Source organism: Papio anubis, chromosome 12 (genome assembly GCF_008728515.1).
Source record: "Papio anubis isolate 15944 chromosome 12, Panubis1.0, whole genome shotgun sequence".
In the NCBI taxonomy this organism is placed as follows: Eukaryota; Metazoa; Chordata; class Mammalia; order Primates; family Cercopithecidae; genus Papio; species Papio anubis.
Genome location: NC_044987.1, coordinates 95931762 through 96453656, shown reverse-complemented (window position 1 = coordinate 96453656; position 521895 = coordinate 95931762). Strand labels below are relative to the sequence as shown.

Here is a 521895-nt window from a genome sequence, read left to right as displayed (position 1 = left end):
TTATCAATGGTACTATGATTGGTTTCTCTTAATTGCTTTTTGGATATCAGAAGACAAAGAATAAAAATGAGGAAAAAATTAGTGAACTCTGACATGCATCTTCATTTTATTTTTGGTCCAATGTTTTTCAATACAAACAGAAAGGGAAAGAGAAGAGATAAGACACCAGATTCAGCCCCTGAATAAAACTTGAGGATAAAAGAACAACTTTAATTATCTTAATTACACTAATCCCTGCCTATGATCCACGAACCTAATGCATCACCTATCCTAACAAGAAATTAAAGAACTAGAAGAGAGAATGAAATGTAAATAATTAAGCAGATGAAGTTGAGTCCTAATTCATCACAGAGACAAGAGTCCTCTTACTGTGTATTGAGAAGGAACTCAAATATGCTAACTGGTGTTTAATCTATTTCACTTTTAGTACTATAATTTTCTGATTTTCTCTGGAGTCATTTATTAGAAGAAACCTATAGCTATCTTGGACAGAATCAAACTCCCATCCTTTAAGGATGGGAATTTTTTTTTTTAATCTCCAGATGGCAATGAGCAGCTAGATCTCAAGATCTCTACTTTTAGCTAGGGACAACATGACTCTAGAACCTTTCCATGCAGGAACTAGTTCTTTCCTTCAATCTCAGCAGCATAACTGGTTAAGAATTAACATTTAAACCAGACTTTACTAATGATTTAGGCTAACAAAGACAAATCCAGAAAGGTAAATATACTGCACTGATCGAAAAAGTAGATATGTATGTCTTCTCCCAGGGGCCCACTTCGTCCACTTTCACTGGGTCGAGCTCTCAGCAACCCTCACTTGGCAGAGACCATCTTTCACCACCTGAGCTCACCCTTGAACAAAACATAAATCTTTGGAATCCAGATACAAGAAAGGACTACTCTCTGAAAGGAGAGTACAATTGACCTTGGACAATGTGGGGGTTAAGGGTACCAACCCCTTGCATAATCAAAAGTCCGAATATAACATTTGACTCTCCAAAAACCCTATTGTTGACCAGAACCCTTACTGATAGCATAAACAGTCCATTAATACATATTTTTGTGTGCATGTATTATATGTTGTATTATTATAGTAAAGTAAGCTACAGAAAAGAAAATGTTATTAAGACAATCATAAGGAGTAGAAAATACATTCATAGTACTATTCTGTATTTGTTGATAGGGTAAGTCTATGTGGTCTGTTTACAAGACGAATCATCTGTCTGAAATGGTGGGCAACCACAGCTGCAGACATCAATCTACTGTGCATATCAAGTAATACAACTTTTTCTTGCAATATAATGACTTTTCTCTGCTTCTTGGTAGCACTTCCAGGATCACTAGTGGCACTTTGGATGGGTCCCATGGTATTATGTAAGGTTTACGGTACTGCATTCAACATGATGAAAAACATGCAAGAACTGGAAGAGATCACTTGTTACTGCCACCTTCAATTTAGGGAGAAAATTAACATCACACGATGTTTTAAGCAGATACAATACTTGAGCTCACTGCAATGACAATTAGAGGTAGCTACAAAATTATTATAGTAGTGCAGCATATAATACAGTTAATTTTATGCAGCTATAATTGAATACTACAATTTTGTGTTTGTTTACATTTCTCACAACTGCTAATATCCCCATGTACACTTTGTGTTTGTGGGCAAAGTTTTGATACATTTAGCTTTTTATAACAGATGTGTATATACCTTATGATAGTAAATCATAAAATAGATTTGTGTCTATGTATGTTTTATACATTCATGAAATAACTTTTTCTTATTTTTTTCAAAATTTCTAGGCTACACAGTTTGTCCCTGAGTTTTTTTTTTTTCCAAATTGCTGCAAATCTCCAAAAAAAAATCTTTATTTATTGAAAAACAATCTACATATAAGTTGACCCATGCAGGTCAACCTGTGTTGTTCAGGGGACAACTATATATACTCCTCTCTCCTGTTTGAGTCTTACCTCCCAAGTCTTTTGTGTTCTATCCTAGGGCTCAACTCTTCCTAGGACCACTGAAATCAGGAATATCTCCTCCTTTATGTGAAGGCTTTACTCCTTAACTACGGGAGTATGCCTCAGACCTGGTTCCTACCAGAATAACCACATCAGATCTGTAATATATAGCTTTATCATGTCCTCAGTGGGTGCCTCAATAAGTTTGAGATATTCTTTTTTCCTTTGTGGCTACTTCCTTTTGGCCATACACTCTTGGTTCTGGATCACTTCCAAAAGCTTTAAAACATACTTAATGAATGTGTTCCCTAAAATGCCTCTCCTATCCAGCTGTCCATTTTGGGAAAAATAAAGGAAAATCTTGATTAGCATTATTGTGAGAGGTTTTGGAGAGTGAAGGTCTTAACAATTGCACTTGTTTCTTTGGTTTAATTTGGAATATTCAAACTCTACTAGATGTATTAAAGACCAGTGTATTAGTCTGTTTTCATGCTGCCAATGAAAACATACCCAAGACTGGGTAATTTATAAAGAAAGAGAGGTTTAATGGATTCACAGTTCCACGTGACTGGGGAGGCCTCACAATCATGGTGGAAGGCAAAAGGCATGTCTTACACGGCAGCAGACAAGAAAGAGAATGAGAACCAAGCGAAAGGGGTTTCCCCTTACAAAACCATCAGATCTCATGAGACTTATTCACTAGGATGAGACTAGTACAGGGGAAACCACCCCCATGATTTAATTATCTCCCACAAGATCCCTCCCATAATACGTGGGAGTTATGACAGCTACAATTCAAGATGAGATTTGGGTGGGGACACAGCCAAACCATATCAGCCAGAAACAGGGAAGAGGGTGCAGGAGGCACCTCTAAAGACTCATAGAAGGCTCTACATTCTCAATTTATATATCAAAGGGAAAATGGCCTGAAATTGACTTGGGTAGGGGAAGAGGATTATAAATTCAGATTGGTTGGGAAAAAAATGACATGCTCTTTAGTGATTCTCTTCTCCTAAAGTAATACTAAGCAACTCAGTTGGGTCTTTTTCTCTGATTCTTTATGAAAAGGGAAATATCAATTTTGATTTCACCTGAAGGAACAACATTATAATTATACCAAGGAGAAACATACAGGCGAAAGGAAGCAAAAGGACCATAAGAAGAAATTAAATCTTTTCAAAGCTAAGGGGAAAAATGGAGTGTCAGTGCCAAGAATGGTAACACCTCCACACGCTCAGGAACTTCAGTGGTAAATTAATGGGTAATATATGACTATTCCAACACAGTCTTCATTTATTATGTTTGCCTTGTGGGCAAAGTAGAGAAACACCTTGCCTCATCAATATGAAACTGCTCAAAATCTCAGAAGCCACAGCCAATAGTAATATGTTTATGAAATATATATATTTTTAAAACCTCATTACTTACAGATCAAAGCTACAACTGCACATAGTGTCACCAACTGCCAATTCATACGGATATCTACCCTCTGATGTTGCAAAAAGAAGCTCTAACTGTTCATTTTGTATCTGTATGTGGCTATCTCCTTGCAATTTTCCAATCAATCAAATTAAAATATGGATATCAATCACAATCTAAAGTAGAACACACAACTTTTAAATGTGTTTTAATGATATAGTAACATGCAATACTATGCAAACTATGAGTAAGAGCTTTCCCAAGGAACTTTGTGAGAAGATTCAGATAGTCTCACTATTATTTAAAATCAACATTCACTTCTTGGAGGTATCAAAAACCTGTCTATCATTAAAACCTCCTTTCAGACATTAAGTGCATCAATCTATGTAATGTATCCAGTATTATGCTGACCCCATAGTAGTACCTCTTATGCAAACCTTGGGAACAGATGGTGCGATGTTTAGGGACAGATGATGTTCTAAGGAAGTTATCCTAAACTTTCCAAATAATGTTCATTTTTGTCTAAGTTTCCTACATGGTTATAAGGGAAAATATCTCAGCAGAATCGAGCAGTGATATACTTGCATTTCTTAATGGCAGTTCTAGAACATTAGGTATGTAGCCTCATTCTCATTATGAGCACAACCTCCTTTCATCTTTCATCTGCCTAAGAAACCCATATTAGTGTGATGACTGAGTAATGTAATACTAAATCCTCTTGGCCAGTGAAATTTACTTCCACTGTTCTTAAATACTTGTTTCATACTCTAGTTTAAAATCAAAATTAAAGTTTAATGTGAATGTGTTTTAGCAGAAAGTTCTATGTGTATGTATGTGTACATGTGTTTTAGATGGAGATATATATAGAGAGAAATGATGAGATCGATATTAGAATGATAGATTGGCACATGATAGACAAAGAGAAAATTATTTATCAGAGCTAGAAGCAAGCAGTCTTACAAAGCTATGGGATATTGAGTCCCACACCTTTGTATTGGTTAAATCATTACCATCTTTTATCATATTTGGAACACTAAAATGTATAGATTGTAACTATTTTCCCAAGATAAAAGTGATAGTAGAAAGTAGATTAGCAATAGAAACCCAGATCTCCTGCTTCTTAATACAATATGGTTTTGTTTTTAACTTTTACATTTGTTGTGTTTTAAATTTTTTATAAAATGTTTAAATGTTTTATTTAAAGAAAAGTTGCAAAAATAATGCAGAAAGTTCCCATATACCCTTCAGGTACTGTCCCCTAATGTGGACATCTTGCATAACTATCACATAATTATCAAAACTAAGACATTAACATTGGAAACATATTATGAAATAAAACACTCATATCAGCAGCTTTTCCACTAATGTGTTTTTCTGCTCCAAGATCGAATCTAAGATTCCACGATACATTTGGTTTTTATGTCCCCTGGGTCTCTGTAATTTGTGTGATGAAAGAACTACTTAATGAAGGAAATTTGACATCTTAAAAGAAATGATTATCAAACACTGAGCCCAGAAATGAACTAAAGTATTAATTAATGATAATATCTTGGAGCCTTCATATTCATTCTCATTTTATACTTCATAATGACCATTATACTTTGATACCTTTTTTTTCTATATTCTAAACTGGAACTATCTGAAATTTTCCCTCTTCCTTTTTCATAATTTGCTATTTTTGCAACTGAGAATGTTAAGATTCAGTAGCTCTGTCTCTGTGTCAAAAGAATAATCAGATGGGCAACGTAGTAAGGAAAACATGTTGATCATTTACTATGTAATCTTAGGAAAATTATTTAATCTTTCTGGATTTCCATTTCTTTTTAAAACAGAAAGCAATAATACCTACATTTTAGAGTTGTTGTAAGGATCAAATGTAAAGCTCCAAGCCCAACGTTTGAAATATAATTAGTACTCACTAAATGTAGATTCATTAATTATTCTTCTAAATCAGTGTTTCTCCCCTGGGAATGATTATGCCCCCCAGGAGACATCTAACGATGTCTGGAGACACTTTTGGCTGTCACAGTTTTGGAGAGGTGCTACTGGCATCTACTGAGAGGCCAGAAATGAAGCTAAACATCCCTCAATGTAGAGGTGAGTCCTCCAGAACAAAGAATTACCTGGCTCAAAATGTCAACAGTGTTAAGTTTTAAAAAACTGTGTTTTAAAGGATGAGATCAGTTTTTCTGCATCCTGGCTCTGGAACATGGATACAATGGAATGAACTGAGATGGCAAAACATATTTCATAAAGTCCAGCCACTTAACATTGACCAACCAAAGGCTTATTGTCACAATTTAAAACATTAAATGGATGTCTGAAGCTGAAATCTCAAATGCTCTGCCTGGAAACTAAGGTCTTCGTAATTGATATTGCTCTGTCATATATGTCTTCCTTCCCTGACTTTACCCGATCTCAGACCACAAAGAAAAAGAGTAAGAAAATTTACACATAAAGCTTTCCTTTGTTTAAGGGCAGGAAATGTAAAAGTTTGCTTTCATTCTCACTTAACTGCAATAGATAGCTGAAGGTAGAGGCTGCTAAACCGTTTAGGCTTCCACCATATTTTTCTTTAAGAAACTCTTATTAACAGTGTTACCTTACCCAGGTTCCTGTCTCTAGGAATATGACTTGCTTGGAGCTCAGTCTTCTCCTTGTCAGAAAGCCATATATTTTTCAACTCCCTGGAAAAGAAATGAATAAACAGAAGATTTGGTAATCAGAACAGAAACAGTTTTCTCAGATTTAAGAAAGATAAAATATATATACTTATTACCTCTAGTTTAAAAGAACATCATGGAAAAAAGTGATCATCAGGATATATTTACTTTATTTTCACTGTAGGCTCATGTGACAGCCCAAACACTGCAGTGAACTTTAAGCCTGACAACTTGAGTTGTAATCAGATGCTAGGTATATTAACATAAATACTTTATATAAATACATAGAAATATAGATATATATACTATATAGCTTATATATGCATATGTATATACACATATATACACATTTTATATATATACACACACACACACACGTACACTGAAAAAGAAAGCTTCTGACATTGTTAACTTCCAAAAACAGATAACTTTGCTACTCCATGGGAGTCGGCAGAAGAGGGAATTAAATCAAAACCTCAGACATTAATATTAATAACTATGATTACAGCAACTAATACAAAATAACAAGAATTTTTGTCCAGGCATGGTGGCTCATGCCTGTAATCCCAGCACTTTGGGAGGCTGAGGCAGGTGGATTGCTTGAGGCCAGGAGTTCAAGACCAGCCTGGCCAAAATGGCAAAACTCAATCTCTACCAAAAATACAAAAGTTAGCTAGGCATGGTGGCCTGTGTCTGTAATTCCAGCTACTCAGGAGGCTGAGGCAGGAGAATTGCTTGAGCCTGGGAGGCAGAGGTGGCAGTGAGTGGAGACTGTACCTGTGCACTCCAGCCTGGGCAACAGAGGAAGACTCTGTCTCAAAGAAAAAAAAGATTTTTTGAGAATTCAACACAAACCAAGCATTAAGCTCAAGAGCTTTGCACACCTTACCCTATTTCATTCAAATAATAACTGACTCAGTTCCTTATGAATTATCACTATCTGCATATTAACAATAAGGAAACTAAGTTACAACATACAGAACTAATAAATGGTAGATTCAGGATTTGACACCACAGCTATTAGTCAGTACATCATATTACACACTATAATTAAATCATAGGTACAATTAAACCAAAGTTATATTTTATTAATTTAACTTGATTTTTGTGCTAAGGTTATTTGTGCTTGGCAAACCACATCCTCATAAATAGGGCAAGGTAATTTATTCCCTCATTTGATAAACATTTATGAGTGCTTAGTGTGTGTAAGCCACTCTCTTGGAACTTGTTAGAGACATGAAGATAAATCAAATATATAGTATAGCCTCACACACCTTATAATACGAAATAATAAAGAGAGAATGAGATGTTTCCAGGAAGCTTGTAGGGAGAGATATTGCCTCCTTTAGAGCTGTCTCTGTAGTTTCTACAATTGTGCATGATTCATAACACGCAATGAATGCATTAACACATGCATAAATGTAAGTGTAAACAAGTAAAGGTAGCATATGAACTGGAACATAAACATCTCTAGGATTCCCATGCAAAAATAGAGGGAAAAACACATTCAGACAGAGCTAGTGGAGAAAACGACAGTATACACAAGACTGAGTTTATCAGTCTATTAAGTATGAATGAAAGAAATGTTTTCATTTACACAAAGATAATAGACTTTCTTTGTTAAAAATTCAAACAACAAAGTAAGATATTAAAAAAATCAGAGAAGCCAGAGAGGGCCATCTGTAAGTAATAAGTGGATGGACAAGTCTGAACTAATCAATTTTTTCTCATCCCATATCCATCTATTAAAAATTATGAGATTTTATTGCTCTGTTGTCATCATATATTTTCAGGGAGACACTCAGGCTTGTCACACAGATGAGAGCAAAGATATTTGTTAGATCTTAGAACCATATAATAAACTACTGACAAAAACAAGTAAAAAAGCAGTAAAAAAGCAAATATTTGCAAAACTGATATAAGTGGCCTCAAGTGAAAAAATTAATTTTAATTCTCATCAGTTACTTAGGAATAAAGATATGGCCTCAAAAACTAGAACTTTGGCTGTAGTTAGCCAACATCATGGTGTTATCATTTTAAATAAGAGTTATTCAGAAAAAAAAATACTTTTCTTCTATACAAATTGGAATGCTGAAAAAAGTATTCACACATCTTAAACCCTTCTTTATATATCACCTCGCCCAACAAAATACGAAACTATTTTCCATCCTGCTTATTCAACTTTAATTTCAATTTCAACAATTTTTGATGAAGATACAAAGATTTGTAGAGATTTTATCATTGTATTACAAGTTTTTAAGATTCCCTCATCCTCAAAATTAAACTCTCAATTCTGTTTACATTTTAAAGTAAAAGGTTACGAAATAAAATATTTTCAAGCAAAATTTAAGGGGAGATGATACAGACAGAAACTATGGTTGCCTAAACCACCAGCTGATTGACCCTTTGCGAGTGTCACCTTCAGTGTCTTGACCATAGCTGTCAGACATAGTTAAGTAATTGGTTCCAGGATAAAACATCCAATATGCATCAAACCAAGAGTCTGCTTAGTGCTGTATGTTTTCTCAACAAGTATATGAAGAGCAATACCTTTTACTTTCTTCCTAGGGGGTTCAAAAGTAGTTATCATCACTTTCACTGTTTACAATGTGGTCATAGTCAAGCAAACAGGGTGACACACAAAACTTAAATAAGGTGAGATTCCATCAACCCCACACTATCCACAATTCTCACATTCCACTTGATGAAACACTCTGACAATCGGATGGAAATGAAGCAGTGTGTATACTTTTACAGCCAATGCATCTAAGCCCATATCCAAAAAGAACATCCACACCTAACATTACTTGAACTCCACAACTCCTCGCTGCCCCGATTTTCCTGATGCTCTGAAGGTCTAAGAACAAACTGTGAAGTTATATATAAGCCAATTGGTAGCTGCTGTGTAAATCATATTAAAATAAATAGAATTCATGGCTAAGATTAAACAGCCCATGGCAAGGCTCTTGTGTAAATAAACTCATTGTTCCTTTGTATATTAAAACTGTATTTATCAAAAGAAAAAAAGAATGAACACGAATTGCATGAAAAAGGCAACTCATTTAGGACAAAATGATGATATGTAATAAAAAGATTCATTATGTGACTAAAACGAAAATTAAATTCCTGTTAAAATATTTATGTAGATGTGGCTGAAATATTCTGCTGGGAAATAAATCAGGGTGGCCTTTGGCATTTCACAGGCATAACTTCTCTATTCTTCTGCTGCAAATTTAGAGCTTACAAGATGCTAATGGCACCTCGCTTTCCAGGACAGTCTCCGCAGACTGCTTTCACTCAGCAGGTGGTAAGAATTTGCATCCATATTTCAAATACACTTCTGTCTCATTACTGGCTTCTTATTTCTTTGTGATTTATATCTCTATAAAATTGAAGCTAGTGCAATGGGGAATGGGATTTCAAAAAGGCAAAAACCTCATAATATGGACATTTATCACTTTCTTCCTTCTTTACTTTTTTCTTCATCTCCAGAGAGACAGGGTGAATGATAGGTAGCACTTAAAGTGAAGGTGTACTTTTCTTAAAATAATGCCACTTGCAAGCTTTCAAAATTAGGACTACTTCTCCAAACATCAATAGCTAGTGAGTGGCAGTAGCACTTGCACCCTTACCTACATTTAACTGAACTGCGATCTTTAAATAACATATATACATTAGAAAGTAATTCACTTGATAACTATTAATTTGTAAGAGTCTTCATCATTTAAAATTCAGGAAGAGCTTTTTGTAATAACTCTGAACATAACAAATCTATTTGGTATTCATGCAGATGTCACAAGCAATTTCAGAGTTGTTACACTATAATTCTGTGCTACTTAATAGATATTAGGGTGGTAGCAGTTGTGTCACTGTAGATAAGACTCTTTCACAGTTCCTTTGTCAAATTCACCTCTTTCTGGTGTTTAGAATTTAGCTAAAGTAAAATTACACGCTTGTGAAATTTGACAGGTTCAGGGATTTAGAGGCATTTTCCAGGGGCAAGAAAGAGCAAGCTATAGTGAAATAAAAGGCAGCAAGGAGGGATGTAGGCAAGGTAGTTGAATATTGTTAGGATTAAACTTAGATGTGCAAATTTTTAATTTGTATGGTAAATTAAAGAATATAAACCCACATATTTCCTTCTAGGTCTTATTTTTTTCATATTCCATTCCAGAAGAGAAATTAAAACACTTAGGGAGATTTTATAGGCCATATGCTAGAATACCAGGTGCTAGGATGTCTATCCTATTTTTTAAAATCACTGATATTTTAAATAATTTTCTGAATTAAATTAAAAACATTTTGCCATTTGACTTAAAATAAATTACATTTAGTGAAGGTATTTTACATTGAGGTACACAGAATTTTTTTCTTGGATATAACAAAAAAATGAAATCAATAGGCCTAAATAATAAAGAGAATGTATTGATTCATTTAATTAACATATTCACAGAAGAGATTTGGTCCAGCAGCTCATAATATCACCAAAGACTGAATTCGATTCTTTCTCTCCCTTTGTTTCTCAGGTTTCCTTTCATGATGGCTGCCAGTAACAGCTACCCCTCATTTACATCCAGCAGAGACGAGGGGTATCTCTCTGGGGAGTTCATGCAAAAGAGCAAGAAATCTTCATTCTTGAAGCCCACAGAAAATGTCCGCTCATTGTCTCATTGTCTAAAACTGTGCCATGTGCCATCTTTAAATCAATCTCTGAGTTCCAGCAAAACAGAATACTCTAAATTGCTTGAGCTAACTAGGGCCAACCTCTGCCCCTGGAAGTAGATGTCAAACCTATCAAAACAGAGTGGCTAGGAAATCCACGGAGGCCCTATGAGGAATGCAACCAGGAAGCGGAAGTCATTGAGGCTACCAACAATGTGTGCTGTGGACACTGTGCACTTTATCTCCAGGATTTCATTTATTCCTCAGAGCAATTTTATGTTCTGAATATTAAAGACTCCAAGTTTCCAAGGCATGAAGAAATTGAAAAAGTTTGAAATTTATTTTGATATCAAGAATGGAGGAAAACTTGAAACACACGTTATTTAGGATCCAGATAAATATGATTTCTCCAGATTCTGTGATTTAACCATTTGATTGTGGGCTTTCGTGACCTGATCGTGTACCTTTCTGTCAGGACTTTAGATGACACAACTTTAGATGAGAGGACTTTAGATGAGAACCATGTATGTATTTATTTAGAACTAATGATCTAGTTTAGCGTATGAAGCCAGAAGCAGATGTTGTTTGGTTGTTTTGTTTTTTCCTTTGTTTCCAAACAAGAGTCTTTCACATAGACTTTGAAGGGAAGCTTTCATGCTGCTTTCTGTCCTCCTGAGATGCAGTGAGGAATAACAGGAAGGCTCCCTGACAACAGGAAAAGCTCCATGGAGCCAGGAATTCTTTTAAAAAATGTTTTTGTAATGTATATAATGCTATTTTTAAGAAAAGTTCTTGAGGCAAAGAAAGGACTTGATAAACACTTGTTGAATAAATAAATGAATGAGGGAATGAATGAATGAAGATAAAGCAACTTAAAGCCTTGCTCTCTCATGAGTCTAGGCAAAATTGATGATTGTTGATAGTGGGAACGAAAAGATCATGGGACCTTAGTTTTTCAATAGCGTGCAAGGTTTTTCTTTGTGTACCGCGAAGGAGCGAAACTTCAGTAACTGGGTCTCAGCAGGTGCAAACAAAGAAGCATAGACTAGGTACGTGCTCTGTATCCCCAAACTATTCAAGAAAATCAGACATCTGTCCCCCCAGCATAAGCCAGCCAGAGCATACTCCTAGCTCCTTCCAAGGAGAGCCACATTTAAAAGTTGGACAACCACACACTAGGGGGGTAGGACCTCCTCAGCACAAGTAGTATCTACAGTCTTGAAAATATTCTTAGTTAAAAGACTATCATAAAACAATATTTTGAACAAAACATTACAACTTAAATTTGATTTCATGAAGCAGCTTTATATTAAGGCCTGAGGCTCTACCTTATTTAAGAGACAGTCTTATAACTATGGAAAACTTAGTTTCAGGGTGGTTTATTCTTAAGCAAGTTTTAAGACCCATCGATTTTTCCGGGATACACTTGCTTAGATAGATGAGTTCCAGACATCTCATAAACGTGTGCAACCCAGTTAAATCTGGTAGCATAGTTCTTCCTGACATAGTCTCATTTTTAAAGTGCATTCTAATAGTCAAAGGTAGTTAAAGCTAACCATCTAAGCTAATACTACCTCAGTATAGAAATAGAAATATTTCATTCTCCAGAAGTCTCCTGTATATTCTTAGTCATAACCTCTCTCTATCAAAAACAAACACTATCTTGAATTTTATGCTAATCAGTTACTTTTCCTTAGTTTTAAACCTATGTGCACATTTTTAAAACAGCTCAGTTTATGCTTTGTCTATGATGAATTGACTACATATGTAGCTATGTATCTATTACTGTAATATATACGTGTGTGTGTGTGTGTGTGTATATATATAGCTACGTATGTTCTTTAGTGTCTTACTTCTTCCCCTCAGATAGATATTATTCAATCATGTTGTGGTATCTAGAGCTATAGTTCATTTGTTTTCAGTATTTGTATATGTAGTTGTTATCTGATTAGTCGATATTTATATTTATTTAGATTTACAGTTGGAGATTTTACAAATCATACCATTGTGAACATTGGCATATGCATCCTGATCTAAATGTATACAAATTTCTCTAAGGACTATAATGAGTATTGTAATTCCTGGATTATAAGTATATTTTCCCCCAGCTTTAGTAGATGTTGTGCATTAGTTTCCCCACAAGGCAAATTCTGAGACAGAGATTTACATGTAGGAAGTTGACTGGGGAGTGTTTGCAGACTCGACATCCATGGAAGACAACAAGGTAACAAGTTTAAGCGAAAGCCAGCTACAGTTAGCTGCAGAGATCCTTGAAGCTGTGATGACGCTTCAGAGCTACTGTTAAGTTGAGGCAATGAGGCTAAAAGATTATGTTCCCCACTGAACAGTAATTAGAGCAGGCTTTGCCCTAGAAGAAACGACCATACATGAAAAGTCACTCTTCACCTGAAGGCAACTTCCAGAGAGGGCTAAAAGCTAAAGGCTATTCCAGCAGCAACTCTCAGTGCAGCTGGAAAAATAAATCCTTCAATTCAGAATATAAATCTGGGTCATGTAGCAAAAGTGGCCACTAGAACAGGTAATGCCAATGGGCTTTCCAAAGTGGCCATCCAATTCAACTTTTTACGCTGTCTCTTAAAGTGTATAAAATGGAATGAAATGCCTTCTTAATGCAAACATCTTCAATTTTCTTATTTCCTTGACACTGTAACCTAAGCCACATGAAGTAGAGATACTCCCCAAAACTATTTCTCCTTCACTCTTCAAACAAGATCCTTCGTGAAAGAAAGGAGGAACAGAGTTTGAGACGAGTGATGGAGCTGTCCTGATACAAGAAGAAATGCGGAATTTTTACCACCAGCAGAGAGGTTTGGAAAGTAAGTGAGTTTACCAGGAGAGGGACTCAAGAGGTAGAAGACCCATTGACAAGCACCTGGTGAAGGTCCACTGGGAGGTACATAATTTTCACACTTGCTCTTATGTTTAGTCATTGTTTACAAAACCCCTCCCCACACCTTTACTCAAGGTCAAACTTCAAACCACATGAGTCTAGAGCCATGTCATAAACATCTTCTGATCAGCTTTCAGCACCTCACCTGTTGATGTCCAAGCAGGAGTGAGGTCTGTTTGTATTATATTTTGTCTGACTTCCCCTTCACACCTGTCATCCCAAGAAAATGATTTGGGACCTATACACCGTGTAGAGTAATAGCAGAAAAGCCCTGGCATTTAGGAAAAGAGCCGATCTTAACAATTTAAAAACAAACAACCTGAACTGTGAAAGTAACGAATGACACTCCTCTTTACACCATCGTTTTGTACTTTCCTGCCTTCTAAACATTGCCGGCTAAATCTTCATGCCATACCCTGAATATTACTTTGACATCAAAAGTAAACCTTATTTACCCCTTGCAGGGGCAAAGAGAATTATGCAATTGAGTCATTGTTGTCAGGATGCAAACTGGGGCATCTCTGGTCTGCCGGAATTTTCAAGTTTGCTATTTTAATAATGAAAGTATCAAAGTGTCTTTTCAAGTAATTTGTTAATTAAGGGATTACTGTACCTCTGACACTCCCATAATTGATCTGAGAGGCACGTAGAAAACTGATATTCATTTCCTCATTTTTTTTCCCAATTAAGAAAGAGCAAGTGAGTTCAGATGGCTTTCTAGGGTCACAGAGCAAGTCAGTGGTGAGCCCCTGTGTCCATTAATTCCAGTCAGACAGGGTGCATTGAGCACTGCTAGGAGGCTTTGCTCATTCAGTGACCACTGAATGGACGGAAGTCAGATATTTGCTACTGAGATATTTTCAAGGTGAGACCCACTGACCTGCAGAGGATTGATTGAGTCGTCAACATTGCTGTAGCCCAATGAGGCCAGCTCACAAGTAAATTAAATCACTTATGGTTTTGCCCTCAGTTCTAAGCAACACCTTGGGATGAATCAGGAATACACCACATTTTCAAATACAGTAAAACTAATTATTACACATATTTTATCAGCCACATTTTGCTTGATTTCTGCAACCAGGAAGTGGACTGAAAATTATGGCATTATTCATTTAATTACTCATAAGAATACCTGTGACATACATTCATATAACCATGAAGACCCTGTATGAAATTGATTCACCCAAGAACATCAGACGTGGAGTGTTCTTTTTTCAATTGCAATGTAATTAATAAAAACAAATGTGTTATAAGCAAGTCTATCCATATGGAAGGATGCAAAATAAAATAATGAAAGCTCATTTTCATTTCTTTGTGATTATACCCTCTAGAGGTAACAGAAGATGTAATCAAGAGAATAATCAAGGTGACATATATTATTTCAGATATTTTACTGTGAGTTGTCATACTTCTTCCTACAGCTATCCTTGATTCTCATTTACTGGAACTCAAACCCTCCCATGCTCAGATTTAAAATCTTTTAAGTCATTCTCAATTTCTCTCACACCCAAACTGGCCCGTCAGCAAATCTTGTTGATTCTACCCTATATACACATCAGGAAACCATCCCAAGCCACCACCCTATTATAAATGATTATTGTACCTTATCTGGATAATCAGAGTAGCCTCTCAAGTGCTGTTCAGATCCTTCCCTTTTCCACATCAGTCAGTTCTGAAGACAGCAACCCAAGAGATCTTGTTATAATGTAAAGCACAACCTGCAACTTCTTTTGCTCAAAACCTCTAAGGAGTTTAGCATCTCACTCAAACTAAAAGTCAGCATATGCTAATCAAGAACTTCAGGGCCCTACATGATGTGATCCCCTTCCCATTGCCATTCCTTCTCTGCCTCCATGGCGTTCTGCTCTTCCCTCTCTCAGGTACAATCCCAACAGCCCCCTTTCTGTTGCTGGAACACCAGACACAATCCCACCTTAGAGCTTTTGCCCTTGTGGTTCTCTTCTCCAAGAATGCCCTTCTGCCAATTATCAGCATGGTTAGCATCCTCCAGGTCTCAATCCTCAAGTCATCATCATAAGGAAGCCTTCCCTGGACAATGTATCTAAAATTTCAACGTCCACTAATGTGTCACAGTCCATTCCAAACTCTCATTTATTCTTAGCAGGCTTCATTCCCTAATATATTATAGTATTAATTTATTTGGTTTATTATGTCTCTTCCAAGAGAATGTAAGCTATGAGAGAAGCAATTTTGTTTTTCACTATTGTAGCTCTAGTGCCTAGGGTTACATTCAATTTTTGAACACATAATTTTTAAAAATACAGATTTTTAAAACTTAACAATTTCAAGTCTATATTTCCATGATATTGTATATGGAATTTATATGGCTACATGTATTTCCATTATGTGGATACATCATTTTTATTTAAGCATTTCCCTCTTGATAAATGTTTATTTTCCATTTCTATTTGTTATTAGGAACAATAATAAACATACATCTTTCTGTAATGTACAATTCTATGTTATTTTCCTCATGTTTAACAGAGTAAGAGCTAAAGTCCAAGTGTACCGTGGGGTTTGCTTGTGATTAGGAAGAAAATGGCAGAGTTTACATCCCATTTTTAGGCCCCAGGTCTAGCACTTGTTTCCATATTTGATGTATTTTATCATCACCATTTTTTTTAGGGTGTCACTCTTCTGTCCGTTTCATTTAAAAACGGATTTATTGCAGTCTTTATTGATTACTAGTGGTAAAGAAAAATACAAAAATAGCCAGAAGAGATAAAAGAGAAGATTAACAATGAATCCATCAATAGCAAGAAAGAAGGAGGAAACTGATAGAAATAGGCCTTATAACTCAGGAAAGAATGAAAGGTAGTCAATAATTCATATAAATATGTAAGTACAGTGGATGTAAAAAGGAGACACAAAGAGGGAGTGGCTATAAAATTAAAACAAGCAAATGAGAAAATGATGGTTGTTCTGGGAAGGGGAAAGTATCTGGACACTAATAAAGGTTGAATTATGAGACTCTGTGTGCCTAACAAGGATGTTCTCATCAAAGTGCAAGCATTCAGCTGGGTACAGTGGCTCACGCCTGTCATCCCAGCACTTTAGGAAGCCAAGGCGGGCAGATCATTTGAGGTCAGGATTTGGGACCATCCTAGTCAACATGGTAAAACCTCGTCTCTACTAAAATTACAAAAATTAGCCAGGCATGGTGTGCACATCTGTAATCCCAGCTACTCGGGAGTCTGAGGCAGGAGAATCGCTTGAACCCAGGAGGAGAAAATTCCCAACCTGGGCCACAGAGTGCACAGAGTTAGCCTTCTTCTCAAAAAAAAAAAAAAAAAAAAAAAAAAAGCAAGTATTCCACAGTTCCAACTAGGTGTTCCAAGGAAACCGTGATAATTATGTGAAGTTTGTGTCTATAAAGAGACATTATGATTTATCAAACAGCACAAAATATTTGACAGGCCTAAATTCTGAATGTTCACTCTCATTTACCTTGAATGTGGAAGAAGTCAAGATTAGGGCTCAGCTCTCACGTGGTTTATAATTGAGAAATTCTACCTGTAATAGAGGAGACTGTTGCTTTCAATGGTTCATGCCCCCCTTGCTTTAGAGTTATACATCTGCATCCTTTGCCATTTGTCTTTCCAGTTTCTCCTGCAATGGCAGGCATCCTTGCCCTCTCTGCTGCACCAGTATTGGAGCTTGGTTATAAAACTTGCATTTGTCAATGTAAAGTATGTGAGGGAGTGACGGTGCACCAGCTTTAGGTCAAGGGCTTAAGAGACATCATGTGAATCTGTCCATAGCTTAAATTCCTTTGATCACCATGAGGAAAGCAAGCCCCAGAAAGGCACTAACTTTTCAAAATGGAACCCAGAAGGATACACATGGAGGAGACCTGAATTTGACTGACTTTTAAGCTGGAGCTGAGCTGAGCCTACCAGCTTCATTGTAGACCAATTAGCAATAAAAATAAATGCTGGGTGTTTTAAGCCATGAGTTTGGGGATGATTGTTGTACAGCATTGTTGCTGCAGTAGCTGACTATCCAAAAGACTTTCCTGGCTCTTACTCTCCATACCTATATGATAGTAAAGACAAATGCTATATAACTGGCTGACATCAAATCTCAGTTTCATCACTTTCTGTCTGTGTGACCATGAATGAAATCTGAGATTTGGCCTTTTCATTGTATAAGCTTGGAGTAGTAAAGTTATGGGGGGACTAAAATAATAATTCATGAAAAACACTTGGTACACTGTAAATCTTCAAATAAATATTCATTGTTTTTGTTGCTGGTGGTGGCATTATTATTCCCACCACTGCTCAGATTTCCACCACCCAAAGAGGGCTCAATCCTTGGCCATGTTCCTATTCATAGTTTTGACCTTTCTGAAAAGAATCATTCACACCAGCTCCCTTACGCTGATCTTCCCCCATCTCAAAAGTCTTCCTGAAATCTGGGCTTCAGAGCAACATCCAAAAATACGTCCTACCAGGCTCTTGCCACCATCAATAGCTAGAAAAGCAAAGAATTCAGAAGGAGAAAAAGAATAGCTGTAACTTGACTTTTAGATCTAAACACAACACATTCCCAGATAAGCAACCTGCCTGCATTCAGATCTCTTAATTTTCAGTTTTTATTTACCACTGAAACCCTGCCACACAGAGATACTCTTTCGGGAATCTCTAGAACTTCTATGAAACTGATTAGCTATTAACCTAAGTCAGTTCACATACATGAGTGAATGAAGCTTTAGCCAAGATGAAGGGTCCTGACGGGGTAAGAATAATTTCTGAGGAAACTTCTTTATCCCCAACAACAGACGTTCAAATGAGCATGTGGCCATAAACATTATTGAATGCAACTTCCACATGGTACAGAGTAAAATGCAGAGTCTTGTGAGGTCAGATTGCTCTGTGGGGCTGTAAGTCTTCCTAACTCTGGCTCAGAGTCATTTTTACTGCTGCAGTGCTCTCCATGTGGAAAGTTATTTGTAGTGCTCTTCTTACTTCTCCAACTAGAGGTCAGGCGCCTTAGGAAAAAAAAGAGGAAGACCCTCTGGAAGATGTTTAGAGGACCTCTGAGACTCAGGGTCACACAACTCTGCTGAATTCTTAGATACACATTTGGAGAGATGCCCCTTTACCTGTTTTACTTCTCCAACTCTAAAGAAAATGCCAGTGAAAATTAATTCACATAAATGTTTTAAGAAACACAAATTGCCTTTGTAGAAACATCGAGCCTACAGAGACTCCTTAGAGGACAATGAGGTGCAAAACCTTTGACTTTTGGCTGCATTATTTTGAGTTTTAAAATTTGGCACACATTTCAGCCTTTTTATTATTAGTCCTGTAAGGAACCTTTTTCTACTTTTAAAATTGTTCCCTCATTCCCTCCCCCAGCCCCTGAAACATTAACACCACATATATATTGCATATATACTGAATTTATAGCTGTGATTTATATTTAAAAAACAGTTTTAATTTTCACCCTCTCAAAAACAAGTGTTTACCCTCTTAAAGGTGACATAGCCCCCACTGAAGATTCCTGCTATAAATAAAGTACAATGCAGGGGACACAAACTGAAACCATGTCAGGTAACAAGTATGATCCAGTTGTAATACACACCTTATATTAGGGTTCCCCAACCCCTGGGCCACGGACCACTGCTGCACAGCAGGAGCTGAGTGACGGGGCGAGCCAATGAAGTTTCATCTGTATTTACAGCCGCTTCCCATACCTGGCATTATTGCCTGGCTCTGCCTCCTGTCAGATCAGTGGCAACATTAGATTCTCATAGGAGCGTGAACCCTATTGTAAATTCCACACGTGAGGTGTCTAGATTGTGGGCTCCTTAAGAGAATCTAATGCCTGATGATCTGTCACTGTCTTCTATTATGCCAAAATGGGACAGTCTGCTTGTAGGAAATCAAGCTCAGGGCTCCCACCGATTCCACATTATGGTGAGTAGTATATTTCATTGCATATTATATAATAGAAATAAAGTGCATGATAAATGTAATGGGCTTTGAATTATCCTGAAACCATTCCCCGCACCCTAGTCCATGAAAAAATTGTCTTTCACAAAACTGGTCCCTAGTGCCAAAAACAGTGAGGACTGCTGCATTATTTTGGAGTCCATTAAAAGCAATTTCTGAACAATTTGTATGTACTGTTATTTATAGTATAATAATCTATAAACTTTCCATAACTCACTAATCATTTTGTTGGTAGACTTCAAGCATAAGGATAAAATCTCTTCATCTCTAAAATGAGGTCAATCATGGGTAGTGATGCTTGTCAACTTACCATAATTCAGTAATTTCCCAGAATAATCAACATTGGGGGAATATTGAATGCCTTCACTTAGATAACTTTTATTCATCTTAATGAAGCTGTCTCATTAACCAAGGTATAGAGACATTTGTCGGTTTGAGAGTATCCAGCATTTATTCATCTTTCTAATAACATCATCATTTCTTTGTGAAAAGCTGTTTCTGCCCTATTGCATGCAGGATAGGTGGAATGGTGAATGTAGATGGCTAATATGTATGCCTTGTTCTTTCCGCAGAAGCAAGAAAAGCTGAAATCTTCTCACTTCAAAGGAATGGCACATGACAGTACTTAGCCAATAAAGCATTCTCTTCTGGGACTTTGCAATGCAAGCAAATGAAACCAGGAACATATGGCATTTATTCACCCCAGGGAGCTGTCCAAAGCAGACTATTACAGCTAGTCTGCAGTGAGACCACTGCTGAGGAAACTACTTTCTAGCATACTGGAGTTGTCTCAATCTTTCCTCATTTCTCAATCCCACCTGTTACTTCTTTTAATTCCATTATCCCTCTGTTCCTTTCCAGCACTTTTTCTTTTTTTTTTTTTTTGTCTTTGCTTAAAATTATCCAGAATTAGTTTTTGCTTCTAAAAACCAAGAAATTTTAAATTATCAGAAATCTGATACAAGATGACTGACTCAGTTACTTTGATAAGTCTCAAGAGATTTTAAAGCTATTATGTCCAATATGGCAACCACTAACCTCACGTAACTATTTAAATTCAATTCAATTAAAATTAAGTAAGACAAAAATTTAGTCTCTTGGTCACACTGGCTATAGTTCAAGTGGTCAATAGCTGCATGTAACTTATTGTCACTTTATTGGACAGCACAGATATAGAATATTCCCTTCACTGCAGAAAGTTCTGTTGGATAATTGCACTGTTCCGAAGTATCCAAGAGTCCATGATAGAAAATGAGAGGTATTATGAAGAAATCCTCAGGGAAAAATAAAAGTTGGTTTGTGAAAATAGAATCTGTTACTTCCCAGATTTACTAGCTATGATGAAATCTCTGGAATAAATAGGAATTCTGATTCCAGGACAGTACATGTTACATGTTAGTATGTAATTGATATGCACTGAATTAATGGTTGCAGTGTCAGATGCTACCGAAGCTGAGCAGATTAATAAACCTTCCACCTGTGCTGTGTCTGGGCTGTTTTGTTATTTACTTTCCACAGCTTCCCTTGGAAGAAATTAAGCAAACAGATACTACTTCTTAGGTTTCTATTATAGGAAAAATCTAGAAATGAGATTGTAAATATGAATGTTCTGGAAAGCATGATGGTCGCAGACAGCAATGTTCAGAGTGTGTTGCATAGATGTTCAAAGGTGTTCACTTACTTTTAATAGATTAAGAATCTTGGAAAATAAATTTATGTTAAACAAATGTAGCTGGATAATATTTTTTATATATACACCAATGTCTTTTTTTTTTTTTTCTCCAGAGATTTGGCTTGCTTCTCCAAACTACTTGCAACGCCTCAATTAAAGCCACTGTACTTTTCTATGTGCAGTGCCTTAGGGAGGGCTGTAACACAGTGGAAAGCAGAGAAAACAGCTGCCATCCTACATTTTGTTTCCAAAAGTCTCAGTCCTCAGAGGAAAAGACAGCACTGGAGGCAGAGACAAATGATTTGGGAGAAATATTAGTAGTGAGAGCAGTACTTAAAATCCTCCCTCCACCCACACCCCAAAAAAGTTTATTTTCTGGACTGGAGAAAAAAGAAGGAAAAAAAAATAGAAATAAATTTCTGACACTTGCAGTTTCTGGATGGTGGTATAGTCACTTGTGGTTTCTGGAAAGAGGAGCTCTGGGTCTCACCCTGAAAGGTGCGATTCCCATAGAAAAAATATGTGTGTAGTTTGTGTAGAAGGTCTGTCACAGCAGAGGAGAGCTGAGACAGCCTCATGGAGAGCTCTGTCCCAGTGCGGGAAAACTGCATCAAAATGGTTCCTGTGCAGCCACATTCGGCCTGGAATTGAAAGAGAGAACATGGGACTCAAAGGGGCAAAGCAGAAAGAAAAATTAATAAACATTGTTCAGCTGTTTACTTAGTTGTGACCTGCCTTGACAAAATATGCAGGGCAGCCAGATGGGATGAAGGGGATGTCAGAAGATATTTGGTATGGATATATTTCTAATAGAGTAAATATCTTTGCCCTTGAGGAAGACAAGCCTCAAGCAAACAGAGCCCAATGTTGAGTGTTACTGTCCAGCTAATGGTTTGGGAAAACATCACTTATTGCAAACTAGAACTAACAGACATTTGGCAGCTGCTGGAGTCAAGCGGTTCCCTCATCTTCTCAGCATCACATGGAGACGTGTGCTTGGGTGGGCACAGCTGGGCACATCATGGATCATGGTTCAGAGAGGGATCTTGCTCTTACTGCTGTCGCTTTTATGTAGGACTCCCATGTGAGCAGCCTTGGGTGCTAGTTATTTAGGAAAGAATCAGGACAGTGCTAGGGACCTGTTTCCTTGGAGCATCTTGGAATACAGAAAAATGTTTGTTCAATCGAAGTATTATATTAAAAGATTAATAACAGTTACCTTTGGATGGCAGGTGGCACTAGTTTTAATTTTTCTATGCCTCTAGATTTTCCGAAATTTCCATGATAATTATGTATTCATTTCTTTTGATCTTTATTTATTTAGCTGGCTGGCTATACATTACTTTCATAATGCAAAATGAACTTTACTTGAAACACTATCTACACCCTTAGCAGTTTTGGAATTAAGACATTAATTAAGCAGCAGTTTAACTAGGTCTGACATAATTAAATTTTAATTTTTGAATAATGATCCATTTACTATCCAGGTCATATATTAATTATACTCAGTTCATTCACTTCTTTATTCAGCCATCCATTTCTCACTTATTCTTCCATTCGATTATTTATTTTTGAAGAATGTTTCATGACAGAGGTCAGCAAACAATACAGTCCGAGGACCAACTTCAGCCTACCACCTGGTTTCCTATGGCTTGCCAGCCAACAATGGTTTCTACATTTTCAAATGGTTGAGAAAAAAATCAGAAGGAGAACATTTCATGACATGTGAAAATTAAATGACCTTCAAGTTGTATTCCAGGTCATAGTTTCCTCATTTCTAAAAGGAGGAGATTGGTCCACAACATTATTTTGTTTTACTTTCTTGATTCGTGTTTCAGAGAACATGAAGGCAGCAAATGCAGGTCAGAAATGGCACATGGTGGTTCTAGGGTTTGCTGTACTGTCTAGAATGGTGATGACTCCTCTGGCCACCTCAAGGGAAATAAAATACTCTATCATTAATTCTAAGCCTTACTCCTAAAATCATCTACTTCATGATTTGATATAACTGGAATATCCCTGGTTTGCTATACCAAAATCAAATCAGGAGCTTAATTGATCGCAGAGCTTCAGGAAACTGAGACAGGAGGATTTCTGGAGGCCAAGAGATTGACACCAGCCTGGCCAACACAGTGAGATCCCCTTCTCTCTAAAAAAAAAAAAAAAACTTAATTTAATCAGACATGGTGGTATACATCTGTAGTCCCAGCGACTCTGGAGGGTGAGGCAAGGGAGCTTGGGAGTTCAAGGCTGCAGTGAGCTGTGATTGAGCCACTGCACACCAGCCAGGACAATAAAGTGAGATCCTAGCTCTTAAAATAAAAAAAAGCATAACCAAGGTTACATTTATAAATTTCAGACATAGTGCTGCAAATCTTAATGAACTCACCTGGAACTGCTTTCTACCATAACTACACATACATTCAGTTCAAAACTTTAATTATCTGGAAACAGACCAGGCCAATAATCTTTAGGCAAATCCCTACTGTCAGACACTTAGAACAATGAGAATTTTCTAATGCCTCCAGCTGCCTAATACATTTCGAAGAGCTTTTTGGTGTGTTTTAATGACTCAAATAGAGGCTTTAAGCACAAAGTTTGACAGTTTTTATAGTTTCTTTCTGGTTATATTATCTCTAATAGTATTTTGGGGCACTGATAAAAAGAAATCTTGGTTGAAAATCAGGTGCTGGAAGAAATCTGACATACTGGTGGTGGATACAAGTTGGCACACTTAGGTTTATCAGAGATATGTGTGGATGTATGCATTTAGATAGAAATATTCCACTACATAGGTCTGGTTAAAAAAAACACTTCAATACTTGTTCTTAGTGAAAAACAGACATAGGTTTCATGGATAGCAAGCTGAATACATGTTCACTTGCAAGTTCCTTGAATTATACTAGAGGGGAAAAATAATTCCCTTCCTTTCTCTTAACCTTAAATCCTTGCTTTTCATACAATGTGGGCTCCACCGGTGCAGGCAGACAAGGAACAAGATCAGAACCTTACAAGGGCCCCATGCTTGGTTTAATGCCATGTTTCTGCCCTCCTGATATGCTTAATAATTTGGGGGTAAATTATTAAGCATTTTACTTTTGCACTGGGTTCCACAGTCCTGGTCCCAACCCTCATGAAACATAAGAATTAAGACTATTGATAGGAGCTTAGTGTTTACAATGTTAAGAGTTTATAAATCCATGTGCTGGTTATTCTCTATTTGACAGGGAAAATGCAAGAACTGTTTTTAAAACACTCCTTTAAACTCATTCTGATTCACCCTGACCTCTGCTCTAGGAGTCATGCAGTTGGAGGGAGGAATGAACATTAAAAATAGAATTTCAGAAATTACTGAATATACAGTTGGCCTTTCTCTTTCAGAAATATATTATGAACATTTCAGCATGTATTTGTATGTTCTTTGAGAATATAACTTTTTAATGTCTATGTAAATTTTTAAATAGTGGAAGTACTAGAATTTACTTAATGACTTCCCTGTAGTTGGATACTTGTTTCCAGTATTTCTTGCTATTAATATAAATATAGTTTGCTATGCATGTTTCCCTTTGATTTCTTAAATTAATACTTCTACAAGTGAAATTGCAGAGTCAGTTTTATAAAATTTTAATGACAGTTGATGCATATTGTCAAAGATAGGTAGCTCAAGTTACCTATCTTTTTTAAATGAGAGCTTCACTAGATGTGGGATGGGAGTGGAGTGGGGATGGAATGTAAATCAGTGAAGAAAAGAATGATTTATACTCCCATCAGTTGGGCGTCACCTTTACCAACAATATTTTTTAAATGGTTATCAATTGATAAATAAAAATGACGTTTTTGTTTTGAGTTCATTTGAATAATATTAAAGTTAAGCATTTTATATGTATATTGGCCATACAGTTTCATTCTCTATCTGCCTGTGTATGGTCTATTTCTCTTTAGAGAAACTGGCATTTTCTTTTGTCTTGTATGAGCTTTTGTAGAGGAATAACAATTTTTCTATCGTATTTGTTTTAGGTTATCACTTCAGGAAATCATTTTAGGTAGTATGATGAGGCATATATTATATATGAGATAGATAATCTCATATATATGATGAGATAGTGATTTATTTACAGTGGAAATATAAGAATTATTTTTAAACCACTTCTTATTAAACCTCCTCCCTTGCTTGATACTTTGTTGACTGAAGATTCTGAAAAAGCAAGAAGGGAAATATTAAATATCAGGAACATGGCTCAGGAGGGAAAGAAATAGTCATTTAAATAGAATGTGTTGTTTGGGTACAGTGTAGATATAGTTCTCAATTCCTGAAGGGCCACTTCACTGCTGCACATCACTTGGTCACTTGTTCACATCAGACCATATTGCTTCCTGTTCCTGAACTTCCTCTCTCTTAACCTTAAACCCTTGCTTTCTAGTAATGTTCAAAAATTGTTAAATAAATTCAAAAGAATTAACCTCGCTTAAAAATTCAGGTCGCAAGAATTATATTTAAATCTGTATAATTTCCTATATCCTCTAGCTCAAGCTACCTATCTTTTCTAAATGAGAGCTTCACTAGATGTGGGATGGGAGTGGAATGGGGATGGAATGTAAATCAGTGAAGAAAAGAATCACCAAGGTCCCATCTGCCCATTACCCAGCATTCCATGTTATGTACATACCCATGGGAGATATTTAGAATGTACCATAAAATACAAAATTAATGATTGGTCCCTTGGGACAGTTATTCTAATTAATGATATGGTCTACGGATCCAGTCTGCACAACAGGAAGATCATATAAGCATATGAAAAATATTACTGAAAAAAAATTGCCTTCTTTTTTCACTCAAAGAGGAATGATGATTTAAAGCATCACAGTGGACTAAAAAAAAAAAAAGGTTGATGTAGTCTATTTAATCACAAATTAAACCAGACTTTGGGAAGGATGGAGGGGTCTTGGGGAAAGAAGAGAATGAACAAAGAAGGCAGGATTTTACTTTTCCTAAATACTAGTCACATTGTTTGCCAAGTAGGATCACACAAGGGCTCAGCAATGTATCTAACACTTGGCAGACAACAGAAAGATCTGAATCATTTCAAATATATTTACATTTCACCTATCTTTTCAGGGACAATTTGTATTTGTAATTAATTACCAATCACACTATACAAGTGAAGAAATAATTATTTTGTTAATAAGAAACTACCTTTTGGTTCTTTGAGAATTAAGATTCCGTAAGATAATACATAAATGGACAATCTGCAGTTAATGTAAATTTTGGGGTTTTTTCTTTTCAATTTATAGTAGAAAACACAAGAGTTCATGGGCAATGACACCTTTTCTTCTTTTTTTTTTTTTTTTTTTTTTTTGAGACGGAGTCTCGCTCTGTCGCCCAGGCTGGAGTGCAGTGGCGCGATCTCGGCTCACTGCAAGCTCCGCCTCCCGGGTTCACGCCATTCTCCCGCCTCAGCCTCCGAGTAGCTGGGACTACAGGCGCCCGCCACCACGCCCGGCTAGTTTTTTGTATTTTTAGTAGAGACGGGGTTTCACCATGTTAGCCAGGATGGTCTTGATCTCCTGACCTCGTGATCCACCCGCCTCGGCCTCCCAAAGTGCTGGGATTACAGGCTTGAGCCACCGCGCCCGGCCGACACCTTTTCTTCTAATTAATATTGATAGGTAACTGATGGTGAGTTATCATATAAAATGGAGCCATGGTAATATGCAAAGTGTTCACAGAAAGCTAATAACTTTCTAAAATACCAGGCAATTCAGACACCCCTGAAGTCTGAAATAATATGGGGAAATTACAGGATAATAGTATTTAATAGCTGGTTGTGACCTTACCAATTATCTAGTGCAATCACCTCAAATGACAAATGAGAAAAAACAATGACCCAAATATGTTAAGTGACTAGGTCATGGGCATGCAGCTAATTAGCAGCAAAGATTGAAATTAAATTTGGATCTCCTAATAATTCATCCAGTCTCTTACCCATTGCACCTGTTAATAATCCTCCAAAGACCAGAATAAAAATCTATATATTCAAAATACATTTTTATGGAATAAGAGTCATTCTAACATTAAGTTAAAAGGGAATGAAACAAAAGCATATATAAACAGAGTGCAACCTCAATAAAAAAGAAATACGTAAAATGATAATAGTAATAATCTCTAGATGGGATAATAAGAGATAATTTTTGCTATCTTCTTTATGACTGTATTTTTTGCAACTTACAATTAGAAAATATTAATTGTATATGTAAGTAATGTCTAAATATTATTGTATAGAAGAAAGAGTTACACTATTATATGAGAGGATAATATACAATATATTATTGTATGAAATACATATTACAAGATATGTATTACATATACTGTATTATGCTTATATTCTAATAAGAGGCTTACATCAGAATTACCCAAAACATTCTCTGTTTAACCCAAGTCTGTTAGGATGACTCTCAAAAAGAGAACTAGGTGGGGAAATTCATTTTGGAAAATGCATACTCTATCTCCAACTTAAGGATTCACAACTTGTATTAGCATACTAATAGTTTTGAAACATACTGCAGTAAAGAAAATTACTTAAGTTTGTATAAGCCTGTACTTCCCCAACTTACTTGACCACAATACACTTTGTAGACTTACTGAATAAGGTTTTATAGAACACACTTGGGGAAACCTCAAACCTCTTTAAAATTCCAACTCATCCACTCAAAAGAAGGTCAGTAATTTAAGGCTCATAACTGAGCGTTGCTTACAAATATTTTTATGGTACACTGGTAAAATGAACCGTGTGTTTGAAATGTGTAAATAATTGGGCCTATATCTAAAAGGCACATTTTTTAAGACCTGTAAGTATGTAGTGAAATGGGTAAGGAGAAGGTGATTTCTATGAATTATTACTGCAAGTCTACACATGGTTTTGCCTATTGATTTTAATGTTGAAGATGATTAATTTTAATTTTGCTTTTGCCTCTAGGCTTTCTTACAGAACATCAATAATATTATAATTAAGAATATCAGTTGAAGTAATGCTAGAGCCATGTCACTTTCTTTCTTTTGGTCTGGGCCCTACTGCTTAAAATATGATTAGTGCAATGACTATTTTCATACACAGGGCATCAAATCAGCATACTGACTTCAAAAATCCATACAAATAACTTGAAATGTAATTTGAATGTGCATATCCTCTCCATCTCTCTTCTTTCTAAACACTCGCCCTGCATTTAAACTAGCCCCTCTCGAATCTTTCCATTTACCTCAACTGTATACATTGTTTAGTCTCTTTTTTTTTTCATTTTTCAGCTATAAAAAAAGCAAAACAATGACACCTACCATCATATTTATGTACAAATTGAATAAGAGACTGCATGAAGTATGTTTAGAACAGTGCCTGACGTATAGTATGTTCTCAGTGAGTGTTACGTATGAATCTGAAATGAGAAATAATTATTTCTCTCCCTTTGTTCTTTTTTTTTTTTTTTTTGAGATGGAGTCTTGCTCTGTCGCCCAGGCTGGAGTGTAGTGGTGCGATCTCAGCTTACTACAAGCTCCGCCTCCTGGTTGATGCCATTCTCCTGCCTCAGCCTCCCGAGTAGCTGGGACTACAGGCACCCGCCACCTCGCCCGGCTAATTTTTTGTATTTTTAGTAGAGACGGGGTTTCACTGTGTTAGCCAGGATGGTCTCGATCTCCTGACCTCGTGATCCGCCCACCTCGGCCTCCCAAAGTGCTGGGATTACAGGCGTGAGCCACCGCGCCCGGCCCCCTTCATTCTTTTATGGGCAGCATTGCTTCCTCTCAGTTATGCAACTTGAAAATTGTAGTCATGTTGGGTTTCTCTTTCTCTTCTCTAACCTACACACACACAGACACACATCATGAAAGATGTACACTATGTGATCTATTTCAAAGTCCTTTGAGTTCCTCCTTTGTAATCACTGTTAAATCTATCCTTTTAATTCAATTTTGTATCCTCACAACTATATTAAGTTTCTTTACAACTGGACTAATGTAATGGAGAATTATATATTATATTATATATTGGGCTACATAGAATTGGCCCTTCATACACATGGGTTCTGCATTTGTAGATCCAACCAATCATGAAATGAAAATATATTTAAAAAACAAAAAATAATACAACGATAAAAAATAATGCAAATAAAAAATACAGTATAACAACTATTTTTGTATCATTTACATTGTTAGGTATTATGAGTATACAGGAGGATGTGCAAAGGATATATGCAAATGGTCCTCCATCTTGTGTAACAGACTTGCAGATCTACAGATTTTGGTATCTACTAGGGGTCCAGGTACCAATCCCCCATGGATACTTAGGGACAACTGTACTTGAAAATGATTTCATCCCCAACATATTTTATAAACAATATGCTCTAAAAGTCTCCTTTGGTCCAGTCAGTTCCCATCTCACAAGCTATCAACAACCTTATTTCTAACAGGATCAAGTCTTAACTTCAAGACCATTACAGGCATTCTACAAATGGGCCACAAATTCTTTTCCACAGTCCTCAAATAAAGTCTCCATTCTAACTTTCATTTGTGCTGTGCCACTGGTATGAAATAACAAACAGAACTCTCTTCTCCATCTTTCTATGTGACATTTCCTGGTCTTAAAGACTCAGCTTCAGTAACATTTCTTTATTAATGATCTCTGAATACTTTCATTCTGATGTAAACTTTTACCATCTTGTAAATCTCTGGCAATTCCTAAAAATTACTTATTTAACATAGACCATATGTTTGGGGGAGAGGTATATGCTATTTTGAATATATGTATTGAATCTCTGTATGTTTGGGCAGAAGTGTTTAGGAAAGGCAGGTCCATATCCAGAGTAAGTTTCTATTCTTGTAAGAACAAAGCACTGCCTCTTGCATGATAGAAGAGATTCACTAATCAACTAGTTTGCTGTTGGATCTACCTGGAGAATTATGCCATCGTGGGGACTCAGGATTGGTATCTGCTGCTGAAAAACTGGGAATTCAACCACGGCTGTATCTGCTTACATAGTGAGTGAAGTCTTTGCTGCAGAGCTCATGCACTCCAGAGCTCATGACTCCTATCCCTGCCACTGTGGCTGTGAGCTTTCCCCAGCCACCCTTGTCCCCAGAGCTCACGCGCTGCAGAGCTCATGACTCCTATCCCTGCCACTGTGGCTGTGAGCCTCTTTCCCCAGCCACCCTTGTCATTACCCAGTGGGCTTTGTCATGAGTCCACTGAGTAATGGCAAGGGTGGCTTGGAAAAGAGGCTGACCAGTATCCACAGAAAAGGCCATTCTAACTATTTAATTTATAACATTATTCTCTACTATGTCACCAACTGGTGAATATTCACATGGGACACGAACATTTGAAAACATTTAAATATGTTGTTTGCCCAGTATGAGAGCACTATCCATACTCCTCTTCCTCAGATCTCTATGTCAGTAACTCTCTAACCATATTCCTTCCAAGTCCCTGATGATTTCTCATTCCAGGGAAAATAAACAGGTCTTTTATTTGCTTCAAGTTTTATATGCTTGAAGTTAGACCCACTAGAAAGATTTCTCTTCACCACTGTACTCCAGAGATATCTCAGAAAGCAGCTGAAGTTTACAGCTGTCCACTTTCAGTTGGTTTCTATATATCATACAAAACCACCTGTAAACCAGGCCTGAAATTTCTCTTCCTCATTCAATTGGTAATAGTGAATTCCTCATAAAACCAAAAGCATAGGCTGGGAGAGAGAAGGTAATGTAGCAAGAGTAGGGGGCATGGACATTTGAGTTACTTCTCACATAACTGACTTGTATCTTGAGGGCCGTTTGAGTCCTATTTCACATAGGTCACTTTCATCTGATAATGGAGTGCTGTTATATGATCTCAACCTCATGCTCTACTGAATCAGACAGCATCCAGTGCATGACAGGCAGCACAGGTCACATGTTAACTTAATAGGTGAATAGGTCTTATAATAAATCCGCTTTAACGTTTCAATCTTCCTAAGACTTCGGATACCTTCCTCTTCAGCATACCAAGGCAGTTAATCTTTCTCTCAGCCTTTCTCCTGACCTTCCCCAAAGGGATCTGCAATGAGAAGTGCCACTATCAAGCTGGGATTCCAAAATTAAACAGGCATAATGGGATTGTAGGTGTCAGGGAACAGGTGAGAACACTTAATCTCCATAAATAAGATGGAAGTGAACATGATTACCACAATGGGCAATGGAGTCAAAGCAGTAACCAGAACAGTTTGACTTACAGAGACCTATGGCATTGGCTAGTTGATGGTGGTGTCCTTAGAAGAGAAAAAGATGAACAGTCTACTACATTTTTGCTTCATCTGTATAATTGGAACAGTTCTAACTCTACTGAACAGAAGTCCAGCTTGAATTACCAAAGCAGTCACAACTCCTCAATCAATTCCCAGACTTAAGCAACTGTACAACACTTAACTTTTTGAATAAAAGAAGAGCCTGGTGCTTTGAGGAAGAACCTCATTATATTATCAAAATGAAGTCATGAAGGCCAGGACAAGCCAAGGTGATTCATACTTGATATCCTGTAAAGTGCTAAATGGCCCATAAGTATTTCTAAAAAGGGTATAACATTGATTTTAATAGTTTTATTATCCATCTTAAAATAATTGCAGAAATTCTTGGGTACTACTACATCAGGCATCATTTATCAGGTACTTTGCAAAATACTTCTAAAATAATTTTTAATAAAAGATTAACTCTACAACAGAAATTCTGTATTTAGTCACAAATGAAAATAGCTCTGTGAACCTTGTTATCACTTAGATTAACACAACACTTCAAGATAACAAAGCTTTCCAGGGTCTGGAGCGCAACATTGAATAGCCATACAAGATAAAGTCAAATTATGTCATGTGTACACCTGTGCACATATGCATAAGTATCTGCACACACTGCATCTGCACTTATTTTTTCTTCTTAGAATCAGATGTTATTTTAAGCACAGGTGATTTAAGCTATGAAAGACCTTGAAATAATTACAAGAAAAGATAAAATGTCCTGATTTTTCTTTGAGGCATTAGACTTTAATGCCTTAAAATAATTTTACATTCTTTTACATTTTTTGAAAGTAAACTGGTTGCAAAATAAAACTACCTAATTTACATAATTAAGAAAAGTAGACAAAACTTGGATGGTCTGAGAAAACTTTTATTGCACTTAAAGTGTGATTTATATACTACTTTGTCTAGTGCATGGTTATCAGCTTAGCCAGCTGAGTACCAACTATCCAGGTTTCCTAAAGGAGACTCAAGTCTGCTTCCTCCCTGCTTGAAATGAGACAGAGGGACCTATCTGTAGCCCCAGCAAAGCTATCATAGTCTGTAACAACTAGTTCTAAAAAGACAAGGACTGATTAAAAGGTCAGTGATGTTATTGACCATAGAGTAAGAAATATCTTGCTTTCTTACTCATTTACATGGGAACATTTGCACCTTACCATGCATGTATGCACACAGATATATTAATGTATCTGTCTGTCTTCCCTACTAGCCTGTGAGGTAGCATGAACTTCTTCCAGTCCAGTTTAAATCCTATGATTCATCATTATCATCACTGTCCTGCATGAACCTTTGGTTTACTGGCCCTTCTGGATTCATTGTAATCATTTTCAGCAAAGCTACAATGCACCCATGCAGCCGAGTGAACGTAAAGAAAACCATTCCACCATACAGATCAGTTTCACTTTAACTTAATGACAATGAAGCTTAGTGGGGTGCTTGATGCTGCCAGGTAATTACACCATTTTTCACTAATTCATGCATTCGCTCACTCTCCAATTTAATGCATTTGTCTATTGTACTGGTCTGCTTTGCATTGCTGTAAAGAAATACTTAAGGCTGGACAATTTATTTTTTAAAAGAGATTTGTTTGGCTCATGGGTCTGCAGGCTGTACCAGCAGCATGAGGCTGACATCTGCTCAGTTTTCAGTGAGGCCTCAGGCAACTTTTACTCATGATGGAACGCAAGGATAGCTGGTGTGTCAGATGGTGAAGGAGCGAAGAAAAAGGTGAAGAGGTATCAGGCTCTTTTCAACAACCAATTCTCTCATGAACTAATAGAAATGAAACTCACTCATTGTCACAGGGAGGGCACAAAGCCATTCATGAGGGATCTGTCCCCATGACCAAACACCTCCTACTCAGCCTCACTCCCAAGATTGGAGGTCACATTTGAGTATGAGATTTGGAGGGGACAAATATCCAAACCATAGCACCTCTCTATTCAAACCCTCAACACATCCTCTTCCAACCTCATACTCAGCTGATGATCTTCCTTCCTATTTGACTGAAAAAAAAACTATTTCCACCACCACAGCTACTCAAATCCTGGCCTTTGTGTTCCCCAAATCTGTATTCCCTGTCATCCCCACAAATGAACCATTCATCCTCTTATCAAAGCTGATGTTTCTGCTTGTGTACAAGTTCCCATCCTGCTCACTGATTCAAGGAATCCTCCAGCAATTTTCTTGCTCTTGCGTTTATCATCAAATTTTCAGAATCTACAAGATTGTAACTATCAGTATAGAAACATGCTGCTATTGCTTTTGTCTTAAAATGTTTCTCTGTACCTTTCAAGCAACTGCACAGTGTCTTAGCAATCCTTTCAGGAAAACTTTTTGAAAGAAATCTCTCTACTTGCCTTTCCAATTATTATTCTGTCATTCACTCTTAAGCCCATTTTACTGCAGCTTTCACCCGACTACTGCGCTGAAACTGCTCATGTCAACGTCCCCAGTGGTATCCATTTTGATTGGCAGCTCTTGACATGGTCACTCATTCCTTCTTACTTGAAATTCATTCTTCACTGGCTTCCAGAATGCCAAGCTCTTCTGGAATTTTCCTCTTCTCTCACTGGTTTATCCTTGTCAGTCTCTTTCCTTATTTCTCCTCTTATCCTCACCTTTGTAATTTGTGAGCGTCCAAGGGTTTAGTCTGTAGTCTTCATCTCTTCTCTATCTATAGTGTCTTTTTTTGGTAACTCTGGCTTTAAATCCCTGGGGTCATTCTTGATGCCTCAGTCTGTATTAGGTGGATGAGTCAGAAATCTCTTGGCTCTACTTTTTAAATATATGCTCAGTCTATTGCCTCTTACTCCTGCACTTATAACTGTCATTGTCTGAGTCCTCGTGATGTCTTGATGTCATGAGTCTTACCTGAATTATTGTCAGATTCCTAAATTGCAGCCCTACTTACATTTTTGTCCCTAGAGTCAATTCTCAACACAGTAGCCTAGGGGATCCTATTAAAACAGAAGTCAGATAAAGTATTTTCTTTGATCAAAACCCTCCAGTGACTCATGATCTCAGAGTAAAACAAAGTCCCTGCAATGACCTAAGAGTCTATTTATGACTTCAACTCTCTACACTCATCTCCTACTTACTTTTCCCTTCACTCTCCACTCTAGCCTAGTTTTTTTCAACCATACCAGGAATGTTATCATCTGTGGATATTTGCACTGGCTGTGCCTTATACCCAAACCATTTCGATCCCAATACCCTCATTGCTAACTTTTTCACCACCTTCAAATCTTTGTTCGAATTGATCTTTCTCAGTGGGGCCTTCCCTCATCACCCTATTTTAAATTGTAACTTAACTCCTCACTGCCCCCACCATGCTCACATTCCTGACCTTCCTTACCCTGCCTTAATGTTTATATCCATAGCACTAATCATGTACTATTTTTTTTTTTTTTTTGCCTATTTATGTTATTGTTTATTGTCTGTCTTCTTCACTAGAGTTTCAGTTTCAAGAACAGGGATCTTTGTTTTGTCCATTGTTGCATCTCTATCACCAAAAACAAGACCTAACATACACTAAGTCCTTATGTTGCTTGATTATTAAGTGAACAAGACAGTAAGAAAACCACTTTCCTGATCTCTTCCTCTTCCCCAGTAGATCACTCTTTTTTGGGGGCTATCACTGTACCTGCATATGTCTTGCTAGTACATTCCATTCTTAGTGTTTTTATTATTTATGTAACTGTCTGCCTTCTCCTCCAGAATATAAACAGCTACAAGGCGAGATCTGTCACCCATCTCTCTCTCTGCCTTAGCACAAGGCCTGTCACACATCTGCATTCAATTAACATTAGTGAAAATAAAATTTTAAGAAGGGATTTTTTTATTTTGAGAACTTTCTAGGGACATGATAGAAAGTTAGCAAAATTCAGAAGAGTAGAGAAAAGGATTAAAACAAAAAAATACCCCCATAATCAAAGGTCAACATTTTGGTACACAGTCTTCCAATTGCTTTCTCAGGCAAATGTTTTGATGTTTGCTTAAAAGACTTTTTACTTAGCTAAATTCATACTTCTACATATTTCTATGCCCTATTTCTTAGCCTCCTTATAATAAGGATGAATGTGAAAGTTTAACAATACTTTTAATGGACTTATTATATTTCATCAAGTGAGTGAAACAGAATGCCCACTGTACTGTGATTAAGTGGTTAGGTTATTTCCAGCCTTTTAAGCAATTTTTAAAGGGCTCCACTCAAGTTATTCAACAGATAGGCAACTTTCTCAACTATGATGGGCTACACGAGAGAGGTGCCAAAGTTTCCAGTTAATTAAATAGATGGCACTATCCCAGTTTCGCAGCATGAGAATATGGATTTAATTTGATGCCAAATGAACCAAGGGAGAAGGTGCCCCCTTCTCTTAAACAAACGGAAGTTTTAGTTTAAGGCTACAGACATCATTTTTACATTTTTCACATTTCTTTTAGTAAATTTCCATCTGCCATCCAAAAAGACCTCAAATATTTGCAAGGGCACAGGTTGCTTTACATTTAAGAAAATAAGCTTCTAAGGGCCTTTGTTCTCCTCTGCCAGGTCTTTCTAAGCCAGGAGGAGTAAGTGACTCCTAACCTTTGCTTTTTGACACAAGAGTCAGATTTATAACAGATTCAGACTCTTGGGGTAGCTGCTAACTGAAGTTCCTGCAGAAATAGTGCTGACACACCTCAGTGCCCCGAGGCTGTTACATCTATAGGTCTGGGTGAGAAAGGGTGAGCTAGATGGAATTTCTTTTCTTTTTTCTTATCCTTAAATTTTAATCCTACTAATCCTGCAACAGGAAACTCAAATTAAAGTGCAAATTCAGTATTGTATTGTGATACTTTTGCTTACTTTAGCCTTCCTACAGACATATGTAAACAATAAATATACAATTTCACTTCACACTTCCAAAAACAATTGTTTCAATTAGCGAATACAATGTAAATTTTAATTACTGAATTGAAAATGTTCATGTAGGTTTGTCTGCTAAATCATTGGGTTGTTTTCGTGAGTTAAACCTAAGAAAGGTTGTTTTGATTTCCTGGAAACGAGACATCCATGATTTTTTATTCTATCTTCTAGGAGACTGCTAAGAACTGATACGTTAATTTATTACTAGAGTTACAAGAAACATTACCAGGTTTTAGGAGTTTTGACACAACATTCAAAACAGTTACAAAACTGAAGATGTTAGGAAATTAAAATTTTGTTCCAGTTCCAAGTGATGTATCTTTAATTTTAATGTAAAATCGCATATTAGTAGCTACCACTTATTTAAAACTTTCTACATATCTAGTATCATGATACATGTTTTAAATATTGTTATTTAATTTCCCTAAATCTCTGTGAGGTAGGTATTACTTCACCCATTTTACGGATCAAAAAATTATGACAAAAATTTAATCTGCCCAAAATCACACTGACAAGAAATGGTAAAATTAATCAACTTAGAGTCTACATACTGACAATGTTCTTCCCCTCATTTCTGTCTCTCTCATTCTTTATCTTGTTTCATCCTTTTGTACTTTTTTCTGAATATATATCTCTGTCTTTTGATCACTGTATTAAAACATTGACATTTAACAGGATTATTGATACAGTTGAATTAATATCTACCTATTTGCAATTGTTTTCTATTAGTTGCATTTGTTCCCCATTTCTTTCTTTCCCCTGCCTCCACCTGTCTGCCTTCTTTGGTTTGGTTTGATTTCATTTTTCTCAGCATAACAATCATATTTTTAAAAAATTATTAACAGTTGTCCTAAAGTTAACAGTATGCATTTTTTTAACTAATCTAAGTGTCTTTTTTCAAATAATATTATACTGCGTCACATGCAGTGCAGGTACCTTATAACAGACTATCTCCAATCCCTCCCTCTGTTCCTTGCGACATTGCTATTGTTCATTTCACTTATCTATATGCTCTACATTGTATTACATTGTATTATTATTACTTAAATACACTAACATTTTAGGACAATTAATAATTTTTAAAAGATTTTTTTTATCTTTACTTATTTCTTATGTGATGCATTTCCTTTCCTTATATAGATCCAAGTTTATGACTTGGATAATTTTCTTTCTGTCTGAGAACTTCCTTTAAAAATGTTTCTAACAGGGCAGATCTGTGGGCAATGAAATCCTTTCATTGTAGTTTGAGAAAGAATTTCTTCTTTACCTTTGAAAGATAAGTTCACTAGCTATAGAATTCCAGGTTTCTTTTTAACACTTTACATATTTTACTTCACTCTCCTTGCTTTCATAATTTTTGATGAGAACACTGATATAATTCTTTTTATTTTGTTTTGTTTTAATCCAGCTTTTATTGGTGTGGTTCACATTTTCAAACACTCAATGTTTACAATTAATTTTGGAATATCTAGTGGGTATATGTGTCGTTGAGTATGTGCATGGAGTATGCGTATGTATGTTTGTGTGTAGATATGTGCACACATTCCTGGATAAACATACACGTAGGTTGGTGTGTATGTGTGCATATGCCTATATATATGTGTACATGTGTATGTATGTGTATGTTACCAGGTATGTTTGTGGTTTGTGTTTATATGTGTATATTCATGTTCATGTATATGTATGTGTATACTGTGCGCATATGATACTATTTGTTCTGCAATCTATGCCCAAACATCACAAATGTGACAAATGTCACAGTGACCACAGGAAAGAAGAGTTCATGCAAGTTACATTTTCAGAAAACAAAAATCTCACCTTTCTGCACAGGGTCAATTGGAAGACACACAGTTACAAAACAAATGATCTGGTTAGTACATTGACTAACAATATTCATATACTGACAGCTTTTATTAAATTGGACGTCAGTTTTTCTTGGTTTTATATCAGTTCAGTGATGTCAAAGACAATTTCTGTTTTAAAACCCATACTAATTTGAATAACATTTTTTATTAGGTTTGAAAAATATACTTTTATACCCATGCACTTTATTAGTATACTGACTTCCTATTTTTTCCGTAATTATTATTTTAATTGTCTTTTCATTCCTTTTTTAACTTTTATTTGAGATTCAGGGTTACATGTGCAGGTTCGTTATATAGGTAAATTGCAAGTCATGGAGGCTTGGTGTACAGATTGTCACTGAGGTGAAATATCATACCCAGTTTTTCTATCCTCTCCCTTGTCCCACATTCCACCCTCAAGTAGGCCCTAGTGTCTGACCCTTTTTTGTGTCCATGTGTTCTCAATTTTAGCTCCCACTTATAAGTAAGAATGTGAAGTATTTGCTTTTCTGTTCCTGTGTTCGTTCACTTAGGATAATAGCCTCCAGCTCCATCCATGTTGCTGCAGAGGACATTATTTTTACGGCTGCATAATATTCTATGGTGTGTATGTACCATATTTTCTTTATCCAGTCTACTGTTAATGGGCATCTACGTTGACTCCACACCTTTGCTGTTGTGAAAAATGCTGCAATGAACATCCATGTGCATGTATCTTTATGGTAAAATGATTTATATTATTTTGGGTATATACCCCAAAATGGCATTTCTGGGTTGAACAGTAATTCTAAATTCTTTGAGGAATCACCAAACTGCTTTCCTCAATGACTGAACCAATTTACATGAGTTCAATTTACATGAGTTCAGTGTAAAAGCATTCCCATTCCAGCAGTGTATATGTGTTCCCTTTTCTCCACAGCCTTGCCAGTATCTATTATTTCTTGACTTTTTAATAATAGCCATTTTAACTGGAGTGAGATGGTATCTCACTGTAGTTTTGATTTGCATTTCTCTAGTGATTAGTGATGTTGAGCATTTTTTCATATGCCTGTTGACTGTGTGTATGCCTTCTTTTGAAAACTATCTGTTCTTGTCTTTTACCCACTTTATAATGGGGTTGTTTTCTGCTTGTTAATTTGTTTAAGGGCTGTTTGTTTCCTGATTGTTAACTTATTTAACTTCCTTATAGATTCTGGATATTAGTCCTTTGTCAGATGCATAGTTTGTGAATATTTTCTCCCTTTCTGTAGGCTGTTTACTCTGTTGATAGTTTATTTTGCTGTGCAGAAGTTCTTAAGTTTAATTAGATCCTATTTGTCAATTTTTGTTTTTGTTGCAATTGCTTTTGACATCTCCATCAGAAAATCTTTACCAGGGTCTATGACTATCCAAATGGGAATACAGGAAGTCCATCTATCCCTGTTTACTGACAGTATGATTCTCTACCTAGAAAAAGCCCATAGTGTCTCCCGCAAAGCCCCTTGAGCTGATAACTTCAGCAAAGTTTCAGGATTAAAAAAAAAAAAATCAATGTACAAAAATCAGTAGCATTCTTATATATCAACAACATCCGAGGCTGAGAGTCAAATCAAGAACACAATTCCACTCACAGTAGCCAAGAAAAGAATACCCAGAAATACAGCTAACAGGGAGGTAAAAGATCTCTACAACAAGAATTACAAAACACCGCTCAAAGAAATCAGAGATGACACAAACTAATGGAAAAACATTCCATGCTCATGGATAGGAAGAATCAATATCATTAAAATGACCATACTGACCAAAGCGATTTATATATTCAATGCTATTCCTATCAAATAGCCAAGGCAGTCCTAAGCAAAAACAACAAAGCTAAAGGCATCATATTATCCAACTTCAAACTATACTACAAGGTTGCAGTAACCAAAACAGCATGATACTGGTACAAAAACATACACATAGACCAGTGGAACACCACAGAGTGCACAGAAATAATGCCACACAATCATCTGATCTTTGACAAAATTGACAAATACAAGCAATGGGGAACAGACTCCCTATTAAACAAACGGTGCTGGGATAACTGGCTAGCCATATGCAGATTGAAATGAACCCCTTCCTTAGACCAAGCACAAACATCAATTCAACATGGATTAAAGATTTAAGTGTAAAACCCAAAATTATTAAAACTGTTGAAACTATAACCTAGGAAATACCATTCTGGACAAAGTCTAGTGTATTCCTTATCCTTGTAAAGATTTTTATTTTGCTCTTCTGGCTTCTTTCAAGATTTTTTGTTTTTCTCCCCCTTTTTACTCTGAGCACTCTTCCTCAGAGAGTCTGCAGATAGCAGCTTTTTCAGCTATAATCCATTGCTATTATACTACAGCCTGTCATGCTGGTAAACTGTGAGGGAGAAAAGGTGTTTTACAATTTATGATTCAAACCCAGTCTTTTAGTATGTCTGTGCCTTCAGCAAGTTTCCTTCACAAGTCCCACCACTCTTAGGTGAGAAAAAAATAACTAGAGGGGGAGCAATGTCATTACCTGAGGTGGGATAATGCCTGGTAATGTCTGTTAGTTGAGTATAGGTCATTGTTGAGGAAACGCTCTGGATTATTTAATAATAACTACTCTTCCCCTTCCCCCACCAGAGCTATGAAGGGATTTCTCAGATCTTCACAAGAGCCTTGTATTACTCCGTTTTCACGTTGCTGATGAAGACATATCCAAGACCGAGTAATTTATAAAGAAAAAGAGGTTTAATGAACTCACAGTTCCATGTGGCTGGGGATGCCTCACAATCATGGCAGAAGGCAAAAGACACATCTTACATGACGACAGGCAAGAGAGAATGAGGACCAAGGGAAAGGTGAAACCCCTTATAAAGCCATCAGATCTCATGAGACTTAGTCATTACCAGGAGAACAGTGTGAGGGAAACCGCCCCCATGATTCAATTATCTCCCGCTGGGTCCCTCCCACAACACGTGGGAATTATTAGAGCTACAATTCAAGATGAGATTTAGGTGGGGACACAGCCAAACCATATCAAGCCTGGTAGGGATCCTTGAAGTAAATTCTAGGACAGTGTGCCCCCTACTACCAATACCATGACCCCCAAGAGTATTATAATCGCATGCTAGTCCACACACAGCCCCCAGCAATTAATCAATATTATCATTTAAGTGTTTCTATCAGCTTCTGCTCCAGGAAAACAGGTCTCACCTGTGACTGTGGATTCATCTGTTTCTTTAGATTTTCAGGTGGTAGTATGACCTGTAACCTCAGTTATCTAATGGGTGAAAGAAAGCTGTTGGTTTTAAACTTTTCCAGCCTTTTCTCATAAAGATAATGAGAGCAGTGATTTCCAGACTCTTTAAATCAATAGATTGGAACTAAAACCAGAAGTCCTTCACAAAATATATATTTTTTATTGAACTAAACATTTTAAAATTGAAATAGAGATAAATAGAAGATTTTTTTTATTTTTGTTCCACTTAACTATTATTTAACAACAATCAGAAATCTATCACAAATAAATCAAATATCCAGGGAGAGACGCACCTAAACTACCTGGAATCTACATAGCCATCAGTTATAGAGTCTCTATAGCTTCGATGAAGGAGATAAATGTAGAACTGATTGCATTAAATATTATATCTTTTCATGACTCTAGGTTATTTTGCTAATAGAGGCATTTAGACACATTGTATTGGAAAATATTGTAGTAACCTCTCTTAAGGTTATCCTCAAAGTGATATATCCAAAGCATGCCTTCCTCTTGACAGTCTACTTTGGGCACGTTAATTATTTTATCTTCAATGTTGATAAAAAGCAACTGGCTATAATAATAAAATGAGGATATCTTTGAATTTCCTAATTTTCCTTGTTGAACATTTCTGTTCAAGATATAAGTTACTATGGAACCTTTTCTGGACTGAACTCTGATCAACAATGAACAGTTAACTAGGAAGTAGAAGTCATGGGAACCGTATAGTTAAGTTTTACTCTGCATTTTAAAGTCAGAATGGAGAAGGTTCTGCAGAAATAGATGTTTATATAGGACTACAGAAAAAGTAAATTTTTAAAGGTTTAAACAAAGAGTGGGCTAGATTATATGGTATATTCAAATGGGGCTGACAGCTTAACAGAATTGAGACACTCTAAAAAGGCAAGAGAACAAATGAGAAAATGGCCAGCAAGGCTATAATAGAACATGACTCCAAGTTTTATGAAAAATATCTAAGAAACAAAGATTGTTTAACCTAGAGAAAAGAAACTTGGGCAATAGGAAAGCTGTTTTAAATATTAAAGACAAGGACTGAAGTGTAAGACAGAGATTTTGCACATTGAGTATGGCCCCATATAACAAGTGATAACAATAGTACCAATACTTAGAAATTACAGGAGTTATAGGAAGTGATCAAGAAAAACATCCTAATAATCAGAAAAGCTCAAAGATGGAATAGGTTCCCTCTGCCTTATCATCAGAGGTATTAAAATCAAGGCAGATAATTACATGTCCTTTTTTTCTTTTGGAGTTACTTTAAATCATTCCTGAAAAAGGAAGGCAAAGCAATAATAAATATTAAAAATGTAATTTTGTCTTTGTATCCCTAATTGGTACCAAGTTGCCTAGAACATGCTAGGTGCCAAAATCACATTTATTGAACCAATTCAATTAATAGACAAAAAACTACCTGAAGAAGGGGATTCAGGTTTTGAAAGGATGGTTAGATTGATTAACTTGGAATCTTTTCCCTCTGACCAAAAGATTCCATGATTGTGCATGTTTATGCAAATATTCTTCCAGTAATAAAATAACAGTGGGCACTCTGTATTTCTGTCAGATAGTTTCAAGTTAACCAAGCTCTTTTACATACATAGCCCATTTTATCTCCCATACTAACACTTAAAGGCATAGAAGGTGAGGCAGCCACAGCCAGACCATTTGGTTATTTTGTCAATACTCTATTTGACAAACAGCAGAGGCAGGATTTAGACCTATGATTCAAAGGATATTCAACTTCCTCTTTATGAGATGAAATTCAGAATAATTAAAATAGTAGCTAAAACTTACTGAAAATGTAAATGTGACTGACCTGTCTAGGTCTTTTACATGTATTATCTGAGTTGATCCTCATATAATTACATAACAAAGATAACAGTAGTATCCCAGTTTTACCAATGAAGTCAAGAAAACAGAGAAAGAGTAATTTGCACAAAATTACATAAATTAATGTCAGAGTAGAAATTCCAACTCAAGGCAGTCTGACATTAAGAACTGTGCTCTTAAACACTGCGTTATCTTAAGCTGCTGTGACGATCTCGGGTGTCTCTCCCATCAAAGTCACTGTTTAACTGATTAACTAGAATACTAAGTCTCCAGATCTCAATATGGGCCTAGTGTCATCACTGAACATATATTGGGTAGCATACGGGCATCATTGCTTATTCAGTGGTAATACTACTGTGGGATTCCATTATTCACTGTTCCACCTTTTACTTGTCTTTCCTCAGCTTTTCAAAACATGCTGCCTACCACAAACTCTTTGCACAAAGTAATTTACAAGTTCAATCTGCCTAGTCCATTTGGGTACCAGATATTACCCCATCAGCTCTACTGGATCTTGAAACCAACTCTAGTTAATGGAGGCAATGTTACTGCCATATTATCAAATCTAATATATGAGAATGGTAACTAAAATAACATAGAGAAAATGAGGAGCTGTTCAATTATATCTTGGTATTCACAGCTTTCTTTCCTTTCCATTGTAATCCTTCTAAAATTAAAATCCTGGAAAGAGAATATTGTCAGCACTTCTCCTCTAATAAAAACAATGTTAGCACCAACTGAACCTGTCTTAAAGAGCATCCTCTCTCCCAATATATATTTATTGTTAATGGCCTTCCCACAGGTCATGGAAGAAAACAAAAGTTATTTTTAAAACAATGGCAAAGTTATGCCCTAAAATATTAGCCACAGTTATTTTGACTTGTAAAGTTGTAAGCAATTTTGTTTTGTTTGTTTGTTTGTTTTTTGTTTGTTTGTTTTTTGTCTTGTACCCCTCTTTGTGTTTTAACTTTGTCAGTAATCCTATATCACTCTTGTAGCCAGATATATAAATGTTCTTAACAGGAAAATAAGAAAGCATCTACCTTAATCATTCAGTACATTGTGCAAACCTGTCAAAGAAGAAGAATATTCTTTAAGGTTAGAAACTGTATAATATAATACATACTGAGAACGAAGCATGAATTATGCACCACTATGACCTAAAGATAACAAGATATAAACAAAATCTCTAATCTTAAAAACCCAAGTCTAGTAATTCTCATCTAATTTTACTCCTACTGTTTCTTCTATTTCTATTAATACCACACCATTCACTAATTTGCCAAACTTCTAAACTACAATTATTTCTGATATTGCTTTCAACCTTTCCCATGAATCTAATCAGAGATCATGTCATATTTATTCCACCTTCATAATGTTTCAAATACCTCCTTTCTACTTTGTTCCTAGTTCACCAGTACCCCCATTAATTATTGCTATAATTTTTCAATCATAGAATATTTTAACTAAAAATATCTAAGAGAATTTTAAATAACTATTTCAATATCTTTCAGGAAAAAATAGAACTTACCAAAATTAACCTTCTTGACTCCAACTAATAAGTGGTAAAACTAGGTCTTGAACCATTCTTCATGACTCTGGATTTAATGAACTTTACACCACACCTGTCTTAGCTCATTTTTTGTTGCTATAAAGGAATATCTGAGGCTGTGTAATTTATAAGGAAACAAAGGTATACATTATATAATAACACACACTTCAGCAGATTGTACAAGAAGCATGGCGCCAGCAGCTGCTTGGTTTCTGGGATGGGGCCCAGGCTACTTGGGAAAAGGCAAAAGGAAATTGCCAGGCAGAGATCACATGGTGAAAGAGGAAATGAGAGAGAGAGTGAGGAAGGTGCCAGGCTCTTTTTAACAACCAGCTCTCTTGGGAACTAATAGAGCAAGAACTTACCGCCAAGGGAGGGCATTTATCTATTCATGAATGATCCTCCCTCATGACCAAAACAGCTCCCATTAGGCCCATCTCCAACACTGGAGATCACATTTTACCATGAGGTTGTGATGGGACAAACATAAAAACTACAGTGACACCATAATATCTAGTTTACAGAATAATTATAGATGATTTATGGATTTTCTCTGGGTTATACTGAGATGGGACTACTTTTCAAATCATACCTAGTGTTTTTCCACTTTTACTTTTATAACTTGCTTAGACTATTCTATCTAATATGAATGTCTTTGAAGCCACCCTGATTCTTCAGCTGGACAGTCTTGGTTATATTCAAGGGATTATGTTTATGATGTGTCACCTATCTACATACAGATTCGTTGCATCATTTATCCACGGGTCTGACATTAAATTATGTAATTTTGTGCAAATTACTTTTTCTCTATTTTCTTGACTTCAGTGGTGAAACTAAGATAATACTGTTATCTTCGTTATCTAATTATGTGAGGATCAACTCAGATAAAACATGTAAAAGATGCCATTTTAAGCCTCTTTAAGAATCCATGATGAAAAAAAGGTGCTTCCTTTTCTCATCACATGTCTTCTCATTGCAATTTGTTAAGAAATTTGAAGATCTCAGAAGGAAAAAATATTTGGCCGTAAAACGTCTTCCAGATGAACTTTATTATAAGCATGTGGAAATTTAAAAAAACTAACAATTGTGTTTCTACTGAAGAGGACTGTGCAGTACAGATAGTTCCCTGACTTGACATGCATATGAGTCAGCAACCCTACAACCCAAATTTACCTTTCCTTCCCATGCTACTATGTACGGAGTCTTTGACAAGGAATTCGAAGTTTGAGGTCGCATTTTATCTTTCTCTGTCATTCAGCCAATGTATGAAACATCCATTTCACCTCTTGGTTTGCATCTACATAAAGAACTCCCCTATTAGAAGTTTCTATGGATGGTTGGAAATGGGGATCTAAAAAAAAAAAAAAAAAACGGCTAGAGAGAGTCTAAGTGAGCAAGCCCTGATTGCTTCATGCAATTTAGGTTCAGTAGCAGAAAACAAAAATCTAGCTTTATACCGTAATAGTGTGTATACTACCTGAACACTCTGGAACTTGTAGCATAATTTGATTTAATATGGTAATGAGAAATGTCAGAATTTAGATAGAAACAAATAGAGTCAATTATTCATTGGAGGAAGGAAAACTTTTTAAATATAGAAAGTTGCTTATTAGATATTCCCTTTGGTAAAATCCAAACTTTAGATTTGCCTAAAGAAGATAGTTATGGCTTTGGGGCCATAATATCCCATTTGATAGATTTTGATTAATAAATGTGACTTAAAGGAAGATTTAAAATATTCTATCTTTGAGAAGTGTTCAATCAGATGAACAAAAGGTCTTCAAAGATTTAAATTCACTGGCGGAGATTTTATACAAACTTACCCAAAGCACTGCTTTAATCCCAACTTTTTTTTTCCTAATAAAATAAAAGAACTTGCTGTGCTCAAAGGCACAGATCAAAACCCAAGGATTAAGATTTAAATGAGAAAGCAATTAAAATAAGCCTTCTGACAGAGCTTAAGATGGTATGGTAAAGGAGTTGGACACATTGCCATTGAAAAAGATAGAAAATTAGCTTTTAAAAATATTAATAGTTGATTTTCCTCCAAAGTAACGGTTCTGAATGTATAAGGCTATAAAAGTCTCTGTGAGAATAAAGTAATCACTGTGCCACCTGAACCACACATTGAAATGTCAGTAAGAAAAGCATACTGCAAACTGCACTCTTGGTTTGCTTTCACTCACTGTATTACAAGCATGATCCTCAGAATACAGTAAAACTGGTATGTAGGAGGGCATGGGTATTAGTAAATTAAATTCCATGGCTAATATAAAAAATGCTTGACTAACGTGTTTGATACTTTTTACAAGAAATACTGCAAAAAAAGTAAAAATAGCTTATTTCACAGCCTCATTAAAAGGGCAAAACAATCCTGCAGCTACTGCTGCTGCTGCTGCTGCTGCTGTTCATCATGGTAAGGGTAATAAGCCTAATTATTCTTGGATGTCTTTGTGTTAGCAGCAGAATGATGTATCTCAGTTACGTAGCACCAAAGTATGTTACCAGCAATGAATCCGTATGGGTCTGTAGTAACTTCAGTTATTGCCTCCTCAAAAGAAAATTCTACTGAGGGGCATAGGCAGAAGGAGAGAAGAAGGTAAGTTTCAGAGCAGGAGTGAAAGTTCATTAAAAAGCTTTAGAGCCAGAATGAAAGAAGTAAACTACACTTGGAAGAGGGCCAAGCAGGCAACTGGAGAGATCAAGTGCATGGTTTGATCTTTTGACTTGGGGTTTTATATGTTGGCACACTTCTGGGGTCTTGTGTTCCTTCTCCCCTGATTTTTCCCTTGGGGTGGGCGGTCCACGTGCACAGTGGCCTGTTAGCAATTGGGAAGGGAGCACGCACAGAGTGTTTACTGGAATTATACGCATGCCCACTTGAGGAGTTTTTCCATTTTCCCTTCCTCTAGGAGTGTTCCCAGAGGAAGATCCGCTGCCATTTTGCCTCTGAGTGTGCATGCTTGAGACCACTCGCCCAACTCCTGAAATCTCCCTGGGAAGCCGCTCATCACCAGTTTCAAGTTTATTTCTATCTGGTGGAAGATCTAGTGGATCTATCTCATGGAAGATCATCTTTCCCCGGAGCTGGCTGCAACCAATTTTTATTTTAGAGGAATACTTAACACCACCAGACTACCACCTGATGGTTGCCTGACATTCCACGTTGAGGGCAGGGGCAGCCCTCTCCTGCCCTGCTCATGGCTGACTAGCTACCAACTGTAACCCTTGGGTAGAGATAGCTCATATCAACTTAATTTTGTGTTCTAGAAATGTAATGTTGGACATAGAAAACATAGAATATTCATCTTTTTCTGTTTTATATAAGGCTTCCCCCTAGGAATATTTTGTAAAACAAATTTCTTATATCGGTTTATTTTCTTGTTTTTATTTTGTTATTACTAGAATTTAGTAGTTAGAGTTCTGGATATTTGACTTTCCATAAACCAAAGTCTATGATATAATTCCCTGGAACTGATAAAGATATAATACAATCAGTAGCATTAACAAAGAAATTAGAAACTATCAGAAAGTGTTCTATTTCAAATAATCTAAAGCTGACCTTGAATTGAATCCTTCTGCTTTTATTAGGCATGAATTTAGATTAGGTACAAAGTAGATCCTGAAAGTATTATTCCATTGTTATTAGGTTTAAAAAAATGAGGAAGGAGTATGTAATAAAAATCAAATATTTGCTGTCTTCTATCTTGAAAAATGTGAATAAGTCAAGAAAAAATCAGTTAAAAAGGGGTTTATGTTTGTAGTATTACAATTCTAGAATATATAAGACAATAGAGATCTAAAATGTCATTTTATACTGCCAGCGATGTCAAATTTGAGACAAGACAGATGAAAATGCAGAGTGTAGTGTCCTGATAGAAGCAACATAGTAATCTTAACACAGTGTATGTCAGGAAGGAGGCAAGGGTAATTGAAAATGCTGCATCTGAAGTGGAAGTCCTTGTATCCACCTATTTACCTTTGTTCAGGAACAACTGAGTTTTATTTAGGGAAACCACATCTTTCTCCTTTTCAATCTTTGTGGAGCTAACTTCACCCCAAGCCTCCAGGGAAGATATGATTGGTCCCAATTACAGCATCAATGCACTGAAAGCAATGAATGACACCATGAAGGGTAACTATGTATAACTTGAATTTGTGGTTACTAAAAGATTGCCTGGTGCTGGTCTTCCACTGACTCTTGTGGAGCTGGTATTCAGTAATATATCATGTGTGTATCTGTCCATCTGATTCATGTAGTCTTCTCCAGACTGCTATTAGAAAGAAATCTTGAAATTGGAAATTCTGGCCTGAGAAAAAAGATGTCCTTTCCTGATGTATAGAGAGGGGATTCAAAGCAATCTAGGAGGCTTGGTATTTAATATGCCCCTAACTTCACCCTGGATGGTTGGATCCAAAAGAAAGGATAGTAAAACCTGTAGTCCACAAGTACAGCAAAACACTCTTGAAAGAAACTAATGACATCTTTAGAAGTCTTCACTTTTGTATCAGGGGCAATACAGTAATGTCCATTATCAGTGCTTCTAGTTAGCATTGTACTTGAGGTGTTGGCAAATAGAGCGTGACCAGAAAAAAAATAAGGAAAATATATATTTGGAAAGGAAGAAACAAAACTATAACCTATCTTGGGTCGCATTGTCTACATAGAAAATTCAAATACACAAGTTATTGAACTAGTAAGATAAGTCAGTAGGATTGCTGAACATAGATTTAGTGTACAAAATCAATAGCATTTCTATAAATCAACAATTAGAAATGTATCACTTTAAAATGCCACTCACAGTACTAATGAAAACTATAAAATATCTAGCATCTAACAAAAGATATGTAAGCCCTTTGCAAATATATATATATATGTTTATGTATATATGCTTTATTAAAAAGCATAAAATAAGACCTAAATAACTAGAGAAATATGCTACATATTTTAGACCGCAAAAAGCAACTACATGAAGATGTATTAATTCTTGACAAATTCAAAGCAATTAAAATCAAAATACCTCCACAATTTCTCCTGGAGATGATGAAGGGATTCTAAAATTACTACAAAAAAAAAAAAAAAAAAAAAAAAAAAAAATTGCAATAAAAAAACTCCTAAAAAAAAAAAAGGAAATAAAAAATAAAAAAAAAAAAAAAAAAAAAAAAAAAAAAAAAAGATTGCAATCAAAACACTCCTAAAAATCAGTATGAAAATAGTTCCTATGATTAATGCAGGTAGCTTGTCTTCTTAGCTATCAGAAGATATTACAAAGCTATAGTAATTATGTTAGCATACCATTGGGCCAGGAATAGACAAATAGAACAATGGAAGAGAAGAGGGAATATATATGATAGACAATGCTAGAACAAGCGATTATTCTTAATGTATATACTCCCTACCTCATGCCACATACACAAATGAATTCCACATCAATTAAAAACTTAAATTTTAAAAGCAACTTCAATGCAATTTAAACTTTTAGAAGAGAATTTAGACCTAGAGTAGAAGAGAATCTCTTTTAAAAACACAAAAATTTATAAGAAAAATACTTGATAAATTTGACTACTTTTGAATTTAAAAATATCTGTATAAAACATTATCAAAACATTAAAACTCAAGCAGAAAGAGGGAAGATATCTGCAATGCTAATAATCATAAGCAAATAGTCTCTAGAATATATTAAAAATTCTTAAAATCTATATAAAATAAAAATAATAGAAGGATGAATAAAAACATTAAAGTGTATATAAAAATAAAAATAATAGAAAGATAGATAAAATGTATTTTCCTTTTTAGTAACTAAAAAGGAAAGCTAAAATCACCAAAGTATAGAAAGGTGTTTCACCTAATAAACAGGAAAATTCAAAATAATAAACAATAAAATAAAACCATAATGATACTACTCCACATCCAATACAGTAACAAAAATTAATGCCTGTTGACAAAAATGCTGGAAAGCAAGAACTCATTCATTTCTGATGGGACTATAATGTGGAAAGTAATTTGGAAATATCCACTCAACTTGAAGAATATAGTCTGTGATCCACAACTCCATGTCTAGAAATTTACCCTAAATAAACATTTACACACTTTCAGTAGGAGACACATTCAGAAACAATAATTATAGAGCTGGTTGTAACTGTGAACCAAGTGAAGAAAGGACCGTATACAGTTAGATTCATTTATTTATGAATAATATCAACAATGAAAATGAGCCACATTTCCATGAATAAACAAATACAAACTTCAAAAACATTAGGTTGCATGAAAAAGCCGATTTCAAAAGATAAAAGTCAGAGTAATATAATCTGTATAAAATTTAAAACGTACAGGCCGGACGCGATGGCTCACGCCTGTAATCCCAGCACTTTGGGAGGCCGAGGCAGGCAGATCATAAGGTCAGGAGATAGAGACCATCCTGGCTAACACGGTGAAACCCTGTCTGTACCAAAAAATAGAAAAAAATAGCCAGGCGTAGTGGCGGGTGCCTGTAGTCTGTAGTCCCAGCTACTCGGGAGGCTGAGGCAGGAGAATGGCCTGAACCCAGGAGGCGGACCTTGCAGTGAACCAAGATCGTGCCACTGCACTCCAACCTGGGTGACAGAGCGAGACTCTGTCTCAAAAAAAAAAAAAAAAATTTAAAACACACAAGTCATGTAATTTTTTATATATATATATATTGTATATATATAGACATTGTTATTTGCCTGCCCAACATTTATTTTCTCTTTCTTGATTACTAAAGTATTCCATTTTGTTCAGGGTGGTGGTGTGTTCACTTAAAAATACTCATACACCAAACTCCTTGCAACTAGGGATGGCCGTGGCCCAAGTCTAGCCAATAAGAGGTCAAAGGAGCCTATTAGTAGAGCTTCTGGTTTAGATTATTATTATTCCGGTCAATTGGAGCAGCCTCACCTACCACATGACTTTTGCCTAACCTCCCCACCTCCATGTTTCTCTCCAACACAGATGCAATGCCCAAAAGTAATCTTCTGACCATTAGCATAAATGCTGAGTGATAAAATGATACAGTAGGAAGCTAGACAGTGTGTCTGATTTACAACGTGAAGTCACTGATTTGCATCAGATTCCCTTCAGTGACTTCTAACCCATGTTTCTCATACGTACTGTCAGAGATAATCACACGTGACTGCTTTGTTGGTTTTATTCCTAACAAATATGAGAACAGTAGAAATAAGAAATAAAGAGAAGATAGACACCAAGATTTAAGGGATAGGGGGCTTTTGTTCTCACTATAATCTGTAACTCTTTTCCTCCACAAATTATAAAACCAATGAAAATTCACTCTTCCCTTTCCTTTCTGCCAGAGTGCTAGCCCTAGGCACTTTTGATTCAGAAAGTCTAAAACTACTCTGAAGCTGAGGAAGGGAGGTGGAGAACATGGGAAAGTGACAAGGAGCAGTCAAGAGGCGTGCAAAAAGAAATGTCAAGTAACCTATGGATTCTGTGAGTGAGAAAAATTCTAACTTATGGTAAGTAACAACAAATCAATCTGGGAAATGAGCAAAAGAAGTGTATAGGCTGCTTGCTAGCCGATATAGAAGATGACCTGAAACCTGATTTCTACCCCTTTCCTTCTCTATGCCTCAGCAACTGTAACTCACCCAATTATACACTTAAACTCCTTGATTGCTGTCTGTTTCTCATACAGATTTGGAATATTTTGAAGTTGCAAAATTACTGGTTTTAAATTTGCTTTACATTGTTTTAAAAACAGTAACAATATTAGAACTTAGATCCTTGCCAAAGATTGTAGTCTCTAGAATCAGATGTTGCAGCCAGGCACAGTGGCTTATGCTTATAAGCTCTTTGGAAGGCTGTGGTGGGGGGATCCCTTGAGCCAGGAGTCTGAGGCTACAGTAAACCATGGTGCAGAATCAGACGCTTAGAAAAAGTTTGGTGTGCAGAATATTTACTAGGGATCAAAGCCTGTGAAATGGAAGGAGAAAGAGGGGAGATAGGATTGGACAGAGAGAGAAAATGAAATGTAGTACAGAGCCAACTAAGCCTTTCTGGCTCATCAGGGAATTCTGGAGGTATATGGTTCATCAGTGTCAACTCACAGGGGCCAGATAATGGCTGACTTCTGCAGTCTATCTCCTTCCAGTCATTGATGTGATCATCCTGGGAAAGACATGCTTTTGGATAAGGGGAATCTCTAAAGCTGAGGTGAACCCTAAAGGAGCTGAAAACTGGGGGATCTCAACAGATTGTACTCTCGGCAGCTGGGAAGATACACCCTTCATTGAAAAGGGATGAAGGCAGTACATCTCAGGCCCCCACAATTCTTATCTGAGCTCTACTATAAATATCTATGAGCACTTGGATAAGCCACTTAATAATCTGTGCCTCAATTTCTTCATTTATTAAATGAAGTAGCTGGACTGGGTGATTTATTAGGTTCATAAAAGCTTTAAAATCATTTTGTTCTCTACTTTTTGAAGTAGGAAAACCACTTTTTCATTTCCTTTTTTTTTTTTTTTAACCCCACCTTTGCCTAAAAGCAACTACAGTGAATTTTGACTTTTTCTAAAGGATTCATCATTGTATACCTTTAAAACCACAGAATTAGGAAATAATTTAAAGATAACAATCATAGTAATCATATTAATAGCAACAGCAATAATGGCTATAATTTATTAAGCCTTTTCTACATGCCTGGTATTGTGCTAATCATTCCAATTATGTCATTTCATTTAATCCGCACAAGGCTACTACACAGTATTGTCAATCTGACTTCGCAGATAACAATGAGTTTTGCAGTGGTAAGACACTGGACAAGTCATACATTCTACACATTAAAGAAGCAAAACTGGAACTTAGGCCTGGCTGTTCCAGAACTTACAGGTCTCACAACTATACCATTCCATGAGTCCATTTCCCTTCTTAATAGTGGGATATTTTCATATAAGTGTCTAGGTTATTTTTAAAGACCTCCAGAAAACTGTAATCTCAAAAGATATTCCAAACCCCTATCAAAAAACCATCGTGATTTTTATACTGCGATGATTAACTCCCCTCTCCTAGTTATTCTTCTCAGCATATTTGATATAGTCCGTTATGCTGAGCAGGCAACTTCTGTACTTCCTCTTTTTATCTCATCCCTGTCAAGCAATATCAATACGAGTTTATAAAGAGAGATTTGATTAAAACTGCATCTGTATGCTGACCATTAAATTCTGCAGCTTGCATGTTAAAAATCTCAACTGGCAAGCCAAAAACATTAAAGGATCTCTCAGCATCAGATATGATTATTGATGGAAGCAGCGGTCTTCCTCTCTTGGCTTCCTTTCTGAAGCCCCTGTAATAATCTTTGCTTCCTGCTTTCTGCTATAGTGGATACCCTTGGGATTGTGTCTGGTTTAAATGTATCCCCTCTATTCAAAGATGTCAGCTCCCAGCAGCCATGCTGAACTTTTACCCTGTGACTCTGGCCACGGCAAATTGGTCTAAGATGGATTCAGATTCAAGTTGGACTAATAAGACTCTGGCCCCCCTGAATTTAGAATTTAAAAGGAAGTGTCACAAAGACTGCTACATATTTGCAATTGAACTATTTTAATGGAAACAATTTAGAAACAAGGCCTACATACTACCACGGTCATAGAACCAATGTGGCTTCAGGCCTTTCTGAAGTTTTCAGTCAGTTTTCCCCTATGCTTAATTTAATCAAAGTTCAACAATTATTATCTTCCTTTCTATCCTTCACTTCCCTTCAAAAAAGCCAGACAAGTATTAAAAAATACTTTTATATGTATTATCTTATTTGATGCTTGCAACAAGTCAAGTAGGTTGGAATGAGTAGGATTTACCCCATTACATAGATAAGTAAACTGAAGTTGGAGGGGTCTCCCCCTTCACAAACAGCAGGCATTAATAAGGTTAAAAATTCATTATGGACAATCTGCAACTTGAATATTGCCCATTCTTGCAGATAATCAAGCTTAATTTTTCCCAGTGGTTTTCACAATAAAATTCACAGTGCTTAGACTTTCATGATCTGGTTCTTACATTCCCTAACTTACACCCTGCATGAAGCTATTCCTAACTATTCCCGGGTACCCAAGTACATACTATGCTCATTTCTCTGCTTAAAATACCCTCTCTACATCTCTTTCTCTGGTGCCTATTTTTTTAAAGACTAAACTTGTGTTTCACCTTCTCCAGGAAGCCCTCTCAGATGTCACCTTTATGGGTTGGATTTTGTCTTCTCTTTTCTATAAACATAGAATGCTTACCTGTGTGATTATATTTCCAAATGATAGACAGACAGATCTACTTACTCTTATCATACTATATTAAAATATTATATTTGCTTGCCTGTATTCCTCATGCTGTTGTAAGTTATTTGAGCCAATAAATCATATATTACTAAACCTTGAATTCCAAGGACTATGTGCCTAAAAAAAAAAAAAAAAAGGCAAATAGGTGCATCATAATATTTGTTGAAACAAGAAAAAAAAATCTACTTCATTAAACAAAATTATAGGCCAGGCAATGGGCTAGACGCTATAGATAAAGAAATGAATGAAACAGATACATGTCCCTTAACCTCATGGAGTGTATAATCTAACTGGGAAAATAAATAATAAATATTTTTATCCAGAATGTGTTGGTTATTTGAAAGGAGATGGCTGGGGTACTATGGCAACAGGCGTAAAGGAAATTAACTAAGTCTATGGACATGATTCTCCAACTTTATAGCTCATAAGAATCACCAAAGATGTTCATTCAAAATATAGACACCTGGCCCCTACTTCCTAGTTCAACAGGATTAGAGAAAAGCTCTGAAATTCAACTTGTAATACATACTCCCAAATAATGCTAATACAGGGAACCCGAAAAGCAACACTTACATGGGAATCAAGATTTTTGTCTCTGAGGAAGGCAATTTTAATTTTAATTTGAGACTTAAATAGGGAGTATGATTTAGCTAAGCTGGAAGGGATGCGGGAAAAAAGGTAGGGGTTTTGGTCCCATGAAAATTACGTGACCTAAAGGAAAGACAGAAAAATAAAATCATATCCCTCATAGGGAGGATGAGTGACAAATGAAAGACTAGAGGAGAATGAAGAGGTCATTGGGAAGGTCTGAGTCGCCCTGTTAAGAATATAGACCATTAACCTAAGGGCAATGGAAAACCACAGAAAGGCTTTAGACCTGACAACCTCTCTGTGCCTCGGCTACTTCATCTATCATTACACCTACATCACAGACTCTTTGTAAGAATTAACTGAGAACAGTGCCTGACATATAGAAAGCATTTAATATGTATTCTAGATTATCATGAGGATAATGTTTGCACCTGGATTGTTTTAAAAATCTCCAACAGAGCTGAGAATGGAGTTCAAATTGAATGAAATACTGAACAAATTGAATGAAATACTGAACAAATTGTAGGGCCAGCAATACAAGCAACTCAATGAGTCTGGGGAAGGAGGGTGTGAGGCAGTAGTGCAAATGCTAAGAAAATAAGCACTACTTAAAGAGACAGAAGGTTTCAGGGGATGAGCAGAAGTTTATCAGACCATAGTACATGAGACACATCGGATCAGAAATGATTTACTACTGACACTGGCAGCTGGGCACTTTTTAATTAGTAGAATTAGAAGAGTGCTTAAAGCTGGTTTTGTGAGAAGAATTTAATTAGTGTCTTTGAAAGTATAACCCTTAAGTCAGAAAGAGGCAGCTCAGTAAAAAGGTGGCTCGTAGTCTGGGCCTAATGCTCAGCTAGGGTGAGTTAAACTGTTATAATACCAGCTACCAGCTAATCCTAGAATATGCGCTAAAATCTCTCATCATCACTTCTCCTCTGGTGAATCCCAGGAGAAGGCAACTTAGGATTTCTGGCCACCTGCAGCATCTCACTCATCAGCTAGTTCCTCTCCCTTCCCAATGCTCTGCTTAAGAACAAGTAAGCACTATTAAGGCCAAGCAGAGGTATCCAGCCTTTGGCAGCTCTTACCCAAAAGCATCTTAAAACACTTCCAGGGGCAGCCAGAGATGCTTAGGTTGGAGAAAGCTGGCCTATTTGCATGAATTTTGTGCATCAGAAGGAAACAGGAATTTTGTGCATCTGAATTAAAGGGTATATCTTTTCTGTTTCCCATCTTCAAGTCTATGACTGGTTTTTAACTACGTTCATTTGTATTTGGAGAAGATGTTTGTGTTTTGTATTTTCTTGTTTACTAAGATGAAAATGTTCCAGACATCAAAGATGACCAAGGAGAATGATATTCATAGGTTCTCATTTGATAACTATGAGGACTAGTCCAAGAATCTATTTTTGAAGGCTTGCAGATGATTCTAATATTCAGCCAGGACTTACAAACCAGGGAATTATACAAAGTTTGTTTAAGGCTCTCCTCATAGTCGCAAGTACAGAAATGCACTCATAGCAGGACAGTGACACAAACTTGAATTCCCAAGATGCTGAAAGAGAAGATGATAACCAGAAAAACAGATATGGATTGGAGGCTCAGCACATACTCAGCTACAGCCAATTGTTAAGATGTGGAAATGCTTGCCCAGTATTGTCAGATCATCTCATTTTTCCAGAGCAGCTAAAATTCTAGATGTTTGTGGTATGTAAAAATCCTGAGATTCAAACACTGAATTTTTAAAACTCTCATGAAATTTACTAAAATAAAAATTTTAACAAGATCTCAATTTCAAAGAGACTCTTACAGCCCTCCTAGGATCAGGTCTCTAGCCCCAGTCATATTGATTATAACCAATGGGTAATGTCTTATAATAAATCAACATCACCCCTCTTTGGAACTGAATAAGTAACCAGTTACAAACAAATGGGAGAGGGCTTAAATTATCCACGAGTATCCATTCTAAAGAATCAGAAAAATAGAATAGAGAGACATTTCTCAAAGGAGAAACCTAGAGGTGAGTGAGGAAAAGTTATAGAAAGAGAGATTTTGATTCATTTGAGTTCTTTACCAATTGAATAGCCTTCTTTGTGAAGTGATGAGTCTTCAGTCACTGCAGCATTCATGCAGTGTTTGAAAAATCACCCAGTGAGACTCTCTTCATGTACACATCCAATGACCACTCATGCCTCTTCCATGCTAATATTGAATTCACATATATCATTCTGCTGGTTTAAACTCTGAAAATTCCTCACCTCATCTTGTGAAATTTAATAAAACTTATCAAGATCATTGGTTTGGACTTCTCCCACACTAGACCCAATAGACCAAACCGAAATCGAATTCCTCGTACGATGTTGCATGCCACCAAGCCAAAACTAAGCTATTTATCTGACCTTCCAAGAAATCAGGAGAGAGAAGAAAATAGCCAAATCCCCAAAATAGGCCAGTTTAAGCCAGCAAGATAAGGCACTCCCCTCTGCTTTAGCCTTTACAAGAAAAGTAACTGAAATGACCAATCTGCTTTTTGTTCTGTTTCTGGTTTCCTCAGCCCTTTTCTGTCTATAAAACTAACCTCCTCTGCTCAACTTATCGGGACATTCATTCTATTTTGGAGAATGGGGTGTTGCCTGTTTCTATAACTGCAAATTAAAGCCTATTAAGATCTTTAAACTTAACTTGTTGTAATTTTATCTTCTGACAAATTGAATGTATCCCAAAATAATATACAGATTAGTTTTCCAATCAGAAGAGACTTACAGTAAAAGAAGCCTATAGGAATATGTTCTGGTATATGCAAAAGAAAACTTGTTATCAACGTAACGGTCTTCACATTTCATCATGTGTTAATTTTTCCTTAGCACTTCTTTTTAAAACTTGGCAAGTTCCTTCACCAAAGGAGATTACTAATCTTTCTTTTACAGAATCAGTATCTCAGTGTCAGGCCTTTCCAGACTCCATGAGAATTAAGTCAGCTGCAAAGTTTCCAGAGAAAGAATGCAGCTGGCCAAGAACACCTGGAAGTCTGAGGGTAAAATCATAATTAAACTTATAATGGCTTATTGACTGAATATGTCCTCATACATTATCTTGTCTAATCTTTGATCCAACCCTTGAAAGTAAGTATGATCATCCCCATTTTATACATGACTAAAATGAAGTTTATAGAGACTTTAATGAAAGGGTGGCCATGAGGCAGAGACCTGAGTTTATGTCCTAAATTTTCCAGTTACTAACTACATGGTGTAGGATTTTTTTTGTGGACATTAAATAATATTATCTTAGCACATAGAAAACTCTTGACAAATATTAGTTGCAATTGTAACAGCCAGTGAATGGCAAAATTAAAACTCTTAACTGATGCCTAAATCAGTTGTCTTGAACTTAAATCAACTTCAATACGGGTTCAGACTCTGCCAGGACAACTTTTCTACAGGGAGAAGTTATGACTTGCTTTATTGGCTCCATCTGAAACTCATTGACCCAGTCAATGAACCAGACACCACTATCTTTGGGACTGACTTACTGTTGCTACCTACTTAATAGGATTTTTATACAAATCTTGGCACCTTCCTCATGAATGACTTGTTCTCATCTCTGTCCTACACTTACCACCTGGCTGTATGAGTTATATCTCACCATCATAATACTGTGCAACACATAACCACAAAACCTCAGTGGCACACAACCATCAAGTGTTTTTTTAATGCTCACAAGCAAGCATGGCTGGCTGGCTAATTCTACGGTTCCGGGCCAAACCTGTCTGGATTGTTCATGGGTCTATGGTCAGCTGGCATGTCAGCTGGTGCCTTACTGGTCCAGGATGGCTTTACCAGCAACCATTTGTGTCCACTCCAAATGTACAGTACTCTAATCATCAGCAGGCTAGCCTGGGCTTGGTCTCATGCAAAGGCTCAGGTTAAAGAGGGAACAAAAGCACAACAGGCCTTTTGAGACCCAGGTTTAGAATTGGCATATTATGTCGCCTGTAATCTGTTGACCAAATAAGTCATCAAACCAAGCCAATGTGTACGGGTGGGCAAACAGGCTCTGCTTTTTAATAATAGGAACTGTTAAGTCACATTGCAAAAAACATTACAAGGATAGAGCCATTTCTGAAATCTACCACACTGCTCTTCTATCATTGCTTGAGGTTACAAGTTCAGTGACAAGGCCTTATTACCAAATGAAAAAGAAGACCCATTATGAATTTGTAAAAGACATTAAAAATATTTTTTCTTATGAATTTCAAAACAACACATGCAATGAATTTGTTATATGCTTACCTCAAGGCTATTTGCTCTTCTAAAAGGAATATCAAGGTACATTTTGATACCTAGTTAGTACTAGTAATTAGTTAGTACCACAATCATTATAAGAATCACCTTTAATTTGGGGGGCAATGGGAAGATGTTATAATGGCTTCTGACCTTTTTATTCTTATCAATGTGTCCATTATTCTGAGACTTCTATTCTCATTCAATACAGAGTAGAAGTATGGTTTTTTTTTTTTTTTTTTTTTTTTTTTTTACTCTTAGTCACCTAGTCCAGGAAAAATAAAAATCTTATTATTCTGCAATTTCAGGAATAACTAATACAACTCTGTTGGTTTAAGATTCTTTTTGAACCAAATACCAACCTTACACCAACACATTTAATATAAAATAGCTCTGTCATATGTCAATCCAGAACTTGGAATACATTTCAGTTATGAAACTTTTTAACAGCGAAGCAGTTTGAGTCCTGAAATAGTCTTCCACATGAAAATTCTCTAGTTTTTTTCATTTCTAAGCAAAATTGCATAAGATCTATAATCTCAGCTGTAGATCAAAATCTGCTTTAACTTAATGGGGAACAAGCAAAATTATGCAATCCTCTTGAAGGCTTTTCTTACACCAGTATAAAGCTCAATTTTATTTAGCAAATATTAACAACACCCCTTAATAAATGCTTAGAACTGTGCAGCATACAAAAAATAAGGTGCAGCATGTGACTTCAAGAAGTCATATGTCCTATAGATTTTATTTTCTCATAATTTGTCATAGCTCTACCTGTATCTGCATCCTCATTAGTGCATATTCTAACTATCTTTCACTTGGACCATTACAGGAGTCTTTCTTTCTTTTTCATGGCTCATCATCGTCTAGCCTACACACCATTGCCTAATTAATCATAGAAAACACAAATCTAACTACGTTTCTCCAGCACACAGAAAACCACAATGGCCTCCATTGCCCACATATTAAGTCCAACCTTCTCTCCATGATGCAAAAAACCTCCTGTGATCTCTCCAACCCCATTCTTGTTCACCTGACTCCTGTTTCATTTCACAATCTATGGTTTTTTCTACTCAAAACTTCTTGTCCTTCTATATCCCCACATTCACATTGTAATATTTATATCAACCCCTCTTTCTGCAATACTCTTCCTTACATCATCCACTTTCCTCTCCACCCCTCTCTGTTCTCTATCACTTAATAAACATCTTCTTTGGCTCACTGGAACTCTCCCCTCAGGCCTCTCTTCTTCTCAGTAATACTGATCACTCCTCCTTTGTGGATGCAATGTGATCTGCTTGCATTTCTATCATAGCACCTGTCTGACTGTACTCATTCCCATCCCCTACTCAATTATAAATAGGATTTCATTCATTCATGTGTCTTTGGCATCTTCTATATTATGTGGTATGGAACATACACTCTAGGAATGTTTCATCAATCAATCAGTGGGTAAAAGAGTGAATAAATGAGTATGTGTTGGGATCATGAGACATTTATGGATATTTGTCTTAAATGTGTTGCCTATATACTTAATGCCAAATAAGCAATGTGGTCAGTAATATGGAGAAGCAATATGGCCACATGAAGGGAAGGTGGCTATGGGTCACTGCCATATAAGGTTTAAGACTTCAAGTATGTCTTGAAAAGTAAGTCGGCTCTCATATATGTAGACAGAAGTAGGAAGGGCAGGAAAGCAGAAGAGAGAAAGTCAGAGCAAAGTAGAAAGGAGAAGTAGAAAGGTGGAAAGTGTTTTGAGAATAGAATTGTTGCCATTCTTCCTGTGGGGTTCCTGTGAGACACTAGTGACATGTAATGGGAAGATAAGTTAGAGTAGTGTTTAGGATGTTGAGCCTTTAAAATTGGAAAATAAACATATATTTGCATGAATAAGCCACGCCAATGCTCTATTTCAATTTATTTTTCTACTATGTTCCTTTTTGTATGCTGCAATTCTTTCACACTGGCTGTGCATGAAAACCAAAAAGGCCTCTAGATTACAGCCTTTGGAGTTTAATGAGAATGGAGGAAATTGATAACATTATTCCTTTCTCATTAAGATCCTTTACTTGTAGGGGATTAATGTGGGGGGAGGCCATATAGTATTCCTCTCAGATTGTTAGCCACCAAATGAGATATCGGGCTGATAATGGGTTTTATGCTCTCCCTCAGATAGCCTGTACATCACTGACCTTTCAAAGTTTGGTAACATAATTGGTTGGCAATGTTTTCTGTTTCCCCCAGGGTTAGTGAAACTCTCAAAGACAAATAAGAAAAAGGGAAAGTTAAACATTTGCTGAATGAGAGAGAGAGAGAGAGAGAGAGAGAGAGAGAGAGAAGCCAATCACAAAAGATCAGGATGGATCAGAATAGAACAAATCCATCACTACTGCCAGAAAAGCGAGTATATTCTCAGCTGACTGCAAGTCCATCTTATGATTTGCAAAGCCTTGAAAACATGATCCATATATCACTTGACATCTATACATTAATAAATGATGCATTTCAGTAAAACATTAATTCAAGGACTAAAAAATGGAGGATTAGGGTAATAACATTTCCAGATTACCTAGGTAATCAGAAGGCTTCTTTCATTTCAACCATTTTGAAAAGTATTGTAAGCGTCATTAGAGTATAAAACACTCAGTTACCTCATTTGTCAAATCAGTACTATTTTTCTGATGTCTAGAGAAAATACGTTCATGTTTTGCTGGTGGTGAGTGAAGGTTTCATTAATACAGTATAGAATGATGCTCTGAAGAATAAAAACCATTTCCCATGATTATACTTACAAAAAATAGAGATGAAACTTTACAGTCTGCCTTGCTTCTAGTAAAAAACATACTAACAGGTGTGCTTAAATGACATCATTTAGAATCAAGCACATGCATTAATGGCTTGTGTTAGATACTATTCAGTTGCTTAACATTAAACTTTATAAAGAGGAAAGAAAAAGGGGAACATGATGGGATCACGCAATTCACCAAGCAAACCCCAACAACCAACCCAGTGTGGCTTCTACAAAAAGCACAACTATTGGGAGGCTGAGGCGGGTGGATCATGAGGTCAAGAGATCGAGACCATTCTGGCCAACATGACGAAACCCCATCCCTACTAAAAATACAAAAGTTAGCTGGGTGTAGTGGTGCACACCTGTAGTCCCAGCTACTTGGCAGGCTGAGGCAGGAGAATCGCTTGAACCCAGGAGGTGGAGGTTGCAGTGAGCCAAGATCATGCCACTGCACCCCAGCCTGGTGACAGAGTGAGACTCCATCTCAAAAAAAGTGAAATAAATTAATAAATAAATAGCACAACTAAAGGGGAATGGAGATTTATAGGGTTTTATTTCAGAAGGAAATACAACCACTTCCCCTAGATGGTATGTTCACTAATATTTATATGGAAATATTTAACATTTGACTTTGTTTTAACACACTTTCAAACCACATAGAAATGTATATACTTGCAATAACACAGAGTCATCTATCTATTTTAGGATGTATATATTACAAAGCTAATGTTCTATTTCAAATGAGACTTTTAAAAATTTATGTATTAGTTTGAGGTTCACAGAATTCTGGGGCAGAAATAAAGAATCTTTCATACTCAGACTTCTGTTTTTTACTCTCTCATAAAAGACTAAAATCTGGGACAATTGTATTAAGTTACGTATGTACCTGTGGAAGATTGTGCAGTTCATACTACTATAAAGAACTGCTCGAGACCGGGTAATTTTCAAAGGAAAGAGATTTAACTGACTCACAGTTCAGCATGGCTGGGGAGGCCTCAGGAAACTTACCATCATGGCAGATGGTGAAGAAGAAGCAAGGCACCTTCTCCACAAGGTGCCAGGAAGGAGAAGTGCAAGCAGGAGAAATGCCAGATGCTCATACAACCATCAGATCTCATAAGAACTCATTCATTATCATGAGAACAGCATGGGGGAAACTGCTCACATGATCGAATTACCTCTACCTGGTGCTGCCTTTGACACGTGGGGGTTATAGGGATTCTAATTCAAGATGAGGTTTTGTTGCATTTTCCATAGTTGGCTCAAATATCCTCTCCCATCTCACAGTCTCTTCTTATAATACAACTTTGACTCTCCCATCCAGTGACAAGATCTATATCCCCTCCACTTGGACCCAAGCAAAGCTTTGCACCTGCTCAATCAAGAGGCTGTAATAGAAATGAAGCTCTGTGACTTTCAATGTTACAAAATAACATGCCCTGAATCATTTTTCTCATAGGACTTTTTTCTTTTGAAAACCAGCTTCCATGCTGTGAAGTAGCCCAAACTATCTTCCGTGGAGACACTACACAGAAAGGCTTCATGGAGAGGCAATATTTAGGTGTTCTGGCAAATAGATGACCTAAAGTCCCGGCCAACATTCCACACCACCGTACACGTAAGTAAAAATATTTCTTTGGTTGGTAGGCTATTAATTACTGCCTCAATTTCAGAACTTGTTATTGGTCTATTCAGGTATTTGTCTTCTTTCTGGTTTAGTCTTGGGAGGGTGTATGTGTCCAGGAATGTTTCCATTTCTTCTAGATTTTCTAGTTTATTTGCATAGAGGTGTTTATAGTATTCTCTGATGGTAGTTTGTATTTCTGTGGGATCAGCGGTGATATCCCCTTCATAATTTTTTATTGTGTCTATTTGATTCTTCTCTCTATTCTTCTTTATTAGTCTGGCTAGCAGTCTATCTCTTTTGTTAATCTTTTCAAAAAGCCAGCTCCTGGTGTCACTGATTTTTTTGAAGGGTTTTTCATGTCTCTATCTCCTTCAGTTCTGCTCTGATCTTAGTTATTTCTTGTCTTCTGCTAACTTTTGAGTTTGTTTTCTCTTACTTCTCTAGTTCTTTTAATTGTGATATTAAGGTGTCGATTTTAGAACTTTCCTGCTTTCTCCTGTGGGCATTTAGTGCTATAAATGTCCCTCTAAACACTGCTTTAACTGTGTCCCAGAAATTCTTATATGTTGTGTCTTTGACTCATTGGTTTCAATTAACTTATTTATTTCTACCTTAATTTTGTTATTTACTCAGTAGTCATTCAGGAGCAGGTTGATCAGTTTCCATGTAGTTGTGCAGTTTTGAGTGAGTTCACACCGAAATTCTACCAGAGGTACAAAAAGGAGCTGGTGTCATTTTTTTCCGAAACTATTCCAAACAATAGAAAAAGAGGGACTCCTCTCTAATTCATTTTATGAGACCAGCATCATCCTGATACCAAAATGTGTCAGAGACACAACAAAAAAAGAAAATTTCAGGCCAGTATCCCTGATGAACATCAATGCGAAAATCCTCAATAAAGTACTGGCAAACCGAATCCAGCAGCTCATCCAACACAATCAAATTGGCTTCATCCCTGGGATGCAAGGGTGATTCAACATACGCAAATCAATAAATGTAATCCATCACATAAACAGAACCAAAGACAAAAACCACATGGTTATCTCAATAGATGCAGAAAAGGCCTTCAATGAAATTCAACACCTCTTCATGCTAAAAATACTCAATAAACTAGGTATTGATGGAACATTTCTCAAAATAATAAGAGCTATGTATATGTACAACAGACCCACAGTCAATATCATACTGAATGGGCAAATAATGGAAGCATTCTCTTTGAAAACCAGCACAAGACAAGAATGTCCTCTCTCACCACTCATATTCAACATAGGATTGGAAGTTCTGGCCAGAGCAATCTGGCAAGAGAAAGAAATAAAGGGTATTCAAATAGGAAGAGAGGAAGTCAAATTATCTGTGTTTGCAGATGACATGATTGTATATTTAGAAAACCCCAACGTCTCAGCCCAAAAACTCCTTAAGCTGATAAGCAACTTCTGCAGGCTCAGGATACAAAATCAGTGTACAAAAATCACAAGCATTCTTATACACCAATAACAGACAAACAGAGAGTCAAATCATGAGTGAACTCCCATTCGCAATTGCTACAAAGAGAATAAAATAGCTAGGAACACAACTTACAAGGGATGTGAAGGACCTCTTCAAAACTACAAACCACTGCTCAAGGAAATAAGAGAGGACACAAACAAATGGAAAATCATTCCATGCTCATGGATAGGAAGAATCAATATCATGAAAATGGCCATACTGCCCATAGTAATATACAGATTCAATACTATTCCCATCAAGCTACCACTGACTTTCTTCACGGAATTGGAAAAAACTACTTCAAATTTCATATGGAACCAAAAAAGAGCCTGTAGAGTCAAGACAATCCTAAGCAAAGAGAACAAAGCTGGAGGCATCAAGCTACCTGATTTCAAACTATACTACAAGGCTACAGTAACCAAAACAGCATGGTTCTGGTACCAAAACAGAGATATAGACCAATGGAACAGAACACAGGCCTCAGAAATAACACCACACATCCACAACCATCTGATCTTTGACAAACCTAATAAAAACAAGAAATGGGGAAAGGATTCGCTATTTAATAAATGGTTTTGGGAAAACTGGCTAGTCATATGCAGAAAACTGAAACTGGACCTCTCCCTTATACCTTGTACAAAAAATAACTTGAGATGGATTAAAGACTTAAATGTAAGACCTAAAACCATAAAATCTCTAAAAGAAAACCTAGGCAATACCATTCAGGACATAGGCATGGGCAAATACTTCATGACTAAAACACCAAAAGCAATGGCAACAAAAGCCAAAATTGACAAATGGGATCTAATTAAACTAAAGACATTCTGCACAGCAAAAGAAACTGTCATCAGGGTAAACAGGCAACCTACAGAATGGGAGAAAATTTTGCAATCTATCCATCTGACAAAGGGCTAATATCCAGAATCTACAAAGAATTTAAACAAATTTACAAGAAAAAAACAACCCCATCAAAAAGTGGGTGAAGGATGTGAACAGACACTTCTCAAAAGAAACATTTATGCAACCAACAAACATATGAAAAAAAGCTCATCATTACTGGTCATTAGAGAAATGCAAATCAAAACCACAATGAGATACTTCTCACACTAGTTAGAATGGCAGTCATTAAAAAGTCAGGAAACAACAGATGCTGGAGAGGATGTGGAGAAATAGAAATGCTTTTACACTGTTAGTGGTTGTGCAAATTAGTTCAACCATTGTGGAGGAAGACAGTGTGGCGATTCCTCAAGGATCTAGAACCAGATATATCATTTGACCCAGCAATCGCATTACTGTGTTTAAATCCAAAGGTTTATAAGTCATTCTACTATAAAGACACATGCACACATATGTATATTGCAGCATTATTCACAATAGCAAAGACTTGGAACCAACTCAAATGTCCATCAATGACAGACTGGATAGAGAAAATGTGATACATATACATTATGGAATAGTATGCAGCCAAAAAAAATGAGTTCACGTCCTTTGCAGGAACATGGATGAAGCTGGAAACCATCATTCTCAGCAAACTAACACAGGAACAGAAAACCAAGCACTGCGTGTTCTCACTCATAAGTGGGAGTTGAACAATGAGAACACATGGACACAGGGAGGGGAACATCACACACTGGAGCCTGTCGGGGGGTGGGGGGCTAGGGGAGGTATAGCATTAGGAGAAATACCTAATGTAGATGACAGGTTGATGGGTGCAGCAAACCACCATGGCACATGTATACGTATGTATCATACTTGCACGTTCCACACATGTATCCCAGAACTTAAAGTATAATAATTTAAAAAAAAATGTTTCCAGATAATTCTGGATCCCAATCTTGAATACTCCTACTTTCATTGAGGAAAGATAACCTCTCATTGCTGTTCCCTATCTAAATCTCTGACCCAAAGGATCTGTAAGTATAATAAAATGGTTTGATTCCTCACTAACTTTGGGGTGAAGTGGTCTATTATGCAATAGTTAAGTAGAGTAATTTTAAATATTAAGCTCATTTTTAAAAACTTTTTTCTGTAAAGACATATTAAATAACTACCATGGACCAGGCACCATGCTAGGCACTGGAGGTGAAGAAGACAGAAAAGACAGATGTGATGTATGCTCTTGTCAAAATTACAAGCCAACTGGGGGAGACAGACGAACACAAAAAGGTAATTACAAACTGTGTAAGTACAATAAAGGAAATAGCAGACTAAAGTGTTAGAGAGCTTCCTGGTAGAAGGGATACTTAGAGGTTTTAGAGGAGATAATATTTTAGCTGAGACCTTGACTCTGTTTTATAGATACAGAATATGTGGCCCACACTATGGAGGGGACAGATAGGACCCAGACCTCCTGACTCCTATTTTAATGTTCTCTGTCTGTCCAGCCTCTTCCAGAGAAGGGAACACTAACATATAAAGATATCTTTTTTTTTCTCATGCAAGAAGATACAAAAGCATGAGATCTATTTCAATTATTCTTTGTAGTGAGACAAAAATTACTTGGGAAGGAGAATAGTAATAATGATGGCTAACATGTATTGCATAATTCTGCTCCAGGTGTTGCAATAAGCAATTTATATTGCTCAATGTGAATCCTTCAAAGAAGAATGTCAGATATGAGTTATTGGAGGCAAAAGTGCACCAATGCTGAGGGAAGGGGACCCAGAAATGGAAAAGGAAATCTGAGAGATCTGGGTGGAGCACCAACAGCAACCACTTTTAGTACACCCTTTGCACCACTCAGTGGACTCACATTTTATCTTCCTGTCATGGTTTCTTCAAGATGGCAGTTGTCATAATTTCTAGAGAAAACTAGCAATAGGAGGGTAGTAATATGAACTACAGTCTCTACTACTGCATTTAGCTCTGTAACCTTAACTGATATTTATCATCTCCCTCCTCTACCATCCATTTGAGATTATTTTCAGAGTTGGTGAACACTTGCACTGGTTTAGGTTGCTTGACAGGTGCAATGACCCAGATTTTTATCTCTGAGGGGTCAGGGTCCCTGGTTATGATGTCATCTATTCATAGTTAAAATGAGCAGAAGGGATGAGAAACACAAAAGACATTCAATATTTTCAAAATATTATTTTCATTACATTATTAAATTTCTAGGAATGAAATGAAGATGAGATAAAAATAAGAAGTGTATCTTTTTGCCTCTATGACTTTCATTATTAAACTTCTATGACTTTACTATACATTTTCACAGGAAGGGGGAATTAGAACTGCTCTGTTTACTTCCCTAGAGGCAGAAATAAAACCATGAAGTTGAAGACGCAGGAAGTGGATTCCATACAAAGGTTTATAAAATTTGAAATAAATTGACACGAGAAGATATGAGTTTCTTATTCTCTTATGTTAATGTATCTCAGGAGAGAAGAAAACCCACTTAAAACACTTCTAACCCATAAGTCCAAGACTTTAAGAATTACTACTTCGTTTAACTTCATGTGCAAAGCCAAGGAAATCTAGGTAGATGGAAGGAAAATGAATATGACATTTATGTTCTATATCTAGTTTTTCCCAAACCAGAAATATACAAGAGGAACTCATCATAAAATGAAGTTAAAGCAAAAAAGATTTAAGTTAGTTCAATTTTGTACTTAGATGTCTTTCAACTACCAACTCGGAAACCTTGCCATTTCGAGATAAAAAAGTATAATCAGATACTATGTAAGATAAATACATAAGATTTATAAGATATAACATAAACTGTTAAAGAAATGCAAACATTAATCTTACAACACAGGCCACTTGCAGTGGCTCAAGCCTGTAATCCCAACACATTGGGATTGCTTGAGCCCAGGAGTTCGAGAGCACCTAAACAACAGAGTGAGGCCCCTCTCCAAAACACAAACATTTAAAAAAAATTAGCTGAGCACAGTGGCATGAGCCTATAGTCCCAGCTACTTGGGCGGCTGAGGTAGGAGGATCGCTTGAGCTCAAAAGTTCGAGGCTGCAGTGAGCCGTGATCACACCACCACTGCACTCCAGCCCAAGTGACAGAGCGAGACCCTGTCTCACAATAAAAAAATAAAATAAATAAAATAAAATAAAAGAGTTATCACACTGGATTGTCTAAGAAACCAGAAACATTTCCTAACAGCTCTGTCCAGGGTTTGATCTACCCCATGAAAAACAAACACTTCTCATTGAATAGAGTGAAAGAAGGTTCCTGGAAAATGGAAAAGACACCTAGGTGTGTAGTGGAAATGAACAGGAAGTCAAGAAACAAAGTCCAGACACTGCCACTGTGTAGTGATTTGAACTTACACAAACATCTTACCTCTCGGGATTTGGACAATATGATCTCTAGCTTCTCTATAAGTTTTAATATTCTGTGTTTCTACGTGCAGCTTCAGATAAGTCTTGTGATATAATGTAATTGCAGAAATCTATACCTAAGCTGTCAGTTCTTGAAAAAATGCCCAATTATAAACAGTCCTAAATTATTAGGCTACCTCAATCGAGAATTCTGCCCTATTTTTAGCACCGGAAGAGAAACAGTGCTTCTAATATTTATAATTTATTTCATAAGAACCTTTAAGCTTTAAAATGGTCAGACCTCTGTCATCATGATAAACACTCATTTCATTCATACACATAAAATTAGCATTTATTCTGGCTTCTGAGCAAACTCCAATCATTTTAATTGTTAGGGAATCACAGTTATCTCCCCTACATACATTGCATTTCTCAATTCTGTAAAATCTTCTTTTGTATTATCAATGAAAAGAGTTAAACTCTAAAATATTTGAAGGGATTTATTGTGAGTGAGATAGGAGTGACCACGGCTCATGACACAGCCCTCAAGAGACCCTAAGAACATGTGCCCAAGGTATTCTGGCTGCAGCGTGATTTCATACATTTTAAGGAGACATGAGACATCAATCAAATACATTTAAGTGATTGGTTCAGTCCAGAAAATCAAGACAACTCGGCATGGGGGAACTGCGGGGCCTTCCTGGTTATAGGTAGATTTTTCAAATTTTCTAATTGGCAATTGGTTGAAAAAAGTTATTATCAATAGAAAGGAGTATCTGGGTTTTGATAAGAGGTTGTGGAAACCAAAGTTTTATCATGCAGATGAAGTCTCCAGTTGCCGGGCTTCAGAAAGAATAGATTGTAAATGCTTCATACCAGACTTAAGGTCTGTGCTGCTGTTGAATGCTGGTTGGCTTTTCCTGAATTCCAGAAGGGAGGATGGCATAAGGAGGCATGTCCAATCCCCTCTTCCCATCATGACCTGAACCAGTCTTTCAGGTTAACTTTGGAGTGCCCTGGAGGCATTTCCAGGAGGAGGGAGTCCATTCAGACAGTTGTGGGTTGGGGGTGGGACTTTGAATTTTATTTCTGGTTTACAGTAAGTATACTGAGTAGGAAGGACCATATTTGAACATTTTTCATTCCATATCAGGTTCACATGGACCTATTTCTCTTTGAAAAAAAGGTTGTTCCTTTTTAGTACAAAAAGATTAGATGAATATCCAAATACAGTAGACTGCAAATTGACTGCTGTTGATCAAGCAGGTCTCAGCTTAGACATCACTTCTTGCCAGAAGCCTGCAAAGGCACCTTCATTTAACACAATAGTTCCCACCTGTATGCAATTTTGCTCCTTTCCCCAGGGGACATTTGGAAATGTGTAGAGACATTTTTATTTGTCAAAATGTGGGAGGAGGGTACTACTGGCAACTGGTGTGTAGAGTCCAGGGGCACTGCTAAATATCTTACAATGCACAGGGCAGCCATCCCAACAAAGAATTATCTGTCCCAAATGTCAGTAGGGCTGCTATTGAAAAACTTCAATTTAACCCATGGTAGCACTTATCATACTGTATTAGCTTTATATGGTTCCTGCTCCTGTACAACAAGAACATGCTTTGTTTTTCATTATGTTTCCTGTGTACCTTGTATGCATTAGGTAGATGATAAAAATGAAATGACTGGCTGGCTGAGTGAACAAATGAAGTTACTAACTATACACAAATGAAGGAAACAGAAACAAGACCACACCATTTTCATTGTTAATAAAATGTTTTTAGATTGTCTAGTTAAAATGTTCACAGTTTACAAAGCACTTTAAAATTATTGTGCATGACCCAACAAGGCAGCTAAGCAAGTAGAGCATAAATTAACCCGATTTTTACAAAGAAGATGCTGATTCTCAGAGGAGTTAAGAGGCTTGCCAAATGTAAACGATAAGAAGTGATCCAGCTTTGGAGGTTTTTCACAAAGCCCTTATTGATTTGTAACAACATTTAGGCACTTGGCAATAATCACTTAGCTATGGAGTGGATGTTACATGATCTCTTTAGTACTTCCAAAGAGGAGAAGTTTTACCTTTGGGCTATCAGAACTTAATAAACCACTCAACTTCAGCTGACAAAAGCAAGCAAGTGTCATTAAGAAAAAGATAGCTACTGGCTTTTAAAAGAGTTGGCCTAATAATACAGTACAATTATAGGATAATGTGTCAATTAGGAATTCCCTTACAGGTAGCTTTAAGATGCCAAGGAAATGGCTTAAGTCATGACTAAAACAAACCATTCCTTGTTAAACCCCAAATCAGCCAGATTTCCTGCGTATTTAGAACACAGAACATGTAGAAGGTGGATTTCAAAAACAGATGCCCTAGATTTGAAACCCGACTCTTCAACTTATTAACTGTATTTCTTTGGGCAAATACCTTAACATCTACGCGTGTACATTCATTTACTTAACTGTAAAGTGAGTAGTATAACCATCTCATAGGATTGTTGAGAGGGTAAACAGTGTTTATATACATGAAGCATTTAGAACAGTGCCTGACATGGAGCAACTGCCCAATAACTAAATTTCTTCCTTGTCTTTCTCTCTTTCTATCATTTTTTTCTTCTGTTTCTCCTTCTTTCTTTCTTTCTCCTCCTCGCCCCCGCCTCTCCTCCTTCTCCTCCTCCTCCGCCTCCTCTTCCTTTTTCTTCTTCATTTCTGTACATTTTTCCACGTAAAGAATTTCCTTGGAGATAGATAAGCCACCTCAACACACTATATGTTTCTTGCATATTTCAAATATGTGTTTCAGAATCTACAAATCAACTCAACTCAATTCAACTCAACTTCTTCAGCAATAAACCAAGTTATTTTGTGGGGATTGGCTCACTTATATGGTGCACAATTGTTATGGAACTGTATATAATGGTGTCCTGTTCTCTTACAATCTCAGGGTGGGGGATATTGGATCCAAGTTTAATGCATGAACTTTTCTTCCAGGGACTCTGAATCTTGAAATGAAAGATGTAAACACCAAAAACAAACAAAAGAATTATAGAATCTATTTGTTACAGTAACAACTACATGAGGAGACTGGCAAGTAAATAATTCCTGCTATCTAAACTTTAGAAGCCATCCTGGTACCTGGCTACGTTAGGTTGCCATGGCTGCTATAACAAAGTATTACAAAGTGCGTAGCTTAAACAACAGAAATGTATCATTTCACAATTCTGGGGGCTAGAAGTCCAAGGTCACAGAATTGGCATAACTGGTTCCTTCTGAGGGAAAAATCTCTTCTGTTCCCCTCTTTCCTAGCTTCTGGTGGTTGCCAGCAACATTTGGCATTCCTTGGCTTGTAGATGTCACAGTTCAGCCTGTGCTTGGTGCCCATGCAGCATTCTTCCTATGTGTGTTTCTTCACATGGCATTCTTTTCTAAGGACACCAGTCATATCGGATTAGGAACCCACCCTGCCCAGTATGACCTCACCTTAATTTAACTAATTAATCTGCAATTACTCTATTTCCAAGTAAAATCACCTTCTGAGGTACTGGAGGTTATAACTTCAATATACGAATTTTGAGGGAACAGTAATCAGCTCATTACACTGGCCTTTATACCTTTGACAGCACTAATACCATCACTATTCTGTGAGCTGTTCAACTTTCTTCCAATAAATTTCTTTCCTTCTTAGTAACGATTTCCTTCTTAGAGTCCATTTCTGTTGCTTGCCACCAGAAAATCCTAATTGCCACAAGTCATATCACCGATAAGTTTAACCTCAATAAAATTGTTTCATTGGTAGTTTATTATTCAAAATAAAATTGATACTTTTCATGTTACCCAGAATTAGCTCACACTATGAAGGAAAAAGACAAAATTGTATAGCTTAAAATTACTGAAGCAAACCTAAGTAAATTATATTACTAATTGTAACAAAATAGAAAAACATAGGTATGAAATACAGTGTGCACAATTTTTCATATTTCAGGTTGAGAAAAAATTGAAAGTCATGTTTATATCTAAAGAAGACAATAATGATGGGAAACTGTCACACGGATTTTTTTATTGATATTCAAATTAGGGCAACCATTTTGGAGGACAATAATATCTTTCACTATCTTTTAAGTGTGTACCTTTCAATCTTGCAAATATATTTCTAGGAATTTATTCTACAATAATACCTGTGCACATGCACAAACATTTGTAAAGAATGTTTTTTGCAGCTCTGCTAATAATGGTAAAATGTTAGAAAAATATAAACACTCATGATGTATTAAAAAGTTAAAAATTAGGTAAATTTACATGCGCTTTTATGAAAAGACATTTTAGTTGTCAAAATAAAAAGTTGAAGACTGCTATATGCAATGATGTTCTTTTATTACAAAATAAAAATTCTACAGGCATATGTACCCATATATATGTATATTTATAAACGTATCTAAAGGGGGACCTGCAATTATAGTCTAAAACTGTTAATAGCACATGCCGTGCATGAGAGAGTGGAATTGGTTACAGGAATGCTCAAGGATTCTTTTGTGTTTCAGTTTACATATTTCTAACGTTTTACAATGCGCATATATTTCTTGCATAAAAAATAAATTAATGTTGTTCATACTTGGATAATAAAAGAGCTCTTTTAAAAGAAATTCTCTTTGCCTCACCAGTCTTGACCTATATAATGTTAATTATAATGTCATGTAAATGTATGCAAACATAAAATAAATCTAGGAGGCATTAACTCATTAAGCTAAATTGAATGCAAAATAAAAAATAAAATTTTGTTTTAACTAAAGTAAAAATTTGATCCTGGATCATCAATTTTGGGTTTAACAGCATGTGGTAAACATTAAGCTGCACCATCCAGGTCACCTTTCAAGAAAGGAATTACTGACCAGCTGTGAAGAGCACAGTCAGCAAGCAGGTTCCAGCTGTCACCTTCTTCAAGGTCTGCCTCAGCTGTACCCTCCTGACTCAAGGTCATGCCTTTCCTGGAGCAGCCTGCATCTGGTGAGAATGGGTATAAAGGCCCACCATTCAGCTTGATATGGGACAGCTCTAACCATCAGAGCTTGCCAAGGGATCCCTGCCAGGGTGGCTGAGCTACAATTGGTCTGCATCATAGTTCATCTCCTTCTTCTTTCCACCCCTGTCTTCTTCCCCTTTCTTTCACAGATACTGATCCCAAATAAACACCTTGCACCACAAGCACTGTGCTTGCAGAAAATTTAATCTGCAACACAGTAGAAAAATGGAGTCTATGCTTCTCTTATTTTTACTTTAATAATACTAATACTAGAAATGGATATTTACTTAACAACACTTAACAGTATTAATAACATCGAGCCTATATTTGCCATTCAATAAAACAAAGAGTAACTTATGTGTTTAATACAATTCTTTTTCGTTCCCATTACTTAATTAGTGATGCAGCTGTGCCCAGTAGTTAAAAGCTCCAGCAGCTCATCTTCCCATTATGCAGAAGAGAAAATCTTTAATGAAATATTATACTAAAGAAGATTCAGAGCAAATGAAAACTCTGCAAAAACATAAACAATTGCTGGGTGAAAATACTGCACTAAACAGGCAGTTATTTCAATGAGGCATTGTACCAGCTACCAATTATTTCATAAAACATTGCATGCAACATGGGCAATAATTCAGAAACATACCTCACAGGATAATTATTCAAGTCTATTCAATAAATATTTACTCCAAACTGGCAATTATTTCTTTAACGATGATGATACACATTCAGAGGGAGTTTGCAAAAACAACCATGAATAGATACGTTGAAGGGAACCTACGCTTGTACCAGAGTCTAAGGTTTGAAGGCATTTAGGAAGGTAAACACAAGTGAAAAAAAAATTCTTTTGCTGAACAAGCTCTTTCCTCTATATTTGTTCATGTATTTTATCAATTTATTCATGGAATATATGTAACCTACTTTTTATTCTAAACTATTGGGATAAAGAGATAAACTCAAGAAGGTGTTTATAATAATTTGGGAAGTGTGTTGCAAGAAAGATATAAAAAGTTGTCCTTGTCCCTCTCTTTCCAAGTCCGTTCCTACCAATCTTCCCTTCTGTCAGCCAACTCTAGACCATTTTCATTTTCTCAGCTTTCCAAATTTATCCCTAGGTAGGCTGTTTACCTCTGCTGTCTTCTCTGTTTATATTTGTACTGTCCAATATAGTAGTGACTAATAATGTGGCTATTGAGTCCTTGAAATGCAGTTTCCCTGAATTTAAATGTGCTGTAAGTGTAAAATATTCATTAGATTTTAAAGATTTTGCACAAAAAAATCATGTAAAAGAGACTGCTAATAATGTGCTAATATTATTACATGAATAAATAACATTTTGTAAATATTGGGCTCTATAAAATACATTATTAAAATTAATTTTACCTTTTTTTTAGTGTAACGACTAAAAAGTTTAAAATTACAAAGTGTTTCATATTTGATTTTAATGACAAATCTGGTCTAGAAAATTCCAACCTATTCATGCTTGTGTCTTCGCATTCCAGTGTCAGTTTATTGTCCTCTCTTCAAAGAAGCTTTTTCTGACCACCATTCTAAAGAAGACACATCAGCATCACCCACCTAGTCACTCTCATATTACCCTTTCTTGTGCATTTGTTAAAAAATAATAACATGAAATACACCTGAGAAAAAATGTTAAATGTATAGTACAGTGTTGTTAACTATATCACTAGAACTATTTTATCTTGCATAGCTAAAACTTTATACCCATTGTACAGCCACTTCCTATTTCCCTCTTTCCCTGGCTTTTCCCTCAGCCCCTGGCAACCACCATTATACTTTCTACTCTTCTGATTTTGACGGCTTAAGATATATAAGTGAAATCATATAGTATTTGTCTTTCTGTAACTGGCTTATTTCACTTAATGTCCTTAAGATTTATCCATGTTTTCACAAAGAAACAGATGTCCTTCTTTTTTAAGGTTGAATAATATTTTATTGTATATACATATGTACACATTTTCTTTATTCAGTCATCAATGGACACTTAGATTGTTTTCACCTCTTAGCTACTGTGAATAATGCTACAATGAACAGCCACTATAGAAAATAATATGTTGATTCTTCAAAAAGTTAAAAATAGAACTACAATCTGATTTGGCAATTCCACTTCTGGGTATTTATTCTAAGGAATTGAAATCAAGATCTTGAAGAGATATTTGCACATCCACATTCACGTAAGTTTTTCCTTAGCATTTATTATTATCTGACATTATCTTACTGACCCATTTTTTTTTTATCATCGCTACCAGAACATAAGCCCCTTAAGAACAGAAACCTTATACATCTTCACCATTGAATACACAGCTACTAATACAATGCTTGACACTTACTAGGTGTTCAAGATATAATTATTGAACAAATGAATAAAGATGCAATGCAAGTCTAAACAAAGGGGCATCCATCCAGGTCTGCCTGTGAAAACAGAGGAGGGAGCACCCAAGATTGAGGGTAGTTGGCTAAGTTCACAAGTCAGAGGAGATTTCATTCATTCTTCTATCCAGCCAGCCATCTTTCTATCCATCTTTCTACCACTGATCCATTTACTCAGAAGACTTCTTTGAGGCACTGAACTATTGACCAAGGAATGCAGTAGGAAATAAAATTAACTGGGCCTCTGACATTAGGTATTTTACAATCTAGATGGTGAAATAAACTAATATAAATAGTTATTTATTATATAAACAATTATTTAATATTTAATTATAGTGTTGATGAGTTCTAGAGGGGGCAAGGAGTCTAGGAAGTCAGAAAAGGTTTCCTTGGATAAGCAACATTTATGCTAAGATCTGAAAGATAAGTGAGCCTGAGCAAAGCCCCAAAGAGACAAGGGAGAAACAGAAATTAAGAGAAAAATAATTCTGTTCTGCTGGGGCACAAAGTATATATATGAGGCAGATAGAATGGCCAACAGAAATGTAGATAATCTGATAGACAAAATACTTAATAAGCTAAATGAATATATGTTTATGTAGAAGGAATTATTCAACAGTGACCCTAAACTTGGAAGTTAATGCCACATGACACTGGGCCAATCATGACATTTAGGAGTATTGGATTGAAATGAACGTGACTAGCCTCACTTTTTAAAATTGATCAAATAAAGTGTAATAGAAGTTTATTTATACAAGGTTTGAAGGTTTGAAAAATATCGCTAAAAGAAAGTTAAAATTATCCCTGATCATACTTTCCAAACATAAGTACCCTTAAGATTTTGGTTCACCTACCTCAAGGTTTTTTTTTTAATACATATATATGTATATTATTCACAAAATGGGCTAACTATAGCAATTTTTATGTTCTTATGGATACCTCAAAGAATAGTAGGATGAATGAACTGAGAACACCTGTAACTAACTCTCATTTTTCTAGGAATATAAATGATAATCAGAATTTGTTCTTATGTACTACATTCTCCCCTAAAATTCAGAAAGTAAAATCAGTAGTTTTCATGACATTTTCACAAAACCAGTAATGTCACAGGAAGTCTTTTATTTAAATCCAAAGAAAGATGCTGTTCCTTCTTCCAAATATATGGCCAGACACTTAGAATATTATAAAGTCTTGCTATAAATAATTAAACATAACCTGCCTATGCCCCGTAGTAAAATACATGAACCAAATATATTTATGGGATGCAGTACCTAAGCTGATTATCATGTACTTATTCCCTTACCTAATCAAGACTGGTTTTTAATTCAAAACAAATGTCACAATATTTAGAGTAAAGGAAAATTAATAAGCATGAATAGTCTGTAACTCTAATTTTAAAAAAAGTAAAGCATTTCAATTAAACCATTCTCAGTCATACCATATTCCTCTCAAAACTGACCCCTTTGGAAATCAAAACATTTAGCTCTTGATAATTTTCTATATTGTATTCTTCCCAAGAATGAAAAAAATATATAGTTTATTACCCAAAACTTGTTATTTTCTTAACTATAGCACTTATCAGTTGGCAACTATAGTAAATTAAGAGTTCCCATTTTTCACCCATTCATGTCATCACACACTTCACTGTATCTTTTCAGTGTTCTCCTGTTCTAACTGAATATTCTGCCCCACTCCTTGACTCTGATTCAGTCATGTCAACAAGCCAATGTAAAAAAAACAATGGCTTCATAAAGTATTTGCATAGCTTGACTTGCTCTGTTGCTTGACTATGATTGCCACAAATACATGTTTCAGCTAACTTGCTGGAGTAGAGCTGAATAGTTCCAGTAATCCCAGCTAAGGCTATCCTAGATGAGCCCAAAGACAGATGATGCCCTGGTAGTGAGCACACACCAGACTCAAAGAACTGCCAGACTAATTGTAACCTATATTGTCAACTTGCAGACTCAGATTTGTAAGCAAAACAGTGGGCTATTTTAAGCCACAGAACTTTGGGGTGATTGGTTACACAGCATTATTGAGGCAATGGATGACTGACACTACAACTATGCCCTAAAGAAACAAACATCTTCACAAGTATCATTATTTTTACTTCTCAAAAAGCGACAAAATGTATTGGAAAAGGCAATAAATTAATGAACATCATTTTTCTTTCTAAATAAATAATTTTTACAAAGAAATACCTTTGTCATGAAATGCAATTAATCTACTTGTAAAGATAAAGTTAAAACCCTACTCATCATAGTATTTTGGCCAGTTCCAAGCTTCTGTGATGAGTGTATGGAGAAAAAGACTATTACGCCTGTTAGACTGATAAAGTTATTTTAATAATTTTTCCTCTTCCAAGTTGGTTTTTCTTTTTTTTTTTTTTTTTTTTTTTTTGAGGCGAGTCTCGTTCTGTCGCCCAGGCTGGAGTGCAGTGGCCGGATCTCAGCTCACTGCAAGCTCTGCCTCCCGGCTTTACGCCATTCTCCTGCCTCAGCCTCCGGAGTAGCTGGGACTACAGGCGCCCACCACCTCGCCCGGCTAGTTTTTTGTATTTCTTAGTAGAGACGGGGTTTCACAGTGTTAGCCAGGATAGTCTCGATCTCCTGACCTCGTGATCCGCCCGTCTCGGCCTCCCAAAGTGCTGGGATTACAGGCTTGAGCCACCGCGCCCGGCCGGTTTTTCTTAAAACTAAAAGCAATACATCTGGTCACCTGTTTGAAGTTAGATTTGCTCAAGCACAGGCAATGGAGAGATGTTTAGAACAACAGTGTTAATAGACATTCGAAAAGTATGATGCCACTATTGCACTATTATATTAGTCCATTCTCATGCTGCTAATAAAGACATACCCGAGACTCAGTAATTTATAAAAGAAAGATATTTAATTGACTCACAGTTCAGCATGGCTGGGGAGGCCTCAGGAAACTTACAATCATGGTGGACGGTAGACACACATGTTCTTCTTTACATGGTGTCAGGAGAGAGAAGTGCCCAGCAAATTAAGGGAAAACCCCTTATAAAACCATGAGATCTTGTGAGAACTCAATTGCTATCACAAGAACAGCATGAGGGTAACTGGCCCCATGATTAAATGACCTTCCACTAAGTTCTTCCCACAGCATGTGGGGAGTATGGGAACTACAATTCAAGATGAGATTTGGGTGGGGACACATCCAAATCTTATCAACCATTAACATCTATGGGAATAGTAAAGAACCTGTGTAGAATCCACATTATGAAAGCTCCAAAAAGATGAAATTTACCAGGAATAAATATTATATTTTGTGCTTGGGATTAATCACTTGTACTAAGTATGGTGTGAGGGAGATGTAACTTAGTACATAGCAATTACTTAAAATTCAATTATAGTTAACATGAAAATGCATGACGGAAAATACAATTAAACTGAATTAAGTTTCCACCACTGACTGGGAAAAGGAAAGAGTACTGACTTACATTTGACTATAATATGTCAATATTCAAGTTATAATAAAGGCAATAAAATGAGTAAAATAATTTATAACTAATACATTAATAAAAAGAAAATATGAAATTAAAAATATCTGATTAATCCACAAGAAGATAAGTATGTAAAAAAACCATAAAACCTGTGAGACAAGTTGAAAACAAATATTAAATATTAACATAGAAACCAAAATATGTCAATTACTGCATTACATATAAAAATCTTAAAGACTGTCAGCCCGGAAAAGAAAAAAAATGGTTTGCAAAATCACATCTAAGCTCACATTTTAAGTTTGAATGAGCCAAGAAATATGCATCAGGAATTAGTCACTTGCAGTTTGGTGGCTATAAGAAACTGAACTGGAAACAAAGAAGTCAAAACTTAAAACAGATAATGTCACAAAAATATTAATTTGTTATATCTCTCAAACATAATATATGGTCAATAAATGTTTATTGAGGGTAAGAATAATGTCCATTCTTTTTTATTCCTTCATCATTTACACTATCTTTATAAAGACAGAAACTCTTACTCACCACTGTACCCTCACTGTCTATTATAGCCCGTAGTGCCGCATTAGAATTTAACAAATATTTATTCAATAAATAAATGTTTTGTGTATCTATAGTATTATCTTAATTTCTAACATTGAAATGAGCATTATTAGATTCATGATAATGATTCACTGTGCAAGTTACAGATTTAAATATTTTAATAGTCACATTTTTGCATAATTCTTATTTCTACATGCAATTATAAATATGCATTCATCTAACCGTACCTCAGAAATTCCTGAATCTGTAAAATGATTAAATTATCTGAGAATTAAACTGAGACTATATTCTGGAACTATGTCCAACTTAACGGTTCAATTGTTTTAGCAATACTATAATATAAATATATGGAATTCATGCAGGCAGTGAGATTTTGAAATGAAACTAGAAATCAATTTGGATAAACTTATTTTTTATAAAATTTCAAAGATTACATGGCTAATATATATCTTTTTTTTTTATTATACTTGAAGTTCTAGGGTACATGTGCACAATGTGCAGGTTTGTTACATATGTAAACATGTGCCATGTTGGTGTGCTGCACCCATTAACTCATCATTTACATTAGGTATATCTCCTAATGCTATCTCTCCCCCCTCCCCACAAAGGGACCCAGTGTGTGATGTTCCCCTTCCTGTGTCCAAGGGATCTCATTGTTCAATTCCCACCTATCAGTGAGAACATGTGGTATTTGGTTTTCTGTTCTTGTGAGTTTGCTGAGAATGATGGTTTCCAGCTTCATCCATGTCCCTACAAAGGACACAAACTCATCCTTTTTTATGGCTGCATAGTATTCCATGGTGTATATGTGCCACATTTTCTTAACCCAGTCTGTCACTGATCGACATTTGGGTTGATTCCAAGTCTTTGCTATTGTGAATAGTGCCACAATAAACATACGTGTGCATGTGTCTTTATAGAAGCATGATTTATAATCCTTTGGATATATACCCAGTAATGGGATGGCTGGGTCAAATGGTATTTCTAGTTCTAGATCCTTAAGGAATTGCCACACTGTTTTCCACAATGGTTGAACTAGTTTACAGTCCCACCAACAGTGTAAAAGTGTTCCTATTTCTCCACACCCTCTCCAGCACCGGTTGTTTCCTGATTTTTTAATGACTGCCATTCTAACTGGTGTGAGATGGTATCTCATTGTGGTTTTGATTTGCATTTCTCTGATGGCGAGTCATGATGAGCATTTTTTCATGTGTCTGTTGGCTGTATGAATGTCTTCTTTTGAGAAGTGTCTGTTCATATCCTTTGCCCACTTTTTGGTGGGGCTGTTTCCCACTTTTTGGTGGGGCTGTTTGTTTTTTTCTTGTAAATTTGATTGAGTTCTTTATAGGTTCTGGATATTAGCCCTTTGTCAGATGAGCAGATTGCAAAAATTTTCTCCCATTCTGCAGGTTGCCTGTTCACTCTGATGGTAGTTTCTTTTGCTGTGCAGAAGCTCTTTAGTTTAATTAGATCCCATTTGTCAATTTTGGCTTTTGTTGCCATTGCTTTTGGTGTTCTAGACATGAAGTCCTTGCCCATGCCTATGTCCTGAATGGTATTACCTAGGTTTTCTTCTAGGGTTTTTATGGTTTTAGGTCTAACATTTAAGTCTCTAATCCATCTTAAATTAATTCTCATATAAGGAGTAAGGAAAGGATCCAGTTTCAGCTTTCTACTTATGGCTAGCAATTTTCCCAGCACCATTTATTAAATTGGGAATCCTTTCCCCATTTCTTGTTTTTGTCAGGTTTGTCAAAGATCAGATGGGTGTAGATGTGTGGTATTATTTCTGAGGGCTCTGTTCTGTTCCATTGGTCTATATCTCTGTTTTGGTACCAGTACCATGCTGTTTTGGTTACTGTAGCCTTGTAGTAGAGTTTGAAGTCAGGTAGTGTGATGCCTCCAGCTTTGTTCTTTTGGCTTAGGATTGTCTTGGCAATGTGGGCTCTTTTTTGGTTCCATATGAACCTTAAAGCAGTTTTTTTCCAATTATATGAAGGAACTCATTGGCAGCTTAATGGGGATGGCATTGAATCTATAAATTACCTTGGGCAGTATGGCTATTTTCACAATATTGATTCTTCCTATCCATGAGCATGGTATGTTCTTCCATTTGTTTGTGTCCTCTTTTATTTTACTGAGCAGTGGTTTGTACTTCTCCTTGAAGAGGTCCTTTACAACCCTTGTAAGTTGGATTTCTAGGTATTTTATTCTCTTTGAAGCTATTGTGAATGGGAGTTCATTCATGATTTGGCTCTCTGTCTGTTACTGGTGTATACGAATGCTTGTGATTTTTGCACATTGATTTTGTATCCTGAGACTTTGCTGAAGTTGCCTATCAGCTTAAGGAGATTTTGGTCTGAGACAATGGGGTTTTCTAAATATACAATCATGTCATCTGCAAAGAGGGACAATTTGACTTCTTCTTTTCCTAACTGAATACCCTTTATTTCTTTCTCTTGCCTGATTGCCCTAGCCAGAACTTCCAACACTATGTTGAATAGGAGTGGTGAGAGACGGCATCCCTGTCTTGTGAACATGGCTAATATATATCTTTATTGAGATATTTTGCCATCATTGTAAGGAGAAGTAATGCAGTGACTGAATTAATTTCGAAATGAATATATGAAATTAATATTTATTCCTAATAGGAATAATTATAGCACAACTTTTTCTAAGGAAAATCTATAATAAAATGTGATTCCGTATATAACATACATATTTTGCAAAAATACATATATTTGCGTGTGTATGTATATCCAGATATACAAATATATTTGCTTTAAGCAAAGCCAGTGTAAGAAAATATATTCATTTATAAAACAAGTTAGTGGTTAATGATTTATATTTCTAAGATTTACTATAGGGTCCATTTCGTAAGAGGAAATCCAAGGTCATTTAAATATGACTCTTATTTGCTTCAGAGTCAGCTTTCTAGAAACATTCTTCCATCACTACAGGTATACAAGTACAACAGGACTATTTTCAAAGATAGGATTCCTGTCCAGGGAAGGATAAAAACAGCAATTTCCCTAAGATTCTTGGATTCAATTATCAGTATGTAGCCCCTTGAGGGGAAGTTTCATGTCTCATTAACTTACAAGCTTTTCACATGCTTGACATACAATAAGACCTAAAAAATTACCTGAAATAGGTGAAATGGTACATACCTACAGGCTCAGCTATTCTGGAGGCTGAGGCAGGAGGACTGCTTGAGCCTAGGAGTTCAAGACAAGCCTGGACAATCCCATCTCTAAAAAAGGAGTTAAAAAATAAGTTATCTGTCATATTTGCAAGCCACATATCTAATAAAGGGTCAATATCCAACATCTATAAGAAACTCACACAACTCAACAGCTAAAAAGCTGAATAACCCAATTAAAAAATACTCAAAGGACCTAAAGAGACATTTTCCTAAAGAGGACATACAAATGGCCAACAGGTTTGTGAAAGGTGCTTAACATCACTAATCACTGGGGAAAGGCAAATCAAAACCACAATAAGACATCACCTCATACATGTTAGGATGGCTATTATCAAAAAGATAAAAGACGACAAATGTTGTCAAGGGTGTGGAGAAGGACCTTTATGTACAGTTGGTAGGAAGGTATATTAATCCAGTCACTCTGGGAAACACCATAGGAGTTCCTGAAAAAATTCAAAATAGTACTACCGTAAGACCCAGCAATCTACCACTCAGTGTGTATTGAAAGACAATTAACACCTCTTAGAAATCTCTGCACTCCCATGTTCATTGCAGCATTACTCACAATAGCTAAGACATAGAAACAACCTAAGTGTCCATGGATAGATGAACGGATAAAGAAATTGTGGGTTGTATATATATATATATGTGTATGTATGTATATATACATACACAAACACCTCACTTATATATACCTCCCTTATGTGTGAAACCTACCAAAAAAAAAAAGTCAAGTAGATAGAAACAGTAGAATGGTGATAAGCAGGGACAGAGGAGAGGAAATGAAGAGAAATAAGTAGGTCAAAGGGTACAAACTTGCAGCTATGTAAGGTAAGTAACTCTAGCTATGTTACGTACCCATGAGGACTATAGTTAATGATGTAGCATGTATACTGAGAATTTGCTAAGAGAGTAGATTTTGACACCATCTATGTAAAAATTCTAACAGTAAGAATATTAGGACAGTGAAAGAGACCTCATCTAACCAACTCCATTTGGTCTTTAACCTCCAAACTGCCCTTGGTCATTCCTGGGCATGGGCCAAGCTAACTTTGGGTGAAATTTAGTTTATAAGTTAAATGGTAACAGCCCTTCACAAAAACTAAATCTTCTTTGTAAAACTAATGAAAGGCCACCAGGTTAGCAGGAGACTGGGCCTGAATTCTACCAAGATGTAGGCCTAGTTAATGGATTACCAGCCATTATTCTAGAGGTCACAAGATTTGCAACCACCCCAATCACTCCTGTAATTAACATCATTACTACAGAACCTAATATTGCCCTTTTGAGATGCCTTTCAGGCTTTCTCATTTCTAAGGACAGGACGGCCCCACTCAGACCCTCATCTCTGGACCTAACCAGTCCTGTAATTCTCCACTTGTAACTCTTGCTCGACCCATGCAAACTACCCTATATTTATAATGCCCTCTCCCATGCTTAAGTCTCTAAAACAGATGGAGGAACTCTAAATTCCCTGAAGGAGCAGTATAAGAAACAAAGCACTCAGCACCTAGAGATTGGAACTAATCAGAAGCAAAATCGGAGCACTTTTCCACACCCCTATAAATTGCATCCCCAAAAATCAGCAGCACCCATACCTTACCCACTGTTTGCCAAACTATATTCGAAAAATCCTAGCCTCTAAATTTTCTGGGAGGCTGGTTAGAGGAATAGTAAAATTCCAGTCTCTCATTTATTCAGCTCTGTATGTATTAAACCCTTTCTCTGTTGCAATTCCTCAGTCTTGATAAATCGGCTTTATGTGGGCAGCAGGAAAGAAGAACGCATTGAGCAGTTACAATTTTAGGTGTTCTTACCACACACACAAGCGTGATAACTATGAAAGGTGATGGGTAAGTTAATTTGCTTGACTGAAGTAATCCTTTCACTGTTTAATATATATCAAAACAGCATGTTATATACCTTAAATATGTATACTCAGAAAGAAAATAAAAAAGTCTACCTGTCAGAATCAGTGAATTGTGTATCTGTATGAGTAGCCTTGTAGTTCTGTTGTGAGAAAATGCTTTAAAATCTGTCCCTGTGCTTTGCCTTTTTTTGTACTACCTGCTATTCAGCAGAGGCGTCCATTGCCTGCGGAAGAATTAGGGTTGTTAGAGGTGGAAAGCATAGAGAAAGAAAGCATCACTATTCTGTATTTGACTTCCAAAATAGTCACTTGAAGCTTGTTTCAAAGACAGTACTCTTGAAAGCCAAAGTGTTTAAGTGAGAACTGAAATGTTAAAGAAGTTTTCAAAAAAAAAATAAGTGAGAAAAGATTTTGTGTCACAGAGGAAAGGCCTAAAGAAGCAGAACATAAAATTCATTCACAAGAAAGAAATTAGGAGAAATGTAGACGAACAGCTAAATAACTTAACCCAAAACGGAAAATTAAGGTTGCTCTATCCAGGAGGGTAGAGCTAAAAAGGGACACTTGAGGAGGACAAGGAGAACCAGGAGATGGAACACATGAAGGGGCAAAATGTAGGACCTCCCATTTCTGCCTGTGCCATCAGGAAACCCAGGTAACCCCCCCAGACTCCCTTTGTCATTTAAATGAGTGCCCAAGTGTTACTGGAAAGGAGTCCCAATCCAGACCCCAAGAGAGGGTTCTTGGATCTCACACAAGAAAGAATTTGAGCCAGGCGCAGTGGCTCACGCCTGTAATCCCAGCACTTTGGGAGGCAGAGGTGGGCGGATCACGAGGTCGAGACCATCCTGGCTAACAAGGTGACAGCTCATCTCTACTCAAAATACAAAAAAATTAGCTGGGCGTGGTGGGGGGCGCCTGTAGTCCCAGCTACTCCTAGGGAGGCTGAGGCAGGAGAATGGCCTGAACCCGGGAGGCGGAGCTTGCAGTGAGCCGATTGCGCCACTCCACTCCAGCCTGGGTGACAGAGCGAGACTCCGTCTAAAAAAAAAAAACAAAAAAGAAAGAAAAAAAGAATTTGAGACAAATTAGTAGAGTAAGTGAAAGTGAGTTTGCTGGAGAAGTAAAGAAACAAAAGAACGGCTACTCCTTAGGCAGAGCAATGGCAAGGGCTGCTCAACTGCTTACAGTTACTGTTACTTCTTGATTATAATGCTAAACAAGATGCGGATTATTCACGAGTTCTTGGAAAGGGGGTGGACAACTCCTGAAACTGAGGGTTCCCTCTCTTTTCCAACCACACAGGGTAACTTCTGATGTTGTCATGGCATTTGTGAACTCTCATGGCACTGGTGTTAATGCATTATAATTAGTGTATCATGAGCAGTGAGGATGTCCAGAGGTCACTTTCATCACCATCTTGGTTTTAGTGGTATTTGGCCGGCTTCTTTATCACATGCTGTTTTACCAGACAGGTCTTTATGACCTGTATCTTGTACCAACCTCCTATCTCATCTTGTGACTAAGAATGCCTTAACCTCCTGCGAACACAGCCCACTAGGTCTCAGCCTTATTTTACCCAACCAGTATTCAAGATGGATTTGCTCTAGTTTGAATGCCTCTGACACAAGTAGCCTGGGCTGAGATACAGTATTAGTTTTCCTTCTGTTTGCCACAGGGTGAGAGCATCTCATCAACAGTTACCTGCACATTGCACATCAATAACCCAGCGGACGTGGTGGCCAATAATGGTGTAAGACATTGCTTGGCCCATGCAAACTACCCTATATTTATAATACTCTCTTCCATGCTTAAGTCTCTAAAACAGATGTAGAAACCCTAAATGCCCTGAAGCAGCAGAGTAAAAAAGAAAGCACTCATCACCTAGAGGTTGGAACTAACCAGAATCAGTTTGAGATTCTTCCGAACTCCAAACCAGGACGAGGTGAAATCCACCCACATCACAATGTTATTTGGACATGGACATCTCCAAGTCTAGAAATGAATGATTCCTGAAGATCTACAACTGTGGCATGTTTTATGTAAAATTGTAATATAAGAGCAGTGAAAATAGTTTTCTTTTAAACATAAGTAAATAATTTAAACAAAACTATGGACAAAAAAGGAGAAATTTTGAATAGTAAAGGTCATATAGGTTTCAAAAAATTATGTACAAATGGGTCAGATTATTACACATCATCTCATGGACCAATCACCTCACTTTATACATTAGGATACTGAAATTTAGAGAGGACAATCAATTTCCCTAAGGTCGAGTGGTGGAAATGAGACAAATCCAAGAATCTATTCCTCTCTGTCACTTATTAACTGAGTTTCTAAAACTCAGCTTTATTTATCTGTATCTTGCTTTATTCTCAGCTAGATAATCAGTTTGTAATCTTTGAATAGATTGTTAACCCTAGCTTGCTACGTAAAGCTAATACCTAATATCGGGTTCTTTTGAGTTTATTTGGTGAGACTTTTCTTTTGCAAAACAATCTTTCTTTATCTCTGTTCTCTTCTTTAGGGTAACATTTCCCCTGGTATTCTACCTCCTTTAACTCTAGTTCTCACTTGTATTTTATCACAGCTCCATATGAGGTCATTCCATTATCCCGTCTCCTTCTAATTAACTTCTAGGATATTTCCCTAAGAAGTATTCAGAATGATGTAACAACTTTAATTTCTAATTGTGTCATACTAGTATTCAACCGATATATCTTAAACATAATCTACTTGCAGCATAACATATAAATATATGCATGCCATTTTCAATGTAACAAACGATTTTTTGTGGTTTTTTTCTGGTCTTCAAAATATATAGGTATATTTATTACTTTATTTGAAAAATATAGCATGTAGAGGTGAGAAAATTAAGTACCTATTGAACACAAAGTTGAAGAGCAGTGTCTGGAATTTAGGTCTCTAATTCAAAATTCCATGTTTTTCCCACTATGTCAAAACTTCTTCAGAAAAAATTGCTAGGCTTGGCCCTTCTGTTGCCGGAGAATCGGAATTCATAGAAGCTGAATAAATTCGTGTGTGAACTTCCGGTTTTGGGGGAGTGAGCAACCCAGTCATACTGGCTTCCTGCTTCTGATTAGGAACATAACAAGCAACAATATATGGAGGTCAAGATTAAACAAACTTTTGTCATTGACAAAGACAGAACAACAGTGAAGTGCCTTGGGAACTTATTGGGGTCAGATAGGAAAGGGATGAACAGGCATCACACATGGGTAGAAAATGACTGGAGAGAAGGTTCCAAAGCAAGTCATTCCTGGCAATGGAAGTTTGTAGGGAAGAACTGAAACCGGCCATGCCTCCCACCCCTGGGGATTATCCTTAAGAGAGACATGGTCCTGCTGTGTCTGGAATTTCCTACTTGCTTCCTCCATTCGCTCGGAATGAATCTGAATATAAAGTAAACTTTGCACTTTAAGACAGGAAATGATCCTTAGAATCTGAAGAAATTATATTTTTTGACCTAACTCCATGACATCAGTAAGATTGACAAGGGATGCCCATGTTGAAGGAGGCACAGTGAGGAGTGGAATAAGGTGGCTCACACACTGCACACATCCCCCCTGACATCCGAAAGTTCATGAATTCACCTAAAATAGGTGACTATCTCACACAGGACAGAATTCAATGAATAAGGGGACAGTTTTTCTCTCCAGCGACCCCACAAACTCTTTCTGCTCCATTCTGAATCTAAACTTTGCATGTCCTACTTCTCAGAAGGCTAAAAACTGCTTTTAAATAGGGGCACTCTCATTAAATGGTATCTGCCGCCATGAAAGTGGATGGGTTTGAGTTTCCCAATGGAATAGCCATGAAAAAGAAACCATGCCTGGGCTTAGGTTGAACAATTAAGTCACAATTCTCATTCTGGACCTTCTTCTCAAACTAAAAGATCAGAGTGGAATTGCTGTACATCCTCCATAGATAAGACATGAAAACAAATCAAAAAGATAAAATATTTTCATTTCCCTCTGGAAGTTTTCAAGAAATTTGTAGTTAAATCTTAACACTTCCGTGCAGTCTTTCAGTTAGTGACTGGGCGCCCCCTACTGGAGCTTTGAGGTATTGTATGGCTCCTCTGTCACTTCTACCAATGCTCATAAATAAAGTCTTTGATTTTTCTTTTTAATCTTCATAAACAAAGGACCTCATTAGGGAATGTCAATGCTCTACATTTTCTTATTCTACTTCTTTTCTTTGACTTACTGCCTCATTGATCCATTTATCCTTTTGCAAGTGTTTTCTGAGCACGACTATGCTAAACTCAATAAGAACACATATGGGAAATGTTGCATGTTTGAACATGTAATTATGAACAGGACTTTGGGAAATTAAAGTATGTCCCAAGGAGGGACTCTGGAGGCTGGCTGCACATTGAGAACAACAATTGAAGTAATTACAAATGTAATTACAAACTAATTACCGTATTTAATATAATTACAAATATTTAGCCTGAACAAGAAGAAGCTGAGATTATAACTGTCTTCACATATCAAAAGGTCTCTCATGCAAAGAAGAGCTTAGACTTGTATTTTATTGCTTATAGCAGGAATTTTTGGCCTTGGCACTATTAACATTTTGAGCTGGATAATTCTTCATTATAGGAGATTTCCTGTACATTTTAGGATTATATTCATTATAGAGCCAGTGTCCCTGAATTTCACCCACTTAATGCAGTGGCACCCAGTTGTGAAATCCAAAAAAGCCTATAGACATTGCTAAATGGACCCTGGGGGACAACATCATCCCAATTGAAAATCACTGCTCTGGAATCTAGATTCCAAAGGAATTTCCAAAAGAGATATTCAATTGGCCGGACTCTGAACACCGTCTTACCAAAGTGGCTCCATACTTACATATTTTACAAGGTGAGTTGCTACAGAGATGTCATGCTCAGATCAAGAAAAAAAAAATTCAAAAACCAGTGTTTGAGCACAAGTGGAATTGTGAGGCTTGAATTTTCATAAATTCCCTTCCCCTGGAAGAGTGCAATGGAGGTATGGTAATATCGGTAGGAGAATCCAGAAGATTCTATGCAACAAGTAGGTGCCAAGAGGTGTCATTTCTAAGGTCTCCGTAATTGTGATTCTTTATCATGATTCTATATGGTTTTGTTATCCAGATCCAGACATTGTGACCACACAGAACATCATTAATTAGAGACAAATTTGATCGGCTCTTCCCTTGAACAATTTGAAGACATGTATGGCCATAATTTAAATTCTACCATTTATTTTTTGTTCTGATCGTCCAAAATGCCTAATCCTTTTTAGAATCTATTATTAAAACCCATCTGCTTTCTTTTCATGTTATCCAAAACAGTGGAGACTATTTTACACCTTTTTCTTTTTTAGTTGTCCCGGTAGATATACTGGAATTACAGAAAGAAAGAACAAAACTGCACACACTGACCCCCCAGTAGCAGATGTTTTGGATCACTGATGTAAGAATGTCGTGGTTATAGTGTAGTTTAATATCTTACTGTGCTGCTAATTAAAAATTTATTTCAGAATGTTGTCAGATATGCTCACACATCTTCCAATGGAGAAATATCTTTACTTCTTTGGCACTGCTCCTGCCTTTTTACTTTTTTAACTACTCTAATCCCAAAACTATTTTCAAGAGGTTAGACATTTCCCAGCATTTCCCTCAGTACCCTCAGGCTCAGGAAAATCAGAAAGATACCAAACTATAGAGTCACCTCTGGGCAACGTGTTACCTGGATCATGAGCACAGTTTAAAAAACGGTTCAGCATTGCCTAAAAATGAGACATTTTCCACTGACAATTAGAAGATTGTACACATACCAGAATTTTTAAAATTAATTTTAAGCCCCAGAAATCTTTTAAATAGTTGACTAGATCTATTAATGAGTTATTTAATGCATCAGTTATTAGATCATTTTTTAATTAAAAAGAAAATGGAAAACCGGGCGCGGTAGCTCACGTCTGTAATCACAGCACTTTGTGAGGCTAAGGCGGGCAGATCACCTACGGTCAGGAGTTTGAGACCAGCCTGACCAACATGGAAAAACCTCATCTCTACAGAAAATACAAAAAAATAGACGGACATGGTGGTGCATGCCTGTAATCTCAGCTACATGGGAGGTTGAGGCAGGAGAATCACTTGAACCCGGGAGGTGGAGGTTGCAGCAAGCCAACATTGTGCCCTTGCATTCTAGCCCGGGCATCAAGAGCAAAACTCAGTTTCAGAAAAAAAAAAAAAAAAAAAAAGACAATGGAGAGTTCCACTGAGCAGACATATATTAGCTCCCCAAATTGTTTCTAAGGTTCAGAAGTTACTGGTTTAGGTTGGCTTTCCTTAAATGGTGCAAAATGGTCATTCTTAGAAAATATGGATAAAGTCCATGTAAGACCTTTCATGTCTGATTATTTATTTCTATCCTTGAACCCCAAGGTATAGGTGGAAGCTACTATCCAAAGTGTTAACTCTATGTGTTTATTTAATAAGGAATCACTCATTTCTGAGTTACTTAATACACTAAAAATCTCACATTAATTTAATGCTTCACAAAATATATAAAACACTGATTGATATTAACATCGATCAGTTAACCTTGATTTTCACTTCCCTTCTATCATCAATAAGTTGTATGATTTTAACATGACATGCTTTCTTCTGGCTTAGCTTATCCACCTCAAAATTACCAGATGGTTCTTATATTTAAATAAAATTAAAGAATTTCACATTTAGCTGGCAAAGTAGGAAATCGAACAAAGAGTGCTTTTGAAAAATAAGTAGCATAATTATATCTCAGTTTTAAAAAATTTTTCTATGGTCAACTCACTCATTTAACTCATGTGTTCTTCCATGGCTCCAGATATAGAAAAAACATTTGAAATTTAAAATAAAAGTCAAGGAAAAAATCTTTCACTGGTGTGTCAAATCAGTCCATTGTCATTTGACTTAGATTGTTGGATTACTGTTTTAAAAAAAGAAGGCTAGGCTTAATGGATGTTTCCCACTCTGGCTGGGATATATATTAATAGCTGGACTCCCTTCAATGAATTCAGACCAAATCTCCTAAGACCAAGCAAAACGCCCTGCCCTCACTTCCAAAGACGTACTGAGTGAGTATGGTATGTTGTAAAAATTGATTTCTTTTTTTTTTTTTTTTTGAGACGGAAACTCGCTCTGTCACCCGAGCTGGGGTGCAGTGGCCGGATCTCAGCTCACCGCAAGCTCCGCCTCCCGGGGTTACGCTGCCTCAGCCTCCGGAGTAGCTGGGACTACACGCGCCCACCTAGTTTTTTGTATTTTTTTAGTAGAGACGGGGTTTCACCGTGTTAGCCAGGATAGTCTCGATCTCCTGACCTCGTGATCCGCCCGTCTCGGCCTCCCAAAGTGCTGGGATTACAGGCTTGAGCCACCGCGCCTGGCCACAAATTGATTTCTAACTGTTCCCACTACTATGGTAAAAAAAACAAATTTTCTCATAAGGGACAACGCATAGATTGTCCTAATTTAGCCAAATGTAGAATTTCAGATATAGAAATAAAGATGAGGAACGCACACACACACACCCCTTCTCCAACACCGCTTCTGTATCCATATAAAATGTTTCTGAATGCCAAAGGGAAAAATAAACTGATTCTCTGGTAAAAGCAGATAGAAGTTTGAATAAAATGAAGAGACAGCAAGTTCATCAAAATAGATGTAACTGCTATATAACTTCTCCAGCTTTATAAAATGCTCACCGTTGGCCGAGACAGGCGGATCACGAGGTGAGGAGATCGAGACCATCCTGGCTAACACGGTGAAACTCCGTCTCTACTAAAAAATACAAAAAACTAGCCGGGCGACGTGGCGGGCGCCTGTAGTCCCAGCTACTCGGGAGGCTGAGGCAGGAGAATGGCGGGAACCCGGGAGGCGGAGCTTGCAGTGAGCTGAGATCCGGCCACTGCACTCCAGACTCCGTCTCAAAAAAAAAATGCTCACCGTTTTTGTGTCTTTTTCCTACACTTAGCTGTTTTTCTTCATAGGTATAGAAAAAAGTTTCTGACTTAGCAAGATTCCATTTATTTTATTCTTTTATGTGATTTTTTTAAGACGGAGTCTCACTCTTCACCCAGGTTGGAATGCAGGCGCCATCTCGGCTCACTGCAACCTCTGTTCCCCAGGCTCATGCGATTCTCCTATTTCAGTCTCCAGAGTAGCTGAGGCCACAGACGCACACCACCATGCCCAGCTGTTTTTCTATTTTTCATAGAAACAGGGTTTCACCATGTCGGCCAGGCTGGCCTCGAACTCCTGAGCTAAAGTGATCTGCCCGCTGTGGCCTCCCAAAGTGCTGGGATTATAGGCAAGAGCCACCATGCCTGACCACTGCAAGATTCCATTTAAAAAAAAAAAAAAAAAAAAGGGCAGGGGGGGCGGCTCATGTAGGAAAGATGCTTAAAGTCTTCTGACTTAACCTATAAAAGAGCTGCAGGTTCCTCCCACCAAAGCCAAAGCTTAAAATCACCTTCAAAGGTTGAAAGGGAGTGGTATAATAATTACTACTGAGTATATACTGTGTGCATATATCTAAGCAATTTTCACATATTAGCTCATTTAATCTTAACATCAAGTTTATGAAATAAGATCAATTATTAACTCCAATTTATAGATTAAGTACATATAGCTTCAGTAAATTGCCTGTAAAGGTAACACAAAAATGAATAATTCAAGTTAAGTCAGTCCTACTTCTGAATAGCCCTCATTCTTAACCACTAACAAGAATAACAAGAATAATCATTAGTACTACGATTAATCATTATTGACAGTACTAAGTGTCTACTTACTAGACACTGCGTTACATTTTTTTCTCATTTAATCTTCATTTTCTCTTTATGGACTAAGGGTTAGTACTCCTATTATACAGATTTGGAGAGGTTAACTAAACCTCTAAGAGGTAAACTAAGCCTGGAAATGGGAGGGCATAAGTCTAAGCTCTGCCTTTAAACCACTGTCTTGCAGTATTTTATGTGGGTATGAGGAGTGCCATATTCTGTAGTCAACTTGGAGTTATAAGAAAATCAAGAGATTCTGGGTAAAGTTCAAATTGGCTAAGAGCTAATCAATCAATGGACTCAGTGTAAACTAATCAGAGGGAAGAAAAGCTGAAGCAGAAATATAAATTAAGAAATGTTATAGTTGAGAAAAATTTAGTACCACTCAGATACAAGCAAGACCGTTTTCCAGTCATGTCCCACTTTATGCTCCAAGAGGACCTGACCACCAGAAGCTGGTGGCCCCTCTTTTTGATCATGTTTTGTTTATCTAGGACTTCAGAATTTCTGGCCCAAATGGTCTAGGGCCCTGGATCCTGGGAAACTCCCCAGAATCAGCTACACCATTAGTGTATATAGCCGAAGGCTGGCAGGGGCAGTGGCTTAAGTGATATCCGTGGAGCTTGGATACGCAGACTTGGGTATCTGTTTTTGTGTGAAAAGGAGATGGAAATGGAAAGATAAAGATGGAAGGCCATGGGCTAGGATCTGGGGGCTGAAAGATGGCTTTCCCTACATCACCAGGTTTCAATACAGAATTATGATTCACCAAGAATGCTAAATTTGAGTCTGGCATTGCAGGATAATATAAAGTTGTATTTGTCAACAAAGATGGATCATATTTTATGTATACTTTATATAAACATTTGTGGGTATGATTTGTAACTTCTAAAGACCTATGTCCTCTAGGTTGGGTGCGGAGGTTCATGCCAGTAATTCTAGCACTTTGAGAGACCGAGGCAGGCAGGTCACTTGAGGTCAGGAGTTCAAGACCTGCCTGGCTAACATGGTGAAACCCCAACTCTACTAAACATACAAAAATTAGCTGGATATGGTGGCACATGCCTGTAATCTCAGCTACTTGGGAGACTCAGGCAACAGAATCATTTGAACCCCGGAGGCGGAGGTTGTGGTGAGCAAGATTGTGCCATTGCACTGCAGCCTGGGTGACGGAGCAAGACTTTGTCTCAAAAGAATAAATAAATAGTAAATAAGTAAATACCTATGTCTTCTAGACTTACATTTGCACTCTTTCCCCAAGTCCTACAAATGTGAAGGGCAAGCCTGGCCCAGGTCATTTCTTAACATTTTTTCTCCTACACGAAGCAAAAATGCTGCTATGAGCACACTCTAGGTGTTCAGTTGATATTGCTAAACAAACTTACCGTGTGGCTCCACGGAGGATACTTGCAATAGAGTCTCGTCAAATCACAGGTAACGATGACTTCCTATAATCCCACTCCTTAGCCTCTGCTAAGGACAAGAGAAAAAAATCATCTGGTGTTGTGTAGGAGTTGCCATTTACATGTGTTTCCTTCATTGGAAACAGGTGTTTCATCGATTCATTTCAATGTTCATTAGCTTGACACATAAGATTATGGTGTGCTGTCTACATGATGCCAGAACAACCAGATGATTTAATCAAATTCAGCCCAACAAGCAGACAATTTACTTTGAAAGAGAAATTAGTTAATTTTGTTTGCTTGTTTGTTTTATTATTTTAGACTATCATTCTATTAAATTAATAAGCAAATCAGTCATCTTTAACCCCGTTCTCTCCATGTCAGCCAATGCAAATCATGTAGCAATGAAAGAAAAAAGAAATCCAGGTAAAAACTTGGGTTATTAGTCAGTCAATGTTGATTCCCATACTTATCTTCATCAAGTACGTGAGGAGATATTCCATATTGCTAAGACATCTGTGTAGGGATACCACATAGCATGGACCAGAAAGCCAAAGCAAATGGTGCACAAAATGCATCGAATAGACACACATTCTAGGAAGGAGCCTTTAATGGAGGTAGCTAGACTCATCAGGCATAATGACTGTGCTCGCCTCTCATTCTGACATGTGTACTCTCACAAAATCCAAAATGCCTCCATGTCATATTCCTACAAACTCCCAGCATTCCTCCTCTTGTAAAACATAGGGAAAGGTGAATAAAGGCAATCTTATAATAATTACGTGAGCCATCATCTGCTGTCCAGCGACATATTGCCTCAATCCACTTCCTGTTTGTAGGGAAGAGGCAGGGTGTCACATTGCAGGAGACATATAAACAGGCTCTGAGACTCAGGATCAGTTGCTTAGATACTGTATAAGATTCACATCACCGACAACCACACAGCAGCATATTAATAAATTGAGCATCTAATTGAAACCCATGTGTGAATCTACCTGACTCATTTTCTGTGGGTGGCTGCCAGAAGCAGTACAGAGCGACGGGAAGTCATCAAAGTGCTGACCCCAGCGGGCATAGCAGAAAGTGCCGCCTGATTTGGGGAAGGCAAGTTGGGGAAGTAAGGTGCCTCCATTTAAAGATAGAAACTCCCATTCTGGCCATGGGGAACAAGTTATTTTCCAAGCCAGCCTTCAAGCCACTTGGATCAAAGTAGAAATTTGAAGGCCGGATAAAAGGAGTGACTTTTTCCAAGCATTTCCCTTTCCCAAGCAGCATCATCTCCCAGGGCTGCTTTGTTAGCACACAGTAGATCACAGCTTGTGGTAGGTAAGACAGTAGCCCAAGCTAAACGATTTCATTAGGCACATGCTGACTTAGCCCAGATTGTTCCCTTCGGGTCCTGGATACTACATGGAATTGCATAATCTTCCATCATAATTACTGGAAGCATCAGAAGCAGCTGCTGCCTCCTCCCCATTGCTTGAGCCAGACAGCAAAGAGCCTGAAGGTCCCATCCTCTGATAATGATTCGCTTCATTTCAGTGTGCAGGTCTGTGAATTTCAGGGCCTGAGCCAGGAGCCATTACCTGCCCTCTTGCTGCTAAACATGGTGGCAAAAGTTCTATCTACAATAGAGCATAGGAATAGTACTACTGCCAGATATAACAGGCTTATGAGCACTAACCTTCACCAGGTATGAGTTATAGACTACTACTGTTAATATTAGCCATTAGTTATTTATCACCACTATGTGCTAGGCATCACGCTAAGCACTCTATTTAGGTAGTTTCACTTCATCCTCTAAAGGCCTCCCTGAGATTAAAAACATGCCATCATCTGCCTGGGATGAAGGGAAGGTAAAATAGACCCTCTTCTCTGCACAAAGTCTGTGAAAATAAGAAGGAGAGGGAAGACATGGCATCACAGATTCAGAAATTGTAAATCGAAGGAGGATAACTACTGACAACCTATAAACATTTGTGATCAATGTTTATCATGTGGTAGGCTCTGTACTAGATGTTGGAGACACAATGGAAGACAGTGACATGGGCTTTACACTGGAGAATTACAAAGGAGGTGATTTTTAAAGTGTGTGAGGAGAGAGGAGTAAGTGTTTGGTAGAGGAGTGAAGAGGATGAGGGGCCATCCAGGCACTGCTGCACCCCATCGGAGGTCTCACTATAGAGATGAGAATTTGTTCTGAGGGAATAGAGAAAGAGATTGATAAGGAAGGAAAGGAAAACTAAGAGAAGTCAGGTTTTATAAAGATGTGCTTTCCCAAGCCCACACTGGAAGAGAATCAAGAGCCCCTCACTCTTCAAAGACCTATTCCTACATGATTGCTATAGAATACAGAAACCGACTACTAAAAATGATTCTTAATGTTTCAGAGGACAAACGACAACTGGAGAATTGGTAAACAATATGTCACTTCTAATTTTTAAAATGCACATGCAAATACTTGTATGTATACACAAAAATTTACATAAATTCTCTGATGCCTATTCATGTTCTAAGATCTCTAAGATAGGGAATTGAGCAGGAACAAAAATGTCCTGTAAGCTTCTCTCAAAAACGTTGAGAACAGCCCAGTTACCTGAAAGTATGTAGACACATGAGAAAAGTCAGCTGCCCCAAAATTTTTAGTATGTGGGGGGCAATGATTGTATAGGGTAGATGAATTCAGGGGGTATTGGCCAGCACCCTTCAGGAAAAAAGGAGAGACTCAAAAATGACCTGCTGACCAAAGAGGAGAAAAGTTTTAGAACAGTCTGTAAAAGAAGTAGCCTGAAGAATGGTCAGAAAACAGTTCTTATTGGCAAAGGTAGGCCTATATGCCTCCAACCATGATGTGAGTTACTACAGAGACAAACAAGTAGGTCAGCTTTTGTTTACAAATACCCAAGGAAATGGTTAAATTGAAAAGCTCTTAATTATCCTCTCAGTGCTCTCCAGAGGGAATGGAGGAAGATCGGAAAGAACTGGAGTCCCAGAGCCTTGGGGCTTGAATTAGCTACATATGTCTCTAAAATGCAACCCCAATATTTTCCATTGTATGGTGTTGGCCAGGAGTAAACAAAAACAATGACAAAAGAATTTAGTCCTTCTGACAGCTGGAATGAGATGATTATCCCAATTATAATGATGGGAAACTAACCTACTCAAGGGTATATAGCTAGGAAATGACAGAGCTGGGCAAATCCAAGTCTCCATGTCTCCAGAACCTGTTTCATATTCACCACATTCTGTTCTCTCAGGCAAAGAAGTTTCCAAGCAGGTGAAAAATTACATGGAGAAGGTAGGATAAGAATCTTACTCAGAAAATACCTGTTCTCCTTGTTCTTTGCTTCCTCTATGGAATAGACAGGCTGGGGGCATTTTCCTTGATCCAATCCTTCTCTATATTGCCACCAAGTTGCCTTCTGATAATACAAATCATGCCAGCATGCTACCTTCCCCAGACTATTTTCTTTGTCCCTACTGAATGTGTTTTTTTTTTTTTCTTTACAAGGAACGTTTATCATCAATGCAGAAATTCAATTACTGTTTGGATTTATATATTCATTAGCTTGATGCATGGCACACACCATTCAGCGCTACACTCGTAATGAAATCACCATATCTGACAGAAGGAGACAGTTTACACGTTCAGGCTAGACATAAATTAAGCTGACTCAAGCCCAACACTCTTTCATTATTACCTCCAGCACGTTGTACTAATCATACGACCAATTCTTTATGTGTATGCAGTGATCAATAGTGACAACAAGTATTGTGGCTGCATGAGTTGAGGCTACAGCAAGAATGAGACTTCCTTCCTATTGAGCAAATGAAGCAGAAATGGCCTTGTCCTATATTAGGTGAAGAGGACCCTCAGAAGAAGGTGACAGCCTCTGCCCACTGAGGCTCTTGCAAAGTAATTTGTTTTATTTCCAAATAACAGGTTGACACAGTCATATTATCACAACTTAGGCCTAAAATAAAGAGAAGGATTCTGATTTTGTCTAAGTTGTTTTCATATCATTCAGGGCCTTGTATACCCAACTTCCTTTGCATTTCTCAGGGCATATGGTGCATTCTTACATGACAGGATGGGCCTAAACAGACCTGGAAGTATAAGAAGTCATTATCAAGAGCCTGTAGTTAGGTTTCAGACACAGCAGTCTGGGACAGACAGAGGCAGCGCCAACAGTCATTTTTGCAGATGTAGTCTATAAGGAGGTAGGGAAGAAACCTTAGAGTCAGATACACCTCGGTTCAAACATCCACTCCGCCACTTACTTGTTGTGAGACTTTGGGCAAGTCACTTAACTTTTCTGTCTTATGAACTGGTAATAGTGCCTTGCTGGATGAAGAGGGCAATGATTAGAGACGGATGTGGAATAAGTCCTTAATCATTCATCATGGTGATGATGATTCCACACAAGCCAATACAGGAAGGTGACATAAATCTGAAGGCTAGGGGATAAGCCAGAAATGTGAGCCACAGACCACAAATCAATTAGTAAAAACAAAAACAAATAAACCAACCACAGTTCACAGAGAGGAAGGGAAGTCCGGATTATTTTATTCACTGCTCACAGGGTGGCTCCCACTGAAGGAGACTGGCTGCATCTGAAGCCACAGATGTTCTATCTCTCTCCCAAGATGTTATCAATGAGTCCTGACCACTCTGATTCCTGAAAGCTCACCCTGGTCCTAGTGGTAGCAGTATAGTCTTTCTTCTTTTCTTGAAAACAGAAGCTTGAATTTAGGAAGAGCAAAGAGGCACCATAAGAATATTTCTATTCTCAGAGAGTTCCTGCTAAGATTCTGAAGATTTTTTGTTTTGTTTTGTTTTGTTTTGTTTTTGAGCCAAGACACCAGGCTGGAGTGCAGTGGCGCGATCTTGGTTCACTGCAAGCTCCGCCTCCCAGGTTCAAGTGATTCTCCTGCCTCAGCCTCCCGAGTAGCTGGGATTACAGTCTAGCGCCACCACACCCAGCTAATTTTTGTATTTTTAGTAGACACGGGGTTTCACCAAGTTGGCCAGGATGACCTCGTGATCCGCCTGCCTTGGCCTCCCAAAATGCTGGGATTACAGGCGTGAGGCACCGCTTTTAAAGCCAGCCTATTCTGAAGGTTTAACCATGGTTTTAAATGATGCCTTTCTACTTGGATTCAATATTTTCTAAAAAATCCTTTCTGGGTCAAAATCCTATCAATTATATTCCTATAACTAAGTCAAAAGTCTTCTTCTTCTTCCTGTTAAGATCTTGCACAAGACTTGATCATAATATATCTTCTGTTACATGATAATCTTTATTTGTACTTCTGTTCATCCACAAGGCTAAATTCCTTGAGGGCAGAGATAGGATTTTTATTTTTCTAGGACTTAACCTGCTTCCTGGAATAAAATAGGTATTCAATAATGCAATTATTATTTCAAGAATGGATGCTATGAACCAATACACGGTGACATTGTAAATGTGGCAATTTAAATCCTAGTTTTCTTCTCAAGCTAAATCATCTTGGGAAAAGGGCAGCTCCAGACTAAAAATATTAGGGTGAGAATTGTTACTGACTTAGTCATTACTATCAAATAAAGCTCTAAGGATTAAAATTATGCTTGTAGGAAGATAAAAATTATTGTTTATATAAGCAGGGATTTCTAATGTGTTTACAATGAAACAGTTCATATGAATTAGAAATATTCAATCTAGTCTTTCCTTCCAAGATGATTTTTTGCAGTTTTGTTTACTAGTTCCACTGATGAGTAATAACTCAATCTCTAACTCAACTCCATAGCTCCAATCTGCTGTGAGATTTCACACTGCATTCCTTTTTTTTTGAGACAGAGTCTGGCTCTGTCGCCCAGGCTGGAGTGCAGTGGCGCGATCTCGGCTCACTGCAAGCTCCGCCTACCGGGTTCACGTCATTCTCCTGCCTCAGCCCCCGAGTAGCTGGGACTACAGGCGCCACCACCACGCCCGGCTAATTTTTTGCATTTTTAGTAGAGACGGGGTTTCACCGTGTTAGCCAGGATGGTCTCGATCTCCTGACCTCGTGATCCGCCCGCCTCGGCCTCCCAAAGTGCTGGGATTACAGGCTTGAGCCACCGTGCACGGCCACACTGCATTCTTAACCAAAGCTAATCACCTTGCAACTATATATCAATCAACCATAAGGTTAATTATTATTAATAATAATAACTATCACTTACTAGGTAAATATTACATGTACATCCATAACTCAACATGAATTATCTCATTTGTTCTTCAAAATTCCCCTCTAAAAGAAAAGTACTGACAGCCACATTTCCTAGATGAAGAAACTGAAACACAAAGAAGTTATTTCATTTGTCCCACAGACAACAGCATGAGGATGATGCAGCCCAAGTCATCTGCTATAAATGGGTCTGAGAAGAAGGATTTAAAGGGCATGAACAACAATGGCTGGTGACCACCTTATTTATTTTGTAGAAACTCCCTCAGCTGCATTATTTGATATTATTTCATCATTATACTCTATCTTGGGATTTGCATATTCTATCAGAAACAACTATCAGAAGCAAAGAAATGATGTGTTTTAGTATAAAGCATTGGCACATTAATTCGTTATCATCTATGAACCTATCAACTATAAGGAACTAAATTTCAAAATTTCCAAAATTCCAAGGAAGGTCACAAGAGAAATAAACCAGAGAGAAATATAGTATAGAAATGCACAAATCCCCAGATCTTTCAGTGGAGGCAGGACTATTTAGACAATGGATGTACTTGAAATGGGAAGAAAATTATACTTTATATCTAGCCCATCTATTTGCATATTTATGAGCTTCATTATATCTGAGTTTGTACCAGTTGAAGTTCCAAAATGTTAAAGTGATCATCTTTGCTACCGAGCAGTATGTTCTTGCTAAGAGGTGTGGTGGGTGGGCCTGATTGAAGGAATCCTACATTTTCACAGGAAAGTGACACTGTTGGCCCACAGTAAATCTCTGCTGAACTTTGTTTGCTTGGTTGTAAAAAGGACTTTTGTTTGATCTATCAACACTCTTAAACAGTTCTTCAGGTACTGCATGGTACCTACAACTAGGTGAAGAAAATTGGAGCTAATGGGATCCAACCTGTAAACATGGTTTAATTCACCCAAGCCCTGATGATCCAGTTTTAAAAGTGATAAATGTTATAGAGTGAAAGAAGGAACAGAGATAAATCTAATCAGCTGCATAGAAAAAGAAGTGTATTATTATAACTTTTATCCTAACTTACCCTTATTTTTTATTGTTTTCAAATTTTCATCATCAACTTGAAGAAAGCAGTAGAGAAAATGATCTGGAGAATCTCTAAATTCTGTTCCCAATTTAAGAGCCTATGTCCAGGTTTAACCTATTTCAGAGTAGAAATCACTCAGAGCACATATTTCTTATTCTTTCTCAAGAAGAGCTTAAAACCACATTGACAATTGGTACCTCATTTTCTGACTCCCTGACCTTGTAGACCCTGTTCCCTGCCTTCCTGATATTTTCCTCCAACATTAGACAATTCCTTAAGTCTCATTTGCTTTCTGTGATCTCTTATCCACTGACAAAGACAGGATATAGGGAAATTAGAACCTTGAACAAGCGAGTAAAAATGATGCAGATGCCTGATGTCAAAGTCAGCCCAGGAGGTAATCAATCAGGTGTGTAATATCAAAGTCAGTAGTTGGGTATCTAAAGGGTGGATGTCAAAAGTTCTGTGGAATGCATAGAAAAATGGAAGGCTAAACCAGAGCAAATGAAGCACAGAAAATGGTGACTCAAGGTGGAGATTTTGGCAATACAAAAAATTTGGCAAACGAGGTATAATTAATAACAATAATAACAGGAACATATACCATTTATTAAGTGCCTATTAAGTGTCAGACACTGTTAGGCATTTTAAATAGTTAAATGATTTAATCCCTTCATTAGCTCTATGAGAGAATTATTATTCTAACTTTAAAAAGGAAAGTGAAACGAGATAGATAAAGAAATTTTTCAAGGTTATGCAGGTCTTAAATGAGAAGGAGAGAAATCAAAACCATTTCTGTCATACTCAAAGGCCCATTTTTCTTAATAACATACACAATTCCTTTCTTCTTTTTCCTACCTCTAAGTGTAATGTGTCTCCTTTTAAAGATATATCAAGAGAATTTTTCAGTGTTACTTCATCTTAAAGGTTTAATCCCCTTCAGCTTAGCTGGACTGTTGGTCCAGCTCCCTCAAAACTAGCCCTGACTTATTGGCAACTGTTTTATTTTTGTTGTTGTTGTTGTTTTGCTTTTAGTTCTTTGTTTGGAGGCTAACCCCAAATCCATACTCACATGAGCCAGTGTCACTTGCTCAGAGCAATGGATTATTCCCATTTCCCATTTTCTGGCTCTCTTCAGAATCTCTTTAGTGTGTTAATTCTGGACCAGTTGTTCATTATGACAATATGTAAAGATCTCAGCATCTGCCAGCTGTCTGCCAGATGGTTGAAATCTAGTAAATGGCCACTGCCCTATGGACTACAGAGGAGTGGCCAAATATCCCCCTGCTTAATTCAGAAGCTCCCGAAGAATTTCACATGGTACAAGCCTGAGATTCAGCTGATCTCTAGGTGATGCAGACATCTTAATAATAATAATAATATATAATAGCAATAATGTAAAACATTTACCAAGCGCTCCAAGTGTATACCTTGTGCTCAGCACCGCTCCAATCATTTTAAATGTTCATCATTTAATGTTCACAACAACTGTAGGAGCAGGAATTATTATTTGCCCCATTTTACAAGTGAATACTCTAAAGCACAGAGAAATTAAGTTACCCAAGTCCACACAGCTGGAATATAATAGAGCAGGGAATTTGAGTCTTGACAATCTGATTTCAGAGTTCCTTACTGTTACCTGCACCATGTTCTGGTTTGGAAGATGGGTTTTATTTGCTACCATTTATTTGTACCATGAAAAGGAGCCAATACCCAAAGCATCAAGAAAAGCAAAAAGGCCTCTTGTATAAGCCTTGTTTGTTCATGGTGAAAAGGAAAATAATAGTAATAACTAGATCGTATTGAGTTCCTCATCTGTGTCATTTATGGTACATCTTGTCACGTAATCTTACAGTAATCCTGTGAGATACGTCTTAATATTAACTCCAATTAAAAGAGGAGGAAACTCAGGTGTCAAGACAGGTATGTTGCCTAAGAACATAGTTGGTAAAAGACAAAGACTGTATCACATATCTACTGCCACAGTAATTCTGCATTACAAGTCACACTAAAACCACTAAAACTTACTAGCTTAAAACAACTACCATCTATTTAGATCGCAATAGTCAGATTACTACTTTGGCTTGGTTTGGTTGGGCAATTCCTCTTTTCTTCCTAGGAGTCCTTGTGCATCTGAGGTTAGCTGGGGGTCCAGTATGCAGTTTTGTTGATCTTCACTGGGCTGTCTCATTTCTGGGGCTCAACTAGAACAAGTGAGCTGAATCAGCTCTGTTTTTTCCATGGCAGACACTGGATCCCTAGAGAGTGTTTAGATATAAGCAAAACTTCTTGAGGGCTCTTCTTAGAATTGGCACACCATGGCTTTGCCACTTTCTGTGAGTCAAAGCAAGTCATAATGCCAGCTCAGATTTGAGGGTTGAAAATAGATGGGAAGAGCTGCAAAATCATACTGTAAAGGGTACATTTCCACAAAGGCATGGATAATTGTGGCCATTTTTGTAGTCAGCTACCACAAAAACAGAATCAATTTCTGACTAACTCCAGAGTCCTTATCGCTATGAAAAACATATATCTCCAATACAAAATTCAAGTTTGCATGCCCTTAAATAGTACATTCAGGAAGTACATTTATATATCCATTCCCTCAACATTTTTAAATATTTCACTCCACTTTCTTCTTTCTTTCTTGATTTCTGAGAATTTGGATATGATTCTTGTTTTGCTTCTCTATAAAGTAAGGTATTTTTTCCTCTGGCTTCATTCAGGATTTTTTTTTCTCTTTCATTTTCTGCAGCTTGAATATGATATCCCTAGATGTAGCTTCTTTGATGTTTATCCTGCTTGGTGTTCTCTGAGCTTCCTGGATCTGCAGTTTGATGTCTGACATTAATTTGGGAAAATTCTTAGTCATTATTGCTTAAAATATTTCTCTCTTCTTTCTTCTCATTCTTATTCCTATTATAAGTATGTTATGCCTTCTGTAGTTGTCCCTCAGTTCTTGGATATCCTGTTCTTTTTTTATAGTCATTTTTCTTCTTGATTTTCAGTCTGCAAAGTTTCCATTAACACATCTTCACGCTCAGAGATTCTTTTCTAAGTCATGTCCAATCCACTAATGAGCCCATCAAAGATCATTACAGTGTTTTTTATCTCTAGCATTTCTTTTTTATTCTTTCTTAGAATTTCCATCTATCTACTGACATGAACCATCTGTTCTTTTTTTAATTTGACACATAGTCATTATAGAGAGTTATGGGGTACATAGTGACATTTCTATACATATAACATATAGTAGTCAAATCAGGGTAATTAGCATATCTATTACATCAAATATTTATCATGTTTTTTTGTTTTGGGAACATTCAAAATCTTCTTTTCTAGCTATTCAAAAGTATATAACAAACTAGTGTTAACTATAGTCACTCTACAGTGCTAGAGAACACTAGAAGTTACTCCTCCTATCGAGCTGTAATTTTGCATTCTTTAATCGCTCCCTATCCTACCTTCCCTTACCTCCCCAGCTTCTAGTAACCACTATTCTACTCTCTACTTCCATGAGATAAACTATTTTTTAGCTTCCACATATGAGTGAGAACACGTTTTTCACTTAACACAATATCCTCCAGTAACACAACATCCAAATGACAGGATTTCATTCTTTTTTATGGCTGAGTAGTATTTCATTATATATCACATTTTTTTATTTTTTAGAAACGGGGTCTCATTCTGTCACCCAGGCTGGAATGCAATAGCATAATCATAGCTCACTGCAGCCTCAAACACCTGGGCTCGTGCTATTCTCCCACGTCAGAGTCCAGAATAGCTGGGACTACAGAGGTGCACCACCATGCCCAGCTAATACCACATTTTCTTTATTCATTCATCTGTTGATGGACACTTAGGTTGATTCCATTTCTTGGCTATTATGAAAAGTGCTGTAATAAACATGGGGATATAGATATATCTTCAATATCTTCATTTTCTTTCCTTTGGATATATATACACACACATACAGTAGTGGGGTGCTGAATCATATGGTAGTTCTAGTTGTAGTTTTTTGAGAAATGTAGTTCTAGTTGTAGTTTTTTGAGAAATCTCCATACTGTTTTCCATAGTGGTTGTACTAGTTCACATTCATATCAATAGTATAAGAGTTCCTTTTACTCTGCATCTGCATCCTAATCAGCATTTGTTATTTTTTTCTTTTTGATAGTAGCCATTGTAACTGGTGTGAGATGATATCTCATTGTTGTTTTGTTACCCTTCTGTTCCTTCATATTGTCCACATTTTTCATTAGAGTCCTCAGCATATTAATCACAGTTGTTTCCCAGTTTGATAATTCGAACATCCCTGTGCTATTATGAATGTGGTTCTGATACTTGCCCTGCCTCTTCAAACTGTGTATTTTGCCTTTTAGTATGCCTTGTAATTTTTTGTTGAAAGCTGGACATGAGAGACTGTGTAAAAAGAAGTCCAGTAAATAGTCCAAGGCCTTTAGTGATGTGGTGGTAAGATGTATGTGGTTGGGAAATATTCCACAGTTCTGTGATTAGACATCAGTCTGTTAGTAAGTATGTGCCTTTGGGCTGTGAACTTCATAAGTGTTCTCTAATTCCACTGACACTGCCTGTTTAGGTAGGGTAAGATAGCTACAGGGGTCTGGGATTAAGTATTTTTCTCCCCCGCCCAGTTCAGTTACGCTCTAATGAAATCTTAATAGGTTAGATTTCTAGTTAAATACCTTTTATTGAGGACAGCCTTTGTTAAGAACAGAAAGCTGTAGTGTTCAGACAGCCACCTGAGAAACACAAAGCCACAATGAGACTGGAGACAGCCTCCAAAACCACCATACTAACTGATCTAAGAGTTTAAATATGGTTAAACCCTCCAGTATTCCTATGGCTTTGGCTACCTCAACTTGGACCATCCACTGCTTGGGCATCACTGAGGAGTATTTCCTCAGCCTTGATTAAAATGAAAAGTAAGGTAGAAAGACAATTTTCTTTGATTTATTTCCATTTTACTCTTTAATATTATTACTTGTGGTTTTAATGAAGGAAGAATTTTTCAAAAGACAAGTAAGGCTATGAGAAAACAACCTCTTGAAACTCAAATAATAAAAAAAGTAACCAATGGAGGAGATGCAAAACTCAACTAGCCAAGAAAATAGTTTATTTTACATCTAAGTCTGCTCTTTTCTTAAGTTTGTGCAAAGCCTACTTTAGCTGACAAATATCTTCATTCAAGGAAAGGAGCATTTGTTTCAGGTAATGTTCTTATTCCTGGAGGGAAAAGAAAGGTAAATTATGAAGTGAAGGATATCCTGGGGAAATAGTTTGGCAAATGATATGACATTTTCCTGTTCTTGTGTAATATCATAGAGGAATAAATATGGGTGACATGGAACCAAGTAAAATGATAAGTAAGGTAGAATAATAGGTTGTGAAATCAAAATAGTTCCTCAGAGATCAGCTGGTCCAACTTTCTTACTTTCCTGATGAGATCTGAGACCTGGAGAAGTACATTTTATTGTCCAGTGTAACCCAGATGGTTAGTAGCAGAATTGAAGCTGGAGCCAAAACTTAAAAATCCCTATTTAGCATCCTTCCTAATCAATTTTACTAGACTCAAACATTTTTTCACCAAAGTCTGCCTCTATCTGTCTATGAACTTATATCTCTTCTGCTAAGCTACCATAGATGGGCTAAATTCTACCCTCTAACAGAATAATGATATGTAAAGTACATGGGTGTTACCTAAGGAGGTATGTGAGAGAATTCAGGGTATGTGAACTCCAATGGAAAAATATGTCCCTCTTATCTTCACTAACTTATAAGTGAGACTGAGCATTTACACCAATTACAAATGGAGGCAACAAACCACACTTGTATTAGTAGTTCCTGTGGTTTGTCACTATATAAAACAGATATTTTATATCCTCTACAATTTGCATACATTTTGAAACATCATTTCTGTTCATAATAATTTTGAAATTACATACTTATCAGACATGCTCCTAGATATTAATTAATGTCTTCATAAAAAGGCACATATATTGCTATTTCATTTTTTAAAATATTTGGTCATTGGTTTCCTTAGTGACTGTATATAATTTGTTTTATGGCAGACTTTGAATAGGCAATGGTATCCTATGATACAGAATACCTAAGAACACTTCTGGGTCTAGTTACCCCTCTGCTTTAGAAGGGGCCCAGGAGCTCCAGGAGCCAGAGAGAACACCTTAAAATATATCCACAACTGGGGAATAGACAAAGGTGTGGTCCCCTGAGAAGAAATCTCTACGAAGAATTAAGAAGTCTGCTTGAATTAGCTAGATTCAGCAACAAGGTATGAATATTAGGGTTGAAGGTAGGACTTATGAATTCAAATCAAGACTGTGCTTGTGAACTCTTCCTGTGTAGTCCTCTCTGCCAGCCCTCCTCCTCTCCTCTTAACCTGGGAGACAATGCAACAGTAAAATTGCTAAATCCCTGGGCCACAAGTAGCTCTGCTGTGAGATGCCAGCACAAAAGAGCTCGGTCTAAGAGGAAAAAGTTAAGGGTTTCCCTACAGTAAAGAGGGCGATAGCAGCAATATGAACTAAAACCTTGAAACAACTCAGAGATGAGTAATTCTAAAGAGAATAGAAATTTAAAGAGAGTGTGGACCCTGGACCATGATTAGCTGAACACCAATTAACAATTCAGCAGAAAGGAATCAGCACGATAAAAAAATCACAACAGATACAATGTGTCACACAATGAAAAGTTAGTAATACAAACGTTGGTCCCAGACAGTCTAGGTTTGAATTGATTCAGCCCCTTCCAAGATGTGTGATCCTAGGCAAGTTACTTCACTTTCCCATGCCTCAATCTTCCTGTCTGTTAATTACAAACAATAACTATGACTACTTCATAGGGTTTTGGGAGGATGAAATGAATTAATTTGAAAATGTGTACATGATAGTGCCAGGTACATTGCAAGCATTCAATAAATGTTTGATATTAGTTGCAGCAATCACTCTGAATTTACACATAGGAACACTATGTTCTCCGACCTATTGTGGAATTATGTTTAAAGGCATAAACTGCTATTGGCATTAGTAGCATGTTCGGGTTACATATTTAAGACCCCTTAGACTCCTTAGGGATATTTAAGGGATGTATTTCCTAGAAATAATTTGACCTCCTACTAATCAATTTGACATGGCCTCAAGGCAGCAAATTTGAGGTTATTTGAAAGGTAGAGCAAGAAATATAATAGTTTATCCTTCAGAATGATTTGGTTATTTTTGAAACCCTACAATCAAGAATAATGGCACTTATGAATTGTCAATTAAACTTTTTTAAATTAAAATTAATTTTAAAAGTAATTTTTAAATTAAATAATAAAACAATAATGATACTTATTTGGACAATAAGAATATTTAGCAAGTTTCTGAATTACCTTCCATTTTAAAGGGTGGATTTTAGGACCAGGTGAGGTGGCTCATGCCTGTAATCCCAGCATTTTGGGAGGCCAAGGCAGGTGGATCCCTGGAGTTCAGGAGTTCAACACCAGCCTAACCAATACAGTGAAACCCCATCTCTACTAAAAATACAAAAATTAGCCAGGCATGGTGGCACATGCCAGTAATCCCAGCTACTTGGGAGGCTGAGATAGGAGAATCGCTTGAACCTGGGAGGTGGGAGGTGGCAGTGAGCCGAGATCGCACCATTGCACTCCAGCATGAGCAACGAAAGCAAAATCCCGTCAAAACAAAAAAAGAGTGGATTTCAGTATTACAGGTCATATATTATATCTTGACCACTCAGGCCTACAAGAAAACACCTAAGTCTGATATGGTTTGGCTGTGTCCCCACCTAAATTTCATCTTAAATTGTCGCTCCCATAATCTTCAGATGTCATGAAAGGGACCTGAGGGAAGTAACTGGATAATGGCAGTGGTTTCTCCCATGCTGTTCTCACAATAATGAGTGAGTTTCATGAGATCTGATGGTTTTATAAGCATCTGGCATTTCCCTGCTTGCACTCACTCACTTCATCCTGCTGCCCTGTGAAAAAGGTGCCTGTTTTGCCTTCTGCCATGATTGTAAGTTTCCTGAGGCTCCCTGGCAATGCAGAACCATGAGTCAATTTAAACCCCTTTCCTTTAAAATTAACCAGTCTCAGGTACTTCTTTATAGTAGTGTGAGAACGGACTAATACAGTAAATTGATACCAGAAGTATTGGGCACTGCTGTAAAGATACCCAAAATGTAGAAGCAACTTTGGAACTGGGTAACAGGCAGAGTTTGGAACAGATAAAGATATGAACAATGAAGTCCAGATCTTCCAGGAAGATATGGAAAAAGTTTGGAATTTCCTAGAGACTTGTCGAATGGCTTTGATCAAGATGCTCATAGTGACATGGACAATGAAGTTCATGCTGAGGTGGACTCAGATGGAGATAAGGAACTTCTTGGGAACTGGAATAATAGTGACTCTTGCTATGCTTTAGCAAAGAGACTGGCAGCATTTTGTTCCTGCCCTAGAGATTCATGGAACTTTGAGAGAGATGATTTAGGCTATCTGGCAGAAGAAATTTCTAAGTGGCAAAGTGTTCGAGAGGAAGCAGAGCATAAAGGTTTGGAAAATTTGTAGCCTGATGATGCAGTAGAAAAGAAAAACCCATTTTCTAGGGAGAAATTCCAGCCAGCTGCAGAAATTTGCATAAGTAATGAGAAGACAAATGTTAATCACCAAGACAATGGGGAAAATGTCTCCAGGGATTGTCAGGGACCTTCACAGCAGCCCCTCCCATTACAGGCCCAGAGACCTAGGAGGGAAAAATTGTTTAGTGGGCCAGTCCCAGGGTCCCCCTGCTGCTCTGTGCAGCCTCCAGACTTGGTGCCCTGTGTCCCAGCCACTGCTGCTCCAGCTCTAGCTGTGGCTAAAAGGGGCCAACATGCAGCTCAGGCCATTGCTTCAGAGGGTGCAAGCCCTAAGCCTTGGCAGCTTTCCTGTGGTGTTGGGCCTGCAGGTGGACAGAAGTTAAGAACTGAGGTTTAGGAACCTCTGCCTAGATTTCAGAGGATGCATGGAAATGCCCAGATGTCCAGGCAGAAGTTTGCTGCAGGAGCAGAGCCCTAATGAAAACTTCTGCTAAGGCAGTGGCAGAAGGTAAATGTGGGGTCAGGGTCCCCACACAGTACCCCCAATGGGGCACTGCCTAGTGGAGCTGTGAGAAGAGGGCCACCATCCTCTAGACCCCAAAATGGTAGATCCACCAATAGCTTGTACTGTGCACCTGGAAAAGCTGCAGACACTAAATGTCAGCCAGTGAAAGCAGCCAGGAGAGGAGCTGTATCCTGCAAACCCACAGGGGTGGAGCTGCCCAAGGCCATGGGGGCCCACCTCTTGCATCAGTGTGACCTGGATGTGTGACATGGAGTCAAAGGAGGTCATTTCAAAGCTTTAAGATTTGACTGCTCTATTGGATTTCAGACTTGTATGCAGCCTGTAGCCCCTTTGTTTTGGCCAATTTCTCTGATTTAGAATTAGCATATTTACCCAATGCTTGTACCCCCATTGTATCCAGAAAGTAACTTGCTTTTTATTTTTACAGACTCATAGGCAGAAGCGACTTGCCTTGTCTGAGATGAGACTTTGGATGTGAACTTGAGGGTTAATGCTGGAATGAGTTAATACTTTCAGGGACTGCTGGGAAGGCATTATCGATTTTGAAATGTGAGGACATGAAATTTGGGAGGGGTCAGGAGTAGAATGATATGGTTTGTCTGTGTCCCCTTCCAAATCTCATGTTGAATTATACTTCCCATAATCCCTATGTGTCATGAGAGGCACCCAGTGGGAAGTCATTGGATCATGGCAGTGGTTTCTCCCATACTGTTTTTGTGATAATGAGTGAACCTCATGAGGCTGATGGTTTTTTTTTTTTTTTTAATTTATTTATTATTATTATACTGTAAGTTGTAGGGTACATGTGCATAACGTGCAGGTTTGTTACATATGTATACTTGTGCCTTGTTGGTGTGCTGTACCCATCAACTCATCATTTACATCAGGTATAACTCCCAATGCAGTCCCTCCCCCCTCCCCCCTCCCCATGATAGTCCCCGGTGTGTGATGTTCCCCTTCCTGAGTCCAAGTGATCTCATTGTTCAGTTCCCACCTATGAGTGAGAACATGCGGTGTTTTGGCATTTCCCCTGCTTGCACTCATTCACTCCATCCTGCTGTCTTGTGAAGAAGGTGCCTGCTATGCCTTCTGCCATGATTGTAAGTATCCTAAGGCTCCCCAAGCAATGTGCACACACACACACACACACATACACAATTGTATCTCAATAAACCTTATATCACATGCTTCCTTAATTGCATTTCTGATTTTTGATAATCCAATGTATTAAAATATCTTAATGTTCCTCATAAGTCTGGTGGTCTGGGAGAATTAAATGTATATTTATTATACTACTTTTGTTTGCATGGAGATGCATACCTGATATGGTTTGGACCTGTGCCCTCACTTAAATCTCATGTCAAATTGTAATCCTCAATGTTGAAAGTGGGGCCTGGTAGAAGGTGACTCGATCATGGGGGTGTATTTCCCTCTGGATGCTATTCTCATGATAGACTTCCCATGAGATCTGGCTGTTGAAAAGTGTATAGCACCTCCTTCCTCCCTTCTTTCTCCTACTCTGGCCATGTAAGATGTTCCTGCTTCCCCTTCACCTTCCACCATGATTGAAAATTTCCTGAGGCCTTCCTAGAAGCCATCATGCTTCCTGTATATCCTGCAAAGCCATGAGCCAATTGAACCTCTTTTCTTTATAAACTACCTAGTCTGAGGTATTTATTTATAGCAATGCAATAACGAAATAATACAGAAAACTGGTACCAAGAAGTAGGACATTGCTATAAAGATACCTGAAAATGTGGAAGTGACTTTGGAACTTGGTAGTGGGCAAAGGTTGGAAATGTGTGGTGGCTCAGAAGAGAGAAAGATGAAGGAAAATTTGGAACTTCCCAGAGACTTCTTAAATTATCGTGACCAAAATGATGATAGTGATATGAACAATGAAGTCCAGATAGAGGAGGTCTCATATGGAAATGAGAAACTTATTGGGAACTGGAGCAAAGGTCACTTTTGTTCCTTAGCAAAGCAACTGGCAGCACGGTGCCCCTGCTATAAAGGTCTATAGAACTTTGAACTTGAGAATGATGACTTAGAGTATCTAGCAAAATAAATATCTAAGCAGCAAAGCATTCAAGATTTAGCCTGACTGGGCCGGGCACAGTGTCTCATGCCTGTAATTCCTGCACTTTGGGAGGCCGAGGCGGGTAGATCACAAGGTCGGGAGATCGAGACCATCCTGGCTAACACAGTGAAATCCCGTCTCTACTAAAAATACAAACAAATTAGCCAGGTGTGGTGGTGGGCACCTCTAGTCCCAGCTACTCGGGAGGCTGAGTCAGAAGAATGGGGTGAACCAGGGAGGTAGAGCTTGCAGTGAGCCAAGATGGCACCACTGCACTCCAGCCTGGGCAACACAGCGAGACTCAGTCTCAAAAAAAAAAAAAAAAATTTAGCTATCCTGGCTGTTTCTGATAACCTACTTTATATGTGTGAGGAAAGAAATAATCTGAAACTGGAACTTATATTTAAAAGGGGAACAGAAAAATGTGCAGTCTAGCAATGTGGTAAAAAGAAAAACCCATTCTCAGGGGAGGCATTCAAGCAGGCTGCAGAAGTTTGCATAACTGAATGGAAGGCAACTGCTAATAGCTAAGACAATGGGAAAAATGCCTTGAAGGTATATCAGAGACCTTTGAGACAGCCCCTCCAATCACAGGCCTCGGGGCCTAGGAGGAAAGAATGGTTTTCTGGGCAAGGCTCAGGGTCCCACTGTCCTGCACCTCAGTCAGAACACTGCTCCCTGCATCCTAGCTGTTCCAGCTCCAGCAGTGGCTAAAAGCGTCCCAGATACAGCTCAGTCTGCTGCTTTAGAGGGTGCAAGCCATAGGTCTTGGTGGCTTCCGCTTGGTATTAAGCCTGAGAGTGTGCAGAGTGCAAGGACTGAGGCTTGGGAGCCTTTGCCTAGATTTCAGAGAACGTATGAAAAAGCCTAGATATCTAGGCACAAACCTGCTGCAGGAGTGGAGCACTCACAGATAAACTCTACTAGGGCAATACAGAGGAGAAACGTGGGGTTTGAACCCTCACAGATTGTCCTCACTGGGACACTCCCTAGTGGAGCTTTGAGAAGAGGGTCACTGTCCTCCAGACTCCAGAACAGTAGATCCACCAACAGTTTGCACCATGTGCCTGCAAAAAGTCACAAGCACTCAATGCCAGCGTTTGAAAGCAGCCTTGGAGACCAAGCCCTGCAGAACCACAGGGATGGAGCTGCCCAAGGCCTTGGAGCCCACCCATTGCATCACTGTGCCCTGGATGTGGGACCATGAAGTCAAAGGAAATTATTTTTGGAGCTTTAAGGTTTAATGACTACCTTGCTGGGTTTTAGACTTGCATGGGGCCTGTAATCCCTTTCTTTTGGCTGATTGCTGTCTTTTGAAATGGAAATATTTACCCAGCACCTGTACCCTTATTTTATCTTGGGAGTAACTAACTTGTTTTTTATTTTATAGACTTATAGGCAGGAGGCACTAGTCTTGTCTCAGACAGGACTTTGGACTGTGGACTTTTGAGTTAATGCTGGAATAAGTTAAGTCTTTTGGGGACTATTGGGAAGGCATGATTGAATTTTGCAATTGTGAGAAGGGCGTGAGAATTTTGAGGCACTGGGGCAGAATTATATGGTTTAGATCTGTGTTCCATCCTAAATCTCATGTCAAATTGTAATCCCCATTGTTGGAGATGGGGCCTGGTAGTAGGTCATTAGATCTTGGGGGCAAATTTCCCTCTGGGTGCTCTTCTCATGATAGAATTCTCATGAGATCTGATTGTCTGAAAATGTGTAGCACCTCCCGCAACTCTTCTCCTCCTCCTGATTGGGTCAAGTAAGATGTGCCTGTTTCCCCTTAGTCTTCTACCATGATTGAACATTTCCTAAGGCCTACCTATAAGCCATAATGCTTCCTGTACAGCCTGTGGAACCATTAGCCAATTAAACCTCTTTTCTTTATAAATTACCTAGACTCAGGTATTTCTTTATAGCAAGGCAAGAGCAGACTAGTATCTATACAAATCCATCATTTCCTCACCACACTCATATGTCCTGAAAGACAGCCTTGACTATATTCTGATCACAACCTTTCATATTGAAAGTATCCTCACAAGAATCCAATAAATAATAATAACCAGGCTAGGTCTATGGTATTTTACTCTCAATTTTCCTTTCAGAATTCTACATGCTTAATATTTTAAGCACAATATCTTTACTAGCATCCTATAGTAGCAAATAATAGAAACACTCTTTTGAGTCCTAACTATGTGTTAGATCCAATAAATTAGGTACCATTATTATCCCCATTTTATAGATAAGGAAACTGAAGCTTAGAGAGGTTAAATTACTGAATCAAGTACACATTCCTATGAAGTTGCAGAGCCAGGCTTCAGAACAAATCTTGTCTGAACTCAACAGCTGCTCATAACTGCTACTCATTATGAGTGGGCACTGCCTTTAATATGCCTCTCCAGTTTTCATAAGGAGGTCTTGTCCCTAAATACTACAGTACCAAATTCTTAGAACACAATGGTCTCAGCAAACTAACACCGGCTCTCAAACTGAGACAAACCTCCACTTAACTACTACTGAAAATCACAATAATATTTTGGGTTTCTATTGCTCTGACTTACTTATTTTATTTTTATATTTACTCAGAAATCAGGCCAGGATATGCACACTGTTTTGTAACCTATTGCTATATAACAAATCACCCAGAATTTGGTGGCTTAAAATAAAAACAATCATGTTTTTGTCTCACAACTTTATACTTTGGGCAGAGTTTAGCAGGGTGGGCTCATCTCAATCCCATGAGGCATCAGCAGCCCAGCTGGTCTGGAGGATACATTTCCAAGATGGCTCACTTACATGGCTGTCAAGTTGGTGGGAGTTGTCAGCTGGGAGTTCATGTGGAGCTGTTGGCCAGGGTCCACTCCCTGGGGCTGGTTGGGCTTCCTTACAGTATTATGGCTGGGTTTCAAGAGCCAAGTGTTCCAAAAGACCCAGATGGAGGCTGTAAGAGTTCTTAAGAACCAGTCTTAGAAGTTCCAGAATATTCCTCTGCAGCATTTTATAATCAAGCAAATCTCCAAGGTGAACTTAGATTCAAGGGAAAGAGAAACACCATCTTTCAACAGTAGGATAAGCAAAAGTCTGTGCTCCTCGTTAATCCACCGTAGATGCTATTGATTGAGTTTCTTCTAAAGATTCAATGTCCTAAAGAGTAAAACTGTAAAAAGAGTAAAATATGAATCATAGAGGAAAGCAGAAATCATAATCATATTCCAGCTTACTTGTTTTCCTGGAAAGTTTAAGAACAGTATCAAAATATACATGTCTATTCCTAAGTTCTATTCCTAAATATTTTTCAACCTGAAGGATAGTGACTAATTCATGGAAGAACCCAGAACTAAGAAAAATTAAAAGTTCCAGGGTCTCATCAGACATCACTATAAAACAGATTTTCTACCATTACCAAAATATTTATTGCCTGATTTCCAATTTCTAAATTGTTCTATGAAGAACTTTAACCAGAATGATTTTGTTTCTCATCTGCATAATATTTTTCTATTCATTTATAGTTTTTTCCAAAATATTAGAGAAAAGTAAAAAGAAAAATGAAGCCCCAAAATTGAAGGTGTCATTTTAATTGCCTAAATTGAAGAGACTGAACCAGGTAATTAAAAGATTCTCTGAACTCTTGTTTTCTTACAATTTCAATTAACTACTGCAGAATTACCAAAAATTTTCACCAGATACAAGCAGCATTAGAAGGAATATGTTATGCCCTCACAACAGGGTTAGGTTGATACCCTGGGCTGCTAATACCATCTATCTGTTTTGCTAGTAAATGTATATGGTTTATAAAGTTTATACATAGTCAAAGATCTACTGGGTTTTCTTTTAATAAATATGTGAGATATTAAAGGGGAGATCATTATCTTAAAGTTCTCTTCTGATATGGAAAGAAAAGAATATGGCTTCTTATTCTTTAACATTACCAAGTCAAAGAACACAAGACTTTTTGCCATGTGTAGCTTTTGCAGTTTCTAGAGGAAGAGTCTGTTCAGTGACAGCTTTTTAATGGAAGAAAGAAAGCATTTTTCCAAGGGTGAAATCAACAAGACCTGTCTAGGAGATCTAAAGTCATCTGAGAGACATTTCACATGTCCTTCACTCTCTGAAATTGTTAGGAGTTAAAAGTCACAGACCTTTTTTTCTCATTTATTATTGATGTAACTTTTTTATACAGAATAATTTTAAAATGTATCTACTGGCAATTATACCAACTAACAGCCAAGAAGGGGGAAACTTGTAACATTTTGCAGCTTATCTTATTTAAAAAGCAGTAATCCCAACACTTTGGGAGTCCAAGGTGGGCGGATCATGAGGTCAAGAGGTTGAGACCATCCTGGCCAACATGGTGAAACCACATCTCTACTAAAAGTACAAAAATTAGCTGGATGTAGTGGCCCGCACCTGTAGTCCCAGCTACTTGGGAGGCTGAAGCAGGGGAATTGCTTGAACCCAGGAGGCGGAGGTTGCAGTGAGCCGAGATTGCACCAATGCACTCCAGGCTGGCAACAGAGCAAGAGTCTGTCTCCAGGAAAAAAAAAAAAAAAAAAAAAAAGAATATTTATTGAGAAAATTCTAAAATTCTAACTGTGATAAATGGGTCATGGTTTTAAAACAGACAAAATGTAACAAAAAGAAATGGAAGGATGAGGAAGCTGTAAAATTAATAAAATGGGGAAGATTATGGTCTAGTATTGCAAACTGGGTTGTCTGAACTATAAAGAAATACAAGGAAATAACTACTAAAAACGTAATGGTCATTTGGGGAAGAGGAAGGGCACATGAAGGGAGTTCTAGGGTGACTGACAGAGTGCCATTTCTTGATCCGGTTGGTGATTTAAAGTGTGTTGGCCTTTTATTTTATTAAGTTACATATTTTTTAATATGACTTTTAAAATCATTGTTATTTTACAATAAAAGGGATAATAAATCATTGAAAAATTATACAGTTTTACTTTTTAAAGTATATTATAAGTAACTCAATTCTTTTTAATTTAGTAATTAAATTTGAACTGAATAAAAAATGCTCATATCAAAAATTCTAAGATGCCACTAGTACAACAAAGTTAAACGGAAATGTATGACCTTCAATAATTATTCTAGAGAAGAGAAAAAGTTAAACATTCATGAGTGAAATTTCCATATTAAAAAGTTAAGAAATCTCCAAAGAATGAAGTAGAAAAAGTAATAAAACCAGAAATAATTTAAATTTAAAAAACCATACATAATAGAGAAAAACCAAACTGACAAGACTAATTAAGACTAAAAGAAAACTAAGCAACAGTGAAAATTAACAGGGAACCTAACTATACATACAGCAGATATTGAGATTAAATTATATTACATACAACTTTATGCAAAAACCCTGAAAACATATACAAAATGGTAAATTCTTAGAAAAAAATACTACATACTAAAATTGATTCAAGAATAAATCAAATATTTAAATAGTCCCATATATATTAAAGAAATTTAGTTTCCTATAAAAAAATCTTTTCACAAAGGAAACTCCAGGCTCAGAGATTTTTACATGATAGTTCTACTAAATATTCAAGGATGATTCTAATTTTACATAAACTCTTCCAGAAAATAAAATTAACAATGCTTGAATCATTTTATAAACTACATATAGTCTTGACACCAAACTCAATAATACATTAGAAGAAATGAAAAATTTAGTCAATCTCACTCATAAATGTAGATGCAATAAATATGAACATTTTAACAAGCCAAACTGAGCAATGTAAATTAAAAAGTAAAGCATCATGACCAACTTGATTTTATTCCAGAAATGTAAGGTGGATACAATGCTGGAAATATTTTCACATGCTTTACCACAATAGAAAATTTAGGGAGAAAAATCATGTAATGTTCTCAATACATGTGTAGAAAAATCATTAAATAAAACTAAAAAATCCATTCATATAAAGAAAAACCATTAAGGAACTTAAAATTGATTCTGTAGAAAGCAACATAATGATGAAATGTAATAAAACATTATCTTGTATTGTGAAAATACAAGAATATTCACTATCACCTCTCTTATGTGCCCTTCCTGTGCGCCATGTAATGCAATTAGGGGAAATGGATTAAAAAAAATGTAAAGATTTTAAAATAAGCAAATCTCCGTTATTCCCAGGTGAAATATTCACACAAATATATCAAGCATCTTCAATGTGTGTGAATGCGTGTGTGAATGCATATGTGTACACAGAGACTAGGAAGATTTCTTGGCATAAGATTAAAAGTTAAAATTCAATTGAATTTCCACATATCTGCGAAACAAAAACAAGTAGACAACCGACAAATAAAGAAACACTAAATTTAACAGCAAGAAAAAAACACAAAAATTACCTAGGAATCAATTAGAAATGTATTCTAAGAATCTGTTCATCAGAAAACACCAAAAAGAGAGTGGAAAGAAAAGTCACACTTTGAAAGAAAATATCTGCAACATATATAATAACTACATTTTTAAAAAAGGATTAGTATCAAGAATATATAAAGAACTCCAATTAATCAATAAGAAAACAACTTTAATAGGAAAAGGGGCAAAGACATAAACAGCCATTTTCTAGATGAGAAATCAAGCACGGCCAATCAATTGTATGAAAAGACATGTAACCTCATCAGCACTTGGAAAAATAGAAAATAAAGACACAATAATATGCAATTTCATACTCTCGAGATTGGCAAATACTGATCAGCCCAATACCAATTTTGTGAAGAATGTGGGACAACAAAAGCTTTCACACATACCTAGTGAGAACACAAATAATTTGTCAATACACTTAAAGATGCTAATCCTTGAGTTCTCCATTCCTTGTTTTCCTCATCTGAAAATGGAGCTAATAATATTTACCTCACAGGGTGGTTTTAAAGATTTAAATGAGATATACATGTGAATTGTTATAACTCTTATGATACATATAAGCCCTCAATAAATGTTAATTGGTGCGGTTATTAATATTATTGAATAGGCATACATCTCTTTAGTGTAGTATAATTTTAAAACCATGGATACTAGAGTGAAAGGCATAGCTTTCTGAAACTGTAACCACACCTAAATGAAAGGATAAACGTTGTTGTATTGGAGACTAGAGAAGCAGAGCCCAGGGCAATAGGGAAGCAGGAAGATGAGGCAGTAGCTTTTCTCATGGAGGAGAGGCCAAGCAATGAAAAGTGGGTATGCTCAGAAAAGAGATGTGCGTAACCACCTCTACAGAAGGCAACCAAATGAAAAATTTCTCTGAGAGTTTGAAATATATCGGTTGGTGTACAAATTGGTGCACACTTTTGCACCAACCTAATATAAAATTGCAAGCAGTGAAATAAGCCAACTTAAGTTTATCTTCCAGCAAAGAGGAAGAAAGAATAAGCAAAAGAAACAAAGCAAGCAATAAGCAAAACCTAGAGAACAAACAGCTCAGTGAGGGGTGTGTCAGATTAAAGAGGGCTTCAAATTCTTTGACCTTCCTCCCTCAGTGAGGGAGGGGGTGTCCATGCCCCTTCCCTTGAATCCAGGCTGGCAAGCAAGTGCTTTGAACAACTGCATATGGTGGCTGTGGTGCTTTGCCAGTTCTGGGCCTATTTTTTGAAATAACTGGGAGTTTCTCCTTTCTTCCCCTTGGAGCTCCAGTGTGCCGGGAAAAAAGTCCAAGCTACTTTGCTGGAGACAGAGGCTATGAGGAGAATCACCAAGGCGTTCGATATGTGGGTGAAAAGGCCATCTTGGATGTCCAGCTCGGACAAGCTGTAAAGATGATTCCAGCCCCAGCTCTTTTCTGACCATATTCCGTGAGAGATCATAAGCAAGAGTCACTCAGCTTAGTCCATCCAACCACAGAACCATGACAAATAAATTATTCTTTAAAACTCTAAATTTTTTAGCATAGTTTCTTACACAGCAATAGATAAACAGAGCAAAGTACAGACTTGCAATGGTTTTACTTACAATTTTTTGACTTGACAATGGTGTGAAAGCTATATAAGCAATTCAGTAGAAACCTTATTTTGAATGCCCATGCAACCATTCTGTTTTTCACTTTCAGTACGGTATTAAATTTGTGTTAGATAATTTTGCCCAACTGTGGGCTAAAGTAAGTGTTCTGAGTTAAGGCAGGCTAGGCTAAGCTATAAAGTTCAGTAGGTTAGTTGTATTAAATGACTAAAATGATATTTTCAACTTACAGTGGGTTTATCAAGACATAATTCCATCATGAGTTGAGGAGCATCTGTTTGTGGAGAGGAGAAAGAGGATATTCTGTTGAGGGGAAACACAATGTGAAGATGCAGCCTAACCTTGCCTAAAGGTCGCATGGAGGTCATCTGGGGCCCATAACTCTCTTTGAGCTTCTCAAAACTGTGGGATTCTAGTCTTAGATGCTTTGGGTCGATTTCCTTTATCGCACAAGGTGGACAAAGGATCCAACCAACCAGCTGTCCACAAGAGGATGTGTTCACTAACAGTGGAAGTATTTTTCCTGGTCTCATGAAAAATGAGGTGAAAATTATTTGGAGATTTTTTTTTCCTGATATTTCTCTATAAAAGTCTATTGTGCTCCTGCAAATACACTCATTAAAGTCTCGGAATTCAATTTACATAATTGAGGCAGTTCAGTTAATTTTAGGAAAATTACAACTTTGTGAAAAATAACTGTTTTATAGTAATTACGGCAGAGATGTTCTGCTTTGTGTCAGGCACAATGAAATCGGTAGGTTTAAAAATTAAGAACAAGCGCCTCTAAGCTCTCAATGTCATTTTAAAAGTGAGAGGGAGCTGTTAAGAAACAGCTTTGCATGTTAATCACAGAGCTTGGGAACATTCTGTGTTAAGATATATGATTTCAAACCTTGTTAAAAGAAATATTGAAATAGGGAAATTGATTTTTTTTTCCCAGAAACTTTGCCTGTCACACTCCAAGATAAGTTACTGTTATGTGTGTCCATTAAATAAGTATATTATATGAAAAGTCACAGCCTAGAAAAAAAAAGTTCAGACAGAATTGACTTCATCTAGGATTTATACAATCTCTTAATTCAAGGTATCAAGGTTAACTGAGTTGATTCTCTCTCATGTGTAATTCAACCAGTTATGGAATAGATAGTGTATGGAGTAGGCACAAGTTATAGCTGCTTTTGGGAAATTGTATTGGTCACAACAGACACGGATTCTTGGAAAAAATATATTCATGAAAAGAGTAAATAAATGTACCACTGTTATGTACGCTAAATGTCTGCTATATTAGCATATGATATTTGGTAGAGGAAATCAGTGAGAGACTGAGATACTCTTTTAAGTGACAGAAAACATTTAGTCCAGAGGTTCTCAAACTGTTTCCAAAACTGTCTTTCTCCTACTGAGATGTCTGGGGATGGGAAAGATGGAAAGAAAGGCTGAGTAGACACCTCTTCCAGCTCTACCCAAATCTCTCACCCTATCAATTACAACTGCTCTGTTTTTATGTGTTTTCTGTACTGAGATGATCATAAGATTTCCTTTGAAAAAGTAACTAACTCAGAGCCTAGGTAAACTGTTTTAGGTGTGTTTTCCCCAGAAACTGACCCAAAAGTAACTCCTAGAAAGCAACAGCAAGGAAGTGGCCAAAGTAAGAGGACGAAGGGAAGAAAACCAAGACAAGACCATATGATAATCCCTTTTAAAAGCAAAGCCACAAACTTTTCCGTACAGTTTTTCAATGTTCTGTTATTTAAGTAGATCATTTCTAGTATAAGCATTTGGAGAAAAATAATTATCTAGGAAGGAGAGTGAAAGTAAATAAGTTAGCATTTTGTGCAACTGGGGCTCCGTCTTACTGGGGACCCCGAGGAGATTAACAGCTTTGCATGTTAATCACAGAACTTCGGAACATTCTGTGTTAAGATATGATTTCAAACTTTGTTAAAAGAAATACTGAAATAGGGAAATTGATGTTTTTCCCCAGAAAATGTGCCTGTCACACTCCAAGATAAGTTAATGATATGTGTGTCCATTAAATAAGTATTATATGAACCCAGAGAACACATATCTGGGTGATTTCCTTTATAGGGATAAAGAAGCTGGAATATTTATTCACCAACTTTCTTTCATCATGGATTGAAGGCCGCTCCTAGGGACATTAATTTCCAACAGATTCTGGCTTGTGAATGTCCACAGGCTAAGATTTTACCTTTTTATTTTCAACTCCCTTTGTCATATCCTAATGAGTATCCACCCACATGGGTTCATTAAAAAAGAAAAAAAGATAGTCATTACCTAGAACAAATGCTCAATACCCTTAATGATACAACAGTTCACAAGGAAGGATTTTAAGGGTTAAAAGGTTCCACCTATTTTATGTGGTCTCCTGTTAAAAAATTAAAACTGAGCAGAAGAAAATAAAGAAGAAAAGGAAATAATAAATGTAGTGGTTCTCTCTTCCATGGTTTAAAATTCTAATGTATTTTCAGAAAACTGAAATATTCTATTTTTGTTTAAATATATTAATAGACACAACCAGTTAGAAGTCATTAGGGTCTACACATTTTTAACACCTGGATATTTGGGACCACATAGCTGATTAAATTATATCGTGTCATAATTAAGATGGTTGGTATGATATGTAGGCAAATGTTTGGTTTTAAAAGTTTGATAAATATCTGGGGGTTACTCATTATCTTTTTATTTAGTTTTTATTCAAGAGAGTAATCCCATTTGATTTATTTGATGGTAATTAACATAGATTGTTTATATCTATACTGAAATGTAGTGTATTTTTCAGATTAATTCAACAAGAAAGGTGAGACAGAAGGAGCTACTAAACTACCCAAATAATTGCTTTTTGTTTACATATTTCATACGCATAGATATAGACACATTTTGTGTTGACAATCTTATGGGTAGTGATAAAGTGGTCAACTTTGTCCTAAACTAAAACACTTACATATTTCTAACTCCCTGTTATAATTTGGTTGTTTTTCAGAAAACTGTGCCAATAGATATTTTAAGTTTGAAACTTGCCAAGGTACAAGGGCACTTAAACATTTTTCTAAGTTCACTCTCTCATTTATGAGACAAAGCAAGCTCCAAGTCTGATTAAGAGGGTTAAGCAGTTGATATTACTACAGAATCCACTATTCCAGTGGAATGACCTGAGTCAGACTTAGAGGAAAATTGTATAAACTCTTACCACAGATATTACCATTCAAACTCAACTCTGCTACATTTTAAATCTTAGAAATTCTCATAGAATTATACAAGTTCTCAGAATTTTAAATGTGACAGAGAAAGAGATCAAAAAGTCACCAAACCATGTTGCCAAGTAAGGACATACATACATTAAAAAATGAAATTATCGTTGCCATCATCTTAAAAAAGAAAGGTCATTTTAGCACCAATAAAGTAGTAAGGACAATCTCAAAATGATTAATTACTATCTCGTGAAAGGATAGTTAAAAGAATTTAGCCAGAAATGATAAGCCTCCAAATGAAAAACTTTGGGTGTAGAGGAAACACTTGATTTAATTTTGCAGATTATTTTTCCCTTAAATATAGCATTTGTCATTCCTATGAAGTTTTTATGGTACATTTAGGAGTACTAGGCTTATTTTATATCTATTTGGTTAAGCTGCTCTAAGTTGAATTTGCTGATAACTAAAGTTAAACATAATTCCAAGTGATGTATAATATCCTTTTCACTTGACGGCAATGAATTTTAATTCTATGATATGCTTATTTAGAAACGTAATTATAAAAACTAAACTGTAATAGAACTGAAGAGACTTAGTTTTAAGAAAATATGTCTGTATATTTCTATCTTCTCTGAACCCCCTATTTGCTTCTCTGAGCAAAATGGTGATGATAACAGTACTTCTATAATACAAATTTTGCAAAGATTAGATAAGATGATACATGCAAATCATTTAGCGCAGTGTTTAAAATGTTCAGTAAGATAGCCTTAATTATTACTATTATTGTTACTACTAACCATCATTATTACAAAAGAATAATTATTGGAGAAGACTGAGCATTACATAACACTGGTTTTTACCCACTTATAAGTATCCCTCAATGATAAATAATTAATACTCTCCTTGATAAATATAGTTTACAAATACCATCTTACAAAAATACAGACACTCAGCATCCCTTAATCTCATAAAATTCACACTTTTCTATTATTTCACATTTTATGTAATGAGATGCCGAGGCTGACCCAAATTTTAGGAAGTCAACAAGAATGTGAAATAGTAGGCAAAATTTTATCTGATCGTTCATTTAGGTGAGGAGAGACGGTACATGATTGGAGGGTTTTGACCCTCAAAAAGGAGAACTTCTAATCACATCCCACTCTGTGATTTTTATAGTTGAAGAAATGGGACAAAAGAAGTGGAGTGATGTGCTCAAGAGCACACACATAGCTAGGGATAAAACTGCAACTGGAAGTAATGTCCTTGTTGCTGTTCTTGGTGACCTGGGCAGAGCTTCTGGTGACAATATAGAAAGGATGGTTGAGAAGTATGGCAGATCCCAACAGAGATGGACCTCGTCAAAGTTTCCAGGCAGCACAGTGGTTCAGTGTCCATATCCAGGAGTGGTAAATGCTAGTTCATATTTCAATTCCACCACTCATTTATTGACTAAATTTAGGCATGTTACTTAACTTTTATGAGCTCTGGTTGCATCATATATAATATGGATATAAGGAATTGCTTATAGTCAGGGTTCATTAAGGATTAAATGAGATAAAATGTACAAAGAAACTGGAACAATGCCTGGTGAATAATAAACAGACATTATTATTGTGGTTGCTTTATCCTATCTTCCTTTTTTTATAAAGTCCCCTTTGTCCCAGCCTGCCCAAATCCTCCATTTCTTTCTATTCTTTCCTCCTATTACCATTTAATTTGGGGATATAATTTAATGAGCATTTGCGCAACAATGTTTATGTGACTGATGACTTCTCCTTAAAGATTTCCTTTTAACTCATAAGCAGAGCCCAAGCCACAGCATGAAGTCTAGTGATTGAACTTCAGCCTCAGCAATTGGATGAGAGAGAAATTCATATCTTTATTTTGCAATGGAAGAGGGGAATTTCTAAGCTTCCCTTCCCCAAATCACACTGGTAGGTGGATACTTCTCCCACTACTTGTTATGTGATTGTCTACCCGGGGACAGGTGAAAAGAAGCAAAAACCATCCCTGGCCAAAGAGGCCTTTCCAGGAAAGCAGGAAGCATCTGAGTTAGGTTGATGAAGTCCAAGTAACAGCAGATGTGACTTACATACCTGAATTCTCCTTAGCTTGAATGATTCATTACCACCATAAAACAACCATGCCCTTAGTCAATGCTGAATACTGTAGCTATTTTGTTACTGGAAAATATTACCATCTCAAAGAAATACCAGATGATTTGTTCTCCATATGCTTGACATCGCTGCCCAGTTTATCTCCAGACTGAGATCTCTGTGGTTTTATATTTCCAGCTATATTTATTTTAAGCTTTTTGGAAAATGAATTTTATCTGCTATTCATAATTCAAATATAACTGGTAGTCTTGGAATAAGAAGTGAAAAACTCATTTTTACCCCCTCCCTGGCGTCTGCATGTATCTGATATATAGATATTCCTTACCTGGTAATTCAATAAATAATACACAAAAGCCACATGAATTATATAGTGGTTCCTAAAAATGAATTAGCAGATTATCAGCTCCTTTTTACAAAAATCCTTATCATATATGCAATGTGTTCTTACTTAGGTTAATCCTTCTCAATTCATGGGGCACAAGGTGGTACATATATGGCTTTAGGCCTCTTTACATAGCTTACCTCTTGCTGATGCTTTTTCAATATAAGTAAAGCCTGCAGATAAGTGACAGAGGAAAGAGATAGGAGTTGCTGAGAACTCATTCTAGATAAAGTACGAACACAACTAAAGTGCTATAGTTAGATACAAATACTCATGTTTACCCCTCAAGCATTAAACTGTTTGATTTTGTGTCTATCCAGGGTTGATTAGTGTTAGGAGATTTATTCAAGGATAATTTAATTGCCAGCTTCAAATGGCTGGATTACCTACACTAGTATTACAGTGCTGTCCTCATGAAAAAAAATGAGCCTTATCTTCCTCCTCAGGGTAGAAAAGTTCAAAAATTACTGGGAAGAGGAAGACACAACATTGGCATGATGTTTTCTACCTTTAAAAGAGAGATTGTGTATTGCACTGCTCTTGGAACTATTAAAATGAATATCTGCTGCTTATCATTTTTTAATGAATCAAATATATTCGGTACTTTAAATAGTAGGCACATTTGCATAGTGATTCATCAGACAGCTAATATACATGAGAACTGATTTTCTCATTAAAGCATTGTCATTAGAAAAAGGAAAGTACGGTATTTTAAATGGTCTATTGTCTAGCAATCTCATAACCAGATATGATCATGGATACTCACAGCTCTCAACTCCAAGTCACTGCAAGATGCCAATGTCTTTTAAAATGTAAAGGGTAACCAGTACTTTACAAGGTTTAACAAGAAAATGAAAATAACTGGTGGGCATTCCCTCGATTTCCATACACTTGACCTCAATCTAACGAAAATCTCTTGCAGAAGAGACAGCCCTTTACCCACCAGCTGCGAATGCCACTCAAGCCATCCTGGGTCACCATTCTCCAGCATCAATAGCTCCTTTTCTGCTCATTCCTACTCTAACCTACATAGGATTTTGTATTTACCATGCCCCTTAACTAAAACACTTCACTCTTTTCCTCTTCATTCCCGTTCATTGCCACACTTCAGTGATTTGCTGCTAAATCCAAATGGTTGTGCTGTTTCCTGCCTAGGTGCCCAAGCACATGCTTCCCTGATCCACTAATGCTTTTCCCAGTAAATGTCCTCCCTTTTTTGTTTGTTTGTTTTACAATCAGAGTCTTGCTCTGTCTCCCAGCCATATAGTTCACTGTAGCCTTAAACTCCTGAGATCAAGCAATTCTCACTCCACAGCCTCTGGAGTAGCTTGGATTTACAGGCAGGCGCCACCACACCCAGCTAATTTTTATTTATTTATTTATGTGTTTGCAGAGATGGAAATCTTGCTATGTTGCCCAGGCTGGTCTTGAACTCCTGGCCTCAAGCGATGTTCCTGCCTCAACAAAGTCTGGAAGCACTGGCATTGCAGATGTGGCCACTGTGCTCAGCCAAAGCTCCAGTTAAAGCATCCCCTGTAAAGTCTTCTCTTTCCTATCACATATTTAGCCACTCAGGTTACAAAGGCCCATTCTCCCTTTGTGTCTTCTTCATTTTGGCATTACATAGCACATCACAAATGCTGTGGCAGAAACTACTAATTGCCTCCTGATATCAATATCTCTTTTACTTTTATACTAAAATATAACTTGTGGAATGCAAAAGGAGAGAAGAAAATATTATATCCTGAAGTGAATAAGTGGTAAGAAATAGACTGAATGATATATTGTAGTAAGCCTGCAGTGAAAAGTGCAAATTCTTTATCTTTGAAACAAATGTTGTAAGCGATATTCCTGGAAGGCTAAGAGAATGAGAAGAGAGTGAAATGGAATACGATTTAGGGATCAAAGAAATAATATTATTTTTCATCCTTGCAAGAAAATTAATTATATTAATAAACTCCATGATATTTAACCTTTCTTATATTCCCAGAATATGACCTGCTTCATTGTAGTGGATTGTTCTTTAAATAAATGTATTCTTTTAAAATATAACTGAATGTAATTTACATCTTTAAGAACTTTTTCTTTGCTGCAGCATCATAAGTGAGATTATTATTTGTTTTGCTGTTTTTGTTAGGTTTCACCTGAAGTATTAGGTGTCTTTCATATAGTACATTTAAAAATATTTCTAATTTAGAGCAGTTTAAATATTTATCCTTTAATGACAATGAATTTGTCCATGAAATTGTTTGGGACTGTTATCTCTTTTAGGAGCTTTAAAAATCCCTTTCAATTTCTTTTGAGGTTATTAATCTATTCATATTTTTACTCCTTTTTGAATTCTTGAATCAAGTGTGAGACACTTTATTAGCCTAGAAATTCACGAAATATATACAGACTTTCAAATTTATTAACAGAGAGAGAGAGAGAGAGAGAGTGTGTGTGTGTGTACAAATCAGGCATGCATTTGTAATCTCTTTTCTATTATAGTTATAGCCCCTGATGATATTTAATGGTAAGTATTTTTGTTTTCTCATTCATTGTAATTCCTTCCCATCCTGGTCACAACATTAATAATCCTTCAGCCCAGGCACATTTGTACCAGTCCAGCTTTCTCTTTACCTAGAGAACTCTTTTGTCTCCTACAAAGTTTAGCTCAATAATCTCTTTATCACATAAGTTTCTGTGAACACTCTAATTAAACTCCTCTTGTAATGTCACATATCACAAATACATTTGACATAGTGATTTCATTTCCTTTGAATATATGCATGGCATAGGGATTGCTGGATCATACGGTAGTTTCATTTCTAATTTTTTGAAGAACCTCAATTATATCTTATATAATGGCTGTACTAATTTACATTTACACCAACAATGTGCAAAGAAGAGTTCCATTTAGTCTATCTACATCCTTGCCAACAGTTTGGTCTTTTTGGTAATAGCCATTCTAACAAGAGTGAGGTGATATCTCATTATGGTTTTGATTTGCATTTCTATGTTGGTGATGTTGAGCACGATTTAATATACATGTTGGCCATTTGTATGTCTTCTTTAGAGAAATGTTTGTTCACATCTTTTGTCCATTTTTAATTAATAAGTAATTAATTTTTAATTACTACCACTTTAATTTAAATTGGGTTATTTATTTTCTTATAATTATTTCCTATCATTTTATAATTATTATAATTACTTATGTTTCTTTCTTATAATAAATTATCTACTTATTGAGTTGTTTCAATCCCTTATATTTTGGATATTAACCACTTATCAAATGTTTAGTTTGCAAATATTTTTTTCCCATTCTGTAGGTTCTTTCTTCACTCTATGATTGTTTGCTTTGCCATGCAGAAACTTTTCTAGTTTAACGTAATCTCAATTGTTTAGTTTTGTTTTTGTTTTCTGTGCTTCTGAGGTCATAGCTAAAATATTGTTAGCCAGACCATTGTCAGCTTTCCTCCTTTCTTCTAGTAGTTTCATAGTTTGCCGGTCTTACATTAAAGTCTTAATCCATTTTCAGTTGATTTTTGTTTATGGTATGAGATAAGGGTCTAATTTCATTTTTCTACATGTGAGTATCCATTTTTCCAAACACCATTTATTTAAAAGACTGCCCTTCCTCCATTGTTTGTTCTTTGTATCTTTGTTAAAAATTAGTTGATTGCAAATGCATGTATTAATTTCTGGGCTCTTTATTTTGCTCCACTAATCTATCTGATTATTTTTATGCCAGTGCTATGCAGTTTTGGTTATGATAGTTTTGTAGGATATTTAAAACCAGGTAATGTGATACCTCTAGCTTTGTTCTTGTTGCACAAGATTGCTGTGTTAATCGGAGACTTTTGTGGTTTCATATGAATGTTAGGATTGTTTTTTCTATTTATGTGGAGAATGCCATTGGCATTTTGATAAGGAGTACATTGAAACTGTAGATTGCTTTGAGTAGTATGAACATTTTAACAATATTAATTTTTCTAATCCATAAACATGGGATATCTATTTATTAGAATTTCCCTCAATTTTTCATCAGTGTTTTATACTTTTTAACGTAAATCTCCTTAGTTTTTTTACCTCCTTAAATTTATTCTTAAGTGTTTTACATTTTGTGCCTATTGCAAGTGAGTTTATTTTTTTTATTTCTTTTTCAGATAATTTGCTATTTGTGTATAGAAATGCTACTGGTTTTCCATCATTCTGTTAATGCTGTAGTGTAGGTTTGCATGTGTTGAAACATCCTTGAGTCCCTAAAATAAATTCCACTTGATCATAGTGAATGATCCTTTTAGTGTACTGTTGATTTAGTTTTGCTAGCATCTTTTTAAGAATTTTTGCATCTATGTTCAGGGATATTGGCCTATAATTTTCTTTTCTCATAATGCCCTTGTCTGGCTTTGGTGTCAGGATAATGCTGGCCTTATAAAATGAGTTCAAAGGTGTTTTCTCTTCTTCAACATTTTGGAAGAATTTGAGAAAAAAATGGTATTAGTTATTCTTTAAATGTTTGGTAAAATTCAACAGTGAAGCCATAAGGTCTTGGGCTTTTCTTTGATGAGAGACTTTTTATTAGGGATTCAATCTCCTTACTTCATATTGATCTGCTATGATTTTCTATTTCTTTATGATTCACTCTTGGTAAGTTGTATGCATCTAGAAATTTACTCATTTCTTCTAGGTTATCCAATTTGTTGGCATAAAATTTTTAAAGTAGTTTCTTATTATTCTTTGCATCTCTGTAGTATCAGTTTAATGTCTTGTTTTTCATTTCTGATTTTAATTCTTTGAGTCTTTTTTTCTCAGTTCAGCTAAAGGTTTGTAGATTTTGTCAACTTTATTTATCTTTTCAAAAAAACCAACTCTTTATCTTGTTAATCTTTTCTAAGATTTTTCTAGTCTATTTCATTTATTTCTGCTCTAATCTTTGTTATTCCCTTTTATCTGCTAACCTTGTTTTGCTAACTCCTTGAGGTATAATGTTAGGTTGTTTATTCCAATTCTTTCTTTTTTATGATATAGGCAGTTATTATCATAAGCTTTCCTCTTAGAACTACTCATGGTATGTTGTGTTTAAATTGTGTTTATCTCAATTGTTTTAATTTCCCTTTTAATTTCTTCATTGACCCATTGGTTGTTCAGGAACATGTTGTTAAATTTCCACATCTTTGAAAATTTGTCACAACTTCTCCTTCACTCATTTCTAGTTTTATACCATTGTGGTTGAAAGACACTTGATACAATTTCAATCTTCTTTAATTTAAGACTTGTATTGTGGCCTGATATATAATCTACCCTGGAGAATGTTTCATGTGCACTTGAGAAGAATGTGTATTTTGCTGTTGTTAGATGGAACGCTCTGTATTTGTTAGGTCCATTTGGTCTATTGGTAGTTTAAGTTCAATGTTTTTAGTGATTATCTATATGTATGATCTTTCCATTGCTGAAAGTGTGGCATTTCGGTCTCCTTCTATTATTATATTCCAGGCTTTTTATCTTAAGTTCTATTAATACTTACTTTAGGTGTTTCTACGTTAGGTGCACATACGTTTATAATAGTTACAGTCTCTTGATGATCTAACCCCTTTGTCATTATATAATAATCTTGTATGTCTCAGTTTGTAGTTTTTGACTTGTCTGTTTTATCTGGTATAAATGTGGCTATTCCTGCTCTCTTTTGGTTTCGTTTGCATGTAATATTTTTTTCCATCCCTTCACTTTCAGTCTCAGTATGTCCTTACAGATGAAGTGAATCTTTTCTAGGCAGCATACAGTTGGGCCTATGTTTCTATCCATTCAGTTAATCTATGTCTTTTTATTGGAGAATACATTCAGGGTAATTGTTAATAGGTATGATCTCACTACTACCATTTTGTTAAATTTTTTGATTGTTTTTGGGTTGTTTTGTAGGCTCTTTGTTGCCTTCCTCCTCCCTTGCTGTTTTCCTTTGTGTTCAGAAGACTTTTTCCAAGTGGTATGTGCAGATTTCTTACTCTTTATCTTTTGTGTATCTACCATACATTTTTGCTTTGTGGTTACCATGAGGCTTACAAAAACAAATCTTATAGTTACAACAGGCTGTTTTAAGTCGACAACAACTTAACTTTAAGTGCATTACAAAACCTTTACTCTTTTACTCCACAGACTTGAAAAGTTTCTGCTATTTTTCAAAATAAGCTTTCTACTGTCTCTTTTGCTTCTTCTTCTTGAACTTCCATGATTCAAATATTTGCCCTTTTCATGCCGTTCTATAAATTCTGCAAACACTCTTTACTTCTTTTCATTTTTTTCCTACTCACTATATATTTTTTAATAATCTGTCTTTGAGTCCACATATTCTTTCTTCTGCCTGGTCAATTCTGTTGTCGATGCTGTCTACTACAATTTTTTATTTCATTCATTGTATGCTTTAGCTCTAGTATTTGTTTCATTTTTTAATTATTTTAATATCTCTCCTAAATTGCTACCTTTAGTCATTTATTTTTTTCCTAATTTCACTGTATTGTTTCTTTGTATTTTCTTGGAGTTTGCTGACCTTCCTTAAAACCATTATTGTGAATTCTTTGTCAGGCAGTTTATATATCTGTATTTCTTCGGAGTCTGTTACTGGGAGACTATTGTGTTCTTTTGGTACTGTTATGTCTCTTTCATTTTTCATGTTTCTTAATTGCCTTTATTTGGTGTTTACACATTTGAACAAGTAGAGACTTGCAGACTAGCTTTTTCTGGGAAAGCCCTTCACTAGTCAGCCTGTCCACAGATTCTGAGCAGGCTACTTGGCCTGGTCCTTGGGTGGGCTTGCTTCTGAAGTCCTCGGGCAGGCTGGTCTGGTGCCTGGGTCGGCAGATAGGTAGGCCTGGCAGCTGGTGGAGTGTATGTGGTGACTGCCAGTCTAACAATAAGTCCTATTGTGACAAGCCTGGACCCTGGATCTAACAATAGGTCCTACTGTGACAGGCCTGGACTCTGGAATTGGCCTGGACCCTGCCACAGAACCAGCCTGGCACTAGGCAATCCAAAAAGCTATATCCATGGGTACACGTCTAGTCCTTGAGGCAAGGGGGGCTGACCTGGTCCTCAGATGAGCTTGAAAGCTGGGCCGACAGGGGCTGTCCCAGTAGTGGGTGGGCCTGGAGGCTGTATCCACAGAAGCTTCCAGCAAGTTGGAGTCCACGTGTGTTGGCCTCATGACTAGGATGACTAGGATTGGCCTGCTGCTGGGACAAGGCTGAAACCTGGAACCTGGGACAGCCTAGAGTTGGTCTGCTGATGGTGGCAGCCTAGATATGGGTCCACTGGAGCCAGTCAAGACCTAAGGACAAGCTGAAACATGAAGCCTTTGAGGTTGACCTAGCAGTGGGATGGTCTGGAGACTGAATCCACCACAAAGACCTGGAGCCTGAGGCTACAGGACCTAGCCTGGCATGAGGTGAGCACAGAGGTTCAGTCCATAGGTATTGGCCTGGAGTTTAGGGCTATGGGGGTCTACCTGGCACTGGGTTTTACTGGGGTGGGCCTGGTTTTAGTCTCTGAGGTAAAGTTGAATACTCACTTTCCTCTCCTTCCCCCACATGGAGGGTCTTTCTCTCCATGCTGTGTTTTATGGGGTTGAGGAAAGGGTGACAATATAAAACTGCCTTCCTACCCTCTTCAATGCATCTTTTCTTTTTTCTTTGCTATATCCAGGTGCTCTCACCTGGTGTCTTCAGCTTTTGTGAAGGCATTTTCACATGTGGATAGTTGTTTACATTAATGATTCTGCAGGGGGGATGAGTGCCGGATAATGCTATTATGCCAACTTGCTCCTCTTCACCCTAAATGTTTTTATTGAATCAGTAGGTTTTCATCTTTATTATTGTGGCTACCATGTCTGTTTTCTTTTTAAAAAATATATCACCTCAAGCATTTATCATTTCTTTGTGTTGCTAACATTCCAATTATACTCTTTTAGTTATTTTTAAATTCACAATAGATTATTGTTGATTGTAGTCACCCTGTTGTGCTATCAAATACTAGATCTTATTCATTCTATCTAACTATGTATATACTTATTAACTATCCCCACTTCCCTCCCAACACACTTCCCTTCCCAGGCTCTGGTAACCATCATTCTACTCCTTATCTCCATCCATTCAATTTTTTCAATGTTTAGCTCCCATAAATAAATGAAAACATGTGAAGTTTGTCTTTCTGTGGCAGGCTTACTTCACTTAACATAATGTCCTCCAGTTCCATCCATGTTGTACATTCCATTTTGTTATTATTATAAGTAACATTACACATTGAATTACTCTACAGATGAGTCTCTCCTCACAACTATACTTTATTTTTATAGCAAAAGTGATTTATGTTCAACACAGAACACTTGAAAATCACGGAAAAATCCCACTGACATAAAACTCCCAACATTCAGTTTTGAATCTATCTTCTAAAGATAATTGCATATTAAGTTTTGTTGTATGACTTTTTAATATTCTCTTCTTTCTTTCTTTCCACATAAGCATGCGTAGAGTTATAAAAAACAGTATCAAGTTGCATATACATTTAAGCCTCTTTTTTACCATTAAATCGTGAATGTGTCAATGCTTCATTATTAATTTGGTTTTATGTCTTTTAGTGGGCATATCTTACATGCCTCACCAAATACCCTCAGCCACAAATGTCTCCTGACACTCACTTGTCTGCTCATCTTCAGCCACTGTATTGGTAAATGATTCTACAGGAACCAACCAGCTAAAAACCCAGAGTCTCTGGCTCCTCTCACCATTTCCAAACTTGAATGAAGCACAGCCAGTACATGGAATCTGGCTTCCCTATTGGTTGAATAAAGAACCAGGGATAAAACCCAGAAGTGGGAGGGAGTTAACCCCCTGGAGGATGAACTCTGATCAGAAGTAAACAGTAGACAGATTGGAGCCAAGAGGTAAATTATTTCTCAAGTCTTTTTTCAGATGACCTATTCCAAGGCAGTTTCCCACTACAACGTGCCTGAAGGAAAACAGTGGTTAGTACAGCAACATAACACCTTGCACTTGCTTCGCATCCTTTGACTCACTCCTTTTGCCTCATGCTTGCTTGCCGGGAATTTTACCTTCCAATAAGGATTGGCACAATCTCGGCTTACTGCAACCTCCACCCCCTGGGCTCAAATGATCCTCCCACCTTCATCATCCCAAGAAGCAGGGACTACAGGTTTTTGTATTTTTTGTAGAGATGGGATTTCACCATGTGGCCCAGGTTGGTCTCGGATTCCTGGACTTAAGTGATCCACTTGCCTCGGCCTCCCAAAGTGATGGTATTACAGGCATGAGCCACTGTGCCCAGCCAGGATCTCTTTTCTATGGACTACAGGCTAGGCACTTGCATAGTATTATATCCTGAAGATACTATAGCTCAATAATTAATATCCCATTGATAATCATTCAGGTGTTTTCAAATACTGCTTATTACAAATAATGCTGTTATAACTATCTTTACACTAAAATATTTATGCATATCCCCTATTATTTTCTTAGGATAATGTTGAATTTCTTAAAAATGGCTTGAATCTTTTTAAGGAAAAAGAAACTTTTTAGCAAATTACATTGAAGTTCTTTAACTCCAGACTTCATGAGTAAGCAAATAAATTAGTTGGGAATTACTGAAAATACAATTTGAAATAGGAATCTTTTATAGTTAAATGTGTTAAAATTTAGAAACTATGTAGAATATATAGTCAGTTATGAGACAGAACCTCTCCTCTAGCTCCTGACTCATTAAGAAATAAGCAACAAATTGTAATGTTCGTAAGAGCCTCCAATATGTTCAGTGGATTTTCTTCATTTTCCAGATAAAGCATATCCCATTTGTACAGGAATACTTTTTTCTCACATTAGCAATCATCTTCTTTTAAGTGTATAGTTTTTGCTTATATGCTCATTTCACTTATACCTTTGAGACTTTTTGTAATTCATTCAGAAAACAATAACAAAGAAATTTTGTTGCTTTTAAATAATCAGCAAAATTCTACATGCTCCTCTACCTGGCTAATGGGAATATCTGTATGATATTGCAGTTCATTATTTCACTATAACTTCTTAGAGGGCACAGAATTATTACAATGTCCCAAGAATTTACATTTGCTCTCAGTACTGTCCATGATAAACTGCATAAATGAAACACATTTGCTACTTGGCTCCATTCTGTTATGTATTTTTTTCAGATTATACTTAATAAAAGTATCACGAGGATATACTCACTCCTTGTATATGGACAGGAGGGTATATGAAGTTTTGGAAGTTTACATGAGCATCCCCATATTGGCAAACATAAGAAACTGCTGTTCTAATCCCAGCCCTGTGTTCTGTGTTTGTAAGATTTCAAATTCTACCTGTAACCAACATCCTGAATGCTGTGACAATGAGAGAGAATTTTTTTTAATTTCAGGATATTTGCTTTCTCCTTGAATTCTAAACTGAAGGATACACATAAGCAAAGCATTGTGGTAGTGCATATCTACTGAATAATCTTGTAATCTATCCAGATATCCTGTGTCCCAAATGCACTACCATTTAGTAGATGAAGTTGAGTTCCATAGTAAAAATCTTTGTGTTCAAATCCTGGCTCCACTGCTGTGTCACGTTTGCAAATTGCATAGAATCTCCTCTGTAATAAAATTGGGATAATAGCTTTATCTATTGCACTGGTTTATCATGAGAATTGAATGTGTTAATATAGGTGAGTTAGAAGAGTGCTTGGCACATGGTAAGCATACAATAAAATGAAAAAATTAGTAAAAATAAAATTTTAATTACACCATGCCCACTATCATACTGACTACCTGTATAACATTTGTCATGTGACCTTGTACCTCCTTCCAGATTTCAAAAGACTTTCAGGGCAGAAAAAAGAGCGAAAAAGAATTGGCATTAATTCAGTACCGAACACATTCCAAACACCCTGCTATTTATTACCCAGAGCTCTTCCTAAGCCTGTTAATTTTGGATACTCCACATGATATCATTTTATACTTATTAAAATGGACCCACATTCGACATTGTATAATTTGTGGCACTTAAGAGATTGAAAGGACTTTTATAACTGTGGTCTCAAAATCACTCTCAATTTTAATTTTCTAGCATTTCAATTTAGAACTTAAGAGAAAAAATATTTTATATCTCAACCATCTTAAAAGGCCCTTGAAAATATTATAGGCAGTAAGCACTCTGCCTATAGTATCTAATGGATAATTCAGTCCTCTTTCCATCTCATATCTTTATCACCAAAATTAAATTTTCTGTTCTGTTGATGAGGAAACTGAGGCTCTGCCAGGTTAGCAATCCTTACCAATGTCACCTTGGAAAAGCATTAAACCCAGGGCTGGCCAAGATCAGAATCACTTTCCTCTACATCATGTGGCATCTAGTTTTCCCATGTTTCTCACCTCAGAGTGAGGCAAAGGACCTTGTATGGCCCCTTGAAGTAAACACATGGATCTCAGTGTTCTTCTTCCCCAGGAAGGCAGTGCTGAATCAGAAATCTCCAGTTCTAAATCCTTTTTGGCAGAAAGCCCAGATTTCTGGAATTTCATTTAATGTCTTGTCAGGCTGCCCATCAAGAATTAAAGCTCCATGACTTCATGTGGCTGAAGCCCAAAACTCTCATCATTTCATTTTATCTTTAGTTTAAACACCCTTTTGTTTCTGTTCTTATCGGTTAGATGTGTGTTTTATGTCCTGTCCTTTAAGTTTTAAGTCCTTTTCCTTCTTGGTGTCTTTTTCCTTCTTGGTGTCTTTTTCTAGTTATTGGCCTGCCTGGCAGTGAGAAATAGCCATGTCCCTTAGTTGTGTGAAACAATTCTGATATCAGAGTCTATGGCCTGGAAATTGAAGAGATAAAAGTGATATGTGATAAGCATCAAAATACACCCACATTTTGGTTCTTTGCTAACTTTTTCTAAAGTATTAAAACTATCTATCTTAGCTTCATAACATGTTTAATCTGAAAATAATTTATCTTACATGTATAAATAAGGAGAGTGTATAGGATGATCCATAAATTCATAGATGATGCCCGATCTTAGCCATCGGAGACATCAGATAGGTCTAGACCTACAATAGCCATTAATATTTCTTGAAGACTTTATAATGCCAAGCACAACTCAAAGTGCTTTGCATGTATTAACTCACTGCATCCTCTCAACAAACCTAGGAAGTCTTATTCCCATGTAACAGAGGAAATTGAGGCATAGAGAGGTGAAGTACGTTTTCTAAAGTTACAATGCAAGTAAGTGGTAGAATAGAAATTTGAAATCAGGAAGTTCAGCATCAGCATCCACAGCCTTAATGACTAACGAGTAGTACCTGTTCCATCTAGGAGGAAAAAAATTAAGGAAGGAAGGACTCATGTGGAAGAGATGCTGATATGATGATAAAGGTGAAAAAAGAGGAAAAGTATTTTTTTCTGCTACCACCCAAGACTGAGGACCCTATAACAAAAACTGTAGGAATATTTTCCAGAGGATTGAGTTTGAAGGCAGAGGAAGAGATAGAAAAGAAGACATTCCCACGCTCTGGGGCAGGAAACAAACGATGGGGTTTGGTGGCATGTGGAGCACTAGAACCTGAAATTCTTTGTAGAGACGTTGGTATTTTCACAGTTGGCACCCTTAATAATGGCAACATTAGTCATGTTGAAGTGACTTCTCAGGGAGAACATACCACATTTGGAGGTCAGAACAAGAAAAGAAGTATTCTATGCCACCTGGAGATCACAGCTACTAGGTGATATGAGCACGATGGAAACCAAGACCTGGACAGGAAATGCCAATATGAACAGTTATGGGCTTAAGTCAGTGCAATTTAGATTATCATCTTTAGGTATGGGCTTAGGAAAATTCAGACTACTAATAAATAGATTTAATTGTGTCACAAAATTGGGAACATTGACAGTATAAAATATAAAATTATAACCATAGGCAAACTATTTAAAAAATGACCAAAATCAAGATTCAGAAATGTCTGTGGATTACCCAGTATATCACTGAAAACCACTGTTTTAGAACATACAAAGTTGGGAAGATGGGTGATTTTTGCTAGTTTTTTTTTTCTTCAAGTCTAAAAACTGTTTTGATACCTACTTATAAGATTCCTATAAGGAATACAAGACATGAAAGTACAGCTAATAAATGGTGTTGAAAAACTGTGAACTATTGTACAAATGCTAAGCCTAATGCCACAACATAACAGCAAAATTAGAAAGGGAAAAAAAAAAAAAAAGAACAAGAGCATTCCTTCCTCCCATTGGATACCTTTGAGGGGCATGAGTAGAAGTAATACCAGCAACTAGACCTCATTATTTTTCTGAGCATATAGCATAGTTTTTTGATTGTCTTACAGACAGCCTCAATAATAAAGTGAATTATTAGGATTTACAGTCTTACCACAAGAAATTGTAGTAGACCTATCTGTCAAATGAAGAGAGAAAGATCAAAGGAAAAAGTACCCCTAGTATAACCTCATCAGAACTACACTAGTCTTCTTCTTGTTCTTCCTATTCTCACTTGCCCTCCTCCCCGGTCCATTCTCCATATTGCACTGGGAGTAATCTTTATAAAACATGAGTCCCTTATGCCACTACCCTGCTTAAAGCCTGTTAGTGGCCTAGCATCCTTTTGGGACAGGATTCATTGACTATAGTATGACCTAAGAAACCCTGCTAAGCCTGTCTTCCTCTCCAATTTTGTCTTAGACCATTCTTCCTCGCCATGATGAAACTCCACTCACCCTGCATGAAACTCATTCCTGAATTCAGGTGTTTTTATCTGTTGTTCCCTCTACCAGAATTGTCATCTGTTACCTTTACCTTCCTTGCCTGGCTAACTCTTTATCCTTCACCTTTCTTAAGTATAATGTCATCCAGGAGGTCTGTAATGACCACCCTCCCAACCCCTATACTAAGTGATAGCATGCACTACTTTGTGCTTTTGTGAGCTACGATTTCACAGATAAGTCTTTCCAATTCCCCTGCCTCAATTTCCTAATCTCTGAAACAGAGGCCTCAGAAGGTTAGCCCAAAAATAACCTATTTTGACCACTTGGGATGTGTCAGCCATTTAATTGAATCCTCACCACAGCCTATCAAATAGCCCATGAATGACTGCTTTGCAATCTGCAACCAGCTTCTTCTTTCTTATGATGTGAAGTGCACCTGTGCCTCATCCAACTCACATCACCTTGGACATCTACACCTGAAAATCATAAGTGATTCTTCATATTCATGACCTTTCAGAACTAAACTGGAGAGTCCTCACGGAAATGTGGATTCATTCTATGTGAGCATTGGACATAATCATCTGTTCACTGTCTTAGGCTGAACACAGGGAGTGGGTCTGTGAGTTGTTTCAATATTACTTATGTTAAGAAATGTTATATTACTCTTTGTTCTGCCTTATTTTGTGACCAGGTCACCAGGTATCTTTTCCAGGGCATCCTGACCTGTCTCATTGTGGAAATCTTTCCTCCACAGCTTCATCCCTTGATACCTATCAGGGGTCCTCTCCCAACTCCCTGGACTTTCTCTCTGCTTTGATCTAAGAATTTGCCTAATCCTCCAAAATTTCTTCAGAAGTGTTTTCCTTTCTCCTTTGTGTCCTCTACTTCGGAACAGATATTTGTCTCGGGTCCCACACTTCTCCCTCTTCCCACTTTTACATTTCTTGAAGGTCTTCTTTTCATTCTTCTGGTATGAATCTCTTTCCCTATCCCACTTGCATCCCTCCCTCCCTTAGTTTCTCTTGCTGAGCCTCGTTGGGAGGCCATCTGTGCTCAACAGAACTCTGTGTGTTCCCCTACATTTCCCAGCCTCCCTAGCAGGTAGACTGTGGCAGTGGGATTAATTCCAGCCAATGACTGAGGAGAAGGGGCATGTGTTACTTCTGAGTAAGGTAGTGAAGAGCTAATGTTCTTCCTCTCTTGCTCTCTCCCTCTTGCTCTTGGTCTTCTTTTAGTTCTAGATCCAGATCTAGTTATCTTCTCCAGCCCCAGCCCCTGAAACCCTAGAGCCCAAGGATTCCAGATTGCATGCCTACAAGATGGAGAATGGCAGAACCATATAGGATGTTAAAAATAAATCTACATTGTTAAGTCCATGAAATTTGTGTGTGTTTCTGTTTCATCCAAAATTATTAATTCCACTGGCTAGGATGAACCTTCTTCTCCTCTTTGACCCTGAAAAACTATGAGAAAGCTTTGTTCCTCTCAACTCACCCTGTCCCATTTTCTCAAAAGGAACCACCTTCCCCTACTCACTTCTTGGTATACTTTCTATTCACCCTAAGGTATTCTCTTTATTTTCCTTTATCTTTAACTTGTACCTTCATTATAGTTGTATAGTTGATTATCTTAGTGGAGAGTCCTTCTCCTATGTTGTCTTGGCCAGGTTCTCTAGGGAAAAAAAAAAAAAAAAAGTCTACATATCTATATGCTAATACTATATTGGGAGGAGCAATCTCAGAGCAGCAAGACTGAGGAAAAGGGAAGTGAAGCAGAAAAGTAGCAAATCAGTTACAAGGTGCCAAGTTGTTAAACTGGCCTTCACGAAAAAAAACAAAGCCATTTTCTCAGTCATGTAAGGTATCTCTAGAGAGGCTCTATGGAACGAACCACTGTGTGCAAACTGAAGAGAGAATGTGAAATTTGTCTGCTAAGTGGTGTCTGTCTCCTTTCTCTCATTGGTCAGTTTGCCCCAGGTTCTCAGATTGTGTAAACTGACTACTCCCAGAAGTCTCAAGGAAAGCCATTTCTCTTGCCTCAAAGTTTTTTCTCTTTACATGAGCCCAGAAGTAGTGAAAGGCACCATATCTCCTATGGGCCTGATTAGTTCAACTGAGGCACCAAAGCGTACATGGTCTTTGCATGGAAGAGGCTGTGCTGGAACCTGGTTCTCACTGTGGGAGCAGATAAGATAGCTTGTGGTGCTAGGAGATGAGGAAAGAACAGGAGTAATGGCAAGGGATCTCTGTCTAACAGTCAAGCACAGGGCTGAGCAGATTTGGGGAGAAAAATAAACTGGGTCTTCTACAAATAGCATAAATCTTTGGTCACACCTAATGTGTTAGATACTTTCACAACTATTTATTTGTCTCTAAACTTACAGTGTACAAAAGCCTCAAAAAGCTGCAGAGGACTGTTATATGAGCTTCCCTGCCCCTTTACAGTGGTAAGCCCCTCACTGTACACAAAAATCCAAATACCAAAGGACAGAAAGATCAAGTTGAAAAATTATAAATGGCCGGTGCAAAAAACTTAGACCACCATGTAGTAAACCCCTTTCAAATGTGTTTATTCCAGATGTCCATTCATACTTTACTAGAGTCAAAACATAAGTGTCACAAAGGCAACTGGAAAAGCTCTTTTCAAACTCTGTACCCTCAGTGAAAGGCAATTCAGCAGCAGTTTGCACAAATACAAAATCTCCAGTGCAAATACAGGATCATTTCAATTACCTCCTAGAACTGGCTAACACTTATCAACAACAGAAACATAAGATTTTATTCAAAACTATCGGGGACCATGAGTGTGGAGGAGCAGGAAAGAACCAGCCAAAGACTTAGGAAGCCCCAGAGACTCAGGAAGCTCACAATTATGCCAGCCACTCCAGTCCTGCAGCTGAAATGCCCTTAATGACAGTGTATTTTTAAACATTTCTACCCTGGCAGCAGAGACAGACAGAGGAAAGGACAATCAGCCCAAACAATTCATTCAGCTGCCACCATGGTCCACAGCACGTGTATCCTCTGTGGACCAGCTCTGTGAATTGATGGAGACATGGGTTTACTGCTCAGACTCCTGATTTAAAAATAGAAGAAAAGTCTCAGCCCCTGCTGGTCTCTCACTCTCACCCAGCAGGATGGTGATTAGCTGGGCTTTCTCTAGGCCATTCCTTTTTAATAACCTTATTGGCCATTTTCCATATTCGTGTTTGGACCCTGGCTATGAAATCACATTTGTATGGAGTACATGCAGTGATACAAGGTCTACAGGCTTAGTGAGCTTGGAGCTAGCTGTATGGGGTGCATGGTGTGATTTTAACTGTGAAAGGCATCTAGTGACATGAGAGATAGCAGACAGACGTTGTTATCAGTTTGGATTTGGCAGGATTCCACTCCAGCTTTGGGAACTCAGATACATAAGCTATATGTGTTCTTGGGACATCTTCTGATGCCATAAAGGAAAAAAGAAAAAAAAAACATGCAATTGGTTTGTGCCAATGTTGGGCTGGGGAAACAGATGCTTAGGTCTGTGAAGTCTTTCCTCTCCTGAGAGTGATGATCTAAAAATTAATTGTCTGCATGAAACTAGAAAAAGGTCACCACTCCATTTCAGGATAACTTTGCTTGTCAAAAAATAAATAAATATGGTGAAAGAAGCTATGTTACTGATATAGCTTGACTGTGTCCCCACCCAAATCTCAGTTTGAATTGTAGTTCCCATAATATCCATGTGTTGTGGGAGGAACCTGGGGGAGGTAATTGAATCGTGGAGGCGGTTACCCTCATGCTGTTCTCCTAATAGTGAGTGAATTTTCCTGAGAGCTGGTGGTTTCATAAGGGGCTTTCCCCCCTTTTGCTCTGCACTTCTCCTTGCTGCCGCCATGTGAAGGACATGTTTGCTTCCACTTCTGCCATGATTGTAAGTTTCCTGAGGCCTCCTTAGCCATGTTGAATGGTGAGTCAATGAAACTTCCTTCCTTTATAAATTACCCAGTCTCAGCTATGTCTTTATTAGCAGTGTGAGAACAGACTAATACAGTTACCTTGTAGAAGTTACTCAATACCTGTGTAACTCAGTTCTCCATAAAACGTATGTGATAACAACGTGTACCTTGTCAGATTTTTATTAAAATCAATGCGTTATTACTTATTTAGGACTTTGATATAGAAAGTGTCATCTAAGGGTTCAATAAAATGAATGAAAGAGTAAGTGAATACATAGAGAATTCACTGTGCCTCTTCTTTATTCCAACTAAAGAAAATGGATATTTCTGTCTTCACTATAACCCCTCAATTCTTCTCACTCTCTAGCTTATTAGCTCCTATGCTAATTAGGACACTTTGATTTACCTAAAGAAACATATTTGGATAGTATTTCTGTGTCATACTTGAGTATGTAGTGATAGTATGAATAACCTTTCTATCATATTCACGGCTTCAGTATGTAGTGATCTGCCAGACGCTCTATTCCCCTACACACCTGTCTTTTACTTTAGGTTGGGTCCACATGATTCTGTCCTACAGAATCAAACCTAGAGTTTCTGGAAACAAGTATTTCCTCAATAGGTAGGCATATAGATAGCCCTAATTTCAAAGTAAACTGTAAACTGACATCAGATTGGTAATCTATAAATCGTGAATTAGTGGGTGAACATGTGCTCTGATATTTCTTTTTTTTTTTTTTTTTGAGATGTAGTCTTACTGTGTTGCCCAGGCTGGAGTGTAGTGGCATGATCTCGGCTCACTGCAACCACTGTCTCCCAGGTTCAAGCAATTCTCCTGCCTCAGCATCCCTAGTAGCTGGGATTACAGGCGTGCACCACCACGCCCGGATAATTTTTGTATTTTTAGTAGAGACGGGGTTTTACCATGTTAGCCAGGCTGGTCTCAGACTCCTGATCTCAGGTGATCCACCTGCCTCGGCCTCCCAAAATGCTGGGATTACAGCAGTGAACCACGATGCCCAACATGTGCTCTGATTTTAAAACTCAGGTATCATGACTGGGATTCTGCTTTATCTGGAATCAAAATGCCCCCCTTATACAATTTCATGATAACTTACCATCCCCTCACCACCTCCCATCATCATTTCCCACCCCAACTTTCATCCTAGGTTTTGTTGGTTCCTGCCTTTCAGAATTCATTCACAAGCATTCCTCTGCAACGTGAGGCCAGTAGGACAAGACTTCCTACTCGATCTTACCAACTTTTCTCATATTACCAGAAAAGCTATTGTTAATGCTTTTACATTAGGGTGGAGTGGAGGTAACTGAGGAAAGATGTCATTTTTTTCCTGAAAGAGCCATTTTGGACACTTCTATAGTTTATTGCAAGAGGCCCTCCTCTGTGAAGCAAAATAAATCACTTCTTCCATCGTCTCCATAGACTTTGCTTACACATTTATCACTATTTACATTTCCTGCAGGAACTGGGATTGTGTCTTACTCGATGTTCTAACACATTGCCTCACACTCAAATCCTTGTTTGATGCATAGTTGTATAGCTAAAGAAAATCACCTAACACGTTTTCAAAAAAAAAAAAAAAAGTAGTTGTTGTTTCTTCTCTTTAGGTTTGACTTTGCCAGAAACAATAAATCTCTGTGTCTTCAGATCACTGTGTTCATTTTGTTAAACTGTGACAACATATTAATTTAAGAATCCTATTCCTGGACCAAGCTCACAAAAAGCCATTTTATTGACAGGTAGCGGAGCAGGGATTTGCAGTGAGAAATACCTGGGTTCCCACCAGCTCCACTGTTTACCAGCTCTGTAAATATGGAGGAGTTATTTCATCCTTTGACTCTTTACTTTCTTTATGTTTAATATGGAAGTAAAAATGACATCAATTGCCTAGGTTTGTGGAGATGATAAAAATAGACAACAGAGGTATAGGGTGCATAGTAAACAATAAAAAGTTGCTGCTAGTGTTTTATTTATTAATAGTATTGTCATTACTGAAGTCTCAAAATTGTTAAATACTTTCAAAAATAAGTTTTGAGGACTGGAGGCACTTGAGAACTATTGAAGACACACACACACACACACACACACAGACTCATTTCTGCCTTGCTAATGTAACACTGGTACCATGGAGCTGACTTCTAACATTACATATCAAGAACCAAAATTTAATCGACATGCAAAAGTCCTTGACAGAATTAGTAATTATGATCAAGAAACCATGAACAACCAATTTTAATGATCAGATAAGAAACTTATTTCTAGCCACCTGCTGTGAGAAGCTAATCTTCCCCCACATCCTAATCTACTGACACACAGACTCTGGGCTGAAATAAGCTCTTAATAATGAATAATCTAGTTACAGATACAATTCTGCTGAGCAGAAAATGGAGGATTATAGAACACTTCAGAAAGAATTTTTTTTTCTTTTCCCCACTTCCCTTCCCATTCAACTAGTTTTCTTTAAATACCGTTTTGATTGTTGCTGCCACCTTAAGGATGTAAGAGGTTCTGCACACAAGTGCAGAAAAACATATTCAATATTGCCCCAAAGAAAATGTACAGGGAAAGGTGTTGGAGTATAACAGAAGCACACAAGACTGGCTGATATTTGTACTAAAAACTTTGAAAGAAAACCATCTTCTAATGCAGAATTCACTTATTCTAAAGCCTCAGGATAGGTAATAAAAATAGACCATGCATTCGTAACTTCCACAAATGAACCTCTCTCTCTCTCTCTCTCTCTCAAACACACACACACACACACACACACACACACACACACACACTGCACCCTTTACACCAGGGTCAGTCATGAGTGTTCCAATAATTCTAAGTATTCCACACAAGAATGCAAAGAGTAAAAGCACAGCTTTTCTTGCATAACTAAGGGTTGTCTCCGGTACATTAGGCAGCTCAATCAGAAACTTTGAGACAAAATCTAGGAAATTATGGCCATGGGTTCATGGTGATGCCCATGAACTAATTGGCCTGCTATTCTCCTGATGTGGGACTTCACGGGTTGTATCAGAGAGTAGCTGAAAATAACTCAAAGAAAGCAAGATGGGACCCTGGAACTTGAAAGATACAGTCATAATCTGAGCCGAAGTTTGATGGAAGAGAAGGGAGAGGAAGCTGGAAAAGTGGGAGGGTCAAAGACTGAAGAATTATGTGCTCTATTCTACAGAGTTTAACATGTCCTAAAGAGGCTAGCAGGCAAGGAGATATTCTAAAAAGATAAACAAAGAAAAAGAAATGAAGAGAAGGAAGAAAAGCGAAAGGAAAGGAATGACATAAAGTAATTTATTCCTACCTTCACTTATCAAATATTATTGAGCACCTACTATGTGCCAGGCACCATGCTAGATACAAGGAGACAGTCTCTAATTTCAAGAAGCTCAAAATCTCATAAGAAAGATAGCCAAGCAAAGAGAGAATTTTTCCCAGCCAGAGTCTAAGTTCCTGTGTCTCACCCTGGTTCTTTAGCCTGGTTAAAGTTTCCTATGTGAAAGAACTCAGGCTCGGGTTTTGGAAAGGCCTGGGTTTAAAACCTTCTCTCCATCCTTACCTCTTCATCTTGACCAAGTCTCTTAATTTGTCTGAGCTGTAGTTTCAGCTTCTGTAAAATGGGAATAATAAAAGCTATTTAGTAGCATTGTCCTGAGGATTAGTCATAATAGAGAAGCAGCTAGCAGACTTCTGGAATAAGTTCACTGGTCTTCACTACCCTCATTTGCCTGTGTCTTGAAGGCAAATTGGAAGGCCCCTTTCCTGCAGCCAATGTCCTCACAAGCAGCACTCTGGAATCCAGCATCCCACCAGACAGAGAGTGCCAGATCAGAGTCAAGAGCATCAGGACCAATCCATCAGGTCTTGCAACCTTTTACCTCAATCCCTCCCAAAAGCATAAACTGCTAGTATCACTTATTACATATCACCAGGCTCTCTTCCCCTTTCCTCTTCTGTACTTCCCCAAGCGTGGTTCAACCTTCCACCCCTCTCCTTCCTTTCACACACACTGTGCCCTCTGGAATAGTCCATTTACGATCAGCAAATATCCTTACACCTACAAACTCTTCCACTGCCTTGCTCCCTTCATCTCCTTGCTTGACTGTATCGTTGCCTATAAAATTTGCTTGCCTTTCATCCTTTTGTTGTTTTTCTTTCATCCTTCCCTCTTTTCTGGGGTTAGAAGAAAGATGTGTCCTTCTTTTTCCCACAGTTTCTAACAGATAATTTCTCCTGGCTTTCCCTTCAACTTACAAGTTTCTTTGCTCCTTTCAAGCATCTCATTCAGCTATTTGACACTCTTCTAATCCAACCTTCCTGAAGTTATCTGCTGACATCCCTCTGTTATTGAGATATTTTCCTGCTTACACTCACTCTCTCCAAAAACAACCCTAATAACTTCAACAGATGTGTGGAGGGTCCATCCAGCTTTCATCCCTCAATCTTTCCCTTCCTTGTCAACAGTGGGTCTTTCTTACATTCTTGCAGGACCCCATCCCACTGCCATATCTGACATTTCATCATCAGGCACTGCACAACCTCATACATCTCAATTTCAGGCATACCTCTTATTGGCCTTAGCTTCCTATTTTTTTCAGTTTACTTGCTCAAGTGCCCACAGTGCACAATTCTGCAATTGATCCTGGTGCATTCTCAAAATCAGTCAGCCTCTGTCTGTTTCCATTTCCTTTCTTATCCAACTTTAAATACAGGCCTTATCATTAAAATCATTCATTGCAAGGACTCTTCTCCCCTTTCACACATCACATCTCAGAAGCAGTCAGAGAGATTGTGAGCCTTTCTGTTCACAACCCAACCTGTCTGACTGCTTCTGAGAGCCCACATCGGGACTGACGGGTTACACCACATAAAAAGTGGATTCTGTTTCTCAAGTAAGCTTCCTTTCCCATTCTGTGACATGACCACTTTTTCTCACCTTCATCACTCTGCCTTCCAGCTGAAATCCCAGTTTCTTTTCTTGCTTTTTTTCCAATCTTTTCTCACACTTCACTAGAGGGATCTTTTAAAAACATAAACCAAATAAAATCATCCTCTTACTTAAAATACTTCATTGACGACTCTCCATTATACTTGGGATAAAACCCAAACTCATTACTTCTATATCCCCTCTACCTCTTCATCCTCATACTCCACCAGTCTCTTACTCAGCTCCCATTACTCTACCTGCCTTTCAGTTCGTCAAACACACCACGTTCTTTGCATTGGGCTTCTGCATGTGCTATTCAGCCTGCCTGGAAAGCTCCTCCCTGGGGTTTTGCAAGGCGAAATACATCTCCCCCTGCAGGTCTAACTCACAGGCCACCATCTCAGGGGTTTTCCTAGGCCATCCTCTCTGACGTTGCTGCTCCAGCCACTACTATTCTCACTCCTAGCAATACAATTTCTTCATAGAACTTATCCCCCTCAGCCAAGCATCATATATTTCTTTGTTAACAAGTTTATTTTTAGTCTCCCTCTCCTCTCTATAAGCTCCATGATGGCAGCACCATACAGTCTTGTTATAACTGGCAGATAGTACTTACTGAATACGTATTTATTAAGTAAATGAATAAACGAATGAATGCTGGATGAGTGAAAAGAGTAATTCAAAGAGAAATGAAATCAGTTTCATAAATTTGCTGATTTGATTGTTCAAAACAAAGTTTGTTTCCATCTTTTAGAAAGAGACGGTACCTAAATATGAACCTAGTGCTTCTTAAATGTTTCCACTGAAGAACCCAGAGTGGGTGTAAATATATACACCCAAGAGGTCATGCCTATAAACAGCTAGATTTTATGCTTTTCATAATAATTCTGCAAATGATATTTTCAATTATCCATGTGTAAAACTGCTGATCTAGAAAGAGGGAGCACGGCCATATTGTGGCTTAGAGATCTCTCTTGCACACTGCAGTAAACTCCAGCTTGAGAAGCGTAGATGAGCATGAATTGCACATGCTCACACCCCCTTTTTAAGGAATTTAACTCACTTTTCTCTGAATCAGTTTCCAATACTTAATAGGTGCCCTGCCCACATTCTCTTTTTGAAAATTCCAGCTCATGCCCAGCCCTTGATGAAGGCACACGCTTGAATGGCTGTGTTTCATACCACAAAACCTTGCTCCCTCTAGCCACAGCTCATTGGTCAAGGTATGGACCTCTGACACAGAAGGAATCAATCAGATTCACTCTCTTAAGAAAATAGATGTGGCTGGGCACATGGCTCTGAAAAATCACAGGAGATCAGGGTCAACTCCATGCCATGAAAATTCAAAGCCACCTCAAAAACAGTTACATAGCACGTAGAATAGTGGGAAAAGCCAGCCTACTGACAGAAATAGGAAATAAAGCCAGTGCCTACAGAGAAAGCAGCCCTGAGAAGAACAGGTACCTGAGAGAAGAGAGGATCTTTGCTTTCCACGTTAGTCTCCATTTATCCTTGCTGCTTCTCATTCCCAAATCTCATTTCTGCATTCCCTAACTTTATTTCTCTGGGACGTTTTACTGTTGACTTTCAATAAACCTCCTTTTAAATTTAATCATCTAAATGGGTTTCTGTTTCTCTACATCAGATAAATCCCTGACTTCGCTATTAACACCCGTACCAAAAATTGAAAAACTGGAAGAAGGATCATTTCAGAAAAATTGTGTTACAAACCTCCTGTTTTGAGGTTGTGTATATTTATTTTGTTTTTTGAAAATAAATGTTTCTTTGCTTCTGCTGGGAGGCAGTAGGACCCAGGATCCATGTCCAAGTTGTGACCTGTCTCAAGAACAATGGATCAATGTAGTGCAATGGACTAGATGTTTGTGTTGCCCCAAAATTCATACATTAAAACCCTAATCCCATGCCAGAGGACTAGCTTGATCTCTTCCCACCTCATGAGGATACAATGAGAAGTCAGCAGTCTGCAACCCAGAAGGGGATCCTCACCAGAACCCAGCTGTACTGGAATCCTGATCTCAGACTTCCATCCTCTAGAACTGTGGGGGAAAAAAATCTGTTTTTATATGCAGTCGTTGGTGCTTAGTTATAGCAGCATGAATCAAGCGTGGCAAGGTAGACATGCTTCTGATGCATCTTTCACAGCTGCTGGGCATAGCCTTCAAGGCCATTCCTAGCAAATTCTAAGGGTACGATTTACCAAGCTTGCCACAGGACAAGAAGCACCATCTGAGAGAGTGGAGACACTCAATGTTAGCAAGAATGAATTGTGAAACTTAAAAAAAATACTTTTCTAAGCGATCGATATTTTTTTAATTGACAAACCATGCTGTGAGAAAGATGTGATATTTTTCTATCCTCACAACGAAAATATTATAAAATTGTTGTCAAACAACAATGATTAAATATAACCAAAAATAAAACAAAAAAAAACCCTATTAGAGAGATGCGTCAGGCAGATGCATATAATTAATAGTAATGAGATTGTATATTTTTGGATTTCATAATGCTGATGGCATTTGTCAACTCTTTAAAATTTTTTTTAATTTATAAGTTATCATTTCCCATTCTAAATAAATATCAATTTTGTGAGTAATTTTACAGTCATAATTTTGTATTATTTTTTCTTTAAGGTAACTTTCAAAATTGCTTAAGTTTCAGACACTGTGAAACCTGAATACACCATGTCCACATCTCACATTAAGAAATTGAGGTATGGAGAGGTTAGGAAAGTAGCCGAAGGTAGCAGAGCTGAAAATGGAGCCAAGATTTAAACTGAGGAAGTTTGGATCCATTATGTTACATCATTTTTTTGACCTACCACAAAACTTGACTCCCCTAAAATGACTGAGGCACATTTGAATGACTTTGAAGTGTTTACATACCTGTTTACCTGATCAGAGTCTGAGCTCTTTGAGGCACAATGTATCCTCATTTGCATACCCAACAATTACTTCAATAGAACACAGTAAAATGCTCATTAAAAGTTTGATCAAAAAATTAATGCATAAATGAATGAAGAAGTGAACCCTTTTCATTCTCACTTTTCAGGTAACACACTCTGATTCTGAGGAAGACCAAACAGGAGCTGACAGCCTGGAGAAAGCCACACTAAGGTCTTTGGATCTGTGATTCCCAGTCCTTAGGTTGAGGACCCTGAGGAGTCAAGATGCAAATACTGCAACCGTAATGTGCAACAGCCTCTGTAAATAAATGAGTGCATAAGGCCCCTTCTGTGAAGGTAGCCAAATTTATTAAAAATCAAAAGGGTTCATTATATTTGGAAAAAGTTGATAACCACTGCTTTCCACTAAAATTCAACATTTTTCCCCCTATCCTTCTGAACTAGGGAGACAGAGTGAGGTAAAATAGTTTCAGCCCAGGGAAAGGGATCAGCATAAAGGGTTGAGATAAACCACGGTGTCAAGCAAGGTGGATAGCCTGAGACAAGGGAGAACAAGCTGGTTCCTTGGGGAAGAGATATCCAGAAACAAGTTAACAAAAGGAAGCATAAACACAGCAGAGACCAGTGCACAAAAAGTAACAGAATATATGATAATACCTAGAAACATATTTTAAAATGGTTTAAGTGCTATCAAACGTTGTATACTGCTCTCCACTTTTGCTGTTTCTAGAACTACTTGTGATGTGGACCAGCAAACCAACAGCACAATTCCCTCGCCAAACAGCCGCAGTTCACAGGACCTTCCTTTTAGACTCGCAGAAAGGCACATAAAACCTGAAGCTTGAATCAGCCAAACAGGGCAGGGGAACCGAGTTTAACAGCCCAGTAGGGAAGACCCAGATAAGAGGATACCAGGCCTCTGGTACCCAGAGCTCCACTCTGTCTGACAATCTTTCCTGCATCAACTAGCATTACAGGCAATCAGTGTGGAAAACTGTCAGCCCTGCATGACATTTTAGTTTTATTCCCTAATGCCTTTTTTTGTGCTTATATGGGGAAAATAGATAGAAATATGGTTAACTTGTGATTCTTTTTTATTTGGAGTTTGAAGGATTTTCCAAGTAATGAAAAAGCCTGGCCTCCTGGGGCAAAGATACTCATTCAGTGAGCAGAAAAAAAAAATATTGCTCAGAGAAAAATGAATTGAGAGCTCCATGAGAAAGGACCTACTACTGAAGACAATTTTGTTCCTAGAACGACACTAAACCCAGAGGATAAAGCCCCAGAGGAGCTGTGGGCTGGGGGCCCTGTGAAAGAGACATAGGCACAGTCATCTAAGTTATATGAGCAGAATTCCCAAGCCTATGAGGGCTCTTCTTGCAACCAAGTCGAGGCTGGGTTGTACGGGTTGAATTGTACCTTACCCACCCCCACAAAAACGGGCATGTTAAGGTTCCAAAGCTCCACCCTCCAGAATGTCACCTTACTTGGAAATAGGATCATTGCACATGTTATTAGTTACTATGAGGTTATGCTTGAGTAAAGTGGGCCCCTAATTCACTATGACTGGTGCCCTTATAAGGAGATGGCCTTGGGAAGACACAGAGACACACAGGAAGAATGCCATGTGATGACAAAGGTGGAGATGAGAGTTACGTGTCTGTACTCCAAGGAACTCCGCAGATTGCCAGTGAACCACTGCAAGGTAGGAGGAGGCAAGGCAGGACTCCCCTGTAAGTTTCAGATGGAGCGTGGCCCTGAGAACACATTAATTTCGACCTCCCTTCTAGCCTGCAGGGTAGTGAGACAATAAACGTCTATTGTTTTAAGCTACCCAGTTAATGGCACTTCATTATGGCAGCCCTGGCAAACTAATAAGATAAGGTAAAGTGAGCCTAAATAGCCTGGGCCAAGGAAAGGGGTTAGGAGGGGAATGTGTAGCTGGAAGAACGGTGTATGCTCACTACATTAGGAGGATGGAAATAATTATCGTAGTTATGTATGTATGTAACATAAATTCTATTTTTTAGGAAAGGAGGCTAAAGCAAATCACAACAAGTCCAAAGTCTTTTTCTATCAATCAAATTGCTTATATAACATCATCACAATTAGTTTCAAAGAATTCAGTGTTAAATAAAAGAACAATGAAATTTTCCCAAGTGCAATTTCCACTTTTCTTTCTTAAGTGATTTCAAGGCAGGTTAGTATCTTAAGATCATGACTCTGATTAAGAATTATCAAATAGTACATTGTCAGTGACCTAACATAGCACACTAATAGTTATGAGCTTTAGATTTAGCAGACCCAGGTTCAAATCCTGACTAAACAAAACCAACGACTCGTATGTAACCTTAGGCAAGTTATAAACTCTCTGTATCTGTTATCTTATCTAAAATTAGATATGTGAACAACTGTCATTTATTCTTGCTCATGCATCTGAGGGTCACCCAGGGGTTGACTGGTCTAGGCCAGGTTGGGCTAGGCTCAGCTTCAAGCTGCAAGGAGGTGGAGGTCATGTTATCTTCGTGTGTCTCATATCCTCTTTGGACCAGCAGACTAGTCAGAATGTCAGAAATATAGATCCACCAGACCTTCTTTTGGCCTTGGCTGGTAACTGGCATGCTGTCACTTCTGCTCACATGCTGTGGGTCATAACAAGTCAAACGGCCAAGTCCAACATCAGTGGATCAGGGAAATGTATATTGTCTCTAGTTAGGGGAGAAGGAATTTGCAGGCTGAATATTTGCTGAATAATTCAAATTATCACATTCCCTGAATATGTGTCCTTACCTGCAAAGCGGAGATAATAATAGTACCTAATAGAGCTGTAGAATTGTCTTCATTTAAAAACTGGAAGATTTCACATAAAGACCCAGATTTTTCTCTTTAAAATTAAAAAAAAAAAAAAAAAAAAAAATGGGATACTAGGTTCACAGTTCCACCTGGCAATGATTGACTGGATATTAAGTGGACTTTGCCCAATTTTAGAAGAATTTGCCAGATTCTCTATGTAGCGCACAATTCATACATTTAAGTTGCCTCTTCAGCACCTGTAAGCATCTGAGCTGTAGCCTTTGCAGTAAACCAAGCCAGGTATATGTGGAGTGTTGTTGTGCTCAAGCCCCCTCTAGCATATTTCCCCCCAAGAACCTCACAGATGAGCACCGTGAGGCCAGAGAAAAAGACAAGAATGAAGTTCAAAAGCGACTCCTCTATGAGGACATCTTCCTCCCACTGACTGGGATCCCAACTTACATGATTGGGAAAGATATTTTATAACATAGATACAAGGGAGCCTTTGCATCCAATAAATCTTTAGTGTTCAATTCTCAAAATTCTTTTGGAAATTTCAACATGTAGGGTTCCTCCAGAATCTGCAGTTGTCTACTGTGTACTTTGACTTTCTCTTCCCAAACAGGATTTTTCGTGCTGTAACCTGAAAGGCCAGGTACAATCCGAAAGTTGAATTCACATTGTCAAACTTAGCTATACATCACAGAAATTAAACAAATGAGGGGATTTTTAGGTCCTTACCCTTACTGAATTTCTTAGGATAGTATACTGAAAATCTGACTTTTTTTCCTGTTGATTTTGATGAACAGGTAAATTTAATAACTGCAGGTAAAGATCATCCCAGGAAATGCTGTGATGCAGGAAAGAGCTCAGAGGAAAAAAACAAAGGTTTCTCTTCTGTACTGTCAATATCACAGACAGGCACTGTTTGGTCTACCTTTTACTTTTAGTCAATTATGAAATTTTTGAGCTTGGAAAGAGTAGGTAAACAGAATGTTTCCCCATTTGCACAGGAATGTACATCAACTGTACTCCTTTATGATAGCCTGAGTGTGATTCCTCAAAGAGTAAATAAAAGCTAACTGATTACTTTTCAAACTGTTATTCCCTGCTGTGAGCATTATCCAATGAAAGCTACATTGCAAGATCTTCTATTACCTCAGTAGCATAAATTACACATGAGAAGATCACAGGCCACAGCATAGATGTACACTGGGTAAGGCTGTGAGCCTGGATACTCATCATTTGATAGTCATGAATCCATAAAACTCAAATTACCCGGGTATTTGAATGTCCTGGGATTTGCATTTATTACTGGGAAGCCAGCATTTAAGTTTTATTTTTATAATCTAACACCTATAGACAAGTTATATAGCAATGAACTCAACTCTGAAAAGTCAGTATTACTTTACAAAGGCCATATCAAAAGTTATTTCATAATACAGATGCTCAATCCCTCCTGCAAGTCCAAAACTTCTTCAAGAAGTTTCAAAAATCAAAATTTGCTTCATCACTCATTTGGTAGTAAAACCTGACCTCAACTGAAATTCTTTTGTGGCAAAACCTGACCTGGACTGGTGTGAGGCTATTCATGGTCTTTGTATAAACCACTCACTGTAAATATTTACACATTCCACTAAAGAACTACTAATGTGTTTGATTATGAGATGTTTCTGTAGACCCACTGATGGTATCACCCAGCATATGTATTATATTACTTTTATAACAGCTGAATGTTTTTAAATTGCTAAATACACCTTCCTCCAAGAGTTTCAGAGAAGAGACTTGGGACCTGGGTTATTGAAATAACTTTTAATTTTCCTTTTATAAAGTAGTCATCTTTTCAGCATTGGAAGTCAAGAATATCCATTTGACTGTTCGTACAGTCATGAATATTATCTGGCACTTACTCTTCGGTGATGAACAGCAAACAAATTCAATGTCAGAGTCAATAAACCTTAATTGAGTGCCTACTATATGTAAGAACCTTTGCTCTGTGTTCTTGTATTCATTACCTTATCTGATCTGTAGTCTTTGTCTGAATAAGGTATCCTTAAACCACATTATTAAGAATGAGAAATTGAGGCTCAGTGAGGTTTTGTGATTGGTCCAGGATCATGCAGCTGGTAACAAACATAGTTTGACTTCAAAGCTAGGTCACTTAATGATAATTTTCCAGATTAAGGAGGTGGACCCAAAATTAGACCATGTTCACAATAGCCAGAAATGCTAGAGGCAGGGACATGTGGATTTCTGTGTTCTGCCTTCACTAAATCTCTGTCTAGTCATGAACCCTCATGTTCTACCATGCTATATGTGGACATCTTCCATTTAAATATAACCACTTAACCTTCAACCTCCACTTCTCACACTTCTGGTCAAATATCTTAGAGTAAGGGAATAGTACTGCCTTGACACTAATGGCAGTCCAAGAATTTCATGAAACTTGTGTGCCCTGCCATTAGCCACTCTCACTGCCTTCTCACTTTAAGGAATTTTAAAATTCAAACCTGCTAATGTACTTAGACATAGCAATCAAACAAGCCCATGGCCCATTAAGCTTCAAAACCCTCTGCATAAACCCACTGCTCCTGCTAGGGTCTGAATGTTTGTATCCCCCAAAACTCATACATTGAAATCCTACCCCCCGAAGATGATGGTGTTAGGACATGGAGTCTTCTAGGAGATGATTAGATCATGAGGATGAAGCCCTCGTGAATAGGATTAGTGATAAAAGAGGCTTCAGAAAGCTGCCTTGCCCCTTCAACCATGTGAGGACACAGCAAGAAGGTGCCATCTGTGAGAAAGCAGTCCCTCGCCAGACACTAAATCTGCCGGTGCCTTGATCTTGGACTTCCCAGCCCCCACAACTGTGAAAAGTAAGTTTCTGTTGCTTATAAGCAACCCAGTTTATAGTGTTTTGTTATAACAGCCCAAGTGCTAGCATGCTCATGCTCACACGCACACTCTTTCTTTCTCTCCCTTTCTCTCTGCGATGACAACAAAAGTGAGAAGTCGGCCATCTGCGAGTCAAGAGGAAGAGCCTTCACCAGAACCCAATCATGCTCACACCCTGATCTCAGCCATCTAGCCTTCAGAACTGTGAGAAAATACATTCCTGTTCTTCAAGCCACATCATAGTCTATGGTATTTTGTTACGACAGTGAGAGCAGACTCGACATTTGGGATGCCGAAAGACGGCTGAAATATGTCACTAAAATGTACCGCTGCAGTCTAACTGAAACTTTGTAACTCCTTAATCAGAATCTCCCTTTTTCCCATCCCTCCTCCACATCAGTCTCTGGTAACCACATTTCTACTCTCTATATTAGACCTCTTAATACTTCTATAAAAAAGTATATTTTTTATACTTTTATACTTTTTCATATGGAAATCATACAGTATTTGTCTTCCTGTGCCTGGCTTACTTTACTTATAAATTTTAGTGATCTATTGTACTGCATGGTCACAGTTAATAATAATGTGTTATATATTTCAAAATTGCTAAATACTAGATTTTTAATGTTCTCACCACAAAAACATTGGTGAGGTGATGGATATGTTAATTGGCTTGACTTGGTCTTTCTATAGTGTACAATTGGGCAAAATATCACATTGTACCCTATCAATACATATAATTATTATTTACCAATCTAAATAAGTTGTTAGTAAGAATGCAATGTGTTTGTTTCATTAGAATTCCTTAGGTACCTTACAAACACTACGAAATATTCCATGAACATATGACTTTCTGAAATAAAAACAATTATTAAAACAGTAATCATCACTGAGTGCCTCTAATATACCATGTAAGTCATATTATCTCTGATTTCCACCATACCTATGTGTTTCATTCTTGTGATTCTTTGAGTCCAGATGCTTTAGAAAGCTGTCCAGTAGTGAAAAGCAGCTAGTCAGCAGTAGGGAAGGGATTCAAGCCCAGGTTGATTTGAATTCAAACCCTATGTTCTCTACTCCTATCAATTTTGCCTTTCCTAAAAAGAAGGAGCACACACAACAGGTTTTAACAGAAGTCATAGGCAGCCTTTACTGTAGGCATAGAGAAAGCTGCTCACCTGACATGATAAAACAATTGACTCAGCTCAAAATATCTCCCATTACTCATGTCGAAAATCCCTATCACAAATTCACTCATTACGTTGAGCTTTGACCATTCCTAACATCTCTTTTAACTTTCTTCATCGAGAAATAATAAATGAAACCCCAAATAGGTGAGGTCCAATGTGTTTGTCTGTTCTGTTCAACTAACAAATACTAAACACCTATTATATACAAGGCACAGCATTAAACTTGCCAGGAATGTAAAGAATCGTAAGACACTCTTCTGTGGTCCCTTACAATACAGAGCTGTCAGCTATTGAGAGAAGGAAGCTGGCACTTACAATGTCTAAATGTACAAAGTACTTTCAAGTAAATTACACCCCAAAAAAGCTAGCATTGACAAGTGCTTAAGAAAATGTCCCACATCTATCAGGACTCCCTACAAATGTGATACATACATGTTAGTTTTTATTATTTGAACTTGTTGCCACACGCATGCTCTATTTTTAAAAAATTAAGAGTAAAAGAAACAAGTTAATTGGAACTAAATCTGAATTGAATCTGAATGTCTCTCAGTTGATATGCTGATTTTAATACAAAATGTTTCTAATTTTCTTTTACTTTGACCAATACCTACCAAGAAGACAGAACTTTGTATTTTCTCCTCATCATGCATTTATTCATTTAATTCCGTATTCTCCAACTCTTTATGAGATCTTTATGGACCATGTAAGGCCCTATACTAGGACATAGTACCATTCAAGGATATTTCAAATAAATAATATAACAGATTTACAAACAATGGTTATGAGTTTACCCAATAGAAGGAAGGGTCATATATAGTTAGAATGCAATCAGGCTACTCTTCCAGCCTATCTGTCTAGGATGGAGCCGAGAGGCAGACTGGCATCTGAGTGACCCCACCCAGAGCATGCCAGCACATGACTACAGCATATGGAGCCAAAATAATAGCAAGAAATCACATATCACCCAACATCCCTGGCTCTCCTTATATAGTTAGCTAGAAGAAACAGGCTTAGGTGTGCAGTAAGCTAAGTAAGTCAAGATGACAATGGAAGAGATGCTCTGGGTGCACTGTTAAGACAATGTTCCCTCTGGGAGCTGAAGGAGGTGGAGATGGCTGTAGGCTGATGCAGGCAGGCAGAGACGTTTCCCATTATGAACCAGACACCCAGGTTTACACAGGCATTTTCTTCTCTAACAGCAGGAGCAAGAGCGCTAAGATTCAGTTTCCATCTTTCCCTAGTGCTATTCTCCTGACACTTATTATAAGTCAAGCAGCAATATAGCACTGTCCTCAAGGGAGAATATTCTCTCATTTTGAGTGTCATGTCAGAGAGAAGGCAGAGGAAGGAGGTTATTTGTTCTTGGTGTAAATTTCTTTTCACTTCCTTTATGGCCAAGTCAGAAAAGAGCAAGGCCATAGAACTTGCAAGTGGGCACAGCTGGTGAAAGGATTCCGTGTTTTCTGTGCACGCACTCCACTACCTAGCAATTAATTTCTAAATCCATCATTTAATTATTAGCCCTAAAGGACACTGAAAATGAACACCACTGCAGCATTTACATATTTAATCGGATTAGACCGCTGACTTTCAGATCCTGGCAATTAACTGGTCTCCGTGTCCCTTTTTCAATACTTAAATGACTTCTCTCTTATATTGGGGTACCTGTGTTTACTCTGTGATATTTTATGTTGAAAAAATAACTGTGCTATTTCTGTATCATTATATGCGTAGGCTATTGCAAACAACCTTACCTCTTGCTATCCTAAATAATAATGACTTCATGAAGAAACTGTGCAAGGTTCTAGCTAATGAGATATATGTTTATAACTACAACATCCTATTTTCCCTTTAAATAGGAAATCAATTAAGTGAAATCAGATGAACCAGGTTTCTTTCCATTTATGTAAGGTCAATAAAGACGGCATCCTTCCAAAAGAATATAGTTTTTGCTTCTCTATTGGCTAATTAAGCCAACATGTCACACAGTCCTCAAATCTAGTTCTATATTTCCAGATATTATCTAAAAAGATCTATGAGTTTTAACTTGAACAGGCTAAATTCGAGACTCAAAGCAACATTGACAACAAAGCAAAGCAGGTTTAGTGTACTCTTATTGTGAAATAGCCCTGCTATTGGCAAAGTCTCCAACTCTTTCTGGAATGATCTCAAACGGGACCATTTGGGAACCAGAAGAGACCAGGAATGTGCATAAAGTAGGTTGTTCCTTATTGATGAATTAAAAAATGTAACAGGCAGAAAGACAGTACAGAATGGTTTAAGAGGACAGGTTCTATAGTGGGTGAGAGCTGGTTGCGTGTCTCAGATGTGTCATATTAAGTCCACATGTATGACCTCAAGCAGGGTATTAACGTCCCCTTAACAATAGGTACATCATCTCTAAAATAGGGATAATAATGGCATCCACCCTAGAGGGTGGCCAGGAGGATTAAGTGAGAAAGGGCAAGTAATAAATTTAGCCCAGTGACTGGTATATAGTAAGAGACAAAGTAAGTTCAGTGGTTATTTTAATACTTCATTGATAGGCTATGTCTCCCACTGACCTAGGCCTGAAATGACTGTGGTCCTTATTCAATTTTAAAACTCTCTGACTTTGTAAAATCTCAGAAGGCAAGGATGGTAGCAATGGTTTTAGTACCAGCTCAATACTCAAAAACTGTGTGACCTGGAACTCAGTCTAATTCTATTATAAAATACATAAGCTGATTCCCACATTTAAAAAATTAATATTACTAACTAGGCCATTTTCATTCATTCTTATCTAATCTACAATGGTGAGATTTTGAAAAAATACATTTGAGGGGATAGGCAAGACCTTGAACTTGCGGTAACTGTCACAGTTCTCCAGAATGCCACTGATCAAGTCTTTCAACCTGGAGCCAGTGGGAACTACTTCAGTAAAGAACAAGCCACGTGTAAGTTTCCAACTTTATTCATTTCACTTAACAAGCATGTGTTGAGGGCTACTTTATGCCAGGAGCTGGCATTTTTTTTGTTTTGTTTTTTTCTTCTGAAGCTCCAACAAGTTCAACCCCATGCTAATTAAGCAGAAGAAATTATCTGGATACTTCTCAAAAATCTCAAGTGCCAAGTTTCTGTTGCCCTCAGCAGCTGCAGCAAATTAGAGCAGAAAGATAGGCTTTCAAGGAAGGGTTTGTAAGCTCAAAAAAAAAAAAGATCTCTTTTTAAAGAAAATTACTTTTCTGAATTTTAAAGAAATCCATGCTTATATTTAATTTTTTCAGACAATACAGAAAGGTGTAAGTAAGAAATAAGTCTCCCATTGTCTCTCCACCCAAAGATCATTACTAATAGTCTATACATTTTTATAAGAAAATGTATATAGATACATATATATAACTATAAACTGCTTTGCAAGATGATTTTTTCACTAAATATAAAATTGTGTCTTTCTATATCAACATAGGGGTTTAAATGTGCGTTATCACTTTTAATGGTTTCATTGTTTTCCTCTGTATGGAAGTGCTGTGTTATATTTTACCAAACTTTCTCTCTGGACATTTAAGTTGCTTTCATTTTTTTTCATGGATTCATTTAATTACTCAACAGCTAAGTATAGAGTACCTGCAATGTGTCTGGAAATATTTCAGGTTGAGAAAATATAGCCATGAGAAAGAGAGGCAAAATTTCTGTCCTCATCAACCTTACCATCTGGAGGGGAAAACAGTAATAAAATAAATCAAGATAAAGAGACAAAGACAGAAGAGAGATGACTATGTTTGATAGTCAGGAGATAAATATATTTTATATATGCTTCTTTGTGCATTTGTCCAGTTACTGAAATTGGAATGTCTTTTTTATTATTAAATTATGACTAATTTTTCTACTCTGTAGTTGATAATCTGGACTAAATAATCCTGACAAGTATACAATGTCTTCCAGGTGAGCTGTCATTGTCCATGCCCGAAAAACCTCTCTGGATCAGGTTGTCAGGTTGCAATAAGAGGAAATGAGTTTTCCTCAACCTCTGGCTCCTTGCTGCCTACTGAAATGTCAGTCTTTCAATCATCAGCCAGATGTGTCCCCACTCATTCTAAGTGGGAACCCAGAGTGTTTTCATAGGCATTTCTCTTTTCCAAATAAAAGATTACATGAGCAGCTAACATACTGTCTCTTACCCAAACACCTACTACTATTAATGAGTTGTGGTCGTGGTTGTGGTTAATATTTGATAGCCATCCACCTAACTGTCCTTGTGAAGTATTTGGTTTTCTTTTATTACTAGTGGTGCAAACTGGAGTGCTGACTCTTCTTCATCAGCCCAATCAGGTATCTGAAAAACCAAGCTGCTCTGGATTTTGTGTGTTGTCAGAATCTACAGTGAATTCAAGGATGAATAGAGTAATGCTGGAGATCAGCAAGGACATGAAGAAAAATCTTCTCTGTTAGCCTGGATCTGACAGTTCTATAATAAACTGTCACTGTCTGCTGCTTCAAAGGTGCTATCAACTAGCAGAAAGGGCAGACAGACCTTGAAACATCACCAAAAACCCAAGTACAAGTGATGTAACCAAACAGCTAATATTTACTGAGTGTCACCTATGTACTAGGCATAGTTCCAAATGCCTTATGTATAGTAATTTATAACATATCTTTGGGGTAGGCACTATTATTACCCTATTTTTAGAGAAAAGGAAACTAAGGCACAAAGAAGTTATTTGCCCATAAGTGAAGAGAGTCATCAGTTCCAGCAATTTGCCTCCAGAGCTGGTACTCTTAAATACTGCAGCACAAGCTCACACACACACACACACACACATCACACATCACTCATACAAGGAACAGACCACACCACACACACATCACACATCACCCATTCAAGGAACAGATCACACCACAGACATGTATCGTGTGTATATATATACACAAATATGTGTGTGTGTGTGTGAGTGTGTGACCTGCTTATATGTGTATATATAGGACGTATATATACACCACACACCACCACACATCATATAAATACCACACAAATATACACCACATACACACATCACACACACTTAATCAAACACTCATCCATACATTCTCTATTCATCCTCAAATTGAGCCAATTGCTAAGTAGTAAACACAAAAGGTGAACTACTTATGAAAAAAATTCAAGATATGCTAAGTCCATTCCTTCTGTAAGGTGGAGGTGGGAGAATAGATCCTTCAAAAGTGTATTAGTCCATTTTCATACTGCTATGAAGAAATACCCAAGACTGGGTAATTTATAAAGAAAAAGAGGTTTAATGGACTCACAGTTCCACATGGCTGGGTAGGCCTCACAATCACAGCAGAGGCAAAGGAAAAACAAAGGCACTTCCTACATGGTGGCAGGCAAGAGAGCATGTGCAGGGGAACTGCCCTTTATAAAACCATCAGATCTCACGAGACTTCCTCACTATCACAAGAACAGAATGGGAAAACTCACCCCCATGATTCCATTACCTCCCGCCAGGTCCCTCCCATGACATGTGGGAATTATGGGAGCTACAATTCAAGATGAGATTTGGGTGGGGACACAGCCAAACCATATCAACAGGGTTGGCTTGAGAGTTATACGTGATATATGGGCAAAGGTTTGGTGACACAAAGTGGCTCTACAAACGTGCTATTCTGCAGCTTAGAGATCTCAGATAAGCTTTGGGCTCAGGAGGATAAGCTGCAACCACATCCCTCACTCAGGTGTCTAACAGTTCGCAGCAAGTCACAGAGCACATGTCTGAAACTGAAAAGGTGGCCCTAACTTATCAGGCTGCCATTCAAAGCATTCAGTTACTACACATCTCTGGGACTTTCCCATACGAATGCTCCTCTCTGGCACACTGAATGGATCTTTTTCCTTTGCACACTCCTGCCTGTGCTAGATATGATCCCTTCTTTTTTTCCTACCAAAACCCAAACCATCCACCCTGGCCTAGTTCAGGTTTTCCAGTACCATGAAGTTTCCTCTGACCCTTTCATCCCCTGCAAACCTCTCCATCTTCTAAGTGTCTACAGCATGCGTTATCCATATCACCAGTGTGGCATTTTCGTTGTTAGCTATGTCCTAAGATTGAAATGCTGTATTGTATTCTAGTTGCCCAGGGACCCTTTTCCCATTTATTATTCAATGACTTCCATTGCTTTAGAGGGATGGCAAAACAGCAATTATTGACTTCAAGGTTCAAAATTGAATTTTGAAACGTAGAAATAAATGGACTCTTAAAAGAAAAGTGCTTTTGATTTGTGAGACCCTAGCTTTTTTAAAGAGAAAGGGTCTGCTGTGTTCTAAAAGTTTGCCTTTAGCTATTAAGAACTAAGACCCAGAAGACATACAAAGTTTATTTCATAAACATAGTTTCAGGAAACTTTCATAATGACCTAAAAGCAAGTTTTCCCATACAAAATAAGGTGAATTGAATGACTGAGAAAGGAGAAAAAACAGAGAGGAGAAGTGGTAGCTCAAATAGCAGGGTAGTGTTGTTATCCCCTGCAATCTTCAGCCTGAGTCTTGGAAAAACTCCAGAGAGGCTTCAGGGACGAGAGAGTGGTTGTGTCTCACCTTCCAAAAACAGAAAGCTTGTAGATGTCTCTACACACAGAAAGTATTAGAGCATTAACATCAAAACGGTAGTGCAGCAGGTCTACCATGAGAAGGATTCGAATCTTCCTTATAAGTCTACTAAGATACCAGAGGCCCATCCTATGTAGCCTAACTTAGTTGATTTCTCATGCACACCTCTCAATAAATCAGCTTTGCAAGAAATACATCATTTACGTTCAAATGAGAAATGTTCATTTAGATAATTTCATCTATTTTCCTCAAGCCGGTATATGTGTATAGACAGCCTAAAATGTATTTGGCTATACATTATAATGTATACATGATTAAGCATACTGCATTGGGTTATGTAAAGTTAATTATTTGTGGTTTATAGTTGAAGGATGGATTTTTGCCAACTTACGAATGATTTGGCATAATTTGCCCATGACTGAATGGAATTAGCCATTTGTCTAAATTTGCATACTTTGCAGATTTGCTAGTTGCAAGTATTTTTTAATCTCACTTATATTATTCTTCTATTTCTTATACTTTTTTTCAAAGAATCACTTCATACATCTATATTGATCTCTGATACTGCAAATAAAGCTTTTTCCACAGGCTAGGAATTATGGCAGTCTTAGGTCTCAAGGCAGGGACCAGGAAAAAATTTATTTTTTAAAAAAAGTCTTTAAGTGTTTATGCACTGACATTCTTGCAAAGGACTAACAGCCCTTTCTAGAGTCTTACTCTTATAATAAGTTTGGTTACTTGGTTTTTTAGATCACACAAATCCAGAACTCAAAGGTTAGAAGTTTAAGGGAGACTAGAAGAAGAACACACATTGATGCAGTAGGGACAGCTGATAAAATGAAAATTCTGGCAGAGGTTCTACATCTTGGCAATAATGTAATAGTTGCTAAGTGGTCCTGTATCCTAAGTCTGGTACGGGACCACCTAAGAGTACTGGCTAGGTAACTATAAAATAAATTCAGCTGGCAGAAGCCCAGCATTCTCCTGGAGAGCATTTTAGAGTTGACGGGGAATGGCTTTGAGAGAGAGGATTTCTTGGGAGAGAGTTGTCACTGCCCTGTGCATTTCCAGACCCAGTGGTGGAAGAAGGGGAAAGATCTCTTTTTTACCTTCAATCAAATGAGAGAGGCTACAGAGCTTGCTATTTGTCACTGAGATTTTGCTATCTGTGACGATGGATGTAATTCTTCTGCAGTATGGTGGCCACTAGCCCACATGTGACTACTGAGCACTTAGAACATGACTAGTGCAGCTAAGGAACTGAGTTTATAATTTCATTTTGTTTTTATTAATCTACATTTAACTTTAAATGGCCACACATGACTACAGTACACTTTATTGAAAAGCACAGTTCTAGTGTATTATGAATATTTATAAGAATAATAGCTAATACATATCAATCATGTACAATGTACCAAATATTAACAGGAAACCCTTTCCTTCTGTCGATTTTATCCTTCCTACAGCCACTTGACATAAGCACTGTCATTATCTTGATTTTATCCATTGGGAAACCAAGGCACACAGAGATTAAAGGACAGATTTAGAACCTGGAAGATAAAAGTCTAGAACCTTTGCTTTTAAACATTGCTCTCTCTTTCGTAGACACCTCCCTCTGATTCCCTCCCCCTTGCTCATTCCTCTTGTTAATGAGAAATAGTAGCAGGCACCATCTCCAAAGACTTCATTTGTAACTTTTGTAATGTATTTTCTTTCAGTTACACAAACTTCTAATCTTTCTCAACTACTTTGGTATATATACATGTATTTTTATATTGCACCTGTGAGGCAGAATAATTCCATTTGTCTTATTTTGTAACCATCTTTGTTGAATAGTAAGTTGATTCTTTGAAGATGAAAAGATTTTTATCCTTGAAATATATGTTTGGGAGGTCCCTGAGTACCCTCATATGTTTGATATTCAGAAACCTGAGAATACATTATCACCTCTACCTTGGAAAAACCTCATTTGGTCCATAATGAGAGTGAGGCTTGGGGGTTTTTTGACATGGTTTTCTATGCAGAAGGCACTTTCCGCTTTGACACATTAGCAAGCCACAGAGTTTCATTTGTACATTTTATTTTCCAAATGGGATAATTACATAAGAAGAAAGATTTATGCTCTTTAAATCTAGTTTCATGGAAAGCCACTGTTGATTCTATATAAGCAAGGATATTCAGCCACTGATTTGGGGTTGTTTATTATACTACCTCACTCACTATATATATATCTTAGGGGCACAACACCACATGATCCCATCATAGCAATAATATAGCCCACAATAACCCATAAATCAACAATTAAGCTGAATTTAAGATGAAGGCCTGGAGTAGGATGAAGGATCAGCTGGACTCAAATCCTGGGGTCGCTGTTCATTATCAATATGACTTTTAGGTAAATGCCAAAATTAGGCCAGTGCCTAAACATTTTAGTATAATTTTGGGGTAGATATAAATTTTCATTTTTCTTAAGTACTCATCTATGAGTAGAATTTCTGAGGCATAGAGTATTCATTTGTATTTCCTTAATGACTAATAGTATTTAATCTCTTTTCATGTGCTTATTAGCTATTCATATCTATTTTTTAAGAAATGACTCAAATCCTTTGCCTATTTTTAACTGGGTGATTCACCTTTTAATTGTTGAGCTGTAAGATTATATATATTTATATTTTCTGGATACAAATCCTATATCAGATATATAGTGTGAAAATATATTTTCCTATTCTATGTGTTGTTGTAGAAATCCGGATCAATGTTCTAGTCCTGAGCAATTATCCTGCAAATTCTGCCAGGTGATGGGAATAAATAGGATGCCCATCACTTGGAGGTTTTTCTTTCAGTAAAGTAAGACCAAGGAAGCTAACCAAAGTCAAGCACCATGCTCCCAAATCCTAGCAAGCATAACTATAGCTACCAGTTATCTGGGTGTGTCACAAGACATCCTTTCCTCTCCCTTGTTGGAGGAAGACTCAGTTCCACAGCTTCACCTTAGCATTGGGCTTATGATAAAGTATTCATGCAACCCCCAAGAGACACATTTTTGTCCCAGACTCAATTCCAAGCTTAGGGTCAAAGCCCTAGGAAAGAAACTGGATCTGAGGGATCCAGAGGCAAATGACAACAGTGGTTAAAAGGCACAGCGCAGGTGAGTGTGGCTGATTCCTCCAGGTTAAGCCAAGCCCAAGCTTCCTGTTTCATGGATAAAGGCCACGTTAGTATCCATGGCATAAATGAGGTCTGGGGAAGTCAAACCTACTGATAGCATGGGAGATAGAGCGTATGTGGGTAAGAGCAGATGACTCCCACTCCCTAGGTCTCCCTGCTTTGTGGGCGCAAGTCGCTTTGACAGTAATGGCGGTGCCTGCCAAGGTCACTGGAACTCAGGTATGCAAGGATGGAAGAGGGAAAGAGAATGTTCTTCCCTCTCTCTCTCTTACTTACCTCAGGTATCTGCTAGGAAGAGAAGGGAATCAGGGATGCCTGCTCCTCTCTTTCTAGATGGGTAGCCATTCATCTTCAGTCTGTACCCCTTTCAAATGATTCTTAAACCCCTGGGACTCCTTTAAAGGGCACTTTTTTCCTTTCTTCTCCTCTGTCCTGTCTTCACTAACAGGTAATTTTGTCTCCATACTATAAGACACTCTCCTAAGATGCTTCCTTCAAACTGGAGAGAGTTAATTTTCCAAACCTTAACCTGGTTGGCTTAGGATTGGGCTCCGGGGAAGGGAACCCAGAAGCCCAACATGCTGGCGAAAGGGTAACTTTTTGTCTACCAGTCGAGCTTTTTGGCCTCCCTGTGCAAACTGGTAAAAGGCCTCAGAATTTTTGAGCTGTCCTTACCCCTCCCCTTGTTTCATTTTGATGCATGCTTGGCTAATAACCTGGTTTGTCTGTTCTTGCCTTCAGGACATCAAACTCCAAACAGTCCTGCAACCGGAGCCTCTGACAATGTCCCCTACTGCTGGGAACCCTTAGATAGACCTCTGAGGGAGCGCTGACTGCCATTTCCCCAAAACAGTGCCCCCTTCAGCAGGAAGCAGTTAAGATGGGTCTTTGTCCTTATCCTTAATCTAACAGCAATCAGATGCACTTGTTTAGAGGGGGGAATGAGACAGCCCCAGAGAGAGGAAGTCTCTGGAGAAACTCCAACCAGCCTGCCCACTGAGATGGAGCCTCAGGAAGTTCATGCCTTTTGCAGCAGGAAGGAGCCTGGCCCCTCCTCTTCCTGTGCGGAAACTAGGATTCAAACTGCCAGGTAGGAAGTGCTCTAGCAGGGACTATGGGCTTGCCAGAGTCTCTGTTTTCCCCCCTTTTTTCCCTTTTCACCCAATAAAACTCTGCTTCCCTCACCTTTCAAATTGTCTGTGAGCCTAATTTTTCATGGCAGTGGGACAGACAAGGACGCCGTCTTTAGTTGAACCAAGGAAAGGTCCTGCAACATTGTCATTTCACTTTTCTGATGGTAAACTTTGAAACTCAAAGGTTTTCATTTTTATAATGTCCATTTATCTAAGTTTTTCTTTTGTTTTTGGTGTTTTTTGTGTCCTTCCTGAGAAGCCATTGTCTAAACCAAGGTCACAAAGGTTTATACCTATAGTTATGTTTTCTTCTAAGATTTTACAGATTAACCTCTTCTATTTAGATCTATTATTCACTTTGAGTTCATTTTGGATAAGATGTGAGGTAAGGAATCCAAGTTTAAGCTTTTTTGTGTGAATATCCAGTTGTCCCAGCACAAATTTTTAGAAAGACTATTATTTCTCAATTCATTGAATGGTCTTGGTACTCTTGTTGAAGATTAATTGAATAAATGTAAGAGCTGATTCCTGGATTTATAATTATATTCTGTTGATATTTATATGTATCCTTATGCCAGTACCACAGTGTCTTCATTACTATAGCTTTATACTAAGACTTGAGACCAGGAAGTGTGAGTCCTCCCACTGTATTATTTTTCAAGATTGTTTTGGTTATTCTAGGTCCCTTAGATCATTTTAAGTTCAGCTTGTCATTGACTGCAAAACAGAGAGCTGTAATTTTGATAAAGATTGTATTGAATCTATTTGTTAAATACTTTGTAAGAAGCTGAAAGATGTGGGGGAAAGACTAGTAGGTTAGAACTTTTAAAATGTGGGTTCTCGCCCTTTGAAAAATCACTTTCTATTCTTATGACTTCATTTTATTTATTTGTAAAATATGGAAGTCAGGTTATGTTGATTGAAAGATCCCCTTAAATTCAAGATTCTGTGATTCTCCATCTTGGGCCTGAAAAGAATCTCAACTATTTGGTAGAAATAATTCAAGCTGTTTTTTTAATGAACTATTTTGACCTATCAACATTCCTGGATACCTGGCAAACATAATAACTATGGAGATAGAGGAAAATCTTAGTTTGAAGAAATTCTTTCTTCTACTAGACTAAGTGAAAGCTATTTTCAACCAACCAATCTGTTAAGAACCTGTAGTTACTAATGGGTTCTTATACTGCTATTTCCATGAATGTCCTTGTTTTGTAAACTATATTTGGTGTACAGCCATTTAAAATAAAATCTGGCTATATGTCAAATATCTATAATTTCACCAAGCGGAACATAAAAGCCAGAAAGAACATATGCCAATTACTATTTTAATGAGTATAGATTATCTCAATGAGTAAATATATATTAAAATATATAATTATATAACCCATTTCTCCTAAGTTCTAGGGTGACATTCATAATAACAAACACAAGTAGTGACAAGTACCCCTTTTTTTTTCTTTTTTTAACTCTCCAAATAAACTCTAGCATTAACTAACTAAATATATTGGATGGTCATGTTCAAATTTTTTAAAGGTTTAAACATCTGTTAAGCATGTAGCATGAACATAAAAGATACCAAGATTAAATAATATATGGTTTTTCCTCTCAAAAAGTTCACTATCTAATGTACTTGGGAGACATAAGATATAAAAGAAGATAATTAAAATACAATGTGAGAAGTGCCATAACAGGTATAAAAACTATTTGGGGCATACAGAGGCTAATAGCTTCTGTAGGGAAGAGAAGGTAGAGGTGGGAAACAGCAATAAATCAGGCAAGACTTCAGAGCTGAACACACATCTGTACTGATGTGGGACATGGGAAAGCAGGAGTGGCGGATCATTCCAAGATGTCAAGCTTGGGTATTTTGCTGGATGGTTATGGAGCTTTAGACAAATCATCCTCATCAACAAGCAAGTTCTCATGATTTCAAGAAAAAGAAAAACCCAAGCCCATATTGTTTCCTCCCTCACCCCAAACTAGAAGCAGAATTCCAAAGTACAACTTTGAAGTGTTTTTTTATATTTAATCTGTACAACAGACACCTCACACAGCTATCAAAATACCCTACCCTCACTGACCAAAATTCAAATAAGAATCAAGCTATAATAAAGGTTACTTATTCCAAATGATACAATATTTATTTCTCTAGTGTAAACTTTCTCCCTCCTCCCATCAGTGAATTCTTGATATAGAGATAAAAATGATATTGCCTTTTATACAATATCAAACTAAAGATTGTCAATTTCCCTTGAAAGTATCTGAGCAGAAGTGACTCTAGTAAATCAGACAGAATAGATTTTAAAACAAAAAATGTATGAGATAAAGATAAAAATTATATAATGATAAAAGTATAATTCCATCAGGAAAACATAAGCTTATATATGTGCCTAACAACAGAGACCCCAAAATACATCAAGCAAAAACTGACAGAATTCAAAAGACAAATAGAAAATTCAAAAAAAAGAGTTTAATATTCCACTTTCAAAAATGGATAAGACAATGAGTCAGAAGACCAACAGGGAAAAGGAAGACCTAGCAATGTATTCACAAGATCATGTTTTTGTAAAATCTGGAAAAATATTTTAAGTGAAAATACTGTAGTTAAGACTGTTGTCTCTTCCCACTCTGACTTCCCCTCTGTCACATTTGCTCCTGTGGGTGACAATAAACTATGAACATCTTGGAAATCTAAGGCATGGTTAAGTCTAAGATACATGTAGCTTGAATAGAATATATTTATGTGGTTTATAATCATCTCTAGCTTTTCCAGGTTGGAATGGCTTTCAGGAATACTCCTCCTGCCCACCATGCCAACTCACCCACTATCGTAAACACAAAGGCACAGAAGCAGAGGTTGTGCTGCAAAGTGAATCTGTCCCACAGCACCAGGCACCAGAACTGTTTATAGTCAGGAAGAAACCAGGTTCAAAATTGGAGAGCCAGAAACTAGTATGTGGAAAATACTTCAAATTATCAAAAATGTGAAATTGTAGAGGAGACAGAGAAATCCTCTTCTTTTAGGAAAATAATAATGCAGCATTTGCAATTACAAAAGAACCATATCTTTTGATGGGAAATAGAATTTATCAGAATTTCTTTGGTTTTTAAGGCACAACTCTATAAATGATTACTATATCTGTGAGATAATTGATATATTGTCACATCACAATTTTAATAAAATACACACATCAACCAATTATATAAAGACTGAAAATATTTAGAAAAATACATGTTTTTGTATAGAGAAGTGCTCAATGTATACAACCAAAAATATGTATGAAAAAATATGATATATATAATATATATGTGAAAATACATGTATAAAGATATCCTAGTCTTCTTGAACTACCATAACAAAATATCATAGATTGAGTGGCTTCAACAACAGAAATTCATTTCTTGCAGTTCTGAAGGCTGGAAAGTTCAAAATCAAGGTGATAACAAGATAGTTTTCATTCTGAGGCTCCTTCTTCTGGCTTGCAGACTACCACCATCTTACCATGTGTTCACAGGATTGCTTCCTTACATGTGTGCAGGACAGAGAGTATTCTCTCATGTCTCTTACGAAGACATGAATCCCATCATGAGTTTACACCTTCTTGAGCTCATCTAACCCTAATTACCTCCCAAAGGCCCCATCTCCAAAACCTATTACATTGGGGATTAGGGCTTAGACACATAAATTTAGAGGGGATACAAGCATTCAGTCCATAACAAAAGTGTACAATAATAATTAATAAATGTATTACACATTCAGTGACTTTTGTGATACTTATCTGCCTTTTAACATTGGGACTTATTATGATTTATTTTCTTTTGCTAAATAAACACTCAATTAAACACCTAATTTTTTGTAATTTTGCATTCTGTCTCTCAAAGGAGATCTCAATTATTGTATAAGTTTCCAACCCCACAAAATCTGGATCATTTCCTGCCCTTAACATCACCTTCCTTTATCCCTAAATCATCCAGTCCCAGTTCTCATCTAAAGTTCCCCCATCTTCAACACAACCCTCAACTCAACACATCACTCTCCTTGACATACTAGCCAACCATGCATTTCTAACTACTCTCAAGATTACAAATCACAAATCTCAAGAACTTTGGTGAAAGTAGAAATCTTTTTAGAATACAGAAGAGGAAAAGAAGTTGAATAAGCAAAGACTATATATCAATCTTGGGAAATGATAAGGGGTATAAGATTAGTAACACACACATGTTAATATTTATCTTCTTATAAAATATATATTTCTATTCAACATACACAACCTTCATCCAGAGTTTCCACATGATTGAGTTACAGCCACCATATTTTACCTAGCACCACTGTATTTCTCCAGCCCTCAGGTCCTGTGGCTGAGTTTAGCTTATCTTCACTCAGGGTTGATAGTTTCCCACTGTCCCACAGTCCACCATGGCAATCTGGCTTCCTGCAGGTGCCATTCAGTCAGCCAGTCATGCCATTGTAGGTCTGTATTCCAGGTGTCAACCCTTTTTGAATAACTTTCCAATAAGGCTTCTTAGCTCCAAAATGAATCAGTCTAATATCAGTGAATTCTAGAAGAAGGAGCTTAGGGGAATGGGAAGAAACCACCCTCACACTCTCAAGTTACAAGCACAGCACACGTTATGTAGAACACAGCTCACTTGTACTTCACAAGGGCTCACTGTGATCTGTGGAGACAACTGCCACATAAATACAAAGTGTGAAGCTTGATTTTCTCCCTGGGACTCAGAGGCAGAGTGATTTCTTAATAAATGCTCCCACTGTGGTACAAATGATATTGATCTCTGCGGTTGGCACTAAAACCTGTAGCTAGTACATTGCATTTTTAAAAACCTTCATCTCTAAATCCAAGCTAGCAGTTTGGTGTCAAATATAGCAAAAGACTTTTCTATCAATATCTTACCTAACAGATGGAGAAAAATTCTGGTTTATAGGAACCCAGGTAACCATGGCTTTCAGTGCATTGGAATATTTTGCTTACTCTAATTTTACAGTAAGACTTATCACAAAAATATCCCCAACACGATGAGACAAAAACCAGAAATCTTATGTGAGAGGTTAGGAATTCCCCCCCAAAAAAATTGTTTTTAATGTTTTAGAGTCATTGATTGTCTATCTCAATATTCTATGCTTTTTATAATTCCATGATGTTCCATAACTTATCAGAGTACATTATTTTTAACAACATTCTATTGCTTATGGCAGGAAAATGAACGTGAAAAATTTTAAAGGAACTTCAGCAAGGGCTAAAGTGAAAAGGATTTTATTTAACCCTCTGAACCAGATCATCCTTTTAGCACTTCATGATTCAACATTTAGGACTAATCAAGCTGTTATTGTTAAAGGATCAATAGTTTAGAATGAAAGCTATTTTTTGGCTTAGATAACCGTTTGGAAGATTTAGTCATTCAAACACATTAAATAAGAATTGTCTTTATTATCATCAAAAAGTCGATTTTGAGATCATCTTCTTCTCCCCTGTGTCCCAATGACATTATTAATTAATGCTACTGACAACAGCAGTGAGTCTACAGAATGCATGCCTCACTAGATCACACATGGCTATTTTATAGTGTGCCCCACATTGATGTTTAAATATTGGACTATTTGCCTTAACTATACCCTGTATTTTCAACTTAGATTCAAGCAAGTTGAGAAAAAAAAAGGTGATGAATCTTGTTTATTTTGTATTCCATCCATAAATCACACAGTGCCTAAGATGTAATAGCTTCTCAATAAAATATTAGTTTCCTTCATGCACAGAGGGACATGTGTGCTCTCTGTGTTAGATATGAGTCATAACTTAGCCAGGATAGGTCAAATCAAATTTTTACATGTTGTCATGAGCAAAGCAATAGAACAGGAATCTCAGATGCTATCTCATTAAACATCACAATAGCCTTGGAGATATCATTGCCAATTTTCATTTCGCAGAGAAGTTTGAGAATCACAGTGAAATAAATTGTCCAATATTGTATATCTAGTACATTCTGGAGAAGTAATGTAAAATGACATCCAAAGGCCACCTCCCTGTCCTCCACTAACTTATTTGGGGTTTCTATGCTCTAATGAGGGGAAGGAAGCATTTCTATAGATGTCCACAAGACTGGTGCAGCCATTTATGTTTGTTTTGCTTCCTGAACTGCTTGTAGATTCCAGATCCATATGCTTTTTGAGGCCTCCACAATGTGAAAGCTCTGGATGTTATCCAGTAAGAAAGGCAGTTTCTCCCACAAGGGCTCCTACTTGGCACTGTGCTAGCCAAACTTGTGAAGGAAGACAGTCAATAATTCAATATAAAGTACTATACCCAGAGGTTTGGAAGGGTCCCATGGCCTGAATATTATATCAGTATAAAGGGATAATCTGCTTTTGGGGGACCACATTTTGTGGTCCTGGTTTTACAAAAGGATTCTAAGTAAGTAAGTTATATATTTACGCACCTGTCTCCTTTGAGACCTTAATTTATCACTAGTAATCAGGAAACTAAGACGGGCAACAATGTCTCGTGAAATGTGGCAAGTGCTGTAACAGAGTCTAGAGTTAGGAATGCTACAGAAACTCAGTAATAAGAAGTCCAGTTAGGTTGGGAAGTCTTTACTGAGCTGGGATTTGAAGCCTGATTGGGAGAAAGAAAGGACATTCTAGGAAGCAAGAACAGCATAAACAAAGGTAGAGAGATATAAAAATATTTGTTTTGCCCAGGAATTAGAAGTGAGTAGCACCTACTTATGTTGAACCAACAAAAACCTGATGGGTGCGATATAAATTTTAGTGCATGATAGGAAGGTGTACAAATTATCACATACCATTATTTCTTCATATCATTTTTAATCTGTTTCTTGTTCCCTCTCCACCTAACTGGTGAGAAATTAGGCTGGAATATTGTGGTGTCACTCTTTCCCACTCTATGAGATCATCTAAGAGTCCTAGGTGCACACAGTGGAGTACAACAGGGCAGTCTTAGCCCAAGGACATAACTTTTCCACTGTCCAGTCTTTGTAGTCTGTAGCTGCTGGTGGGTGCTAGCCCTATGACTGATTGGTCATGCACTTTTGTTGGGGATTGGGGATATTCACAGTGGTTCAAACTCAGAGTCCTTTGGAGGTCCATCAGAATCATTTCCAGTGCTTTCCAAAGTAATGTATATGGTGCATAATGCATACAGAGCCCAAGGTATCCCATAGCATCTGAGATGCTGCATGCTAGTGGGGTCAAGTTAATTCCACAGGTAGAAACCCTTCCTCAAACCCTACTCCTCTCTTAGTCTCTCTCACAAGATCTCACCACTTTCTGCTTCCTCACGTCCAATGTGTGTTCATCCCATTCCCTCAGGAGCCACCCAGGTAAAATATGCTCGGTGTGCACAAACCAAAGACTCCTGAGAAACACATACAAACCTCTCTTTTCTCAGGGGTGGGCGAGCATGGGAAGAGTTTTCATCACAAGTTTGGCTTTATTTTCATGATTTTAATGTTATAATTAGGAGTTTACATATTTGTTTCTGGATATACCAGTATGGTAGGGTTGTGGATAACTTTTTGTACAACTGGTTGAGTATTAACTTTTCGTGGGAAAAATAATGGCCTCAAAGATGTTCATGCTATAATTCTCAGAAATTGTGAATATGTTAATTTACATGGCAAGAAGTATTCTGTAGATGTTATTAAGGTTACGGACCTTGAGATGGAGAGATTATCCTGGATTATCTGGGTAGGCCCGATCTAATCACACAAGTTCCTAGAATCAGAGAATTTTTCTGTCTGTGATCAGTAAGATAGAAAGATGTGATGACAGAAGAAGGGTTAGAGAGATTGGACCCTGATGGTTTTGAAGACTGATTAAGGGAGACATGAAGCAAGGAATGTGGGAAGCCTCTCAAAGCTGAAAACAGCAGAGAAATGGGTTCTTCCCCAGAGCCTCCAGAAAGGAACACCAACTTGATTTGAACCCACTAAGACTAGTGTCGGACTTCTGACACACAAAACTGCAAGATAATAAAGCTGTGGTTTTTTAAACCAAGAAATTGGTGGTAATTAGTTATACCAATAACCAAAGCATACTTTTATGTCGATGCAGAGTTATTTTAAAAATTTTATAAATAGAAACATTGGAATCGATGAACCATTAAAATTTACTACTTGAGTTTTTCTGAGTTATATTTGCCCTTCATTTAAAAAATCAAATATAGTACAGAAGGGCTTATGAAAAAAAAAAAATAGTCCCCTATCTGATACCTGTACCTCCTCCCCAGTCCTACTTTCCAGAAGTAACAACTTCTTTTTTTTTTTTTTTTTTTTGAGACGGAGTCTCGCTCTGTCGCCCAGGCTGGGGTGCAGTGGCGCGATCTCCCTCACTGCAAGCTCCGCCTCCCGAGTTTACGCCATTCTCCTGCCTCAGCCTCCCGAGTAGCTGGGACTACAGGCGCCCGCCACCTCGCCCGGCTAGTTTTTTGTATTTTTTAGTAGAGACGGGGTTTCACCGTGTTAGCCAGGATGGTCGCGATCTCCTGACCTTGTGATCCGCCCGTCTCGGCCTCCCAAAGTGCTGGTATTACAGGCTTGAGCCACCGCGCCCGGCCAGAAGTAACAACTTCTAATCTTAACTGCTTTTTTTAATTCTCAGTGAGACTGTTGTATCTTTTAATGATTTTCTCACTCTATTATTTCTTGATTTTGTCTGACATTATGATTTGACTCCTGATAGGATAGATGAGGATTTAACTCACTCATAGCCCACTTCCCCATTCCCCTCCCAATAGAGATGGCTGATTTTAGTCTTTCTGCTGATTACATTTTCCGACTTTAAATAACACATTCCAACATTTCAGTCTTGGCCAATCAACCATAGCCAACACCTTTGTCATTGCACTTTTTAAAAGGAAGTGTCCATGTCTCCACCAGTATTTCACTCTCATACTACTCCTGCCTCCAACTTTCTGTCATCCATAATTTTATTTTCACATTTCAAAGTTGTTACCAACATTTGAAATCTGTTTTGAAACCAAATTTAAACCTCGGTATTTGGATAATAATAAACAGGATTTATATTATATTATTATAACTGTATAAATACTATACATGGTAGAGCCAAGAAACATTCTCTGGTTTTATTTTCTTTATTTTGTTTATCTTTCTGCATTTTATTCACCATTATTTTTCTATTGACCTTTATTTTCTTGCATGATTTGCTTTTATTGAATCCATAAATTCTTGCATTTCTCTGGGATAACATTAAATCTCTTAAGCATCTTCCTGGAGTTTTCTGTCCTTTTGTCCACACAGGACCCTCATCCCCTAGTCTTGCTTATAGTTATAAGGTTGAATTTCCCTTTGTTATCTCCAAAACTAGATTATCTCTTTCTAGATCCTACATCTTCATGACTCTTGGTTTATTCCCTTTATTTGCTAGGATATATCAGTAAGTAGTTTTCTTTATAAAGGCTATGTGGGAGTTTTGCAAAAGGCCTTTATTCTATTTTCGCATTTGATTGATGCTTTGGTTGATTCTTAGCTAAATATCATTTTTATTTTAAAACTTTTGAAGCATAATATACATTCAGAGGTATCCCCAAGTTACAAATGTATAGTTCAGTGAATTATCACAAAATCAACATGCCTGTGTAACTATCACCTAGACCAAGAGATAAAATATTACCAGGATCCCAGAAGCTCCCCATGCCTCCTCGTCATCACTAACCGTTCCTTCTTCCCCCAAAGTAATCACTTTCTGACTTCTATCACTGTAGACAAATAGTTTTGTCATTCAGACATTTGGGTCTCTAGTTTGGTACTATTAATAATATGAATATGAATATTCTTATACATGCCTTTTGGTATACATAGGTATACGTTTCTGTTAGGTATGTCTCTAAGTGTAGAAAAACTTGATTATAGAGTATTTGAATGTTAACATTTATTAGATACTAGCAAACAGTTTTAAAAGTGTTTGTAGCAACTTACATTCTCACTAGTAACATATGAGAGTACATGGTGTTTTACTTCATTGCTCACACGTAGTATAACTAATATATTTAAATTTAGCTTTTTAAATGAGATTTCTTTAACTGAACCCAACACATAAGGCTTTTGCTTGTTTGTATATAACAACACATTCATTTTGTATTGAAATAATACAGAACAAAAATAGAAACTGGTGAAACTCAGAGGAACCTAATAAATTGTTGTGGCCATGTGATGCCCAGTGAAACCCCATAGAGATAAACTACATGGTCTCCCAAGATTGACCATCACCAAGTCAATCCATATCCTATCGTGAACAGCTTTAGAGGGGTATTCTGATGTTAACTTTCCTAGAACTTAGGTTCTTTTAGACTTGTCACTGTGTAAAGACAAAATTTTAGAAGTTTCTAACTATCCTTTATTTCTCAATGCTCATATAATTTATATATAAAAATGTATTTTTGAAGATCTTATGTTACTTAAATTTTACATGTCAGAAAATTAAAACTTAATTACTATCAAAGGGCAATACAATACTCTTAACCAAATTATTCAAAGAGTGATGAAAGAATTATAATTAAATTTGCTGAAAAAAAAGGATTTTAAAAGTGCTATTAAATAAGCATGGAGCCAATTAGAATTTTTTGCATTAAGTACCAGCTCTCTGGTTGAAACAATAATGAAAAGAACTGAAAGTTTTATAAAAGCTTCTGTTCTTCTGAATTGTCCACTGTGAATCTATTTGAATTTTAGGACTTCCTCTGGTTAACAGTGAAAGTATGTGTGAATATGTACAATGCATGACAACACTGTGTGTCTTAAAAGAATCATTTCCCTGATGAACAAAATCAAAAACTATGCTTGTGAGAAAGACAAGATGGAACTTTTCTTTCTAATAATACTGATGCTTACTTATTCTGGGCAATGTGACTCTAGAGATATTTCCCCTGAGATCTAAAACAACAAGCAAACAAAATCAATAATAGGGCAATTCACCTCCACGGTCATAATTTTCATTTGTACAGTACTACACAAATGTACAAAACACTTTCACATAATTTATCTTATTTGATTCTAAAGATGATCTATAGGAAATATATTCATATTATTGTTCCTGTTTTATAAAATTACAAGGTTCAGAAAAGTTAAGTGAAAACTCAAGGCAGTGCATATTATGATTGCAAGAGGTGAAACTAAAGCCAAATTTCTGGTCCCCAGTTCAAGTGTTCTTCCAATTGAGCAATGTTGGTTTTCTATTGTATTAACAGACTAAAGCCAGTGGACTATTTGGAGAAGGCATCAACCTGTGGGTACAGACATCAGTTGCTGAGTTTAGAAAAGGTTTTGATATGACGTACAAAATAAACCAGTTCTTTTTTTCCTATCTTTGTTCTCTGTATTCAAGACTGAAATATAAATAAAATGGCAATAAGGGAGCAGGTAACTTCACGTCAACTGTGGTTTTTTTCCAACTAGTAAAACTAGAACAGATTTAACAGTAAACAAATGGGGGTAATAAACGCCTTGGGTAGGACTATGACTTCCAAAATCATGTGGGAAACGAATAGACAACACAGCCAACCAACAATTGGTGTTCAAAGGTGATAAGGAGACAGTGGAAGCTTTCCTTCAACTGCATCAAAGTTCTGAGCAGACCAGTTTTAGATGTTACATAAGCAAAATCTGAATTAAATATTGGGCAATGCTTGTGTATCCTGTCATGCCAGCCACTATTGAAATTTAAACCCTACAGAGAGCAGTAGATTCTTTAACATCACAGGGCAATGTACATGAAATATTTTCCTTTGGAATTCTGTTACATTCCCACCACTAGTTTGTAGTTTGGTGCAATAGTTTGTGTAACCTCTATGGGGACTAATATCCCTTCCAACTCACCTCACAGAGTGAATAGTTCCCCTGTGCTAAAATCTTTCAGGAAGATAAAGAAATCATTGCAAATAATTTAATGCCCTTCAACTGTTGCAAATACAAACACACACACACACACACACACACACAAAGCAAATAAGGTTTTTGATTAATGAACCCTTACCAAGTGGAGAGAGGGCAGAAAGGGAAAAGATATAGGTTGAAATATAATTATTGATCTTTAGTTAAATAAAAGAAAACTGGATGCAGTCTAGCCGAGCACACTATTAGAAAAGACTGACTTCTCTCCAAACGCTTATCCACATAAATTGTCAAGCTTGTTGGACACAATCAACTTTCCAATTTCAATAAAAATAAGCACAGCTGATTCTGTCTTGACAATTTATCAATAAATAATGTTCTTATAAAAACTTCTACAGTTGGCAAAATAGATACAAGACTTCAGACGCCTGAAATATTCGGTCCCTTCTTAATCCCTCTGTTATTTTGTTCACCACTTTGATGGCAGAGGTATCAATCCTGTTCAAGCCTGTAATCCCTGTGTCTAGCACATTGTAAATATTCACTAGGAAGGAATAAGGAAAAAAAGGAGAAAAACAAACAGACTAAGAATGACCATGATGTTCATTTTGAGCACTATCATGAGTTAGCTGGCTAACAATATCAAGGTAGGAATTTAATTCTAGTGCTTTGGTTTATTTATTGCTGCATTCACCAATAGCAGTGCTGCAGCAGACAATGCACCTATGCCCATAAGGCGTGTGTGTGTGTGTGTGTGTGTGTGTGTAATATATTTCAAGGGTTTTCCATATCTTCTACTACTTTCCATATTTCTCTCTACTATTTATAATGAATAAACTGTGGAATATAGCACAGAGCATCTGTATGAAAGCAACATCTCATACACAGTTTATGAAAAAAAGTCAACAAAACATGTTGATTATGTGTCAAATGATTGCTAACCTGTCTTCCTAGTGTCTGAAGGTAATCTTAGCCATCAAATACCAACTTCTTTAACTCTGCTTATTTCCATGTTAACATGCCTCTGCATATTTATTATCCTTTTCTCCTTCAACCTCAGAGAAAATAATGATGCAAACTTTATCTAAGGCAAATTCCCTCTCCTCATTTCATAGAGTCCCCTCTGATACTTAATTTTATCAATCGATCCTTATTGTGCCAGAATTTAAGTCTTTTACTCTTCAATCTGGATTTTTTCTTTTGCATCGTTTTACTACCATTGGTTAAAATTCAGAGTTACACTTACAGTTGGATCTAGAACTTCAAACAGTCTCAACAGCCCCTCTCTCTCTCTCTCTCTCTCTCACACACACACACACACACACACACACTTTTCTCTCTTCTCCTCTCCCTTTCACTGCAATAAAGTAAGTCACATAAAATTATTTTGGTTTGCCAGTGCATATAAAATTTATGTTTACCCTATACTGCTATGTGATTAAGTGTGCAATAGTATTATGTCTAAAAAACCAATGTACAGACTTTAACTAGAAAATACTATATAGGTAAAAAATGCTGATCATAATCATAGCCTTCAGTTACGCATAATCCTTTGTGCTGGTGGAGGGCCTTGACTCAAGGTTGATGGCTCCAGACTGATCAGATTGGTGGTTGCTGAAGGCTGGGATGGCTATGGCAATTTCTTGAAATAAGACAACAATGAAGTTTGCCAATCAATTGACTCTTCCTTTCAAGAAAGATTTCTGTGTACCATGTGATGCTTTTGGATAGCATTTTACCCCCAGTAAAACTTCTTTCAAATTTTGAGTCAGTCCTCTCAAAATTTGCTGTTGCTTAATCAACTAAATTTCTGGAATATTCTAAATCCTTTTTGTCATTTCAACTATGTATAACATCTTCATCAGGATGAAGAGTCCATCTCAAGAAACCACTTTCTTTGCTCATCCATAAGAAGCAACTCCTCATCTGTTCAAGTTTTATCACGAGATAGCAACAATTCAGTCACATCTTAGGGTACTACTTCTAATTATAGTTCTCTTCCTATTTTCACCACAACTACAGTGACTTTATCCACTGAAGTCTTGAAGCCCTCAAACTCATCCATGAAGGTTGGAATTAACTTCTTCCAAATTCCTATAAAGTTGATATTTTTATTTCCTCCAATAAATCATGAATGTTCCCAATGGCTTCTAAAATGGTGAATTCTTTCCAGAAGATTTTCTGTTTACTTTGCTCAGATCCACCAGAGGAATGACTATCAATGGCAGCTATAGCCTTTCAATATATAATTCTGAAATAAAAAGACATAAAAGTCAAAATGACTCCTTGATCCATGGGCTGCAGAATAGATGGTGTGTTAGCAGGCATGAAAACAGTATTAATCTCCTTGTACATCTCCAGCTCTTTGACAACTAGATGTGTTGTCACTGAGCAGTAATATTTTGAAATAATTTTTTCTTTCTGAGTAGTAAATTTCAACAGGGAGATTAAAATATTTGTAGGTAAACTATGCTGTAAACAAATTTGCTCTCCTCCAGGCTTTTTGCTCTCATCCAGGCTCTGTTGTTCCAGTTACAGAGCACAGGTAGAATAGATTTAGCATAATACTCAAGGGACCTAGGACTTTCAATATGATAAAGGAGCATGGACTTCAACTGAAAGTCACCAGCTGCACTGGGGTCTAACAAGAGAGTCATGTTGTCCTTTGAAGCTTCAAAGCCAGGCATTGGTTTCTCCTTCCTAGCTATGAAGGTCCTAGATGGCATCTTCTTCCAACAGAAGACTGTACTGTCTGCATTGAAAATCTGTTGTTTAATATAATCATCTTTATCAATTATTTAAGCTAGATTTTCTGGATCCATCAAGCTGGATAACTTGCTGCAGCTTCTACATCAGCACTTGCTGTTTCACCTTGCACTTTTATGTTACAGAGATACCTTCTTTCCTTTAATCTCCATAAACCCACCTTTTCTAGCTTCCAGGGTTTCTTTTGCAGTTTCCTCACCTCTCTTGGCCTTCATAGAATTGAAGATTGTTAGGCCCTTGCTCTGGATTAGGCTTTGCTTTAAGGGAATGTTGTGACTGAATTGATCTTCTGTCCATACCACTAAAATGTTCTCTTTATCAACGATAAGACTATTTCACTTTCTTCGCATTTGTATGTTCACTTCACTGGAGTAGCACTTTTAATTTCCTTCAAGAAGCTTTCTTTTGTATTCACAACTTCGCTCTCTGGTGCAAGAGAACTAGCTTTTGACCTATCTTGACTTCTGCGTAGCAAAAGAAACTATTATCAGAGTAAACAGGTAACCTACAGAATGGGAGAAAATTTTTGCAATCTATCCATCTGACAGAGGGCTAATATCCAGAATCTACAAAGAACTTAAACAAATGTACAAGGAAAACACAACCCCATCAAAGAGTGGGTGAAGGATATGAACAGACACTTCTCAAAAAAAGACATTTATGCAGCCAACAAACATTTTAAAAAGCTCATCATCACTGGTCATTAGAGAAATGCAAATCAAAACCACAATAAGATACCATCTTACGCCAGTTAGACTGGTGATCATTAAAAAGTCAGGAAACAACAGATGCTGTAGAGGATGTGAGGAAATAGGAATTTTTTTTTTTTTTTTTTGAGACAGAGTCTCACTCTGTCGCCCAGGCTGGAGTGCAGTGGCACGATCTCGGTACAAGTTCCACCTCCCGGGTTCATGCCATTCTCCTGCCTCAGCCTCCCGAGTAGCTGGGACTACAGGTACCCATCACTGCACCAGGCTAATTTTTTGTATTTTTAGTAGAGACGGGGTTTCACCATGGTCTCGATCTCCTGACCTCGTGATCCACCCACCTGGGCCTCCCAAAGTGCTGAGATTACAGGCATGAGCCACCATGCCCAGCCAGGAATGTTTTTACACTGTTGGCGGGAGGGTAAATTAGTTCAACCATTGTGGAAGACAGTGTGGCAATTCCTCAATGACCTAGAATCAGAAATACCATTTGACCCAGCAATTCCATTACTGGGTATATAACCAAAGGACTATAAATCATTGTACTATAAAGACACATGCACACGTATGTTTACTGTGGCACTGTTCACAATAGCAAAGACTTGGAACCAACCCAAATGACCATCAATGATAGACTGGATAAAGAAAATGTGGTAAATATACACCATGGAATACTATGCAGCCATAACAAAGAAAGAGTTTGTGTCCTGTGCAGGGACATGGATGAAGATGGAAACCATCATTCTTAGTAAACTAACACAAAAACAGAAAGTCAAATATCGCATGCTCTCACTCATAGGTGGAGTTGAACAATGAGAACACATGGACACGGGGACGGGAACATCATAAACCAGCGCCTGTCGGGGGGTTGGGGCTAGTGGAGGGATAACATTAGGAGAAATTCCTAATGTAGATGATGGGTTGATGGGTGCAGCAAACCACCATGGCACGTGTATACCTATGTAACAAACCTGCACATTCTGCTCATGTATCCCAGAGCTTAAAGTATAATAAAGAAAGAAAGAAAGAAAAGAAAAAAAAAACTGAGTAGGACACTCATGTAAGAGTAGATTTAATTTTCAGTGTTGACATAGTTCAATTAAAACATGTTAAAGACAAATTAAAAGACATTTATATTAAAAAAAAAGAAAAGAAAACCACACCTAGGCATATAAAAGTCTAACTGCTAAAAACAAACCCCCAAAATTGAAGAGAAATTGTTTTTAAATCAGCCAGAGGGGTCAAAGAAACATTTTCTTTAAGGAGAAAACAACTAAAATGACAGACAACTGATTTCTCAATAGAAACTATGTATGCCATTAAAAAATGTAATTATTTATTTGGTTATGTTATCATTTTTAGTTTTTTGGGTTTTATTTTTTAATTGACAGATAAAATGATACGTATTATGTATAACATGATGTTTCAAAATATATATACATTGCATTTTTAACCTGTTTTTAAAAAAAAACAGCTGCTAACACTAAAATTCTATACTCAGTGGCAATATCCTTCAATAATGAAGGCAAAAGAAAAATAATCTCAGACAGACATAAAATAATAAAATTCATTGAAAACAGAACTTTACTGTAGGAAATACTAAAGGAATCTCCTCTGGGTAAAGGAAAATAATTCCAGATGACAGCAAGAAATCCCAGGAAATAATGAACAGAACCAGAAGAGGTAAATATAGGGGAATATAAAAGATGTTGACTGTTTAAGACAACGACGACAACATTTTTGTGAAGTTTATAGCTTGTATAGAAGAAGTAAAATATAAGACAAAATAGCAAATAAAAAGTGAGTTATTTGAAATAAATTGAAATGAAAATTATAATTCAGATCAAGTAAGCACAGGGAATTCATTCTCTGAAAGTCTTACTCAAAAATATCTCTATTTATAAATTCTGTACCAATGCTTTTCTGATAGATCATCAATTTGGTAGTCATTTATCTTTGACTTGTTTTCTTTATAGCTTTTCTAAAATGCAATAAATGTAGATAAATTTACCCTGGGAATAAGCATGACCATCAGAAATATGTTTTATATTACAGGTTGTTATGCTCTCTTTCCCATATTAAGGCATAATTTTACTAGATTCCATGTTGAATGTTCTGAAAAAAATAGCTCAGTGAAGTCTGTTACTGAGAATGTAGCTCACAACAAAAAAACTCTCTTTTTTCTGAGGACCAGTGTTTTGAAGAGTTGTTTTGTTTTTATTTCACTAACAATTTCAATTATGTATTGTATCATGTTAACCTCTTCATTTTATTTGATAGAAAGCTCAGAGTCAAATTTGTGGTTCTTTTCTAGGCAATCCAGGGATATATATTCCCTGCAATTTATACACTACCTTCACTCTTGATTATACATAAGTTTTTCCCATGCTTGCTTTCCCTTCACTAATATTTTCTTCTCTACTTTTACATATAATCCAGTAATCCTTGGATTTGTTTTTACATCACTTCAAATCCTTTTTAGAACAAGAAATAAATAAATAAATATATATGTGTGTGTGTGTGTGTGTGTGTACACACATAAACATTTATTCATTTTGGATTTTTTCAAACATTTTCTCATTAAATTATCAGAAGCCAAAAATAAAATGTCTATTATATCCATTTTATATATGAGAAAACAGAATTGGTGACTAGCCCCAAATCATACTATAAATAATGAAGCTAGAATTCTCCCCCTTTGCTCTAAAGCCTGTGATCTTTCTTTTCTACCAAGCTATGCCTCTCATTTGTTTATTGTACCATTCATTTATTAATTCACTGAATGTGTGTTTTTTGCCCATATACTATGTGCCAGACTGGGGATATAGCTATGAATAAATCATTCAAAGCACCACCCCTCATGGAGCATACAGACTCCATCCTATCATGTTAGTTTTCTTTTTTGTTTGTTTGGTTTTTGTTTTTTTGTTTTGTTTTGTTTTTGAGACGGAGTCTCGCTCTGCCGCCTAGGCTGGAGTACAGTGGTGCGATCTCAGCTCACTGCAACCTCCACCTCCCGGATTCAAGCGATTATCCTGCCTCAGCCTCCCAAGTACCTGGGACTACAGGTGAACTCCACTATGCCCAGCTAATTTTTGTATTTTTAGTAAAGAGGGGGTTTCATCATGTTGGCCAGGATGGTCTCAATCTGTTGACCTCGTGATCCACCCACCTCAGCCTCCCAAAGTGCTGGGATTACAGGCGTGAGCCAGCACACCCGTCCCACATTAGTTTTCTTTTACAGGGAAGTCCCCTTAGGAGAGGCACTATTGCATACAGTTCTCTAACGTCTCACTCCCCGATTCCATAACATCACAGGTCTTCCAAGAACTGCAACTTCTGTCCTTATTTATATACACCCAACAAACTTAACAACAAATGAATTTGTGGGAAAAAAAGAACTTATGCCACAGTGAAAGATTTTACTAGGTAATCCAAAAAATTATTAGGATAATATCAGGATGTTATGAAGCAACACTGAGTGTAGTTTTATGCAGTGAGAGGAGACCAAAAAATATACCCAATACAAAGCCTAACTAACTTATCTCAAATTATACTGAACAAAAGGTGATTTTAGAACCAACTTGTCAAGTATGTCAGTCTGCTATGGTTTTTGTGAACCCAGATTCCTTTCATAACTCAATGTCTTGCAATTACTCCCTGTAATTGCAAGAAGGAGTGTGAATATGCCCTGAACAATGGCTGAGCATGGGTTTGAGTGGTTAATGGGTTACTGTCAGCAAAGAGAAATTGTCTCATTTCAGTTCATTACTCAAACTCTGCACACCAACCCCTTGTTTCTGACTGTAACATGTGGCTAAGGACACAATAACTTAATAAGCAAAGGGCATTCTGAGGTTATATAAGAATGAAAACTGGAGGGTTTTTGCAGTGATCAAGGAGCAATATCCACAACTCACAGTGTTGTACCTTGTCATAAAGAATCCAACATTAGTGGGAATGTGCCACTCAACACAAGAGCCTTCACTTACTCTTTCCTCTGTAAGACCTTTTCCAATCCCTTCAAGTTTTACCGATAAATCATTTCAGGGAGAGAAGGTGAGTTCTTTGCATGTTCCAGGAAGTTTCTTTTCTGAATGGAAAGGGATAACTTTCTAGCGATCACAGGCATTAACAATGCATAGATTCTCCTCTGTTCCACTTTCAGAATTCACCTTTTTCTTTCTCAAAACAGAGGAAGAGAGCTGATTTTATGGAAAGACCAAATACTTTTGTGTTAGACACCTTCGCTTTAACTGCAGTCCTGATTCTTTCTTGCCAAGCATTAAGTAAATTGTTGAATTTTCCCAGCCTCCATTTTTATAGCTGTAATGTGGGGAGATTAGCATAGCCTTCTCCATAGAGTCATTGTGAAGATCAAGTAAGACCTATTTCTAGCTGGACGCCGTGGCTCATGCCTGTAATCCCAAAACTTTAGGAGGCTGAGGCAGGTGGATCACTTGACGTCAGGAGTTCAAGACCAGGTTGACCAACATGGTGAAACCCTGTCTCTACTAAAAATACAGAAATTAGCTGGGCATAATGGCACATGCCTGTAATCTCAAACCTGAACCTGGGAGTCAGAGGTTGCAGTGAGCCGAGGTCGTGCCACTGTACTCCAGCCTGGGTGACAGAGCGAGACTCCATCTCAAAAAAAAAAGTTATTACTTCATTTCTAGGTGGCCAGCTGTAGGTATTCAAAAAATATTAGTTCTCAGTGCTTCTTCAAGGCAGATCTTCCTGAAGTAGACATTTTGAGGAATAACACTCTATGGTAATCAAAAAAGAAAAAAAACATGTATATGATCCTACCTTACATGACAAGTCTGCATGGAACAAACTGTAAAGTTCTACATAAATGGAAATAGTGGTGCTATTCTAGCTACTGGCATAATCTGCCAAAGATAGTAACATGCTTTAAGGGATTTTCTGACCACTCTTTTTTGAATGATTATTACCTACCAGAAACTGTGTTGATCTTCCACCTACATTAGCTCACTAATTTTCTCCACAGTCATGCCCAGAAGGGAACACTTACCATCCACTTAATAGCATAAGAGAGCCCTGATGGGAGTAAATGATGCGCTGATGTTTCCATACTGATAAGTGGCAGAGCCTGAATTCTAACTCAAGCTTCTCTGGGGTTCTAGTGCCTCTGCAAGCCCATGCACAGCCTCCCAGATACAGAGAGGACAAGGAATTAGATAGAGGCAGTGACATTTTTGTGGAGTTTCAGATAAAGTCTTGACCCCAGAGCCTCCAGAAAGAAAAAAAAAATCTTCTTGTACTAACAAACCTAGTCATTCTGACAAGGATCAACAGCTCACAAAGTATCTATGAGCCCTGTGAGGAAGATATGATGTGTGCCATCCATAGGGAAAAGGAGAGATTATATTTGAATGTTCCAATTATCAGTAGAATTCTGACTGTGAAACTAACTGGCTGATTAAACTGACTGTGAAACTAACTGGTCATCGCTGATTCAGAATGTCATTCCTCTTTCTCTTCAAAGGCTTCGGGGAAACAAGGAGATTCCGAATCCTACCTTCTCCCCAGACTTTACCTCTCTGATGTGCACTTGCAGAAGCTCCTCAGGCTTCTCTCATTTCCGTAGAGTATCTCATGGCAGTGAAAAAAGTCTTGTCCAAGAGCCTATCCAAGGAACATTTGAGAAGGTAAAGAACTCGTGCATCTGGGGAAAACCCTGGAGGCCCACTGGTCACAAAACACAGAGTGAGCAGAAATAAATCACAATTTAATTGCTTTTCTGCTGCATTGACTAATGAAAGAATTTAACTCTTCATGAAGCCTCCCAGGAATGCAAAGTCATAAGCCTTCTTACTGTAGTTTTTATTTTGCTAGTCTAAGTTACCCAGTCTAACCTTTCAGTTTCTCCTCGCGCAGCCCCATTTTCTTTCTACAAAGGATAAGCCAATGTCTCTCAGGACACAGCTGCAATATGACTATGGATTTGCTACTGACTGCTACTGACAGGATGACACAATGAACAAGAGCTGGGGAGGAAAAAAAAAAAGCTCTATTGTTCTACACAAGAACAAACCAGTGCTTAATCTAATGCAAACATAATTACTTTTAGTTAAACAAAAGGGGAAAACAAATAAAAAGGAAAAACTTGATGTTTACAGCATAGGCTGTCTGCTCAGAAGCAAACAATTCTGTGGCCATCAGATAGGCAGCACATTCTTCCTCTCAGCTGCTGCTCTTTGAAAACAAATCTGAAAAGCATTTAAAGAGGTAGTTAGACACAGGAGCTCTGAGTCCTAGCTATTCTCTTTTTATCTTCAACATTTTTCATTTTAGGTTTCCATCGTCACTCCTCTTGTTAGTTTGAATATTAATAGAAGGTTGGCATTTTGAGAAACGGTATTAAAGTTGTGTGTCAGAAACAGGAACATTTAAAAATCTTTTCCATTGACTGTTTTATGGGATTGATCCTTTTGATAGTCCCAAACAGAGAATGAGCCAAAAGGAATATTCAATTACCCATTCAGCAAATATCTATTGTCAACACACTCTGTGTCAGGTATTGTCCTGGAGTGACCAATACAGAAATGAGGACTGCCCTCCTGGAGTATAGTGTCTAATGGAAAGAAAAAAGTGGGAAAAATAATTATGCAAGTAAGTATAGAAAAGTCCATTTTGCTATGAAGACCTATAACAGAGAAGCCTATATTATTAGCAAGGTGATAAAGAAGATAGACAGGAATAACATTTCTAAGAAAATTTCAACAATGCTGAGACCTTAAGAATGAAAACAAATTAGTCAGGCAAAATGAATGGAAAGCAGAGAGGAGAGAACTATCAAGTGAGACTCCCAAATTCTAAAGCATTGAGAGGACCCAAAGAAAGGAAGGGCCATGACATTTTTAAGAACCTGAAAAGTCAGTATAATAGTTTTCCAGTAATGCCGTAACGAATCACCATAATCTTCACAGCTTACAACAGCTGAATTTATTCTCACATTCTGAAAGCTAGAAGTCCTAAATCAGGCTGGCAGCAGGGCCGCACTCCCTTGGGAGGCTAGAGGGAGGATTACTTCTTTACCTAGTCCTGCTTCTATGGGTTCCAGGTGTTTCTCTGCTAGGGGCTGTGTAACTCTAATCTTTAACACCATCTTCACATGGGGCCCTCTTTTCTCTGTGCCTTCCCCTTTTCTCTCGTATCTTCTTCCGCCTCTTACAAGGATATTTGTCATTAGATTCAGGGCCTATCTGGTTATTCCAAAATAATCTCATTTTGAGATCCTTAATTACATTTATAAAGACCATTTTCCCAAATAAGATCATATTTTCAACTACCAGTGGCTAGTACGGGGTCATATCTTTTTGGAGAACACAGTTCAACACACTACAGTCCATGTTGCTGGAAAATAATGAGTTTGGCAGTGAGAAAGGTGGTTGTGAATAGAGGTGAAGAGGCAGGCAAGAGCCAGATTGCACAAGCTCTTGGGACCTTGTTGAGTTCATTAGTCTTCTATTACTGTGTTAACAAATTACCAAAATTTAATGTTTAAACAATACCTGTTTATGATCTCAGAGTTCTTTCGATCAGAAGTCTGGATGCAGCCTGGTTCAGCTGGGTCCTCTGTTCAAGACCTCGTCAGCTTGATATCAAGGTGCCTGCTAGACTGGGCTCTCATATGGAAGCTCTTAGGAAGATTCTGCTTCCACGTTCATTCTGATCTTTGACAGAATTCAGTTATTTGCCTTTGTAAGATGGGATACCACCTTTCCTTGCCACATGACTCTCTTCACCTTCAAGAACAATACTAGGTCAAATTTGTATCATATTTCAATTCTCTGACTTCCCCTTTTGCTGCATTCCTGAGAAAGATCTCCGCTTTTAAGAGCTTGTGATTACATTCGGCTCACCTGGATAGCCCAGAATACACTCCTATTTTAAGGTCAATTGATTAGTAATCTTAACTACATCTGCAGAGTTCCTTGGGCTATGTAGCAAAACATTCACAGAGATAATATCAGAGGGCAGAAAAATTCTGCCTGCCATATAGAGTATTTATAATACTCTTTAATGAAAACTCTGATACACCCTCAAACTACAAGATTTCTACTGCTGTTTCTCAAGGAAAGCGTTTAGGGAGAGCAAAGTTTTGCCCATTTAAGTTGCAATCTCATAATTGCAATTTCTTTCCTCCTTCCCACTCTCTCCCTTGAACCATACAATTGGCCCAGCCTATTTTTAGCTGTGTGACTTTGGGCAGCTTACTTAAATTATCTGAGCCTAAGTATTTCTATTATGTAAAAAGAGGATAATTATAGCACAAACACAAAGGGTTGTTTTGAAGGTTAAATACAAGAATTTAGGATAACATCAAACAGATATTAATATGTCAACAAAGAGACACAGAACTAATTACAAGTGGTAGAGGAAAGAGCCCTGGTTCAGAGCTTGCAAATCTAACCCTGGTTGCAACTGGTTTGGCAGAATTACCTACATGTCCCTCTTCTGTTACCTGATTAGAATTTGGCTGGAACCCTGCCTAGTCTTGCTTTCTGTTGTTAAATTATTGTTTTGCTTTCCATTCCATAGACTATGTTCCTCTTAGTGTCCATGTTCTTATGATCCTGTTCCCAGTGACTCATGATTCAACATACTCTGACTCTACCCCCCACCAACCACTTTACAGGCTCCAGACTCTCAATTGAAAACAGACACTGATCTTAGTTGACCTACACTGGGCATGTCCTTGAGGCCTCTCCTAACAGATGCCAACCCTTTCCTCATTTGGTAAAAATTCGTCAAAAATGTGAACAAAAAGACATGCAATCTTTTTCTCCAGAGATCCTTCAAACCAATCCAAATTACCAGGAGCAATCCCAGCAGGCAGGTCAGAAGCTAGGAATATTCAGGAAACTTCAAGATAATTTATCTAAGCAGCTAGGCTTAGATGAAATAGCCAGTGCAAACCAGGAATAATTATTGACCACCCCCAAAACAACCACCTGTAAAACTGTTTTCTTGTTAGAGTAATCAAAAGAATGAGAAGTTAGCCTGCGTCTGGTGTGCCTGCAATAGCATGACCCAGTGGAGGATTTTCCTGGCTCAGACCAATGCGTGATTGCTCTCCCAGTGACCTGGGAACCCAAATATCAATTGCAGGCATCGATTCTTTCTGTGTTAAAATGCACGCCACCCTGTAGAAGACTGGCCTTAAAACAGCACAGACATGAATTGTCACTGTATAAATTTATCCAGGGATTAACCTGGTTGAGTGAAAGTGGATTCGAATATTTCTCTTCAGACAAATTAGAAGCAAGTTCTCCATCCAACCCCAGGCATGTCACTGAGATTAATGCATAGTTCTACACCACTATTTTTGTACAGTCAATAGCTAGAGTCAGGTAAGAAAATAGCCTCTCAAGAAAGGTTCAGTATTTTGCAAGACAGCTCTACACCGAGCCACTTCCATTTTTTGGCCCTGCCAGAGCCAAAACCCAAGCCAAGAAATTCTATTTCAAAGGATTTTGTAACCCATCTTACTCTGGCCAATCTCAGTTGGATGAGTACATCAATCATGTGTCTACTCATGTTTTCATGGCATTCTCACTTCTCCCAAGAGTTCACTGATAACAAAAATGTAAAATTCTCCTTCTTCTTCTCAAACCATCAAAATAATTAGAGAGTTTCTATGGTGAATTATATATATAACTAAGTAGCATTGAATTCTTATAGGACTGAGAGGCTCCTGATCTCCTAGGACTGTTTTATCAATTCATGTTGGATACTTAACTTCACAGCAGCAATTCTGTGGAAATTGGCATGAGATCTAGGTCATGTAACTAACTCTTCTCAACAACTTTCTCTGCTGGTTCTGTCTCCAGTGTCGCAGATTTGGTGCAGGGAATGGATTCTGGATTCAAAATGCATCTCTGAATCATTGTTAGTTAAATTTCAGGCAAAGCAATCACATTGCATAAGGGAAAAAGAACGAGAAATCCAGTACAGGCTCATTGCTTTGAAGGTACTGAACATTGTTTATACTGCAGGCTTTAATTTGCACAATGAATAAGGAGATGATGGAGCTTCTACAAAGGAGAAAACTGAAAAGGCTAGGATTCTTTGTTGTACTAAAGATGAAGGCTAGATAGAAAGGTTTTTGGAATGTTCAAAAATCTTGGAAATCTCGGATGAGAGTGAGAACCAGCAAAGCCAGAAAAATAAAATATAGGGATACGTGATTTTTATATTGTCTTTTGTTAATGTGGCAAAAGTTATCTATTTATAAGTGTTAAATCCAAGAATAATAGCAATGCTATACACAACTAAAAAGACATGTATCTTATAATGATTAATTTTTCTTCATTCTCTTCTAAAATAGATACAATTCCTGATGAAAATCAATGTCTCATCTTATATTTAAATGTTGTTCCATTGAACATTTTATCAGTAATAATTCACTATTTAAAAATGTATATTTTAGCAATAAGAAATAATTCTCTAGGCTTGAAAGAAAACAAACTTATTCAAAGTGGAAGAAATCTCTCTTTTAATTATTATACAAGTTTCTCCATCCAAATATTTTGAACACTTTCCAAAGAGTCCTTGGAATTTACATTTTTATTTGAGAAATGTTTTAGATTTACAGAATTATTGCAAATATAGTAAGAGGGTTGCTGTATACCCAATACTCAGTTCTCCATATTATTAACATCTTACACTAGTATTGTACACTATTGTAAACAATGAACCAATATTGATACATTATTATTAAATGAAGTCCATATGTTTTTCAGATTTCTTCAGCTTTTCCCTAATGTCATTTTTCTCTTCTAGGATCTCACATAACAAATCATATTACATTAAGTTGCCATGTCTCCCAAGCCTCCTCCTCACTGTGACAATTTCTCAGATTTTTTTTATGACCTTGAGAATTTCAAGGAGTACTAGTTAAGTACTTTGTGGACTGTTCCTTTGCTAGGATTTGTCTAATTCTTTTCTCATAATCAGAGTGAGTTAATGTGTTTTGGGAGGAAGACCACAGAGATGAAGTATTATTCTCATCACATCATATTAAGACCACATATTACCAATATGATGTTATCCTGGATTACCTGGTTGAGGTAGTATTTGTCAGGTCCCTCCACTGAAAGGTTACTCCTTTTCCCCCTTTACACACTGTACTCTTCAGAAGAAAGTTATTGTGGGCAGCCCACGCTTAAGGATGGGAGAATTATTGTCCACCTCCTTAAAGGCAAAGTAGCTCCATAAGTTATTTTAAATTCTTCTACATGAGAAATTTGTCTATTCTCTACCCAATTTATTTTATCATTTATTTATATCAGTGTAGACTGATGGATTTTTTTTATTCTTTGATTTATAATGCAATATTCAGCTGGTTCCCATATCTCTTTGACATACTGCCATCATTGTGGGGTGGCTGTTGATTTTTGGTTTATTGTTTCTTTATTTGAGTTCTTTTGTCTGTTTTATTTTTGTTTTTGTTTTATTTTCTAGCCCTGCAAGATACTCTAGGTTGATCTCGTATGTTTCTTGCACAGTCCTAGAATCAACGTTTGGAGCACTTCTCCATGGAGTTCTGATTCCTTTTATTAAAAAGGGATTTTTCTTTTTACATATTAGGAAATACCCCTAAAGATGAATAAATCAAAGAACAAGACAAGTTCATGATAATGAGTATACAACAAAAAATATTTTATATTTGCAAAATGCATTCGAATTTTCAAGTACCTAGGAATTCATTTGAGCCTCAGAGATACCCTAAGAGGCAAGCAGGATTAACAGTATTACTCCACTTTGCCAATGAAGAAACCGAGGCCTTAAGTCTTCCGTGATTGCCCAAGATCACAGAGTAAGAGACTAGCAAGTCCCAAGCAAATGTCCAGATTTTCTAGTTTATAAATCAGTGCTATAGTGTCATTCCAAAATATACAAGTGAAGATGTATAGATGCCTAAAGGATGTGGCCAAACTTCTATTTGGTATTGCCATCAAGTTTTTCAGAAAATTGGAAATATTCAAAGAAAATTCTTAACCCTTGATTTCATAGAAAACATAATACTTTCCTCAATAAACTCACTGGTCAGTAACAAAATACTGAACTGTCTGGAACAGATTATTTATTGGAGTGATTTATTATGTCATTCAATGAAGAATTTCAGTAGAAGACTTCACTTCTCATAAAGCAGTGGAACCCTTTGTACTATACTTTTAATTAAGCACCCCAAGTTTTCACCACCCAACAGCCAAGAAAATCAGCTTCTAAATCAAAACTCAAATATCTGTCAATTTCAGCACTTATTTTATTTATTTATTTATTTATTTTATTTATTTATTTAATTGTGTGTGTGTGTTAAAAACATCTACATAAAAAACCAGTAGGAGAATTAATGTGGATGTGAATTTGAAATCTTGAATATAATGACCTTATTAGCCAGAAATTTGTAAAATCAACTGCCCTGAGTCCCAGGGAATGAAATAGATTGTCTCTATCCAATGTGAGAGTGAAAGCAAGACCTATAGGAGGAGAATCATTAAAAAAAAGTAAGTTGTTGTATTTCTTTGTCAATTCTATAAAGTAAATAAAATTACTACCAGAAGTGAAACATAAAAACTACCCAAATATGTTGTGAACCTCAAAGAGCTACGTCAATACTTTATAAAATTTCTGTTTCCATTTAAAACTCAAACCAAGTTATATAGTTATTCCCTCCTTGGTACTCCCAGACTTCTTTGTCTATGCCTACATTAAAGCAAATTTTAAAGTAACTGTACTTGCTTATTCACATGTCAGTCCTTATCCCCAGACTATGCTTTCCTAGAAAAATACTATGGCAGGCACTTCAAAAATGAATCTAGAATAAGTGGATTCTTTACCACTACCTCATCACAGTGTCAAGCTTTCCTAATTAGCTCAACCCAAATTAATGACCTTCTCTTCTCAACAACTATAGTAGTTATGGTGGAAATACTCATCTGATATTCATTATGTAGCACTTCATAATTTATTTTATGTATTTTATTTCTCCATTGGATTATAAGTTCCTTTAGGATCACAATTTGAAGTTGTAGGCTTTTTATTTTTAAAATAAAGATGATCACATCTCTTCCTTATCTGTAAAATAAAGATGATTATATCCTGCAAGTCTATCACAAGATAATGCACGTGAAATCATATAGCACAGTAACTGACGTAAAGAAAATGGTCATTAGCTTTCATTTCCTCTCCATTTTTATTATTTTGTATTCCTCGTAGCTCCTATTACAATGCCTTGCACATAGCGGGTGCTCGATAAATGCCTGTGGATGCCTTGTGAGTGCTGAAAGTTTGAGGGAAAAAAGTTAATGTAGACCAAAGACTAAAAACCAAAGTCTAGGAATCAGTGGTTAACTTGAAGAAACAGGAGCTCTGTTCTTCACATTGGCTCTAGCAAATGTATATTGTGTTATTACCATTGTGCAAAAAGTTTCAAAACAAATTATTAACACAAATAGTATTATGGTGCCTTACAGATCACCAGAAAGATAGCTAGCACTTTCAATAGCAGATGTTAAGGGTGAAAAGCTGGATTTCTGCCCAAACAGAAATGGAAGTTCTGCTTTTACTCAAGGTTAGAATGGTTAGGGTCATTAAGTAAAGTTTGGATTTAATTTGACAAGCAAAGATGACAATAGATACTTTCAGAACCATCCACCGATCAATAAGCTGCAAAATGCCAACATTATATACTACAGCATGTAATACAGCTGGCTCTCTTCACTTCCTCTCCTCATTGTCTTCCCCATAGGGTAAAGCCTTCTTCCTCGGTAGTTTTTGATGGGGATTCTACCACTGGAGAAAATAGTGGGTCTGGATGGGAAATTAAGTTTTCATAACAATAACTAAGGAATCACAATCGAATTTACTCCATCAGTATATTACAACTTCATATTCCCCTAAACCTACTGTAAATAAATAATATGATTTTAAAACTCTCATACATATGGCAATCTCTGAAAAACTAGGCTATCTGTTTCTAAAAAAATCTGAAAGGGACTGATAAGGCTTAAGATTAAAAAAAAAGTTTGAGTACCAGTAGGAGAATTAATGTGGAGGTGAATTGTTTGGATGATACCAAAAGAAGAGAAATAATGAAGAGGAAAGGTGGTATCAGGGGAGAAAAGTTAAAATGAAAGCAAACACACCGAGTCTGTGAGATGTATTTAAATCTCAGAACCAAACTAGCTATCTAGGGAAGGCTGCTTTTCATCTTCTGAGTTGACACAGCCTTTTGAAACCTCTGTGACTTTGACCTTTCATTATTGCCCAACACAGTCACCTCCCTTCACCCCTCACCCCAGCCTCTCAGCTGAGGTGCCAGAGAAGACGCTCTCGGTCATCTGCAATAGCATGAGGCTTTTGCTGCTTTTACTTCAAAACTGGCCAGATTGGGAGATGTGAGTCTTGCAAGAAAAGAATTTTCTCTCAGTGCCAGCGTTTTTGGTGAGAGATGTAATACATCAAAGTGGAGAAGAGATGCAATCATGCAGGGAATGATTTCAAAAACTTTAATGAACCGTTTAAAATAAACTCATTTGAAGGTAATTTAACAACACCACTTTTACAATTAAAAATACTATTTTAGCATGCAAATGCAGAACATTAGTCCCATGTCAGGTTGGAAAATGAAGTGAAACTGAGGGGCTTTTGAAACATGAATGCCATCTCCGTAATTTCTCATCACTCCATGGCGCTCTTAGGCAGCCTAATGAAAGAATGAATTGATTTAAACAACATTTTGTTGGAGCAATGGGGTTTGAGGAATTAAATTAACTTGATGGTTGGTTCTAAGAGCCAGGCCCAGAATTGGCATTATATTGTTACTAAAATTAATTCTATCTTCCCCTAAGTTTTATTTGGGTATTTTTTTCTATTTATTTCTAAAATACCAACCAAGGGTTTCAACGATTAACATAATATTTCATCAGTACTCTTTGATGTATTAACATTTGCTTAAAGATGTATATTAAGGCAAAATTAAACTCTCTGGGAAAACAAATTGGAGTCCAACTGCTGCCCCTAGGAATTACAGCAGCAGCAGAGTCTTCCTTGGAAGGGTAATAAGAGTAACAAGCTGGAATGCAGACTAAGCCAAGACAGAAATTCTCAGTCTTTTTCTTCACCTCAAAACAGCTGACAAATCACATTCACATAACAGCACATCCATGGCTGTACCAGCTTACAGATTTCAGCACTCCAAAGACAGGTTGCAGGCTGTGGGCAATTCCCAATGCACTGGCTAAAATGTACAAGTTTTTCTCCCACTCAAGGAAGTCTATCAAAATGCTAGTAAGTGAAAGTGACATTACTATAGAGATAATCTTATGTAAGCTCCAATTTTTTAAAGTAGGTCATAAATTTTGTACCTTAACTGTTACAAAAAAGAAAACAGTTTTAAAAATAATAGGGATAACATGTACAGGCCAATGTCTATATATGCCAATAAGGTGATACCTTACGGATATGCACATTTTTTTGCTACAAAGTGTTGCTCTCTTTACAAGTTTAACCCTAGTTTTTAAATACTAACCTCAAAAGATAATACTAAAATTATGTGCTCTTCTAATTGTAACAATATATAATTAGTAGTAATTTTTACTATGTTTCAGCTGAATTGGGTGGTATGTTCCAGATACATAATCTACATTCCCTGTATTAATTCCCATGTAAACTCTCCAAGATAATATTGTATTCTCCCCATTTCAGGGAGAAACAAACTAGGGTTCAGACTTGCCCAAGATTTCACAGGTGGTAAATGGTAGAACTAGAATTTGATCAAAGTCTGCACTTCACTGTGACCTGGTAGTCACTTGTTGCCAATGTCCATGGCTCTGTGAAAGAAGAACAAATAGACATGAATACGGTGCTTTCATTTTTTTTTTCCTCTTATAAAAGACCTCTTGCATCTCCAGGAGCATTGCTCTCTTGCAAAAAGCTCTCTTGGGAGTCTGTATAAATATTCCCCTCAGGAAGTGCTCGCTCAATACTTGCTTCTTTAAAGAAAAACTTCAAATCCAATTTACAAGTCACCTGAGAAAATGTGTCTCATTTCCTCCCAGTCTTTCCACGATCATACAAATGTAATTTTAAATGCTATCTCCATCTTGTTCCTCCACGTAATCTCTGCAGACATTTTTTAAAGAGGACTTACAACATGTTTTTAGCAAAGACAGCATCTCTAAAACAAGCACATAACATTCTGAAGAGACTATTTTGAAGGGCACAACAGATGTTCAAAATTTTAAATTCTAATATATCTATTTTTTATAGTTTTTACTTTTAGAGTAGTTTTAGGTTTATAGAAATATTGAGCAGAAGGTACAGAAAATTCTCATATACAACCTTTCCCTAACACAGCTTCCCCATTAACATCTGCTTTAGTGTACTGCATGTGTTATATGAACCAACACTGACACATTATTACTAACCAAAGTCCACAATTTACATTAGGGTTCACTCTTTGGGTTATACAGTTCTATGGGTTTTGCCAATTGCATAATGTCATGCATCCACCATTAAAGGATCACACAGGATACTTCCAACGCCCTGAAAATTCTCTGTGCTCCAACTATTTGTCCCTCCTTTCCAACCCCTGAGCCCCAGGCAATCACTGATAGCTTTATTGCCTCCAACATTTTTGCTTTTCCCAAAACGTCATATTGTTGGAACTATACAGTATACAGCCTTTTCAGACTGGCTTCTTTCACTTAGCAATACGCATTGAAGTTTCCTTCATATCTTTTTGTAGCTTTAGTGTATCTATTTTTATTTTAGCAACATGTTAAAAGAAGAAATACAAAAACGTGTCTCCTCCATCTTACATCTACATTTTTTTTAAAGTGCTTAGGGGAAAATAAGGGAAGGTAATTGGCTACAATACATTAGAATAGTGGGATTATGGTACATAGTTTCTTTCCCCTAATTTCTAGCTTGCAGATTTTGAATTTTTATTGAGCTGTTTCTGAAAATATGGTTCAAAAAATCAAAAAAGAAACAATCATGTCTCTTTGTTGTTCTTTTCCACTTATTCGTCATTCCAGCTATATGTTTTTCTCTCCCCTCCCATTTTCCCCATGTCTGGTCTTTCTGAGCCGAGTAAAAATTTTCTGCATCTTTTACCTGAGAGAGAGGGAAAGATAAGAAGGGGAAGAAAACAAAAAGTCAAAGGAAAGAAACACATTTAGGAAGAGTCAACAACAATATATTTTAGATAAGCCCATGAGTATTCATGGCCCCCTTGTGGATTAATAAACAGTTAGGGCCAAAGAATACCAGCTTCATGGTAATGAATCAAACAGAACCTAATCCTGCTGGGCAGCCTCTCCTATTCCAGGAAAATCACACCTCTCAGCCCAAATTAGGTAAAGCCTAGTTCTCATTACAGCTATGGCGTGTTGAGCCCTCTCTTCATTGCAAATTCTGTGCTAATTATTCTGCACGCATTACCTTATCCAAATCCCACAGCAATCCTGTGTGACAATTTAACAGATAAGAAAACTTAGGATTAAAGAGGTTGAAGAAGTTAAAAAGCTGGATTCAAACCCAGATCTGAGTCAAAAATCTCTCATATCCACTAAATACTGTCACCAGTAACGATATGAAAAAAAATCAATGCTTCCCTCACATAATCATTCCTGTCCCAATTTTATTTGCTTCCTCTGTAACCAAGAGCTTTCACGGAGGAAAAAAGGAAGGGTGTCTAGGCCAAAGACCATCATTTAGAACCTGTGCAGTCTTCCCATATTAAATGGAAGAATTAAGTAATTTAAGTCTTTTTAAAGCTATTGAATGAATATCCTTTAGATCCAAGGTTCCCTGACTGGTGCAGCCTGAAGAATTTTGAAGACAATCAAACCTAAATTCATCTTCCAACTCCAACCTTCCACTTCCTGTTTGACTGCTCTTATCTTCAATTGCTTCATTTATAAATTGGGGATTAAGTAAAGGGATTGCTGACTAAAAACCTACTCAACCAGTCATTCAACTTAGAAATGTGATGAAGCAGAGATAGAGATATGAGGCTTAGAACATTTGGCCCTGAGTGGCATCCCTGCTTCCTGATTCCACCACCTGGAATCAGGTTACACGTGGTGGAGTTACACCAGATGGAGCAACCTTGGGCAAATTTCTTAATCTCTGTGTCTATTGCCTTATCTATAAAATGGGGCCTGACCCATTAGAGTGCCTGACCCTGGAGGTTGTTAGGAGGATTAAAATGGGTAACGATATGTAAAACAATAGGGCAATGCCTGTCTTACAGTCAGAATAAGAAGTTAGTATTCCTCGGGTTCATCTTAATAAGGCTATTTCACCAAAGACTGGGAATGTGGGCAGAGAGTCAATAATCAATATGTGAATAACTCAGAGGCTGTTTATGTGATATGAGTGACAGCCATTCTATTAAAATGCTGCATAGAAGCAAGGACAAGAGAGTTGCAGACAGTAACCAGGCATGTTAGAGTGAGAAAGGTCAAGGTCATACTGAAGAAGAGACATGTGACCCACAGTGCACGCACACTGCATATGCCTGTCATACCAAACTCCTCTTAATGTCAATAGGGACGGTACCAGGTTCAAGAAGAAAAAAAAAAAAGACCTGGAGCTAGCAAATGCAACAGAGTTTTATTAGGAGGAAATACACACAGGGACAGTCCAGTGGCAGCAGGCTGGGCAGGAGAACTGTAACTGTTTGCAAACAGCATGCAGTTTATATAGCATTTTCACTAGCACACTCCCCCTGACAACTTCTACCTGGCAAACTTCACTTAACCCCAAACGCAGGGCCTCAATCCCCTGTACAGCCTGTGTTCAACAGGATTGGACAGGGATGCTCAGATGTTCCTCATAGACAAGGAACAAATTTCCAGGTTGGCTACTCCTGGATTCCTTAGCTTGGAACTCCAAACACACATTGGAGTGTGCCTGCCATACAGGGTCACTCTCAGGGTGTGCTTAGTTAAGCTATTGCTGTCAGGTGAGGCTGCCATACACTCCACCCCAGCATACCTTTGAGTGGCCCCCACATTCTTATCATGCCATTCTTCCATGATTTCCCTGGGGCCAGGTATATGGAGGAGCGCTATGGACATACTAATCATAACATCAAAAAAATAAAAATAAAATAAAATAAGGATAATTTGTAAGACTGAAAAGGCTCCAGGTACTCAAGTTAGCTGCTTGGATGCACCACAGAAGGGCCGTGGTAGCACAGGAGGAGAGAGGGACAGTTCTTAAGAGTCCCAACAGTCTGTTTTGTTTCAGAGAGAGGCCAATATCTGCTCCCAGTTGTCAAACGGGTTTGCTGCACACCATCTATGGGCAGAAGGTGAGGTACTTAATAGGTACAAGAAAGGACAAGTCATGGGGACTTAAGACAAAGGAAGTTGTGTCCTTCTGAGAGAGCACCACTCTGGCAATGGCCTGGTGCCTGGTTTACAATACTGAATGTATTGGCCACCCTCAGTGGTGTATTGTGGGAGGCCAGAGTAAGACAATGGAGGTAACATAATTGTCCATAATGAGAGGATGATAGTCCCATTGCACAGGGAAGACCAATTTTCATTATTTTAGAATTACAAGGGGGAGCAGTGTGTAAAATAGGTGTGACCTGTATATCCTGTTCTAGGTCCTTCCCCCATGGAGGAAAACAACTGAACCATGGGGGACTGGTTTGCCATTTCCAGGGCCACATTGTGATGTGTTCCCTTGTGGCTAAGTCCTGTGGCAAGAACAATAGCAGTTTACCTTGACTCTCCAGTTGAGGCAAAGATGTACTGTCCACTGCACTGTCCACCTGAACCCTGACGATGGTGTCAGGTCCTTGCATCAGGACAGTGTACGCACAGAAGCGATGAGAACGCACATGATCATTCAGAGTGCAGGTGGCTGATGGTAAGCAGCAGCTCCTGCCAGAGTTGTTGCTTCAACAGCTCATTCAACTGTTCAGTCAGCCCTGCTGCTGTAGGGTTGTTTGGCAGGTAGAAATGCCAGTGGATATCCAGGGCCTCCACCCACCCCTGCACTTTATGTCCAGTAAAGTGCAAGCCCTGGTCACTGTTGATATCAGCGGGGATGCAATAGGCTACACACAGCTGCTCTAGTTCTTTTATGATGGTTTTCTGGATAGCACTTTTGCTGGGATATGCCTGCAGCAGCCCTGTGCAGGTGTCTGCACAAGTCAAGGCAAAGTGGCAGCCATCGGATAGAGAAAAAAAGTCCTATGTAGTTACCTGCTATCACGGGCTCTAACCCCGGGCGATGGGTCCAGTATCATGTGGCAAGGGCCTGGAGCATTCCTGTGCTTCTCGTTGTAGCAGCCACATGCTAAGTCCCTTGAAGATGGCCCAGCTACCAGTGCACAGGACTCTTGGGTCCAGCTCATGGAGGAAGATCATCCAGGTGGCTCATAGCTCGCCCCATTGGCTACTATGTCCTTTGCCTGTATCAAGCCAGGAACCATCAGTGGACGGCTGGATGGCCACAGATGTCCAAGCGCAAGAACTGCCTCACCACGAGCCATGTATGTACCAGGACTAGTCATGAATTGGACTTTGTCCCTCCTGTATAAAGGAGGGAATCCCTGAGGTTCAGTAGCCTCCATCAAAGACTGTCCTTCAGTTCTCACATAGTGACAGGACCAAGCACCAATTGGAGCTCCGCGCTCAAGGTGTAATTAGTTAATGTACTCCTCTGTTGCAAATATGTATGTCATTTGGCCACAGTTTTTGTCTGGCATTCCCAGACTTTGGAGGTATCCTTTAGCCAACCTGCTATGAGGTGCTGGGTGCATATTAGCATCCCCTTTGCAATGCCCTGCATTTGTTGTAAGGCATGGTATGTAGTGCAGAGTTGCAGTCCATGGTACTACATCTAAATTCAACCCCCTTACATAGTTAAGACCAGAATCTCAAAGGCATATGTTTATGTCCTTGCCTTTGCCACAGTCCCCACCTAAACTCCTCAGGGTAACTGACTGCATACAGTTCACATGGCTGTCCCTGCACTAGAACTCCAAAGGCTTATGTTTATTCCACCACAAGTTTTCAGAGACCTCATCTTCCTCTGTGGACCAGTCCCAGTGGTATATAGGCCGAAGGAGTTGGGTCAAATGGTGAAAAAAAATATGCCTATACCCTAGAAGGCCTAAAAAGGTTTGCAACTACTTTGGTGTGGTAGGATGTGGGTGGGCATGCACCTGATCCATAACAGCGGACTGAATGACTATGGTCTTGCCTGACCAGATGACACCCAAGTATTTGACTGACAAGCCCAGACCCCGGACTTTGTGTTGATCACCCATTCTCTGCTTGCCAAGTGGGACAGCAAGGTGGGGACTGCAATTTGTAAGCTGGAAAAAGACTCAGAAGTTAATGGAAAACCTCGCCAGGGTGGTATCCTTGGGGCAAGACAGTAAAGGTCCACTGTTCTTCCCAGGTGAGTGCAAATTGGTCTTGACTCTCTGGGGCAACGAGGATGCTGAAAGAGGGTTGGCTAAATCTATAACAAAATGACATTTGCCCAGCGCCTCTCCTACCCTTGTCAGAAGACAGACAACATTGGGAACAGTGGCATACACTGAGGGGACCAACTTAATTCCTGGCAATCTACTATCATTCTCCATGTTCCATCAGGCTTCCACATGGGCCATACAGGGCTGTTTTATGGGCTGTGCACTGACCTTATAATGCTTACCCAGGCTAACTCCTTAACATTCCCCACCATTTCATCACACACATCCCGACCCACACCCCAGCAGGCAGTATTTCAGCAGTACCAGCATCTACTTCGCATTTCCCCTGATGATATGTTTCACCATCCTAACTCTCAATCCAAGTGCCCCAACAGTTGTTTGGAGGGTCAAGCATGATAAGATATCAATTCCCAAGATGTACCCTGAGATGGGAGCTATGTATACTAAATAGGGTTTTGATGTTAGTCTCCTAACTTGTAATACTAATTCAACCTGTCTGACTTCCACGGCCCCCTCCATAACCATCTATGCTGTTAAAGACCTTTTGGAACCAGTGAATTATACCATATACGAGTACATTCGGCTCCAGTATCCACTAGGGCAAGCATAGTCTGATTATTCTTTGGTGACCAATATACGGTTAGTTCTACATGTGGCCTCCAGTCCCTGGACACCCTAGCCACCACTGCTTCTATCAGGACTCCACAGCCACCTTCCTCCTAGTCTAAAGGGGCTGGTGCCTGCCTCCCTCTGCAGGAGGTGCAGTGGGCTGGGCGTGAGGCTCCTGAGGGAAGTGCTATTCTGGCTTAAGCTTCTGCCATACTCTTACCAGAACAGCATCAGGCCGTCCATTCGCTCCTGCAGTAGGCATTCCTGCCACCACCAGGCCACACCACATCTGTGGGCATATCTGTGGGCAGACCACCCTGATGAGACCCTTGTCTCCTTTCCTTTGGCTCCTCTGTCTTTCATTCCAGCAACACACACCCCTCATCTACACAGTTTGCCTGTCTCCCCTAAGTCAGTGGTCACCTAAAACACTAGCTGTCCTACCAAGAGGTACAGGATAGACATTAACATGCAGTATCAATTGGTTGGGTTGCGTGCTGAATGGGAGATGGCCTCTTTTGTGCCAGCTCATGATTGGGGTCTTTGTAAAAGCTCATGATTAGGGCCTTTGTAATGCTCGGTGTAGACTGCATGCTTCATTCCTAATTCCCAGAGGATGTCCCGCAATTCCTTCATAGTCTGCCATCGCAAAGGAGATGTAGGGACTTACCCCTCATTTGGCCAGTAGAGGGTGATAGCCTGATCCCCATTACTGGCACCACAGAAGTGCTGCCTCAGGGCTGGGTGGTTTGTGATGGATGCCATTTTATTCATTGCAAGTCCAGAAACTCTCATACCCTCCGTCCCTATGTCCCATAGACAGAGGAGCCACGCCTTGATCGACCCTCTCCCCTTCTGCCTGAGCCTATGTTCCAGCTCCACCAATTGTGCAGTGGTGTAGTCCTGCATTCCAGTGTGCTGCCGTCTTTTAGGTGGGGATAAGTTTTGCAGGGCTACACCTTTTGGGAGCAGTTGATCTACTTTTATTTTGGTGATGACCATTAGATGCACAGAGAAGATGAAGATGGGAACCTCTACGAGCTTGTCCCAATCTTCACCCTCCTCTCCACTACAGCCCTCCATTAGGTTCCAGGACTTACAGTCCCAGGATAGTTTAGTACTGATGCTGGCAACCCTTCAAACAAGCCACCCGACAAGCCAGGGTCTCCACTTTGTCATTCTGTGCCCACAGGTCCCGGGACAGTAAGGTCTTAGATGTTTCAGCCCTAACTAATCTAGCATCTCTTTCTAACCGAAGTTTGCCCTGTCACTGATAAACCCTCACCCGTGCTGCAAAATCAGCCTCCACAGCTGCTCAGTGCTCAGCCACAAGCAGGAGCCAACTGCAGCTGCCACAGCTCAGGCAACTGACCCTCCCTCAGTCAGATCTCTTCCCTGCAACAACTCCTCCAGACCCTTCAGCATTTTGGAGGAATTCACATACTCAGTGGGTCCCATTCATCAAAGAGCAGTTATAGGGCCCCACATAGACGTGGACAGCCAGCTCAGGATGTCCCCTGCAGATTTCCCTTCCCCGACTCCAATGTCTCAGTGCTCACAGGATTTTCTCCACCCTCCTGGCTGGCTCGCCAATTGACATGCTAGACCCTTATTAACTTTAATAGAGACACCACCAGGTTCAAAAGGCCAAAGAAGACCTGGGGCCAAGCAGCCAAGCAAAGGAGACATAGAGTTTCATTAACGGGAAACTTACACACAGGGACAGTCGAGTGGCAGCAGGCTGATCAGGAGAACAGTTCAGCTCAGTGACCATGGGCTGGGCAGAAGAATCATATGATTCAGTGGCAGGAAGCTGGGCAGGAGAACCACAACCACTTGCAAAAAGCATGCAGTCTATAATAGCACTTTCTTCTAGCACCCTGCCCCTAACAGCCTCCCCCTGGCAACTTTCATTTCATTTAACCCATAAAAGGACTTTGATCCTCAATCCCCTGTATAGCTTGCATTCCATCAGACAAGACTTGGAATTCAGAAGTTCTTCATAGCTAAGGAATAATCTACAGGATAGCCACACCCAGATTCCTTAGCTCAGAACTCCAAACACACATTCAGGTCCATCTGCCACACAGGGTCATCCTCAAGTTATGCTTAAGTTAAGCTATTGCTATCAGGTGCATCCGCCATGCGGTGCTAAGCAGCTTGGCTTAAGAGTGATGGTTTGCTGAAAAGGAGCCTGGCTTTGGCATCAGATAACCTTTGGACCAGATCCTGGTCTCACCACTTATTACCAGTGAATTCTTGATAAATTTATTGAAACTTTCTGAACCTCTTACTCCTTATCTATAAACTGGGAATAAGACGACCTTGGTACAGCTGGGAGAATTAAATTACGAGACCTAACATGTAAATTACCTCGAAATGCCTAGCTGGTCTAAAATTGGGATTTATTTGTATTTTGCCCCTTTGCGGAGCTAATTGTGCCAAAAGGAGAGGGCAACAAGATCCTTTTTCTACACATCATGTCCATCAGGAAAAATTATGTCACTACATTATAATTTTCTCTGGTCAAGTCCTCCTCAAAAGTAAGAAAATCATGGGTAACCCCAAATCACACATTTCAGAAAGACACAGCAAGGAGTTGGCTATTCAGTGATCCAGGGTGATCTTTTTTCTGTCATCATATCAATGTCTTCTCTTGGCCTATCTTTTCTAATTGGAATATGCTTTTTCTGAACAAATTTCCATTGCTTCACTCTTCCCATACATCTGTAGGTCAGTGACACCTGGAGAAAAGGGAAGCACTCAATTTTGCTTTTCATAAACAGAACAAGCTCAAGCAAGCCACCTTTTCATATCAGGGGAAAAGCTCTTCTTGGCTTGAGAAACTCAGGGCTCCTACCAAACTAGCTTATTTGAATTGAACCCAGTTTTTCAATACCTAATTTGAAACTGGATTGGGCACAGTGGCTCACGCCTGTAATCCCAGCACTTTGGGAGGCTGAGGTGGGCGGATCATCTGAGGTCAGGAGTTCGAGACCAACCTGGCCGACATGGCAAAACCCCGTCTCTACTAAAAGACAAAAATTGGCTGAGCATGGTAGCTCATGCCTATAGTCCAAGCTGCTCAGAAGGCTGAGTAGAAGAATCACTTGAACCTAGGAGACAGAGTTTGCAGTGAGCTGAGATCATGACACTGCGCTCCAGCCTGGGCAACCAGAGCAAGACTCCACCTTAAAAAAAAAAAAAAAGAAAGAAATAGAAAAAGAAATTGCAGCTGAAGATAGAAGAAAAATTTTAAGAAGAATTTATGCTCTATGTGAGGTTGAGGATGTTAAAGAATGAGAACAGTCTCAGAAACCCCAAAAAAAGAAAAGTGAGTTTGTGCTCACAAAAGGAATTACGGAGAATGAAGAAGCGCTTTGCAGACATACTGAGAGAGAGAGGCTCAAGAGAAAATTAGCCTCCTAATGAAGGAGGAGGCATGCTAAATTAATTATGCCTTTGAAATATTGACCTCATTCCTTAAAGCTATCACAATCCTGAAAAGAAAGAAAAGACATTTGTACAAGTTAGAAGTAATGGAGCCTGTAAGGAATTAGCCGTCTATCAAGACCAATAAAGGGGATATTTAGAGAACTGGAACAAAGGCACATCAACAGGTCTCAGTGCCTTTTACTTACAGGCAATTTCTTGAAATAGCACTTAGGATTTCTCTTCTAAAAAGAAATATAAACATTATCTGAAAGCTCAGGGGAATAGCAATGTGGATTGCACAACCCAAAGTAGAAAAGCCCTTGAAATTGCAGACTTCCAAGTATGATGGCTCCAATAATAGAAACAAAATATATACATAGGAAGACCTTTATTAAAATAAGTCTACACGAGCCTCAGGGTTTTTGTGGGGTATTTCTTTTCAATAGCATTGATAAAATAAGAGTGGTCATCACTGGAACGTTTATTAAATTCCTTGTTTACTAACTGAGTGATTTGGGCAAGTCACTTTCTGAGTTCAGTTTTCTAAGTTCGTTTTCTCCTCTTTATATTCTACTTGACGTTTTTTTGAAGATTGACTATGCATGGATAAATGATAGAAAGTGCTGAGCAGAGTGCCTGATATACCAGAATCCATAATTATTATTGATCATTATTATGATCACTCCGTTTACAGTTGATAAATTGTTCCCATATCCTCCTTGAGTCCCCACTTCCTGTTGTTGCATTTGCTCTCTGAATTTGTTTCTCTGTAAAGTCACGGTACCTGCCCAGCATGGTGGCTGAATGTGGATATAAGTTGACTAGCATCTAAAGGCATAGGTTTAAATCCCAGTTCCTCCACTTAATTGTGTGACTTGGGACAAGTCCTTTGACTTGACCACATATCTTCTTTCTCACCCACAAAACAGGAAAATTGAGACGTATCTTTTAGGGCTATAGTGAGGACTAAGTGAAATCATGTATACAAGGGCTTAGCATAGTAACTGATATACCACAAGCACTCATGAATGAGCAGTTGTTGCTGTTGTTACTATAACAATATTATGGTTTTTGTTTTGTTTTGTTTTGTTTTGTTTTGACGGAGTTTCACTCTTGTTGCCTAGGCTAGAGCACAACAGTGCGACTTTGGCTCACCACAACGTCCACCTCCCAGATTCAAGCGATTCTCCTGCCTCAGCCTCCCAAGTAGCTGGGATTACAGGCATGCGCCACCACGCCTGGCTAATTTTGTATTTTTAGTAGAGACAGGGTTTCTCCATGTTGGTCAGGCTGGTCTCAAACTCCCGACCTCAGGTGATCTGCCCACCTCAGCCTCTCAAAGTGCTGGGATTACAGGTGTGAGCCACTGCACCCGGCTTACAATATTATCTCTTGATCTTATGAAAGGGAAGCTTTTCTTTGGTGATATCAGGCTGTCTTATGTATATTCAAAATAAGGGTACATACAGGGAGTAATCTGAAAGCTCAAAGCTACATGTTCTCCAGCCTAATATCTTTGTTGAAATCTCACCTAGGAATTTATGCCTTCTTTTTAAAACTAGAAGTAGAAATTTCTTTTTTAAAAATAGAAAGTGTGGGGGTGGTGAGTCATTCACAACTTAGAATGAAGTGGTTTAAATTCAAATGTTTGGTTCCTAACAGCTATTAAAATTGGTGCAGAGAAAAGGAGCATTTAGATGAGGAAAGAAAGAGTCATGATGATTTGGTAGTGAGGGAAAGAGAGACACCAAAAGAAAACAATAGGAGTTCATGCCCATTCATCATCCATCTATCCAATCATTCAACCATGTATTATGTAGCATCTAATATGCACAATGTCTAAACTACCTGAGAGTATATCAATTGTTTTGGAATCACATAATATGACGAGGAAAAGGTAGAAGGATAAGGATAATGAATGGGTCCTGGAAACAAAGTGTCCTGTGAGCTATCTCTGCCAGTTCTCAATAGAGGATAAACTGGAAGGGACATATTTCAGGCTGAGGGAATGAAGGCATGAAAAAGCGTGACCAATTGGAGTCCTACAGGTAATTCCGTATGATTCAGGTATTGACAATTAAGAAGCAAGAAGAGGGAAGGTAGTAGGCCAAATAGAGAGGGGCAAAATTGGACTTACTGAATGGTTTGTAAGCAAAAAAGGTGACATAGTCATATATTCCTTCTAGAAATAATGTTATTGGATATTATTGATTAGAAAAGGTAAAGATTAAAGAAAAGGAGCCCAGTATAAAGGCTTTTGAAGTATATATCAAGAGATGCTGACGATCTGAACTAAGGCAGTGGTAGGGATAATGGAAGACAGACTTATTTCAGGAACTAGATTTGATAGGATTTGTTGACCACTTGTTTTCAGGAGGCATCTAGAATGACACTGAGGTTACTGGTTTGGGTGATTAAGTGGATGATAGCGGCATTAAACTCAGAAAGAGGGAAAGGGGAATGTACTCAGAGGGCAAGTCTCACAAATGTACAAAGGGCCAGCTTCCTAGAGTAAAAGGAAGGAATTGGACATAACTCATTTGAAAGGATGCTGGGAATAAAAGGACTATAACAATTGCAAATAGTTATTTGTATTATTCTCATTTGACACACTAATAAACTGAAAGTCAACATCCTTCAACATTCCAGCTGCTTCCTTTAACTGAAGATTGACCGTTCAGCCCTGAAACAGCATCAGTACACAAACGAAAGTGCCATAAACTTTAATGAGCTTTAAAAAATAGCTAAATAAGTGTTAGTTTCTCTCAACAGCTGGAACATTTCTTCCTGGGGTTGCTAAGTATTAATAAAATATATCTGTGAGTAAATCCAGGGAAGCTGAACTGGTAGGAGACCTTGCTCAGATTATCCTGGTGAATATTTCCACTCTCCCCCGTCCCCACCAACTGACCAGGATCTAAAGAGAAAAGTCAGAAGATATTGCTGTCATATCCTACACAACCAAGGTACTCACAGTCAATGTCTCTAGAATGCCAATGAAAAGACCCTAAAAATCTTGGGGGGATCTCCAGGAAGTGATCAAAATACCTACAGGCCACGAGGTAGTACTAAGCTGGAATTCCAAGGCTGTGGTATGACAAATCATCCAGGCTATATCCTTCAAACATTTTCCACACATTTATCTGACCTCTATGTGGTTACTTTAGCAAAAGAATGAAGTAAGAAGCTGCCATTTACTGAAGACTTACTGTATACACAGATCTATGTTACATTTGTTGCATCTAATATTTCAATCACCATAATCACCACTGCGTGAAGGGAATACTATTATTTCTAATCCCCTTCTACAGATGAAGAAATCAAAGCTCAAAAAATAGAAGTGATTTCTTCAGAGTCTGATAGTAAGTGGCACAGCCAAGATTCAAGCAGAAATGTTTTTGCGGCCAAAACCAGTTCTACCACCACACTGTAGTGTCTTAATACCTTTATCATTTCAATCCCAATTTTTAAGAATGTGTCGGAAACACCCTTAAATACTTGCTAAGTTTGCTCAGAAACTATAATAAATATGATTCAACTTTCCTTTTGGGTCCAAATACCTGATCAGTTATTAAGCCCACCCAGAGACAACCTATCAATGAACATATAATCCCAGGTACAGATTTAGGGTTTGTTATTTGAACAAGAAAGATAGATAAATATTATTACTTGAGCCCTACGATTCTCTAATATTAAATATTTCTATAATATTTCCTCTGGGATTCTCTTGGCAGTGATTTTTTTTTTTTAAGCATTCCTCCACTTTTTGCCACTTTAATCTGTTCTGAATAGAACAATATTCTCAGTTGGTCAAAAGTGCCATTTCCTTTTACAACCAAGATTTTGCACAATGATGCTAAATAATATAAATGATGTTTTATTTGATGACTGCTTTATGCAGCCTCTAGTGGGACCAGACACTAGGGCTTCCCCTGTAAATTTTGCCAGCTCCCCAATCTGGTGCAGCTATCAACTTCTCCCCTGGAAAATTTAAATCTCTGTTTAAAACATTAACTTCTTCTTCATTTAATTTTTTATTACTAAAGGTTTACAGCTGACTTTATGGCCCTGGGATGATTAATTTTTAATGCCTTTCTTTCTTTATTCTTTGATCAACTTCCTCCATTTTCAATTTGAATGCAATTGTACTTTTTCTAAAAAGCATTTGTCACTTGCTGGTTTGCATATTTCAGACAACCAGAGGTGGCTGATGCAGAGTGGAAGGCAGGCATTCCTGCAGAGAGTAACTGAAATATAGACAGTAACTCTATGCCTTTCATGTGACTCCTGTTGATAGCCAACCCTCTAACATCAGTAAATCTTCCAGCTCTAGGTCTTGGCAGGCAATGAATTCCCTGAGAGTGTTATCGTACTAAATCCTGTCATTGTCATGCATAAGGTACGGATTGAGTCGCATCTTTCAAACTACCGAACCATCATTAGGGAAAACAAATAGGTGAAACATACCTTAAAAACAATCTCTATCTGCTTCCACTCACCTACCAAAAAAACAAAGCCAAAAGAAAATGAGGATTTGTTTTGCAAGTCAAAAAGTCCCCAGCTTTTTAGAGTCATACAGCATATAGCCATTTAAAATGATGTAGAACACTTAATGACATGGAAAAATATTCATATATATTCAGTGAAAAAAAGCAGGTTACAAAACAGTGAGTATAGCATAATTAATTTTTAAAAGGTATATGTATGCATAAAAAGACTGAGAAAATGTATAATGGTTTTCTCTGAGGATGATAGAAATGTTTATTCTTGTTCATCTTTGCTTCTCTCTGCTAAGTTTTCTACATGACTATACATTGCTTTTGTAATTATAAAAATAACTTATTTAAAATATAAATTTCTTACACCTAGGTAATAAATGAAACTAAGTAAATAACCAGAGATCAGATTCTTGAGAGTGTAGAGGAGATATGAGAGATGTTGAAAATTAATAGTAATATTATAAATGCTTGAGGGGAAGGATATCCTGTTCTCCATGATGTGCTTATTTCACATTGCATGCCTGTATCTAAACACTCTATGTACCCCATAAATATATGTACCTACTATGTACCCACAAAAAATTTGTTAAGAAAAAAATATTTATCAATATATTAAGGACATTGATAGGAGCATTATATTCCTAACTCTCAAAGTATGTGGTGTTATCCACATGTTACAAGAATGAAAGCCAAGACTCAGAAAAATACATACGTTGTCTAAGTTTGTATAGATCATCGGGATCAAGGAAGATAAATCCTAGATCCCTGTGACTTCAAAATGTTTGTCATTGTCACGGTGCTATACTGCCTTAATTGAAGTGCATTTCTACATACAATTGAGCTACCACATTTATTCAATTTTTTTACAGAGAAGTAATGACTCCCAGCCCCAATGCTATTAATAAATCAAAAGTTATTTCTAAATTATTTTTATCCTTGCTTTTTTATTTTATTTATTTATTTATTTAGAAATAGAATCTTGCTCTGTCTCCCAGGCTGGAGTGCAGTGGCACAATCTCGGCTCACTGCAACCTCCATCTCCCAGGTTTAAGTGATTCTCCTGCCTCGGCCTCCTGAGTAGCTGAGATTACAGTCACCCACCACCATGCCCAGCTAATTTTTGTATTTTTAGTAGAGACGGAGCTTCACCACATTGGCCAGGCTGGTCTCAAACTCTTGATCTCAAGTTATCCACCCACCTCGGCCTTCTAAAGTGCTAGATTACAGGCATGAGCCACCATACTCGGCTGTCCTTGCCTTTTTAAAAAAAGCATGTGCATGTGTAAATTAATATATTAATTCTTTCCATTACAATTAATGAGCATGTTACAGTTTAAGATGCATTTTTTCATATCTACTAGGCTCCCTGTTTGATTTATTCACTATGTAACTCTAATATCATCAGAAAGTATATTTATAATGTTCAACAACTTGTGTAGAAAAATAAATTAATATGTAAAGAAAAAATTTAGACCTCTGTTCCTATTTTATCTTTCGATAAACCAAACAATATATCTATACATATATGCATATATTTTAAACTGGTTACCAGGTAATATAAGTTGTAACAAAAAATACTGTTTTTTTATAAAATAAATTCCACTAATACTAAGTAAAACTATGGGTTTTAGCTCCTGTTTGTGAAACTGCCAGTACTGACATTTAGCCCTTGTCTGAGTCATAATTTGACAGCCAATCACAGTCAAACTCTTCTAAATTTATGATCATTTGTAGTCTTAAAATGTGAGCTTCTCTTGCCATCAGCAATGTTGTTTTATGGTGCTGAATGCTTTCCTCAGCTCCTGTTGATGTAGCAGCAATTACATAATAATATCTAAATATTTTTACATTCAGTGGTTCTATAATCAACTAAGTCACAGATATCATTTGTTGACATGTCAAAGATAGTTAGATCAAATATAAGCCTTCCAACACTGGAGACTCAGGGCTATCTGCTTTGGAATCCTATGTTATTCTTGTTTTAAATAACTTCAGTGTCCTCAACTGCAAAATGGAGATTATGATGGTTACAACAATATTTAAATAAGTCACTATACATGGTGCCTGGCATAGAAGCCACATGTAAGCACTAGCTCTCTCTTTTATAAAAATGAATATTGTTGATGTCCATTATGAATGGGGGTTGTGCAAATTTTCAAAGATGTGTCTCATTAAACAGACAAATCTGCCCATTCTTCATAGCTCCACCCATCCCCACAGCCTCCTTCAAATTTCAGAAGTACTCAATGTGCAAAGAAGCCTGCAGCATCTAGCTGTTGTTGCAATATCCACTATTTCTGCTATCCACCTCATCTCCATTCTCCCTGTCTTTCCAAGCCTCTCAGATTTAAAAGCCCACAGATGCTGCAGTTTCTATGAGCAAAAACACAAGGGTGTCTCCGGAATTGAGTACCCTCTGCTACATGGATCACGACTGTCCCTGGGATCTGGCACAGGTGACATTTGCTTGTCAGAGTGTCAGCACCTTTGCTATGGGTTCTAGTTCCCCTAAGGTCTGAGCTCGTTCTGATGTAGATGAAATTCATGAACAGAAGCCAGTGGACAGGAGCCAGGCAGCCTGGCTGTCAGGCACAAAGGCAGTTCCCCAGTGGTACCATCCTACTCCAGAACTGAGCCTAAGGCTGAGTAGTGGCTGAAAACAAGTTAAAGAATTCTGTGGTCCTGGAAGGCATTGATGGAAATGCCCTTTGATGGTTAATTTTAAATGTCAACTTGAATGGATTAGAAATACCTAGAAATTTGGTAAAGTATTAGTTTGGGTGCATCTGTGAGGGTGTTTCCCAAGGAGACAAGCATTTGAGTCTGAGTAGACTAAGTTGGGGGAATATCCACCCTCAGTGGGGGCAGGCACCAACTCATTAGCAGAGGTCCTTGATAAAACAAAGAGGAAAGATGAATTTCTCTCTCACTCTCTCTCTTTCTCTCTCTCCCCCCCCCCCCCCCCCCCCCCCCCCCCCCCCCGCCCCAGCCATTTCTCCCTCTCCTGAGGCTGAGCTACATCTCTCTTCTCCTACACTTGGATATAAGCTCTCCAGCCTTTGGACTTCAAGACTTATACCAGCAGCCCCCAGGTTCTCAGGCCTTCAGATTTGCACTGAGTCATGCTACCTACTGGCATCCCAGAGTCTCCAGCTTGTAGAAAGCCTTTCATGGACTTCTCAACCTCCATATTCACATGGGCCAATTCCCCCAATAAAGTCCTCTCATTTATCTATACAGTCATCTCTGAGTATCCATAAAGGATTTGTTCCAGGACAACCTCTCCCCACACACAGATACCAAGCTCAAGTCTCTTATATAAAATGGGGTAGCATTTGCATATATGCAGATCCTTTCCTATACTTTGTATCATCTTTAGATTACTTATAATAACTAATACAATGTAAATGCTGTGGAAATCGTTATTATAATGTATTCTTTTCTATCTGCACCATTTTTTATTGTTTTCCCAAATAATTTTTATCTGTGGTTGTTTGAATCCACAAACACAAAGTCCATGAATATATGAAAATGGAGGGCCAACACTATATCTATCCTATATGTTCTGTCTCTCTGAAGATCCCTGACTAACACAGTCCCAAAGCCAGCACTGTGGGGATATGCAGAGTGGCTCAGGTACCAACCAATCAAATAGATCACTGGAGCAGAGTTGTTCAGGGATGTCCTTCAGACAAACCTGCTAATCATTAACCATTTAGATGACAGAATGCAGGCATATCAAGGAAATTCCAGGGATGAGTGGAAAAGGCAGTCTGAATGGCAGAAACACTTGAGAGAGGCAGCAGTTATTTGCCAACCAAGATGAAGGTGCTTCATGTTCTACCTACCCTACCATAGGACTACTTTTGTGTGTACCAGCTGAAGCTAAGCATAATTCTTGAAACCCATGCCCTCCATCCACACAACTTTCCAACTGCATCCCTCCAACCACAACTTCAGAACAGATGCCTACCACACAGATGTCCATGCAAGTGAACATGAGAAACTTGCGGGTAGCACAAAAATAAGATGCAGATCTTCCAAAATAAAAAGAGAAAGAAACGGAATCCAACCAGAGTATGTCAATCAAATTGCAAATGACTTTTAATGAGTCCCACATAGTCAAGCAGACTTTCCTCAGTACCTTTTTGTGGTGGTGGTGGTTGGGGGACAGGGTAAGGGAACTCAAAGGAGAGAACTAAGAATGAGATAATTTCTGTACTTCACTTAACCCTTGTTCAATGAGAGCTCCTACCCCTTGAGGCACATTTGACAGTCTGTTCAGACTCTCCTATTACCCAGTTTGGCTCTGCAGACCACCAAGAGAGTGCTTAGCCACATTCTGTCATTCTTCCAATCATCAAATATAAACCTGAGTACCTCCTATGCACCTGGCATTGTGGTAAGCAAAGGTGTAAGTAATCATAATCAGAGCAAAATAAAATAAATATAAAATAGGAATGTATGCAATATGGCTTGGAAAGGAAGGAGATAGCTTCATGGAGAAGGTCTCTTTGCTAAGATTTAATTCAATAGAAAGACCCATTAGAATAGTGCTTTTGAGGGTCCTTGCATTGAATGCAAACAAACCTGGTGTATTAGTTGGGGTTCTCCAGAGAAACAGAACTAATGAGATACATAGATATGTAATTTATTATAAGGAATTGGCTCACATGATTATGGAGGCTGAGAAGTCCCATTATCTGAAGACCCAGGAAGCCAGTGGTATAGTTCTGAGAACCAGAGAGCTTATGATGTAAGTTCCAGTTAAAGAAGGCTGACGTTCCAGCTCAAGTAGTCAGGCAGAGAGAGTAAATTCCCCATTCCTCTGACTTTTTGCTCTATTCAGGCCCTCAATGGATTGGATCATGCCCACCTACACTGGGGAGGGCCAATTGCTTTCCTTAGCCCACTGGTTCAAATGCTAATCTCACCTGAAAACACTCTCACAGACATACCAAGAAATAATATTTAATCTGGGCACCCTATGTCCCAGTCAAGTTGACACATAAAATTAACCATCACACCTGGCATTAAAGTATTCACAACCAGGACACAGTACCAGTGTAATAGATAACTTATTTGAAGGAGACAGACAACTGAGCTGCCTTTGAACAACAGAGAATGTGTACATTTTAAGTAGATCTTTTTTTTCTTTTTGAGACTGAGTTTCACTTCTGTCACCCAGGCTGGAGCGCAATGGTGCAATCTTGGCTCACTGCATACTCCGCCTCCCAGGTTCAAGCAATTCTCCTGCCTCAGCCTCCCAAATAGCTGGGATTACAGGCACCCTCTACCACGCTAAGCTCATTTTTGTATTTTTAGTAGAGATGGGGTTTCACCATGTTGGCCAGGCTAGTCTCGAACTCCTGACATCAAGTGATCCACCCGCCTCGGCCTCCCAAAGTGCTGGGATTACAGGCGTGAGCCACCATGCCTGGCCTAAGCAGGTCTTTTAATGTTTCCCTGGCTCTAGTCTTGCTCCTTTGCAATCCAGCAGAAGTGGCAATCTTTCCAAAGGATGGATCCAATGTGACTTTGCTGAAATTCCTCCTCCACTTGCCAGAACCCATCAAAAGCCCATGTGCAGCTTCCCAGGCTCTCTGCTAGTACTAGCCAAGTGTGCTGATCAACTCGCAGCTCACCTCCAGCTTCATCACCCTCCACACCTACATTCCAGCCACCCTGAGTTTCCCCAGAACAGTATAATGATTCCTGCCATTGCACAAAGTATTCTCACCGCCTGGATGCTGTTGCATGCCTCACGTTTTTCCACATGTTGAAAGCTAAGTCTAAATTCAAGACCCAGATTAAATGTGGCCTCCTTGGGGAACCTTTCCCAGGCCCGAGGCAGAGGTAACACTCTATGCTGTATCTTACAAGCGCTCTGGGTTCTTCACTCCATTATAACTCTCAGGATGCTGGCTCCCCCGTGAGCACAGTAATGTGTTTTCATTTCTGAATGCCCAGTCCCTAACACAGGTATCCAAGCTTTTTTCTGCAAAATGCCAAATAGTAAATATTTTAGGCTTTGCAGGTCACACATGGGCTTCATAGCAACTACTTACCTCTGCCACTGTAGGGTGAAAGCAGTTATATACAATAGTAAAGGAATAGGCTTGGCCATGTTCCAATAAAACATTATTTAGTTTGCCAACAATGGGGCCCTAACAGAACCTCGGGCACACAGTAGATGTAGGTGAGTGACTAGCAAAGCAGGACCCCTCTGCCCTTTATTTTGAAGGGAGGGTAGAATCCAGCTCTGTTGATGGATAGCATTTCACCTTTCCCCTATACTAACTGAAATGTGAAGCCTGAAGTTTGCAAGAAGGGATGAAAATGTGCATAAGAGCAGAAAGGGTCTCTGAGAGGTAGTATCAAGATTGATCTCTTCCCTCTAAGGTGCAAAAGTATTCAAGAATCAAAACATGTGGGGGAAGACCTAGGGTGTCCCTGATTGAGGCCTATTAGCAGGAAATATCTAACAAGACTCTTGAGATAAAAATCACCATAAATCTGTGCCAAGACATTGTTTTTGGATTTGCCAAAAGGCTGAGCTCAGACCATCTCCAAACCACATATTTGAGCAACATATGTACTTATAAGTCTCAGACAATGTGTCGAGCTAATTGAAAAGTCTGGCTAGAGAAACCGTTCTCCTGAGTCAAGGCTGGCATTACGCACCTGTACCTGAGTATTACTTTGGACTGATTTTTCTTCCAATCCTTTTCACATTCTGCCATAAGTCAGTCTTCCCTCAAGCCCTGTGGACTGACCCCTGCGGTAGTCAGCCTTTCTATGAAGCACTAGGCAGCAGTTGCATGCACAGTAGAGAACAGGCCTGTGGTCAGAAAGACTGAACCTGGACTGACCATCTGGATTAACTTAGCATCCTGAGGTTCTTGTACTTATTACAAGAAGAGAATTCTCAGAGGAAAAACTGCATTTCCTGCTACTATAAGTAGATAGGATGCTGAATATTTCATATTGATGTATTCCTGTCAAATGACATCTATTTGCCCTAAAAAATTAATAATGCAAGATGGGCACGGTGGCTCATGCCTGTAATCCCAGCAGTTTGGGAGGCCAAGACAGGTGGATCACCTGAGCTCAGGAGTTAGAGACCAGCCTGACCTACATGATGAAACCCCATCTCTATTAAAAATACAAAAGTAAGCTGGGCATGTTGGTGGGTGCCTGTAAACCCAGTTACTTGGGAGGCTGAGGCAGGAGAATCACTTGAACCTGGGAGGCAGAGGCTGCAGTGAGTGAGCCAAGATTGTGCAATTGCACTCCAGCCTAGGTGACAGAGCAAGACTCCGTCTAAAAAAAAAAACTAATAATGTAGCCCCTCCCATTACAAAGTTATGAATGAACGAATGAATGATAGAATACATGAACAGTACAAGAAAGGTGTCTGAAACAGAATTCCAAATCTTTGGCTTCAAAATGTTCTACATTAAACATCCCTGAGTACCTCCTCTGGCCTGACTTCCTACATATGCCTTATATGATTTTTTGCATCATGATGTGAAATACACAGCAAGCTGGTTACATGAGACTTGACATAGGTAATACCCTTTTAAATTGTTTTGCCTTTGATGAGTACAAGTTCCCACTTCATAGGCCCCTGCAATCCAAATATCACCACGGTCATACTTTTGGCACAGCATTCAATAGCTTTCCCAAAAACTGTCAAGATCAAACAAGTGACAGTGTTACACTTCATCGCAGTGCATCTCTCAAGTATAACCCAATTGTTTTTCTCAGTGGCCACTAAATCTGTCAGTCAGTCTCCACAGGCTTCTCTGAGTCACCCTACACCATCACTGCCCCAGCTCCAAAACCAGGAAATAATTTAACCAAGATCTTTCAAAGAAAATTATACAAATATTAAAAAGGCTGATGGGCTGATCAGAACAGACATTTGATATTATGAGATTTGTAAATCAATTTATGAACTGTGTGATATATAGGTAGAGGAATCAAGAGGCAATAACCATTTTATGGGGGAAGATCATAAACCTGTCAACTGTTCTATCCCTATGTGCATAAGAGACTACTCTGGTGCCAAAAATTGATGCTGTCACAGATCTCGTACAACAAAGCTAATGCATTTCTAATTTTACTATTAGTACTGTCTTTTTAATAGCCCCTCTCCAAAAAAGGATTTCATTTCTTCTGGCATTTCCAACATGGTTGTTTACACAGCTGAGTAGAAGCAACTTCCTCTCGGTGAGCCAGCAAAGATTTATGCCTCAATTTTGACACTCATTTTGCATCCCAGAATTCCTGAAATCAGCATTCCCAGGGCGTTTAGCATGTGTCTTTAATCACTGGTCTCTGGATCCCTCTCAGATGCTATTTGGTGTTTAAATACTCTTCTATTTTCCAGAAAGTCCTATGAAATGCCATTCTGTGACACAGAAGTAGAAGAGCTCCCGAGATCCCATTGAAACATACAGGACAAATGTTTCATTACACAAAGTGTGCCGGCTTGACAAGAGTTTCTGCTGCATTCCAAATCATGGCTTAGGGACAGAATGCTACCAGCTTCCAGCAATATTTCCTACTTATTTTGGTGTTTTGACGGTTTCCCTATCTATCAGGCTAAGTGTGTATAGGAGCCTCAGACATTCATACTTGCTGTTTGACCTCAGGCAACTCACTGCTCCACTTGGATGGAGGATCTATCTAAGCAACAGGGGTATTGATACCTGCCATTCCACCTAACAGAATGCAGTATCAAATAAGAAAATAGACCTAAATGCATTTTACTGTACAAGTAAAGCAGAATAATATAGTAGATAGAATGGGGGCTCTGAAGCCAAACAACTCAGGTAAGAATCCTGAATCCCTTTTGTACAACCAGAGATATTTACTTTCTCTCTCTGAGCCTGTTTCTTCACCCATACAAGGAGAAAATTATAATTTTCTTGTAGGATTCTTGAAAGCAAATGTGCCGCTGGGTATAGTAGGTACGTAATACATGAGTTCATAATCAGAACACATTTATTATTATTCTCCTGCCTATAGGCATTTGCCCAAGCCCTTCTCTTCACACATCCACCAAAATGAAAGTGAAGTCCAAACCAGTGATCAAACAAGTGTTTCATGTATTGTCTTTCATGCACAAAACACATATCTCAAAGCATTCTCCCAGAGGAATGGATCCACCATCCTATAGAGAAGGTGCTCCATGGAAGGAAGAGTATTGAACTAAAAAATCTTTTTTTGGAAGAAGGCCAGAGCATCAGTCACATCAAACCAAATGGACAGACAGCAACAGGGTTTACCATTTCCTTTGGAGGTGTCGAACAGGACTGAAGGGCTGCAAACAGCATCACTTAAGGACTCTTCAAAGTTTTCAAGTACTAGCCATGTTACACCACCATCTGAAATAGAAAGCATCTCATTAAGGGAACCTACTGTTAACGAGATAATGAAATAGAATGTGTAATTCATCTTTGGACTCAAACATACTCATGGCTATTTTGATATAGCTGCTTTAAGTCGATTTCCCTAAGACATTCATAATGAATTATGATAAGGAGTTTATAGCAACATGTCAAAGTCAGTGTACCATTTAATGACATGAGATGCTATTTGCTCAGTAGCTGGCATCTGCATGTGCTGGAAGGCTGCCTCAGTGTCACTCTGAGGAAGAGCTGTTGTGATCCCATTTTGCAGATGGATAATTTGATAGCAAGCAATTAGCTAGGGTTACTTAATACACTTAAATATAAATGATATTAAGAGATTGTATTAGACAATCTGTAATACAACTTCTAAAAGCATTATTTTTCTGATTTCTCCCAAGTCATAACTGCAAAAAATACTGGATACAAATCGAGTGGGTAAAAAATACGGAAACACAAATTAGGCTAGTGCTGTCCAACAGAAACTTCCTATGATGATGAGATTTTCTACAACTCACTGTCCATAACATCGGCCATTAGCCACCTGTGATTAGTGAGCATTTGAAATATGGCAAAACTAAAAAACTGAATTTTAAATTTCATTTTATGTTAATTCATGTAAATTTTCATTTAAATAGACATATACTCCTGTTGGCTACAGTATCGGACAGCACAGGCATAGGCAAAAACGTGACTTTCCATGGTAAGTCTGGCAGAGGAATATCACAAAAGGAGGACTATCAGACAAGGAGGAATATCAGACAAGGAGGAATATCAGATAAGGAGGAAGCAGGAACTGGAATCCCTAGAATGTAAGGAACTGCTCTTTCATAGTCTGGATATAGTTCAAAAATTCCATGATAGAAGACCTAGACCAGGTGGACAGATCCCCCCTTTATCCATTTCAGAAAAGCCTACCTTTTTATCACCAACAAGGAAGCTTCTTACAATAGCCTCTTGGGTAAGAGTTCCATACATACAGAGTTACCATTAAATGTACCATTCGACTTGTGACACTTTTGATAGTTAGAATGGTCATTATTAATAATTACGCTGGGAAAATGAACAGACACCAGGACCACCCCAGGCAAACCTCGTCACACAGTCACCTAAATTTAGGAGATTCTACAAATGCACATTCTCTGGCACACAGGACCATAGAAAGTCCTTGTTTACAGTATCAGGCTATGCTCTACAAAGTATTTTACAGATTACAGCCCACAGACCGACTATGGAGTCACCTGGAGTACTTCTTAAAAATGCAGACAGGCTCCTGGGTTCTACCTTAGACCTAATAATCAGACTCTTTAGAGGTAGGGCTTCAAAATCTGAATTACCAGGTAATTGTTATACACAAACCACAATACAGAGAAAGACAGTATCTGAAAATTGTATCCTATGGAGCAAAATTCAACAGTCAGTAGACAAAGGGGTAGGGGCACTATTGTTTCTAAATTGTATTAATGATGCCATCTATGAACTATATTTGACAAGTATCATCTTAGACTATGTGTAAGCATACTCATGCTCAAAATGTTCTTCTAAGCAAAGGAGGAAGTAACAAAAAAGGACAATAAACTCTTCCCACTCTGATTCTTTATGTCTACAGATTCTTCCAATGTCTGCCTCCTGAGACAGATTACCATGGACATGCTGCAAAACCAAAACTGATTTATTCTTCCCAGTCTGTCCAAGGGTGGGCTATAGAGAGAAAGACTAAAACAAGCAAACCAATATATAACTCAAATAGAGGTCAGTGCTAGAAGAAATTTAAACATCCTGATGGGACACTAGAATGTAAAGCACACGAAGGCAGGAATTTATGTTGGTCTTGTTTGCTGAGTTATTCCCAGTATCTGAAACATAGCAGGCATCCAATAAGTACTTGTTCTATAAACAGACATGATGAAGGGACAGAAAAGGACTACTTTAGATAGAATAAATAGGCAATAACCTCTCAACTAAGAAGGTTCTTCCAAGCTAGGAAGACCCCAGCAAAGAACTTTTTGGCAGAAAAAATAGGAGCTACAAAGGCCTTGGGGTTGAAACAAGCTTGTCCTATTCCATGAACAAAGTCCTGTGGTTCAGCCTGGTGACCGAGGGGAGAGTGGGACTAGGTGATGTCAGTGGAATAGGCTGGCACCAGATCATATAGGATCTTTTGGGAAGCCAGTGCTTTTAAAGCAGAGGAGTCAGATGATCTGGTCTATGATTTGCAAGTTTACTTTAACTGCCCTGAGGAAAATAATGTGTGGGAACACACAAGTGGAAGTAGAAACACCACCTAGGAGGTTATTACAGGACAGCCAATAAGAGATAATGGAGACACAGACTAGGGTAGCAGGCAGAAGAGATGGAGAAAAGTGGGCAGATAAAAGACATATTTTTAGAGAAAGAGATGGTGATGGCCACTGATGGTTTTGATGTGAATAATAAAACAAATAGAGAATTACAGATAGATGGATCCAGGTTTCCAGTTTGAACAGTGAGCATTTTCCATGCCACATTTCAATGAGTTCTGGTATTTCATGTGTTCATGTGCTCTAAGGACATGTCTGCACACATGCCTGGGCTAAAGGTGCCCTCTCAACCTCACCTTTCAGGAAAAGAAAAGGCTGAAACTTCATCCTGAGTATAGATAGGTCCATACTGTAAATAATAAAGACACTTGCCAGGTGCAAATGGCAGTTTCAGTTTCCTTGTAGTTTTGGCTAAGAGGCCTCTCATCTCTCTTAATAGAAGAATTACGGCAACAAGTTGCAACAAATCTCACCCATGGGGATGTTCTCTCTCCTTAGTCACCTTAAGGAAATAGAATTTAGATTTTCAAAGTGCCAGTTGCTAGATGAGTACCAGGAAGTTGCTAGTATGGAGCTGGTTCTGAACATAATCCACAGAACAGGGATACTGTGCTGGTCTAGGTGGGATCCAGCAGGTAGCACCAAGATCAAATGGAGAAGGTGCCCAAAGCCATGTTCAAGACTGGAAACCAAGAATCTGTAGCTAAAGAAATGTCCAAAATTAAAGGATTCTGAAACATGAAGAGTAATCTCCAGGGTGACCCGATGGACTTTATCAGATGGCTTAAATACTTGCTGGGACCTCCCAGCTTTTCACCCATGCCTCAAAGTCACTCAGATCATCTAACTGACCATCATTTCAGCAATGAAAAAAATGAGAAGAGGATCAAAGTGTTTTCTATCAATACCAAATTAATTATAGAAAACTGCCTCTGTTTTTACATTGCTCATTTCATCACATCATAGTGTTTAAAGCTACATCTTCCAACGGAAATGAACAAAAGTGGATGCTGCCAATATGCCACCTTTGAGTATGAAAAGGACTCAGCTGATATTTGAAGGATGTTTCCACTGATTGCCTATTGTCATAGCATGAGATTAAAGGGGAGAGAAAGTATGGCTTGCGATTGTTACAGCCTTGACGAGAAAGGCCTCCAGTCACATCTTATTAATTTACTGTGGAACAGAATGTCACATTGACATTTCGAATTATCCTGTTGCTTTGTTCACAGAATTATATTGAGTTTAAACTCATTGAGTTCCTAGTTTGGCTATTTATATGAGCTACAACTCTAATCTTCTGATGTCTTGACCTGCACACAAGACCAAATTTTACTATTTATAAACATGATTAATTGCCCAGTCTTAGGGGGCAAATAGATGTAGGCTCAAATATTCCTTGATCCACTTCCTAACTGGATCTTCTTGGGCAAGTGATTTATCCTCTCTGTGCCTTAGTTTCCTCATTTGTGATAAGAAAAGGAATATCTACCTTATGAGTTTCTAATGAGGATCAAATGAGATAATATATGAAAAGCATTTAAAACTATCAAAAAGACAACTAGTAATAAAATAGCAACAACAATGAAAACAGTTAACATTTTCAGCACTCCCCAGTTGCCAGACCTTTACCTATATAACTTAAATATATTTACTAACATATTTATCACAGCAACTTCTAAACTAGATACTGTAATTATTTTCTCCATTTTACAGATGAGGCAACTGAGTACTCAAAGTTTAGATTATGTGCCAAGAGTATAGCCCAGGCAATCTGGCTTCAGAGCCTGTGCTTACATACTCTGCTATTTGGCATCTATCTGGATTTCTTGACATAGGCACCCTTCCCAAATTTAGATCTCCAGCCCAGATATCACCCTGAAATCCAAGCTCACATATCCTATATCCAAATGCTTCCTCATTGCTTTCCCCTCAATATCTAACAGACTCTCAAATTTCACAAGTCCAAACTCAATACAGTGTTAAATGAGTTCTTCATCCTTGCTCTGAAACCCACACTAGCCACGGTCTTCTCTATCTCGGCTTATGTCAGTTCCATCCTTCCAGAAGCTATTGGTCATTCTTCATGCCTCACTTACCCTCAAACTATACACCTACTCCATTAGAAGTGTTGCTACTACCTTCAAAATACATCCAGAAATCAACCACTTCTCACTATGTCCTCTATATCACCCTGGCCCAAGTCACCATCTATTGCAGGATCCCTGTGATTACCTCTTGATAGGTCCCTCCAAATCTGACCTGAGCCCCTTCATTCAATACTCAACTTCTCAATATCCTCCAATGTCTCTTAGTCCCAGCCAGGGTAAAAGTCAACACTTATACAATGTCCTCCAGGCCCTTAATGATCTGACCCCACTATCATCTCTGACCTAGCCTCCTACTCCATCCCCTTTCACTTACTCTAGTCCAGCCATGATGACACCTGCTCTTTATGAAACACATCTGAAACACTGCCACCTCAGGGTCTTTACACTTACCGTTCCCTCTTTCTTGAATGCTGTCCTGCCAGATATTGACATAGCATCCTCTTTTACTTCCTTGTCTCTGCTCACTGAGGCCTGTGCAGCCAGCCTCCTCTGATTCTATACCCCTCATTTGCTTTATTTTTCTCCATCACTTTTATCACTACATAACATACCATGTATTTTGCTTTTTTCTTTACTACCTGTTTTCTCCACTAAAATGTAAGCTCCATAGGGGTGGTGACTTTTTTCTATTTTTCTCATTGCTGTGTCCCCCTATGCCCCTCTGTCTATCTATAGACAAAGTTCACTATATATGTGATGAATAAATAAATGAACAGCTCCCCCAACCCACTGGGAGCTGAAGGACAAAAGTTAACATGCCACATATAATACAATGAGCCACCATGATGTCTTCCTTGTCCAAAGTCTCCCTTAAAAGTGTGTATCTTTCCTCATGTCTGATCTTAAAGTCATTTCTCTGATTAAGCCTTATTAATCTACAAATACTCTTGAGAAAGAAGACAATAATAAGGTATCATCAATCAATAGTACTTTAGTATAAATTGGTGTGTGGAATCTTCACCTTGTGAATTACCTGAGAGCAAGTTCAGATAGAAGTAAAAAAGATGACTAAGGAAGACATAAGTATTAAGGGACTGACCTGATGTCAATGACCTGATATTGGGAGTGTGGGGAGCGGTGGAGGAGGGAAGTGTAAGCACCAGCAGAGGGAAGGAGGACACTGGAAGGAGAAAGGAATCTCTTTCCTACAGATTTGCCTTGGGCTGGTCCAGAATCTTCAGAAAGAAATCTTAAGCTGCTGGTGCCTCCTCTCAGGCCTAAGTGAGCACCCTGACTTTTTCTTTTTCTTTACTCTTTTGCTTAGCTGCAAGTCACAAGACTTAATATTCTCTCCTTTTCTCTGCAAGGCTACCACACCTACCTTACCTCTCAGTGTTTCTCCTCCACCAATGATTGGCAATGATGCAGAAGAACAAGTCCCCGTCTCCCATGACACAGGCCCCTGAGAGTTCAGTCCCTTTGTCAGCCTAGCATAGGACACATGTCCTTAAGCTGACTATGTATTAGAATCACTTAAGGAGTATATATATATATGTGTGTGAGATAATATATGAAAACCATTTAAAACTATCAAAAAGACAACTAGTAATAAAATAGTAACAACAATGACAATATATAAACTATAGATAGATGATAGATAGATAGACAGATAGATATAGAAGATAGATAGATAGATAGATAGATAGATAGATAGATAGAGAGAGAGAGAGAGAGAGAGATAAAGAGAGAGACATTTTTTCTTTACTTATTCAGGGGACAGACCAAAGAACTGGTAAATTTCCCAAGTGATACGAAGATGTTGCCAGAGTTGAAAACAACCAGGGTGGAGTAAGCCAAGTCCACACAAAGAAAAACTGGGCTCAACTAAGGCCTGGCCCCAGCTCTCACTAGGTATGACAATAGCAAAGTCACTTCATTTTTCTGAATAGGAGTAACTGCTTATTTATTTGGGTTATTATAGGAATTAAATGAAGTTATGTGAAAGTGTTTTATAAAGAGCTATATTACTGTTGGGTGCAGAGGAAAATTTTGGAGAACACCTGAATAAGCAAAACATAGAGCAACCCAGGAAATTCCAATTAAATAGCTACTTTCCTAACTAACAGCTATGACTACACAGGGAAAGGGTCTCCACACTGGGACACAGGATGCAGAATCGTGCAAATACGTTGTCGATACTTGTGGTATCAACAATATTGACTTTTTAATTACCAAAGTATCTACATTTACTATACAAAACATAAATAATACTGTAAAGAAAAATAGAAAAGAAACTAAAATTACCCATAATATAACCATCTATGAATCACCATTATTGATATTTTCCAAAACTTTAATGCATAACACAAATATGTAAGATAAAAGTCACACCAGACATATTGTTCTATGATCTCCTTTGCTCACTTGATATGATATCAACATATTTGAATATCAATGAGTACAGTTCTTCACATCATTGTCCTAATGGGTACATTAGTAGCCAGTTCCTGAGGATTTATCACTTAGGCTATTTCCAATTTTCCCTCTCTTACAAACAATTCTGCAGTACATCCTTGCACACATATCAATGCTCACTTGTCAAATTGTTTTTCTAGAATAAATTACAAGTAGCAAAGTTGCTCAAACAGAAGATAACAAAAACAAATATAATTATTTGGTTTTATTACAGAAATACAGGATTTTAAAAAATTCAAACAATATTTGTCACTTGCTGATTAAAATCTACATTCTCGTGGCTAGATGCAGTGACTTATGCCTGTAATCCCAGCACTTTGCAAGGCCGAGGTGGGTGGATCACTTGAACCCAAAGGTTCAAGACCAGCCTGAGCAAAATGGCAAAACCCCGTCCCTAGTAAAAATACAAAAAATTAGCCAGGTGTGGCGGTGCACGCCTGTATTCCCTGCTGCTCTGGAGGCTGAGCATGAGAATCATCTGAAGCTAGGATGCAGAGGTTACAGTGAGCCGAGATCATGCACTCCAGCTTCAACTGGATATATAATAATACAAATATACATATTTATATAATAAAATATATATTTTATATATAAAAATATAAAATAATTTTTTATAAAATTTAAAATTTAAATTTAAAATTTTTATTTTAAATAATTTATTTTAAAAAATTAAATTTAAAAATCTAAAAATTTAAAATTTTTATATAAAAATATAAATATTTTATATATATATATAAATACATGTTCTCCTCTACCTGGGCATAGGGCCTAAACAAATTCTGCAGCCTCTCTTGAGTTTGGTTGAGGCCATGGGACTAAGTTTTAGGCAATGGGATGTTAGCAAAAGTGGTGGAAGACATGCATCAGCCTGTTCTACTTCTCAGGCAATTTTTTTGGTCTCACTGACCTCCTTTGTTGTTGGATGACAATGCCAAGGATCATTTTGAAAGCTATATGTTGAAGATGGCAGAGACTCCATCAGCCTGGATTCCTGAATGACCGTGACAAGCATAGCCCATCCCATGCTAAACTGGAGCAAGCCTAGATTATTTACCTAAACAAGAAAGAAGATTTTATGGTGTTTGTATATAACACAATAGCTAACTTAAGAGTTTTTTATTTATAAACATTTATGGAGTACAAATGCAATTTTGTTACATGCATAGATTGGATAGCGGTCAGGTCAGGGATTTTAGGGTATTTATCACCCAAATAATGTACATTGTACCCATGAGGTAATTTCTCATCATCCATCTCCATCTCAGCCTTCTGAGTCTCCACTGTCTATAGCTCCACTCTCTACATCCATGTGTACACTTGTTTTAGTACCCAGTTACGAGAACATGCAATATTTGACTCTGGCTTGCTTCACTTAAGATAATGACCTTCAGTTCCATCCATGTTGCTTCAAAAGACATGACTTCATTCTGATACAGCTCTGATGACTGGAGGAACACTAGGGTCTGGTTGATAGGATTAATGACATGGGCACACGTGGAGTGGTTTTAAGGAGGGAAAGTTTAACAGGCAAGAAAGAAGGAAGGAAGAAGAAAACAGGTCGCCTGTACACAGACAGAGGGAGGGGGGATTCCAACAATATAAAACCCCATGTGCGGTAGAAAAGTGGCTGCTTATATTAGGATGCTGGAGGAGGCGGTGTCTGGTTTCCATAGGGCCCAGAGGATTGGTTTAACCAGGTGTGTCATTCACATAGCCAAGAACTGACACGTGAAATGTCACTCCCACTGTGACCTGTTTATATGCAATGGGCCCTCCCACTGTGACCTGTTTATATGCAAATACAGGGTGCCATGATGTTCTACACACGTGGGGATATGTAGGGGTGGCCACGTTGCCAGGCACACTTAGGGGCAAGAGCAAGAAGAAGACAGCTGGAATCACCAGGTTTGGGTGGACCCAGTTTCTAATGGCCCGGCATCTGCATATCAAAGCTTGCCTGCCCAGCTCTAAGAGCTGGGGCTTTCCTGCTAGACAAGAAACGTTTCTGGAGCTGCTTTAAAAGAAATAAAAACTTCCCAAGGACCTCTTTTGCTCTCTATCTGCCTAAAATAATGTCTTCATAACTCCTGTAACAATTTATTTTTATGGCTGCATAGTATTCCATTGTGTATATATGTATCCCCATTCTCTTTATCCAATATTTGTTGATGGACTAGTGTATTTTTGTCATAGAAATTCACCCTCTTTAATTATACAGAAATATATGCCTTCAAGTGGCATAGTGCCATAACAAAACTCTAACATACGGGGCAATGGCTTAGTGACCAAGTAGCATGGGGTGGGGAAACTCTTAACAGAGGCTCAACAGTTGGAGACCCATGATATACGGTGACAAAGAATTTGGTAAAACCTGTCTTGGAAGGCAAGCCAGGTGCCTCCCATGCTTGTAGCTATGGGGTAAGTGATCAGAAAAGAGATGTTAGGAGAGTATGTTGACTATTACTTGTTGCATTTAGGAAGGATTTACAAGAAATAAATGAGTTCAAGAAAGAATTGGTTGATTTGCAAGCAGAAATGAAAGATAATGGAGAATGTCCAGAAAATCAGGCTTTGCAGAACTGAAAAATTTAACCACTACTGAACAACAAATCATAGGAAATGAGACTGAAAATACGCCTTGAAGCCTCCATCAATTTCCATTAGTTAAACAGAGGTATTTAACAGTATGGCAAGCACCATATTAAATATGTCTCCTTTCCACCTAAGCCCGTAGTTTCAAATGGCTGACAAAGAACCACCAGTAAGTTGAGGGAGAGAGGCACTGGGTTGGGAAATGAGGAAAGAGAAAAGGTTTAAGCATTGTGTCTTAGGAAAGAATTTAGGTACGGTTACACTCACATGAAACTCACTGAAAGCAAATAGATTACCAGGCAACTAAATATTTAAGGAACTGATATTGCCAAATAATCCTGTGCCTAAACTGAAAAGGCTTTAACTATTCAAGCCTTTAAAGAATTCTTAGGCAGGCCCTGTTATTGGCACAGCAGAAAGCAAGATGAGAGTACCGTGCAACCCCTGAGGAGGGTACATTCCTGGTTCTCAATTCACGCAGGGTCATGGAGGATAATGGACAAGGAAGATGCACCTACAGCAGGGAACCAGGGTCATTCAGTAGACACGGGATTTCCTCCAGGATGGCAGAATCAGGATTTATTTCAGGAACTTTCCCTACCATCAGGAAAGGGGGACTTCACAAAGCTCAACCAGCTGGTTCTATCATTGCCATGAACCAGTGACTCTTCTCATTCCTGAATGGGAGTTTTTACTGTGGTTTTCTTGCTGCAGGTCCACCACTATTTTGTGTGTGTGTGTGTGTGTGTGTGTGTGTGTGTGTGTGTGTGTTGCCAGTGGAGGGATGAAAGGGGAGAGAGAATGCATCTTTTTAATATGCAGGTCACCAAACCACTAGAGACCACATCTGGATATGATTAAGAAGACTGTGCATTACCCAGGGACCCTTGCCTTTGAATTTTCTATGGAATTTAGATGAAACTTTTTGTTATCTTCCTTAAGAAAGATGGCAAGTGTGCTCTCTATGTAGATAGAAGGGAGCACTACAAAACCTGACTCTGGTAGAAACTTTTAGCTGTTCACCAAAACCTTTGTTGTCCTCTTCTTCCTGGGAATACAGCTAGATTCCATTTCCCAGCCTCTCTTACAATTAGATGTGGTCACATAACTGAGTTCTAGCAAATTGAATATGAGCAGAAGTGCCATTTTCAAGCCTGCCCTTTAGACACACACATACGGACACACACCCCCACACACAGAGACACACTTTCACCATGTACCACATACACCGTACCACATACCTCCAGTGAATAATCTTCTATGTTCATTTTTCTTCTGCCACCTTGGTGTCAACGCCCAGGGACTGAATGTGACATCAGTATCCAGGGCAACTTTGTAAGCTGCATGTTGAAGATTGATCTCTGAATGACTGTGTGTGAGGTAGAGCTTCTTTGTACCCTTCCTCAGTGTCTAGGAACTGCTTTGGGTTTGTTACACAAAGAAAAACTAAACCTCTATGTTCTTTGAGCCATCAGCTCTATTTGGGTATACTTGTTACAGCAGATAGCCTACCCTACTAATATAATTAAAATGCACATAAATTATGAAAATGAAAGCCCATGTCTTTACCTAATTATAGTCCTTGGAATGACTGACTTCTAACACCATTGTGTACTCCTCTAAGATTTTTCTTCACTTGTATGTATGCATACATAATTACAATTGAGATCACACTATGGACATTATTCTGAGATACTTTTAAAGAGTTTGAGTATCAATTTTATATGATATACATTAATGTGGCTAGCTAGCACTCTATGCCTTGACTAAATAATAATTATATATTTGGGGCCAACAAAAGCCTTGCGATAAACCTATAAAGCTCTTCAGTCTTTTAAAAAAGCATTTTGCTTGAAACTCAGCAAATGAGATATACAGAAAAAAGAGTATTAAACACTACCCAGAAATATATAGAAATAACAACTTCTTTCCCAGTGACTGAAAGGAAAAGCAACAGCAAAACTTTACATGTGATTATTAAAAAGCAGACACCATCCATCTGGCCCTCTATCATTAATCTTGTGAGTATATTTTTTACCAATAAGCCTAGGATCTCACTATAGACAAAAGCCACCAGACTCGGCATTTAATGCTCTCTTAGAAGTACAGGTGCTGGTAAGCAATTGACATGTTACCAGGTGTTTTCCTTGGTTCTATATCCTTCTTATTTATAGATATTTTCAGACATTCTTCACAAAAAACAAACAAAAAAAAAACCACACTGAACACAGAGCTAGTACATGGTAAACTATTTCAGTCAATTATTGTCTCAGAAGGTAGTACTTGCCTTGAAATTCATAGAATAATGCCACTTTCCTGATGACACGTCTAACGAAGCTTAAGAACACTTGTGCCATCTTCCAACTTTTTAAAGGTCAACTGGTTTTGCTCAATCACTATTCACATTTTCCTATAAGAGCACACAGCTCTGACTGCTCTGAGCCATCCTTCACATGCCACTTCACTGACTGGTCCCTCCCAACCTCCCTGCACATAGGTCTGAGCAGAATGACCCTCTTCCGTGTTCCCATAGCATTCTGCCCATGCCTCTATCCAATGAATCAGACTTATTTTTGTCATTATCATTACATGTATGGAGAACCAACGTGTCAAACACTATGCTAAGCATCTTATTTGCATTTTCTCATTCAAATCTAATAGCCTATGTTGTAATGTTCAGTAAATACCTAGTATCAGAACTAAGATTCAAAGTCAGGCAATCTAATCTAAGAGATCATATTCTTAAAACTCCGTGATAATAGTTGGTTTTCTTGCCTCTCTTTCTTTCATCCACAAACATCTATTGATCAACTATTATGGATCAAGCTCACATTCACAATGCATTATAAGCACCTTGAAATAAAAGACATTTTCTAAATCTTAGCATTTCTAGTGTTCAGTACCATACCTAAAAAATAATTGCTGCTCAATAAATTTGTGATACATCACTAAATGTAAAGGCACCTAGCCTGTTCTCTACCCCACCTCTATAGTCAAACAGGAAGACAAGAAAAACCTTGCTGAAACACAAAGGAATGGGCTGGCATCTTCTTGCCACTAGAAATACATTAAAAAGAGGCTGAACCTCTGCAGGTTAATGTTCTTGATCTTTTAAAAATCGAAGTAGACATACAATTATAAAGACTGTAACTCATTTTGTTCTAGAGTCTTCAATATTATAATATGTTGGTCCTCTAAAACTCTATGCTCTATGTTTTTCAGTCTTTTAATGGTCCAGAGAATACAGAGATCATTCAGGGTTCAAGTTGAGACAGGAAAATCTATGAAACAGGAGGGACTTAAGATAGATTTTGAAGAATGGGTAGGATTTGGATCAAAGCCAAAGATGTGGCACTTTCCAAGCCAGGGAAACAATTAAGTCTATGGGAATAGGCAAAGTTATGGTTAGTGTGGAACTAATCTAACTAAAATGAAGACTAGAAATCTATAATGATGGGAACCTAAGGAGATGATGAGGTGGAGGAAGATAGATGATGATAGATAGATAGATAGATACATAGATACATAGATAGATAGATAGATACATAGATACATAGATACATAGATACATAGACAAAGTGGGTTCTGACCTTAAAAGAGACTTACAATGCACAAGTTGGAATTAATGATCTATTTTTAGTTTATAAACAAAAAGTGACATAATAAAAGGAGTATTTTAAAAACATATTGGCTTGGCAACCATTTGCAAGATGGATTTCCAAGAAGGGCTCCCTTTTTATCCTGTGTCTTTTTTCTCACTTGGGCTAAAGATAGGCAATCTCAAAATGATTGCAATTCAGGGGAAAGAGCCAGTGAAGAAACTGGCCACAGAAGTTAGGTTTCAACTACAAAAACTGGAGCCTCCTTACTTTGAGCCTGCATATCCTGTTCCTTGGCAAAGAAACAATGTCATCTAGGGAGGAATGCCTTTACATTAGGCAGTCCCTCCATAGTGGGTAACCACTTTACTGGCTCTCTTTTGCCAGACAGTAGCATCCTCACTCCAAGGCCTGAAGGAGCATTTCCTAGGAATTTTTTCCAGAATTGTTCTCTACAATGAAGCATTCCACCCCTTGTTCCTAGTGAAGAACTGGAACAGCACTGCCCACAAACACCCATAATCAGACAGGTTCCAAAACCACAGTCACTATCTGGATAGCTATTGGTATTCTCCAGTAGTTCACACCTGCCTCCAGAAGGAAGCCAAATCCCTCCATATGGCTTTCAAGACCTTGGTAAAGCTGTCACCCACTCTCCAGCTCAGTATTAACTCACAATCAGGACTCTGCCTCACAGACTCTCTTCACCAGCCAAGCTCATTAGTTCATGGAGCAGTAGCCCCATGTCTGCTGCCTATCTTTTGTGATGTGGCCCTGCTCTGAAGTTAATCCTCATCTCCTGACCCCTCCTCCCTTACCCATCCTTAGCAATCAGTGTTCTTTCACTGCCCAGGCCCACAGGAATCTCCACTTCCTTTAAACTCCTAATGAAAGTATTGTGTCTACGAATTTCTTAGGCACTTTAAACTTTCATATAATTCCTTAACTTTTCTTGTGAGTATCCTTTCCTATCAATTACATTGCATTTGGCAAAAACCTTGTTGAAAGCTTTCATATCCTTCACAGACCCAAGCACCAAATAGGTGCTCAATAAATACTCTGAAGTGAATTTATGATGACTAATTATTCATATATGTATTTGATGAAATGGCAATGGCATAGCAGATTTAAAATGGGTAATTCATCATTTCTTCTACTATGTTACATTACAGAATTCTAACTATAGTGACTCTTGGTATTATATATGGTTGTTCAGAAAATCAGAATGCAGTTTTAGCTCAAGGATTTAGTTTGCCTGAGACTGAATGTAAGTGATGATATTATTCTAAAGCAACCATACATTGTACCTCAAAATAACTATTTTTGCACCCTGCTCGTTAATGCTCAGCACAGCTAGCTGGGAAGACACATCAAATCAGTACAAATCTGACAGTCCATTTTTCACTACCATTCTCTTCATCTATTGCAAAACAAACAAGGATTTGCTAAGCTGAGTTTGCTTCTCAGTGAAAAAAGCCTGGTAATAGTAAAATTTCTCTAAAAACACCTATGCTTCTTCAAACCCTGAAGGATGTATGACATCCACACTCATTGCACCCAGGAAAGAGAAAAAAGAAAACAGATGCCATTTAAAAAAAAAAAAAAAAACACTGAAATGCAGTAAACTACCTAAGCCACAAAAAAATTAAAAGTTGGGGATTGTCTATTAAAATGACGGAAGGATCACTTGCCTTACAAAAGAATGTGCTGCAGGATTTTATAAATACATCAAATTCTTGGCATTTTGGATATAATAATCATTGTCTCAATCACTGCATTAACAATCAAACACAAATAATGTGCAGTAATTTGTCATGTTGTTGAGATACACATCTGAGTCATACATGCTGAAGTGATTCTTATTTACCGCCTGATTTCATTCAATGTCAGAAACGACTCTGTCAGGGAGGCGTTATCACATCCCCACTTTACAGACTTGCAAGAAAAACATGCAAAGTTTATGCTTTATTGGCTTTCATAAATTTGAGCATTCCTGAGGCTGCCTGCTCTGTTTCAGTGCCAGTCTGATTCCCCAAGAGTAAAGCATCTCAGACACAAGTTTTGTTTAATAATGTCGTCTTTTGTGGGCCTTTGGATCTGTAATAATTTACCAGGCTTTTTTCTCCTCTACCCACACTGAGATTGATTGCCTCATAGGAGGTGCTTCATTTTATTTTGTTCATTAACAAAATTCCCTCTATTTCTGTACAGCTGCCATCTGATTCTCTAAAATTCACAAACAAAATTGGCATGTGGTGGTGGCAAGAGACTGGCAGAGAGGTATATGGAAGAATGCCAAGGGAACAAGTCCCACAGTTCCAGGTCAGGCCCCTGACAAAGATGGATGCTTTTCATCCCCTGCTTACTTTAGCTTCCGTAAAGTAACTTCAGTAACTTTGGCCAATTACTGAAAGTTACTGTGAAGAAATGCAACAGAGGTGGTACAGTCTTTTAATTGGCCAAAGTTTGGGCAAATAGTCTAAATGGGATCTTAACCAAAACTGAAAAACAGAAAAAAGAAGGGAAGAAAGTTATTAAAATGAAGGAATTAATCTTTCTGGCTTCCCAAAAGTCTTTCCAAGAATGTAAAAGTCCAGTTTTTTATGTTGTTATGTTCTTAAAGACACTCGTATGTTAGGAGTATCGGGGGGCACCTAGATACATTAATAATATATAAACCCTTCACCAATCAAGGATCTAGAATTTTAGAAATACAATACAAGAATAAAGATGAAAGTCAAAATATCATTCATTAGTGGTATATATGGATCAAAGGAGGCAGTTTGTGTGAGAGCCAAATGTGCCAAGTCATTCCCTATCCAAACCCATGGCCACACTTGAGACAGAACACCCAAGAGGAGTGTCAGTCCTTAAGGCTGACCAGCCATTGCGTCTCACTGAGAAGAATAGGAACCACACTCAGGACCTTGGATAGATTCTCCGCAAACAATCAAGAAACCTGTTGCCTTCTAACCAGGTTCACATTCCCCCTCTCTCAGGAGGAGACTGAGGAGTAAGGCAAGAGGCCACAGGAGTATGATTTGGAAAAAATCACTCTTCGTAAAAATCAAGGGGAGAGAAGGGCCATCTCTACCAGATGCGACCTGTCACACCTCAGCACATTTGCAACCCAGAGAGCAACTCTATTAGTCCCTCCACAGCTATCATCCTATGAAGGGGCAGATATAGCTGGATCCCAGGGCTTCACAACTATTACCTCCCCTTGGGGGCCATATAAATCACACTCACTATATACCCAGTAGCCTCTGGGAAAAGATGAAAATGGAGGAGATATGAAACTTACAAATATGAGAACCTCAGAATCTACTTTTACCTTAAGGAAGTATTCTATTTTCTGGATTGGGCTAAATAAATTTGCTTTAGCCCACCCAAAATGTAGGACTCCTATGGGATATTATTAGTCAATAAAGATAGAAAAAAATACATTTTCTCTAGAACAAGGAAATTTGCAACTACTAGATATAGCTTACAAAACCAAACACATTATAAAACAGAGCAATAAAAGTTAAAATAGACCAATGAAATTAAAATGAATAAAAAGTACATATAACTAGACTCCTGAGATAGTTAATTACCAAAATTGATCACAAAACTTTGCTTCAAGCTTGCTAGAAACTGAATCAAAATGAATTCTTAGCATCTGAAAAAAAAGTATGCAGTTCAGTCAGTCAATTCATGGATGATTCCTCCTCCATCTATTAATTTGCAGTTTCATTTTGAAAGCTGTGATTTCTTAATCTAGAGGTTTAAAGGAAATAAAATTTGTAGACCAAGATTTAATAGTGTAGAACAAACTCCTCGACTTTAAGCTAGAAATCTCAGGAAGCTGAATTAACATTTAGGCCACTAGGGTGCAATTTAGAAAATTATTGCTTCATAGGCTCAAATATAGTAGTACCCCAATGGAATTAAAGATTACAACTAAGTCTCTGCTTTATTAAATTGCACCTTGGAGTCCTGTAGCATAGGAGTCCTGTACTATTGGGTAGTACCCTTCAGGTACTGGAATTTACCTGTTTGTTGTTACTCTCCATGGAACTAAAGGTAATTATCTACTAGCATGAGCTTAGAAAACAAACAATTTTTAACCAATCCTGAAGGAGAAAAGAAAGAGACATGAATTCTATTAGAATGAACAAATATTTCTTCCCCAGTTTGGTCCTTACTGTATAATATTTTATGAATCCAAGCATAGTAGATTATTTTCTAGAAGTGAGTTAACATTTTATGTACATTAAAATATTAATTGGTAAACTCAAATGGATTTTGTTTTTGTGTTTTAGGGTGCCATAGGATAATGAGATCAATTTATTTCCTGAATCTAGGATTCCTTAAAATAACCCTTGAACCCACGCATGAACTCTGAAAACTTCCCTAAGTACAAAATACCTTCACTGTCCAATATGGCAAGAATAAGCCAATATGCTTATTCAAATTTAAATCTAAATGAACTAAAATTTTAAAAGATTAAAAATCCAGTTCCTCAGTCACTCTAATCACATTTCAAATAGTCAATAGCCACATGTGACTAATGACATGGGTGTAATGGCCTGAATTGTAAGTAACCTTCTAAGTCCCTAACTAGAAGTACAATAATACAAGACAATGTTTTGCAGATTCGTCTTTGCTCATATTTCCTTCCCTCCCATCTCACCAAAAGGGCAAAATTGCTCCTCAAGTAACTGTCATAACTGTTCTCATTACCTTACCTTCAGATACAGGCTGCAAAAGAAAAAATTCACATAGACGACCTCTAAAGAGGACATCAGAGGTAACTAAGGCACCAGCGGAGGGGATATTCCAGGAACAAATAATTAAAATCCAAAGAAAAAGGAATTATAATAAAGTTACAGAAATAAGAACCCCTGGGGGATGGGAGTTCATGAGAAGGAGTGACAGTTTAACTAGGTCTCAAGTAGAATTAGTGCTTCCCAAAACCAGAAAGGACAGGATAGAGGTGTTCCAGATGAAAAAGACAGCTCATGTGAATGCATAGAGATATCAAAGAGTGAGATGTGTCTGGGGACTAAACGAAACTAAATCGTGGCATGAAATTACTGGGGGAAGGATAGATGGAAGGAGCTGAAATTAGAATCATGAGTGGGAGCCAAACTGAAAGCATGCCATCCTATGGGGGTGGGGCTTACTCTGCAGGGGCCAGGGAATTGGTGAAGGTTTTGGCATATTGCACATTTATGCTTTGAAAAAAAGGAAATGTTTGTTGACAAAATAAAAATGATCAAATACATATAGGATAATTTTTTTAAATGTTGGACATTTATACCACATGGCAACTTACTACCAGATGCCAAATAGAAGTAATGTTCCTATATACATATTCACACTTCTGTAAATATACATATAAACATATGTATAGATTATCAAAAAATAAATATAACTATAAAATGCCAGTGAAGCTGTATGGGTGTATGGGTATGTAACCCAGACTTCCACACACACATGAACGTACATACAAACACACACACACATACACAGACACACTGATTAAGTGCTTACTCTATGTCAAGGGCTGTGTTAACTACTATTGCCATTTTATCTCATTTTAACACTTAGCAAGTACCTCAGCGTACAGGAGCTACTTTCCCTATTTTAAAATTAGAAAATTATGGCCCACATAGGTTGTTTATCTTACCCAAAAACAGACAACCAGGAAAAGGTAGAATCAGACATTGAAGTCAGACATTTATGATTTTTTAAATTGTACTTTAAGTTCTGGGATCCATTTGCAGAACACGCAGGTTTGTTACATAGGTATACATGTGCCATGGTGGTTTGCTCCACCAATCAACTGGTCATCTACATTAGGTATTTCTCCTAATGTTATCCCTCCCGTAGCCCCTCACCCCCGAACAGGCCCCAGTCTGTGATGTTCCCCTCCCTGTGTCCATGTGTTCTCATTGTTCAACTTCCATTTATGAGTGAGAAGATGCAGTGTTTGGTTTTCTGTTCCTGTGTTAGTTTGCTGAGAATGATGGTTTCCAGCTTGATCCATGTCTCTGCAAAGGACATGAACTCATCCTTTTTATGGCTGCATAGTATTCCATGTGCATATGTGCCACATTTTTAAGCCTGTGCTTTTATCTTGTAGTCAATATTCCCTTCCTGTCTAATATAACATATTTGATTCACAAGGGCCCAGGCCCGGCATTCTTGAAATATGCTTAGTAGAATTACATAAAATACAAAAAAAAATAAAAATAAAGAAAAACTTTGATAAAGCTTGAGTTCTAATACACTCATCATATCTCAATAATGGCTAGGGATAATGAGATCAATTTACTTCCTGAATCTAGGATTCCTTAAAATAACCCTTAAACCCACACATGAACTCTGAGAACATTCCTATATACTATATATCTTCACTGTCCAATATGGCAAGAATAAGCCAATATGCTTATTCAAATTTAAATCTAAATGATGTAAAGTTTTAAAAGATTAAAAATCCAGTTCCTCAGTCACTCTAATCACATTTCAAATAATCAATAGTCACATGTCACTAACCACATGGGCACAATGACTTGAATTGTAAGTTCCCTTCTAAGTCCCCAACTAGAAGTACAGTAATATAAGGAAATATTTTGCAGATTCGTCTTTGCTCACATTTTCTTCCCTCTCATCTCACCAAAAGGGCAAAATTGCCCCTCAAGTAACTGTCGTAACTGTTCCCACTACCTTACCTTCAGATACAGGCTGCAAGAGAAAAAGTTCACATAGACCTCTAAAGGGGTATCAGAGGTAACTAAGGAACAAGCTTTGTAGCCAGCTTATGAAGGGGAACACAAGAGGAAAGTAGTCAGCTGCTCCAGAGAATTATTAACATTAAATGGGCATGAGGGAATTAGAAGGGGAGGCACTGGTCAAAAAGGAAGCTTAGTAGGAGCACAAGATTGAAATAATCCCTGACATTTTGTTTCTCAGTTTGAGGAACCAAGGCAATCAACATTTTGTTTTCTTCTGTGAAACAACTTCTTCTGTGAAAAAACTACACTGATAAATATCTCCAAACCTTCACTCAGTTATTGGCAGCATGTTGATATTTATCTTAAATGGCAGCTCGCTTTCTTTGTTAGTTCAATGTTGAGGAAGAAGCTATTCTTTTTGAGATTTCCCACTGGTTAGAGTTAATTATACTTATCAGAGCCTGAATTCCTAGAAGACATCAAGGTCATCCCTGAAGTGAGTGGATTTCATAACCTCCAACAAGTCATGAAAACTTGCCTGCTTCTGTGTCAAGGTAACAACAGTGACATCAGACAGACTCAGAGCACAGCCATTTCAACTTATTGCATTTTAACTCCATGGTGCTACAAAGGGTGAACAAGGAGGAACAGGGGTCCATTCACAAGTGCAGCTTAAGGAAAACAGAAATTGCACAGATTCTGTTATAGATTTTTCTCTCTTAGTCACATAAGCATGGCCCTTCCTTCCTCAGGTTGTAATAATTTCAGATCTTCATGAAGCTCAAGGCAATTCATCAACATTAATCAATTTCAACACAAACTTTGGGTAGAAGGACAGGATACATAATAGAATTGCCATAGCTGAACCAAATGTAACCCTGAGAAGACAAACATCTTTGCCAGAGAAACTTAGTAGGGAGCAGCAAGAAAATAGGCTCTGGTTTAGACTAAATAATCTTCATTATTACTATTAACTATCACAGATACTCCTGCACCCACACACACACTAGAAGAAATAACAACTTCTATTTCAAAAATGACTTGGAATTGGAATTCGACCTCTTAGACCTAAAATGGACCTCAAAATATCATCTGTAAAAGCAGAAAAAAAATAAACCAAGAACAGTTTTCTGGCTTCCTCCTGTGGCACACTCTCCACTGCATCATATATCCTGGATCAATTAGAAAGCAATTATTTGCAAGAAACAGAAAATCCTACAACTGTAGCTACTAACAGAAGTTTAACCAGTTATCTCATTTAACAAAAATTCTAGAAGTAGGTGTTCATTCACCGACTCAACAATGTCAAAACTGATGTTGTAAGATTTCCTTTCCCTTCTCTTCATGATTGTTGCCTTGTGGTCACAATATGGTCACTGCTTCTCCAGTAAAGGAAAAGCAAAGGGCATTTATGCCTGTACGTCATTAGTCAGAACTATACTACATGGCCACCCAACCTGCAAATGAAGCTGGGAAATTGAGTGTTTTAAACTGCTCACATTGCTGCCTCAAACAAAATGAGGAATCTGTCAGACGGAAATAAGAAGAGAATTAGTACTGCGTGGCCTTTTAACAATCTTTCACACATACTGATTGTCCAAGGAACTGTTTCATCCTTACTAGAGCAGACACACAATTTAATCTAAAAAGTCAGGTGTTTATTTTTGATGACCTGGGATGGTAGGGAAATGAGGAAGAAAACCTCACTCTTCTAGTTAGGCTGCACTGCCTCCCACTTACCCACTCAAACCCACCCATTCCTATCGCTCTGAGGCTATGGGTTCAAGGTTACAGTCTGAGATTCCTTGATGTCCACACATCACTCGTATCCCAAAGGGAGAACAGACAAGTGGATGACAGTTTAAGAAGTTGTCCTCCAAAACAAATGGTGTGTAGCTTTTGTTTCAAGTGAAAAGTATCAATAGAAGAGCTAATAAATGATAAAAGTTGAAAGAAAAGAAAATCCTACTACATAGTATTTGTTCTCCCTGCCCCCTTTCTTCCTTCCTTCCTTTCTTTCTTTCTTTCTCTCTCTCTCTCTCTGTCTCACACACACACACACACACACACACACACACACACACATATTTAAAATAGTCCTTTTACCAACAAAAGCAAAAAAAGTCTTGGTACAAGATTAGGACATTTAAACGCCAAATAACTGTATATTTGGAAGGGGAGTGAATTATTTGTCAAATAGACCTTTAAAAGCAACGATCAACTGTTAAGAATTCATAAATTCATCCACCTTTGTTTTAAAGTTAAGATAAAATAGGAATCTGCACAAGTACATGCTGGTTTATATGACTATAATTAGGTATTTAGCTTCTTGAGATGAGGATTTATTTGTTTGGAGAATAAGAGAATTGCAGCCAGTCAACCTCTAAAATTCATTAGAGATTGAACCACTTCATGCAGGGAAATGGCCATTCAACCTCTATGTACTATCCTTTGTAGTAGGAAGTCATTACCTAATAAGAGAGCCAGCCTGTGCCTAGGGCAACCAGTTGTCCAAGTTTTCCCAGAACACAGAGGTTTTCTGGGATACAAGATAAGAAGTGCTAAAACTGGGAAAGTCCTAGACAAACTGGGATGAGTTGATCACCCCACCTTTCCACATAGAGCATGTTGCCCCTAACCTGACCCCATTTCTACCTCTCTTGTTCTGCTTGGAAGGAGATGAATTAGGGAAGAGCCCTATAGTTATCATCAAACTCGATGACTAAAATAAATTTCTAATTTTTCAAAATGTCCTTCTACATGTTCAAAGTTTTTATTACGGTTTATTATGTGACATCTGTTTCTTAAGGGAAAATTTAGGAACATAGCTCATAAGATGTACTTTGCTTTAAATTTTCTTTAGATTTTACCACCTGCTTTATAGCAGCATGCCACATTTAGACAGGCTGAATCCCCCTTTTCACGGTTATATTCAATAGCTGGAAGACAGATGCATCCAGTGGGCTTGATTTGTTTTGGCATTTTGGGCACAAACTTAATCATGATAAACCAGTCCAGTCCTTTTTTCCTTACCCTCCTCCTCAGATTGGATCATACTGATAAAGTGTGATTTAAGTGTATTTTTCAGTAATTCTAATAATTGACCCAGGGAAATTAAAATAATATTTTCCTGTTCTACTTGTCATAACCTGTTGAGATATCTTTCAAAATGTGCTACTGTGGGGAAAAAAGAAGTTCTATACACACATTATTGCTGAAATTTCCTGGCTCTTTGCCTCCCAGAAGAGCAATGCATGAAATATTTACTCAAAAATGGAAATATTAAGAAGTAAATGAGTTTAAACCAACCTAATTACTTTATGGGCATTTCTTCACTGCTTAAGGAAACTCCAAATTATCTTCAGCTCTGCATAGACTGTGTCAACTAGAACATACTGAAAAAAATGAAAAAGTCCTCTCAAACAGCCAACTTGACTGATTTAATTCTATTTAAATAATTGCTCTCAGGATGAAGAGACTGGTTTAGTGTTGAAGGAACAAGGTCAGAGGAGTTAACGAACTTTAAGTTACATGAAATCTAAGATCATTCACTCTTTCACTTAACAAATATTTATTGAGCACCTACCATGTGCTAACCACTTTTCTAAGTGCTGTGAACAAAAGAGCCAGAGTTTGCATCCTCATGAAGCTTACCTCCTGGCAGGAGAGACAGACACTACCCCCTCGATAGTGATGATAAATAATATGAAGAAACGTAGCAGGGTAAATTAATGTGACAAGGTTTTCTTCTGTCTTAAAGGAGGAGTGCTGTCTGAGAAAGTGACCTCTAAATTGTGACCTAAATTAATTCAAGAAAGGAAAGAGCTACCTCCCCTCCCACCATCATCTTTATGTGTATAGAACAGTGTTCCTCCAAGTGTGGTCTCCAGACCAGCAGCATCTTCATCACCCCTGAACTTACTTAAAATGCACATTCTTAGGCCCTACTTTAGACCTGTTAAATCTGAAACTCTGGAGGTAAGGCCTAGCAATCTGTGTTGTTAGAAGTTTCATAGGTGATGTTATACATGCTCAAATTTGAAATGGATTGCTCTGGACAATCATATCCTCTCTTCTCCATGAAAATTTCCCAGATCTTCACAGTTGACAGTGATCTCTTTTCTCCTCTAAAATCCTTCACCACATCACAAATAACCATCCAGAGGCACTTTGACTCAGCTCTTGGTATTACTGCTAGGCTCCTCATGTACCTGAAGAATCTCTGTTTGTTACCAGTCAGCTCCTTGAAGGAAGAGACTGTAACTATTTCATCTCCATATTCCCAACAGCTTGGTAAAGTCCCCGGCATAAAGCAAGCTTCCAAAAATACATGAAGAGGTGATGTAGCAATCTGAATAATGGTCCCCAAAAATATTAGGTTTTCATCCTTGGAAATTGGAAATGTTACCTGATATGGAAAATGTCTTTTCTAACATGATTACATTAAAGGTCTTGAGATGCAAGATTATTTGGATAGGTCCTAAATGTAATCACAAGTATCCTTATAAGAAAGAGGAAGAGGGAGATTTGACATAAATAGTGAAGGAGAAAGCAATGTGACCAGAGAGGCAGAGATTGAAACAATGTAGCCACAAGCCAAGGAATGCTGGCTGTCACCAAAATCTGGAAGAGGCAAGAAACTGGTTCTCCCTTAGAGCTTCCAGAGGAGATGCCATTCTCCTGACACACTGATTTCAGCCCAGTGATTCTAGTTTCAGACTTCTGGCATCAAGAACTGTGAAAGAATACATTTCTGTTAAGCTACCGAGGTTGTAGTAATTTGTCACAGCAGACACAGGAAACTAAAATAAATGATCACAGCTAAAAGCTGGGTATGGCTTTTGGGGGCATCACCTTGGCTAGTTACAGGGTCTGGTTATTCAGCAAAACACACTAATCTAGGTACTTGGGTAAAGGGATTTGGCAGATGTAATTAAAGTCCCTAATCAGTTGACTTTAAGTAAGAGAGATGATTCTGGGCAATTCTAACTTATCAGTTGGAAGACTTTAAAAGCAGGAATGAGGCTTTCCCAAACATCATGAACATAACCATGTAGTTCCAGCCTCCTTATGTCCTTCCCTTCCAGAAAACTCATGGACAATAGCTTCAGCTCATGCCTATGAGTTCAAGCTTCTTCATGACCCTGCCTGCCCCTGTTAAATCCAGGTGAAAACACAGGTATTGAGCATTTACTCTGCAGCAGCTAATATATGTACATTTTATTATTTAATCCTGACATCAATCTTATGAGTTAGGTATGATTATAATCCCATTTTATATATAAAAACATTCACACTTAGAGGGATGAACTGAATTACACAGTCACATAGCTAACTCATTGGCATTCAAACTCAGGCAGTCTGATTCCAGAACCTTAATCACTATACCAAACTGCTTCCCAACAAACTAGTGCCAAAAGTGTGTACAAGTCAGAGTGGGAGAATCATTGCAAGGAGACTTCCAATCCACTTAAATGTTTCAAGCTTATTAAGGGGAAACACAGAGGAATTTGCTTTAGGATGAGCATGAGTCCCATAAATTTGGAACATTCAAGGCAAACCTGGAAGGTATAGAAAAGAGTTGTTTCCCATGTAAGTTTGAGGACTTCAGCCAAGCTGAGCTCAAAGCCTCCTCTGCCCCTTCTCCACTAGTAGGGTCACTTGGATGACCTTCCTTGCTGCCCTTTCTCTCTGAGGCAGCAACTGGAACTGCACAGATGTGCAAGACAGCAGGGGATGGACAGCCCTGGTGATAAAATTGAGAAATTTAGGAGCCCTCCACTGGGTTTCCACATACTCTCCCATAATCATGAGAAATAGGACTTTATCAGCATTTGCCCCAGGGTGCTAATTAAATATGCTAAGAGTAAGATTCTCATATCTGGCATCTTGTAGCTAAAAAGAAATCTGGTCACTGCAAAAGAGAGTACTCCACTTAGTTGAGAAGCTATTACACAAAGAAAACTCATTCAAACATTCTTATTATAGAGAATTCAGCATAGGTTGGTTCTAAGGCAGTCAGAGGTGAGGATGGAAACTTCCCAAAGAATCAGAAAGACCTTAAAATGAGGGAATTTCTTCTTTAAGCCTGTCCTGCTGCTATGGTGGTTGGCAATTCATCAATGCAGGATTCCAGATTCAACTCATTAAATACATGATGTTGGTAAATTACTTACCTTCCCACAAGGAAAATAGGTACATTGGGTTTTTTTTTTTTTTTTTTTTATTATGGCATAATACATGTTCACTTAATAAATTTAAACACTGTATAGAACATGGAAAAACAGTAAAGTTCACTTGGACTCTCACTACCCAAAGAGAACGGACATTAACATTTTGTTAGGCAAGTGAACTAACATGTTTTTGCCTGCCTATCTTCATCCATAAAATGGGAACAAGTAACAGTCTTCCTCAGAAGTGATAGAGGAAATGCTTGAGATAAATCAGGTAAAGCACTAAGCACAGGGCATACCTAATAAGGCTCTCCTATGCTAGCGTTACTACTGTCCCAGTTTGCCAGGGGCTCTCTTGGTTTTAGTACTGAGAGCCCTACATCCTGAGATACTGGGATGGTTGGCATAACCCCACAGGAAGGATAACAGTGAAGTATCATGTTCACCGGAGCACAGACAGTGCTGGGTAGTACATGAATGCTCTTTTAACAACAGGGAGTCATCATATGATTTGCCTCAGATTCATTGTCCTTGTCTGACACAGGCCTGCTTGGTCCAGCTTGCACTGAATGGGGAAGTCTCAGAGCCAGTGCTCCAGCCTCAGAAAGGCATTATCCTGTACAGAAGCATCATTCATCCAGAACAGTGTTCTGTTTCTAGCAAACTGCACTTCAGTTCTGCCCACCGATGTCTCCAAGTTGAAGGAAGGAGCAGGAGCACTGGACTCCTCTGAACTACTAGTCTCTCTTAAAAAACAGAAAAGAAATCAAGCACTTAGATGGAGCCCCCTGTGAACTGCAGGCTCCCAACTGCTTGCCCAGCCAAATAATATCGATCTTCTGGCTCCATTTCATTTTAGTCCTTTAACTGCTCACATCTCTGGATGGCATTGGCACAGCAAGACACAAGTTCCATCATCATTGTGTCAATTCTGCCTTCAAAACTCAGCTTTGTTCCAACTCTGTCAGGGTTAGAAGCAGCACAGGCTGTAATGGTATTTTCTTAGCCACCCCCTCAGTCTGCTGATCTTTGTTCAGCTAGGGGAATGCTCATTTTTAGTGAGTCAGATGACTCCCTTTCTGCGCCCTTCGTTCAATGGATCCCTCATTTTGGACATGCTGATAAATGTTCAAATGAAATTTCCTTTGGCTACAACTTGTCCAAACCTTTCTTGTTATCATCTCAGCCCTTCTATCATCTAAACAAGGACCTGCCAACTTATTGTGTGTTAATGCCCTTCATCTCCCTTTCTCCCCACATTATTTTTCACTTGGCTTCTCTCAATTACTCTTCTCTGTGCTCTCCTGGAGATCCTTAATTATCTTGACTCTAGTGCATTTAAACCTTTGGACTAACAAGTGCTCTGAGCTGTTTTCTTTCTCCTGGGAAACCAACTGGAAAGTCATCCAGACATGCTGACCCAGCCACATTTCAAATTAGCGCCAGAGAAGCTGTGAAGGAGCCTCCAATCTCTAAGGATCCCTAGAGATTCAACTGAGTATCCCTGAATTTGAGAAACACACACACATATCCACATCCACATGCACATACACACACACTTCCACAGCCTAAAGGTCCAGGTGACATAACATTAACAACAACCATAAAAATATCTCTATCCTTGACACCATCTGATCACGTAAAACTTCAGCCTCTGACAAAGACCTCAACCCCCATAAGCATTTATGGGAGTTTATTTATATGTACACATGCAAATCTAGTCAAGAACTACTTGTCTTTTCTGGGCACACTGCTACCACACTGCCTCTGCTGTCTTCTCTCAGGCTACTATAGTTTCCTACCTGATGCCATTACTCATTCTCTGGAACAGCCAAAACTGCAAAGTGGTCTGTGGCACCAACGGGTGGAATAACCAGCACAGCACTGCCAGACCCCTCCAATTGAGTGTAATATAAAGTGGAGACAGTAGTAATGAAATAGATTGCAGGATGTTGTCTCTTCTACAGCTCAGCTACAATTCCATGGAATTGAGCTGGGCATAGATCAGAGGGACTGGTACCACATTACATGCAGAATCATACCTGCTCTTGCCCCACCTCCATCACCAAAGCCACGTAAATAGTCCGAGCCCTTCATGCACACATATTTCTCCCTTTAAGATACTTTCCTACCCAAAGTGGCTCCCCACACAAATAGACCTCCACAAACTGCTATCATGTTCCATTCACTCACCCCTACCTCACCCACCCAAGATCCCAGATCTCCAGGCATACCCAAATCCAAAAATGTGCAGACCATAAGTTCCACTGCATTTTCATACTTATATATTATTTTTAAGTGATTCATTTCAAAGTTGGAGCATAGTTCTAGACTCTGGGAATTCAAAAATGAAAGACATGCAGCATTAGTGCATTTCCTTGGATTGAATTTTTCTTCATCTGAGATTTGTGTCTCCAAAGTGCAGTATAGGTCCTATGAAGGTATAACAAGCTCAGGAGCTAGGATGTTATGCTACCCTGATCAATGTGGCTACTTTTGTGAGATTTCCCTGGCACAAGAGCTAATGTCCTGTCATAAGATCCAGGATCCCATAGGAAGAAATTGATCCTAATAGCATGCAGAATGAATACAATAAGGAAAATGGCTGAAACAAATGGATCTTGACACCATGTTAATAGCTTTTTTTGTAGAAGAAAATGAATTCAGGAGTAAAAAATAGAAATTAATGAAGGCACCCTAGGCAAAGTCCTCCACCTCCTCCTAAATGATGGTTTTAGTAGGGTCTATCCTCCCCTCAAAGATGACCAACGGTACTGCTAAGAACTCTGGAAGATAGTGTACAATTTGAATAGGAGAAGCAAATTCAGAAGGCTCCACAGGCTATGAGCAGAGTCACTTCTCAAGGGAAGTGGTAAATTTCCACAGCCACTAGAGATCATTTGGCTAATATTTCAACACCAACAGTCTATGTCTTCAAAGAGTATTTATAGCTTTAATGGCATTAAGGTGACTGAACTCCCTGGGACTCCTGAACTTTTATTTGTTAGTGAAAAGTATTAATCATCTTGATGCCAGATTAGCCTATGGGGATTTTTTCCTTAGAAACTAATACCTTATCCTCAGTTATCTTCAGCTGCAGAGTCTCAGCCCCAGCAAGGCTAAATCAGCCTAAGTAGAACCGAACACCTTTCAAGGGAGCAGCAAAGGTCACATGGGGATGGGAGGAATGTGTCATAAGCAGGATTTTTCTTCTTTTCCTTGTCTTGCATGTGCCCAAGGCAGAATCTGGGCCGCCCCCTTGAGATTTTCTAAGACTTGCAGATATCTAATACTATAAAATTAAAACAAGAGGGGGTCAAGATGGCAGACTAGAAGTAGCTGGTGTGTGCCGCTCTCACAGACAGAGTGGTGACTAATCACTGATGCTACAAGTCAATTGTCTAAAAAGCCTCATAGGGATCCATCAAGGAAGTGAGGGGACACTAAGAACAGAGAACAGTGAAGCTTGGCAGCAGCACCTCTGGGATCAACATGGAGCCAGAAGGAGCTGGCTCCTTTTCATGGAGAAAAGGTGAATGAGTGAGAGCCCCTGGGGGATTCACACTTCCCACAGGGACCTGTACAATCCTGGAAATGAGAGAATCACCTCGGCCTCCTGGGTCCCTTGATTAATCCAAAGAGCCACCTGGAGTTTTGATAAAGGCAACACTCAAGTCCATAGGGGACCTCCCACAGGCCTTGGACCCTGGACCAGCCCAGTGCTAGCTGCCATAGCCATGATAGAGGCCACAGTCATGGTGTCTGGAAGCAGGAAGACTGGACCATTCCCCCTGTCAGACAAGGCTCAATGCCAGCTTCCAGCACAACAGCTCAGCTTCAGCCTGAACTCTGCCAGGGGACACAGCTCCATGTTCCCCCAGGAAGCACCTGAATGGTGGAACAGGAGACCTCACCCATCTTTGTTGCTCTTAGCTTGGTGGGACACACCAGCTGGGGTTTCCAGCACAAAGCCTTGCCTCTACCAAAATTCTGTGGGTGGGCACAGTCCCATGTTCCCCTGGGAAGCACTCAGAGGGTGGATCAGATGATTCCACCCACTCCTGCTACTCCTAGCTGAGTGGGACTTGCTGGCTTGGTTGGTGCCCAAGCAGGTGGGGGAGCCTTCACTCTTAGAATACTGTGAGGGCTGAGATGCCTGAGTTCTCACAGGCCAGCAGGGGACTAGGACATGCCTCCCTGCACCGGGTATGTCTGGGAAAGGTATGGCCTGTCTGCCAACCACATCCCCTTCCTAAGGGAGCATTGTGACCCAGAACACCTAACAAAGAAAATGCTGGCATGAAAACAGTAATTGGAGGGGGTTCCTCCAAGGCCTCCAAGGCCCAGGAGCAGCACAGGTAAGGGAGTCAACTCTCTCCCCCATACCCATAGAGCACTACCACTAAAATGCATCAAAATGTAAAAGATCCATGGGCTAAGAGTCTATCTGCTGGCCACAACTCTTAACTTCAACCTACTCAATAACAGCCCAAACCACAACACCAAAATACTTTGCCAATATACAGCACCTGTGAAAACTAAACGAGGGGCGGTTCCAAGACGGTCAAATAGGAACACCTCCAGTCTACAGCTCCCAGTATGAGTGATGCAAAAGACAGGTGATTTCTGCATTTCCAACTGAGGTACCGGGTTCATCTCACTGGAGCTTGTCAGACAATGGGGGCAGGGCGAGGCATCGCCTCACCTGGGAAGCACAAGGGGTCAGGGAATTCCCTTTCCTAGACGAGAAAAGCTGTGACAGACGGCACCGGGAAAATCGGGTCACTCCCACCCTAATACTGCGCTTTTCCAATGGTCTTAGTAAATGGCACACCAGGAGATTATATCCCACGCCTGGCTCAGGGGGTCCCATGCCCACAGAGCCTCACTCATTGCTAGCGTAGCAGTCTGAGTTCAAACTGCAAGGCGGCAGTGAGGCTAGGGGAGGGGTGCCTGCCATTGCTGAGGTTTGAGTAGGTAAACAAAGCACAGGGAAGCTCGAACTGGGGAGCCCACTGCAGCTCAAGGAGGTCTGCCTGCCTCTGTAGACTCCACCTCTGGGGGCAGGGCATAGCCAACCAAAAGGCAGCAGAAACCTCTGTAGACTTAATTGTCCCAGTCTGACAGCTTTGAAGAGAGTAGTGGTTCTCCCAGCACGGAGTTTGAGATCTGAGAAAGGACAGACCACCTCCTCAAGTGGGTCCCTGACTCCCGAGTAGCCTAACTGGGAGGCACCCCCCAGTAGGGGCAGACTGACACCTCACACAGCTAGGTACCCTTCTGAGATGAAGCTTCCAGAGGAACGATCAGGCAGCAACATTTGCTGTTCAGCAATATTCGCTGCTCTGCAGCCTCTGCTGCTGATACCCAGGCAAACAGAGTCTGGAGTGGACCTCCAGCAAACTCCAACAGACCTGCAGCTGAGGGTCTTGACTTTTAGAAGGAAAACTAACAAACAGAAAGGACATCCACACCAAAACCTCATCTGTATGTCACCATAATCAAAGACCAAAGGTAGATAAAACCACAAAGATGGGGGAAAAAACGGAGCAGAAAAGCTGAAAATTCTAAAAATCAGAGCACCTCTCCCCCTCGAAAGGAGCGCAGCTCCTCGCCAGCAATGGAACAAAGCTGGATAGAGAATGACTTTGACGAGTTGAGAGAAGAAGGCTTCAGACAATCAAACTTCTCCAAGCTAAAGAAGGAAGTTCGAACCCGTCGCAAAGAAGATAAAAACCTTGAAAAAAGATTAGATGAATGGCTAACTAGAATAACCAGTATAGAGAAGTACGTAAATGACCTGATGGAGCTGAAAACCATGGCACGAGAACTACATGATGAATGCACAAGCTTCAGTAGCCGATTCAATCAAGTGGAATAAAGGGTATCAGTGATTGAAGATCAAATGAATGAAATGAAGCGGGAAGAGAAGTTCAGAGAAAAAAAAGTAAAAACAAATGAAGAAATATGGGACTATGTGAAAAGACCAAATCTATGTCTGATTGGTGTGCCTGAAAGTGACGGGGAAAATGGAACCAAGTTGGAAAACACTCTTCAGGATATTATCCAGGAGAACTTCCCCAACCTAGCAAGGCAGGCCAACATTCACATTCAGGAAATACAGGGAACGCCACAAAGATACTCCTCGAGACGAGCAACTCCAAGACACATAATTGTCAGATTCACCAAAGCTGAAATGAAGGAAAAAATGTTAAGGGCGGCCAGAGAGAAAGGTCAGGTCACCCATAAAGGGAAGCCCATCAGACTAACAGCAGATCTCTCGGGAGAAACTCTACAAGCCAGAAGAGAGGGGGGCCAATAATCAACATTCTTAAAGAAAAGAATTTTCAACCCAGAATTTCATATCCAGCCAAACTAAACTTCATAAGTGAAGGGGAAATAAAATCCTTTACAGACAAGCAAATGCTGAGAGCTTTTGTCACCACCAGACCTGCCTTACAAGAGCTCCTGAAGGAAGCACTAAACATGGAAAGGAACAACGGGTACAAGCCACTGCAAAAACATGCCAAATTGTAAAGACCATCAATGCTAGGAAGAAACTGCCTCAACTAATGAGCAAAATAACCAGCTAACATCATAATGACAGGATCAAACTCACACATAACAATATTAACCTTAAATGTAAATGGGCTAAATTCTCCAACTAAAAGACACAGACTGGCAAAGTGGATAAAGAGTCAAGACCTATTAGTGTGCTGTATTCAGGAGACCCATCTTAGGTGCAGAGACACACATAGGCTCAAAATAAAGGGATGGGGGAAGATCTACCAAGCAAATGGAAAACAAAAAAAATGCAGTAGTTGCAATCCTAGTCTCTGATAAAACAGACTTTAAACCAACAAAGATCAAAAGAGACAAAGAAGGCCATTACATAATGGTAAAGGGATCAATTCAACAAGAAGAGTTAACGATCCTAAATACATATGCAACCAATACAGGAGCACCCAGATTCATAAAGCAAGTTCTTAGAGACCTACAAAGAGACTTAGACTCCCATACAATAATAATGGGAGACTTTAACACCCCACTGTCAACATTAGACAGATCTATGAGAGGGAAAGTTAACAAGGATATCCAGGAATTGAACTCACCACTGCACCAAGTGGACCTAATAGACATCTACAGAGCTCTCCACTCCAAGTCAACAGAACACACATTCTTCTCAGCACCACATTGCACTTATTCCAAAATTGACCACATAGTTGGAAGTAAAGCACTCCTCAGCAAATATAAAAGAACAGAAATTATAACAAACTGTCTCTCAGACCACAGTGCAATCAAACTAGAACTCAGGATTAAGAAACTCACTCAAAACTGCTCAACTACCTGGAAACAGAACAACCTGCTCCTCAATGACTACTGGGTACATAATGAAATGAAGGCAGAAATTGGTTTCAATTGTTCTTTGAAACCAATGGGAACAAAGACATAACATACCAGAATCTCTGGGACACATTTAAAGCAGGGTGTAGAGGGAAATTTATGGCACTAAATGTCCACAAGAGAAAGAAGGAAAGACCTAAAATTGACACCCTAACATCACAATTAAAAGAACTAGAGAAGCAAGAGCAAACACATTCAAATCTAGCAGAAGGCAAGAAATAACTAAGATCAGAGCAGAACTGAAGGAGATAGAGACACAAAAATCCCTTCAAAAAATCAATGAATCTGGGAGCTGGTTTTCCAAAAAGATCAACAAAATTAATAGACCACTAGCAAGACTAATACAGAAGAAAAGAGAGAAGAATCAAATAGACACAATAAAAAATGATAAAGGGGATATCACCACCAATCCCACAGAAATACAAACTACCATTAGAGAATGCTATAAATACCTCTGTGCAAATAAACTAGAAAATCTAGAAGAAATGGATAAATTCCTGGACACATACACCCTCCCAAGACTAAACCAGGAAGAAGTTGAATCCCTGAATAGACCAATAACAGGCTCTGAAATTGAGGCAATAATTAATAGCCTACCAAGCAAAAAAAGCCCAGGACCAGAGAGATTCACAGCCGAATTCTACCAGAGGTACAAGGAGGAGCTGGAACCCTTCCTTCTGAAACTATTTCAGTCAATAGAAAAAGAGGGAATGCTCCCTAACTCATTTTATGAGGCCAGCATCATCCTGATACCAAAGCCTGGCAGAGATACAACAAAAAAAGAGAATTTTCAACCAATATCCCTGATGAACATCGATGCAAAAATCCTCAATAAAATACTGGCAAACCGAATCCAGCAGCACATCAGAAAGCTTATCCACCATGATCAAGTGGGCTTCATCCCTGGGAGGCAAGGCTGGTTCAACATACGCAAATCAATAAACGTAATCCAGCATATAAACAGAACCAAAGACAAAAATCACATGATTGTCTCAATAGATGCAGAAAAGGCCTTTGACAAAATTCAACAGCCCTTCATGCTAAAAACTCTCAATAAATTAGGTATTGATGGGATGTATCTCAATATAATAAGAGCTATCTATGACAAACCCACAGCCAATATCATACTGAATGGGCAAAAACTGGAAGCATTCTCTTTGAGGACTGGCACAAGACAGGGATGCCCTCTCTCACCACTCTTATTAAACATAGAGTTGGAATTTCTGGCCAGGGCAATCAGGCAGGAGAAAGAAATAAAGGGTATTCAATTAGGAAAAGAGGAAGCCAAATTGTCCCTGTTAGCAGATGACATGATTTTACATTTAGAAAACCCCATCATCTCAGCCCAAAATCTCTTTAAGCTGATAAGCAACTTCAGCGAAGTCTCAGGATACAAAATCAACGTGCAAAAATCACAAGCATTCTTATACACCAATAACAGACAAACAGAGAGCCAAATCATGAGTGAACTCCCATTCACAATTGCTTCAAAGAGAATAAAATACCTAGGAATCCAACTTACAAGGGATGTGAAGGACCTCTTCAAGGAGAACTACAAACCACTACTCAATGAAATAAACGAGGACACAAACAAATGGAAGAAGATTCCATGCTCATGGATAGGAAGAATCAATATCGTGAAAATGACCATACTGTCCAAGGTAATTTATAGATTCAATGCCATCCCCATCAAGCTACCAATGACTTTCATCAAGAATTGGAAAAAACTACTTTAAAGTTCATATGGAAGCAAAAAAGAGCCTGCATTGCCAAGTCAATCCTAAGTCAAAAGAACAAAGCTGAAGGCATCATGCTACCTTACTTCAAACTATACTACAAGGCTACAGTAACCATAACAGCATGGTACTGGTACCAAAAACGAGATATAGACCAATGGAACAGAACAGAGCTCTCAGAAATAATACCACACATCTACAACCATCTGATCTTTGACAAACATGACAAAAACAAGAAATGGGGAAAGGATTCCCTATTTAATAAATGGTGCTGGGAAAACTCACTAGCCATATGTAGAAAGCTGAAAGTGGATCCCTTCCTTACACCTTATATAAAAATTAATTCAAGATGGATTAAAGACTTAAATGTTAGACCTAAAACCATAAAAACCCTAGAAGAACACCTAGGCAATACCATTCAGGACATAGGCATGGGCAAGGATTTCATGCATAAAACACCAAAAGCAATGGCAACAAAAGTCAAAATTGACAAATGAGATCTAATTAAACTAAAGAGCTTCTGCACACCAAAAGAAACTACCACCAGAGTGAACATGCAACCTACAGAATGCAAGAAAATTTTTGCAATCTACTCATCTGACAAAGGGCTAATATCCAGAATCTACAAAGAACTCAAATAAATTTACAAGAAAAAAACAACCGCATCAAAAAGTGGGCAAAGGATATGAACAGACACTTCTCAAAAGAAGACATTTATGCAGCGAACAGACACATGAAAAAACGCTCATCATCACTGGACATCAGAGAAATGCAAATCAAAATCACCATGAGATACCATCTCACACCAGTTAGAATGGCAATCATTAAAAAGTCAAGAAACAACAGGTGTTGGAAAGGATGTGGAGAAATAGGAACACGTTTACACTGTTGGTGGGACTGTAAACTAGTTCAACCATTGTGGAAGACAGTGTGGCAATTCCTCAAGGATCTAGAACTAGAAATACCATTTGACCCAACCATCCCATTACTGGGTATAAACCCAAAGGATTATAAATCATGCTATTATCAAGACACATGCACACATATGTTTATTGCAGCACTATTCACAATAGCAAAGATTTGGAACCAACCCAAATGTCCATCAATAATAGACTGGATTAAGAAAATATGGCACATATACACCATGGAATACTATGCAGCCATAAAAAGGATGAGTTCATGTCCTTTGTAGGGATATGGATGAAGCTGGAAACCATCATTCTCAGCAAACTATCACAAGAACAGAAAACCAAACACCGCATGTTCTCACTCATAGGTGGGAACTGAACAATGAGAACACCTGGACACAGGAAGGGGAACATCACACAGTGGGGCCTGTTGTGGAGTGGGGGAAGGAGGGAGGGATAGCATTAGGAGATATACCTAATGTAAATGACGAGTTAAGGGGTGCAGCACACCAACATGGCACATGTATACATATGCAACAAACCTGCACGTTGTGCACATGTACCCTAGAACTTAAAAGTATAATAATAATAAAAATAAAAAATAAAGCTAAAGGAAAAAATCAACTACAAAAAAAAGATCTGCACAGAGTCTTGGCCTTCTGAAAGCCTCCAGAAACAAAGCCAACTGACTGTACTCAACTTACATAACAGTTAAAGAAACACTAGCACTTGCACATGAGAAAGAATCAGTGCAAGAGCTCTGGCAACTCAAAATGCCACTGTGTGCCCTTACCTACAAATGAACACACTAGTACCCCAGAAATGGTTCTTAACCAGATTGAGATAACTGAAATGACAGCAACAGAATTCAGAATATGGGTGGCAAGGAAGTTCATCAAGATCAAGGAGAAAGTTGAAACCCAATCCAAGGAATAAAAGGAAAGCAGTTAAACAACCTGGGAGCTGAAAAATGAAATAATAATTTTAAGAAAAAACCAGAATAAACTTCTAGAACTGAAGAATTTACTTCAAAACTTTTATAACATAATCAGAAGCATAAACAGCAGAATCGACCAAGCTGAGGGAAAAATCTCAGAGCTTGAAGATTGGTTCTTTGAAGCAACTCGATCCAACAAAAACAAAGAAAAAATAATTTTAAAAAATGAACAAAACCTCTGAGAAATATAAGATTGTGTAATGAGACCAAATCTATGACTCATGAATATTTCTGAAAGAAAAAGAGAGAGAGTAACTTGGAAAACACATCTGAGAATATAGTGCATGAAAATTTCCCTAATCTAGCTAGAGAGAAGGGCATACAAATTCAAGAAATACAGAGAACTGCTGCAAAATATTATACAAGCCAACCACTCCCAAGGAATATAATTATTAAATTTACCACGGTGAATACAAAAGAAAAAATATTGAAGGCAGCTAGAGGAAAAGGTCAGGTCAACTAAAAAGGGAACCTCATCAGGCAAGCAGCAGACCTCTCAACAGAAACCTTACAAACTAGGAGAGATTGGGGGCATGTTTAAGCATTCTTAGAAAAAAGAAATTCCAACCAAGAATCTCACATCCCACTAAGCTAAGTTTCTTGAGCAAAGGAGACATAAAATCCTTCTCAAACAAGCAAGCACTAAGGGAATTTGTTACCACCAGATCAGCCATACAAAAGGCCCTAAAAGGAATGGTAAACATGGACACAAAAGATTGAAACCTGCTACCACAAAAAAAAAAAAAAAAAAAAACCACACTCAAACGCATCACTCACAGGCAATATGAAGCAATTTTACAAGCAAGTCTACAAAACAAACAGCCAGCAATATGACAACAGAATCAAAATCTTGTATATTAATACTAACTCTGAATGTAAATTATCTAAACATCCATCTTAAAAGGCATAGAGTGGCAAGCTGTATAAAAAGACAAGAGCCAACTGTCTGCTGTCTTCAAGAGACACATCTCACATGTAATGACACCCACGGGCTAGAAATAAAGGAATGGAGAAAGATCTAACATGCAAATAAACAACAACAAAAAAGCAAGAGTCACGATTCTAATATCAGATAAACAGAGTTTAAGCCAACAACAACCAAGAAAAACAAAGAAGGGCATTACATAATGATAAAGGGTTTATTTCAACAAGAAAACTTTACTATCCTAATATATATGCACCTGACACTGGAGCACCCAGATTTATAATAACAAGTTTTTGACCTACAAAAAGATGCAGACAGCCACAAAATAACATAGGGGACTTCATCACCCAACTGACAGTGCCAAACAAATCATTGAGGCAGAAAACTAACAAAGATATTCTGAACTTAAACTTGACACTTGCCCAATTGGGCCTAATAGGCATCTACAGAATATTCCATCCAACAACCATAGAAAATATATTATTTTCATCTACACATGGAACATATTCTAAGATTGACCATATGCTTGGTCATAAGGCAAGTCGCAATAAATTCAAAAAAAATTAAGACATACTAAGCACACTCTTAGACCACAGTGCAAAAAAAAAATACCAATAATATCTCTCAAAACTATATAAGAACATGGAAAACAAACAATTTGCTTCTAAATAACTATTGGGTGAACAACAAAATTAGGGCAGAAATTAAAAAGTTCCTTGAAATCAATGAAAATAGAGATACAACTCACCAAAATCTTTGGAATGCAGCTAAAACAGTGTTAAGAGGAAAGTTTATAGTGCTAAATGCCTTCATGAAGAGGTTGGAAAGAGCTCAAATTAATGATATAACATTGTACCTTAAAGATATAGGGGAAAAAAAAGAATGATCCAACCCCAAAGATAGCAGAAGAAAAGAAATAACTAAAATCAGAGAACTGAATGAAATAGAGACCAAAAAGTCCATACAAAAGATTAATGAAACCAATAATTGTTTCTTCAAAGGAATAAACAAGACTGATAGATCACTAGCTAGATTAACAAAGAAAAGAAAAAGGATCCAAATAAGCTCAATCAGAAATAACAAAGATGACATTACAAATGATCCCACAGACATACAAAACATCCTCAGAGACTATCATGAACACCTCTATGTACACAAATTAGAAAATCTAGAAGAAATAGATACATTTCTGGAAACACACAACCTCCAAAGATTTAACCAGGAAGAAAGTAAAAACCTGAAGAGACAAATAACATGTTCCAAAACTGAATCAGCAATTTTAAAAACCTACCCACCTTCTTGTACCAAGGTCCCATACCCTGTGGGGGTGTAAAATGCAGGAACTCCAGCCCCGCCCGCACGGATCCTCTCCGCAAGTGTGCCCTGTGGTGTCAGCTCCACTTCTAATTCACCAGATAAGTACTGTCGTTCAAATTCTGCATTTTCTCCCACATATGAAGAGATCATGCGTTTTATCTGCTTGGACCGAAGCAAAAGCCCCAAACCAAAATTGTCAACCCCTGCGTTGTTGCTGACTGCAGTCAGTCCTTTTACTCCAGTTTTCAGTAAAGCACCTATAAGATTCTCTGGAATTCCACATAGCCCAAAATCACCAACCAAAACCGTTGCACCATCAGGAATGTCTTTTACAGCTCCTACTGGATCTGTATAAAACTTGGTATGGCGATGAGCACTGGTGGAAAAGGAACAAACACATCCCTTGTACCAGGCTCCCCTAGATCCGCGGGCAGAGGCGCAGAGCCGAAGGCCAGAGGAGAGGAGTTTGAGAGCCGCCATCTTCGGGCCTGAGGCAGGAGGAGGCTACCGGGTGGAGCGCGCATTTGAGCGTCGGTGCGCGCTGTCCCGGGCGCAGCCGATTCACTGCGAAGAAAAGAGGGGCGGGCTGGAGCCTCCACAGCGCGGCTATGACGTCCTCCCGGCCTTTCGAGGAGCATCGCCCATCAAATACAACAAAGATGGCAGTGTTGCCATTACCAGTAAGCCGAGAGAAGCGAGGGAGTTCAATGGTCAGCACTTTATTTTGGAGGAAGCAATTACAGGGGATTTTGCTTTGGTGAAAACCTGGAAGGCGGACCAAGCAGGAAACGCGATTTTCAGGAAAAGTGCAAGGAATTTCAACTTGCCAATGTGCAAAGCTGCAGAAACCACAGTGGTAGAGGTTGAAGAAATTGTGGATATTGGAGCATTTGCTCCAGAAGACATCCATATTCGTCAGATTTATGTACATCACCTTATAAAGGGAGAAAAATATGAGAAAAGAATTGAGCCTTTATCAATCCGGAAAGAGGGAGATGAGGAAGCCAAATCTGCTAAACCTGGAGATGACGTAAAGGAACGAATCATCAAGAGGGCCGCTCTTGAGTTTGAGGATGGCATGTATGTTAATTTGGGCATAGGAATCCCTCTCCTGGCCAGCAACTTTATCAGCCCAAATATGACTGTTCATCTTCAAAGTGAAAATGGAGTCCTGGGTTTGGGTCCACACCCACGACAACATGAAGCTGATGCAGATCTCATCAATACAGGCAAGGAAACAGTTACTATTCTTCCAGGAGCCTCCTTTTTCTCCAGCGATGAATCATTTGCAATGATTAGAGGGGGACATGTCGATCTGACAATGCTAGGAGCAATGCAGATTTCCAAATATGGCTAACTGGATGATACCTGGGAAGATGGTGAAAGGAATGGGAGGTGCTATGGATGTAGTGTCCAGTGCCAAAACCAAAGTGGTGGTCACCATGGAGCATTCTGCAAAGGGAAATGCACATAAAATCATGGAGAACTGTACATTACCATTGACTGGAAAGCAATGTGTCAACCGCATTATTACTGAAAAGGCTGTGTTTGATGTGGACAAGAAAAAAGGGCTGACTCTGATTGAGCTCTGGGAAGGTCTGACAGTGGATGACACACAGAAGAGTACCGGGTGTGATTTTGCAGTTTCACCAAAACGCATGCCAATGCAGCAGATCGCAAATTGAAACATGAATATTTGTACCAGGCTGCGTGTTTTTCATTTTAAACACATAGGATTTAATTGAAAGGCCACCAGTAATCATAATTGTGTATTTAACAGGTGGTTTTTGATTAGTTTTCTTCTAGGGTTTCAGACTTTATGCATCCATATAAACTGTTCTCTAGGCATGCTGTGACATTTTAATAAAAAGCAAAAGGAGCATTTATAATTATCTCATTTGTTAAGTACCGAGAAGGTTGTCTTTATAATAGGTAATTATATTGAATGCATTTTCACTGAATATGGTATGTATGCTAAATTATATGAACCTTTCCCAAAGAAGGGCCCTATAAATTGATGTGGCTTTCCTCTTAACTGTTAATTATTAATCCTGAAAGAAAGATAACATATTTGATTTTCTGGTTAGGAGAGTTGCTTTCATGTTTTTTTTTTTTTTTCAACCTCCTCTGACTTTTCTTTTGGGGCTTCAGATTTTATGATTACATCTTGTCCCCCTAGAGCATCCCCCTTCTTCCCATACTGCTTTTAAACAGATGCCCAAGAAGGCAAGCAGGAATGTCTCTTGTGGGGGAGAGCAGGGAGAAATAATTAGTTCAAACCAACTATCTATCTGTGCTTTTCAAAGACTAAGGCATATTATAGGAATAGGAACAGAAGAAACTGATTCTTCTGTTTTCTCATTTTAAAACAGCCCAGTATTCCTTTGTATTCTCAAGGGTCCTTGAGAATATTTCTGTTATTGAGACCCTGTGGGCTACTTGTGCTGTACCTCCTCTCAAGCCAAGAAGGGCTGCAGGATAATTTACCATGAATCCTTAGTAGCAATGACAGCAGAGTTAAAACATAAAAGGTGCTTTACTTTCAGGCTCTCGTTTTGGTTCAGAAAAGATTTTAAATATTGAATGACACTTCTACAGAACAACGATTTTTCTTCTGCCAAGGCTACTTCCTTTAACAAAGTGTCTTTAATTCAGCCTTGTCCAACTAGGGAAAATAATGATGGACAAGTCTAGGATTTGAAGTCAGTGAACTTTTAGTGTCAGGGAATAAACATGGTGGGTAGATCAGATTTGAAAGAAACTTCCTTAGAGGTATTCTCAATACTAGACAGGGGCCCATGGGAATGACTTCAGAAGCATCCCTGATAATAGATGGGTAAGAAGTCTAGGCACCCTGAAGAACAGGTGAGATAGCTGGCCTCTGGACAGAGGTAGGCATAGTACAGTACAATATATCATTCCTCTGGTCCTAAATATAGGAACTTATTCATGTTTTTAGGTGATAGTGGTCATTGAAACTCACTTCTCTTCAGGTGTAGCTACAATTGTGTAATATACAATATTAGAGGAAGGACAGGCTTTTAATAAGTAACACACACCATATATAAAATAGCCTTTCTGGCTGGCCACATGGTTAAATGCATACCTTCCCAGTACTGGGGGGAAAAAAAATGACCTTTCTTAGAATGTGCAAGTTTCATGAGAGTAATATATTGATATGACTTTGAAAAGAATTGTTGATAGTTACATCTTCAAACTTGCTTATCATTCCAGTATGCGTCTTTAAGATATTGTGATTCTAAGTAGATGACTTTATATTCTTGATTAAAGAATGCTATACTTGCTAAGAAATGCATTAAGGAATATAATAAATATTCCAAAGTGAAAAAAAAAAAAAACTACCAACCTAAAAGAGCCCAAGAATAGATTAATTCTGACATGATCTGGCTCTGTCTGCCCACCCAAATCTCATCTTGAATTGTAATCTGAATTGTAATCCCCAGGTGTTGGGGGACGGACCTCATAGGAGGTGATTAGATTATTGTGACGGTCCCCCTATGCTGTTCTCATGATAGTGAGAGAGTTCTCATGAGATCTGATGATTGTATAAGGGGCTTTCCCCCCTTCACCCATTCTTCTCTCTCGTCACCATGCGAAGAAGGATCTGTTGCTCTCTCTTCTGCCGTGATTGTAACCTTCCTGAGGCCTCCCCAGCCATGTGGAACTGCAATTAAACCCTTTTGCTGTATTAATTACCCAATCTCAGGTATTTCTTTATAGAAGCATGAGAACAGACTAATACAGATTCACAACCAAATTCTACCAGTCATACAAAGAATTGATATGAATCCTACTGAAACTATTTCAAAACATTTAGGAAAGAGGGCTTCTCCCTAACTCATTCTATGAAGTCAGCATCATCCTGATATCAAAATCTGTCAGAGACACAACAAAAAAAAGAAAACTTTAGGCCAATATCCATGATGAAGATAAACACAAAAATCCTCAGCAAAATACTAGCATACCAAATCCAGTAGCACATCAAAAAGTTAATTCACCATGATCAAGTAGGCTTTATTCCCGGGATGCAAGGTTAATTCAACACACACAAATCAATAAATGTGATTCACCACACAAGCAGAATCAAAAACAAAAATCATATGATTATCTCAGAGATGCAGAAAAATATTTCAATAAAATCCAACATTTCATCATGATAAAAATCCTCAACAGACTAGGCAGCAAAGGAATACACTTCAAAATAAGAAGCGCCATCTATGACAAATCCACAACCAACATTATACTGAACAGGCAAAAGCTGGTACCATTTCCCGGGAGAACTGGAACAAGACAAGGATGCCTACTCCCACCACTCCTATTCAACATAGTAGAGGGAGGCCTAGCCAGAGCAATCAGTCAGAGAAAGAAATAAAGTCATCCAAATAGGAAAATAAAAAGTCAAACTATCTCTCTTTGCAGATGATATATTTCTATACATAGAAAACCCTAAAGATTCTCCCAAAAGGCTCCTGGAACTGTAAACATATTCAGTAAAGTTTCAGGATATGAAATAATTGTATAAAAATTAGTAGCATTTCTATACATCAGTGACATTCTAGCTGAGAACAAAGTCAAGAACACAATCCCATATACAACAGCCACAAAAAATGAAGCATCTAGGAATGTATGTAACCAAGGATGTGAAAGATCTCTACAAGGAGAATGACAAAACACTGCTGAAATAAATCAGAGATGACACAAATCTATGGAAAAATATCCTATGCTCACTGATTTGAAAAATCACTATTGTTAAAATGGTCATACTGCCCAAAGCAATTTACAGATTCATTCCTATCCCTATCAAAATACCAATGTCATTTTTCACAGAATTGGAAAAATCTACTCTGAAATTCATATGGAACCAAAAAAGAATCCAAACAGTCAAAGCAATCCTAAACAAAAAGAACAAGCCAAAAGCATCATATGATCAGATTTTAAACTATACTCTAAGGCTAAGAAGCCAAGCCAGCATGGTACTGGTACAAAAACAGATATATAGAAAAATAAAACAGAATAAAGAGCATGGAAATAAAGTCACATACCTATAACCATTAGATCTTTGAGAAAACTGACCAAAATAAGCAATGCAGAAAGGACTACCTATTCAATGAATGATATTGGGATGACTAGCTAGCCATATGCAGAATAATGAAACTGGAACTCCTACCTCTCAACATGTACAAAAATCAACTCAAGATCGATTAAAGACTTAAATATAAAACCTTGAACTATAAAAATCCTAGAAGATAACCTAGGAATTTCCCTTCTCAACATGGGCTTTGGCAAAGAATTTAAGGCTATGTCTCTAGGAGCAATTACAACGAAAACAAAAAGGACCTAATTAAACTAAAGAACTTCTGCACGGCAAAAGAAATTACCAACAAAATAAACAGCCTACAGAATGGGAGAAAATATTCACAAACTATACGTCTGACAAAAGTCTAATATCCAGCATCTACAAGGAATTTAAATCAACAAGCACAAAACAAACTAACTAATTAAAAAGTGAGGCAAATGAAATGAACAGACACTTCTCAAAAGAAGATGTACAAGTGGCCAAGAAACATGAAAAAATGATTGACGTCATTAATCATCAGAGAAATGCAAACCAAACAACAACGAGGTACCGTCTCACATCAGTCAGAGTGACTATTATTAAAAAGTCAAAAAATAACAGATGCTGGCCAGGTTGCAGAGAAAAGGGAGCACTTATACATTGCTGGTAGGAATGCAAACTAGGTCAGCCACTGTGGAAAGCAGTTTGGAGATTTCTCAAAGAACAGAAAACAGAACTACCATTCAACCTAGCAATCCCACTACTGGGTATATGCCCAAAGGAAAATAATTTATTATATCAAAAAGAAACATGCACCTGTGTGTTCATTGCAGTGCTAGTCATAATAGCAAAGACATGGAATCAGCATAGGTAGGTACCCTTCAACAGTGGCTTGGATAAAGAAAATGTGTTATATATATACCATGGAATACTGTGCAATAATCAAAAAAGATAAAATTATATACTTTGCAGCAACATGGATGGAGCTTGAGGCCATTATCCTAAGAGAATTAATGCAAAAACAGAAAAACAAATGCCACATATTCTCACATATAAGTGGGAGCTAAACATTGACTACCCATAGACACAAAGATGGGGAACACTGGGGACTACTAGACAGGAGAGGGAAGGAGGGAGGCAGGCATGGGCTAAAAAACCATATATTGGGTACTATGTTCATCACCTGTGTAATGAGATCAGTTGTACCATAAACCTCAACATCGTGCAATATGTAACATGTAACAAACCTGCACATGTACCCCTTAATCTATAGTAAAAGTTGAAATTATAAATAATTATATTTAAATGAAAACACCCAATTCTCCCAGAATTCCTATTCCCTACTACACTTTATTTACTTCCACAGCAGTACTATTATTTAATTTATGTGAATCTGCAGTGTCCATGTCTCTCCACTAGAATGTAAGCTCAATGGGGCAGGGGTTTGTATTTGTTTTATTCACCAATGTATTCCTAGTGCCTAAGTGCCTGGAACATACTGGAACATGGTAGGTGCTCGATAAACATTTGTTGAATGTGTGAATGATGACAGTGAATAAATGATGAGAATAATAGAATCTCAAGACTGAAAGGAAACTACCAAGTCACCTGATGACCCAATCTCTTTTCTTTCATTTACTGGCTCTGTTAATGGTAACAGACAAAGTGGGTAACAGGGGAAATAATTCAGGAATCTAACTGGGAAATTACCTGAGAAAATTTGGATCTTCATACCCAGGGGGAAGGGGAGAGGGCAACAGATGGGGCCAGAGAATGTAAACACTCAGCCTCGTGTTTTTGTTTTCCTGATGGGTCCAACTAGAGAAGAATGAGGAGGATTCTCAATGCAGTATGTACTCTGCAGTTGATCAGTCAGTCTCAGGTATTTATTGGCCACTTACCATGTTCCCATAGATATTAGTGACCAGTTTCTATATGACAAGCACCCTATCAAGCACATAGGATAGCAAACAGGACAGACCCAGACTCTGCACTCTTGGAGCTTAAAGTCTATTAGGGAAAACAGCCATCCAGCAGTTCCTTACAATTGTGGAAGTGCCATTACATGGATGTGTAGAGTGCCCTAGGGGCATGTAAAAAGACTATCTAAGCATCCTGTAGAATCAGAGAAAGCCACCCAAGAAAGCACTGAAGCTCTTCTGTAACCCTTTCAATACATAAAATGCAAAAGTAAGTCTGAAGGTAAGACCCCAAAGGAACAGGGTCCTAATCCTAGAAGTGGATTTTGGACCCTCAGCTTATTCTGTGACCTCTAGGCAAGTCACTCTGCTTCTTGGAGTTTCAATTTCTTTTTCTTGTTTGTGTTTTCAGATTCTGATATTTTATCATTTCTGGAAGACATAAGAATCCAGTTAGTCAAAGTCCAGAATAGAAATTAGATGGGAGGATTGATTCTTCCCATAGGAAACATATGTGTTGAGGATGAATTACTTTGGTAGTTGATGAGAGAAGAAAACTGGAACAATATAAGAAGGGACTTGTGAATAGGGAGGAGGAGTGGGGCATGGGATGGGACTGAGGGTTTTGACTGGGACAACTTTTGAATTGAAAGACAACTAGAACAAATCATTTTAACAATAAATAATATTTGTTGGTATTTAGAACTTTGATACGTACACTATCTCATTTTATCCTCACCAAAAGTCTGTGAATTATGATTGCACCTGTCTTGCAATTTAAAAAACTGAGTTTGAAAGCATCAAATCAGAACATGGCAAAGCAGAAAGTAAACTTGTGCTCCCAGCTCTAGAATCCCACTAGGAAACTCAGCAAAGAAAATGCGGATAAGCTGCTGTATAGAGATGGCTCCGGAAGGTTCTGATTCTGATCCCAGATGCAGTGGAGGGCATCAGAGAAGGAAAAAGTCACAGCTGGATCCTTAACCAAAACAGACTAACAGAAAGCTTCCAAGTATGGGCAGCTGGGAGCTCTGGACAGGAGTAGAAACTTCAGAGAAGACCACTGCCTACTCATCAAGAGACATCCTTTTAAGGCAAGAAGGGTCCATCCTCCTTTACTCAGCATGATGGGGCTGGGATTGAGGAAAGCCATTATTGCATTTGTTCACTTATTCAGCAAACACTCCTTGAAATTCTACTATGTTCCAGCCCTAGCCTATGATTAAACAAAAGGGAACACTTGTACACTGCTGCTGGGAATGAAAGTATAGCCATATGGAAAACAGTATGGAGGTTCCTCAAAAAAATAAAAATTCATTGATACCACTTCTGGATATATATATAAAGAATATGATATCAGTATCTAAAAAAGATAGCTCTACTTTCATGTTCATTGCAGCATTATTCACAATAGCTAAGATATGGAAACAACCTAAATGTCTGTCAATGGATGAATGGGAAAAAAAAGCTTATCATCACTGGTCATAAAAGAAATGCAAATCAAAACAACAATGAGATTCCATCTCACACCAGTTAGAATGGTGATCATTAAAAAGTAAGGAAACAACAGATGCTGGAGAGGATGTAGAGAAATAGGAACACTTTTACACTGTTGGTGAGAGTGTAAAGTAGTTCAACTACTGTGGAAGAGAGTGTGGTGATTCCTCAAGGATCTAGAAGAAGAAATACCATTTAACCCAGCAATCCCATTACTGGGTATATACCCAAAGGATTATAGCTCATTCTACTATAAAGATACATGCACATGTATGTTTATTGCAGCACTATTCACAACAGCAAAGACTTGGAACCAACCCAAATGTCCATCAATGTTAGACTGGATAAAGAAAATGTGGCACATATACACCATGGAATACTATGCAGCCAAAAAAAGAATGAGTTCATGTCCTTTGCAGGGACATGGATGAAGCTGGAAACCATCATTCTCAGCAAACTAACACAGGAACAGAAAACCAAACACCACATGTTCTCACTCGTAAGTGGGAGTTGAACAATGAGAACACGTGGACACAGGGAGGGGAACATCACACACCAGGGCCTGTTGGGGGCTGGGGGGCTAGGGGAGGGATAACATTAGGAGAAATACCCAATATAGATGATGGGTTGATGGGTGCAGCAAACCACCATGACACATGTATACCTATGTAACAAACCTGCACATTCTGCACATGGATCCCAGAACTTAAAGTATCATTAAAAAAAAATGCGATACACATATAGATACTGATACAGATATAGACATATATATATAGACATAGGTATATCTATACATTGATATACCTATATAGAGAGATATAGAGATATATTATATATTTATATGTAGATATATACCAATATATAAGATACAGATATATTGATATATAAACACATAGATCTATCAATATATGATATATAGATATATCGATATACAAATTGATAAATATATGTAGATTGATAAATGTATATGTAGGCATAGGTACATCTATAGAGATACATCTATATATTTATATTATATAATATCAATGCTATATATAGATATATTTATGTCTACATATATTAATATATCTACATATTTATATATCAATATATAGATATACCTATGTCTACATATATGTCTATCAGTCTCCACATGTATATCGATTACATGTATATTTATATATCAATATACATATACATATGTATATACATATGATATATTCAGTATATAGATATAACCATATTTAACATAGATATAGATCTACATATTAATATATAACATATATATACCATATTTATATATCTATATAAATACACTGGTGTATACTTACATATAAATATATTGATATATTCTACATAGTGATATACTGATATATTCTATAGAGTGATATATAGATCAGTACAGACATAAATAGGTATATAGATTGATATACATGCATATATATGTAAAATGAGATATTATTCAGACTCAAAAAAGGAAAAAATGTTTGCCATTTGAAAAAACATGATTACCCTGGAGGACGTTATTCTAATTGAAATAAGCTAGACACACAAAGACAAATACTGCATGATCTCAACTTCTATGTGGAATGTGGAATCTAAAAGAGTCGAACTCGCAGAAGCTGGAGTAGAATAGTGGCTATCAGAGACTGAAGGGAGGGAATATGGGGAGATGCTGCTAAAGGATATAAACTTTTGGTTTTACAAGATGAATATGTTCTGAAGTTTTCATGTACATCAATGTAACTATAGTTAACAATACTACATTGTATACTAGAAATTTGCTAAGCAGGTAAACATTAAGTGCTCTCACCAGAAAAAAAAAAAAGAAAAAGAAGATGGTAACTAAGTGAGATGCTGGATATAAATTAGCTTGATTGTGGTGATTCTTTCACAGGTATACATATATCAAAACATCAAGCAGTATAAGTTAAATATATATAATTTTTATTTATCAATTATACTTCAATAAAGCTGAAAAGAAAGTAAGGTCTCTAGTAATGGTTGAAATTAAAATAAATATGAAAAGGCCTTTTTAAAAGACCTTTTAAAAAGAAATGTAAGAAGTTCTTTCTCTCAAGAAATATACAGGGTGGTTTCATATAATGAATAAGGGTACAATTTACCTCCATGAGTCTGGGCTCCACTCTGTACCAATTTTGTGACTTTAAGCAAGTTTTTTAAACTCTCTGTACCCTATTTTCTCATCAGCAAAATGGAAATGATGATAATAGCTACCTCATAAACCCGTAGGGATTAAAAAAGCACGTTGCTACAGTCACAGTCCCTAGCACAGCAGAAGGGCCCAATAAATGTGAACTGTCATTGTGATGTAAGATGTGTCTTGAAGGAAAGATAGAAGTTTGTCAAGAAACTAAGGAAGGCAAGAGCAAGGCCAAAAACAAACAAACAAAAAAGATATTATTTATATATAAAGTCTCAGAGCATAGGAATGCTTGGGACATTTGAAGGATGCCAAAGTGGAGCTCAGGGTGCAAGTTGCCAGCAATGAGAGATGGAGGTGAAAAGATGAGGAAGTCTCAGTTCCTGAAGGACCTTTAAAGCCTGCTAAGGAGTTTGAACTTCCACCTAGAGACACTTTAAGCAAGAAAATAACATGATCCGATTTGCATTTCACAAATATATTATTGTCTTCTGTCACAGGTTTCCCAGAAGCAACTTTAAGCTGGAGATTGGCTTTGCAGGATGTTTATTAAAGAGTGCCCGTGGGACCAACCTCTGGGAAAGACGGAAGAAACAAACAGGATTGGGCAGAGGGAGAAGTCGGTGGCAATGCCATCCCTACAATGCATGGCTGACCGAGGAGTCATCAGGAGCCCTTCAGAGTTATCTTAAGCTGGGGTAAGAAGGCCACAACACTATCCCCTCCATCAATCATTCACTGGATGTGGACTACCCTGGGTAAAGCGATTGACATTGAAGGAGGTCCTGGTCCTCTGTAGCTGACGCTATCCCAACAGCTGGGACAATAAGTCCTTTATCAAAGGAGGAATCTGGGCAGAACATCTCCAGGTTCACTCCATTTTTCCTATTAATGACAAACAATGACAATAACCTACCAGAAAACTGAGCTGGAGTCTTCAGGTGCCATGCCAGGAGTGTACAGCCAGGTAATGCAACATGCACTTGAGTGCATATACCACACACAAGCGCGCGCGCGCATGCGCGCACACACACACACACACACACACACACACACACACACACACACACACCAGTGTCTAAAAATAAAGAATTCCTAGGACTGAGCCCCATCGTTTATTCTGATTAGGCATAGCCAGCAGTTTCCCCTTTCTCCCTAGGTCTTCAGAGCCTTTCCAGCAGAGACAATTTTATTTATGACACCGAACAATACCTAAAAAGAAAACAGGCCAGCCAGGAAAAAATGAGAAGCTCGGCTAGGAGTCTCCAAGGCTCCTCAATATATTTTGTGCTCTTTTTTTTTTTCAGGCAGAAATTTCCATTTACAAAATTCTTACAGCACAATTTGTCTTCTGTTAGTTTTTCGTTATTCCCATTTTTAAGCATACACATACTCGTGACAAATCATCATTTTCTCTGATTCATGTATTCAATTAGTGTAGATATTAACTTGAGCTGCCTGACCCATGGCAGTGAGTAAATGGGCACCTCCATCTGAAGTTACCTAAACTTTCCTGTATTAAATTAGCCTTTCACAAGCGTCAAATGGCTAGCATGGGGGATGGCTTCTTAACATTTCTATTTGTGTGATATAGAAGCCTGAGACCTGCTGGTTCCTTTAAGCTCATAAACTTGCTGGAATGAGCTAAATCACAAGTGACAGTTCAAGAGAGTAGGATGCAGCATCAACATCAGAACTGAAATGCTAAAGACAAGAGTGGAGCAAGACCAAGGGTCTAAGGAACCTGGAATGGATATTTAAGGGCTAGAAAACATTGGGGACAACATATTCTATGCCCTCGTTTTTCAAAAGAGAAAATAATAAAGCTGAGAAAGTTCAGGTGAATTGACCAGATGGCTCAGTCCATTCGTGGCAGAGCTGAGACAAATTTTTTGGCATCCAGTACTGGGTCTCTCCTCTGCTCCACCTACAGGAAAATCATAATGGAGTATCAGGACATTTACTAGAATTGGAAACATTTCAAGGCACATCTGGGCAGGAAGTTATCATAAATATATTATAAACATAGTTTTTCACTTACATTTTATGACTCACCAATGAAATGCTAGATTATTTTAAGGCTGTCATGGGAAGCCCCATGAAGGTTTATGTGGGGGTGGAAGAAATCAATCATCCTCCCCCATCAAAGAGGCCAATGGGAGGCCTGCTCCCCTCTGGGTCTTCAGAGAACACGTCCTTATATCTTATGAAGCTGAAATTAATTCCATTATGCTCCATCACTTCACTCAAGTTTATTTTTTTTCGATTTCACAGCTGGTTGTGTTATTTTTGTTTATTTGTTTCCTTCTTTATTGTCTATTTTCCCTCATCCTCAGATTAACAGATCGAAAAGGGCAGAAAACGTGTTTATTTTATTCATCCTTCTATTCTTAGCACACAGTAAATGGAATAAAACAGCTGTTGAATGCATGAATGAATGACAAGTGAACGAACATGTTGGACATATGATGACAATTAGCTACTTTTGTTTTGTCAGTGAAGTTTTTAATCTTTATTGACAAAAATTGTATATATTTATGATGTACAACATGATGTTTTGATATATGCATACACTGTGGAATGGCAAAAATCAAGCTAATTAAAATGTCCATTTCTTCTCATCGTTATTTTGTGGTAAAAACCTTTAAAAATCTACTCTTAGCATGTATACAATACATTGTCATTAACTATAGTTACCATGCTGTGCAATAGATCTGAATTTATTGCTTCTGCATGACTACTTGATACTATGTTTCCTTTTCTAATCATCAAGTACCTTTTCTTGTTTTCTTCCCACCCCTGTTCCCCATTCTCCCCATCATTATCATCCTGTTTCATCATTAATTTTTAAATAGGGAAACAAAGATACACAATTGCCATGTTTCCATCCAGCATTGCACAGCAAATTAAAGACAATTAGAAGGAAATGGTGAAATTTATGAGCTTCTATCTCTTTCCACTGGAGCACACTGCCTTACACAGTCTTTGATTTCTCTTCCCCCTTATACATAAAACGTGTCTAGATGGTATTTCTTTATATAAATAGGTACAAATATTCATTTCCGTAATGTAGAAATAAGAGCATTTCCAAAAATGTGTTTGTTCTGTGAGCCATTGAGTCTCATAAGCTTCTCCAGGAAAAAAATTGAAAAAGGCCATCAATAAGTTTGAGAAATGCTACCTACTTTATGTCCCTCTTGGACATTCACAGTGTAGTTTAGAACCCTGAACACTGTGTCTTGAAACTAATTTCATTTTGTTAGATACAATCTTTCCAAATTTATTTGATCAAAGGAACCTTATTTTGAACCTAACACCCATTCATATATCTTGTAAGTAATGTTCACAAGCATAATTTGGAAAAGCTAAGATAGATAACAATGGGGACTTACTGGTGGAGGTGCGACTCACATAAATACTAAGGTTGCACTAATCAGGAGTCTCAACGTCATGAACAAACCTACCTGCCCCTTTTAGGCACTCAGCCTCTCACTATCAATCTAATTTCAAAAATAAGTCTTGAAAAATCCATAACCTAGTAGATTGCCATCTTGAAGTTCAGACAACTTATAGAGTCTTTCATCTTATAACAAGCAAATTTTTTAAAATAAAATTTCTCCATCTCCAAACCATTGGTTCCCTTTCCTGGAACTGAAACCCAAGTGATTCTCCTTATGATTCACAATATACACTTACAGTTTTGTAGTATCTCAATCTCTACTCCTCAGTCTACTAGCTCTATATATGACCTTGGGCAAGTAAATCACTCTGTGCCTTCTCCTCCTCTGTAACATCAGTTGTGCAAGGGCTATATTAGTCTTACATGCAAAAAGTTTATAATATTCAACATGTATTTATCTCTCAATAAAATAGCTATCATTTTTGCACTTATTATCATCATTTTCACTATGCTGAATCTCCTTGGATGATTAATTTCTCATTTATTATTTCAACATTCTATTAGCTATCTAAGCAAAAGTTGAGTTATTACCATTCCCATTTTTAAGACTGGATTTCATGAATTTCAGAAACAAGGGTAAAATGAAAGAAATGTTGAACTTACATATACATTATTATTTAACAAACAATCAGGATACTAATTAATAAGAAAAGAGCCAAATGAGCAATTGCTTAAAATGACTATAGAAGTCTAATTAATAAATTAATAAACTAATTTACTTATCTTTTTTCAACCGCCAACTTCAACCCATAAGTAAATAAGCTTTCACCCTCATTATCAGCGTAGACATTTAAAAAGAGAATAATTATGACAACAAGATGGTCCTGATCATAAATTTTGTTTAAATTAATCAAGCATCATATGTCTGCAACTCTTCAGAAGTAGCAGTGACCAATAAAATTTAAGAATCTACTACGTACAATTCAATAACAATTACACTAATCCAGCGCACTCCTGAGAGTGCTGCCTCCGAGAACACACTCCTGCATGTATTTTACATTTATATTTATCACCCACTACGAACCAGGACCAAGCTAAGCATGTAGAAGGACCACACTCCATCACCCTCATGAACCTCAGAGTCTAGTGAGGGATAAAGTCAATTAGGACAAGATAGGTCAACAAGGGCAATGAGTACCATAGGGGCATAGCAGTCATACTGAAATACATCTTTTTTTCTGACCATTCAGTTAATAAGAATAATTGCTCTATCTCTAAGGGCCATAGAAAGCAAATACAAAATGCTTTTGAGAGAAGAAGAATTAGATTTGCATGTCTTTAGAATGGCATAGCACTCTTAACTCAGCTTCATCCTCCCATCCAATCCCCCTGGTGTGGGGCAGGGAGCTCACTCAGCTCCAGAGGACTGATGTCCACATTTTATCTTCTCCTCCACTGAATATTCCATAGGATGTGCTGATCCTCAGTAATGAGTGTTCCAAGGAAGCATGAAAAAAATAAATTCTGATACATGTCTTATTTCATATAACGCAGTGCTTCAATGATGAAGGCTGCATAGGTTATACCTGCTCAAGGAGAAGCAAGTGGCAACTCACAAATTTCAAGACCTGAAAGAATAGTAGAATAAGGCTATGATGACCTTATCTTCCAAACCAAAAATCAGGACACAAAATCTAACAAATAACTTTTCTTCACTTCTGGGAATTAGGCTGTCTGAGAGAGATATAGTTTAAATGCCAAAATATTGGCAGTTCTGGGACATTGATAGTATATGGAGACAACAGGACAATAGTTGAAATCAAGACTGCCCTGGAAAACCAAGAAATATCAATCTAAAAGAACTTGCACAAAAGACAAAGCCTTAATATCTGTGAAGGTTAAAAACAGAGGGCAGGTGTGTGGATAGAGCAGTTTCCAAAAGTTTAGGGAGAAAGCCAATGAATATTTGAATCTTGGATGCCTTTAAGTACAAAATGAAAGATAGAAAAAAAAAACTTTTTACTTTGTAATACCATTAACCCAACTCAGTTGATTCATTTTATCTCTCTGGGGTGTGTGTGTGTGTGTGTGTGTGTGTGTGTGAGAGAGAGAGAGAGAGAGAGAGACAATCTCTCAAGGTAAAGATATCAGTATATCCCCATGATCAACTATCTAAATGGAAATGAATCCCCATTCATGTTTCCTTTTAGGTTATTTTAGTTACAAGCATCAGAGATCCTCTCAAGTTAACTTAAAAATGGAGGGTGTTTATTTATTGGAAGATAAATATACATGGATTATTAGGACTCTCCTTCCACTTCAGCTTCAATGATGGCAGAACTGACTTAAACTAACAGATTTTCCAAGTTTCAAACTTAAATTCTCAGGAGAGTTATCTGATCTCCCCTCTTGTTTTTTCACACCAGCTCATACCATAGGTGGCTGGCCCAACTATGTGTTCTCACCTACCCCTAGTCTTGGAAATCATGTCTTGAGCAGGACTCTGGGCTGACTGGTTTTACTAAGAGGGGACTGTAAAAGTATCCAGCATTGCTCCTAAGAGAAAATTATAGATACCTAAACTTCAAAGAAAATTTTGCAACTCTTGTTTTGTTCCAAGTACACATAGCTATTCCAGGTGTGCCTATAGGTGTCTGCATAGAGAACCATTTATTCAGAGTGTCACTGAAAAGACAGTAGCTGGTTATACTTCCTCCCATCCTCAGGGTGGGTGCTGAACTATTTTCTCTGTGCCTACAATAGATGAGCTATTGTACCTCCTCTCTTATTCCCTTTCAGATCACCAAGAGATGTTACCAGTATCAGAAATGGTGGGTGCCCTCCCCATAGCATCTCAGCCCCTCTGAGATGCTACCGGCACACAATTTGCATACTTTCCAATGGCACCCTATATCATCTTCTGGTTGTGGAGCCATGCTCAGCCCCATAGGGTAAGATAGGTTAAAAGTTTCAAGGAGGCAGTGCTTACAGAATTGACCCCACCAATGAGAGATGTAAAATGGTAGACAGATATTTCCATTTCTTCATCTCATTGGAACGACAATTCTGGAGTATATTTTACAATAATCTTTCAGGGATCCACAGTAGGATAAAGTTTCAATTGCCCATGGTGGTGATATGCTCATGAATTCATCATTTATTAGCTTTTTCCTTTCCCTATTGCCTTTCCTCACTTCTGCCACAGGCTCCCAATCATCTCCCAAAGAAAGTATTTACACCCAAATCCTTGTCTCTGGGTTAGCTTTTATGAAAACAAACCAAAGGTAATACTCAAGAGAACATTTCATCCAATATCCCCCAATCTGCTTCACCAACCCAGCTCTACTCCAGCAGCAACTACTCTTGCTCCTACATCTTGCTTCAATCCAAGCTCCAAAACTCATACCAAACCTATCTCTTCATCATTCTCCCAAAACCATTCCCTCTCCCCAAACCATGCATTCTCTAACTTGGGTTATCCAAGTGGCATCCATTCTCACTTAGTCTTAAAATGTCTAAGCCAGCCAAGTGTAGTGGCTCAAGCCTGTAATCCCAGCACTGTGGGAGGCCAAGGCAGGTGGATCACGAAGACAGGAGTTCAAGACCAGCCTGGCCAAGATGGTGAAACTCCAACTCTACTAAAAATACAAAAATTAGCCGGGCACGGTGGCAGGTGCCTGTAATCCCAGCTACTCAGGAGGCTGAGGTAGGAGAATCGCTTGAACCTGGGTGGCAGAGGTTGCAGTGAGCCAAGATCGTACCACTGCACTCCAGCCTAGGCAACAGAGTGAGACTCCGTCTCAAAATAAAAATTAAAAAAAAAAAAAAAGTAAGTCTAAGACTTCCTCTGAACAGATGCAATTGGCCTCCACATTCTACTCCCAGAAGCCTGCTAGTTTCCACTGCCTGGTGCTTCTTTCTATGAGCTCTTCCTCAATGTGTAATGATGTCTGTGGTACTAATTCTTGTCAACTCCATACTGAGGACACATGGAAGACACACTGGTTTAGCCCCCTAACACCCATTGCCAGCACCCTTGACCCTGGCCCTTCTCCTACTGTAGAAATTTTAAAAGGCAGGCACTTAACGTACATTTTCTAACTTCCTTACAGTTAACGGTTCCATAGAGCTCAGTTCCTGCTAATACAAATAAGGAGATTTCTGAGATGGCTTTTCCCTCACTGAGAAGGAGAGGAAAATGACCCTCAATGAGACCTCTCTCTCTTTCACTTTCTGTCTCTCTCTCTTTTCTGTATTTTCCTCCCTTGTCCTCTGAACACAACTGGATAAAGAATAGGGTTTTGGGGCTGCAGAAGAAATCTGGTAAGCATGAGAAATATAAGCCAGGAGAATTACAGAGATGCCAACCCAACGAAACACCTTAACATCACAGAGCTAAGAAATGAACACGAGCACTGCCTCCCTCCAGGCCTGTTCTTGGTTAAACAGGAACCCTTTGGTTTTTTAACTCTTTTTGTGTGAGGGTGGGAGGGGGAGGGTTGGTTTTTTAACCCTTTGGGTTAAGTCACATTTTCTTTTACTTGCAGCCAAAATTATTCCCAACAGACACAGGGAAAAACATTGCAGAGTATGTATAAGATTCTCCCTTAAGGAACAACTGTTTATTAATGACCTATTCATTGAAAATGGTGGTGAGAATACAGAATATATATAAAGCCAAATTGCTTCACAGGATTGGAGGAAAATGAGAAGTTGTGATAAGGAGGCTGCTACATGGGGGCACCCCCTGAATGTGCTGACCAGGGCTACTGCAGAAACTCCCAGAAGGGACAAGCTGCTGCGGACCATGGTGGGAGCGACAGGCTTCCTGAGACAGCCTCATGGCCACATAAGATTTTAGTACAGTAGATGGAGAAGACAGGGATAGGAATTCCAAGCAAAGGAATGTGTGAGATATGGATCTTGGTATGATTTTATCAAACATACCGGGAAAAGCAAGTCAACCAATGTGGCTGCAAAAAGGGGTTGGTGTCCTGAGTATCACTGAGTCTTGGACACTATCGTTTTGAATGCAAAACCCATAGTTGTTAATATATGCCAAGAAGGAAAGAGAGGGCCATCGTCTCAGAAGCCAGACATCACAGGCATGACAAATCTAAGGAAATAAAAATAATAGCCATTTGTTGAATACTGGAAGTGTTCACGATTATAAACGTACTGTGCAAATCATTCCACGTAATTCTCAATACAATCTCACAAATAACAATTACATCTCCTATTACTGTGGATAAGAAAACTAAAGTTGAAATGTTTTTTTTAAAAAAGATCACACCATTAGTAAGGGACAGAATGAGATTTCAAACTCAGGTCTCTCTGATTCTGATGCTTAGTGGAGAATGGATGAGCTGCCCTGCCTGCGGGCCTCTCTGACCCTCTGTGTTTCCCTCTATCACAGCACCCATTGCAATGACTGCCGACCTATCACCTCCCCTAGAATTCAGACAAACTGAGGTCAGCAAATATGACTCATTCACCCTGTGACTCCCATCTCAACCCTAGTGCCTAGCAGCTTTCATGACCCATCACCTCATTGATAAATGTTTACTAAATGAATGAAAGTTTTTACTCTCAAGTGTTGGTTTGGCTGATAAATCAAGATAATCCCTTTATGTTTAAGGCATAACATCCAAGAAGGGGGCATGTGAAACTAAAGGTTGGATGGCTGGCTTGGACCAGCTCACCCACGAAAGCTCCTTTATCACCACACAGACTCTACTCTTGCCACCTAATCAATCCAAGACTGGAAATGAGTCAGGAAATAGACATTTTACACAAGTGGCAAACAGTAGGATGCATCAGCACTAGCAGGACTCATCCCAGAGCACTGGGTACCACTGCAAAATCCACAAGGGAGCAATTGAGAAGATGAGAAGCGAAAGAGGGAGCCCAAGGGAATCAGTGGGGAGATGGTCATTATTGAAGAGCTGCTCTTCATCGCCAGAGGCCAGCCTCAAACACAGTCTGCTTAAATTGTAGCTGAGTGGGTTGAAGTCAGAGGAAAGATATTTTCGTCACAATACTCACCCAAAAGAAACTCATAGCATCCAGATTGGTATTGAGCAGTTCTATGTACCAGAAAACAGGGAAACAAAGGCAGAAAAGACATGCCCTCTCCACTCCTGTGTCCCAGTCTCATCAGACAGACCACCAAACCAACAACTATGATTCAGGGGGATGGTTAATTTACTAAAAGCCCACTACAGGGATGCCAAGAATGGCCATCTCATCTATGCTTTTCTGCCAAGCTTTACTGAGCACTTCCTCTGTATGAAGTACTGGGCTAGGCACAGGGGTACAAAAAGAAAATGAGTTACAGTCCCACCATCTAAAACTTCCTGGCCGGGAGAGGTGGCTCACTCCTATAATCCCAGCACTTTGGGAAGCCAAGGCGGGTGGATCATCTGAGGTCAGGAGTTTGAGACCCGCCTGGCCAACATGGAAAAACCATGTCTCTACTAAAAATACAAAAATTAGCTGGGTATGGTGGTGGGTGCCTGTAATCCCAGCTATTCGGAAGGCTGAGGCAGGGAGAATTGCTTGAAACTGGGAGGCAGAGATTGCAGTGAGCGGAAATTGCATCATTGCACTCCAGCCTAGGTGACAGAGTAAGACTCTTGTCTAAAAAAGAAAAAAAAAAAAAAAAAACCTTCCTAATAGAGGAGGTCGATACATGAAGTACTATTTCCATATAATGTGGCATATGTGCGCTGGTGCTGTAGTAACAGATAATAGGCTCAATAAGCTCAATGCAGTCCGATAGGTATCAGCCACATACAGAATTGTAAATATTCTAGCAGCCATGTTAAGAAAGAGAAAAAGAAACAAACAAGATTAATTTCAATAATATTATTTTCTAAATTAGTATCTAACGTAGTATCATTTCTACATGAACTCAAGATTTTAAAAAATTTATAGTGCTTCAGCTTTTAAATTTAAACTAAAAGTGAATGCAATTTTAAAGTCAGCTCCTTCATGTACAAGCCACATTTCGAGTATTCAACAGTCACCTGTGACTAGTGGCTACCATATAGACAGGGTGGATCTAGAGAAAATGACACTCGAGTTGGGTTTCCAAGAAGGACCAAGAGTTATCAATGCAATGAAGGGTGGGAATGGCATTCCAAGCAGAAGGATCAGTGTAGGGGGAGACAAAGATTAAGAGTTAATAGAAAAATGAATGTGGCAAACGAAGAGACTGGAGATACAGGCAAGGATAAGATGAGCTAAATGGTGCTTTGTATGCTGAGTTAAGGAGTTAGAATTTATTCTGTAGCAGTTATGGGGAGATGTATTAGTTTTCTAGGTCTGCCATAACAAATCACCACAAACTTGATGGCTTAAAACAATAGAAATTTATTATCTCACAGTTCTGGAGGCCAGAAGTCTAAAATCCAACAGTTGGCAAGGCCATGCTCCCTCTGAAGGCTCCAGGGGAGACTCCTTCCTTGCTTTTTCCAGCTTCCGGGGGCTCCCGGTGTTCCTTGACTTCTGGCGGCATCATTCCAATTGCTGTTCACCTTCACATGAGCTGTGTCTCTGAGCCTTATCTCCCTTCTCTGTCTTCTTATAAGGACACTGGACATTGGATTTATGGACCACCCCAAATCCAGGATGATTTCATCTCAGGATCCTTAATTACTCTGCAAAGACCCTGTTTTCAAATATGTCACATTCACAGGTATCAGGGATTTGAAGTTGGATAACTTTTCTTGGTGATGGAGACAATTCAACCCACCACAGTAGGGCAATTAGCAAGGGAGAGAGGCAATCAGATTTGTCTTGCAGAAATATGAGAATAATGAATTAATTTTATAAAGCACATAACTCAGGGTTTATGGTAAAACTTTATATTTAATCCTCACTTTATATATATATATATATATATATATATATATTTTATTTTTTCAGCATTCAGATGCATAAACTGAGGCCGAAGATCAGGCTGGTAAATATCTGAGGCAGTCCTGGGACTAGGCCCTCCTGAGTCCAAAGTTCACACTCTGGACCATCAGCTCTATGCCACTTCTGTCTGAATTCTCCCTGTTATCTAGCCCATGAAGGAGCTGCCTCTTCTACCTCCATATCACACATACGATTGACTGTTATTCTGGATTGACTGTTATTCTGCAATGGATTGACTGTTATTCTGCAAACACCTTGCAGAGGTATAAAATGAGAAGGAAATTAAACAGCAGATGAGAAGTAGTCCTGGCCTTCAAGGTACTCGCTTTGGTTTAGTGGGGGAAACAAACTGTAAATGAATATACCCCATGTAATGTCATCATACTACAAAACTCAGACACACTTAACATGGGAGAGTCTTCACAGCAGAAATCATCTGTGCCCAGAAACACCCATCCATTTTGATATTTTCTCAGATTATACCTAATAACTTTGCCAACATAGATAAAAACATAATTGAGAATAATCAAAATAGAAGTGACCTCTCCTTTAGCTAGTGATTGGGATTGTCTTGTCCAAGTCTACCTTCATGAGACTGGGGTCACCTTCTCCAACTCCGCCTGCTTGAGCCATGATTAGAGTGTTACTGGTTTACACAGGGTAGACACTCCAATAAGAGAAAAAAAAAATTAGTCAGTTCCTTTCTGACATTCAAAATTCTAAGTAACTTTAGGAAGAGGCAACCAAGAGCTCCATATGGACCAGATACCAAACTCCCTAACAGCAAAATCACTTTTAAAGATTGAGTGAGGAGATCACGAAACATATTGTAAAGACATAGATCATTGAGAGGTAATTTGACATACAGAAAACAGCCCAGTCTTTAAAGTCAGCTCTACTGAGGGTGCATCCTTTGACCTTAGGCAAATAACTTAATTTCTATCACTCATTCAACAAAAAATTATTAATGGTTCACTATACACGAGGTACTCTTTTAGGAGAGCTTGGGATACTTGTGAATGAAACTGGCAAGGAAAAAAAAATTCCTACTCTCATGTAGCTTACATTTGGAAGGCGGGAAGGGGAGTGAAGGAATAAATAGTAAGTTATATATCATTTTATATTAAAATTAAAACCACAGTGAGATACCACCTTACTCCTGCAAGAATGGCCATAAATAAATAATAATAATAATAATAGATGTTGGCATGGAGGTGGTGAAAAAGGAACACTTTTACACTGCTGGTGGGAACATAAACTAGTACAACCACTATGAAAAAAGTACGGAGATTCCTTACAGAACTAAAAGTAGAACTACCATTTGATACAGCAATCCCACTCCTGAGTATCTACCCAAAGGAAAAGAAGCCTTTATATGAAAAAAGACACTTGCACACAGGTTTATAGCAGCGCAATTTGCAATTGCAAAAATATGAAACCAGCCTAAATGCACATCAACTAACAAGTGGACAAAGAAAATGTGGTATATACGCACTACGGGAAACTACTCAGCCATAAAAAGGAAAAAAATAATTGCATTTGCAACAACCTGGATGGCGTTGGAGACCGTTATTCTAAATGAAGTAACTCAGGAATGGAAACCAAATATCACATATTCTCACTTGTAAGTGGGAGCTAAGCTATGAGGACGCAAAGGCAAAAGAATGATATAGTGGACTTTGGGGAGTCAGGGGGGAGGGTGGGAGGAGGGTGAGGGATAAAAGACTGCACATTGGGTACAGCGTACACTGCTCAGGTGATGGGTGCACCGAAATCTCAGAAATCACCACTAAAGAACTTACCCTTGTAACCAAAAACCACCTGCTCCCCAAAAACTATTGAAATAAAAATAGAAAAATAATAACAACATAGGAATAAAAATACAGTAGTCAGAGTGGGCCTTATTGAGGAAGTGATATTTAAGCTAAGACCTGAAGGAGATAAAGAAGTGAGCCATGCAGTTATCCACTGAGATGGCATTATATGCAGAAGGAACAGCCAGTGCAAAACCCTAAGGTGCATTTCTAGCAGCAAGGAGGCTGATGTAGCTAAAGTAGAGTATAAGAAAAAAGACGAAAAGAAGTTAAATAAGGACAAGAGGCCATATCGTGCAGGGCCTTGTAGGCCATTGTGAGGACAATAAAGAACGCTTCTAAGGTCTCGTGTGGAGAAATGGCATGATACGACTTATGTCAAACAGGTTAATCTGACTACTGAGAATCAACCACAGGAAAAAAATGGAAACAGGGAAACCAGTCAAACTCCACTGTAGCAATAAGTGACACATAATGGTGGCTAAGACCATAGTGAAGGCAGTAGAAGGCATGCTGAAAAACAATCTGATCCTTAGTATACGTTAAGGGTATTATAACTAGATTTTCTGACAGATTAAATAATGGGTGAGAGAGAAAGAGTGGAGTTCAAGATCCCTCCAACGTCTCTTGACTGAACAGCAGGAAAAACAAAGTTGCCTTCCACTGAGATGGGGAAGGCTGAGAAAAGCAAGCTTGAAAGGGAAGATAGCAGTGTAATTTTGCACAGACTGAGCTTGGTACGTCTACTAGATGCCAGCAGCTGGAGCTCAAGAGAGAAGTCTGCACTGGAGATAAACATTTATTAGACATTGACATATACCTGGTATTATCGATCATGAGGCTGGATAAGGCTACCAAGGGAGTGAGAGTACAGAAAGAAAGAAAACAAAACAGGACCAATCCTTAAGACATTCCAATCTTTATAGGCCTGAGAGAAGAGGCAAGACCAGCAAAGGAGACTGAGCTGGAGCAATCTGTGAAGCAGGAGATAATCTAGCCTGCCTCTGAAAGGCAGGTGAAGAAAAGTGTGCCAAAGAGGGGGAAATCAACTGAATCTAAGGCCGCTGATAGTTCAGTGAGATGAGGGCTGCGAATTGAACTTTGGGTTTAACGTGGAAGTCGTTGATAACTTTGACAAGAAGTTAAATAGAGTTTAAGAGAGAATGAGAGAAGAGGTATTGGAGACAAAGAAAAATTTTGATTTAACATTCAAGGAAACTGAGAAACTGGGTAACAGCTGGAAAGAACAGTGGGATTAAGATGGAAGAAATAAAGTATGTTTTTATACCCACAGGAATAACCCAGTAAAGAGGAGATATTTAATAATGTACAAGAGAAATGGGAATTGCTATAGTGGTGTTCCTGAGTGGGCAAAAGAGAATAGGACATTACTATACACATAAAAGAATTTGTTTGAGAAAGAAACATAGATATTCAATTAATAGTAATAGTATGAAGGTAGAATATATGGGAAAATGCTGTTAGGGGCTAAATGAGGTTGTAATTATCTGACTTTCTATTTCCTCGTTTGTAAAATGGCAGCATTAGTAGTAGGGCTGTTGAAAGGTTTAAATGACATAATTTTTGTAAAATGATTACAATAAGTTATATAGTAGGTGCTCAGTAAATGAGTGTGGGTATGTGTAAATAATCAACATCGTGTCAGGAAAACTGAGGCTCTTATTCAATGAGAGGTTTTACATATGGGATTCAGAGGCTTACCCAGTTGCTGAAAGAGCTTGGAGTGTGAGGGTCGAGCAGTACCACTGATGGACTCAGTTTGGGCACCAGTGTGGTGAAAGCTGCTTCAAACCTCACATGTGACCATCTGTCGTGGCTGCAACTGCCTCAGGAGAACACTAGCCTTCCTCCTTGTGCCTTCCAGATCTGACATGGTGTGCCACTCACTAGCTAGTACACTGGTTCTATTGGCAGAGTCACATGGGAAAAGGTGCCTGGAAATGTCGCTCTTGGATTCTCCAAAATGCAGCAGATTGTAGAAGGAGGTAGCAGAGATGCTGAACTGGCATCAAGCCACCCAGCACAGTATTTATATCCACATGTACAATGAGCACACCATTCAAGCCTCCAGTCTATGCAGAGTAGACAAAAGATGTCTTACAGCTTCTCAAACATTAAGCATGCCTCTAACCTCCAACCTGGAGCTGATACACATTTAAAAATATTTACGCCACTTAACTATAAACATCTCTCAGTTTAACCCTCTTAAGTAATGAATAAGCCCAAGTGTTATTCTCAGACTATGACACTTCAGCAGTAGTTCAGATCAAGCAAATATTTTTATTATTCCCATACTGTGCTGAAATGAGTGCAAAGCAAAGCTAGCAACAGATGTTAATTATTATGAGCCTCAAATACTCACTTTGGATTCATCTTACCTTTATAAAAATTCAAAGAGGAAAAGAATTAAACTTTTTGTGCCTATAAACTTTTCACTATTATTTTAAATAAATACTTTGGCTTTTCCTATGTTCTCCTAAATTGGTATCTCACCTGCAGGGGAATTTTCTGGTTCGGATGACCCCTGTGTGCTGTGGGGTTTTGACTAGCAGTTATTGAGCGGGTACTCTGTAGCATGCACTGCCTTAGGTACTTTAAATGAGTTTTCTAATTTAAACTTCTCAGCTACCTTTAGGATGAGGTATTGCTGTTTGCATTTTTCTGATGTAGACACGGAGACTCAAGGAGTTGAAATCACTAACCCAAGGATCCACACTTATAAATGAGGGAGCTAGAACTCAAAGTCACTTCTACTGAGTCCTAAGCTCACAGTTTTAACTACCACTACACAACCTTGATTTCAGTGCCAGGAAACGTTTGCCTGCATGCTTTTATTGCAGAGAAAGACAACCTTCTCCCTTTTTTGACTTGACAGCCAGGAAACTCATGCACAGATTTATTGCACAGTGTCATTAACTCTGGCTTATTTTGACATGGTTTCTAACTTCTTTTTTATTTCTATAATCTTTTCCATGTATGTGTGTTTACATTTGTGCTGCAATTATTACCTATCATTAAATAACACTATAGATGTATATATACATGTCTTCATTTATCTTATCACTGATCTATTAGAAATCATCCAGAACAATAAGAGAGCATCCCAAATGATGAGAAAGATGAGAGTTTCTTTTAATTTCAAGGCTAATTTAATATTTTATTTATAAATTATTAAGTTTCTGATTATTATGCATATTTTCCATATGCATACCTAGAGTATTGCCTTCTTAAAAGTCTTTTAAGAAAAAAAAATGCACACAGGCAATTCTGTGATAAATAATGCACATTGATCATAAGTACCCATTCTGAAAACCCGTTAGATACATTGATTTGCTTTTAAAAGAGAATCTGCTGCTGAAAGGCGGAGCAAAGTGATTCACTACTGGCAAGAATAATGAAAACAGATGCAAACTAAATTAGTCTCCAGGCATCCCAAGGAACAATGGAAAAGGTTAAAGAGTGAGTGGTATAGTGAGAATCAGATTATATCTGCTTATATTACTGAGTTGGTGACTTGATAACCATTAGATGAACCATTCCACCAGAACTAGCTGATTGTTAGGACATCCTGCAGTCATTCATTAATAGCAAGCATACCTACAGAAATTTAGTTCAAAGAGTGCCTGAGGATGGAAGAAGTGGACTCCCATTTGATCTTGGAAGTGATTATATCTCCAACGTTCAACCACAGTTTCCTAACTGAATTCAGACTTGTATTCTAGAGCAGCATCCTTATGTCTAAATCTTGCATGGTTCTCCAAGATATCTACTAAAATTGGAGCTCTGTGTTGCTCTTGCTTGTCCTCTCTGACATACTGGAGTCTGTCTGTGAGGCCTAGCCCTGTGACAGGGGCCCTGAATAGCTTTCTATGACATAACTGCCTTTCTAGTAACACCTAACCTTAAATTCACCATCTCTGAGACCCACCCTCAATTTAATGCCTCAGTAATTTTCCTTAGACCCCCCTGTAATCTCTTCATGCCAGTGTTTACTAGTTGCCTAGACTGTAAACTTTAGTTATTGTGCTCCCTCTGGACATGTCACTTTGTCCCCAGCTGGAACCTCTGCAGTTAGCAGCTGCAACCAGGCCAGTTCCTCAAGCCCTGATTCTGCCTGAGACTCAGTTCCAGTGACAGTCCACACCCTTCCCTGTCTCCTTTGGTCAACCATGACCACAGATTCCTTAAATATGACTCTTAGGGGTTTTATAACCGAACATTTGCATTTCATTTTAGGTATGTCTATGATGTATTTCTGCATCTTTTTGTGCAAATTGTATCATGTTCAGTTTCTAGATGAACATTTAACTTTTTAAATAATATACAGTTCTCCTATGAGTCTTTTCACTCTCAATGAGAATGTGTCTTTCCTACAACTGAAATATCCATCTGTGCTCCTGCCTAATAGGCTGTATGAGTCACAGTGCATAGATTTGAATGGAGTTTTCAAACTCTATGGATATCGAGCATCTCTCCCTCTGAGAGATGTGGGGATAATTCAAGTTTGCTCAGGTCTTCTACACTTGGAAGTTGACTGTATTCTTTTCTCTTCACAAACCTCTCTTGTAAATATTTCTCTCAAACCTGATCCCAGTTAGGTCCAAAGTTAACTATTTCAAAATAACCATGTTCTGTATCCTCTCTACAATGTACTGATTTGTGTCTCTGTGCATCTGTTTCACCAAAAATTTAAAGTAGGCAACATTTCAATTTAGAGCAACATTGGAAAGAAAAGAAAGCCCTAAGTGTTTACGAGATATTACACTAATCCCTCCTTTTTGTTAAGGATGACTTAATCTATAACTGTAGTTACACATTTGCTTCCTCCGTCACATACTTCAGCCTACCACACAGAGCTCATCGTTCACCAGATGAAGTTATTTCCATCTGACTTTTAACACTATTCTTGATGTTTTACAGATTAATCAGTGTTTTCAATACCTTCATTAATTACATTCTGGTAGGGGTCCATAGAATAATTGTCTTTTGATGTCTGGACTCCCAAGAAAATCCCACTGTAAATAAAACTTTATCACAATAAACCCTACACTGCCTCCTAACTTAGTTACAGCTGTGGATCTTAAATTAAAAATCTGGATGATATAATTTGATTATGATGCAGGAACTTGAATTCAGGCACAGGTGCCATGATGAAAATATCAGAGTGCAACTAACTTCTAGCAATATGAGAAAACATTATTGAGCTACTTATGCATGGACAGAATCTGCCCTGAAAACCTGGCAAATCTTCACAAAAGCCAGGAGTGCAATCAAGTTAGCACCATTAAAAGCAGAGCCCGTGGCTTGTACTCCAAAGCATGCACTGTGGGCAATGCCATTACTGGTACACCTGCTCCAACCAGCTGGCAAAACTGAAGTGTGTCTTTTGACTCAGCAAAGTCAACCCAATGCCCCCAGACATCTGAAAGCTACCAAAACATTGATGTTTATTAAGGAAGATTTTGCTAATGGATCTGCATTTTCTCATAATCATAATAGTATATTTCAAACACGACTCTCCCATAGCAGTGTTAAAATAGAATAAGAGTCTTAACGAATCACATCAGACCATGAGGCAACAGCACTACTGTCTTCGGCATCATTCTGATGGACATTTCTGCCTCAGGAGCTCTGAGCATACATTAACACTATAAAATCTGGCACAGACTCAAAGATTCACTGTGAAGGGTACAAAATGGAACTTTACTGTCTATGGGCTGATTAATTGGAATATATAATTCCATAATTAAAATGCCAAGTCAAATTGGTCTTCGGAATGGCAATTCTTTTGTGGAAATCCAACCACTATGAAACTAAAGTACAGCTCTCCTCTCTCTGAAGAAGGGGTCCTCTCTGGTGGAAAATGTGGCATTTGTAGAACACTCATGGAACAGTGAGGGAGGAAAGAAGACTATCTGTAACCAATCTAGTTATCCAAATCAATCCTAAAGATTAAAATAGTGACCTTTGTGAGAACCACACCACCCTAAATCTAGGGTCCCATTGAGTCAGCTTTTCAAGTGCAATTGTTCATCTCAATAAACACTTATTGAGCATTCCGGATAATACAACAGTGTGTAGAAAGGTTTATAAAAAATAACTCTTGACCCCAAATGTTGCAGGTGAGATTTCTTTGGAAACAGACTACAAGACAGAGATTTGCATGCAGGAAGTTTGTTAAAGTATACAAACTGGGATTGATACACAAGAGGGAGTGAGGAAAGCAAGACTATGCAGGGGGGAAAGTTAAACAGCAATGTAGTCACAACAAAGGCTTCAGACGATCCCACAGAGGGCAAAGGTGAATGGTTTGACCCCCTTAAAGTTTCTCAAATTGAGGCAAAGCAGCCAGGTCTTTATAAACCATATTGACCAGCCACTGGGTATGGACAAGGTGACTCTCTTCGGCCAGTGGAAAATTTGAAAGAGAAAGTCAAAGGAATCTGTCAATTACCAATATTTCCAATAATTGGGAAATAGGCATGTCCATCTTGGAAGCAGGCAGGATGATCTGGGTGCCACACCACAGCATGAACTACATCAAATAAGAGTGCAGGCCAGCTTTTGTTTCTGAATCAAGTGGAGGGTCTAGTGATTTTTACGTCACCCAATCTAACACTACAGGAGCTATGAGAACCTAAAATAAGTCACCTAATTTACAACAGAGCAGTAAAAGTTTTGCTGTAATTGTGACTAATTCTTTTTTCCTGGAGAACAGTTTCTCAAAATCATTCTCTAAAGGAGGAAGAAGCAGACTCCTAATCTAAGCAAAATAAACTAAGTGTAAAATCAGCAGTGCTATAGCGTAGAGTTTGCCTAATTCTCCACTTCAAATTCAGGATTTCCCTGGCAGGGCATCATCCTGCACATGAGGCGCAAATGACTGCACAGCATCCTGAAATCAGAACCCCTGCTACCTGTCCTGCTGAAGACCAAAGAACCAGGAAAATCAAAGCCACTAACATTTTCTGAGCACTTACTGTGCGCCTGGTACTGCTATGAGTGTGCTACATGTATTATTACCCATAATCCCCAAAGCAACTAAATGAGGTAGGTACTGTTTTTTATATTGCCATAATTCAGAAGAGGAAACTAATTTACAGAAAAATTAAAAGCTGTTCAAGCTCGAGTGCATGGCAGAGCCCAAACTCTAAGTTAGCAGACCCAAAGAACATCTAAAAACATTGTTGTTTTGGATATTCTCATTTCGTCCCTAAAGACACCCTCTGCAGCCTTCTCCTGCATCCCAGATGCTGATTTCTATGAATTCCATCCACAGAGCTCGCTTGTCTCCTAGTTTCCAGTTCAGTTGACCAAAAAGAGTTACCAGCCAGAGATCAAAGGGTATAAAGAGACTGAGATCGAGATATTTCCTGACTGATTATTTTTCCCTGCTGGGCCACAGATTGGCAGTGACTCTTTTCCTCTACCAAAGGTTATTTCTACAGCTAAAGATGTCTCTGGGTTCCAATAACACCACTTCCTCTTTCCCCTTCAGACTACCATTACTGGTTTTGAGACACTTCTTCATTTATTGTTCATGTCCCTTAACCCTGTCCACAGTTTTTCAAATAGGCCCTTTATTAAGCATGCCACAAATTCCCCATTTAAGAGTGTCATATGTTTCCTTCTGGGGCCCTGGTGTATTCAGGAATGTAGCTGGATCTACTATGCAGTGACATATACTTTGTTAGAGAGGACCTGGGTCTCATGGACATACAAGACACTGATAAATTTCTCCATTAAGACAAGGTGATCTTAATACACAGACAGCTCCTTTGTCACTGAGGATATCCACAGACATGGAAGAAGAAAAAACAGAGCAAAGGCAGGTAAGCAGCCAACGTGGCAACTGGTGTTTGTTCAAAGGTGAGATGCTCCATCATAGAGAGAATGTGGCTGAAGAAATGATGAATGTGGACAAGGGTGTCGAAAAAGAAACTAGTACTAGATACTGGGGTCGTATGGACACAGAATAAGAATGTAGTGAGGTTAAATGTAAATGGGAGGAAGTTAACTGTATTTCTCATTTTCCCTTCAGCATTCATTACTGCTGACAGTAAAATGTACTTGCCAATTACAAGCTTCTGGTCTCTTCTAGTTTAATACATAATCTCTTTCAGGTAATTGGCCTTTCTGGATTCCTTTCTCCTTCAGTTCTCTTTCTCTTCTCCAGACATTGGATAGAAGGTGATGCTTGTGTTATGTCATGGGGTGGGGTGAGATGGTGTAGGCGGTTGTGGTGCTCTACTTCTTGTAATGGGCTTCAGGGCTCATAACAGCTGCTGCAGAATGTGTGAGCTGGTGTCACTCCTATGTAGTCAAGGTCCATTGGTCTGCCTACAGGGATGGCTGGTGTCTGGATCTGAGCACTCAGCAAGGGTGGTCTGCCCTGCAGCTCTCCACTTCAGAGTCTTTTCACTCCTTGACTCAGAGACACCCCTGAGGAACTCTTCAACCAGTACCTACAGCAGCCCTCTGTGGCACACAGTAATCTCCTGGCCTCCTCCATGCCAGTGTGGACTCTGGAGAGCCAAGGGCGCTATCTCAGTCTTCCTGGCCTGAGCGTCTTCCTCCACCACTTCTACTAACGACTTGGGTTTGGGTCCATAGTACCTAAGACACCAGCTGAATTTGGATTCTCTCTGAGGAGCATGAAGTCTTCTAAACTAGGCCAAAGGCCAAGAGGTCAAAACATGCAGATCCGGCTCTAGGATTTTACCAAACTCCAAACTGATGTGGGTAGTTTGCTATCTGTTGCATTCCTGTTCCTTCCAAGGTATGGCCCAATGGAGGTAGAAGTCTCACAGGGTAATGTCAACTCTCACCTCTCACCCTTCTCAGACTCTTTCCCCAGATTTCTCCTCTCAGTACTAAAGTAGTTTCCCATTGTCCTTCTCTATAATTGAGAGGTAACTTATCATATCTTCTTTTCTCTTCCAAATATTCTCTGGTCTCTTCTTTCTTTCTCTTTGCTGGAAAGAATCAGCCCAGACAGGGTTTTTCACACTTAGCACTATTGACATTTTGGACCAGAAAATCCTTTGTTGTGGGCATAGGCAGGGATATCCTATGCTTGTAGTATATTTGGCAGCATCCCTGGTCTCTATCCACCAGATACAACTGAAAATGTCTCCAGATATCACTAAATGTGCCCTGCAGGACAAAAAGTACTTCCGGTTTAAAATTACAAGGTAGAATTAATAGAAGAAGAGCTCAAGGGGTAAATACAAGAGTAACAAAAGAAGGTAAGGAAAGAAGGAAAAGAGGTAGGAAGAGAAGAAAGGAGGAAGGAAAATAAATCAAGATGTATTTCAAACAATATTCTGCCACTGGGATTCATATTTTCCACTAAGGTCACTTAATCTCACCTGTTTGTCACTCCCTTTCAGAAAGATAGAAGCTATATTCTAATGGAGAATCTGCTTGTCCATCAACTTCCTCTTTACTCACCCTCATATCCTACTGAGGCAACTCACTACCACTTTCTAAACCACATTGCCTTGCCTGCAAATAAAGGGCATGGGACAAGATCGTTTCTAAACCTTTCTCCCAACTCTGCTAATCTACAATTCTGGTGCAACACTTTCTCTGTTGAAAAACAATAACCTAAATGTTCATTCTCTTCTTGTGTTTATGGGAGCTTTAAGAAGCAAACACGTAAGATTAAGGTGACTTTCTTATACACACAACCATTATCATTTTATTTTCACAGTCAACCTTTTTTTTTTTTTTTTTTTTTTTTTTTTTTCTTTTCTCAAAGCTTCCAGGATAAGTGTCTAGAAAAAAATATATCTTTGTCATCCTGAAATAAATGGAGGCCTAACTTCAGTTGATGGGTAAGACTATACCAAGAAATCTGAATGGTGTATGCCTGACAATGATTATTTGGGCCATGTTCAAGGGACCGCAGTAGAAATCCTTCATTAGCACCATGACATTTTCATTATTGCTGGTGTCAGGAAGGAAAGTGTTGCAAGTATTTGGGGGATAGGGTTTCAACATTTGTCAAATGCAATTACCCAGACGTTTTAGCTCCACAGTTGATTGGAATGCTATCTTCCACTTCCCGTAACACCCAGTAAGTAGAAAAGGAAGCAGAAGGGTAGTTCATAAAATAGATACAGGAATAACAACATCGTGTTTAAATTAGAATGACATGAATGAGTTTGTAATACTTTGAAACCACATAACTCTGAGAGAGCTAAAAGGTCTATTAGAGATAATGAGGCCCGTAGATGTGGTGTTCCAATGAAAAGGAATGAGGCAACATATACATGAATCACAAAACAGAATGCAATCCAAATACAGTTTTAAAACCACAAATGAAATGTTGGCTTAAAGCACTGCATCTCTCTGCATGAAACATAGAGAATTAGGTGCTGAATCTCACTGCTTCAAGGACTAAAGCTAACCAGCTCTTGAGGGGAAGGATGAAACAGGTGAGTTTCCCCTGAACATTATCCCAGACACCTGCCACTCTGGAAACGGGCCAACAGTCCTCCTAATGATCACTCTTCCAGTGCAATTTTCAGACACATCACTTGCCACAGAACTTTCATTTCTACTATATCCCAGGACTGAAAAATGTTAGCTGGGCTTCCGGTTTTGTGGCTGCTTTAAAAGCTGTTACAAGTCAGGAACTGTTTGGGACATTAAAAGATACTTAGAACACAGGGTTTTCCTGGGAGTCTATTCTCTGTGATAAAGGAATGAGGATTTGCTGAAAAAGAGTGTTGCTGCTATCAGCCAGCAGCATCCAGCATCCATAATCCAGGATTATTCCTTTCTCTTTACTTGGGATCATGATTGCCCTCACCATAAGGTAAATCAGTACAAGAGAATTTCTTAGGAACCCCAGGGCATCCACAGAGTCACAACCATGTTGCTAAAATGGCAAAATATTTAGGTGGAAAATGCCAACTTCATTTTTAAAAAAGGCAAGCAAGAAATTCCCTAAATTCAAATTAAAAAAAAAAAAAACTCTATTAAATAAATGTCAGTGTCAAATGTCACAAACTGGGAGCCCCATAAGCTAAATTTAGAGCGCAGATGTTACCAAGTTAGTTGTGATGAAAAGAATGTTTTAGAAAAGTTGAATTTGAATACCATTAGAGGGGCATATACATCCCTCCTCCCCTCTGACTCACTGTTCCCTGGCTCTTATACTGACCCACATCAGTCTTTTTTGTTATTTGACTAGCCCCTGAAGGTACGTGTGTTTGTAAGCCTGTGTTTCTCAGGTTTCTTAGTTGCATACAATAAAATTCAAGCAGACAAAAAGCTTTTGTTACAGGATACTAGGTGACTCATAGAATCACTGAGAGGGCCAGAGGTACAAACTAAGGAGTTACCCAAGCAAGAACAATACTGACCACAAAATCAGAACTGGACACAGCAGGCTCCATCATGTTTTCCTCCAAAGATGGCCACTCCCACCGCTGCTCTGTGCAGAAGGTTGACCCCCTCCTGCTGCAGCCTCACTTGGCTTACTTCCAGGTTCAGTTTTGCTTGGCAAAGCCAGGATCTCATGCCTTCCACTGTGAGATTTTACTTAATAATGTGGATTTTAAAAATAAGATGTATCTACCTATTAAGTTATAAAATTCTAAAAGAAATGTTTTCAATCCTCTGTGAAAAGGGTTTTACTATTAAAGTAAAAAAAAAAAAAGAAGAAAGATTTCTTGTTTAACTTAGTGAGACCTTTTTTCAAATGTTAAAGGGGCAGCATTTCACCACCTAACTCCCTAAAATGTGATAGTTTGAACTATAAAGGCACCAAAACAATATAAAAGCCAAATAAATAAAAAGAAAATTAATTAAACAAGTACTAAAATATGGAGCCAAAAAGAGATATAGTAACAAACTTAGGCTGAGAGTAGCTACTATAACTGCTCAGAAAATAAACATATTTCCCGGCAGCCAAAGCAAAATGAGAAAGTTAGTATGTTACATCATTCTTATTGTTCAGTAAAAGAACATGTACCGGTTTACCAGAGAAATATGCCTATTTCATAGTGTTGAACTGAAAAAAAAAATTTATCATAATGTACGTATAGTGAACAACAAACTGATGGTGTCTTTGAAAATGATTCTACAAAAGCTTTTATCACTATAGCTCTATTTATGGGCATTATTTCAAAGTTTAAGGAGTAAATTTAAATTGCAGTTTTCTCAAGGCACTTATATAGAGAATCAGAGTAATAAATTCCAGTAGGTGGCTAGCTCATGGTGTGCTTCAATGTCATGATAAAGCCTTAAAAATCTGATAAAAATAAAGGGTTCAACTTCTCTGATACTGACATACCAATTTTCTCAGCAGGACTTTTAATGAACCGATGTATAACAGTCAAATTCAGACTGGAGTCCTTCCATGCAAGTGCCCTGTGCTGCTGATTGCAAGGAGATGCTTAAGTTCTTAAATGAAGACACCATCACTAGTATTTTACTAAGGAAATTAAAAATGGTAAGTTGTTGTCTGACTCGTATACAGGCAGTACACTGCAAAAGGAGAAAGTGTTGTTGCTGTTCTTCTTGTTGTCGTTGTCATCTTCCCAAGCAGTAGTTTTGAATTCATTTGAATGCTTGAACAAGGGTTTGATGGAACTACTGCAGTTCTGCATGTAAATCACAGGATACATAACCAGGCCTGGATCTAGGATTTAAAAGAACAAGTTACAGTCTTAGTTCTCTGAAGTCTGTGTGATGTTTTTGACTTGTTCATTCCCCTGAGGCCAAAGGAAAATGGGGTAAGGCTGAGGTTGAAATTGACCTTTCAAATGAGACACTGTGTCAGTTATCTGTTGCTGTATCACAAATTTCTCCAAAATTTAGTGGCTTAAAACATTTATTGTCTCGTAGTCGCTTTGGGTCAAGACTGTGGCAACAGCATAGGTGGATCCTCTGGTTCTGGGCTTCTTACAAGGCTGAAGTCATCTCAAGGCTTACCTGGGGATAGGTTCACTTCTGAGCTCACTCAGCTTGTTGGCAGGATTCAGTTCTTCAAGGGCTGTTGGACTGAGGGTCTCAATTCCTCATGAGTTGTTGGTCTGAGGCTTCTCTTTCTTCCTTTCCATGAGGTTTCCTTTGTAGGGTAGCTCACAATATAGGAACTGGCTTCATCAGAGCAAGGGAGAAGAAAAGAGAGTGCTAGCAAGACTCAAGTAACTCAAGCTTTTGCACCTTAATCTTGGAAGTAACACCCTATCACCTTTGCTATAGTATTCTATCTGTTAAAATCAAACAACTAGGTCCATCCCACACTCACAAAGAGGGAATACACAAGATTGTAAATATCAGAAGCAGGGATCATTGGAAGCTATTTCAGAAGCTGCCCACCACAGGTATAGACACAGTAACCTGGGAGCTAAAACAAAGGAAAGTCAGTTACTATGGGAAAAGCTAGAGTCATGGTTTTTAAGCAAATTTAATGGTTAAAGTCTTTTCGAACAAAATACTTAAAACAGGTAAAAGCAGGGTTATCCTCCCTAAAGCATTGAGTAAGGCTCTGGGCATGATGGACACTCATCACAGTGCAGTTGCAGCATAGGCCCAAGGCTGGGTTCCTTGCCTCCTGACACCCAGGGGCTTGGGCACAGGCTGGCAGCATTGGAAATGGGTGCCCACAATGGCCTGATATGAATCACTGCCAGAGGAAGAAGGGAGAGCTGCTCTAATGGAAGATGGGAGCAAGCTATCTTCCCACACAGTTTTTCTCATCCCCTGTGTCAGCCAAAATAATTATGGGTAAACAATATATCTTTAAAAACTTAAAGGAAAATCAAACATTTGTTGAACCTTTGAAACCTAGAATGCCACCAAAAATAGTGTGAAAATCACTGGAGTCACAAATCATATAACAAATGGAAGAGTTAAGTCACATGCAGCCAAAAAGTAGAGATTTAAGAAAGTCAAATATGTCTTTCCAATGGGAAAGGCTAGGCAAATGGGAAGCTGTGAGAGTGGAATTTGGTGAAATGAAGCATCAGGACCAGAATGGAATGGGAAGAGATACAAAACCAGATCAGAAGCATGTCTGACACTCTCAGCTCAACTGTTGGGCACATGGCTTATCTAGGAGAACATTCTTTTTTTTTTTTTTTTTTTTTTTTTGAGACGGAGTCTTGCTCTGTCACCCAGGCTGGAGTGCAGTGGCCAGATCTCGGCTCACTGCAAGCTCCGCCTCCCGGGTTCACGCCATTCTCCTGCCTCAGCCTCCCAAGTAGCTGGGACTACAGGCGCCCGCCACCTCGCCCGGCTAGTTTTTTTTTGTATTTTTTAGTAGAGACGGGGTTTCACCGTGTTAGCCAGGATGGTCTCGATCTCCTGACCTCGTGATCCACCCGTCTCGGCCTCCCAAAGTGCTGGGATTACAGGCTTGAGCCACCGCGCCCGGCCTAGGAGAACATTCTTGAAGCAATGAAACTACACTGGACAGAGGTGAGCTTTTTTTGGGTAACCATATGTCCTGATTTTGCAAAGGCAGTCCTGGTTTGTGCTTGTGCTTTTATTAGTAGTCCTCTTTTCCATTCTCAAAAATGTCTCAGTTTGGAAAAATAAATTATCTCTAACTTTTCTGAATAACAAGCTTAAACAACATACACCTTTAAGGATTGGGTTTTTTAAAACTTGCCTTACTCATCATTTTCGCCCTTTAATTTCCTTTTGAGCAGTCCCTTTTTAATGATTAATTCTGTACTCAATAACATCTTTCATTCTCTTCTACTAAAACATTTTACAACTTTCCATTTAGGATTGGGGTGTAGTTGGATAGTCAGAGTTAGAATCTTTCAACTTGAAGTAACCTCAAGGTTACCTAGTAGTTAATATCAGCAGAATTTTTATCCAGATCAAAACATTTAAGTGCTAATTGGCTACATATCACAAGGATTCAAGCCCCCATAACAAGAGAAGATGAGCACTGGATGAGACTTTAAAGAGAAACATCAAGACATAGCCTCAGTTAAGACCTGTGACGGCTATTGTGGGGTATAGACAGAAGGATGCTTACTTGATAAGTCAGGAAAAGGCTTATTCACTAGGCCTTAGCCTATGTTCATTTTTGGAATCTGAGCTGGGGTGGAAACATTCCAGTACGCATTTTCATTATGTTAATTTTTATCTCTTGTTCAATAGCTATATTCTCCTATGAATTTGTGAGTCAGATGCTCTTGAATTTGGGTATCCCAGGGAGGGAAGCTTAGGACAAGACACAGTGGGGTGAATTATAGTTTCCAGGGTTAGTAATAGATACTGGGCAAAGTCATAAAATCATCTGGGACTCAGTTTCTTCATGTATAAAATGGAAGTTTTAAGCCAGGCAGTCTAGATACTTTTTTCAAATCCAGTTGAAAACCCCCAAGTTTACAACAGTGCATTTGACCAAACATTTTGAACTACTTCCCCATGCTGCAAAATGTACAGGTTCTGGAACAAACATAGATTCAGTCTTTTTCTTCTAGGAGGTTACAGGTTAGTGGAAGAGATATATTGTGGGATATTAAAATGTTGGTAGTAAACTTAGATTTCTAAGAAAGTCATAGAAGTAACTGGGTTGGCCTGGGGTAATCAGGTAAAGCTCCCTAAAGAAAGGAGCAACAAAACTAACTCTTTAAAAAACATATAGAAGTTGGTCAGGCATGGTGGCTCATGCCTGTAATCCCAGCACTTTGGGAGGCCGAGGCGAGCCGATCACGAGGTCAGAAGATCGAGACCATCCTGGCTAACACAGTGAAACCCCGTCTCTACTAAAAATAGAAAAAATTAGCCAGGCACGGTGGCAGGCACCTGTAGTCCCAGCTACTCAGGAGGCTGAGGCAGGAGAATGGCATGAACCCAGGAGGTGGAGCTTGCAGTGAGCCGACATCACATCACTGCACTCCAGTCTGAGTGACAGAGCGAGACTCCATCTCCAAAAATATATACATATATATATGTGTGTGTGTATATATGTGTGTGTGTGTGTGTGTGTGTGTGTGTGTGTGTTAACCAGCAAAAAACAGATGAAGAACAACATTCTAGACAGAGCAAACAGCATGCATGAAGTCTCAGAAGTATAAACAACACCTTGGAATAAGGATAATCAAGTCAGTTCAGTAATAGAAGTTTATACAGTCAGGCTGAAATACTCTGTAGACGCTGGATTATGCAAAAACTTAGATGCATACTAAGGAAGGTGCATGATGCCCTGTACCGAAGGCTGAGCTCTTGAAAGACCTTAAGCAAGGGAGTAACATGCTCTTATATAGATCTAAACCAAACGCAACTCAACCTAGGTCTCTCTTCCAGACAAGTGTCTCTTGAATGATTAACAAGAGACCAGGATGAACTCAAATAAATATTCCAGGGCCAATACAATGTTCACAAAAGTATACCTGAGAGAAGTACAGCAGACTGAAAAGTCATCTAACAGGTAACATAATAGGAAAGGTCTTTACTTTGGCCAAATTGGTATCAAGAAATACAAAATATTAGAATTAGAAAGAACTTTCAGGTTGATTACGTCCAACCCTTTCATTTCAGAGAAAAGGAAACCGAGACCTTGGGAAGAGAAGTCACTTGGTCCTCAACAACTTACCTCTCTTTTCATCACATTCAACCTTCAGTTTCATGAGGTTTGTGATCAGAGCAAAAGCCCTCTTGTCTGGCTTAGTTGATACCTTCAGACAGTCAATTATTTGAAAATAATAAAGCAGACCCTCCAAAATACACATATACACCTTGATATTTTAACTTAAAATGTACAGGTGTACTTTCACTCTCCAATCTTTCTATGCAGATTCAAGGTGTTCCTTTGAATAGATAGATACACAGTAGATGCACAGGTAGAGTACTCTATCTTCTTTCTACAACAAAACATAACCATAACACATCATGTAATATTTACAATTTTGGCTTAAAGTAAAGCAAGAGATTGAAGATACTTGCAAAGGAAGTAAAGCAAGCATCCTTCCAATTTTTTTTCTAATCCTCTAAAGTGGTCTTACCTCTAATTCAAAAGCAATTTTATTTTTATCAAATCATCTTTATCAATGATTTTTAAATCATTCAACTTATTTTTTAAAGAAATTATATTCCCTTTCCGAAAAAATCATTATCTTAAATTACAGAATATAGTATAATGAATACAATGACATAGAAAGGTTTGGAACTAAGCACAACTGCATCTTGGTAAGCACGTCACTCAATTTCTGAGAGGAGAGGTGTGAGAGAGGACCAGGTAATGGCCCAGAACCTAGTAGTGGGCAGCACATGGTCATCTATGTTTTAAAGAGAAAGGATTGAGTTGATGTGCTAAGTAGGATAAGCACAGATCAGTTAAGAGAGCTTCTGATGAATTTATTTTGATAGATGCGTTCAATATTCTGAGTTGTGATTCTGGAAAGATCAGGGGTGAGTGTTTTCTTGTTTACCTGATGTCACTGTTCACATCTTAAAAACTTGATTCTCCAATATAATTATTCTGATGTTTGATGCAACTCCCTTGTATCATTCAACTGAAAAGAGAAGCTATCTTTCCACATGGGCTATGAATATAAAGAAAAAGAATTCTATGCATAATATTGACCCAACATTGACTGATAAACAGAAGGAGGTTTTAAAAAATAATGGGATTTGTATTACAAAGTATTCACTATTGATTCATTTAAGTTTCCTGTTCTTTTTGTATTTTTTAGATGAACATCTTAGATAGCAAAGTCAAACTTTATCCAAACAAGATTAGATACATATCAATGTCTCTGTTTTATTCAAGCACAATACTAAAACTGATAACTTGAAAAATGCAGTGTCTTTATCTGGGTGAACAGCATAGGTCTGTGATATGGTAAGTTCATTACTTGTGAAAGGCTCCCCAGTCACTTCCCTTATTCCCAAACAATATCTGGTTTGAAGTTTGGGTGACTGGGTATTTATAATCAGCAAAAAGAACACATGCTGGGCTTCACCTTCAGCAGCAACAAACTCAGAAGAAGGCAGCACGTGGCACGTATTCTCCTGGTTCCTAAAACCCGTGTGTACCTTTGAATTTCTCAATTTAAAGGCAATATTGAAAAATGATATGTTTCCATCAACAAGGGAAACAAGATAACAGAACATTCCAGAACTAAAAGATAGGTGCTCTGGAGAGAGACTAATGGTGGGTAATTTGACCTGAGGAGAAAAGACCAGCTTTTAGGAGGAGTGTCATCAAATTCTATAAATTAGAATTTGGCGATTCAAAATCTAAGCAGAAAGCAGAGGTTGTCTCAACAAAACACATTTTCTTATTAACAATAATTTATGCTGAAAGAACCTATATATTTGAAAAATCTGTCAAATAACTGTAGGGTAGGAAGTGGGTTTGGTTAGGCAAGGTATAACAAATGTTAGAGGGAAACAACAGGTACAATTCTCAATTCCTCTTTAACTTTAAGGAAATTGATGAGAGGGATAAGCCTACTAAAGTCTGTCAAAGATCCAGTCGATAATATGGCCCCTGGATTCATTTAATTAACATTTTTATATGTTTGCTATATGCTAGCTTCTGTGCTTAGGTATTAGAAGTACAAAGATGGAAAATAATAATAGTTAACTATTTTTTAATACTCAGTATATACTCAACACTGAGTATAATAATAGATTAGCAAGTTATTATTGTTTAATTCTTCTAACAATCCTAGGAAGTATGTATTATTATTATTATGTATCTTTAGCAGATAAGAAAACAGACTTTTCCAGGCTCACAAAATTAGAAAGCAAGAGCCTGGATTTGAGCTTGAAGAACATTAAGCCAAAGACTAACTGTATAACACTCTTCAATATCACCTCCAAGACAAGGTCTTGCACTCAAAAAGCTTGCTACTTACTGAGTGCAGGATAAGCAGGATTTGGCTAGGAAGAGAAAACCAAGGAAGAGAATAGCAGGAAAAAACAACAGTAAGTGTTTCAAAATGACATTTCCAACCTTATTATACCAACATTTTCCACTAGGACATGAACGGAGCCCATACTAGAATTGTCTGAACAACAAGAAAGTAAAGAAGTTCATTGAAGAATATACCGATTACATGTTTGAAAAATAAAAAAATTGATTCAATTCCTGAGCACCTAACTAAATGTACTCTTTACCATGCAATATTTTTCTTCCAGAGTTTCTTACTAGGGAAATTGCCATTTGGAAAGTAACAAGTTAGCAGGGAAATAGCAAATAGCTAGGAGCCAGGACTAAATCACTTCACAATGACATACATCACAACATCATGTTGTACAACTTGAATACAAATAATTTATATTTGCCAGTTATACCTCAATAAAGCTTGGGAAAGTTAATTAATAAATTAATTTTTCAGACACATATTTTAGATGCAACTGTGCCATTTACATAATGTATAACATTGGGAAAGGTAACTTGGCTTCTCTGAACCCTGAGATTTCTTCACCTGTGAAATGAGAACTATGCATTCTTTCTAGAAATATGAGTTATGGACTTACCAAAAAAAAATCCCAAAACACCAAAATTAAGATGCCAACCACTAGAAAGAGGCGATAACAGTGTCCACCCAGAAGGTTGTTATAAGACTCAAATGAGGTTAAGGAAAAATTGTCCGGTCATTCAGAAATGCTTGATATTCACTGAGCCAGGTGCTAGAGATATTAATACAATAATGAACAACAAAGCTTAAACTGTAGTCTCCAAATACATGAATACAGAACAATATTAGAAGTTTATTACTACTAAGAGAATAAAACTAAAACTGGGTAACACTGTAAGAGTGACAAAGGGGAGGGGATGGCTTTAAATAAATTTGTCAGGAAAGGACTCACTGAGGAGGTGACATTTGAGCTGAATCCTGAATGATGGAAGGGAGTTGGCCATGGAAAGATCCAGAAGTAGCCAGTCTAGGCAAAGCAAGCAGTAAAAGCAAAGTCCCCAGAATGGAAACCAGATTCTCAGAAACAGAAATGAAGCTACTGGGCCAGAGCACAATAAACAGGGGGACAGGGTGGGAAGGGGAGATTAGAGAGAGAGGCTTGCAACTGATTTCCCATTGCTTTGTGCACAGGGAAAGTATTATACCCAACTGTAATGGACACCAGTGGAGAGCTTTGAGCAAGCATGCAACACAACTTGATGTACACTCTCAAAAATTCACTCTGGCTGCTGGGAGAATGGGAGGGGTTGAGCAGCCAAAAGTGAAAGCCAAGCTCAGGAAAGAAATAAGGGTGTCTTAGACCCAAGTAATAGCAGTGAGATAGACGGACATAGACAGTGTCTTTCCATGTATTATCAAAAAAGCTAAGTATGTTGTTGATGGTTTGAATATGGGGTAGGATAAGGAGGAAAAGGAAAAAATCAAAAACAATATCTTCTTTGAAGTTTTGGTCACTGGTAGTTTGTGGTGCCACTTACTGAAATGGGGAGGAGAGTTCTACTTTAGCCATGTTAAGTTAAAGATACTTCTTAAATATCTTAAAGATATTTTAGTGGAATATGCTATTCTGGGGCTCAGGAGAAAGGTAGTAACTGATTATACAAATTTAGGAGTTCTATACACATAAAAAGTAGTAAAACCACCTTCCTATGTGATTTTAATGACAAAGAGAACAAATGAGAAGAAATGTGGGAGGGAAAGGCAGAGCCTCAATTTTAGTGCAACTCTTAGATCATCAGTTCATTCAAACATATCTTAGTCACATCTCACCTTTGTAAATATCCAGTCACTTAATGTTTGTGTGTTTTTTTATTTATCTATTTGTCTCCTAGTTCCAAAAAAAAGTTTTAAGGCTGCTTTGACAATAATATATCATATGCTAGATTTTTCTACATATTGCAATAGCATTTAGTCTGTTTTCTCTCTCATCCGTATGACAAAGTAATAATTAGCCTCAATACCGGTTATTCATCTGTGATTTGAGCTTAAGTTTAGCCAAATAATTACTGAGACAATCAATTTGATAGAATCAATTTAATTTGAAATTTTTAACTTGTGTGTGATTGAAACAACCTGGCATATGAAGAAAGACAATACTGTTACTTTCCAATAATGTCTAACTCTGTACTTTTCTAACTAAGGTATGAATATTTCTAACAATATAGAGTGGTGTACCCCAGGGATACCAGAAGTCATAGCATAAACATATTCCAGAAACATTGTTTTCCTTAGACAATTTGGCAAGCAGATAGATAGATAGATAGATAGATAGATAGATAGATAGATAGATAGGGATCTTTTCTATTAAAAGAAGCTCAGGCATGTTGCTAAGTGGAAAGCAGACTTTGCATTACTTAATATAAAACATAATGCTTCCAAAAACTATGGGACTAGCAGCAGGCCACTTCGGTCTGTTCACTGTCCTTTACTTCTAAGGGGCTGCACTGGTTTAATTTTCTCTGTGCCCTTCAGAGGGTAGTAGTTTTCTCTCAGCATTGCAGTGAAATAGGGGAAATTTATTCCGATTTTCTCCACATCTGACCTGAGGAAGAAAGTTTTCCAAGTTGGAAAGTTACAAGTCAAAGTATCATCAGAAAAGGCTCAAAACTCTAAGCTCTTCTCACAAGTACATCTTTATTGGCATCACAAGAGATAAAGGGAAAATCAGGAAAACAGCCTGTGAATCCCAGCCCTCTCCTGTAAGCCTATCCTTGCACTTTATGATTTGCAAGTTTGTTCTTTGTTATTATTCAGCAGCAGCCATGCTACTCGAAAGTCAACAAAGGTCGGGCGTTTAGGGAGAAGAGAAACCCAGACACATGTTTCAAACATGTCGTGCTGCTCTCAGGTGGCTCACTGGCTCACCAGCTGAGTCATGCATCTTCTCTTGGCCTGTTCTTGCTTTGGGACTCACCCGCTCTTTACACACCAGAGTAAGGAAACAAACAGCAGAGATGAAAGAGAAGCCAGTAGTAGAAAAAAGGATTCGTCTGGCTTTTTTCCATGTATTTGAATGATGAGTCCTCGGAATCTGTTGCCTTTTTTCTACTCTGGGCTTTAGCAGGACTAGAGGGAATGGAAATGTGCCCAGATTTTATTTCTTTTAAAGTCCTATGAAGGCGATCTCATAACCTTACCTCATGGACTCAAATACAAATAGCAATGTCTTGGCCAGCAATCACAGAGTGAAAAAGCTACAGAGGACAGATGTTATCACATAAGATTTTTAAAAAATTTTAGGACTTTTAAATAACAGTTTCTTATTCCCAAGTCACACTCTGTGGTTTTTATTCTGTATGCACTACATGCTGAAGTTTTATTTCTTGCAAAACAATGGCTTATGTGATTATTCTTTTTGAAATTATTTTTTCTTCCTATGGACCTCAGGTGCATAGACTTGGATTATTCATAATACAATGTTGTCATTGGGCAATGCACGGTTTTATTTTATTTTTATTGATTCATTTATTTATTACTTAGAAATTAATATGTAAATACATATGTATGTGAGAGTTTTGCCACATACATATGTATTCTTAAATAACATATTTTGTAGTTTGTTTTAAGGCATTATAAGAATCGTGCCACATTATAGACTGTCTTCTGGAATTTGTGGTTTTATTCATCATTATGTTATCGACACTCATTTAGGTTATTTTATATTGCTATAGATTATTCATTTTTACTGCTATGTAATATCTTATATAAATTGCAATCTGGTTTTCCATTTTCTTCTCAATGGTCATTAAATTGCTTCCACTTTTTGTAATTACAGAGCTACTATAAATAAGCTACTTCAAATAAGTACCTTCTGCAAGACCATGAGTGAAGGCTCTTCAGAACAAAGTGAGACTAGTATAAGCCATCAGGCCTTCTCTTTATTTTGGTAGAGGATTTACTCCACCAATTTTATACTCCTCCCAAGAAAAAGCATTCCAAGAGTAACTAGAACATGCAAATTCATGTTTCTTACCTCCTACACAAGGGCTACATTTCAAGCACCGAGACAAAATAAAAATTCAGTCTGCTTTACGACTCAACTTATTGAAAAAAATGAGGAAGTACTAACCCCAGGCACACCCCAGCAATATATATCATGATATACGTCCCACAAGGACACATGTAAATTCAAAATGGAGTGTTAATACTTGCAAATCAGCAATTTGAGAGTGATGAAATGTTGAGTCAGTTCCTATTTAGTTCAGGGGAAAATTGGCTGATCTTATTTAATAGTTTTACACAAAGGATACACACATACAATAGATTTAAACACCTACATAATACACACACATACACAAACACACTTATATGTATTGTTCCGATGAAAATGCAAAACATAGTATATTTCTTCTTTTTAATTTTTTATTGGTTCCCAGATCACATTGAATTGGGAGAAATCAGTCAAGAACTAGTAGTAGTAGTAGGGAGTAGTAGTAATAGGATAGTAGTGATAGCACCAGCGCCAACATGAGCATTTCCTCTTCATACGTATTACTCTGAGTGGTTCATGTGTATTTACTAATTTGATAAACAAACAACCCTATGAGGGTTGTTTATTATCTCCATTTGTCAATGAATACTCTGAGACACAGAAAGTAAAACACATTTTCCATGGTTGTACAGTTAGTGAATTACAGAGATAGGATTCAAACCCAGGAAATTTGGCTTCACAGCGGATACTTGTAATGACGATATCTTGATAGTGCACAAGCAATGTGGCTTATTATAATCCCGCAGGTTGTAATCATCATATTGAACTAGGCCATCTTTGTGGCCATATATAAGTCTCTTACCTCTGTAGGCCTTAATTTTCTCATATTTAAAAAAATGGTACAGATGTCCTAGATAATCTTTAATGTCTCTTCCAGCTGTGTTATTCTATGCACGTAAGTCCCTATGCAATTTATCTCTGATTATTACTTCTTTTATCTGGGCCTAACAAAATTAATCCTTGAATATTAGGAGTCACATCCAAACAAAGTCATGAATTAAATGTCCATGGGCAAATTGCAATAACCTCACCACTCCTAATACCTAACAGACTTGCCAGGAAACACCAGTCACAATGGACAATACACAGTTGTGAGCCAGAAGAAAGGAGATTGGGGTGAAAACTTAACTTGGTTAGCCCTTTCTTTAGTGATGGGATGCGGGGCAGGAGGAGAGAGTTTAAGCACTATAGCTTCCCAAGAAATCAGGAAAAAGAGCTCCATGGTTGAGATATGTGTCTGGAGAACACCTGGTTAGCCCATCTGTAAACCCTGGAAGCCATATGAATCCTGTATGCAGCACGATCGATATTTAGAACTCAATTCCATAGGCATATTTACACAGAGTGGCTATTGAAAGCTCCCAGCTATGGAATCCTGAAGCCACAAGCTGTATTTATGTGCAAGGCTGCTAATCCCTGGTCCCAGCTCTTCTCAAGTCTGTAGAAACACTTCGTCTCTGTAGACAAGTCCTTGTAAATCTCTCCTTGTCCGAGGATTTAGTTCACTGATTGTCAGCCATGAGCTACTTCATAAAACAACTCACAGAGGAATAGAGCCTTCTGCTCTGCTTTTGGCAGAGAGCTTGTTACTCTAGGTAACCTTTTAATGACTGTACTTCAGTTTAACTCAGCTCCAGAGGGAGAAACTAAAAAGAAAGAAAAGATTCTTCCTTAATGCTATGCTTTTTTCATATTACATCTACTGAGGCAAATAAGGAAAGATGCATAGAGGTTCCTTTTGACTTTGTAATCCCAAGTCCTTATAACATAAAATCAAGCCAGTTGCTCATTGAGGAGGTGATGTTTCAGGACTAAAGGAACCACTGAAATATGAAAAGACAAAGTTTCTAAACTGAAAATGATAGCAAATCTGCATCAACTCTATTTTTAACACCTGCATCAGGCTAAGAGGTTACTTTTTAATTATCTGTTATACTTTGCAATGATTACCCTCATTAGAATAAATTGAAATTACTATTCAGAAGATAGAATATTCATTTAATGAGGCACAGAGTCATATGACTGGGCATTAAAAAAAAATAAAGCAGACTTTATGGATAACTCTCTCCTGAATTAAGAGATTGCAGGAAAAAATTATCTTGGAGGAAAGCATAGAAAATCACTGCAATTATTGACTGAATTCTAAACAGAGTGGGATAAGGGATTTCACTTTGATATTTGAAGGGAAGATAAGGTTTCTATAAAAGTAAAATCAGAGTTTTAAGAGCTCTGGCAAGAAAGTCTCCTATATTAGAGGTTTAAAGTTCTGTAACATAAACTAGTTCCCCACATTGATAATGCTAAAATTCCAAATTCTAGATGCAAGTTACCTTGCATGATGGATAAATGACATCTAGAAAAGCATGGTTCTAGTTATTCTATACAAATTTATGTTTAATTTGTACTAAATTTTCTTATCTGCTGCAGAAGCTCTCACTTGACCAACTTGCAGCATTAACCAGACCTTTCCATTCCTCCATACAATATAGGGACAGATGACCTCACTATGTCTGCAGCTAGTGGGCTCCTCTCTGGAACAGTATGTACTTCTGCCTCACTCTTGGAGATGTCTGCTTACCAGGAGTCAGCTGTGTTCATCTGGAAACTAATTTATGGTAATACGTACCTGTTGACATCATTGTATAATTTAATTGGGGCTAGTGTAAATTGATAAAATGTGAATCAGCTAAGAAGGAGAGCTGTTTCCTTTCTTAGTTGATTAAGATTTCAATGTTTTGGAAATATTGAATAGAGTGGAGTCACCAACAATTATTGATATAAGATGTAATGCCTTAGAAAGTAGCCTACTGGCCTCCCCTTGAAGCCCCTTTTCAATATACACATACTACCAAGAAAATTATTGGGGTAGGAATCTACAAGATTTATTCCCTCAATTTACTATTCAAGCATCTCGAACAGTGGTCAGCAAACAGTTTCTCTAAAGGGTCACATAGTAAATATTTTAGGCTTTGCAGGGCCATAATGAGTCTTTGCGGGCTGTATAGTGGCAACTAAACTCGACTGCTGTAACATAAAAGCAGCCATAGATCATATGTAAATGATTGGGTATGACTATGATCCAAAGAAGTCTATTTACAAAGACTGAAATTTGAATTTCATATAATTTTTACATGTCACAAAATATTATTCTTCTTTTAATTTTTTCCAACCATTTAAAAAATGTAAAACCACCCATTCTTAGCTCTAGGTCATACAGAAACAGATGGGGAGCCATAGTTTGCCAAACCCTGATCTTGAGTCCTCACACCGCTGAAGAGAAGCAGAAACTGACAATCATAGATATGAATTTGGGGTATGATTTATGTAAGTAGGAAAACATAGAACTTCATGCAACCAAAACCTATTCAAACAAAATATCTTGATGCTACATCAAAATATTGGTGGACAATTGTACATTTTAAGTTCAAATAGTAAAATACATTTCTACCACTTTTAAGATTTTCAGTTTTATCCTTGTATTAGTTCGTTCTCACACTGCTATAAAGAAATATTGGAGACTGGGTAACTTGTAAAGAAAAGAGGTTTAATTGGCTCACAGTTCTGCAGGCCATACAGGAATCATGACAGCTTCTGGGGAGGCCTCAGGAAACTTTTAATCATGGCAGAAGACGAAGGGGAAGCAGGCACATCTTACATGGCTAGAGAAGGAGGAAGAGAGACGTGGGGGAGGTGCTACACTCTTTTAAACATCCAGATTTCCTAAGAACTCTACAACAAGATAGCACTAGATAGATGGTACTAAACCATTAGAAACCACCTCCATGATCCAATCACCTCCTACCAGGCCCCACTTCCAGTATTGGGGATTACACTTTGACATGAGATTTAGGCAGGGACCCAGATCTAAACCATATCAATCCTCATTATAATTAGTCATGTCATCATGTGTTTAATGTCTGTTTAAGATCAAGTGGGCAGGGACCATGTCTGCCTTTTTCACTGCTAGATTTCCTGGAACTGCTGTCATAGTTGTAGCTAAATAGTCCATTCAATAAATATGTATTATTGAAAATAGTTATTGAGCAATTCCATGCCAGGTCCTCTTCCTAGCTCTATGGACACAGTAGTGAACAAGATAGACATTACCTCTGTCTTCATGGACTCAAATGTGATGGAAAAAATTTAAAAAATACACAACTAAACAAACCCTTCTTTAATAAATAAATGTTTAGGCCAGGCGCAGTGGCTAACACCTGTAATCACAGTACTTTGGGAGGCTGAGGTGGGCAGGTCGCCTACAGTAAGGAGTTCGAGATCAGCCTGGCCAACATGGTGAAACCCCGTCTCTACCAAAACTACAAAACTTAGCCAGGTGTGGTGGCAGGCACCTGTAATTCCAGCTACTGGGGAGGCTGAGGCAGGAGAATCACTTGAACCTGGGAGGCGGAGGTTGCAGTGAGCCGAGATCATACCATTGCACTCCAGCCTGGGCAAAAAGAGCAAGACCGTCTCAAATAAATAAATAAATGTTTAGCATCCTACAAGCCAATGTTTTCAAAATCAGTAGCTGTTTATGAGACACTCTCAAAAATATCAACCAGTTACTTAACAGAAATTCTCTTTTCTCTGCCTATTGTTGCATCTCAATGTAGTCTAAGCATCAAAGCATTCCGTTGTCCTTTTGTCTTTCTCGAATTGAGTCAGTCAATACTCCAAGAAGGACAGAAATAACTAGTATCCTGCTATTATTTTTGAGAAGATACAGCATGCCTAATGAAACACATATATGGCTCAGGCTCTGTAGTAGGCTGATAATGCACCCCTCCCCATTCCCTTAGATGTCCAGGCCCTAAACTCTGGAGTCCATGCGTATGTCTCCTCATATGGCAAAAGGGACTTTGAAGATGTCATTATGGTTAAGAAACTTTAAATGGGGAGAGTAGCCTGGATTATCCAGAAGAGTCCAATATAATAACATGAGCCCTGTAAACAGAACTCGTCTCAGCTGAAGTCAGAGAGATGCTATGAAGAAAAGGCAGGAGCAATTCAAAGCATGAGACTCAGCCTGTCAGTGCTGACTTTGCAGATGGAGGGGGCCATAAACCAAGACATGCAGACAGCCTTGAAAAGCTGGGAATGAACCTCAGCTGACAGCCAGCAAGGAGACAGGGAGCTCAGTCCTATAGCAGGAAGGAACTGAATTCTGCCAACAACTCGAATGAGCAAGAAAACAGATTCTCTCCTAGAGTCTCCAGAAAGGAATGCAGCCTGCTGACGCTTTGCTTTTGGCCTTTTGGGTGTCCAAACAGACCAAAGTCTACCAGACTTCTGTCCTACAGAAACTGCAAGATAATAAATTTGTGTTGTTTTGAGCCACTAAGTTTGTGGTGATTTGTTACAGCAGTGATTTCAGACTAATACAGGCTTTCTCTGAGAATGCCTTTGAACACCACTGCCCCTTCTGTGGAGAAAGGTACCTATGCCAAGAAAACCAAGTGCCCCGTGCCAGGTAATTCATTTAGCCATCTCTCTAATGATAGTATTTTTTAAAAGACACTTGTAATGCTAATTACCACCTAATTATTGCAAACAGGGTGTAATCATGGACAATATTTCTGGAACATGCAATACAATTAAAGTTACAAAGTCATTTGGATTTATGCGAGCAAAGCAATTGGATGATAAGTATCTTGCTGATTCAAGATTCTCACTTAGACTAATAATGGATTAATCTGTATGTAAATCACATCATCCAATTACAACTTCTGTTTGACATTCTGTCTGCTTTTAGGGAAAAAAGCATACTTTCCTGAGAGTAAAAATTGTCGTTATTATGCAACCGAAGATCCACTCACTATAATTCCCTATGCTTCTGATTAGGTCTTATAGTGTTCATGACTCTCCATTTATTGTTCAGCCTGCTTGTTTGATTTAATATTATTTCAATAAGATGTCCAAAAACAAGAGAAATTTTGTTTAGTGCAGGAAATAAAGGGTTTTTGTTTACTTCTTTCCCGAAGATATTTTTTTAAGGAGGGCTTCAAGTCTCTCATCCCTTTTGGACTTTGTGATTGTTCTGTTGTTTATTTGTTTACTACCATCACAGAGTAGACACAGGGAGAACTAACACAAAGTCATTATTCAAAGCGTAAAGAATTTGTAGCAACTGGAGAAGCAGAGATGAAAAGCAAGCCTGGTCTAGGTAAGTGGAAGATAAAATATGCAGAATGCTGTGTGACAGAATCAAAAAGGGAAAGGAGAGACAAAGAGTGTCACTTTGAAATATAAAGCCGTTGCTAAAACTCTGGAGGGGACACAGAAACCATTTGTACAAAAAAGACTAGCTTATTCTCTTTGTTTGCAGGGCTTAGTAGGGGAAGGAGAAATATTTCCATGGATGGTTTGATTATGTGAAGGAAATGTTCAAAGCCTGGTCCCAAAGGGAAAGGTTGAGCCTAGTAGGTGCTGAACTGCCCTGCAAAACAATGGAAGTGGCAGGGCCTTTGCACAGCCTGTTATTTTTGCCTAGACTACTTAGTCAGTGGTAGGCTGAAGCCAGCTCATAGAGGCTCAGAGGGGCCAACTGCTACCATCTATTCCCAGCTCCACGTTCAGTGCTATCACACTGGTGGTTTGAAATCAGTTGTAATGAGACTATTTACGGCATGGAAATCTGTAACCCCTACAAATCAGTGCTCAAACATTAGCCAAAACACCTTTGTTATGCCAGAAATCTCCCTTTGGCCGCATCCCTGCTTTACCTAGGTGTCACCTCAGGAAACCTTCCTTAGTTACCCTATCCCACATGCCGTTCTTCTCATCCCAGTGGTTTCTAATGGCCCAGTGCACATTAAAATCACCGGGGGAGCTTTAAAGTCTAGCGATGCCTCGCTCTAGGGCAATCAGATGAGAAGCTCTGTGGGTGGTAGTAGACATGGGGATGTTTAAAGCCCTTAGGTGATTCTAACATGAAGCCAAGATTGAGAGTCCCTGTTCTATCCCCTTCCCCAGCTTGGTCTTCATAATAAGCACCACTCTCTGAAATGATATATTTAGGTATTACTCTCTTACTAGTAGAATGTAGGTTGCATGGGGACAGGGGCATTGTCTGATTGTTCAACACTGAATCCCTTGAACCTACAATCACGCCTGACACATAGGAGTAAATATATAAGTATTTGAAGAAGAAAGGAACAGAGGGATGAAGGGGGGAGAAGGAAGAAAGAAGAGAGAAGGAAGGAAGGAAGGTGGGGGAAGAAAAGAAGAAAGAAGAAAAGGAGGGAGAGAAGAAGTAAGAGAAAAGTAGGGGAAGGAAGCCAGGGAAGGAGGGGAGAGGGATGGGGGAATAGAGGAGGAAAGAAGGGAGGAAGAGAGGGAGAAAATAACAGAGGGAGAGAGCAAGGAAGGATGGAAGGGAGAAAGAGAGGGAGAGAGGGAAGGAAAAGAGATAGGAGGGAGCGAAGGAGGAAGAATGAAGGAAGTGGGGAAGGAAGGGAGGGAGAAACAGGCTGTCTTCATTTGGTATAGCTAGCATCCTTGGGAGGATATTAAATTGTTAATTGATTTATTGCTTTTTCTAGACAGTGGAGGAAAAGGGGATTCTGACCTAATAAAGAAACTGTCTTTAGCAATATAGGAGTAGACAGGTGGCTTGAAGAGAAACATGACTGGTTAGAGACATGCCACCAAACGACAGAAACTAAGAACCAGCCTACGAAATGACACCTACAACTAACTTTAAGTTTTCCTGTTCTGTTTTTGCACAAACTAGCTTTGTGATGGGGCTGTTTGGGTACCAAAGAGACAGATCCATTACCCTTGTGATAAAGACAGGGATCAGAGGGTGTGCCATGTTTGTCAGCTCTGGAGGAGGCCCTTCACATTTGTGTTGGCATGATAAGCATCCCTTGGAGCTGTGCAGTATACAAATTGCATGGCCATACCAGCAGCCTGGGAAGAAGAGAGCAACCCCAAAGTATTGGGAAATAAACAGGGTGATCAGAGACCAGCTCAAGGAAAGGGTCCAGAAACAGAGACTGTAAATAGCAAGGAGAGGTATGTACCTCCCAAGTATCCTCAGAAACAGCTGTGAAAGGACCTAGACTTTCTGCAGTCACATGCAAGAGGGTGTTTTTACTTAGATGGTAGAGGAGAAGGCAGCTCCAGAAAGATGAAAACTTAGGGTTACATATGCATGTTGTAAGTAAAGCCAGACAAGCACACACACAAGATGCACAAGGCTGCCTCTAGGTGTGCACTGGGTATATCTGCAGCATAACTCATGTAAAGAGAAAACATGTCCATGCAGCTAGAGGAGTTTGGTTTACAATGGTAAGGTTTTAAAGGTTCGGAAGGAGACTGGCCAGAAGTAACAAGGATGTCCTTTGAATAGAAAATATGAAATTTAAAACTAAGTCATCTCCTAGACAGAAAGCAAGTGTCTCCTGTTCCTTCCTATGCCAGGAAGAAAATACTGTATGTATGGCTTTGATAATTCCTGGGTTCTCCATAAATCTGTTCACAGGAGACACAGAGACTCTGAGAGCCAGAGATGCAGGCCAGTGTCTGTGAGGACCTGGTCAGTATCAGATGGCAGCTTGGTAAAAAGAGCTTGGAACCATGTGGCAAGGTTTGGAATAGGGAAAATCAAAGAGAAAGTGAGACATGTTCTCAGATAGAAAACATGTCAGTGAACATTTTGGGGTCACTTTTCCCATGTCTACGATTTCACAGGGCAGTTGTGGGAAGTCAAATGAATCTCACTTAGAAATGAGACGCCTACTGGGATTAACCTGGCTTGGCCACTAGAGAAGGCAAAGAGAAGCAGGAAGGTTTGGGGGATGCTGCTGTAGGTGCTTCTGCGCCAATGGTAAGGAGGTGACAAGCCTCACCCCAACCTGGGAGAGCAAGAAAACCTTCAGTGAGTAACAACAACAACAACAAAAGCTGAGTCATAGAAGCTTGGATTTCCTGAGCCTTGATTTTGTTTGTTTGCCTCTCCCTCCTTTTTAACAGAACCCTGTATTGGTCTTTTATCCAAGATAATCCTCGAGGGAAGAGCAATTTTATCACCTACTTAAATTGACCAATGAATAAAAAGCTAGTGGCTTGAAATATACTCACTGTAGCTGGGAGCAGAGGATTGATTCCTGACAGGCCTGACAAAGCTAATCAGCCTGCAGGGATAGGGGTAGCTGACAGGACTGGCTGACATTAGCAGATGAGGCCACACATGAAAGGGCACTAACTTAGAGGGTACACAGGTCTCATTCCCTGGGGCTGTCTAACAGGGCAGAGAGACCCACAAGAAAGCTGGAAGTAAATGTTAGATGTCTAGAGACTGCAGAAGGACCCACAATTGGGGGTAGGAAACGCATTTTCCTCACTCAAAAGAACTATGGAGCAAGGTTTCCAGAATGAGAATCTCTAAAATAAACTTCAGTATTGCCCTGGAGAGAAAGAATCACCTGTAAATAGCTGTTGTGCCAAAGAGTTAGAAACCAGTTTCATCTAGTGCTAGTTCAAGGTAGACTTTTCCTATCATCTTCCCCCTCTTCTGTCTCACCACTCTGAACTTGGAAAAGTCGGCAATTAGCTAGCAAGCTGGGAGGAAGGGAAGGAAGGTGGAAGATAGAAACACAGAAAGCAGTCAACCATACCCCTGCCCTCCTGCCAGCTGCCAGCCTTGAGCTGCAAACCCCAACTAAAAAAGAAAGAGAGAATTTGATGTTAAATCTTCACCGTTCAATATCTTGGCCTTGACATTCTAATTTCTGTGTTCAAGTCTTGTTTGCAACTTAAGTCATCTGAGAACTTTCTGTTATATTACCTAAGAGGAGTCAGAAAAATCATAAGCATAAGGAAGGCGGGGCAGGAGATTTCCCCCACTGAATAAATTTTATTTATTTTTTTTAAGAGACAGGACCCCATTGTCACCCAGACTGGAGTACAGTGGTGTGATCACAGCTCACTGCAGCCTGAAACTCCTGGGCTCAAGCAATCCTCCCATCTCAGCCTCCTGAGTAGCTGGGAATACAGGAACACATCACCACACCCAGTTAATTGTTGCATATTTTCAGATATGGGGGCTTGCTCTGTTGTCCAGTCTGGTCTTGGACTCCTGGCCTCAAGTGATCCTCCCACTTGAGCCTCCCAAAGTGCTGGGATTACAGGTGTGAGCCACCATGCCTAGCCCTGAATGAATTTTAAAAGTACCATGGGATACCAAAAAAAAAAGAAAAATAAAATTGTAATTGTGTTACATTGTCATTTGTATTGTTCAAAACAGCAGCTACATAAAAACTGGGAAAGCCTATACACTCCTTCATAATTTTTTTCTGCAAAATGGGAAAGGAAAAGAAATACATTAAAAGGAATAGTACTTTCCCCATTGACAGCAAGAACTGTGGTGGTAGGAAGAGATTTTAACCACACAAAATGACAAGGCAAGGAGGATACTAAAGTGATCTTGGAAAGCCAAATGTGTGGAATGCATCGATAGCACCATAGAGTCAGTGACACATTCCTAAAAGTCCTGAGTGTACTTACCAAAGAAGAATGTGGCCCTTTAGAAATCATTAAGATTTATGTACAATAAAGTAGTAGTAAAATTTCAAGTAAAAAAGAACCCCCTGTCCAGTCACACTAAGGAAATGGCAAGAATTAATTGTTTAAGAGCTGGAGGATTTGGCATAAATATATACACAATGAGAAAATTCTCCAGTTAGATTAGGAAAAATATCTGAAACATGATTAAAATCTATGATCAAAACTGGAACAAGAAAGCCGCCTCCTCTTTCAAGGGGTAGGGATCAGTGGGACATTTTTCAAAATAATATAGAGAAAGCTCTCAAGGGAAGAGTAAAGCCAGAGGCTTAAAAGAAAAAATCTATATCCCCTACTGCAATATACTTAGTGAAGTGAAGAACTAGAAGAGACAAAAATGGCAAAATTGAAGCCAGAATAGGAAAAATCAAAGAGAAAGTGAGAGGTTTGTATAGATACAGTGATATAAGAAGAAGGAAGGCTCAAAAACCTAAAGACACTGCCTATAGTGTCTTAAAATCTGCAAGATTGAAGGGAGAAAGGGTAGATGGGGACCTGGAACAAAGACACAGGTGGAAACTGTATCCAGGGAGAACCATAGTTAAGTTTTGAAAATGAGAAAAGGTACAGTTACAAGGAGCTGAGGAGGGCACAAAAACGAATTGGGCATGTTGTTGCCATCAAGATACTTTTAATTGGGGGATGGAGGTATATATTCAATTAGTTTTACTAAAATGCAGGACCTGACAAGTAATACAGAAACACAAAATAAGAAAAGATAAATTGAAAAATTATTAGCTGAATTAATAATTGAAATTATTAATTTTAAAAAATAGCCCTTGAATTGGACCTTAAAATATTGCTTATTTGGGGTAGAGTAGAATTTAGATAGGAACACATGGGTCAAAGGCATTCTGGATATAAAAGGTAACATGGATAAGGCTGAAAATTGCAAGATAGGTGAAAAAGATTGTGAGAAGTCTAATGTAGCTTGAACTAGTTACAGACACACACACAATTTTTCAACAAATTAACAACTAGGTGATAAATTAACTCCCTTTTGAATAGAAGCTGCGTTCCTGAGCTAAACAGATGACTACTGAAAGCTAACAGTTCACTGAAATCATCTACCAAGATTGTTAAACATAGAAATTCCTGAAGCCCATCCAGGAAGATTCCAATTCTATAATTTTGGGGTAAGCCCTAAAGAAAGCAGTCAATGAGCCTAAACTGTAGGAACTATAGAAGACTTAAAGGATGATGTTTGACCACACTTCCAAATGAATAAAAGGTGAAATAACAGATGCAACAAGACAAGAAGCATATTACTTGTCATTGATTAGACATTGTTTTCCATCATTCATGTCCTATTGTAAGATCTTGTAGTGCACAAGAGTGGGCACAGTGTATTTTCCTGGTCAAATGATGTTGGGTTTGGCCAACAGAGTGTGAATGAAATGACAGTGTCCAGTTCTGAGCCAATGCCTTAAGAGGTCATGTGTTTTTGCTCTCTTGAGCACCTGCTGTTGATCATGAAAAGAATATGGCAGCTGCTTCATTCAGGAAGAATACAGAGACATAGGAAGCACACTTAAACCCAACCTGCAGCGACACCTAGTCAACCAGCAGCCTGAAGTGGAAATTCTCTAGCTGACCTGCAGGCTAAATAAATGAGGAAAATAAATGCTTGCTGCCATAGTTCACTAAGTTTTGAAGTCGTCTGTTAGACAGCATTATTGCAGCAATAGCTGATTAAAAACTAAATCGAAGGCCACCTTGTATCCTAAGCTAAATTTTACCATGACTCTAATTCCCATCCCAAATTATGCATACCTACTTTAGTCAATACTGCTCCCCAAATGTCTTATAGAAATGAAAAAGCAACATAAAGACCCTCCAATATCAACACACACAAGGTCAAATATGACCTCTGCTCATTATTCAATCTGCAGAAAGAAATTGAAATTGAAATTGAAAACTCAAATTCTTCATTTCCTATAAATTAAAGCCCATAGCAACTCCAAAGGCCACATGCTTTATAGTCCAAAATCCTTACTCTCCAAGTAATCTGCTTAATGTCATCATGAAGTATGTCAATATATTTGAAACTCCTTCATCAAATGCAGCCTAAGCCATCTTCCACTGGAATATACACCTCTATAAGAAGTTCTGAAGTTGGATTCATTCAATCTCAAATTCTCATAAATCCAAATTACACTCCCACATTATATAGAAAACAAGTCAATCCCAGCTCCTTGTGCAGTTGCAAAATAATATTCCCAAAGCCAGTACTTGGAGAAATCTAGCCTCATATTAACTGTTGACAAAGACCAGAACAGAATCTAAGGAGAAAGGCAGAACAGAAAGGATTCTCCTGGATTCAACCTCATCAGGATGCCAGATCATCTATCCCAGCTGTTTAGATTTCATTACATTTGATCCTACACTCAAGTGTGAGAAACTTCTCATTAAGATGTTAATCATAAAATGTAGATCATAATCCAATGGTCGTGACACATGAGGGATGGGGTTCTCACAAAACAGCATTTCAGAGATGTTCATGTCTTCTCGAAAAGTTTAAGAATTTGCAACTATGTCAGCCCCAATCACCAGATTATTTTATTAGGGGTGCTTTTCTATTCTATTCAATTGATTTACATCCTCTCAGTTTCTATGTCCTATTTGAGCTCCGTCTCCTGGCATCTCAGTGCTGAAATAGTAGTGAGTTCCATCACCTGAGTTGACCTAAAGAGCAAAGGTTTTTAGTCCTGTGACAAAGGCTATGGATTTGTTTACATCTATGAAACTTGCCTCCTCATACCCGCTTTATTTTTCTGCTGGAGAATTATATTCAACAGACTCCTGAACTAAAGCTGCTATAGATACTTCTAGAAGCCTGTGCCCCTAAAAGCCCAGTGAGAACCAAATCTCTGCCAACACACCTTTCAAACTCCTTGTGTTTGCTTGGCATTTTCCGAATGAAAATGCCTTAATGACCACTTCAGTGGCCAGAGAAATATTTTCAGTGGCCACAGAAATATTTCTATATTTTCTGATCCATCAATATGTTCATATATTCAGATCCATCACATCCTCTTGGGTACTATCAGATTTGGGTTTGAATCATCCTCACTAATCTGCTCAAACTATAGCATGAGCCTTGGCAAATCCTTAGCACAGACATCGTTTCTTTTCTTGCAGCCACGAGATATGCCTCTGGTGTTCTACTTGCCTCTTTTATTTCCCTATTGCTTTAAGAAGATGCGGCTGCATTTTTAACAGCTTATCTTGTCTCTTAAGTGGCTCCCTTTCCTTCTCTACTGAGTGTGGGACAATCACTCACCCAAGGTACTATAGCCCTACCTAGTTCTTTCCAGCTGGCTGAGGCAGGGGACTTTTTGGCATTTATTTTTGCCTTGTTTTACATGCATTAAAATGTTAGGATACTTAAATCACTTGGGGTACTAGGTAATGTATAATTCATAAGGAAACAGCCAGCAAAAAGGTCGAGTACATTGTAGATGAGAGGAAAATGGAAAACGCGAAAAGCAAGTGATGAAAACTTTAAATTTTGAGACATTGATATGTTATGTGTGTGAAAGTGTTTTGGCTTTGGGGGTGAGAATAGAATATTTAACAACTCTATATATTTTTAAAAACGTTTGAGAATCAAGTACGATGATATATGTGACAATGCTTTGGAAAGTATAAAGTATTATGTATAAATATGGGACTCATTAGTAGTCATCATCATTCTATAAGATGCCACTAATGATTGTATTTAAGGAAAAATGTGGGTGGAAATGCCAGCATCATGGCAACTTCTTGGATGAGAGAGGCTGTCCTTCACTTTGAGGCCTGTGAGAGTAAATTCGCACTAATTTTAATGTCTAAGGCTTTGACCAACCCAGGTACTTTGTCAAACATAAGACAAGGTTTTACCACCCTGAAAGGGAAATGTCACCTGGTCCCTGCCTCTGGCCTGAATTTAGTCAACCAGAAGCTGCCTCCTGGGTCCAGAGTAGAGAAGAATAATGATGGAAACCAGAGATGTCAGAGCTCAAGACCAAATTATATTCACCAGCTGCATCTACACAAGGACCCTCCTGGTTGCTGCCAAGAATAAATCAGACCCTCTGACTCCGAGGCTTCCAGGACTTGCAGGGTGGGGCCAGTGGTAGGAATGAGCTCACGATTTAGGAAAGATCCATCACTGTCCTCTTGGGTACTATCAGATTTGGGTTTGAATCATCCTCACTAATCTGCTCAGTGAAACTACAGTGTGAGTCCTGGCAAATCCTTAGCACAGACATCGCTGGGGCAAATCCTCAGGGTGCACTGCTGTCTCTGCTATTTTTGATGGATGAAATGACCACTTTCCAGGGGATGAGACATCTGGGATGAACACCAGCCACACTGGAGTGCTTGCAGATGATCCAGGGGGAATAAGCGTCCATCTCCAAAACCACAGAGTGAGGGTCTGGCGGAAATGCATGCTTAGCCTCCAGTCCCCTCAGTGGGAGGAAAGCACAAAGTGTGTCTCAAAAATGATAATGATAATGAGGCTGCCTGGGTCAGCAAACCCATCAGTGAGATGCTGTCCAGAGATCAGCTATTCTGGTATTTGGTACCCTTGCTTCTCCTTGTGATTAAAGAAAGGTAACTAGGCTGTGTCTGGATGCCTGTGCCCCCCCACCCCTCCACCCCCGCTGCCATGCTTAAGCTGTCTGGCTAAATGGCCAATGCCCACCACCCAAACAAGGGACATTACAAAACAATGGAGCATCTGCCCAGGCAAAATCTGCATCAGGACTCCTTTGTGATGTAGCTGTTTTACTCTAGTTCATTTTCCCAGTGCTGTATGCTTCTCATCCAGGGCTCAGCCACCTGGCAAATACCAGTTAAGCTTCACGGAATTCTGTCCTAGAAGAGTGCACAAAAGCTCTCAAATATATTTGAGACACTGCAGAAGAGGAATTTTCACAGTATTCAGAAGAAATCATGTCAGGGGTTTTCTCCAGGTTCTTACCTTGTGTTCTAGGACATCATCTATGAGGACAAAATGGATTTTCCTAGAACCCCAAAACAACATAATACAATATGCCAGAAAAACCAGGATTCCACTCCTGGCTCCACTATTGACTAGCTGAGCAACCTTAGCTAAATGTTTTCACTCTCTAAGTCCTTACAAAATGAGGATAGTAACATTTACCTTGCCTACTTCCTAATCCAACAGCCTGCTGTAAAGATGAAATGAAAAATTCTATGGACAAGAGGTTTCTTTTTTTTCTTAACTTTGAAACACAAAGTAAATATTAATGAATATTAGTAGGCTGAATGTCTTCTTATGCTACACCAAATTAGAATAACTCAAACAAGTATAAAATGTGAGGACCAAGTCAGAAAAACCATCCCCCAAACCTCATGACTCTGAAAGTAGTTGCTATCAATACCCAATGAAATAAATACTCACAGGATCATTGACATTTATTGTTGAAAGGGAGCTGGGGAAGTCTTTAGTTGAAACGGTATAACAGATGTGGAGAGTGTGGATTTTGTAGTAAGACTACCTGGGTTTGAATCTGGCTCTGCTACTAACTACCTTGAGCAAATTACCTAATCTTATTTAAATCTCCATTCTTTGCCTTTAAAATTGCAATGATAATTGCACCTACCTCATGGGGTTATTTTGGAGATGGACCGAGGTAATGAGTATAAAGTACTTAAATGCTGTGGTTAGTACTTTAAAAACGCTTAATAAATGATAGATATCATTGTTTTATGGGGCTAATTGTTTTATGATGTGCAGAGAAAAGAAGTGGTTTATACAAAAAAAAAAAAAAACAAAACCTGAACTCACATCTAATTCTTTCTTTAGGAGTCCATGTAGAATTTCATGGTTTCCGTATGATTTAGAAAACATAGAAGAATAACATTGGCTGGGTTTCTAGATATCCTCACCTATCATTGGGAGTGTTCATAACTTCTCTTGTGCCCCAGTTCAAGTCTAGTGCTGCAAAAAATTAAAATTCAGTAAAATTTTTAAAAAGAAAAAACAGACTAAGGCAGACTGATGAGAGGGGGGCAACTCACAGTAGCATTATGGACCTTCCCTGGCATCAAAGAGGGCATTTTCTGATGCCAATTTTATACCAGTTTTAAACAGAACTGAAATGCCATGAGATACCATATCTTGAATTTGATCTGTTGCAAAGGTGTCTCTATAGATTAATTACTGGGTTTTCTTATGCGTGTCTTGGCATTGTCCCTGTCAGTTCAGCTATAGTAGTTACAGAAACATTCCTATGAGGCCATGTCATATCTCCAAAGACATCAGGTTCCTTCCCACCCCTGGCATCATAAATCTTATTCCATTCAGGAATAAGTGCCTCTGCTCTGCTTCATCCCAGATGTAATCTAATAGAAACTCTTCTCTTAGACCAGAATTGTTTGGGAAGTAAGAAGGGAAAAGGGCCTGTGTTCTGATGAGGCCACAGCTAAGCCAGAAAGCTAAAGGAGAAACAGTCCTGTATCTGATTCCTGTAGCCAACACAGTTTTCCCTCTCTTCTCCATCTGCCAAAAAACACTTTTTCTTCACTGATCAGAAGAAACATTCTCTCTTCCTATTATTCTCCAACAGCCCTGTAAGTCCAGAGCCAGCATCCTCTCACTGGATTTTAAGGCATCAATACACTGGGAATTCAGTGGGTCCGGCCAAGAGCTGTGCTTTATTACCACAATACCATGTCACCTATGATGTGTCTTTTGGCATGAGTTCCTGAAGAAGGGCACACTCATGTTAAAGTCTGTATTCCCCCTCCCAACAGGGATATTCCTCTCTGATGAGCCACAGTCCTTAGTTTCTGCATCATGTGTTGAGCAACATTATTTCCTAATCCATCCGTTCTATTGCTCTGTCACCCTGTTATTTCACTCTTCTGTCATTTGTCTTCTGCTTATCTCACATCATCAACTAGATTTCAGATTACTTGAAAGCAAATCATGTAATGCTGTTGTCTTGTTATCTGTATTAGAGGTTTTAGTGATAATGTTTAGCCAGAGCACCTGGCATTTCTTCCTCTCCTGATCAGTCACACACATATGAAAGAAAAGTAAAACAAGGCTGGGTGTGGTGGCTCATGCCTGTAATCGCAGTGCTTTGGGAGACCAAGGCAGGAGGATTGCTTGAAGCCAGGAGTTCAAGACCAGCAGTGAATGGTTAGCTTCTGGAAGTAATACTTCTTCCTTCCTGGTTGAGAAAAAGACTGGAAGGAAGAGACCCGGTTGAGAAAAAGAAACTTTTATAAAACTGTTTTTTCTTCTCCAGTTTTCTTCCAACTCTAACCTTTCCCATCACCAAGACAACCTTTATAACAAAAGGGATAAAAAGAGAGGCTACATATGTTTGTACCGCCGAAGAGATTTGTCTCATCATGGAGGTATTCCCACGTTTACACATCCCAAAATAGTCCTGTAATGAACTCCCATGTCCAATCCGCTTTGAAAGAGCTGCCACTGCCTTGCTTGTAGAGGTTAAGTGGCAGAGTGATAGATATGAGCATAGGGATAGATAGATAGGATAGATAGATAGGATTAGATAGATAGGATAGATATGTTATGATTATGAAAGTTAGATTCTATATATATATATATACACACACACAAATATATGGAAAGATGCAGAAAATGGCAAAACGATTGTAAAACAATTAATTGGTGTATCAGAAGAAAGGAAAAGAAAGATACTATGCAAAAATATGGTCCCTCACACCCATTCTCTCTTGAAAGCAAATGATGCTTGATCCTCCCCTGAGAGTCTCCACCTGAACAGGAAACTTCTCAAGGCATACAGCTAATATTAGACCTCTCCAAAGCAATCCAGGCCACCATGCACTCCAACGTCTTCCAAACTACGCCTCCTCTGATCCTTTCTGGTGCCGCCTGGAGGCTGGCACCTAGGATCTCCTACAAAAAGACTGGCCCCACGCTTACAGCCATGGATGGGATTAGCAATGTCCGCTATGGATAAAAGTAGGAGGATAGCATCAAAAGCAATGGATGTCAGGGGTTTGTTAGTCCTAAAATACATGTTCCAAACTGGAAATATCAATAAAGTACCATGGAAAACCTGAGGAGGGGCATTAGAAAATATTTTCAAAGGTAATTGTATTTTAGCTAGGCCTGAAAGAGGGACAAAATTTCGGTGTGTGGATTTAGAGGGGCAACCTGGCAGCTGAAATTGAATAGCGTAAATAAAAGCACAGAGGCAGAGAAACTGGGGCTTTTGCAACTTTGAGAAATAAATCATGGACTATTGTGGGTGGTGGGTTCAAGAGTTGATGCTGACCCAGGGTCCAGGCCATTGATGTCCAGTGGAAATACAATGTGAGCCACATGAATTTTTTTTTTTTTTTTTTTTGAGACAGGGTCTTGCTTTGTCACCCAGGCTGGAATGTGGTGGCACAATCTCTGCTCACTGCAACCTCTGCCTCCCAGGCTCAAGTGATCCTCCCACTTCAGTATTTTTTGTAGAGACAAGGTTTTGCCATGTACTTCAGGCTGGTCTTGAAGTCCTAGGCTCAAAGAATCCACCCACCTCAGCCTCTCAAAGTGCTGGGATTACAGATATGAGTCACCAAGCCAGCCAACATGTATAATTTTAAATCTTCCAGTTGTCACATTAAAAAAAAAAAACTTTTTAAATTAATTTCTTTTCTTTCAAAAACATTCCACTGTGGACAAATCATTAGAGAACTCACAGCAAAATTCAAAAGGCTTTAGATTAATGAATGTGATGTAGTGGTTGAATTATGGCAACTTGCATGGCACATACAAGGGGACCCATAAACTATGTGATAACAGTATCATAAAATGAAAAGAAATAAGAGAATATCCCCAGTGCTCTGGTTCTGATCAGACTAGCTGATAAGAGGAGAGAAGATAAAAAGGGGAAAGGAAGACTATCAATGCTGTAAGCTTGCTAATAACGAACATCAACAACTGCCTGCTTGTCCTCTTTTATGAAGAAGAAATATGGGATTCATTTTTTTTTCAGGGAAAATCTGAGTTATTCCTTGCAAGTTAATAACCTTGGGGAGATTTTATAGTTGCATAGCTGGGTTAAATCTTTATTATCTTTTTAAGGGTCCACTTTTTTTTTTTTTTTTTTTTGAAGAAGCAGATCTTTTTACATTGTGATGGGGATCTTTACAATGAGGATTATTATTCTTTCTTAGTTTCTTCTCCCAAGGCTTCTCCCCAGTACCATTTCCTGTACAAAAATGCACCAGATCTGAACTCTCCAGAGGAAGCCTGCTAAGACTATCAGGGAGTTAGAATGCTACAAATATGTGGCATGACACTCTGAAAAGAGCACAAGCTTCAGAGTTAGTCCAAATTGACTCCAAACCCTGGTCCTGTTCTGCTAGTTATTAGCCAGGAAAATGTGGCCAGTTTTCTAAACCTCGCCTAATCTCAGTTTCGTGATCTCTAAAGTGGGTAGAATAATGTCTGTCTTTTAGAATTTTTTTGAGGATAAAATGAAATAACTTATGTGAAACCCTTACACAGGATGACACCAAAGATGCTCAAAAATGGGTAGTTCATTATTGCAATCAATAAATACTGATCAGGTGCCTATTATATTCCAGACAATATTCTAGGGGCTGCTGAAACAGCAATAAAAAAAAGAGAAAGGGTCTCTGATGTTGTTGTTTTATAATATCCACAATAGTGATTGCCATTAGTATAAATTCCCAATATTACCTAAAAGATAATATGGCAGTTATCACATGCCTGACCTAAAAATGAGATAAAATTTCTGAAGCTAGATGTTTTTTCTCAGAGGTTCTCCAGTCCTGCTTCTTTATCTTGATTATGGGAGAATTTAGCTCCAGGAAATAAAATTGCACTGAAGTCTGGACATAGAAAAATGAGTAAGACCTAGCGCTGTCTCCAACTAGCTGATGATTTTAGCTGAGGCTACAAACACATAAGAAGACACCAGCAGGCGTTTATCAGTGTGATATCAGTGACTTTCACTGAAAGCAGCCATTGGTTATGATGAAATGTGAAAATGCACATAAAGTGCTCAGCTCAGAGATTTCCCTTCAAGTTCTGAATCTGTGGTGCGGAACGACTTTTCCAAGTATATTTGAGAATCTCATGCAATCTCAAATCCCCTGATTCTATATCAAGGGCTTCTACCATGCCATCCATCTTGTGAAAACTGAGAAAGTTGTATTAGACAGGCAGGAGAAAGGGCATGCAAAGATTCAAATTCAGTGGTAAAATCTCTCAGGATTGATGGGTAACCACAGAGGACCAATCATATCCATGTAGAGAAAAAAAAACAATAATCTCTGATTAGCAGACATGCTCAAGGATGGCATGGGGAGTTCAATATACTTGAACCTTATGTTCAACTGAGTGCCAAAGAGAATTACTTTTTATTTCAATATTTAATACTTTTTTCTCCAATTTTTTTCTTTTTCAACTTAGCAGAAATATAGCTAAGATTTTTCTCTATATTGAATCACAATAAACAATAACTCTTACTTTGTTATATTGTAGATTCATTCTTTCATTCATTTATTCATTCATTCATTGAGGATCCATTATAAGCCACTGTGGAGCTGTGAAACTGACCTACACAGATTTTTTTACAGTCCTTGCATTCACAAAGTTTATGGTAGAAAGGGAACATGGACAAGTAAAGGAGCAATCACAGTATAGCAGGACATACATTATGACAAGAGAAGTGGAGAGTTCCTGGGAACACATAGGACTGTCACTCAACCCAGGGTTTAGGGAGCAGGGAAAGTTTCTGAGAAGTGATATCTGAACATGGACCAAGAGTGCCCAATGCAGAAGACATAGCATGTGCAGAGACATGGAATTGAAAGAGAACAAGGAATTTCTGAAGAACTAAAATGTTCAATTTGTTTGCAGCGTTAGATACAAGGAGGCAAATGGCAAGAGATGAGTCCTGAAAGGTAAGCAGAGGAAGATCATGAAGCCATTAGCACATTTGGATTTGGTCCTAACAAGACTTGGATGATGTAGAAGGAAATGATGAAGATAATGATGAAAAAAAAAATAATAGGCTGTGGGGTGGCCATTTGTTATTATGGGGAAAAGAGCTGGTGGTAGAGGAGGCTGCAGCAATAGCAAGTGTCTACTATCGAGCATCTATAATAAGCCAGACTCTATGATAAGCAATTTCTTAGTTAACACTCACAATCTAACATGAATAAGTGTGTAACCACTCTGCTGCCATGTCAAGAATGGTTTACAGAAAGACAAAATTAGAAGAAAAATCAATCAGGAGGCTTCCCTAGTATCAAAGTGAAAAATCATGGTGGTTTAGCTTAGACTAAAGTAATACTGGTGGAGATGAAAGACATTTGAAAACTATTCATGTATAAGACTCAGGATCCTGTGTACCTTATGGATGTTATTGTAAACATCAATTCTTACTATTTATAATGCAATCTAGAAATTTTGGGTTACTGGATTGTACCTGTATTAAACCCAGATCACACTCTTTATATGTCCTGGTTGATCAAACCTTTATAAGGAATATCATAAATTGTTGCTTTTTTTACAACAGTCAAGTTTAGAAACAAAAAGCCTTCAGTCTTTTCAGTGCTCTAGTAGTCAGGGTTATAAATATTGCCCATTTTATCATTAATAGAGAGTGAATAGAAAGAATTACAAGGTCCCATAGAGGCCCACAGACTGATGAGATTGACCAAAATCCTTTCTTAAGAATTCCAGCAAATGTTTAGCCCCTGGAGCATTGCTATAAAGAGGGATATTAGTTAATTTACTAACAAACTCACCAGGAAGAATGGGCTGTATGGGAAAGGGTGCAATTATAATGCATCTTTAGTCTTTCTCATATCCCCAGTTAAGCTCATTCTGTGAATCCCTTTATCCTCAGCCCGGATGACTGTCAGGCAGGCCCATGACTTTCTGGTCCCTTCAGGTCAAGAATAGTCTCACTTCAGTAATCAAAATACCTCATCTAGTGTAATCATCAAAACTCAAAACCTCACGCAATGTAAGATTTCTCCCTCCCCTGCTCCCCAGGCATTCCTCAGTCTTGGAGCCTGCAGTAGGGACAGGGATGTGTCCATCAGCTGTGCCCCACACCATCTACTCCTCCCCACACAGCATGATTCTAGAAATTGTTTCAAAGCTCTTCATCCTTGGGCTCAGAGGAATAAAGGATGAGGGTAAAAAGGAAGAGTTGGCACAGTCTCTAATTTGGTGTTGGGTCCTTCAGGGTGTGGAGCTGGTTCTTTCATGGGGCAGTTTGGCAGGTTCTTCAAAAATTGCTCTGCTGGAAACCTCTGCACTGCTTTGAGGAGGAGGATGCCTCTTCCCTACATAGACTCCTACCAATACAGTCTTTCTGCCTGTCCAAGCAGTCCTTTTGAAAGGAAGCCTTTGTTACACACATGCACACACACACACACACACAGAGAGAGAGAGAGAGAGAGAGAAAGTTTGGATATTTGTACCCACAAAAACCTCATGCTGAATTGTAATCATCAGTGCTGGAGGTAGGTCGTGGTGGGAGGTATTTGGATCATGGCTTGGTGCTGTCTTCATGACAGTAAGTTCTAGTGACATCTGGTGATTTAAAAGCATGTGGCACCCTCCCCCTACTCTCTCTCCTCTTGCTCCTGCTTTTGCCAGATGACATCCCTTCTACCCCTTCACCTTCTGCCATGATTTTAAGCTTCCTGAGGCCTCCCTGTAAGCAGAACAGATGCCAGCACCATGCTTCCCATAAAGCCTGCAGAACTTCAAGCCCATTAAACCTCTTGTCTTCATAAATTACCCAGTCTCAGGTATTTCTTTATAGCAATGCAAGAATAGTCTAATACAGAGAGAGAGAGAAAGAGAGAGATTTAAAAAACAAAGAGATACCGAGATACAGGCTGACCCCCAGAAAACAGGCACTTTTGCCCCATGCAGATCATTCCTAATACAGCCAAGCCAGCAGCTGTAGCCAGAGAATTTTTCCTCTGATCTTCACCCAGGGGAGTATCCAACAGGAGTTTCACATTTCCTATATTTCAAGAACCACGTGTCAAACTTTCTGAAGGTTCCCCGGATGCCCCTCTCCCTGGGAGTAAGGTGATGGGAAGCAACACTACTGCCCTCTGAAGTGATATGGTTTGGCTGTGTCCCCACTCAAATCTCATCTTGAATTGTAGCTTCCATAATCCCCATGGGTTGTGGAAGGGACCCAGTGGGAAGTAATTGAATCATGGGGGTGGCTTTTTCCCATGCTGTTCTTGTGATAGTGAAAAAGTCTCACAAAATCTGACGGTTTTATAAAGGGCAGTTCCCCTGCACACACTCTCTTGCCTGCCACCATGTAAGATGTGCCTTTGCTCCTTCTTCACCTTCTGCCATGATTATGAGGCCTCCACAGCCATGTGGAACTGTGATTCCATTAAACCTCTTTTTCTTTATAAATTACCCACTCTCACATATTTCTTCATAGCAGTATGAAAACAGATTAATACATCAACTGAGGGGAAGCAAAATGCACAGTTATTGATAATTCTCTCTCAGTCTCTTACGTGAACTAGAGGCAGATGACTGCAAAACCCATTCACAGTCTTACTGGCACGCCCTGCATCAATAGACTTACACTTCATTTTAGGTTGGCATTTCACTTGGAATCTGAGTGTGTTTTTTTCACCTGTTAGGGCCTCTGCCAAAACTCTGAGACAACAGGAAGAGATGCACATAAAGATCTCTTATTTTAAGAAAGACTGGGGCCAACTATTGGGAATTCTGAGTATAATTCTCTTCTTCCCTTTTGGGAACACAGGGTTTCACCATGTTGGCCAGGTTGGTCTTGAACTCCTGACCTTAAGCATCAACTTGTTTTAAAATGGGTAATCATGATGTGTATTTAGCCAGAAATGCATTCAAGTGCAAGGTCGAGAGGAACAAGTTATGCCACTTTTAATCTACAATTTTGTTTTCACAGTTGGTATTGTTCAGGTTGCCTGAGTGGCAACCTGAATAATCCATATTCTATGTGAATAACCCAAAGGGTGATTCAGATACCTGGATGCATGGCCAGATTTTCAGCAATGACCCAGGACCTTCCTACTTAACTCCCTAAATATTTCTGTCCAACTTTCTATGTCCTGACTCTTGATTCTGTCACTCCTTTGCACTTGTTGACTGATCTTGAATTCCCTGAGTTATCCTTTCAACACGCAACAAGCATTTTAGTTCAGACTCACATTTGTCTGGAAATAATAGAATAATTGCTCCCAGCTCTGGGCCAACTTTATCCAAAGAAACAGTAAGAGGTTGTTTATGTAATGTGATTTCTCAGATCCTGTGAAAGTATTTCTTTCACCCGGTAGCTAAAAGGCTTATATGAAAAAATTGTTTTATAAGTTTGTCTTAAGCATCACCTTTTTTTTTTTTTTGAGACAGAGTCTCACTCTGTCACCCAGGCTGGAGTGCAGTGACGTGATCTTCACTCACTGCAACCTCCGCCTCCTGGGTTCAAGTGAGTCCCCTGCCTCAGCCTCCCTAGTAATTGAGATTACAGGCACACACCACCATGCCCAGTTAACTTTTGTATTTCTAGGAGAGATAGGGTTTCACCATGTTGGCCAGGTTGGTATTGAACTCCTGACCTCAAGCATTGCCTTGTTTTAAAATGGGTAATCATGATGTGTATTTAGCCAGAAATACATTCAAGTGCAAGGCCGAGAGGAACAAGTTGTGCCACTTTTAATCTACAATTTTGTTTTCACAATTGGCATACATACATTTGAAAGAACTTCAGTTGTTGATTTAGCTGCAGAATTCTGAATTTTAGATAAACAATAAATAACTTTTAGTTTAAGTATGTCTCAAATATTGCATGGAACATACTTATACTAAAAATATATATTGTTAATCTAAAATTCAAATTTAGCTGGGCATTCTGTAACTTGATTGCTTGATCAGGCAACTTTATTTGCTGGAGCTACCAACCTGACTACCCATAAGCAGCTCTCAGAAATAAATGAACATCTTCTAAAATGCATTACGTTTTTGTTTGTTTTGTTTTGTTTTGGGGGGATGTTTTGTTTGTTTGTTTGTTTGCTTGTTTTGAGATGAAGTCTCACTCTTGTCCCCCAGGCTGGAGTGCAATGGTGTGATCTCGGCTCACTGCAACCTCTGCCTCCCGGATTCAAGCAATTCTCCTGCCTCAGCCACCCGAGTAGCTGGGATTACAGGCGCCTGCCACCATGCCCAGCTAATTTTTGTATTTTTAGTAAAGATGGAGTTTCACCATGTTGGCCAGGCTGGTCTTGAATTCCTGACCTCAGGTGATCTGCCCACCTCAGCCTCCCAAAGTGCTGGGATTACAGGCGTGAGCCACCACACCCAGCCATGCATTATGTTTTGAAATGGCAATAATAGATTTGCATAGTAATATGCTGATGATTGACCTCTGCTCACTTCTGAATTCAAATAATCAATAACATCTTCTTTCTAGCCTTCTTAAGAAAGAAAAGGAAGATGGAAACCAGATTAACGAGGATGAGAAAACAGTACTGCAATACATAGTTTTTACTGTAATTTCATTTCAGGTATTTCTAGAAAGCCTCCAAAAATATATAGGGTCGTTGAGAATAACTTTGGCTGCAAGTAACAGAAAATGTAGATTCAAACTGGCTTAAATAATAAAGAAATGCAGGAACACCTGTAACTGGAAGCCCAGAAAGGTAATGATGCCATAAAATCCTAGGTTGTCTCGACTACTCCCTTCTGCCCTCCTTAGTGGCAGCTCCCTCTGAGAGCTGCTTCCCTTCGTCGCAGCAAGCATGACTCCAAGTGACAACCAGAGCTGCACACTTCCCTGACTACGTTCAGTAGGAAAGAACAGAAGCCTCTCCCTCCAGTCTGATTGAGCCAGTTCAAAGCATGACTGCATCCCTGGACTAGTAACTCTCATCATGAGAATGGCATGTGCTTATCAGTTTAGAAATCAGGGTTCCTCCTGGAGCTAAGGATGGGATGGAAATCTAAACAAAAATGAGATTTAAAAGGAGTTGAGGAATTTTAGGTAGGCAACAAGACCTACTAAAATCTATTATTGGTTACTTAATTTCTTCTTCAAGTGGGCCATTAATTTGATGAGAAATCTGCCCTTAATGTGTCTAAAAGATTCTAAAACCACTGTAGTTTGTTTGCATAACCTGATAACTTACATCTCCTTTGGAAACATATACTTGGATTAGAAATATAGGTAAACATTTCAATAGTTTTATATACATGGGTTTTACTTTTTTTCTGAGACTTTGAAACATCAACATGTTTAAAGTCATTCTTGAATCTTTCTTTTATGAAAAATAATAATGATGATGACACATTACATTTGAATACAGTCTTACTTAAAACATTTTACATTAATTTCATTTGTATTTCACAATAACCTAAAGAAAGGGCAGGAATTATTAACCTCATTTTTCTGACAAGGAAACAGAGACCCACCTTGATAAGGAGACCTGTGCAAGATCATATTCAATTACAATGGAAAATAGAACAAGAATCTATTTCCTTTTTTCACACCTTCTTGCTGCATGGAGTGGAAAATTTTTATGCATATTTTTCTACCAGCACAAGGGCCTATATGTAACTTCTGGCCCATACGTAAATTCGGGCCTCAACATGGGGTTGGGCATGCTTTTTAAAACTGCAGCTACATTTGAATTAAAAATCATTGTGTTACATTTTTAGCAACCTTAACATCCCCAAATAATGTGGTCAATAATTAATTTAGCTCCATTTCTCATGCAAAGGAATCCTGCACAAAGTTTTACAGCTAAGTATTTTTTCATCCACTGCCATTATACAGGTTAGAATCATTTTTATTGTAAAGATAGGAATAGATAGGAAAGAAAGAAATGACACAGAAAGACACAGAAAGAAACTCTGAAATGAAAGAAAGAAAGAAGGAAGGAAGGAAGGAAGGAAGGAAGGAAGGAAGGAAGGAAGGAAGGAAGGAGGAAGGAAGGAGGAAGAAAGAAAGAAAGAAAGAAGGAAAGAAGGAAAGAAAGAAAGAAAGAAAGAAAGAAAGAAAGAAAGAAAGAAAGAAAGAGGAAGGAAGGAAGGAAGGAAGGAAGGAAGGAAAGAAAGAAAAGGAAGGAAGGAAGGAAGGAAGGAAGGAAAGAAAATGCATTTGTTCACAAAGTTTAAAAGTCTAGAGGTATCTCAACTTCAGGGGCTCAAAGAAGGACATCAGTTATTGGTATTTCTTCATCCCGCAGCTCTGCCCTCCTACACATGGGCTTCATTCTAAGGTTCTACTTTGTAACATGGCAGCTGCCTTCATTTCCAGAATAAAACCTCTGAGTCTTAAGTTTAACACAAAGGAGAGTGTGCTTCTCTACCAATACTCCCAGAAATGCCTCATTGTGTCCCATGGTCTCTGACAGGGCAACATGCCCAATACTACCTTTGAATGTGCCCTCCAAAAAGTTATCTGTTGGAAACTGAATCCCTGGGGCAACAGTGTTGGGAAGTGGGATCTAGTTAGAGGTGGCTGGGCCATGAGGGCTTTGTCCTCATCAATGAATTAATGTCATTATTGCAGGAGTGGGTTTGTTATTACAGAAGTGAGATTTTTATTGAAGGAATGGGTTCCTTATGAAAGGATGAGTTCAGTCTCTCCTGCATTCTCTCACCCTCTCTCACATTCTCACCTTCCTCCATGGGGTGATGCAGTAAGAAGGCCCTTGAAAGATGTCAGCACCTTGATATTGGACTTTCCAGCCTCCAGAACTATGCGCCAAATAAATTTCTGTTCACTGTAAATTACTTAGTCTCAGGTATTTTGTTATAGCAGCGAAAAATGGACTGACACCCATCCCTCAAGGAATCACTATGAAGAGAATATAGATCTCTGGTCAGACAAGCCAGTTAAATGCCTACCTATTGAGCCAGGGCTGAAGTGAACTCCATTCAAAGCAAATAGATTAAGAGTGAGGGGCAAGTGGTTTCCTAGAAGAGAAACAGAGAAGGATGTTTAAAGAAAAGGGTGATTAGATGCTGGGAGTCAAAAATTAATATATCTACCACATTCATGAGCAAAAGCAAGAACTTATTCTATATCATGAAAAACTATCTATTGTATCACCCCCTAAATATTAATAGTATGTTCTTTTCTCAGGTCCTTTAGGAAACTGTATTATCCATCTTGATTATTCCCTGTTGTCCAACATTTGCACAGGGAATCTGGCCAAGGAACAATACGTTTGAGGTTACGTTTGTATTCAAAGAATCAGACTAGTATATATATTGCCATTTTTACCTGACAGATTAAGAATAATTAACTGGGTGAAGAAGGCAATGAGAAGAAAGTATGAAACCTTCCTGCTTCTTAAAGGTTTTCAGTGTGAAGGAGAGAAGGGCCCTGGCTTCTGCTGAGGGTTAAAAGCATTTGCCTCTGAAGCTGGAATGATTTTACCAACAGGGAGACAGCCTGATCATGGGGAGTTTTGTGGGAAAACTCAAACAGAAAGGGAAACCAAAAGCAGTAAAACTCAAACAACAACCAAAAAAAAAACCAAACAAACAAACAAAAAAAAAACATTCAAAGCTGGTTATCACTTAGAAGATTGTTTTGAGAAGTTGCTTTGTCCCTCTTAGAAGAACTAACTAGCTCCATATTAAATTACACAATGGCAATACGCAGACATCCACTGAGTGGAACTTTGCAGCCTAGTCACCATGGAGATGTTTCAAGTGCCCTCACATGAGCCTGCATTATTTCAGTCCATTTTCCAAATGACTCTAAATTTTATCCTGCTGGGTAAATTGCTTTCTGTCTCTCTTCTCTCTGTCTCTCCCCCTCTCCTTCACCTTTTCTTCCTGCTACTATCAAAAAAAAAAAAAAAGAATGAATAGATCCCTAGAATAGATCCCTACCTTCTGAGGTTTTAGAATCTGTACTAGAGATTAAGCCAAGGAGTTTAAAATTCTCAAATAGACACTTTATAATAGTATAAAAGGAATCAAATGCCACAAACAGTATGTAACAAAATATATGTAAGACTTTTACAAAGAAAACTACCAAATACTGAAAAAAAATAATAAAACCTAAATAAACTTAAGAATATACTAGTCTCATGGATTGCATTACTCAAAAATGTAAATACGGCAATTTCTTCACAAATCAATTGGTAGATTCAATGAAATGTATATCAAAATCTATCCCAGAAGCTTTTTTTAAGTACCATCTAATTTTTTTAATTTACATGAAAAAGGACCAAGAATTGCCATTAGAATGATGAAAAAGAAGAACAAAACTGGAATACTTTATACTACAAGACATTGAGACATCATACCAATACATTCTAAGACTACAATCACTAACAGTGTAATACAAGTACAAGGATAGAAAAAAATAGAACAATGAAACGATATAGAAATAAATTCCATAGCTACACTCACACAATTTGTGGCAAAGATGACATCACAGTGCCATAGGGAAAGAGTAGTATTTTCAATAAATGATGCTGAGTCAATTGAGTATCCATAAAGAAAAAATCATGAAACTTGAATTATAGCTCACACCATGCACAAAAATTAATTGCAGATAGGTTGTAGGTGATGATGTGAAAGGTAAAATTATATGTTTTTCAAAATAAAACAAAGGACAATGTCTCACAAACTTGAGGTAAGAAAATGTGTCTTAAATAGAACAAAAAACACACTAAATATAAAAATAATTAATAAACTGGATGCTGTTAAGAATTTTCTCATAAAAAGACAGAATAGGGAAAAAATTTGAGATGTATATATCTTACAAAAGACTCATATCCAGAAAATATAAGGAAAGAGACAGATAGCCCAATAGAAAAATGGGCAAAATAATTGAACAGGCACTTCCCAAAAGAGGATATCAAAATGGCCAACATACGTATGAAGCAATGTTCAATTTTATAGGTCATTAAAAATGCATATCAAAACCAAAATGGAAAACACAGGAAATGCCAAGTGTTGGTGAGGTTGTTGAGTATTCACAACTCTTATATATGGCTAGCGAAAGGATACATTGATACAACCACCTTGAGAAGACTGACTTTATCTACCAAATCTGAACACATGCATATCCTCTGATGCAGAAATTCCACCCCTAGGTAGATAGCCAACAAAAATGAATATATTAATCCAAAGACATTAACAAGAATAATTATAAGAGCATTATTCATAATTGCCAAAAACTAGAAATGTCCCCAAATATCCATAAATAGCAGAATTTATACAAAGGAAAACTATTACAGTGTTAATTGTTAGGATGGAATTATGTTTGCAGGGACAGTGATGAATGAGAGGGTGCATAACGGAAGTTTTTGAAATGCTAGTGAAAAAAATGTTTTTGATATGAATGCTATAGACACATATGTTCACTTTGGTGAAAATTCACCATAAATTCATTTATGATCTGTACACTTTTCCATGTATATGTTATACTTCATTAAAGAGGTTTTGATGCTGTAGATAAAAGAGGGAAGGAACACTATACTAGTCCAGTGATCCCCAACCATTTTGGCACCAGGGACTGGTTTCATGGAAGACAATTTTTCCATGGATGGGTTAAGGGGGATGGTTTCAGGATGATTTAAGCTCATTACATTTATTATTCGATTTTCAAAAAAAGCATGCAGCTTAGACCCCTTGCATGCACAGTTAATAAGAGCATTCAGTCTCCTATGAGAAGCTAATGCCACTGCTGATCTGATGGAGACAGAGTTCAGCTTTACTCACTCACCTGCCACTCACCTCCTGCTGTGTGACCCAGTTCCTGACAGGCCACAGGCCAGTAGCTGTCCATGGCCCTAAGATGGGGATCCCTGTATTAGTCCATACCACTGTAAAGAAATACCTGAGACTGGGCAGTTTATACGGAAAAAAGGTTTCATTGGATCATGGTTCTGCAGGCTGTTCAGGAAGCATGATGCTGGCATCTGCTCAGCTTCCAGGGAGTCCTCAGGAAACTTACAATCACAGTGGAAGGTGAAGGGTAAACAGGCATGTCACGTGGCCAGAGCAGGAGCGAGAAAGAGAGAAAGAGAGAGAGAGGAGGAGCTACACACTTTTAAATGACCAGATCTCATGAGAACTCACTCACTATCATGAGAACAGTACCAATGAGGATGGCACTAAACCATTCATGAGGAATGTGCTCCCATGATCCAATCATCTCCCACGATGCCCCACCTCCAACACTGAGGATTACAATTGAACATGAGATTTGGGTGGGGACACAGGTCCAAACCATATCAAACAAAAAGAGAGAAATATTTGCAAATGCTCAGAAAACAAATGAATTGAAACAAATTCAATGTTGGTCACTTGTTTCTGTCAATTGAACACCACTTCATGTGACATGCTAAGCAGGGAGTAGTCCCAACCTAAGGCAATTTCACCATCAGCACCCAGTGTGATGGTGCCCATGGATACAAAATTTCATCATTCTCTCTCAGGGTTTGAGGAAATACAGGAAAATGTTTTCCCAGTCTGATAGAGTTGCCAATCCTACTAACATGCTGGCTTTGGTTTAGTAAGGCCTATCTACATGCCTGCCCTTGATGACATCATCCAGTGTCCTGGTTTCAAGGGACATCTAAATGTCAATGACTCCAAAATGTATAAACCCAGCTCAGAACTCTCTCCTACACTTCAGACTTACATAGGTTGAACTATCCAAAACTGCCATTTTCATAGGTCAAAAGTGAGTGACTTCATATAGTTCAACTCATAAGTCAATTGCCTAGTTAAGCATCTCTCACAGAACTTATCCAAAACCAAATCAGTTCTATTGTGTCTTCCCATCTCAATACCTGGCAATCCCATCCTTCTTTCACTCTAGACAAAAAACCTTGGAGTAATCATTGACTCCTTTCTCTCTTAGATTATACATCTAATCCATTAACAAATCAATCCTGTCTGGTTACCTGCTAAACAAATCCCAAATAAGACAACTTCTCACCACCTTCTTGTTATTACCTCAGTCTAAGCCACCATCACTGATTGTAAGACTTTTTGCAGTAATTCTGTCCATGTGCTTCCTCTTTCCTCAGCCCCCAGTTTAGTTCCTCCCAGAGGCCAGAGAGATCCTATAAAATGCTAAATCAGATTGTGTCTCTCTTCTGCTTAAAATTTTCCATCGGTTTGCCATCTCACAAAGAGTAAAAGCCAAAGTCCTACAATTGCCTACAAAGGCCTATGTCATTTGTCATATGCAATAAATATTTGGTAAATTAATGAATAAAGAAAAGAAGAAAGTAATACATCAAAGACCCGGGCTCTTCTAGCTCCCTACTGCACCATGCTTCAGGTAAGACCCTTGTCCTCAGAGTCCAATACTGGGGGAACCAGTCCCCAGTATTTCAACGTAGGTTCTTTTCTATTTTCCCTAAGTGTCAGCTGGTCTGAGAAATAAAGAAAAAGAGTACAAAAAAGAGAAATTTTAGAGGTGGGTCTCCAGGGGTGACATCACATGTCGGCAGGTTCCCTGATGCCCCTTGAGCTGCAAAACCAGCAAGTTTTTATTAGAATTTTCAAAGGGAAGGGAGTGTACAAACAGGGTGTGGGTCACAGAGATCACATGCTTCAAAAGGCAATAAAATATCACAAGGCAAACGGGGGCAGAGCAAGATCACAAGGCCAGGGCAAAATTAGAATTGTTGATGAGGTTTCATGTCCCACTGTACACGCATTTTCATTGATAAACATCTTAACAGGAAACAGGGTTGGAGAGCAGACAACTGGTCTGACTACAATTCGCCAGGCTGGAATTTCCTAATCCTAGCAAGCCTGAGGGCGTTGCAGGAGACCAAGGCGTATTTTATCCCTTATCTTCAACTGCATAACACAGACACTCCCAGAGCGGCCATTTTAGAGGCCTCCCCCTGGGAATGCATTCTTTTCCCAGGGCCATTCGTTACTGAGAAAAAGAATTCAGTGCTATTTCTCCTATTTGCTTTTGCAAGAAGAGAAATATGACTCTGTTCTGCCTGGCCCTGCAGGCAGTCAGACCTTATGGTTATCTCCCTTGTTCCCTGAAAATCACTGTTATCCTGTTCTTTTAAGATGCTCAAATTTCATATTGTTCAAACACACGTGTTTTACAGACAATTTGTACAGATAATGCAATCATCACAGAGTCCTGAGGCGACATACATCCTCAGCTTATGAAGATGAAGGGATTAAGAGATTAAAGTAAAGACAGGCATAGGAAATTATAAGAGTATTGATTAAGGAAGTAATAAATGTCCATGAAATCTTCACAATTTATGTTCAGAGATTGCAGTAAAGTCAGGTGTAAGAAATTATAAAAGTATTAATGTGGGGAACTAATAAATGTCCATGAAATCTTCACAATTTATGTTCTTCTGTCATGGCTTCAACCAGTCCCTCCATTCAGGGTCCCTGACTTCCTGCAACAGTCCAAAATGGCTGTTCAAACCTAGACATTACACCCACTTCCTAAGCAGCAGGATTGAAGAAGTAGGAAGAAGGCATGCCCTCTTTTTTCTAAAGAGATTCCCAAAAGTACCACATATTATTTATGTTTATATCCAAACATAAGCCAGGGTTTCTCAACGTTAGCATTATGGATATTTTAGATTGGATAATTCTATGCTGTGATGAGCTGGCCTTTGAACCATAGGATGTTTAGCATAATCTCTGCTAGCATTCCACCCAATACCAGTAGAACAAAACACCCCACCACTAGTTGTGACACCTTAAACTATGTCCAGACATTGCCAGAAGTGCCAAGGGGTAAGGGAGGGATATCTGCTAGTTGGGAACCAATAACTTAAGCTAGAAGAGACATGGTAAATATCAGGAGGGTGATATCACACAGCAAAGTGAGAATTCTGTATTTTGATATACAAGAGAATAGATATTTGGTAAGCAAGTAGCAGTCTCAATTAAGAAAAAAAAATACCCCTCCCTAGAGACAAGCACTGTAGCCAGTTCTTGGAGATTATTTCAGAGATATTTAATACATACAAAAATATATATTTTGTATTTATTATGGCATATCTGTCATTCATACTAATCAATGCATTGCTTTCTTTTTACTTAACAAGGCAATTTTTCCTGGGGTATAATATGACCTTTCTATCTATGGATGCAATTTTCTTTTATTTCTGAAAAGACTTCTTAAATCATATCTTTAAATATTGATTCCGTTTTCTTATTTAGATTACCTTCGTCATTAACACCAATTATGGGTATTTTGGACTTCCTGTGTCTGTCTTTGGTATGCTATTTTTGTTCTATTCTTTTTAAAAATGCTCGTGTGAATTTACATTTTGCTTGCCCTTATCTTATTTTCAACTGTGTCTATCATTTTCAGTGTTGCGTTCATTCCTTTGTTGAACTGATTTTTCTTCCCTAAGTGTGCCCTGAGCTCTGACTGTGCTGAAACTGCTCATGCAGCTTCTTCTTCTGATATTTCAACTGTTGATTCTTGTTTTCTAGTGGCAATTACTTTATTATGTTATTTTTCACTACTGGTAATATGTTTAATCATAATTTTTATTTCTCCGTGGCAACATTTTTCTGATGAGTATTCTTTAGATGCCACTGGATTTTCTTTAAATTCTCTTTCTTCCTTTTTTTCTTCTAGAATCTTCGTACAAATCCTGTAGTCGTTCCATTTTCATTGTTATTCTTGAGTGAGGTGAGTCTTTAGACTAAATATTTGTAGGAAATACCTAGGGTGCTCACCAAGAACCACATGTCAAACTAGAAAGAGTTCTCTTTTTTGTGTAAAACTGTAAGTAGAATTAATTTTTTTTTTTTACTTTTCTTCTTGACAGTCAACAGTAACCAGTAGCCATCTAGTCTTTTCACAATATACATCCTCTCTTCCACTCTGCCTCATCCACAGTTTGCTTCCTGACAATATGTATAATTTCTCATTCAAGCCTGCCCGCCATTCTCTTTACCAGTGAGGCCTAACAAAGTTTCTGTAACTAGTCCTCACATATTCCCCCTGCTCCAAACAAGAATAAGACCAAGATCACTAATTGCCACTAATATTCATTATCTTTTCTTCTTCTATGAGAACTGCTATATTATGGGATGTAGCAATATAAATAGCTTCAAAAATTACATTTCCTGTATTATTTTGCAGCTCTATGTGACCATGTAGTCAGGTTCTTAGTGGATAACATTGTGGGGGAATTCTGGAACATCTCTATTAAAAGAGTACAGAAAGCCAGAGAAAGATCTTGTTTCCTGTACTACTGCCTAGAAAATGGATTTGATGGTTGATGCTCCAGCAAACTCTTAGATCAGGAGGTTACTCTAAAGTTGGAAGCCACACACCAGGATGGTGAGGCCAAAAAGCAGAAAATCTGATCTCTTGGTGGAGCCAAAGAGCAGAAATAATGAGGCCAACAAGCAAAAAACTTGATCTCTTGATAACAGTGGAGCCACTCACCAGCTGTGGACTACAGTCCTCTAGTCTTCTGACAAACTTCTGTTATTTTAGATGTTCTGTTAGATGCACTTGAACTTAATTCCAACTAAAACAACAAAGCTTCACCCCTAAGGGCATGTTCCGAACTTTGAAGAACTGTTCCATAAGTCTTGTCTGAGATCAGCAGCCATTGGCACATTCACTTGAGAGCAGAACAATGATTTCACTTCTATTGTTTTTGACATCTCTTCCGCAAATAGTATGGTTCCGAGTTACGTATGTCTCCCAATGTTCTTTTAAGATGGAACTTGCATTTTCTATTTTTTCTTCTTTTTACTTAAATCTAAAAGTAAATAGTAGAAACACTTCCTTATTCTACTATTTTAAGACTGGAAGGAGGAGGGTTTGGGTTTTTTTTAAGAATAGAGAAGAAATAGTTTGGAAACTGCACATGGAAATATGACAGACACATTCTTTCTCTACTTCCAGACTCTGATTTATGGGAGATGTAAGCATCACATAAGAAGTCTGCAGAGCAAGTGATATCATCAGGGGACAGCTTGTTTCCTTTAGAGTAAAAATACAGCACTCAAAAAATGTTGAGGATTATAGGAGCATTAGCTCCTGGTAACCTGAGAGTTTCAAAAGCATAATCGAAGGAAAGGTTTGAAAAGTCATGGAAGTATGCAGGCTAGCTCAGAATTACATAGTCATTAAGGGCCATGAAAACAATGGGTGACCTGGGAGACTGGGCTTTTGTAGTGAATGAGTAAAACAGACAGATGTCCCAATAGCCTCCAGAGGAAGGCAGGTTCATTCTTTTATACTACATTTGAGATAACAATAGATTAGACATATGATTAGACAGATAGAAGACAGACAGACTGATAGGTAGGTAGGTAGGTAGATAGATAGATAGATAGATAGATAGATAGATAGATAGATAGATAGATAGACAGATAGATACATACATAGATATGTGATTTGGACAAGTTCTCATGTGCACAAATACTATTGCCTTCTGAGATCCTGCCATCTCTTTAGGTTTGTGCTGTTACAACAACTTCAGTCTTTCATCCCCTAAAATTAACAAAAACCTTCCCTCTACTTCCTACCATTGCGCTCAAGGCATTTAACATAATTGCACTGATTAGATGGCATTTCTATAAGCCAGGAGGAAAAGTGTTTTGTAGGCAACCTCTGCTTTCCACCTTGACGCAACCTCTGCTGAGGGAAGGAAACTTCGTGCCTGGACTCTTGCTTCAATGGGGAAATGAAAGAAGCAAATACAGGGAAAAGCACAAATTATAATATCAAATATTACTGTGCTCTCAAAACAGTCCCTTCCCTCTTAGTCTCCATACAAGGATAATCCCTCCTTTCCCTGCTGTGACAACAGCTAGACCCTGCTTTTCATGTTGGCAGAGTAGCAGGTGTCTTCTTGGTGAAAAGCGGACTTCAGGAATTCTCTATACCTGGACATCTCCCTTGCTCTGGTTCCTCATAGATTCCTTTTGACTTTTGTTCTTGGAGAGAACAGCTTTTCCAATGCTTTTCAACGAAAATCTCATCCAACTTTAAAATGTAAAATATATAAAACGTGTTGCCTCTGTGGCTGAAGTAGAGGCAGGCACTCCATTCTCAGCCACCACTGGGTACTGCCATCCTCATCTTATTCCCCCTGCCACACACACGTGCACACACACACACACACACACACACAGAGTCATCCCTCCTAAAATCCCTAGATTAACCGCCTCATGCTGGTCTGCCCAGGACTTTCCAGGATTTAGCACCATGTGTCCTATACTCTGGAAAACTCCAGTTCCACGTACACTGGGATGGTCAGTCACCCACACACAACCCTCAACAAACGTCCTTAATGGTTTGAAAATCACTTATTTAGAAACAATGCATTGCCCCATCAATACAGGGCACGTGTTAAGTTACTATTGGTTATTGCAGATTAGTATAAATTAGTTTATCAGCTAACTTTCCAAGTGGAGGCAAGTGCAAAAGGGGATTTGACGAAGAGAAAGAAAAGCTTGGCCACTTCATAGCATGCCGTGTTTGCACTTTCATCACAAGGTTCATTCACAAGGTTCTAGCCCCCAGGACCCTGGAGGGATGCACTAGCTGAACACCTCCGTAATTTAAGTGGTGCCTGGAGCCATGCCTGCCTCTACAGGAAGAAATGTGAGAAGGCTGGGACAAGATGCTCCCAGTTCCTATACCCACTCCATCCCCAAGCAGTGTGTTCTCTCCCCATATTAGGAAACACATAATCAGGACTGCAGAGCACACTGAAACTAAGGCCCATGCAGAAAGCAAACCTCAGACCTTGACTTCATTAGAATAGCGCTGTAACCGAACTAAGCAGTCTCAAAGAAGCCTGCATAATTGACTTGGAAACACTTTCGGGCACAGGAGTCTCTCACAGCAGCTGGAATCAAGGCCCAAACCAGACAAGGAGTGCCCAGATGAGAAAGGGACTGTTCAAAGATACCCAGATGGTCCTCTGTGTTGGCAAAGTTGTCCAGATGCGCATGCAGCTTTAATTAAGCCCAATTCTAATTAATCTGTGACCTTATTCAAAACCAACTGCTTCCCCGTGCCTCGAATGCCTCTCCAGATTCAGATGCCCTTTCCCTCAAGGGGAATGCAAAGGTCTGTTTTCGTATTCAGTTTAATTGAAAGGTGGCTGAACCGTGGGTCTCCCATAAGCAGGGAATTCCCCACCAATAGGACTTGCAGAACAGAGAGGTGTCAAAGATGTGCCAGAGACGTAACCCAGCTTCCACAACCGACATTGATGAAAGGCTGGGTTCAGCCTGTCTGTTCCATCAACAGTCCATCAGACGCTTGGAAAATCAAAAGCACGTTGTGTTTAGAATGGACACGCTCAGGGAGGCAGCAAGGAGACTGGGGAGAGATGGATTGAGACCATGAAGGCAGGTAAGAGAGGTGCAGTCCAAAGAAAGGAGCAGCAGTGAAAGGGTTAAAATCTACCTGCTGCCCTCTAAACCAGAGCATCAGGGCACCTTGTGTGCTACAGAGGGCTTCCAGGTGTCCCAGATGTTGAGCCGCTCACTCAGGCTCTGAGCAATCTTCTTCATTTCCTCAATATGCTATAGGAATGTAATCATCATTATCTGTGCTATGTTAAATGATGTTAAAAGTGTTGGGAAGCACTGATATAAACCATTACTTCTCTGTCTCTGATTCCTGCCTCCTCAAAACTGCATCTGTTCTTCTTTCCTATCAGAACCAATACGCGCATCAACCAAAACTAAACAATGGGGTATAGAAAATGCGGGCAGCACTGAGGCCTCACCATACCTGTAAGATATTCTGAGTGGACTTGAATGTGTGTCACTCTGCCCAAAATCTTCTAATCCAGACACTTATATGGCTTCCTGTTTTCCTTAGGATAAAGATAAAAGTCCTTACCAGGGTTTGGAGGGCCGCCCAGAGTCTGACTTCTTGCGGCAGTAAGGAGCCTTCGTTACTCACAAAGGAGCCCACTCTTACCAGGACTGAGCAACGTGTCTCATTCCTCACTTCATTTGATCCTCTCATACTCCACCAAAAAGATTATTTCCTTCCTGTTGCACCAGGTTGCTAGTCCAGCCTGTGTGAGCACCTAGCTCCGGGATCCATTCAGCTAGAAGTGGGGGGATGTATAGGATGCCATCGTTGGCATTTTTCCAGATGCTATTCTGACAGGGATGGAACTGTGCAACCTCTTTGTGAAGAAGCATTGCCCTCGCTTGTCAAAAGGAGTATTTGCCGTATAGTCCCTCAGGATCTGTGTCACAGGGTCCTTAGCCCTTTCGGGAACTTTCCTCTAACTGTTGGCAGGGGAAAGGGTTACCTTGCTGCAAAATTGAGAAATGTATATTTGTCTCTTTTGTTGTCTTTTTCCTCTACTTCCTCTCCTGATGCCTGTTTGTGCCTTTTCCCAGTCCCAGACACCTGATCTACATCCAATTCCCAAGAACCTGTGTGCTTAGGGAGTTCTCAAAAGCATCGTGGTTGAGTCTCTTAGGTGTCAGCCCTCTCAGGATTATATAAATATTGTAAGTTTCTCCAAATATTAAAGCTGTTCAAAGTTAAAATAAATAAATGGCTAAGAATAAAAATTTGGGCATGACGCCTGATGAAAAGAAAAACAAATGTTAAGGCATAAAATCTTGATCAGTGCCTCAAATTAATTTCAAAGTTGGGTCCTCACTTCCACACGCATTGCTACACTGTCCACTTCCCTAGAGGGCCCAACACTGAGTGTAGCTATTAGCAAAGAGGAGAGAGAGACAATGCTAGGTAAATGCCAGGAGTTTAATTACTAAATGGTTATTTAGCAGAGATGGAGACATTTGCAAGCAATGCATGACAGCAAAAGGAAAGGGCTAGGAAAGGTGAGGCATTTCAGAACAACTGCCCAGAACTACATCGGGCACTAGTGGATTTTGTGAGCTGCTGAGGATTGGAGCTTTGCTGGCTCAGCCTGGCTTAGAGTGCTGGGGCAGAAAGGAAACGGACTCTAGAGGCCATCCTCCAAGGATCTTGAACGTTTCATTTTTTTTAGGGTTTTTATGTCTAGACGTTGAAGATACAGTGTGAAAATGAGACTCTGTCATTTTAACAAGGTCCTTTTAAATCCAGAAAGAACAGCCCCATCAATCAAGAAATTATTCTCATTAGTCACTTTCTAGCCAGTTGCCTCAGGATTACAGTGGGTTGCCAGCAGAGACATAGGACCACAGTTAATAAAACATTATTACAGATATAGGCCGCAACTACAAAAGACACAATTAATATTCACACACAAGCATGCATGCATGCCCTTCCCCTCAGCATCTCCAGACTCCCATTACAGGAACCCTCCATTACTCAAAACTAATCCAAATGAGAAGCAAAGCCTACGACTGGTTAGTGTGTGTGTGAAATCATTTTAGTAGCACTTTCATGGGAAAGTGACCCACAAGACACCAGCTGAATATGATAAACAAGAAGTAGCATAATGTATAAAGAGCTCTAGAGTCAGACAGAATTGGGTCTGAATTGGGCTTCTTCATTTAGTAGCTGTGTGACCTTGGGTGAGTTGCTTAGCCTCTCTGGGCCCTAGTTTTCTAATCACTGGAACAGGGATAAAGATATTTATTTTGTATAGTTGTTGTCAAATTCGAGAAAATGTGTTTAAAACACCTATCCCAGTGTCTGACACTTAATGAATGGTAGCAATTGTTACTGGCAATAAATCAGCATATCTGTGGTCTCTCCTGTCACCTTCTCCCTCTCTCTCTCTCTCTCTGTCTTCCTCTCTCTCTCTCTCTCTCTCTCCCCCTCTCTCTTTCTCTTTCTCTCTCTCTCTCAGCTTGTTCCTACCATAATCACACTGCTATTTTTTGCTTTGGATGCCTACATGACCAGTCAGTCTCCACCCAAAAATTTATCACCTAAGGCCAGGTACTGAGCAATAAACTAGGTCATGTTCCAGACACCATTATTACTGTTGTCAGCGATAACTGATTTCAGCTTTCTGACATACATTTGGCTATTTTGTGTCCTGCTAACATCAGGGAGCAATCTTATATTGGGGACCCTTCCCTCCCTATTGGAAACATTTGGAGGAAGTGGGAGGAAATTGCTATCCAGTGAGCATAGAACAGAACAGCTGGAAGTGGCCTCCCTAATTGACAGTTTCTCGTGTTATGACAGGTTTGAAGCAGACTATGACAGCAAAAGGGGTACACACAGGGACAATGTAGCAGACAGCGCTTCCTGGAATGGAAGCTTCTGCAGGCTTCCAGATGTAGCTGCTGTCCTTAACCCACATGTTTATAGTGGCTCCAAAGTCCCCTTCCTGGGGACTCCTAGGGACATATATCATTGTCAGTTTAGCTGCCAAGTCCGGCTCCAGAGAGGCACCTGGAAAAGGCAGGACAGCTAATGAAAACGAGGCAATCAAGAGAAAAAGACAGCTGGGCTGGGGGCCAAGGGGCCTAGGGTCTGGCTCCCATCCTGCCACCATGTGAACTTTGGCAAGTCGTCCTTCCACCAAGGATCTCAGTTTCCTATCAGCAAAAAGGCTGTCCTGAGCCCTTCTTCCCACAAGAAGAATGCTGTCAATAAAAGCAATAAAATGTGCTTACTCTATTTATCTGTAGTTTCTACTATTTCTATATATACACATATCATTTGTGGGAATGGGTATTTTCTACCTCTTAAGTGTGTGTGTATGTATATACACACTTAAGAGGTAAAACACTAATATTAGCTTATTTACTTATTTTATAATTTATAATTTATTTATTTCTACATACACTTCAGAGGTAGAAAAAGTAGCTTATTTATTATTTTTCTACTTTTTAAGTGTATGTGTACACACACATACACACACATATATATAGTGTGTGTGCGTGTAGTCATTTGCTATGGCAGTCATGGAAAACCAAAACACAACTCTTAGAGTACACACACACTTAAGAGGTAGAAAAATAATAAGTAAGTAAGCTAATATTTACTGGACATTTCTTACATGCCAAGGACTGTGGTAAATACTGTATATTCATTATCTCATGAGAAGGAGCCAACTGGACACAGCTGCTGTTTACTACCCAGCATCCATTCCCTCTCTCTCCTGATAATGCTCTACATTTCCCCATGAAAAGCAACCCCCCATTGCCATTTGCCCTTACGTGTTTTTGTGGCATTGACCTCAACCCCAGCTCCAGGGGTGGATCTTGATTGGCTTAATCAATTAGTACACGCCCTCTGTTCATCACCAGTGATTGGTTGGTTCTCTGATTGGGCCGACAAGACCTCAGCAGTAAGTCAGAAGAAACCTCAGTAATTCACCACGAATGTAGGGATCATCTCCTTCATTCCTGCAGAGCTTGAACATGGAGCACATGGCCCCATTATGTGCCAGCAGATGCTTTGGGCACATCAGAGGATAACCTTCCAAGTTGAGAGCCATTAATAAGGACATAGAGCACAGAAGTAAAGAATGAGAAAACGGGCTGAAGATCCTAGACCGAGCACTGCCTTAAGCCACCATGGCTCCTGGACTTTATTGCTCAAATAATTTGATTTGGATTTTTTGGTTTTGTGCAAAACCAAAACATGCCTTATCAAGGTAGGCAAGTGTTATTATCAATACCATTTTATAGATTACGAAACTGAGACTCAGTGGAGCTAATCCACTAGCCCTAAGTTACACAGTAAGTTTGTAGTGGAAACATCATTTGAAACGAGGTTCAACTGGGTTAAAAATCCAAGCTTCTTAAGCACTATATTTTGCTACTATAGGTAGTGAAAACTGGAAATACCTTGAAAATGAGAACATTTCATAAAATGCAACCTTTTATTATTTCAGGAGTAGATTTAGAATCATCATCTCAAACCCCAATTGAAATGGTCTCGCTTTGTCACCTAGGCTGGAGTACAGTGGTGCAATCATCGCTCACTGCAGCCTCAAACTCTTGGGCTCAAGCGATCCTCCCACCTCAGCCTACCAAGCAGCTGAAACTACACCCCTGTGCCTGGCTTTTTTTTTTTTTTTTTTTTTTTTTTTTTTGGAGAGATAGGGTCTCACTTTGATACCCAAGCTCCTGGGCTCAAGCCATCCTCCCACCTTAGCCTCCCAAAGTACTAGTATTACAGGCATGAGCCACCATGCCTGGCCTAAATTTTGAGCCACCAAGTTTGTAGTACTTTGTTATGGCAGTCATAGAAAATCAATACACAACTCTAAAAGAAAAGATTAAGCAAAAATAAAGAAAAAAAAGATTTCTTATTTACAAATTTGGTAAAGGAAAGCAAGCTGAGATCTTTATCTCCATCCTTTTTGTAGCAAAGTAACATGAGGAAAAACTGGGCCTAAAAGTCCAGAGTAACCTAAATTAGATATAAGGAGGAATTTGCTACCAAAGTTGGTAAGAACTGAAATTCACTTCCAAAAGTGACTGTACAGAAATCCCTTGATGGGCTTCCTGAAGGAGAACACTGGCAGGCAACAATTAGACAAGAATTTAATTAGATTTGCTGGAAAGCACAATAATAATGACTTAGGATGTCCTTGGACACACTGTATGATTAGAAGAGGCTATAAGTACTGAATTTCTGTTTAGGAGGGCTGGGGAGCCTGGGATGCCTGTTGTTTGAGCAGATGTGTTTCTAGCACAGGCACAGTCTAGGGGCTTAGAGTTGTGAGCTGTCTAGAGTGGCTTCTGCATGCAGACAAAAGGAGATGTGTCAGCTCTGAGTAGATGTATTACTTACCAGGACAAGGGGGACTGTAGCATCGCTTGGAGGGTCATTCATAACTTTCTCAGAGATCAGAGTCTAGCCATGGATCAAGACCAAGCAGTTCAGTGTGAGCTCATAAATGGTATCATATAATGGTCAAGCATATGGGCTCTGAAGTGAGAAAGTCCTGAATTCTGCCATTTACTCACTGTGTGGCCTTAAGCAAGTTAGCATCTAAGTGCTTCAGCTTCTTCATCCGCAAATAATAAGTCATTATCCCATTAGGCACTTGTGAGGATTAAATGACATATTATATATAGAGTATAACGCCTGGATCACAGTAAACATTTGTTGAATAAATGGCTATTATTATTTCTAGTAGTGTGGTCAGACCTCACTGTGGGCTGGAACAGAGTAATCAGGTAAGAGTAAAGGGAGCATCATATTAAGGAGCCAGAGAGATTGGAGGAATCCAAAATGCAAAGAGAACAAGCAACCAGGAAGCTTGCAAGCAAGGAGTAGCAAAACAATTAGAGCATCAATATTCAAAGCACCAGATTTATGTGAGGAGTACATTAAAGTACTTTGCAGTATCACCTCCAGCTGCTGCTCCTCCCTTGGCTTGGAAGGACAAGGTGGGGATCTAGGAGCAACTTGCTAGAGATAAGAAGTAGACCCAACACCTAAAAAGACTATTCTACAGGGCTTCCTAGGATTTCTCGTTCTTCCCTGATCTCTACCAGGGATGGCAAACGCTTAGCTTTCATGACATCATTTCCTCTCCTCAAATGCTCATTCCTTTCACAAATATTTATGTGCCATGTGCAGGGCACCATTCTAGGCACTGAAACAGACCAGGAAATACAACAGGTATAAGCCCGTCCCTGCCCTAATAAACTCCATAATCTAGTCCTTCTGGCAAACATCACTAACCAGTTAACGGCATATTTCCCTACTAAGCCTCCAAACCCCTTCAAGTCCTTCTCAGTGCAGTCCAGTTCTCCACAAAGCCACTGCCAATCAATTAGAGTTGACACTTGGGAAGAAAGATCACTTTTTATTCCTGCGTTGAGCTCCTGTGATGTCTGAATAGACGCATTGATCCCTTCACAGATGTAAGCCATTGTTTGTTTCACAGTCCAGTGCTAACGGGGAAATGAGACCCAAAGCAGCAACTACCACTGTAGACGTTTGGAAGCCACTGGCATTATTGTTTAGACTATTCGCACTGACGTGGTCTTGAATACCTATCTCACTGAAGCATCCAGGAATTCTACTGATCTAGGCTGATTGATGAGATGTTTATATACTACAATCCCAATTTCGTTTATTATATTCATTATTTTCTTTCATTTTATAACGGCAGATTCAGCCTTCAGTCATCCACTGTTTCCCATTATTCCCCTCCTCCACACACACACACACACACAACTTGAGGCACCTCAACAATGAGATAGGTAGCTGGGTATGCATTTGATGCATCTGCACAGCAGGCAGCCACAACCTAAACCATGATATGATGAAGTCAGTGGGGCCAGGTTCCAGGCTCAGCTCCTCCACTGACTATGTGGCTTTTAGGACGCATTCGCTCATCTGTAAAGTAAGAGTCACGAAATTCATATCACTGTCTAGCTCACATAGTTATTCTGAGACTACAGGATAGTATGTTACCAATCAAGACTTGTGAAGTCCCTAAGCATTATGGACACTCGGACACTAGGTGGCAGTATGTCACCTTCCACCCCCTCACCCAAGTCAGAGGGACCAGGTGCATCTCAACGGTTGCCCTCCAGATGGCAGCCCAGAGCATTCCCCAGCACCCAGCAGAGAGCCCATAAAGTTGTTTGCATTACAGCATCAAAGGGAAAGGACCAGACCAAGCAAAAGCCATTTAACACTCTCTCTCAATATCTGAACTGGGAAGTAGAATATTAAACCATAGAAAAGTAAAAGAGCAACAAGTAAAAGTCACTGGACAGTGGAGCCATGGAAGGGAAATTTGTGACCTCATGCTGTCACTTGGCAGTGAAACCCTATCTCAAGCTCCGCTCTTCTAACACCAAATGCATACCCCAGACTCTGCATTAGGATGTCAGTTCTGTTTCCAAGATGAAGGGTATGATGATTTACTAAATCCCATAGTCAGTAAGGAGTCTGGTCCTGAGATCCAGAGTTTCCTGACTCTCATTCCAGGTCCAGACAAGCAGACCAGCCATTCAACCTTTTTCCTCTGTCTTATCTCCTCTCTCTCAAGCTTAATATGAAACTGGTTTCCAGTGGTAAGCTGAGGGCAAAATAGAGTAACAGAAAAATGCTGTGGCCACTAACCCCAAGAAGCTACTCAAATCTAATTTAAATCAAATAAAATTAAACATTTACTTTCTCAGTTGCACTAGCTCAATAGTGACCTGTGGTTAATTATTGAACAGAACAGAGGCCGGGCATGGTGTCTCACACCTGTAATCCCAGCACTTTGGGAGGCCAAGGCGGGCAGATCACGAGGTCAGGAGTTCAAGACCAGCCTGACCACAATGGTGAAACCCCGTCTCTACTAAAAATACAAAAAATTAGCCGGGTGTGGTTCCATGTGCCTGTAATCCCAGATACTCAGGAGACTGAGGCAGGAGAATCATTTGAACCCGGGAGGCGGAGGTAGCGGTGAGCCAAGATCAAGCCACTGCACTCCAGCCTGGGTGACAGAGTGGGACTCCATCTCAAAAGAAAAAAAAAAAAAAAAAAAGAACAGCACAGATATAGGACACTTACATGTTCTATTGTAACACTGGTCTAGACCATCAGAACTGGAGACCGTGCCACTACATCATTCAATTGCTTTATAATGAGCTATACCATGTTGCAATTAGAAAAATCAGTGGAAAATAAGAATGGCATTCTTGATGGCAAAACGAAGTTTATATAAAGGTAAGTGAAATTTTAGAAGAAAATATTTATGAAATAGATTAAGGGAAGATTGTTAACATGCTTTATAAGTTAATCTAAAAGTGGTGGACAAAGCATGACAGATAATTCAAGGAAAAGAAATTAAAATGACAACAAAATGCATGAACTGATTCTCAACACGTCAATCATTTAAAAAAAGAAAATAAAAGCCATGAGATAAATTAAATGGGGCCAGAAAGTTACAGAACCTGTTTAATCAGGTAATGACACTTTTGCCAAATAATACATATTTATACATGATCATGCATGTAAAATGTGAGATAAATTTAGAAACAGAAATCTTTTTCTGAAAACAAAGACTTAAAATATTATACAGATTTTCTTATATTGTTATTATTAATTGACATCATACTTTCAAATAGTGGTAACATTTCACTTTATTTATGATGAGTATCATGCTTATATTAAATCTCTTCTCTGCATCCAACAAAATCTAAATGAACAGTCTGCTCAAAATGATAAAATGAGAAGTATCTTATCTGTGGGATAGTTGGCATGTATGAATGTGCTGTTGAGTTGTTGAGGTTTTTTTATTCCCTGAATGTCCGCATCCCACCAAGTTACATACAAATACCCACTTGTCTATTAGGCCGGGCTTGGTGGCTCATGCCTGTAATCCCAGCATTTTGGGAGGCTGAGGCGGGTGGATCACCTGAGGTCAGGAGTTTGAGACCAGCCTGGCCAACACGGTGAAACCGTGTCTCTACTAAAAGTACAAAAAGTTAGCCAGGCGTGGTGGCGCATGCCTGTAATCCCTGCATCCCTGTTTAGCAAACCTAGTGGAAAGAGATTTTTGTCTCCCAACCTTCCTAAGTTAATTCTAGAAATAGAGTCTGGTTGTTCTGCTCCATTTCCTGTGAGGTACTCCCACCACTTCATTTCCAAGGCAAGGCTGTCCTGTCATGCCACAACAGGGGGCGCCATTCACATTGATGTGCGTGTCAGTGAAAGCACTTGGAGTTACTAGAGTTGTGCCAAGTGGTGCCCCTGTTCCCAAGGATAGGATATTATGAATGGACAGTCCTGAATCATATAGTACCCCTGTGCCCAGGAAAGCAGGATTTGCTTGCAGAAGAAACAAAATGAAAGGAAAACATTCTAGGGAGCCAAAATAAGCCCATAATCCATCTCAATGTATCACTGCACAGTGAGAAGAAAATTCCACACCAACCCTCCCTGTGACTTCCTGTGAATGGAGGTGAGAGCAGAGGGGAGGTCAACACCGCATCTTTTAAGCCCTCAGAAGAAATCAATACGTATCTGCAAGATATTGAGGTAGGGAAGGGGTGGGAGACCTCCTTTCTTTTAAGGAAAAAAGAACCTCTCTCTCTCTCTCAATCTCTCGCAAGAAAACTTTCTGCTACGTTACTGTACAAATGACAAATTCCAGCCTACCTCCTGAACTATAGCAAGCCTCTGCTTCAGAATCCACTTCCAGTCCCGAGAACATTTTTTAAAGAGCTAAAGCTTAGAAACAAGGCACAGGGACTAACTTGTGTTTGCAGTATCTCATCTTTTCCCATTCTCAACTCTGGTGGGTTCATGGGTTTCAGGGTGTGCCCTTGAGCACCTGCAAATGAATCCACAGCATCAGCTCAGGGAGGCCACCAGAGGGGCAGCCAGGTGAGTCCGGGCCACCTGGTACATACAGTCCCCTCTGACCTCAACAGCCAGTCTCATGCCTCCCACTTCACCCACAGAGCTGCCAGAAAAAGGCCAGCAGCCAGGTGGGAGCAAGCACCCTCATTTGCTTTTCATCATACATAGCCCATCTCTCTGAAATTAAATTATGTCTTTTTTTTGTTCCTCTTTGCATGTTGTGCAAAGAAACCGCTGAGGCACTTTTTAAGAATACCGATTCCTAGATCTCCTCCCAGACCTTAAGATATGAATATCTGGAGACAGAAGCCTGAAGATCTGTATTTTTCTAGTCCCCCATGGTGATTTTGATGTCAGGGTTGAGAACCACTGTAATCACACTCTTGCTTGGCCCCTATTTAGACACAGGCATTATAAACAGAAAAGAAGACCTCAGGGCAACTCTAAACCAGTTCTCCCTCCATAAACTCTTCACTGATTTGTCTTGCTATTTTCTACTCAGGACCATTTACACTCTTAAAAATTATAGAGAACCCAAAGAGCTGTTGTTTTTGTGGGTTCTATCCATCAATGTTTACCACATTAGTGATTAAAATGGAGAAACTTTAAAATATTTAATAAATCCTTTACATGTTAACATAGTTTTATGAAAATTAACTATATTTTCAAGAATCAAAAAAAAAATAGTGAGAAGAATGGCATTGTATTTGATTTTTATAAATCTCTTTAATGTATGGTTTAATAGAGGACAGCTGGGTTCTCGTAGCTACTTTTGCATCTAAGCTTTTGCTATATCACTCATCATGTTGTTTCTGGAGAATTCCCCTATTCACTCATGACAGAATGAGAGTAAGAAATGCAAATAAAGGCTTGGTATAATTAGAAAACAATTTTGACTTTATGGAGATCCCACTGAAAGGGTCTCAGTGTCCCCCAGACCACACTTCAAGGACCACTGTTCTAGACGATTCCTCATACCACATTATCTTTGCCAGCACATACATACTCATTCCTCTAATTTCAGTGTTTGTAAATTTTGATGCTTTTTTACTGTTCCAAATAGTTGACTTGTTTCCCTAATCATGTTTGCATGTGTGAAAATCATTAGCTTTAAGAAACAGAAACCCACTCAAGCTAGGCTAAACAAAGGGGGATTTATGGGAAAGACAGAAGAGAATCTCACAAAACCCCAAGTGGGAGGTACAGCCAAGTCTCCACTGTGTTTCTCCCTAAGCTCCAGGACTCTGCATGTGGGGCTCCTCTCCACATTGCACACTGGCATCCTCTAAGGCTCTTACTCCCCAAGCAAGGCTTCAGGTTCCCGGCAAGCTATCTCTAATTTATTGCCTTGGAGTCCCATGTCCAACAGCTTCTTACCAGCAAGACTTGTGTCCAAAACCTTAGGTGAAAAAATTTGGTTGGCTCTACTTAAGAAGTTCTTGGGGGAGGGGATGGTAGAGCTCTTCTGATGTCTTATTTACATCCATAGAGACAAAGCCTGCATCAGGGACCAAGTGAGTGAGCAAATATCATAACACTGGTTCTCAATCCTGGTTGCCCAATGCTGGTCTAATTAGATGGGATCACCAAGCCAGGGTTCTGAGTGCATTGTGCTGTGTGGTTTCACCTAGAATAGGATATGGGTAGTGCAGAGGTAATAGGCACACCTAGCACAGACTCCCAGCACTTTTTAGTTGAAATGTAATAAGCATGTATGTAATTTTAAAATTTTAATAACCACATTTAAAATGTCAAAATAAACAAGTGAAATTAATTTTGTTAAAATGTTTTCACCCAACATATCCAAAATGTTAATTCAACATGTAATCAGTATAAAAAGCATTGTTGAGATATTTTACATCCTTTTGTGCTAAAGTCTTCAAAATCAGTATGCATTTTATATTTACAGTGTATCTTAATTGGTACACTAAATTTTTATCAGAAACATCAGACATAGTTGATCTATATTTAAAGTTTACAAAACTTATAACTAAAAAAGATCCAGAGACCTAAAGTTGTTCTAAACATACTTAAAAGTTTTCTAATAATGGAATCAAATATCAGTTTTAAATTAAAATTAATTATAATTAAGTTAAAAATTTAGTTCCTCAGTAGCCTTAGCCACATTTCAGGGCTCAATAGCCACATATGACTAGGGGCTACATTTTGGACACAGCAGGTCTAGATTGAGAGCCAGAATCTGGTCTCTTCTACTCCTTTGAGACTACCCTCAATACCAGTAGAGCACTGTCTAGTACAGACATCCACAGAATATAGCTGTAGGAAACTGTCCAAGTTAGAATTGCTCAAATCTAATTACTAACTTCTGGGCCCTTAGAAGGTCCATGTTTTCTTTAAGGTAAATGTTTTTCTTTAAGAAATTACATCATTTAAAATGCATTCAAGAGGCTTGTTAAAGGAATCCTATAATCTCTTAACTCATTCATCAAATAAATCACCTTTCAGTCATTTGGTTGTTTTGTTTTTTTTTTCAAAAAAAGAAAAGAAAAGATTTGCTTATATCAGATTTATTTTAAGCAAGGCAGGGGCTTACAGAAAACTAATTGAAGTCCATTCAACAAATGAATAATCTGAGAAGCCATAAGTCACACTGCACCCACGGGAGTCTAAAGGGAGTTTTGCAGAAATCCTTAACAACATAAAACAAAATGGTTCTGGTTCTGTTTGACTGATTCTGGTTGCATTGTTTAAGTGTGCTGGTACTCCAGGGCTGCTGTGAGTGATGGAAATCATGACCAAAGTTTGCCTTATTTCACTTAACATAATATCCTCTGGTTCCATTCACATTGCTGTAAATGACAGGATTTCTTTTTTTTATGGCTGAATAATATTCTATTGATCACTACACATTGTATGCACATATCAAAATATCACATGTACCCCAGAAATATGTACAATCATATGTATCAACAAAAAAAATGACAACAATAAAACAGGTTAGTCAATAAGCAGACAGCCTGGAGCTCTTTTCAACAGATAGTACTGTATTCAAAAGGACTTCTCCACGACTCCACAAATCTAGTTTCCACAAGTTTCTGAAATTTGATGCCTTTATATATGCAAGTTATATTGTAAAGTTGGCCTATAAATACCTAGAGCATTTTGACTGAATGGAATTATTTGAACCCTCCTTTGTTCAATCAAATAAGCATTTGAATGTTTAGTATCAGCTGGATGAGCTGTTTCTTTGTTCATTCACTCATGAATTTCTCAAATCTTCATTGAGTCCTATCAACACTATCAGGTGCCATGCCAGGGAGCTAGAAACACAAAGAAAAGGAGGAAACAGAAATAGATCCCACCCTGAAGGATTCATTGACCTCACAGTCAATTATGAAAGTCAGATATATACATAACTACAAAATAGTGAGATTACATACTATGAAAAATACATAAAATTCTGCATTATAGAGAGGAAGACAACTGAGGAAGATTTTTGAATGGAGATAGCCCTGAGATGGCTGTAGAAAGCTGAGTAGCAGTCACCAGGCAAAGGTGAGGAGGGGCATGGGGAATGAACATTCCTGAAATGGGAACAAGAGCTTCACAGGTGCCTCCCACCTGGTCTCCCTCCTTCCACTCTTGTCACACAGCTATCATCATGATCCTCATGAAATGCCAGTCAGATTCCATCACTCCCTCATCTCAAACTTGCAATAATTTCATCTCCCGTCTGCAATAAAATCCAAAGTCTTGGCCATGGCCTCAAGGCCTTACCTGATGGGTTCCTTGGTATATTAGAGACCTCCTTTGGTTCCACGTTCTCCCAGCCACACTGGCCTCCTTGATGTTCTTCAAACATTCCAGGCAAGTTCTCATCTCAGGGACATTGCAAAGTACCTTCTCAGGCCATCTCAAATAAAATAGAACCCTGCTGTCACTTTCTGCCCCCTTTCTCTGCTTTATCTCCCTGCACAGCACTCAGGACTCTGACAGTACATTGTCTATATAGCTATTTACCTGTGCATTGTCTGACTTCCCCACTAGAATGCAAGTGCCATGAGGGCAGGCCTTGATCTGTTTTGTTCACAGCTATAGCACGAGTGCCTAAGACAGTGCCTAGCATATGGTGGGCTCCCCCAAAATATTTTTAGGTTGAAGAATTAAGTGAGGCTGGAAAATATGCATATTTCAAGTGGTTGCAAGTGTCCAACATGGCTACAACATGGGGGTGAGGGGATGGCAGGGCCAAGGTAAGAGCCACTGGAAATGAGGTTGGATGGGTGCTCAGTGACCAAGTCACAAAGGACGCTGTACTTCTGGCTAAGAGTTTGGGCTACATTCTGAGGACAACGGGGAGCCAGTAAAGCTTGTAAGGAAGGGAGTGGTACATGCAGGTCTGCTTATTTAAAAGAGAACTCAGCTTGCTGTGCAGTAGATAAATCTGAGAAGAGCTTCAGGCAAAAGGACCTGTTGGGATACTTTTGCAGTCACCTCAGTTTCCTCAGCTTTGAAATGCAGATAATAACATAATTTTAGTCACAGGCTATAGTGATGACTAAGGGGGTTGATGTACATAAAGTACTTAGCACAGGACCTGGCACATAGGATGCTGTCAATAAACATTGTCTACTACCACCAACATTTAGGGAAGCTTGAATGATGATGTCTGTGCTTCTGCTCAGATGACTGTGTGGAAGGTGCTGCTGCCTTTGATCAAAATACGAACTACAGGAATAAGAACTCAATTGTGGGAACACAGAATGAATTCTATTTTGGGCAAGTGCAGTTTGAAACAGCTGTGGGATATCCAGGTGAGATCTGTGGTATACAGTCTGATATAAGGGTCTAAAGCTCAAAAGGGAAGTTTAAACCAAAGATCAAGATTCAGAGGAATCCCTCCCTTTACAAGCAATTGTCCTGATCCCTTGTAAGCAAACTCTGAATTCAAAGTACTCAAAAGTAAACTCACTAGAGTTAAAAGCCCCAAGAAGAAACCATCATATAGAGCTGAAAAGCAAAATACCATTACAGGAATTGACTATAATAATGAGACCCTCAGGACCAGGACCCCTAGCAATGTTCATGTAGTCCTCATTTGCATCCTCTTTGAGCACAGAGAAAAGAGCTTCATATACTTATCACATTTACCACATCCTTCTCCAAGTCCTCCAATTTCCTATTTTCTAATGTGCCCCTACAGGAAAAGGCTAAATAAGCTCCAGAAGTCTGTACCTTACAACTGACAGACCTCTTAGCTCTGAAGGCATTTTTTTCTGAGCTCAATGAATTTCAAAACAGTGTTCCACTTCTACCCCTGCTTCAAGTATCTGAGAATACATGTGTGAAATATAATGTCAAGTCCTGGGGGATGTGGCTCCCCAGAGTTCTCTGGGCTAGAGATATAAGAAGAATAGGAAGTACAGAAATGGACCTGGCTCTGCAGCTGGTACAGCAAAACTGCTTGAGGTTTACATACAAGCAGTCAACATTGGTGCCATTGAAAGGGCAGTGGAACTAGCTTTGATAGACATGCATTCTTTCACTTATTCATTCAACAAACAGCTGTTGAGGATGTAATATACCTGCCAGGTACTGTGCCAATACAGAGGAAGTAACAAGGAAAAAGAAAGAGTTGATTCCTCATGAAGCTTCATGGCTTCAGGGTTTCCTGTTTGTCAGAACCCTTAAGAATATCTAAAATATAAAGCAAACCTTTTTAATTTTCATTCATTCATTTACTCATTGAACACACATTTATCAATGGTGCTGTGATGGCCTCTGGAGGTCACAATGTTCACTAAGATGAAGCAGTTACAATTCAGTTTAAATGTCATGGGAAGGCAAGTACTATGTGCCAGTGGAGGCAGTAGGAAGGGCCCTGTGATAGCATAACTTGTCCACAAATTCTTTGACACTCCTCGCCATTGAGGGAAAATGTCTATGTCCCCTCCCCTTGAATCTAGGCTGGTTCTGACACTGTGCTTACCAGTAAAATATGACAGAAGTAATGCTTCACCCAGACTTTAAAGAAGTAGCAATATCCTCTCTTAGAACACTTGTTCTAGGGGAAGCTAGCTCCCATGTGAATAGATACATCCTAGAGTGCCATGTTGTGAGGAACCCCAAGCTGCTAACTTGGAAAAGGATATGGGGAAAGAGAGGTCAAGCAAGCTTTAGCTATTCCAGCTATTCCAGCCATTCCAGTGAGGTGCAAACATCTGAGTAAAACAGCTATCTTGGATATTTTATGTTGGATTGAAAGGCCTCCATGAAGAGATAGCATTTAGTCTAAGACCCAAAGGATGAGAGGGATTTTGATATACAAGGACCAAGTGGAGGATTATTACAGGCAGTGGAGTGGGATTATTCAAAGATCCAGAGTTGGCAAAGTTCTTGGAGTGTTCAAGGAGCTGAGAGTAGGTTTCAAAATGGTGGTGTAGAGGTGAGCTGGCTTCATTATCATCCTCCCCCCCCAGAAAACCAAAAACAAATACACAGTACCAAAGTTTTCACTAGCAACAACCCAGAACTCAAATATGAGGATGAGATAGATCTTGAGGTCATGGAGAAGTGAAAAACCTCTGAGCAGAGGGTAGGAGAATTTACCTACCATCTAGGCTATGGGGATGCCCTTCCCCCAACCCACATTCTTCCTGGCAACAAATGCGCAGCTAATTTTACCCAATTCACAGTTCCTACCCTGGACAAAGTGAGATTGACGTGGTCATCCAGCTTTCCCACTATCTTAGGTTGCCTGGAAGGAGACCTGTCCTTGCCTTAACCCATAGGAAGTATTGTGATTGCCTGAAAGAAGAAATATCCCTAAGTACAGGCAGAGATAAAGGGAGGAGGTGGGACTAGCATCCTGAGCCCTGGAAAGTCTGTTCTGTAACTTGGCCAAAGGAGATGCCAAGTCAGGTGGCTGTTAAGCGTCAGCACCCTGTAGGAGGTACATTTCACAGGTCCATTGGGTATGAACCCCCAGCCAGCCTTCCCACGCTGCTGGGATAATGCCTTTGAAATGAAACCCCATCCAGGACAGGCAGTGCTCCGATCATTAACTAGAGCCAAAGCAAACCTGGGCTTAAGGCACAAGGCTTAGAACCAAAAAGGAGGCAATGATCTAACAGTATTTGCTAAGCAAATATATCCAAAGAAACAAACCAGAGAAAACTAGAATAACAATCCTTTAATGCAAAGACATTGTCATACATCCACAAGAAACAACAGCAAACTGGGAACTATGACCTTCCCTAAAAGGACAAAACAAAAATTCAGTGACTGACCCTAACAAGATGGCAATTCGTGAGCTCTCTGACCAAGAATTCATAATAGCAGTCTTGAGAAAACTCAGTGATCTCCCAGATAACACAGAAAAGCAACTCAGAAATGTATCAGGGAAATTTAACAAAGAGATTGAAATTTTTAAAAAATCAAATGGAAATCTTGGAACTGAGAAATACATTTTCTAAACTGAAAAAGGTCATTGGAAGCTCTTAACAGCAGAATGGACACAGCAAAGGAAAAAAAATCAGTGAGCTTGAAGACTGGCTATTTGAAAATACACAGAGGAGACAAAAGAAGAAATAATGAAAAGGAATGAAGGCCTCCCACAAAAATAGAAAATTATCTCAAAAGACCAAATCTAAGAATTATTGGCGTCCAAAAGAAAGCTGAGCAAGAGCAATGGGTAGAAAGTTTATTCAAAGAATAATAGAAAATTTTCCAAAACTTGAAACAGATATAAATATTCAAGTACAAGAAGGTCTGAAAACATGAAACAGATTGAACCCAAATAAGACTTTCCCAAAGCATATAAGAATCAGACTCTCAATGGTCAGACAAAGAAAGGATCCTAAAAGCAGCAAAAGAAAGGAAGTAAATAGCATATAATGGAGCTCTAATTCATCTGGCAACAGATTGTTCAACAGAAACCATACAGGCTATGAGAGAGTAGAACAACATTTTCAAAGTGCTCAAAGAAAAAAAAAAAACTGTCATATGAGAATACTGTGCCCAGAAAAATTATCCTTCAATAATGAAGGAGAAAGAAAGTCTTTCCCAAACAAACAAAAGCAGAGACAATTCACCACTATCAAGGAGCTGAGAATCAACTAATATGGCTGGAGCATGTAGAGTAAGCGGGAGAGGCAAAAATCAGATTGGTGAGAAAAACAGGGACCAGATCAGGCAAGGCCTTGTCAGCCTTGCTAAGGCGTGTAAATTATGTTCTAATTACAATGGAAGGCTCTTAACAATTTTGAACATAAAAGCAGTAGGATCTATAATAAAATCGTAAGAGGATCCCTGTTGCAGCTATGCCAGCTTTGTGATATCAGCTCCATAGCTTTGTTAAGTACTTTATTTTTTGGCAGCTATTGTAAAAGGGGTTGAGTTCTTGATTTGATTCTCAGCTTGGTCGCTCTTGGTGTATAGCAGAGCTACTGATTTGTGTACATTAGTTTTGTATCCCGAAACTTTGTGAATTCATTTACTAGTTCTAGGAACTTTTTGGAGGAATCTTTAGAGTTTTCTAGGTATACAATCATGTTATCAGCAAACAGCAACAGTTTGACTTCCTCCTTACTGATTCAGATGCCCTTTATTTCTTTCTCTTGTCTGATTGCTCTGGCTAGGACTTCCAGTACCACGTAGAATAGAAGTGGTGAAAGTGGGCATCCTTGTCTTTCTTGTTCCAGTTCACAGGGGGAATGCTTTCAACTTTTCCGCATTCAGTGTAATGTTGTCTGTGGGTTTGTCATAGATGGCTCTTATTACCTTAAGGCATGTCCCTTCTATGTCGATTTTGCTGAGGGTTTTAATTATAAAGGAATGCTGGATTTTGTCAAATACTTTATCTGCATCTATTGATATAATCATGTGTTTTTTTTAATTCTGTTTATGTAGTGTATCACATTTGTTGACTTGTTGATGTTAAACCATCCCTGCATCCCTAGTATGAAACCCACTTGATCATGGTAGATTATGTTTTTAATATACTGTTGGATTCTGTTAGCTAGCATTTTGTTTAGGATTTTTGCTTCTATGTTCATCAGGGATATTGGTCTGTAGTTTTCTTTGTTTGTTATGTCCTTTCCTGGTTTTGGTATTAGGGTTACTCTGGCTTCATAGAATGATTTAGGGAGGATTCCCTCTTTATCTTTAAGAATAGTGTCAATATGATTTGCACCAATTCTTCTTCGAATGTCTGATAGAATTCATCTGTGATTCCATCTGGTCCTGGATGTTTTTTGGTTGGTAACTTTTTAATTACTATTTCAATCTCACTGCTTGTTACTGGTCTGTTCCGAGTTTCTATTTCTTCCTGGTTTAATTTAGGAGGGTTGTTTATTTCCAGAAATGTATCCATCTCCTCTAGGTTTTCTAGTTTGTGTGCATGAAGGTATTCATAATAGCCTTGAATGAGCTTTTGTATTTCTGTGGTATTGGTTGTAATATCTCCTGTTTCATTTCTAATTGAGCTTCTTTGGATCATCTCGCTTTTCTTGGTTAATCTTGTTGATGGTCTATCAATTTTATTTATCTTTTTAAAGAACAAGCTTTCTGTTTCATTTATCTTTTGTATTTGTGTTTGTTTCAAATTCATTTATTAATATTTCTGCTCTGATCTTTGTTATTTATTTTCTTCTACTGGGTTTGGGTTTGAATTGTTTTTATTCCTCCAATTCCATGAGGTATGACCTTAAATTGTCTGTTTGGGCTTCTTCAGACTTTTTGATGTAGGCATTTAATGCTATGAACTTTCTTCTTAGCACTGCCTTTGCTGTATCCCGGAGGTTTGGATAGGTTGTGTCACTGTTATTGTTTAGTACAAAGAAATTTTTAATTTCCATCTTGATTTCATTGTTGACCCAATGATCATTCAGGAGCAGGTTAATTAATTTCCATGTATTTGCATGATTTTCAGGGTTTCTTTTTTTTTTTTTTTTAGATGGAGTCTCGCTCTGTCACCCATGCTGGAGTACAATGGCATGATCTCGACTCACTGCAACTTCTGCCTTACGGATTCAAGTGATTCTCCCACCTCAGCCTCCAGAGTAGCTGGGATTACAGGTACCTGCCATCATGCCCAGCTAATTTTTTTTATTTTTTTGTAGAAACAGGGTTTCGCCAAGTTGCCCAGGCTGGTATCAAACTCCTGAGCTCAGGCGATCCACCTGCCTTGGCCTCCCAAAGTGCTGGGGTTACAGGCGTGAGCCATCGCACCCAGCCGGTCAGGTTGGTCTTGAACTCCTGACAGGTGATCCACCTGCCTCAGCCTCCCGAAGTGCTGGGATTACAGGCATGAGCCACTGCACCCGGCTTTGAGAGTTCCTTTTGATTTCCAATTTTATTCCACTGTGGTCTGAGGGAGTACTTGATATGATTTCAATTTTCTTAAATTTACTGAAGTTTGTTTTGTGTCCTATCACATGGTCTATCTTGGAGAATGTTCCATGTGCTAATGAATAGAATGAATATTCTGCAATTGCTGGATAGAATGTTATATAAATATCTGTTAATTTCATCTATTCAAGGGTATAGTTTAAGCTCATTGTTTCTTTTTTGTTTCTTTGGGTTTTTTTGTTTTTGTTTTTGTTTTTTAGGTGGAGCCTCACTCTGTTACCCAGGCTGGAGTACGATCGTGGCTCACTGTAACCTCTGCCTCCCAGGTTCAAGAGATTCTCCTACCTCAGCCTCCAAAGTAGCTGGGATTACAGGCACCCACCACCACTCCCAGCTAATTTTTGTATTTTTAGTAGAGATGGGGTTTCACCGTGTTGACCAGTGTGGTCTCAAACTCCTGACCTCAAGTGATCCACCTGCCTTGGCCTCCGAAAGTGCTGAGATTACAGGCATAAGCCACCACACCTGGCCTAAGTCCATTGTTTCTTTATTGACTTCCTGTCTTGATGATCTGTCTAGTGCTGTCAGTGGAGTATAGTCCCCCACTATTATTGTGTTGCTAGCTATCTCATTTCTTAGGTCTAGTAGTAATTGTTTTGTAAATTTGGAAGCTCCAGTGTTAGGTGCATATATATTTAAGATTGTGATATTTTCCTGTTGGACCAGTCCTTCTATCGTTACATAGTGTCCCTCTTTGTCTTTTTTAACTGCCATTGCTTTAAAGTTTGTTTTGTCTGATATAAGAATAGCTACTCCTGCTCGCTTTTGGTGTCCATTTGCATGGAATATCTTTTCCATCCCTTTACTTTAAGTTTATATGCGTCCTTGTGTGTCAGGTGAGTCCCTCAAAGACAACAGATACTAGGTTGGTGAATTCTTATCCATTCTGCCATTCTGTATCTTTTAAGTGGAACACTTATGCCATTTACATTCAATGTTAGTATTGAGATGTAAGGTACTATCCTATACATCATGCTATTTGTTGCCTGAATACCTTGTTGTTTTTTTTTTTATTGTTATTGTTTTAGGGTTCTTGAGAGAGTTATGCTTTAAGGAGATTCTATTTTGGTGTATTTCAAGGATTTGTTTCAAGATTTAGAGCTCCTTTTAGCAGTTCCTATAGTGCTGGCTTGGTACTGGCAAATTCTCTTGGCATTTGTCTGAAAAAGACTTTATCTTTCCTTCATTTATGAAGCTTAGTTTCACTGGATACAAGATTCTTGGCTGATAATTGTGTTGTTTAAGGAGGCTAAAGATAGGATCCCAATCCTTTCTAGCTTGTAGGGTTTCTGCTGAGAAATATGCTCTGTTAATCTGATAGGTTTTCCTTTATAGGTTATCTGATGCTTTTGCCTCACATCTCTTAAGATTCTCTCCTTCATCTTGACTTTCGATAACCTGATAACTATGTGCCTGGGCAATGATTTTTTTGCAATGAATTTCCCAGGTGTTCTTTGAGCTTCTTGTGTCTGAGTGTCTAGATCTCTAACAAGGCTGAGGAGGTTTTCCTTGATTATTCCCTCAAATATGTTTTCCAAACTTTTAGATTTCTCTTCTTCCTGGGGAAAACCAGTTATTCTTAGGTTTGGTCATTTAACATAATCCCAAACTTCTTGAGGCTTTGTTCTTTTTTTAAATTCTTTTTTCTTCATCTTTGCCAGATTTGGGTTAATTTGAAACTCTTACCTTAGAACTCTGAAGTTCTTTCTTCTACTTGTTCGATTCTACTGCTGAGACTTTCCAGTGCAATTTGCATTTCTTTAAGTGTGTCCTTGATTTCCAGAAGTTGTGATTGTTCTTTATTTATGCTATCTATTTCACTGGAGATTTTTCCATTTATATCCTATATCAATTTTTATTTAATTTATTTAAGTTGGACTCCACCTTTTCTGGTGTCTCCTTAATTGGATTAATAACCAACCTTCTGAATTCTTTTTCTGGCAATTCAGAGATTTTGTCTTGGTTGGATCCACTGCTGGCGAGCTAGTGTGATCTTTTGCAGGTGATAAAGGGGCTTGTTTTGTCATATTAACAGAGTTGTTTTTCTGGCTTCTTCTCACTTAGGTAGACTATGTCAGAGGGAAGATCTGGGACCCAAGGGATGCTGTTCAGATTCTTTTGTCCCACAGGGTGCTCCCTTGATGTGGTGCTCTCCCCTTACCCCTAGGGATGGAGCTTCCTGAGGTCCAAACTGCAGTGATTGTTACTTCTCTTCTGGATCTAACCACCCAGTGGCGCTGCTAGGCTCCAGGCTGGTACTGGGGAGTGTCTGCAAAGAGTACTATGATATGATCTGTCTTCCAGTCTCTCAGTCATGGATGCCAGCACCTATTCCAGTGGAGGTAGTAGGGGAGTGAAGTAGACTCTGTGAGGGTCCTTGGTTGTGTTTTGGTTAAATGCACTGGTTTTGTGTTGGTTGGCCTTCAGCCAGGAGGAGGCACTTTCAAGAGCCCATCAGCTGTGCTTGTAAAAGGAGGATCAGGTGGTGGGCAGGGCAATACAGCTCCCATGACATTATGTCCTTTGTCTTTGGCTACCAGGATGGGTAGAGAAAGACCATCAGGTGGAGGCAGGGTTAGGCATGTCTGAGCTCAGTCTCTCCTTGGGCGGGTCTTGCGGCAGATCTGTGGTGGGTGGCGGGGTGGTTCCCAGGCCAAAAAAGTCATCTTCTCAGGTGGACTATGGCTGTCTGCTGCATCAAACAGGTCACCAGGGAAGTGGGGGGAAGCTGGCAGTCACAAGCCTCACCCAGCTCCCATGCAGCCCGCAGCCTCGTCTCACTCGCGCCATGGCCCCACAGCAGCACCGAGTTTATTTCCAGGCAGCCCGTGAGCAGGGCTGAGAACTTGCCCCATGCTATACGCCTCCCAGCTGAGAAAGCAAGCAGACTCACAATTCCTCAGCTGTCCCAGGGAGCCTGCGGTGGCAATACACCCCCTTCAGATGGATTTTCTCAGCTTTCCTGGTGTGTTCCTGTGGTAGTTCCTGGAGCAAAAGTTCATGATGTGGGTCTCCACATGCTGCACTGTTCATCCAAGTGGGAGCTGCAAGTTCTATTATTACATTTACCTGTTACTTGACAGATTGGTCATAACATACTCACTGCTTTTAATAGCATCTCCTGGTTTTCTAGGGTATTAAGTGTATGAGCCCTGTCCCTCTGGTCTCTGATACTGGCATCATAATTTCATGAGATGTTCTACCTTCTGAAGTTCCTACCAAAGTCATGAGAAGTCAGACATCTTCTGCCCCAGAAGCTTCTTTCCCTTTAGAACAGTTCTCAAACCTGAGCCCATATTAGAATCACCTGGAGGACTTGTTAAAATGCTGACTGTTGGACCACAGCCCCAAAGCTTCTGATGCAGTAGACCTGGGAAGAAGACCAAGAATTTGCATTTCTAAAAAATGCCCAGGTAAGGCTGATGCTGCTAGTCTGGGGTCCACTTTGAGAACTGCCTTAGATGAAAATGCACCCAATTTCTGTTTCTGACTGGAGGGTGTCCTATATTTTACAAAAAGGTTCCCAGAAAAATTCAAGAACCAACAAAAGAAAATTTCTTCCAAGTTCTTAACATGAAATCTAGCTGTTCTTGTTTTAAACGGTGGTAGGCATGGAGCCAAGGTGACTGGTTTCAAATGTTGGTATGCCTGGTTTAAAAACTGTGTACCAGCTGCAAGGCCTGGGCCAAGTAGCTACCTCCTATGATCACTATAAGGATTAAGAGTTAATGCAAGCAAAGCACTAAGAGCCTCATCTGGCACTGGGTAAACATGTGATAAATGCTAGCTGTTAGCATTATTATTCTGAAGTGTGACTCACATAATTGGTTTATTTTATGATTTTCCCATAAAAACTAGTAGAAAGTTCAAATTTGTAACCCACCTCTGGAAAATGTATAGGATTGCATAGCAAGCATTTTGGGAACAAATTTCATTTCCAGCTTCATCTAACTTTTTAACTTATCTTTCTTTTAGGACTCAACTACATTACTTCATTTTAATGTATCTTCTCATAATAAATTATTATATGAGTAGCTGTATGCCACTTTAAATTCTTTCTTAAACTGGTGGATCCCATGTATAAATAAATAGTTCTTTTTTATTTATGTGCCCCCTCCATGAGTAATCAAGGGGTTTCAAGTTCTGGATTCCTACACTCCAACTTCTTTAGGAACCTGATCATTACAGCTTTACATCATCAAGCACCTTAAGCACACATTAATAACAAAAAATCATGTGTAAGAACCATATTTATGAATGCAGTTGTTTTACTTAACCCCTTAATTAAATTTGTTTTTGATTCTTGGAATGATATAGAGTGTATTCTACAAAATCAAGCTTCTATACAACTTTGCTACCTTTCTTTTATGAAGATATTATTGACCTTCCACTGACAGACACAGTTTTTAAGTAGTTTTTCTAGCCTTCACTCATTCCAAAAGTAGTTATTGAGTGCCTAATGTATGCTGCCTATTGTGCAGAGCATTAAGGAGGTGATAGTGCTCAAGATGCTATCTATCCTCAAGGAATTTAGACACATAAATAAGCAGATAATTACCATACAACAAGATGCATATTATGAATTACAAAAATTGATATTTATTGGATACTTGCATTATTCTGTGCATTTTACACGAATGATCTATTTTTATCATCACGTAAACCCAATGATCTCTTTTTTATCATCACATAGACCCTACACTGCAGACCCTACCATTTTTCTCACTTTGTCATTGTGGAAACTGAAGCCCAGAGGCCCCAGAATCATGGTGGGTGTAATGGGCAGAATCAGGCTTCAAACTCAGACAGTCTGCCTCTAGGGTCCACACCCTGAATCTCTGTCTGATGCTGCTTTTCTGCAATGTATCATGAGAGCTGGAGGGATAATGTTTCCAGGATGTTTGGACCCAATGATGCGAAAAAAAAGCAACTTTGGACCGAGAAAAATAATTAGCAGGAAGAGAGAAGGGCGGGACCCTTGGCAAAGCACATTCAGTAGCAGAATTAGATTCTGTGGCGCACGGGTTGAGGAAAGGCTGAATAAGCAGCCTGTAGCAATGACCCTGGAGCCATTGGAGCAGGGCCACTGTAGCAAATTGCAGCACCGGCCCCCAGGAGACCAATGGGCTCCACAGGTAGTAGTTTATATAACGTTCAAAACCAGCACTTTCCATGGAGTTCATCAACAGAGCAAGAACCATAAGACCTACTATCTGAAGATGCACTTGCCTTTTGCCTTCGTATGTGAAAGCAGGGAGTGGATTTTGCAGACAGGCATTGTCCAAGATTTCTGTGTCTGCATGCACTCAGTGCTTTAATGTTGGATACGTGATATACAGGATTTCTTAATTATCTTCCAGGTCTGAATTAGGGTCTTGCTTCAGTTACCTATTGCTAGGTAACAAATAACTCCAAAACTTAGTAGTATTTTTTAAAAAACACCATTTTATAGAGCTCATAATTTGGCATGTTGGGACATCCCACCAGAGCTGAGATGGTTATGAGATGGCTTGAATTGTTAGAGATGGCTGTCAGGATAGTCAGACGTGTGACACAGCGCTGGCTTCCCCTAAAACAAGCATTCTGAGCGAGGATGCTGCTGCTTCTTTAAAGCCTTGGAAAAGCACCAATTCTGCCATATTCTACGGGTCAACACAGTCAAAATCAGCCCAGTTTCAAAGAAAGGGAATATATGGACCTCCTCTCACTGGAGAGGAATATCAAATAAATTGTGGACAAGCTTATTCCATCACAGGGCCCTTCCAACAGCCTCCACTGGCACACAGTACTTGCCTCCTCGTGACATTTAAACTGAATTGTAACCTGCCCAGTCTTAGTCAACATTTTGACCTCCATAGGCCAGCACAGCACCCTTGAAGAGTATTTGTTCAGTGGGTAAATGAATGAAAATTAAGAATATTTGCCTTATATTTTAGAAATCCCCCAGGCTTCTGGGAAACAGAAAGAAGTCACCCAGATATATTACCTAAATGGAATCACTAAAATGATTTACTAAGAGAGGTGCCATAGAAATGTGTATATATGTATACATTTATGATAGATACATTATGTATATACAAATGTGGTAGTTTTGTAGCTGTATGAAAGAACAGAAATAATAATGCTACAATTGAATAACTCATTATTTACATAGTGCTTACCATGTAAGCCTGTCACGAGAATTGCCTCAGTATAAGAAATTCAGATCTGTTATGGGATTAATTGTGCTCCTCAACCCCTTAAAAAAAATTCATATGTTGTAGTCCTAAGCTCCAGTAGATCAGAATGTGATTATATTTGGAGATAGGGTATTAAGTTAAAGTGAAGCCATTAGCATGGGCCCTAATCCAATATGACTAATGTCCTTATAAGAGAAAATTAGGACACAGACTGACACAGAGAGAAGACCATGTGAAGACACAAGGAGAAGACAGGCACCTACAAGCCAAAGAAAGAGGCCTCAAGAGGAAACCAACCTTGCAAACACCTTGATCTCAAACTTCTAGCCTCAGGAGTTGTGAGAAAATAAATTTCTATTGTTTAAGCCACCCAGTTTGTGGGACTTTGTGATGGCAGCCCTAGCTAACCACAAGGTCCCAGGAGACAGAGAGTAATATCTGCAAACAGTACAGAACCTCGCCTCATTCTCCATCACATGCCTTGGGGATGAAGACAGGGTTGTCGTTCTTACCTAGAAGCACAAGAGAAGACAGCAGCCTGTCTCTAGGGATGGGACCCAGGATTCTGCATTTAAACGAGCATGTCAGGTGACTTGGACACATACAAGTTAAAACAATTAGATTATTACTAAGATTTAAAAACTTTTGATACCATTCAAAAGAGTAGTTCAGTCCATTTCCTTATTCACTAAGCAATCACTGACCAATCGTTATGTGCTACAGACTATGTGATCATCTGGAGGCGAGTAAGGTCGTCTCTTGTCCTCCTGTGGCATGGATACTGTAGTATGGGAGATGTGAATGTGATAACAGCTCCTGTTTATTAGATGCTTACTACATAGCAGTTTATATGCATTGTTTCACTAACAACCCTACAGAAAGCAGCATCTTATCATACTCATTTTCCAGGTAAAAAAATTGAGGCTTAAAGAATATGAGCCTAAATGTCACCCTGGACTCATCTGTCTGTCATCCCGCTGTCTGCAAAATAGTGCAAGCTGTTCATGGTGTATGGACACCTTGGATGACAGGGCTGAAAAGTGTATCAGAGGAGTAGAAACCACAGAGTAGGAACCATTTAAATCATAAAGTGATTTCGAAACCATTCTGAAATCTTATCCACATCCTTCCCGTGGCCTGGGATTTGGTAGTTCTGAAGCTGAATTATTTCATTGCTCTATAAATCTGCAAATAAATGCTCTATTCTTTCTGTTAATAAAGATAACTCTGTTGAGACATCCTGATAATCCTCCCTGTTCCCCTCTGGTATGTAAAAGGTAGGCAATTTGGATATTCAGAAGCCTGATGAAGGTCTTGACCATAAAAAGCCCGAGGCAGTAGGAGTCTGGGGGCACTACTTACCTTGGCTGTCATAAGTTTTAACATCAGAAGTCTCCCCTCCTAATAGAGGAGAGGGTTCCTCCTGGGGAGAAGAGACTTCTGTGATCTCTATGAACCTGGGTCCAAAGCTTAAAACCTTATACTCCTCTCTCCCCTGGAGGCCTTTGACATCCTGATAATAATATAAAGTTACCAGTTACAGTGAAATGGCTTTTTCTTTGTATTTTGTAGGTTACTCTGGAAACTCCAGGAGGCTATAACTGTGAGGAAAAAGGCTCGTGGGACTAGAGGAATAATCACAGGGGTTGAGAAGGTTTCCAATCCTGGGATCCCGTGATCCAGTCCTAGCGAGCCTTCTGTGAAGCCATGGGAGGCTCCACACTGCTGAATTCTCGGGGTGTGCCCATCACCCAGACACGCAGCACTCCCTGGCCTTCCTGACTGAGCTGCTCCTCAGATTTCCCATTACCATTCCAGTACCCCTGAAACAAAGGGCTTAGTACGAGAACCCCAGATTATTCCCTGTTACTCCGCCAGACATCCTCAGTACAAGGTGTGTTACACAGTCCTGAACCCCACCCAGCTCCAGCTTCTGCGAGTGGGAGCTTGCTCCCCCCTTACAGATCTCCAATGCTGATTGACCCCTGGTCTTGTTCATTTGTTTTTTAATTGAAGGCATCCTCCAACACCATTGTCCTAGACTCATCTTGCCAACATCAGACACTGTCTGAAACATGCCGAAGAGGGACACAGTCTTCACACACGGAGCATTATCCTCACTCAGTGTGATCTTGGTAGAAAGTTCCTGTAAGATTCCAACATTTCAGTAGTAGATACGCCAGCCACAACCTCCTCATTCACCACTGGGTTCCTCATAGCTCAGCTTCGTCCTTCATTCTTTCCCGTTTCATTCTTATACGTCTTCTGTTGGAAATAGTTATGTGAGTCTTAGTTTGATGGGTGTTTAATGTTTTAACTAATAAAATTCAAAGTAGGATTTCCTCTATGGACTGAATTCTGTCCCTGAAGTTCACATATTGAAGCCTTAACCTGCAATGTGACTGCATTCAGAAATAGGGCTTTTAGGAAGTAAATAAGGTTAAGGTCATAAGGGTGGGGTCATGAGGATAGGGCCCTTATCTGATAGGATTGGTGGCCTTGTAAGAAGAAGAAGAACTTGCTGTCTTTCTTTCTCCACACATACATACTGAGGAATGGTCACATGAGGACACAAGCCAGGAAGAGAGCCCTCACCAGAACCTGACCGTGCTGGTCCCTTGATTTCAGACTTTCAGCCTGCAGAACTGTGAGAAAATAAATTTCTGTTGTTTAAGCCATTCAGTCTAGGGTATTTTATTATGACAGTCTGAGCAGACTAAGACAGACTTGTTCTAAATTACAATAAACTAGGCCATCAAAACATACCATGGTGGGTGCTATGATAGAGATAAACATCTAGTACTATTGGACTAACCCTGTCTTGAGGGCACTATGTCTTCCCAGAAGAGATGATGTCTAAAGTTAAACCATAAAGGATAAAAGGGGTGGAAAGTATCTTTAAAGGAGGAGAGGCCATGCACAAAACCCAGAGAGTAAAAGGGACCATGGATCCACTGGATACTGCAAGTATTTCAATATGGCGGGAGAGTGGAGTGGAAAGAGATGAGTGACGAGCAAGATGGCCGAATAGGAACAGCTCCAGTCTCCAACTCCCAGCGCGAGCAACACAGAAGACCGGTGATTTCTGCATTTTCAACTGAGGTACTGGGTTCATCTCACTGGGGAGTGCCGGAGGATCAGAGGATCGGTGCTGGTCAGCTGCTGCAGCCCGACCAGCGAGAGCTGAAGCAGGGCGAGGCATCGCCTCACCTGGGAAGCGCAAGGGGGAAGGGAATCCCTTTTCCTAGCCAGGGGAACTGAGACACACAACACCTGGAGAATCGGGTAACTCCCACCCCAATACTGTGCTTTAAGCAAACAGGCACACCAGGAGATCATATCCCACACCTGGCCGGGAGGGTCCCACGCCCACGGAGCCTCCCTCATTGCTAGCACAGCAGTCTGTGATCTACCGGCAAGGCAGCAGCGAGGCTGGGGGAGGGGCGCCTGCCATTGCTGAGGCTTAAGTAGGTAAACAAAGCTGCTGGGAAGCTCCAACTGGGTGGAGTTCACAGCAGCTGAAGGAAACCTGCCTGTCTCTGTAGACTCCACCTCTGGGGACAGGGCACAGCTACACAACAACAACAACAACAACAAAAAAGCAGCAGAAACCTCTGCAGACGCAAACGACTCTGTCTGACAGCTTTGAAGAGAGCAGTGGATCTCCCAACACGGAGGTTGAGATCTGAGAAGGGACAGACTGCCTGCTCAAGTGGGTCCCTGACCCCTGAGTAGCCTAACTGGGAGACATCCCCCACTAGGGGCAGTCTGACACCCCACACCTCACAGGGTGGAGTACACCCCTGAGAGGAAGCTTCCAAAGCAAGAATCAGACAGGTACACTCGCTGTTCAGAAATATTCTATCTTCTGGAGCCTCTGCTGCTGATACCCAGGCAAACAGGGTCTGGAGTGGACCTCAAGCAATCTCCAACAGACCTACAGCTGAGGGTCCTGACTGTTAGAAGGAAAACTATCAAACAGGAAGGACATCTACACCAAAACCCCATCAGTACATCACCATCATCAAAGACCAGAGGCAGATAAAACCACAAAGATGGGGAAAAAGCAGGGCAGAAAAGCTGGAAATTCAAAAAATAAGAGCACATCTCCCCCGGCAAAGGAGCGCAGCTCATCACCAGCAACGGATCAAAGCTGGATGGAGAATGACTTTGACAAGATGAGAGAAGAAGGCTTCAGTCCATCAAATTTCTCAGAGCTAAAGGAGGAATTACGTACCCAGCGCAAAGAAACTAAAAATCTTGAAAAAAAAGTGGAAGAATTGATGGCTAGAGTAATTAATGCAGAGAAGGTCCTAAACGAAATGAAAGAGATGAAAACCATGACACGAGAAATACATGACAAATGCACAAGCTTCAGTAACCGACTCGATCAACTGGAAGAAAGAGTATCAGCGATTGAGGATCAAATGAATGAAATGAAGCGAGAAGAGAAACCAAAAGAAAAAAGAAGAAAAAGAAATGAACAAAGCCTGCAAGAAGTATGGGATTATGTAAAAAGACCAAATCTACGTCTGATTGGGGTGCCTGAAAGTGAGGGGGAAAATGGAACCAAGTTGGAAAACACTCTTCAGGATATCATCCAGGAGAACTTCCCCAACCTAGTAGGGCAGGCCAACATTCAAATCCAGGAAATACAGAGAACGCCACAAAGATACTCCTCGAGAAGAGCAACTCCAAGACACATAATTGCCAGATTCACCAAAGTTGAAATGAAGGAAAAAATCTTAAGGGCAGCCAGGGAGAAAGGTCGGGTTACCCACAAAGGGAAGCCCATCAGACTCACAGCAGATCTCTCGGCAGAAACTCTACAAGCCAGAAGAGAGTGGGGACCAATATTCAACATTCTTAAAGAAAAGAATTTTAAACCCAGAATTTCATATCCAGCCAAACTAAGTTTCATAAGTGAAGGAGAAACAAAATACTTTACAGATAAGCAAATGCTTAGAGATTTTGTCACCACTAGGCCTGCCTTATAAGAGACCCTGAAGGAAGCACTCAAAATGGAAAGGAACAACCGGAACCAGCCACTGCAAAAACATGCCAAAATGTAAAGACCATCGAGGCTAGGAAGAAACTGCATCAACTAACGAGCAAAATAACCAGTTAATATCATAATGGCAGGATCAAGTTCACACATAACAATCTTAACCTTAAATGTAAATGGACTAAATGCTCCAATGAAAAGACACAGACTGGCAAAGCGGATAAAGAGTCAAGACCCATCAGTCTGCTGTATTCAGGAGACCCATCTCACACGCAGAGACATACATAGGCTCAAAATAAAGGGATGGAGGAAGATTTACCAAGCAAATGGAGAACAAAAAAAAGCAGGGGTTGCAATACTAGTCTCTGATAAAACAGACTTTAAACCATCAAAGATCAAAAGAGACAAAGAAGGCCATTACATAATGGTAAAGGGATCAATTCCTCTCCTAAATATATATGCACCCAATACAGGAGCACCCAGATTCATAAAGCAAGTCCTTAGAGACTTACAAAGAGACTTAGACTCCCATACAATAATAATGGGAGACTTCAACACTCCACTGTCAACATTAGACAGATCAACGAGACAGAAAGTTAACAAGGATATCCAGGAATTGAACTCATCTCTGCAGCAAGCAGACCTAATAGACATCTATAGAACTCTCCACCCCAAATCAACAGAATATACGTTCTTCTCAGCACCACATCGTACTTACTCCAAAATTGACCACATAATTGGAAGTAAAGCACTCCTCAGCAAATGTACAAGAACAGAAATTATAACAAACTGTCTCTCAGACCACAGTGCAATCAAACTAGAACTCAGGACTAAGAAACTCAATCAAAACCGCTCAACTACATGGAAACTGAACAACCTGCTCCTGAATGACTACTGGGTACATAACGAAATGAAGGCAGAAATAAAGATGTTCTTTGAAACCAATGAGAACAAAGATACAACATACCAGAATCTCTGGGACACATTTAAAGCAGTGTGTAGAGGGAAATTTATAGCACTAAATGCCCACAAGAGAAAGCAGGAAAGATCTAAAATTGACACTCTAACATCGCAATTAAAAGAACTAGAGAAGCAAGAGCAAACACATTTGAAAGCTAGCAGAAGGCAAGAAATAACTAAGATCAGAGCAGAACTGAAGGAGATAGAGACACAAAAAACCCTCCAAAAAATCAATGAATCCAGGAGTTGGTTTTTTGAAAAGATCAACAAAATTGACAGACCACTAGCAAGACTAATAAAGAAGAAAAGAGAGAAGAATCAAATCGACGCAATTAAAAATGATAAAGGGGATATCACCACCGACCCCACAGAAATACAAACTACCATCAGAGAATACTATAAACACCTCTATGCAAATAAACTGGAAAATCTAGAAGAAATGGATAATTTCCTGGACACTTACACTCTTCCAAGACTAAACCAGGAAGAAATTGAATCCCTGAATAGACCAATAGTAGGCTCTGAAATTGAGGCAATAATTAATAGCCTACCAACCAAAAAAAGTCCAGGACCAGACGGATTCACAGCTGAATTCTACCAGAGGTACAAGGAGGAGTTGGTACCATTCCTTCTGAAACTATTCCAATCAATAGAAAAAGAGGGAATCCTCCCTAACTCATTTTATGAGGCCAACATCATCCTGATACCAAAGCCTGGCAGAGACACAACAAAAAAAGAGAATTTTAGACCAATATACCTGATGAACATCGATGCAAAAATCCTCAATAAAATACTGGCAAACCGGATTCAACAACACATCAAAAAGCTTATCCACCATGATCAAGTGGGCTTCATCCCTGGGATGCAAGGCTGGTACAACATTCGCAAATCAATAAACATAATCCAGCATATAAACAGAACCAAAGACAAGAACCACATGATTATCTCAATAGATGCAGAAAAGGCTTTTGACAAAATTCAACAGCCCTTCATGCTAAAAACGCTCAATAAATTCGGTATTGATGGAACGTACCTCAAAATAATAAGAGCTATTTATGACAAACCCACAGCCAATATCATACTGAATGGGCAAAAACTGGAAAAATTCCCTTTGAACACTGGCACAAGACAGGGATGCCCTCTCTCACCACTCCTATTCAACATAGTGTTGGAAGTTCTGGCTAGGGCAATCAGGCAAGAGAAAGAAATCAAGGGTATTCAGTTAGGAAAAGAAGAAGTCAAATTGTCCCTGTTTGCAGATGACATGATTGTATATTTAGAAAACCCCATTGTCTCAGCCCAAAATCTCCTTAAGCTGATAAGCAACTTCAGCAAAGTCTCAGGATACAAAATTAATGTGCAAAAATCACAAGCATTCTTATACACCAATAACAGACAAACACAGAGCCAAATCATGAATGAACTTCCATTCACAATTGCTTCAAAGAGAATCAAATACCTAGGAATCCAACTTACAAGGGATGTAAAGGACCTCTTCAAGGAGAACTACAAACCACTGCTCAGTGAAATAAAAGAGGACACAAACAAATGGAAGAACATACCATGCTCATGGATAGGAAGAATCAATATCGTGAAAATGGCCATACTGCCCAAGGTAATTTATAGATTCAATGCCATCCCCATCAAGCTACCAATGACTTTCTTCACAGAATTGGAAAAAACTGCTTTAAAGTTCATATGGAACCAAAAAAGAGCCCGCATCTCCAAGACAATCCTAAGTCAAAAGAACAAAGCTGGAGGCATCACGCTACCTGACTTCAAACTATACTACAAGGCTACAGTAACCAAAACAGCATGGTACTGGTACCAAAACAGAGATATAGACCAATGGAACAGAACAGAGTCCTCAGAAATAATACCACACATCTACAGCCATCTGATCTTTGACAAACCTGAGAGAAACAAGAAATGGGGAAAGGATTCCCTATTTAATAAATGGTGCTGGGAAAATTGGCTAGCCATAAGTAGAAAGCTGAAACTGGATCCTTTCCTTACTCCTTATACGAAAATTAATTCAAGATGGATTAGAGACTTAAATGTTAGACCTAATACCATAAAAATCCTAGAGGAAAACCTAGGTAGTACCATTCAGGACATAGGCATGGGCAAAGACTTCATGTCTAAAACACCAAAAGCAACGGCAGCAAAAGCCAAAATTGACAAATGGGATCTCATTAAACTAAAGAGCTTCTGCACAGCAAAAGAAACTACCATCAGAGTGAACAGGCAACCTACAGAATGGGAGAAAATTTTTGCAATCTACTCATCTGACAAAGGGCTAATATCCAGAACCTACAAAGAACTCAAACAAATTTACAAGAAAAAAAACAAACAACCCCATCAAAAAGTGGGCAAAGGATATGAACAGACATTTCTCAAGAGAAGACATTCATACAGCCAACAGACACATGAAAAAATGCTCATCATCACTGGCCATCAGAGAAATGCAAATCAAAACCACAATGAGATACCATCTCACACCAGTTAGAATGGCGATCATTAAAAAGTCAGGAAACAACAAGTGCTGGAGAGGATGTGGAGAAATAGGAACACTTTTACACTGTTGGTGGGATTGTAAACTAGTTCAACCATTATGGAAAACAGTATGGCGATTCCTCAAGGATCTAGAACTAGATGTACCATATGACCCAGCCATCCCATTACTGGGTATATACCCAAAGGATTATAAATTATGCTGCTATAAAGACACATGCACACGTATGTTTATTGCAGCACTATTCACAATAGCAAAGACTTGGAATCAGCCCAAATGTCCATCTGTGACAGACTGGATTAAGAAAATGTGGCACATATACACCATGGAATACTATGCAGCCATAAAAAAGGATGAGTTTGTGTCCTTTGTAGGGACATGGATGCAGCTGGAAACCATTATTCTTAGCAAACTATCACAAGAACAGAAAACCAAACACCGCATGTTCTCACTCATAGGTGGGAACTGAACAATGAGATCACTTGGACTCGGGAAGGGGAACATCACACACCGGGGCCTATCACGGGGAGGGGGGAGGGGGGAGGGATTGCATTGGGAGTTATACCTGATGTAAATGACGAGTTGATGGGTGCAGCACACCAACATGGCACAAGTATACATATGTAACAAACCTGCACGTTATGCACATGTACCCTACAACTTAAAGTATAATAATAATAAATAAATTAAAAAAAAAAAAAGAGATGAGTGACAAGAGGTGTGGCTGGAGATCTTGACAGGGACAGATTGAGAAGGCCTTGCAGGCCATATGAAGGAATCTGGAATCTATTTTGACAGCAAAGAAAAACCACCTGAAGAGTTTTAAATACAGGACTGACAAAATAGGAGGTACATTATAAAGATCATAGGATGTGAGTGGCATGTCCATGTCAGGAATCAGCAAAAACAATATTATAATAATTCAACAAATATGTCATAAGTATCTAGTATGGGCCAGGAGCTCTCCTAGGTATCAGGAATATAGAAGTAAACAAAACAGACAAAAAAAAAAAAAAACAATTATCATAAAACCTATCTTCTATCATTGGGATACAGATCATAATCAAGAAAAAAATATTGTATATAATGTGTTCAGATGGCAATTCCAGTCCAGAATGAGCGTGGGTGGACAGGGGATGGAGGATAATGCAGAGTGACAAGAGAAGGCCTTGCTAATAAAGTGACATTTGAACAGAGACCCAAAGGAAGTGAGAAATGAGCTAGTGGAATCGGAGAACAGAGCATCCTAGGCTGAGACAGTAGCAAGTGCAAAGGTCCTGGGGTAGGAGTAAGCCTATCCAGGAATAGCTAGGATACCAGTATGGTGAGAGCAGCGAGAGAAGGGGGATAAGGGGAAGAGCTGAGGCCAGGAAGTCCAGCTCAGGTGCCTTCTTGGAATGCATTCAAAGCCCTCAGTTCTTGGGCTGCCAGAATTACCAAGGCCCATAAAGAAATGTAGAAATGCTAGAAACAGGGCAGAAAATACACAAGTGAGCCTGGAACATGTTAGAATGTCAGAAATTTTAAAAGTACTAAAAAAAAGAAGAAGTAGAAGACCCACAATGATGGAGGCATTATGTCAAAGGGGCATGGAGCCAACTACAACGGCTGTTTCTGGAATACCTTGAGCAACAAAATTAATTTTTAAAAAGAAGGAAAAGAAGTATAGAGGCTGGGCATGGTGGTTCATGAGAGACTGAGGTGAGAGGATCACTTAAGCCCAGGAGTTTGAGACCAGCCTGGGAAACATAGTGAGACAAACACAAAATCAGCCAGGTGTTGTGGGGCACTCCCGTGGTCCCGGCTACTCAGGAGGCTGAGGCAGGATTGTTTGAGCCCAGGAGTTGGAGGCCGCCGTGAGCTGTGATTGAACCACTGCATTCTAGCCTGGGAAACACGGCAAGACCCTATCTCTAAAAAAGAGGGGAAAAAACATATAGAGAATATAAACTCTTTCCCATCTATATGCCACACCTTGTCACCTGGGCCCCAAAGCAGCTCTTGAATCTAAAGTTTCTCTCATCTACTTCATCTTCCAATCTCCCCTGGCTTCTGCCCCCAAAGACATTTTTTTCTTCCTTTTATAGACTCACCCACACACAGGATTCTATGAACATCTGAGAATACGCACACACACTTGGAAGAGAGTGGAGATATTGACACCAATAGTTTCCACACCCCTCCCTGTGAACAGTGCCAGGAGGTGAATTTTCACCAAGTCCTTAATGAAATAAGAAAGAAAGAACAAGAAAACTATAGTGAGTTTTCATAAAACTAAATGTATCCCATTTAAATATCTGTTTTTATTAGCTGCTGTAACGAATACCAAGTATCTTAGTGGTTTAATACAATGAAAGTATATGTCTTGCTGTGCTGGTAATGAAGTTATTGCCTCTTTTCTGGAAAGCCATTTTTCTATATTCAGTTTTGTGACAGTGGGCCTGGAATTCTGCAGAGCATATTCGGCTTTGCCAACTTCTTCCTGAAGGTTCTGCCAGTAGCAGGTTCTGGAAGGAGACTGCAAGAATGGAGGAGAGATAAGGGACATGTTCCTTCCTGGGCTGGGTTTTAGTTTTGGTTTGTTGTTTGTGAATGGTTCCAGGGGAGGTTGTTTTGTTTTGCTATACCTGTAAATGTCACTTGGGCACTACTTCTTTACCTGGTGACAGTCACTGGTTCTAAAAGCAGTTGGTTTCAGTTTCCAGTTTTTTCCCTATTCCCAGAATAAGCCTCCTGGAGCTTCCAGAGATATCAGTACTGCTGGTCAATGTCACCTCCTCAGAGGTGTGAGTCAACTCTGCATTACTCACTTGTAATCCAGTAAGAATGTTCTGGGTCAACAGGTGGCCTTCCACAGGGTCGTTTGGGTACTTGGGCTCCCTGTGATTCGGTCACCACTAGGCCCTTGGGTCCTATGCAGGATGCTTAGTGTCTGTCCTACAGATGGGAAGCTAAAGAGAGGAGAATTGTGTGGGAGGTTTTTCCAGGCTGCGACAGCAAGTGATGAACCTCATTTGTGCCACATCCCAATGGCTCATCTCACTACGAGGGAGGCTGGGAACTGTAGTCTGGCTCTGGCTTCTGTTGAACGTGCAGCAATCACTGCCACACAATGTCCTTCCTGTACTTGGGTGTTAAACTGTCCATTCCTAAAGCACAGTGATAGTAGCTTTCCCCACTGAAACCTCACCACTCAGTGGGTCCATGAAAACCAAAAGGCTGAGAACATTCCACCCTAATACAGCTGGCCTCAGATGCCTTCTCTGTGCTCATAGAAGTGATGGCCCAGATCCGTTCATGCTCATTTCCAAGTTGTAATCTCTTTTCTTCTGAACACAGTGAGGCATAAAGCTTCCCTCCCATTATTATATGGAAAACCTATAATCATATGTCATCCATGATTCCTAACATCAGGGTTATAATTATTCTCTAGTGAACTCACATATTTGAGGCTTCAAATGAGTGCTGAAAGTGGGGCAGTATTATCCTAGTTCCTTGACCTCCCTAGAAGAAATTTTCTATTTGCAAAAGAAAAATGTTACAGAGTTTAGAATAATTTCTTAGCTAATTTTGATACTGTACTCATTTTTGGCTTTTGTTAAACTTGCTTTCCAGACAGTTGTTTAAGTTCACATATTTGTACATGGCTCTTTTATTAATCTTTGCAGACTATCAAATAGTTTGCAAAAATCTTCACTATAAATTACTGTCTAATCCATATAAAGTACAGGTCACTGAAAAGGTACAGGTTACCTGGACTTTAGAAAGCAATGCTGATTATGAGACCCTCTAAATATCTTAAGATTGTCTCTTGCCTGCAAAATAAAAACAAGCTTAGCATTCAGTGCTAATTCTACAAAAATAATAATAATAATTGAACCAGAAGTTTTCAGGGTGAATAGGCAGAACCCTCATAATTAGTGCAGGAAGAATTTTTAGAACCCAGATCAGTACTGTGGGAGGTAAAGAGGCATTTAATAGTCTTTCTCTCTCTTTATATTCATAACAAAGCCATTTAAAAGGAAAGATATCATGCCAGCAGGGTTTTTATTTAAAAAAAGACAATTACTGTTTTCCTTTTTCTGTAACTCTTGCAAATCCAGAATGAGCTAGATTGTGTCTGACTACGGCAAGAATATCTTAAGTTCCAACTGCCTCGTATACACCAAAACCAATGCTTTAGAACCCTCCAGAAACCTACTCCTATTCCTTTCTCTCTCTCTCTCTCTCTCTCTCTCTCTCTCTCTCAAAGACAACAACAACCAACCAGTCCCTAGAGCTAGAAAACGTAGAATCATTCTTGGCAGACTCCTGTGTGTTGATTCTTTACACATTATCTATCTTTGCAAGCATAATATTATATTGTATGTACTTATTATACTTTTATTTCTTTCTAGCTACTTAAACACAGAGCCATTCCTTAATTGTTTTTGTATCTGTAGTGCTTAACACAGCACGGGCACATCATAAGGACTAAATAACAGAATTTGAACTTCTTCTTTTATCCTACCTCTTTATTTTGAATCACCAAACACTGCCAATTTTTTATCTAAAATGTCTCTTAAATCCATCCTCTCCCTCAATATTCAGACCTCACTTGGACTATCTGGAATATTCGATCAACTGTTCTGCCTTCAGGCTCAACCCTCCTCCATATTAATCCTCCATAAAGATGCCAACCAAGTTATCTTTCTAAAAAGTTACCCTTTTGTCTAAAACCTTCCATAGCTCCCTAATGTCTGGAATACGGTCCAAATTTCTTAGCATGATTCTCAGCAGAGCCTTCCTGCCCAAGTTTATCTCCGGAAACTTGTCCCTGTGTGTTCTAAGCTCTAACCCTCTCAAACAACTTTATTTAATCAATAAATAACTTAACTCATTAGGTCCCTGTGATTTGTTCTTTCTCTTTCCATTTAGAGCATTTTCTACTTTTCTCAGGCCATCTATCAAGATCTAGATTAAATGTCATTTCTTCTATGAACATAAATTCCCCAGACAACTTAGAAAACATTGCTTATATATTCTCTTCCTCCACCAAATTCTGTGCCCTTTAAGGTAGGAACCATGTCTAAATTATTTTTATACACCTGTTACCCAATTCAGTTTCTGACACATCAACATCCATAAATCTTTGTTGAGAATAATTGCCAACCAGTACCTAGGATGTTTAGTATTCTGAAATGCTAATTGGTACCTTCACTTCGATGAAGGCTAGGTTTCTGTTCTTCAGGACTAATCCCTGAATATGTTATTTTAATCTAATTTGGAAACTCTCCAGCAGCTCTGATCAAAGTCATAGGCATGAAAATCTCCCTTTTTAAGGAGCTAGAGAAGGCAAATTTACTTATTTGGGGGAAAAAACTGCTGGTATTATAAATCAGAGAAAAATTCAATTAACATAGTCCTTCTTGTTGATGACAATCATAATCCTACCTTGACATAATTTCTAAACCACTCCCACAGACATTATCTTACTTGCTAACACATTGACATCGCTGGATATAGTCATGTCTTAGAAGGAGTCGGTTGGAGTTAAGGATCTGACTTTGGCATCAGAATGGTGAGGGTTCCTGCCCTAGCTCCTCCATATGTGAAAATATGGCCTTGAGAACATTACTCAACCTCCTTAAGCCTCCTTAAACCCACGTTTTCATACTAGTAAAATAGGAATAACAGGCTGGGTGCGCTTGCTCACACCTGTAATCCCAGCACTTTGGGAAACCAAGGCAGGAGGATCACCTGAGGTTGGGAGTTCAAGACTAGCCTGACCAACATGGAGAAATCCCATCTCTACTAAAAAATACAAAAATTACCCATCCCAACACAATCCTCCAGGGAGATAATAATCCACATATTCAGAGCTGCATGTGAGTTGAAACTTATTTGCCATGTCTAGTCTCCTTTGCAGGAACATGTGAAAACCACAAAATTTTCCAAATAAAATCCTCCTTTCCTCCTTTCACAAAAACCAAAACTGCCTTCGGGCACACACACAAATGACAGAATCCTTTCAGTGGCTGCTTCTATTGGCACATACTGTGTTATGAGTCTATAAACTATTCCTAGTTCCTTTGCACCTTGTCTCTGCTCAGCGACCTCTTAAATGCCACTGTAGTTCAGTTAAATCAACATCTTTTTCTATTCACTCTTGGCCTTCACTTCTCTGATATTTTTTTTGAAATGTCAACAGCATTCTCCTATATCTTGTCCTGATTAAAAGTAAGAAAAACCTGGATGCTTTTCTTTGCCTAATTCTCTGATGTGATGATAACTGATGAAAATGACTTTTCATACACTGACCTCAGAACTCAAAGGCAGTAGGGAGGAATCTGCAAGTTCCTGTACTTCTTTCTGCAAAGGGACTCGCTTTGTTTTCACCTGAGTTTTAATGAATTGAAGAAAGGGTTCCTATTCATTCCAATTAGTGAAAAAGCAATCATTTTCCCATGTAGAATTAAAGCTTTAGCAAGCACCTTTCCTTGAGAAGGCATGAAGCTGAACACTTTTAATTTAAACCAAACAAGAGCATTAAGAAGATGTATTCCTTTAGAGCTATGCTCCATCAGGGGCCTTGAATGCCAGTTATTGGCTTTGTAGCCAAAGTAAAGGATCGTTCTGCTATTGTTTTTATGGATCACTATTAAGAAAAGAACCAGCAGTTAGTCGATTATGAAGTTTACTTTGGTGGGGACAGAGGGAGGAGGAATTATAGTCTCATGCCGTGCATAGCAGTTGCATTCGTTTGCTTGGGCTGACCTAACAAAGTCCCACAGACTGGATAGCTTGAATAACAGAAGCTCATTTTCTCACAATGCTGGAGGCTGGAAGTCTGAGATTAAGGTGTGGGCTGGGTTGATTTCTTCTGAGGCCTCTGTCCCTGGCGTGTAGATGAGTATCTTCACAAGGTCTTCCTCCATGCATGCCTGTGTCCTAATCTCTTCCTATAAATTAACAGTCATTGTAGATTAAGGCCCACCCTAAAAACCTCACTTTAATTTAGTTACCTCTTTAAAGACCCTGTCCTTAGATATGGTAACATTCTGAGACACTGGGAGTTAGGACTTCAACATATAATTTTAAGAGGACACAATTCAATCCATCACGGGGGCCTTGAGCATAGCTTATATTGGAGCACCGTGTAAGTTTTAGTGAGAAGTGACAGAAACTAATTCACGCCAGTAAGAACAAAAAATGAGTAATAATAATAAAGAATACAAGAAAGAAAGAAAATGCTCTAAGGCAGAAATGCAATCCTGCTTCAGAAAGGTACAGGAACTAAAAAAAAACTCTTAAGCTACATTTCCTCTCCCCACTGCTTCCTCTGCAAATACGTTTATTCTCCCTCCACAAGTATGCCTTCTCTTTTCCTCATTCCATAACATAGAAAATGGTCCCCACTCCTTCAAGCTTACATAGAACAGGTCCTGCCATTTCTCCAGACAGACTGGAAAGACTTCAGTCCTGATTTCCAGGGGACAGAATCAGATTGCCCCAGCCTGAGTTAGGTGTTCACCCTGATCCAATCAGTTACAACTAGGCGGCAACGTGGCCACCTATTTTAAACATGGCTGTTTGGGGCTCATCTTTGTGAATTGGGATGATTCACTTGGAAAAGGAGATACAGATCCATGATCACTGGCCTGTAAGTAGGCTAGATGCTCTAAACTTGTCACTATGTGGGTAAAAATACTTTTTCTGCATGTCCCATTCTTTCTTGTCAGACCTCAACAACTATTTCTTCTGCGAACTAGCTTAGCTAGATATTTCTCTTCTTGAAGCATAGACAATAGGTAACTATAGCAACTGGTTTTACAGGTAATTGCTATAAAACATTGCCCAGGGGTTAGAAAGCCATGGAGACACTGATCCATACATTCAACTGAGGCATTAGTTCATAGCTAAGGTGACTTTCTTGTCTCCAGAACAATCAATGTTTTACCTTTAAAAATAAAGAAAAGTGTGTGCACCACAATTCTGCCTGAAAGCTTGGGCATTGAAGTGGGCCCAGGAGGTGTAATTTCAAACAAGACTCACCTTTTCATCTGCCAGGTCCGTGACTTGGTCAGGTCTCAGTTGCCTCTAATCTTCTCCTTTGTCATCGTGGCTTCAGCTGTCCAGCATTTCCAGGGGCAGGCTAATGAGGAAAGACACAGGTTCAATAACATCACCTTTAGATCTAATAAGACAGTATTCCCTCAAATGCAGTTAGCTCATCCCCAAAGGTCCAGCCAGCATCATAGGTATCCTGGAATCCTTCAGTTCCTGTTGATTTCCCTCCTTGTCTATTCACTGTCACCTGGAATTCACAGACACAAGGAAAATATCCTTTCCTCTCATCCTCTATTTTAAACCAAACATAGCATTGGAGTGACTTACTTTAGAATGGCTAAGATAAAGAAACAGACATCATCCAGGGACTTATGGGCTGACATCTTCCCTTGCCAATAGAGTTTGGGAGACAGTGATTAAGCACATGGATCCAGGAGCTAGGCTACCTAGGCTGAAAGTCCAGCTCTGTCACTTTCTAGCTCTACCTTCAGCATGTTATTAACCTCTCCGTGCTACAGTTTTCTCATAGAGTGGCTATAATGATTAAATGAGATAATATACGTAAAATGCTTAGAACTATGTAATTTATTGTTACTTTGGGTTTTTTTTTTTTTCCTTCATTTTATTTTTGAGACAGAGTCTCGCCCTGTTGCCCAAGCTGGAATGCAGTGGCGTGATCCCAGCTCACTGCAACCTCCGCCTCCCAGGTTCAAGCAATTCTCATGCCTCAGCCTCCCGACTAACTGGCATTACAGGTGTACACCACGATGCTCAGCCAATTTTGGTATTTTTTGTAGAGACAGGGTTTCACCATGTTGACCAGGCCAATCTCAAACCCCTGACCTCAAGTGATCTGCTCGCCTCAGCCTCTCAAAGTTCTGGGATGACAGGTGTGAGCCAGTGCAGCCAATTTGTTGTTATTTTTATTGCTACAGCTATAATATACAATCTTACCTGAAGAACCACCAAGGGTTGGACTATGGCAAAATGTAGGGATGTTCTGCTCCTCTTACCATTCAGGGCCATCCTGCCTCATTTTATTGCATTCTCCTACCATTCAAGCATTTGGGAGCCTCATGCAAATTTCCCCTACCAGTGCACTCCCAGATCTCACTGTGATGGTAACAGCACTCTCTGGATCTTGTCTTTTACCAACTTCCCTTACCCTCATTCCCCATTCTGTCTTCTCATTGCAAGGTCAATGTCCAGTCCTTACCACCAATGCATGCTGTCATCACCAGTAGGAGTAAAAAAGAAGACAGAACTCCTCAGGATCCCTAAATGACCAAAGGCAAAGCCAAGGTTAGATAATGAGATTGATCCCTGAGGCAATGCTAGAACTTAGTGAGAGCTCCAGAACTCAGAAGGCATAGTTCCTTTCCACAGTGCCATAGGGCCAGCCTTGCAGCTCAAAGTAGCTGCTTTTTCAACTGAGCATCTGCCTCCTCATAGGTCTTCCAGCTCTTGATTGGCCTCACTTTAATCCACCTTTGAGACTTCCATAATCTTTCTAAAACTCAGAATCTAATCATGTCACTCTTCTACACCAGACCCTAAATGCAACGTCCTAAATACATACCGCCATGCCTGTCCTTCACACATACCTGGATGACAACATACCATACTCATTTGCAATTATTTGTTTACTTATCGCCACCGCCCCCGCCCCAATAGATTATGAGCTTCTGGAGATGAAGGATTCTGTCTATTCATCTTTGTATTCCCGCTATCCAGGAGAGTAGAAATATAGTTCAATGGTAAGTGGCATGGTTCCTAATCAAATTATCAAAATATCCAGGAGTTCAGAGATGAGAAAACAGTCTAAAACATTTAATACAAGTCCTTATTTACACAAATTTCTCTCTGAGAAAAATATCCCCAATATCTTCTGTTCACTGTCTTATGAGTTTTTTCTACTTTTTGTGCCATAACACTCCCTCCCACCCCCATCCACAGCCATCTATACAATTGGTCATGCCAATTATACTGAGTATCTCCTAAAGCTATCCTTTACCTTCTAGACTCACTACAATTATCTCAGTTTGGATCCCTTTACTCTCACCTGAACATTGACATCAGCCTCCTTTTTTGGTCACACCACAAATTCTTCCTCCAATTCATTAACCCAACTCTTTCTAAAAAAAAAATTTTTTTTCTTCCCCAAGACAAGGGTCTTGCTCTGTCACCCAGACTGGAGCTCTGTGGCACAATCTTGGCTCCCTACAACCTCCACCTCTCAGGTTTAAGCGATTCTCCTGCCTCAGCCTTAAGTGATTCTCCTGCCTCAGCCTCCAGAGTAGCTGGGATTACAGTTGCCCGCCACCATGCCCAGCTAATTTTTGTATTTTTAGTAGAGACATGGTTTCACCACGTTGGCCAGGCTGCTCTCGAACTCCTGACCTTGTGATCTGCCCACCTCAGCCTCTCAAAGTGCTGGGATTACAGGCGTGAGCCACCACAGCCGGCTCTAAAAATTTAATTAGATCACAAACCACACTCTCCTCTAGATATAATATTTGAAGGATCCCTATTGCCCAACAGGTATATTTTTAAAATTCTCACATGTCCCAGGAGCCCCCTTTGGCCCCTACCTCTTTTACAGTTTCATCTCCTACCACTTCACTTACCCATCAGCCTGCACTCTAGCCACAGAAAACCACAGGTCATTGGTTTACTGGTCCCAGGTTTCTGTGTAGTGAGTCATGTCTTTTAAGTGAAACATCTCCATCATCCACCCCTTAACCAGTTAACCTGGTTAACTTCTATGCATTTTTCAAGACCCAACTCAAAAGACAATTCCTTCAGAAACCTTCTATGATTCCCTTCTGAAATAATCAATTACACCATCTCTATTCACTTAGCACAATATATATGACAAAGTACTGTAAATATTTGCCAGTCTATCCCTCACTTTACTATAATCTCTTTGAGGTCAGGAGACTTCTTTTTGTGAATCTTAGCATTTGTCCAGCATGAAACCTAGTATCCAGAATAGAGTATGAGCTGTAATAAATATTTGATGAGGGAACGAGGGAGGGAGGGAGGGAGAAGGTGCTATTCTTTATATACAAAGGTGATACCACTACTATCCCATCAATACATTATACCTTTGGATATGTTTTCCAACACTGGGATGGTTTACATGGATACATTCGCATTCCATCATCCTTTTCACCCTGGGATCAATGACTCCAGCAGGGCTGAAGGCATTAAACAGACTCTGTGCAGGGACAAAACCAACGGGCTGTACCCAACTGACTTTGACCTCCTCATCAGTATCACTCACTCCCCAGCTGATCCTTGGCCTTACCATAAGATCAGCATGCAGCATAGCTTGGCATAGCTTGGGAGTGAGAAATGTAAGAGCAATCTTCAACCTTCAGTGAGACTGAGAGCACATGTGCAACATGTCAATGGATGAAGTTTTCCCTCCTGCCTTCCCCTAATATAGATAGCAAACATGGTGCTGGAATAAAGTTGAAACTAACAACTTGAGTGGTTGATTAAGCTCCTCAACTTCACTCCTCTGCTAACCAACTACAAAAGCCTTCAATATACACACCAACGTCAGAGAGATTTTGTCACTTAATTACTATAAAATAACCCCACAGGTTAATGCATGCTTAATCTCAAAGTAGTGGCAGTAACCACTTTGTTATTTATGTCAATTGCACAGTTAGAATCAGATGCAGAGATTTCAGGCCCTGAAATGTGAAATAACATCTGAATTAATAGGACAGAAGCAGCAAATCCTCCCACCCACCCCCAATACCTCTCCCTCCAAATTTGACCCACCATTTTACCATGGTCTGAAATTCTAGAACCAGAAATGTATTCCTTTGGTCTTTTTCTGTTAAAATGCAAATAACTTATAGGATGGATCACATATTAAACCATGGTCAATGAGTATGCCTTAGATTGGGCAAATTTAGCCATTTTTCCAGTGCCCTGGTGTTTACAGGAAATTGAAAGACTACTGGAGGCAATAACCTGAGTGGTTGGACTCAAGGGTAGAAGTAGTGCACTGTCAAGGGTAGAAGTAAAAGGGGCAAATGAGGAATGTGGGTCTGAGAAAGGAAACCTCACCTGTTTTATGTCTGTACTTCCTGCTTGACTTTGATAAAATTGCGGACAATTGCATGGAACTAAAAAGGTTGAGGAGTCTTTATCTAGCATCCTATTTTGCAGGATTGAGTTACTGAAATTTTCTTCTTCTGCATCACTAGCATCCCAAGAATGAGGCAGCATGAATTCCAACTCAGAGTTTCACTTTATACAGTGTGCATATTTCTGACAAGTTAGGGGTAAATAATTTTTATAAATCAAATCATAATATAGGTTTGCCAAGTGAGAATTGGAGAGGAGATCCTCTTGAATAGTAAAAACGTCTTGACTCTTTTGTATAAATGCATGCTATTGTAAATCAGGCTTGCTTGCCAAGAGGCACACTTACATTGTATGTTCTCTCTCTCTCTCTCTCTCTCTCTCTCTCTCTCTCTGAACATTTAGAACTCTATAACACTACCGATTTAATTTAGAAAATGCCTGCTCAGGTGAGCAAGTTTCTGCAGGAATGTGCTGATGATTTCATTATGCCTACATGAGATACACAGAGTAAACATTATCATCCCCAAACCGGTAAGAGATTTGTTTGTCTGACAACTTAGTAGAGGAACAAGAAATCAATCTCCTCTCATGGAAAATAGAAGAGACCCCAGGAACTAGAAAAGAGACTTGGCTTTTAGAGTGAGAACAACTGATAAAAATATATTTGAACAAAAGCCTCAGTTTCACCAATATTGTTTAAACAAAGTTAAAAATCATGATGGTATGATCATTGTGTCATATGAAGTTAGCCACTCAAGTTGCTTTCAACATGGATTAACAATCTAATGGGTGTTGTGACTAGAAAAGCATGTCTTGTATCTCATCAACTTCACTTGGCTTACACACAATGATGGTTAAGAATATTCTCTCTGGGTTGGGCCCAGTGGCTCACGCCTGTAATACCAGCACTTTGGGAGGCCGAGGCGGGCAGATCACAAGGTCAGGAGATGGAGACCATCCTGGTTAACACGGTGAAACCCCGTCTCTACTAAAAACACAAAAAATTAGCCGGGCGTGGTGGTGGGTACCTGTAGTCCCAGCTACTCGGGAGGCTGAGGCAGGAGAATGGCGTGAACCCGGGAGGCGGAGCTTGCAATGAGCCATGATTGTGCCACTGCACTCCAGCCTGGGTGACAGAGCGAGACTCTGTCTAAGAAAAAAAAAAAACGGCTTTTTTAGGTGGTATCTGGGGACCAAGTGAATCATGTCCCCAAAGAACTTGGAAATTTGTTTCCAAAGAGCCCCACTGACAGGTAAGTCAACACTGAATAGGAGGAAACAGAAAACCTACTGGATTCTTTACTGACACATAATCAGTGATGTTGGGACCTCACCCTGACCCAAAAAAAAAAAACATTTTTCAAAACTGTATGTATCCTTTTGCTCTAAATCCTTAACAATCTACTGATTAATAATGTAGCTCAAGTCCTGCAAAAGGAGCTATCCAGGCACAGACAGAAGTCATCCCTCACTGTAAATAATCACATTGGCATTCCAGTTTATTCATCAGTCTCGTGCAAACTGCATTAGTGAGTATCTGTCACCTTAAACCTGATCAAGTGTGAGTATGCTGATAAGGCCCATCATCTGTACCCCATGGACAGTGGCACATTCACAAAACTGCTGCTGTGTGATGCCAGTAAGCTGTTCTATGGCTTTATCCTTTCCGTGGACATTGATCTTTCTCCAAACTTTTCACTACTGTTTAAAATTTGATTTCCTTTGATGGCATTACTTAAAAAGCAGTATCTATACAATACCAAATGAGCTACGGGATCTATTTTACCTGGTCAGTGAAAACTCAGTTGCAATTATTTAGCATCACTGGCAGAGATGCAAGCCTAGACTTGACTATGATCTTTAATAACATCTGAGGTTAAATTTTTTTAGTGCAACAGACCCCTTTCAGAATCTGATGAAAGCTATAGATCCTCTTGACATAAAATTGCACAATCAAAAGATCTGGCGTTTTAAATGATCCATGGATCCCATCTACAGACTGCTATATAAGAAGCCTGATCTCATGCAAATCCCTCATGTTGTAATGGGGAAACTGAGGCTCAGTGAAGGGAAATGACTAACCCAAGGTTGCACAACTTGGGTTTGGTGCCTTCCCAAGAACAATGGGTTTAGGTGAAATATCGAATACCTTTCAATGGCAGAAAGAGAATTAGATCTTTAATGTCTTCAAACCAACAGTTATATGACCAATCACTTTTTCACTATATAACAAATCATACTGACATCATGTAGACACCATAATGTGAAAACCAGTTGGTCAATTCTGCTTGGGTACCAGCCTCTCCTGGGACATGAAAAGGGATCCAGAAGTATCTCATGACCCTGCTGACCCCCATTCTCTAAGCCAAACTGCATTTTGCCATTCAACTCCTGGCTCTTTATTTTTATCTTTAAAAATGGGAAAGCAGAATTGACCAACCCAATCTGGAAAAAATTCCAGGCGTTATCAGTGCTTCCTCCTGCATCCTGGAATATATCAGGCAAACTTCAGGTTTGTCCAGTGATTTCAAACAATTATAAGAAGAAACTCACAATTGGCTAAAAATAGCCGATTTATCCAAACAGACTAAGCTGGTCAAGGAAAACAGACAATCTAAAGGATCTAGGAAGGTTTTTTCCTAAAGCAATTTCTCTGTGAAACAGTAACCAACATTTCTATGGTGTTTTGTATTTTATAAAGTGATTTCAGATGCATGCATATATCAATCTAGCAAAGAAAAGGAAAGCAGCAACAAATTCTATGAGCAGTGCCTTTATATTAAATATTTTACTTCCAAAACAACTCAGAAGTACTATTTTTACCCATAAGGAATCAGACTCAGAGTGGCTAAGTAATTTGAACAAAGTCACGTAGCAATTAGCAAAGCCAGGATTCAAATCCTGATATCTGAGTACAATCCTATTTTCTAGACGACAGATGGAGGTTATGGGAAGTTAAGTCATTGGCCTCATATATCTAGCAACTAAGTGATAGGGCCTATATTTGAATTCCCATCTCTAGATCCTAAAGCAAGCATTCATTCTATTGAGTCAGTATTTCTTAACATTCTCTGCAAAGCCCCTAAATGAAAATCACCCAGTTACCCGTCCTTTAGAGAAAATAGGTCCAGCGTCAGGGTTCTAAAAGCATGACTTCTGGACCAGCTGCACCCCCATTACCTGTGAACTTGTCAGAAACACAAATCCCCGGGCCCCACCGTAGACCTACAGAATCGGAAACTCTAGAGGTGAAATCCAGTGAGCTGTGGTTTGGTAAGTCACCCAGGTGTTCCTGATACCTGCTAAAATTTGAGAGCCACTGATCTAGCGGCAGCCTTTCCCTTAATCTCCTCCATGAAAGCAACTCATTCACACCTGAACCTTTTCTAGAGCGAACGACTGTAACACTTGTAACCTCACCTTAATAACCGTCGAAAGGTACTCAGTATTTGATCTATGCCCATCATACTCGGGAAGGCACCAAATCCCTTGGGGTTTGATCATACCATCAAATTTCATTTTAGTCTCTTCCTCAAACACAATTGAAAAACAGGGGACTCAAGGGTCTGTGAAAAAATTAAGCCTGAATATGTCCTCAGAAATTGACTCCTAAAGAAAAGAGGATTCCAACAATATCGTTTGCATAAGAGCATTTCATGACTCTGAACAGAGATTTTTCATGCAGAAACTTATATTAGAAAATGGAGTTTCCTCCAAGAGAATCCACCAGGGTGGGTTGTAAGGCTTTGTTTTAGAGCTGAGCTTGGCAACATGACGTCGGTGTGTGGGCTTTTCTCAGTTTCCTTATTCCTTGGTGGGTGGTTTGTTTTATGACACTAAATGTTCTTCTCAAGCAGGTGTTGGCTAGATGGAATAAAACTAATTAGTCTGATTTGGGGAAAACCGGGTCTAGAAGACTGAAATTCAGACTATGTCTGTGTTATTTACTTGAATTACATGAGTGTTCTAACAAGGGGTGAAAATGTATTACTTTTCCTGGAGTATGCTACATTTTATCATGGAAAGCACAATCAGTAGTACCAAATACAAGTATAATGTTCACTGGTTAAACCAACACGATCCTGCATCTCCCAATTTATTGCTTAGCAATTGAATTCACCTGGAGTCAGGACAGCCATGGGCAAAGGTCTTGCAAGGAATGATGCAACATTGCCATCTTGTGGTTTCGAGCTGAAAATGACTGAGGCAGAAATAATATCCACCCCCATTAAAACAGGCTTCTCTAAGTGTCTCACCTTTGCATTTTCAGCTGAGAATTCGGCTGGTAGGGAAGAGACAAGGCCTATTTCCAGGTGGACACGAGACACAGTAGAAACTGGGTAATCAGGTTTACCCTCCTGAGCTCCCATTGTCCCCTCTCGTTCGATTCATTGAGCTCTCTCCCCACTCTGCTCGTCTTGTTATTAATAGAAGCTACTGTATGACTCCAGCTTGATCAGCCTCTGTCATTCCTGAATCTCAGCTGCCAGCCATTTAAGTGTGGCTCAGAAATCTAAATCACATGTTCTATTCCCTTTCTGATTCTCCAGGTTTCAGAGCCCACGCCCATCCATTAGGAACCAAATCTTATTCTGGTCTCTAAGAGAAAAAGAATAGAAACTCAGAAACTCTAACAATGATCACTCCAGCTGTTCATTTGCCTGATCCTCAACATTTTTTACTTCTTTATTAATCATGTAGGAGTTATGATAAGTGTAAATATCAAGGAGTCTGACAATCCATCGATACCTTTAGGGAAAGAATTTTCTAAATGAATCAAAGACATATCAGTAATCTTATGTATCTGCAAAAAAAAAATCTCCCCCAAATTTGCATTAATTTACTTTCTCAATCCCAATAGCATATGCTTACTTATAATCAGCCAGTGAAAAACTTGACCACGTACAATGTACCAAGCATTGGGCCATGTGTTTTGGATAAGATAATAAAACAGACCTGACCCCAGCAAACATGTTGCTGGCCATCTAAGAGGGAGGATGTATTTCATTTTCAAAAATCTATCAGGGTTATCAGTTTTGCCAAGGAGGAGAAGTACAAAGTACAATTGTGGAATCCCTCTGCGAGATTTTCTCACCTTTCCCATGAGGCAGCAGGGTGGTGTCACACAAAAAGCATGGGTCTTAGATCTAGGTTTGTATTCCAACCTTCACACACATCAGCTGGTAATGTGGACAGGTCAGTTTAACTCTTGAAACCTCAGTTTTCTTATAACCAGAATCCATACATATTTCTCTACTTCATGAGAATAGCAAGAGGATTAAATGTGGTTTAATCCACATCGAAAAGATGTTCAAGTTCCTGGCACAGAATAAATGGTAGCAACTTTCCCTCTCCTTTCAACCAGGATGCTTCTGATAAGTCACTTGGTAACTTCTTCACAACTTCACCTTAGAGCTGGTGTGCAGTACTTAAAGACTGAAGAGTGAATTTATTATCCACCCTGCCCCCCAAAAAAGTCTGGTTACTCTATTTTTTAAGGGTTATCCCCATTTATTAATGACTCTACTGCATCACAGGGCCTGTGATATCTATGCTATTTCTAATTCTCGAAACTTTAAATACTACATTTCAAAGCTAAACACACATACAATTAATATCTGGTAAGTCTCATTATCTGCAGTGGGTGATGAAGGCTCCTTCTTTCTCCTAGTATGAATGACAGCTTTGGTGTTTCCTAATTAAGAAGTTAAATTCAAAATGTCTTTTATCCTCATCCCTAGAGGCAAGCTGGCACTTAATGTAAAATGAAACATTTGGGATGACCATTTGAAGGCACGGTAGGAGATTTTAAAAGAATATGTATATCTGTTTGCTCGAATCTGCTTGCTATCAGCTCCGGTCAAACTGTCATGCTAATTCTCTCATGCTCACTCTCAGCTCTTCTGAATCGGCCAGGAAAGATCTTTTTTCCATATTTCCTCCACCTTGGGAGGCACTGCTTCCTGCTGATGCCTTTATAAACTGGAGTCTAACTTTGGAGTTTACAGAGAAGACTAGGAAATGTTCATTTCTAAAAGAATTTTAAGAAACATGAAAAAACCCACACACTGTAGCAGGATCAATATTCACTTATACTGCACTCCGAAGTACAAAAATAAATAGCCTTTTTATTCTTCTGTAATTGATCTGGTCTTTTTCACAGGCTTTCGCCCAGTTGATGGCAAGAGAAATAGATGTTTATCTGACCTAGTAATTTAGACTTCCTGGGCATCATCACATCTCTGCTTGAATGACCTGGGTAAATGCTCAGTGTTTTAGAGACTGAGCCCCCTTCCCCTGCTTCTCCTACAATGCATCTTGGAGTACGGGAGAAAGGATGTGGCTCATGTAGCCTTGAGGAGGCAGAGGGGAGGGAGCCGGCTGGAGTCCTAGACAGGCAGGTTGGTATCTGCTGCAGAGGGCCCAGGCTGGGCTGGCCCCTGGAGACTATCGAGGCATGACCCTGTGCACTGGGCATTCTGCTGGGGACCTCTTTGTAAAGTCTATGGCTGTTGTACCTCAGGATGCCGGACTCAGCTCTTGCTTACAGGGTGGACGCATCCAAGGCCTGGCCAGGAAGCCCTGCCCTGCTGTCCTCAGCAATATGGCTCCTTTGTCCATGAAAGCAACCCCTTCCTGCCGTATTCCCCAGTCAGAGTCTGCAAAATTCAGCCAGCAGCCCTCAGGGCATGAGGAACACCTAGGTCCCTTTCAGTCATGTGAAAGTTAAGAGAGATTCAGGAAAGCCAAACCCAGGTTCTCCTCAGCCTAACCAGACTATGTTGACCAGTGTCCTTTAATGAAGCTGCCCACAGAATGCTACGGGGGCAACCTGTGAAACAAATCCACTCCTAGAATAACAAGCGTGCTGGTGGTATACACACACATGCATGGGCTTCCCATCTTCTGGGTTCAGGCTCAGCAAAAAAAAATATCAAAACCTGTGCGTTCACCCCTTCCTCATTCCCTGCACCCCCTCTTTTCACAATGCCATGTAAGAAAAGGTAGACTTGAGTTTTGGCTTCTTCTAAAAATTGTTCTCCTTTGGGGCATTGAATCTTGTGCCCTACGTGCTATCAGGCAAGGGGAGTAGCCTCTACATTTAGAAAAATCGTAATGCTTTAATCACCTGCGGCCTACTTCTTGATCTGGTAAAAACAAACAAACAGAAAGCCAGGGGAAGGAGTAAAAGGAGTTTAAAACATCTAAAATTTTGTTTTACTGCAGAACCAGAAAATACTACTTTAAATATCAAAATTGGAATACTAACTTTTTGTATCCCTCTTGTAACCATTCTAAGAGGTAGGAGGACGCTCAAGCGAACTACAGAGATTTTGTGTAGGGAAGTGCAAAAGAAAAAGAAATCTCAAAAACACCATCCTATTGTACTCTGCCATGGCTCTTCAGTTCGATTCTCCAGATCCTTACTGAGTATCCACTACATCTTCACCATTAGAGTACTACAGGCAGCACAGAAAGGATACGACATGGTTTGTGGCTTCGAGGAACCTCAATCTAACAGGAAGAAGGACCCTACTCTTGAATAATAAAGGACAAGATCAGACTTGCACAAATGAGCGGTGAAGGCAAAAAATGCTAGAGCTGGTAGTTCAAAAGGCACTCTGCAGAGTTCTCATTCCTCTTCCTCCACTGCTATTGTGAAGTTCTTTATTTTTTTTAATCTCCCTGCTGCTTGAAAGGAAAGCACTGAAGCAAAGAGAAAGCAAGCCACCACTGCACGCTCGTGGCTGCCGACAGTCCTTTTGCCAGGATCCAGCAATTCTCTGAGGTATAAGCAGAGTGGATGAGGACACCTACAGGGTCTCAATTTTGCATATGCAATTGGTGCCTATAATTATTTTGATTGCTTCACAGGTCACATAAGGCTTTTCGAAGCAAACATCCACTAATTAAATATTATGCAAAATGTGTTGCTCCTGTGCAGGCTTCTATATGTGAAGTACATGCTACTAAAAAATCATATCAAATCAAACATGTCTGCATTGGTTCATTAACATCCTTAAAGAGAGTGGTAGATGTAATTTAAGAAAATCCATTTTGTGTATGTGCCACATTTTCTTTATCCAGTCTAACACTGATGGGCATTGGGTTGGTTCCAAGTCTTCATAGCCATTAAAAAAAATGAGTTTATGTCCTTTGCAGGGGCATGGACGAAGCTGGAAGCCATCATTCTCAGCAAACTAAAACAGGAGCAGAAAACCAAACACCACATGTTCTCACTGGTAAGTGGGAGTTGAACAATGAGAACACATGGACACAGGGAGGGGAACATCACACACCAGGGCCTGTCAGCAGTGGGGGAGAAGGGGAGGGAGAGCATTAGGACAAATACCTAATGCATGCGAGGCTGAAAACCTAGATGACGGGTTGATGGGTGCGGCAAGCCACCGTGGTACATGTATACACATGTAACAAACCTGCATGTTCTGCACATGGATCCCAGAACTTAAAGTAAAATAAAAACATAAAATAAATTTCAAAAAGAAAGAATCCATTTACATAGAGACTTAGAGGATGTAGAACTAAATGTTTCCAGTGTTACTCTGGATTGTGTGTTTTTCTTTGCTTTTAAAAAAAGATTAGCATCAACATTCAATAAGCCAAATAGAGCATGAAGTGTAACATCCAGAAGTGAAAATTTCTTATACTTAGTTTTCTGTAGATATCTCATTTGAGAATCACTTAGATTTCTGTCAAAAGGAAAACACAAGAATAGAGGCCAGGAGACCTGCCTGTGGACAGGGTCAGGCAGGCAGATGGACAGACAGGAGGAGAGAGAGAAAGTCACCTGTCACTGACACGTTTTTCCACCTCTGAAATCAGATCACAGATTCTCTGTTTTCTTTAGCCTCCTGCTCCACGGCCTTCCCCAGTGAGTGGATCCACATCTGCTCCATCAGACTGGCCTGAAAAGCCATGGCCTCCATGTGGGCCTTCCCTCTAGGCCTGTACGATTAACTCACATGCTAAATCGAATTTCTCTCCTGTACAAACCTTCAGTGCTTAATACCACAGGGACAAAGATAATTCTCTTTCCCCACCAAGGTTTGATCATCTGAGGCTATAAAACAAACCGACAGTAGATTAACAGGAGAAAAGGTATGCAAATGTATTATGTGTACATGCACATGGAAGCCACACGAAATAGAAGATCCGAAGAAGGACTGACGACTGAAGATTTTATACTGTACAAAAAACTAGAGGCTGGGGCTCCTGGAGGAAGGTGGTGACAGATTCTAGGGGGGATAAGGGGAGGAAGCCATGGATAAGCAAAACCTGTCTTATTATGCTGAATTATCTCAGGGAGCAGCCCTCAGAAAGAAGAGATGGGAGCTTGTGATTAAGTTCCTCTGCCGGACCTTCAAAAGTGACTGACCTTCAGTCTGCTTTGCCTGTGAGATCATCTTTCCTGGACCTAGAATAGGGGATCTCAGAGAAAACCTCTGCCAGCATCCCCTGTTTGCTTTACCAATGTGGTTAGATGCAAATTTCCTCTACAAGATGATAGCTTTTCAGCGCTATTTCTGTGTCTGCAGTTTTTCTGAATAACCGGCTCAAAATATGCCAAAGAAGTGTATCTGGGGGCGGCATAGTCTGGTTTCCCACAGCATCTCCAGCCTGCCTTTCTGATTCTCACTCTGTAATCCTCAACACACAGCCTCAGTGATTCTTCAAGCTCTCCATGGCCTTTAGTCACCTTCTGTTTCTCAAATTCCTTGAAAAGATCAGAGACGGATTTGTCCACGGAGTGCAAGTCTGTACCAAGCTGACCTTTTTCTTTCAGAAGGCCCTCCAGGTATTGCCGGCCTCAGCTCTATCAAGCTCCTTCTGTTTCTGAGCCTCCCCAGTCATCTGGATTATGATCCCTTCAAACCCAACCATGATTTTACCCATCTCCAGACATTGCACTGGGAGCCCCTCCTACTTGCTTTTCTATTCCAGGCTCTCCCTTTAGGAGGCTTTAACCACACCGGGTCCTCCTGTGTGTCCTGCAGCCTTGTCCTTGTTGGGGCGGCGGGACAATGAGCAGAGATAAGCTCATGGCCCCCAACAGGTCAGAAATGGTCCCCCACAGGAACAATTAGAGCTAAGACATCAAATCCCACTGGCTTTGTTTTAGACAGACTTTCAGAGCAAGGCTGTGTGCATCACAAATGCTGTTGGTCTCATTAGCCATAGGACTCAGTTTCTAAGGGCTGTCTTCTAGAAAAGGTCAAAATTAAGGGAGAAAAACTCTTTTCCCCAGGACAGACTTCTTCAACAGAAAAGTTGCAAACTACTACAAATAATTTACCTCATTCCCTGTGCCTAGAAGATCTGCTCGATCTCTGCAGCTCTCCTCTTTGAGGCCCGTGGCAGGCTCCAGGCCCTGCTGGGATCATGGAGATGCTGATACTATGGGTGGAAGGGCAAATACAAATCAGACAAAAAAAAAAAAAAAAAAGCGCCAATTCTTTTTGTTGCAAAGAAACAGGAAAGAGACCTTTCCCCATGCCCTTTTCTTTGGGCATTTACCTTAGAAAACTAGTAAGTGTAAGCTTTTTCTCTGCTGCTTTGAAATGTATATAAATCTTTTTAAAAGCTAAATAAGTCTCTTACCAATTTTACAACCCAGGAATGTTTCCACAAGGACCTGGGAACCATCTCTTTGAAATATAATCATCAAGGAAGATAAGGCTCCTATCTCTCAGTTTCCTGGGCAGGGTAGGAACCTAACTTCAATTGATGCCTGGATCCAAATTGTAAGTCTACCTCCTATCATAAAGAAGTGGGAATTTTATTTTTCCTTTAGATAAAGGCTATTACCAAATGCGGATGGTCACCTCCAAATTCCAGGTGATTTTAGAATGAACTGCCTACAACAAATGGTGCTGGTAAAGCCTCTTGAGGATCAGTTCTTGTTTATCTTGAGAACACGTACGTAATGGGTTGCATCTGCTTGGCTATGTAAAAGCGTGAGACTTCTTTCTGTCTTTGCCAAAATCACTTAATGGATTGCCTGGGATGTGCATCACATTCTGGTTCAATGCTTATTCAATAATAACACTTTTTTCTCCTATGTTTGTTAGAGAAGTTTAATGGATTGGCAAGAGGTTTTTCTTCCTTTGTGCTTTGCGTATGTGTTCCAGATTTTCCATATTGCATACTTATTACATATGTGATCTTAAGATATTTTAACATTATTCCATAGAATTAAAATAATTAAATTTATTGCTGAGTGTTTAGTTGCCTTGGGTTAAAATAAAACCAAATAGAAATTAAATATCAGGAAGAATAATTCTATACTATCCTGGATAACTTCTAACATTAACTATTATAGGCCTGATTTCTCCATCTGAGAAATGAGGATTATATAACTCATATTAATCAATTACAGGTTTTTGGAAGCTGTTTAACATCTTCAAATTTATCTCAATGTACAGTAAGCATCTGGCTTAAGCACAATTCTCCAGGCCCTCCTGAATTTTATAAAGCTTTCTCTGATGAAGAGAGACTTCTTTTGAAATGATGACTCTTCTGTTAAGAAAGGGAGAAACCAAAAGTTCAGTGATTTTCAAGAAGTCAGGATATAAAAAGTAAAGAAAGGGGTCTCTTTGACATTAGTATAAACCTACCACCCTATGTCACCCCTATGATCTATTATAAAAATTTCTGTCAGCAAAACATTCAGAGATTTACTCATTGAAAGTGTTGTTCATTGTTTTAATTGAACATACTTTAAACCCTAGAAATAAACAGTTTCCATACATTTACTTACACTTGAAGAATTTCTTGGTGTCATGGCAAACCCCAATCATCTCCAGTGGGGATGGTACTAGTTTCAAGAGGCCAAAGAAGTGACCTAGAGCCAGTGAAGGAGACATAGGGTTTTATCAGGGGCTTACACACAAGGGAGAGAGTCTGGTCGTGGCTGGACTGGACAGGATAACTGCATGGGCCAGGGGCACCACCTGGCCAGAAGAACCACCTTGCATACAGCCCAGTGGCAGCAAGCTGGTCAGGAAAACTGCAATGGCTTGCAAACAGCATGCCATTTGTATAGCATTTTCCCTTAATGGTTAGTGGTTTTGCCTGGTTTCAAAGTCAGAATCTGGTCCTTTGTCTTCCCTCCCCTTAATGGCCTCTACCTGGGTGGGTTTATTTAACCCAAAACTCAGGGCCCCATCCCCTATATGGCCCATGTTCCATGGGATGGGCCAGGGGCTCAGATGTTCCTCATAGACAAGGAATGAAAACTTCAGGTCAGCTGCTCCCAGAGTCCCTGTCTCAGAACACACATTCGGGTGTGTCTGCCATACCAGGTCATTTTAAGGGTGTGCATATATTATTGCTATCAGATGCATTTACCCTACACTTGGCAATAAATAATGGCATCATAACAAAGACTAATAATGCTTTTTATTGCATTGAATCTTTTATCAACCCTAAGTTTAAATAGGGTCATGTAAGATAACTAAAGAATAAAAGACACAGGAGGCTCTCCGGTACCTAAATCCCTACATTAAAACTCACAAGTAGGCCTCCTATTAGGTTGGTGCAAAAGTTATTGTGGGTTTTGGCATTACTTTTAATAGCAAAACCCACAATTACTTTTGCACCAAAAGTGTTAGACTAAGCGTCTTTACTAACTTGGATTTTGCCACTAATAACACAAGAAATCTCCAAATTCCTAAGAGCCACACAGGAGGCAGCAGAGCTGAACAGTTAAGAGCATAGGTTTGGAATCAAATAGATCTGACTCTGAAATCAGGCAAAACCACTAACTAACCATGTGACCTTGGTCAGGTTCTTTAATCTCGCTGCAAAGTTTCGTCAGCTGAAAAGTGAGTTAAAAAATTAGATGAGATAATATCCTCATAGCCACTAGATATTGTTCTAGAATTGTTTTATCCAGCTCTGTCATTCAAATATATATCAGAGTTCTTAGCTTTGTATATGCCAGTGTCTCAGTTTATGACTTTGGTAATTTGTCTTTAAAAAAAAGGAAGAAGAGGGCTAGGAGTGGTGGCTCATGCCTGTAACCACAGGATTGTGGGAGGATCTCTTGAGGCCAGCCTGGGCAACAGAGTGAGACCCCATTTCCACAAAAAGTAAACAAAATTTAGCCAGGCATGGTGATGTGCGTTTTTAGTCCCAGGTACTCAAAACACTGATGTGAGAGGATCACTTGAATCCAGGAGTTTGAGGCTGCACTGAGCTATGATCACATCACTACACTCCAGCCTAGTCAAACCATGTCTATTAAAAAAAAAAAAAAAGGTAAGGTTGACAAAATAATTTCACAAATTATCAGGTAATCAAAAGCCAATAAAACCCAGCCTGACCTTCAAATAAGGCCCAAATTCTTTGGTTTGTCCCTTTAAGAAAGCAAAGCTATGAGTCCATCACTCAGCCAAAAATAACGTAAAAATCCAACTGCAGCTCATTCCTATCAGAGAGATTTATTGCTTTCAACCCAATTTATCATTCTATGGTACAAATCAGCATCTCTACAGCATGTTTCAAATTAATGAAAAGGCATTCCTTTCTATCCAAGGTATAATCAAGGCAATTTACTTCCAAACATAATCAAGACATTACATAAAGGAAGATTAAACATATGAGGAATCTTTTCATGTGTGAAGTTAATTGATATTCATATCTTTTTTTTAGGTTTTAAGTGAGAATTCTAAAAGAATAGATTTTCCAAAATATCCCAACTCAGCAGAGTTCTGCAATACTTCTTCAGTGAAGACCACACTTTCCAGTGAAATAACTCCCAGGCTATGGGGAACTAAGGGACACTCAGGTCGTAAATTTATTATGGGGCTGCCAGTAGCTACATTCAGAGCTCCTGGAACCCTTGACCAGAGCTCCTTCAGAATAATCAGAAGAGGGCAAAAAGAATGATGGAAACATGTTCTTTCTTTCAGTAAAACTCAGAGCTATGTATTTTAACAGTCCAGATAGGGACAAGATCATTAGTAGTTCTTAGAATGGGAGAGCAGTGGAGAGAAAGAAATTCTAGTCTTGTTTGTTCATCTCTGTTCTCTTGAAAAAAGTGTTTACTTGCAATATTCATCTCCATAAAGGGGACTGGTAACCTCTGCTGAAAGCCAAAGAAATGCCTTATTTAGACAATAGACATGGCAGCCTCCATGACAAATGAGAACCCTTAATAGATTTCCCTGATCCCAAATCTCTACTCCAGCATTTCTATGACCCCTTCAACTTCCTCCTGAGTAACTCCAGGGCATTCTCCTCTGACATGGAAATATTGCAGGGGAGTAACATTACGGTACCATGAATAGTCACCACCCACGTTGGCCAACTATCTTCAATGGTTAAGTGTCCCTTTTATCATACGCTTCCCCACACTTCCATGGAATCTACGTTTTGAAAGATTTTGCCAATAAAACAAACAAAATTATAAAAACACTCCTCTGTTCCTCATTTTTAAAATTAATGTAGGACATAGGAAGTGTCCAGTTCAGCACAGGGCCACCAGCATCACCACAGTGAATTGATATAATCCCCATCAAAAGCCAGTAAGAGTGATGCAGAGCCCAGTTTCTAGAAGCAGAGCACCTGGGTTGGAATACCAGCTCAGCCACTTGCCAGCTGTGTGACTTTGAGCAAGGTAGAAAACCTTTCTGTTCCTTAATGTTCTCATTTGTAAGATGCTAGTAATAATAACACCTACCCTAAAGTGTTGTTAAAGAGACTAAACGAGTTAATATATATTTAAAGAACTTATAACAATGTCTGAAATAGAGTAAATATTTATTCATTCTAGCTCTTATTATTTTTAACAGCTTTAATCCTAGAAGTAATTCTAGGAAATATTCTTAGCAACTTGTATGGCTGGATGTTTGGACCTAAGTGAAGAACCTTGCATTAAGGTCTTTTAAAAGTTTTATCTTGTTTTCATGTGGCTCACAATTCAGTTGTCACTAGTGTAATTAATTATAGCTTTAACACTATCATTCTGTATCAAGTGACGTGAAAATAAATGACAATCATTCATAATAGACTAAGGATGTCAGTAACACTAGTGCCGATCACGTAAACCCCAGATTTTTCAAAGCGACTATTTCTTCATTCATAAAGTGTCACTAGGAAGTGTATATTGTTTCCATTTCCCTGATTTAATTTGGAAACTCAAGATATAAGCTGTTATTTGATGTAAGCCAAACATTTTGGGGAGCGGAGGATGATAATGGATCAAGAAAAGTCAATTAATTGTATCAAATTTTCTGAGGGAAATGGGTCAAAATGCCCTGAATGGCAAAGTATATTACTATGTCCATATGAAATAAACAATGCAATAATCTTGGCATAAGGACACTACTCTGAAAATGGCAGTAGCCCAGTCTTTCCAAGCACTGAAATAGATAACTATCAAGAGGGTGAGAGAGGCTGTATAGTCTTCATACCAGCCACCATCAGGGCCACCAGAATTGTGACACTGTTCCCAAGTGCTGACTGACTCCAGGCAGACAACCTTCAACCTTTTTCACTACTACAAGCATCTTTTGAGAAAGCTAACTGTAGCCAAAAGAAAAAAAAAAAAAAAAAGACACCTCCTCTCCCAAGCCAGGGTCTAGTACTGGCTCCGTAAGCTTAAGAAGTTACTCTGTGGCTCAATTTCCTAACCCGTAAAATGGAAATAATACTGATACCTACTTAGGGAGTTTTATGATAATTAAATGAGTTAATGTATGTAAAGCTTCTAGAACAGTACCTGATACAAACTAAATGTTACTCTTACTTTAAAAAAAAAAAAAAAATACAAGTTTCTAAGCTTTTCTTCAAACCTAGTGAGCCAGAATCTGCAAATCTCCCCGGATGACTGTGATATGCAGCAGCTCTGAGAACCATGGATAGGCAATAGTCACTTGATTATCTTATTTAAAATCTCGCTGAATGGCTCAGGAACAGAAAGAGGAGACAGTTCGATGGATCTAGACTGGTGGTTCTCAACTGGGGCAGTTTTCCTCCCCAAGACACACTTGTCAATTCCTGGAGAAATTTTTGGTTGCCACAATTGGAAGAAGGTTGCTACCGACATGTGGAGCAGAAGCCAGAGGACGGCCCCCACTCCAAAGAATTATCAAGCCCAAAGTGTCAATAGAGCTAAGACTGAGGAACCCTGATCTGACCAGTGCTTCTCAAGTTTTTATGTGCATAAAAATCACCTGGGGGAGTCACGTTAAGGTGCATATTTTGACTCAGTAGATCCAGGGTAAGACCTGAGAGTCTGCTTCTCTAACAAACATCACCAGGGAGCTTGTTAGAGTATCTCAGGCCCCACCTTAGACCTGCAGGACCAGAACCTGTATTTTAACAAGCTCCCTAGAGGACTTGCACGCACATTAAGATTTGAGAAGCGCTATTCTAGAAAATCCAATCAGCTTCGAGCAAATCCACAGAAGAGAAAGCTGTTTTTCAGAAGTATTGGCAAAGAATAAGACCGAACATTCTCCAGGCAATACTTTTTCCTTACATGGCAGAACTGTGGGGATTTCATTAGCAGAGACTCAGGGATGGATTATTCAGACATTCAAAGTAGGCCTTAGTGTTCCTTATTCAAAGCTAGCAAAATCTTAAGAGTATTCTAGGAGACAGGAAGGAAGGGAGGAAAGAAGGAATGAAGAAAAAAAGAAAAGAGACAGTGAGTTTGGGAAACGCTCCATACCAGGTTAAGCAAAAATATCTTTACTACAGAACTTCTCAGAGCCTTTACTGTTCTAGAGTACAACTGGAAATTCCAAAAGGAGAAATTTCAAATATTTGGCCATAGAAACTTTTTATTCTTCAGCATCTCAAGGCCTTAATATTCTAAACTCACTTTTGGACATGCTAGTCTGAGTAAACCGTTCTATTTACTGGAGTTTGAAAGGACTGTCATACACACATCTTTCTGGACTCTTCAACCTCAAGGGACTTTATATCCCTTAGGAACCAGAAGAGGCACTAATAAATAAGAATAGCTGCTATTCTAGTAACAGTAGTGCTGATCACGTAAACCCTAGATTTTTTAAAATGACTATTTCTTCATTCATAAAGTGTCACTAGGAAGTGTATATTGTTTCCATTTCCCTGATTTAATTTGGAAACTCAAGATACAAGCTTTTATCTGATGTAAGCCAAACACTTTGAGGAGTGGGGGATAATAATGGATCAATGTTTTTACCATCTGGGACATACCTGACACTGTGATAGAAATTTAATATGCCTTTTCTCTTGTCCTTATTATAGTCCTGCAAGGTAGGGATTACCCTATTTACATCTGAGAAAAATGAGACATGGAGGGGATAAGAAATTTGCTCAAAACCACACATCTCGGTGACGCTTGATGTGCTCAATCAACCCAGCTGGATTTGCTGTAACATTGCCTTCTGTGGCACAGGGGTATGAAACTGAGAGCCTCACACTAGATCCCAATCCTGGCTACAGACATCTGCTCTCCCTGAGACCTGACTTCCTCTGTGCTAGTAAACCACCTGGCCTCTGTCTTGATTTCTAACCCACATCTCTATCCTCATTTGCTTGCCTTTGACATTTCTGCTTTGCACAGTGTCCTCTGCTGTGGCCAACTTTCACGGGGACTTCCACTTTCCTCTTTTTACAAATGAACCCCTGGGATGGAGACTCACAGCAATAAGACTTAGGCTCACTCTTACATTGCCCAGATAGGTTGTATTATCACCACTTCTACTTCCCTGCTTGGGAGAAAGCCCATCCAGCAAATAAAGGCATTGAGAGACTAGCAGCTCCCACTTGGGAGCTCCCTTTACCCCATTCGGTACCTAGTAAAGTCTGCTGTCTCTTGCCACATCTCAGCAACAGATGCTCCTCACGCCAGACTTGACTGGGCAGCTGACCTGGTCACTTGGTCCCCTGCTTTCATTATTCATTTCCCCTTAACAGATACATCTGCTTACAACAACCTATTATTAAGTACTACTTATTTTATGGCAGGCATCATGCTAGGTGTATGCACATATCATTCCTTCTAACTGTCACAACACTGCAAAATAAGTAATATTACCTCCACTTTGAAGAAGAGTAAAGCAAGCCCATAGCAGATTCATTATCTATACAATCACCCAACTAATATATGCTGAAATCAAACCCTACCTTTTCTGACCCAGAACCTGTCCTCTCATTCACTAACTGAAAACCCTCAATAAAGTAATTAAATGCTCATAAAATCCTACTGGAAGAGGAGGGAGAGGGGGTATAGACCAATCACACTTGTTGCTTGGTTTCCTCATGAAAAACACTGCATGAAGTTTTCTTGGCAAATATTTCCAATGACAGATGTACAAACTGAGGAAGGCTGCTGTAGCAGGAGATTGTATTTTTCCCAGCCCAAATTTACAACCGAACAGGACTTCAGTTTACGTCAAAACAAGATACTCAGTTGGATTCATGAGCTCCACAGGGATGTAGATTTGTGAAACTGATCAAAATCACAACCCTGAAAAATGAGCAGTGTAAAAAACAAGCCCGCAACCTCAGCTCAGTTTATGGGGAAAAAGATCAGCAGGTATCCTCTATCCCGGGACTCTGGACCCAAAGGGAATTGTTCTTCTCAAAAGGTATCCTTAGGACATCAGTTCCTTCGTCTGTAAGATGAGGGAATTGAAGTAAACAGTCTCAAAAGTGCCTTCCAACTCCAAATTTGACAGCTTTCCAAAATGGCAAGGCAATTTCAAACTGCCTGTTGGGAGCAGCTAACAGAACATTCCTTAGAAGGAAACAAGGAAAAGATTGGCCCTCTCCACACGTAAGTTTTTTATTGCCTAGTCAAGTTCAGTCGTATTCTTTCCCACAGTGTGGACTCCTGGAATTCCTTCCATTTTTCCACTTTTCAGAAACTCACAGATGTTACACACGTCAGGAGAGTCCTGGACTCTCCAGGACTCACTTGTGATTGGAAAAAGCCAAAGAAAGCAGGAACTAGCTCTGTTTCCCCTCAATGCCATTGATCTGTCATGGGATGCCATCACATAGATCTTTCCCAACTGGAAAGGCAATGACATTGTGTATTCCTCAGCCAGTGCTTCTCAAACTATCCGGGGTGACAGGTCAGTTTTCTGTTGTCTTATGTTAAATTCCCAATCCATCTCGCAGTGATATTTTATTAAATATAATACAAGTAAACGCTGCTTGGATGTCACAGCAATTTCAAATTGTTATAAAAGTTTCTGAATGTTGTCTCTTCATTTCTAAACTTATCTTCCCATTGAGCAGCAACAAATGGTTCATAACAAACAGTTCACAGAACCACCCAGGACTGCAGACCACACTGAGTACTATTGCCCTAAATCCCTATTCAATTTTATTTCAGGCATTTCTTAGGCAATTTCTATGTCTACATTAGGTGCTATAGGCACTGATGATATTTATGTGACTGGCCTAAAACCTCTTTTAGATGCTGAGATAAATGAGAATGAGGCTGGGATATTGCAAAGTGATTGTATTATTAAATAATGCATAGGTTTTAACTTGAAAAGAGGGAAGATAGCGCCTGGCTATCCAAGTCAGAGAGTTATTATATCCAAGTCAGAGAACATGAGGTATAATAGAGAATGAAACCTCATACAATATCATACAGGGTTATTTTTTAAAGTTCTGGACAAATCCCAACCCCTAATCAACACCTTTTTTTTTTTTTTTTATCCCTTGGAGGTGGAAGAGAAGCCTATGAAGCAAAAACCTAGGATTCACCCTCAACTCCTCTCATCTACTCACTCTTTCCATATAATCCCATACTATATGTTGATCAACTCGACCACCAGAACAAGTCCTCAATCCATCCACTCCTCTGCACCTCCACCAATAACATCCAAGCCAAGCCACCATCACCCCACACCTGGATTGCTGCAGGGCTACCTGTGAGCTGGTCTCCCTGCTTATTCTCTTGACTGGGGTGAGCTCTCCACCCCATCAAGCAGAGTTGATCTCTTAAAGTATAAAGCACAGTAAATGCTTAAACAATTTAATGGCTCCTCATGGCACTGAGATTAGAACTCAATACACTATGACAGCCAGCAATGTCGCAGTCTCCAGAGCCCTCACCTGTCTGACCTCATCTCTAGCAACCTTTGCCTTTCCTCACTGCACTTCAGCCACACAGGCCTTCCTCGTGTTCCTCTGAACACCGAACTTGGTCTTTAATCCAGCTATTGACTCAATCGGGAGCACTCTTTCCCCAGGTCATGGCAGGCCCAGCGCCATCTTGCATCCTAGACTCAGTTTACCAGTAACTTCCTTAGTGAGGCTTTCTCTTAGCACCCAAATGCTCGCTCTCACTTCAATCAGATTGATGTTCATTATAGCATTGATTACTAATATGTATTAAGTCTCATTCACTGATAATTCTCGAGTGCCAGTGGCAAAGCAAGAGCTCTCAATAGGTATTTATTGTGTGTAAGGAAAACTTCCAGCACTGACCCAGAGTTTGTGCTTATTTTCTGCTTAGCAGTATGAAAAATAGTGAATTCACTTCAAAAAAGAAAGTGCATTAAATGAAGCTGAGGATTTTTTTGCTGACTTACTTGGGATTTAATTACATGGAGAATTTTGATGAAAAGAAGGAAAAATGTCGTAGTGCATTATAGTGGTAACGTGTGGGAGTTTTCATTGTTTACATCCCCTGCCAGGGCTTTTATTAATGAGCTAGCTATCTCGTATGTGATAATGTATTACAAGTTCCATTTGGTTGTGGGTCAAGATAAAATAGCACAGTGTAATTTCAATGAAAGGATGTTTGCTTGGGGAATGGCAGACTCATTTAACACTTGCTTCTCTTTTTATGCACTTTATTGTGCACACCCCAAGTTACACAGACCCAGCCTTCCTACCATCTAGCTTACGGGAAGAGGCAGTTGAGCAAGCTGTTTGGCAATCCAGTTCGACTTCTGAAAAAAACCAGGAACCAAAGTGGCCCCTCAAACGGCCACCTTGCCTGACAGCCTTTGAATAACAGTGGGTCTTTTGACAGCCACCTCGGATGTTCTGAAAAGGGGGCAGGTATTCACCACCTGGTTACTTCTCAGAAGCAGCTCCAGGGGCCAAAGCAGAGGACTGAGCTCAGAGAGGTGATGTTCCCCTTCAACAGACAACCTTCAAAAGGTGGGTAGCACCTCACACCCACCTGTGTTAACTGTCAGCTGGCCACAAGAGAGAGTGCAGCGGTGGGAATGCCCCTGTTATCTCCAGCTTTCATCGCCTGTGGTAGAGAGAAGCTGCTCTTGTGGGCTGAAAGGGATGGGTTTCAAGGTTTTCTTGGCCTTTGATGTCAACTCTTCACCGCCACAAGATAAGCACGTGCCATCTGTTGTGTAGCAAGGTGTCTAAAAGGTGAGCGAGACAGACACATACAGGTATTTGTCATTGGCACTACATAATGGAGATGAACCTACTCTCTCCAAAAGAACATTGAGCTCACCTTCTAGAAAGTATAAAGAAAGGCTATTTACTTCTCTTAGCTATAAAAGGTAAATACTTAATTGAGGCAATGGGTCAAACTAGTGTTTTCTTGGATCGCCACTGAATTCCTTGAGGTATTGCATTGACTTCTCTTCCTTGTGCCAAAATCTGCCTCTCCGTGATGTTATAAAGTATTCCTTTTTCCTGCTCCCGCATCTCACCTAAGTTGTTGCTGAACATGTGGTAGACCTCAATTGACACTTTGTATTTTCTTAATACTTTCTATTTTGACCAGTGATTGTTTTTAAATGTAATGACTATGCTATTTGGAGAAAATGAACATGTGGGCACATTTTTTGCAAAATTATTTCATCTCTCATTCTAAACTCTTATAAAGGCATTGAACGGATTATTTATTTGATATAGAGCATATTCAAGCTTAATTTCAGCACAATGAGAAGTAAGCACTTTGGCTGCCATCTGTGTGAAACTCTTTATGAACCTTGCAAATTGAGGACAATAGCTAAATAAGATATAATAGACTTGTTCAGGAGTCATTATGTCCGTGAGACATTTTCAGAAAACAAACATTATGACCAGCACTGTGCATTGTCCCTGACACATAAGGGACTCACATGTCCTTACTTGTTTTTGAACACAAAAGCATCTTAAGTCCAGCACCCAAACCTTCATCTGCAACTAGCACATATCCTTATTTTTTTTTATCTTAAATTAAAACCCCTGCTCCTGAGCTCTGTGCACCTGCACATGAGAGACCAGATGTTCAGCTGTTTGAACACAAAACAACAACCAACACAGACCTCTATATGTTACACTTACACTTAGTGGATCAGTAAATAGGGAAAGCAGAAGCAGGTGCTATAGGCAAAGCCCACAGGCCAGAACGATAAAAAGGAATAAACAGTGGAGTTAAGACAAATTCTGTATGTTTTTCCCCTGAGAAAGGTCAGCAAATTCAACTTCAGAAAAACAAAAAGGCAACCCAGACTAATCTGTGGAACTTACTGACATTCGGAAATAGCTGTCTTCACAGCCAGGCGCGGTGGGTCACGCCTGTAATCCCAACACTTTGGGAGGCTGAAGCAGGTGGATCACCTGAGGTCAGGAGTTCAAGACCAGCCTGACCAACATGATGAAACCCCGTCTCTACTAAAAATGCAAAAATTAGCCAGGCATGGTGGCGAGCACCTGTAATCCCAGCTACTAGGGAGGCTGAGTCAGGAGAATCACTTGAACCTGGGAGGCAGAGGTTGCAGTGAGCCGAGATTGTGCCACTGCACTCCAGCCTGGGTGACAGAGTGAGACTCTGTCTAAAAAAAGAAAAAATAAAATAGCTGGCTTCACTACAAAAAATATATATGTACACACATACTACATATGTAGTTTGCATATATGTATTTTATATATATATGTACAAAAACACTGAGTCATCAGAAATCATTACAGCCAACATGTCAAAAACAGGATGACATTATAACCAAAAATTTAAAGAAAGGCATAAAATATTTTTCAGGAACTGAAGCCTCTTCAGAAACCAGTTGACTTTCATTTTCCAAGGCTACATCCTCTACAAGTCCAAGACACCAACCTCTTAAACCCAAAGGACTTAAGAAACCGTTTTTCCAAAGACATCTGATACAGTGATTTTTTTTTAATGCCTCAATCTGTATATGATTCAAATGGTTTCTAGGCTCCCCCATCCTTGGGCAGGGAGTGGCCTGGAGGAGAGAAGAAAACGAGAATAATTAGTGGCTTATTTCTGCCTGGTTGTTAAACACCCTAATTATTTCAGGCATCATTACCACCACTGCTCATAAGCCATCCTTTGAAAATACTTTTCAATCTAAATGAAAATTGATGCGAATTTCTTTTTGAGAATATAGCCAATATTAACACAATTTGGAGAGCTATTGGATTTACTTTTTCAATCTTAAGAGGGATGTCAATATTCTATGTGCACATGATGGAGGTAAAAATCTACTATCATCTGAACTGGAACCAACCAAAAAATCTCTTCAGAAAGACTATACATTTTTGCAGACATAAAAGTACTATAATTATATATCATGTACCATAACCTTCGTTACTAATTTGACATTATTCTGACACTAAAATGTCTTCCTGTATTCCTTCATGCAAAATTTACTTACATTAGAATTATATTTTTGGGTCTTTTCTTCCCCACTTTTGTACTAGTTAGAATAACTTTTTCTGATCGTTATCTCTATAAATCAACATTCTGGTGCAGCCTGTGCAGACATTTTTCATTAGTTTCTTTACCGTAAATTCAATGGATTAATAAATCATGACATTAATTATCTGTTTCTATAACATGTTAACAAAGAAACCAGACACCAGATAAATATTGGTTGAAAGAATATGAATTTTAATGTGATCCATTTCTGCAGTACTCAACCTGGGTTTTCTAAGTAAATGAAGTCAGAGATGAAAACCATAATGTGCAAAACCCAGAGCTTACTAAGGAGCAAGAGTGAACGAGATTTCGCCTTTGCCCTTGAGGTTGAGAGAAAACATGTACACAAATTACTACAATACAAAGTGGAATGTGATGAGTGCCAAGAGTGTTACAAAATCATACCAAGGCTCTGCAGAGGATGAAACGACACCTGGTTGGGAGAATCTGAAAGGTTCATGAAGGAAGTGACCCCTGGGATGCATCTTAAAGGATGAGCAGAAATTCCCTGGGCAGAAATGAGGGGTGACCATCCAGAAAGAGAGAACAATAAGAAGAAAGGCATTAGATGGAAGGAAACACTCAGGAGCCACGTGTAGTCAGGTTTGTTGGTATCTTGCGGTGCATGAGAATGAGTCCTTGAATGTTAAATTGATACTTTTTAATAATTTAATAGAGAATAAGCAGCTAGTAGCAGTTTTTTTCTAAAAAAAAAAAAAAAGGATAGCTACACAAAGATTCATATAGAACATGCTAGAATTTAGAGAATAGAGGCATTTAGAGACTAATTAGAAAATAAGAAGGCTTCCAAAGGAGATAAGTAAAAATAGGCTGGGCGCAGTGGCTCACGCCCGTAATCCCAGCACTTGGGAGGCCAAGGCAGGCAGATCACGATGTCAGGAGTTCGAAACCATCCTGACCAACATGATGAAATCCCGTCTCTACTAAAAATACAAAAATTAGCCAGGTGTGGTGGCGTGCACCTGTAATCCCAGCTACTCAGGAGGCTGAAGAAACGCTTGAACCTGGGAGGCAGAGGCTGCAGTGAGCCGACGTCGTGCCACTGCACTCCAGCCTGGGCAACAGAGCAAGACTCCATCCCCGCACTACCCCCCCAAAAAAAACATTAGAATTGAGAGAACAGAGGCATTTAGAAACTAATTAGAAAATAAGAGGGCTTCCAAAAGAGGTAAGTAAAAATAAAGGCCTGAATCATGGCAGGCAGAATACAAAGGGGAGATTGAAATCAAAAGGTTATTTTTGCCTCTGCAAAATGGCTCTGGCCACTAGTGTGGTGCTATACACAGGATGGAGGAATATCTGGGTGAGAAAGAGGTGCTGCTTTAGAGTACAATATTCCGAACATATGAGTGACTTGTGCATGCACAAGGGAGCCCTCTCCAGAGAAGACCCAACACACTCATGCATTTCTTCCCTTTCTCAGTGTCAGAGACCCTAGAACTTACCTAGCTACAACTGGGTCACACCTGAGGCTTTCTCCAGCATGATAAGAATACCCAAGACCCTCTTTCAATGCACCCAGTCTCTATTGCTCATTTATTCAGCATCGTAAACTCATGTGTTTTCCATCAATATGCACTATACTCAACATTATAAAGGATAAGACACTGTGTTCATCTCCATGTTCTAATAGTCTGGTGCTGATGCAACTCTGGCAGAGAAGGATGTGTTTTCTTGGTGTTTACCTCTTTTAAAAAAAGGAAATGACTTTTTCTGCAAAGTTAAAATAAGAAATTTAAAAAAGAAAATATTACACACATTGCAATAAAAATACACAAGATAAAGTTGAGGCAATCTCAGAAAATAGAGCAAGCAAATCAAAATAGGAAAACATTACAGTAGCAACATAAGAAGTTCAACATCTAAAAAGTGGACATTCTGGAAAGATAATAAAGAGGAAATGGAAGGAAGAAAAAATTTCAAGAAAATTTCCCCAAACTGAAAGATCTAGATTTCCAGGCTAAGAGGCTACTGAGTACTTTGCACAAAGGATGAAAATAGACCTATGCCAACACATATCACCATAATCAGAATACGGAGAATATGAAATTGAGATCATATAAAATTCCAAAGAGAAAAAGCCAAAAAGCCCTGTGCAATCTGGCCCTGCACACCCCTCTAGGTTCACCTCTTCTCATTCTATTTCAATGAAATAGAATTCCAAATTGCCATAAATTATTTATTTTGCCAAAATGATGATTCAAAAAGCAAAAATTTTTATTAGTGTTTATTATTTTACATGAAAATCCTGTTTAAAGCCAAATTTTACCCTTGCATTAATTTATTAATATCAACCCCAATTTGTTTATATGAAAGTTTATAGACAATTCCATCTAATCTTAACCAATTTCACCATGAGGTGAAATGTTTATAAGCCCTTTATAACCTCTTTTACTAAAGGGCAGATTAGTGTCTTAAGAGACTTGTTGTGCTTTTATTTCAAGGCTCAATTTCTGAAAAGACTATGTAATATGCTTTTGAATTTAGTTATGTTTACACATTTTTGCAAGATTAATTTTTATAATTTTTCCACAACTTACTTAAACATTTAGCTTTATCTTATTAAATGTAAGATAATCCCTTATCCCTGGGCAAAATTTACATTTCCATGCTTTCTTATAATCTCTTACTAAAAAATACATTTCACTGTTTTTATATGCCTTGAATGTAAAACTGTTTAATGATCTCAAATACATGTTGTACTCTTAACTCTTAGCAACTTTTATTTTTGATGAAAAACCTGGTTAGTGTTTTTTGTTGTTGTTGTTGTTGTTTTTGTTTTTGAGACAAGGGTCTTGCTCTGTTGCCTAGGCTGGAGTTCAGTGGCACAATCTCAACTCGCTGCAACCTCCGCCTCCTAGGTTTAAGCAATTCTCCTGCCTCAGCCTCCCTAGTAGCTGGGATCACAAGCACCCACCACCATGCCCAGCTAATTTTTGTATTTTAGTAGAGATGGGGTTTCACCATGTTGGCCAGGCTGGTCTTGAACTCCTGACCTCAAGCAATCCACCCACCTAGGCCTCCCAAAGTGCTGGAATTACAGGAATGTGCCACCACACCCAGCCAGTAAATGATTTTAGTTATGTACCAGCTTAAATATTAAAGTCACATGAACTAAAAAATATTTAAGTGTTTATTTTTTCTTTAAGTCAATCTGAGCTCTTTTTATAGACATCACACACAACACATACACAGCAACACAGACAGAAGATTCAGCACTTGTAAGATTTTTTACACTTTCATAACTGGATTACTGGCTTCAGGGTGGAGCTCTTGGAGGAATAGGGCCAGGATGGCACACATTTTTAGGGCCTAATAAGCAAGCACAGCTAAAGGCAAAGACAGATCTGGAAAATTAAGGGTGCCTTTTTATGCTGGATTTTGGATCCCCAAAAGGAGGGAGAGCCATCTCTTAAAATGTATTTCTTACCTAATTATTACACACCAGAGTTCTCTCCTAATGTGAAGTAATTTGATACCCCCAAAACTCAAAATGGCCAGATAACACAATACGAAACAGAACAGAGCCTTTGATTTTGAGAGGGAACTATCTGCTTTTAATTCCTGGGGTTTCATGAGGAAAACGGGGGGATTTTTTCCAAAACAATGTCTGTGGCACCTTCTCTGTTTTCCCACGGAGTTCCATGCTACCAGAAGTTATCTTAGGGCCTCTCATGTGTGCTTTAAGAGTGGCAAGACAAAAAATGGAGAAAAATAATTCAGTAGACTGAGAATAAAAAAACCTTTTTCCAGAAAAACAAGATCCGAGAAAAACATAAAGGCCTTTTAAATATACATATAACTTGAATATCCACTTTTAATTAAGCTGAGTTCTCTTTAAGGAAATCCTTTTAAATCCCTTGTTACTCTACTTTAGCCATGCCAAGCAGTTAAGATTTTTCAGCTTTTGAACTTTGCAAAAAGTAACCTCACAGGTGAAACCTTAATTAGGTTATGATTAACCATAGGTGTACAAGATATTTTCAAAGTGGGTGATAGGCAATATTTGAAACCATCATTGCAAAATTGTCACTGAGACAGTGAGAGATTCAACCCAACCAACTCCATTTTGTTTCCAGCCCCTAAGCTATCCTTGCCCATCCCTGGGTGGAGGCCAAACCAACTTCAGGAGGAGCCTGATTTACAGTTTATACTCTAAAACAAAGATGATAACAGCCACTTCTTAAGATATACTTCCTTCCTGCCTGGGGACCAGACCAAGAAACTAGACACAAGATTAAAAACCAGGGCCCAGGAACCAAGCAGCTGGAGGCTACAAAACTCTGATCCTCCCTCAGCTGCTCTCAAGATCACTGCTTAAGGTATTTTGTAAGCCCTACCCTTGATGGATTAGCTGGCACCACCCAACTCGATAAACTGTCTTATCAGATTTTGTGGCCTTCACCCAGGAACTGACTTAGCACAAGAAGACAGCTACCATTTAAAATGGCAGAGGCTAAAACAAAGAATTCCCACGTGGTTACAGGTCATGTTCCTAAGGACTTGAAGCAAGATGGAGGCCTGTAGCCAAGTCTGTTACTATTTTGTTGAGCTGGCTTGAACAGCAGCCTTATGGGGTGCTGGCCCTGCGTCATAACCTACAATACCCTTTCTTTTGACAGAGCCATACAGAAAGACACACAAAGCACACCAGATTGGCTACAGCTTAAGACCAACTTCACAAATCCTTTTTCTTTATTTGTATGATCTTTTTTTACCAGTTTGCACAAGGAGAGGGAAGCCAAAAGCTTGACTGGTAATTTTTTTTTCTTTTTTTTTTGAGACAGTCTTGCTCTGTCACCAAGGCTGGAGTGCAATGGCACGATCTCGGCTCACTGCAACCTCCACCTCCCAAGTTCAAGCGATACTCCTGCCTCAGCCTCCTGAGCAGCTGGGATTACAAGAGCCTGCCACCATACCCAGCTAATTTTTGTATTTTTAGTAGAGGCAGGGTTTCACCATGTTAGTGAGGTTGGTCTCAAACTCCTGACCTCGTGATCCACCCGATTCAGCCTCCCAAAGTGCTAGATAATGGGCAGGAGCCACCACACTCAGCCTCCACTGGTACATTTTTACTCTTTTTCCAGCATGTCAGGCTTCTGGAATCCCTTCCCGTCAGCTCAACTCTAAGTTGGAAGAACATTATAAAAGGTCCATTTTAAACCGTGAAAGAAGGAAAAACACCATAGACCTGAGTTAAATTGTGGAAAGTTTCTATATACTTAACAGGGTCGTCAGTAAACTGGCCAAAGTTTCCTTTTATTTGCTTAAGATCCTGTAATGAGAAGGGAACTTGAAGGGGTCCCAAATAAGGGGGATCCTCAGATGGTTTCCCTGGAAGTTGCTTCTCTAATTTTGGGGAATTATTCTCTTTGGGTCTGCCTGATACAATTGCTTAAAGAGCTGGGTTGATTTTGCAACGCTTGCAAAGGTCTAGTAAAAAGGCCATGCCCTTGTGCAAAAGAAAATGAGCTGCTTTTTCTTTAAAGTCACAGGGTGAAAGGTGCCCCCAGCGCTTCAGACTGCACTCCAGGGGAGTGCAGGCTGAAGATAGTACCCATCCAGAAAGAGAAGCAAGAATAAAAGCATCCTTTTAGTCTCCTTCCTTTCTTTGTGACCCAGGATGGAGGGGAAGACAGTGGAGCATCCCCACGACTGTTTTCTCTTTTTGATTCCCAAGTCCTGGCACCATGTTAAATGTGCTGCCCATGATTGTAGGTGTGACCCTCCAAGCCATGGCACCAGAGGAACTAAGCTTTCAGGCCTAGTTGCACTCCTCCAAACAGCTGTAGTTCTCTGCCTATGATTTCCCTTTGACTTCCTAGACCTGTGTGACCTGTGTGCCTCCCTAAAAAAAAATGAATATCAAGAAAAACTAAGTAATTGGGCAAGGCCCCTTTAATGGGGGGGTGGGCTAGACTGAACTGTATATTCTGCTATTATGGCCCATGCTAAAGCATTTACCCTTAGAAAAACGGTTCCCGTTAACCCGTGAACCTAAAATCTTCTTATTAATTAAGTACTGTTCTAATTGGAAACAAACTAGGTTTCTCAAAAGAATGTAGGGACTGAATGGTTGTTTTCCTGCTGTTGGGACAGCATCAGAACTAAAATTTGGTGATAGAGGACATTTTAGTCATAACTACTGAAGGCAGAACTTTCCTGTTCACAGACGGGGCTTAGAGCCTGATTTCTAGAGGCGCAAAAGTAAGGTGCACTGTATGGCAAAGGAAGGACCAGCAACATGCCTCATGAAGAGGATTTCTATTTCCACTAGGTGACGCTTTTGACTTAGAAATACCATGTGCTCCATCTCCCCCTCCAAAGGAATGCAGCTTATCGCCAGCAACGTAACAAATCTGGACAGAGAATGACTTTGACAAGTTGAGAGAAGAAGGTTTCAGTCGATCAAACTTCTCAGAGCTAAAGGAGGAACTATGTACCCAGTGCAAAGAAACTAAAAACCTTGAAAAAAGAATGGAAGGATAGATAACTAAAATAACCAATGTAGAGAAGTCCATAAATGAACTGATAAAGATGAAAACCATGACACGAGCACTACGTGACAAATGCACAGCTTCAGTAACTGATTCGATCAACTGGAAGAAAGAGTGTCAGTGATTGAAGATCAAATGAATGAAATGAAGCAAGAAGAGAAGGTTAGAGAAAAAAGAGTAAAAAGAAATGGACAAAGCCTCTAAGAAATATGGGATTATGTGAAAAGACCAAATCTACATCTGATTGGTGTGCCTGAAAGTGATGGGAAGAATGGAATCAAGTTGGAAAACACTCTGCAAGATATTATCCAGGAGAACTTCCCCAACCTAGCAAGGCAGGCCAACATTCAAATTCTGGAAATACAGAGAATGCCACAAAGATACTCCTCGAGAAGAGCAACTCCAAGACACATAATGGTCAGATAAACCAACGTTGAACTGAAGGAAAAAATGTTAAGGGCAGCCAGAGAGAAAGCTCGGGTTACACACACAGGGAAGCCCATCAGACTAACAGCAGATCTCTTGGCAGAAACTCTACAAGCAAGAAGAGAGAGGGAGCCAATATTCAACATTCTTAAAGAAAAGAATTTTAGACCCAGAATTTCATATCCAGCCAAACTAAGTTTCATAAGAGAAGGAGAAATTAAATTCTTTACAGACAAGGAAATGCTTACAGATTTTGTCACCACCAGGACTGCCCTACAAGAGATCCTGAAGGAAGTACTAAACATGGAAAGGAACAACCGGTACCAGCCAATGCAAAAACATGCCAAAATGTAAAGACTATCGATGCTAGGAAGAAACTGCATCAACTAATGAGCAAAATCGCCAGCTAATAATGACAGGATTAAGTTCACACATAACAATATTAACCTTAAATGTAAATGGACTAAATGCCCCAATTAAAAGACACAGACTGGCAAAGCGGATAAAGAGTCAAGACCCATCAGTGTGCTGTATTCAGGAGACCCATCTCATGTGCAGGACACACACAGGCTCAAAATAAAGGGAGGGAGGAAGATCTACCAAGCAAATGGAAAAAAAAAAGGCAGGGGTTGCAATCCTAGTCTCTGATAAAACAGACTTTAAACCAACAAAGATCAATAGAGACAAAGAAGGCCATTACATAATGGTAAAGGCATCAGTTCAACAAGAAGAGCTAACTATCCTAAATATATATGCACCCAATACAGGAGCACCCAGATTCATAAAGCAAGTCCTTAGAGACTTACAAAGAAACTTAAACTGCCACACAATAATAATGGGAGACTTTAACACCCCACTGTCAACATTAGATGGATAAATGAGAAAGTTAACAAGGATATCCGGGAATTGAACTCAACTCTGCACCAAACGAACCTAATAGACATCTACACAACTCTCCACCCCAAATCAACACAATATACATTCTTCTCAGCACCACATTGCACTTATTCCAAAACTGACCACATAGTTGGAAGTAAAGCACTCCTCAGCAAATGTAAAAGAACAGAAATTATAACAAGCTGTCTCTCAGACCTGGTGCAATCAAACTAGAACTCAGGACTAAGAAACTCAATCAAAGGCAACTCAACTACATAGGAAACTGAACAACTTGCTCCTAAATGACCTACAGGTTACATAACAAAATGAGAAATAAAGACGTTCTTTAAAACCAATGAGAACAAGATACAACATACCAGAATCCTCTGGGACACATTAAACGTGTGAGAAATTGCATAGCACTAAATGCCACAAAGAGAAACAGGAAAGATCTAAAATTGACACCTAACATCTGAATTCAAAACTAGAAACAAGAGCAAACACATTTAAAAGCTAGCAGAAGGCAAAAGAAATAACTAAGATCAGAGCAGAACTGAAGGAGAGAGAGACACAAAAACACCCTCCAAAAAATCAGTGAATCCAGGAAGATCCACAAAATTGATAGATCGCTAGCAAGACTAATAAAGAAGAGAGAAGAGTCAAATAGATGCAATAAAAAATGATAAAGGGGATATCACCACAGATCCCACAGAAATACAAACTACCATCAGAGAATACTATAAACACCTCTATGCAAATAAACTCTAAAATCTAGAAGAAATAGATAAATTCCTGGACACATACACCCTCCCAAGACTAAACCAAGAAGAAGTTGAATCCCTGAATAGACCAATAACAGGCTCTAAAATTAAGGCAATAATTAATAGCCTATCAACCAAAAAAAGTCCAGGACCAGACGGATTCACAGCTGAATTCTACCAGAGATACAACGAGGAGCTGGTACCATTCCTTCTGAAACTATTCCAACCAATAGAAAAAGAGGGAATCCTCCCTAACTCATTTTATGAGGCCAAAATCATCCTGATACCAAAGCCTTGCAAAGACACAAGAAAAAAAGACAATTTTAGACCAATATCTCTGATGAATATCAATGCAAAAATCCTCAATAAAATACTGGCAAACCGAATCCAGCAGCACATCAAAAAGGTTATCCACCATAATCAACTTGGCTTCATCCCTGGGATGCAAGGCTGGTTCAACATAGGCAAATCAATAAATGTAATCCAGCATGTAAACCACATGATTATCTCAATAGATGCGGAAAAGGCCTTTGACAAAATTCAACAGCCCTTCATGCTAAAAACTCTCAATAAATTCGGTATTGATGGAACGTATCTCAAAATAATAAGAGCTATTTATGACAAACCCACAGCCAATATCACACTGAATAGGCAAAAACTGGAAGCATTCCCTTTGAAAACTGGCACAAGACAGGGATGCCCTCTCTCACCACTCCTCTTCAACATAGTGTTGAAAGTTCTGGCTAGGGCAATCAGGCAAGAGAAAGAAATAAAGGCATTCAATTAGGAAAAGAAGAAGTCAAATTGTCCCTGTTTGCAGATGACATGACTGTATATTTAGAAAACCCCATCGTCTCAGCCCAAAATACCTTGAGCTGATAAGCAACTTCAGCAAAGTTTCAGGATACAAAATCAATGTGCAAAAATCACAAGCATTCTTATACACCAATAACAGACAAACAGAGAGCCAAATCATGAGTGAACTCCCATTCACAATTGTTTCAAAGAGAATAAAATACCTAGGAATCCAACTTACAAGAGATGTAAAGGACCTCTTCCGGGAGAACTACAAACCACTGCTCAGTGAAATAAAAGAGGACACAAACAAATGGAAGAACACACCATGCTCATGGATAGGAAGAATCAATATTGTGAAAATGGCCATACTGCCCAAGGTCATTTATAGATCCTATGCCATCCCCATTAAGCTACCAAGGACTTTCTTCACAGAATTGGAAAAAAACTGCTTTAAAGTTCATATGGAACCAAAAAAGAGCCCTCATTGCCAAGACAATCCTAAGCCAAAAGAACAAAGCTGGATGCATCACGCTACCTGACTTCAAACTATACTACAAGGCTACAGTAACCAAAACAGCATGGTACTGGTACCAAAACAGAGATATAGACCAACGGAACAGAACGGAGCCCTCAGAAATAATACCACACATATATAGCCATCTGATCTTTGACAAACCTGACAAAAACAAGAAATGGGGAAAGGATTCACTATTTAATAATGATGCTGGGAAAATTGGCTAGCCATAAGTAGAAAGTTGAAACTGGATCCTTTCTTTACTCTTTATATGAAAATTAATTCGAGATGGATTAGAGACCTAAATGTTAGACCTAAGAGCATAAAAACCCTAGAAGAAAACTTAGGCAATGTCATTCAAGACATAGGCATGGGCAAGGACTTCATGACTAAAACACCAAAAGCAATAGCAACAAAAGCCAAAATTGACAAACGGGATCTCATTAAACTAAAGAGCTTCTGCACAGCAAAAGAAACAACCATCAGAGTGAACAGGCAACCTACAGAATGGGAGACAATTTTTACAATCTACTTATCTGACAAAGGGCTAATATCCAGAACCTACAAAGAACTCAAACAAATGTACAAGAAAAACAAACAACCCATCAAAAGAGTAGGCGAAAGGATATGAACCGAAGACACTTCTCAAAGAAGACATTTATACAATGGCAGACATGAAAAAATGCTCATCATCACTTGCCATCAGAAATGCAATCAAAGTCACAATAAGATACCATCTCACCAGTTAGAATGGCAATCATTAAAAAGTCAGGAAACAACAGAATTTTGGAGAGGATGTGGAGAAATAAAGACATATTGGTGGGACTGTAGAAACTAGTTCAACCATTGTAAGAAAACAGTGTGGGGAATCCTCAAGGATCTGAACTAGAAATATCATTTGACGTATCCCATTACTAGGTATATATCAAAAGGATTATAAATCATGCTTCTATAAGTTACATGCACATATGTTTTATTGTGGCACTATTCCCCAATAGCAAGACTTGGAATCAACTTAAATGTCCATCAGTGGCAGACTGGATTAAGAAAATGTAAGCACATATACACCATGGAATACTGGTTCATGCTAAAAAGGATGAGTTCATTAGTCATTTTGGCAGGGACATAGGTTGGAAATGAAACCACATCATTCTCAAAAACTATCACAAGAACAGAAAACCAAACACCGCATGTTCTCACTCATAGGTGGGAACTGAACAATGAGATCCCTTGGACACAGGAAAGGGAACATCACACACAGGGGCCTATTGTGGGGAGCAGGGAGCAGGGAGGGATAGCATTAGGAGATATACCTAATTAAATGATGAGTTAATGGGTGCAGCACACCAACATGGCACATGTATACATATGTAAGAAACCTGCACGTTGTGCACATGTACCCTAGAACTTAAAGTATAGTTAAAAAAGAAAAAAAAAAAAAAAGTTTACATACGACCTTCCCATGGCACATTTTGGATGAATATAATTTATGCTGATTAAATGTTATGTAACTGATCCTTAGGGTGATTGTGATGGCACAACATTCATTTTCCCAAGTAAAAAAAAAAAAAAAAAAAAAAAAGAAATACCATGTGCTCACCAGAGAAATGGAAGAGAGATGCTTATTGAGTTACTGCCTGTCACGTTTGCCCATCTTTTCTAACAGACCTGTTTCCCTGAACTGTAAAAATTTCCACACATCACATACACAGAGAATAGTTGTAGCAACCGTGGATAGAAAAGAAAGGAAAATTTAGCAACAGGATAGCTGGAAGAGAGCCGTGAGATTAAAGGACGGATTTGAGATTCGCTCCATACTCACCAGTCCAATGTGTCTATCTTCTGTTCTGATCCAGATCCTGGACGAGAACTCAAAATGAAATGACTTCTCCTTGAAGAGGTCCTTTACATCCCTTGTAAGTATGTAAAAAACCTGCACGTTATGCACATGTACTTCCTAACTTACAGTATAATAGCCAATAAATAAATTTAAAAAAAGAAAATGTTGATAAAAGGTTCTAACTGATTTGGACAAATTCAGCCCAGATTTATAGAGCTAAGTTTTAAAAGTTAACAAAAGATGCTTAAAGATTTATAAATTATTTCTATACCAAAGCTCAAATATTTCTGAAATTCTCCTTATGGCAGACAACCGAGAAAAACACATGATACTGCCTTATATTTAAAATCATATTTTTGCAAAACTACAGATATTTTAAGTGTATCATTATATTATTGATAAATTCTTAGTGACTACTACCATTTGATTGGTAGATTATACTACTTGTTTGAGTACAAGTACCAATCATGTTGCACAACATCTAATTCCAAGTACATTTCTGCTCATAACTCTTTAGAAAAACATGCTTTTACAATGACACTGTGCTATGCAAAATTTGTACTAATTCTTTGATGCAAAGATAACTTTAGTTTGAAATTTTAAAAACAATTTATGATAGCACTGATTCATTTAACTGGATTTAATGACATCTCACTCTAGTAATGTCAAGATGTTTTACCATCAACAAAAATAAAATTCCAAATGTTTTTGATACCATGAATTGGATGAAAAAAGGAATCATTGTTGAAAGTAACTTTGTTTTCCAATTTGGAAGCATCTTTGGCTCCATTTCTATAAAAGTGGCATCATTTAATTGTTTGAAACTTCTTTTCACCAATGGATTGGATCCGGCACCTTACCATCTATCAGCTTTGCAGGAGGGAACCTGCTTTTCCTCTACAGCTTACGTTCATGGCTGAGGCCCTATAACAAAAGACAAGATGAACCAGAGGAAAGCTTATGTTTATTTAACATACATTTTACATGAAATAGGAACTTTCGTAAGCAAATAAATACCTGAAGAAACAGTTAAAAAAAATGACTTCATTGTCTGGGGTATATATCCTGGCTCTTGGTCTCGGTCAAGAAAGAGTTCAGGACACAGACACACGTGAGGATCGGGTTCAGGAGCGGAAAGTTTAATAGAAGAAGAAAAGAGAGAGAAAATGCTTCCTCGTGTTGAGAAAGCAGGTAGAAGAGGGCCTTATTTGTGGCGGAACGCAATTGGTTCGTACAGAAGGTTGAGGGGGTGGTGACTGATTTACATAGGCCTCAGGGCATTGGGTTGACCAGGTGACATTTACATAGTCCCTGAAAACACTGGCCCTCCCACCCGAGTCTTTTGTTATGCAAATGTGGTCTCCTTCTGGTGGCGGCCATGATGCTAGTACACATGGTTTTATCTGGAGGCTGCCATGAAACCTGGCACACATGGTGACAAGGAAAAGAGGGCAGGAGATGCCCTATTGGGTGGACCTGGCTTTTAGCTGCTGGCATTGGCATATCAATGCTTGTAGGTCTGAGTTTTCAAGCCACTTTTTGTTAGAAAAGAAATGTTTTGGGAGTAGCTTTTTATTAAAAAAAAATTCCACTGAGAACTTTCACCCTTTCTAGCTGCCTAAAAATAATTAATTGATAATGCCTGTATTAATATCAGTATTACATCACATGAATTGCTCCTGAATAGGATTTTCAATTTAAGACATCATAACAAGGTTTCAAAAGAGCAATTGAGGAGTGGGTAAAGTTCCCATGAGAACCAACTTTCTCTCAATTCTCTATGGGATTCTGATGAATAAAAGAAAGAAACTTGTTGAACATGGAACGGTTCTGTACAACAGGCCATGCTTTCCAAATTTGTGTTGGTCATCAGATTTTCATCAGTCTAGGAACTGAAAAACTTATGTATGCCTTGAATACAAAAAGTGCTCAATATACATCTAACCAAATTGAATTGATGAAATGGACCTCCAAATTCTTCAAGCTACTAAGCTTATATTTTTAGGTTTGATTCATTTAGTAAATATTTATTGAACCCCTACATTACTGCAGGATCTTTTCAGGGGTTGGGTCAGCTGCAATGTAAAGGCAGACTGGGTTCATGCCTTCTTGTAGCTCTTGTTCTAAAGGGAGAGTCAAATAAACAAAACAAGAGTGCACAGTGATAGGGATGGAGGCTTGTGGGGAAAAGATTAAACAGGGCTGTCAGAGAGAGACTCTGGGAAGATATATTTCACCTACGGTCTGAATAATAACAAGGATCCAGCCAAATGAAGACCAGGGAAGACCAGGGAAGGAAAAACAAGAGTGAAAGCCCTAAGGTGGAAAGAAGGCAGAGTGTTTGAAAAACAAACAAAAATATACAGACTGGCCAGAACACAGTAAAAACTGAGGAAGATGGTGCTAGATGAGATTGGAGAGTCACGTAAGGGCCATATTACATAAAGCTGGGTAAGCCATGGTGAGGAGCATGGATTGCTTTTTTACATATGGAGCAATATTTTTTCTAGAAAATTCTCAGTAAGGTTGTCTCTGTCACATTATTTCACATGTTACTGTGTTCACTTACCATCAACTTCCAAGAAGCAAGTAAATGAAATGAAAATGTGTTTTTCCTTAACTTTTTCATATGTTTATTCAACCACAGTAACTTAACACATAGGGAAAAGTTCTTTTTTAAAAGAACTTTTAAAGAAAGAGGATACTGTCCAGAAGCAGTACCTCACACCTGTAATCCCAGTGCTCTGGGGGGCCAAGGTGGGAGGATCACTTGAGCCCAGGAGTTCAAGACCAGTCTGGGCAACATAGTGAGACCCCGTCTCTACAAAAAAATTAAAAATTAGCTCAATATGGTGGCATGCACCTGTGGTACCACCTACTCAGGAGCCTGAAGTGGGAGGATCGCTTGAGGCCAGAAGTTCGAGGCTGCAGTGAGTTATAATCATGCCACTGCACTCTAGTCTGGGTGACAGAGGGAGATTTGTGTCTAAATAAATAAATAAACAAAATGAGAATACAGTTGTATGTGTTTGGAAGAAAATAAAAGAGAATTATTGACAAAGGAAATTGAGGAAATTCAATATTGGAGTAGAATTGTTCTTCTTCTTCTTGTGCTATGCCACACAAGATGGATGCTGAAAGTAGAAAGATCACTCAGTGTGTCACCATGCTGAACAAGCCAGGACTGGTGCTATAGGCTTGAAGTGAAATTTTCTACTTCTATTTAGTTCGTGTTGCAATGGTCACATTATTTAAAGGTACTTTTAAGATTTTTGTGTTCTTCCCTCCCATTTTGGTGTATAGACCCAGATGCTTCTCCTTATCTTCTACTCTTTATTAATCTTATTTTCGTTGCCACAACCTAATCCATGTGAGCATTTTCCATCCTTACAAGTGCAGGATTACTTGGTTAGGGTTTGCCAACCAGTGTAAAACAAACCATTTCCATCAATTTAAGGGATTGCTAAGACTGAAAGGCAGTCATGAAGAAGTATTTGCTAGTTAGGGCAAGGGTAATGGTACAATGGAGACAAAACAATTTCATTCAAATGCTTTAAGGGGCTCATTTTCCACTGTTACTTTTGCCATAATACACAATTTCCCCTCAAATAATTCAGGGATCAAAAATTGTCAAGAGGAATGAAGCCAAGACATAGTATACCAACCCTACAGATAGAAATGTTCCACCTGCCGTCTTCTCTGCCTAGTTAAGTAATTAACTACTTCACTGAAATGTAGTTCTTTGTAAACACTTAAAAAGGTGGTTTTGTTTCTTCAATTATAAAACTATTTAAGTCCATAAAATGGAGATGTTGTAAAAAATGATGAAGTCTTGGCCAGGTGCAGTGGTTCACACTTGTAATCCCAGCACTTTGGGAGGCCAAAACAGGAGGATCACTTGAGGCCAGGAGTTAGAGACCAGCCTGGGAAACATAGGGAGACCCTGTCTCTATGGGGAAAAAAAAAAAACCGTTTTAAAAAATCACCAGACATGGCAGCTCACACCTGTAGTCCTAGCTATTCAGCAGGCTGAGGTGGGAAGATTGCTTGAGGTCAGGAGTTCGAGGCTGCTATGATTGTGCCACTGAACAACAGCCTGAGTGACAGAACTTTTGTGTCTTAAAAAAAAATAAAGTCTTTTTTATTGAAACTACCAAAATGCTATATATAGAGAACCAAAAGAGTATCCAATCCTGTTAACAATTATATAACAAGGTTATCTCAAGTCAAAGAGTACATAGATTGCACACTAAGATCTTGTCTTAACCTCACAATTCCTCTCTCATTTCCACATTGCACTAGTCAAAAATCCTCGCTACTTCTGCTCCCAGATCTCATCAAATCTATGCCCCCCACTTTTACCCACACAAACTATCCTTTGAACTTGTCTCCCTATTGACCTATATTCATTTTACCTCTCACATTCACGCTGAAGTTATCTTTCTGAAATACATTTTTGATTGTGTTATTCCTCTCATGAAAACATTAAATAGCTCCATATCAACTAGAGAATAAAGTCCACAGTACACAAGGCTTGCAGAATCTGCCTCCAATCTACATTTCTAACTTCCTCTCCTGCAGTTATCCTGTTTATCCCATAAACTAGAAAACTATGGTTTTACTTTAACCAAGCAATAGTTTGTCACACTCCATTACACCTCTGTGCACTATTCCCTTGGACTGGAATGCTTTTCCCCCTCTACTGCCTCAAAAAATCCTACTAATTCTTTACAACCAAGCTTAAACATCAGCTTCTCTGTAAGGAGTCCCTAGTTCTCCAAAACATAATTTTAAAACTCCAACATGCTTTGTCCCAGTAGCTCTTGGTATACACCACTCTCACAACAAAGATTACCCTCGACTACGGTGTTGTCAAATACAAATATGCATGCCACATGTGTAATTTCAGATTTCCTAGCGGTCTCATGATAAAGGAAAAAAGAAATTGGTGAATTTTAATAATATATTTTATTTAACTATTTAATCAAAAATAGTACCATTTCAACATATACTAATACAAAAAATATAACAAGAAATTCACAGTTTTTTCACTACTAATTCTTTGAAATCCAACACATATTTTGTACTTGCAGCATATTTTAAATTCAGACACTAAGCTGTGATAGTTAATACTGAGTGTCAACTTGATTGAAGGATGCAAAGTATCGTTCCTGGGTATGTCCGTGAGGGTGTTGCCAAAGGAGATTAACATTTGAGTCAGTGAACTGGGAGAGACAGACCCACCCTCAATCTAGATGGGCACCATCTAATCAGCTGCCAGCGTGGCTAGAATAAAGCAGGCAGGAGATGGAAGAGCAGACTTGCTGAGTCATCTGGCCTTCATCTTTCTCCTGTGCTGGATGCTTCCTGCCCTCAAACAATGGACTCCAAGTTCTTCTGCTTTTGGACTCCTGGACTTACACTAGTGATTTGCCAGGGGCTCTCAGGCCTTCGGCCACAGACTGAAGGGTGTACTGCCAGCTTCCCTACTTTTGAGATATCGGGACTCTGACTGGCTTCCTTGCTCCTCAGCTTGCAGATGGCCTATTGTGGGACTTCACCTTGTGATCGTATGAGTCAATTCTCCTAATAAGCTTCTATATTTTTATATATATACATCTTATTAGTTCTGGCCCTCTAGAGGACCCTAATACACTAAGCTGTTTTCCAAAATAACTGATCTGCATTTACATTTCATAAAATTTATAATTGAAAAAGTAGATTCACATACCCAAATTGTTCTAAATGTACTTGAAAGTTTTCTAATAACTGAATCAAATATCATTTATTTTGAATTAAAATAAAAATTAAATAGCTGAAAATCAGTTTCTCAGTCATAATATTGCAAGTACTCTAGTGTACTAAAATGCAGCTAGTGGCTATTACATTGAACAACATAGCTCTATTATATTTGTGTATACATCTCTCTTCCCTACTTAATTGGACCATGTCTAACTTGCCTGTATCCTCCCCACTGCCTAAAGCTTGAACACACAAATGGAGCTTTATGAAAGCTTGTTGAATAAGTAAAAATAAATGTGGAAGTCACTTGACCCTAGGGCAACATGAAATCAAGAGAGTTCTTTTGTAAATAACATAAATGGAATTTTTATGAATACTTACACACATTGACACACACACACACACACATAAGCACAAGTACATGCATACAAGCACAGGCCTGCAGCATTATCCACAATAGCCAAGATATGGAAACAACCTAAATGTTCATTGATGGATGGATAAAGAAAATGTAGTATATACATAAAATGGAATACTACTCAGCCTAAAAAAAGGAAATCCTGCTATATGCGACAACATGGGCAAACCTGAAGGGCATTATGCTAAGTGAAATAAGCCAATCACAGAAGGACAAATGCTCCATGTCCACTTACATGAGTTATCTATAGAAGTCAAACTCATAGAAGCAGAAAGGAGGACGGAGGTTGCCATGGTTTAGGGGAAGGGGGAAATGGAGAGTTGCTGTTCAGTGGGTATAGTTTCAATTATACATGAATACATTCCAGAGATCTGCTGTACAATACTGTGCATATAGGTAACAAGATTGTATTGTACACTTAAACATTTAAGACAGCAGAGCTCATGTTAAATGTTCTTACCACAAAAAAAAAAAAGAAAAAGAAAAAGAAAACTAATAGTGAAAAACAAAACAAAAAAAATGACTCTGGTGCGGGATACTGATAGCAAGGGAGTCTACATCAGGGAGACGCAGTGGGTGTATGAAAACAGTGCTGTCCTCCTCAATTTTTCTGTGAATATAAAACTGCTCTGAAAAACAAAGTGCACTTAAAGAAGAAAAGAAAATCAGTTAAGTACATTCAATTTGTTACTAATTCCTATAATAATAAAAATTACTTGAAACATATTACTCCCCATTCCTCTGGGCCTTCATCTCTCTTTTCTCCTTCCCTTAATGCATTTATGGGTATGTTACATAATTAGCATTTCATAATGCATTTTTATATTCTCTAGTTGTTTTGCCTTCTCAAGTTGTATTTTAAGCTTCTGGAGATAGAGCTCATTCCTTGTGTTGTGGGAAGTCAGGGACCCCGAACAGAGGGACCAGCTGGAGCCGTTGCAGAATAACAATTGTGAAGATTTCATGGACATTTATCATTTCCCTAATAATACTCTTATAATTTCTTATGCTGTCTTTACTTCAATCTCTGAACATAAATTGTGAAGATTTCATGGACATTTATCAGTTCCCAAATAATACTCTCATAATTTCTTATGCCTGTCTTATATCTCTTAATCCTGTTATCTTCGTAAGCTGAGGATGTACATCACCTCAGGACCACTATTGTACAAATTGATTGTAAAACATGTGTGTTTGAACAATATGAAATCAGTGCACCTTGAAAAAAAAAAACAGAATAACAGCGATTTTAGGGAACAAGGGAAGACAACCATAAGGTCTGACTGCCTGCGGGGTCGGGCAGAATAGAGCCATATTTTTCTGCTTGCAGAGAGCCTATAAACAAACATGCAAGTAGGGAAGACATAGCTGAATTATTTTCCTAGCAAGGAATATTAATAATTAAGATCTTGGGAAAGGAATGCATTCCTGGGGGGAGGTCTATAAACGGCAGCTCTGGGAGTGTCTGTCTTATGCGGTTAAGATAAGGACTGAAATATGCCCTGGTCTCCTGCAGTACCCTCACGCTTATTAGGGTGGAGAAAAAATCCCGCCCTGGTAAATTTGAGGTCAGACCGGTTCTCTGCTCTCGAACCCTGTTTTCTGTTGTTTAAGATGTTTATCAAGACAATATGTGCACAGCTGAACACAGACTCTTATCAGGAGTTTTTGACTTTGCCCTTTGTCTTGTGATCTTGCTTTGCCCTTTGCCTTGTGATCTTTATTGGCCTCAGAAGCATGTGATCTTTGTTCTCCTTTTGCCCTTTGAAGCATGTGATCTTCATGACCTACTCCCTGTTCGTACGCCCCCTCCCCTTTTGAAATCCTTAATAAAACTTGCTGGTTTTGCGGCTCAGGGGGGCATCATGGTCCTACTGACATGTGATGTCACCCCCAGAGGCCCAGCTGTAAAATTCCTCTCACTATACTCTTTCTCTTTGTTTCTCAGCCAGCTGACACTTAGGGAAAATAGAAAGAACCTATGTTGAAATATTGGCAGCAGGTTCCCCCAATATCCTTGTACTTTGTAACTGTTGTCACACATGGTTTAATGGTAATAAAGAAATGCAATAATTTAATGTATGACATATCATCAATTCTCAATGCCTTTTTTCAGTAAAGCCTTTCCCAATCAATTCCAGAAGCCAAATCTCTCAACAACACTCACATTGATAGCACTATCTCTGGACCTAGCTAGGACCCAGACCTACTTCATATTAGCAATTTTTCTCTAATGTGCTACAATGTGTTTTCATGTGCAATTGTCCTTGACTCTCAAGGAAGTAGGATCATGTTTCTGACCTTTGGTACAGCACCTCACATCACCTAGTGCAATGCTTTCATCAAAATGGATCCCTCCATAGATGCTGCTTCCTGTTCCCATTTCCCACTCCCATCTCCTCCAACCAGCCACAAGATGCAGCAACAACATGGCAAGAGAGAATTCTGTAAGGGCTGCAATCTCCTTGGCCTTATTGCTCTATATCCCTAATAATAGGTAACTCTGATAAATGAGTGCACATATGTAAATTTCCACAAAGGGAATTATAGTAGGTTTATCTTTTATTCTAATGTTGCTTGAATAAGAACAAAATTAAAATAAGCACACACGCACAAAAAAATGCCTCTGTGAATCAGTCACAGGGTTCCTCTAAGTCTGGGCTGGTGTCCTTTCTCTTCTGCTTGCATAACTCTTTGATGGTCTCTATCTCTGCAGGACTAAACTTGGAGGTTAGTGTCACATTGTCATAGTCAAATTCTTCATCAAGTGAGAAGGGTTGAACTTCATCTCCAAGTATCTATAAAAGGTAACAAAGGAGGAAAAAACATACACAATCATTGTAAATGAAGATAAAATTGAGAAAATTAACTCCCTAGTAATATTTAATTAAACCTTTTTTCAGACTTCAGCACTCTCAGCTGATTAAGCTGTTTTTAAGTAAAGGAATAAATTCAATTATTCAGTTTGACCTAATTTAAGCCTCTTAATATGCCCCATTTATACCATGCTGTATCGGAATGAATATCATTAACTAATGCTGCCCAAGGCAAGAATCAGAAAGTCTCCCTTGCATACACTCATTATACATTTTACCACTTGTAGTGTTAGGACTAGAGAAGCATACAGAAAAACCAACAGTTATATTAAAATGTGAGAAAAATATACACTAAGATTTTTTATCAACCTTAAATAGATTTTCACCATTTGCCAAAAAAGATCTGTATTAATAAAACATAATTTTTTAAAGATAAAAGTACACTACATTGAATATACTTCTTCAGATAATACCTATAAATCTTGGCTAATAACAGTAAAACTTGAAACATAGTTTAAATTTAAAAGTCCAGGATCTCTTTTTTCCTGCCAAGAATTTAAAAATATCAGTTTATCTATAAGTAAAGTGTTACAAAGAAATGTAATAATTTTGAATCTATTCATAATTTGTGAGTTTTAAAGACTTCCTAAAGGAAGGCAGATAAAAAATCTTATTTTCCAACAAACCAAGAGTATGCCTTAAATCTCTTGTATCACACCCTAAAAAGCCTCTCCAAAAACAAATGGTGTGTGATACAATGAAATCATCCAGTGCTTCTATGTAGCTCTACAATATGTATAGTGATGCTGAAATAATTGAAAACTATGGTTTATGCAAGAATGAAAAAATGTCCCAAAGCTATAATCAGCTTTAAATATTCTTACATGGAAGATGATCTCATTGAGTGGCTTATGCAATGTTGGTAAAAATGTAGCATGTAGCTCAGAAACTATCTGCTGTTACTAAAGGTGAAAGAAAAAATAATAAGTAGTTATCTCCTACCTGTTCTCCAAGTTATGTTTTGAAGTTAGGTGTGCAGTGCTAATAGCAAACGCTCAGCCATTTATCATCCTTTCTTAGTAAAATCAGCAGGAGAACAACTTCTGGAGATGTGCTCATTTCCTCTTTATTAGAAAGGACCTTAGTGCTTTTCTGACAAAACTGCCACTGAGTTTCCATGGTGAGTTTCCACCATGTGCCAGCCCTGATACTAGGAACCACATGGCATCAGCAGTGATATTCAAACAACCCTACCGGTAGTCACTGTTACCCCTACTTTATAAAGCTCTGAAAGGTTAAGTAACTTGCCCAAAATACAGAGTTAGTAAAGGAGAGAAGCAATATTTGAATCCAGGGTAATCTGCTTCAAATAAAGCCTCACCTGCTCAACAGAAACATCAACAAGAATCAACCTTGAAGTTTTCACTAAGCCAAGTCATAGCTCTTTGGAGAGAAGACCTTTTCTAAATAAGATGATCAATTCTCACAGCCTACCATTAGAAAACTATACTCAAGGCTACGTGTAATACCAGGACTAGCTTTTAAAACCCAGCTGTATACAAAAAGCAAATCAGCCCGCAAGGCTGATGTTGATCACTTTCTGAGATCAAATGTATCATCAACACAGCCAAAGTGACAGTGGGACAGTCTTGCTTAGATGGCTCAAATGCAGAAACACACACACACAATGACACAAGATGTTCATTTCCTGAATGTTAAGTGTTCTTGCTGTCTCCAGCTCTACTCAGCAGTAAGTACTGAGGCCTGCAGGCTTGGTTGGCCACAACCCCTTCTGGAGCTGATTCTAGCTGATCCTGGCAAAGCATAAGGAGGAAAACCTGTTTCCACCAATATATTCAGTCTGATGGGAATTTTGCTGCCTTTTCATGCCTGGGTAAAGGCCTTTCATCACATGTCTATTAAGCTTCAAGCTGCCTATACCTGCATATGTCCCCTATACTAGGTCTTTAAATTCTACCTTGAAACCTCTAAAACTTGCCTACACCTTACTAGCCATCCCCACTAGATGCAGTCACTTTGTCTTCACCCACTTCTCACTTAGGGGTTAGGAATACAATTTCAAATTAGACAAATCCCTTTGCCATGTTAAAATCTCAGTGACACCATACCATGCCCCCAACTCCCTCTACAGAACACAAATAACCTCAATTCCCACCTCCCTCCCCTTACCTCTTCACTCAATAAACATTTATTATATAGCAGATTCTGAGAACATAAAGTGATTATAGCAAAATCTATGTCTACAAGGTTTCATAACTTCAAGGAGAAGACAGAAGTGTAGGAATGATTTCAGTATCACGTGCTGTGCTCTCCAATACAGGAATGCAAAAAAGGGAAACAGAAGCACAGAGAGGAAAGTGCAGAAGCTTCATTTACTCTTCTATTTTTCTTTTTTCTTTTTTCTTTTTTTTTTGAGACAGAGATTCCCTCTGTCACCCAGGCTGGAGTGCAGTAGTGCAATCTCAGCTCACTGCAACCTCCGGCCCCCAGGTTCAAGCAATTCTCCTGCCTCAGCCTCCTGAGTTACTGGGACAACTGGCGCATATCACCAGGCCTGGCTAATTTTTGTATTTTTAGTAGACACAGGGTTTCACCATGTTGGCCAGGTTGGTTTCAAACTCCTGGCCTCAAGTAATCCACCCACTGCAGCCTCCCGCAGTGCTGGGATTACAGGCATGAGCACCGCACCTGGCCTCTTACTCTTGATTGAGTTTTGCCACTCTCCAGAAAATCTTACTAGCCTCCCCACACATCACTTCACTTATTATCTACCTCATCCTAGCAACCCAGCTAAAGTAAGTCCTGTATTTCAGACTTACTTCTAAACTTTGATCAGGGTTCCCACGGCCGAGTTAGTTCTAGATACGGCCCAATCCATTGCCTTCTTAAGATTCTCCCTTCCCTGAGGTCTCAAACTACCCTGTGGCTAAAATATCCAAACTTATGGGACTAGACATGTAGAAATGTATTCTTAAATGGAAATATCTTATTTTCCTTTAAGTTTTAATACATTTACATTCTTCTCTGTTATGGATGATGATTTTCTTCATCAGTCACTTGGTACTAACCATAACAATAACACGAAATAAAGTTTTCAGCAAGTCAGTAAAGATAATGTCAACACAAAGATTATTCATTTATAATATCCTTCAATGTATAAAAATATACTTAAAATATAAATTTCTTCACTAAGAAATGAAGGGTTATTAACAGCAGCTATTGTTAGATTTTCTAGGCGATCAGTTAGATACTGAGATATTAAAGCAAGAAATAAAGAATAGTAATAATGTCACATTTGCAATGCCAAAACATGACATTCAGGACACTCTAAACCATTTTGGGGATATACTGTAATGTGGCCAGTACATCCCTGAGTCGAAATGTCAGAGGAATAGCCTCCTGCAATCATTCAGATATTTTACATTCTTTCTACAAACTCTACATTCCTATTAAATTCTAGTCACTGTGTTAGGTGCTGGGGATACAAAGATGAAGACCTATGTGAAATCACAAACAAATCATTAGAGTAAAATGTGGTAAGAACAGGGTGATAGGAACACAGAAGGAATACCTGACCCAGACTAAGTTGGAGGGGATTGGGAAGGAATCAGAGAAGGCTTCTTGGAATAGGTGATATCTAAGCCGACTCTTAAAGGGTAAACATTAGTTTACAAGTTGACAGAGAAGAGCTTTGCTGACAGGGGGAGTTTCCGTGAGCAGTCCATGGAAATAAGATGCAGAATTTCGCATTTGTGAGTCTGAAAGTAGGTCAACATTGTCAGAGCACAAAGTGTAAGTTGGAGAGTGGCAAGAGACAAATATGGTGCCAAATCATCCTAGAGATGATGAAAAGTCACTGAAGAATTTTTTGAAGGCAGGGAAGACACTTGGTCATCTATGCATTTCAGATAAATTCCTTCATCCATTTAATTTTTATTAAGCACCTACAATGAGACAGGTGCTGGAGTAAAAAAAAATAAAAATAAAAATAATTGCCCTGCCCTGTTGGAAATTGTATGAGACAGATCACTATGAAGGTTAAACAGAAGGTAGATTTGAGCGGGATAAGCCTGGAGCCAGAAGAGTACTCAAGAACCTGCTAGAGCAGTTCAATAAGACATCATGAGAACAGGGGACTGGTAGCAGAGACTTGAAAAATCCATAGAAAGTGAAATTGGCAGCACTCAGTAAGTGACTGAATATGGAAATGTAAGAAAAGGAAGAATGCAGAAAGGGAAGCAGGTAAAGCACAGTTTAATTTGAATGTACCTGAAGGAATCTAGATGAATTGAATATACAAACTTGAAACTGAAAAAAAAAAAAAAAAAAAAAGGTCTGAAGCTAGAGATGTCAATTTGAAGATGAAGATGGATTCAAGTATGTAGGCTGTGAGGAACTGTATGTTAAGCACCGAACCCTAAGGCACACCAACTCATAAGTGATGGATGGAGAGAAAACCCAAAGGAGTCAGGGAAAACACAATTTGAGAAATACGTAAAGAATCACAGAAGAAAAGTGAAGTGAGAACCAATGAAGCAAGAGTGCCAGAGGAAGGTCAATAGTGTCAAACATGGTAGAGAGATCCATTAAAAGGAAGACTGGAAAGTGTCCCCTGGATTTGGCAATCATAAAGCAATTGGTGCCTTCATTCTGAAAACATCCAGGCAGGTGACTGGAGCCAAGGATATTTTACAGTATACTGAAGAGTCTAATAGCTTTTCAATTCTGGATTAAAAGAGAGACAAAAGAACAGACAGTAGCCAAAGAGGGGTCCAAGATGAAGGGAAGCTTGTTTTCCTTGTTTTGTTTAATTTTGTTAAGGATAGGAAAGACTTAAACCTGTTTACAGGTTGATGTGAATGAACAAATAGAAAAGAGAGAATGACCCCAACCATGTTATTACTGTATACCAGAAAATCACTCCCATTTAGTGGTGAGGTTTGTTTATTTATTTGTTCATTTAATAAATGTTTACTGTATGTCTACTATATGCATGGCACTGAGCTTGGCACTAGTTCTGACTTTGCATGTTAATTACATAAGCTTATGATGACATGCATGAGTGAATTTAGTCTTCCAAGACCGGAGACACATAAGTGATTCAAAGTGAGCCTAGGTAGGTGCACACTGCAATTCACAAGATATCACTGTGATCTTCTAAATGACAGCTTTGTTTGTTTGTTTGTTTGTTTTCTTGAGATGGAGTCTCGCTCTGTCGCCCAGGCTGCAGTGCAGTGGCGCGATTTCGGCTCACTGCAAGGTCCGCCTCCCGGGTTCACGCCATTCTCCTGCCTCAGCCTCCCGAGTAGCTGGGACTACAGGCGCCCACCACCACGCCTGACTGATTTTTTTGTATTTTTTTTAGTAGAGACGGGGTTTCACTGTGTTAGCCAGGATGGGACAGCTTTTCAAATACAGAAAGGTTGCATTTCTATGTATATATTTCAGTTATAGGCTGTTGTGGCATACTTTGGAAATTCTCTTCTTTCCAATTCAGTTCGTGTTAGGGTTCAAAGCCAAGGTTTTTAGATTACAAACTGAAATTATGATTTACTTCAGTGAAGACTTTGTGCAATGGAACACCAAGTCCCCTGCTGCCAAACAAAAAACAACTATGAATTAAGTTATTAACTTGTTATTTTTGCCTAAGGAGCTGAAAGAAATATGTGGATTTCAGGTGTCTAATTTCAAATCTAATTGAAACCTTTTTGTAGCCTCTCAGGGAATAAAATTTGTGGAGTATTGGAAAACTTTCAGTCCCCTTAAAATTGCTCATGTGACTTATTCTAATAGAGGCACTGTTGATGGAGAGATTGTTTTCATTCATAGTACCACATAGGCAAATTAAAGAAAATGAAACCAATGCTTAAATCAATAATGGCAGCATTTAGCTGTAGGCTACCATACAAAGTAATATGGTAAATAAACTGTCTTTATAGGAGAAAATTTTTAGAGTACCATTATGAATTGGACAAACAGGAGAGCTCCTATTAAAATACCACACAAGTTTCTTCTATGACCTCTTCTACAGTTTTCAGGGGGAGGGGGTGGGTATCACAATTTTTTATCCTCCTAATAACAACTCTATTTGTTCTGTAGAGCAGCTTCAAACTTCCAAAGTTCATCAAAATGGAGTAACTAAGGCAAGATAATTCTATACATAATTATGCATGTGGTAAAACTAGGGAAAAAATCTGAACCAAAAAAATGTTAAATGTTTGAAGTGATGGATATGCTAATTACCCTGATTTGATCATACACATATATATGTACTAAAATATCACACTATACCCCATAAATATATACAATTATTATATGTTAATTTAAAAATAAAAAAACTAAATTAGGTAAAACATTGAGTTGGTCCAATTCATATCAGAAAGTTGATGGATTCTTAATAGGCGATTAAGAGAAAGTTAGGAAGGACATCCAGAATATATTTTCAGCTTTTCAGATTGAAATCACAGAAAGAAACTATCATCTCTAATCCCAAAATGGCCTTTCAGTAAGCCCTTCAGGACCCATTTGCTATAAACTAATGATTACATTCTTTTACTAGCTCTGGGTGCTTTAAAATAAGATGAATGTTATCAAACCAAAGCAGAGTTGGTACAGTACAGGTTGAGTATCTCTTATCCAAAATGCTTGGGATGAAGTATTTTGGGTTTCAGATTTTAGAATATTTGCAGAACATATACCAGTTGAGCATCCCTAATCCCAAAATCTGAAATCCAAAATGCTCCAATGAGCATTGCCTTTGAGCATCAGGTCAGCACTCAAAAAGTTTCAAATTTTGGAGCATTTTGGATTTTCCCATTTGGAATGTTCAACCTATACTGTGATTCTAGATGGCTGTGAAAAGTTACTCTAAAAAATAGGAATTAGAAATAAAAATTCCCAACCAAGATATTACTTCAGATATTCAAAAAACAGCAAAAGTTATTCATCTGTGGCTTGTATCATTTTGATTCCAACATTTTTAAATGTCCACATTTCTGGTAAGAAATTTATATTCCTCTTAAACACACCATCATATATGGGGTGTCAACTTGAATTATACTGCTATTTGATAGATTCTGTTTTCATTCATAGTACCACATAGGCAAATTAAAGAAAATAGAAGTAATGCTTAATCATTCAGTTTTTTTAACCCATTAACTAAAATCACTTTGTAACAATTTCTATAATGGTACTAGATTATATATATTCTCTAATTGTACTGAAATAAAATTGTATTTCTATAAAAGTACTAGGTGCCATGTCTACTGGCTGGTCCAATAACTTGTATGGCCACAAGTGAAGTCAACAGCATGAACAAATCTTAAAAAAAAAAAAAAACTTATTCCTTCTAGAAATAGCCTTATAATTTTAGCTTTTTACAACTCAGAGAGAGCAATCTATAATTCAAAAAGCATATTGAAAAGTGACTGTCCCTAACAGTTTAGCCGGTAATCAATTTGGGAGTTTATTATAAGCCTGCATGCATCCTGGATATACTTTCATGATGTCAGTGAACAAAAGTACTTATTAGAAAGTGGTAATTTAAAAGTGAAATGTGTGGATTATTTCTGACTGAATGGCTAATTCTATAACAGAATATCTTCTAGTAACAAGACTAGTACCTCCTGATTAAATAATCCAAAAAGACCCTAAGGATTTTATTAGAAAGCAATAATAAAGAGCCCTTAACTTCTTGTGCCTGATCCTGATTTTGTGTTCCAGTAAGGAGGGTGAGAAAGGTCACTACCAGTGCTAGCAACAGCCTCTATTGATGCAAGTTTATTAAGCATATGTAGAAGAGCTGCAAAATGATAGCAAAAGATGACTTTCAAGTTGCACATTTGCGAAAGATATGCCATAGATTCCATTTTCATAGCTAGGTGACATTTCTCAGCCTCCCCTGTGGCTAGTAGGAACATGTGACTAAGTGGTCACCAATGGAATGTGAGCAGAAGAAATTAAGGACCTTGAGTCCTAAGCCTTGGGGAAACATGCTGTCCCCATGCTCCTCTATTCTGCCCTCCAGGTATGATGATGACCTGACCTGGAATACGCAGGTGAGGATGATGTCCTAAAATATAATGGACATCCAGAAAGAAGGAACCTGGGTCCCTAATGACCCCCTAAAAAGGAGCCACCTGCTCATTTTAAGGGCTCTATATAGGCTGTTAAATAAGAGAAATAAAGATCTATCTCTTTTCAGCCATTGAATTATTATTGGGATTCTCTGTTACAGAAGCCTGGCCTTACCTTAACTAATTCAAAAGTTTATAGAACCTTATCCATAATAATAAAAACGGCCTGTTCAGACTAAAAAGGGCAAGAAAACTGTCCATCCTTTCTATGTGTAGTCCTAGGGTAGCACAGATCTGTAGCACAGCATACATTGTAAAACAAAAATGGTTTCCACGTAAAAACATAATTGTGCTATGTGTTTAAAAAGAAATGTATGCATTTGAGATAGATGGCTGTGAGAGGGACCAATTAAGCAACTTGAATTTTATATTTTCCCAAATCTTAGACAAATACAAAAGTATACAGCATTTCTTTGAAGGGATGAATTACAAAATCAAGGCAGTGTAGAGAATGACTGAATTCCCTGTAGAGTACCTCTTCCGTCTGTTTGTCCATTCTTTTCACAGCGGGCTTTGGCTTCACCTCACAGGTAGGAGGCTGGGCCACAGAAGGGATACAGGGAGGAATGCTGGTGCTTGCAGCCTGCTCCACTTCTCCTGGAAGTAGCAGCAAATCTGTTGGATACAAAATATTTCAATTGAGCCTTTCACCAAGTTCACAATTTACCTAGATCATTTAAATGCCCAGAAGTCAAAGAAAATGAAGCAAATATGCTCATGTAAAATAGGTCCATTTCACAATGCCTGTTCCCCTTTGGGAACTGGACTCAAGGGTTTGCCCTTTCCTCATAATAGAAGCCATTAGTGCATTTACTTTTATTTTATCGTTACAAACTTAAGAGTCCCCCAAAAATGTCTGGAGGAGTACTGTTTTTGGAGTAACCTGACTGTCCCTTTTACTCTCAACTCAATTTCTACTTTTATAGGAAAATAAGGTGGTAAGATGTTACTTTTGCTTCATTTTCCCATATTTTCTTGAAGGGATAAACAGAAAGAAAATGGAGTGCTGATTTCATCCTGTAACAATATGGCAATATTTCAAAAATATATATTAAAAAACAGTAATGCCAGAAGGAAAATACTTTAACTTTCAGCAGAAAAATGAAATACTCTGTCATATTCAGAATGCATGGTCTAATTTTCAACACTTGCAAAGAACAACAGCAATGTGTTTCCTGCTTGTTAAGCACAATCTCAAGAATTCAATAACCAATCTTGGAGTTCTGATTGACCTATTATAAGCGGATATGTCTCCTGATTTTTGCATGTGTGACAGTACATGGATGCATCACAGACAACTGATGATCTTCCACAGCTTTCTTCAAGGAGGACAAAAAAACAAATAGAAGCACAACAGGTTTCCTCCTCAGTCTGTTTTCATAGGACCAGAAGGGCTTGCTAGAACTAGCCAATAACTTGGAGGCAACTCTGGATGATGCTGCCCACTTCTCAAGGATGATCCTAATTAAGGCACTAATTAAGTTCTCAATGGAAGTGATTAATTAATAACAGGCATGACTTGACTGCTGCAAATGGCAGCATGCATAGGGAGATAATTGAGCAGGTATTGCTGTTCAAAAACTGAAACTTATTTGAAATGAATCCCTCAACACTATAGATATCCCCTTCACACACAAAAAAATATAATTACAAAATTCTTATGACTCCAGCAACAGAGAAAACAGACAGCCTGGAAATAGAATTGTGGAGGGGAAATGACAAAGAAGGTAATTCTGCTATGGCTAATTATTGAAATTTTAGACTATGATTTCATTAATTAGCAGAAATAAAAACAATAATAATAGCCAACACTTACATACTCATCATTTTGTATGCTTTAGCTCTGCTAATACTCCCAAAGCTCTATTATTTCCTGTTCTACAAGCAATGAGCTCTAAGCACTGACAGTAGCCTCACTCAAGATCCCACAGCTAAAAAGGGCAGAGCTGGGCAGTCTATCTACAGAGCCCATGCTCTTATCCTACAATGCCACATTACGAACTTCTTTTAAACAAGCATTTTCATTACATATTTTATTTTACTGGATCAAATTAAACACTCAAACTCAGAACCAAGAAATGTCATTACTATAACACATTAGCATGGTTAGGCAACATTAAGTACATTTCCCAAACATTTCATACCCAGAGAAACAACATTTTAAAATTCAATGAGGTTGGTGGGAAGACTGGTTTTCTAATGCACCTATTTATGAGTTCAAAGCCAAATCCTCACTGAGCATCCTCGTGTAATAGCCCAGGACTGCTACAAATCTGGTGAGGGACCCACCAACAAGGAAAGCAACAAGAGAAAGGCTTGGGCCTCTCAACATGAAAACCATTATCTACCTGACCACTGGCTGACAGAGCAAACATCAGTTCAAATGTGAAATCAAAATCAATTCTGCTTTCAGGGCTATTTAAAATCATTGTTCTGGCTGACAGTATTGTGCAGCGAGGAGGATAACTGCAGTTTCTTTACTGAAACTTCACTTCTCTAACCTATTTGCCAAGAAAGTAGGATTTTCAACAAAAATGGTTTCTTTCATAATAATTCTACTGCCATGGGAACAATTCTTTCAAAATGACAAGACTCAGTATTCTCCATGTCTTAAATTCTTGTCATTTGTTTCTTCAGAGTAAAAGCGAAATGCACCAATGCATATCTATTAGTGCCTAACACAGCACCTCATACATAGCGAATTCTCAACAAATACTTGGAGATAGAAAATGAATTGTGTACACCTCAACTTTTAAACTGAACAGCAAGTATCAAGAGTCTGCCTGCCAATAAGATGTTGTGGATGATGTAAAATGAGTATAGCCCTTACCCTCAAAAACTAAACATTACAGGAATAAGACTTTCATATATAAAATCAATCAAAGAATAATCAAGAAAAAATTGAATGGCTCTAACTCTAAAGATGACAGATTTATAAAAGGGCAAAAACAATATGAATGAGAAGAGCTTGGCAAGGCATATGTTATAAAGAAAACTACTGCAATCATTTAGCCATTTTACAATCGTGGGTGGGTTATATATATACTCACATTCTCTCAGGAGAAAAAAATACTGTATTCACTCATGGTAGGAAATGAAATTTCTGAAGTTCTCTGTATAACCTTCTAAAACAGAAATGCTTTAAGAGACTTAATCTGATCATATTAGTTGTTTCTAAAACAACCAAAGGCTTTGTTTTCACTTTAATGAAATGCCACCATCTTGGCATTATAGAGTCAGGGACACTTTCAAAAATGAATCTTGAGGTTGGACGGCAAGACTGGTTGAAGTATTTTAATCTCTTCTTTCTCAACCATATGTTTAGAAATTCTACTATTTAAAAAGTAGCTATTCATGCCATTTGTCTCTGTATTTTGTCAATGATCAGAAAGTCAAAAACTATGGCCATGTAATCTAATACAGTGTTACAAAGTGAGCAATCTACTTGACATCTGAAATTTTATATACAATAATATTTAATCTGCCTGGCATATTTATAAAATTAGCCAGTGTGTTCATTTGTTACCACATAAAACGGCCAAAATTTCCTGAAAGTTTGGGCATCCTAATACAAAAAGGATATAGATAAAAAATACTTTAGCCATCCAGGCCACTTCTAAATAGAGCTTCCAGCTATGATAGTCTCGTTCAGTAGTTCTTATTCTTAAAAATGATTGAAGATCCCAAAGAGCTTTTGTTTATATGGGTTATGTCTATCAACACTCACCATATTAGAAATTAAAACTGACAAGTGTTCTAATATTTGTATATTAGAATCATTACAAATAATCAAGTTATATATTAAAATAAGTATTTTTATTAAAAGTCTATTTTCTAGAAACAGAAAATATTGAGAAGAGAAGCATTATTTTACATTTTTTCAAATCTGTTATAATATCTGGCTGAACAGAAGAAAGTTGGATTCCCTATTTGTTTCTGCATTCAATTTTTGAAATATGCTGTTTTTTAGTTGAAGTAAAGAAAATCCAGACTCACACAGATAGGCAGTTGGAAAGGGGAGGAGTATTTTAATAGTCTTTTTATATAGTTGTGGATATTTTTCTTTGATACTACACCACCATCTGAAAAATGATAAAGTTTTTCAAAAGTTATTTTCAATGAGCATTCTGAAAACATGTCAGTGAACTTTTTGTACTGCTACATTAAAATCCATTGGTCTATCTTGCACACTGAATGGATCTTTCTCCTATGTATAATTTTGTAAACATTATTAATTGGTCATTTGGAAAATACTGGTTCACTGTGTTATGTAGATCTTCCAAATTTTGACATATTTCATTATACAGTATAAAAATCACATTAGTTAATATCACCAATTTTGCCAGAGAAGCCTTTAAATATTGAGAAGCTGTCAAGCTCACAGTACTAGATACAAGTTCTCTAAAAATCTAATTTTCACTTGATGCATTGCCAATTTTATCATTGGCAACGAATACCATTAGTTATTAGCCTTGAAGAGACAGGTTCATTTTATTCATTTTTGAGAAATATAGTTTGTCAGTCATTCTTTCAAATAAAAATGGTGATTCATGAAAGAGAAAAATAAAGTAGTTCAGCACACCACTCAATCACTCAAGTGTTTTTCCACAACCACTGTATTTCAGTATGTAACAGAAGTGCCATATGAACACTTACTATTTTGGCACAAAAATCATTAAAAAGAGGTATACTTAAGAATCAAGATTTAATAAAATTAATAATTTTTACATCAAGAAATTTTCAATGAAAACTGGCATTTGTTTTTTATTATAAATTTATGACAGTGAAGATGACAACTGCTAGTATAACTTGGTGCCACAAACTTGATTCAGACTAAGGTGCCAGCATCTTCACCCATCATTGCTTTTCCAACTTCAATGCAAACATCAACACATGACCTGCCAACCTCAGGGTTCCTGAGGGATTCCCAGACCACACCCTCAGGAGTCTGCTGGTCTAGCTAATGTCAGTCCAACCCTCCCACTATCAACAACTAGAAAAGCTAGATAAATTACAAAAATCAACTATTTAAAGGCATTGGAGAAGGATGAGGAACCAAGATTTCAGCCACAGTTCTTAAATATTTGTTGAATAAGAGTCCCTAGTCATTCGGGGGTAGCCTAAAGCTGCTTAAAGTTGCAAATTAAGAAATACCTCTTTTTTTAAAAAAAAAAAAGAAAAGAAAAAGAAAAAAAAGAGGTAACCCATGTCATCACTTGTATGCACTTGCTCATTAATGGCAATTAATCCCTTTAATGGACTAAAAATGACTGGACGTTGCTATGGTTAGGATATGGTTTGTTTGGCCTTAGCAAGTCTCATGTTGAAATTTGATCCCCAATGTTGGAGGGTAGGGACTGGAGGGAGGTGCTTGGTTTGAGAGTAGATCCCTCAGGAATGGCTTGGTGCCATTCTCTCCTGAGTGAGTGAGTTTTCGCTGAGTTCTCACTCTTAGTTCCCAAGAGAACTGACTGTTGAAAAGAGCCTGGCACCTCTTTCCCTCTCTCTCAGTTCCTCTCTCGTCATGCAGTTTCTGCACATGTGACTACCCTTTGGCTTCCCCAGAAGCACATGCTGGCTCCATGCTTCTTGCACAGCCTGAAGAACCACGAGCCAAATAAATCTCTTTTCTTTACCCAGCCTCAGGTATTCTTTTACAGCAACATAAATGGACTAAGGCAGAAGTACAGTGCTGGAGACCTGAAAATAAAAATCAAACAAGGCTGCCAACCTTTGGACAGGAATCAGTGCCCATTCTCAAGCAATACAATCAGTCACAGCATAAGTACACCCACTGGCCAAGAGATGTGTGTAAGACAGCATGAATCTCAGAAGTAGATTAAAAAAAAAAAAAAAGTCTCTTGAGCTACTTGGGCTGGGCCCACTGAAGAAGCATAAAAATAAAGATGAACAGAAAATCTTCCTATTCTAATGGTCTCAGCACAATAACTAATAACTGATCCAAACAATAATCGTGCTGGGTAAAAGTTGGGCCAGTTTGTCTGAGGCCTGACAGTCACCAGGTTAACTACCTTATCTCAAATTCAAAAAAGGAAGAATAGGTTAACTTGATATCAAATAAACACAGTGCACAAAACTCTGTGGCAGACGCTAACCTCAGAAAATTGCTTAATATCATTGCTTAACAGAACTGGCTCCACTGAAAAACCGTCTCCAATCTTTCCACCTGGGCTGCCAAAAGATAAAACAAATATCAGAAAAGAATCATGCTCCTAAATCTTGGAGAATATTTATGAGAGTGAATGGGGTGAACAAATAAAGTCAGTGGTAGAAAAACAATATGCAAACCACTTCCTTGTTGCCCCAGACAAATCTGTTGCTTAAACAATAACAACAGAATCTAATCAGTAAACCTCCCAGCTGCCAAAATTATACAAGCAACTTGACTATTTAAAATGTCACATTTCCCATCTGATATAAATATTTGCCTTCTGCTCACATTCCTGAAGTGTAATACAAATTAGGCCCAAAATAAAATTCACCTTGGCACAAACTATTTAATTTCTTTTTCCTTTAAATGACCCAGATTGTGCATTATGAAAATTGTAAAGCCCTGGTGGCCTTTTCAGTAATTAGAATAAATTGCTGAAGCCTAGTTTGATTTTCAGCATAGGCTTCGCACATCATTCTATGTGTGGGAAGGTCTTGACTAGTTCATTCAAGTCTTGGTTCAGCCTCAGTAATCTTTTATACACAAATATAAGAAGGCTTGTTATCTGATTTCTGGAAAAATCATACTAGTAAGATGTTTTTATCAATATTTTAAAATAAATCTGTTAATTGAAAAATGTAACTTGAAAAAAATATTTAAAGAAAGCAATGTGAAAATACTGGAGAAGGTAAAAAGGCTAATTTAAAAGATTGACGGGCTGGGCACAGGGGCTCACGCCTGTAATCCTAGCACTCGGGGAGGCTGAGGTAGGTGGATTGCCTGAGACCGGCCTGGGCAACACAGTGAAATCTTGTCCCTACTAAAATACAAAAAAATTAGCCAGGTGTGGCAGCATGCACCTGTAATCCCAGCTACTTGGGAGGCTGAGGCAGGAGAATTGCTTGAACCTGAGAGGCAGAGGTTGCAGTGAGCTCAGATCCTGCCATTGCACTCCAGCCTGGGTGACAGAGTAAGACTCCATCTCAAAAAACAAAGATTGACATAAGAAAAATCAGATCTGTTGGCTATGTTGGTTTATGTCAATATACAGACTTCTCATATTGGCAAGAAGTGAAAAATTTAAACCATTCACAAAAGCACCCAAAACATGTACTTTTGTGCCCTCTTATGAAATTTATTTTATATTGCATATGTATTACATGCAGACTAGAACCATTTGTCTCCACGTGTTATCCTCAAATTAATTATATTAACATATATTTTACATATAATATAGATTATATATGTTTTATATGTTTATATATGTTAACATAATATATTAGCACATTATATAATTATTATATTTTATTATTATGTATTATTATATTATTATATATAATATAGGAATTCAGGAATTGAACTCAGCTCTGCACCAAGCAGACCTAATAGACATCTACAGAACTCTCCACCTCAAATCAACAGAATATACATTCTTCTCAGCACCACATCGCACTTATTCCAAAACTGACCACATAGTTGGAAGTAAAGCACTCCTCAGCAAATGTAAAAGAACAGAAATTATAACAAACTTCTCTCAGACCACAGTGCAATCAAACTAGAACTCAGGACTAAGAAACTCAATCAAAACCGCTCAACTACATGGAAACTGAACAACTTGCTCCTGAATGACTACTGGGTACATAACGAAATGAAAGCAGAAATAAAGATGTTCTTTGAAACCAGTGAGAACAAAGATACAACATACCAGAATCTCTGGGACACATTGAAAGCAGTGCGTAGAGGGAAATTTATAGCACTAAATGCCCACAAGAGAAAGCAGGAAAGATCTAAAATTGACACCCTGACATCACAATTAAAAGAACTAGAGAAGCAAGAGCAAACACATTCAAAAGCTAGCAGAAGGCAAGAAATAATTAAGATCAAGCAGAACTGAAGGAGAGAGAGACACAAAACACCCTCCAAAAAACCAATGAATCCAGGAGCTGGTTTTTTGAAAAGATCAACAAAATTGATAGACCGCTAGCAAGACTAATAAAGAAGAAAAGAGAGAAGAATCAAACAGATGCAATAAAAAATGAAAAAGGGGATATCATCACTGACCCCACAGAAATACAAACTACCATCAGAGAATGCTATAAACACCTCTATGCAAATAAATTAGAAAACCTAGAAAATAGATAATTTCCTGGACACTTACACTCTCCCAAGACTAAACCAGGAAGAAGTTGAATCCCTGAATAGACCAATAGCAGGCTCTGAAATTGAGGCAATAATTAATAGCCTACCAACCAAAAAAAGTCCAGGACCAGACAGATTCACAGCCGAATTCTACCAGAGGAACAAGGAGGAGTTGGTACCATTCCTTCTCAAACTATTCCAATCAATAGAAAAAGAGGGAATCCTCCCTAACTCATTTTACGAGGCCAACATCATCCTCATACCAAAGCCTGGCAGAGATACAACAAAAAAAGAGAATTTTAGACCAATATACCTGATGAACATCGATGCAAAAATCCTCAATAAAATACTGGCAAACCGAATCCAGCAGCACATCAAAAAGCTTATCCACCATGATCAAGTGGGCTTCATCCCTGGGATGCAAGGCTGGTTCAACATATGCAAATCAATAAACGTAATCCAGCATATAAACAGAACCAAAGACAAAAACCACATGATTATCTCAATAGATGCAGAAAAGGCCTTTGACAAAATTCAACAGCCCTTCATGCTAAAAACTCTCAATAAATTCGGTATTGATGGGATGTATCTCAAAATAATAAGATCTGTTTATGACAAACCCACAGCCAATATCATACTGAATAGGCAAAAACTGGAAGCACGCCCATTGACAACTGGCACAAGACAGGGATGCCCTCTCTCACCACTCCTATTCAACATAGTGTTGGAAGTTCTGGCCAGGGCAATCAGGCAAGAGAAAGAAATAAAGGGTATTCAATCAGGAAAAGAGGAGGTCAAATTGTCCCTGTTTTGCAGATGACATGATTGTATATTCAGAAAACCCCATCGTCTCAGCCCAAAATCTTCTTAAGCTGATAAGAAACTTCAGCAAAGTTTCAGGATACAAAATCAATGTGCAAAAATCACAAGCATTCTTATTCACCAATAACAGACAAACAGAGAGCCAAATCATGAGTGAACTCCCATTCACCATTGTTTCAAATAGAATAAAATACCTAGGAATCCAACTTACAAGGGATGTGAAGGACCTCTTCAAGGAGAACTACAAACCACTGCTCAGTGAAATAAAAGAGAACACAAACAAATGGAAGAAGAATCCGTGCTCATGGATAGGAAGAATCAGTATCGTGAAAATGGCCATACTGCCCAAGGTAATTTATAGATTCAATGCCATCCCCATTAAGCTACCAATGACTTTCTTCACAGAATTGGAAAAAACTACTTTAAAGTTCATATAGAACGAAAAACAGCCCACATTGCCAGGACAATCCTAAGCCAGAAGAACAAAGCTGGAGGCGTCACGTTACCTGACTTCAAACTATACTACAAGGCTACAGTAACCAAAGCAGCATGGTACTGGTACCAAAACAGAGATACAGACCAATAGAACAGAACAGAGCTTTCAGAAATAGTGCCACACATCTACAAACTTCTGATGTTTGACAAACCTGACAAAAACAAGAAATGGGGAAAGGATTCCCTATTTAATAAATGGTGCTGGGAAAACTGGCTAGCCATATGTAGAAAGCTGAAACTGGATCCCTTCCTTACACTTTATACAAAAATTAATTCAAGATGGATTAGACTTAAATGTTAGACCTAAAACCATAAAAACCCTAGAAGAAAACCTACACAATACCATTCAGGACATAGGCATGGGCAAGGACTTCATGACTAAAACACCAAAAGCAATGGCAACAAAAGCCAAAATAGACAAATGAGGTCTAATTAAACTAAAGAGCTTCTGCACAGCAAAAGAAACTACCATCAGAGTGCTATAGAATGGGAGAAAATTTTTACAATTTATCCATCTGACAAAGGGCTAATATCCAGAAACTACAAAGAACTTAAACAAATTTACAAGAAAAAAACAAACAACCCTATCAAAAAGTGGGTGAAGGATATGAACAGACACTTCTCAAAAGAAGACATTTATGCAGCCAACAGACACATGTGGTGATTCCTCAGGGATCTAGAACTACAAATACCGTTTGACCCAACCATCCCATTACTGAGTATATACCCAAAGGATTATAAATCATGCTGCTATAAAGACACATGCACACGTATGTTTACTGCGGCACTATTCACAACAGCAAAGACTTGGAACCAACCCAAATGTCCATCAATGATAGACTGGATTAAGAAAATGTGGCACATATACACCATGGAATACTATGCAGCCATAAAAAAGGATGAGTTCATGTTCTTTGTAGGGACGTGGATGAAGCCAGAAACCATCATTCTGAGCAAACTATCACAAGGACAGAAAACCAAACACCACATGTTCTCACTCATAGGTGAGAATTAAACAATGAGCTCACTTGGACACAGGAAGGGGAACATCACACACAGGGTCCTATTGTGGAGGGGGGGAGGGGGGAGGGATAGCATTAGGAGATATACCTAATGTAAATGACGAGTTAATGGGTGCAGCACACCAACATGGCACATGTATACATATGTAACAAACCTGTATGTTGTGCACATGTACCCTAGAACTTAAAGAATAATAAATAATAATATTATTTATTATTATGCATTATTATATATTAGTATATATTATTATATGCAACATATTAATATATCAAAATTAATATTAATATATTGATATTGATGTTGATTAATATTAATAGTGTATTAATATCAATATTAATTAATATCAATATATCAATATTGTGTATTATATTATATATTATATTATAATAATATTAATATTATTATATTAATTATATATACACTAGTATATATAGTATATAGATACACCAGTATATATATAATTATATTAATTAATATTATTATATTATAATATAAAATGTTAATTATATTAATAATATAGAATATTAACTGGCAATCTGGGGTGTTGGTTAAAATGCAGATCACCAGATGCCATCAAAGACCTTCTGAATTAGATTCTCTATTGGGAGGGAGATCCAGAAATCTGCATTTTTAACAAGGTTCCCTCTCCCAAATCACCCAAAACCCAAAACAGTGTGCTTCCTCTACAAATGTAGCTTCCTGACAAGTCCTTAGCTCTCCCTTCTAATCCAACTGGAGTCCCTATGCTGCTCTTATAGAAATTCAGAGCCACTCAGCGTATTAAAGTTAGAGAACCTCTCCCTAGAGGATGTGATCCCTCTAGACCTCTGATTTCACTTAAACCAAGTAAGTAATTAAAGAATCTGCAACATCTACTGGTTAATAGTGTGCTTGAGAAGCAATCCCTTCACGGAGTAGTGTGATGTTTGAAAACAATAAAAATATTCATTGCTTCCAGTTACCAAAGCCTCTCAAATTCAAGCAGCTGAAGAAGCTAGAGTAGAGGTTTATACAACCAACGTATAGATAGTCACCATCCCCAAACCAACTTTACCCAGTCACTTTAACTTCTGTCTGATTATAAATAAGCCATCCTTCCAACACTAATGACCATAAATCATGTTTATGACTACCTAAAGACAGTAAACAATAGTTAAACATCGACAACCAAACCTCCATGGAAACTGCTCCTTCCGTAAAATTAGGCATTGACTTTGATATATTCTTGCATATTAAATCAGGAATGAGTGTTTTAAAAAAAAAAACCTCCTGATTTTGAACATATTTCAAACGTCCTTTGAGAAACAAAGAATATCTATGCCTATCCAGAAATGTTAACTAGAAAGAAAAAAGTTTTCCTCTAAATAAACATCAACAGACTAGCATGAAGTCTTTTTCAATCCAGCCCATGTGGAAAAATGCCTCAGAAGAAACATTTACAATATATCTTTAGTATTAAGAGTTTAATTTACATAATAAATATTTTTAAAAGCAAAAAAATGGATTTTCTTTTATTTTCTTTCGACTAGCTCACTGAAGCATGTGTATATTTTCTGTCTAGGCTTTGCATGTTATTCTACATGTGGGACGGTCTTGACATTAGTTCACTCAAGTCCACTGAAACTTGGTTCAACCTCAGTAACCTTTAATACCAGGCAAAACAGCCTTATTTTTGTGACCAATTCTGATATTTTTATGATTTTTATGATCAATAGGTATTTCATGCGTCCCTCAAAAATAATCTGTTTACAAGACTGTACTTCTAAGAAATAAAGAGTTGACTTACAATGGCTCCACTTGAGACAATTACCTAAGAATCAATCCTGTGATGAATTGTTAGCGGGAGGGCACACCTTTATTTCATTTAAGACCAAAGGTTTCACAATCTTCAAAAAGCTTTGACCTTTCAGCTGAAATTTTTGTTATTGAAAAAAATAGCTCACAACTTTAGTTTTTCCTGTCTTAGGAGAGGTGGAGGTAAGAATTGCCAAAAACAGGAAAGCTGTCTAAAGCCTTATTTGTAGTTTCTAGAAAGAGGTCAGGTAGTATAGAAAGGAAATAGAAAGCATACCCTCACTCATTTGGGGTTTAATCTCTTCATCCATGTCCAAATCTTCTAAATCTAGGAAATTGTTTACCTAGAAAAAAAAGAATTAACATCATTTTTAAGCAGAATAGACCTAAAGAAAAACTGCAATGAAAAGTCAATGAATCCACTTCCACAACACCTAACTGAGCAGCTGAATCCACTTTTCTCATTAACTCTTGAGTCCCAGCTCAAGGCTTTTGTGTTCACTGTGCTTTCCCAAGAGACATCTGAAAGAAGTAGTAAATTTGAAAGCTGACCTGGATTTTGGCAGGCCAAAATGGCACCATAGTCAGACCTCTGCATTGAAAGGGAAAAAAGTAGTCTGAGACTTTTTAAAAAGGGACTTTGTTCCAGATTCTATCCCAGAATATATACCACCACCATGACAATCAAAAACAGTGTTTCTGGGTTTTGTTTTCATTTTATTGCTTTTGCCTCTCAAGCAAATGGTGGTGATGGCTCTGGCTACTGTCATAACAGCAGGCTTTCTTACAGCACTCTGAAGAGCCAGAGAGAAGAAACTAAAGAAAACAGGAGAGAAAAGTTCACGCAAAACAAAATCACAAGAGAGGTGAGCAGGGCAAAAACTCAAGTGTTTTCTCTTTCGAGCAAATAAAACTGAAAATTACTTCAAAGGCAAAAAGCAGGGCAAATGACCTTTACAGACACAATAGCAGCATTTCAATGAAAAACTATTCCACATGGAATACTGCTTTCCACTGCAAGCTGACAATGAGACATTTTAGATTAACAAAATGGTAAGATTTAGACAGGAACTAATTCATCTCAAGTGAATATATCAAAGAGTGTAAATAACAAAATGATCTCACCACTGGCACGAATGAGACCGAGTAAAGGAATAAGGTGGCAATGCCTTTTATGCTCATGACCTAAACATGTGCATAACAAAATACCATAAAATTACAAATTTACATTTCATAATTGTAATTCAAAAGACAGGCTGGGTCTTTTTTCCCTCAGCTCTACCTGTGAGACCAGAGCTATTACATAGGAATTTTAAATGGTACTTCCATTGCTTTTAAGTACATACCTGCAGTTATTATCTGGCATCCAAGAGAAGGCAAAAATTTATCTTCCATATAATGGTTTCACTACTAAATTTTGAAATTTTCTCATATTATATTGTTATTTACTTAGTGGTGTGTGCTAAGGGTGCTATACCAAAGCACCCCTTTCATTTATTAAGCTCTAAGGAAAAAAGATCCAGAACCCAGCTGACCAAGAATAGTTTAAGATATTCAAACACCAATGAATAAAAATAAAACAAAAAAAAAAACTTGCAAGGACAAAATCTGCTGAATTCTCCAACTTTGTATAAGGGACAGTAAATGAGTCCTGTGTTTTTAGTTTGTTTGTTATGTTTTTGGTTTTTGCCAAGAAAATTGAATCATGCCTTATCTTCACCTTTTCTGCCCAATTCGGATCACCTTGAAAAGAACTGCCAACTTTTTGGCCTTCATCCATCACTATCTGAAAAAATACTTTTTGTCCTTCATCTGTCACATATTGATGGAAAAATGAAACAACCGAAAATAAAGAAGCTGATCTTGTAGCCCTTCAGATGACAAAACTCCCCTTCCTATTTTTGTTAATTAGCTAAGCATAACAGACCAAATTCAGTAAGCCATAGCAGAGGTCAGGGAATAGGTTTCAGGAGCTCTGATTCTACTTCTGTCCTATAGACTCATCCACAGTGTAACCTACAATAGACTACTTAACCTCAGTCTTCTCATGAGTAAAACAGGAATACTTCCCACTCCTATCCCATCCCAATGAACCTCTGATGAACAAATCAGAGAATTCTAACACAACATTTTCAAGTTATTAGAAAACAATGTCATTCAACCATTTTTTTTCTCACATGCTGGTTAAAGACTCTCTATATAATATAATCCCAATGGTCAGTCATTGCCAGTAAAGAGTGAAAAAAGTTCATATCCCACAATTATCTTTCTGGAAGCAAGTTCTGGAAATAAAGAATTATAAGCATCTGCTGTATAAAAACATATTTCTAGCACAGAGATTTTTGTTCCCTTGTAAAAAAAAAAAAAAAAAAGAACACAATATACAATTCTGTCTACAATATTGCAAGGAAGCCATGACGAAGCAGATATTAGAAACTTAAATGGCTTAAAAAGCAGAACAGTTTCCACTATAATTCCTTGATAATTAAAAACTATAGCTGAGGAGAATGTGAAGAGTCTATAAAGTCTTCAAGATTAGAAAAAGAGTATCTAACATTTATTGACCAAATCTTAGAGAAAAACAAAATAATCGATTCCACCTTGAGTTTGAAAGAGATGAATCTAGGAGAGGTGAAAGAAAGCCCCATTTTACACAGGTAATTATAGAAAGGAACTCCTTTGTCTCAACTAGAAGAAGATAAGCTAAAAGAAATAATTTCAATAATTTATAGATGGCAGATCCTTAAGAACTTTTTAATAAAACTTGGGGATAACCGATTATCATCATAAACAATAGCTGTCAAAATCATGAAATACATGTAATGATGACCTTCAATAAAGTGCCCCAATGGTACTCCTTCTAGAATTAGGAGTTACAGATCTAACAACTATCTAGTGTTCAGTAGGGTCTCTCTCTTTTTTTTTTTTTTTTTTGATTCATGAAGAATTCTTTTCTTCTCAGATTGTTTCTATAAATGTACTATGTTGGCATTACCTGTTCTTCCAAACACTGTGATGAAGTACGAAGAAAGATGGTTTTATTTCTAAGATGGCAGTTATTTGCTTCATTTTTATGAGTAACTTTTGCTGAGGTAAAAATGTTTTCTGAAGAATCAGTTCCAAACACTCCCCTTTCGGACACAAGATCCTCTGAAATAAGAAGTTATGCACTATTAGAAAACATCCACAACACCCAGTCTGGTTTATTTTGTGTATATTGAGAAAGTTCCTTGCAACAAAAAAGAATACTTTTCAAAGAATTCTACAAACTGAACCCTTAAGGCATTCAGCACTCTGACCTGTTAAAACTGATTTCTAAAATTGGATAGAAAGATAACATTATGTCACTCAACATATATTTACTGAGTGCCTATTACATATCCAGCACTGTTCTTGGGCGATGTTAAAAAGTTAGTAAAATACAGTATTTGCAAGACTCTTAGACATGACCTATCCCATCCATTTCTAAATTTGAGGGATTTTTTCTTTATATGAAAGCAATTTATGGATGATTTTAGAAACCTTGTGAGGGAAAAAAGTAAAATATGAAAATCACTCATAATCCTACAAGCCAGAAAGGCCATAACAAAGTTTTTTCAGTGGCTATCTAAAATTTTTTATGTATCCATGCACTTCTAAAAATCCAAATTCAATCATACTGTACACAACTCAACTTGCCAGCAGTATCTCTTTTCAGGTTATTGAATATTCCATGTAATTTTAATAGTTATCAAGAACTCCTTTATATAAATGTAAGATAGTTTATTTAACCAATTCCTTATTCTTGACTGTTTAAAATTATAAACATGAATATATTTGTACTAAATCTATGTACATTCATGATTATCTACTTAGGCTGAGGAGAGCATCTAAGAGTAATCCTAAATTAAGAGACTAAGACAATTATATCATGATGCTATTAAAAGAAATGTGGGGGAAAATGAAATAATTTTGGTAAAAGATAATGAATCTAGCTTTGGCCATGTGGCATTTGAAGTGCCAGTTGAAACTGTAGTGGAAATGACTGAACAGCAGCTGCAAATGTAGGTTAAAATCTGGGAGAGATTTCACAGGAGGTAAATATCTGGTCATCAATTACACTGAGGTAATAGTTTAAGCCATAACATTATTTTTAATATTAATAGTAATATTAAAATTAATAATCAAGGTTAACATTCATTGAGTGTCTGGCACTCACCCTATTCTAATAAAAGGTGAAACAGTTTCCGTTTTCCCTGCTCAAAAGCATCTCATGAATCATTTCATTTAATCCTCAGAATACCACTAAAAGTAGACACTGTTACTATCCTCACTTTACAGATTAGAGAACTAAGGCCTGCAGAGAAAGAGTAACTCACTCAAGGCTATACAGATGGTTAAGCAGCAGAGTGGGGATCTGAACACTGCCTTCTGACTCTAGAACCTATCCTTCTAACCACTGTGCCTTGCTACCTGCGTTAGTGTAGCAAATGAAAAGAAAAGGTCTTTAGAGAATAGAAGAAAAAAGAAGCAGAAAGGGCAGGGGGTGGCGGGGAGCCAGAAAGGAGACAAAGAAAAAATGGCTTACAATAGTCAAAGAAGAACTAAGGGTGCAGGGTACATTCCAAAACTGAAACTTGCTTCTTCTGACAATAGCAAGTACAGGAACCTACGTCAATGATCACTAAAAGAGTGATAAAGGAATTCAAAAGAAGTCAAGTGGCAGAAATCAAGCCATTGTTGGACTGGGCAATCCTACTCCATCCCCTTCCTAGCCTCTACTATAAAAATGTTCCAGAGACCCAGCAATTGTTTTATCTGTGAGTTCCTTAGGAACATCCCTAACTGAAGGGGTTACAGATAGCCTAACCCAGCACAATGCCCATGTTTGTTTCCCTTGACCTGTCAGTGCATGGCATCAAAATCAGTGAGATTCATGTTGTTGTAATGATCACAGCCTGGTACAAATCCAATTAACATCATTTGTTTGCTTCTGAATACCCTATCATTGGTAGAATTAAGACTTGTGAGGATATGTTTAGGACATAACACAGATATACTGATAGGAAGCAGAGATAAGGTAACCTAATCTATAATACATAATTAATAAGCCAGAGAGGGAAAACACAAATATGAAATGCATCACACTCTCTTTAAAAAGGTCATATCCATAAATAACACCAGCTCAGGCCAGCTCTCTACTACTGCCTACTGCACCAGCACCAGTGACTTCGAACTAGCTACTAGCGGGAGAGGTGGCCCCTGCCTTTTGCCTCAACAAATCCTTGGAAATTCTGGTGTGAAGCACCCAACCTTGGCTTCTGTGGGTGGAGGGCTGGGGGGTGCTGAGCAAAGTGTGGGGAGGGTTGCTAAGAATATGCTGGAGTAACCAGCCCTATACAAGATGAGATAAATGAGGAAGAAATGGTCTTAGGCCTTAGTCTCCCTGACTTCTTCCACTTTTACAGCCACAGAGATGTCCTGAATCAGTCCTAGGGCAAAAAGCATTGGTAGCATAGTAAAGCAAGATAGGCACATAGACACTTGGAAATAGGAGTTAACTGAGGGATGAAAGGGTTCCTCAAACTTCATCAATGTTGAAAGGAAAGCAGACTTCCTGTGGCTACTGCCATGCCTTAGTGCCCTATTCTAATAAAAGGTGAAACAGTTTTCATTTTCCCTGCTCATCCTTTAAGTCAAGTATAACCTAAATCTAGTAATTACTAAGAAAATACTATGTACCCAGCACAACACTATTGTAATAATCTATTGATTTAAATACTTGAAAAGCACAGCAATGTCTGAAAATCAAAGATGTTCTACAAGGACGAGTTCTATTTGTTCTCACAATCACTCAGTGTACTCTCTACTATTTCCAGTAAAACACCCAGGTTATGTGACAGGTAAGCAGATGAAACTCCTCTGAAATAAAGAACAAAATATAATGAAGTCTCGGCTTCTGATCCTGATGTTGGACTATTATTGGGATCTCAGATCTAACAAAAGTTCTTTCACTCTTTTAAAAATTCTCCTTTTATAAACACAAAGTTTTCATTTTTAAAAGACTGGATGATGTAGAAAAGAACTTGTTCGCTCTCCGACAAAAGCTACAGTTTACGGCTCCTTTCTAAACTTCAAAATTGGTTTCACAAGAACATATGCTATATCCCTCCTAAGACCCAGACGTGCTCCTTCTAAAGGTTTTTATCGTTGTTTTTAAAATCCAGCAAATAATAAATATCTTGGCACAATAAGAAAGGAAAAAAAAGTTATTTTTCAATATGATAATGTCAAAATGGCAGATGCCGGCACAGCCCAGAATCCGAAGTGGCTGAAAGCCTGATTAGAGAGCCAGATGCCGCTTCCTATAGCCATCCTGGTGCAATCCAAAAGTGCCACCCAAGTGTTCGACTCATCTTCTTCTGTTTCTGTTTTTCATCAGGGTCCTCTTCCACCCTTTCATCTTATCCCTAATGTTTCTTGCTTTGAAATAAATGTCAGACATAATACGGTTTAGAAATCTAACAGCAATATTTCAGAGAACAAGTAGGTTATCGAGACCTGAAAAAGCGTTTCTTTGGGCATTTCTGAGTCAAAACTTCAATACAGATGAGACAAAAGTTTTTTTTCTAAAGGTTTTTCGAGGTTTCATTATTCTGAAGCAATGGAATTTCAATTTCCTTTTGATACCAAACAGACAAGCTTCCAACAGATCTCCCTTACAAGGCCCCCACTACACCTATAGGGTCTAATTTCAGACCAAAGAAAAAGGTTACACACCTTGAAAAGGTTGAAACTTTTGATGTCTTGATAAATTAAACACTAACCACATATTGATTATATATCTTCCAGATAAAAGTGATTTTTTTAAACAACTCAATTTCGAAAGAAACTTTTTTAAAAATTCAAATTAATCTGTAAAAAGGCCAGACTAGTGCCCATGCAATGAGGAGCATTATCACACTTGCAGGAGAATTTTCACAGATCAGCACAACCAACATTAGAATTCACAACCAAATCTGCCAGCAAGCTCAGAGTGTCTGTTCTTCCACACTCTGGTCAATAGCAATATAAATCAAGAGCATGTTCTCAGTTGAGAGGAGATATTGAATATATTGCTAGAAGGAAAGAAAAATTCATGAGGGGACAATTCTGTGCAACACTAGGCAATTGCAAAAAGCCTTCTGCAAAGAGAATAGGGGATAAGCAATCATGCTGATAACAAGGTTGGGTACTCTGAAAGTCAGGGCGTGATTTTTGCATTATACTCCTTGCCTAGAGCAATGTTTCTCTGGACAATAATATTTGCTCTTGATTTGTCCAGCCAAGCTACTTCACTCCACTGCTTCTTGATCTCATGCTCCTTGGTATCTGGCCTCCCCTGGAGTGACAGTCGTTAGAACTAAATAAGCAATTTAAAAACCAATCAATCATAAATCAGAATAAATCCAAAGAAGCTAAATTCGGCTGACAAATGCTTTGTCTAAATTCCCTTTGCAGTGCTCTGAATTCCAACTGTTTTATGTTCCTCATTTGAAAGGGCACGGGGAGGAGAGGATTACCTCAGTCTGGCCAGTCAGGAATAACTGTGCTTTCCCCGAGGCTGGATGATAATTGACTCATTATTCACAGTCATAGCCATCAACCTGCCAAGGCACAAATGCACAACCCTGGCCTAGAAAAATGTGTGTGAAAAGCCCCAGATGAGAGACACAATAGCAGTAAGTTGAAATTTTTGAAATGTCCAGTGTTAGGCACTTACAGAGAGAAAAATATGAAGAGAGTGTAATGTTTCTGAAAGCTTATTTTCAGACAGAAAAAAATTCTGTGTGGTGGCTGAGTTACGGAGCTCACTCAATCCAAAAGTTATATTCTGGTCATCAACTATGTGCAAGGTGACAAAGATGGTTAACACTCAGTCCTTGTTGTCCTTACAGAGTTTACAAACTAGGAAGGTAAGCCATATATGCAAACCACCAAAATAGAAGGCACCGATGGCAGATGATATAAGGGAGGTACAAAGACAAAGAATGGTAAAATCATAATTGGTTTGGGAGAATCACAAAAGGCTTCACATAGGACTAAGGCATCTGAGCTGGGCTTTGAAAGACAGCTAAAATTTCAACAGGTGAGCACTGTGAAGAGGTCATTTTACACAGGGAAAATTCCCTGAGCAAGGCCCTCAATGTGGGAACGCACAAGGCCTGAGGAAGAATCGCCAATTATTCCAGGAAGATTTGGGGACACATGGATGGGGTATATTTGGAGGGCCTGACAAAAACTGTGCTTGACCTACATCCTGGGGAGTCACAATTAGAGCTGTACTCTAAGAAGACAAATGGACAGAATGGATCAAAGTGGTTCAGGTACTAGAGACAAGAAAGTGGAGCTACCATAGTAACCCAGGTGAGAAGGGGAGCTTCAGCTATGGTGGCAGTGGTGGGAACAGAAGAGATTTAGAAAAAAAAAAAACAGAGTTCGCAAGTGAGTTCTCTTTTGTTTTTAGAACAAAAATGAAGGCACTATCTCCAACTGATTATGTGTCCTCTCTCCAGATATCACAGAATCATCACGTTATCTTTCCACTGCAATCTGTACTATACTTTTACATATAATTTGGCATGCCCTTGATAACTTTTTTTTAAACAATCTCTGTGATGGTGGGTGCAAATAACAGCATGACGGCAACCTGTCAAGTAGATAACAGTTTGGTGCTAAGAGGCCACACATACCCATCCCATAAAATGAGCTTACCTTCCCAACTGACTTAGTCAAGACCACAAAAGAGGTGGCCCACACTGGGAACAGATGCAGCATATTTGAGCATAGCCTCCCACAGCTCCAGAATTCCTAACAGAGCAACACCTGCTGGTGACAATGTCAGCACAAGGGAGAATCTGTTACATCCAAGTTTGTTTCTTTTTGCACCACAACCCTTTTCTACGCTAAACTTACAAGTCTATGCATAATTGATTTATTTTCTTAATAGGTAATATTTACAAACAAGTAGGATCCTCCTACTTCTTGAGCTAAACCCAGAATCACAAGGACACATGCTTATCTGGTGAAGAACCCAGGAAGGATCTAAGTATCCACGAACAATACCCCCACTTCCCCACAGCTTTACTGGGTATAATTTACACACCACAAAACTCGCTCATTTTAAGTGTACAATTCAATGATTTTTAGGAAGTATACAAAGTTGTACCACCATCACCACAATTCCATTTTTAGGTCATTCCATCACCCCAAAAAGGTGCCTGGAGCCCATTTGCAGTCACTCCCCATTCCTACTCTCAACCACAGGCAACCACTAATCTACTCTGTGTTGCTATGTATTTGTCTCTTCTAGACATTCTGTATCAATGGAATCTTATGATATGTGGTCTTTTGTGCCTGGCTTCTTTCCCTTAGCGTAACATTACTGAAGTTGGTCTGTTGGAGTGTATTAGTACTTCCCTTATTGTCAAATAGTCCATTGTATAAATAGTACCAAGTCTTATTTTTCCACTCACTAGTTGATGAAAATTTGGAGTGTTTCCACATTTTATACCCCCTTAATGATGATACTGAGTTTGACCTAAGGACTGTCATCACTAATCCAATTCCATGCTGTCCCATATGACAAAATAAAACCACAGGGTAACTATGCAGTTTAACTTCCCTCCACACCCAATGGAAGAAATGCTGATGCTCATTGAGGCTATAATTCTTTAATCACCTTATCTCCACCGTACCATCAGAGTCATAGGATCAGGCCACTCTGTATCACATGGCCTGTTTTCTTCAAATTTATATGAAATAATCTGAAATTACCTTCCTAAATTGTTCATTGCCTGTTCCCACTAAATGTATCCCTAAGAGGAGCAGGGATCTCACCATCAGGAACTTACTCACAGTTTCTGTAAAGTAAAATATTCATTCTCCACTCTAAAGGATGGGTAAGAATTAAGACTGAAACATAGATTGATATTCAGCCCTTCAACCAGGAAGTTCTACACTGAGAGTTCACCATGTGCTTAACACTCTGCTAGGCTGGAAGAGGAGTTAAGAAAATGATATGACATGGCCTCTGCCTATAAGAAACATATCATCTAGTCCCTTAAAATTTTTACTCATTCAAAGACACAACATTTTACATATCTTTCAGCTCACATTTCCATGTTTAAGAATGTATCAAAGGAAATGATTAAGTACGTGGGTGAAGATTTCACTGCAAAGCCAAAAATGTCTGATTTATTCCCTTGAACATTTTTATTTAATTGAGGACATATGTTTTTGCAGATCTTTGAACCAGCATTTCCATGGGTGAAAATGTATCTAAAGGCCATAAATAAGAAGGGTACAAAAATGCTGGTACCAAAATCAATCAATAAATAAAGGCCAGAACCCTTGCAAGGACCTACAAACCTATCCATGCCCCATCTTTCCCTACCTCCATGCCCTCTAACCTCAGCTTCCACTCCTTTCACCTTTGCTCATGCAACTCCAGTCGCACTGGCCTCCTTGCTGGTCCTCAGCTGGGAAGGTGCTGCTATGACCTGGCCTCTGCACTCGCTGTTCCCTGGGCCTCAAATATCTGCAGACTCACCTCATTCCAGCTTTATTCAAATTTTACCTTCCCAGATCATCCTATATAAAACTGCAACCCTACATCCTCCTGCCAGCACTCATGATTCCCTATACCATGCTCTGGTTGTTTTCCCCCTTTCTAGAACACAAATTTCAGTTTCCCCCTTCTAGAATACAATTTCTCTGAAGGCAATGATCTTTGTGTCTTTTGTTCACTTCTGTAAGTAACATTTAGCACATAGTAGATATTCAACAAACATTTACCAAATGAATGAGGGTGTGCAATGCAGCATCATTTGTAATAGACAAAAATTAGAAATAATTCAAATCTCCAATAAAAAGAGAATGGCTAAACAAATATCCATGCAACTGAATACCAGGAAGTCATCAAAACACTGGTAAATAATATTTATTGCTATGAGGTGTTCATAATATAACGTTACATTAAAAAGCAAGTTACTTCTTATCTGTAGAGTGGTGAGGGGAAAAAAGCAAGATACAAAAACTATGTGTAGTACAAGCCCACTTTTATAAAATAATTATAATAAATTTGCTGAATATATAAATGAATGAAAATATTAGGTTGAGCCCTTACAATAATTCAGGTACTATAAATATAAATAAATAAATATATTTATGTGCATTTTATATATTTTTATTTAATCCTAATAACAATGAGGTAAAAGTTATTATATCTATTTTACATATGATAAAACTGAAGCTCAGAAATGTTAAGTAAGTTTCCCAAGACCATCTAGTTAGAAAGTAAGAGTTTAGATTCAAATCTTGGTTGTCTCCAACTTCCATGTTCTTAACTAATAACTGAATACATATATACATATTAATAAACAGAAAAATTCAAAAAGGATGCATACAACCATGGTTTATCTATAGGACAATAGACTATGGCTTTATTAGTTAACTGCATATAAGTTTGCCTACATAAAAAAGACACCTAAAGTAACAACAGCTTAAACAAAATGGAAGTTTATTTCTCGCTCATGCAACAGTAAGAGATATAGACAATCCAAGGATAATATGATTGTTCTGCACAGTCATCTGACCCAGGTTTCTATCTTTCTACTCTGCCATGACTACAGCACCAACCTTCTCCACATGGTCCAGGATGACACACCCCCACACCCTTGTTCCAAGCAAGAGGATGAAGATAAGGAAGAATAAAGCACATACCTCACTCCTCTGTAATTAGCTAAGGCTGATTTCAGCTGCCAGATCAAGGAAGCACAAAAAATAGAGCAGCTCAAACAAGAATTTTATTTCTCTCTCCTGTAACAGTTTAGGACAGGTGGGTACGCTTTGTTCCATGAAATGACCCAGGGATTCAGGCTGCTGGAGTTTTCTATCATCCTAAGCACATGGCCTCCATGTCTGGGTCTAAAGGAGTTGTTCTAATGATTCCCAATTTCCAGCCAGGAGGAAAAGGATAAAAAGAATATAGTGCATGTGTCTTAAGGATCTGACCCAGAAGTTGCACATACCAATTCCCCTCACATCTCATTGGCACAAACTTAGTCAAATGACCGTACCCAGCTTCAAGGAAGACTGGGATGTAATCTTTATTCTGGCTGGCCATAGAGTAGCTAAAAATTCCACGGCTATAAAAAGAGCATGTTTATTGTTTTGCTGTGTGTGTGGGTGTGAGTGTGTGCATGGGTGTGTGGGTGTTGGTGCCTCTGAGTATTTTCTAATTTTTCTACTGTGAACAAAAAAACTAAAAACTATACTTATATTTGTAGAGGCAAAAAAGCATTTCTTCTAACGAAGTTTCTAATCCTCAATCTAGGGAGAATACCTACATGCATCTTCTTCCTTCTTAAAAAGTTTTTCCTGGAAATAATGAAGAAGGAGGAAAAATATATATATACACATAGATATACACACATATATATAATTTTACATTTTTTTCTATTGTAGGTCAAGATTCTCTTAATATTTAACTTTGATGTCCCTCTTTTAAATCACAAATAATTACCCTAATCATAAAATTCTACTCTTGTGTAAGTCTTTAAAACTACCAAGTACTTTTGTGCATGAAATATACAACAGAAAAGTTACCAGAAACAGCGAAATGATTGGAGGGGCATTTCCTGAAAGTACAGGCAATGAGATGCCTCCACAGCCTGGGTGGTCTCCCTAGTCTCTTGTCTGTGCACTTGCTAATGGCAAAACACTCACAAAGAACACAGTTCTGGCAGCAACAGACAGAAGTAGCAAGGATATTTCCCTGTGATGGAGTAGCTTTGACCTATAGGCACATGCACTATAATCCTTCAGACTTGGAACAGAACGTGTGCTGAACTAAAGCCCACCCTAAAATTCTGTAAGCTATAATATCCTAGCCTCTGTATCAGCAATCAGCAAGATCACAGTAAAATTATTCCTACAACCCATTATACTTTTTCACTGTCAAAATGCTTTCTAAATAATATATAATGGTGATATTCAACAAAAATGTCATATTTAAAGTAAAATTATTGTTCTTATGCTTTAAGTGGGGTGGGGAGTGTCACAATTTCATGAAAGCTATAGACCTTATTCACAGAAAAAATATCATATATACAAAAATGGGCACAAAATGTTGAGAAATTCATTTATCTCCCTAAACTCCTCCCTGATTTCATTTAGAGTAAGAAACTATTTCTCAAAGCTGGTCTGAAAGTCCAAGTTCCTGATCTGCACACTAGTAGAACTACTGAATCTTGGGGCAAGATCCCTAGAAATCTGCTTTTTAATAAGTACCTTCCCGGTCATTTGTATATAAGGTAAAATTCCCAAGTAAAGATTCCATGAAGTAAAATCTAACAATGATAATTAAAAAGAAGAATCTGATACTTTATCTTTTGTCAACGCATGTAAATACATTTGCCTGATGATTATGTGTAGACATAGTATTGCGTCCATCCACCAGAGGCCAGTGTGGGATCATCCCCTGAATTGTACTCTTACACCATACAATATACCACGTACATGTATACAATACAATATGTACTACACATAGTTGGTTTTAACTACTTTAAGAAATGGGGTATAAACAACTAACACTGTAGACAATATTTTACATTTTTTATATTTACATTCAAGATTCCTTTCATATTTAACCTTGATGTTTTTCTCTTTCATATTAGAGAATTAGAACCCCTCATCATAAAACTTCACACATGAGTAAGTCTTTAAAATTTACCAAATACTTTCATGTGTATTTCATCCGATTCTCACCACAACCATTTGAGACATACCAAACAGGCAGAATCAGCCCTGATTTACAGATTGACAGAGTAAGTGACAGGCCTGTGATCTTAAGAAATTAGTATATGCCTGGGCTAGTACCCAGGTCTTCTGACTCCAAGGATAGAAGTGTCCCTTCCCATTACACTGGCCCTGCCCATAACAAAATGAGAACTATAAAAGCAATATAGTAAATTATTTATAAAACTAAATATCTGCAATCTAAAAGATTTTCCTTCACCCTAAGATCATGCCCTATCACCTACCTGCACAAAGTTGCATTTACTCAAGGCAACCTCTTTAACTCACCTACATTGGAGAAAGTTAGGAGTAATTTTTCCTTCTTTTTAAAAAAGTAAATACTTCTTAGAAGTTTTCAAACTCTCTAAAGTAGAATAACATCTGCTGAATACATTTGTAATAATATAGGACTCAGACTTTGGCATGTTGCATTAGAGCAATTCAAGAGGAGACTTAAATTATACATCTCTTTCACATTCTCTCATTTTTTTTCAGGAAACTCCAGGACAGCCTTCCCCCCACGTCCCCCCCCAAAAAAAAATAAAGCTTAAAGTAAAATAAGAAGGAAAAAGTCTGAAAATTCACTGTTCTAATCATTCTTACTGTTATTTTATTAACTCATAGAGTATTTATTCAATCTAAAACTGAGACCCCAAAACCAATGGCAATATTCTGGATATGATGTTAATCAACACTAGGCAAACAGTTAATATTGCCTTACCAAATCAACCTCTAACTATACAATCTATAAACATATAGATTGCTATTCTGCCTTCACACATTTAGAGCATTTGGGAATCACACCATCCTTTATAAGCAGATTGCAGCAGGAATCACATATCAGCTGATGAATTTTTCTAGGGTAGGGACCCTGTTTTGTTCATCTGAGTATTCCCAGATTCTAGCTCAATGCTTAAAACACAGAAGGAACCGTCAATACCAAAATGACCTCAACATTAGCAAGAAGACCTGGATTGACACTATAATTAGGGACTAAACTCAACACTCAGAATTAGATGACTCCCTACAACCTCAGTTTTCTAAATAGTAGTTAATATACAATAAAATCGAATGCAAAAGGCAAGTCTGGAAAACACATGAAAATGGTTTAATGATTCTTCTCTGTGCTAAGGATGCATGAACTGCAAGAAGAGTAAGCTGATGGGAGTCACTTAAATCTACCTCCTCTGGAACGAATCCAAATTAAGGGGAAAAAAAGACACTAAAAATCACAAACTAGACAGATTGTGGTTTGATTTTCATATAAAGATTTGGTTAAAATAAAGTTTCCTGTTTGTATCCCTTTGGGTTTAGCTGACCATTTCAAAGAAAATATTATTGTTTCACGGCTAAAAGAACATTTTGCTAAAACCATTCAGATCTGAAACATGCCCATTCAATTGAATCAAAGGACACAGTCTTATGATCACCTCAGTTTCAAGTGGAACAATTTACCCTTTTCCTTCAAGTAATGATACACTTAGCAACAAAGAATAAAAAATAATGTCTCAAGTTAAAGAGAAATGCATACAAAACAAATATGCACTCACTTAATACTGTTTAAGTTGGCTATTTAAAGATAGATAATGACCACCTTAAAAGTTTATTTAGCTATTAGTAGTTCTCTTCCATTCTGTAAAAGTTTAAAATCTCATTTGTCTACAAAAGTTCAACTCTCTAATTTATATGTACATATAAAATATATCAAATATATATAAATTGAAAAGATGTGTATCTTTCCAAGTAAATCAAACAATTTTATTCTTTTCAAAGAATCAAAGAAAATGATTATTTTATTTGTAGGAAAAATAAATATTTTTAATTCCCATGTCTTCACTGAGAAAGCATATTAGAAAAGATATTTATTGGAACAAAATACTATGCATTAAAAACACTGCCAAAAATAAATTTAATGATTATAATTCAAAATGCCATGCTCATTTAAATACATTTTCTTTCCTTATCCAATTACATGTAAACTACAGCAGTCACAAAAAACAAATGATTATCTATGGACCAAATATTCACGTTGAAATAAATGAATATGAATTATAACAACTTCAGCTGAAGGTTTATGCTAATATATCTAAAACAAAATGGCTTGATCAGCTCAAAATCTGTCATAATTTGAAAGGGGAAATTTCCTTCTGCAACTGAACCAGCAATTTTTTGTGTGTTTCATAATTTGTCAATTTGTTCCCTAAGTGTAGTGATTTAGTGATGACAAAAGAAATAGAGAAACAAATGAAAATTGCTTAATTACAGCTTGCAGATGTTCCCCCAAAGAGAAAAAAACAGGTTAATGCTGCTGATGCTGTTTCTTCCACAAGACTCTGCTATAAATTAGTTCACTTCATTCAATATTTTTTTCCTTCAGTGTTCTATGTGATGTTTGATGTTATGTTGTGATAAAGAGATTACATACACATAGTTACTGAATTTATGATCAATATAAAACTATCAACATTTTTTCTTACCCTTTTATTCTTTTTGGTAATACTAAAAAACACATCAATAAAAAGCTTTAAAATAACACCGCTTCCTTACTCGCTCCCTTGGGATGCAAGATTGATTAATTTTTTTTTTATTGCCTAGTTACTTTTATTAGCAAGTCCTTATGTCTTCTGCAAATTTCTCTCGAGGTGACATTATCCCCACGGCCTATGTCCCATGGCCTATGTCTTCAGTTAAAGTAAGTTTATTGCTATTTGCTGTGATATTTTCAATTATCTTCTCTTTACTGTTAAATTCACATTTGCAAAAGCGCTTCCCGAGTTGTCTTTTTTTTTTCTTAATGTGGCTAACGTTAAAAAGGAAACAGAAAGGCACTGCAAATGGCCTGTGAACTAAAAACACCACTCAATATTCAGTAGGGAATTAAATGACTGATAACAACAGCACAGAAAATGTGGCTTCAGTGCCACCTGGAAGCATAAAGCTGGTCAGTTCGTTTCCAACTTCCTCTGACAGGCAATCTGCCAGTTGCAAGGGAATCAAAACAATGTTAAGACCTCTGGTCTCTATCTAATACATGACAAAAAAAATAACTGCAAAAGGCTACACAGCAAGGATTATTTTTCTTGTTGTGTTTTCTTTTATGAGAGAAAGCTGTTTTTATGCTCTACTGAAATTCCTTTCCTGCTCTGAAATTGGTAAGAGGGCCAGCTGCTTTCTATATTTTTCTCTGTGGTATTTTTCTACAGCAGATTTTAAATTCATTCTTCAGATTGGGAAAAGCCTCTCTTTGTACCCTCATGGAAGTTTAAAGATGCATTGCTAATGTTCAAATTCAAAATAGCTTTGGGGACCAAGATGATATGTCAACTTCGGAAATGTGTTGTTTTATGTGCTGTCACCGGTTTCATTTTTAATTATATTTTTTAGAAGCTGTCAAGTATAACTAGTGATATTCTTTTGGCTGAAATGACAACTCAAAATTTATCAGTCCAGAAGTGTAAACCAAATCCCAACCCAAGATTCTAAGCTCTTGACAGAATGAGTACTCAATAAGGAAAAAAAAAAAAAAAAAAAAAAAAAAAAAAAATTAAAAGACTCCTGAAATGAGAACTGTGTAACTTTGAAGAAGTCACTTGGCCTCTGTGGGCCTCAGTATCTCCCAGGCACAATACTTGTGATTCTTCCTTGACTCTTTCTTCTCCCTAATCCTCTGCCAGTCACCTGTTACTAAGTGCTGTCAGTCATTCCTTCACTGGCAGCGTCTCCTAGGCCTTTTTGCTTTCCATTTTCTCCCCCACTACCCTAGTCCAGACCTCCAGCGATGTACTTCTGCTTAGCCCTCGGCTAGTCTCCCTGACTCCAGATGTTTTCTCTACTTCTTCTTTGCTCTACCTTTCAAAATCACAAGCAGCATGTATTACTGGGTTTTGATTGTTTGTTTTAAAATTCTACTATGGTTCCCAGTTACACAGTATATCAAAATCCAAACTTGAGCATCATTACATAGCCTCCTTTTCAGGCTCTCCTTTCGGTGCCATCCACTAAATGTGGGTGTTCCTCAGTGTTGTACTCTAAGGCCCTCCTGTCTGCCCGCCTGTCATTCTGTATTCTCTTTTCTTTTCATTGCATTTATTCAACCAATATTTAAGCATCTACTCATTCTGCCCCACCAGGCACTGCTTTAGATACAAGTGTAATAGTGGTGAAAACCCACAAGACACTAGCTGCATGGAGTTGATACTCTAGAGAAGACAGGGTAAGTGTATTTTGAGGTAGCACATCCATTCCTGTTGGCATATATTATTTTCACAGCAGTGACCCCAGGTCTTGAGAAGAACTGCCCGATGCCCTAAGGAAGGCAGAGAACAAAGTGGTTCAGGGTGTGGGCTTTGAAATCACACTGACTAGGCCCATAGTCTAACTCCATCTCTTCTTATGAGGACAGCAGTCATATTGGGTTAGGGTCCACCCTTATGACCTCATTTAACCCTAATTATCTCTTTAAAGGCTTCATCTCCCAATACAGTCCACGTTGGGGGTTAGGGCTCCAACATGTAAATTTGGGAGGCACACAATTCAGTCCATAACAGCAAGTTACTTAACTTTATGCCTTGGTTTCCTCATCTGTAAGTTAAAAATAATAAAATGATAAAAATTAAAATGTAAGAAAAAACTCACTAGGTCATTATAATGATTAATGGAGATGATACATGTGAAGTGCTAAGCATTAATCCCTAGAACTTAATGCTATCAGTAGTAATATTAGACTTGTTTTGTAATAATCTCTCACTCACAGATGTTTCTGCGAGAGAGGTATAATTGTACAGAGGAGAGTCAGATGTCTGGAGTTTGAATCCTTGACCTGAACTCAGGCAAATTATTTAATCTACAATGACTTTCAGTTCCCTGAGCTATAAAAAGGAAGAATAATAGCTAATTCTTTGCATCATTGTGGCAATTAAATAAGTTACTGGAGACAAATACTTAGTAAATATATCCATAAGTGAATCTAAAATAAAGAGCACTAGACAGCCTCTGCCAACTCTATAATTTAAAAAGAAACATACTTTAAGCAATTATCTGGTATTTTAAAGCGGTACAGACAGTCCTGCTTTTTAACGGACTGCATTATCAGAATCTGTAGCCTAAATCAGTGTTTCTCAAAACTAGTGGTACATCAGAATCACCTAGAGAGCCTAGAGAATATAAAAATTTTAGACCCCTTGCTATAGTTTCATTTAATAAGCCAAAAGCCTGGAAATGTATACTTTTATAAAAGTCTGTCATCACAAAAGTCTTCCTGATATTCAGCCAAATTTGAGAACTACTTGTCTATAGTAGAGCTGCTTACATATGTGGTTTTATGTTTTCAAGTAGACATGGTAAAAAATAAATATGCAAATAAAATGTAAAGTTAATTTTAATAATTTATTTTATTTAAATTAATTTTCTAAAATATTATTCAAATATAGTCAGTATAAAAATATTAAGATATTTTACATTATATTTTTATACAAGTTTCCAAAATCTAGTGTATGTTTATGCTTATGGCATGTCTCAATTCAGAGAGTAAATTTTCGTCAGAAATATTTGATCTGTATTTAGATTTCATAAAATTTACATTTAAAAAAATGGATTCACCTACCCAAGTTGTTCCAAACACCTTTTAAAGTTTTCTAATAAACGAATACCAGTTTTTTTATTTAAATTTACATTAATTTAAGGTAATTAAAATTTAAAATTCTGTTTCTGGATAGCACTAGCCATGTCTCCAATACTCAATAGTTGCATGTTGCTAGTAGCTACTATGGTGGACAGTGCAGGCCTGTATGATCACGAATCATACGGTTACTACACCACTCATGAAATCTGTAATGCTGGAAAAGCACTGGCATCACTCCTTAAATAAGTCAATGTGAATTAAGTAAATATAGATTAATTTCTCTATGATTATACAATATTATTAAAATCTGAGAAAAACTGAACCCTATTCAGTGGTTTTGAAACCCTGAGAGTTTGGAACTATTAAAGGCCAGCCCTCCACCAATTTATAAAGCCACAGGCATAGCCATTTGTCCTGAACATTCAGACACACAATGTTCTACTTAATAGGAAAATCAATTCAAATATTAACAAGTATGAAGAGAAAAAGGGAGGTTGAGTTGACAGGAATTTTTTTCAAAGATATGTTAAAAGAACAATAAAATGCTAAAAGCACAAAGTATTGCAAGTGAAATGAGAATAGCATAAAGAAAAACTAGGAATGAAATTACACATCAAAATGTGAAATAAAATCTTTGATCTACACAGAAGAAAACAGGTTAAAGTAGACAAATATGGCAGTGAATAGAAAGCTGTTATTATGTGGCAATATAAAAACTCTAGAATCACTTGGAAAGCTGGATGCTAGGCACGTGAGAGAGAGAGAAAGAGAGATTTGGAAATAACTACTGTAACTCCTGACAGTTACCATATGTAATAAAATGGAGTTGAAAAGATTTAACGTCAATTTCTAAGTCATTGGCTTCTTAATTATACAATTTCTGTGTGACAGCAACATGAGCAGTAATTACCACTCTAAAAGGTGGGAGCAAATGCTTCCCAAATGGGATCATGTTGTAATCCTGGTGTGGAAGGAAATTAAAAGAAATTGCCTTTTTCTTTCAGCAGTTTAGAAGTAACTCTAAACTTTACTAAAGCAAGGCTACATATTCGTCTTGAAGATGTATTGTTTAAAGGATATAGAGACATATCAGTACCAAAATCAATGCAACCACGACCCAAAGAACCATCACTAGTGTAGGCATTTTAACATCTTTCAGTTTCAGCTCTTTTCTGTCAAACTTTCCTGGTTCTACTTAATGTCTTGAAGCCCAAGGCAAGTTTGGGTTCAGTAGTTATCCCAGACTCATCTCAAGCAGCCCCTCTGATGACTAGACTTTATTGCCCTCCCTCCAACCACAGGCTAGGTGGCCCTCCTATAAACTCTCAGTCTCCACTGTGATACTTCTCATGCATTAGTCTAATTTCCTGCTTGCTTATTTATCTCTACCACTGGATTATGAGTGTTTGAGAACACAAACTATATTTTATTTCCTTTTTAATCTTCAGCACCTAAAATGATATCTGGACCATAACAAGACACTCACAGATTTAATGAATTAATGAATTAATAAAAAATCAAATGTAAGTATTTATATCAGTGTTTCTATAACCTAGAAAACATGATAGCAATATGAAAGGCAGGAAGAAAGAATCCTTTTTTCCTTTTAAACAGATATTCTAGAAATTCCCATATATTAGTTACATTCACAGAGAAACTGAGATACAAAAGATTGAAACTTAGTTGCTTATCTTTCTCCACTATGTCAACAATATAACGATGTCTTTACCAACTATTAAAAAAAAACTGCATGCTAATTTTCTAATACATATCTTACAATTTGATTTACCCTCCTGAACGGAAGATACTACTGAGAATTCACTCATAATTGGCCGTTTAATAATTAATGTCTCTTTAAACATTTTGATAGAACATTGTCTTTACTATCAAACATGTACCACGGTTTAAAAACTTAGTTGCTCTAAAAGAGAAAAAACTACAAAACATGATCAACATAAATGTACTGTAGTGAGAATTATGCTATAATATTAACAGTTTCCAAATGTTTTCCAAGAGTCTGAGGCAGTAATGAGAATTTCTTTCAACAAGGCTATAATTTAATTTTTTCCAGAGAAATATTTTTAATAGGATTACTGACCCTTTTAACACTCTTGGAAAGAAAATGAATCCCATAAGCATTCTGGTGTATAACTATTATAAAAATAAATAGAACAGTCAATCAGTGGAAATGGTAATGGACTTGAGAAACTAAACTTACTAAAGAAATGTACATAAGTATGCATGGTGATAACCACTTTAACAGAGAAAAGGCTCAGTGTATATCAACAAAACGACTAAACACATTGAGACAAATGAAGGGCCTGGAAAGAAGCAGGGAAAATGGGAATTTTGGAAATACAGCTTTAAGGTCTTTCTTAAACAAAACTAACCACATTTACCTTGATCAATTCTGCTGGCTATCACTCAACTCTTAGGCCTGTCCCTAAGTCCTGGTTTCTCAGAAGGTATTTAAATGTTTCAAGGGAAAAAAGGACACTTACTGATTTAAGAGACATTTTTACACTCACAACTCTTTGTGCTTTAAGAGGAATTTTTTCAGGTCATTAGTTTATAATGTGCACTGGTGCCTAGGGATATTTTGAAAGACAAAAAAAAAAAAACTAGTATGCTTGAAGATGCAGTTTATGGGACCTGCATCATCATTTATTTCAGCTCAATTTGGGGCCCAAAACTGAACCCAAAATGGAAGTTATCACATCTACAACAGTTTCTTTCTCAGCATGCAATGATCATACTGGAATTTGAAAACAGAGTAAGACCCCTTTTCACAAAAGTAAATGTATTATAACCCCCTAAATATATCAAAGTCCTTGCAAAAAGTTTTTATTCTTCTAGGGTATAAAAATAAAGTCAGTCTTACAAATGATTTCCAAAATAATATGAATTATCAAAATGTCATTAGCATACCAAAATTCATTAATTCTGCCAATTTTACCCTTGTTTCCACCACCCCACCACAGCCATTCATACTGCTATGTTTAGGTCCAGAAAACGCAAACTAAATCATCGGTCTCGAACAAAGCAGGTATCTCCTAAACTCAGGTTCATAGACTAAAAGATAATTTAGTCATTCTCAAGATTCATTTGATCTACATATCACGTCCAAACAGATCATTCACAGTCAGTCCCAAAGTTAACTAGCTAGTTCCTACATTTTTCATCTCCACTAAGTATAAACAAAACCACCACATCTATGTTTTTTGTTTAAGTGTAAACGAAACAGATATCAATTATATTATATCTTGCCTGATAAAAGAAACAGGTTAGAATCACGGTTTCTTTTCATTATAACTACTACACTTCCTTTATATTTATACATTATAACTATAATTTCATTATAACTACTAATCTTCTTTTACATTTCTTTGGGACACATGAATCATTACTCAAATCATGAAGTCTGGTATTTTAACAGTGTCATGACCTCAGAGATTATGGAACCCCCTGTTCTCGCCCTTGGGTACACATTAGAAACACTAGAGGAGGATTTATAAAATACGAATCCCTTGATCCTAGCTGAGCTTCAGAGTGGGCTCTGATGTCGATACATTCTAAAAGCAAGTCAGATGAGTCTAATGCGTAGCTAGGTAGAGAACCAATGGTCTCAAAAATGTGGATCAATGACCCAGAAAGGATCAAGGTTGAGAGCAAGCCGATGGCAATCTGAAGCAAAATCCAGAAGGAAGATAACAACTCAAATGCCTAGGGGCCCACTTGAATGAATGAAGCAGCCAATGTAAGCACACATTTTTAGATTGTGTGAGTACCAGAGAGCACGACAAACTAAGGAGCTCACTGGGCAAGAGCTCCTGAGCTCTAGCTGACATTGCCACGAGGAAGTAACAGATATTCTCACTGGATCCCACCCAAAAAAAAAACACAAATCAAGATTTTCATGTAAAATTACCCAACTTTCAAATGTTGGCTCAATTACTAAAACAATAACGCTGGATGAGGGAAACAAATAATGAAAAACACAACATGGGTTTGGCCTCATCTCACCCAGTCTAAAGGGTTGTTTCCACTCTACAGAAAACAGGAGCAGCAGCAGCAGCATCACAACAGCAATACCAATACCTAACACTCAGTAAGTACTTATTATGTATTAGTCACTACACTAAGAGTTTCACATGGATTATCTCAATTAACCTTTCTCAACCTTTGAGAGAAGTACTATTATTATTCCCCTTTTACTCAAAAACTACCTCCGCCCATGATCACATGGCCAGTAAGTGTGATCCCAGTTTCCAGAAGTGTGCAATGTAATCCATAGTCTATACTATGCTATTTCTCTTTGAAATTTTTTAAAATAGGCTTTTAACAACCTCCACTCTTTGCATTTGGCTTTCTTAAAAAATAAAAGGATTATACTAAATGATTTCTCAAGTCATTTTTAGTTATCAAATTCTGTGGCTCTGACACCATCACACAACTCTTGGATGTATGAAGACTAGTATTTATATCATCAATAACATTAGGGCACTGGTCATGAGTGCCCTAGTAAGAATTACCTGATAAACGAATGGAATGAATGTTCACTAAATAGTCTTTCTTAAGAGGCAGCAAAAACATAAACTTATAATAAAATTATTTATCTCTATTGCTGCAGAAAGTTTACTTCTCCATTTTACCTTGTGAACGATGAGCAAAAGTGTTCAGAAATTCTTCATCATTTGTTTGCTCATGACAATTAAGGAATTTATCCAAGACTTCTTTGATTAACTGATCTTCATTCATTATTTCCAATCCTGACACATGGGCAGACACTTCTATTCACGAGGCCACAGTATCTGCAAGACAGAAAAATACCAGCTAGCGAGCAACAGGCAATACCAGCCCCTTTGAAAATATTCTGGATGGGTAGGTTGAAAAATCCCAAGGCTCCAAAAGAAAGATCAAGATAGTTACTAGAGCAACGACCTCTAGTTCAAGAGATCAGAATTTTATTCATATCTTTGCTGCTGAATTGTTAATTATCACAATTTTATTTTTTTGCTTCAGTCTTCTCATTACTATCTTCTTAATTCATAAGAATATTGTCACCCAATTACACAATTAGAAATTCAAAGTCTTTCAAGGTAGGAGGAACTTTAAAGAGTACTCAACTAACCACCCATCCAATGACAATAGCCATCCAATGACAATAGCCATCCAATGACAATAGCTTAGTGACTTATTTAGCAGTTACTATGTACCAGGTGCTGTTCTGAGTAATTTGTTTTGTTAATTATCATAACAGTCCTAGATAAGGTCACAGAGTCAATATGGAGAAGTGCCAGCTCAAGAAGTCTGATCCTAGAAACCATGCCTTTAAACACTTCACTATCCATCACTCTACTCACTGGGTGACCTGCCCTCCCCCCGCCAGCCCCCGCCTTCCCTACTATCGCTGACAAAAGTTGACTTGCCCGTGCATCAACACATCCAGGGACTGGTAACTCTGAACATTCCAAAAAAGCCTTTGCACAGCTCTGTTGTTAAAAACGTTTTAAATTAAGCCTAAATCTGTCTCCCTGAACCCTACCCCAACTGGTTTCTGAGCCCCCAACGTTGTACTGAAAAATTTCAGTCCTTCTTATACATGACATCTTTTCAAATATTTGAACAAGGTTATACTGTCCTTTGTCAATCTTCTGATTTCATTCACTGAAACAAATTTATTTTTCAAAACCCAGCTCAGAATTCCGTTTCTCTCTGAAGACTTATCCTTCCATCTCCCACTACTGAGGGAAAAGTTAATCTTAATTTATCTGTGTTCATTCTGTACTAGGGTCTACTGTTAAATTTATCATGCCATATTGGAAACAGTTGTCTACATTTCTGTGTTCTCTACTAGACTCAGAGACATGAAAGAGTCCACATCTCTTCATCTTTGTATCCCAAATGCTTGATAGCTCGGGATGTGGCATAGAGCTGGCAGTCAATCAATATTGAGCTAACATTACTCATTTGAGCAGGTACAACAGTCAAGTATTGCTAGAAGCTGGCAAAACACTAAACTATACTTGCTCAATTATTTCACCTGTACCCTATATGACATGGTTTCGAGTCCTTAAATCCTCCTGGTCAATCTATCTGGAAAAAGTTTCACACTGACTGTACCTCTTTGTATATACCATCCACAACTGAACACAAGACTCCAGACACGATGAGATTAGACTAACTCACATTCTCAATATTCCACTCATGCTATACAGCTAGAGCTCACATTTACACTGGTAGTGGCCATTCCACATTGTCATTCATTTAGCACAGTGCTAACCAAACACCTGTCAGCTGAGACGCAATGCCTCAATCCAAGCACAGTTTGGACTTCGTTTTCACTTATGATATTTCACCTTGTTAAACTCCATTCATTCTGTATAAAGTATTCTTCTTACATAGCTTTGAGAAAATTATCTACAGAAAGCAGATATGTAATTACTGCCTAAGTAGCCACTATACTACATGGGGGACCATAAAAAGTAGGGGTTTCTCCAATACTGTAAGGAAGGGAGAGCACCAAGCTTCCTTCTATCTGAAACAAGAGTACACATCTGTTAATTTTTTCTCCCACTTTTCCTTTATACATTTATCATTTTAAAAATATGAATAGCATGTGTATGATATAGAAACCTTTAAGTATCTCCTGACTCTGCCAATTCCTAACCATCAGAGGTAAATGCTGTCAAGAGTCTAAAGAATGTACTTCTACATCTTTCCCTATAATGTTTATAGAGAATAATAGACTTTTTCTAAAAGTGGAACCATATTATATGTCATTCTTTACAGCTTTAATTTAATAAGTTATCATGGACATATCACCACTTTAGTATATGCAGATCTAGCCTATTCTGTCAAACAGCTATATAGTCACAGCCCAGCTCTGCCACTCACTGTGTAGCACTGGGCAAGTTACTTGACCTCTCTGGGTCTCTGTTTCCCCGTATCTATAAAAAGGGATTATATCCCAGCACTTTGGGAGGCCGAGGTGGGTGGATCACCTGAGTTTGGAAGTTCGAGACCAGCCTGAACAACCTGGAGAAACCCCATCTCCACTCAAAACACAAAATTAGCCAGGCATGGTAGCACATGCCTGTAATCCCAGCTACTCAGGAGGCTGAGGCAGGAGAATTGCTTGAACCCGGGAGGCAGAAGTTGCGGTGAGCCCAGATCGCACCATTGCACTCCATCATAGGCAACAAGAGCAAAACCCCGTCTCAAAAACAAATAAATAAATAAATAAAAGGGATTACAACTATACAGGTCTGTATTTCCTTAACCTCAATTCCAAAATACCAAAAAGCTCAGGAAAAAAAAAAATTTTCATAAGACAATGTCCAAATGCATTTGGGGACAAGACCTGATTGAATTAACATGAGAGTACTTACGGCTTTTATTCTACTCAGCGTTACTATTCATATATTTCCCTGTAGAAATACCAGTGTGCTTGCATAGAAGGTGCTTTCCCAGAACCAGCCTAGAGATTTTGTATAATATATGACACATGCACTGATTACCTTTCTAAACTCCAAAAAGTTCTGAATTCTGAAGCACATCTGACCCTGAGGGTTTAAATAAAGAATCGTGAAGCTACACATGCCTCACAAGATTACTGTGAAAATTAAATGAGTACGCACGGCATCTCAAAAAATGTTAGCCAGGATGATGATGATGATGATGGATCAGTCTTAGGATTCTGTCCTTTGCCTACACAAAGACCTGTTATAACTGTGCCCACTCAACTCTGAAGGCAGTGATGTTATCTAAAGATAAATCAAGATAATTCCACATGTATTACAACCCCAGATAAAGCGTGGAGTTGTAGAGGACTGAGTAAAAATTAAAAGTGTAGCTGGGTACCAACTTAAAACAAAAGAAACCGTTTCAAGCTATTTGTACCTAAAAAAGTTAGATATATGAAAAAGCATTGGTTATGGCTTATGCACATTTACTTGTAACATTGCCAAGGCTTTAGCCATGCAAAGCTGAATAAATTGTGTTTGCAGTAGCTAGACAGTAAATAATGATAAGTAAACTCAAAAGTGACTATCATTTCACTACATTAGCATGTATACTTCATTACAAGAATTTCAATGTCAATCTGCTTTTCCAGAATTGGAGCCTAGAAAAATTTCACCAGTTTATCAATCTCTTCTTTAAAATCATCTTTGGTAAGTTACTTCAGCAAACAAACACCAAAGAGATGCAGCCAGGTTGTGGTTTCCATTCCTGTAAATGTCTTCTCATAATGCTTTAGGAGTGTTAACAGAAATTCCTTTAAACTTCTTTTCCACTTCTCAAATTGGCATATTTTGAGTATTATTCAACACATCTCAGTAGTACTAAAAGCAAACAATTAACAGATTGTGCCAGCACAAATTCAAAATCCTTCTAGGCCTTTAATTTTATTTGTGTGGTTATCCCAATATAAAGATGACATGCTTTTATTGACTATTTTATTTATTTATGTATTTATTATTTATTATTTATTAATTTATTTATTTATTTTGAGACAAAGTCTCACTCTTGATGCCCTGGCTGAAGTGCAGTGTCGCGATCTTGGCTCACTGCAACCTCTGCCTCCCAGGTTCAAGCAATTCTTCTGCCTCAGCCTCCCGAGTCACCAGGATTACCAGGCGCCCCCCTACTATGGCTGGCTAATTTTTTTTGTATTTTTAGTAGAGACAGGGTTTCGCCATGTTGGGCAGCCTAGTCTCGAACTTCTGACCTCAGGTGATCAGCCTGCCTCGGCCTCCCAAAGTGCTGGGATTACAGGCGTGAGCCACCGTGCCCGGTCTTATTGACTTCTTAAAGGACTTCTGGAATATCCAGTTTCACAAACTGTCATTATTAGAAGAGTTTAACAATACCCATCTTCAAATTTAGAACTTGCCTTTTCTACAAAAATACAAACCTAGTATTAAAAGTCCCCAGGGACTGACAGGACAGATAATCACTTATCAGACAGCCAAGTGGTTTATGCAAATCCTAGTGGTTTTCTAAAAGGAAGCAATGCATTTTCAATTACCATTCACATACTTTTGTGTTTTTATCATGAAGTATTTTTCTAAAAGAAAAAGCGAGGGGGAGAGAGATCGAGAGACACTTGCCTGGATAAGAGAATTCTTTGTTTTGGTTTGGTTTTTATGTTTTAAGGCTTTGAGCTCCACATGAAAGACTCAAAACGTCTTGAGATAAGTAAATGTGTATAAATATCTGCTGGTAAATCACAAGCAACACTTTCACAGTCACGGCCCCCAGAAGGAAATACAGGGAGCATGCACTGCTCCTTGGACTATTACACTTCACTTGAAAACCACAGGCCTGGTAAGGAATAGGGTTCACTTTTTACCAAGTCACTGAGAAATAGAAAAATCATATAACCTCCCTAAAGTCTTGTTTTCTGCTATCAAATAATGAAGCTAACAACCACCTAAGCTAGTTAATGTTATGTGCTCTCTGAAAGAACATTATTATGAAATATGGTATATGAAATTGTCAGCACTGATTCAGCACATCTTTGATGTTCACCTTCAGATACTTGTTAATGAACTTACTCAAACAAAATGCAACTTTCAGACACAATAGTCGACCTAAAGAAGTAAATCACCACGAGCTTGCTTCTCTGAAAGTGCATACCATACTTTTTAACAGCACTAGGGTTATATGTCTGCAAAAAAAAAGTGTGGGGCAGTGGTTCAAAACTCTGAGAGTCATGCAGGTCTATGAAAGCCCACTTACTCAAAATTGTATTCTTCTGCTCAGTAACAATCTACTGCTATACCGAAAGGTAAGATGGGATATCATAAAAATATTATCACTTTGCCTAAGGAAATAAAATCATCAACATTTGTACTTCAACAATTGCACAAGGGGTGTGTCCTTTTATATTTGTGTAAATGGTCAAATCTCCAAAAGACCAAACTGCACTCTAACTGCAGAGATTTAGTAAGACTGCACAGATGTGATTAGAACAGACCTAATATGAACTGATGTCTTCCTCCTTGACTGAACTACAACAATTTTGCATCCTCTAATTTTTTTGTCTTTCAGATAATATCAAGAAGAAAGAAAAACCATCCAATGAGAAATTCAGATTCTCTGACTTGAGAGAAACCTGAAGGTTATCTAGTCCAATCATAGGAATAAGTGAGTATGGGAAAGAAACTTCATGTGGGGTTTCTGTCAACTAATGACTCTATTGATGAGCAGTAATGGATGGTTCTCTCATCATAAATAGTAATGAGATGCTCATGATTATGAACTTTAAGGCATATCTGAAGCCTCAGGAAATTAAGCACAAAGCAGCAATCTTACCCTGGCAGGTATATTCATGCCTCCATTTGTGCTCCATACCCTAATGACATTCAAAAGGCCAGAGGCTGAGCACATATTATACCATTATATATTAGCGACCCACCAATACAAATGAGAAAACAAAAGAAGAAACAAAAGGAATAAAGGGAAAGCAGAATATAAAACAAAACATCTCTTACAAAATAGAAAAGAACCTACACTCCTTTACTGTTTTTCATCAGGATGAAATAAAAAAACATACAATTAGAGCAAAAAGTATACACTGCACTTCAAGTCATGAGTTTTTATCAAAAGCCTTTTCTAACACGTAAAAGACATCAAACTCTTCATTATCACCAAAAAAGTTGGTAGTATAAGCATCTAGACTTCTACATATTATTAAATTCCCCTAGGTATATAGCCCTTTTCAGTGAATATTAAAGGAAGTATTTGGAAGGAGGTAGGAAAGCTTTGGGGATTATTGTTGACTACAAAGCTTTGAGAGAGAGATGAATTGCATTCCATGCAGCAGTAATAGAAGTATGTCTTACTAGCTATACGTTTCTCCTTGATACATTCTCACCAAAAGGAAAAGACAGCACATCCATCCTAAAAACTGCATATAATTTTTAAAATGTGGATTCAGATTATAAACAAAGATACCACAAAGGATGCCTTAACAAAAATAGATCTAGGTTCTTCCCTAAAGAGATTTATAATTTACATATTTACATATTCTTGTTTGTTTGTTTGTTTTTGAGACTGAGTTTTGCTCTTGTCACCCAGGCTGGAGTGCAGTGGCACAATCTCGACTCACTGCAGCCTCCACCTCCTGGGTTCAAGCGATTCTCCTGCCTCAGCCTCGTGAGTAGTTGGGATTACAGGCACCCACCACCACACCTGACTAATTTTTGAATTTTTAGTAGAGACAGGGTTTCACCATGTTGGCCAGGCTGGTCTCAAACATCTAACCTCAAGTGATCCGTCTACCTCGGCCTCCCAAAGTGCTGGGATTACAGGCGTTAGCCACTGTGCCTGACTGTAATTTACATATTCTATACAACACTCCATTTTTGTAATAGCAATAACTCAGATTTTTATGTTATACTATACTTATGCAAGATGTTAACATTGCAGAAGGCTGGACCAAGGATGCATGAGACCTCCCTATATACCTCTTTGGAACCTCCTGTGAATTCATTTTGTGAATCTGTAATTATTTTTTTCACTTAGAAAGGGGGGATGGAAACAGAGACGAATGATAAGTCAATTAAAACAAAAGATATTTAGGAAAAGTAAATTATCACTAAAAGTTTACCAAGAATGTGAGAACCAGGTGTGTTGTTTTCCCCCTACAGAAAACTCTGGGAGACAGACTAATACTGATCTATACAATTACATGCATAAACAGAAACTTTCCTCTTGAAAACTTTGCTTCCCTTTCCTGTTCATTCACCCAAGCTACTGTAATGAGGTTTCTTGAGGCTATCATTCATTAAGCCCTGCTGTTCATCATCCGCAGATTGTATAAGACCCACTTTATTTCCCCAAGTATACTCTTCCTCCTAGCTGTTTAAGTCAATCCAGAAATGTCTGCATTGACTCACTGAGGCAGGTCAAGTAAGTATTAGATTGTTTTCAGTTACACAGCTATTAATTCTATCAAACAAAGAAAAATGCAAACCAGTGAAGCATTTGAACTCTCCCCACTTACTCCCTATCATTTTTTAAAAACAGATTAACTGTGTACACAGAATCTGTAGGATACACTTATAAGACAAATCTCAGGAAATCCATTGTTTTTGAAATCAGAAAGTCTGCCTTTTCACAACCATTTTTGCTTCTTTTTTTTTTTTTAAGAATTTACAGTTGTGTGGAATTACAAGTAAACACCATACCTTCACCCCCTAACAAAACTCCTATAAGCACACTAACTGACCTCTAGACATTTATCAAGAAAAATCTGCCATACACGTATTTCAACCATGTCCAAAACTGATCTCCTAGCCTCAGAAATGCTATCAACTATACCAATGAGTTATGGACAGTAACGGCGAGTAATTCAGTGAACATTTTCTTCAAGACTCCTGATACAACTGTGAATCCATAAAGCAGTAGAGTTTCTGAGTCAACTTTATAGCCCTATAATCACACAATATTTCAATCATAAAAGATTAGTTCAAACATAATCCCACCCTCACATAAGATACAGTGTCCCACTAATGGTTACTTTATCTATACTGCATACTATGACACAAAGGCATTCACTCTTAATTAAAGTTGTCCCCTTCTCTCCAACTTCCTGAGCCTGTTAGCCACCTGCACAGCGCACAGGACTTTAAACAATACCAAGAAGTCTACTCTAAAGCAAAACCCACACAGCTGGTTAGGAGCAGGTGTAGACCAACTGAACTAAATCACCTAGGAGTTCATTTCAAAGTGTTTCAAAATGCCAGATCTCGCAAATAAAATCAAACTTTATTTCACTTGGCATTCTCTTAAAAGAAGTAAGATTTTAGATTTGTTTCCCAGCTATTTTGAATTATAAATTCCTAAGGTTGTGGAATAATAAATGGGCTGTAAGAGGTAATACAGTGCTTCCCCAGCTTCCAATTTCACTCAATACTTTATCTGCAATTTTGCCTCAATGTACAAAACATAACATACACATGCACATACATATATAAATAATTTCTTTTTGTCAATATGGTTTCTATACTCAAAGGTAGAAATTAAGAATCAGGTCAAGTGCAATAGCTCGTGCCTGTAACCCCAGCACTTGGGAAGGACAACTTGGGGGAACACTCTAGCCCAGTAGTTCAGGACCACCTGGGCAGTATAGTGAGACCTTATCTCTACAAAAAATTAAATAATTAGCTGAGCATGGTGGTGTCCATCTGTGGTCCCAGCTACTTGAGAGACTGAGGTGGGAGGATGACTTGAGCCCAGAAGGTGGAGGCTGAGTTGAGACAAGATTATGCCACTGCACTCCAGCCTGGGCAACACAGCGAGATCCTGTCTCCAAAAAAAAAAAGAATCACAAACTCCTTCAAACTCCTTTCCTTCTCTAAAAATAAAATCTTTCAGTAAATTTTTTTCTAGCAAGAAAAATTTTCCAGCCAAACTCCTCTGAAATTTTTTTTCCATTTTGTTTTCAAGCAAAGAATCCACCTTAAATCAGAAAGCATGAAACTTTTATAGGAAGATACTACTCATTCTGGTCAGGTGGCCATATCTAATTAATTGCTTTAAATAAAAAATGTCAAGTCACTTGTCATGTTCTTCTCTTGATAATCCATCATACTAACTGTAAATTGCTTCCTTCTATATATTTCCTCTTCCTTCCTCTTTTCTTTGTCAGTTTCAGTTGTGGCCCTATTATGGAATTCATTCAACAGGCCAAACATCTCCCTTTCCAACACAATTTATCTTACTTCCTCAAAACTCTGCCACTTAGTAAAACAGTAATCATTGTCCATGCTTATCCTAATGCTATGAAAAGTTGCCACTGACATTATTTCAAACACTAGTTAACTCACTGAGTGATAATGAAGTTTAAGCTGTTTCTCCATTTATAAAATGGTGATAGAAATGCTTGAGAGATGCACTACAGTTCTTGAAATGCACTGTCATGAATTCTGCCTCCCTCCAACCCACCATGTCCACAGATCCCTGCAGCTGTATTACCCTTGTCAAGTTATGTAAACTTTTCCGACCCTGAGTAGTTTGAGTGTAAAAATAAAGGGATTGGGCTTGAGGTTGGCTTCCATCTTTTTTTTCCAATTACATTTCCTTTTTGGTCCAATTATTATGCCAGGATATCCCATTACTAAGTTTTTATCTTTCCCATAAAATAAAGGTTGTTTTACTCTGTAATTTCACTGACTTGTATTCTTTGATTGTGTACTGGTTTTTTGAAATTTACTGAAGGATAAATCAATATGTTCTTGTAGGAGTTTGAATTTGATTTTGCCTCAAGGCTTAAAAATGGGCTGAGAAACTTATAATTGTGATTTCTTAATAAACTTCTAAGAACTTTTAAGAAAAGATGAATGTGGCAAGAATATAAGGCATGTTCATCTGCAACCAAAAGTTGCTTCATTCTACTATTATATATGTTCTTTAAGGCAGTGGTCCCCAACATTTTTGGCACCAGAGACTAGTTTCATGGAAGACAATTTTTCCATGGACCACAGTGAGGGGGCTGGCTTCAGAATGAAACTGTTCCACCTAAGATCATCAAGCATTAGATTCTCATAAGGAACACTCAACCTAGCTCCTTTGCATGCGCAGTTTACAATAGGGTTCACACTCCTATGATGATCTAATGCCACACAGCAGATCTGACAGGAGGCGGAGCTCAGGCAGTAAGGCTTGCCAACCTGCAGCTCACCTCCTGCTATGAAGCCCTGTTCCTAACAGACTGCTGACCGTACCTGTCCTTGGCCCAGGGATTGGCAACCCCTGCTTTAAGGGCAAGACCTGTGTCTGATTTTTTTTCTAATTCTCCACATGGTTTTATACATAGTAGATGCTCAATAAATATAGTTTACTATTTTATATTTAGTTTCAATGCTGAGGAATTCGGGAGATCAGGGACCTTGTATGAGATCACTGTAAATCTAATGCTCTCCTAACGGTATAGCAAGGACTTGGAGTCTTAAAACCCATTTTCAAATGTGCTACTAACTTCTAGTCTCCTCAGGAGACAACTACTCGTTCAGCAACTAATTATTATGCTAAAAATGGCCTGTTAGTAAAATCCAAAGGCTAAAACATGTCTAAACCTACCCATGGTTTCTATCTTTGCATTTCTTATTTTATATTTACAGTGGAGACATCCAATATATCAACTTTATGACAGTTGTCCTTATTGTTGCTCTAATTTCAAGTATCTTATACATAAAACACATAAATAGGTTAGAGAAATAACCCAACATCCTTTTGCAGATTAAAAAAATCATCATGGAAGGCACTAGAAGAGATGATGATGCTGTTTAAAGGATGGGTCGACATTTCAAATGATGAGAATCAACCAAGCAATTGAACTACACACATCTGTTTAAAAAAAAATCAACCCTGAAAATATACACACTAAAATTTTGCAAAAAAATTAAAGTAGTCACTATACAAATATATTTACAGCATCTTCATTAGGTAACATTTACTGTATACATTCTATATACTAGACATTTTAATCCATTAAGCCTTAAAACAACGTAATTACTACTCCCATCTTAGAGATAAGAAAACTGACACTCAAAAAGGTCACAACATTGAAACTCAAACCCAGATTTGCCTACCTCTGTTCACTACATTTTATCACCTCAGCCATATGGAAACTGATCAAATGACCAACAACAGTGGAAGGTCAGGTAAATTATATTACATTTACTTAATGTAATGTTATGCTACTATTAGAAATTATAGGCTGGGCAAGGTGGCTCACACCTGTAATGCCAGCACTTTGGGAGGCCATGGCAGGCAGATCACCCAAGGTTAGGAGTTTGAGACTAGACTGGCCAACACAGTAAAACCCCATCTCTACTAAAAATACAAAAATTAGTTGGGTGTCATGGCATGTGCCTGTTATCCCAGCTATTTGGGAGGCTGAGGTAGGAGAATCGCTTGAACCTGGGAAGCAGAGGTTGCAGTGAGCCGAGATCATGCCACTGCACTCCAGCCTGGGAGACAGACGGGACTCCATCTCAAAAAAAAAAAAAAAAAAAAGGTAAAGGTAAGAAATTATAAAGGTAATTTTTTGCTATCCAGATCATTATGGAATATTAATCTCTTCCTTGGCTAAACACTTTACATACATTACCTCATTTAATCTTTTCTCAACAGCTTTTTGAAGTAAATATTTCTATTATCATCATTTCAGAGACAGAGAAACAAAGGCTTAAGTATTAAGATGACTTTACCTGAAAAAATAGCAGAGCTAGCAGAGAAAACCAGGTGAGCTTGACCCCAAAGCCCATTTTCTTAATCATTAAACTGTATTATTACACAGTAGCTGCCTGATATAAAATTGGTAGAGGGCCTGGAATAATTATAACTCTTTCCTTCTGAGTCTTGCATTAAAGAAAATGAGACCACAAAAGAGTACTTCAAAGTTAAAATGAATAGCCCTGGTATTAGTGGTCTCTGCTTTAGGACAAATAATTTCTCATTTGATTCAAAATAGTATTTATTTAAACCACAGAAACTGTATGCATTTCTTCTGTGTTTTTCTAAAATGTTTTTAATTTTTAAAAATCAAGTTTTGAACAGATTTCTTTTTATCTTTACAAATAGTGAATTGTGTTGCCATTTTTGCTAGTAGTGAAATAGTTAAATCCTGAGGGTACACCCTGGTGGGTAACTCCCTCAACCATCTAAAGAGAGAGAGAGAGAGAAAAAAAAAAAAGGTCATAGTCAGTTACTCCCATTAGATCAGTGTTCATGAGAACATCTGCAGGCACACATACACACTCTCTTTACACTCAGCCTTCTGCTTGCCACAGTCATAGTGCGCAGTCAGTGAATCTTCCCCAGGTGCTGACAATTAATACCTGGTTTAGCGGCAAAGATTCAGAGAGGCGTGAGCAGCCCCTCTGGCTTTCAGGTAGGTCTGATACCTTCATTTCTACCAAAGCTAAAAAATGGGAGCCTATGTTCATAAACTTTAAGGGAATGAAGATGCCACACTTTGACAGTGTGTTAGTTACAGATGGATTTGGTATCTAGATACGGAAGGGATGAGTAGAATTTGGAAAATGTGGGGCTTTCTGTTCTCTGGCAGCTTCAGGGATTTAATTCTTAGGCCTTTAGAGCACTATTATTAATCTTAGTACATAAATCGTTCTCTGGCCTAAGTATAGGAAGGAAGATCTAATCCTGCTTTTACTGCCAGCAAAAATAAAATAATGTATGCCTCAAACCTGATTAACAGTGCAAGATAGTGTTATTCACACATTAAATGCCTGAAGTTACTTACATGAGGTTACCTGCTACTCTGGAGCAATCAGGAAAACATGGCCAGCACAGATCAGCAAGATTTAATGTTTCAGAGTACAGTATCTTTCTTTGGAAAAGAAAAAGTCGGTTCAGATGTGGGGAACTATAAACCCAGACCTCATATCATGAGTCCTTTTATTATACTCAACTATGCCCTAGCATCACAGTGAATAAATGAAAATCTCCCTGCTGAAGAATGTTAGCATGGGGTTGGGAAAATTGTATATATTTATTGGTCCTATATTTCTGTCCTTTACAAAGAATCTTTAATGTGTTGACCGTGAAACCTCCCTCAGCTGAAGAACACGGTCTCATTTTTTTAAATCTGTCTGTTTTATATAGCCTATTAAAAGGAAAATACTTCAGTAGGTTATTTTAGATATAGTATAATCATTCAAAAACTCTTTTTAAAAACCAAGATGTGACTAATACAGTCATATTGAAACCATGGAAGAGAAACAATAGTCTACTCCAGTGAAAAATATATTCAAGTCAATAAAGCAAAATTTCAAAAACTAAATGGGCAAAATAATGTGAAAACACTTTCCATATTCCTGTTTATTCTTTAAATGCATACATCATCTGGTTAAAGTGAGTAATCTAAAAATTACTCACACCTTAACTGTGTTACAAGAGGAGGTAATTCATCTTAGCAATAAGAAACTTTACCACTGTTTTTAGGGCCTTGAAATTATGAAATGAGCCAAAAGCAGGGCATCAAAGGGAAAACTGGTCAAAAGCCCTATTTCAAAAATCTTTAGGGCCTAGACTAAGTTACAAAAATGGACAATCCTCCTTACGTCTTGCCCAAGAAAATGTTTCTGTGTAATCTACAATAATCATGTTTTCACTTATGAGAAGCCAAAATTCCTACAGCAACCTTAAAGCGAAACCAAAGGGTGACAATGAAAACATAGTTTTAAAAGTAAGTGTTCTTGAAAAATCCCTTTGTGGGATTTTTCAAGTGGTAATGCAATCCATTACCACTGTATGGCTTGCCTTGTATCTCAGAAGTGGTCACCACAAGTGTTTGAAACCAGCTGGCCTTGGCTTCAGTGTTCCCCCTACCCAAATTGGAACAACTCTCTGATCATAATCACTCAGGCTGAGTGTAATCACCTACAGTTTTCTGAAGTGAGGGTCAATAAGGTCTCCTTTTACTTTCTATGAATAGCATTTTTCATAGTTGCTCAGATGCCTTCACTCATGTAGGCCTGGGTAGGCCATGATATAAATAAAACACTGCCCAGATTATTTTTAAGCAGGACAGGTTGCTGAATGTACAACTGAGGGAGAGAGGCTTGCTTTCATAACTTTGATAATAATGCTTCTCAGACACCATTTCCTCACCTGCTTTAATAACCCACCGGATAACTGTTAAAAGATCACCCCCTTAGGAGTCTCCCAAGTAGACTAAAAATAATAACTACAAGAGATTATTTAGCAGTAAATTACAGCTGATCTACAGAAATTCTTAAAGCAAAAAAAAAAAAAAGAAACCCACCAACATCTCATTAGAGTGACCAGAGATTCTAAATAGTTCAAGGAATCTTTGCAGAAGGAATAAAGATAAATTAGATAAATTATAGTACCAACTAACATTTATTGAGTGTTTATGTGCCAGGCACTGTTCTATTTGACTTACACATGCTATCCCATTTATTTCTCAAAACAGCCCAGTGAATAGATACCAAGATTATCCCCATTTTACAGATAAAAATAACAGAGAGAAAAATAACTTGCCCAGGGTGGTTACACAGCAACTAAGTGTTAGAGCCTAATTTGGACTCAGAGAATTCAACTTTAGGGCCTGTATATTTAATGAAGGTTAGACAAAGGGTGACAAAAGGAATAAAATATTAACTATCTTCTGTTAATAAATTAACTACTACCAGCACCCTCATCATATATGTTTATCCAATTCTTTTTAGTTCAAATGTTTATCTATCTATACCCATTGACCTGATTCCCAGATCCTAAAGCCCCTTCTCATCCTCTCCAACCTTATCAACTGCCATTACTGGCAGGTGCGTATGCACTAGACCTTACTTTTTGGTAAATTTTTTAAAAATCTTAATAATAACTATCATCTACTGTGTGCAAATCCCTGTTCTAAGTGCTTTACGTACATTCAACTATTAATCATAACTGACATCAATATATGAGGTTGGTAAAATTATTATCTCAGTTTTCAGATGAGGAAACTGAGGCACACAGAAGTTAAAGAACTTGCCCAAAGTCATGTAGTTAGTGGCAGAGCCAGGATTTGAATACAGCCAGTAAGCATTCACAGTCCATACTCTTAGCCATTGTTTATACCGCTTTTGAACCACATTAAGAATTAACTCTTAAAAGTCAAGTATTCTGTACTATTTTGTTTCCTTTAATATTTGGTGCACAGGACTTCACACTGCAAACAGGCAGTGTATTTCACGTCTCTCTAAGGTAAACAATAATAAAATAGAAATTTATCAAGCTTCCTTCATCTAGTAAATATTCTTTTTGTTGTAACACAAGTATGAAATCCTGAATAATTCAAACATTTCGCTTCTTAGTCCCTGCTTTCTTACTACAGAATTATTAAAGAATTACCTAAAAGTTTTTGGACTGGAAAGATGTGAAAAAGCGACTAACTCTATTTTCCTAGAATGAAGATGAAAAGGAGATGTGTTTAGGAACCTTCTCTGCTTCCCTAAAAGAACCCTAAAAACAGTAGTAAAAACAGTGAAGAAAACAAAGGGCCTTTTGTATTTCAATTACTAAATGTAGAAGTGGTAAAAATCATTAACAGGCAATGTCTCCCCTGCACTCGAGGGATTCAAAGACCCATCTTTCTGTTCTGTAAGACAGTCACGGCTTTTGTAACCTCGGTGACCCCTTCAACCTCCCGCCCCAAGCACCTCCGAGGTCCTCAGGGGTGTAATTTTGAGTCGCGCTCCTAAGCATCCAGACAGGCAGGACACCGTAACGACATCTCTGCCGGGAGTCCCTTCAGACTGCGGTCTCCAGGCAACCGCACTCCAACAGAAGCAGTTGTGCTTCCTACCGGGTCACCTGTTGAAAAGTCCCCAGGAGAGGCTCCAACAATACCAGGGTAGCGGTTTGCCCGACACCGCTCCGGGCGCTGCAGCCTTCCGGCAACCCGGATGTTGGGTCGGTGTAGCCACTCTCACCTCCCATTCCCTAGTTTTCCTCCTTGGCTCCCATCTAGTCACTTCGCACCTTCCGCTAGTCTTTATTCAGAGACACATTCCAGGAGTCCCCTCTCCCAGAGCAACAAAGACAGATTTCCAAAGCTACACATCCCAGAGAAAACGGATTCTTGGGAAATGTGGTTCTTTCAGCTGACGCGTGGTGACTCTTTACGGAAAAGGACTACAATTCCCAGAAATCCTAGGGAGAATAGTTCGTGGCTAAAACATGTCCCAGCTCCTTGGATGGCATGGCAGTAAAGGTTCTGTGGCTCTTTACTGCCCCAACTCCTTGGATTTTCCTCATTCAGTCCCACTGCAAGCGTGTGGGAGGACTTTTAAAAAATGCTATTTACATGTGAAGGAATCTAAATACGATGATTTACATGAAGCGATCTCTAAGTAATTTTATTTTATAATTCTTTCAGACAAAAATCTACATGCCATCAGAAAATATGTCTCTGCAGATGGTAACAGTCAGTAATAACATAGCCTTAATTCAACCAGGCTTCTCACTGATGAATTTTGATGGACAAGTTTTCTTCTTTGGCCAAAAGGGATGGCCCAAAAGATCCTGCCCCACTGGAGTTTTCCACTTGGATGTAAAGCATAACCATGTCAAACTGAAGCCTACAATTTTCTCTAAGGATTCCTGCTACCTCCCTCCTCTTCGCTACCCAGCTACTTGCACATTCAAAGGCGACTTGGACTCTGAAAAGCATCAATACATCATCCATGGAGGGAAAACACCAAACAATGAGCTTTCAGATAAGATTTATGTCATGTCTATTGTTTGCAAGAACAACAAAAGGGTTACTTTTCGCTGCACAGAGAAAGACTTGGTCGGCGATGTTCCTGAAGCCAGATATGGTCATTCCATTAATGTGGTGTATAGCCGAGGGAAAAGTATGGGTGTTCTCTTTGGAGGACGCTCATACATGCCTTCTACCCACAGAACCACAGAAAAATGGAATAGTGTAGCTGACTGCCTGCCCCATGTTTTCCTGGTGGATTTTGAATTTGGGTGTGCTACATCATACATTCTTCCAGAACTTCAGGATGGGCTATCTTTTCATGTCTCTATTGCCAAAAATGATACCATCTATATTTTAGGAGGACATTCACTTGCCAATAATATCCGGCCTGCCAACCTGTACAGAATAAGGGTTGATCTTCCCTTGGGTAGCCCAGCTGTGAATTGCACAGTCTTGCCAGGAGGAATCTCTGTCTCCAGTGCAATCCTGACTCAAACTAACAAGGATGAATTTGTTATTGTTGGTGGATATCAGCTTGAAAACCAAAAAAGAATGATCTGCAACATAATCTCTTTAGAGGACAACAAGATAGAAATTCGTGAGATGGAGACCCCAGATTGGACCCCAGACATTAAGCACAGCAAAATATGGTTTGGAAGCAACATGGGAAATGGAACTGTTTTTCTTGGCATACCAGGAGACAATAAACAAGTTGTTTCAGAAGCATTCTATTTCTATACATTGAAATGTGCTGAAGATGATACGAATGAAGAGCAAACAACATTCACAAACAGTCAGACATCAACAGAAGATCCAGGGGATTCCACTCCCTTTGAAGACTCTGAAGAATTTTGTTTCAGTGCAGAAGCAAATAGTTTTGATGGTGATGATGAATTTGACACCTATAATGAAGATGATGAAGAAGATGAGTCTGAGACAGGCTACTGGATTACATGCTGCCCTACTTGTGACGTGGATATCAACACTTGGGTGCCATTCTATTCAACCGAGCTGAACAAACCCGCCATGATCTACTGTTCTCATGGGGATGGGCACTGGGTCCATGCTCAGTGCATGGATCTGGCAGAACGCACGCTCATCCATCTGTCAGCAGGAAGCAACAAGTATTACTGCAATGAGCATGTGGAGATAGCAAGAGCTCTACACACTCCCCAAAGAGTCCTACCCTTAAAAAAGCCTCCAATGAAATCCCTCCGTAAAAAAGGTTCTGGAAAAATCTTGACTCCTGCCAAGAAATCCTTTCTTAGAAGGTTGTTTGATTAGTTTTGCAAAAGCCTTTCAGATTCAGGTATATGGAACTTCTGAACCTATTTTAAAAATCATAACATTGATTTTAAAAATATGTTTTTATTTTTGTTTATTTTAAATGCCTATGTTTTCTTTTAGTTACATGAATTAAGGGCCAGAAAAATGTGTTTATAATGCAATGATAAATAAAGTCACTCTAGAACCTATACATTTTGAAAATATTTTACCCGAATACTCAATTTACTAATTTATTCTTAACTGAGAATTTCTGATCTGACTTTTTTTTATTCACCAAAACTTAAACATCCAGAAGCAGTAATAATCATCAAGGTATGTTTATATTTCTTATATGAGTCTTGGTAACAAATAACCTATAGAGTGGTTATGACAAATTTAGCCAATAATGAAATTAACACACAAAAGAATTAATTATTTTGTGCAATATAACAATTCAGCAGTTGGCCAAAACTTAAAAGCAAGATCAACTACATCCCACATCAGTGTTCTTTATATACATTCAAGCAACCCCTTGGATTATGCTTATGAACAAGTTAGTTCCTCATAGATTTACAGATGTAGATATAAATATAAATATACATATACATATGGATAGATAATGTTCTCCACGATATGAACGAAGAAATAAAGAATTTACATCAAGTTTGATATGTTTTCTTGAATTATTTGTGTGCATTTTCTTTAAGGATTTCCCCTCCCCGTTATATGATGGATGAATGATGTGCCAAAGTCAGTCATTTTAATTAATTATTTGTGGGCATTTTCATGGAAAATTGAAGCCCATTGCTCTTAGTACTCTGGAAAAAGGAAATGAGTAAGAATACAATAAGAAAGGCCCACCAAATAAATCTCATGGAGAATAATAATATTGATTATTTCCCAAAATAATATGTTAGAATTTCATCGCATTTACAGGCAGAAGATTTAAATAGAGGAAAAGAAATGTATTTGTGTGCGTGTGTGTGTAGTTAACATGTGGAGATTGCTGCCAGTGAATATTATAAAATCAGTGATCTTGCCAAGGTTTAATTAGACACTCGCTAGGATGAAACTAGTTGAAATGACTGTTAATTTTAAGGTTTCAAGACATCAGTTGATAGCTAGATTACCTTAAAAACAAATTTCTTTCCTCCTGGAATATTTTCCTGAAAAAAAAAAACAAAACATTTTTCTGGAAAAACCTTAACTTAAGAGCTTCAGCCACAGTTACAGTGAAGACTCTTACTCTTCACTGAAAGTCTACAGTGTGTAAGGTACAACTAGCAAATTTAGGGGAAACATGAATTATACAAGAGATGAAACGCTGAAGCACAAGTTCTTCTGCTGATAGTTCCATGTGCCAGATACTGAAGTTAATTTTGATAAACTGAATCATGTTCACTCTGTTTCAATAACGTTGCTCGCTGAATATTCCTGTTGAACAATCGTTTCATGTTGATTTGATTTTTTGTTGTTTCCATCACCTATGTAAAAATAATAAAATATAAAAATCTTCTGTTTATATTGATTTACTCAAATTATTAAGATATGTTACCTAAATAAAGGCAAAATTAAACTAATTTTTTCAGGGTCAGTCCACTTAGATTTTTTTTCTATTTGTTAGTAGAAAATGGCACAAATTGGAGTGAAAATATGCTTTACAGAGTCCAAAAGTGAAATTTCCTCAAGGAGTAGGTATATTCTGTCTTCTTGATTTGTCTGCAGTGATTCAGTGGCTAAAGAATTATTACCACATATTTATTTTGTAGCCAACGAATCCAGATATGGTAATCTAAGTGATTCAGTTGTGAACTCACTGAGTTTCTTAGTCAAACTCAGATCTCACCAGCATAGCTGCTTTTGGGGGAGGGTGTGTGTGTGTGTGTGTGTGTGTGTGTGTGTCAACAGCATGCAAATTGGTTATACAGATTATATATTTGAGTAAAATTAAGTCTTTTTTATGTCATCTCAGCAATCAGTTTATTCGATGTGACTTTAAGATAATGTCGTTGCTTTTCTAATAAGCTAATGCAAACATTCAAATGAGCCACGTTAGAAAAGCAGACACCTATTTCAGCAATATTGCCTTTGCCAAAAATGTTTCAGGGACTCACATTTCAATCAATCACTTTCAGAATCCATGGTTCATTCCCTTGAAGATGTTCAACAGCTGTACCTCTTTCTTCATTAAAGATGGATTTAATTTCTGGAAACAGACAAGTGTCATTTGAAATCCAGCAGAGTGAGATTTTCACATTACACTACCACTGTAGGTCAAAAACAAAGTGTGAATACAAGCTAACAAAATGGATTTTCTGATATGGCTTATGAATGGGTTTTAAAGGAAAGTCCCAAAATTGTTTGCACAAGACTACAGGAGTAGTATCAAGAAATAAGTATATGGCTTCCCAAGGTAATCATTTCAGGTGACTATACAAGTCTGTGAGTACAGGTGAGTTCAATGTTTTAGGGGAAAGGGAAAGTATAAAGAAAAAGAAATTGTTATTCCAAAGGCTCTGGGGAGAGATGAAGCTTGTCACATTTGAAGAACTGAAAGGTCAGCCTGGTTAAAACACAGTAAACAAGTAGGGGTGGAATGGCATGAGCCCAGAGAGCCTGGCAGGGCCTAGGGATCCAATTTTTCATCAGTAAAATAAAATCACTAAGGGCCAAGCACATTATCATAAACTGAAAAATAATGTATACTCTTGTTATATGTGTATTCAAAAACATGGTTTCATTATTCTCTATCATTGTGAAATAAATGCAGACACTGAGTAAAAATTATTTAAGAGGGTATTTGCCAGAGATTTTACCATAATAAACATACATAATACACATTCCAACTGACAAATACAAAATCTAGACCACACATCATCAAGGACTACATAAAAATATTTTAGGTAGCCTAAGTTCTATTCACTCTTTATATCCTAGTTTAGATACCTCCTCCCTCTAGAAGACTTCTCTGAACCCCACTATCTTTTACAGCTTAAATACTCAGGGTGCAAGAAATAAACTTGGCTGTATTTTTCTCTAACTCAGCTTACATACTATTATGAATCTCTTTGACTGTATGCTGGAAATATAATTTCAACAATTTTAGAGTTCTACCTATCTTCACCCAACTTTTCATCCAAGTTCCAGGGAGAAATATAATGCTGAGTTGTCAGGAGAGGGGTGATGAAAGGTGAAGTATCTGGTGCTTAGGGTCATCTTTCCTCCTCATCAACTTCAGCTACAGCATCCATCGCCATTATCAGACTTGGAGGATGATCCTGAATTGCAGCTCAGTCTTCACTGCAGTTCGTCCTTATGTCTAGCCCTCTCTAAGCTGCTTTCTGGTCTCTAGAGCTAACATGATGACAAGGAGATCATTCTGCCTCTTCCTTTCCCAGCATGGCCACAGTTCTCTGTTTGGGACCATCTAGGAACTTGTTTATTTCTGTACCTTTCTTGGGCACATCCTACTACTGTTGCAGCTTTCTGGACCACAGATTCTCGTCCAAACTATCACTGGCTAAACACACATCACCAACATTTCACCTCTGGATGTTACTTGTTTCCTAAGCTCTATCACGGAAGATGCACATCCCCACTGCTCCCAACTCCCAGAAACTAATCTGGGATTCCTAGTGCTCTCTCCAACTCCACAGCTCAGCCCAAGGTATATGGTATGAAGAATTCTTTTCCCTGGGACCCACACTGTCTGCTCACTCCATCTTTGTCTCAAATTCACTTCTCAAAAATCTTTATCTAGGCATGGAAACAGTTTCTTGTCATGTTGCTTACCAAATACATATTGATTGCGTGAAAGAATGACTATTGAATGACTGAGGGTGTGACAGAATAGCTCTTACTCATCAGATACTCTTCAAAACATAATGCTAATATTTTCCATTTTTTTCCATTTCCCCATGAAGCATAGACTATTTTTCCTTTTTCTTTTTTCTTTTTCTTTCTTTTTTTAGATTTCTTTCTTTTTTTAAGATATGGAGTATCACTCTGTCACACAGGCTAGAGTTCAGTGGCGCCATCATGACTCGCTGCAACCTCTAACTCCTAGGCTCAAGAAATCCTCCTACCTCAGCTGCCAAGTAGCTAGAGCTTCAGGTGCATACCACCATACCCAGCTAATTGTTTTATTTTTTGCAGAGATGGGGTCTCCATATCTTCCCCAGACTAATCTTGAACTCCTGGCCTCAAGCAATCCTCCTGTCTCAGCCTCCTAAAGCACTAGGGTTATAGGAATAAGCCACTGCACCAGCTTCCTAAGCATAGACTTTTCACACTCAAATCTTGGATAAAAGAAAGATCTAGGAGGAAAACTAGTTAAGTACTATCTAGCAGTATTATACAACACAGAGTCCATCACATCCTCCTTGGTGCTGCTTCAATGCCTTGTAATTATTTCTGTTGTTACACCTAAATGAGTTAAAAACTACTACTTGGTAAGTGTTCTAAGTGTCTGGCTCTTCCAACCAACTATGAGTTTCATGAATACTAGAACAATGTTTTTATAATTTTTATGTCAAGTACTTAACATAATGCCTGGTATACCTTAGGTAACGTGTTGTTAAGCTGAATTTAATTAAATACGTTACTGAGTTGTATCTGACTTCTATTGTGAGTAACCAAAGTGATGTATACTTTTTCTAGCATAACACTAATTGTACTTTGCTACATTTGTTATAACTACTTACAGCTTATCTTTTCCTCCTTTTATCTCTTAGTTCCATCATGACAGAGATCTTAATTATTTATTATTGAATCTCCAACATCCAGCAGAGTGACTACTGCTAAACATACATGTGTTTATACAGATATGGCATATATATATATACACACACACATATACATACACACACACATACACACACACACACACACACAAAGAGAGAGAGACAGTAAAAACTTAAAGCAACTAAAGAAGCAAGGGATATGAGCTTAAAGGAAACCAACAAACTTCTGGCTGATGGCAAAGGTAAGAATAAGAAAATATGTATTAGGGTAATTAACACTAGCTGCAATAACAAAAACTCTCAAACACTTCAGTAAGTCATTTAAAGTTTATTTCTTGCTCACGGAAAATCCAATGCAGGTGTTCTTATCAGGTTATTCACCTGAGTGACTCTCCTCCAAGATTTGTCTCAGGGGTCCAGGCTTTTTCTCTTTGGCAACTCTAACATCTCTATCTCCATCGTGTGTCCTCAAGACTTCAGATACAAAAAGAATAAAAGAAAGAAAGAGAAAGAGAAAATGTGGGGAAGGCACATTCACTTGTAAATATTTCAGCCTGCAAATGATACATCATTTTCTCTGACTTTCATTGGCAAAAGCTAGTCACATGGCCCCACCTAGATGCAAGAAGGCTGGGAAATGTAGTTTAACTATGTGTCTATAAAAGGAAATTGTAAGTGTCAAGCATTTAGCCAGCATCTGACACAGTAGACATTTTAGACATTCCAGCTGCAATAGCCCCATTTGCCCTGAAATAGTAATGAAAGGTACTAGAATGGCTCTTGTAGGCTACAAACAAAAGTACGTGCTGTGTGATACGGTTTGGCTCTGTCCACACCAAAATCTCATCTTGAATCCCCATGTGTTATGGGAGGAACTGGTGGGAGGTAATTGAATCATGGAGCAGGTCTTTCCCTTGCTTTTCTCATGATAGTGAATAAGTCTCACAAGATTTGATGGTTCTATAAGGCGGAGTTTCCCTGCACAAACTCTCTCTTTGCCTGCTGCCATCCATGTATAAGACATGACTTGCTCCTGATTTCCTTCTGCCATCATTGTGAGGCCTCCCCAGCCATGTGGAACTGTAAGTCCATTAAATGCTTTTTCCTGTATAAATTACCCAGTCTCAGGTATGTCTTTATCAGCAGTGTGAAAATGGACTAATATACAACCTGTGCATACTCATTGCCACTGCTTTTATTACCTTTTATTACCTTTTGCAACCTCCTAACTGGTCTCCCTGCCTTTGCCTTGTCTCCTTCCAGTCCTCTAACTGTGCTGAAATGACAGCGAACATTCAAAAATAAAAGTCTGATGTTTCATTGATGAAAACTCTTCAGTGGCTTCCCATCTTCCATGAGAAAAAAAAAAATCCAAATGCCTCATTATGGCAAGATATGACTCTGTAGGCCATCCTTCCCTTCTACGCACACCCCTGGTACTTACTCTCTATCAATGCTGGAAATCCTCCACCTGAAAAGTCCATCTTCCTGGTTAATAACTATCATCTTTCAAGATTTAGTTGTTCTCTGTAAAGCCTTTGGTTTAAAAAGTGTGGAATACTCAACCCTCTATCCAAACCATCACTTTTCATAGCACCTATGAACTTATAAACATTTGTGTATATGCCTGATCTTCAAATAGAGAAGCTATTTGAAAATAGGCTTCTTAAAAGAAAGTTTCTTTCTCAGTTGCATGTTCTTAACAGAAGGCATAGAGTCTCGTACATTATAGTTGCTCAATGAATGTTCATTGAATTAAATTAAGTTCCATCTATAAGGACTGAAATTTATTCACTTCTGCAGCTATTGTCTTACTATCTTTCTGATTCTTTAATACATGAAAAAGGAGCTGTGGAAATAAATTATGTGTTCTAAATATCTTGATCAATTAAAATATCTCACAGAACTTGGAAATCAAAAGTACAGCAAAATTCACAGAAGGTGATGAGCTCTTAGGTTATATTTATTCTCCTTTCTGGTGAAAAGAGTTCACACAGGATTAGAATAGATATCATGGTAAATTTTGATAGAGTAGACAGCCGTTGTAATACACAGTGACAAGAATTCCACATTACTTATATGCCACAAAATTCCACTCTAGCATAGAATATTGCTTTTTGGCTTGGACTTCACCATAGATGATAACACATTTTCCAAACCTAATTCTGTCAAGAAACATCTAACATTGCACACTTACTTCTAAGAAAACCAATTCCTCACCCTGTCTCCAGATATCAATCCAAAAAAAATAATGTGTGTATTCACTTAAATCACAATTTGTGAGAATAGAAAAGAAAAGTTATCAATACTACTCCTTTTAAGAGGATGGTTAAGAATAAAAATCTCCTAAATCCATGGCTCAATTCCTCTACCAGTAGGCTTATTCAGGGTATACATCAGTCAGCATTTATTGAAAATCCAGGATTGACATTAAATATTATGAGACCTGCAAAAGAAATATAAAACATAAGCCTCACCTTTAGTGAATTTATACTCCCACTATAGAATGCGGAAAAGTGGCAGGACAAGAGAGTTGTGGACAATAAAATAATAGACTCAAATTTGAAACTGTGTAGTCCAGGCTGTCCATGCAATAACAGTTCATTTTTTTCTTTAACGTGGGATATACTGGGAAAATTAAGAAATTGGGCTAAAATATTTCCAAGTTTCCTTTGTTTTCTTTAGCCCTGCTGAAGAGATTTTGTGATCAAGATAACTGGAAATGTAGAAAAGACTATTTGAAATGCTATGCAAAATGTATAGTGATAACTTAAAAGAGGCAGGGTTTGTGTGTGTGCAAAAGATGGCTAAATCATCAATTTTCAATTATGAAAAAGTTTCAGTTTCTTGAGGAAAAGATGAAAAAATGTCTATGTGAGATTAGGTATTTATTTAGACCTGGATCAGACCTCAGTATAAAAATAATTTGCAGGTCTTGGCCTCCAAGTAAGTTGGTATGTATTTTGCGATGGTGCGAATACGTTGTCATCATCAAAAAAAAGAAAAAGATGATATAAAGGCCAAAAGGGGGAAAAAAGAAAATTTCCAAAGAAAGAAGGAAAACAGTCAGGGAAAGAAACACTGACTTCATGAAAAAAAAAAAAATGAGGCTACCAAGGACAGAGAACCTTCCTTCATCTCCCCCTGCCTAGAGTTGGGCACAGTCATCTAAAGAAGTGAGACATGTGAGTCAGTAGGCAGGTATCATTGAGGAGAAAAAAAATGCTTGAAATTGCTACCCCATCATTTAGCTTCATTTGCATAACCCTTCTCAAACTTGGATCAATTCCCTCATACTTTATAGCTTCCAAAAGTATTTCACTCGTGCCCCACTGCTGTTGTGGTGTGGATTGCCTCATTGGCCCGCCTCAAACTCTTCAGTGATTTTTTTCCTTTGCACTTCTGACAGTACTCAAGTCCATTGGGTCCTGCATTATAAGACCTCTGCCTGATTCTCCAGAGCAGCTCCTCTTTCAGGTGGCTCCTGAACACTTACCTTCCTTCAGTTCTTAAACACTGACAATTGCTCTCCCCTCACAGAGTCTTTCCACAGACTAACTTTACTCCAGGTCTCTCACTCCAGGTAACCTACCTGACCTCACCCACTCATTTTCCCAGTCTCCACTAAAAAGTTCCTTCTTCCTAGATGCTTTCTCTGATACCGCAGGTTAAATTCTATTGTCCTATTGTACTTCATATTGCACCTATTATGCTCTGATCACATTTAGTGTTTTTCCTTCATGACACCTACTAGAGTGTGTGGCAGTGCATTTAGAGTCCTATTGTTGATTTGAAGTCTACCTCTCCCCAGCTGTTTGTGAGCAGAAACTGTCTATGTTCTTCACCACTGTATCTCCTTTGCCAAGCCCACATTGCCCACAGAAGGCATCCTACAAATATGTATTTAATATATAGGCTAAAGTAACTAGAAAGGGTAAGAAGGATGCAGACTTTACCTGGGTCTTAAAAGGTAAGAAGGTGCTACATTCTGAAAGGTAGAGGTAGCATTCAAATATTCAAATGTTTAAAAACCCAGGTCCAGAGGCCTCCAGCAGTGCTGCAAGTTACTTGCTGGATTGTGGAGTGATCCACAGTTCCTGAAAGATAGAGTAGGGATGTGAGAGTAGCAAAAGGGCACTTGGGTCTTGGGCCACAGGCTATTTACCTACAAATACAAACATATTTCAATATTTTTAAAAAATGGTATAGCTGTAGAGAGACAGCCAGACTGAATCTCAGCCCTGACTGGAAGGGAGCTAGGAAACGTCCAGCTAAGGTGGGTCTATGGTACTTAAAAATGTGTGGATGTGGCTCTGCCATTTTCTAGCTGAGGTAAGCTTCAGTTATTTCAAGTGTAACATGGAGATAATAGGAGTATCCACTTCAAAAAGATCAAATAAGAAAATGTATGCAAAGTGGTTAGCACACAAAAAAGTTTGGTAAATGATAGCTATTATTACTATTATTTTTTATTAGTATTATTAAAAGCACTGACTAAAAGCACTCGGACTGTAGCCAGTTCTGCCGTTTTCTGAGTGACCCTGGAAAAGTCAACAACTCTGACCAAAATTTTGAGTATATAAGTGATGCTGTTCGGATGTTTGTTCCTCCAAATCTCACCTTGAAATGTAATCCCCAGTGTTGGAAGTAGAACCTGGTGAAAGGTGATTGGATCCTGGGAACAGATCCCTCACGAATGGCTTGGTGCTCTCCTCATGATAATGAGCAAGTTCTTGCTCTAAAAGTTCATGCAAGATCTGGTTGTTTAAAGTGTGGAGCACCTTACTCCCACCCCTTGCTCCCACTTTCAGTATGTGACACCAGTGTCATGCTTTCTGTACAACCTGTAGAACTGTGAGCCAAATAAACCTCTTTTCTTTATAAATTATCAAGTCTCAGATGTTTCTTTATAGCAATGCAAGAATGGCCCCATACAGAAAATTGGTAACAAGGAGTAGGACATTGCTATAAAGATACCTGAAAATGTGGAAGTGGCTTTGGAACCGGGTAACAGGCGGAGGTTAAAATTGGAAGAGCCTGGAGGGTTCAGAAGAAGATAGGAAAATGAGGGAAAGTTTGTAACTTATTAGAGACTGGTTAAATGGTTACGATCAAAATGCTGATAGAGATATGGATAGTGAAGGGTAGGCTAATGAGGTCTCAGAGGGAAATGAGGAAGCTACTGGGAACTGGAGTAAGGGTCACCTGGGTTATTCCTTAGCAAAGAGCTTGGCTGCATTGTGTTCACATCCTAGAGATCAGTGAAGGTTGAGCTTAAGGGTGATGACTTAGGGTATCTAGTAGAAGAAATTTCTATGCACCAAAGTATTTAAGATGTAGCCTGGCTGCTTATAACAGCCTAAGATCAAATACAGGTGCAAAGGAATGACTTAAATTTGGAATTTATATTTAACATGATAGCAGAATGTAAAAGTTTGGAAAATTTGCAGCTTGACTTTGTGATAAAGGAGGAATTCAAGCAGCTACAGAGCAACCACTGGCTACAGAGATTACCATGACTAAAAGAAAGCCAAGTGCTACTATCCCAGAAAAAGGGAAGGTCTTGAAGGCATTTCAGAGATCTTTGAGGCAACCACTCCCATCACAGGCCCAGGGCCTAGGAGGAAAGAATGGTTTTAGGGGCCAATCCCAGGGCCCTGCTACCTTGCACAGCCTTGGGACACTGCTCTCTGCATTCAGGCCACTCAGCTCCAGCTTTGGCTCAAAGGGCCCGAGATACAGTTCAGGCTGCAGCTCCAGAGGGCACAACCATAAGCCTTGGCAGCTTCCACATGGTTTTAAGCCTGCACGTGCTCAGAATGCAGGAGAGAAGAAGGCTTGGCAGCTTCGCCCTAGATTTCAGAGGATGTATGAGAAAACCTGGGTTTTCTATGGGTGAGCACTTGCAGAGAGCCTCTACTAGGAAAATGCAGAGGGGAAATGTGGAGCTGGAGCCCCCATACAAAGTCCCTACCAGGTTATTGCCTAGTGGAGCTGTGGGATGGGACCACCACCCTCTAACCCCAAGAGTGGTATGGCTACCTGCAACTTGCAATCTCAGCAGGGAAAAGCTGCAGTCACTCAACTCCAACTCTTGAGAGCAGTGATGGCGGCTGCACCTTGCGCAGCCATAGGGCTGGAGCTGCCCAAGGCATTGGAAGCCCACCGCTTGCAGCAACATGCCTTGGATGTGGGACATGGTGTCAATAGACGTTATTTTGGAGCTTTAAGGTTTAATGTCTGCCCTTCTCGGTTTTGTGTGGAGCCTATTACCCCTTTCTTTTGGCCAATTTCTACTTTTTGGAATGAGAATGTCAGTCCAATGCCTCTACCACCATTGTATCTTGGAAGTCAATAACTTGATTTTTATTTTACAGGATCAGGAAGAAATTCGCCTTGAGTCTCCAATGATGAGACTCTAGACTTAGGACTTTTGGACTTTTAAGTTGATACTTGGAATGAGTAAAGACTTTGGGGTAATGTTGGGAGGGGATGATTGTATTTTGCAAAGTGAGGAGAACATGAGATTTGGAAGGCCAGGGGCAGAATGCTATGTTTTGGATATTTGTCCCCTCCAATTCGCATGTTGAAATGTAACCCCAATGTTGGAGGTCAGGACTGATGGGAGGTGATTGGATTATGGAGGCAGATCCCTTACAGATGGCTTGGTGCTATTCTCACGATGATGAGCAAGTTCTTGCTCAGCAAGTTTACATGAGATCTGGTTGTGTAAAAGTGTGTGGCACCTCCCCACCCTTGTTCCCATTCTCGCTGTGTGACGCTCCTGCTCTCCTTTCCCTTTGTGCCATGATTGTAGCTTTCTGTGGCCTCACCAGAAGGTGAATTAGATGCTAGTGCCATACTTACTGCAAAACTGTGAACCAATGAAACCTCTTTTCTTTATAAATTACCCAGTCTCAGGTATTTATTTATAGTAATGCCAAGAGTGACCTAATATAATAAGTATGTGAATTTTCTGGAGAATAAGTCTATATTTTCACTAGTCCCAAAAAAGTTAAAAAACAAATAAAAAGATTTACCATTTATCCTATGTATCTGGGGGGAAAAATTGTCTCATCTCCATTAGGATAAATTTTTCACATAATCATTATTCAATTGTCCTTTAATCCAAAGACCACCAAATTTATTCTGTATTTCTCTCAAAGTAAATGATGTTAATTTTTAAATGCTGCACTCAATATTATTATAAATATTTGAATAGAAATTACAAAACACACTATTTTCAAATCTTAAACTTTTATTTCAAATATTCAAATGTAAAATTGCTGACAATAACCATAATATTAATGAATGGAAATACTAAAATATAAAAATAAGTATTGAAACTCATATTTCTTTTTATTTGAAAACATTTGACATGGAAATACAGGTCCCCTGCATCAAGTAAATCCATTGCATCCTGGTACCTGAATTTTCTCTGAAATAGAAAAAATAAAAATAACAAAAGGCTCTTGGAAACCATTAAACAAAATGTAATGTTATTTGTAAGAAAATAAACTGAAGTGCAATTCTACAAAACAAAAAATATTGCCAAAAATGATCTCTGAGGTATATTTATGTAGATTACTAGTTAAAATAAGAAAATGTAAAATGGGTACAAAGTATCTACTCTTACTTAAAATCTTTTAACATGAAAAGAATACACCATCTGTCATACAATCACTGAAGACATATACATATCTGCAATCAAAAACCACCTGCATCCAAATGATGGTTTATTCGTCCCAACTACCACTGGCGCTTACATATCCTGCCTCTTATCTGTGTGGAATTTGAATTGTTTTATGTAATGCAAGACCCACACTCTCAACCGAAGCAATCTTTATCTTCATCTATATCTTGTGGGAAAAAAAAACTTGAGGCAAAACTAAATTCCAGTTCACCTGGAAGAAAAGGACATCTTTTTCTCCTCCTCTTGCTTCTCAGTGCATGTTTATTAATCTAAAGGCTCCTTTTGACCTCACCGACCAATCATCAATTTTCATCAGCCATTATCACTGGTCCCTGCAATGCACCTGAGTGACTTGACATGAAAACTTGTAGAATCAGGTTTCACAGGAGAAAAATACATTGCACTTCCGAAGTCCCAGTATATACTTCACACACACACACACAAATGCTCCATTCAGTGTGGTGAATTTCCCTGGAGTATGTAATTGCACTTGCAATAGGCATTGTTAAAAATAAAACTCTAGTATAAAACTAGGGTCTAGCATATTGCAATCTCAACAATAAGGGCAAAAAAACATAGGCAGCGTTTCTACATATTGAAATTCCTGCAGCCAGATGTTCCCAGGGTTTATCAAAATGTGATCTGATTAAGGGATTATTGGAAAGGTTGTGCTATAAATCATGCTCTTAGTCATATGCATTCAAAATAGCTCCTACGGTGTTAGAAAAGGATAATTTAATATGGGAAAGTATTTACAGTGCCACCAATAGAGTAAAAGAGTAGAAAAGGGTAAAAAAAAATCTATAAACCAGCACTACCATACTTCAGGGAATAGGATAATTATGTGAATTTAGCCGTTTATTAGTGTAGAGACATGGTGGAAGGATTAAGCAGTATGAAGGGAAAGGGTGGCTTAGTAGCCCATTCATTTCCAAAAAAAACAAAACCAAGAGTTTTCAAAAATGTTAAAATATGCATATGTTTTTGACAACTAAAGTAGAAGTGACTTTGATATTCTGCATATAAAAAGCAAGGAAAACTGTTGTATTTGTTAATGAAAGATACTGAGTTGAATTCCTGCAGAAGCACCAAATGCATACCATTTAGGATAATGTCACTGATGCACTTTTGACAACTAAATTATCAAGCTCTTTGATATACTGTGTATGAAAAGTAGCAATTATGGCCAATAAAATCAAAGGAAGAAAAAAACTAATTAACACTAACATATCATTATGACTCACTAGCATATAAAATTCCATGCCTGCTCTACATTGCCAGCAACCGGCAAATCCCAAATTCCTAAGGATGCAGATAATAGTTGCCAAATAACTGGAGCCACAAGAGGATTAGGGGGCTCTTTGGAGCTTTTGCGTTGCTTTCTTCCATCAAAAGGGCCAGAGCACACAAATGACTTAAAAACTTGCTTACTCCTGCCCCATAAAAATGTAATCCCAAGGTCATGTGCTACAGTGATTAGTTGTGAATCCTAAACAAATTCTGATATTACCTTATAAACATAATGATTAATTTGTGGTGGAAAGAAGAAGGGCTTTGGAGACAAAAGGGCTGTGTTCAATTTCCAAGCCAAGTATTTATTACCCCTAAATAACTTTCAGCAAATCATTTACACCTCCATCAAATGGAGATAATAACAACACCTACTCCTCAGAATTGTTGTAAGGAAAAATGAGTGTGAAAACATTCCTCAAAAAAAGCACTGTGTAAATGTTAACTCTTCTGCTGTACTGCATTTGGACTCCATCTAAACTTAGCAGATGGAAAAATACAAGGTTATCCTGCTACACAATTCTGAATCCACTGAAAGTAAACTGATCATTATAGAAAGAACAATACATTGCAGAGGAGAGGACTCTATGAAACCTAGATTTAGAAAAATTGATTCAGGTTTCATTTGGAAAAAGTCTGGCAAAATGTTTCAGTAAGACATGAAATATATTTTTAGACATCAAGCTAACCTATATTCTTACAAGCCTCTGTGGCTTTAAGATTGTATGCAGAAGCTCTAAATTTGGAAACTCTAAATTACCTGAAATTAAAAAGCAAAAATAAAGAATCACACTCTGATAGCTAAGTAAATATATATTATCAAAAGATTTAATAACTAACTGTAGCTAGCAGGTGTATTCTAAATTCATTATTAAAAAATCTATGACAGCAGATGACCTCCTAAACTCTGAAGGTTACAATAGATACATAATTTAAACATAAAAAAGGACTGATTTTCTCAAAATTGTCCTGATGTAAAGTAATCCTGCATAAATATAACAAATGGTAAATGCATTGAGAGCACTTTGTAAAGGTCATTGTGCTGTACAAATATAAGATATTATTAGAAAAATTTAAAAAGCTCTTTTGAATCTTATAGAACAAGCCAAGATATGTAAAATTTTTTAAATGAAGAATTATTCCAAAATGAAATAGAAGGCACTTATCATATCTCAATACAAAATATAATAAATCAGGAGGAAAAATGAAAACCACAGGACCAATTTCTTTCCTGGCCTCGCGGGCTGTTCTTTGATAACCTTGGCTTTGATTTTCACGACAGTTCCCCAACACACACAGATCTTTGTTTACTCTCGTCCCCTGCAGTTACTCCTGTTATGAGTTATTGAGCTTTCAGATAACTAATTTTTCCTGTTGCTTTTCGGAACTCACTAAAAGGCTCAAGCAACCAGCTCATCAGTTTCCATTCCTGACTTGAGAGCGTCTGTAGCATCTCACTCCAACCTACCACCTCTTGGGTGGTGAAGCCCCATACACAGCAGTGAAGAGTGCTAGGAGAAGCCCTCAATGCAACCCAGAGGGAAACTTAATTGCAAAAACCAACTCATAAGTGGTTGCCCTACTTAAAATTCCATTGAATCTTGGCTTTCCAGAGAGTCCTCTATGCCTAATGGGTCCCCTAAGCTTGCCTGAGAGTCCATGTTAAACCCAGAGGTTTTTAATGCATTATGAGCATTCATAAATTTCTGGAGGTATTTGGAGGTGTACAGCCAGTGGTGTTTCAGGACGTCTTCCATCTCATAGCATTTGGACTGCCTGGCATTCATTTTCCGGAAGCGCCTAAACAGTTTGTTACCAGACTCATTTCCCTCACTTGCCCACGCCCCAATGGAGCCATCCCTCTCAATAATTTCAGGAACATGTGCCAGGGTTTTGTGAAAATAATTGGTGATTTTTCCCTCATACCTATACTTGAACTTGGTAGAAAGGAGCTCAGCAAAACGCTGTGAATTGAAACTGTACTGGCAGAGGGA

At 38.4% G+C, this 521895-nt stretch overlaps 3 protein-coding genes, 3 long non-coding RNA genes and 2 pseudogenes across 16 annotated transcripts in view; 4 read left to right on the top strand and 4 right to left on the bottom strand.

Annotated features, from left to right (window-relative positions):
* The first annotated feature begins 5404 nt into the window (after positions 1–5404).
* On the top strand, positions 5405–10822 carry LOC103877547. Its single transcript, XR_002517027.2, has 3 exons — positions 5405–5481; positions 9285–9354; positions 10574–10822. It is a non-coding gene; the product is annotated as an uncharacterized LOC103877547 (long non-coding RNA).
* Positions 10823–115896: 105074 nt separating this feature from the next.
* Positions 115897–412341, bottom strand: LOC116269762. Its single transcript, XR_004177520.1, has 4 exons — positions 409575–412341; positions 395138–395237; positions 227250–227348; positions 115897–118707 (listed from the first exon to the last, which is right to left on the bottom strand). It is a non-coding gene; the product is annotated as an uncharacterized LOC116269762 (long non-coding RNA).
* On the top strand, positions 136386–155105 carry LOC103877550. The gene is made up of 2 exons (XR_637286.4): positions 136386–136641; positions 154928–155105. It is a non-coding gene; the product is annotated as an uncharacterized LOC103877550 (long non-coding RNA).
* LOC101000090 lies at positions 266525–267287 on the bottom strand (annotated as a pseudogene). Its single transcript, XR_637292.3, has one exon. The product of XR_637292.3 is annotated as a succinyl-CoA:3-ketoacid coenzyme A transferase 1, mitochondrial pseudogene (transcript).
* Positions 267258–269917, top strand: LOC101003919 (annotated as a pseudogene). The gene has a single exon (XR_162423.5). The product of XR_162423.5 is annotated as a succinyl-CoA:3-ketoacid coenzyme A transferase 1, mitochondrial pseudogene (transcript).
* A 31014-nt stretch (positions 412342–443355) lies between the features above and the next one.
* Positions 443356–504342, bottom strand: IFTAP (intraflagellar transport associated protein). 9 transcript variants are annotated; one of them, XM_021925899.2, is made up of 8 exons: positions 503865–503997; positions 503557–503607; positions 500945–501031; positions 488319–488477; positions 467224–467378; positions 464506–464572; positions 452259–452398; positions 443356–443609 (listed from the first exon to the last, which is right to left on the bottom strand). In XM_021925899.2, exons 4-8 carry the CDS (start codon positions 488422–488424, stop codon positions 443445–443447), a joined length of 633 nt encoding a protein of 210 aa, XP_021781591.1. In that variant the 5' UTR covers positions 488425–488477; positions 500945–501031; positions 503557–503607; positions 503865–503997; the 3' UTR covers positions 443356–443444. The 9 variants fall into 9 exon arrangements, with proteins under 9 accessions (XP_021781591.1, XP_009184547.1, XP_017803974.1 ...); XM_009186283.4 differs by lacking the exons at positions 503557–503607; positions 503865–503997 and adding an exon at positions 504187–504333; XM_017948485.3 differs by lacking the exon at positions 500945–501031.
* RAG2 (recombination activating 2) lies at positions 500387–506839 on the top strand. Its single transcript, XM_003910018.5, has 2 exons — positions 500387–500572; positions 504584–506839. The coding sequence occupies exon 2, from the start codon at positions 504596–504598 to the stop codon at positions 506192–506194; it is 1599 nt and encodes a 532-aa protein (XP_003910067.1). The 5' UTR covers positions 500387–500572; positions 504584–504595; the 3' UTR covers positions 506195–506839.
* An 11319-nt stretch (positions 506840–518158) lies between these two features.
* RAG1 (recombination activating 1) overlaps positions 518159–521895 on the bottom strand; it is an 11725-nt gene continuing 7988 nt past the window's right edge. Inside the window, exon 2 of the mRNA XM_003910017.5 lies at positions 518159–521895. This exon is cut by the window's right edge and continues 2735 nt beyond it. Coding sequence (XP_003910066.2) covers positions 521485–521895 — 411 coding nt within the window. The 3' untranslated portion in view covers positions 518159–521484.

Bases quoted from the DNA above. Each gene is read 5' to 3' on its own strand.
- RAG2 (XM_003910018.5), top strand. From the start codon at position 504,596: ATGCCATCAGAAAATATGTCTCTGCAGATGGTAACAGTCAGTAATAAC.
- IFTAP (XM_003910021.5), bottom strand. From the start codon at position 488,424: ATGAATGAAGATCAGTTAATCAAAGAAGTCTTGGATAAATTCCTTAAT. The intron at 467,379-488,318 runs GTAAAATGGAGA...TTCTTATTTCAG, and splicing joins TTTTGCTCATCGTTCACAAG to AGGATCTTGTGTCCGAAAGG. The intron at 464,573-467,223 runs GTAATGCCAACA...TTTTTTTTCTAG, and splicing joins CACAGTGTTTGGAAGAACAG to GTAAACAATTTCCTAGATTT.